Source organism: Protopterus annectens, chromosome 3.part1, assembly GCF_019279795.1.
Source record: "Protopterus annectens isolate FY-2018-M chromosome 3.part1, PAN1.0, whole genome shotgun sequence".
NCBI lineage: Eukaryota > Metazoa > Chordata > Ceratodontiformes > Protopteridae > Protopterus > Protopterus annectens.
In genome coordinates, this window is record NC_056732.1 from 1,838,705,680 (window position 1) to 1,839,139,852 (window position 434,173).

A 434,173-nucleotide genomic window follows, 5' to 3' on the forward strand; every position below is an offset into this window, starting at 1 on the left:
AGCACCACCAATTATGCGAAGGGACGGTGAGGCGAGTCCTACTGTCACGCATCAAGGGCAATGAAGAGTTCCAGCAGATATTCCAGTACCGAATGGTAACATGGCTGGAGCAGCAGTCAGCCCGGTTTTGAGTGTTGGTATACAACAAATGGAGAGGAATCACCCAGTAACGGGTAACCTACAAGTTCAACCACATGGGTCTGGATCTAATACAATATTGAATATGGATAACAACTTGTTCAGCCTTCCAGAACTTGGCAATTGGTTAGCCAAAGGTTTTTTATTTTCTACCTCTACTAACTCGAACGACCAGCAGCAAGGAGAAAGCAGAGGTAATGGCTTGAACTCTGATATTGTGTTTAAATTAAAAACTTTTGACAGCCAGTTAGTCAAGTTATAGAAACTCCAGTTTTATTTCTTATTTCCGAGGTTTATTACGGAAGGTAGTGCCTAAAGGTTTACAGCACTACCAGTTTCCTACATGTTTAGTGACTAACTCAGCTTTTCATAAAGAGCTGGTCGAATTATTCGACCAACAAGGTTTTGAACTTTTAGAACTGATGGTGAAGCATTATATCTTATGGGTTGGTGATCTTAGTAATAAAATGGCTGAATTATATGCTAGTATTAAACTGGACAATGAATTTTTCAGATATAAGTATGAGTATGGCTGCGTTTTTTCTAGCATTGACCAGTATTTAACTAAACTTAAAAGCAACAAAGTTAAAAAACTTGATCGAGATTGTAAGGCTTACCAGGGAGGTACTGCGTATCCCGTACCATCTGGCAAGGATCGTTGGGGCCAAATACAACAGTTATTGAAAACAGCGGCACAGTAATGAACAATAACCAGTGCCAATAGGAGAACCATATGCCTATCACCAATGACAACACTCACAATAACTTTAATTCTTACAATAACGATTTGCTTGGGCAAACAGAGGTTAGGAGGAGTGAAAGGTTGTATAACCTTAATCAACAACATAATAATTTTGGTCAACACAATCAAAATCAAAATTTTTGGGATGACAATTTTTCTGGTGCCAGACCGAAGCAGCAGAACAATTCATACCCGAACAAGTCCAAACAGAGGTCCAAAAAAATGCAAGACTTAATTGTTTCACCTGATTTTATCGGTCTGAAGTCTAAGCCGGTTGACCCTTGCTTGTGTATTGCGACTGACAGTTTGGACTTGAATTTGTATAGTGACCAAAATATTTCTAATGTAAACAATTCTACTACCTGTGATATTCTAAATGGATCTATAGGTGTACCTATGGTGGACAAACCTGTGATTATTACCAACACAACAGGGGATTTTAAAGTGTATAACTTTTCTTCTGTAATCATCACTTCTGATATTGTTGATTTTTTTATCAAAGGGTCATACATATGTTCCAATGCAGAAATTTGACCTAGTAAAAACAATTACAGATGTTAAAATTTTTACTAGGAAGTTAAACTTTAACTTAATAATGGGGGGGGGGTAGTATAGAAGAAGAATATGGTGACAAATTTAGAATTTCCAGCACATATAACCCTCCTTTGCACCTATTGGTGCAAGTGTTTGAACAAATGTACGAATTGAACATTAGGCAAAGCCTTAAGTATGGACATAGTTTTTACAGTAATGACCAAACTAGTAAAACCAAACGCAAATATCTTGATTATATTAAATCACATATTTGTATATGTAAACCGGATAAAGGAGGGGATCTGGTAGTCTTTGACAACATTGACTACTATGAATGTATGGTGAATTTGCTAGATTGTCCTTCCTACGTATTGAGTTCACGTTCAGAAGTGAACAGAGCTTACAGTATTATAAAGAACAGCATTACAGATATGTTTATAGAGGGTAGGGTGGAACAAAATGTTTTCAATTATATGTCCACTTTATATCCTAGGTACCCTTACTTGTTTGGTATACCGAAGATCCATAAAGATGGGTCAAACCCCCCTATGAGACCACTGGTGGATGGCCGGGGTTCACCAACATACTTTTGTGCCAAAGTTGTTGATTCAGTTTTGCAAAAATTCTTGACACATGAACATCAGATATGTAAAGATTCACGGTCGTTTCTTGAGAAGATAGTCTAGAATTTAATACCGACTACAACTTCCTCACAGTAGATGTGAAGGATTTGTATACGTGCATTCCCCACAACATAGGGATTGAATGGGTGAGTTTAGTACTAAAGAAAAACGGGGCCACTAAAAGCGAGATAGCACTGGTCATTGAGCTATTGGAGTTAATACTTTATAACAACATTTTATGCTTGGTGACAATTTATATCTGCAAAAAGTTGGTGTCACCATGGGTTCTCCCTGTGGGGCAAGTATAGCCAACTTAGTAATGGTCATTGGGAATCTGAATATGTGTTTAAAAATTCAGGCCTTAAGGACCGGATAGTTTTTTTTTTTACACACAGTACTTGGATAACATTTTTATTTTACTTAATGGTGATGTTGAGACCAGTAAAATGGTATTGAATCAATTTAATGAATCTACTCAATTGCGGTTTACTTCCACATGCAACACGGAAGCAATAGCACATCTAGATATCTGGTTATCCAAGAAAAGTGAATTAAATAGCTTTGTGGCAAGAATACATAGGAAAAAACACATATTTAAATTCCTTCTTGCACTTTTCAAGCTGCCACCCATATTATCAGAAGCGGTCAGTTATAGTGAGGGCCGCACGTATTGAGAGCCAGGAGGTGAATTTTGGTGATATATGCCAGTTGTTAAAAAGTATGTTTCTACATTGTGGGTACCCTGGAACCTTGATAAATGATTTGATAGACGAGGTCAAACATAAAAGGACGAATGGCATGTACAAACCTATCCTGAGTATTAAATACATGCAGATGCAACAGGTAACAAATTCTGAAGTAATAATGCCCAACATGGATTATACTCCTGTTACATCTAGTAATTCCAGACCAAGGTTTATTACATACAGTATGCATAGTTGCACTTGTATGGACATTATTCGGAAAAAATTGGGGTTTGTTTAAAAGTAACCCTGGCATTTATACTAAAATGGGCGACAACCCTAGTGTCACTTTTAGAAAGGGTAAAAATTTTAAATCCCTTTTTGAACAACTCACACTTACTCCAAAACAGTAGGGATGTACAAATGCCAAGGGTGTAACTTTTGCAAGTATGTGGTAGAGGTTAATCAGTTTACTGTGCAAGGCATTCAATATAAATTAAAATGCAGTGCTAACTATAACTCAAAAATGGTGGTTTATTTAGCAGAGTGTCAAAGATGTCCTGCTTTTTATGTAGGTAAAAAGAGCGGAGGCTCCATGACAGAATGTATGAGCATCAATATGCCATTAGTAGGAAAAAGCAGGACAATGCATTGGCTAAACATATTCTTGGTCATATAGAACATAGTTTCAAATTTTTAGTTATTAACCAAATTTTTCATGCTATAAGGAAAGGTCCTTCACCTTTATAGCTGGAGGAATTAGAGTTTGCTTGGCAGATTAGACTTAATGCCTACAATTTTCCAGGCCTGAATGAAAGCTGTTCCCTAAGCAGCATTTTGAAACTGAGAAGCTTAAAGAGGTGATGCTGAGTCGATATATTATCAGCCCAGCTCGTATAAATTAATGTAAACGTATGTAAACACTGTAGGTTACATGCAAGTTTTATTGTTATGTTTTCATTTTATCTTATTTATATACTTTTTATGTTGGTCTTTATTTCGACTTTTAATACTTAGTGGATATATATTTTTTGTGGCAGTGAAATATCTAGTTACTCATTGTGTCTTTAAGAAGGTGGACAAGTAGGTTTGCCTTAATTGGATTGGCTAATTATTAGAACCTGAACTTATTTATATGCGTTACTGAATGTTAGCATTTTGTATGAATAAGTGTGCATATTGTGCATACGAAAAGCGCTTCATTAAATTTTTCTTTCACAACTTCGTTCGGTTCATTACTTTGACTACTGCAGCTCTGGTTTTTGAATTTGTTGCTGCTGTTCGTGCTTTCCTGGTTATCATCCTTGCCAATGTAGACATAGTCATGGCTTTAAAGGGTTCTGAGACGAAATCACCTTCCTGGTTACCAAAGTATAAAAAAATATGAAATAAAAAGGTGGTGAACATGACAGAAATAATTAAGGAACTAGGAAAGCAGATTTTAATTCTGTATCAGTCATTCATGAGACAGAGAGAGAGAGAAATGTCCCACTGAAGGCATTGGGAAGTAGCAGAAAGACTTGGTTTGGAGTCCTACTACTTGTTACCTGCAAACGTATAGCAGTTATTTACTGTAGTGACAGTTTTCACACTTCAATGAGTGTATGGGGAAGGTCTGTTAATTCTTTTAGAACTACAAAAGACTCCCTTTGCAAAACCCTATTTACCTACTTTCTTTTGCTAGAAGTAGTGAACTACTTACAGCATAGAACAAGCTCTGACAGACACATAAATGAGACTCAGGGGAAACAAAGATGGTAGCTCTGTTACAGAAGGTTAGATGACAGCGCTTCACAGACTTGTCATTCTATCTTAACGGCATGATAAAATACCACCACTTCCTTATGTGTAGTATGACTCGTATAAAGAGGACTTGAAATGTATTCTGGGAATGGGAAGAAGGAATGAAAGCAGGAAAATAAGATCACTTTACCAAGGCAGACCCCATCATCTGCCATTTTGAGAGAAATAGATTAAAAGTGTAAAAGAAGCACTTGGAGTGATTTTGAGGCATTAAAATAGCTTAGAAAAACAAAGATACAATGAAAAAATGTTTTTTTTAAGTGTTAAGGTGGTGTTTTCCTTTAATACAAGTACTCCTCTCTTTGTTTGCCCCAGGTATTCCACTAAATAACTATCCTGAACTTCCTCTATCAAATTCACATGTTCACTTCTTTGTGGATTACTTAAAGCTGCACAGTTCATCAAATGAGGAGTTGAAAGCACAACTGCAAGTTGTTAAAATTTTCTCAGATAATATGTCATTTGGTCTTGATAAATGTGAAAAAGCATTTTTTTAAAGAAAGAAAGCTGTAACAACAAGAAAATAATCTAGGGCAGGGATGTGATATAAAGGAAGTTGAGGAACAGGAAGTGCATAAATATTTGAGAATTGGTGAAGGATCAGTCATAAATCACAAACAAATGCAAATAAAGCTCAGTAAGGAATACTTCAGAAGACTAAATCCAATACTGAGAACTGCCTTGACATATAGGAATTAAGTTAAAGCTAAAAAAAGTTTTGATCTTCCTATTCTAACTTACAATGCTGTGGTTACAGACTGGTCCCAAAATGTAGTCTGTGGCAGAATTGCAGTAGTGGCAGTGATGTGAATTCTGCTTCAGTACTTTTATAGCGATTATATTCCAGTTTTGCAGCTAGAGTTTTATGTTCTGCTTGTGATTTACCTGCTTAATGTTGCATTTTAGTGCCTTTCGGTTTATATTCTTTGTTTTCTTCACCAGCACCCAATAAGACATGAAGCTAAAGTTTCTGAAATTATTACCACAGGACTAGAGCACCAATATTGGATTTATTTAACTGAATCCCTCTCTCTAGGAACTCTGCTTCTTGCATCTTGATTTTTTTCCCCAACCTTCCCACACTTTTCCTGTTGTGTTGCTGTCTTCAGCTCTTTATGGTAATCTGACTTCCAAGGTCCCTCCCTCCCATCTTTCACTACTACAGTCTTCCAAGTAATTTTCCCACCCATTGTTTTCCATATATCCATAATGATACATGCACACCGGTATTGCTCTTGAGTAAACTACCATTAGAAATAAAACATGCAACTTAAGCAGTGTGTGGAGACAAGCTTAGACCAGCTAGTTTGGGCATTAAACAGCACTACTGTCAAATTTTAACACAATCTAACCTTGTCTACTATCAAACCCCAGAGAACACACCCAAGGAGACCTCTGTATAACACAATCCATAACCTAGAGTCTCCCACCCAAACACAGGCTTAAACAACACTGATGCACAATTTCCAAATGTCTTCATCGCCATCATGGTAGATATGGATGTCCTGAGACAATGTAGCAATTATCTCATGTTCAGAGAAAACCATTTAATCCTTAAAGAAACAAACAGTATGCAACAGATGCACATACACAATTTCTCTGAATGCAAAAGTCTTGCATACAGACAAGGCTGTCAAGAAGACAGACATTATATCCACCATTCAAAGTGTTCAGCACAGACACACTGACCAACTTGTGCTCAGGCACTAAATAAGCAATCTTCCCAAACCTCAAAGCGCTCCTAAGCCTATAAAGGCCAAGCTTATCCTCAGTAATCTTTTAAGCACTCAACAAAAGCAACACTAAATGCCTACACCCAGTGGAGCCCCAAGAACAAAGCCAATAAGGCAAGCAAATACATTACTCAGGACTCTCATCATCAGGGACTCCACTGTAAGGCATACTAAGGTCCCACTCACCATCCTGAATAAGGAGAAGGTAACTGTTAGTTGCTTATCTGGAGCCATGATCCACTGAGGTACACACTCACTCAAGTCACTACCGCACAGATGTGTGCATGACTCTGCCACAATCCATGTGGGCATTAATGACTTGAAATGTACTCCCTTGGACTAAATAGAGACATTATTGATTTCTCAGAGTGTACGTCTCAGACAGGTAAATGCCTTACACTGAGCAGCATTCTACCTTCACCAAAAATGGTACTACAGTATGAACAAAAGTTGATGGACATTAATAATTGGCTTAGTTCTCAGTATATTTTCAGGGGGATTCAATATCTGTCAGCATGGGAGAACATGGTTACCAAACCATGCTGCATGTCTTAGTAATGGCATATATATCTATTCTCCCACAGTGAGGAGAGCTTGTAGATTATGGAGTTTCTTGTTCAGGCTGCTGCCATAGAGTAGTAACACCTTTAGGTTTCTTTGGGTTTTATTTGCTATGTTGGCAGGTTTTGTCACTTTGGCATTACCTAAATATGGCTCTGAGGGGGCGGATAAAGTTTTAGGAAATATTTGTATATACAGTATATAAACCTACTCACATCGTTGGTTAATTTAGTGTGTTCAATCCATCCTCTACTTGTCTTTCGAATGTGGCGGGAAACCGGAGTCCACAGAGAAAATCGACGAACACAGGGAGGACATACAGACTCCACACACAAAAGACACCACAGTCAAGAATCAAACCCGAGAACATCATGCTGATGGACAACAATGGTACCTATTGTGCCACCCCGGGAAAGAGAGAATGTTTACTTAAGAAAAAAAAGGAAAGAAAATACTTCTACAAGAATAAACTTTTGACAGTTTTTCTTGTGCAAGTATTTTTCTTTCCTGTAATTTCTCTCAATCTCTTTGAATATCTTCTCTCTGAAACGTCAGGGCTTCATGCAGAACAAGTAACAAGACATAATTTCTTCCTTATTCTCAGTAGTTCAATATCATCTTTGTGGCTCTTTTTCTGGCTGGTCTGTTTTTATGGACTACTCTTCCCTTCTATAACAGAGGTGCCAACATCCCCCAGAGCCTGGCTTAACCCCATTGTAGGAATGTTTCTATGTCTTGAGGATTCTACACTGCCATTTTTTTTTTTGCCTAGTGTGGAAAATCTCATGTAATGATATTCTAGTCTTATGCAAAAAAAAAACCCTGTGACATATGATATATTTGTACAGTTTTTGATTAGTATGAATACTTTGATGACATACTAAGCACCTTTTACGTATAAAATCCTTGCCACACAAAGTGCACTTGTAAAGCTTCGGGGCAGTGTGTACAGTCTGATGCAATGTTAAATGTTTCTCATCTCTAAAATTCTTGTCACAGATGGTATATTTATATTATTGCTGATTGCTGTGAATAAGCTGATGAAGAGCCAAACTACTTTTCTGAGTAAAACCCTTATCACCCGTAATACACTTGTAGGGCATTTGCCCAGTGTGTATGCATTCATGCTCTATCTAGTGTGGATATGCTGATGTCTTCCCAGTTGGTTCTTACTTATTAAAGCCCTTGTCACATGTAGTACATTTGTAAGGATGCTGGCCCGTGTGGATGATCTCATGTACTGTCAAACTTCTATTTCCCATAAAATCCTTGCCACATGTAGTACATTTATATAGTTTCTTCCCGCTGTATATACTCTCATGTACTGTCAAATCACTCTCCACTCAAACTCTCCTCACATGTAGTACATTTGCAGGGTTTCTGGCTGATGTGGATAAGCTCATGCACTACTAGATTTTGTATACTGATAAAACCCTTGTCACATGTAGTAGATTTATGGGGCTTCTGGCTCTTTTTAATTTCTTCAAGTCTTTTGGGTTTCTAATACCATGACGGGAATGGACCCCATTGCTAAGTCAGAGTATGATTAAAGTTCATTTAATTAGCACTGTTTCACTCTTTGATGTCAGCCAGTAGTTGCTCTTCGCAGCACCTGCAGTGTGCCCAGTAATGACTCCTTCTGTAATTTGTAGGGGGTTACATGGATTATTAACATATCTAAATGATTGTAAATTCTTGTTTAAGACCTGTTGTGCCTACTACTGTTGGAGCGGTCCGAGTATCTTTCTTCCACATTGCTCTCGTTTCTGCCTGCAAATCCTGGTATTTTATGACTTTGTGTCTCTCTGTACGCAAGACACTATAGTCACTGGGTGTGGCGATTTCAATGATCAACACCACTTTTGTCTTCTTTTCTTGAACCACTATATCAGGTTTTCTAGCATCTACCTTTTGAACTGTTGGTAATGGGTGATCCTATGTGACATAAACATCATAATTTTCTATGATGCTTTGTGGCTCATGTTTCCAGTGTTTAACAGTCGATACCATAATGTTTGCACAATCCCCAGTGCAACAGTCTTGCCACATTATTATGCCTTTCAGTATACAGTCGTTCTGTCATTAGTGTGTAGCAACCAGCAACGAGGTGCCTGGCTGTTTCCACTTCGGTTCCACAAAACCTACATTTGTCTGTTTCTCCCACATGTTTAATAAACTTTGTAAACCAGCGTGTACGTAAGCCCACTATCTTGGGCAGCCAATATTAACCTTTCATTTCTTGGTTTGAACTCGCCTCTCCTTAACCATTCCTGCATTCATTCTTGATCAACATGAGGCTCTTCCAGACGTTTTCTATACTTGCAACTATATTTATGCTTTTTCCACATTTCTTGAGTTCTTATCTGGTCCTTCACCTTATATTCAGTCCTTCGCCTTATATCTTTCTTTTGTTTTTGGCACATTCAGTTGCTGCCTGTGTTTTTTTTTTTTTTTTTATCTACTTCTGGTTTGATTTCCATTTTTTTCATGTTTTTCCACATGTGATGAAATTTTTAGTTTATTTGTGATGGTGCATGATAGATCTTGGTCTGTTCTAATACTGTACATTGCTTTAATCACATTCATCTTTCTTAGTATGTTTGTTGATCTATTCCCTCCTTCTATAATCTTCTAACAGTGACACTTCTTGTCTTAATTGCTTTATAGTTTTCTCTATTCGATACTTCCATGACAGTATTCAATTTCTCCCCTTACTTTCCCTCACTACCCTGTGTTCTTGTGGTAGATGGTAGAACTTTATCAGTTATTAATTTAGCTGCAGAGTAATATATCCTGTTTACTTCTGTTATATCGCATCTCTATGAATAGTCCTAATTACTGCATTCGTTTTATCAGACTTCTTACTTCTTGGGTTTTTATTGACCTTCTGCAGTCTACTTCTCTCATTGATCTTAATATATCTATCCATGTCCATTAGATCAAGCAACTCTTCTCTTAGCTCATTTTCTTCCAAACTGAGGGCACATCCATTGTTTTCAGTTTCCTGCGAGCATTATATAGAAAGTTCTATAGCACATTCTCTTCAATTTCATCCAGTGTCAGCTGTTGCTCTGTCGTATGGAAACTCACTGTCCTATCACTCCTAAACATTGACTGCTTCAGTTTCCACAGTTTCCCGTTCCTTTCCTGGTTGTCTAGCTTCAAGTGAACTTTTATAATGGTTTCCTGTGGAAGGCTCCAAAATATCTTGATATAGCACCTGACCAGTTGCTTCCTGTTTCACTGGTTTCACCTTAATTTGGATATCCATTGCTCTATCCTGTTGTGGTGTTTCTGCATTCAATTTTCTACACTGAATCCTTCTCTTTGCAGCTGCTCCATAACCTCAATTTCTATTTCTTTGACTTTCTCCATTACTAATCTCTTTTTCTACTTTTCTTCTTAGTCTTATTTTTTGTATTGTAAAGTTTTCCATATCCGAATTCCTTTGCCTGTATTTCTTTTCAAATATCTTTGGTGCTGCTCTTTTGTACTGGTTAGTTTTGCTTTCTCCTTTGCATAAATATTAAACCATATTAAATCTGTTTTCCTTTCTCCTGTCCATATTTCTTCTTCATGTCTCCTGATCTTCTTTGCTTTTCCTTATTCTGGGGACTCACTCCATCATGCTGTGATTTAGTCTGCGTCAGACCTTCTACATGAAATCCTTCACTTCCCAGGCACTCCATAACTTAAAGTTCTATTTCTTTAACTTATGTTTTACTAATCTTCTTTTCCACATTACATCTTTGTGACATTAATTTTTTATTCTGAAATTTTCCATATCTGGATGCCTTTGCCTGTATTTCTCTTTGAATATCTTTGAGACTGCCTTTTCTATATTAGTTAACTTGGCTTTCTCCTGTGCATAAATATTGCACCATATCAAATCTCTCTTGCTTTCCCATGTCCACAGTTTTTTTTTATATTTTTCAAATATCTCTAGGTTTTGTGGTTTATATTTTCACATTTCCTCAGATGCTTCTTTTTCCAAACAGATCATCTCTTGATCTATATACTGTTTTTCAAAAATCTGTTGCATTAATAAACGCAATTTTTTATTTGAAGCTTCTGACAGAAGTATTTTTCATTCCTCTAATCTCTCTCTTAATCATTTTGTATATCTTGTGTCTGGAAATTCTGGGCTTTTTACATAATAGTAACAATACATATTTTTTTACTTATCCTTAATAGTCCACACTATCGTCTTTATGGCTTTTCTTTGGCCAGTCAATTTTTGTGGACTGCTACTTCCTTCTACAACAAGGGGCCATCGTCTCCCAGGCCTGGCCTGGCCCCATCGCAGGAATGTTTACGTATTTTGAGGATTCTACACGGTCATTTTTCCCAGTCCTGGCACCAGTGTGCCTACCAGGATTGGGCACTTGTGGGTCTTGTGCACCCAGCTATCATTTTTTGTTTTTGACTTGGCTTCTGCCCATAACATATGCTATGTCCAAGACATATGCTATGTAAATACAGTCTATGTATCAGTGTCACCTTGGTGAGATTTTGTGAAAAACAGGGTCCACCTCACGAAGGTACTCACCAAGACTTGAGGATGAATTCAATTTCAGTACTATTACTTGCCTTTGCTTGCTGACTTTTCATCTCTCCATTAGGTCTTCTTTCTTTTTAATTTCTTCAAGTCATTTGGGTTTCTAATACCATGAAGGGAATGGACCCCATTCCTACGTCAAAGTACGACTACAGTTCATTAAATTAGTATTGTTTCAATCTTTGATGTCAGCCAAAAGTGCTCTTCGCAGCACCCACAATGTGCCCAGTAATGACTCCTCCTGAAATTCGTATGGGGTTACATGGATTAGTAACATACCTAAATATGAATGAAAATTCTTTTTTATAAGACCCGTTGCTCCTACTACTATTGGAACAATCTGGGTATCTTTCTTCCACATTGCTCTCATTTCTGCCTGCAGATCCTGGTATTTTATGACCGTCTCTCTCTTTACGCAAGACCCTATAGTCACTGGGTGTGGTGATTTCAATGATCAATGCTACTTTTGTCTTTTCTTGGACCACTATATCCGGTTTTCTAGCATTTATCTTTTGAACTCTCGGTAATGGGTGATTCCACATGATATAAACTTCATCATTATCTATGATGCTTTGTGGCTCATGTTTCCAGTGCTTTTCAGCCACTTCGGCACCATAATGTTTGCACAATCCTCAGTGCAACAGTCTCGCCACATTATCATGCCTTTCAGTATACAGTCCTTCTGCCATTAGTGTGTCGCAACCAGCAACAAGGTGTGTGACGGTTTCCAATTCCGTTTTACAAAACCTACATTTATCTGTTTCTCTCACATGTTCAATGGACTTTGTAAACTAGTTTGTACGTAGCCCATTATCTTGGGCTGCCAATATTAACCTTTCATTTCCTGGTTTGAATTCACCTCTCCTTATAAATTTCTTTCTTGATCAACATGGGGCTCTTCCAGAAGTTTTCTATACTTGGAGCTATATTTATGTTTTTTCCAGATTTTTTTGCATTCTCATCTGGTCCTTCACCTTATATTCTTTCTTTTGTTTTTTGGCACATTCAGTTGCTGCCTGTTTTTGATCTACTTCTGGTTTGATTTCCATTCCTGCTTCACGCCAATATGCTTCTGCTAAATTAAGCAGAGAAGTCATCTTAGATTTATTCTCCTTATGTTTCAAAACTTTCACTACATTTGGATCTTGTGAGGTCAGTAGATGTATGGAGTCCCATGATTACAGATCTATACATATAATCAATTTCAAGGCGGCCCATCCCTTCTTTGGAACAGGGAATATATAATTTTGATATACACTGATTTTTATAAATCATTTGGTGAGCATGAAGCATCCTTCTTGTTTTAATATATAATCTATCCAACACTTTTTGGGGCCAGTCAATCACTCCAAAACTGTAAGTTAGGACAGGAAGAGCAAATTGATTTATAGCTTGGATCTTGTTCCTAGATATCAATACTGTTCTCGGGATTAATTTAAGTCTTCTAAGGTATTCCTTACTGAGTTTTATTCACATTTGTTCATGTTTTATTGCTGATCCTTCATCAATTCCCAAGTATTTATATACTCCCTCTTGCTCAAGTTCTTTTATACCACATCCTTATCCCAAACTGATGTTTTCCTGGTGCTGCAAGGTTTCTTTTTAAAGGTTGCATTTGCACATTTATCAAGACCAAATTACATTCTAATATCATCTGAAATGTTTTTGACAACCTGCAGCTGTGCTTTCAGTTCCTCATCTGATGAGCTATACAGTTTTAAATCGACAAAGAGAAGATGAGACGTTATTAGACTGTTGTTTTCTAGGAGCCAAATTGGAGCCATGACCTAAGCTAAGTAAACAGCTTAATGGATTAATGGCAAGGCAGAACAACAATGGTGACAGAGTCTCGCTCTGAAATATTCCCCTTTGAATTTTTATCTCTGGGATAATAATCCGTCCTTTATCATGGCTTAATTGCAAAGTGGTCTGCCATTGTTTCATGGTTACTGTAATGTAGTCAATCAGTGTAGGGTGCATCTTATACATTATTAAGCACTCTTTTATCCATGAATGTGGGATACTATCAAATGCTTTTTTTGTAGTCAATCCATGCCATACTTACATTTTTCCCTTTCTTACAGTTCTCCACTATAACTTTATTTAACAAATAATGATCTTTTGTTCCATACGACTTTCTTTTATTGCCCTTTTGTTCTACTGCCATAATTGAGTTTTTGTCTAAATGACAATAAACTCTGTCAGTGTCAATTCCCTTGTATAGTTTTTTTATATGTCGTCAGAAGCCAAGTTATTGGTCTATCATTTTTATGGTAGCTTGCAGGTTCACTCTTAAGTAAGAGCATTGTTTTTCCTGTTGTTAATCAGTGTGGTCTGTTCTGGGTCCACAAATAAATGGTTCTTATGGCTAAATTCTCGAGCAAAGATGTTAATACTTTTAACCAAAAGTTAGATACTGCATCTGAACTTAGGGTTTTCTACTTAGAGGCTTTTCTCAACTTTGTTTCAATCTCTCTGTTACTTCATCCCATTTCATATCCTGTACCTTTAAACTTATTCTTTCTTTTACTACTTCTATCCATTTGGCATCTTTGTTATGTTTCACAGGATCTTCATAGATACTTCTCCAAAATGTATCTACTTTCTCTTTTTTTGGCAGTCTTTCAATTCCTTTTAACTTATTTCCCAATTATCTATAAAACTTTTTTGGGTCATCAATAAATTGCTTATTTTGCATTTTTCCCTTATATTTATCTGTGTATCTTCTAAGTTTTTACGACTGTGCTGAAATTTTTAGTTTATTTGCAATAGTGCATGATCAATCCTTGTCTGTTCTAATACTGTGCATTGCTTTAATCACATCTATTTTTCTTAGTATTTTTGTTGATCTATTCCCTCTTCTATAATTTTCTAACAGTGACACTTCTTGTCTTAATTGCGTACTAGTTTTCTCTATTCGATACCTCCATGATGATATTCAATTTCTACCCTTCCTTTCCCTCAGTACCCTGTGATCTTGTGGTAGTAATTTATCAGTTATTAGTTTAGCTGCACAGTAATATATCCTGTTTACTTTAGTTATATCACATGGATCTCTATGGACAGTCCTAATTACTGCATTCATGTGTTCTATCAGGTTTCTTACGGTTTGAGTTTTATTGAGTAGTAGGTCCTGTGTGGATACTTACATGAACTGCCAATCTGCTCTCATTTATAAAACCCTTGTTACATGTAGGACATCTGTAGGGTTTCTGTCTATTGTGGAAAAGCTCATGTAATGCCAATTTACTCTTATAACACCCATCACAGATCGTACACTTCTACGGTTGCTAATTACCATGGCTCCTTTGATGACTTAGCAAAGAACTTTTGCGTATAAAACCCTTGCCACACACACTACACTTGTAAAGATTCTGTCCTGTCTGATGCAGTGCTAAATGGCTCTTATCTCTAAAACCCTTGTCACGTATGGTAGATTTATATGGCTGCTTATCGCTGTGAATACGCTCATGACGTACCAAACTACTTTTATGCTTAAAACCCTTATCACAAGTAATACATTTGTAGGGCTTCAGACTGGTGTGGACACTCTGATGTACTACCAGAACACACTTATATTTAAAACTTTTGCCACACAGGGTACATTTATATGGTTGCTCATTGCTGTGAACATGCTGATGACGTGCCAAAGTACTTTTATGCTTAAAACGTTCACCACAAGTAATACATTTGTAGAGCTTCTTACTGGTGTGGACACTCTGATGTACTACCAGGACATACTTATATTTAAAACTCTTGTCACACAAGGTACATTTATAAGGGTGCTGATCGCTGTGAATACTCTGATGACGTATCAAACTACTTTTCCTGTTAAAAACCTCATCACATGTAATACATTTATATGGCTTCAGATTGGTGTGGACATTTTGATGAATGACCAGTCGGCTCTTATATCTAAAACTCTTGTCACATGCAGTACATTTATATGAGCCTTGCCTGGTTTGGATTAACTGATGACCTACCAAAACCCTGCATTTGTAGGTTTTCTGACTTGAATGGGCACAGTGATGTCGCTTTAAGCTAATCTTCTGTGCAAATCTCTTACGACATCTAGTACATTTAAAGGGTCTCTGAACTGAGAGTTTATTCTGGTGCATTAGTAAACTTGTTTTATAGGTGAAACCCTTATTACGTAGTGCACATTTATACGTATTCTGTCCACTTTGAATTGGATCATGGTTTTGCAAGCTGTACTTCTGTTTAAAATTTTTGCCACGTGTGGTACATTTATAGGGCATCTGCTCACTAGGGTCATGATGATGCAATGCCACACTTCTTTCATCCACAACTCCCTTGTCGCACGTGGAACACTTACCAGATTTTTGTCTAGTAAGAATATGGTATGAGCCGATTTTGTTTATAGATCCCTTGTCACACATGGTACCCTCTTTGATCAATGGTTCTGTATGTTTCACCATTGTATTATTTTGTCTTTTCACTCTGTGATTTAGTCGATCATTTAAATTGTTTCTAAGAACTATGAATTTTTCACTGCAGTGAACATTTTTACATGACCTTTCCCCTCCTTGACTTTCCAGATGCTTTTCTATTTCAGTTTTCACATTGAGCTTCTTGTTACATTCCACAGGATTATGGCGCCTGCTGTCATTCTGCACACCATCATATCTTAAGAGCAACGCATCATTTTCCAAAGCCTTGTCACTTTCTGAATGAAGATTTTTTCCGTGTATTAATTGCAGACTCAGATTTTTACTACAATCTGCATACCTGTTAACTTAAAAGAAAAAAAAATTAATTCATCAGAATGTAACAATTAAACCCGAAGCTTTATTTTTTTTTTAAACAAAAATATTACAACATAAAATGTATGATTAATTAACTATGGAGTGTTAAAGCCTAAAAATGTGACTAAAGAATGCACTGCCAGCAAAAAATTGTCATGGCCTGTTAATATGGCTTTGGTAACTGCCTTTAATGCTTGTTTGTTTATTGTTTACATTCATGTAAGTTTGCATGCTTTCATAGTATAAGCTTCATACCAACAAGGTACTTCGCTGCTTGTAAAACAATACTTCATTACCTACCCCCCGCCCCCAACACTTCATGTAATATGACCGCTACAGCTTTTAGGCATTTAACATTAGCTCTCCATGTTTCACATACACGCCATGATCATCATCAACACCCCCCCCTTCCCAGTTTAAATGAGGTTGGGGTATCACATCAGCATAGTCAGTGACCAAATCACCTGCAGCCGACAAAATTCATTATAACTAAATAAGAAAAAAATAAAGGGGCAGCAGTTGGTGCGGTTATCTCACAGCTTCTCCAGTCCTGTTGTTGGCTGTGGTGTCTTCTCAGTGGGGGTCTGAATGTCTTCCCTGTGTACATGTTTTTTTGTTAGATGTTTCATCCTGGCACTCTGGTCAGGATTAGTTCCTCTGCCTTTCACTCACTGACCATTTCACAGTGACCCTGATCTGGATTAAAAGGGCAATTGAATAGTGAATGAATGGATACATGAATAAAAATGTACTTTGACCAAATTTAAAATGCAATCATGCTTAACTCCACGTTGCGGTTTCTAAAATTAACTTTATATGAAAAAGTTTCCAACAACCTAGGATGAGAGCACATGGTTTACAACATATGCCTAAAAACAGTTATGTACTTAACCATAACTTGGAATCTGTGCTATCCAGTGTCATTAGCCATCACGGATGGGTTTTGCATTCGACCTCTGATCAGAGCCGGCAGAGTAAGTGATAGCACCTGAGCTCGAGCTCCTCCCCTCCCAGGAACCCCTGCGACCCATAATCCTCTAATCTCGTTTGCAGTGAATCGTGAGAGGACATGCCTTCTGCAGCTCAAGCTCTACTTTATGATAAGTAGATTATTTTTTGGGATATTTCACTTCCCTTTTTTTCTTTCTCTTTTAGTAGCCTCGTTTAGTCTAGTAGTAGGTTCAATCACCTCCATTAGCTGTTGGTTGTCCCTTAGGGTTTTCCCACTTTATGAACCAACTATAAACTTTTTCTACAAACCAGGTAAAAATATGGTGGATTGGATGTCCAAAAAGTATTTAATAGCAGCAAAGCAGGTAAAACTGATTACAAATAACTCTGTTAACCCAGGTTTCGTCCTAACGTTACAGACTTCTTCAGAACAATGAACAAAACCAACTTATTCATTTATATATACACCCCTAAAGGTTAACAGAGTTATTTGTAATCAGTTTTACCTGCTTTGCTGCTATTAAATACTTTTTGGACATCCATTCCACCGTATTTTTCCAACTTTATCCCTTACTTGGTAGTTTTTTCCTTGCTCTCCTTTCTCCCTTCTTTGGGCTAGTGAATGAGTGCGTGAGTGAGTGAGCGAGTGAGTGAGTGTGAGCACGTGCAAGACCCATCTGTGATCAATAATGAAATGGATAGCATCAGATCAACAAATAAAAATATGAGATTACTCATCAATATAATCAGTGCTCAATATAATCAGTGCTGAGTAAAATGAAATGCTACAAAAAGTAATATTCAGAGACTACAATGTATGCAGCTTGTAAACTGAGACTAGTCACACCATATACAGACTGGGCTATAAACTGAGCAACAGGTCCATGCAGTAGAAGTGATGTACCACAACAGGACACTGCCTGACATGTACAAACATGGTATGCTATAATGATACACCTGGGTGGATTACACAGGCAGCATTAGTAGTATGCAAGATGCCATGTAGCCCAAGGCCTGCAGAATTTTTCTTGCAGGGAGTTGGGTCTTTGTTGCCATTAATTGAAAATGTTGAGTCAGTTGTCCTTGCTTGTCTGGTGTGAGATAAGCCATCTGGGCCGTTGTGTTCAAGCTGGCACCCAGGAATAATACCTGTTGTGAGGGCACTAGTTTTGATTTCTTTTCGTTTACTGTGTACCCCAGGCAACTTAACTTTTTTACGTACGCCAGATGCTTTAGTAGAATGTCCTTGCTCTCTGCTTGAATCAGGCAGTCGTCCAGGTACGGATAAATTTGAATTCCTTTTTGCCTGCAAAATGCAATTACTGGTGCCAGGCACTTTGTGAAGACCCTGGGCGCAGTAGATAAGCCAAAGGGCAGTGCAGAGAATTGATAGTGCATTGAACCAGCTAGAAATCTGAGGTATCTTCTGCAGTTTTGTCTGATAGGGACATGCAGGTATGCCTCTGAGGTCCAAAGACACAAGCCCAGCTTTCTTGCCCAGCATGGGAAGAAGCTGCTGTAGTGTCAACATTTTGAATTTCGGAACATCCAGGTAAGTGTTTAGTGAAGAAAGGTCCAGAATGGATCTCCAGGCTTTGTCCTTTCTGCGAACCAAAAAGAGTCTCGAGTAAAATCCTTGTCCTTGTTCCTGTGGTGGTACCTTTTGAATAGCTCTCATGTCCAGGAGTGCTATAATTTGATTTTGAGCCTCTGCCCATTGATTTGGTGGCAGATTTGGCATTCCTTTTAGCCTTAGCAGGGTGTGAAAATGGAACCTGTAACCTTGAGATACAATGTTGAGAACATTTGTCTTTGCTGATGCAATGCCAGTTGGGATAGACAAGCGCCAGTTTTCCTCCTAAGGGGGCTGTCAAGAGAGAGCTGTTTGGCAGCTGCAGTGAAAAGTCATTGAGGCTGTTTTTTATAAGGTTGAGGCCTGTCTTCTCCTTCTTTCTGGCCTGGTGTACCCCATTGTCAAGGCCTGTAAGGGGCTTGTGTCTGACCTCTACCTCTTGGACGTCTGTATCTGCCCCTTTGAAGTCTATCTGTGACTGAAAAGGACCAATTCTTTGTTGGCCAATTTCTGCTAAAACGAGGAGGCTGAACCTGTAAGAAATCTTTCACCATTTGCATAGATTTTGCCTTATCCTCCATCTACTTTAATACCTCCTCTGCCTTAACTCCAAACAGCACATCCCGCTGCAAAGGTGCATCCAGTAATTTGACCTTAACATGATCTGGTAACGTATGTTCTTTTAACCAAGCATGCCGTCTAATGACAGAGTCTGTAACTGCTGCTCTATAGGAGGCCTCTAAGGAATCAAACCCACATTGCAAAGTATGTTTTCCCACTTGTTCAGCTGCATGCAATAAATCCTGCATTTCTTTTAGGTTAGGAGGATCTGTATCTGGAAGCATCTTTTGTTTCAACTGAGACATCAAAAATTGATGATATTTTAGCATGAGAAACTGGCAATTCAAGGCTCTCATTGCTAAAGTTGCAGACGTATATACCTTCTTTCCCCATCTGTCTAATGCTCTGGAGTCTCTGTCAGAGGGGACTGGATTTTTTTGCTGATGAGGCCTTAATCCCTTTGGGTCCCTGAGAAATAGTTTCAGGGTCAGCAACAGGGCTTTTGTACAGAAATTTGTGAGAGTCAGGGACTCTGTAATATCTATCAGGTTTAACTGGGGCTGGGGGTAAGGAGTCAGGGTTTAAACTGGATTCAGTGTACACATCATCCACAATATCTAAAACTGGTGGGATAGCAAGGGGTCTGTGTTGCAGCAATAAAAGGAAGTCTCTGAGCCTTTTCTTGGATTCTGAGTAATCCTGGCCTTCCCAATGGAAATGTTCCCTCATGGTATGTAAGGTCTCCCCAAAGGAGTAATCCTCAGGCGGAGAGGCTGATGGAATTGATTCCTCAGCATCAGAATCCTCTTAAGGGGGTAAAGATTATCCTAGGTCTGAGGAAGAGTCTGAGGAAATGGACACCTGGTCAGAAAATTCATAGTCTGCATCCTGTCTGGGCCTTTTGTCAGGAGGGGAATGGGACCCCTGATCAGGGTGATCATGTCCTCGGCCATTTTTAGAATTTGTTTCTTAGGCATGGAAGCCTGACCTGGAGAGAGTTGTGTCTGTTTATTTCCTTTGAAGAGGGGCTTAGACTTAGCAGAGGGTTTAATGGTTAACTGGGTAGGTCTGAAAACACCCTCTGTAGCTGTGGATTGCTAAGCTACTTCAGTTCCCACTGTAGGGTTAGGATCGGAAAGCTGAAGACCTAGTGCGTCCGAAGGCCCAGCCAACTCCATGTGGGAGTCAGCGGTGGTCTGTGGTTCTGTGGAAGCAGTCAGGGGCTGCATAGGCACCTCGCTGAAAACCGGGGAACCGGCGACCGGCCTAGAAGAGGCCTCGTCGTCAGTTTTGGACCTCGGATGCCTGTCCTTGTCCTTTTTATGCATTGCGATGGTCGGAATTTCCGACGGCATGGTGTAATTGAATTTTCTGCCAAAATAATGTCGGGCAAAACTCAAACCGACGTTTAATAGTGCGCTTGTTAAACCTAGCACAAAACTGACAACCAGTGACGTTGTGGTCAGGGCCTAGGCATGGAATACAATAGGAGTGGAAATCCTTATGAGGTATTTGCTTCCCACAAGAAATACAGTTATTAACTTTTACTGACATCGGTCTGAGGCAAGAAAAAGTTTCCCCAATGGGGTACTTAGCTTTTTTAGAAGACTTCGGTTCTGGATTCGGAATGAAAATCTCAGGAGTCGGCCGACCGGTACTTGCGAACTGCTTCTGCTTCGGGCACAGCGCGGCAAGAAAGACTGAAGAAAATGGCATCGGCTGCATCTTATATACCCCTGGCGCACTGACGTCAGGGAGGAGGCGACAGCAACCGACGCCGGACCAAGACTTTGGAACTCTGGTCGACTGCGGGACTGCCTGACGGCAGGATAACCCAAGTGTAATGACTGCAGCAGTGTAACACGATGAACATCTAAGCAAAGATGGCATCTTGGACTTCTCCCTTTATGTTTTAGAACTTTCAATATGTTGGAATATGATGAGGTCAGCAAATATGTATACAGTGCTATGACTGCAGACCTATACATGTAGTCAGTTTTGAGGAAGCCCATACCTCCTTTCTATCAAGGGATATATAATCTTGGTATGCACGGTTCATAGGATCATAGCAGGCTACTACTCTAATAGCCCTGGGGCCCTTACAAGCCTAGCAAAGAGTTTATCCCCAAAAAAGAAACCTCAATCAGCACCTGTCGCCCCTGTCAATGAGGGACACAGGTGGAACCCCTGGGACAAATTTGTGCTTTCCCATCCACTCATCAAGGCTGCACTTGAAGAGGGTCAGCAGTGTACTTTGGCATGTATGGGGAGTCTATTCCATAGACTGGGTAGCCTCTGGTAGACAAACCTGTCTCTCCAGCAGGTTTAGTTAATGTCGCATATTAGATTTAGGCCTTTTGATTGGGTAATGTGCGAGGAGTTAGACTTACGGATGCGGAGCATTTGTAGTAGGGTAGGGATCAAGATTGCCTTGTATGCGAGACACAGATCACCTCTGAGCAATCTATACAATACTGAGTAGAGTGATAGTGATTTCAGCCTGTCCACATAGGACAGGTGTTAGAGGCCATGGATTCTCTTTGTGAGGTACTTGCATGGCCTTTCCAGTTGGTGCAGGTGTTTGGAGTGGTACATACTAAACTGGGGGTTGTACTTAACTACTGGCTTAATGAGAAAGGAGTACAGAGAGGTAATAACCTCCTTTTTTTTCTGAATGCAATCCTTTACTTACAAGATGAACCAAGTAAAAGGCATTTTTGACCACTGCTGCTACATGATGGTTGAATGTGAGATTGTTGTCAACCTGTATACCCAGGTCTCTCACCACAGGTTGTGTGTTTAGGGGGTTGCCTATGACGTGGTAATTGGTAGGGACCATGTTTTTGCCGAATGGTATGATAATACATTGTTTTGCGTTTAACTTTAAGGCCATGGCTTTGGCACCAGTCATTTGTTGCGAGACACTCTTGTAGTATGTTATCATCTAGGGAGTCCATGATTAAAGTCGTCCGGAAACTTGGTCACTCACAAGCCTTTTGTTTTTGCCTGGACCTCTGAAGTAGATGCCAAAAAGTAGGGGTCCCAGGACAGATCCCTGGGGAACTCCACTAATGACAGATCTGCTGTTGCCCACCTGATGAGATAGGGATTTACGCCAAGTTGTGTTAGATTTTCGATTATGCCAGAGTGGGTATTGTGTTAAAGGCTTTGGCCAAGTCAAGATAAGCTGTATGTAAAGACTTTCCTTCATCCAGGGCCTTGGACACAGTCTCAGAGAAGTTAACCAGGTTCAACAGGCAAGATCTGCCCTTCATGAATCCGAACTGGGTGGTGTCAACTGCTTGGAGATTGCTGGTGTCCTTGTTTAGGAGGTCCATAATAATACGCTCCATAGCCTTACAGATCAGACTTATCAAGGTAATGGGGCAATAGTTTCTAGGGTCTGTAGTGGCACCACCTTTGTGGAAGAGGATGACAATGGTAGCTCTCCACTCTGCTGTATTGAAGCCTATACTTAGTCTATTGTTGAATAGGGTGCTCAATGGCGAGGCTTGTTCTTGCTGGAGATGGTACAGAATACAGCCTGTGATACTATCGGGTCCCATGGAAGTTGTGTTCTTTCCCCTGGATAGGGCCTTTATCACTTGATCTATGGAGTTGTGAGATGTGCGACAAGTGTCAGAGAAGTCGAATGTGCCTTTGGGGGGGTGGGGGCATGAAGTTTGCATGGAACCTATCTGCTAGCAGGCTGGCCAAGTCAACAGGATCAGTGTTAGTGGTACTGTTAAAAACAAATTTGGAACAAACCTGGGCTTTGCCATGGAGGTTCCTGATGTAACTGAAGAAGGCTTTGTGGTTACCCTTTGTTTCAGGGGATAGTTTTGATTCATAATTGGCTTTGGAGGATTTCACTTGTGATCTAATTTGCTTGTTGAGGCTCCTGAGGGAGTTTTTCCAATTGGGAATTTGTGCCTTTTTACCCCTGGACAACAGTTAACAGTTTCTTCCTTTTGTTGTAAAGCCTGTTGATACAGCATGCCCACCAGAAAGGTTTGTGTTTCTTCCCATTTTGCTGGGTATGGCTGAGTCTATGCAGATGTACAGGTGCTTGTATACTGCATTGGTGTACTGTTCAGCATAGTTGCCTGCATCCTCTGAGAGGGACGGCAGTGTGAAGTTACTGATACCCTCCCTTAGATGGTTGTAGTCAGCTTTTGACAAGTTTTTTTAGCCTGTTTACGGCTGTTTTTTATTATTATTATATCTATCTATATATATATATATATATATATATATATATATATATATATGTATATAAAAATCATTTGATAAGCATTAGACATTTTTCTTGTTTAAATGACCCAACGCTATTTGGGGCCAATCAATTTAAGTCCAATGAAAATTACTGTACCTCACTACATGTTGTTGAGTCTTTCGGCTTTTCCCGGTTAGGGGTCGCCACAGTGGAACTCCAGTCCGCTAATGATTGGCAGTATATTTTTACGTGCCGAGTTGGCGGCCCTGATGCACAACCTTCAACGAAGGTACGCCCATTCACACGTCTCCACACAAAAGATGCTCTAGCTGATAATCGAACAGGACAACGTCTTACTGTGAGGTGAACACGTGTGTGTGTGTAGATATAGATATACATACACACACACACACACACACACACACACACACACACACACACACACACACACACACACATACATTTATTTATCCATATGTGTGTGCGTGTGTGTGTATGTCTACACACATTTTATATATATATATATATATATATATATATATATATATATGTATACAAAATCTGCTTGAGTTGGTGGTAGCTCAGGTACACACAAAAGATATCATTGGCACATTGAAAAACAGTAGCAGGTTGCTTTACTTATACATCTTAATTTTATATACATTTTTACAATATGTACACTTCTTCAAATTAACAATATTTACACTTCTCATGTTCAGAATCAATTATTTATGACAAGAGAACTATCTTGTTTCTTGAACTTAATTGCCTTTCAATCCCTCCCCTCCTTCTCTCCCCCTCCTCTTTTCTTCCATGACCACCTTTTTTTATTTATGTTAATACATCATCCTCACGGTTTCTATTACCATATAGCAACCCATCACATTGTCATTTCCACAATATCCACATTGCTACAAATAATACTGCTCCCATGTTATCAATTTCACGTTTCCTTCTTTTCTCGTACTTTACTAATATCATATCCAGGTTTACATTTCTGAATCAGTCCCATTTATATTCATTTTGTAACGTTTCCAAAAACATTTCATTCTTTTTTCATTCCAGAAAAATTATACTCCCTTTCTGCTACTTTATATATTTCATATTACCCTTTACTCATAATCTATCCAACAAAATTCTCCTCAGAAAATATCAGACTCTTTTCTTCCAATTTCCACAGCATTCTTTGTGACTTATCAAACAATGACCATATTATACCATTCCATTTCCATTCATCTCATTCACCTTTAACTCTTATTTTCAGATTTGTTCCCCTTCCTATTCTCCTCCTTTCATTACATCGATAACGTGGCCCATTCAAACGTGGTACTGATTATTTCCTTCCTTTACATTTTCTTACTCTTCGTACATTTTAATTTTCTGTTCTGTCTTTTTAACTTTTTAGATATTCCTTTCGTGTTCCATTTCCCCTTCTGCCTCTTATTTTTCATAAAGTCTCCTCACAATGTTTTCAATTATCTCCAGAATTTCTTCCAGTTTATATTACTTTTCTCATTCAAATTTGCGTCTGTCCTCTTCTTTTGGGGTAAGTTCCTTCTCTAAAAAAGTGTCTAGACATCGTTGTCTTTACTCTCTGTTTCTATCATACAATTCACTTTCTCTTTTGCTTATTCTGTCACTTCCTCCTCCTGCTTTTTCACATATTCGCAGTTTCTACGTATTCTATTTAGCTGTTTTTCATGCTGGTTTCATCATCATCAACCCACTTTTTTCCATTTTTTTCTACATGGGGTCAGGATGTCATGTCACTGTCGCCACCCTCTTGATTCAATGCCACTCTCCAACCTTCTTCGACCACCATGCCTTTCTGTCACAGCGCATCTCTCTCATAATCCAGCTTTTTTTTGGATGCCCTCGTTTCCTCTTGCCTTCTTCCCACCTCACCCAAATCATCTTCATCAGAATTTTTGCTTTTCTGCACGTGCCCGAACCATAATCTGTTCTCTTTGACCTTCTCTGCATCTAGAGCTACTTTGGCTTCTACTCTGATGTCCTTAATTTTTCATCTCTTGCACAGTGTGCATCCTAACACCCATGCTGGGCACTTCCATCACCATCACCATCACTGCTAGCTTCCTCAATTTCTCTGCCTTTTCTGCCCTGGTTCTTGTACCATACAGAAATATTGACTTCACCACAGTTTTGTACTATTAACTTTTCAGCTTCTTTGACATTCTTCTGGTCATACAGTAACCCTGACACACTGCACCACTTGGCTGCATCCCCTCTGATTCTAGGCCTGACCTCCTCATTCAGACTTCACTTCTCCTCAAAAATCCCTCCTAGATATTTGAAACTGTTAACCTCTTCCTCTATTTCCCCTTCTGTTTCAATTCTCATCTAATTTCCCCCATTTGCTAGTATTACAGCTGTTTTGTTGAAAAATGCTCCATCATTAAACTGGAGTTTGTTACTAACTGTGGTGACGTGCCTTCGAATTTGCATTCCATTTCCCTGCCCTTAGCTGAAGTTCTTGTTCAGAGTCTGTCTGTAATGTCACAACATATGCATACAGCAATTTTGCTGATCTGTCCCCTCTGACCTGTGTGCTAAAGTAGTCCATCACTAGTATGAAAACTAATGGATTCAGATCTGATCCTTGATGCACACCTACTCCCACTGGGACCCTTGTGTGAGACTGAAGTCTTTTCATATTTGAGTCATTGGGTCTTTGTACATAGCCTGCATTAATTCTGCCAATGTTTCTGGGACTTTGAACCACAAACAGGACTTCCCAAATCAGCTTTCTTGGGACCTTGCCAACCTATTTTCATGTTTAGGAATGTTCAAATAGACTCTTTCCTCATCTCTAGCTTTTTCTCAACTATCTGTATCACTGCAAATATCACATCTGTTGTGCTGCATCCTGATCCGAAACCAAATTGCCCACCTCCTATTATCAAATCACCCTCCCAAGAGCTTTCTTGGGGTATGATAGGAGTTTGATACCTCTATATGGTCCATAGTTGTTAGCGTCCACTCTGTTCTTGTACACTGGCACAAGTATACTTGTACTCCAGTCATCTGGGATAAACCTCTCTCCACACTGCTCTGAGTGCCCTCTTGAGCCATGCCTCCCCTCTTTCACTCGACATCTTTAGAAGCGCTCTGACCTCATCTGAGCCTGCTGCTTTCACTGGCTTCCTTTTCCCTAGTGCTGATCTTGCGTCTTCTATGGTGGGCTCCTCCTTTTCTTTCATTGTATGATGTATCTGGGGCAGTACAGCTTATGTGAGGTTATCTTCATTTAGACGTTGTTGGAAGTACACTGTCCATCTGCCTTTGATGTCATGTGGACAGGTGAGAAAATGTTGCTGACATCCCTTATGATGTCTATAACTTGCAAACCAATATAGTATCTTTGTGCCATCTACAGAGTCACTTCCCAGAAGCTGGTAGAGTGCCTCTGATGCATTGTTCTTTGCTACTACAACTCTTCTTAGCCTCTTCGTTACCCAACCTGTATTATCTCCCACTTTTTCTTGCACTCCTTTCTTTTGAGGACTACCTGGATATTCTGTTTTGAGGCAGTGCCATTCCTTTTCCACGCCACCTGTTTTCACTTCTTTCTGTGGAAGAGCCCTGAGTAACTTCTTGAACGCATGTGCTTTCACTTCAGTCAACTTCCAGGTCTTCAGCCTGGTCTCTATTGAACTCAGAGCCTTCTCTGACCAGTGTTGGCAGCTGATTCTGTGGGCCGACTGTTTCACTGGGGATCACTCTGCAATCACTTGTACTACTCCACTGCTCTTTCCTTACTAGGAGGAAGTCTGTGTGAGTTGCATGTTGGCCACTCTTGTATGTGATCTTGTCACTCCCTCTGTCTTGTTGAACCACGTGTTGGTCACCATGAACAGAAGTCTATAATGGCTTCCCCTTCTTTATTCATGTTGCTGCACATTTGTGGATCTACACAGTGTTCATATCCTGCTCTGCCTGTCCCGATATATGTACATTCAGGTCATCCATCAACACCAATTTATGTTGCCTGCTTTGTCTAGTACATCCTGCAACTGCTATCTGAAAGTGGCGTCTTCCTCACTATTCCAACCCTGTTGTGGGGTACAGTCTGATAATATGAAAAATGCTCCATCATCTGGTAGAATGAGCTTTAATAAGACCAAGCGGGGACAGACCTTTGGTCTTTGTAAATTTGTAAAATACATTGTGTAATCCATCTAGCTAAGGAAACCTTGGAGATGGCTTCACCCAGAAAGGGTTTAGAAAAAGACACAAATAACTGGTCAGACTTATGGAAGGGCTTAGTTCTATGTAAATAAAAATGAAGTTGTCTGTGAACATCTAGCAAATGTAGTTTATATTCACCGTTGTTCTGAAAATTTGGAAAGAAAACAGGCAGGTTAATTGACTGTTTGATTCAGAAGCAACTTTTGGTAAGAAAGAAGGGTTTGTGCAGAGAGACACCCTGTCCTTATGGAAGATCAAGTAAGGGGGCATGGCAGACAAAGCCTGAATCTCAGAAACCCTCCTAGCCGACGTAATGGCCACTAGGAAGGCTGTTTTCCAGGATAAGAACTCCAAATCTACTGATGCTGCAGGTTCAAAGGGGTGAGGAACTAAGCCTGTAGAACCAAGGTAATGTCCCAAGGAGGAACAGAGGACGCAAAAGAAAGGTGCCTTTAAGGAAAACCTTACACAGTCTAGAAGAGGCCAGGGCATTTATGTTCTCGCCGACGTGGAAATTCGAAATAGCTGCCAGTTGCACTTTCACAGTGGAGGAACTAGCCCCTTGCTGAAAAATGTTGGCTAAGAAATCCAACAGTGCAGGAATAGGGGCTGTAAAAGGATCCAGGTTTCTCTTAGAAGCCCAAACCGAGAACAGTTTCCATTTACTGCGGTAAATCTTCCTAGTGGAAGCCTTGGGAGATGCCACCAGAACAGTTTTTACTGAAGATGAAAGACTGGGAGTCCTGGCAATTAAGGGAACTGGAGCAACCAAGCTGTCAGCTTGAGGCTGTACAGATTGGGCAGACAATTGCCCGAGGGGTGAGAAATGAGATCTGGGCAGGGATCCAGAACCCAAGGGGGAGTTAGAACATGAGACCAGAGGAAGGGGAACCACACTTGACAAGGCCAGAATGAGGCAATGAGGATCACTTTGCACCCCAGTCGGCAAGCTTTCTGAAAAAACTTTGGAATGAGTAGTAATGGGGGATAAGCATACAGTAACCCGGGAGGCCAAGCATGGTGAGGGAATCAGAGCGAAGAACTCATTGCACTTCACGCTGGAAGGAGATACGAAGAGATCGCAGCAAGGCTGACCCCATGCAAAGGAGATCTCCTCCGCTATCGACCGTTTCAGAGACCACTCGTATGGCATTAGAATAGCCCGACTCAATCTGTCTGCTAAGATGTTGGAACATCCCAGGATGTGTGTTGCAATCAGAAACCAACTGGTGGAGACCACCCACTCCCACACTCTCATGGCCTCGCGACAGAGAGAGTAAGATCTGGTTCCTCCCTGTTTGTTGATGTACCAGACAACCGACATGTTGTCTGACTGAATTGCAATAGTCCCCGGAGGAAGAACAGAGTGGAAGGTTTGCAACGCTAAAAGCACTGCTCTCATCTCCAGAACACTAATGTGCAATCTGGTCTCGATCTGGGACCACGTGCCTTGGCCGTCCTCCCCAGATAATGCCCCCCCACCCGAGCTGGGAGGCGTCCATGGTCACTGCGGCTGGGGCGGTGTGTGAAACAAATGGGCGTCCTGCTGTGATCTCCTGGGATTGGGGCCGCCAGAGGAGTGATGCCCTGCAGACTTTGCTGATTTTAATTGGATATTCTATGGGGAGAGATCTAGCCAAGACAACTGTATGGCTAAAATCCATTGAAGGACACGCATGTGAAGAAGGGCACAGGGGAGGATTGAGATTGCTGCAGCCGTAAAGCCCAGGGCTCTAAGAATGTCGCTCGCCTTGGGTAACCTGGAGACAAGAACTATGGATATATGGGCCCATAGACTCTGGACCCTGTCTGGAGTTAGAAAGACTTTCAGTTGAAGGATGTCCAGCCGTGCCCCGATAAAAGTCCAAGATCTGCAATGGGTCCAAGAGAGACTTGGGAACATTGACAAAGATCAATAGCCGGTTTGCAAGATGAAGAAAGGAGTCTCTGGCTTGGCAAAGAAGAAGCTTGGTAGAGGAGCCAGTTGTCTAGGTAAGGAAATACCTGAATTCCCTGAAGCCTCAGGTGAGCCGCTACGACTGCCATTACCTTGGTAAACACCCTGGGGGCTGTGGTGAGACCGAAGGGTAGGGCTCTGAACTGGAAATGATTGGCTCCCAGCCATAAGTGAAGGAATCTCCTGGAGCTTCTGCGAATCTTGATATGGTAAGTAAGTGTCCTGGAGATCTATCGAGCACATCCAGTCGCATTCTCGAAGATAAGGTAGAATGGACTACAGGATGACCATCCAGAATTTGTTTGGCGACCGCCAGGTTTAAGGTTGACAGGTCCAAAATGCCAGAGGTCCCCCGTCTTTTTTGGCACTAAAAAGAACCTGGAGTAAATGCCTGATCCAGACTGATTAGGGGGACCGGTTCAATGGCTCGTTTGTGAAGCATCTTGGAAATCTCTAGTGCCGCCATCTCCCTTTGAGCGGGTGGGACATCTGCGAGTTGTTTGGCTGGATGGGAGGGGCAACAAACGGGATGGTGTAACCTCTGGATATTATTTTAAGCACCCAACGATCTGCAGTTATGGACTCCCAAGCCGTTGGGTGCAATGATGACCTTCTCCCGACTGCCTCCAGAGTAGGACGGCCGGGCAACCCCTCAGGGCTACTGCGTGGGTCTGTCTGAAAAGGGCTCCCTAGACCCAAAGTTCCTCGGACACCCCCTGCCTCTGGGATGGTGTCCATCATGTCCCCCTCTGCCTCTAGGGGATGAGTTGTCCTGAGAGTCCCGGGAAAACTGTGATTTCCGGAACCACATCTTCTTTTGCTCTCTCCGATTCCTACACAAGGACCTTTGAGGACTAGAGAAGCGGATTCCGACGGCAGACAAAGTCTTCCCATCTTTTTCACTCTGGACAAGGGTGTCACATACAGTCTTCCCAAAAAGAGAAGAACCATCGAAGGGAGCATTCGTGAAAGACGCCTTGAATGGGTCTACAAATTGACACAGTCTGAGCCAAGCGTGTCGCCTCACAGCCACGCCGGTCCCAGCCACCCTAGCTGCTCCTTCTATAGCATGGGAAAGGAGGTGCATACTGACTTCAGAGTCTACATTTTCACAGAGAACAGAGGCTTGTCCTCTGGTGACAAAGACTCTGGAGGCGACTCAGCCTACTCCATGACTACGTCTCACTGCAGTCATATAACGTGTGCCTAACAGTTCAGAGCTCGGATGGAAAACGTCGCTAAAGAATACAGTCACTTCTCGTCTGGAGGGTGGACCGAGGAACTTTCCTGAGCCAGTTCCCTCTTGATGGCAGCTTCAACCACCATAGCATCCACAGGGGATCCTTTATACCAGGCCTGTCTGTCCGAGGGAGGAGAGAGGATCTTGTCCAGATGTTTAGGTAACGGCTCTATGGTGTCAGGCTCCTTCCATGCCCGCGTGGTGATAAGATACACCAAGGGATCTGCCGGTGGGGACACCCAGGATGTAGATGGGCCCGTGCCAAAAGCCTCCAGGAACACTGATTCATCCATCAAAGGTTTTGGGGCTGACCAACCTCCCCTCTGGCGGAGGATCTCCATGATGTCTCCAAAGGAGTCATCCTCAGGAGGTGACCTAGGGGAACCTTCTCCATCTAAATCAGTGTCTTCTGTCAAGGACTCAGGGGAGTCCAGGTGCCTCCTTTTACATGTGTGCTTACGAGGACCCTTTTCGGTGGGACACTGAAGAGGGCTCATGAGCCACGGGGGGTTCCTCCAGGGGAAACGCCTGGGGCTCCTCTAGCACAGGCTGTCCCTGGGACAAGCTGAAGGGAGTCATAACCGAATCCGTGGGAGTCGGGGCAGAATCCAAGGAAATAAGCTGGGGTCTCGATCCTTGGGAGAGAACCCTCTCCACCACATTGAACGCTGATTGGGAGCACACCTCCTGAGCACCCAAGGAGGAAGCTCTCCCCATGTCCTCAGTGGGGATTGGGGCCAAGGCTAGGGTAGCCGGAGCTCCGAAGGAACGGCTCGGGTCCGACAACATCAGAGCCGAAGACACCTCCATCCCCTCGGGTCAACTCCCCGTCCTCGGCCCCAAGAGATGCTCGGATCTGAAATGGTCGGATCCGAGGAACTCAAGGTAATCACCGGAGTAGAGGTTGGAGGAACCATTGGTGCCGAATCGCCAGCTCTGAAGATCCTTGGATCCATAAACCCCGAAACCACAGGCCGGATCAGGGAAGGAGAAATAGGGTGAAAGAAGGGCATGGAGGTCCCCCCTCCAGAGGGAGGGGGTCCTGGCAAGACTCCCACCTGGATTTGGGTCTGAATAAATCTCATCATCCTGTCTATATCCATTTCAGAGAGACTCCGAGTTGAGCATGAGGAAGCGACAGACTCTGATCTGGCTGGATGCTGCGAAGATCTGGATGAAGGCCTCAGTTCCGAAGGCTCTGTGGAGAATCTAGGGGAGTGGTACAGAAGAGACACAGGTCTCGACACCTTAGAAGGCGGGCTAGGAAAGGACTCCCGATATGGAGACCGTTTACCGGGCCTATCCCCCTTCTTTTCTCTGTCTCTATCCTTTCTTTTCTTTTGGCATCCCCTTCAACAGGTCTAGTGGGAGGGTGAGTCCCAGCCTGAGGGGGGGGTAGCTGTGGAAGCAGTGGCCGAGGTAGACTAATCCAGCATGGAAGCAGGGAGAAGGCCTTTAGCCACCAGTTTGGCCTTCCTCTCTTTCAAGGCCTTAGGACTGAAACCGGCACACACACTGCACTGGACAGATAAGTGGGGAACGCCCAAACAACACACAGAGTGTGACCATCCGCCAGTGAAAGCTTATGGCCACACTCTGCATTGCTTAAATGTAGGTTTGGGCTGATCAGCCATTTTACACACACAGCCACACCTACCAAACTCCAACACACTAAAACCACACACACCTATGGGGAAGGGAGGGCCTACACTAAACTACTTCAACTAAACTTTTTTTTTTTTTTTACCGACGAACAAGCGATTGGGGAGGAAAGGGAACTACTGAGAAAAAACTCACTACAAACAAAAAAACTGACCAAAAAGCACTTACTACAACCCTAATGCTCAGAGCTATGGAGACCACAATGCTGATGCACAAAGCGGCAAACGAGATCTGGGGGAAGGTAGGAGATGATGATGGGTTATGGGTAAGGGGGAGGAGCTCGGAGCAGATGCTTGAAAAGTTGCCGGCTCGGATCCGATATGGATCTGAATACCCACAGGTTGCAGATAAAATGAAGTTAACTACTTCAGATCTGGAGTTTGTTACTAATCTTGATGACATACGTGTGTGTGCACACAAACACACACACACATATATTTAGACAGAGAGAGAGATACACATATCAGTTTACATTTGAACTGCCGGGGAACATTTTGGTGACCATGGGTTGTCGAATGACAGTTGGCCGACCCGTGTTGCCGATTCCTCCCTCTTGAGAGTGCTGTTTCAGCGAATGCTCAGTGCATTCACAAAGATGAGGTTGTCATTTAAATCATTAACCCAGAGTACCTTCTCATGGCGCCTCTGTGCTTAACACAGAGTGCGCCATGAAAAGACTAACTGCAAGCTCTTACCCCCCCCCCCCCCGAGTGCCTTCCACAAGCGTGAGTAATTTTACAGTCACAATTTAACTGAACTTTTAAAAACTAAGCTGAAAAAAAGTACCTGAACTTTGTCAGTTACCTTCGCAACTTAGTTTTCAGTGTGGAGTAGCATAATGTTACATTTGATTTTTTAAAGAAAATCTGCTTGATATGCATATCTTCCTGTGATCACAGGTATTCCAAAGGACATTGAAGCATTACAACCTTCACTTTTACGGCTGCTTCAGTGTAAAGTAAAAAAAAACTTCAGCTTAAAACCAACCCCGACTTTGTAATCTGGTAGTTCTACTGTATATATTAAAAAAAAAAAAAAAAAAAAATGACACTCCGGTAAGTTTGTGTGATGTGCTCGTTTCTTGTCGGAATGCCCACATTTCTCCTCATGCTTTCGCATATCCTTTTATCTGCGTGTGTGTGAGAGACAGAGTGAGGACTGACAGTGATTCCTGGCAGCAGCAGTCTCTAAATCAAGAAATCCAGTTCAAAGTATTATACTTAGCTGAGGGAACTGTCCCAGACGCGATCAGTGCACTCAGTTCCAATATTGTCGGTCTAAAGGTCGATTTGTCTTGCCTTTTCCAAAAGGAGAGAAGAATACTGTTTCATATAATTCACTCACTATAGTTTTTGTACATTCAGAGTCTGCATTCAAAAGTAAATACTTTAGTTTACAGCATATCTTTCTCTTAGCTAAAAAGCTATGTAACAATAATGATGTTGGAGTAGTACAATGAAATGTAATACTTCCTTTTGGTGTATGAACTATTCCAGCAAGCAAAGTGCAGCTGCAATGTTGTCTTTTTTCCGGTTTACAGGTGAGTTGTCTACTGGTACTGCTAGCTCGGGAGAATTGAGCCCGATAAAGGCTTGCAATTTAGCACTGCAGTTGCTGCCGTACTTAAGCCTGTGTTACTGGCAAGTTCTCCGTATTTATTATGGTGAAAGATTCACAGCTACGATCTTGTCCCTGCTCAATTAATTTCTATGTAATTTTTATTGAAGTTTGTGAGACAACATTTAGTTAATGAACCAACTGACGGCCCTTATTGCTTTTACGTTCTTAGCTCTGACACATGCCACGTAGCACCGATTGGTAGCAGGTTATTGTTTTTAACTTGTAATCGTAAATGATGGTCATGAATGCTCCTAGTGGCTTGACATTATTTATTCGTCATGTAGAATGCCATTGAATGGTCATGTCTGCCCGGGTATGGTTGCGCATATTGCTCAACATTAATTCTTCTATGGATGCCGCTCTGGTCATTCAATTCTCCGTGGGTGTGGTTCTATACATCAGTGTCAGCAGTCGGACTTTAGTGCTGTCTATTGCTCACGTTATCCTTCTCTGCTGACTGCCATTTCTATTGTTCAGAACCTTAATTTCATTTATGGAACAATAATGATGGTGTGCACTAAAAGTTGATAGAGTTTTCTGTTTTTTTGCTGTAGAGGCTTCTGGTTTGGATCTGTGATTTTAACAGGTTCGTCGGGTCAATGGCTTTTAAGTTTGAACAAATGCTTCGGCTAACCCATTTGTGACTAGATGGTAAGAAGCTGGTATGAAAGCTATTTTGTAGCTTGAACATTTTACATTTCTTTTATCTGTGAGATATTAGTGCAAATCTGTATAGAAAAGTATATGTATAAGTATCTGTATAGAAAAGTTGCACAGAGGTGAGGAGAGGAGCCATGCATACTTCTCAACTGTCCAGGTTTTCGTAAAATGTCCAGATTTTTGCCTCTTATTTTTGGTCTGTTGGTCATTAATTTTTGCGTTTTTCTGGCAAATCATTGAGGACTGAAATCACTAAATAATTCTTTATAATGACCGACATCTGAGTTTCAGATTTCATATCCATCTGAAAATACAGTAATGTAAAATTTGGCATTCTAGCAACTTTACATTTACAGGTGTGATATAATCTGTCCCTATTTTCAGGCCTTTGTTCCCTTGGCTTTGTCCAGACTTCTTGTGCTGAGAGGTTGAGAGGTATGGAGCCATGCAAACAACTTTTGATCATTTTGTGTGAATGCATGTGTGCATGTGTGTGTGTTTTTAACAGCACAGAAGCCACGAACAGTCATGCAAAGTCAATGTGAAAACGCTTCCTGGATGTTGGAGGCTGCAAATTCTGAAGGTACACAGGGATGTGTACAACGTTTTCTGTTGACAGTGTTTATGTCACCTAAAATTTAGTAGCTCAGCAATGAACTTAGGGTGTGTGTTGCTGTGGATAAATATTTTGGAGAATTGTATAAGTGAGTGCGTTTCATGTATTCATTGTTGTTTATCTTTACTCGTATGTTTAATACTTTCTAGTATAACATGTAAAATACAGCTGCAGTAGTGACTTTTGCTGTGTGCCAGTGTTTGCACTGAGCTTTTCGTGGTTAAAAGGGCACTGTGCTTTATGGTTAGAGATGAGATAGGAGGGGGCCTCTTTACCCCGTATTGCATAGGGGCTAATATTTCTTTAATCGAATCGTATTATCTGAGAAGATTTGTAGTTTAGTCGCCATTTGAAATGCATCACAAATGCAGAAATCTATAGTGTTCACCCATTCTCAAATATCCTTTTAATTCAACCTGATATTTTTCTTTGCAGTCACATGAGCCTGCTGGTGCTGCTTTACGAGGTGCCAGTTTTCTTTTAACCTGCTACCGGTAGTCTTACTAGAAAGGGTTGGGGACTGTAGTTGACTGATGCTTGTAGGTAGGTTGAGCTAGCCTTTCCAAGGGACAACACCTTCAGTGCTGACGGAGGTGTGCTTGGTGCAAAAGAGGAAGGAAAAGAGAGGTCATCATCTCTCTCTCTATATATTCTTCCCTCATTAGGCCAATCATTGAGTATAATGCCCCATTTAGCATGTATCTCACTAGACACATGCAACAGCTGGAAAGGCCACAAAAGTACCTCATGAAGAAGATCCTAGGCTATAACCACATGTCCTACATGGACAGACTCAAAAAACTCCAGCTATTCTCTGTCTCATATCGTCTACTAAGAGGCAATCTCTGCTTGACTTACAAAGCCATGTCTGACCCAGCTCTGTTAGAAATGCTACATCTAAGGAAATCCTAATCCCTCCGCACCACACGCTCCAGAGACCTCAACCTCATTACTACAATCAACAGAAAGTACAGTTGTGTACACTTACCATAAATGTAGATGTTAGAGTGTATTCACTGTTGCAGTCATCACACTTGCGTTATCTGCCTGCAGGCAGCCCTCAGTCAGCCCAAATACCAGAGACTTAATATTTCTGCGTCGGATGCTGTCACTTCTTCCTGGCATCAGGTCATCAGGGGTATAAAAACAGGCAGCCGATGCCATTACATCAGTTTTTCTTGCCCCAAATGTCAGGAGTCCCCAAATAGGAAGCTAGGCTATGGTATGGAAGGGTTCCTATCAGCATCTCGAACGTCAACAATATCGAATACGATATTGTCGCCTTCAGAATGCCGAAAGTGCAGAATATCGAACGGGTAAATGGAAATCTCCGTAAGGGGAGATTTCCGTTCGGTCTCAGAGTTGGTATATTTAAGTAGCGGGGGCTGCAGGGGGGCTTGCCCCCCTGCCTACACCCTTTAGGTTTTTTTGGTTTTTGTTTTTTTTTTTATATCAGCATTCGAAAATTTAATAGTTCAATCATTTCAGTTCGATAGTGATTCGAACTATTAAATTTTTGAAATGCTGATATAGACCCAGGGTGGAAACACCACCAGTAAAAAGTAAATACCAATACCAGTAGGAATAGCCATATAGCGGAGAGATAAAGAAATAGAGAAAACAAGGAGGCTGGAGGGGGGAAACCAGGACTGCAACGGTGAATACACCCGAACATCTACATTTATGGCAAGTGTACACAACTGTACTATGTTCTTCGTGTTTCACTGTTGCAGTCATCACACTTGGGTTGATTCCCAAAGCTGAGGAAGGGTGGAGGCAGTCAAGAAATGTTTGAGCTGGCTAGTAGGCCTTGCAAGACTGCTGTAGCAAATCCTGCCCTGGATTTGGAAAAGATAGGCAGGTGGTAATGCTTGGTGAAGGTGTGTACAGAAATCCAGGTAGCAGCTTCCAGTATGTCCCTGGTAGGGACGCCCCTGAGAAATGCTGTACAGGTACATGTAGCCCTAGTGGAATGTGTTCTGACCCCCTGAGGGGTTGGTTTTCCATGGTGCTTGTAGCAGAAATGGATGCAGTGTTCAATCCATTTGGAAATGGCTTGTTTTTAAATGGCCTTGAAATGTTGGCATTGTTTAACCGGATATGTTTGACAATATTTCTGCCTTTTTAACTTCTGACTGTTACTGTAAGTAGAGGGATGGTTAGGTGAGATAACCTGAATTAATACTTTTACACAGATCAGCCAGATAAGTTTGACATTTCTGCTTGTCTTATTATTATTATTATACTCAGTAGTTGCCTGAGTGAGATAAAGGTTATCACTAGGTGACTAGTGACTGCATGGAGCTATCATATTTTTGTGCATTTCTCCTGGCTTTGTCAGTCATGTGTGGAATTTAGGTGGGAAGAAGGGCTCAGTAATATCTGTTATAATATTTTACTGAATGACTCGGGTGTTCTTACTGATGATACTGAGTCTGTGTTACATAACAGCTGCACAAGGTGATGTAATGAATGCCTGCTCAACAGGTTATGTGCAGCAATTATCACCTGTGTCTCAGCATGCATACCTTTGCAGTAATGAAAGGAAGGTCATTATCACATTAGCAATATGTGCAGTTACAATATAGCAGTGAGTCAGCTGCTGTCACTGTTAAGTAGAAGTCGTTATCACTTTGATGAATATACAAGCCGGGTTGTGCTTTTTCTCTGGTTGAAGTCATTGCAAGCAACCCCCCCTCATTCTTCAACTGCCTACTCTCCTAAACCCGACATATGTATGTACATAAATATAAGTTGTTCACACGTGTATATATATATATATATATATATATATATATATATATATATATATATATATATATAATTTTGGTGATTGCGCGTATCTCAACATTAGGGACGTGTATAACATGTACTAATAAAGATGTTGGTAGGGGAAATAATTTGTGTACCAGGGAACATGTATAACATGATGAAGATGGTAGGGGAAATAATTAGTGTACCAGGGAAGTGCTTGTGCATACATGGTCAGACTGCTGGAGATTTTAATACAGATACGGTGTAACAATTATAGGTTGTCTGTAGCTCAGGTTTCAGTGATGGTTATTACAATTTTTTGCTTATGTATCCAGCTTTCGAAAATCGTTTATCTGTTAACAATATGCACATACTGGATTGAGGAAAACTGATGGATCTTATTGTAACTAGAGTGATGGTCAGATGCGATAACTGGAATTATTTTTTGTGACTAATTCTTACATGGATGAACCAGATACGTTTGACATTTCTGCTTCTATGACTGTACTTCTGCTTATACTCAGCAGTTGGGCATGTTTCCACATTTTATTAGTCATGGGTGGAAATTAGGTGTTAGAAGGAAGGGCTCAGTAACATCCACGTGTTATACTATTTTGACTGAATTATAATGATACAGTATTTCTACTGAATGATAATGAATGCCTCTGCACTCCACACTAACATGTATTAGTTATTTGGTTATATGGTTATAGAAATTATGATTTTTTTTTTTATATTTTGGTAAATACCTTAGCAAAGGAGACTCTGAATGTGCTAAGTAATACCTCATTTTGGAAGACGGTATTGCTGGTTCCAACATGGCAAAAGAATTGTGCCTGTAAGTTGTACACATGTACAGATTTCAAAGTTTGTTTCAGACTTAGGTTATGCAAATTATGATTTTTTTCCTATTTTGGTAAATAACTTTGCAAGGGAGCATCTGAATGTGCCAAGTAATACCTCATTTTGAAGACAGCATTGCTGTTTCCAACATGGTAAAAGAAATGTCACTGTATGTTGTACACATGTGCAGATATCAAAGTTTGTTTTGAACTTAGGTTATGGAAATTATGATTCGTTTCATATTTTGGTAAATAACTTTGCAAGGGAGCATGTCAGTGTGCCAAGTAATACCTCATTTTGAAGACAGTGTTACGCCTTACAACATGGTAAAAAACTGTGTCTGTGCACTGTACACATGTACAGATATCACAGTTTTAGTCTTGTACAATTATGAAAATTATACATTTCCAATACTTCTCATTATTATGCCCATATCTTTGCAAGGGAGCATGGTGATCAAACAAATGATGCATCGTTTTGAAGCCGACATTGAGACGCACAACTTCTACACAGATATGAAGACTCTGTCTGTTACAGGGGATGAGATATTATGCTTTGTTGATCAATTATGAGAAATATTATATTAATCATATTTCTGTGAATATCTCCATAAAGGAGCATCACACAGTAATGGTTAAGGTATCATTTTAAAGCTGACATTCATACTAACAAATTAAATACAGATTATATGGTTCTACATGGTACATTGACAAATATATTGTGCTTTGCTTTTCCAAAAAGGCAAAAAATATGCACAATATCAACATTCTTTGCCAAATATTTAATAATGACTTTGACATACACTATCAACATTTACACTGTTGGAAAGGTCAGTGTCTGCTGAAAAACTCGCATTTACAATTTTAGTCTAGCTCTTACAGTTAAAGAGTTATGAAAAAGAAGTTATGTCCTTACCATAATTTTCCATGTGGAGTGTTCATCTCGCCTTTGTTCTTACACATGGGTGTTGGAGCCGATCCTCAGCTCCGAGTCGGCCGCTTAGCAAAGCTTTGCATCCAGAAGAAGCTCGAGACCAACCTACCTCCCACAATTCCCTCTGCCTTTACCTCAGATCTAGTTTGCAAAAACAACACCAGATCCAGCAACAACAATGTAAATATCCAAGCAACACATACGCATACATAAGGAACGTAAGTAACTCAAGCTAGTAGAACAGCAGAGAGACCACTAGTGGGAGACAAACAGACCAGACATCTAAACTGGACGTTCTTCCTAACCTGAGGGTGGGAGGGTGGGAATGTAAGAACAAAGGAGAGATGAACACTCCACATGGAACGTTATGGTAAGGACATAACTTCTTTATGTGAGAGTGTTCAATCTCGCCGTTTGTTCTTACACATGGGTAGCGTCCCTAGCTCTGTAACCCTGAGTGACTCACGGAAGAACGTTCCTGAGCACAGTGGAACCAAAAGATGCTCTGTCCCTGGAAATCTTATCCTCTTTATAATGAGTGATGAACGTATGTGGTTTAGACCAAGTGGCGGCCGTACAAATAGTTTCCAAGGGCAGACGAGCCGCATGAGCCAAAGATGTAGAAACTGATCTAGTAGAATGTCCCTTTGGTTTGGTGGGCAAACTCTGACTGGAAGCAGCATAAACAAAGGTAATACAATCAGTTAGCCATTTGGAGAGAGTACGCTTCGTCACTGCCATGCCCTTTTTGTTGTCCGCAAAAGCTACAAATAGTTGATCCACTTTCCTATGGTCTTTAGTTCTGTCTAGGTAGACAGACAGAGTTGTCTATGAACATCCAACTTGTGCAACATATATTCCAGCTTATTGGAATGATTTTTGAAAAATGTGGGAAGCTCAATGGATTGATTAATGTTGTTAACTGAACAAACCTTAGGGAGGAAGGAAGGGTTGGTGCGTAAAGATACCCTGTCCGGGTGAAAAATTAAATATGGCTGCTTAATGGACAGAGCTTGAAGTTCCGATACTCGTCTGGCTGAAGTGATAGCCACTAGGAAAAGCGTTTTCCAGGATAAGAATTTTAGGGAACAAGAAGAAGCTGGTTCAAAGGGTGGTAACATTAGTTGGGATAAGAGGAGATTTAGATTCCAAGGAGCTGTAGGAAACCTAACTGCTGGTCTAAGATGAAAGGAGCCTTTCAAAAAGGCTTTACAAAGCCTATGAGCCATAATGGGCGCTCCATTCTCTCCTACATGAAAGTTAGAAATAGCGGCCAACTGAACTTTTAAAGTGGCAGTAGAGGCCCCTTGATGAAACAGCATGGATAGGAACTCTAAAACCTTGTTTAGCGAGGCTACTAAGGGATCTAAATGCTGTGCTGTCGCCCAGTAGACGAAACGTTTCCACTTACTGGTGTAAACTTTAGTAGTGGAAGCCTTATGAGAGGCTACCAGAATGTCTTGAACCGCCGGAGAGAGAGAAGATCAGACCTGGCTAAGTAGGGAAGCGGAGCAGCCAAGCTGCTAACCTGAGGGACAGGAGCGACAGGTGGGGAGCTCCTGACGAATGAGTCAGTAGGTCTGGCACCGGGTCCAGAATCCAGGGCTCCCGTATTTGGTGTGCTTGAAGAAAGGGAAACCAAATCTGACGAGGCCAGAATGGGGCAATGAGAATTATAGTCCTCTCTAGATCCTTGGCTTTCTGGAGAAATCTCGGTATCAGAGGTATGGGGGGAAAAGCGTACAGGAGACCCGGGGGCCAATCGTGAATCAGAGCGTCCCTGGGGACATCCCCTGGAGGGGGTAACAGGGCAAAGTAGCTTCTGCATTTGGTGTTCATTGGAGACGCAAACAGATCGCAGCAAGGCTGGCCCCACTTGCGGAAAATCCTTTCCGCTACTATCTGGTTGAGGGACCACTCGTGAGGTAACAGGATGGCTCTGCTCAACCTGTCCGCTATGACGTTGGATAACCCCGGGATGTTGGTTGCTATCAGAAAGCGACCCGTGGACTCTGCCCATTGCCAAATTCTCATGGCCTCCCTGCACAACTGTTAAGACTTGGTTCCTCCTTGTTTGTTTATGTACCAGACTACGGACATGTTGTCCGTTTGAACTGCAATGGTCCCTAGAGGTAGAAGGAGGGAGAAGTGTTGCAACGCTAGAAACACTGCCCTCATCTCTAGAACATTGATGTGCAGGTTGTACTCTAAACTGGTCCATTTGCCTTGGACGGTCTGTCCCTGAAAGACGCCCCCCCACCCTATCAGGGAAGCGTCCGTGGTCACTGTGGCTGTTGGTGTGGGTAACACAAACGGTCGGCCGCTGATGAAATTGCGATTCTGTAACCACCAAGACATGTGTGCTTTGCAGGTGTTTGTAATGTGAATTTCGTGTGTCAGTGGTAACTGTTGGAACAACCACTGTGTGAACAGCAGCCATTGGAGAACTTTCATGTGTAGCCTTCCCATGGGAACTGCAATGAGGGAAGCTGACATGAGTCCCAAGACTTTCAGGACTAGTTTGGTTGGGGATTTTTTGGACAATAGGAGGAGAGATATGTGCTCTTGTAGGGAAGCTATTCTTGCGGAGGGGAGTTTTAGTAGCAAAGAACGGGTATCTAAATTTGCCCCTATAAATGAAATATGCTGCGAGGGCTGTAACGCAGATTTTTCAAAATGTATCGAAATCCCTAGCTGAACACAAAGGCGGAGTGTGTAGCCCCTGGCCTGTATCAATCGACGCTCAGTGGTGGCAGTAAGGAGCCAGTCGTCCAGATACGGAAACACCCGGAATCCTAGGCGTCTCAAGTGAGACGTTACCACTGCCATGCATTTGGTGAAAACCCTGGGGGCTGAGGTTAGACCAAAGGGCAGGGCCCGAAACTGGAAGTGGCTGGCTCCCAGCCGGAAGCGCAGGTGATCTCTGGACGCTCTGGCCATTTTGATGTGGTAGTATGCGGCCTTGAGATCTATTGAGCACATCCAGTCATCCTTCTGTAAGAACGGAAGGATCAATTGAAGCGTGACCATCCGGAACTTTTCTTTCTTCACAAACGTATTGAGATTGCTTAGGTCCAGAATTGGCCTCCAGTCCCCTTGTCTTTTTCGGAACTAAAAAGAACCTTGAGTAAGTTCCGGATCCTCTTTGGTCCGCCGGGACTGGCTGGATGACTCTTTTTCTAGCAGCTTTGAGATTTCTATAGCTGCAGGTTCTCGCAGATGTGGCGGTACATCTGGGAATCTTTTCTGTGGTAACGGGGAAAATAGAAAGGGAATTTTGTAACCTCTGGTAATAATGCTTTTTACCCATTTGTCTGAAGTAATGTTTTGCCAGGCCTGAGGGTATAAAGCTAAGCGACCCCCGACTGCCTCCAGAGCAGGACAGTGGGGCCTCCTCTCAGGAGTGCTGGAAAGACTTCCCAAGGATGGTATCCCTGTTGCCTTGGTTCTGCGGACCCCCTCTGCCGCCAGGGAGGCGTCTTCCACTTCTGCCCCCCTCTGCTTCTGGAGGGGGCATCACCCTGTGTGCTTGGGAAAGAACCCTGGGGTTTACGAAACCACATTTTCCCACCTCGTTGCCCTTTGGGGTACAGTCTGGATGGGGTGGAAAAACGGACTCCGACAGCAGACAGAGTCTTTCCCTCTTGCTCACACCAGGTCAGGGTCTCCTTCACTTTGGGGGCAAAGAGTGTGGCACCATCAAAGGGGGCGGTAGTAAAGGAAGACTTGAAGGCTTCCGCAAAGGAGCACAGGTGCATCCAGGATTGTCTACGAAGAGCAATCGCTGAAGCCGCAGCCCTACTCGACCCTTCGGCTGCATACGAGATGAGCCTCATGGACGAGTTTACAACAGATGTAAGGGTATTGAGCTGTGCTGTAACCTTATCAGAGACAGCAGCATCTGTACTACCCTGGAGGGTATCTCCCAACTCTTTGACTAGATCCCTCTGCAATCTTGTGAAATGTGTCAAGTAGTTCAGCAAACGCATGGAAAAAGTCGCTAAACTGAAAATGCACTTCCCATATCTGTCCATGGTCCTAGAATCTCTGTTAGGAGGATGAACAGATGAGGAAGATTCGGACATCTCCTTTTTCGTGGCAGCTGCCACCACCATAGCGTCCACTGGAACTCCCTTAGTGAAGTATGATCTATCCTGAGGGGCAGTGATATATTTATTAGGCTTCCTGGGAACGGCTCCACTGTGTCAGGTGCCTCCCACGCCCTTCGAGCAATTAATTCCATTAATTCATCGAAGGGAGGAGTGACCCAGGAGGAGGAAGGGCGAGCACCAAATGCCTTCAGCAAAACCGACTCATCCTCAGAAGGGGGTAGGGCTTGCCAATCACCACTCTGTTTCAGGATCTCCAGGATGTCAGAAAAGGAGACATCCTCCGAGGGTGATTTTGGGGACCCTTCTGACTCATCTAAGTCAGTGTCAGATGTTAAGGATTCTTGTGGAGAATCTAAGTGCCTCCTCTTGCACAATCTTTTCCTCGGAACGTCATCGGGGGAGACATCCGATGAAGCCTCCGAGGAAGAAGGGGCTCCCTCTGGGAGTGGCTGAGACACTGGTGTTCGACGCTTTTGTGTAGTCATGGGTGCAGAAGAAGACAACGGGCCTTTATGGGAGGGAGAAGTTCCTTCTGCTGAAGTGGTTGTCTGAGAAGACAATACCTTCCTCATAAGGTCGAAGGCCCCTGGACCCCGAGCCGAGGAATCCCCCGGTTCCGAAGAACACGGAGGTATCTCCGACACGGAAGCCAAGGGCATCGACCCCGAGGACGGAGCCGAAGTGATCCGTGCGGAGGCGCCGAGAGGGAGAGTAGGCACCGAAACATCGGTTCGACTTTCAGTCCCGGAACCAAGGATAGATCGACGGCTCAGCGAGTCCGGTAATGGTTCCGATGGAGTTGAGGTCAACGGTGCCGACCCAGAAAGAGACGGTTCTGGCACCAAGGGCTCCACTATCATCAGATCAACGTCTCCCGGCTCCGAGGGTTGGGTAGGTCTCGGAGGAGGATCAGATGAAGATAAAGGAAGGCCTTCGAGTCTCGACACTAACTAAGAGGAAACTGCAATGAGTTTGGACAGGGCCGTGTTCTCCATCAGCTTCTGCATCACACGATCTACGTTGGTGTCGGAGAGGGGCCTGGAAGATCGCGTCGAAGGAATCGAGGATGGTGCCGACCTCAAAAGAGCAGGAGGTGGAAGCTCCGTCACCGGTTCCAAGACTCGAGGCTCGGTGACAGATAGAAGCTCAACACTCGACACTCGGCCCCGAAGTCTGTGGAACCGGTGAACGAACCTTAAAAGAAGAACTCGGAGCCGATGACATGGGCTCCGAAGTCTTCGACTGCTTCGAGGATTTAGAAGTCTGGTCTGACTTGTCTAAAGCCTCTTGGAAGGCAGGCTTCAAAAGACCTCTGTCCATAAGCTTCCTGCGCCTATCTGTCATGACCCTTCCACTAAAGGAATGACAGATAGAACAGTCTTCCCGAAGATGGAGAGGGCCAAGACAGTAGACACAGGAGCTATGGTTGTCAGTGACAGACATCTTCTGCCCACACTGACATCTCTTAAAACCTGATTTAACTTTCTCAGACATTCTGTAAGAAAGTAAGTAAGTAAGGTATTGTAAATATCAAGAAACACTGTCAAATAGGTAGACACAGCAATAACAATGCAAGTTTCCCAAATCCAAGTCTAGTAGGTGGGGTAGGCCTTAGGTAAACCTAAACTAAATATATATAAGTATGAATATACTATATATAGCAGAAAGGAATAACCAGCTACACACACACACACACACACACACACACACACACACACACACACACACACACACACACACACACACTACAGTCAATAATTATAAAACTTTTCAAGAAAAAAAAATCTTAGAAAGAAGTTATCTTATCTCAGTTGGCTCAGAGCTCTTCAGAACGATGCGATCGGTTGCAGCGGCAAACTAGATCTGAGGTAAAGGCAGAGGGAAATGTGGGAGGTAGGTTGGTCTCGAGCTTCTTCTGGATGCAAAGCTTTGCAAAGCGGCCGACTCGGAGCCGAGGATCGGCTCCGACACCCATGTGTAAGAACAAACGGCGAGATTGAACACTCTCACATCATTTGTTTTCGTATGGTATTACAAATGGATTTTCTGAAAATGAGCTTAGGCTGCACTGTTGTTCCTATGGTGGAATTAAGCAGGCAGCTTTTTCTGAGCTGCTCCTGAGTGAATGAGTTAACTAGAGATCACAGTACAGTGGGGATTGGGAAATTTACCCTTTTCCCATTGTAGTGTTATCTTGGAATTGAAATATGTAGTTTGCAGGGGGTGCGGGAGGCTTGTCCCCCTGCAAAACCATCACATTACGTCTTGTGCAGTGTAGGACTGCATTCTACGAATGTCGAGTAAGGTTGAATTCGCAAAAAGTACAGTTTTGTACCTACCATAAATGTAGATGTCCGATAGGTATGCATCTGCAGTCATAACATATGGGTTGTCCTGCCTCAGGCAGCCCTTCGGTCGGCCGGATTCCAAAGTGTGGGTCTGGCCTCGGCTGATGTCGCCCTTTCCCCGACGTCAGAGCGTCTGGGGTATAAAAGCATCAGCCGACGCCATTTTCCTCAGTTTTTCTTGCCCCAGATGCCAGGTGCCCTCTAGGAAGGCTAAATTTGGATAAATGCTGAAAAGTTCCAAACATTTGCAAATTATATACATGAATAAACAAACAAATACACCATAATAGATTCCCCCAGCTAGCTAAAAGAGGGGTAAGCACCCTAGGAATACCCAAGAGGGGAAGGAGGGAGGGTAATCCTGACTGCAGATGCATACCTATCGGACATCTACATTTATGGTAGGCACAAAACTGTACTATGTCCTTCAAGGATGCATCTGCAGTCATAACATATGGGTAGAATACCATAGCCAATCTGGGGGTGGAGGTACTAAGAAAAGGATGGTGTAGTTAAGATCCCCTGCAGGACTGCAGTTGCAAAACCTGCTCTGGATCTAGAGTATAAAGGTAGATTGTAATGCTTGGCAAATGTATGCACGGAGGTCCAAGTAGCAGTTTCTAAAATGTCCTTGGTAGCCACCCCCCCTTAGGAAGGCTGTAGTGGTGGCAGTGGCCCTTGTGGAATGAGGCCTGATATTTTCAGGAACTGTCTTTCCATGAAATGAGTAGCAAAAGCAAATGCAATTTCCTATCCATTTTGAAATTGTCTGTTTGGAAATTGCTCTTCCTTGCACCCCAGTTGCATATGCTACAAAGAGTTGGTCAGTTTTTCTGCTAGTTTTTGTTCTGTCCAAATAGTAGCGTAGTTGCCTGTGTATATACAGGGTGCGCAAAAGTTTTTCCCCTTTATTCTGTGGATTAGGGAAGAACGTAGGCAAGTGAACAGCTTGGTTCAAGGATACCCTAGATACCACCTTTGGCGTAAAAGTAGGATTGGTTCTTAGTGACACCCTGTCCTGATGGAAAATAAGAAAAGGCTGCACTGCCATTAATACTTGTAACTCAGATACTCTTCTTGCTGAAGTGATTGCCAGAAGGAATGCAGTTTTCCAAAATAGAAACTGTAGATCCGCTGATGCTGCTGGTTCAAAAGGAGGTAGTGTCAGTTTTTCCAGCACAAAGTTGAGATCCCAGGCAGGTAGAGGGGGTCTTATTGGAGGTTTAACATTTTTGATCCCTCTCAGAAATTGTCTGAGGAGAGGGTGTGAGAAGATAGGTGGATCCACATTGTATTCTGCTGAAATTGCTGAAGCATGAATCTTAATGGAAGAATAGGACAGGCCGTTGTGGAACAATTCTGCTAAATATTCTAGGATATGTGCTAAGTTTGCCACTGTGACATCTGTGCCCTTTGATGTGCTCCAAATGAGAAATCTCTTCCATTTAGCTGAGTATGTCTTCCTTGTGGAAGGCCTGCGAGCTTCCAGGATAATGTCCTTCACCCTCTGAGATAAAACAGTCTGATTGGGATTTAAGGAATTTTCCAAGCAGTTAGCTGCAATGTTTTCAAGTTGGGATGTAGGGTCTTGAAATTGTTCTGCGTTAGAAGAAGAGGCCATAGGGGGAGAGGACATGATTTTGCCTGAGACATGCTTCTCAATAGTTGATACCAGTGTTGTCTTGGCCAGTCCGGAGCTATTAGTATCACTTTTGGCTGTTCCTCCCTGATTTTCAGTAGAACCTTGTGCATCAATGGGAGAGGTGGGAAGGCATATACTGTTAGGGCTTTCCAGCTGAAAGAGAGAGAGTCCACCCTCCAAGCTTGTGGGTGGTATGTCCTTGAGCAGAATGTCTTCAGTTGATGGTTGAGTGGGGAGGCGAACAGATCTATCTCCGTCATTCCCCATGTCTTTGTTATGAGCTTGAAGATGCCTGGGTGCAGCATCCATTCGTGTGCATCCATGGTAGTTCTGCTTAGGCTGTCCGCCAGTGCATTTTCTTTCCCTGGCACGAATTGGGCCTGTAGTTGGATATTGAGATTCAGGCATAGATCCCACAGATTCATAGCCATCCGGCATAGCGGGTAAGAATGCGTGCCACCCTGTTTGTTTATGTACCACATGACCGTGGTGTTGTCTGTCCTTATTAACAGCTGTCCTTGTTGGAGGAAGGTCTTGAATGCCTCGATTGCATGTCTCACTGCCAACATTTCCTTTTGGTTTATGTGCATGCTTAGCTGCCCTTGAGGCCATAGGCCTTGGATGCATTTGTCCTCCATGTGTGCTCCCCATCCTCGGTCCGAGGCGTCTGTGGTGATGGTCTGCCTTGCTTTTGGTTGTTGAAAGGCAACCCTCTGTTGGACTGGCAGGCCTGAGCCCACCACAGGAATTCCTTTTGAAGGCATGGAATGATTGGTATCATGGTTTCTAAACTGTGACTGTGTTGAGACCATACACTCCTTAGGTACCATTGTAATTTCCTCATATGCAGTCTGGCATGTGGGATTAGAATTATGCAGGATGCCATGTAACCCAGGGCCTGCAGGATTTTCCTTGCAGTAAGCTGAGTTAATCTTGTCAAAATCATGAAGTAATCTGGAAGTTGTTTTTGCTTTTCTTCTGTGAGAAAGGCCATTTGGGTGCTTGTGTCTAGATCTGCACCCAAAAAGGTGATCCTTTGGGATGGTACTAGTCTTGACTTTTGGATGTTGACTGTGTACCCAAAGGCCTGTAACAGGTGTATGGTATAGGCCAAGTCCTTTAGCAATTTGTTCTTGTTGTCCGCTTGTATTAGGCAGTCGTCCAGGTATGGATAAATTTGAATTCCCTGTAGTCTGCAATGTGCAACTACTGATGCCAGGCATTTCGTGAATACTCTGGGCACAGTAGATAAGCCAAAGGGCAATGCTGAGAATTGATAATGCTCTGATCCTGCAAGAAATCTGAGGTGTCTTCTGCAACTTGGTCGGATAGGGACGTGCAGGTATGCCTCCTTGAGATCTAGAGTCACCAGCCAAGACTCCTTGCCCAACATGGGAAGAAGTTGCTGTAGAGTCAGCATTTTGAATTTTGGCACAATGAGATAAGTGTTGAGTGCGGACAAGTCGAGAATAGGCCTCCAGTGATTTTCTTTTCTTGGTACAAGGAATAGTCTGGAGTAAAATCCTTGGCCTTGTTCTGAACATGGTACCTTTTCTATAGCTTTCATCTGAAGTAACTTGCTGATTTGTTTTAAAGCCTCTGCCTTCTGATTTGGTGGAAGGTTTGGCATTCCGCTTCTTTTTGGCAAAGTGTGGAAGTGAAACCTGTATCCTTTGTCTATTATTTGCAATGCCCAAGTATCCTTTGTAATATAATGCCAGTTTTTTGAGAATAAAGCCAGCTTTCCACCCAAGGGTGCTTCCAGTTGATCGCTGGTAGGCGGAATCAGAGTCAAGTCATTGAGTCTGTCCTGTAGTAGTGGTTGTTGTTGTAGCTGTTGCACTACTCCTCTGGTTGGCAGGCTGCCACTGACGGCCTCTGTAGGAGCCCTTCGATTGACCCCTGCCTCTAGAGCGCCTGTTCCTCCCTCTCTGGGCTCTGTCCGAGTCTGGAAAGGACCAATTTTTTGTAGGCCAGTTTCTGCTGAATCTCGGTGGTTGAACTTTCAGGAATTCTTTAACTGTTTGCACAGATTTTGCTTTTTCTTCAACCTTTTTTAGAATCTCCTGAGCAGGGGAGCAAAATAAATTTTGTTTCTCCATTGGAGCATCGAGGAATTTAACTTTGACATGGTCTGGCAAAGATTGCTCCTTCAGCCAGGCATGTCTACGAATAACTGCCCCAGTCATAGCTGATCTAAATGAAGCCTCCAGTGCATCATAGCCACATTTTAAGAAATGATTACTAACCTGTTGTGAGTTATGTACCAAATCCTGAAGGGATTTACGGTCTAGGGGTTCAGGAGAAGAAAGTTTCTTATTCAATTCATCTAACAAATACTCTTGGTACTGAATCATATGGAATTGACAGTTTAATGCCCTGACAGAAAGAGTTGCAGATGTATAAACCTTCTTACCCCATCTCTCTAAAGCTCTAGACTCTCTATCAGAGGGTAGGGGATTTTTGGCAGTAGCTGCTGCAACCCCTTTAGGGCCCTGAGAAATAGTTTCTGGGTCTGCAGAATGGGCTTTATACAGATGGAAATGAGAATCTGGGACCCTGTAATATCTGTCAGGTTTGGCAGGGGCCGGAGGAAGAGTATCAGGGGCTGTACTGACATCATTGTACACATCATCAATTACATTTAGAACAGGAGGTATAGCTAAGGGCCTATATGCTGAGGCAAATGCAAAAAGGTCCGTAATCTTTTTTCTAGAATCGGAGAAATCCTGACCTTGCCATTGAAAGTGCTCTCTCATGGAGTGTAAAGTCTCCCCAAAGGAAAACTGTTCAGGAGGGGAGGCCGAAGGGATAGATTCCTCTGCATCTGAATCCTCATAAGGCGAGTAAGCCCTTTCCTGGTGGTCTGACAACTCAGATCCATCCGTGGAATCATCTGAGGAGAGGGGTTCAGAGGGGTCAGTCCTGGGCCTTTTGTCTGGAGGAGGTTGAGAGGCCCTGTCTGGGTGAGGTTGTGAACCCATAATTAAGGAGATAAGGTCCTCAGCCAGGCTGAGGATCTGTGAACTAGAGGAAGGCCTCTGGGTTGTAGATTTGGTAGGCAAAGCTTTTGAAAGTTTGGCAGCTTTAGCCCTAGAAAAGGCCTTAATGGACATAGAAGCTGGGGGCCTAGCAGCCCCACGTGCAGGGGTAGAAATGTCCAAAGGTATGGTGTCGGACAAATCCTGAACACTAGCTTCGGTAGGTAGTTCTGAAGCCGACTCAGCCAGGGCCTCTCGGGCCTCGGCGGTCGGAAGTATGGTTTCCGAAGAAGGAATCGCCGAGGACTCGGTTTCGGCCGAAACCGAGACACTCACGGTAGGCCTAGCCGTGGTTTCAGCCGAAACCACGGGCCGCGAGTGTCGGTCCTTTTCCTTGCGTTTTTTAACCATATGCGAAGTCGGAGTCTTCGACGGCATTTTATAAGCAAAAGCGGCTCCAAAAAATTCCTCTGCAAACTCCGACCGACGTCTAAGAGTTCATCGGTTGAAGGAGGCACAGGCTAAACAGGCCGATACGTCGTGGTCTGGGCCTAAGCAAGGAAGGCAGTAAGAATGGAAATCCTTATGAGGTATTTGTTTCCCACAAGTTAAACAATTATTTACTTTGTCTGACATCGGCTGAGTCAAGAAAGAGTCCCCAACAGGGTACTTAGCTTTTTTCGAAGTCTTCGGTAGCTGAAATCTCTGGATCTGACCGACCGGCACTTGCGAACAGCTTCTGCTTCGGGCACCGCGCGGCAAGAAAGACTGAGGAAAATGGTGTCGGCTGATGCTTTTATACCCCAGACGCTCTGACTTCAGGGAAAGGGCGACATCAGCTGAGGCCAGACCCAGACTTTGGAATCCGGCCGACCGAAGGGCTGCCTGAGGCAGGACAACCCATATGTTATGACTGCAGATGCATCCTTGAAGGACATGGAGGTGTTTTACAACATTTTCATCATGCTGACATTACGTGTTCAACCTTTTAGTCGATATTTCAGGTGGTTCTTTCATACGAGTATCGACTATATGATAGTCGAACCACACATATCTATATGGGTGGGTGTGTGTGTGTGTGTGTGTGTGTGTGTGTGTATATATATATATATATATATATATATATATATATATATATATATATATATATATATATATATATATATATATATATATAGATAGATAGATATATATACAGACTTATGCAAATGGAGAATAGTTGCATGACAGCCGAATCATACACCAATGCACTGTACAAACACGTACACAAATGCATGGATCTCTCCATACCCAATAGAACCAGGACACTCTTCTCCCAAAAAAAGGAGGCCAATCTGGTGGTCCCCTGCCATAAACACACTCAACAATAGAAGGGGGAAACTAATGCGGAATAAGGTGAAGTCCCAAGACTGGAAAAACTCCCTTATCAGCCTCAACAAAAAGTTGAGATCCCTCATCAAATCCTCTAAAGCTAGCTATTTAAACAGGATTGCAGCAGATAGTAAAGACAATTACAAGGCCTTCTATAGTTATGTTAAGAATCTCCACAGCAATACCCAGATTTGCTCTGAGCTACTGCACAATGGTACCCCCTATACAGAGCCAACAGATATTGCCAATATACTGGCCGACAGATTCAGTACCAACTTTACCCCCCACCCCAGAGGGCCAATCACAATACTAGTAGATTGTCAGGCACCCAGTATTACTGCTGCACAGGTTAAAAAGTACAGTTTTGTACCTACCATAAATGTAGATGTCCGATAGGCATGCATCTGCAGTCCTTACAAATGGGTTGTCCTGTCGTCAGGCAGCCCTTTGGTCGGCCGGATTCCAAAGTCTGGGTCTGGCCTCGGCTGGTGTCGCACTTCACCCGACGTCATAGCTGCAGTTCTTCGGGTATAAAGGCATCAGCCGACGCCATTTTCTTCAGTGTTTCTTGCCCCAGATGCCAGGTGCCCTCTAGGAAGGCTAAATTTGGATAAATGCAAATGGTTCCAAATAGTAGAGAGCAAACAAAAAATAAGCATGTATGTACATATATACAAACAAATACACCATAATAGATGCCCCCAGCTAGCTACAAGATGGGCAAATACCCTAGGAGTACCACAGAGGGGAAGGAGAGTGGGTAATCCTGACTGCAGATGCATGCCTATCGGACATCTACATTTATGGTAGGTACAAAACTGTACTATGTCCTTCAAGGATGCATCTGCAGTCCTTACAAATGGGTAGAATACCATAGCCAAACTGGGGGAGGAGGAGAAATAAGATTATGGTGTAGTTAAGATCCCTTGCAAAACAGCAGTGGCAAAACCTGCTCGGGATCTGGAGTATAAAGGTAAATTATAATGCTTGGCAAATGTATGCACGGAGCTCCAAGTAGCAGCCTCTAAAATGTCTTTGGTAGCCACTCCTCGTAGAAAAGCTGTGGTAGTGGCTGTAGCCCTTGTAGAGTGAGGCCTGATGTTTTCTGGAGTTTTCTTTCCATGGTAGGAGTAACAAAATCTAATGCAATTTCCTATCCACTTAGAGATTGTCTGTTTTGAAATTGCTTTTCCTTCCATTCCTGTTGCATATGCTACCAGTAGCTGGTCAGTTTTTCTATTGCCCTTGGTCCTGTCCAGGTAGTTGCGTAATTGTCTATGTACATCTAAGGTGTGCAACAGTCTTTCTCCCCTGTTCTGTGGGTTGGGGAAGAATGTAGGTAGGTGGATAGCCTGATTTAAAGATACTCTGGAGACCACCTTTGGCAAAAAAGTAGGATTTGTTCTCATGGACACTCTATCTTGATGGAAGATCAGGAAGGGCTGTACTGCCATTAATGCCTGTAGCTCAGATACCCTTCTTGCTGAAGTGATTGCAAGCAGGAAAGCAGTTTTCCATAATAAGTATTGTAATTCTGCTGTTGCTGCTGGTTCGAAAGGAGGGAGTGTCAACTTTTCTAGCACAAAGTTCAAGTCCCATGCTGGCAATGGTGGCTTCCTAGGTGGTTTTACATTTTTAATTCCTCTCAGAAACTGCCTGAGCAGAGGATGTGAGAAGACTGGAGGATCCAAGTCGTGTTCTGCTGAAATAGCTGATGTATGAATCTTAATGGAAGAATAGGACAGGCCGTTGTGGAAGAGGTCTGCCAAGTATTCCAGGATGTTGGCTATGTTTACCAGTGACACATTTTCTCCTTTTGCAGTACTCCAAATGTGATATCTTTTCCATTTTGCTGAATAATTTTTCCTTGTTGAGGGTCTGCGAGCCTCCAAGATAATGTCTTTAACCCTTTGGGATAAATTTGGGTTATTTGGTCTTATGCAATGTTCCAGGCAGTCAGCTGCAGTGTTTTCAGGTTTGGATGCAGGGTGTTGTAGTTGTTCTGTGTTAACAGCAAGGGAACTAGGGTAGGGGCCATATTTGTTCCCGAGACATGCTCCTCAGTAATGGGTACCAATGTTGTCTTGGCCAGTCTGGAGCTATCAGAATGATCCTTGGACGGTCCTCTTTGATCTTTAATAGCACCTTGTGCATCAAAGGAAGTGGTGGGAATGCATATGCTGTCAGGTTTTTCCAACTGAAAGATAGGGAGTCCACTTTCCAAGCAAGTGGGTGGTACGTCCTTGTGCAGAATTTCTTCAGTTGGTGATTGCGTGGGGATGCAAATAAGTCTATTTCTGGTAGTCCCCATTTTCTTGTAATGGTTTTGAAGATGTCCGGATGCAGCATCCATTCGTGGGCATCCGTGGTAGTTCTGCTTAGTATGTCTGCTAGAATGTTTTCTTTTCCTGGTACAAAAATTGCTTGTAACTGAATGTTGAAGCTCAGGGCCACATTCCAGAGGTCCATTGCCATCCGGCATAGAGGGTACGAATGTGTGCCTCCCTGTTTGTTGATGTGTCACATAACTGTGGTGTTGTCTGTCCTTATCAACAGTTGACCTTGTCGAAGAAATGGTCTGAATGTCTGAATTGCCAGTTTTACTGCCAGCATTTCCTTTTGATTTATGTGTAGGTGCAGCTGGTCTTGAGTCCATAAACCTTGTATGCACTTGTCCAGCATGTGGGCCCCCCAACCGAGGTCTGAGGCGTCCGTTGTGATGGTTTGGCTTGGTTGAGTGCTGTGGAAGGGCAGTCCTTTGTTTGATTGACAGGCCTGAGCCCACCATTGGAATTCTTGCTTCAGGCATGGGATTATTGGAATTTGGGTTTCTAGGCTGTGCTTGTGCTGAGACCATAAATTCCTTAGGTACCACTGTAACTTTCTCATATGCAGTCTGGCATGTGGAACCAATATTATGCAGGATGCCATGAAACTCAAGGCTTGCAGGACTTTTCTTGCTGTTAGCTGGTTCTGCTTTGTTAATGCCAAGAAGTAGAGAGGGAGTTGCTCCTGTTTTTCTACTGTTAGGGATGCCATTTGTTTTGATGTGTCCAGCTCTGCACCCAAAAAGGTTATCCTTTGGGATGGTATCAGCCTTGACTTTTTTATATTGACTGTGTATCCCAGGGCTTGCAGTAGATAAATGACCCTTTTCAAGTCTTCTGATAGCTTGTTTTTGTTGTCCGCTTGTAACAGGCAGTCGTCCAGGTAAGGGTAGATTTGGATTCCCTGAAGCCTGCAATGAGCAATTACTGATGCCAGGCATTTCGTGAACACTCTGGGCGCAGTAGATAAGCCAAAGGGCAATGCTGAGAATTGATAATGCTCTGATCCTGCAAGAAATCTGAGGTATCTTCTGCAATTTGGTCGTATGGGGACGTGCAGGTATGCCTCCTTGAGATCTAGAGTTACCAGCCAAGACTCCTTGCCCAACATGGGAAGAAGCTGCTGTAGGGTCAGCATTTTGAATTTTGGGACAATGAGGTATGTGTTTAAAGCGGACAGGTCGAGAATAGGTCTCCATTGGTTTTCTTTTCTTGGTACCAGGAAGAGCCTGGAGTAAAATCCTTGGCCTTGCTCGATAGATGGTACTTTTTCTACAGCTCTCATCCTTAGTAAGTGAGTTATTTGTTTTAGAGCTTCTGCCTTTTGATTTGGAGGTAGATTTGGCATTCCTCTCTTCCTTGGTAGAGTATGGAAGTGAAACCTGTAACCTTGGTCTATTGTCTGCAAAATCCACTTGTCTCCTGTGATGTAATGCCAGTTTACTGAAAATAAGGCTAGCTTCCCGCCTAAGGGTGCTTCTAGTTGTTCCCTGGTAGGCGGTGCCAGAGCCAAGTCACTGTGATTGTCCTGTAGTAGTGGTGGTGGCTGTATCTGTGGCTGTACCTCGCTGATTGTTAGCCTGCCACTGACGTCCCCTGTAGGCACCTCTGGATTGACCTCTGCCTCTTGAGCGCCTATTCCTGCCTCTCTGAGCTCTGGAGGTGTCTGGAAAGGACCAATTCTTGGAGGGCCAATTCCTGCTAAACCTTGGAGGTTGGACCTGTAAGAAATCTTTGACTGTCTGGACCGATTTTGCTTTCTCTTCCATCTTCTTCAGCACCTGTTGTGCAGGAGAGCCAAACAAATTGATCTTGTCCATGGGAGCATCTAGTAGCTTTGATTTGACATGGTCTGGTAAGGCCTGCTCTTTTAACCATGCATGTCTTCTGATCACTGTGCCAGTCATGGCTGATCTGAAGGAAGCCTCCAGTGCATCATAGCCGCATTTTAAGGAATGATTACTGACCTGCTGAATGTTATGTACCATTTCCTGAACAGATTTTTTGTCTAATGGTTCATCTGAGGACAGCTTTTTAGTTAACTGGTCTAACATAAATTCCTGATACTGGATCATGTGGAACTGACAGTTCAAGGCCCTAGCTGAAAGAGTAGCAGAAGTGTAAACTTTTTTACCCCATCTCTCTAAGGCTCTGGATTCCCTTTCAGAGGGGAGGGGGTTTTTGGCAGAGGTAGCTGCTACAGCCTTAGGTCCCTGGGAGATAGTTTCGGGATCTGCAAAGGGAGCCTTATACAAATGATAATGTGTGTCCGGGACCCTGTAGTATCTATCAAGCTTAGCAGGGGCCGGAGGAAGTGAATCAGGAGCAGTACAAGCATCATTAAATGCATCATCTACAACAGTAAGAACTGGAGGGATGGCTAAAGGCCTATGCTGTGGTAAATGCAGAAAGGTTCTAAGCCTTTTTCTAGAGTCTGAAAAATCCTGGCCCTGCCACTGAAATTGTTCCCTCATAGCATGTAAGGTTTCCCCAAAGGAAAATTCCTCAGGCGGAGAGGCAGAAGGAATGGACTCTTCAGCATCAGAGTCTTCATAAGGGGAGAAAGGGCCCTCTGGAGGGTTTGAATTATCTGAATCATCAGAGGAGTCATCTGTAGAAACTGGCTCAAGGGGCTCTGCTCTAGGCCTCTTCTCTGGAGATGGGTGAGAGGCCCTGTCTGGGTGAGGTTGGGATCCCCGGATCAAAGAAATGAGATCCTCTGCTAGACTGAGCATTTGTGAACTAGAACTAGGCCTGTGAGAGGGGGTCTTAGCAGGCACAGTTTTGGTAGATTTAGCTACTTTAGCCCTGGCAAAGGCCTTAATCGACATGGTTGCTGGTGGCCTAGCAGCTCCACGTGCAGGGGTTGAAATATCCAAGGGGATAGTATCAGATAAATCCTGGGAACCTGCAAGAGCAGGTGGGATTTCAGTAGCCGATTCCACCAGGTTGGATGAGGCCTCGGTAGTAGGTAAGCTTTCGGCTGAAGGAAGAACCATGAGCTCGGTTTCAGCGAAACCGAGACACTCGTGGTTGGCTTAACCGCGGTTTCGCGAAACCGCGGACCATGAGTGTCGGTCCTTTCTTGCGCTTTTAGATATTTGCGTAGTCGGAGGATCCGGCGGCATAATGTAAGCAAAAGCGGAGCCGAAAAACTCCTCAGCAAATTCCGACCGACGTCTAAGCGTCTGTCGGTTAAAAGAAGCACAGGCTAGACAAGCTGCTACGTCGTGGTCTGGGCCTAAACAAGGTAAGCAGTAAGAGTGGAAATCTTTATGAGGTATTTGTTTCCCACAAGTTAAACAGTTATTCACTTTTTCTGACATCGGCTGAGGCAAGAAAGAGTCCCCAACGGGGTACTTAGCTTTTTAGAAGTCTTCGGTAGTAGTAGAAGTATTCTCTGGTTCTGACCGACCGGCACTTGCGAACAGCTTCTGCTTCGGGCGCCACGCGGCAAGAAAGACTGAGGAAAATGGCGTTGGCTGATGCCTTTATACCCGAAGAACTGCAGCTATGACGTCGGGTGAAGTGCGACACCAGCCGAGGCCAGACCCAGACTTTGGAATCCGGCCGACCGAAGGGCTGCCTGACGACAGGACAACCCATTTGTAAGGACTGCAGATGCATCCTTGAAGGACATCAGCACTGTCCAAGGCCAAGAGTACAACTTCTGTGGGACCTGACAACATCCCTGGCTGTGTTCTACATGAACTACAGAGTGAACTGGCACCTCACCTGTGTGCCCTGCTCAATCAAAGCATCACCTCAGGCTTTGTCCCTAACAAATGGTGCACTGCTACAGTCATCCCTCTCCAAAAAGTAAAAGCGATTACAGACTCTAGGAACTATCGCCCCATTAGCCTGACGAGTCTGATATGCAAAGCTATGGAACGCATCATCATCATGGACCTAATAAAAGAGGATATACGGAATCTCCAAACTCTATATCCCACACAGTTTGATTTTGTGAAGGGTAGATCATGCCTGCTCAACCTGGTTGACTTCTTTGAGTCAGTCACCAGAGCTGTGGATAAAGGCAAGGTGGTTCATGCAGCCTACCTTGATCTGGGCAAGGGCTTTGATTCCCCACTTAAGAATCATAGAAAAACTCACTAAGCTAGGCATCAACCCATATATCACTAGGTGGGTTGCAAACTGGCACACAGAACCCACAGTGTGAAAGTAGCTGATTCCAAGTCAGACTGCCGACCAGTCACGAGTTGAGTCCCACAGGGTTTGGTCCAGGGTCCTCTCTTGTTTGGTATCTACTTCTTTGTAATCCAGGCCAACACGAAGGGACTCTGGCTGACAAAGTTCGCACATGATTGCAAGTTGGGAGCTATTATTAACTCCCAAAGTGATGCTGACATCCTACAGAAAGGCCTCACTGAGACCAACAACTGGTGTTAGAACCATGGCCTTAAGCTCAAATGCCAAAAAATGTGTTGTTATCCCCTTTGGGAAAAACCCGGGTCCCATGAATTACCACATCAATGGTAGTCCACTGAACACAGAAGGCGTTACAAGAGATCTGGGAACACAGGTTGACAGTAACCTCTCTTTTGACCACCACATTGCCACTGTGGTCAAAAAGTGGTCAGAGAGTCCTATGTGGCACATCTCATTATTAAAGGTTTTGCATCCAGAAAGAAAGAGGTCATGGTCTCCCTCTACTCTTCCAACACCTGCAACAACTGGAGAGGCCACAAAAGTACCTCACAAAAGAGGATCCTAGGCCTTAAACACTTGTCCTATATAGATAGACTCAAAGAACTCCAGCTATTCTCTGTCGCATATCACCTACTTAGAGGCTATCTCTGCTTGACTTAAGAAACCATGTCTGACCCAGCTCTGTTAGAAATGCTACATTTAAAGAAATCCCAATCCCTCTGCACCCACATGCTCCAGACACCTCTACTTCATTACCACAATCAACACAACATGTTGGAGGGACAGGTTCATAACCCAGAGACTGCCCATGCTATGGAATAGATTTCCCATACATGTCAAACAGAGCACTTCACTGGCCCTCTTCAAGAGAGATCTTGATGAGTGGATGGGAAATAGAAAATTCACCCTGGGGATCACTCCAGTGGCTGTACTCAACAGAGGCACTGGGAACTAAGGTCAGGTGGCACGATTCCAGGGTAATCATGAGCTAAGCTTGTAAAGGCTCCAGGGCCATTAGTCTAGTACACACCTATGAACCTATATCCATACACTACACACACATGAATCTACTTCAATAGACAGATATTCCACATTACCGAAACTGAATTTACAGAGATGAAATCAGCGAAACTTAAATTTAGCAAACATTTACATCACCAGAAACTTTAACAGGGTATGGAGGCACTTGGCCAAAATTGGGAAATTTGCCCTTTTAACCAATGTAGTACGATCCTGGAGCTTATATATATATATATATATATATATATATATATATCTATATCTATATATATCTATATCTATATCTATATCTATATCTATATATATATATATACAGTGTATTTTTAGCTTTAATGCTTGCCAAGTGCCTGTCATACCCTATTAAAGTTTCCTCTGATGTGAACATTCAGTAAATTCAGTTTTCGCTGATTTCTGTCTCGATAAAGCGAGTTGCAGTAATGTGGAACACACACACACCTACATTATTAAAATGCATCAAAAACAAGGTGGTACAGTTCTGTAAGCAGGATTAAAAGTAGATGTTTGAATGAAGTAGCCTGTTATATGGGTTATGTCCTGCCATGGACACAACAGCTTGCCAGCTTCCAAAGCTTCAGGGTACCTTCTAAACACCTAAATTGTTGGTAAGCTCAAGCTGAAGTGAATAAAAGGTGGAGTGCCAAGCCTTTCAGAGCTTTCATGACAAGAGAGAGTTTGAGGCTAAATAATTCATCATCATCATCATCATCATCATCACCCAATCCTTTCCAAAGGGCTGGAGTGCATCTGCACAGACATCCAATGCATCCACTGAAGGAAACTGAAAAACAAGTACATTTTAAGCCAGCACTGCACTTTAACTGTATTTAATTGAATTACTGCTTCATTTTGCTATCCAGCTAGCCCACTTCCTTTCCAAATACCACAGTCAGAAAAATCCTGCCACAATGGACAGGTAGTTTCGCATCATTTCTCCTGTCAGCTTGATTGATATGGGCATCCTGAGGCGATGTAGCAATTGCCTCATGTATACTGACAAGCATTTACTCCTAAAGCAAACTAACACCCTACGTGAGAGATGCAAATACACTGTGGAACTGGAGTTAGTTCTCTCACGTAAAAACAAACTAGACATTAAACAGGTTGTCAGCACACATGCTATACCTGTCATGCAAACCTCACCTTCATACAAAATAAGGTCAACACATAAACCCTCATACACGGAGGTTCTCACCAAAAACTTACCAAAAGAACAGAGACCTCCCAAATGCAAACCACCCATACTCACCACTAAGCAAAAATAAACCACTACACATATCAATATACATCCGTGTCTCAACAAATAAGCTGTTCCTAAGGCAAAACACATCCAATGTCTTGGTCATAGGAGACTCCACAGTAAGATACACAGATATCCACCTCACCAGACTGGACAAAGAGAAGGTCATGGTCAGCTGCCATTTAGGTGCCCAGATCTGACAAATCATGCATGCACTCAAGTCACTCAACAAGCACCGTTACGACTCTGTCATAGTCCGTGTTCAAATGAATGGCTTCAGATGTACCTTTCTGGACTACATGAAGAGAGACATGAGAGAACTGTGCGTGTCCCAGACGGGTATGTCCCTAGCCCTAAGCAGAATCCTATCCTCACCTAGGTTGATGCCACAATAGGTTCATAGGTAGATACTAGGCTATCTGCCCCTAGGGCATTTATAAGCCTAGCCAGAGTGTATTTGGCTTCCGCCTCCCTATTAGATTAGCCTACTGTGCCTCTGTAAAGTAGGTCACAAAAGGTACCCTTTTAAGATTAGTTTACTGTGCCTCTGTCTAGCAGGGACACAGAAGAGATCCCAGGGGTGAATCTGCGATTTCCCATCCACGCGTCCAGATTTTGCTTGAAGAGGGTCAGCGAGGGCTTATGTCTAACATGAATTAGGATTCTATTCCAGAGTGAGGGGAGCCCCTGGGAAATGAATCTGTCCTTCCAGTATGTCCTATTTATTTTTGTGCTGAGGTTTAGGTCCCTGGAGCGTGTAGCTCTAAGGGACTTGGATTTTTTGAGGTGGAGCATGTCCATTAATTCTGAGTTTGACATGGCTTTGTACGTCAGGCATAGATCGCCTCTGAGTAGGCGGTAAGCAACTGAGTAGAGCTGGAGTTTCTTTAGTCGAGTTGCATAGGACATCTGTTTGTAGCCCATGATCCTCTTGGTGAGGTACTTTTGGGGTCTCTCCAGTTGCTGCAGGTGTCGGGTAAGGTACATCCCAAAAGGGGCATTGTATTCAATTATGGGCCTGATGAGTGACGAGTAGAGGGGCACAATGACCTCTTTTGATCTAGATGCGAACCCTTTCGTGATAAGGTGGGCTACATAGAAGGTCTTTCTAACCACTTTGGCAATGTGATTATCAAAGGAGAGATTACTATCTATGTTGGTCCCCAAATCTCTAATTACTTCTTCCGTACTTAATGGATTACCACCTATGTGGTAATTTGTGGGCACCTTGTTTTTCCCAAAGGGGATGACTATGCACTTTTTAGCATTTAGCTTGAGGCCGTGGCTCTGGCACCAAGCATCCGTCTCTGAGAGACCCTTTTGGAGGATGCTTGTGTCAGCTGGAGATTCGATTATGGCCCCCAGTTTGCAGTCATATGCGAACTTTGTCAGCCATAATCCCCCCGTGTTAGCTTGAACCTCAGAGAAGTATATACCGAACAAGAGAGGTCCCAGAACTGAGCCCTGTGGGACGCCACTTGTAACTGGTTTGGATTCGGACATGGCACCTGCAATTCTGACCATGTGGGTTCTATCTCTGAGACAGTTTGCAACCCATCTTGTGATATAGGGGTTGATATTTAAGCTGGTAAGCTTATTTATGATGCCTGAGTGGGGTATTGTGTCGAACTCTTTTGCGAGGTCCAGGTAGGCTGTGTGGACTACCTTGCCCTCATCTATGGCTTTGGCAACTGTTTCAAAGAAATCAACTAGGTTTAAGAGGCAAGATCTGCCCTTAAAGCCAAATTGGGTAGGGTCCAGTGTCTGGAGGCTCCCAATGTCTTTGTTTATGAGTTCTATGATAATATGCTCCATAGCTTTACAGACCAGACTAGTCAAGCTTATGGGGTGATAGTTTCCGGGGTCTGTTGTGGCACCACCTTTGTGGAGTGGGACCACTGTAGCTGTACGCCATTCTTTGGGTACATATCCTGTAGTAAGGCTAAGTCTGAACAGTGACTTAATGTGAGGGTTCAGTTCTTCTTAGAGCTCGTGTAAAACACAGCCTGGGACACCATCCGGTCCCATAGATGCTGTGTTTTTTGCTTTGGAGAGGGCGGCTTTCACCTGTGCATCTGTGATGTCAGGGAGGTTACAGTCAGTTGGGATAGGCATTTGCTCCTTTGGGGGGGGGGGGAGTTTGCGCTGAATCTGTCTGCCAGGATGTTGGCTATGTCTGTAGGTTCGGTATATTTTGTACCGTTATGCAACAATTCAGAGCATATCTGGGAGTATCGGCCCATGTTCCTGACATAACAAAAGAAGGCCTTGTGATTATCTTTAGTGTCTAGGGCAATTTTTCTTTCGAAACTGGCCTTTGATGATTTTATGAGGGATCGAAGTTTCTTGCTAATACTGATCAGAGATGCCTTCCCTTTTTGGGATTTTGCTCTGTCATGTAGTAGCTTCTTCCTTCTGTTGTATAGCTTATTTATGGCCGGGGTCCACCAGACCAGTCTCCTGTTTTTGGAGGAGTGAGTCTTGGTTTTATTTGGGATAGCACAATCCATGCATTCCTGCAGGTGCTTATAGAATGCATTTGCAAAGGATTCTGCGGATTGGGCTGTATTACCCTCTGGCCCAGGGGCTTTGAAGGATGCCACCTCAGTCTTGAGAAGTGCAAAGTTGGCTTTTGAAAAATTCTTTATAGTGATTTCCTTGGCTGGGGGTGGGGACGGGATATGGATGTCCAGGGAAATTTGTTTATGGTCTGATCTTACCAATGAGGGGTTGAGTCCCCATGTAAACAAAAATGATTAATCAGCTCAGCTTCTGGTGTTACTCCAGGGGGATCCAGTATCTGTAGCCTGGGAGGATATGGTAGGCAGACCTTGCTGCTTTGCTAGAGATGGTCTGCGCCTGTGCCCCCTATACTTTTGATACCGGCAAAGGCCCTTGCCTCCACCATAGTGCCTTTTTAGGCACTGTCAAAGCAACAAATTTTCCAACGTAACAAAATCTAATTGAAACAAACTCAGGATCATGCTGCTTAATGCTAGGAGTTTAAAAAATGAAACTGCGCTCCCTGAAAGCACTTCTCACCTTAGAGGATGCTGTTTGTGCAGTTATGGAGACGTGGTTAAAGATTGCTGAGAGCACCACAGCCATGCAAGGCTACAACGCCTTCCACACATTCAGACATCAAAATGAGTATGAAGGAACCAAAGCTGGAGGTATATCCAGTCTTCATTAAAACCAAATACACTCAGAGACTGGTCAAACAGCATGACTCTGGTGAACTACTCCATGTCCAGTTAACTATTGTGAAAGTACCGTACCACATAACTGCTAGCTATAGATTCCCTACCATGAACCAGGATAAGCACACAGCCTATCTCGATTTACTGGAATCCCTTGCAATACAGCTCAACACATTAGAGATTTTAACTACCCATCCACAGACTGGGAGACATATACAAGCAAAAACATGCTCGCCTAGAGGTTCCTGGACTTTAACATAAATGCTCTGGAACAGATAGTGTGAACCCCACTAGGGGCTCTAATGTTCCGGGCATAGTACTCACCAACAAAAGGGGGGGGTGGTCAATGTATTTCTCCATGCGAGATGCCTTCCCTGGTTAGGTCAGACCACAAATCAGTCTCGTCTGACGTAACTAATGGAACTGACACCTTCACAACAAAAATTATAAAAAACTTTACCAAAGCTAACTATAGTCTACTAAACGATGGTATAAAAAGCTTCATGCCATCTGTAATCACAGACATCAATGACCACTATGCAGAAGCATGTGCAAATGCCCTGTACAAACACTTAAGCGACTGCATAAACTCTGCTGTACCTGACGGGATCAAAACCAGGTCTTCCCATAAAAACAAGCTACTGTGGTGAACTTTAAGTATAAACAGATTATATAACAAGAGGAAGAAACTTTTGTCCAAAAGCAAGAGAGATATCACTCTGTAGAGCAGGAGTTCCCTCCTAAGCCTAAATAAGAAAATCAGAAATCTTGTTAAGTCTTCTAAAGCAAATTAGGAAACTATAATTGCATCCCTAGACAAGGCTAATCATCAGGCATTCTTTAACTACATCCAAAGTCAAAAAGGGAATGCCCAGCTATGTGCCAAACTGGTTGTAGATGGGATCACTCATACAACACTGGAAGATATCGCCAACCTGTTAGCAAACAGATTCAGTGCAACCCCCCCCCCAAATCTCCACCTACCATATCCCAAAGCATACCTGACACCAGTTCTCTGAGAATAGGTCATCGCTGGACTCGCCAATGCCAAAAACACTGCCTCAGTAGGACCAGATAATATCCCATGTTGTTTACTAAATCTTAAACAAGACCTAGGGAATCCACTTGACATTCTCTTTAATCACAGCTTGAGAACTAGTTATGTTCCTGCAAAATGGAAAACAGCAAAAGTAATCCCCCCCACACAAAAGGAGGAGGGGCATCAACTGACTAAGAACTACATAAAAGTCTAACCAGCCTCATCTGCAAGGCCATGGAAATAATTATCATGGGCATTATCAACGAGGACATAGGTGACCTCCAAACATTGGACTCAACTCAGTTTGGCTTTGAAAAGGGTAGATCATTCTTACTAAACCCGGTGGACTTCTTTGAGAATGTCACTAAAGCCATGAACGAAGGTAAGACCGTGCATACTGCCTAGCTTGACCTTGACAAGGCTTTCATCACAGTTCCCCACTCTGATATAGATAAGAACCTCTCCCAAATAGAGATTAACCCTTATGTTACTAGATGGGTAGCCAACTGTCTCACCAATACAACACATACTGTCAAAACTGGTGACTCACATCCACCAGTAGACCCACCACTAGGAGTACCAAAGGGGGTCTCTGTGCTGGGCCCCTTACTGTTTGGCATCTATTTCTCAGAAGTCCAGGCAAAGTAAACTGCCTTTGGCTCACCAAGTTTGCTGATGATTGCAAACTGGTAGCAACCACCGAGTCCCTCAATGATGTCAACATATTACAAGAAGGGCTAACACAAACAAATGATTGGTGCCAAAGCCATGGTCTAAAACTAAATGCCAAAAAATGCATTATTATTCCCTTTCGGAAAACAGAATTTTCTACAAATTTAAATACTGACAGCATCCCCCTGAGTTCCAACCCAGTGGTGTGACTTTGGAACACAGGTTGACAGCAATCTGAACTTTGACCACCAAGTTTCCACAGTGGTAAAGAAAGCCTTCTATGTAGTGCACCTCTTAAGTAAGGACACAGCATCCAGGTCAAGGGATGTTATAACTCCACTGTACTTGGCCCTCATCAGACCACAAATACAGTATAATGCACCCTTTTGCATGTACCTCAGCAGACACCTGCAACAACTAGAGAGACCCCAAAGGTTTCTCACTAAGAAAATACAAGGACTCCAAAACCATGATCTACATGGACAAGCTGAAAGCCCTGTCATTTTACTCTATCTTATAGGCTGCTTACAGGTGACTTGTGCCTGGCCTATAGGACAATCTCCAATCCTGCCCTAATGGAAATGCTGCACATCTGCAAGTCAAGTGACATGAGTCACTCTCTCTAGGGATCTCAACCTAGCTTTTGACATTAATACAACATGCTGGAGGGACAGATAGATCTCCCAAAGATGGATTGCCGCTTCTGTGGAATAGACTTCCTATTCATGTAAAACAGAACTCTGCAACCTAGACAATTGGATGGGACACTGCAAATTCGCCCTTGGGGTGGCACCCATGTCCCTCATGGACAGGGGTAGCCAGTGTTGATCACAGACCCTTTCTGTTCATAAATTCATTCTGCGACCTACCCAAAAAGAACAAATGGGGATACTTGGGATTAACATGGCTAGGCTTATAAAGGCTCTAGGGTCGGCAGCCTAGTAACCTCCTATGAACCTATGAAAAAGCCAAGGCCCTGGCAGAATGAGCCTTGACCCTGCCTAACATAGTTCTGTATGGTGGGATGAACAAAAAGTGATAGCGTAAGACAATCATTTGGAAGAAGTCCGTTTTAACACTGATTGCTCTTTCTTCTTACCTTCACAAGAAATGAACTGAAAAAAAAAACATTTTAAAGACTTTTTTCTGTTATGATAGTACCTTTTTCATAGGTTCATATTTTCCCTCATGTTTAGGTTCTGGAAATAAGACCGGGAGATAGATAACTTGGGCTTAAAGTAAACTTGGATACCACTTTAGGTGTAAAAGGAGGATTTATCACAGAAACCCTGTCTGAGACAAGACTGATTCACTATAAGAACTTGCAGATATTCTGCTTGCACAGGTCCAAGCAATAAGCAAGTCATGAGGGATCAGAAGCGAAATGGGTGGGTCCTCTCTGATAATCTCTGTTTGAGCAGAAGAACTAGGCAGGTGGGTCCTCTCTCCCCTTTATTTATATTATATTTAGAACCACTGGCAAAGAAAATAAGGGACTCAGAAATTCAAGGATACAGTTGATATGGTAGTCAAGAGAAGCTGGCTCTGTTTGCAGAGAACATATTTTATACCTGACAAAACCAGAAAAGGATATTACAGTGCTGTGGAACATATTGAGACAATTTCAAACCTTTTCAGGATACAAACTTAATGAAGCTAAAACAAACGCAACAGTGGTAAATTATGTACCCAGATAAGAATTGGTTCAGCAATATCCATACTTATGGGGACATGATAAAATGGAGTATTTCGGGGTATGGATTAAAAATGATACCAATGTGGCAGCTATGGATATATGGGAAGAGACCAAACAAAAGATAATACAAAAATTGAGAAAATAAAAGCTCTGCTATATGGACATTGATAGTAAGATACAAGCAGTTAATATGTTTTTAGTCTCTTTAGTCTTATACACAGGTCAGGCATATTTTTATCCACCAGAGGAGAAGTTCTGGATAGTAATTAATAAAGAGTTGAAGGATTTTATCTGGGAGGGGAAGACAGCAACTGTCAAGTGGGATAAGCTTATTCTTCCAAAAGAACAGGGCAGATTGGGATCACCTGATTTGAAGGGGTATTTCAGAGCAACACAGTTAAGGCTCCTATACATAGCACAGGCAGAAAATTGTAACTCAAAATGGAAAAAGATGATGAAGAAATGGGGGGGGGGGGGGGAGTTCAAGTAACAGGGAAAAACTAGGATTTTGGATGCAAACCTTTAAGGAGAACAATAATCATACAGAATATTATATTCATAAAGTAGCAGAAGGTATTCTACAAACTAAGGCAATACAGGAATGGAGAAAGGAGATTCTGCCAATAGGGGTGACTGCGATTAGGGATACAGACAATAAGCAAGAGGGGGGAGGGAGTATATTGGAGAAAACTGGCAAAGGAACCAAGGTATTGGGAACAAATAACTAGAGAGGAAAAGGTAATAGCACTGGAAGATGCCAAGCACTTATTTGGACTGCAGGTTAGAGACTGCCTTCCATATCAAAGAAGGATATTAGAATGCAGGCAAAGAGAATGAAATAGGGGGGGTCCTAAATGAAAGACCCAGCACTGGTAGGGTTCTTAGTAGAATCTAGAACAGAAGGAGCCATTAAGAAAGGAATAATTAGTAGAGAATAAAAATACTGCATGACAAATATAAGACTCAATCAGGAGAGTTTAGGAAGAATTGGGAAGAGAGACTGGATAACGAATTCACAAGGAAACAATGGGGATATATGTATGTCTTCCAAATATGCAACAAAATCTAGAAGATTTAGGTTCATTGCCTGGAAGTATTTACAAAGATATTTTTACACCCCAAGCAGGCTCCAAAGAATCTTTCCTCAGGTAGACAGCAAATGCTGGAAATGTGATGGGAAAGAAAGAGGTAACTGGGAACATATTTTCTGGAAGTGTAATAAGTTGGCTGACTTTTAAAGATTCCCTGCAGACTGCTCTGTCGGAGATGCTGGGTGATCAAATTGGAGCGACTAGGGAAATGATTTTTTGAGCTACGATACAGAGTTGGAATTATCTAGACATAGTAAGGCCTTGCGGAGTCTAATTATGATGGCTGTCAAAAAAACAATAACTAGAAAATAGAAATCAAAGTCTAAATCAACTTTACTAGATGTAACAAAGTAACAAAGATAAAACTGGAACTAGGATATTTAGAAAAGGGTAGGAGTAAATTACACAAGAAAAAAAGTACAGTTTTGTACCTACCATAAATGTAGATGTCCGATAGGTATGCATCTGCAGTCATCACATATAGGTTGTCCTGCCTCAGGAAGCCCTTCGGTCGGCCGGATTCCAAAGTCTGGGTCTGGCCTCGGCTGATGTCGCACTTTCCCCGACGTCAGAGCGTCTGGGGTATAAAAGCATCAGCCGACGCCATCTTCCTCAGTTTTTCTTGCCCCAGATGCCAGGTGCCCTCTAGGAAGGCTAAATTTGGAGAAATGCAATAAAATTCCAAACATTTGCAAAAATATATACATATATATACAAACAAATACACCATAATAGATTCCCCCAGCTAGCTAATAGAGGGGTAAGCACCCTAGGAATACCACAGAGGGGAAGGAGGGAGGGTAAACCTGACTGCAGATGCATACCTATCGGACATCTACATTTATGGTAGGTACAAAACTGTACTATGCCCTTCAAGGATGCATCTGCAGTCATCACATATGGGTAGAATACCATAGTCAATCTGGGGGTGGAGGTACTAAGTAAAGGATGGTGTAGTTAAGCTACCCTGCAGGACTGCCGTAGCAAAAAGTACAGTTTTGTACCTACCATAAATGTAGATGTCCGATAGACATGCAACTGCAGTCATAACATGTGGGTTGTCCTGCCTCAGGCAGCCCTCGGTCGGCCGGATTCCAAAGTCTGGGTCCGACGTCGGCTGATGTCGCATTTCTCTCCGACGTCAGAGCGGCTGGAGTACATAAGCATCAGCCAACGCCATCTTCTTCAGTGTTTCTTGCCCAAGATGCCAGGTGCCCTCCAAGGAAGGCTGTAATCAAATTGGAAGACAAAAACAGGATTCCAGAGAAATAAATGAGCAATAAAACAAATACACCATAACAGATATCCCCAGCTAAGAGAAACAGGGATAGGAGTGGATCCTAGGCACAGAGGGGTATGGAGGGAGGGAAAATCCGACTGCAGTTGCATGTCTATCAGACATCTACATTTATGGTAGGTACAAAACTGTACTATGTCCTTCAAGAATGCAACTGCAGTCATAACATGTGGGTAGAATACCATAGCTTAGTTGGGGGAGGAGGTATGCTCTAGGAAAAAGATGGTGTGGCAATCAAACCCTGCAGGACTGCCGAAGCAAAGCCTGCTCTGGCTCTGGAATATAGAGGGAGATTGTAGTGTTTGGAGAATGTATGCACGGAGCTCCATGTAGCAGCTTCTAGAATGTCCTTGGTAGGCACCCCTCTTAAGAATGCTGTAGAGGTGGCTGTAGCTCTGGTGGAATGTGGTCTGACATTGGCTGGATCAGTCTTTCCATGAAAGGAATAACAAAATCTGATGCAATGTCCAATCCATTTTGAAATAGTCTGTTTTGAAATTGCTTTTCCTTGGACTGCAGGGGCGTAAGCTACAAAAAGTTGTTCAGACTTCCTACTGGCCTTGGTTCTGTCCAGGTAGTATCGAAGTTGTCTGTGAATGTCCAAGGTATGCAACAGTCTTTCCCCCTTATTCTCAGGATTGGGGAAGAAAGCAGGCAAATGAATAGCTTGATTTAAAGAAACCCTAGATACCACCTTTGGCATAAAAGTAGGGTTGGTCCTTAATGAAACCCTGTCTCTGTGAAAAAATTATGAACGGTGGTATTGCCATTAGGGCCTGTAGTTCCGAAACTCTTCTTGCTGAGGTAATTGCCAACAGGAAGGCTGTCTTCCATGAGAGAAATTGCAAGTCAACTGAAGCTGCTGGCTCAAAAGGAGGTAGAGTCAGTTTTTCTAGGACAAAATTGAGGTCCCAGGCTGGAACTGGGGCCTTTCTTGGTGGCTTGATGTTCTTGATTCCCCTGAGGAATTGCCTTAGCAAAGGGTGTGAAAAGACAGGAGGATCAGTGTTATATCTAGCTGAAATAGCTGATGCATGTATCTTTATGGAAGAATAACAGAGGCCGTTCTTTAGCATATCCGCCAAATATTCCAAGATGAGTGGGATGTTCAACAATGATGCATCATGTCCCTTGCTGGTATTCCAATTGCTGAATCTCTTCCATTTTGCTAAGTAAACCTTTCTGGTGGATGGTCTTCGAGCCTCTGTTAGTATCCGCTGAACTTCCTTGGAGAGAGATAGGTTGAGGTTATTTATGGGATCTCCCAGGCTGTTAGCTGCAGTGTCTGAAGGTTTGGATGCACTGTTTTGAGATTGTGTTGAGTCAAAAGTAGAGGCCATTGGGGAAAGGCCCACCTCCTGGTGTGACATATGCTCCGTAGTAGTGGGTACCAGTGTTGTCTTGGCCAGTCCGGAGCTATTATGATTCCCTTGGGTCTCTCTGCTTTGATCTTTAGTAGTACTGAGGTCATCAGTGGCAGAGGTGGGAATGCATAGATTGTTAGGAAGTTCCAGTTGAATGAGAGGGCATCTATTTTCCAAGCTTTTGGATGGTATGTCCTTGTGCAGAATTTTTGTAGATGATGGTTGAGGTGAGAGGCAAATAGGTCTACTTCTGGCCTGCCCCATGTCGAAGCGAGTTGTGTGAAGATCTTCGGATGTAACCTCCACTCGTGTAGATCTGTGAAATTCCTGCTTAGGCTGTCCGCCAGCACATTGTCTATGCCTGGAACAAACTGGGATTGTAACTGGATGTTTAGGCTCAGTGATTTTTCCCAAAGATGCATTGTCAGTCTGCAAAGGGGGTAAGAGTGGGTGCCCCCTTGCTTGTTTATATACCACATCACAGTGGTGTTGTCTGTCTGTATCAGTAAATGGCCTTGTTGAAGTTGGTGTTGAAAGGCCTCGATGGCATGCATTACTGCCAGCATTTCCTTTTGATTTATATGCAGATGTGCTTCCTTTTGAGACCATTGTCCTTGTATACACCTGCCTTCCATGTGCGCTCCCCATCCAAGGTCTGAGGCATCTGTGGTCATGGTCTGTGTTATCTGTGGTTTTTTGAATGACATACCTGTGTTTGCCTGGCTCACCGAGGCCCACCATAGGAATTCCTTTTGTAGGCATGGAATGAGCGGTATGGTTGTTTCCAAGTTGTTGCTGTGCTGAGACCAAATGCTTTTCAGGTACCATTGAAGCTTTCTCATGTGTAGTCTTGCTCCTTGAGGTCCAGAGTAATCAGCCAAGACCCCTTGCCCAGCATGGGAAGGAGTTGCTATAGTGTCAGCATTTTGAACTTTGGTACTATGAGAAAGGTGTTTAATGCGGACAAATCCAGTATTGGTCTCCATTGAGATTCTTTTCTTGGAACAAGGAACAGTCTTGAGTAAAATCCCTGGCCTTGTTCTCGTTGTGGAACTCTTTCTATTGCTTTCATCCGAGTCAGCAGAGAGATTTCCTTGATAGCCTCTGCCCTCTGGTTTTGTGGTAGGTTTGGCATGCCTTGTTTTCTTGGCAAGGTATGAAAATGGAACCTGTAGCCTTGGTCTATAATGTCCAAAATCCATTTGTCCTTTGTCAGTCTGTGCCAATTTTCTGCAAACAGAGATAATTTCCCGCCCAAGGGAGCTTCTATTTGTTCCCTGGTAGGCGGTAGTAGAGGAAAGTCATTGAGATTGTGGCTGTGGGGCAGGTGAAACACCTGCGGCACTTCTTTGGTTTCCTGGCTGCCATTGTCGTCCCCTGTAAGGACCTCTGTATTGGCCTCTTCCTCGGCCACGTCTGTTTTTACCCCTTTGAAACTTTTCTGGATTAGGAAAGGACCAGTTTTTTGAAGGCCAATTCCTACTGAATCTGGGGGGTTGAACCTGGAGGAAATCTTTCACCGTCTGAACTGATTTTGCTTTTTCCTCGATGGTCTTTAACACATCCTTAGCATTAGCACCAAAAAGCTTGTTCTTTTCCAAAGGTGCATCCAGAAGTTTTGCCTTTACATGATCTGGTAGAGGTTGATCTTTTAACCATGCATGTCTACGAATGACTGCCCCTGTCATAGCTGCCCTACATGAAGCTTCCAGTGCATCATATCCACACTGCAGGAAGTGATTGCTTACTTGCTGAGTGTTATGTACTGCTTCCTGCAAAGCCTTCCTGTCTAAAGGATCAGGAGTGGCCAATGTTTTTTGTAAATCTTCTAACAGGAAATCCTGATATTGTAACATATGAAAAAGGCAATTCAAAGCTCTCATAGATAAGGTAGTGGATGTGTAAACCTTTTTGCCCCATCTCTCTAATGACCTAGCTTCCCTGTTGGAGGGCAATGGATTTTTAGAGGTGGAAGATGAAACTCCTTCAGGCCCCTGAGAAATAGTTTCCAAATCAGCAGTATGGGCCCTGAATAAATGGGAATGAGTTTCTGGGACCCTGTAATACCTGTCTGGCTTGGCTGGAGCAGGAGGAAGAGAGTCAGGGGTAACACTAGAGTCAGAATATAAATCATCCAAAACATCAAGTACAGGAGGAATAGCTAAGGGCCTGTGCTGGGGCTTCTTAAGGAAAGTCTGAAGGCGTTTTCTGGAATCAGAATATTCCTGGCCTTGCCACTTGAAATGTTCCCTCATGGTATGCAGAACTTCCCCAAAAGAAATATCCTCAGGCGGGGAGGCCGAGGGGATGGAATCCTCTGCATCAGAGTCCTCATAGGTTTGGAAGAGCTCTTCCTGGCTATCAGAGTGGACAGAGCCCTCAGAGTCTTCATCTGATGGAATAGGGTCAGAGGGTTCAACCCGGGGCCTTTTATCAGAAGGAGGCTGGGATCCTCTCTCAGGATGGGCCTGTGAACCTCTAATCATAGAAATTAAATCAGCAGCCATAGACATAATTTGTTTCTCTGGAGAAGGCTGAGGAAAGGTTTTAGTAGTAAGATGTTTTGTTTTGCTGGCTGCCTTAGCCCTGGTGTAGGCCTTAATAGACAAGGCCATAGGAGGCCTGGCAGCTCCACGTGCAGGAGTGACCTTGTCTACAGTAATGGTCTCGGGCATTTCCTCGGTATCCGGAGGAAAATCAATAACTGGCGTCGGAGTGATATCCGGAATCGGAGTCGTCGGTAATGCGGTGTCTTCGGTTCGGAGCGGTGGAGAGACCGTCTCAGAGGGAACCGGAGCACCCGCGATAGGTTTTGGCGTGGAGTTGGAGGTAGACGCGGGCCGAGGATGTCGGTCCCGGTCTTTTCATTTCTTGGGAGTTTGCGATGTCGGAAGATCCGACGGCATTGTGTAAGCCGAAAAAATCTTCAGCGAACTCTGCCCGGCGCCTGAGAGTGCGCTTGTTGAAGCGAGCACAGGCTACACAGGCCGAGACGTCGTGGTCTGGGCCAAGGCAAGGAAGACAGTAAGAGTGGAAATCCTTATGAGGTATTTGTTTACCACAAGAAAGACAATTGTTAACTTTTTCAGTAATTTCTGACATCGGCTGAGGCAAGAAAAGGTCCCCAATGGGGTACTTAGCTTTTTTGATGACTTTGGAATCGAAGAATACAGGAGCTGACCGACCGACACTTGCGAACTGCTTCTGCTTCGGGCACCGCGCGGCAAGAAAGACTGAAGATGGCGTCGGCTGATGCTTATGTACTCCAGCCGCTCTGACGTCGGAGAGAAATGCGACATCAGCCGACGTTGGACCCAGACTTTGGAATCCGGCCGACCGAGGGCTGCCTGAGGCAGAACAACCCACATGTTATGACTGCAGTTGCATTCTTGAAGGACATCCTGCTCTGGATCTGGAGTATAAAGGTAAATTGTAATGCTTGGCAAATGTATGCACGGAGCTCCATGTAGCAGCTTCTAAAATGTCCTTTGTAGCCACCCCTCTTAGGAAGGCTGTGGTGGTGGCTGTGGCTCTCGTGGAATGAGGTCTAATGTTAGCTGGCACAGTTTTTCCATGAAAGGAGTAACAAAAACGAATGCAATTTCCTATCCATTTTGAAATTGTCTGTTTGGAAATTGCTTTTCCTTGTGCCCCAGCAGCATATGCTACAAACAACTGGTCAGTCTTTCTGTAATGTTTAGTTCTGTCCAAGTAGTAGCGCAATTGTCTGTGTATGTCCAGGGTGTGCAGAAGTCTCTCCCCTTTATTTTGTGGTTGTGGGAAGAATGTAGGCAAGTGAATAGTTTGGTTCAAAGATACCCTGGATACCACCTTTGGCATAAATGTAGGATTGGTCCTCAAAGAAACTCTGTCCTGATGAAAGATAAGAAATGGCTGCACTGCCATTAAAGCTTGTAACTCAGATACTCTTCTTGCTGAGGTTATGGCCAGAAGGAAGGCAGTTTTCCAAGACAAAAACTGTAGATCTGCCAATGCTGCTGGTTCAAAGGGAGGAAGTGTTAGTTTTTCCAACACGAAGTTAAGGTCCCAAGTAGGTAGAGGTGGTTTCCTTGGAGGATTGATGTTTTTGATTCCTCTTGGAAACTGTCTTAGGAGAGGATGAGAGAAGACAGGTGGATTAACATTGTATTCTGCTGAGATTGCTGAGGCATGTATCTTAATGGAAGAGTAAGACAGGCCATTGTGGAACAATTCTGCCAAATATTCCAGTATATGTGCCATGTTCATCACTGTCACATCTAGGCCCTTTGTTGTGTTCCAAGTGTGAAATCTTTTCCATTTTGCTGAATATGCCTTCCTTGTGGAAGGCCGGCGAGCTTCCATAATGGCCAGAAGGAAGGCAGTTTTCCAAGACAAAAACTGTAGATCTGCCAATGCTGCTGGTTCAAAGGGAGGAAGTGTTAGTTTTTCCAACACGAAGTTAAGGTCCCACACCCTGGAGGCCACCAAAGCAGACACCCAAACAACCACCACCTCAGAACACAACACCTGCAACACATAGACCTCACAGTCAGAGTGTCAAACAGTCACAGCCCTTAAGGCCAAACACAATGCCAGACACACTAGTCATTGGTGACTCCATAGTCAGACACACTGACGTCCCGCTCACCAGACTGAGTAAGGAGAAGGTCACAGTAAGCTGCCTGTCGGGCGCTAGAATCCGCCACATAACGCAAGCACTCAGGTCTCTCAACAGCAGGTACAAATATGATTCAGTCATTGTCCACGCTGGTGTAAACGACCTGAGGCGTACCTCCTTGGACTACATGAAAAGAGACATTGAGGAGCTCTCTGATTATGTAGCCCAGACAGGTATGACCCTGACCTTGAGCAGTATCCTACCTTCACCAAGAATGATGCCACAATACAGAGATAAGATGATCAGCTTTAACAATTGGCTTAAACACTGGTGTCATTCAAAGGGGATCCAGTGTCTGTCTGCCTGGGATGACATGCTGGACAAGCCACGCTGCCAAGGGACGGCTTGCACCTGTCACCCTGGGATTCGGATATTGGCAAAGGCTCTTGCCACCCCATAGTGCCTTTTTAGGCAAGGCTCAAATTCTAAACCTACCACCCTAGAACACAAAAAGGAAAAAACTAAGGGTAATGCTGCTCAATGCCAGAAGTCTAAATCTCAAAATGCATGCACTCGAGGCCCTTCTCAGTATGGAGAACATCGATGTCTGTGCTGTGACAGAAACCTGGTTCAAGGCTCCTGAGAGCACCCCAGCCCTATCAGGTTTTACCTCATATCATGCGTTCCGGCCCCAAAATGTGGACAATACCAAGAAAGGGGGGGGGGTATCCATATTCATCAAGGACACCCACACCTCAAGACTGGTGGCAACGCACGATGCATCGGAGACCATCCAGGTGCAATTAACCATAGGCAAGACTGCTCTGCAAATTGTAGCATGTTACAGGCCACCCTCACAAACTCAGGAACCTCACATGGCCTTCCTGAAAACACTAGAGGGATAAATGTATCACCAAACACCATCATACTAGGTGACTTCAATTACCCTAATATAGACTGGGAACACTACTCAAGCCCAAACACCCTAGCCCAAATGTTCCTGGAATTCATAAACTCAAATGCCATGGAACAACTAGTCACCATCCCCACAAGAGGAGATAACATACTTGATCTCATCATCACGAACATGGGAGCGCAATGTTCAACACCGGAGGTGTACCCGTCACTGGTGAGAGCAGACCACAAACTAATCTCGCTGGAGGTCCTCATCCCACCCCCACCTGAAATAAAAGAGAGCACAGTAAAGAACTTCTCAAAAGCCGACTTCACACTTCTAAAGACTAGTGTGCTCTCCTTTAAGGCCCCGAGCCGGCGGAAAACAGTACTCAAGCCGCTGAATCACTTACAAATGCCTTCTACCAGCACCTGCAGGACTGCATGGATAAGGCAATCCCAAGCAAAACAAAGACTCTTTGTACCAAAGGCAAGCGTCCAGTCTGGTGGACCCCAGCCATAAACAAACTCTACAACAAAAGGAGGAAGCTACTACAAGATAGAGCAAAATCCTTAAAGGTAAGACACCCTTGATCACTATAAGTAAAAACTAAGAGCTCTCATAAAATCATCCAAAGCAAATTTGAGAGAAAAATAGCTAAAGACTCAAAAGACAATCATAAGGCCTTCTTTAGCTATGTTAGAAACCTGGGAGGAAACTCCCAGATATGCTCAGAGCTAGTTCAAAATGATGTGAAGATTACTGATCCTACAGACATTGCCAACATACTGGCTGACAGGTTCAGTGCAAACTTCTCCCCTCCCAAAAGGAGAGATATCTATACCAAACGATTGCAGCCCCCAAACATCTCCAGCGCCCAAGTGAGAACTGCTCTCTCCAAAGCAAAAAACACAGCATCCATGGGACCTGATGGTGTCCCCGGCTGTGTGCTCCATGAACTCAATGAGGAATTAAACCCACAGCTAGGACAGCTGTTTAATCAAAGTCTTACCTCTGGATCATTACCAGGAGTGGCGCACTGCAACTGTGGTACCACTTCACAAAGGCGGTGCCTCCACCGACCCTGGAAATTACCGGCCCATTAGCTTGACAAGCCTTATCTGCAAAGCCATGGAGAGGATCATAATGGACCTCATAAATAAAGACATAGGGAATTTGCAGACTTTGGATCCAACCCAGTTTGGCTTTGTCAAAGGCAGATCATGCCTTTTAAACTTGGTTGACTTTTTCGAAACGGTCACCAAAGCCATTGATGAGGGAAAGGCAGTCCATACAGCCTACCTCGATCTGGCTAAGGCCTTCGATACAATACCCCATTCGGGTATCATTGAAAAACTCATCAGCTTAAATGTCAACCCATACATCACAAGATGGGTTGCAAACTGGCTGAGTGACAGAACCCACAGGGTCAGAGCTGCTGGCGCCATGTCAGACTCAAAGCCTGTCACAAGTGGTGTCCCACAGGGCTCAGTCCTGGGCCCACTCTTGTTTGGCATCTACTTTTCCAGTACAAGCAAACACAGGAGGGTTATGGCTGACAAAGTTTGCAGATGACTGCAAACTGGGCCATAGTAGAAAACACATCTGACACAGATATCCTTCAGAAGGGTCTCACAGAAAGCGGATAACTGGTGCCAGAGCCACGGCCTAAAGTTAAATGCCAAAAATGCATAGTCATACCCTTGGAAAAACAAGGTTACCCTAGCTACCAAATAGGTGGCAATCCACTGAGCACAGAAGAAGTTATCAGGGACCTGGGGACCCAGGTTGATAGTAGACTGTCATTCGACACCCATGTAGCTAAAGTAGTTAGGAAGACCTTCTACATTGCCCACCTTATCATGAAGGGATTCTCATCTAGATCAAGGGAGGTCATAGTCTCCCTTTACTCATCACTCATCAGACCAATGATTGAGTACAATGCCCCATTCGAATGTATCTGACCCGACACTTGCAGCAGCTGGAGAGGCCACAAAAGTTCCTCACCAAAAGGATAAAGGGTCTCAAAATCTGTCCTATGCTGCCCGACTGAAAGAACTCCAGCTCTATTCAGTCGCTTACTTGCTCAGAGGTGACCTTTGCCTAACATACAAGGCCATGTCAAACCCAGATTTGATGAATATGCTTCACCTCAAAAATCTAGATCCATCAGAGCCACAAGGCGGAGACTTAAACCTTGACTTGGCTATTAATAGGACGTGCTGGAGGGATAGATTCATCACCCAAAGACTCCCTATGCTGTGGAACAAAATCCCGGTACATGTGAGGCAGAGCACCTCGCTGGCCTTGTTCAAGAGAAATCTTGACCAATGGATGGGAGATCGCAGATATACCCCAGGGATTACCTCAGTGTCACTGCTCGACAGAGACACAGAAAAATAATGGGTATAGTTCCCCATACTAAAGGGGTGGCGTAAGCCACAAAACGATGGGCTAGGCTTGTAAATGCCCTCGGGCAGATAGCCTAGTATGAACCTATGAACCTATGAATATCCTTCACTCTCTGGGATAAGTTATCCTGAGAAGGAGTCATGGTATTCTCCAGGCAGTTAGCTGCAAGGTTTTCAGGTTGGAGTGCAGAGTCCTGAAATTGTGCTGCGTCAGTAGGAGTGGCCATAGGGGGAGAGGCCATGGTTTCGTCTGTGACATGCTCTTTAACAGTGGGTACCAGTGCTGTCTTGGCCAGTTTGGAGCTATCAGAATCACTCTGGGCTGCTCTGCCTGATCTTCAGTAGGACCTTGGTCATTAATGGGAGAGGTGGGAAAGCATACACTGTTAGAGCTTTCCAGCTGAAAGAGAGAGCGTCCACTTTCCATGCTTGTGGGTGGTATGTCCTTGAGCAGAATTTCTTCAGTTGATGATTGTGAGGGGAAGCGAACAGATCTATTTCCGGCCTTCCCCATGATTGTGTGATGAGTAAGAAGATGTCTGGGTGCAGCATCCATTCGTGTGCATCCATGGTAGTTCTGCTTAAGCTGTCTGCCAGTATATTGTCTTTCCCTGGCACGAACTGGGACTGTAGCTGTATGTTGAGTTTCAAGGAAAGTTCCCATAGATTCATTGCCAGTCTGCAAAGAGGGTAGGAATGGGTGCCTCCTTGCTTGTTTATGTACCACATAACTGTGGTGTTGTCTGTCCTTATGAGCAGGTGGCCTTGATGAAGGAAAGGTTTGAAGGCCTCGATTGCATGTATCACTGCCAGCATTTCCTTTTGGTTTATGTGCATGCGCAGCTCTCTTTGTGACCATAGCCCTTGGATACATCTGCCCTTCATGTGTACTCCCCAACCTTGGTCTGAAGCGTCCGTGGTGATGGTTTGGTTGGCTCTTGGCTTGCTGAAGGGCAACCCGCTGTTAGACTGGCAGGCATGAGCCCACCACAGAAATTCCTTTTGAAGGCATGGAATGAGTGGGATCAAAGTTTCTAAGCTGTAACTGTGCTGAGTCCATAAACTTCTTAGGTACCATTGTAATTTTCTCATATGCAGTCTTGCTTGCGGAATCAGAAGAATGCAAGATGCCATGTAACCCTGGGCCTGCAGGATTTTCCTTGCAGTCAGCTGAGTTTGTCTTGTCAGATTCTTGAAGTAATCCGGTAGTTGTTTTTGTTTTTCTTTTGTGAGAAAGGCCATTTGGGTGGTTGTGTCTAGATCCGCACCCAGAAAAGTTATTCTTTGGGATGGAACCAGTCTTGATTTGTGGATGTTGACTGTATATCCCAAGGCCTGTAGCAGGTGGATGGCATAGTCCAAGTCCTTTAACAAAGTTTGCTTGCTGTCCGCTTGTATAAGGCAGTCATCCAGATATGGGTATATTTGAATCCCCTGAAGTCTGCAGTGTGCAATTACTGATGCCAGGCATTTCGTGAATACTCTGGGCGCAGTAGATAAGCCAAAGGGCAATGCTGAAAACTGATAATGCTCTGACCCTGCAAGAAATCTGAGGTGTCTTCTGCAGCTTTGTCGAATAGGGACATGCAGGTATGCCTCCTTGAGGTCTAGAGTCACCAGCCAAGACCCCTTGCCCAGCATGGGAAGGAGTTGCTGTAGAGTCAGCATTTTGAATTTTGGCACAATGAGGTAAGTATTCAGTGCGGACAAGTCGAGAATAGGCCTCCATTGATTTTATTTTCTTGGAACAAGGAATAATCTGGAGTAAAATCCTTGGCCTTGTTCTGAAAGAGGTACCTTTTCTATGGCTTTCATTTGCATTAAGTTGGTAATTTGCTTCAAAGCCTCTGCCCTCTGATTTGGTGGCAGGTCTGGCATGCCTTTTCTTTTGGCAATGTGTGGAAATGGAACCTGTATCCTTTGTCTATTATTTGCAGTGTCCATGTGTCCCTTGTAATGCTGTGCCAGTTTTTTGAGAATAAAGAAAGCTTTCCGCCCAAAGGTGCTTCTAATTGAGCCCTGGTCGGAGTCAAAATAAAGTCATTGAGTCTGTCCTGGTGTAGCAGTTGTAGTTCCTGCACTACCTCTCTGGTTGGGAGGCTGCCACTGACGGCCTCTGTAGGAGCCTCTAGCTTGCCCTCTACCTCTGGCACGCCTATTCCTGCCTCTCTGAGATCTGTCTGAGTCAGATAAGGACCAATTCTTAGTAGGCCAATTTCTGCTGAATCTCGGTGGTTGGACTTGCAGAAAGTCTTTGACTGTTTGCACAGATTTTGCCTTTTCTTCAAATTTCTTTAAAACCTCTTGAGCCGTGAAACCAAATAATTTTTGCTTTTCCATAGGAGCATCCAAAAGCTTAGCTTTAACATGGTCTGGCAGAGATTGTTCCTTCAGCCAGGCATGCCTACGTATAACTGCACCTGTCATAGCTGACCTACATGAAGCTTCCAATGCATCATAACCACACTGCAAGAAATGGTTACTAACCTGCTGGGAGTTATGCACCAGATCCTGAAGGGATTTGCAATCAAGGGGTTCAGAAGAGGACAGTTTCTTATGCAATTCATCTAACAAATACTCTTGGTACTGTATCATATGAAATTGACAATTTAATGCCCTCATGGAAAGAGTTGCAGAAGTATACACTTTCTTACCCCATCTCTCTAATGCTCTGGACTCCCTTTCAGAGGGTAGAGGATTTTTAGCAGTGGCAGCTGCAACCCCTTTTGGGCCCTGGGAAATAGTTTCTGGATCAGCAGAGTGGGCCTTGTACAGGTGTAGATGCGAGTCCGGGACCCTGTAGTACCTATCAGGTTTGGCAGGAGCCGGAGGGAGAGAGTCAGGGGCTGTACTAGCATCAGAGTACACATCATCAATGACATTCAAAACAGGAGGTATAGCTAAAGGCCTATGCTGAGGTAAATGTAAAAAGGTCCTTAATCTCTTTCTAGAATCAGAGAATTCCTGACCCTGCCATTGAAAATGTTCTCTCATAGAGTGTAATGTCTCTCCAAAGGAAAACTCTTCAGGAGGGGAGGCCGAGGGAATAGATTCTTCAGCATAAGAATCCTCGTAGGCCGAATAAGCCTCATCCTGGTGGTCTGACAGAGCAGAGCCATCAGTGGACTCATCTGAGGACTGGGGGTCAGAGGGCTCAACCCTGGACCTTTTGTCTGGAGGTGGTTGAGAGCCCCTGTCCGGATGAGGTTGGGAACCTCTAATTAATGAGATTAGATTCTCTGCTAGGCTCAGAATCTGAGAGCCAGTAGAAGGTCTCTGAGAGGAAACCTTGGGAGGCAAAGCTTTAGTAAGTTTAGCAGCTTTAGCCCTAGAAAAAGCCTTAATGGACATGGAAGCAGGGGGTCTGGCTGCATCACGTGCAGGAGAAGACTTGTCTAAAGGAATGGTGTCGGAAGGTTCCTGGACACCGGTTTCAGTAGGTAATTCAATAACCGACTCGGCCGGGGCCTCCGGGGCCGAGGTAGTCGGTTGTGTGGTTTCGGTAATAGGAAGTACCAAGGACTCGGTTTCAGCCGAGACCGAGACACTCGCGGTAGGCCTGACCGTGGTTTCAGCCGAAACCGCGGTCCGCGTGTGTCGGTCCTTGTCCTTCCCTTTTTTAACTAAATGCGAAGTCGGAGTCTCCGACGGCATCTTATAAGAAAAACTAGCCCCAAAAAATTCCTCTGCAAACTCCGACCGACGTCTAAGAGTTCGTCGGTTGAAGGAAGCACAGACCTAACAGGCCGAGACGTCGTGGTCTGGGCCTAGGCAGGGGAGGCAGTAAGAGTGGAAATCCTTATGAGGTATTTGTTTCCCACAAGTTAAACAATTATTAACTTTATCTGACATCGGCTGAGGCAAGAAAGGGTCCCCAACGGGGTACTTAGCTTTTTCGAAGTCTTCGGTAGCTGAATCACAGGAGCTGGCCGACCGGCACTTGCGAACTGCTTCTGCTTCAGGCACCACGCGGCAAGAAAGACCGAGGAAGATGGCGTCGGCTGATGCTTTTATACCCTAGACGCTCTGACGTCGGGGAAAGTGCGACATCAGCCGAGGCCAGACCCAGACTTTGGAATCCGGCCGACCGAAGGGCTGCCTGAGGCAGGACAACCCATATGTGATTACTGCAGATGCATCCTTGAAGGACATCAGGACATGTGGGACCACTACATGCAGAGGAGGAGTGAGATTTAAAAGAAGGCAGGATTTGAATGAGCTATGCAAAGGCTGACTGACAATGACTGGCTATATTAAGTGATGTACAATGTTTGCAGCTACATTTATGTTGACATGGTTTTGTAAGGTATAATGTTTGCAGCTGAGATTGTGCTGCTATGATTTATTTTCATTTATATCAATGCAAGATTATCTGTGTTGCACGTTTCTTGTAAAAACAAATAAGCAAGTTTGTTTTCCATGTCAGGAACCTCAAGTAAGCCAGAAGTAGATAAAAATCAGGCAACAACTGAATGTGCTACGAAACAAAAGAAAGAATACAAGGTCAATGATCAGATGAGAAGGCAAGAAATGTGGAAAATGCATACATATGGTTGCAAGTATAGAAACTCCTGGAACAGCCTCATGATGATCAGGATTGAACGCAGGAATGGTTAAGGAGAGGCAAATTAAAAAAAAAACAAGATGTAAGCTTAATGCTGACCTCCCAAGATAGTGGACTACGTACATATTGGTTTACAAAGTCCATTGAACATGTGAGAGAAACAGCCAAATGTAGGCTTTGTACAACAGAAATGGAAACAGTTGCACACCTTGTTGCTGGCTGTGACATACTAATGGCAGAAGGATTGTATACTGAAATGCATGATAATGTGGCGAGACCTCCACTGGGGATTGTGCAAACATTATAATATTAAAGTAGCCGAAAAACACTGGAAACACAAGCTACAAAGCATCACAGAAAATGATGAAGTTGACTTAACATGGGATCACCCATTACCAACAGTTCAAAATATAATTGTGAGAAAACCAGATACAGTGGTCCATGAAAAGAAGACAAAAAGTAGCATTGGTTATTAAATTCACTACACCCAGTAGCTACAGTGTCTTGTGTACAGAGAGACAAAATGATAAAATATTGGGATCTGCAGGCAGAAACGAGAGCAATGTGGGAGAAAGACACCAAGACAGTTCAAGTAGTAGTAGGAGAAATGGGTCTTATAAAATTGGAATCTACAATCTTATTTAGATACGTTACCGATACATTTAACATTGTACAAATTGGTGGAGTCATTACTGGGCACACTGTGGGCGCTGCGAAGAGCACTTCTGGTTAACATCAAAGATTGAAACAATACTAATTTCATGAACTTTAATCATCACACTTTGACTTAGGAATGGGCCCATTCTCATCATGATAGTAGAAACCCAAAAGATTTGAAGAAATTAAAAAGGGTAAGATCTGTTTTCGGGTCTGTGTCAATTGGTCGAAGGACCAATTTGTAAAGATCCATAAAGTCGAGACCAAATGGTCAACAATTTGGTTTAATCTAACCATTCTAAGATTGTAGTACAGTAGAGATCAGGGAATTTGCCCACTTCTTACTGAGAAGTGATCTATGCCTGGCATATACGTCATCTTCAGATCCGGCTCTGATGGATAGTTTGGACCAGAAACACTAGATCCAATGACTTGAACTTTGCCTGCATCATAAACAGAACATGCTGGAGAGACTAATGTGCGCCTCAAAGAATCCCTGCACTATGGAATAAGCTTCCCATCTACATGAATCAGAGTTTATCCCCGACCCCCTATTCAAAAGAAACCTTGATCACTGGATGGGAAACTACAAATTCACCCCCAGTCAAATCCCCATGGCTCTGATGGACATAGGACAACAGTAAGTAAATTAATCCCTGAGTAACATAGGCATCCAAGGCACCCAGAGACAAAACTGGGTTGGGATGCTTGGCTAGGCCTGTAAAGGCTCTGGTGGTCGTCAGCTTCATATAAACCTATGAAAACCTTAAAAAAGCCTAAAATCTGGAGCCATATGAATGTGATGATATGCATCTTTTAAATATAAGGTCACTAGGAAACTGAAATGGGGAATAAGGAGTAACACGCTGTGAAGTGACAGCATTTTGAACTTGGACACTATCATATGATGGTTCAGAAAAGAAAGGTCCAGAACTGGTCTCCCACAAGCTTCTTTCTCTGGCACCAAAATCATTCCTGAATAAAATCCCTCTCTTACGTGAGGAGGAGGGATAACTAATACCACCCTCGAGTGAGTATACACTGGATGACAGGAAAGAAAAGACAAGTTTGGTCTGGTGGACAAAGAGTTCCATGAAAAGGAAGGAGAGACTCCCAATGCTGTCAGCAGCCTTGATGGATTACTCTTAGAATCCATCTGTCTGAAACAATCTGTTAACAGAGAGAAAAGGAGGGTCAGACTTTCTGGAAGGATTAAAGAACTGCCAGGGTGGGGGGGGGGGGGGGGGAGTCCCTCACATAGTCATTTAGACTTATTAGACATACCTTGTTTTATTTTGCTTTTCATAGAAATGAGATGAGAGAGCATATGAAACAATCTGGGAGATCCCTTGAATCGGCCCCCTCCCCAAACTTTTTCATGAGCTCTGCAGCAGAAGGTCCAAAAACAAGTTCTCTATCCAAGGGAGAATTTATGAGAAGTTTTATGAAAGCAGCCTGGCAAACCTCCTCATAACAGTTCCAGTGGCAGCAGCACATTTTAAACAATGGGTAGTGACTTCATAAATGGCAGAGTATAATTATAAAAAGCAGATTTTTCTTCACAACAGGAAACAATATCCAAACAGTCCTCATATCCTCACAACTGGCCAGGATTAACTTCAACACAAGACCCACAGGGAAGAATTTTAAAAATAAGAGTTGCAGAAGGAGAAACATACACTTTTTGCCTAAACTTATAAAAAGCCTTCCCATCCTTGTCAAACACAAAACACATGGAAGATATAGCAAACCTCCTGGCTGATAAATTCAGCTCCAACTTTACCACTCCCCCCAACCTTCTCTCAGGAAATATCATCAAATATAAATTCCCCTACTATCATTACGGAACCGGTCCTTAATTCTCTCTCTCGAAGACTAAGAACACTGCATCAATGCGCCCAGACAATATCCCAGAATGCCTTCTAAATAGCATGAAATGACCATTCAGGGCCTCTGGAATTACTATGTAACTGTAGCTTCCAAACAGGCATCATGCTTCACAAATGGAGAAAAGCAACAGTCATCCCTCTGCCCAAAGGCCAGCTATCTACAGACGTGAGAAACTACAGACCCACAAGTTTCACTATTCTTATGCGTAAAGTCATGGAAAGAATTATAGTGGAGATGATCGATAGGGATATACTAAACCTGCAGACACTGGGCCCAGCCCAGTTTGGTTTCATCAATGGCAGATCATGCCTACTCAGCCTGGTGAACTTCTTTGAGAAGGTCACCAAAGCAATGGATGAGGGCAAGATTGTTCACACTGCCTATCTTGACCTAGCCAACGCATTTAACACAATACCCTACTTGGGCGTTGTTGACAAACTCAAGAGGTTATGTACAAACTTGTATGTCACCCGGTGGATAGCCAACTGGCACACAGATAGGAACCAAGAATTTAGAACTGGGGAGTCCACCTCTACAAAGAGGCCAGTCACAAGTGGAGTCCCTCAGGGATCAGTCCTTGGATCCCTCCTTTTTGGCATTTACTTCTCAGAAGTCAAAGCCAATGTCAGTGGTCTTTGGCTGACTAAATTTGCAGAGGACTTCAAATTAGAAGCTGTCACTGAATTTCACACTGACATAAATGTTCTCCAGCAGGGGCTGACACAGACAAACAACTGGTGTCAGAACTGTGGACAAACTAAATGCCAAGAAATGCATAATAGTATTCTGTGGGAAGTCATCCATCCCTGGTAACTATCGTAATGACAACCCACCCCTTAGAGTTGACCCAGTAGTCAGGGACTTAGGGCCACACATAGTAATCTAGCCTTTGACCATTACGTGTCTGCAGTGGTGAGGAAATCTTTCTTTGTTGTGCAACTTATAAACAAAGGTATGGCATCTAAGTTCAAGGAAGTCATTTTTCCACTGCATTTGGCATTCATCAGACCTATCATCGAGTAAAATGCCCCTTTGGTATGTACCTAACCAGGCACATTCAGCAATTGGAACGTCCACACGGGTTCTCCACTGAAAGAATACAGGGTGTATATAAAATGTCCTAGCCAGCCTGCCTCAAGGCCCTATCCTGTATTCTGTCTCCTACAGGCTTTTGAGAGGAGATCTATGCCTAGCATGCAGGCAGGACACTGTCAGACCATACTCTGATGGACCTCCTGCATATCCACAAAACAAATAGTACCAGAATTACCCGTTCTAAAGACTTGAACCTTGCCTGCGATATAAATAGGACCTGCTGGAGAGATAGGTATGTATCCCAGAGACTACCCCTCTATGGAACAGGCTCCCCGTCCATGTGAAGCAGAGTTCCTCCCTACCTCAATTCAAGTGCAACTTCGAGAAATGGATGGGAAACCAGAAATAGATCCCTGGTTTGGCACCTATGTCTCTAATGGACACAGGTAACCTGTAAATGGTTTATCTTCCAGGCCCATGTTTACCCTTATCAAGGTTATCAAAACTTGTCAGAAATTTGGGATGCATAGCTAGGCTTAAAAAGGCCCAGGCGGTTGTTAGCCTAGTAAACACCTATGAACCTATAAGTCATGGTATAAGGATATCAAAACCCACAAATGCAGATAACACAGACTCCTATGCAGAGGTGTACCCCAGGACCACCATGTATAACCTTTTAAGCAGTTGTATAGTATCGGCTGTGCCTGACAGGATTAAATCCAGGTCTTGCCAAAAAAACAAGCCACCCTGGTGGACTCCTAGTATACACAAGCTATACAACAAGAGTAAGAAACTAATGTCCAAGAACAAGGGGGAACTGGCTTAGTAGAGGAAGAAATCACTTTCTAGCTTAATCAAACAAATTATAGATCTTGTCAAGTCCTCCAAAGCCAATTATGAAGCAAAAACCGCCTCCTTAAGGCAAGGGATAATTACAAGGCATTCCTTAACTACATCCAAAATCTAAAAGGGGATGCCCAGCTATACGCTGAACTGGTTGTTGATGGCACCACCCATACTCAACCAGGGATAATAGCCAACCTGCTAACTGGCCAGGTTGGCCAAAAATACGGCATCAATGAGACCAGGCAACATCCCAGGTTGCTTTTTAAACAACTTGAAACAAGACCTAGCACACCTACTTGGATCCCTGTTTAACCACAGCCTGCAAACTGGCTACGTTCCAGCAGAATGGAGGACAGCAACAGTAATCCCTCTGGACAAAAGGGGACCATCAACCGACCCTGTTAATTATAGGCCTATAAGCTTGACTAGCCTCATCTGCAAGGCCATGTAAAAAATCATTATGGACCATATTAACAAGGACATAGGTAATCACCAAATTCTGCATCCAACCCAGTTCAGACTTGTTAAGGGTAGATCATGCTTGTTAAAGATAGGGGACTTCTTCAAGAAAGTCACCAAGGCCCTGGATGAGGGAAAGACTGTGCATACAACCTATCTTGACCTAGCAAAGACATGTGACACAACCCCCCCCCCCCCCACTCAGATATTATACAGAAACTCTTACAATTAGGAATTAACCTATACATTACCAGATGGATAGCCATCTGGCTGACTGACAGGAGAAATACTGTCAAAGTGGGTAACTTCAGCAAAAGACCAGTTACCAGTGGCAAACCACAGCGTTCTGTGCTGGGTCCCTTACTGTTGGAATTTATTTCTCAGAAGTCCAAGCAAGCTTGGGATGGCCTGTGGTTGACCAAATTCACTGACGACTGCAAACTGGGAGCAAACACTTGAGTCCCCCAAAGACGTTAATATACTGCAGAATTAACACAGACAAATGATTGGTGCTAAAGCCATGAATTAAAGGTAAATGCAAAAAATGCATTTTATTCCCTTTGGGAAAGTTGATCTCCTTGCTAATTACATTACAGATAGCACCCCCTCCCCCCAAGTGTAGACCCAATGCTGCATGATCTGCTTACTCAGATTGATAGCAACCTGGACTTTGACCACCACATATCCACAGTAGTAAGGAAATCCTATGTGGTGCATCTTGTAAGTAAAGGCATCACATCTAGATCCAACCATGTTATAATTCCATGATACTCAGCCCGATATTAGACTGATAATAGAGTACAACGCTCCCTTTTGCATGCACCTCACCAGACACTTGAAACCACTGGAGAGACCACAGAGGTGTCTCACCAAGAAATTACAGGGTACACAAAACAAATCTTACATAAAAAGACTGAAAGCTCCTACAGGTTGCTAAGGGGTTACCTATGCCTGCCTTACAGGGTGGCCTGTGATAACACAGACAAATGATTGGTGCTAAACAGAAGGGTACTGTTGTGTGTTTTCCTGCCCGGTCGCCTGCTCCTGCCTCAAGATAGCCCCTTAAACATCAACCGCGTGGCTCCTAAACATAAGGCGGTGACCCAGAGGGACTACTTCTACGGTGCGAATGCACAAGCAGGCTACAAGTATTACATTCTCAGCCAACTACTCCCCAAGAAAATAGGATAGCCCCTTAAACATCAACCGCGCGGCTCCTAAACATAAGGCGGTGACCCAGAGGGACTGCTTCTACGGTGCGAATGCACAAGCAGGCTACAAGTATTACATTCTCAGCCAACTACTCCCCAAGAAAATAGGATAGCCCCTTAAACATCAACCGCGTGGCTCCTAAACATAAGGCGGTGACCCAGAGGGACTGCTTCTACGGTGCGAATGCACAAGCAGGCTACAAGTATTACATTCTCAGCCAACTACTCCCCAAGAAAATAGGGTAAAAGGATACCCTGTTAAAATTTAGTACTATTGTAAAGCGTCTCGCAGGCAGGGACAGAACAGTATCTCTCACCTAATCTGGTAGCCCCTGTCCAAACAACTTACAACTAACATTTTACTTAAAACCCACTACTTTTATTCTAAAATTTAGGTATTGTTAAGCCAAGAAGTTGGACACAAACCTAACCTAATTGTACTAATAGTATACAAAATTAGGTACCAAGTATAAAGGATTAACAGTTCCACAATAGTTGTACTCTCTACTTACAGGCAGCTGGACTTTAGGACCCTGCAAACTCCTGACTGGTGTATCCCCTGACGTCAGAGAGTTTTCTTAGTTCCTATCAGTCCTGCCACCATTTTTCAAAAACTAAACCAAACAGAAGGGTACGGTTGTGTGTTCTCCTGCCCGGTCACCTGCTCCTGCCTCAAGGTACGCAATTTACCTGAGTAAACCTGTATTTTCTGTCCTATAGTACCTACGTTTGAACATATCTGTAAGTGCAACTGTAAACTGTTCATCTTAACTGCTATCATATTTAAAAAGGAGACTCTAGCGTTAACGCTAACGACAGCGTTCTACTGCCACTCTACATTGATTATAAGCAGCTCCTGTAATGTAATTGATGTGAGGTCTAGGCGACAGCATTTTAAGTTATAAGCAGCTCAAGTCTAGGTGACAGCAATTTATTTTAAGATATAAGCAGCTCAAGTAATGAAATTTATATTTGAAGTTGGCATTGCTGTTCTCTTATCTTTATGTGGTAAATCATTGTGTAAAACCACTGATGTTTAGTCGTTTAACTTAGCTGATATGCAGATTGCTCTGGGGAATGCTTGTTTTAGTGACTCTTGTTTCTTATGCCTATATGTGTAAAATTATATCTACTAGTGCATTGTCTGGTGAATTTGATTAACGTTGCACGTGCTCCTGCTTCTAGTAGTGTTCTAAACTACTTAATCAACAAAGCTATAGCTTTATCTTTAACTTGCTATAAATTAAGATTGACTGGTGCATATTTTGTTTATATCTCTAACTGAACTGAATGTTGTTTTCCCTAATACAAAGTATATTAAGGACGGGCATACCATTTTGCTTTGAACTGAACTTTGATACCAACCTCTCCGTAAGAGTATCTCTTAACTACTTGAATTTAAATGCATAGGTCATAGGCTTTCCTAAACTAGAGCACTATACTACCATTATATTAATCTACGTTTCCTATCTTATCATAGATAGCTCCTTAAACATCAACCGCGTGGCTCCTAAACGTAAGGCGGTGACCCAGAGGGACTGCTTCTACGGTGCAAATGCACAAGCAGGCTACAAGTATTACGTTCTCAGCCAACTACTCCCCAAGAAAATAGGGTAAAAGGATACCCTGTTAAAATTTAGTACTATTGTAAAGCGTCTCGCAGGCAGGGACAGAATAGTACCTCTCACCTAATCTGGTAGCCCCTGTCCAAACAACTTACAACTAACATTTTACTTAAAACCCACTACTTTTATTCTAAAATTTAGGTATTGTTAAGCCAAGAAGTTGGACACAAACCTAACCTAATTGTACTAATAGTATACAAAATTAGGTACTAAGTATAAAGAATTAACAGTTCCACAATAGTTGCACTCTCTACTTACAGGCAGCTGGACTTTAGGACCCTGCAAACTCCTGACTGGTGTATCCCAGCTCCGCTTCGCCCTCGCTACGCTCCCCACCCTGCCCCCATATCCCACCCGCCCCCGCTATATCCACATTTATTAGGTCACAATCCCATCCCACTCAATCCCTGAACCAATCACAGCCCCCCTGCAGTTAGTTTATCTCCTCCCATAATTCTAGCTAATTACCAATCAACTAGCTGGCCCTCCTAACCCCACACATAAAATTAGCCATCCTTCGCTACTAAATGGGCAAAATAATGAACTCTATCATCCCACCTCTAGTTCTTCTCCTACTGATTCCTTATCTTGGTATGAAAACCAAACCCTACTGGGTATTCACTTCCCAAATGGTCACACCTGTAATCATCTAACTCCTCCCTTGAATCTGATCTCTCCTTCTAACTGCCCCACTACAACATCACGCCCCAAAAGTGTGTATCTCACTCAACGCTATCCTAAAGTAACCACTACAAAATCTGGTCTGAAGATACTAAGTAAACTACTACGTCTCTTAGACCACCTGAAAGCAAGTATTGCTAAAGATGGTGATATTCACCCCAACCCAGGCCCATCCATTGACTTAGACTCTGTCACCCCTATGTTAACTCAAAGATCCTCTAGCTCCCTCCTCATCTTCCATCTTAACCTAAGAAGTATAAATAACAAGATACATAATCTACATGCTATGATAGCCACTCATCTCCCAGACATCATGTGTCTATCTGAAACATGGCTCAAACCATCCACTAAGGATGAAGAAATTCTTCCACCTGGTTACAATATACTTAGGGTTGATCGGAAAATAAAAAAGGTGGTGGAATAGCTGTAATGTTTAGAAATACACTGAATATCATTATGAATCCAACACAACCCCCCAAGGTCTCTAATATGGAACTAATTGCCCTAAAAATATGCCTAAACAACCAAAAGAGTATCAATCTAATTGTAGTCTACATCCCACCAGGGAAAAACTTAGAAACCGTGGAGCTAACCCTAAGCTGGCTTACCTCAAACTACCCCCAAGAAACAATTGCACTAGGAGACTTTAACCTTGACTGGTCCCAATACTCTGACCAGATGAATCCCCTGCCCATTAACCTATATGGCTTCTCCCAAAATATAAAATCTCCCACAAGAATAGGTAATTCTCAACAAAAAGAAAGCATTATCGACTGTATTCTTACCAATAAAGACACACCTAATTATACCACGGGGACCCTCCCCAATGATCTTAGTGACCACCTTACCACCTTCATCATAAAACATAAATTGACGTGTACAAACCTTTCCATATATAAACTAGTTAGAAACAAGAAGAAATTTGTTCTTGAACAATTCCTAGCAGAACTTAAATCCTGTAACTGGTCTATGCTAAAAACACTCCCCATAGACGAGAGTGTTACATACTTTAATGACACATTCCTAAATATACTGGACTCTCATGCACCCAACCGATCCATCAGAGCCAAAGTCCGGACTGCACCTTAGCTAACCAAAGACACCAAATCTAAAATTAAGCTCAGAGACCAGGCCTGGGTAAAATGGCGTACCACCAAAGAACCCCTAGATCGCATCAAATTTCAGCAGCTCAGAAACTCTACAAAAACAGATACTACCCGGGACAAAAAAGAATTATTTCGGTCATCTCCAGGACAAACACCAAAATAACCCAAAGAAGTTTTGGGCAGGTTTTAATAACCTCCTTTATTCTGGGAAATCAACTATCCCTACCCCTGAAAAACTTATAGGTAAAGATCCTGAAGTAATAGCTAACTCATTTAACTCTTTCTTCACTGAGACCGTTCAGGCACTAGCCAGTCAGTTACCTACTTCTTCCACTTCCTTAACCAGTCCCACTGGCAAAAATCTACCTCCCTTTAGTCTTCAACCAATATCCACCTCCTATATTAGAACTCTATTAAAGAAACTCAAACCATCCAGCCTATCGGCTGATCGTCTCCCAGCAGAATACCTACAAATAGCAGCTGATGTTATAGCCTATCCCATCTCAATCCTGATTAATAGAACCATTACAGAGGCCACCATCCCCTCAATCTGGAAAATATCATATGTCATCCCACTTCACAAGGGAGGCTCCTCTACGGAAACATCGAACTATAGACCTATAGCAATATTGTCGCCTATAGCAAAAATTATGGAAAGGTGTGCTCACAAGCAACTCCTACACCACCTCACCCTAAACAATCTTCTGTCTAAAACTCAACATGGGTTTCGCCCCCATCATAGCACTACCACTGCCCTCCTTTCCTTTGTTGATTCAGTAAATAACAATCGGAACAACAAATTAATAACTTCTGCTCTCTTTCTTGACTTGTCAAAAGCCTTTGACATGGTCAATCACCAACTATTGCTCCACACCCTTAAATCCCTTCACCTCGATAACCTAGCCCTACGTTGGTTTAATGCTTACCTTTCTGGTAGACAACAAGCAGTCCAGTGGCAAAGCAAACTATCTCACTTGCTACCAAATACCATAGGAGTTCCCCAAGGCTCTATACTTGGTCCCCTTCTCTTCTCTGTATTCATAAACGACCTCCACTCAGTCATCCCCAAAGCCACCTGCATTCAATATGCAGATGACTCCACCCTGATTTGTTCTGATGTATCTCTCCATAATCTCCAAGTAGTCACCCAACACTGTTCCGCGGCAGTTGAAAAATGGTTTTCTGAATGGAAACTCATTCTAAATCCCATAAAAACTAAGCTACTTCTAATCTTCCCCACCTCTGGAATCCCCTCAGGCCAATATCCGCCACATTCTAATAATACGATCTTTCACGTTCAATCCATCAATGGCACCATCATTGAGCCTGTCACCAACACCAAACTACTAGGTGTTACTATTGATCACAAGCTCAAATTCGATGTTCACATTAGTCAAACTATTAAGACAGTTAACAAGAAACTAGGTTCCATGTACAGAATTAAGAACTTTCTAACTCCTTATACCAAACTAACTATAGCACGATCACACCTTCTCTCCACTCTACTGTATGCCTCCCCGGTCCTATCCTTCCTCAATAAAAATGAGCTCAACAAACTCTCAGTTGCTTATAACCACATCGTTAAATTTGTGACTGGATCACCTTACCGTACTCATCACTGCCTCAACCTAAAGAAACTTGAATGGTTAGAACTACCTAACCTTCTTAAATTCAACCAACTTACGGAAGCATTTAAAACAATTAAGGAACCAGAAAAAAAACCCTCTCTGAACAAACTCCTGACCCCTTACTCCAACCTTAACTGCCTCCGATCTTCTAATAGTGTCCTGGTACAAACCATGAAATCAAATAACTCAGGAGGTGATGCTCTCTATGCCAATTCTATTGGAAGGCTCTGGAATTTCCTTCCCAATAACCTAAGACTAACAACTTCACTCAGCCATTTTAAAACTAGTCTTAAGTCATTTCTTAAGGCACACTGGCTATGCCCTTGTGACAATCCTGACTAACCCTATGGCTCCTTACCACCCACTCATTATTATCTATAGGACTCTTCACCTAAAACTTCTCTAGATCCCTTTAAACCTATTCTCTATACACGTTAGCTCCTCTTAGACTGCCCGCTCCGTATAACCATAGAATCGACTTGTGAATGAAGATATATCCTTCTCCCTTGTGATTAAAAGCTCAAACCTCTTTACTTCTTAACCTATCTGAATATCTGGGGATTTACTCATCATGTAATTGTGGAATTTGATAGAATGTATTTGTAACGAGTCTCTCTGTATTTTGTATACTATGAATGTTGCTGATCTTAGTCTATGTATTGTTGTTCTTTTCAAATGTGGAGCTTTTCTCCCCGGGTCTCTGCTGAAAAGGGATATGTATCCAGTCAGACTAACCCGGTAAACAAATGTAAAATAAAATAAAATAAAATAAATAAATAAATAAATAAGGCCCTGATGGAAACGATACACATTCATAAATCAAATTGCATGATGGTTACTCGTTCCAGGGATCTTAACCTAGCCTCTGATATGAGCAGGTAATACTAGAGAGATAGATCGCTCCCAGAGACTGTCACTTCTCTGGAACATGCTTCCAATTCACGTGAAACAGAGCCCCTCCCTAACCCTCTTCAAATGCAACCTAGTTTAATGGATAGGTGACTGCAAATTCATTCCTGGGTTGGTCCTCATGTCACTCCTGGACAGAGGAAGTGAAGTTGCAGTTAACAACCATAGACCCTTACCTCTGCAAACTTCACTCACCTAACCACTGACAACTGGGAAAACTTGAGATAAATATGGCTAGGCTTGTAAGGGCTATAGGGCCATTAGCCTAGTAAGCTTCTATGACCATATGAACAAAATGCTTAGCAGCAAATGGGTTTACTAAAGCTACAGCTGCTAGCTCAGGTCTGGGATTAGTGTATAAAAACTTAAGACTGAGGAACCTTATATAATTTATCTGTTTCTGGGGGTACAGCAGGCTGACTATCAGGGAAATTGCAGGCTTTGACAAAAACAGCTTTCAAAGCAGAAAGAAGAAAAAGGAATTGGGATAGGCTCGAGAAATTCCAGCTGCAATAAATTCTGTTTTCTGAGGGACTGAGAAACATCACCATTTTTCCACTGAAATAAAGGATTCATTCTAGAAATAGTCTCAAAGAGAAACCTTCACAGGGACCATCTGAAATCATACTCTCCCCTCAGTGCCCGAATCAGAAATCTGTGGAGATATTACATTATATTCCCCTTCGCACTACTTTTGAGGTTTCAACTCTTGAATCTCATCATGAAAAGAAGAATTCCTTTATCTTTTAACAGAACCAGCCATATAAGAAAGGCCATGAGCCTGCAATAAACCCTGAGCTAAGCCCAATACATTACTCCTGTTCAGTGTCACTGACATAGGAGAAGCCATTTATTTAGTCTTTTGTTTCTTTATTGACAGATTACTGAAGAAACAGACCCAAAATTACTAGCTATCACCTCCCTAGGGATGGTTACAGCTCCTCGACTAAACAGAGAGGCACTCCCTGCCCTTCTTCCAGGACCAACTAGAGTGGTTCTCCCTGCATGAAAAGGGTGCACTAAGAGTTGCAGAGGGCATGTCTCAACCCCTCCCCTATGTCCATGGTGGCTGTAGAGACTATACCCATAGAACTAAAAAGATTAGTGATCTCAGGAACCAGCTGTGGCCACCGAAGAGTCACGCACCTGTGGCCGAGGGAAAATAGCCTGCTGTGGTGGCAAAACCCTTAACAATGGTTTTATTTTTGTGACTGGAAAAAGGAACAACTGAGGAACTGGTATGTTGTTCAATGGTTAAGTGAAAAAGGTGCTCGATTCCCACAGAACCTTGGCAGAAATAGTCGGTAAAACAGGCAAGTTGTAAAAAAAAAAAAAAAAAAGTAACTTTCTCCCATAAAATACAGTAGAAATCACTTGAAATACCCACCCCGTTACTAAAAAGTAAAAACACTGGTTCTTCCAAAGGGAAATTAATTTTAAAGAAGTTATAACAATTTTAACACAAAAGCAAAAAAGTGATGTTCCCATATAATGAACAAAAGTCACGTGATAGCCACTAAACACCTTTTCTTAGTGAAAAAAAATATTTTACAGAAAAAGTACATTTTTTTGTTACAAACATTACATGAGGTATTTTCCCCCAAAGGGAACTTTTTGCCCAGCAATGGAACATTATTAGCCAAACATCGATATTCAAAAGCCTGCAGAGGAGCACTCTCTTCAGCAGCAGGAAAACTCTGAATGGCTTGCACACAAACCTGACTTAGCCAGCATAGCTCAAGCTGACTAATGGTGTGGGAGTGTGGAAGGTGCCCTGGAGCTTTGGAAGCTGGCTGGCCGTTACATCCTTAGCAGGACAAAACCCATACACATGCACAGATTATGTATATATAAGGAAAGCAGGATGGCCTGTAGTTACCCAAGAGTGGGTGTTTGCCTACAACAGTCTCCAATGTCATGCAGGTGCAGCACCACACTGCAGCCCTGCTGCCACCTGCTGCAGCAACAGCAATGTTTCTTCTGGCCACGTGCCAAGATACAGGCCCCACGTGATGTGAGGGAGATGACTGCTGGTCTGTGTGGGCCGTCTACTGGTACCAGATTCCACTGGAGAAGGCTGCTGGGCACGTACAGCAGATGGGTCCAAGACTGTGTTGGGGCAAAAAACCCTGCTGCCATTCACCACTCCAGCACCTCCGTGATATCAGATAGGTGGCAGGTGTCCTAATATGCCCCCATGAACTGATCAGCATTATGCACACCTTAATGTGTGCCCTCCACAAGATTCTCCATCTGGACCAAATGCCACAATACAGCCCAAACAGACTGGTAGACACTCAGACTACATCCTGCAGATGCTGGAATTCCATGCACTTTACAACATGGTCTGAAATACAGAAAAATGCAATAATTATGTACACTCGAGTCCCAGTGTCTCAAAAAAACAAGTTACTACATAGGCTTGTGCATACTGTTTCTCTATGTAGGCACATAGTTAAGCTGAATATCAACAGGCATACAGTAGCAACATAGGGCTGCCATATGAGGTTGCTCTACAAGTTGCCCTGTCTGTTTTATATGCTATGTAGTGTCAAAAGAGAATCCTACATGCTGCCAAATACCATCAATGGGAAACACTGACAATTATGCAACATGGCATTAAGAATGCACCATGGCTATACATAACAAGCCAGTACCAGCCAAAGCAGGACAGCAGTGCAAAGTGGCATAGATGGCAGGCAGCTCTTATGCTACGGTAACAAATGCCCACATTAGGCACATCTGTATTAGGCCATTTTGTATATTATTATATGCATATGATTATATACGAGTTACCCTAATGTCATGCAAGTCATTCTTCCCGATCTCAGTACACGTCCTCTACGGGGTAAAGGGGAAACAATATGACAATACAGTACTGCAAAACAGTAGGCACAATATGTAAGGCGGACATGAGATGTGGCTCCTGTCCACATGCACTGTGAGTGCCTTCAACCTCTCAGACTCTGCTACAGGCATGACAACGTACAGTGAAACTGCTTCCTAGTTCTGGGGACTTCCATATCCTAGAACAATCTTCTGCTGATACAGTCTCACAGATCAGCAGGCACGTTCTTCAAGAAGAGGATGCTTGCATAAAGCATATTGTGGAAAGGCAGGACATAGAATCATAGGAGACTACTAGACTATCGATTCTGAAGTCATTACAAGCCTAGATGTTTCTTCCTAATGTAATACCATAAAAATGTTTGTTAATAACCAAGACTGCATTTAGTAGACTGCCCATGTCCAGAGGGGTTGTGGGCACTATTCCTGGTAAGAATTTATGGTGTCCCATCAGTCGTCCGGCTTTCTTTAAAACAGTGTCATTGAGGTGCTTTTGTTTCATATGAATAGGTAGCCTGTTTCAAAGACGCGACAGTCACTGGGAGATAAATCTATCCCTCCAGCATGTCCTATTTAAGTCACAGGCCATGGTTTAAGGATATCCAGCAAGTTTATTAGGTTTGGGTCTGAGATTGCTCTGTAAGCCAGGCATAGGTCTTCCCTAAGAAATCTATATGATACATAATAAAGTGACAGGGACTTTAGTCGGTCTGTGTAAGGCGCGTGATGGATTCTCTTGATCTTCTTCATTTAGAAACCTTTGAAGCGTCTCCAATTGCTGCAGATGTTTCATATGGTACATGCCAAATGGACATTATACTCAATTATGGGCCAGATTAGTGCAGAGTACAGATGGGCTAAAACCTCTTTTGCTTTTGGGGTGATGCCTTTACTATCAAGTGTACTATGTAGAAAGCCTTCCTTACTACGGCAGACACATGGTGGTGGAAGTTAAGGTCGCGGTGATCCCATATCCCTTATTACTTCATGGGTACTTAGGGTATTGCTGTTAATTTGATAGTGTGAAGGAACATTGTGCTGAAGGGAATGATGATGCATTTTCTTTGCATTCAGTTTGAGACTGTGACTGAGACACCAGTCGTTGGTCTGCATAAAACCCTCCTAGAGTATACTGACATAATTTGGGGATTCAATAATTGCACCCAGTTTGCAGTAGTCTGCAAACTTGTTCAGTCACAACCCCTTAGTTTTGACCTGAACTTCTGAGAAGTATTTACCAAAAAGTAGGGGGCCCAGCACTGACTCCTGTGGCATCCCACTGGTAACAGGTCTGCTGGTTGATGGGGAGTTGCCCACTTTGATAGTGGATGTCCGATTTATTAGCCAGTTAGCAACTCATCTTACAGCAAAGGGATTTAAATTCAGTAATGCCTGAGTGTGGGACTGTGTCAAATCCCTTTGCCAAGTTGAGGTATGCTGTATGCACAGATTTCCCTCATCAATGGACCTGGTCACATTTTAAAAGAGTTTATGGGTCTGTAATTCCCTGGATCTGTCGCTAGGCCACCTTTATGGAGGGGAATAACTGTTGCTGTTCTCCATTCCACAGGAACAAAGCCTGTGGTTAGACCATGGCTGAAAGGGGTACACTGTTGCAGTCCTGGTTACCCTCCCTCCAGCCCCCTGTATTTTCTATACTTTCTACCTATCCTCTTTTTTGGCCATATCTTATGGAAATGGCACTTACTTTCTACTGGAGGTGTTCCACACCATTTGATTGCTTCCTATTTTGGGGGCTCCTGACATCTGGGGCAGGAGGGAATGATGTGGTGGCATCAGCTGCATATTTTGTACCCCTGATGACCTAGCATCATGGATGGAGTGACGGCGTCTGACGTGGAGGTCCAGGGACTCTGGTGTTTGGGCTGACTGGGGGCTACCTGCAGGCTTTGGGCATGGGTGGGATGACTGCAACAGTGAATACACTCGAACATCTACATTTATGGTAAGTGTACAAAAGTATACTTTTCTGTTCCCTTGAAGTAGCCAGTCTTTTATTTTAACACTCAAACTGTTCCTTGTACTCAGCACTTGTCCAAATCTCGCTGCAAGCATTAAATCTACGAATTACTGTAGCACTCAACTTTTCTCAGTAATCAAGAGGAAATCGGTTCCCAGTGTTTTCTCCTGTCCACCTGATGAATCTGGGAATTTTGTGACAATGTAGCAATTGCCTCGTACACAGACAACCCTCTCCTCCTACCATCCAACACTACAACCTGTGAGAGATGCACTTATTTAGCCAAACTGGAAGTCAAGCTCTCTCCAGCCAAGACTGGAATAGACAGTCAAGAGGAGAAGGTTAACACCACACTCCACACATAGCCAATCAAAACCTGCACCACCCAAACCCACACATAGTAAAACAAAGCACACCTATATTCATGCAGGGTCTCAATAAAAATATGCCCAGAGACCCCCAAAGCTGAAACGCAAGCAACCACCACCCCCAACACTACCCGAACAACACACAGCCCACAAATTCAGTGTGCCACTCAACCTCAGCCCATAAGGCAAAACATACCCAACACACTAGTCATTGACGACTCTATAGTCGGGCACACTGACATCCCTCTCATCAGGATAAACAAGGAGAAAGTTACTGTTAGCTTCCTGTCGGGTGCCAGGATCCACCATATAATGCACGCACTCAGGTCACTCCACAACAAGTATGACTCTGTCATTGTCCATGTTGGAGTGAATGACCTGAGACGTACCTTCCTGGACTACATGAAGAGAGACATAAAGGAGCTCTGACCATGTGGCCCAGGCAGGTATGACACTAGCCCCGAGTAGCATCCTGCCATCATCCAGAATGATATCCCAGTACAAGGACAAAATGATTGACTTCAACAATTGGCTGTTTCTGGTATCATTCAAAGGGGATCCAGTATCTGTCTGCCTGGGACAGGACAACATGATCGACGGGCCACTATGCTTTGCCAGAGATGGCCTGCACCTGTTGCTGCTGAGATTCCAGATACTGGCTAAGGCTCTTGCCACCCCTATAGTGCCTTTTTTTAGGTAAGGCTGAAACATCAAGTGCACCACCATAGTAGACATAAACAAGTGAAATCTAAGGGTAATGCTAGAAGTCTAAACCTTAAAATGCACACACTCGAGGCTCTCCTTAAGATGGAGAACATCGACATTTGTGCAGTGACAGAGACCTGGTTTAAGGCTCCAGAGAGCACCTCTGCATTACCAGGCTACAATTCTTACCACACCTTTCGGCCACTTAATCTGGACCGAAATACTAAAGGAGTAGGCATGTTCATATTCATAAAGGATATCCACACCTCCAGGCTAGTTGCTCAGCATAATACCTCCAAAATTATTCAAGTACAATTAACAGTGGGCAAGACTGCAATTCATGTTGTAGCTTGTTACAGATCCCCTGCCATGCCTTAGGATGCCTTAGGACACCCACTCCATGTTTCTCTAAATACTGGATATCAAGGTACAGCCAAATACCCTACTTTTGGGAGATTTCAACTACCCCTCCATCAACTGGGAAAACTACTCATGTACTAACTCATTTGCCCAAAGTTTTCTGGAATTCATCAATTCCAACGCCCTGGAGCAGCTTGTCCATACCCCTACCAGGGATAGCAACATCCTGGACCTGGTCATTACTATTATGGGTAACAGATGGTTCACGCCAGTGGGCAACTCCTCGCTGGTCAGGTCCGACCATAAGCTAATCACCCTAGACATCCATATCCTGCCCCCCCCCCCCCATTAAGGAAACAACTGTAAAAATTTTCTCCAAAGCCAACTTCATGTTTCTTAAGTCAGACGTGGCAAACTTCATGACACCCACACAGATGGAAAATAGTGGCACGACTGCTGAATCATATACACATGCACTGTATAAGCACATACACAAGTGCATGGACTGTGCCATCCCCAACAGAACCAAGACTGTATCCTCCAGAAAAAGGAAACCAATCTGGTGGTCCCCTGCCATAAACAAGCTCTACAACAGAAGGAAAAAACTGTTGCAAAAAAAGAGTAAAATCTCAGGACTGCAAGAACTGCCTGGTCAGCATCAGCAAGAAGTTGAGATCCCTCATAAAATCCGCTAAAAGCTAGTTATGAAAATAAAATTGCCATGGATTCTAAAAACAACCACAAATCATTCTACAGATACATCAAGAATCTCAATGGCAACACTCAGATCTGCTCTAAACTACAGCACAATGGCACTACATTTACCAAACCAACTGATATTGCTAACATCCTGGCAGACCGGTTCAGTGCTAACTTCACCCCCCTCACCCCCCATGGGGCCCATCCCCATACCAGATGATTGCAAAGCCCCTGAAATCATGGCCACACAGGTAAAGACAGCACTTTCCAAAGCCAAGAACACAGCATCCATGGGACCGGATAAAGTACAGTTTTGTACCTACCATAAATGTAGATGTTCGAGGATCCACATTGCTGCAGTCCTTACTATTGGGTAGTCCGCTGTCCAGTCGGCCCGAATACCAAAGTATATGGCTGACGTCGGTCAGGGCGCATTAGACTGACGTCAGTACGTCAGGGTACTAATGCGCATGACCGACGTCATATCCTCAGTCTTTTCTTGCCCCAGATGTCAGAAGACCCTAAAAAGACCAGGCCTAATATACCTACACCAAAAATATGTACAATAAATACACAATCATCAGCATATAACCTCACCTACACAACCACCCCTAAACACAGAGGGGAAGGAGGGAGGGTAAATTGGACTGCAGCAATGTGGATCCTCGAACATCTACATTTATGGTAGGTACAAAACTGTACTATGTTCTTCGTTCCACATTGCTGCAGTCCTTACTATTGGGTAGAATCCCAAAGCAGAGGTAAGGGAGGCTGGCAAATCATAAAGAAGCAGGAGCTGACAACATGCCTTGCAAAATAGCTGTGGCAAAACCAGCCCTAGACTTAGAGTAGAGAGGAAGGTGATAATGCTTAGAGAAAGTATGCACTGAACTCCAAGTAGCTGCCTCCAAAATATCTTTAGTTGCCACCCCCCTTAGAAATGCTGTTGAAGTGGCAGTAGCCCTAGTGGAATGAGGCCTAATCCCAGCTGGAATCTCCTTGCCATGATGGGAATAACAAAAGGCAATGCAAAACCCAATCCACCGAGAAATAGTTTGTTTTGACACAGGCTTGCCCTGAGAACTCAAAGCAAAAGAAACAAACAACTGCTGAGACTGTCTAAAATCCTTAGTCCTGCTCAAATAATAACGCAATTGCCTGTGTACATCTAAAGTGTGCAAAATCTTTTCCCCTTTATTTTGGGGATCTGCATAAAAGTAGGCAAATGAATAGTTTGGTTTAAAGCCACACTAGAAACCACTTTAGGCATAAAGGAAGGATTTGTGCGTAATGATACCCTATCCTTATGAAAAATCAAAAAGGCTCAACCGCCATAAGGGCCTGTAACTCAGAAACCCTTCTTGCAGAAGTAATGGCCAACAAAAAGCAGTCTTCCATGACAAGTATTTCAGTTCAGCAGTAGCTGCAGGCTCAAAAGGTTGTAGAGTAAGTTTCTCCAACACAAAATTGAGATCCCAAGCAGGAGTAGGAGCTCTCGTGGGGGTCTTATATTCTTTGCCCTCTAAGAAATTGCTTGAACAAAGGATGTGAAAACAATGGTGGGTCACAATCATAGTGAGCTGAAATTGCTGCAGCATGAATCTTAATGGAAGAGAAAGACAAACCTTTGTCCAATAACTCAGTAAGATATTGAAGAGCCACACTCAAATTAGGCTCTGAAATCTCCAAATTCTTTGCTGCAGTCCAAAATAAAAATCTCTTCCATTTTTCTGCGTACACTTTCCTTGTACTAGGTCTTCTGGCTTCCATAATCACATTTAAAACTTGTTGAGGAAGTTGAGACCTGCTGTCTTTCAAAACAGAATATGCCAGGCTGTTAGATGAAGAGAGTGAAGCTTGACATTGAGCAGACGACCGTCCTTCTGAGACAACAGATGTGGAGTCAAGGGTAAAGGCCATGGAGGCTTCTTTACCAGACTCCTCAGTAATGGGTACCAGTGCTGCCGAGGCCAATCTGGAGCTATTAAAATCATCCTTGGCTTGTCTTGTCTGACCTTTAGAAGCACCTTTGGAAGAAGAGGCAGAGGTGGAAACGCATACACATGAAGATTTTTCCAACTGAAAGAAAGAGCATCCACTTTCCAAGCTGTGTGATGAAACCTCTTTGTGCAAAACTTTGGCAGCTGGTAGTTCAGTGGAGAAGCGAACAGATCTATGTCTGGAGTTCCCCAGGACACTGTCAACTTTTGAAATACATGAAGATCCAGTTTCCACTCGTGGGGATCCATGATTTGTCTGCTTAACACATCTGCTAAGGAGTTCTGTGCTCGGCAGAAACCTTGCCTGAAGAGTTAGTTGCAAGCTGAGCGCAGTCTCCCATAAAATTATTGCTTGCCTGCACAATGGGTAAGAATGTGTTCCCCCTTGCTTGTTGATGTACCACATGACAGTTGTGTTGTCTGTTAGAATCAACACCTGCCCTGGAAGAAGTAACTCCTTGAAAGCCATTAATGCAAACTGGACTGCTAACATCTCCTTCATGTTGATATGTAGATGCTGTAGTCTGGCAGGCCACTTGTCTTGTATCCACTTTCCATTTAGATGAGCTCCCCAAGCAATGTCCGAGGCATCTGTCGTTAAAATCTGACTCGCCTCTGGCCGGGTCACAGAGAGTCCCTTGTTTAGGTGACATTCCTGAGCCCACCACAAAAATTCTTTTTGAAGGCAAGGTATTATTTGAATGACAGTGTCCAAATCCTGGCAGTGCTGTGTCCATACATTTTTGAGATACCATTGTAGCTTCCTCATATGCAGTTTGGCATTGGGAAGCACCAGAATACAAGATGCCATGAACCCTAATGCTTGAAGGACTGTCCTTGCAGTCAGCACGGACTGATGAGATAGTTGATGGAAGTAAAGTGAAAGACTCTTTTGTTTGTCCGGGGTTAAAAAGGCCATCTGGGCTGCTGTATTCAGTCTCACACCCAGAAAGCACATGTCTTGAGAGGGTACTAGACTGGACTTTATTTCGTTCACAGAATACCCTAGGCATCTTAGCACTGCTATGACATATTCCAGATGCTGCAGAAGATCTTCTTTTTCTTGAGCCAGAATCAGGCAGTCGTCCAAGTAAGGATAGATTTGAATTCCTTTTAGCCTGAAGTAAGCTATGACCAGAGCCAGAACCTTTGTGAATACTCTGGGCGCAGTAGATAAGCCAAAGGGCAATGCAGAGAACTGATAATGAGAATTTCCAGCTCGAAAACGCAGGTACTTCCTGCAACTTAGTCTTATTGGCACATGAAGGTAAGCTTCCTTGAGATCTAAAGTTACCATCCAGTGATCTTTGCCCAGCAGAGGTAAAAGCTGTTGTAACGTCAACATCTTGAACTTGGGAATGTCCAGATAAGTGTTGAGGATAGATAAATCCAAAATTGGTCTCCACGTGTTCCCCTTCTTTGGTACTAGGAACAGGCGAGAATAAAATCCTAGGCCCCTTTCTGATACAGGGACTGGCTGAATGGCCCCTATTTGGAGTAACAGAGAAATTTGTTTGTGAGCCTCTTTCCTTTGTGGAGGAGGAACATCTGGCATGCCTTTGAAAGGGGGCAATGTATGGAAATAAAACCTGTAACCGTGGTGAATGATATCCAACACCCATCTGTCTTGAGTAATTAAATCCCAATTTTCTTTGAAAAGAGACAGTCTTCCTCCCAAAGGAGCTGCCAGACGGGAATCTACTGGCAGCTGAAAAGGCAGGTCATTGGGTCTGTTTACGAAAGGACTGACCCCTGCCCTCACCAGAAGTCTGAGCAGGAGAACTCCCTGTTCTAGGCCTAAAAGAACCTTGAGCTCTGCCCCTACCACGTCTAGACCTACCCCTAGACTGGGAATCATAAGCAGGATATGTTCATCCCTGAGCAGGCCAATTTCTACTAAACTTCGGTGGCTGCACCTGCAAAAAATCTTTAACAGTTTGCATAGACTTAGCTTTGTCCTCCATTTTCTTTAAAACAGCTTCCACAGACGAACCAAACAACACATCAGACTGTAAAGGAGCATCCAAAATCCTTGTCTTAACATGCTCAGCTAAATTCTGATCCCTCAACCAGGCATGCCTGCGAAGAACAGAACTAGTGGCAGCCACCCTCGAGGAGGCCTGTACAGCATCAAAACCACATTGCAAAGAATGCTTACCCACTTGTTCAGACACATGAACTAAATCCAGCAACTCTTTACACTCAATACCTTCCGCCAAAGCATCCACCTTAGATTTCAATTGTGAAAGGAGATAATTTTGATATTTTAGCATGTGAAACTGACAATTCAACGCCCTCATGGCTAGAGTGGAAGAAGTATACACCTTTTTTCCCCATCTATCCAAAGCCCTTGCCTCTTTATCAGAGGGAACAGGATTTTTAACAACAGAGGCCTTAACACCTTTAGGTCCCTGAGACACAGTTTCCGGGTCTGCCTTAGGACTCTTAAAAAGATACTTATGAGCTTCAGGCACCCTATAGTACCTATCAGGTTTAACAGGGGCAGGAGGCAGAGAATCTGGATTCAGGGAAGCCTCTGCAAAAACATCTTCCACCACATTCAACACAGGAGGTATAGCTAAGGGCCTATGCTGGGGTAAAAACAAGAATTCCCTAAGCCTTTTCCTGGAATCAGAATAATCCTGGCCTTCCCATTTAAAGTGCTCCCTCATGGAATGCAGAGTCTCTGAAAATGAGAAATCCTCAGGAGGAGAAGCTGTAGGAGTGGAATCATCTACATCAGAATCAGAATAAGGAGGAAACTCCTGCAAGTCTTCCGCAGAAGACTCTGAAGCCTCTGAACACTGTTCAAAACTCTCAAACTCAGGTTCCACCCTAGGCCTTTTATCAGGAGGGGGCATAGAACCTCTAATCATAGTAATCAAATCTTCTGCCATTGTAAGCATATGTTTCTTAGGCACAGAACCTGAAGTGCTAGGAGAAGCCCCCACTGAAGCTAAACTTGGCCTACCTCTCAAAGAAGTTTTGGAAACAGAAGGAGAGGCTCTAACTACCTTGGGAAGAACAGCTACCTGAGAAGCCCCCTCAGCCTGGCCTACTTCCTGAGAGGGCACATCCTGTAACAGTAAAGTTTCAGCCTGAGACTCCAAAGAAACTCCTGGCAAAACCTCCGGCTCCACTGAGCCTTCTAAAGAACCGACGTCCGGGACTGCCGGTTCATCAACCCTAGGCTTTGCTGTTTTGTCCTTGCGCTTTTTGGACGAAGCGGGCGTCGGAGCATCCGACGGCATTTTATAATTGCAACGCTTCCCAAACACTAACCTGGCACAGTCTAACCTTCTCTTAATAGTGCGTTTGTTAAATCTAGCACAAGAGCGGCAACCAACAACGTCGTGCTCAGGCCCTAAACAAGGTATACACAAAGTATGGTAATCCCTATGAGGTATCTGTTTCCCACAAGAAATACAGTTATTCACTTTTTCTGACATCCGGTTAAATACTGAGGCAAGAAAAAACCAAAATGTTCCCCAACGGGGTACTTAGCCAACTTTGATTCGGTCTGAAACTCCGACTTCAGAAAATTTCAGAACGCCAACCTGCACTCGCAAAAATGCTTCTGCATCGGACCATGCGGCAAAAAAGACTGAGGATATGACGTCGGTCATGCGCATTAGTACCCTGACGTACTGACGTCAGTCTAATGCGCCCTGACCGACGTCAGCCATATACTTTGGTATTCGGGCCGACTGGACAGCGGACTACCCAATAGTAAGGACTGCAGCAATGTGGAACGAAGAACATCATCCCAATCTGCGTTCTGCATGAACTACAGAATGAACTGGCACCCCACCTAAGTACCATGTTCAACCATAGCCTAATTTCAGGCTTTGTGCCTATGGAATTATCTCACTCCACAAAGGGGGTGCCACCACAGACCCCGGGAACTACTGCCCCATTAGCCTGATGAGCCTGCAAGGCCATGGAATGCATCATCTTAGAGCTTACAAACAAAGACATAGGTAACCTCCAAACTCTGGATCCCACTCATGCCTCCTAAACTTTGACTTTGAAGCAGTCACCAGAGCTGTAGACGAGGGTAAGGTGGTGCACACAGCCTATCTTGACCTTGCCAAGGCTTTCAACACCATCCCCCACTCTGACATTATAGATAAACTCACTGGACTAGGCATAAATCCATGTGTCACAAGATGGATGGCCAACTGGCTCACTGACAGAACCCACACAGTGAAAGTAGCTGACTCCAAATCTGACTTCAGACCAGTGACAAGCAGAGTACCACAGGGTACGGTCCTGGGTCATCTCCTTTTCGGTATCTACCTCTCTGAAGTCCAGACTAATATAGGTGGTCTCTGGCTAATGAAATTTGCAGATGACCGCAAACTAGAAGCCATAATCTACTCACCTAAGGATATGGACATTCTACAAAGAGGCCTCACTGAGACTGATGCTTGGTGTCAAAATCATGGCCTAAAGCTCAATGCCAAGAAGTGCACTGTCATCCCCTTTGGGAAAAATACCATACCCATGAACTACCACATAGGCTGTAGCCTACTAAACACCGAAAGTGTGATGAGACCTTGGGACACAGGTGGATATTAGTCTCTCCTTTGATAATCATGTTGCCACAGTAGTCAGGAAATCCTATGTGGCAGACCTCATCACAAAGAGGTTCTCCTTCAGAAAGAGAGGACATCATTCCTCTCTACTCATCCCTTATTAGACACATCACAGAGTACAATGCCCCATTTGGCATGTACCTCAAGACATCTGCAACAGATGGAAAGGCCACAGAAATACCTCACTAAGAGGATTACTGGCCTCAAACAAATGCCATACGCTGAACGTCTCAAAAAACTCCAGCTCTACTCAGTCGTATATCGCCTACTCCAAGGTGACCTCTGCCTAACGTAAACAGCCATGTCTAACCCAGACGTGATGGACATGCTACACTTAAAGAAATCCCATGCTCCAGGGACCTACACCTTGTCACCACAATAAACCACAATAAACAGAACATGCTGGAGGGATAGATTCCTATCCCAGAGACTTCTCTTGCAAAGATCCTCATTAGCCCTCTTTAAGAAAAGTCTTGACAATTGGATGGGAAATAGGAAATTCACCCCGGGGATCACTGCTGTGGCTCTGCTCGACGGGCACAGGAAACTTTTCTTGGGTGGTGAAAGCCAGGGAACCTCATTTGGCTATGCTTGTATAGGCCCTAGGGCTGTTAGCCTAGTACATACCTATGAATCTATGGTGATGCTAGTTCATGTTCTAGCCTGTTTAGAAGACAGGTTGGGATGCCATCTGATCCCAAAGAGGCTGCGTTTGTTCGTCTTGGACAAGGCTTTGATAACCTGTTCTTTATATATGTAGGGTTGGGGGGTGGAGTTTGGTGCAAGGTTTATGATAGATTTGGAGGGGATGAAATTTTTGCCAAACCTATCCGCCAGCAGGATTGCTATCTCTGTGGCGTCAGTGTGTGTAATACCATTGGTCACTGTTCTGCACATGCTTGGGTCCTACCTTTTGGGCTAAGTATGTAGCTGTAAGAGGCCTTATGGTTATCCTTGGCTGTGCTAGCAAAATTATTCTCAGAGGCCCTTAGGAGGATTTGACAAGTTGTGTTTTTCGCTCCCGTTGTGGCCGAGGGGGATACTTTTCCATTGTTGGGGTCTCGCCATTGTTTTCATGGACAGCAACTTTTGCATTTGTTGTAAAGTTTGTTGACGCTGGATGTCCACCATGAGGGCTTGTTTTTACTTGGGGCTCTTGCTTTGATTCTTTCTGGTACAGCCAAGTTTATACACTTACGTAAGTGATTGTACAGGGCTTTAGTGCAAGTTTTGGTGTAGTTACCACTTCCAGCTGGGGATGGGGCTTGTAATGCATTTATACCTTCACCTAGGAGGGTATAGTTTGCCATGGTGAAGTTTTTCAGTCTGATTTCACCCCTTGTGAGTTCTGGTGTTGGTGTCAGCTAGAAGGTGACTGATTTGTGGTCAGATTTAACTAATGAGGGCCCGACAGCTGCGGTAGTGCATCTGTTTGACATGTTAGTGAGAACCAGATATAGTACGTTTGTTCCTCTTGTCGGTATGAACTATTTGCTCCAGGGCATTCTTGTCGGTATGAACTATTTGCTCCAGGGCATTTGAGTTAAAGTCAAGGAACTTTAGTGCTAGCGGGTTAGGGCTAGCATAGGTTTCCCCAGCTGATGGAGGGATAACGGATATCTCCCACAACCACAGTGTTTGAAAATTATCTTCAGTTTGGTCAAGTAGGCTTCATGTGGATTATAACTCATGGTGGAAAATCTATAACTGGCTATGACTTGAATAGTGGTCTTACCCATCATAGCCTGAACTTGGAGTAACACTCTGGAGTTGCCCAGTCTAACTAGATGGGAGGTGAATTTATCTCTAATACAGACAACAACATCACCTCTTTTGGTTTCCATATGTTCACTTTGCAGTCTGAAGATGTGGAAAGCATTACAGCCTTGTAAGGCCAGGGTACTCTCTGAGGCCTTGAACCAGGCTTCTGTGACTGCACAGACATCCATATCTTCCAGTAACAGAAGTTTTTCCAGGGTGTGCAGGTTTTGGTTTAAGCTCCTAGTGTTTAGCAGCATGACCCTTATTTTGTCATGATTGGCAAATTTCATGTTGGTAAGTTTATTTTTGAGACCTTCCCTAAAAAAGTCTCTATGGGGGAGGCAAGAGCCTTTGCCAGCAGTCAAAAGCCTACAGGTGCCAGGTGCAAGCCGTCTCTAGTAAAGTAGCAAGGTTTGTCAACCGTGGCATCCTAGGCTGACCGGAACTGGATCCCCTTTGAGTGAAACCAAAAACTACGCTAATTATTGAAATAAAGAAGTTATGTACTCACCATAATGTTCCATGTTTGTAGTCCATCTCACCTTCCATTCTTACACATGGGTTCAGAGCCGATCCTCTGCTCCGACTCGGCCTATTACAAAGCTCAGTCTTCTAGTTGGCTTGTGGCTAGGTAGGTATCCCATAGTGCACTAGTACAATCCCCTGATCTTGTTTGCTGCTAAACTATAGAAAGACAGAACTAAAGTGATCCAGAAAGAACAAAAACAATAATGAAAGGTCTCCACCTGTTAAGGAAAATTATCCCGTCTCCAGATCCTTCCAGGACGGGGGTAGGTGGGTGGGTTCGTAAGAATGAAGGGCAAGATGGACTACAAACATGGAACGTTATGGTGAGTACATAACTTCTTTATGTTCTGTAGTCCTATCTCGCCTTCATTCTTACACATGGGACAGCGTCCCTAGCACCTTATTCTTGGGTGGATCACAGAAAAATACTCCCGAGTACCGTGGAACCAAAGGAGGCTCTACCCATAGAGGTCAGGTCCAATTTGTAATGAGTAATAGAAGTGTGAGGGGTAGCCCAGGTTGCTGCTGCACAAATATTATCAGTTGGAACCCTGGCTTGGAAGGCTGCAGATGTAGACTGGGATCGTGCAGAATGAGCCTTAATCTTGAATGGTAAAGGCTTTCCATTGGAAGAATAAAAGAAGGAGATACAACTCGAAATCCAATTCGAGAGAGTCACTTTGGAAACCGGGAGACCTAATCTGGAGTCGAAGAAGGATACAAACAATTGGTCTGCCTTCCTAAATTCCTTAGTCCTGTGAAGATAGAACCGCAATTGTCTCCAGCTGATGAAATCGGTATTCCGCTAAGTTGGAATGATTAGGGAAGAACATCGGCAGCTCTATAGTTTGGTTCAAGTTATTATGAGAGCACACATTAGGTATAAAAGATGGATTTGTGTGAAGAGATGTTCTATCTTTGTGGAACATCAAATAAGGGGGCTTGATAGACAGTGCTTGTAATTCTGATACTCATCTAGCAGATGTAATGGCTACTAGAAACAAGGTCTTCCAATTCAGAAACTTCAATGGGCACGAATGAACAGTTTCAAAGGGTGGAGACGTTATTTTGAACAGGATGAAATTTAGATCCCAGGAAGCTACCGGTTCCTGAAAAGGAGGTCTTAGCAAAGTACCACCTTTAACGAAGGTTTTACACAATCTGTGTGACATCAGGTTAGACTCATGTTGACCCAAATGAAAATTTGAGATTGCTGCCAACTGCACCCTAATTGTGACAGCAGCAGATCCCTGGTGAAAAAGTTCAGACAAAAATTCTAAAACCACTGGAATGGATGCGGTGTAAGGGTCAACATTCCTTTCTTCAGCCCGGATAGAAAACCTTCTCCATTTGCTAGTGTATAACTTTCTAGTGGAGGGTTTATGAGAAGATGTGAGAATGTGGGTCACAGTGGGTTAAAAATCATGAAGCCTAACTAGGGATGGAACTGAAGCAGCCATGCTGTCAAGTTGAGGGTGTGGAGGCTGGGGTGAAGACAGCCTGACATGTGCATCAAGAGATCTGGCACTGGGTCCAGAGTCCATGGATAGTCTAGTAGATGAGGCTTGAGAAAGGGGAACCAAATCTGAGTAAGGATTGATGAGAATCAATTTGCTTCCTAACTGTTTCACTTTCTGAATCACCTCGGATATGACAGGAAAAGGGGGAAAGGCATAAAGGAGACCCAGAGGCCAATCGTGAACAAGTGCTCCTCTAGGTGACTCCCCCAGGGGAGGATAAGGGAAAAGTAGCTGCTACATTTGGAGTTGATCGGACTGGCGAAAAGATCACAGCAAGGCTGTCTCCATTTGTAGAAGATCTGTTTCACTATTTTCCTGCTTCAAAGACCACTCGTGAGGCATCAAGATTGCCCGGCTGAGTTTGTCGGCTATCATGCTGGTCGTCCCTGGGATGCGAGTTGCCACTAGAAAGTGCTGGGAGATATCACCCACTTCCAAACATGAACCGCCTCCCGACAAAGGGGGTAAGATCTGGTTCTGCCTTGCTTGTTGAGGTACCATACCACCGACATGTTGTCTGATTGGATTGCTATCGTCCCAAGATGAAGAAGGTCATGAAGTGTTTGCAACGCCAGAAGCACCGCCCTCATCTCTAGGACAATGATATGCAGGTGAGCCTCATGATCCTTGCCATGTGCCTTGGACAGTCCTGCCTAGATAATGCCCCCCACCGTATCTGTGAGGCATCCGTGGTCACAGCAGCAATGGATTGGCGAGGAAGGAATGGAGTTGCCTTTCGTTAGTTGGTCGGGTTGGATCCACCAACGGAGGTCCTTTTGCAAGACTCTGTTAAAATGATAGGGTGGGATAGAAGCAGTTGTTGAAAGGACCACTGGGACGATAGAAGCCATCGAAGAATTCGCATATGTAATCTGGCAAGAGGGACTAGCAATATGGTGGAGGCCATGGTCCCTAAAAGTTTCAGCACTGTCTTTGCCTTGACTTTGTGAGGGGGAAGTAGATGGAGAACTTGTTGTATGAGGGTCTGTGCTCTTTCCGCAGGGAGACGAGCTAGCATGGCGACTGTCTATTTCTGCGCCTATAAAAAAAGTCACAAATTGAGAGGGCAGACTTTTCCCAATTTATAGTAATCCCTAACTGGGCACAAAGTTGGATAGTCGAATCTCTGGTTTGAAGGAGTAGATGCCTGGTGGAGGCAGTCAGGAGCCATTCGTCCAGGTACGGAAACACTTGGAATCCTAGATGTCTCAGGTGAGCAGTCACTACCTGCCATACATTTGGGTGAACACCCTGAGGGCTGTGGTGAGACCAAAGTGCAGATCACGAAACTGGTGGTGACTGGCTCCCAGCTAGAAGCGTAGGTGTCTCCTCAACACTCGGTCCATTTTTATATGGTAGTATGCATCTTGGAGGTCTATCGAGCACATCCAAGTGCCTTTCCCCAATACAGGGAGTACAGACTGTAGTGTCACCATCCGGAACTTGTCCTTCTTTACGGATTCATTTAATTTGCTGAGGCCCAAGATGGGCCTCCAGTTCCCTGTACATTTTGGCACTAAAAAGAATCTGTAAGTTCCGAATCCTACCTGGTCTGTGGGGATGGTTTGGATGACTGTTTCCGAGCAACGTATTCACTTCTACAGTTGCTTGATCCCTGTGATTGGGTGGAACATCCGGGATCCTCTTGGGAACGTGAGGTGGAAGAGAAAAGGGTATGGAATAACCTCTGGTGATAATTCTTTGTATCCATTTGTCTTGGGTGATGCTTAGCCAGGCTTCTGGATACAAAGAAATGCAACCCTTGACTGGCTCCAGAGAAGCACAGCTGGGCCCCACATCAGGAGCACTGACAGGGGCGGCCTCAAAACGAATCCCAGCCTCCCTGGTTTTGCAGTCCACTTCTGCCTCTAGGGCGACGTCTACCATTTGCTCGTTTTCCTCTGCCTCTGAAGGAGGAATCACCCTGTGCATCTGGGAAAAATCTCTGGGACTTCTTGAACCACATCTTACCACCTCTCTGACCCTTGGGGAATGGTCTAGAGGGGACAGTAAAACATACTGCCACAGTAGACAGCTTTTTCCCTTCTTGCTCGCACCTGGTGAGTGTGTCTTTTACCTTAGGTCCAAACAACGAAGAACCATCAAAGGGGGCGTTGGTAAAGGTAGACTTGAACGGCTCCGCAAAATTACACAACCGCATCCAGGAGTGCCTCCTAAAGGAAACTCCTGAATCCGATGCCCTGCTCGCTCCATCGGCTGCATAAGAAATCAGCCTCATGGAGGAGTTAACAATGGAATTCAAGGTGGACAACTGAGCAGACACCTTATCAGGGACTCCTTCCGTACATGTACCTTGTACAGTATCTCCCAACTCCTTAAAGAGATCTCTCTGAAGCCTTGTAAAATATGTTAGATAGTTCAGCGATCTGAAAGCCGCTGGCGAAAAGATATGCTTCCCGTGTTTATCCATCATTCGAGACTCCTTGTTCGGTGGATGTACAGAAGTCTCCGCTAGTTCCTTCTTAGTGGCCGCCGCCACCACCATGGCATCTACAGGCACACCCTTGGATAGAATTCCTTCTCTTTGGGAGCAGACAAAAATTTATTGGGTCTCCTGGGAACTGGCTCCACTGCATCAGGAGTCTCCCACACCTTCTGACAAACAAGGTCTAGAAGTTAGTCGAAAGGTGGAGACGCCCAAGAGGCTGAATGTTGAGACTTGAAAGCCTTCAGGTTCACAGACTCCTCATCAGAAGGGGTAAAGTACAGTTTTGTACCTACCATAAATGTAGATGCCCGAACTGGATAGCATCTGCAGTCATAACAAATGGGTTGTCCTGTCGTCAGGCAGCCCTTTGGTCGGCCGGATTCGGCTGATGTCGCACTTCACCCGACGTCATCTCTGCTGGTCTTCGGGTATAAAGGCATCAGCCGACGCCATTTTCCTCAGTGTTTCTTGCCCCAGATGCCAGTTGCCCTCTTGGAAGGCTAAATTTTGGATAAATGCCAATGTTTCCAAAAAAGTAGAAGGCAAACACAAAAAATAAGCATGTATGTACATATATACAAACAAATACACCATAAGAGACTCCCCCCCAGCTAGCTATTAGGAGGGTAAATACCCTAGGAGTACCACCAGGGGGAAGGAGGGTGGGTAATCCTGACTGCAGATGCTATCCAGTTCGGACATCTACATTTATGGTAGGTACAAAACTGTACTATGTCCTTCATGGATGCATCTGCAGTCATAACAAATGGGTAGAATACCATAGCCAAACTAGGGGTGGAGGAAGAAAAATTATGGTGTAGTTAGGATCCCTTGCAGTACAGCAGTGGCAAACCCTGCTCGGGATCTAGAGTATAGAGGTAAATTATAATGCTTGGCAAATGTATGCACGGAGGTCCAAGTAGCCGCCTCAATAATGTCCTTGGTTGCCACTCCTCGTAAGAAAGCTGTGGTAGTGGCTGTAGCCCTTGTAGAATGAGGTCTTATGTTCTGTGGAATTGGTTTTCCATGGTAGGAGTAACAGAATCTTATGCAATTTCCTATCCATTTGGAGATTGTCTGTTTGGAAATTGCTTTTCCTTCCCTTCCTGTTGCATAGGCTACTAAAAGCTGGTCAGTTTTTCTGTTACTTTTGGTTCTGTCCAGGTAGTAGCGTAACTGCCTATGTACATCCAAGGTATGCAGCAGTCTTTCCCCCCTGTTCTGTGGATTGGGAAAGAAGGTAGGTAGGTGGATTGCCTGGTTTAAAGACACTCTGGATACCACCTTAGGCATAAATGTAGGATTAGTTCTCATGGACACCCTATCTTGATGGAAGATTAGGAAGGGTTGCACTGCCATTACGGCCTGTAGTTCCGAAACCCTCCTTGCTGAGGTAATTGCCAGTAGGAAAGCAGTTTTCCATGACAGGTGTTGCAGATCTGCTGTTGCTGCTGGTTCAAACGGAGGGAGTGTCAACTTTTCTAGCACAAAGTTCAAGTCCCATGCTGGTAATGGTGGTTTCCTAGGAGGTTTTACATTCTTGATCCCTCTGAGGAACTGCCTGAGTAGAGGATGCGAAAAGACAGGTGGATCAAGCTGTATTCTGCTGAAATAGCTGATGCATGTATCTTGATGGAGGAATAGGACAGGCCTGTATGTAGAAGCTCTGCCAAGTACTCCAGAATGTTAGCAATATCTATGTGACACATCTTTTCCTCTTTCAGTACTCCAAATGACAAACCTCTTCCATTTTCCTGCATAGTTCCTTCTTGTTGAAGGTCTGCGGGCTTCAAGGATAATGTCTTTAACCCTTTGGGAAAGGTCTGGGTTAGTTGCTGCTATGTGATGTTCCAGGCAGTCAGTTGCAAGGTTTTTAGGTTTGGATGCATGATGTTGTAGTTGTTCTGAGTTAACATCAAAGGCATCAGGGGTATTGACCACATTCTCTCCCGAGACATGCTCCTCAGCAATGGGTACCAGTGTTGTCTTGGCCAATTCGGAGCTATCAGGATTATCCTTGGACGTTCCTCTTTGATTTTCAGTAGTACCTTGTGCATCAAAGGGAAGAGGTGGAAATGCATATGCTGTCAGGCCTTTCCAGCTGAAGGATAGAGAGTCCACCTTCCATGCAAGTGGGTGGAATGTCCTTGTGCAGAATTTTTTGAGCTGGTGATTGAGTGGGGATGCGAATAGATCTATTTGTGGCATTCCCCATTTCTTTGTGATGGCCTTGAAGATGTCCGGGTGTAGCATCCATTCGTGAGCATCCGAGGTGGTTCTGCTTAACATGTCTGCTAGGGTGTTCTCTTTTCCCGGCACAAATATTGCCTGTAACTGGATGTTGTAGCTGAGAGCCAGATTCCAAAGGTCCAAAGTCATTCTGCATAGGGGGTATGAATGAGTGCTTCCCTGTTTGTTGATGTACCACATGACTGTGGTGTTGTCTGTCCTTATCATCAAATGGCCTTCTTTGAGGAATGGTCTGAATTTTTGGATTGCCAGTTTTACTGCCAGCATTTCTTTTTGGTTTATGTGCAGGTGCAGCTGGTCTTGAGTCCACAATCCTTGTATGCATTTGTCCAGCATGTGCGCCCCCCCATCCTAGGTCTGAGGCTTCCGTTGTGATGGTTTGGCTTGCTCGATAGTTGTGGAAGGGTAAGCCTGGGTTTGACTGGCATGCTTGAGCCCACCATAGGAACTCCTGTTTTAGGCATGGGATTAGTGGGATTTCTGTTTCTAAGCTGTGCCTGTGCTGAGACCATAAATTCTTTAGGTACCACTGTAGCTTTCTCATATGCAGTCTGGCATGTGGGACCAAGATTATGCATGATGCCATGAAGCCCAAGGCCTGCAGAACTTTTCTTGCTGTTAGTTTGTTCTGCTTTGTTAATGCCAAGAAGTAAAGAGGGAGTTATTTTTGTTTTTCTGCAGTTAGGAATGCCATTTGTTTTACTGTGTCTAATTCCGCGCCCAAGAATGTTCTTGTTTGGGATGGTATCAGCCTTGACTTTTGTAAATTGACTGTGTATCCCAGGGCTTGTAGCAAGTAAATGACCCTTTGTAAATCTGTTGTCAGCTTGCTTTTGTTGTCCGCTTGTAACAGGCAGTCGTCCAGGTATGGATAAATTTGGATTCCCTGTAGTCTGCAGTGAGCGATTACTGATGCCAGGCATTTTGTGAATACTCTGGGCGCAGTAGATAAGCCAAAGGGCAATGCTGAGAATTGATAATGCTCTGATCCTGCAAGAAATCTGAGGTATCTTCTGCAATTTGGTCGAATGGGGACGTGCAGGTATGCCTCCTTGAGATCTAGAGTTACCAGCCAACACTCCTTGCCCAGCATGGGAAGAAGTTGCTGTAGGGTCAGCATTTTGAATTTTGGGACAATGATGTATGTGTTTAAGACGGACAGGTCGAGAATAGGTCTCCAACTTTTTCTTTTCTTGGTACTAGGAAGAGTCTGGAGTAGAATCCTTTGCCCTGTTCTGTTATTGGTACTCTTTCCACAGCTCTCATCTTTGTTAATTTCGCTATCTGCTGTAGAGCTTCTATTTTTTGATTTGGAGGTAGGTTTGGCATTCCTCTTTTTACTGGTAAGGTGTGGAAGTGGAACCGGTAGCCTTGGTCTATGGTTTGCAAAATCCACTTGTCTTTTGTGATATAGTGCCAATTTTTCGAAAATAAGGCTAACTTTCCGCCTAAAGGTGCTGCTATTTGCCCCCTGGTAGGCGGTGTCAGAGCCAAGTCACTGTGAGTGTCCTGTTGCAGTGGCAGTGGTTGTGTCTGTGCCTCGGTTATTGCCTTGCCACTGTCGTCCTCTGTAGGCACCTCCTCTGGATTGATTTCTGCCTCTAGAGCGTCTATTCCTGCCCCTTTGGGATTTTGTGGAGTCTGGAAAGGACCAATTTTTGGCAGGCCAGTTCCTGCTAAACCTTGGGGGCTGAACCTGTAAGAAATCTTTAACTGTTTGTACATATTTTGCCTTTTCTTCCATTTTCTTCATTACTTGCTGGGCAGGTGTACCAAATAGACTGGCCTTATCCATAGGAGCATCTAACAGCTTTGCTTTAACATGATCCGGTAAGACCTGTTCTTTCAACCATGCATGCCTTCTTATCACTGTGCCAGTCATGGCTGATCTAAATGAAGCCTCCAGTGCATCATAGCCACATTTTAAGGAATGGTTACTAACCTGTTGTATGTTATTCACCATTTCTAATACATATTTCTTATCTAAGGATTCATCAGAGGACAGTTTTTTAGTTAACTGATCAAGCATAAACTCTTGGTATTGGATCACATGAAACTGACAGTTTAAAGCTCTAGCTGAGAGAGTAGCAGAGGTGTAAACTTTTTTCCCCCATCTCTCTAAGGACCTGGATTCCCTTTCAGAAGGAATAGGGTTTTTGCTGTGGTCGAGGCTACTGCCTTAGGCCCCTGGGATATAGTTTCGGGATCTGCAAGTGGGGCCTTGTATAGGTGGTGATGAGTGTCTGGCACCCTGTAAAATCTATCTGGTTTGGCAGGGGCTGGAGGTAAAGAATCAGGAGCAGTGCAAACATCATTAAATGCATCATCCACAACAGGCAGTACAGGAGGTATAGCTAAGGGCCTATGTTGTGGTAAGTGCAGAAAAGTCCTAAGCCTTTTCCTTGAATCTGAGAAATCTTGTCCCTGCCATTGGAATTGTTCTCTCATGGCATGTAAGGTTTCCCCAAAAGAAAATTCCTCTGGAGGAGAGGCAGCTGGAATGGATTCTTCAGCATCGGAATCTTCATAAGTAGACAAAGGAGCCTCTGGCTGGTCTGTAATGTCTGAGTCATCCGCAGAATCATCAGAGGACACTGGCTCGGGGGGGGCTTTTCTCTAGGTCTCTTTTCTGGGGGCTGAGAGGCCCTGTCTGGGTGAGATTGGGATCCCCTAATTAAGGATATTAAATCTTCTGCCAGAGTAAGCATTTGTGAACTTGAAGTGGGCCTGTGTGAGGGGGGCTTAACAGACACTGATTTAGCAGATTTGGCTGCTTTAGCCCTGGCAAAGGCCTTAATAGACATGGCTGCAGGAGGCCTAGCAGCACCACGTGCTGGGGTAGAGACATCCAAAGGGATGGTGTCTGATAAATCACTAGGAACCACGGTTGTAGGCAAAATTTCTGAGGCCGATTCAAGTAAGGTAGCAGGAGCCTCAGTAGTAGTCATGGATTCGGCTGAAGATTGACCGGTTTTCTCGGTTTCGGCCGAAACCGAGACACTCGCGGCTTGCTTATCCGTGGTTTCGGCCGAAACCGCGGACCGCGAGTGTCGGTCTTTTTCTTTGCGTTTTTTAACAATTTGGGTAGTCGGAGGATCCGACGGCATAATGTACGCAAAATCTGAGCCGAAAAACTGTTCAGCAAACTCCGACCGATGCCTGAGCGTTCGTCGGTTGAAGGAAGCACAGGCCGAACAGGCTGCTACGTCGTGGTCTGGGCCTAAGCAAGGCAGACAGTAAGAGTGGAAATCTTTATGAGGTATTTGTTTCCCACAAGTTAAACAGTTATTGACTTTTTCTGACATCGGCTGAGGCAAAAAAGAGTCCCCAACGGGGCACTTAGCTTTTTAGAAGTCTTCGAAGTAGTATTCGGTAGTAGTAATCTCTGGATCTGACCGACCGGCACTTGCGAACAGCTTCTGCTTCGGGCGCCACGCGGCAAGAAAGACTGAGGAAAATGGCGTCGGCTGATGCTTTTATACCCGAAGACCAGCAGAGATGATGTCGGGTGAAGTGCGACATCAGCCGAAGCCGGACCCAGACTTTGGAATCCGGCCGACCGAAGGGCTGCCTGACGACAGGACAACCCATTTGTTATGACTGCAGATGCATCCATGAAGGACATCAGTGGTCCAGTCCAGCCACCCATCTGCTTAAGGATCTTCAACATGTCTACAAAACAGACATCATCAGAGGATGACTTGGGGGACCCTTCTGATTCCTCGAGGTCAGTGTCTGGGTTAAGAGACTCATCCTGGGAGTCTACATGCTTCCTCTTGCATATCTTCTTCCGAGAGGGCTCCTCAGAAGGACATTCCAGGGAGGTCTCGGAAGACTGGGGGCCACCAACTGGGGGCTCCTGAGGCTGCTGGTGTCTGCTGTCAAGAGAGAGTAGGTGCTGAGATGGAGGTCGGTGCCCAAGGGGGAACAGTGTCGGTACCCCTGGGTGGAGCTGATGAGCGGGACAGCACATTCCGCATCATCTCGAAGGCAGATCTCTCCAGCTCCGAAGACCTCCTCAGCTCTGAGGAAACAAAGGAAGTCATCGGCTCCAAGACAGATGTAGGATCCGAGCTCACCCAAGCCGATGCACTGAGAGGGAGACTCGGAATCGAAGAGGTTTGGGTCCAAGTGTCCCTGTCGGGGCCGATCGGGGAACTTCGGCTCCTAGACACCAGATGGCACCGAAGGTGTCGCAGCAGAACTCTGTTCCGAGACAGCCTCTGGGGGAGCTAGAACAGAGGGTTCCACAACCAGTGGTACCGAACACCCCAGCTCCGAAAGCCCGGCACCGCTCGGAGGAGGAACCACAACAGAGGGAATGGACTCGGGTAGCTCCGGGACCAACTGCGTCGGAGCCAACAACATTTCTGGCAAGGTAGACGACTTCAGGAGTCTCAGCACTACTCTCTCCACATCTTCCTCTGATAGGCTCATGGAAGATCTGGAAGACAGTGTGGGAGATCTGGACCTCTGCAAAATAGGGGACCTTAAAGTTGGGGAGAACAGCTGCGATGTTTGCTATCAGTAGTCAGCTCTGAAATGCATGGGGCCAAAACTGAAGTCACAGTATCAACAACCTCGATCGGCTCAGAGATCAGTGGAGCCGAGGAGGTAGAAGTCTTGTCCGGCTTAGAAATTTTAGGAGGCGGTTCCGAAGCACAGGATGGTGCCAGGGAATGCCTCTTGATAGACTTAGCCTGGTCTTTTTTGGAGGAATGAGATTTCGAGGAAGACGACAAACTAGCCAAGTCTTCCTCAAATGAAGGCTTGAGGAGACCTTTCAAAATTAGCTTGCTCTTCCACTCCTGTAGAACTCTGGCAAAACAAACAGGTTTCCTGCAGAATGATGGCTCCGAGACAATAAACACAATTACTATGGCCATCCGTAATTAACATTTTCTGGGAGCACATTACACATTTTTTAAAACTCGAGGGTTTATGGTCTTTTGCCTCTTTAGACATGCTAACCGTAAAAGCAGAAAAAAAACAACACAAACACAATGAGGACTAGGTCCTCTAACTTAAACAGGCCTAGCCTTTACCACACTAACACACACATGCCATGAGGACTAGGTCCTCTAACTCAAACGGGCCTAGGTAGAAAGAAAGACTAGAAGGTCAGAAAACTATTGAGTAGACTGCACACACACAAATACCGGAATGTAAAAGGGCAAACTGTCTCAGTGAAATCTACGCTCAAAACACTAAGTCGTAGAGCAAAAGGGTCTGAAATATCATACCTAAATAATAACTATTTAAATTCCAAACTCTACAATAATGTACACTGAAAACCTCAAATGAGCGCAAATGCGCATGTTAAATAGAAAAAGACTGGCACACAGGATACCAACGAGAACAACAAGGCCAACAGCCAACCAGTTTTCAACAATAAGTAATCTAAAGTCAAGAAAAAAAAACACACTTCAGCAAGTTTGAAACTACGCATAATACTAATAAACACCATCAAGAGCCATATAAATTGTAAAGTTAAGCTTAATACAGTAAAAATAGAAAAAAGTGTGAAACTTAGCCACAGCCACGCAAGAATCACATCTGAACATGTAGACGCGGCAAATGAGATTTGGGGATTGTACTGGTGCACCATGGGATACCTACCTAGCCACGAGCCAACTAGAAGACTTTGAGCTTTGCAATAGGCAGAGTCGGAGCAGAGGATCGGCTCCGAACCCATGTGTAAGAATGAAGGCGAGATCGGACTACAGAACATCAATAATTTTTTGTTTATACTGTGGCATCATTCTAGATGAGGGTAGTATGCTTCTCAAGGCTAGGGACATAACTGCCTGGGACACATACTCAGAGAGCTCAGTCATGTCTCTTAGTCCAGGTACGTCTCAGGCCATCCACTCCAACATTAACTATAACAGAGTCATAATGATACTTTTTGAGATACCCGAGTACCTGTGTGTGATCTGACGAATTCTGGCACTGGACAGGCAGCTGACTGCGACTTTCTCTTTGTCCAACACAACTGTGTGTCTCAGTATTGAGTCTCCAATGACAAGAAAATTAGGGTTTTGAGTGTTACACCTTACGGGCTTGTTAGGTGAGACACTGGTGCTGCTATGTATCATGGGTGCTGTGGGAACTGTTAGTTGTAGCAGTCTTGTGTTTTGGAGGTCACTGGTGTCTCAGTGGGTTTCTTGAGAGAACCTCCATGTATGCTGATTTTTGTATTAGCTGAGCACTACTTGTATGAGTAGTGGTACTATGTGCATATGTAGTAGTGGGCGGATTGAAGACCTCTTCTGTGTTGCTGTTTTGAGTGCAGGAGAGCATGGATTCAAGATTCTTGGTGTAGATACAACTCTCGCACCCTGCATTAAACCGAGTAATTAGTACAGGGTTGTCTGTGTACATAAGGCAATTTCTACATTGCCTCAAGAGACCCAAGTCAATAAGGTTGGCAGGAGAAACAAAGGTGGTCTACCTGTACATAATGCTAGGTTGAAGACTGTTGTCACTAGGAGGAACTTTTTAAGATCCATCAAGGGGAGCTCAGTGGATGGATATTTCTGCAGTTTATTTATTTATTTATTTTGTAGTTTAATAGGTTTCATCTCACTAGCAGTATTTCTTTGACTGGGAAGGTACTAAGGATGAGGACTACACTAATGTGCTACAGCTGTAACCAAGAAAAAACTGTTGATCTGTCCAGCTATGGCAAAACTGTGTAGCAGTGTGCGATACAACATGACATGAAAACAAGCAGAAACCTGCTCAAATGTAGAGGACCAATGAAGATGCTTATTCCAAGCCCTACACCAACCACCCATCAGGCAGGTTCCAATCAGTATAATTCTCTCACTAGAGTGCAGAAAGGCGCCATCCAATCCAAAGTAGCCTGGAAAACATGCTCAGAACAAACTACTACAAACAGACCTAGATACAGCAAACCTGTATCTAGATTATGCTAAAGCTACTAGCTACCCTAGTTTCAGTAGGAGCCCCTAGAGAATGCTTAATACAGCAGAAAATAGCAGTGAGACACCAAAAAAAAAAAAAACATTTAAAACAGCAGAAAATCAGCAGAGACTAAACAATGTTTTGAACAGCTAACAAATCAGTTATTATAACACTGGGAAAACCAGAACAAGCAGAACAGATTGATTTGCAACATTGAAAAACACCAGCGAATACTTAGGATATTTGTAGCATGACCATCAGCCAAATGTATATCCCTTTATATCCACGGGGAACCCTAAGTCCTTATCGTGTTTCCATCTTTACAAGTATGACAACTGTCCTGTCAGTTAGTGAGACTCCTGGGTGATCACATCAGCCAACATTTTTCCCAGGGAAGGAAGCCACTGGGCCAACATACAGAACTTTACCCTTTTCCCCACTGTAATGAGATCTCAGAGTTGGTATACATAAGTTGAGGGTGTACTGTGATGTGCATACAGGTAGGTATACTGGCCAAGTGATTTCTTACTGAGAAAAACATTAGCATGATGTAAACATTCGATGAAGGGCCGTTCAATGATGTCAGTTGGATGAATAGTCGTTCAATGTAAGTACACTTCAATGAAGTGATGGAGATCCGCTATCTATCTATATACAAGAAATCATATTAATGTAATACCATTATTACCACACATACATTTCTTTACAGGTATCACAACTTACCTTCACTAAAAGGCCTGCATGATTATGGCATCATACATCTGTTATGCTGGTCTTTGCTGTGCCTGTAGACATTCAGGTGGTACAGGAAGTGCTGGACGTGGTAGCTTCTTTCCATCCTCATTGTCACTATCATACCTTGGCTGTGTCTCCGGGATTCACAGCATTATATTCTATAGGATGCAACAAGCCCACAGACATGCAGCAGACTTTGAGATGTACATTTGAGTGTGTTACCATAGCTGTCCAAAAGGGCGGCCACGGTGGTGCAGTGGTTAGCATTGCCGCCTCACAGCAAGAGGTTCTCCGGTTCGATCCTCGGCTGGGGTGCCTTCTGTGCGGAGTCTGCATGTCCTCCCTGTGGTCGTGTGGGTTTCCTCCGGGTGCTCCGGTTTCCTCCCACATCCCAAAGACATGCTGCAGGTGGATTGGACACTCTAAATTGGCCCTAGGTGTGCGTGTGAGTGTGCCTTCTGTGGAAGGTTGGGCGCCGGGCTGGCAACTCGACACCGTAAAACTCCACTGCCATTCAATGTGCGGACAGGTGATCCGCTGTGGCGACCCCTAACCGGGATAAAGCCGAAAGAAGAAGAAGAAAAAGACCATAGCTGTCCAAAAGACAGGAAGTGCATCTTGAAGTAGTGAAGACGTGATCTATGATGCTCTGTCCTTGGAAATGGACACAGTAGTGGGCATCCCTGTTCAGGTGTCTGTGGATGCCACCAGTCATGGTTACAGTGGGTATCTGGCATTACCTGATCTCACCCACACACACACACACACACACTTTAATTGCTCCCTAAGGGTCCTATGGTCAAATGCCACCTGGCAGTAAACAGTGAAGTACACGTGCCTACTGAGGTAAGCATGTACATCATCTGTAGCTGGTTTCATATAGTTAAGCATCTGCCATTCACAGCATCAAAGATGTTAAACTGAAGTCATACTGAGATGCAGCCTTGCACAATTTGGTCACCATGTACCAGCAGGCTATCCATAAAGTGTTACAGGATGTGACTGGCAGATACCTGAAATATGCCTGTTGTGCTCCCTGCAGGTCTTTAGAAGGTGACCATATTAGAATAGTCACAGCAGTTACAACTTTGAAGTACTGGTTTATTTCTTTTACCTGTCACTTCATTGTCTGACACAGACAGCATATCCAGTGAGTGACCATCCATAAGTAACCTCTGTTTCTCTCTACTAAGGCCAGTGTACATGATTTCCATATGAAATGCCTCCTGGTGTGGCAGCAATTGCAACTGATTATAAGGGTCCCTGAGCAGAGAGCAGCTGCATCAGCTGGAATCACACTAATAAAAATATAGCAATTTGTCCATAGCTTATATAGCTGACGCAGTGATGTCCATATTTGTTCCTACACAGATTGTTGTCCTACGTAACTTCTGCTTATGTTACTGTGTGCAGTTCTCATGTTTCATGAATCACTATGTTTCTGGCCACCATGATGGTGGGTTAATTTGCCTAGTATTTTCGCACTTGTACTATCGACATTATACCAGTGGTGCGAATTGACTCCATCCTTTTTTGCTAATCACTTTAAGGCATACAAACGGCAGTACTGAGGCACACAGTGATTAGAAACAGGGTCCTCAAACTTGATAACTGCATTTACAATGGCAAATGCTACTGTATAAAGTTGAGATTACTAGAAATTGGGTTTTTGTTTAAGTCTTTCAGCAAAATCTTCCCAGGAACTAATCAAGAGAAGTGCAAGTTCCCTACTTTAAAGCATGCACTATCCATACCACACAATGCTTTGATCCACTTGAAGATAACTTTCCATGTGTTTGAGATAGCTACATCCAACATGGCTGCCAATGATCCATACTTCAAAAGAATTGAGTTCATACTGTTTTATGACAATTAATGACTGCATCACAAAACATAACTCTATTAAGACTTCAAGCAAATGACATGATGAAAATGTTTATGACCTACAAAGGAAACTATATAAGGATTAACACGTGTTCTGGGAAACAAAATATATTTTCCATGTTGAGGGATGACAGGATTTCAACACATCTCAGAACACCAAGCCCACCAGCAAGCCCAATGCTTATGTATGAATTTAAAAACAAAATTTCTTTTATCTCTAAACTTTGTGACAAGACAGATGCCATACAAAAAATAAGCAAAACAAAAAAGGACAAAATATTTCATTAAACCAATTGTGCCAAAGAAAAATAGTCCAGAGTCAAATGACAAACAGAAAATGCTCAAAAGTGACACTAAGCAAAAGAAGTGTACATTAACCTGATATTGTTTTCTTTTATGAAACTCTACAGTGAAGAGAAGATGTCTTAGAATTTATTTCTAGAACACAGGATAACAAAACTAGCAATGGCAATATAGCTGAAAATTTCTTTGGCACTGAAATATTTTTATTCAGAAGGTCAAAAATACAGGCTTACTTAAAATATTGCATTTGCCTTGGCATAACCTGAAAGCTTTCATTTGCAGAATGTTGGACGTACGTAACAGATACACCTATATATGAAGTTACAAATGTTTATAAATAGTAATTATTTGCAAATAATTCGCTTTCATTTCAAGCAATTTACGGAAGTCTCAGCCATCTAATTTGAAAGTTTCTCTAATACTTTATGTGAAGATAGGTGAAGGCTGCCAGCCTAGCCAGATAGAATTTCGTAGATAATTCTGTCATTTGTAAATATTAATGTCAGTCACAGGCTTGTTCTCTTAAATGTGAAAAGAGTGCATTGGATATTGAACTGCAAAAATGTAGCAACAGTGCACTCTCTGCTGTAAGAAAGCCAAGTCAAGCATTTCATGACAGTCTTTGATGTCAAAATTCGGAGCCGATATGTCTAGAGGAAGGCATCCAGCCTATTTGTTTTAAGACCAGAGTTAATGGCTATAATTTGCATGTATAAATGTCCTTTATTGCTCTGGCTTCTGACCATGTGTAAAGAATGTAAATGTACTTTCTATTAGCCTGGGAACACCAGAGAAGTGTGAAGAATGATGTCATGTGAAGCAGCTCTGTGTTATCAATTTAGAGAGAGAGAGAATCAGAGAGCTCAGAGCATTTGTCTTGAGGACATCTAACATCATAGGTTCATAGGTTGGTACTAGGCTATCAGTCCTAGGGCCTATACAAGCCTAGCCATAACAATTCCTTGGATATTTCTTCCCACAATATTTACTTCTCTAGACCCCTGTCTAGCAGGGCGACAGGAAATTCACCCTGGGGATCATGTAAATCTCCCATCCAATCAAGGTTCCTTTTGAAGAGGGCCAATGAGAAGCTCTGCTTGACATGTATGGGCAGTCTATTCCAGAGTATGGGGAGTCTCTGGGTCAGGAACCTATCCCTTCAGCATGTTTTGTTCATTGTGATGACAAGGTTTAGATCCCTGGAGCGTGTGGCTCTGAGGGATTGGGATTTCTTTAAGTGGAGCATGTCCAACAGTTCAGGGTTTGACATGGCTTTGTATGTTAAGCAGAGATCACCTCTGAGTACACGATATGCCACACAGTATAGCTGGAGTTTTTTTTAGATGGTCAGCATATGGCATTTGCTTTAGGCCTGCAATTCTTTTAGTGAGGTATTTCTGTGGCCTTTCCAGCTGTTGCAGATGTCTTGTGTGGTACATACCAAACGGGTATCAGTACATCATCAGCACTGCTTTGCTCTATATGCAAGTTTAGAACTGTTTTCTCTTAGATATAGCTAGGAATTAGGAAGATTAGACTAGTTTTTCTATGATGTCAGAACTTTTCTACCGTTAAGTATTTCTCTGTGATCTCTGAATTCTTGACTAGCACTGTGTAGTAAGACGTCTTGTTGTGTGTTTTTATTATTTATTATTAGATATGTTTAAACCTTTCAACTGTGACAGTTTTGTGTAGAGATAATTTAAGCTCTAAGAGTACATTGCATGTATATAGTGATGCTGTACTAAGTCACTCCAAATACATCTTGACTGTTAGGTCACACTTACCATTTGGATAATACTGCACAGTAATAATTGGACACCCTTTTTAAGGGTCTTTGAGTAGCTGATAAATATTAGTGGTTGATGGCAGCTGCTACTACCTTTTGACTGGGCAGAAAAGGGGCACAGCTGGAGAACCTGTGCCAGCCTTCCCAAGAGTGTCTGTGTGGTCGTATAAACTTATCTCAAAGTGTGTGTATGCCAGCTACTTGGGCAGGGATACGAAGCACTGGTTGGACAGAGAGGGTGCTGGAGGTTTTAGCTTGCCTACTAGGCTGAGATCTGGACCCTATAGCTGTGCCAGTGGGGAATCCTACTGGGGAAGTAGACCAACACCAACAAAAAGCACCAGACAGCAAAAAGCAGCAAACCAAACCACAAAGGTGACCAAAAAACAGGAATTAATATTGTTAAAATTTATTGTACAAAACTCCACAGAAACAGATTTTAGCACACGCTTTCATAAAAAAAAAACTTCATCAGAATCATAAACCAGTTCAAACAAGCACCATATTTTAAATACACCTCCCCATGTAAACTTATCCAGTGAAAATTTCAAACCAACGAATAATTAAAATGTCACATTCCTTAAAGACGCATGGATACAGTAATACATTGATTCAACGTGACATTCATAAATAGACCAAGATTGAACTTTTCCAAGATCATTTTAAACATAAGATTTTAATCTAAGTATGCTAGAAATGGATAAACTATCATTAAGACTGGATGGGACCGTGGCATTCAATTTTAACTGCCAGGATAATTCCTTCGCTTACAATACATCTTCCCAAGCCCCCTCCTCCCATCCTGGTAAACCCTAGGCACACTCCAGGACAAAAAAATCCAAAAGTATGGTCTGGATGATTAACAATATGTCTAGCCAGGGCATTTTTCAAATCTCCCTTTCTTATATCTAACCCATGCTCATATAATCTCTCTTTAAATTTCCTTTTGGTCTTTCCTATATAAAAATGTTGACATTTGAGACGCTTACCCACATATACAACCTCCATGGTGTTACAAGTATTGTGAGATTTGGGACTAAAAATCCCAGAATTAACCTCAATCCGGTCCCCTTCCAGTACCATCCAACACTGGGGGCAATTGTTAAACCTATATATACCCCATTTCTTTTAAGAATTAAAAGCCCCATAATCAATGATGCTCAAACATGTTTTTCAAAGTTCTCCCCCCTTTTAAATACTATAGGGGGTTTCACCTCAACCACATTAGCCACATCTTTAAACAAAGAAAAAAATATTCCAATACTTGTAAATAATATCTTTAATGGTCCCAGCTTCATTACAAAAAAGGTCCACCCTATTATTCACAATATCTCTGTGAATTCCAAATTCCCCTTGTACTAAACTACCATTGATAAAAGGGACTATATCCCCCCTGTTTCTTCTCTCTTGAATATTATTCATGTGGCGAATTACCAAACCCTCAGGATAGCCTCTCCTTTGGAACAGAACCCTCATCTTTTCACATTCTTTCCCAAATTCATCCAGCTCCGACACCATTCTGGCAAGCCATATATATTGGCCCTTCACTATTCCAACTTCTTGATTGCAAGGAGGGTTACTCTCAAAATGCAAAATACTATTACTATACGTGGGTTTACGATAAATCGTACTCACCCATCTATATTTTTATGGACGGTAACATCTAAATAATTAATAGCGGAAATACACACTTGATATGTAAATTTCAAAAAAGGTGTGGAGTTATTCAAAAAAGAAATGAACCCTTCTATTTCTTGCACAGGTTTATCCCATACCACAAAAATATCATCCAAAAACCTTAGGAATAAATTCCAAAGCTTCTCCCCAAATTGGGGAAAAAGAATGCATCTCTCCCATTGAAGGAGGACAATATTTGCAAAGGTGGGGGCACAAGCCACCCCCATCGCAACCCCTTTCCTTTACCTAAAATATTGTCCATCAATAAACACAAAATTATACTAGAGGACCACTTCCATACATAACACCAAAACATTAATAGTGTTATTATCTAATGAGGTACAGTCAATAAGAAAATCATGGAACCACTCTAACCCCAGATCGTGGGGAATAACGTTGTATAATTCAACCACATCAATAGTTATAAAAGTACTTTTTTTCTGAAAATTCAACCTTCTTCATTTTATTCAAAAAATCCCACAAGTCTTTATACATATATGTTCAAAGGAATCCAAGCAGTTTTTCAAAACCAAATCTACATACTTCCCAAGGGGATGGGTCTTAAACTTGACTCCACTAACAATGGGCCTCGTAGGCGGATCCCTTATACATTTATGAATTTTGGCTATCCCAAAAATAACTGGCACAACTGGGTACTTGACTTTAAAAAACCCAAAAAGCTCATATGATATTTCCTGTTCATAAAGCATATCCTGCAAATAATAATCAATACACTGGAAAGCTAGTTTAATAACATTCAAAGAAGTTTCTTCATACAATTAACTTTGATCAACATGTACCAGCATCTTATTAATATAGTCATCTTTCTCCATATTCACTATCCCCACCCCCTTGTCGGGTTTCATCACCCTAAGCTGCTTATTGTTATAAAGTTCCCTTAATAAAACTAGACTCATGGGCATCCAAATTTTTGTATAAAGCAGACTTATTATGACTCATGTTCCTAAAGTCATATTCCACTAATTTTTCAAAAATGATAAGCGGTAAAGGCAAAGGTGGATTAAAAATACTACTCCGCTTAAAGGCATTAAACATACATTGCATTTCCCCTTGAAACAACAGTTTCAGTCACATTTTTCTAAGAAATAACTTTAAATCCACAAGAAGATTCTCTATTTTGAGACTAGTATCAGGTACAAACAATTCCCCCCTACTAAACAGATTAGCATGCTCCATACAACACTTAAAATCGCTGTAGTTATACAAAGTAAAATCACCAGAACAATTTTGAATAATCTCCACAGCTGTATTGGAAGAAACAGAGGGAAAACCCTCACCAACAGTACCTTGTATATCACTTTCAATCAATGTTCCACAAAAATTCACCTCTGCTCCCAGTTCTTGTTGGAATAAAACTTCCCCTTCTGGTAGTTCCCATATTGGCAGTTCCTGTTGTTGCATTGGGCATAACTGCCCTTGTTTCTCTGATTTTCCAAATGTTTGGATCTCTGAGGCCCACTCATCAGGTCCCCCTCTAAAGAGACTGCTGTTTCCTCAGCCACTTGTTTGTTCTGTATGGGAGAACCCTCCCATTGACATACATCTGCCGTACTGTCCCTCCTATTGACTGAGGGCAGGTTCGGATACACCCTACATTCCGCGTAAGTAACGCGGCCCCTTTCAAACTTTTTAACTTTACTATTCTTCATTCTCTATATCCCCATCTACTTTTTTTAAAAATAGACATGTAATCATTCCGATACTCTGAAAACAGCAAACCTTTATGAATGTCATTATCCAACTTTTCCAATTCCACGATCAGCCCCTCAATCTCTTTTGATTGTATTTCACCAAGCACTCTATCAGCTCACACCCATGCCTATCAAAGACCTGCAACAACTCATCATGAAAGGGGGACCCAGCTTTGACCCCATTGGGAAATGTCCATGTCTGAAGACCTTTTGGTACCCTTTCAATTTTGAGACACACTCGCAAATAGGCATTGTATAATTGCAACCCTTTACACCTGAAAATAGTTGATTCCAAAATACTTAGACTTTTTCAAGGTCAAAGGCTCCCCTTGGTGCCCCTGGTCAAAAGACACTGCTCTAAGGAGCCACTGTTTCATATTGTTGACCTGAGCCCCCCGGCTACCATCCAATGCATCCCCTGATGCTGGTTCAGGCACTGGTGGTCCTTCCCCTCCATTAAGCAAACACATAGGGGTACGCAAAAAGTTATTATCTGCCCCAGAAACACGGTCCAAATGGTGCTGCATATGATTAACTTTACCACTCAACTCCTGTACCAATTGGGTTAACAAGCCCACACTTTGGGTAAGATTTTCCACGCCAATCGGCTCGACTCCTGGTCCGGACATGCTGCTCCAACAATAACCAGGTAACCACGAAGTAGACCAACACCAACGAAAAGCACCAGACAGCAAAAAGCAGCAAACCAAACCACAAAGGCGACCAAAAAACGGGAATTAATACTGTTAAAATTTATTGTACAAAACTCCACAGAAACACAGATTTAGCGCACGCTTTCATAAAAAAATTCATCAGAATCATAAACCAGTTCAAACAAGCACCACATTTTAAATACCCCTCCCCATGTAAACTTATCCAATGAAAATTTCATACCAATCAACAACAATTAAAATGTCACATTCCTTAAAGACACATGAATACATTAATACATTGTTTCAACATGACATTCATAAATAGACCAAGATTGAACTTTTCCAAGATCATTTTAAACAACATAAGATTTTAATCTAAGTAAACTAGAAATGGATAAACTATCATTAAGACCGGGTGGGACTATGGCATTCAATTTTAACTGCCAGGATAATTCCTTGGCTTCCAATATATATCTTTCCACACCCCCCCCCCGGTAATTCCTAGGCACACACTCCAGGACAAAAAAATCCAAAAGCATGTTCTGGATGATTGACAATATGTCTAGCCAGGGCATTTTTCAAATCTCTTTTTCTTATATCTAACCCATGCTCATATAAGCTCTCTCTAAATTTCCTTTTGGTCTTTCCTATGTAAAAATGTTGAGATTTGAGACACTTACCCACATATACAACCCCCACGGTGTTATAAGAATTTTGAGATTTGGGCCTAATAATCCTAGAATTAACCTCAATCCGGTCCCCTTCAGTACCATCCAACATTGGGGGCAACTGGTATACCTATATGTACCCCATTTCTTATAAGAATTAAAAGCCCCATAATCAATGGTAGGATGCTCAAACATGTTTTTCAAGGTTCTCCCCCTACTAAATACTATAGGGGGTTTCACCTCAACCACATTAGCCATGTCTTTAAACAAAGAAAAATATTCCAATATTTATAAATAATATCTTTAATGGCCCCAGCTTCATTACAAAATTGAGTAATAAAAGCTTTGTTAAGATCCTCCCTATTATTCACAATATCTTTGTGAATTCCAAATTCCCCTTGTACTAAACTACCATTGATAAGAGGGACTATATCCCCCGTTTCGTCTCTCTCGAGTATTATTCATGTGGTGAATTACCAAACCCTCAGGATAGCCTCTCCTTTGGAACATAACTCTCACCTTTTCACATTCTTTCCCAAATTCATCTGGCTCTTACACCATTCTGGCAAGCCGTATATATTGGTCCTTCACTATTTCAACTTTTTGCTGGCAAGGATGGTTGCTCTCAGAATGCAAAACACTATTACTATACGTGGGTTTACGATAAATCATACTCACCCATTTACGTTTAGCCACATTTTTGTGTATGGCAACATCTAAATAATTAAGAGGAAATACCCACTTGATATGTAAAATTTCAAAAAAGGTGTGGAGTTATTCAAAAAAGAAATGAACCCTTCTATTTCTTCCACAGGTTTATTCCACACCACAAAAATATCATCCAAAAAGCTTAGGAATAAATTCCAAGGCTTCTCTCCAAATTGAAAAGAATGTGCCTCTCCCATTGAAGGACAATATTTGCAAAGATGGGGGCATAAGCCGCCCCATCACAACCCCTTTCCTTTGCCTAAAATATTGTCCATCAATACATATAGGTGTACCAATTGCCCCCAATGTTGGATGGTACTGGAAGGGGACTGAATTGAGGTTAATTCTAGGATTTTTAGGCCCAAATCTCAATACTTGTAACATCATGGGGGTTGTATATGTGGGTAAGTGTCTCAAATGTCAATATTTTTACATAGGAAAGACCAAAAGGAAATTTAAAGAGAGATTATATGAGCATGTGTTTGATATAAGAAAGGGGGATTTGAAAAATGCCCTGGCTAGACATATTGTCAATCATCCAGACCATGTTTCTGGATTTTTTTTGTCCTGGAGTGTGTGCTTAGGGATTACAGGGGGGTGGGGGGTGGAAGATATATTGGAAGCCAAGGAATTATCCTGGCAGTTAAATTGAATGCCACGGTCCCACCCAATTTTAATGAGAGTTTAACCATTTCTAGCATACTTAGATTAAAATCTTATGTTGTTTAAAATGATCTTGGAAAAGTTATATCTTGGTCTATTTATGAATGTCATGTTGAATCAATGTATTAATGTATCTATGTGTCTTTAAGGAATGTGACATTTTAATTATTAATTGGTTTGAAATTTTCAATGGATAAGTTTACATGGGGGAGGGGTATTTAAAATGTGGTGCTTGTTTGAAATGGTTTATGATTCTGATGAAGTTTTTTTACGAAAGCGTACACTAAAATCTGTGTTATGTGGGGTTTTGTAAAATAAATTTTGACAATATTAATTCCAGTTTTTTGGTCGCCTTTGCGGTTTGGTTTGCTGATTTCTGCAGTCTTATTGGGGACCTGGAGAGAAAGGGAGAAACCAGCCCCAGACTGACTGTGATCTCTGTGTCCTCTTTAGGGAAATTGTACTTTACTGTGTGTGTGTATTTATTATCCTTTCCCTATATGGATGCCCCTCACTGGTGTTAGTGGCGAGGACCGAGCCTCCTTGACTGCCGGGCCAGTGCACGGCGTCACATATTATTTGTTTGCCAGTGGTGGAATATCCACACTACATATTAATTGGTTGGCAAATACTAATTGGCTTGTAGTGGTGTAGGTACAGTGAATTCCTGTAGCTTGTGGACAGTGATCACTGAAGGTGTTTTGTACTCTAAATCAACCACGCAGTGAATACTCAAGAGAGTTCAGATCACAATTGTTTTATTTCTTTTGTTAGCTTAGTCAGGGAGAGCAGGTAACATGTCAGCAGAGGAGTATGAAAAGCTGACAAGGAGCCAGCTAGCCGAGATGTGCCAGGCTAGGGGACTGGTGCATGGAAACCTGACTAAGGCAAACATGATTGCAGTTTTGGTCACAGCTGCATTAGAAAACAGCAACCAGGAGAACGATCAGTCTGGCAGTGGAGATGTACCACTCGAGTGTGGACAGCTCAACCTTTCTGCAGAGGGCTTAAAAATCCATCTGGAGCTAAAGAGACTTGAGTTAGATGCCAGGCATTTGGAAATAGAAGCAGTTGAGAGACTGAGACATCTACAGGCTGAGGAGAATGAGAAAATGCTAAGCTTGGAAGCTGAGGAAAACGAGAGGCACAGCATGAGAAGGAGATGCTGACCAGAGTCATGGAGGTAATGGGAAAGGAGTAACTGGACCCCACAAGCACAAAAGGTCAGTAAATTTCTTCCGCAGTTTAAAGAGAGGGATAATTTCGATAGTTTCATTCATATGTTTGAGAGGGTATGTAAACAGTATGATGCGAACCAAAGGCTCTGGGTATGGTTCCTGACCCCCCTTGCTCCATGGTAAATCTGTAACTGTGTTGTCGAAACTTGCTGATTGTGAATATTTTGATTATACTGCTGTTAAAAATGACTTATTAGCATGTTTTAAGCTAACACCTGAAACATATAGGAAATAGTTTTGTGAGCACAGACACAAGGGAGATGAAAGCGTGTGTGTGAATATGCTGCTGAACTGAGTACTTCTTTTCATAGGTGGGCGATAGACGTCAGGTAACCACTTTTGAAGGGCTGGCAGACCTTTTGGTGAGGGAACAAGCCCTTAGCACTTTGCCTGAGGACATGAGGATCTGGTTAGCCAATAGACAATGTGCTACTTCAGATGAGGTGGGGAAGAAGGGAGACCTATACCTAGCAAGCAGGACATCCCTGCACAGGAAAGGGATCCCCAGTACTGTTTATGGGTCTAAAGGAACCCATGGTGGGCAGCAGAGACTGCCCCAACAGAATCTGCCAGTTGCAGGGGAAGCCACTAGTCCAGGTACACCTCCAAGACTTAGGGTTAAATGTTTTGAATGCAACCAGTGGGGCCATGTGGCACACAGATATCCACGGAGGCACGGTGGGGAACAAAAGGTGATAGAGCCAGTAAGTGGGAAAGACAAAATGCCAATAGTAGGTTGTCTTGAGACAATAAGGGTACTGAACTACCATCTTGCAGATGTCCCAATAGGGAAGGATTTGGATGAGGCAGTACCATGTGCTTATGCAGTTACACACAGTCAAGCTAGGAGACAAGCATGTGGGTCTGGTAGACTGGGGGAGACCCAGACAGACTGCATGCTTGCAGCCGGGACTGGTGAGGTGGTTACTTCATGGAGGGAGCTGTTCTGTAGCAGTGAGACTAAAAGGCGAGCCACAGCTGCTTATGGGTACTGATGTTCCCTTGGACAGAGGGACTGCAAAGTTAGAGGTGAGTAGTTGTACCCAGGCTGACAGTGAGGCACCACTGTCAGACGATGCCAGCCTTCCTGTGGAAGGGAAGCTAGGAAGGGGTACAAACAGACAGTGGAGACAGGCTCAGCTCTCAGGCCCTACATTGCAAGGGCTGAGGCAGGTAGCTAGTGAGGCACCTAATTCTCAAGGGAAGGGGAAATCTGTATACTGGGAAAAAGGGTTACTGTATAGAGAGTGGACCCCTGAGGGAGGGCTAGAAGGTGACAGGGTACAGCAGTTGCTAGTGCCTAGAGCCTAACAGATGTAACAGGGTACTGCAGGAATGGTCAGCAGTGCCAAATGGTAGGCAAGGCAGGAGACAAGGTGAGAGCTCCTTTGATGCTTTGGCCTATGACTGAGGAGCCAGTTTAGAGGGTAGCTATGGACATTGTGAGGCCTCCGAGTACCCAGAGTTCCACAGGGAAAATGTAGATCCTAGTGGTAGTGGATTATGCTACACAATACTCTGAGTTAGTGGCTCTGTCCACCATTGAGGCAGAAAAGGTGGCAAATGCTTTGTTAGAGATTTTCGGCAGGGTAGGTTTCCCAAAAGAAATACTGACTGACAGAGACGCCAATTTAATGTCAGACCTGCTGGCTTGTCTGTGGAAGTCCTGTGGGATGAAGCACATGAAGATCACCCCCTACCATCCCCAGACTAATGGTCTTGTTGAGAGGTTAAACTCTACAATCAAGTCCATGCTATGGTCATTTGCAGACCAGTTTAAGATGGAGTGGGACAAATATTTGCCCAATCTGTTTGTTTAACGAGAGGTTCCCCAGGAAGTCACAGTTTTTTCACACTTTTGAGTTGTTGTATGGGCACAAGGTGAGGGGATTAATTTGAGATGAGTGGGAAGGTGAGTGTGAACCTTACAATAAGTCTGTTGTGGCATATGTCCTAAACCTCAGCACAGGGCTCAGGAAACTCATGCGCTTGGCCCAGAAGAACCTGGCAGAAGCCCAACAACAGAAAAAGGTGTGGTATGACAGGACTGCTCGAGCTAGAGAGTATGCTGCAGGGCAGCAGGTAATGGTTCTCATTCCGGTTAGACACAACAAGCTGCAAACAGCTTGGGAGGGACCCCACAAGGTGGTAAGAAAGGTAAGTGATGTTTACCTACATGGTGGAACTGCTAGGCAGAAGGCAGAGGCACAATTGCACCATGTTAACATGATGAAACCTTACCATGATAGGGAGGCCCTCGTGCTGAGCATTTGCAGTGGACTGCAGGAGTCGTCTGATCTCCTCAGTATGGCTCAGACTGACACCACAGTGGAAGGGATTGCAATGTCCCAACAGCTATTGCCTACCCAAGTTCAAGAAATCCGAGCAGTGTTACAGGAGTTTGAGGACATGTTCACTGGGAAACCAGGGTGCACCCACCTGGTGCAGCACCAGGTGGATACAGGACCCCAAAGGCCTATTAAGCAGGCCCCTTAGAGTGTGCCTGAGAGAGTCAAACAGACTCTGAGGGAGGAGATACAGGAGAAGATGGAACTAGGGGTGATTCAAGAGTCCAACAGTCCCTGGGCCTCCCCAGTGGTGCTAGTGCCAAAGAAGGATGGCAGCACCAGGTTCTATGTAGACTACAGGAAATTAAATAGTCACACAGAGTCAGACACTTACCCCATGCCTAGGACAGATGAGGCCCTAGAGCAGCTGGGTGGGGCTAATTATCTTACAACCACTGATCTTACCAAGGGTTACTGGCAGGCGCCCTTGACTCCCAGTGCTAGAGAGAGGTCAGCCTTTGTGACTCCTTTTGGCTTGTATGAGTTCACAAAGATGTCCTTTGGGATGAAAAGCCCCAGCAACTTTCCAGAGGCTAGTAGATCATATCCTAGCAGGAGGGTTTTCCCTTGCTTACCTAGATGACATTACCATCTACAGCTATTCCTGGCAAGAGGACCTTCAATGTGTCAGGGAGTTGCTGGGCAGACTACAGAGGGCAGGGTTGACCATTAAGCCGAGCAAATGTCAGGTGAGTATGGCAGAGGTCTCCTACCTGGGACATAGAGTGGGGAGTGGCAAGTTCAGGCCAGAACCTGCCAAAGTAGAAGCCATTCAGGCATGGCCTGCCCCTGTTACCAAAAAGCAGGTGAGAGCATTCTTAGGGACAGCAGGGTACTACAGAAAGGTTGTCCTCAGATATAGTACCATAGCTGCTCCACTCACAGACCTGACAAGGAAGAACAGAGCCAGCCAGCAAAATGCCAAGTTGCTAAGATGGAGCCTAGGTTTGCAAGCAAATATGTCAGTGCAGCACCGCAGTGGGATTAGCAATGCCAACGCAGATGGGCTCCCAAGACAGGGAATGGGGTAAGGTATACTCAGATAGACCTAACCCTCTCAAGCAATGTTCTCAAGGGTCACTTGAAAAACTAGCTTGAATTCTCCAGGAAGGGAGATGTGTGAAGATAGGTGAATGCTGCCAGCCTAGCCAGAATTTTGAAGCTAATTCTGTCATTTGTAAATATTAATGTAAGCCACAGGCTTGTTCTCTTAAATGTGAAAAGACTGCATTGCATATTAAACTGCAAAAATGTAATGGTGCACTCTGCTGTAAGAAAGCTAAGTCAAGCATTTTATAATCGTCTTTGGATGTCAAAATTCGGAGCAGATATGTCTAGAGGGAGGCATCCTGTCTATTGTTTTAAGACCAGAGTTAATAGCTAGAATTTACATGTATAAATGTCCTCTATTGCTCTGGTTTCTGACCAGGTGTAAAGAATGTAAATGTAGTTTCCGTTAGCCTGGGAACACCAGAGAAGTGTGAAGAATGATGTCACGTGAAGCAGCTCTGTGTTATCAATTTAAAGAGAGAGAATCAGAAAGCTCAGAGCATTTGTCTTGAGGACATCCAACATCATCAGCACTGCTTTGCTTTATATGTAAGTTTAGAATTGTGTTTTCTCTTAAATATAGCTAGGAATTAGGAAGATTAGACTAGTTTTTTCTATGATGTCAGAACTTTTCTACCATATTATTTTAAGTATTTCTCTGTGATCTCTGAACTCTTGACTAGCACTGTGCAGTAAGAAGGATTGTGTGTTTTTATTATTTATTATTAAATATTTTACAGTCTTTCAACTGTGGCCGTTTTGTGTTGAGATAATTTAAGCTCCAAGAGTACAGTGCATGTATATAGTGATGCTGTACCAAGTCACTCCAAATAAATCTTGACTGTTAGGTCACACTTGCCACTTGGATAATAATATTGCACAGTAATAATTGGACACCCTTTTTAAGGGCCTTTGAGTAGCTGATAATGGGTGGTGGCAGCTGGCACTACCTTTTACACTGGGCAGAAAAGGCGCACAGCTGGAGAACCTGTGCCAGCCTTCCCCAGGAGTGTCTGTGTGGTTCTAAAAACTCTTATCTCAAAGTGTGTGTGTGTGTGTGTGTGTGTGTGTGTGTGTGTGTGTGTGTGTGTGTCAGCTACTTGGGCAGGGACACGAAGCAATGGTTGGACAGAGAGGGTGCTGGAGGTTTCAGCTTGCCCACTAGGCTGAGAACTGGACCCTATAGATTTGCCAGTGTGGAGTCTTATTGGAGACCGGGAGAGAAAGGGAGAAACCAGCCCCAAGACTGACTGTGATTTCTGTGTGCTCTTAAGGGAAATACTTTACTGTGTGTGTATTTATCATCCTTTCCCTGTATGGACGCCCCTCAGTGGTGTTAGTGGTGAGGATTGAGCCTCCTTGATTGCTGGGCCAGTGCATGGGCATCACACTATTACAACAAAAAAGATGTATTGAATTTTTTTTTTTTAACAGGAAGTCAATTAACAAGTTAGTCATCATAATATGTGTGATCATACTGACCGAGTAAAATAAACTTTAAATGGTTACAGAATGTGCAGGCTTGGCAAAAATTGGGAGAAAACTTAGCTTGTGACCAAACTCATCAGTGCAGATGCTTTACTATGCTCTCTCACAATAAGCACTTGAAGTTTGTTTCTCCACAGACCAACATTGAAAATCAGTGACTTTGCTGACTAAGGAGATGCATGCCGCAGATGGGTATGGGACATTTTGACCTCATTGAAATGGCAAGGCAAGAAAAAAATTAACCGCGGACATTTTGACATAAAAAATAAAAAGGTTATATACAGCTTGTGTATCCACACAGTTACTGAGAAAATGTTAAAGATTACCAGATTGCCTCAAAAAACAAAAACATTTGCATTTGAAATACATATAAGATTATTAATGTTAATTTAAAATAACATTAATGTTTGCAATGTTAAATAATATTGATTTTAAAGTTAGGTTAAAAAACTGTTATTAATTAAATCAATTATATTTGCAAATTAAATAAAATGTTAAATAAATCAACATTTACATATAAAAAGTTAATTAATATATAAAATTCCAGTGGAAAGAATCATGGTTAAATGCGTTTTATTGCTTAATATTTCATATAACTTTGTTTTATATAACTGGGGTCAAATCGTCTACTAGCTACTCCTATAGACAATAAATGTAAACTTAAAGATGAAAGTGTATACAATTGCACTGGGGTCGAATCATCCGGGGTTGTTCTGCTGCAGACGGATGTAGTGAAATATGAGTCCTGCAAAGCTAATGCTTTTTAAATAATTCATGCAGTGACACTCTACAACTTCTGTTATGCCTTTCATGCAAGCACAGCTATTACACTTTGTGAAAGTGAAGAAATGCAATTCACAGAGATGCCACAAACTACGCCTCTGGTGCTATGTTCATCCTGCACTGTATGCACGCCCAAGTGTGTCTTGTCCTTCGGATGAGATAATAAACCCAGGTTCCATCTGCCTGCACTAGTGGTAGCTCAGGCGGATGTGAAAGATCCCAGCACACCTATCAATAAGGGTAGAGGAAGTTCTCCAGTGTGCTGGCTAAATATTTCCTACAAGTAGTATAAATACAACCTTAGGTCTCCCTTGAAAACAGGCCACTAGCCTAGTGGGACTAACTCAGTCAGCAAATATATAAAAAACAGAGCAATTTGGCACTTTTCAATGTTATCCAATACCACCTGAAAGTGGTCACAAAGAAGTGGATGACAACACTCCACTCCCACCCCAATGCAAGCTACTGCAGGGCAAAGACATAGAGCAGGCAAAGTGGTAGATAAGGTTAGGGGAGTATAAGGTACTGTGGGTAGGAAGAGGAATCAGTGAAATGACAGGGTATGATGGACAGCAGTGAAGGCATCAAGGTCAAGAAATTATTCAGTGCAGGAACAGGACCAGATAAAGTTGGGTGAAGGAAGAGTAGCCCAGGAAGGGTAGAAGCACAAGGAATAACAGCAGAATTTAAAGGAATAAAAGATAGGAATACTAGGAGGGCAATACATGTGAAGGCAGGAGAGACAGAGCTGGGAAGCATGGGTTATAAAAGAAGTGAGGTGGTTGAGGGGTTCAACATGAGAGACTGTGACTGGACTCAAGAACCTTTGGGGTAAACATGATGTGAGGTTTGTAAGAGGTTAATGGGCTTCAGGAAGGAAATGGATGGTTGAGACAGTGGTTGGCTAGTTAAATGGAAGGGGCATACAGGGATAGTGCAGGCCAGAAAAGTATGGAGGACTAGGTTGGAGCTTGAAAGAAACAGACAAGATCTAAAACTAAACCAGTCATGGACAGCGAAAAGTCAAGTAGAGTGATGAGCAAAAAGACAAGAAAGAAAACAAACAGATGGATAAAGGAAAGAGCTAGACAATGGAAAAGGTGAATGATGGGAAAAGGCAGCTGGGAAATAGATGTCAAGTAGTAGAAAACAAACATGAGAAGCAAAGGAAGGTAGGTAGAAAAGGGGAACAGAGGTGAAGCAGTAGGAAAGATGACCAGCCAGAAGGTGGCTCATGAGGAACAGCAGGAATGATGCAGACAGAGGGAAAAGGGGGTAAACTAAACTGGAAAGCAGGCAGAAGGGGGTGTTAGTGGGAACAGCCACTTAGAAAAGGAGTAGGGTCACAGGATCATAGGTTACTAGGCTAATGGTCCTAAAGCCTTTCTAAGCCTAGCCCCTCATGCCAGAGTTTCTCAATTATCAATTCCCACTGACTAGAATGGTTTTGGTATATGCCTGTGCCTTAGGGCATCTACAAGCTGCCCCTGTCCATAAGGGCCACACATGACAAGCTAGGGGTGAAGTTGCGATTTCTCATCCAATGGTCCAAATTTCATTTGAATAGGCTTAGGGGAGAGCTCTATTTCACATGAATGTTGAGTTTGTTCCAGAGAAAGGGTAATCTCAGACATATACCTGTTCCTCCAACATAAACCTGTTCCTCCACAGACTTGGTTAAGGATACTTCGATCTGATAATTCTAATGGCATTTGTTTTGCAAATGTGTAGCAGATCCATCAACGCTGGATATGAGAAAGTGTTGTAGGTTAGGCATATATCACCCCTAAGTAGTCTATAGGAGACTGAGAACAGGGACAGGGCTTTGAAGCGGTCTCCATGTTATTTACATGCTGTATTCTTTTAATGAGGAACCTCTGCGGCTGCTCCAGCTGTTGCAAACGCTTGGTTAGATACAAGCTGAAGGGCTCATAATACCGAACTACTGGTCTGAGGGCTGAGTATAGTGGGACTATGATATCCTTAGATCTGGATGCCATGTCCTTACTTGTAAGTTGCACCACCATGGACTCATGGTGATCAAAGTTCAGTTTACTGTCAACCTGAGTTCCCAAGTCTCTTATCACTGAGTCGACTCTTAAAAGAGAGTGTTCTCAAAGTTGTAATTTACAGGGGTGGTGGTCTTCCCAAAGGGTATAATTAAGCATTTTTTGCATTGAGTTTTAGGCCATGGCTTTGGCACCAATTACTCATCTGTTAGACCCTTTTGGAAGACATCTACATCTTTGTGGGATTCAATGATTCACCCATCTTCCAGTCATCAGCAAATTTGGTCAGCTAAAGGCTCACTGTATTTGCCTTGATAGAGCATAAGAAGTCAGGGTTCAAACAGGCTGACTGCAGTAGGTTGGGGACAGGTAAGAACAGCCTATGGGAAGTTGGGAGTGTTGATAGTGGAGGGTGGTACTGCACTCCATGTAGAGTTAGATAAAGGAGAAAGGACGTGTTTGATGAAGGTGAACAATGTCTAAGGTGCAAATCGCTCCAGGAAAGGACTAACAATGAACAAATTATTCAACAAAGGAAAGGGATGTCCACATATATTGGTTTACCTGCTAAGTAATGACTGAGAAAACCAGAACATAAATGAAGCTAAAGAAGGAACGATCATGGATGAACTGCAGACAGGTCCTGTCAAACTAACCCAATCGCTGGGACATAAGGGAAGTAGACAGAGCCAGCTCTGTGGATATAATCTGTGTGCCTTTCATCAAAGTCTCCAACTCAGCCCCACACTGCAGGATTCTCATGAAGATGAAGGGGATCGGAATGGAGAACAAACTTAACAGATGGGAGGGAAAAGGGATCATATAACATGTATATAATAATAAGCTAATTCTACTAGAAGGGGAGGGGGGGGGTTACCAGAAGGTAAAGCTATAGAGTTTCGTTTCATTGGCATAGTTTCTGGATTCAGCTCTGTTTAATGCATTTGTCTTGGGCCTTATTCACAATATGGAACATAGGCTCAATCTCCTTGAAAATGATATTAGTGTTGCGATGGGGTGACAGATAAGGGAGCACACATGAAAATCAAAATATGATTAGGAAGTCAGCTGGTACCTTTTAAGTCACATTTTTCTTTTTCACTTGTAGGTAAGTGAACTGGATCAAAGGGAACCCATCTGAGTGACAAACTATACACAGCATAATGTTAACAACGCACTGGAAAAGAAGAAAAATAAAAAGGTCCATAATACTGTACTCCCAACAAGTCAAAGTAAAAATACAGATCCCTTCCACTTCATGAAATTAAACAGGTCTATGACATTCCGTCGAATGGCTATTCAGCAAATAGCCATTCGTCAAAAAACTATTTATCGAAGCTGCTCTTCATCGAATAGCAAATTTTAACTAGGGCAAACCAGCAGTTGGCCACCATATGGAATTTGCCCTTTTCCTCACTGCAGTGCGATCCTGGAGTTGGTATATTTAGTTGGGGGGGATGTGGGGGGTGCAGCCCCACACCTTGGCAGTTTTAAAATTTTATTTTTCAGTCTCTCAATTGACCAATCGCTTGTTTCCCCTGCTTAAAGTCTGCTGTTCAGTGAAGAGCGGCTTTGATTAATCGGTGTTCCACGAATGACTATTCTCTGAATAGACATTCGTGAAATGTCAGACCCAGTTAAACATCACTGTCATAAACAGCCAAAAAACAATAGATCCAATTTACATATGTGGCCAAGTCACTGAGTCCACAAATTTATAAGCAGCTTCCTCAGTGAAGAACGCTTTTAATAATTTTACAAAGCTTGGATGAGGGGGTAAAAAACTTCTTTCATGAGGCAGCACTTTCACTGGACTGGCTGCAGCAGAATGTTGTGGTTTCTCTCCGTGGAACAAGTAGATATTACTGCCCTCACTTGCTTTTAGTTAAATGATTCTGAGCAGTAATCTGCAGGGGTAAAGTTTACCACTTTATATAAAAATATGCTGGTGCAAAGTGGGTCTATGAAACTGACTGCTAAATAACTGCCTTTAACCAGTGCAATGGAGTGGTGTTCTACAACAGGGTCACCTGTCAAAGGACAAATCTGTTTTTCAACTGTTGACAGCTTCCTTAGTAACATCTTAAATGAACCTCCAAAACTAGTAGTACATATTCAGTGGTGGAGAGAATTATACCCTTGGCTACTACTCTCGAGAAAACATTATTTGACTGCATGGTGCTCAGAGCCACAGCCCTTGGAAACACTTTTGCTTACATGCAGAAGATAACTGAGCAATGTATTCAGTCATAATTCAGAGAAAGTACGGGATGTACTTAGCCATAATTCTAAACACTTTTTTGAGTAAGTAAGGGATGTACTGTAGTCTGCAAATATGCTAAACTTCGGCAGTAAGTGATATCTACATTCATCCACAGTCCTAAGTTCTTGCGCAATAAGTGACAGATACTCCAAATACTTGAAGCCTCAAAAGTTTCTATATAAAACACCTATGGAGCAGTAAAGGTAAAAATTTCTTTGACCCCTGCCAATCAATAATTAGCAGGGAGCATAAAGCATTTTTTTTTTTTTGGTTTACAGAAATTAACTTTCAGACCTAGACTGCCCAGCCAACAGCATCTGAAAGTAATGGGAAACTTGGAGTCAGTTTTGCTGCAGTCCTTCTGAGATGTCCAAAGGATCCTGGCAACATGAACAGATTATAATAACAGATACAGCTTTATGAAAAAAAAAAAACAGATGCCTATGTCATGAGTGGTAGTTTAATAAAGTTTTTTTTTTTTTTTACAAAAAACATGACAGACTCATATACAACCTCATGGACATTACTAATGTATACAACCAGTTCAAAAAAGGAACGACATGAGGGTTAATCATAGTCTTGAAAGTTTGTTTGCTGCATAATTTTGGAACCACTTTAGTTTGCAAATCATCAGACTGTCCATTTTCAATTCTGTGACAAGAACATCATGATTTGCAGTGCAAAAGATATACATTATTCATTTATTTGTTTTCACTGACTAGGAAAGTCAATTTTCAGCATAGGCCCAGGGAGACATGTTCCACTAAGACAAAAACAATTATAGCAATGGACATATCTATATTACATTAATTTATAAGACTTCCCATTTTAAGCAAATGTACCATAACAAACAAATTCAAACTAGCACAGTTTTACATGGGTAAAATGTTTGCATATAGATTTCTAATGGGATGTACCAGTGAGTAAGAGATATTTCCAAAATATAGCATATGGTACATGAGAGCAATAAACAGTTTTGAAAGGCATTTTGCGGTTGAATGGCAGTGCAAAGTGAAAAACGAAAAATAAAGGAAAAAGCAGTTGCGTTACATATACTTACTTTGAGAGTAGGAGGGTACAGTAAATAGTTAACGTAAACATTTAATAGACAGACTGCAGATAAAGTGGTGGTAGAGGGAAAAAGGAGGTCCATTTATAAAAGTAGATATTTTAGTCATTTTGGGTAACTTGATCCGATTGTCCTGATGCAGTACAGCTACAGAGCCAGGTTTTATCCAGGCTTTCAATAGTTCAGTTAAAACTGCGTTAGGGCAAAAGTCAATTTAAAATGCAGGCTCCATGATAAAAGTAAAGATCCTAGAAGCCATCCATGTCCATTTTTAAAAAAAGATATAAGGAGCTTAATTGTCAAATAAACAAAGGTAACCTCTTCCACAATTAAACCGTAGCTTGGCTTAAATATCTAGCTTTCAGGTCAGTTGTATTTTTAATAATTCTACACATGTAGCTTATTCCTGTGGTTGACTTGCTCGAGTCCAGTAAATCAATATTGAACAGAAGATGCAGCTCTTCATTCGTTAATTCTTTGAAGGCTAAACAGTATCTAACCGAATCAAAAACCTAGACTCTCAAAAGTCTAGATTGATATGAATTACCATTAATCTCTGATATTCTCTTAGTAAACCTATCGAATACCTTCAAATAGTAAGAAACCACCTTTACAATATAAACAAAACAATATATTTTATTTTATAAATGGCTGAACATAAGCTATAAACTTCATGACAGCATTCCCTAAGACTAAATTCATAAGAATTAGACCACCAACTTGAAAAGATTTATTTATTTTCTGAACACAAGACCTGAATTTTAAATTGTTACCAACAGTAATACCATGGTCCTTGAACTGTGATATGTTCTGTAAGTCAATGGGCCTTAGTTTCACATTTGAAGTAATAAGAACTCTACCTAAAATGTAAAACACATTTCTCCTTACTAACTTTCTGAAAGCTTGAAAAACTGCTCGTTTTATTAGCAGACCAAAGTTTCCAAGATTTATCATGTAAGTAGTTGCTTGGTTTCTTTTTCAGCCATAGTGTTGTGGTGGATTTTTACATGTTTTGTCTGAATAGGTGTCACTTCATTTAGGATATTTATGAAAGCTTCATTAACAGACCATGTCATCCAGGGGTTGTACTTTTAGTATGTTCCAATTACTGACGTGTAGGGCAGAGATGAAACTGTCTTTGCGGAGTCTGGTTAAAATTACATACTTGGTGGTAAATTACTGCTTACTTAGGTTAAGAAGTTTTCAATCGGGTAAGCAACTTAAGAATTTATAGCAGTGCGACAAACCAAAATCCTACCAGCCCAGATAGCTGGAATTTTGCAAATAATCTTATGTCATTTGTGAATATTAATATGATCCATAAGCTTGCCTCACAAATGTAAGAGAACTATATGTTATGTGGATATTAAACTACTGGTGCAGAAGTGTGTGTTGAACTGTACGTTATGTACTGAGCTTCAAGAATGTAACCACAGTGTACGCTACTAGAAAAGAATTAGAAGTTATGTACTCACCATAACGTTCCATCTGAGTAGGTGACTTCATTTGTCTGCAACCTGTGGGTCTTGGATCCGATATCGGATCCGAGCCGGCAACTATTTATGCAGCTATGGATCTGAGCTCCTAGCTCCTCCCCTCACCCATAATCCCCTGCCAACCCCAACTGACCTCAGATCAAGTTTGCCCTCCTATATACCTGAAAAGGTATCCCAAAAAAGAAAAGGCAGGAATAATACTATCATCTAACTCTTCTGAAGGCCAGGGGGAAGGAGGGGGGGATGGTTGCAGACAAATGAAGTCACCTACTCAGATGGAACATTATGGTGAGTACATAACTTCTAAATCTGAAGTAGGGACTTCATTTGTCAGCAACCTGTGGGACAGAGTCCCCAGCTACCTGAATCTTGGGCGGCCATCATGGAAGGATGTTCCAGAGCACTGCGGAGCCAAAGGATGCTCTACCTATGGAGGTGACATCCAGCTTGTAGTGGTGAATAAAGGTATGAGATGAGGCCCAAGTGGCTGCCGAGCAAATATCATCCAAAGGGACTCTAGATCTGAATGCAGTAGAAGTAGATATGGAGCGAGTGGAGTGAGCACGGACCCTTTGAGGTGCGGGCCTCCCAGAAGCCTCATAAGCTAGACGGATACATTGGGAAATCCAGTGTGATAAGGTGACCTTCGAAACAGCTTTACCCAAATTGAATTTAGAAAAGGAGACGAACAGCTGATCAGATTGTCTGTGACCAGCAGTTCTATGAATATAGAAACGCAGCTGCCTGTGCACATCTAACGAGTGCAGCTTGTATTCTCCTTTATTTTGGTAATTAGGGAAGAAAACAGGGAGATTAATGGACTGATTGATATTGGTTTCTGAGGCCACCTTGGGTAGAAAGGAGGGATTGGTCCTGAGGTACACTCTATCCTGATGAAAAACCAAGTAAGGGGGTTTTACGGAAAGAGCTTGAAGTTCCGAAACTCTTTTCGCAGAAGAGATGGCTACCAGAAATGCTGTTTTCCAAGACAGGTATTTAAGATCAGCAGAGGCAGCTGGTTCAAAGGGGGAAGCAGTCAAGGCCTGAAGAACTAGTGATAGGTCCCAAGGGGGTACGGCTTCTCTGATCGGGGGCCTAAGCAGAAAGGTACCCTTGAGGAAGGTTTTACATAGTTTAGCTGACATCAAGGGACCCGTCTCGTATCCTACATGGTAATGGGAGATGGCTGCCAATTGTACCTTGACTGTCGAACAGCTAGCCCCTTGCTGAAAAAGCCCGGTAAGGAAGTCCAAAACTGACGTTAGCGGAGCAGTGAACGTGTCCACATTATGATGCTCCGCCCAGATGGAAAAGCACTTCCATTTACTGTGGTAAACCTTCCTGGTGGAAGGTTTATGCACTGCCACCAAGATGGCTTTGACTGGAGAGGAGATACCGGGAGTCCTAATTAAGAGTGGAACTTGAGCAGCCAAGCTGTCAGCTTCAGGTTGTCCAGATTCGGGGTCGGTAAGCCTGATGGATGGGAGATCAGATCCGGGCTGGGATCCGGAATCCAGGGAGGATTCACCAAGTGAGACCACAGGTAAGGGAACCAAGTTTGTCGAGGCCAGAATGGGGCAATGAGGATCATCCTGCTCCCCAACCGAGAGGCTTTCTGTAACATCTTTAGCATCAGGGGTAGAGGAGGATAGGCATAAAGTAGACCGGGTGGCCAAGCATGCACTAGAGCGTCTCTTGGGGCTTCCCCTGGTGGGGGAATCAGGGCGAAGAAGTTGTCGCATTTCGTATTTGAGGGAGAGGCAAAAAGATCGCAGCAGGGTTGCCTCCATTTTGCAAAAATCTGCTTCGCAACACGGGAGTTGAGAGACCACTCGTAAGGGGAAAGAATACTGCGGCTGAGTTTGTCCGCCAGAATGTTGGACCGTCCCGGAATGTACGTTGCGATTAGAAAGCGGTTGGTGATCGCCCATTCCCACACTCTCATGGCCTCTCGGCAGAGAGGATAAGACCTGGTTCCCCCCTGTTTGTTGATATACCAGACAACTGACATGTTGTCCGTCTGTATCTCAATAGTTCCGATGGGAAGAAGGTTGTGAAGTGCTTGCAACACTAACAGCACTGCCCTCATCTCCAGAATATTGATATGCAGGGAGGTCTCCGAGTCGTTCCATGTGCCTTGGACTGTTCTGCCTGAGCAATGCCCCCCCCCACCCAAGGCGAGAAGCGTCCGTGGTCACGTGTGACAAGGGGAGGTGGAGCACAGAAGGGACGAACTGTATGGAGGTCTGTGGAATGCAGCCACCATAACAGGGCCCTCCTGCAAGCTTTGCTGATAGAGACAGGGTGATAGAGAGGGGAAAAGCTGGAAGGACCACTGTACTTGAAGGGTCCACTGTAATACCCTCATGTTTAGGTGAGTGCACGGGGAGAGTAATTGCCGCTGCCATAGAGCCCAGTGCCCTCAGGACCAATTCCACGGGTGGAGCTTCTGATTGGAGGATGGCCTCCACATGAAGACTGAGGTTCTGTAGTCGTTCCGAAGTGAGGTAAGCTCGTAGACTTCTCGTATCTAACCTGGCCCCTATGAAGTCTATCACTTGTGTTGGAGCAAGGGAGGACTTGTCCATATTGATCGTGATGCCTAACTGGGGGGCTAGGTGAAGAAAAAAATCTCTGGCTGAGCAGAGTAGATGCCTTACTGGGGCGGTCAGGAGCCATTCGTCCAGGTACGGGAAGACCTGCATTCCCTGGAGTCCCAGGTGGGCTGCTATCACTGCTAAAACTTTGGTGAACACCCTGGGGGCTGTGGTGAGGCCAAAGGGAAGGACCCTGAACTGGATCGTCTGTCCATTAAAATGTGGTAGTACGCATCCTTGAGGTCTATAGAGCACATCCAGTCGTTCTCCCGTAACAGGGGGAGAATGGATTGAAGAGTGACCATTCGGAATTTCTCTTTGGTTACCGCCAGGTTCAAGAGGGAGAGGTCTAGGATTGGTCTCAGGTCCCCAGTCTTTTTTGGCACCAGAAAGAACCTGGAGTAAAACCCTAATCTGAGCTGGTCTGGGGGGACGGGTTGGATGGCCCTTTTTTTTTTTTTTTAGCAGCTGCTTGATTTCTGCGGCTGCAGCCTCCCTCTGATCAGGTGGTACATCGGGGAGGTTCTTGTGTCTGGGGACATGAAGCATAGGGATTTTGTAACCTCTGGATATAATCCGAAGCACCCAGTGGTCTGACGTAATGGACTCCCATGCCGCCAGGTGCCTTGAGAAGCGCCCCCCCCCGACTGCCTCCAGAGTGGAGCAGTCGGGCAACCCTTCAGGGCTGTTGTGCGGGCCGATCAGAGAAGCATTCTCTGGACCCAAAATTTCTCGGTGCCCCTCTGCCTCTAGGGCGGTGTCCACCCTGTCCTCCTCTGCCACGGAAGGACTGGTTGTCCGGAGCAGGTTGGGAATGCTGCGATTTCCGGAACCACATCTTCTTCCGTCCCTTTTGGTTCTTGGAAAAGGACCTCTGGGGAGCAGAGAAGCGGACTCCGATGGCAGACAAAGTCTTCCCGTCCTTCTCGCTCTGGACAAGTGTCTCGCAAACAGTTTTGCCAAACAAGGCAGAACCATCAAAGGGGGCATTCGCAAAGGACGCCTTAAAGGGCTCCATGAAGTCACAATGTCGGGGCCAGGCCTGGCGCCTCATCACTAGGCCTGCTCTGCTAGCTCTAGCGGCTCCCTCAGTTGCGCGAGACAGAAGCCGCATAGAGGTATTGGAAACAGATCTCAGAGTGGCCATACGAGTGGAGTACAATTGCTTGTCCTCCGCCGACATGGACTCCGGGGGGGAAGCAGCGTATTCTTTAATAAGATCGCGCTGCATCCTAATGACATGTGCCATGTAGTTCAGAGACCTTACCGAGAAGGTCGCTGAACTGAATACCCGCTTCCCAAGGCGATCCATCAATCGAGACTCCTTGCTCGGAGGATGGACAGAGGGGCTCTCCTGAGCTAGTTCCCTCTTAGTGGCTGCCACCATCAACATGGCATCTACAGGGGGACCCTTGCTCCAGTGGGGTCTGTCTGCAGGGGGGGCTCAAGATCCTGTCCGGGCGCTTGGGAATAGGCTCCACAGTGTCCGGCTCCTTCCACGCCCTGGTGGTCACAAGGTCCACCAGGGGGTCGGCTGGAGGGGACACCCAAGAGGTAGACGGGCCTGCTTTGAATGCCTCCAGGAACACGGACTCGTCGGAGGAAGCCTTTGGGGCAGACCACCCCCCCCCGAGCCTAAGCATTTCCATGATGTCTCCAAAGGTGACATCGTCAGGGGGTGATCTTGGGGAGCCTTCCCCTTCATCCAAGTCCGTGTCCTCTGTTAAGGACTCGGGGGGGGGGGGTCCACGTGCCTCCTCTTACACTTATGCTTGCGAGGCACTTCCTCGGGGGGGCTGTCCGAAGAGGTCTCGCCAGCAATGTCCTGTTCCAAAGGAACAACCTGGGACATTGAAGCAGGTTGCCCATGTGGCCGGGTGATGGATGCCTGGCCCAGCAGAGAGGGAGTGCAGGGCGGAGCCAAGACAAGGGCCGGGGGTCTGGATGCCCTCGACAAGAGCCCTCTCCACTACATCGAAGGCCAAGGGGGAGCCGCTCTCCCTGGGCTCCGAGAGCCGACTCCCACTCGGATCCGATGAAGGGATTGGAACCGGCGCTGAGACCGTCAGATCCAAGGGACCAGTGTGCTCCGACCTGGACGGATCCGAAGGCACACTGAATCCCTCGGATACGAAGCTCAGGCCACGGCTCCAAGAGGTCAGATCCGACGATGGAACCGACAGACTCGAGGGCAAGGTCGGATCCGACGATGGAACCGACAGACTCGAGGGCAGGGTCGGATCCGAAGTACCCAGTACTGTCGGCGCCGACCCACCCCCGGCTCCAACACTGTCCAGCTCCAAGCACTCCGAAATGGGGAAGCGAATCGGAGAAGGAGCTATCAGAGCAATTAAAGGGTGTTGAGCTCCCCCCTGAAGGGGGGGGGGGAGGCAGGAGCACTCCCATCTGCAGCTGGGCCTGGATGAACCTTCTCATCATCCGGTCCAAGTCTGCATCAGACAGGCTGTAGGTGGATCTCGACGAGGCCACCGAGGCAGGCATGGAGTGCCGCCTCGATGACCTCGATGGAGATCGGGTCTCCTCCTCCTCCTCCGGTCCCGGGGAGAAGCAAGGTTATCGGAGCAGAGGAGGAGGAGACCTGGAAGCCGTGGAGGGAGAAGCCCGCTTAGCTGGGGGGGGGGGGCCGAAGTGGAGGCCTCAGCCCGCCGCTTGTGGTGCTTCTCCCTCCATTTCTCCCTCCTGGCCTCCCTATCCTCCGGCGCTTTAGTGGGAGTTTGAATCCCGGCTGGAGGAAGGGGGGCAGGAGTGGCCACCACCACAGGCTGGGGAGGTGCCACGGGAGTAGCGGAGGCCGAAGCCGACTCCAGGGGCAAAAGTCCCGCCAGAACCAGCTTCGACCTCCGCTCTTTCAGTGCCCTGGGGTTGAACCCTGCACAAATCGTGCATCCTGAGGACAGGTGTTCAACCCCAAGGCACCGAACACACAGAGTGTGGCCATCCGCTGGTGAAAGCTTATGGCCACACTCGGTGCACTTAGAAAAAATGGGCTTTGGGGCCTCTGACATTTCTGAAGAAAAGGACTACACAAGCACACCAGGCCCCAAAACACAAAAAACACACACATACACTACGACCAGCGAGGGGAGGAAATACACTAAAAAAGGAATAAAATTAACCTAAAGGGATCCTAAACACACACACACACACACACACACACACACACACGAGTTAAAAAGGAAAGATTTTTCTGTTTTTAAACAAGTTTTTGAGAACTTGAAAGTCGCATGGAGCTCTGCAATCCAGCTGTCTCTTCTAAAAGCGGCAAACTAGATCTGAGGTCAATTGGGGTTGGCAAGGGATTATGGGTGAGGGGAGGAGCTAGGAGCTCGGATCCATAGCTGTATAAATAGTTGCCGGCTCGGATCCGATATCGGATCCAAGACCCACAGGTTGCTGACAAATGAAGTCCCTACTTCAGATCCGAAATGTATATAAACTATATGCCTGCACAAATATTTGTCTTAGTAGCAAGAAACTGGGACATACAGAGTTAACTTGCAAAATTTCAAGAAAATAAGTTGAAATTAAGAGAGTTTTATGATGTGCTATAAAGTTAGTCAATACAGCATGGAGACAGGATGTCTACAGCTAGAGATTTCTTTCTATTGTCTTGAAACAGAAATAATTACTAGGTTTAAAATGTTAAAGTGTTTAACTGTTTTACGACTTCCAGTTCTTGGCAAACTTCTGAAAGATAAGTATTTTTCACAGAGAAATGCTACATTTTGTTGGCCTCAGCCTGGGAACTGAAGGCAGGTGACAAATAGTGATGTCATCCCAGCTAACCCAGCAGTTTGTCTTTTCAGCTTTTCCCAGTTAGGGGTTACCACAGCGGAACTCTGGTCCGCTAATGATTGGCAGTAGATTTTTTATGGTGCCGAGTTGCCAGCCCAATGTCCAACCTTCAGTGAAGGCACGCCCATTCATGCATGTCTTTCGAACACCCATTCGACCGCAGGGAGGACATGCAGACTCCACACAAAAGGCAATCCAGCCGAGAATCGAACAGGAGAACCTCTTGCTGTGAGGCAACAACGCTACAGCTGCACCACCATGGCTATGTGCATTATTAATTTAAGAACTATCCCAGAGAGTGAGTCTGTGCATTTTGTATCTTGTTTTGGATCTGATCTGAAAACACCCATTCAGCACTTCTCATCTGTATTTGCCTTGCTCTGTAAGTAAGACTTAGATCATAGTATCTCTCTTAGCGATAGTTAGGAATATAGTAACGATTAGTTTAGATGTTTTCTGTGTGTATTTGAGACTGTCCTGCAATGTTGCTTTAAAATATTTCCTGTGATTCTGAACTCTGTATTCACTGTGCTGAGTTACTGAATATTGTCTGGTTCTTTTATTATTTATTATTAAATATATTTAAACTTTTTAATTGTGGCTGTTTGTTTAGAGATATTTAAGCACTTAGGGTACTTGCATATGGATTTGGTGACACTGTATAGGTTACTGCAGTAGTCTTGTTGTTGGTCACACCATTTGGACAACAGTAACATTACACAGTAAGATTTGTCACCCTTTGGGAAGGGCCTTAAAGTAGCTGATAAGGGGTTCTTGTAGCAGAGCTGACTACCTTATGGTCTGGGCAGAAGGGGGCATAGCTAGTAAACCTGTGCCAGCCTTTCCCAGGTGTGTGTTTGTGTATAAATCAGATCTCAAAGTGTGTGTGTGTGTGTGTGTGTGTGTGTGTGTGTGTGTGTGTGTGTGTGTCAGCTACTTGGGCAGGGACAAAAAGCACTGGTTGGACAGAGAGGGTGCTAGTAGGACTGGGCTTAGAACCCTGGCTAAGGACTCAACTCTACAGCTGTGCCAGTGGGGAGTCTTACTGGGGATCTGAAGAAAGAAAACCAGCCCCAGACTGACTGACTGATCTCTCTGTGCTCTTAAGGGAAATTGTACTTTACTATGTGTGTACTTGTCATCCTCCCAATGTGGACGTTCCTAACTGGTGCTAGTGGTGAAGATTGAGGCTCCTTGATTATTGGGCTAGTGCAGGGGCATCACAGACCAAATTACTCGTATGAATCCAGTTCACTGTAGATTGTGTATGGCTGCATTAATCAGACAAATCTAGTCCAATGTAGACTGTTGATTAGAATTTGTCTATTCTTGTAGCACCACAGTTGATTAGTTGGAAGATTTAGTGAGATGGAGGGAGTGGCTATGTTAAATGATTGACGGTCGATTTTCATGTCGCCCATAATAATGGTTTTATGGTTTAGGTTCCGAGATAGCCAGTGAAGAAAGTTTGCATTTATGCTTATGTCGCTTTCTGGACGAATATACATTCCTATAATGCACGGTCTTTTTGCTATTTAGTCTGACGCAAGAAATGATGACTTCTGCATTATGATACTTTGGAATTTGGCTGGCATAAAGACTTACTTTAGATTATTTTTATATATTATGACTATGCCACCTCCACACTTACTTTTTCTATCCAAGTGGGTTATACTGAAATTTGGAGGTAATATATCACTTATTTCTAGCTTTACTCAAGTTTCTGTAGTAACTACTATCTCTGGGGAGTAACATGCTAGGTACACAGAGAATTTCTGTTTTTATTACAAATTCTTCTGATAATATAAAAATGGGTGACATTACATTAATGGTTTCTACAGTTCTGGAATAATGTCTATAGAAAAGACATTAATAACGAATCAGCTCAAGTGTTAAATGACCATACGAATTTAGGGCACAGACAATTTGGATGGCAGTTACTACTTCTCAAAGCCATACATATTTATTTTGGAAATAAACACTCTTGCAAAGTCTGTTGAAAACTCATGACAGGTTTTTCCTGTCCTTCAAACGCCACAGCCTTTAACATCTAATGAGTAGCCCAGCAACTGTCTGTAGACAACAGCAAAAATTTCAGTAATTATTTTTGGGTTCAGCCACCTCCTGCCTTGGATATCTAGAAGAGAAACTACTTTCAGACTACTCCTTTCAGCAAAGTTATTTCCCTTAAAAATTCTTTAGGGTTTGCTAGTAAGGCAAGAAGTAAGTTGTCTTTTTCAGGAAAGTAGCTTTCCTTAACAGACAGGAGGAAGGCAAGTGCAGACAAGGGCATCCGTCAAAGTGATGGATGGACGGTTTCAGACAAGACCTGTGAAACATGGGGATGACCATCAAAGAAGATTACAGTGTGTTATAGAACCAAGAGATATAACCTTGACCCCATGTAGAAAATTAGGAAAGGTGGGATGATGATGATTTGCTTCATTGACACTATTTTACCATAATCCCCCATATAAAATAAGTGGTTCTAATCTTCTAAAGTGTGACTCCCTTAACACTGTGCATTTCAGCAAATACCTGCCTGAACTCAAGTGCTCCCAAAGGAGCAGAAATTCCTTTATCCTGTATGGTCTTGATAGGATAAAATTTACCCAAGGGGGTAATAAGATATTAAAAAAGTATTCCAATATTGCATTCTTTCTGCCATGTTACCAGACATCAATAACTACAATCAAACATATTTCAGAGGTGGCCTTTCTGCTGTATTTTCAGGATCCAGACATTTGATCACATGACCCTTACATTTATGTGGACTGACTGAGAAGACAATAGCCACATTACAATGGTCAGTGAAAACTACATCATATACCCTTATGGAATGACACTTTTCTGGTTGCTCATTACAGATACAATCCAGTATGACGTGCTTCTGAAAGGACAGATTTTTGTCAACTCTACGTTAAAAAGGAGGTGAACAAGAAATAACTTTTTTATAACAAAGAATGATTGGTCTGTGCAATCACTTACTGAAAAAGGTGCAAACTAAGACCTCAACTAAGGCTTTTAAATCAGCTTGGGATTACTAAAGAAATTGGATGAAATTGGGGAGGGAGTCAGATGCAATACAGTAGCTACAGAATCAGGCAGACAACAAAGTCTCATGATCTCTTTCCATCAGCTACCTTGTGTTGTGCTGTGAGGTGCCTTAATTAAGCATCAAACTTCAAACATTAGTGATTCCCCTTTACATTTACTGCAGTGGCCATATCTCTCTATTTTTGTACAGAATTCTATGTTTCCCTTCAGATAAGAAAACAAAATGCACAACTACTACTAGTATGCATGTTACCCAATAAAGCACTGGGAAGTGGTTTGTGTCCGTTTGGTTCAACACTAATGGCACACATAACCACTAATTCTTCTCTCAAAGCTTTTTTTTGCTGACTGGACTGATCAAACCATAGGAGGCAAACAAACTCCTGCTTGTTCAGCTCAGCACAAGCAGAAGATGAGAACAGTCTTTCTAGGAATTTTATGGCCTGAGTTTCCTAGGGCATCATCACTAGTAAGCCTTGTGCTGTTATGCTCTACCTGGGACTCTTACATTTAGCTCACCCAGACCAGTCTGAACTACCACACCATGTTCTGCAGTACTGCACACCCCCAGCCTTATGTAGTACTGCACACCCCCAGCCTTCAGTACCACACCATGTTCTGTAGTACTACCCACTCCCAGACTTCAGTACCACACCATGTTCTGTAGTACTGCACACCCCCAACCTTCAGTACCACACCATGGTCTGCAGTACTGCTCACCCAGACCCTTCAGTACTACACCATGTTCTGCAATACTGCTCACCCCTATCTTCAGTACCTCACCATATTCTGCAGTACTTCCCACCCACATCCTTCAGTACCACACCATGCTCTGCAGTACTGCTCACCCAGACCCTTCAGTACTACACCATGTTCTGTAGTACTGCTCACTCTCAGCCTTCAGTACCTCACCATGTTCTGTAGTACTGCTAACACCCAGCCTTCAGTACCTCACCATGTTCTGTAGTACTGCTCACCCCCAGCCTTCAGTACCTCACCATGTTCTGTAGTACTGCACACCCCCAGCCTTCAGTACCTCACCATGTTCTGTAGTACTGCACACCCCCAGCCTTCAGTACCACACCATGTTCTGTAGTACTGCTCACCCCCAGCCTTCAGTACCTCACCATGTTCTGTAGTACTGCTAACCCCCAGCCTTCAGTACCACACCACGTTCTGTAGTACTGCTCACCCCAGCCTTCAGTACCACACCATGTTCTGTAGTACTGCTCACTCCCAGCCTTCAGTACCTCACCATGTTCTATAGTACTGCTCACCCCAGCCTTCAGTACCACACCACGTTCTGTAGTACTGCTCACCCCAGCCTTCAGTACCACACCACGTTCTGTAGTACTGCACACCCCCAACCTTCAGTACCACACCACGTTCTGTAGTACTGCTCACCCCCAGCCTTCAGAACCACACCATGTTCTGTAGTACTGCTCACTCCCAGCCTTCAGTACCACACCACGTTCTGTAGTACTGCTCACTCCCAGCCTTCATTACCACACCACGTTCTGTAGTACTGCTCACCCCCAGCCTTCAGTACCTCACCATGTTCTGTAGTACTGCTAACCCCCAGCCTTCAGTACATCATGTTCTGTAGTAATGCTCACCCCCAGCCTTCAGTACCTCACCATGTTCTGTAGTACTGCTCACCCCCAGCCTTCAGTACCATGTTCTTCAGTGTTGCTCACCCTCCCGCTGCTCGTAATTTCAGTGCTCTTTTTACTCAACTCAGGTCATTTTTATGTCTCTAGGCACACAGGTTTAAGACTGCATGATGCACCTATACCCTTATTTAGTCCTGTTACTGCTTCCTACAGCCTCAGTTACTTAGTGCGCGACACTGAGAAAGACATTTAACCAGTGAGTGCTTCCAGGATGACTGAAATGGGTCCATGCAGATCAGAGATACAGTCTGTTCAGCAAACCTTTTTTCTGCTGCTCACCCCCTTCTCTGCTTTCAGCACTGCTTCAGTAGCTATTATTTCTAGTTTTCAAAGGTCAACACCTAAAAATGTGGCCATAAAAGTGGATCCAACAGCCTTGATGTGACTGATAGATTTAGGCACATTTTAGGTACATTTTCTTATTGTAACACCTAATACAGCACTCTATATTTGTGGTGCTTTTCTGTTTTTTGGTAGACTGCTGCTGCCATCCCTAAGAGCACACTTCCTTTGCTACCTGTTCCAGAATCTTAACTTTCTCCTAGCCATGAACAGGGGGATCCAAAGAAGTAAGTACCTGGCCAGCAACTTACCATCATTCATGCCATCGGGAAGGCCCTCCTCCTGTAAAGTTCCACCTCCTTCTGTATTACCAGATGGAATGGACTCAAACCTTGCAAGAAATACATGAAGTTGCTTCAGTGGAATGTTATACCCTGGAAAACACAAATTAACAAAACCTCGGTAGTTAAAAATGTATCCTTCCAAGTATGTTTACACTACAGTCATCTTAGTTTATTCATGCACAGCTGATAAGTGATAAAAGCACATTAGAACAACGTTGTTGCAGACTTGATTACTTCTGGAATTACTTTCAGTATTTTCATATTCTTAAATTACTGTGTCTTTTCCTACACAACTTTTCTTAAACATTTAATCTCCTGTTTTCCCTGCATGGATGCAATATGTGCACCAGTTTCTTCCTCAACAATGATGTCAGAAATATTAATTTTTATTGCACATTATTCATGTTTATAAACTTTCTAACAAGATAAATTGACTAGTTAAAAACAACTTTTCCTGTCACAATCTAGTTCTGTATACAACCATAAAGCATGCAATCACTGCAGAGATGTAGGAGTTTAACTAACTGCAGGTTTAACAGCATCAGCAGCTGCCTCCCTCAATAAAGTGCATCTGTGTGTCTGTGTGACTTGTGTTTTTCCCATTTTTATTTAAGTATAACAAATTTAGAAACTATTCCTTAAAGTTTTCAGAAAACATGGACTGTCTTGACAGATCTTGCAATATTTTCGGATTACCAGGCACTAAACACAACTGGTTTCCAGAATACCACAAACACTGGAAATTTTGTATTAATCCACAGTCACGTTCATTGTAAAGACTGTAGACCACATCTCCCAGCCTTCATGAATCAAAAGTAAAACAGACTCCGCTCGTTTCTGCACTGTTCCAAAGACACATCCGAGGATACCTTCAAATAATTTCAGTTACCCCACTGAAAAGTGTTGAACGATCCACTACATGGTCCATTTCTTTCTTGGCTTACTCTTACCCAAGGACTTCTTCCTTGCAATTTTGGTCATATCCCTTTTCCTCCAGTGCTTCCTACTCACCCCACACAGCTTGTGTTCTTTCCCACTTGGCCCTTTTTTCATTCCTAATCACTTTCTTTACCTACCCACATTACTCAGTTCTACCCAGCTGTATTCCGTCGGATGCCTTCTATCATTGGGGTTTCTTTTTTTAAAAGTACTGTGTGTAGCTGCTGTTGTAGTCTGTTATTTCTATTTGATCCCTTTGAGTGGTAGCAACACCAAAAATACAAAATATCCAATCACTGATTGGCTGATTCCCACAAATTGGAGTGTACTTCAAAATCACCCCAGAGCTCACCTGCCACACAGTGTCACTCCCACTGCACATGCTGCCGACCAGCATCAGACTCCTCATGCCTCCAATATCTTCCTGTCAACCATCCCATTTCCTACCATCTTCAAAGGATTCTATACCTGCTGTGGAGAAACCTCTGATGCAAATCAAATACTGGGCTTACTACTTTAAATCTACTCACAATCGTCAAGCCTTTCTCCTACGTTTCATTTAACTTCCACAAGTCACCCCCCTTAGTCAGTTGGCTCAGAGATTTAAGGCTGTGAGCAGTAGTTCCTGTGGTTCAGGGTTCGATTCTTTCACCCCTCCTTTGCCCACTGTGTGACCTTGAATGTTACTTAACCAGACACTACATCTGTGTAGCCCCTGATAAGGACTGTGTGTCCAGTGGGCTTACGTGGTTAATAAATGTTGTGCCCAGTGGGCCTACCTGATTAACAAATGGGTATTATAATTATTAGTCCACTTACTATGCAATCAAGTGTCATGATCCTACCCCCCAACCAATTATTCTTACAACAGTAATTCATCTCTTCTTTGTCCTGCTTATATCCCGTTTGCGCTTTCTAGTCTCTATCTCTCTTTTCCATCCTGTATTCTCTCTTTTCCACCCTGTATTCACTATGTACTAGGCCCCCCAATCCACTACTCACTTAAACACCAACTTTTGACATGGCACATGAATATCAGTTAGCATATTCATTCACTCTTGTCCACTAAATCTCCTACAGACACCAATCACTCTTACTCCCACATCTCTAGTGCTCTGCAAAAATGTTGTGGGCTTTATTTCCCCAATACCCTTTCATTTATACACAGCCTATCATGCTAACTTTGACCTTCTTCCAAATCTCAAAATCCTGTCCTATTACCTATCCTAGCTATTTCCCCAAATACCCACATCCCAGTCCCTCTGATTGCATGCCTGTAAGTCTTTGGTTTATCTTGAATGTTGCTGCACACCTCCTAAAAACAGACATTCCACAAACTCCTTATATGTTATCAGCCCAATGCCTTCCTCTACACCTATCTGAGCTTCCTTCCTACCCACAAAACATATTCATAGGTTCTCTGTACTACACCTATACATGTATCATTGGGACACACTCACTCAGGTCACAAAACATCAAAAAAAGTGGGGCAACATCACCCTAATAGTTGCAACTCTTGCTCCCAAGGAATTTATCGTTTTGACCAGCTATCCAACATTCTCCTCACCCTCTACATTAATTCTGTGAAGTTTTCTTTCTTCAGTTCTCTGAATGTTGGATACACTTTTGTCCCAAAGTATGTTTCCCCTTTTGAAGATCGAAATGCCATCATTAACTTTCCATGCTGTTTTTATCTTTCTGCAAGTAACATGGATTTTTTTGGGTGATAAAGTCTCGTCTCCTTCCCAAGCTGTTTAAATAACTCACATTCCTGGCAGCAATAATTCAACATAATCCATCAGCAACATGCAAACATGAGCAAAGATTTTTATGCTGGTATTCCTAGCTGCCACATCCCATCCTTCTAAATACTTCCTTAGTCCCTGTGTCAAATCATCCATGACTAATAGGAATAGAATAGGAGATAGTGGGCAGCGCTGGCATGTTATTCTCTGGAGATACTTAGTCTAAAGTTCCCTGATTAACTGATATTCAAGTAGCAATCCTTTTTTTACAAGGCCATGACTGCTTTCAAGAAGCAACCCTTCCAACCCAGTTGTTCTATGGCACATGACAAAAAGTCCTAACTTACCATAGCAAAAACCTTCAAAATATCATCCATATTTCTAGTTCCACATTCTCTAAGCTAAATTCCACTTTCTTGAAAGTAGCTGCTGAAAAAAAAATGCTAAACCTCTTTCACATCTGTAACTTCTCTCATGCGTCTGCCTGTAATTTCTCTCACGTTTCCCTCTGTTCCCTCAGCTTTCTAACATGCTTTTATAATCCTGATCTTTAAAATCACTACTCCCTAAGAATTAAACAATTACAGACCTATCTCTAATGTGAAGTCCATTGCAAAAATATATGAAACACTACTATGCAAGTAACTCCTAAATTACGTTAACAGTTATGATTAATAAGCAAAACACAGCATGGCTTTTCCAATGCATTTAGGACTTTTACAGCCCTCCTATTGGCCAGTGACAACATCTAATACAACATGAAGGAAGGTCATATCTAAGCAGGCCTCTATGTAGATATGACAATGGTATTCAAAACTATCAAATCATAAGATCCTCCTTAACAAGCTCACAAGACAAAACTACACCATTTCCTGGTTTCAGAACCATCTACAAGCCAAATCCTTTCATGTCTGTTGTGACACCAGGGAAATACTGCCAGTCTAGCTATCTGGAATTTTTTAAATAATTACATGGTCATTTCACTTGAAAATATTATGATTTATATAGAAATTTGACACTGCTAGCCCAGCTATCTAAAATTTTGTAAATAATCATATGTCATATGTGAATACTAATATGATTCATATGTTTGTCTTACAAATGTTAAGAGAACTGTATGTTACGTACTGAGCTTCAAGAATGTAACCACGATGTACTGTACTGGGAAAGAACAGAAATGTATATAAACTATATACCTGTGCTAATGTATGTTTTAATAGTAGAAGCTGGAACATGCAGAGTTAACTTGCAAAACTTCAAGAAAATAAGTTGAAATTAGTGTTTTACGATGTGCTATAAAATTAGTTAATGCAGTAAGGAAACAGGATGTCTAGAGCTAGAAGGTTTTTCTATTGTCTTGGAGAAAAGTAATTGCTATGTTCAAAATGCAAATTGTTTTTATTGCTCTATGACTTCTTAGCAGCTGCACACTTCTGAGAGATATGCATTTTTGACACAGAGGTGCTAAATTCTAAGCATCTGTTTAGCCTGGGAACTAAAGTCATGGGGCAAAGAGTGATATCATCCAAGTTAACCCAGCAATAATGTTGATTATTAATTTAAGAACTCTCTCGGAGAAAGGCTTTGCATTTTATATTTTGTCAACATCCACTCATCATCATCTGTACTTGCCTTGCTAATAGTAAGTAATTAGATTACAGTAATTTATTTTAGATATAGATAAGAATATAGCAAAGATTAGTTTAAATGTTTTCTGTATCACTGTGTTAAATAAACAAGATAACAATAACTTATTATTAAATATATTTAAATCTATCTTTGCTGCTGGTATTTGTGAGACACATTTAAGCTCTTAAAATACTTGCAAATGTATTTGGTGACATTGTACAGGCCAACAACTAAATAGCCTTGTTCTTGGTCACACCATTTGGATAATAGTAACATTATACAGTAGGATTGGGCACCCTTTGTAATGGCCTTAAAGTAGCTGATAAGTAGTGGTTGGTGGCAGTGATAACTACCTTAGAGTCAGGGTAGAAGGCGGATAGCTAGTAAACCTGTGCCAGCCTTCCCCAGGTGTGTCTGTGTGTTTGTATATAAATCAAATCTAAAAGTGTGCGTGTGTCAGCTACTTGGGCAGGGACACAAAGCACTGGTAGGACAGAGAGGGTGCTGGGGGTTTTGGCTTGACCACTCAGTTGTAATCTTAACCCTATAGCTGTGCCAGTGGGGAGTCTTATTGGGGATCTGGAGAAAGAGGCAAAAACCATCCCCAGACTGACTGTGATCTCTGTGTGCTCTCAAGGGAAATTGTACTTTACTGTGTGTGTACTTGTAATCTTCCCAATGTGTACGTCCCTCACTGGTGTTAGTGGTAAGGACTGAGGCTCCTTGATTACTGGGCCAGTGCAGGGGCATCACATCTATTACAACTCAATTTCCTCTATATGCACTCTTAACAAAGAAGCCCCTTAAGAATTTGTGTTGGGTCTACTTCTCTTCTACCTCCTTGACCATGACCTCTCTCTTGAACTGCTAAAGCTCAAACTATTTATTTATGCAAATGATACACTTCTTTTACAAATTAAGTACTTCCCACATAGATCTAAAAAACAACTTGCAGGATGACTTCAGTCAGCTATGTAGTTGAACTATGTTCATTTAACTTCTAAATCGACCCTAAGTAAACTGGTCTCATGATCTTCTCTACAACAAAGAAATGACCAACCATTCCACCTCTTCATACAAATGATGCATGTACTAGTAATACTCCCAATGTCACCAAATAGAAACACCCAGGCCTTACTCTTGAACTAGCTCTTTTCTTCATATCTCACACTGACTCTGAAACAAAGTGAGAGCCCAACTGAAGCTTTTTTTACAGGATCAGTCATTTTCTCACCAAGGGCCCAGTTAGCATTGCATACTTCTATGTTTTTGGTTTTATCTTGAACTCTGCTCCATACCACCTAAAAATCAGACATCGATTCCCAAATTGGAATATGGTGTCTCTCTTTCCTGGTATTATGTTCTGCATACAGCATCCATAGATTCAAACGACAGAGAATAAAATCTGTAAATTTACCCTAATGGATGATTCCTTACCACTGCAAGTTACTTGAAACATTAACTGCTTTCTGTATCTAACAGGGTTATTCTACTTCTAACTATACTTAATTTCAAGGCTTGAAAACAAGGCTGCTGTCCCTCTGTAAGACTGACATTCCAAGATGACATGCAATCTCAAACTCACAAAACAGCTTGTTCTCCCTTCTTTGCCCATTTTTAAAACTGCTGTGAGGAACATTTTCCAGACAGGGAGTTGCAGCACACAGACACACAAATAAATAAATGAACTTTAAAAAAGCCATCAAAGAACATCTTCTTTAAAAATCCACCTGCAAATTTTTCCATGACAGTAGTTAATACCACTAAACAAGTTAATTTCCGAAAACTTTTCTAGAAGTCTTCACTTCTACTACTGTAATTACAACTGATATTCTAATATTGTACCTATGGTACTGTCTGTTGATTTTCTACTATTGTACATATTTTTCTATGACTTCTTGCATAATTTTTTCTGTGTACTACATTCTCTGTAGTAAGTTCCAATATATATATATATATATATATATATATATATATATATATATATATATATATATATATATATACATATCTATATATATATATATATATGTATATGTAGATATATATATGTGTATATATATATATATATATATATATATATATATATATATATATATATATATATATATATGTATATGTAGATATATATATGTGTATATATATATATATATATATATATATATATATATATATATATATATATATATATATATATATATATATATATATATATATATATATACACACACACATACACACACACACACACACACACACACACACACACACACACACACACACACACACACACACACACACACACCCTCTGTACTGCATTATTTTTTTTCAACTCTGCACGTGGGGACAGACCGCTACATTTCTTCTTCGTGAGCCTGGGTTGTGGCTGAAAAAGGGTCAAAAGACCAGCCTTCTTACCTGGTCATCAAATATTAAACCAATCCACTCTTCTTTTACACTGCTTATTTGCCCGTACTATACGTTTAGAGGCGAACGCTAACAATTTATGGAATAAAGCCTGCCTATTTTTGGCCTACTAGTTTAGGCAGTGCTCTATATAGCCTCAATATAAGCACTCATGCAAAAAACAGTTTAGCATATACACTGCAGAATTAAATTGCTCAAAAATTTGCCAAACTCTCCAGAAGCCTTTCAACTTAGGCAATCCAGCTATGATGGCCTCAGTCATGGTCCCAGGTAAAAAGACCCCTTTTCTAATCTCCTTAAACAATGTAGGCAACAACTTTACCTTCCTCCCACTCTACTACTTTGTAAATATCTAAAGGGAATCCATCAGCACCATGACAAGTCAATATTTTCATACGCCTAATAGCAGAGAGAGCGCCTCCCCTTCTATCAGCCTGTTTAATGGCTCTGTTTTCACCAGCAGTAAAAGAGTTCTCTCCCAGGCTACAAAACACTCCCTCACAGTAGGCTGCCTCATGGGCAACTTGCTACAATAGCAAAAAAGTAGCTTTCTTGTCTCTTAACTCTTTATACATCTATCTTCTTTTTCATCCTTTATCACCCTTACTCACCCATTCCTACACTGGTTTTGATTTCTATGCAGATAACATCATGTCCGTAACTCCTATGGTTCACTACATGGCTTTCTTCTCCCATGCTCTCCCTCAGTATGGGGCTCCTGCAACCTTCTGATACTCCCTTACATTTGTGATCATTTTTTTCAGTTTTTCTTGCCCCAGATCTCAGGTGCCCCCATAATGGGAGGCAATTAAATCTATAAATGTACAAGGTTATACCTCAAACAAAAAAGCAAAAACACCAAAACGCTTTTAAGCATTGAAAATGAGAGAAGAGGTATAGCCAAATGAAGTCAGTGGGCTGGAGTGAGGGTAACTAGGACTTCAACAGTGAATAAACTCTAACATCTACATTTATGGTACGTGTACACAACTGTACTATGTTCTTCGTGTTTCACTGTTGCAGTCATTAAATTTGGGTAGATTCCCAAAGCTAAGGATGGGAGGAGGAATTTAGATAGCATTCGGACCAGCTATAAAGCCCTGCAAAACTGCAGTGGCAAAGCCAGCTCTGGATTTAGAGAAAATTGACAAATGGTAATGCTTGGTGAAAGTATGTACAGAACTCCAGGTAGCAGCTTCTAGGATGTCCCTGGTAGGTACGCCTCCGAGAAAGGCTGTAGAGGTAGATACAGTCCTGCTTAAGTGGGATCTGATCCCCTGTGGGATAGGTTTAACATGGTGCTCATAGCAGAAGTGAATGCAATGGCCTACCCATTTGGAGATAGTTTGCTTTGAAATAGCCTTCCCCTGTGTCCCTGTAGCAAATGCCACCAGCAGTTGTTCAGATTTCCTTTGAGGTTTAGACCTGTCCAAGTAGAATCTAAGTTGTCTGTGCACATCTAAGGAGTGCAGTATCAGTTTTCCTTTGTTCTGTGGATTAGGAAAACAGGTAGGCAAATGAATGGACTGATTGAAGGCCACAATGGATACCACCTTTGGCATGAAAGAGGGATTGGTCCTGAGGGACACCCTGTCCGTATGAAAGATGATGAAAGACTCCACTGCCATAAGGACCTGTAATTCAGATACCATTCTTGCTGAAGTGATGGCTAAAATGGAAGCTGTTTCCCAGAAAGGAATTTTAAATCTGCAGTTGCAGTAGGCTCGAAAGGAGGAAGGGTGAGTTTCTCCAATACAAAGTTAAGGTCCCAGGCTGGAGTTGGAGCTCTCCTGGGTGGTCTTAGATTTTTGGCCCCTCTGAGGAACTGCTTGAGCAATGGAAGAGAAAAGAGGGGAGGTTCTGTGTTATGATGAGCTGAAATGGCTGAGGCGTGAATTTTTATTGAGGCAAAAGACAGGCCCTTGTGAAGAATTGCAGTTAAGTAATGTAAAATTTGAGGTAAATTGGGCACTACTGTGCTCATCCCTTGAGATTGGTTCCAGGCACAGAATCTTTTCCATTTTTCAGCATAAGATTTTCTAGTACTAGGCCTCTCTGCCTCTAAAATGACATCCATCACTGGTTTACTGAGGGATGGTAAAGGAGAGCTTAGGTAATTAGCCAGGCTGCTAGGTTCAGTGTTTGAAGCTGAGGGTGCATAATCTGGTTCTCCTACTGAGACAGCAGGGGTAGGAGTCTGAGGCAGGTGCCATGGGGCCAACAGTGACACACTGTACAGGAGGGGGTACCAGTGTTGGCGTGGCCAGGCTGGTGCAATCAAAATCAACCGTGGTTTGTCTTGTTTGATCTTTAGTAGTACTTAGGAGAGCAGAGGCAGAGGAGGAAAGGCATAAACTGATTGGATGTTCTGTTCTTCAGCTGGAAAACTTCTTTCCAAGCTTGTCTGTGGTGAGTCCTTGCACAAAATTTTTCCAATTGATCGTTCTGGGGGGAGGCAAACAGGTCTATATCTGGGCTCCCCCATCTGCTTGCCAACATGTTGAAAATCCTTGGTTCCGGTTTCCACTCGTGTGGGTCCTGAGGGTTCTGCTTAGTCCATCAGCCAGTGTATTTAGTTTTCCTGGCAGGAATTGAGCTTGCTGATGTACTTGGTAGCTCAAGGCTGTGTTCCAGAATGCCATGGCTAGTCTGCAGAGGGGGTAAGAATGTGTACCCCCCCCCCTGCTTATGTACCGCATAGTGGTGTTGTCCGTCTTTACCATTAATTGTTCTGGAAGAAAAAGGTCCTTGAAGGCTGTCAGAGCATTCTGTACAGCTAACATTTCTTTATGATTGATGTGAAGGTGCATTTGAATTGGGTTCCATTTGCCCTGAATGCACTTCCTGCCAGGTGCGCCCTCCCTACATGCATAGTCTGATGCGTCTGTTAGGGTTTGGGCGGCAGGGGGGTAGTGTGAATGGTAGTCCCTTGTTTTGGTGGCAGCCTTCTGCCCACCACAGGAACTCTAGGCGTAGACAAGGAATGATAGGAATCAGTGCTTCTAGATCCTGAGAATGTTGACACCATAGGCTTTTTAGATACCATTGTAGTTTCCTCATATGCAGTCTTGCATATGGAATTAGAACAATGCAGGAGGCCATAAACCCCAAAGGCTTGTAGTACTTGCCTTGCAGATAGCAGGGTTTTTGTGACCACTTGTTTGAAGTAGGTTGTCAAGTGAATTTGTTTCTGGGAAGTTGTATTCAAGCTTGCTCCCAGGAATATAATTTGTTGACAGGGTACCAGGTGTGATTTATTTTTGTTTATGGTACCCCAGACAAGTCAGCACCCTCTGCACAAAAGCCAGATGGATTCAAAAGCATGTCCTGGTTTTCTGCCTGAATTAGACAATCATCCAGGTATTGTTATATTTAAATATTTCTTTGCCTGCAAAATGCAATGACTGGAGCTAGGCACTTTGTGAATACCCTGGGCGCAGTAGAGAAGCCAAAGGGCAGTGCAGAGAAAGTACAGTTTTGTACCTACCATAAATGTAGATGTTCGAGTGTAGACACTGCTGCAGTCATTACACTTGGGTTATCCTGCCGTTAGGCGGTTCCCCAGTCGGCCTGAGTTCCAAAGTCTTGGTCCGGCTTCGGTTGCTGTCGCCTCCTCCCTAACGTCAGTGCGGCAGGGGTATAAAAGATGCAGCCGACGCCATTTTCTTCAGTGTTTCTTGCCCCAGATGTCAGGTGCCCCCAAATAGGTAGGCAATTTATATTGCTAATAAAACATACATAAGAAAAGCAAACAACTTTCAGTTACCAGCAAATACTCCCCATAGGCAGTAAAGGGTAGAAGACATGGGTACGTACCAGCAAGTAAAAGGGGAAGGAGGGAGGGTAACCTAGACTGCAGCAGTGTTTACACTCTAACATCTACATTTATGGTAGGTACAAAACTGTACTACGTTCATCGTGTTACACTGCTGCAGTCATTACACTTGGGTAGAATCCCAAAGCTGAGGTAGGGAGGCTGGTTCAATAAGGCATTAGGGGTGGCTATTATGCCCTGCAGCACTGCAGTGGCGAAGCCAGCTCTGGATTTAGAGTAAATAGGCAGATGGTAATGCATGGTGAAGTTATGCACAGAACTCCATGTTGCTGCTTCCAAAATATCCTTGGTAGGTACTCCTCTGAGGTAGGCAGTTGAAGTGGCTGTTGCCCTAGTGGAGTGAGATCTAATGCTGCTAGGTACAGGATTCCCATGGTGTGTATAGCAAAAACGTATGCAATGTCCTATCCATTTTGAAATAGTCTGTTTAGAAATGGCTTTTCCCTGTGCTCCTGCAGCATATGCTACCAATAATTGCTCAGATTTTCTGAAAGCTTTGGTTTTGTCCAAGTAGAAGCGTAACTGCCTATGAATGTCCAAAGAATGCAGTAGTCTCTCCCCTTTATTCTGTGGTTTTGGATAAAAAGTTGGCAAGTTAATAGTTTGGTTTAGAGCCACACTTGATATCACCTTTGGCATAAATGTAGGGTTAGTTCTTAAAGACACCCTGTCCTGGTGGAAATTGAGGAAAAGTTCCACTGTCATTAGTGCCTGTAATTCTGAAACTCTTCGTGCTGAGGTTATTGCCAGGAGCAGAGCAGTTTTCCAAGAGATATATTTTAATTCTGCTGTGCTAACTGGCTCAAAAGGAGGTAAAGTTAATTTTTCCAAAACAAAGTTGAGGTCCCAAGTTGGAGTAGGTGCTCTACGGGGCGGTCTTATGTTTTTAGCCCCTCTGAGGTACTGTTTTAGCAAAAGATTAGAGAAAATTGGTGGAATCGTGCTGTAATGAGCAGAGATGGCAGAGGCGTGGATTTTGATGGATGAAAAGGAGAGGCCTTTGTCCAGCATCTCAAATACTGTAGTATCTGAGGAATGTTTGGGACAAGAGGGTCAAGGTTGTGAGCCTAGTTCCAGGCACAGAATCTCTTCCATTTATCCGAATAGGCTTTCCTGGTACTAGGCCTTCGGGCCTCCAGAATGACATCCATAACAGCTTTGGAGAGAGGAATTGCTTGCTTTACTAAGGAATCTTCCATGCAGCTAGGTTTAGGGTCTTTAGCTGACTGTGGAGTATCTGATTGTTGTGCTGAGTCAACAGATGTGGGATTTGAGGCAAGATCCAGGGTGGTCCTTGTGCTAAATTCTTTAAGATTGGGTACCAGTGTTGTCTTGGCCAATCTGGTGCATACCAGTGTTGTCTTGGCCAATCTGGTGCAATCAGGATCATCTTTGGCTCTTCTTGTCTGGCTTTTATGAGTACCTTTGGAAGGAGAGGTAGTGGTGGGAAAGCGTATACTTGTAGGTTTTTCCAGCTGAATGAGAGGGCATCCACTTTCCATGCTTGTGGATGGAAACTCCTTGTGCAGAATTTCTGTAGCTGGTAGTTCATTGGGGATGCAAACAGATCTATGTCCGGGCTCCCCCATTTCTGTGTTATCATTCTGAATATTTGTGGATTCAACTCCCATTTGTGGGGATCCATGATGTTTCTGCTTAAGTCGTCTGCCAGTGTGTGTTCTTCTCTCCTGGCAGGAATTGTGCTTGCAGATGAACTTGATAGTTTAGAGCTGTGTTCCACAAGGTCATGGCTTGTCTGCAGAGGGGGTAGGAGTGAGTGCCCCCTTGCTTATGTACCACATAACTGTGGTGTTGTCTGTCTTTACTAGTAGTTATCCTGGATGCAGCAGGTCCTTGAAAGCCATAAGGGCATTTTGTACAGCTAGCATCTCTTTTTGATTGATGTGAAGATGCCTTTGTTCTGCGGGCCACTTGCCCTGAATACATTTTCCTGCCATGTGTGCTCCCCAGGTGTAATCCGATGCATCTGTTGTCAGTGTTTGCCTGGCTGTGGGTTGAGTAAAAGGCTGTCCCTTACTGAGGTGACAAGCTTGAGCCCACCATCGAAACTCCTGTTGAAGGCAAGGAATTAGTGGTATAACTGTTTCCAAACTTTGACAGTGTTGAGACCATACACTCTTTAGGTACCATTGTAGTTTCCTCATATGCAGTCTGGCATATGGAATTAGTAGTATGCAAGATGCCATGTAACCCAAGGCCTGCAGAATTTTTCTTTCAGGGAGTTGGGTCTTTGTTGCCATCAATTGAAAGTATTGAGTCAATTGTCCTTGCTTGTCTGGCATGTGATAAGCCATCTGGGCCGTTGTGTTCAAGCTGGCACCCAGGAATATATTATCTCTTGTGAGGGCACTAGTTTTGATTTCTTTTCATTTACTGTGTACCCCAGGCAACTTAACTTTTTTACAAACACCAGATGCTTTATAAGAATGTCCTTGCTCTCTGCTTGAATCAGGCAGTCGTCCAGGTACGGATAAATTTGAATTCCTTTCTGTCTGCAAAATGCAATTACTGGGGCCAGGCACTTTGTGAAGACCCTGGGCACAGTAGATAAGCCAAAGGGCAGTGCAGAGAATTGATAGTGCATTGAACCAGCTATGAATCTGAGATATCTTCTGCAATTTTGTCTGATAGGGACATGCAGGTATGCCTCCTTGAGGTCCAAGGTCACGAGCCAAGCTTTCTTGCCCAGCATGGGAAGAAGCTGCTGTAGTGTTAACATTTTGAATTTCGGAACATCCAGGTAAGTGCATAGAGAAGAAAGATCCAGAATGGGCCTCCGGGCTTTGTCTTTTCTAGGCACCAGAAAGAGTCTTGAGTAAAATCCTTGTCCTTGTTCCTGTGGTGGTACCTTTTGAATAGCTCTCATGTCTATGAGTGCTGTAATTTGTTTTTGAGCCTCTGCCCATTGATTTTGTGGCAGATTTGGCATTCCTTTTAACCTTGGCAGAGTGTGAAATGGAACCTGTAACCTTGAGATACAATGTTGAGAACCCCCATTTGTCTTTGGTGATCATTTGCCAATTGTGATAGAAAAGTGCCAGTTTTCCTCCCAAGGGGGCTGCCAAGAGAGAGAGAGAGAGCAGTTTGGCAGCTGTAATGTGAAGTCATTGGGGCTGCTTTTTATATGGTTGGGGCCTATCTTCCCCTTCTTTCTGGCCTGGTGCACCCCATTGTCGAGGCCTGTAAGGACCTTGTGGTTGACCTTTATCCTCCTGGACATCTGTATCTGCCCCTTTGAGGTCCGTCTAACTGGAAAAGACCAATTCTTTGTTGGCCAATTTCTGCTAAATCGAGGAGGCTGAACCTGTAAGAAATCCTTCACCGTTTGCACAGATTTTGCCTTATCCTCCATTTTCTTTAATACCTCTTCCGTCTTAACTCCAAATAACACATCCTGCTGCAAAGGTGCATCCAATAATTTTGCTTTAACATGATCTGGTTACGTATGTTCTTTTAACCAAGCATGCCTTCTAATGACAGAGCCTGTAACTGCTGCTCTACAGGAGGCCTCTAAAGAATCAAAACCACATTGCAAAGTATGTTTTCCCACTTGTTCAACAGCATGCAATAAATCCTGCATTTCTTTAATGTCAGGAGGATCTGAATCTGGAAGCATTTTTTGTTTCAACTGAGACATCAGAAATTGCTGATATTTTAACATATGAAATTGGCAATTTAAGGCTCTCATTGCTAAAGTTGCAGACGTATATACTTTCTTTCCTCATCTGTCTAATGCTCTGGCATCTCTGTCCGAGGGAACTGGATTCTTGGCTGATGAGGCCTTAACTCCTTTGGGTCCCTGAGAAATAGTTTCAGGGTCAGCAACTGGGCTTTTACACAGAAATTTGTGCGAGTCAGGGACTCTGTAGTATCGGTCAGGTTTAACTGGGGCTGGAGGTAAGGAATCAGGATTTAAGCTGGATTCAGTATACACATCATCCACAACACTGGCGGAATAGCAAGGGGTCTGTGTTGAGGTAATAAAAGGAAGTCTCTGAGCCTTTTCTTGGATTCTGAGTAATCCTGGCTTTCCCAATGGAAATTCTCCCTCATGGTATGTAAGGTTTCCCCAAAAGAGTAGTCCTCAGGCGGAAAGGTTGATGGAATTGATTCCTCAGCATCAGAATCCTCATAAGGGGGTAAAGAATATCCTAGGTCTGAGGATGAATCTGAAGAAATGGACACCTGGTCGGATAAGTCATAGTCTGCATCCTGTCTAGGCATAAGGAGGGAGATGTGAACCCCTGATCAGAGTGATTAGGTCTTTGGCCATTTTGAGCATTTTATAGATAGGTTCATAGGTTCATAGATTAATACTAAGCTAACTGCTCTTGCAAGTCATTTAAAGCCTAGCCAATTATCCCTTTTGAGATTCAAACCCTGCACCTTGTATTTGTAAAGTAAACACCTTAACCAGAGGCCTGCCCTGGAGAATGCTATTTCTTTGTTTTTAAAGGAGTCTAGACTTAGCAGAGGGTTTAATGCTTAACTGAGTAGGTCTGAAGACACCCTCTGAAACTGCGGGTTGCTCAGCTATTCCAGATCCCTCTGTAGGGTTAGTCTCGGTAGGCTGAAAAACTTTGTGTCCGTAGGCCCAGCCATCTCCACGTGGGAGTCGGAGGCGGCCTGTGGTTGTGCAGAAGCAGTCGTCAGGGGCTCCAAAGGCGCCTCGCTGACAACCGGAGAACTGGCGACTGGCCTAGAAGAGGCTTTGTCATCAGTTTTGGGCCTCGGATGCCTGTCCTTATCTTTGCGCTTTTTATGTATACCGGTCGTTGGAAGCTCCGATGGCATGGTGTAATTGAATTTTCTTCTGAAATAATGTTGGGCAAAATCAAACAGACGTTTAATAGTGTGCTTGTTAAACCTAACACAAAACCGACAACCAGAGATGTCGTGGTCTGGGCCTAGGCATGGGATACAATAGGAATGGAAATCCTTGAGGTATTTGCTTCCCACAAGAAATACAATTATTAACTTTTACTGACATCCATCTGAGGTAAGAAAATATTTTCCCCAACGGGGTACTTAGCTTTGGAGAAGACTTTGGCTCTGGATTCGGAATCTATCCAGCGCCCTAGAGTCTCTATCAGAGGGGGTAGGATTTTTGGCAGTAGTAGCTTTAATGCCTTTGGGTCCCTGTGAAATGGTTTCAGGATCCACAGTAGGATTTTTGAAAAGGAACTTGTGAGAGTCAGGAACCTTGTAATATCTATCAGGTTTTCTGGAAGCAGGAGGCAGAGAGTCAGGGGCCATGCTAGATTCCGAAAAGGCATTATCAACAATGCCCAGTACAGGAGGTATAGTTAAAGGCCTGTGCTGGGGCAGGAGTAAGAAATCTCTAAGCCTCTTTTTAGAATCAGGGAAATCCTGACTTTCCCAATGAAAAAGCTCCCTGAGAGTATGCAAGGTTTCACCAAAAGAGAAAGCCTCTGGGGGTGGGGGGGTGGGGGCAAAGGGAATAGAGTCCTCAGCATCAGAATCCTCATAGGTAGATCAGGGTAAATTCTGGTCATCAGAGGAAACAAATTTCAGAATCCTGGCCAGACATATCATAAGCTAACTCAGTCCTAGGTCTCTTAGAGGGGGAAGGCTGGCTTCCCCCGATTAAAGTAATAAGGTCTTCAGTCATTCTTATCATTTGTTCTTTAGGCATAGAGGCCTGAACATGCAGTCTGGGCATCAGTTTTCTAGGCGTGGTTCGAGTTTTAGGTCTTGAAGAAGAAGATGGCGCCGGTTTAATATGCAAGTCAGTAGGCCTGAATACACCCTCAGAAGCCAGTGCCTGCAAAGCGGCTCCAGACCTATCCACAGTACAGACATCCACAGGTTCCACAGTTGAAGCATCTCGCGGCATACCAGACTCAGAATGGGTCTCAGTAGAGGCCTGCGAATCTGAAGTAGTGGGTATCAGGGGCTGCAAAAGCACCTGAGTACCGGCGAACTGGGCGGCCTCTCAGTCTTTAGCTTTGCGTTTCTTCAGAATGTCAGTAGTCAGATGGCTTACCGAAGACATATCAGGATAATTGAACCAAGCACCAAAAAATCTAGAAGCGCAAATATACCGACAACGGATAGTTCGTGGTTTAAAAAAAGGCACAAAACCGACAGCAAGGTACGTCGTGGTCAGGGCCTAGGCAAGGAATACAGTATGAATGAAAATCTTTATGAGGTATTTGCTTTCCACAAGAAATGCAATTATTTACTTTTACTTACATCGGTTTAGAGCAAGAAAAAGTTTCCCCAATGGGGTACTTAGCTTTCAGTTGAAGACTTCGGTTCTGAAACTCGAAAACGAAAATTTCAGGAGTCGGCCGACCGGCACTTGCGATCTGCTTCTGCTTCGGGCACCGCACTGCAAGAAAGACTGATGTAATGATGTCTGCTGCATGTTTTATACCTCTGACGGCCTGACATCACAGAAGAGGAGACAGCAACCGATGCAGGACCCAAGACTTTACAATCAGGCCAACTGAGGGCTACCTGCAAGCAGATAACCCAAATGTAATGACTGCAACACTGAAACACAAAGATCATCAAGGTTCCCTTCAAGGAGCAAAGAGAATAAACGCAGCACTTCTGTATGTAGACCACATCCTATGCTGTTCTTCAGTTGAGACAGCACTTAAAAAGGAAAGACCATATTCCAATTCCATAAAAAAAGAAACCTTCAAATGGCTATTCTGGCCTTGAGGCACGAGAACCTACCTATAACTTCAGAAATATCCAAGTTCGCAGTGGTGCCTGGCGTAATTTCAAAGCAGAGCTTGAATCAAAGAACCAGACCAAGCCAAAGATATTTAAGAGCGAACCCTGTCAAAGAATATTTCATCAAAGGAGGACACACAATAGCATGAATGTCGGTAACCAAAAAACAAGACAAAAAATTGGACACAAAAAACTAAAAACACCAGACAACCTGAAGAAATGTCAAAAACGTTTAATAACTTCTTGCTTTCATCAGGGCAATCCAGGGGCTTCCTCAGAGTCCCTGGATTGTTGGGACAAAAGCATCAAATTCGCTATCTAAGGCTGGTGAAATGGTTCACTCCGTTCCTACAAATATGACAGATTTTTTGGGGCCTTTAAACTGTTTTTGTCACATGTTCCGTTGAAAACTGAAACATTCCTTAGTCCTAATAGATTTAACAGTTTCAGCCCAGGTAAAGGCATAGTTTTAGCCATCTCATAAAAATGCTTTTCAGCCAAAACCCTGACTGTGCCAGGGTGACGTGTGCTCATTTAACAGCTCTGGTCCTGGGTACGATGGATCAAGGCTGACAGTAGTGAGAAGCCTTTGTCAGTCACCCTTCCAGGTTGGGAGGGAGTTTCTGGCTTGCTACTTAGGGTAACACCTAGTAGGAACACTTGGTAATACACCTGTGGAACAAGAGCATGCAAAACACACGATATACAGTGTGTGTCTGTGTCCATTAAACATAAACATGATGAGTGATCAATGGGAAAGCAGTACCAGGGTAACTCACACATTAGAAAAAAATAAATACCTACCACCGGACTCTGACCACATTAAAAATAATGGGACAACTTAGTTTCCCATGGCCCATAGGGCTCTCTCCTAGCCCAGGAATGCTCAGTTCTTGCCTCATGGAATGAACTACCCAAATGGACACAGACAGTGGAGCTAGTATGCTCGGCCCAAGAAGAATCACAGTTACAGAAGATACAATTGTTATAGGGATTACTCAGCTGGGAAATTGGTTAAGGTCTCGGCCTCCTATACAATGGACAGTCCTGACTTCTGGCCAATGTCTGCATGGAGTTTGCATGTTTCCCTTCGTCAAAAAAGTTTATTTTTTCTTTTTCAAAAAGTTGCCAAAAATCAAAAGCAATCTTTTAAGAATAAAGTCAGCATATAATACTGTCACTGAAACTGTAACTCACAGTAAACTTCTAGGTGTTATAATAAATTACAGTCTTAAATATGACCAGCATATACTGTACACCATTAAATCTACACACCATAAACTAGGCTCCCTTTATATAGTCAATGGCTTCTTTACAGATACTGCAAGAAAAACTCTAGCCACCACCCTTTTATTGCCTATTCTCTTATACGCTACTCCTATCCTAACAAACTTATATAATAAGAAAGAAACTTGCTTCCTGCTACAATAAAATACCTAAATGTGCCACCAATCTCACTCATAGGACCCACCACGGTCATTGAACTGGCTTGAATTGCACAAGTACTTAACATATTCACAACCAACTACAGCACACAAACTCATTCATCATCCAGAAAAATGCCCTGCACTACAAAAAGTACAGTTTTGTACCTACCATAAATGTAGATGTCCGAACTGGATAGCATCTGCAGTCATAACAACTGGGTTGTCCTGTCGTCAGGCAGCCCTTCAGTCGGCCGGATTCCAAAGTCCGGTCCGCTTCGCTGATGTCGCACTTCACCCGACGTCATCTCTGTTGGTCTTCGGGTATAAAGGCATCAGCCGACGCCATTTTCCTCAGTGTTTTTTGCCCCAGATGCCAGTTGCCCTCTTGAAGGCTAAAATTTGGATAAATGCCAATGTTTCCAAAAAGAAAGAGGTAAACACAAAAATAAGCATGTATGTACATATATACAAACAAATACACCATAAAAGACTCCCCCCACCAGCTAGCTATTAGGAGGGTAAACACCCTAGGAGTACCACAGAGGGGAAGGAGGGAGGGTAATCCTGACTGCAGATGCTATCCAGTTCGGACATCTACATTTATGGTAGGTACAAAACTGTACTATGTCCTTCATGGATGCATCTGCAGTCATAACAACTGGGTAGAATACCATAGCCAACTAGTGGAGGAGGAAAAACTAGATTATGGTGTGTTTAGGATCCCTTGCAGTACAGCAGTGGCAAACCCTGCTCGGGATCTGGAATATAGAGGCAAATTATAATGCTTGGCAAATGTATGCACGGAGGTCCAAGTAGCCGCCTCAATAATGTCTTTGGTTGCCACTCCTCTTAAGAAGGCTGTGGTAGTGGCTGTTGCCCTTGTAGAATGAGGTCTTATGTTCTGTGGAATTGGTTTTCCATGGAAGGAGTAACAGAATCGTATGCAATTTCCTATCCATTTGGAGATTGTCTGTTTGGAAATAGCTTTTCCTTCCCTTCCTGTTGCATGGGCTACAAAAAGCTGGTCAGTTTTTCTGCTACTTTTTGTTCTGTCCAGGTAGTAGCGTAGCTGTCTATGTACATCCAAGGTATGCAGTATTCTTTCCCTCTGTTTTGTGGGTTGGGAAAGAAGGTAGGTAGGTGGATTGCCTGGTTTAAAGACACTCTGGATACCACCTTAGGCATAAATGTAGGATTAGTCCTCATGGACACTCTATCTTGGTGGAAGATTAGGAAGGGCTGTACTGCCATTAGGGCCTGAAGTTCAGAAACCCTCCTGGCTGAGGTTATTGCCAGTAGGAAAGCAGTTTTCCACGATAGATGCTGTAGGTCTGCTGTTGCTGCTGGTTCAAAAGGTGATAGTGTCAACTTTTCTAGCACAAAGTTCAAGTCCCAAGCTGGCAATGGTGGTTTCCTTGGAGGTTTTACATTCTTGATTCCTCTGAGGAACTGCCTGAGTAAAGGATGTGAAAAGACAGGTGGATCAAAGCTGTATTCTGCTGATATAGCTGATGCATGTATCTTGATGGAGGAGTAGGACAGGCCTGTATGTAGAAGTTCTGCCAAATACTCCAGAATGTTAGGCATATCTATGTTTGACACATCTTTTCCTCTTTCAGTACTCCAAATGACAAACCTTTTCCATTTTCCTGCATAGTTCCTTCTTGTTGAAGGTCTGCGGGCTTCAAGAATAATATCTTTAACTCTTTGGGAAAGTTCTGGATTAGCTGCTGCTATGTGATGTTCCATGCAGTCAGTTGCAGCGTTTTTAGGTTTGGATGCATGATGCTGTAGTTGTTCTGAGTTAACATCAAAGGCATCAGGGGTATTGGCCACATATTGTTCGAGACATGCTCCTCAGCAGTGGGTACCAGTGTTGTCTTGGCCAGTTTGGAGCTATCAGGATTATCCTTGGACGTTCTTCCTTGATTTTAGTAATACCTTGTGTATCAAGGGAAGAGGTGGGAATGCATATGCTGTTAGGCCTTTCCAGCTGAAGGAGAGCAAATCCACTTTCCATGCCAGTGGGTGGAATGTCCTTGTGCAGAATTTTTTGAGCTGGTGATTGAGAGGGGAAGCGAATAGATCTATCTGAGGCATTCCCCATTTCTTTGAGATGGTCTTGAAGATGTCCGGGTGTAGCATCCATTCGTGGGCATCCGATGTGGTTCTGCTTAATATGTCTGCTAGAGTATTCTCCTTTCCCGGTACAAATATTGCCTGTAACTGGATGTTGTAGCTGAGTGCCAGGTTCCACAGCTCCAAAGTCATTCTGCATAGGGGGTATGAATGAGTGCCTCCCTGTTTGTTGATGTACCACGACTGTGGTGTTGTCTGTCCTTATCATCAACTGGCCCTCTTTGAGAAATGGTCTGAACTTTTGGATTGCCAGTTTTACTGCCAGCATTTCTTTTAGGTTGATGTGCAGGTGAAGTTGATCCTCGTCCACAATCCTTGCACGCATTTGTCCAGCATGTGGGCCCCCATCCTAGGTCTGAAGCGTCTGTTGTGATGGTCTGGTTTGCTTGACATCTGCGAAAGGGTAGACCTGGGTTTGACTGGCATGCTTGAGCCCACCATAGGAACTCCTGTTTTAAGCATGGAATTAGTGGAATTTCTGTTTCTAGGCTGTGCCTGTGTTGGGACCATAAATTCTTTAGGTACCACTGTAGTTTTCTCATATGTAGTCTGGCAAGTGGGACCAAGATTATGCATGATGCCATGAAGCCCAAGGCCTGCAGTACTTTTCTTGCTGTTAACTTGTTCTGTTTTGTTAGAGCCAAGAAGTAAAGAGGGAGTTCTTTTCGTTTTTCTGCAGTTAGGAATGCCATTTGTCTTACTGTGTCCAATTCCGCGCCCAAGAATGTCCTTGTTTGGGATGGTATCAGCCTTGATTTTTGTAAATTGACTGTGTATCCCAGTGCTTGTAGCAAGTAAATGACCCTTTGTAAATCTGTTGTCAGCTTGCTTTTGTTGTCCCCTTGTAGCAGGCAGTCGTCCAGGTATGGGTAAATTTGAATTCCTGTAGTCTGCAGTGGCGATTACTGATGCCAGGCATTTTGTGAATACTCTGGGCAGTAGATAAGCCAAAGGGCAATGCTGAGAATTGATAATGCTCTGATCCTGCAAGAAATCTGAGGTATCTTCTGCAGATTGGTCGAATGGGGACGTGCAGGTATGCCTCCTTGAGATCTAGAGTTACCAGCCAACACTCCTTGCCCAGCATGGGAAGAAGTTGCTGTAGGGTCAGCATTTTGAATTTTGGGGCAATGATGTATGTATTTAAGGTGGACAGGTCGAGAATAGGTCTCCAACTTTTTTCCTTTCTTGGAACTAGGAATAGTCTGGAGTAGAATCCCTTTCCTTGTTCTGTTGTTGGCACTCTTTCCACAGCTCTCATGTTTGCTAATTGCATTATCTGTTGTAGAGCCTCTGTTTTTTGATTTGGAGGTAGATTTGGCATTCCTCTTTTGACTGGTAAAGTGTGGAAGTGGAACCGGTAACCTTGATCTATGGTTTCTTTTGTGATATAGTGCCAGTTCTTCGAAAATAAGGTTAATTTGCCGCCTAATGGAGCTGCTATTTGTTCCCTGGTAGGCGGATTTAGAGGTAAGTCACTGTGGTTGTGTTGTTGTAGTGGCAGTGGTTGTGTCTGTGCCTCTGTTGTTACCTTGCCACTGTCGTCCTCTGTAGGCACCTCCTCTGGATTGGTTTCTGCCTCTGGAACGTCTATTCCTGCCCCTTTGGGATCTTGTGGAGTCAGGAAAGGACCAATTTTTGGCAGGCCAGTTCCTGCTAAACCTTGGGGTTGAACCTGCAAGAAATCTTTAACCGTTTGAACAGATTTTGCCTTTTCTTCCATTTTCTTCATTACCTGCTGGGCAGGTGTACCAAACAAGCTGGTCTTATCCATAGGAGCATCTAATAATTTAGCTTTAACATGATCCGTAAGGCTTGTTCCTTTAGCCATGCATGTCTTCTTATCACTGTGCCAGTCATGGCTGATCTAAATGAAGCCTCCAGTGCATCATAGCCACATTTTAAGGAATGGTTACTAACCTGTTGTATGTTATTTACCATTTCTAATACATATTTCTTATCAATAGAGTCATCAGAGGATAGCTTTTTTGTTAACTGATCAAGCATAAACTCTTGGTATTGTATCATGTGAAACTGACAGTTTAAAGCTCTAGCTGAGAGAGTAGCTGAGGTGTAGACTTTTTTGCCCCATCTGTCTAATGACCTGGCTTCCCTTTCAGAAGGAAAAGGGTTTTTAGCTGTGGTCGAGGCTACTGCCCTGGGACCCTGGGATATAGTTTCGGGGTCTGCAAGTGGGGCCTTGTAAAGGTGGTGATGAGTGTCTGGTACCCTGTAAAATCTGTCTGGTTTGGCAGGGGCTGGAGGTAAAGAATCTGGTGCAGAACAGACATCATTGAAGGCATCGTCCACCACAGAGAGGACAGGAGGTATAGCTAAGGGCCTGTGCTGTGGAAGGTGCAGAAAGTTCCTAAGTCTTTTTCTGGAGTCTGAGAAATCCTGCTGCTGCCATTGGAACTGCTCTCGCATGGCATGTAAGGTTTCCCCAAAGGAGAATTCTTCTGGTGGGGAAGCAGCTGGAATGGATTCTTCAGCATCTGAGTCTTCATAATTGGAGAAAGGAGCCTCTGGCTGGTCTGTTATGTCTGATTCATCGGCAGAATCATCAGAGGACACAGGCTCGGGGGGCTCTGCCCTAGGTCTCTTCTCTGGGGGCTGAGAGGCCCTGTCTGGGTGAGATTGAGATCCCCTAATTAATGAAATTAAATCTTCTGCCAGAGTAAGCATTTGTGAACTAGAAGAGGGCCTGGTTGTAGGGGGTTTAACAGGCACTGTTTTAGTAGCTTTGGCTGCTTTAGCCCTGGCAAAGGCCTTGATGGACATGGCTGCTGGAGGCCTAGCAGCACCACGTGCTGGGGTAGAGACATCCAAGGGAATGGTGTCTGATAAGTCAGTGGCAACCACCGTAGTGGATAAAATTTCAGAGGCCGATTCAAGAGAAGTAGCAGGGGCCTCAGTGGTAGTGATAGATTCAGCTGTACTTTGATCAGTTTTCTCGGTTTCGGCCGAAACCGAGACACTCGCGGTTTGCTTAACCATGGTTTCGGCCGAAACCGCGGACCGCGAGTGTCGGTCTTTATCTTTGCGTTTTTTAGCAGTTTGGGTAGTCGGAGGATCCGACGGCATAATATACGCAAAATCAGAACCGAAAAACTGTTCAGCAAACTCCGACCGACGCCTAAGCGTTCGTCGGTTGAATGAAGCACAGGCCGAACAGGCTGCTAACCTGTGGGCTGGGCCTAAACAAGGCAGACAATAAGAGTGGAAATCTTTATGAGGTATTTGTTTCCCACAGGTTAAACAATTATTAACTTTTTCTGACATCGGCTGAGGCAAGAAAGAGTCCCCAACGGGGTACTTAGCTTTAGAAGTCTTCGAAGTAGTATTCGGTAGAAGTAATCTCTGGATCCGACCGACCGGCACTTGCGAACAGCTTCTGCTTCGGGCGCCACGCGGCAAGAAAGACTGAGGAAAATGGCGTCGGCTGATGCCTTTATATCCGAAGACCAACAGAGATGACGTCGGGTGAAGTGCGACATCAGCCGAAGCCGGACCCGGACTTTGGAATCCGCCCGACTGAAGGGCTGCCTGACGACAGGACAACCCAGTTGTTATGACTGCAGATGCATCCATGAAGGACATCATATTATTGCCCTACTGCCCAGCAAGGGACCTCCGTTCTAGTAACAAATTCTTACTACTCACTGATAAGCAAATAATGTTGCAGGAGACTCACTCTACTCCCTATATGTTGCTAAACTCTGGAATAATATCTTTATACAAATAAAACTCTCTGATAAACTCAATAATTTTAAACCGCTATTTAAACAATCTTAACCAGTCCTGGTCCTGCACATGCTCATCACCAAGTTAAAACTTTCTGCTCACCATGCAATACTCTCCACATACTCTTCTTAAACATAATACTCTCAACCTCTCACTGAAACGGCAAAACAATGTTTATACATAACTACTGCTTGTACAACCCACCAAGCTGCACATGGCTCTCTCTTTAGTAACTTCTACCTCTATAAACTCTTAGAATGTATAAATGCAACTACTGTTTGTTTAAAAATTAAATAGAAATGTAACTGCTGCATATACATGTAAATTGTCTCTGTGGGGTTCCTCCTACCTCCCAAAAACATTCTGGGTGCTTCAGCATCAAACTCACCCCAAAAATGGATTTGTGGGCAGCAGCAAGACCCTAGATTGTGCTCTATAGGGTGAAGAGTTGCACAGTCCAACCACTTTCAGTATCGACTATGATGTGCAGCATCTTCAAGACAGGAGAACATGGCTGAAGGACTGCACACCACGGCAGGGCTAGCCACTCGATATAAACATGGTCTCTACATGATTTGGTCAGATTAGCTAATGTTGCCAAAAAGGGCATGGGTATTTGCCAGAAAAGTGAGATGAGGACCTGGACTACTCTGACATATGCCACAGATCAGTGCTAATATTGGGAGAGGTCTATATGCCCAAATGGCGTGTGTGTACCCACCATAAAATCCCAGCAACCCTGGGTCATTAAGCAACTGAAAGGCCAATGTCCAGTTGCAGAGCCTGGATTACCTGCGATAATTCTGTTCGGAGAAAGCTGGAAATAAAGCCAATTATCCTGCCAAAGAACTGAGGATTGCTAGACTTGATACAGATTCACTGACAGGATTCATCTTGGAAGTGAATGACATGATGGCAAGGAGGCGGCTGATCATCCTTGGTATCCAGAAAACAAGATTGATGGATACTTAAGCAAAGCCACTTGGTTTGGGATCCAGAATCTACTAGTCAGGGAGAGCAGAGAGTAAAAATGGTGTGGGAATTGTGGCGAGGGAGAAGCTTCCAAAGACAGTAAGGGATGTCATCAGAATTAGTGACAGACACATGACAAATCAGACTACAGTGTGAGGATATGGCAGTATTAGGAACCTCATTCTATGCTCCATAGCAGGGTTGTGCTAGTCGGGAAAAGAATGCATTCAAGCAGCAGTTGCAGAAAATTCTAAACAAAGTAGGAAAACTTGAGTTGGCGTTGATAATGGGGCACCTGAATGCACATATTGGGACAGACAGATCAAAGTATGAGGAATGCCTGGGCCCACGTGCATGAGGAAACGGGAATAAAAAAAAGGAGCTTATTCTGGACTTCTGTCAGGCAAATGGCTTGAGGCCAACACATGGTTCAGTGAGACAGACAGTCGCAAGATTACACACAAGAGTGGCCAACATGCAACTTGGGTAGACTTCCTCCTTTTAAGGAAAGGACACTGAGGTAGAATCAGCAATTGCAAAGACATCTCAGTGAAACAATCGGCCCACATCATTAACTACCACTTGTCACAATCAGCTGCAAGCAGTGGTCAGAGAAGGCACTAAGGTTAAGAGACCAGGATGAAGCCCTATGAGTTGACTGCTGAGAAAGCACAACAGTTTGAGGAATTACTCGGGGCTCTAGCACCTCAAGAAAAGGAGGAAATAAATGGCAGCATCTCAAAATAGCATGCATGAGGACTACAGAACAGATATGCAGTCAAATCAGGCATAGAAATAAGGTCCGTAAAGCTGGAGGTGGAATGCAGAAGTCCGGGAAGTCATGAAAAGAAAGGAACAGTGCAGGAAAAAGAGGGACACAGAAAAGATGGAGCAGGTTAAAAAGAAATACTGGCTGACTAACAGAGACCAAGAGAACAGTCGCAATAATAAAGAACAAGGCATCAGAAGCACTCTGCCAACTTCTGGAAAGTGACTTGGCAGATGGCATAAATAAAGACTGCAAGGTAAAGACAGAAAATAGTTATCAGGTACCATTTATAAGGGATGCTAGCAACAACATGCTCACCAATCCAGAAGACATAAAAAGCAGATGGAGGGTTCACTTACAGCAGCTTCTGAATTAAGAAAATCCCACATAAACTGTACTACCCCAGACACAGCCTATGAAGAAAGAAGAAAATAAAGGAGCCCACGTTAGAAGTAACAACAACAATAAGAAAATTATGTCACTGAAAGTGGCAGGCTCAGATGAAGTCATGATATACATAATCAAGATACCAGGCAAGTTAGGGGAGAAATAGCTCCTCGGGGTACTCTTAGCAGTACAGAGAGAAAGACACATCTCAGGTGACTGGAGAATAACAATTCTAGTGCCAGTGTCCAAGAACAAAGGGGACTTTCACTGCTGTGGGCAGTACTGGGGTAACAAACTCCTATTGCAACACATGAAAGTTCTGGACAGGGTCACTGACAAAACAAATGTACACAGGAGAAGAAAATACGATGGAAGATAAACAGTTTGGATTCAGACCAGGATGCAGCACAACTGTTCTGATGTATGCAGTGAGACAGATAGTAGAGAAGAAACCAGAGATGAAGAAAGAGTATGTCTAGGCATTCCCAGAATTGGAGAACTCATATGACAAGGTTCCAAGAACACAGGTTTGGACAGTCCCCCGCAATGACTAGAAGTCCCAAAAACATTGATAGAATTAGTGAAGGCTATATACAAGGGCTCAATGATAAAAGTACAGACAGTGTTCAGAGTCATAGATGGGTTCAGAGTATAAGCGGCTGTGCACCAGGGTTCAACACGGAGCCCACTGCAGTTCATACTGGAGATGGAATACAATCAGCAAACAGGTTGGAGGGGACAAATCAGCAAACCTGCAGTATGCAGACAATGTGGCATTACAGGTAGACTGAGCAAGAACATCAGCAAAGGATAGTGAAATGGAATGCAAAGAGCACGTGGGATGCAGCCGAGTACAGATAAGAGAGTTGCCATGGCAGCAAATGGGTAAATCAGAAGCATCTGAAAATTGAGAAAGAAGGGAAAATAGTAGAATAGGTTCACAGCTTTAAGTATCTGGAAGGGACAGTTAAAAAGCACAGAATTCTGAATGAGGAGGTCAAAGCTAAAATCAAAAGGGTTGCAGTCAACTGCCACAGAGTTTCAGGGGTAGTCTATGACAGAAGAACATAAAAGAAGTTGAAAAGTAAGGTGTACAAGACAGTCGTGCGACCAGTACTACTGTATGATACAGAAACCTGGTCAGCAAAGGCAGAGCAGCTGAGGAAGCTAAAGGTAATGGAAATGAGGCGTCTGAGATGGGCGGTAGGAAGCGCACAGCGGGACAGATGAACAAATGAGGACATTACAGAAGAAGCTAAAGTAGCTCCAATTGCAGGGAAGGTCAAAAAGAGAACAGAGCATGACGGTTTGGGCCAGGGCTGTCAAATTTCCAAAACTGCAGGTTGGGACAGCCACCACAACTCAGCAAAAAAAAAAAAAAAAAAAAAAAAGGTCCATCTGTTCCACATTGAATAGAAGTGGCTCAGCTTTGCGATTTTTGATTGCCTCGTATACCAGCCAAATCAAACATCGCAAAACACAGCCACTTCTATTCAATGTGGAACAGTGGGGTCACTAACTTCAGCCAGAATTTTTTTTAAAGGCAATGCAGGACTTGGGATTGGTCTGCTGAATTCGGGACAGTTCAGCTCAGAGATGTCTGGCAACCATAGTTTGGGCACATGTGCAGGAAAGCAAAAAATGAATCAGTGAAGAAGATTTGAGAGTGACAGAAAGAAGGCAACAGAAAAGTACAGGAGTGTATTCACTGTTGCAGTCATTTTATTTGGGTTATCTGCCTGCACTTAGCCCTTAGCCGGCCTGATTATCAAAGTCTTGGGTCCTGCTTCGGATGCAGTCTCTTCTTCCATGACGTCAGGTAATCAGGGGTATAAAGCATGCAGTCGACACTAATACATCAGTTTTTCTTGCCCAGATGTCAAGTGCCCCCATAATGGGAAGCAATTATATACAAGGTTACACCTCCAACAAAAAGCAAAATACACCAGAAAGAATAAATACAGTAAACAAGAAGAAAGGTATAGCCAACAGAAGTCAGGGGGCTGGAGGGAGGGTAATCAGGACTGCAACAGTGAATAGATCTACATTTATGGCAAGTGTACACAACTACTATGTTCTTCGTGTTTCACTGTTGCAGTCATTACATTTGGGTAGATTCACGAAGCTAAGGAAGGGAGGAAGTAGTTAGAGAGCATTAGGACCAGCTATTAAGCCCTGCAAGACTGCAGTGGCAAAACCAGCTCTGGATTTAGAAAAAATAGGCAAGTGGTAATGCTTGGTGAAGGTACGTACAGAGCTCCAGGTAGCAGCTTCTAGGATGTCTATGGTAGGAACACCTCTGAGAAAGACTGTTGAAGTAGATGCAGCCCTGGTGGAATATGATCTTATCCCCTGTGGGGTAGATTTTCCATGGTGCTTATAGCAGAAATGAATGCAATGGTCTATCCACTTAGAAATGGTTTACTTTGAAATGGCCTTCCCCTCTGCCCCTGCAGCAAAGGCAACTAGCAGCTGTTCAGTTTTCCTGAGAGGCTTAGTTCTGTCCAAATAAAATCTAAGTTGTCTGTGAATGTCCAAAGAGTGCAGTATTCGTTCTCATTTGTTCTGGGGTTAGAAAATAAGGTTGGCAAATGAATGGACTGATTAAGGGCCATACTGGATACCACCTTGAGCATAAAGGAAGGATTGTTCCCGAGGGACACTCTGTTTGCATGGAGGATGATGAAGGGCTCCACTGCCATGAGGGCCTGTAATTCAGACACTTTTTGCTGAAGTGATGGCTAGAAGGATGGCTGTTTTCCAAGAAAGGAATTTCAACTCTGCAGTTGCAGCTGGCTCAAAAGGAGGTAGAGTGAGCCCCTCTGAGGAATTGCTTCAGCAAGGGGTGAGAGAAGAGAGAGAGTACTATAATGTGCTGAAATGGCTGAAGCAAAAATTTTAATAGATGAGAAGGAAAGGCCCTTGTGGAGCATCTCTGTTAAGTATTGAAGAATATGCAGTAAGCTGGACACTGTGGTGCCCCATCCCCAGAGTCTGGCTCCAGGAACAGTATCTTTTCCACTTTTCAGCATAGGATTTTCTAGTACTAGGCCTCCTTGCCTCCAGAATGACATCCAGCACTAGCTTACTGAGGGATGGTATTGGAGAGCTCAGGTAATTAGTCAGGCTGCAAGGTTCAGGGTTTAAAGCTGGGGGTGCAGAATCTGGCTCTCCTGCTGGGACAGCAGGGAAGGGGTCTGAGGCAGGAGCCATTGTTCCAGCAGTGACATACTGTGCAAGAGGGGGTACTAGTGTTAGCATGGCCAGTCTGGTGCAATGAGTATTGTCCTTGGCTTGTCCTGTTTGATCTTTAGCAGAACTTTCGAGAGGAGAGGCAGAGGGGGAAAGGCATAAACTGTGAGGCTTTCCCAGTTGAAGGACAGGGCATCCACTTTCCAAGCTTGTCTGTGGGGAGTCCTTTGCAGAATTTGTCCAATTGGTAGTTCTGAGGGGGAGGCAAACAGGTCCATCTCTAGGCTCTCCCACTTGTTTCTCAAAATGTTGAATATCTTTGGTTCCAGTTTCCACTCGTGTGGGTCCATGAGATTTCTGCTTAGATAGTCTGCCAGTGAATTTAGCTTGCCTGGCAGGAACTGAGCTTGTAGGTGCACTTGGTAGCTTAAGGCTGTGTTCCACAGAGCCATGGCTAGTCTGTAGAGAGGGTACGAGTAGATTCCCCCCGCTTGTTTATGTACCACATAACAGTGGTGTTGTCTGTCTTTACCAATAATTGTCCTGGAAGAATGTGGTCCTTGAAGGCTGTCACAGAATTCTGTACAGCTAACATTATTGATATGCAGGTGGCATTTGACTCAGGTTCCATTTGCCCTGAACGTACTGCCCTGCCAAGTGAGCCTCCCATGCATAGTCTGATGCTTCTGTTAGGGTTTGGGCGGCAGGGGGTAGAGTGAATGGCAGTCCCTTGTTGTGGTGGCAGGCCTCTGCCCACCAAAAGAACTCTTGTCTTTATACAAGGAATTATAGGAATCATTGATTCCAGGTCCTGAGAATGTTGACACCACAAGCTTTTTAGGGTTACATATTAAAAGATCGAATGTTTGAAACATCGAACTGCATATGGTCGATGTTTCAAAACATTGATCTTTTAACATGTGTAAAAGTAGAAGAAAGAAATTAGTTAGAAGACTGTAATGCATGGGGGGCAAGCCCCCTGCACCTCCCATGTAGGGGGCTATGCACCCACACCCTCCTACATAAATATACCAACTCAGAGATTGCGCTACAGCAGGGAATAGGAAAACTTCCTATTCCACGCTATATTCTCAGTGTAGCGCAATCTCGGAGTTGGTATATTTAAGTAGGGGGTGTGGGAGTGCAACCCCCCACATGGGGGGTGCATGGGGGCTTGCCCCCTGCATTACAGTCTTCTAACCAATTTCTTTCCACTGCTTTCACAGAAGTTAAAAGATCGATGTTTTGAAACATCGACCATATGGTCTCGACCAAATGCAGTTTGAGGTTTCAAACGTTCTATCTTTTTAACATGTAACCGCTTTTTAGATACCATTGTAGTTTCCTCATATGCAGTCTTGCATATGGAATTAGTAGGATGCAAGAGGCCATGAACCCTAGGGCTTGCAGTATTTTCCTTGCAGATAGTTGGGTCTTTGTGGCCTTTAGTTTGAAGTAGGCTGTCAAATAAACTTGTTTCTCTGGCATGAGGTAGGCCATCTGGGAAGTTGTGTTCAAGCTTGCTCCCAGGAATACAATTTGTTGGCAGGGTACTAGGTGAAATTTCTTTTAGTTTATGGTGTACCCCAGTAAGGTTAGCAGTTTCTTTACAAATGCCCGATTTAATAGTATGTCCTGGCTTTCTGCCTGAATTAGACAATCGTCCAGGTATGGGTATATTTGAATATTTCTTTGCCTGCAGAATGCAATGACTGGAGATAGGCACTTTGTGAATACCCTGGGTGCAGCAGATAAGCCAAAGGGCAGTGCAGAGATCTGATAGTGCATGTAGCCTGCTCTGAAGTGTAGGAATTTTCTGCAAGATTCCCTTATTAGGATGTGCAGGTAAGCTTCCTTTAAGTCCAATGTTACCAACTAGGCATTTTTGCCTAGCATGGGAAGCAGCTGATGGAAGAGTTGGTATTTTGAATTTTGGGATTACCAAAAAGGTGTTTAGAATAGACAGGTCCAGGACAGGATGCCAGGAGTTGTCTTTTCTCAGTACCAGGAAAAGTCGAGTAAAAACCTTATCCCCATTCCTCTGTTGGGACAGGTTGAATAGCCCTGATACTTAGAAGAGAGAGAACCTGCTGTTGAGCCTCTGCCCACTGATTTTGGGGTAGGTCTGGCCAACCGTTTGGGGTTGGTAAGGTGTGGAAGTGGAATCTGTATCCTTGGGAATCTATATTTAAAACTCATTTGTCTTGGGTAATGAGTTCCCCAGTTTTTTGCATGCAGGGCGATCTTTCCCCCTAAGGGAGCAGACAGTTGAGCAGGACTTGGAAGAAGGTTTAAGGTTAAGTCATTGCGACAGTTTACCATAGTGGGGGGTCTTACTACTTTCAGCTTTGGAAGTGGGAGCCCCACACTGCTTAGGCCTGTGAGTACCTTGAGACTGTAGCCTAGATGGTCTGCTGTTCCTGGGTTTGGACTGAGAAGGACTGGAAGAGACAGGAAAGGACCATTTCTTAGAAGACCAATGCCTACTACATCTGGGAGGCTTTACTTGCAGGAAATCTAACAGTTTGCAAAGATTTGGCTCTCTCCTCCATCTTGTTAAGTACTTCTTATGCTTTGTTGCCAAACAGGCAGTCTTGGTTTAAGGGTGCATCCAGTAATTTAGCTTTAACATGATCTGGCAAATTTTGATCTGTAAGCCAAGCATGCCTTCTAAGAAGAGACCCAGTGACAGCAGCTCTGCAAGATGCATCTAAAGAGTCAAAACCACATTGCAAAGTATGTTTACCAACTTGTTCAGCAGAATGCATTAAAGCCTGTAATTCTTTATTTTCAGCACAGTCCGGAATCAACATCATTTTCTGTTCAAGTTGTCCAGTAATATGCTGCTGATACTTTAACATATGAAACTGGCAGTTTAAGGCCCTAATGGCCAAAGTAGTAGAAGTGTGTACCTTCTTACCCCATCTGTCCAGGGCCCTGGAATCTCTATCAGAAGGGGTAGGGTTTTTGGCAGTAGTAGCCTTGGTGCATTTGGGTCCCTGTGAAATGGTCTCTGGGTCCACAGTAGGATTCTTAAAGAGGAACTTGCGAGAGTCAGGTACTCTAATACCGGTCAGGTTTCCTGGGAGGTGGAGGTAAAGTGACTGGGGCCAGGCTAAATTCCAAGAAGGTATCATCTACAATGTCCAGTACAAGAAGGCCTGTGTTGAGGTAGGAGTAAGAATTCCCTAAGCCTCTTTTTGGAGTCAGAGTAATCCTGGCTTTCCCAGCAGAAATGCTCCCCAAGAGTGTTCAAAGTTTCACCAAAAGAAAAATCTTCTGGAGGTGAAGCAGAGGGTATGGAGTCCTCTGCATCAGAATCCTCATAGATAGATAAGGGCAAATCCTGGTCATCGGAAGAAACAGAAATTTCAGAATCCTGATCAGAAGAATCAGAAGGAAAATCAGTTCTAGGTCTCAGAGGGAGAAGGCAGTCTTCCCCGAATTAGAGTAATAAGGTCTTCAGCCATTCTTATCATTTGTTTTTAGGCATATGGGCCGGACCATGTGGTTTGGACGTCTGTTTTCTAGGCGTGGGTCGAGTTTTAGGCCTTGAAGAAGAAGATGGCGTCGGTTTGATATGCAAGTCAGTAGGCCTGAATGCACCCTCAGAAGCCAGTGCCTGCACAGCAGCTCCGGACCCATCCAAGGTAGAGAGATTCACAGGTTCCATAGTCGACAAAAGGGTCTCAGTAGAGGCCTGCGAATCTGAAGTAGCAAGTATCAGGGGCTACGAAAACGTCTCACTGAGTACTGGTGAACTGGCGACTAGCTTAACGGAAGAGTCGTCGGCAGCTTTGGACCTATGCGGTCTCTGTCTTCATCTTTACGCTTTTTCGGAATGTTGGTAGTCAGATGGCTTACTGAAAACATTTCTGGATAATTAAACAGAGTACCAAAATAGTTTGATGCAAAAATGAACAGACGACGAATAGTTTGAGGATTGAATAAGGCACAAAACCGACAGCGACGGACGTCGTGGTCTGGGCCTAAGCAAGGAATGCAGTACGAATGAAAATCTTTATGAGGTATTTGCTTTCCACAAGTAATACAAGTGTTAACTTTTACTGACATCGGTTTAGAACAAGAAAAAGGATCCCCAACGGGGTACTTAGCTTTTTTGAAGACTTCGGTTTTGAAACTCGAAAATGTCAGGAGTCCAACGACCGGCACTTGCAAGCTGCTTCTGCTTTGGGCACCGCGCGGCAAGAAAGACTGATGTAATGGCATCGGCTGCATGCTTTATACCCCTGACTACCTGACATCATGGAAGAAGAGACAGCATCCAATGCAGGACCCAAGACTTTGACAATCAGGCCGGCTGAGGGCTACCTGCAGGCAAATAACCCAAATGTAATGACTGCAACAGTGAAACATGAAGAACATTAAGGACATCCAGTAGAGAGATGAATGGCTTACGTAAGAGACAACCTGCTACAATTCAGCATGACTGCTGAAGAAGCTAGGAAAGCATCTGAAGGAAGTAATCATCTGGATTCATCGAGGCGGTCCTATAGCATGCTATAAGCTGGCAACTTGTCCTGTTCATGATAAACTGTAGCTCTTAGGAGCCTGGTTTGTGGGTCCCTGGTTATCATGTCTAGATTAGATGTGGTCTCTGACAAATATGGAAAGACCACTAGTCTGAAGACATGGTCAAGTACCAAATCCAGGTAAATAGGAGTGCTTTCTTTATATTTAAACCACACCAAGTCCTGGACATGAACATATTCCAAATGCAGACATACCTCACGACTGGGCAGTTTGTTACTGAGATGAGCCACCTTAATGTGGTCCAACTTATGGTTTGAAAACTTTGTAAGTTGGGATGTCCATTAGATGAACGCTGCCCAAAAAGGCACTATGGGGGGCTTTTGCCAATATGCAGAAAACCTTGAAAAAGAGGGGCAGGCCATCCCTTGCAAAAATAAGTGGGACCATCTATTGCTTCATCCAGGCTATTAAATTTGTTAAAGGCAATTATCTTCTCTTTACACCTTGGTATGATCCTTTGTGCAGGAAGGATGCTGCTCAGGGCTAGAGTCTTACTTGCATCAGTCACTTGCGTAGATGATTCCGACATGCCTCTGCATTTTCTTCAGGGTTCTACACCCCATATCATTCACTCACATATGGACCACCACCATGATGTAATCATACCTGTCTTGGGAAAGTATCCTGAAGGCCCTTGGTCCCCAAGATCCTGGCACCCAAGAAGCAGCTGACAGCAGCCCTATCCTTGTCCAGCCTGGCAGTGGGGCAATCAGCAAGCCTAACAAATGAGTCAGCTGTTAACAATACATTCTTGTAAGAAGCTAGTTTACTATTACCGGATTGGACGCAACTAAACTGTTGTTGTCATTGGTTTGCATGGAGTATGCAAGTTGAAGGGCTTCCATGAGGCCTCTTATTTACTTATTATTGACCGGGTTAGTCCTACTAGGTTAGAAGCCTCTTTTCAGGAGAGACCCAAGGTGGCATTTATAGTAGTTTTTACAAGTTGTAGGAAGTTTTGTCAAGGATCATATCATGGCATCAGCACATCACATTTTAGTGTGCTCTGCCTGACAATGTGGTAGTGGTGGTGGAGTACCTGTGTGCTGCTCGCTATCCATTGTTTGTGAGAGGGATGCCTCCATATTAGAGAAGTATTTCACCTCTCGCAGATGAAGCTTTCTGTTTTAAGTTTTCATTAATTAGTAAACATGAGGCAACTGCTAGACTGCCTTAGGGTGCCAGTATCAAGGAGGCCAGAGGCAGAAGGGGAACACCTTTTCTGGCGGTCTATATTGTTCAGTGCTTTAAAGGAAAACAGCACCAAAAGACTGAAAAAACATGTTTATTATATCATATCTTGATCTTCCCTACATTTTAACACTACTCTGGGAGTATTTATCCTAATTTTTATAAGTAATTCCAGAGTCTACCCACATAAGATCCAGCATCTTGATGTGATTTTGATTTTTTTTTTGTCTTGGAATCCCAGAGTGCAGTGTTTGGCTTTCGAATATTATATTATTCAGTTGTCTTGGCACCAAAGCTCCTGTCGCTCTTTATTTGTGTTTCCAGAAATACTATACTTTCTTTCAGTCAGTCATGTTTAGTTACCATTTGTTGCTATTCTGTGACGGGACTAATCTCTCAGAACAGATTTAGTACATTCCACTGCTTTTTTTTTCATTCCAAAGTACCTAATTTAGCTTTGTTTATTACGTCAGATTTGTAGTCCTTCAGCTCATCCCCTCTCCCCGTCACAATCACGTGCCTTCGCTGTCAAAGTGCCAAAGGTCATTTGAGTGGTTTGCTGCTGTGACTGACAGCTCACAGCAGGTGACAAAGCTTGTGTAACTGTTGTCAGACAGTACCCTCACTGGGATACCTATTGTTACTACAAAATAGCCTCATTCTGTTGTCAGATTGTAAGCCATAGCCCCTACTAACTGGTAACACACACTGTCGCAAACTTTGCAAATTTACTGCTCAAGAATCAAGTCAAAGTAATTGTGTGACAAACGCTCTAAACTCTAGAACATTTTTTTAATTGCACTGTGATTCATTAAAAAATATATATATATAAAGGTTTTGCATCAATGTGAATTTTCTGAACAGTAATGCAACTGTAATGTGTCACATTACTGACAGTGTAATCCCCAGTAATTTACCTCAAAATAAGTTATGAGCACAAAAGAATCTGGTCTACATTAATACAGGAGAAGTTTGCACACCCCCTACTTAATGTCCTCTCTGGTAAGGGCAGGCCACAAAACTGCCTCCTTTGAAGTAAAAGTAAAACCCAAAACCCCAGCTAAACCTAGAATGTTCAGCTAACTTCCTACTATTAAGGGATAACCCAGGACAAATTTCAAGCCCCCATAAACCCTGAGAACACTGCTACCTATGTAGGACTGTTCACAGAAACTCTATCCAAGCATGTTAATAGCTGCACAGAGGCAGCTGTACCCCCAGGAGGAAGTACAGAACAAACAAAAAACAAGCCATCCTGGCGGAATCACAACATCAATAGATTGTATAGCAGAAGGAAGAAAATCATTCCAAAAATTAGGAGGCGTAGCACACAGCAGGATAAAAGCACCATCATCAAACTAAAACAATCTCAAAGGACAAAAAGTCTACCAAAGGCAAGTTTGAGGTAGATATGGCCTCTAGGGCAAGGTCAGTCACAAGATATTCTTTGGATATGCTCACAACCTCAAAGGCAATAAACAATTATATGCAGAGGTTGCTGTTAATGGAGCCATATAGCAAATCTACTGTCTGGCAAATTCAGCTCCAACTTTACCCCTCTGTAACCCCCCAACCTCCTCTCAGAAAATATCATCAAATATAACTCTGCCAACTATCAACAGGGAACAGGTCCTCAATGCTTTCTCTAAGGCCAAGAGCACTGCATCAATGGACCCAGACAATATCCCAGGATGCCTTCTAAACAGCATAAAATGTGTCCCATCAAACCCTTTGGAATTCCTATTTTACTGTGGCCTCCAAACAAACTTCATGCCTCAAGAATGGAAAAAAGCGACAGTCATCTCTCTGCACAAAGGTGGGCCATCTACAGTCCCTGGCGACTACAGACCCATAAGCCTCACTAGTCTTATATGCAAAGCCATGGAAAGAATTATCATGGAAATGATCAATAAATATACAAGAAACCTCCAAACATTGGACCCAACCCAATTTGGTATCATCAAGGGCAGGTCACTCCAACTCAATCTGGAGGACTTCTTTAAGAAGGTCAACAAAATAAGGGGAAAAAAAAGTGCAAAATGCTTTATACTGCCTAAACTGACCTGGCCAAGGCATTCAACACAATATCCCACTCAGGTATTGATGGCATACTTAACAGGTTGCATATAAACACTTATGTCACCTGGTGGATAGCCAGCTGGCTCACAGACAGGACTCGAGATGATAGAATTGGGGAGTCCACCTCTAAAAAGAAGCCAGTCATAAGTGGTGTCCTTCAAGGTTCCTCAGTCCTGGGATCGCTTTTTTTGGTATTTATTTCTCTGAAGTCAATGCCAATACCAAGGGCCTCTGGCTGACTAAATTTGCAGATACTGCAAATTAGGAGCAGTCTTAAAATTCCTCACTGAAACTACAAAGTTACATGTTGTACATGTTACAAAGACATGCATCTGGAGCATTTCTCACCAGGCCTCCTCTGAAAATCGGTTTCGTTCCAAGTCAGGCTTTCCCAGTTAACAAATGTTAGATGAATAAATAAACTAATGTTCTCCAGGAAGGGCTGACACAGACAAATAATTTGTGTCAGAGCCACGGACTAAAATTAAATGCCAAGAAATGCATAAAAGTATCATTCTGGAAGTCACCCACCCCAGATAACTATCATACTGACAGCACACTCTTAAAAGCTGACCCAGTAGTCAGGGACTTGGGAACACAGACAGTCATCTAGCCTTTGACCATCATGTGTCTACAGTATTAAGGAAATAATTCTATGTTGTGCAAATTATAAACAAAGGTATAGAAATAGGTCAAAGATAGTCATCATTCCACTGTGTTCAGCATTCAGACCTATCACCGAGTACAATAACCCCTTTGGTGTGTACACAACCAGGCACATCCAACAATTGGAACATCTCCAGAGGTTCCTCACTAAAAGAATACAGAGTCCTATGCAGGCCACCTCAAACCCCTATCCCTGTATTCTGTCTCCTACAGGCTGTTGAGGGGAGATCTATGCCTGGCAGGACATCCTGCATGTCTACAAAACAAACAGCACCAGAATTACCTGTTCTAAAGACTTAATCCTTGCCTGTGATACAAATAGGACTGTTGGACAGACAGGTATGTATCCCAGAGACTACCCCTTCTTTAGAACAGGCTACTCATCCATGTGAAGCACAGTTCCTCCTTAACCCAATTCAAGTATAATTCAGTCAACTGAATGAGGAACAGGAAATTCATCCCAGGTTTGGCACTTATGTCTCTAACGGACACAGCCAGCCTGTAAATGGTTCATCTCCCAGGCTCCTGCTTGTAAATGCTCCAACTCCCAAGCCACTGCTTATGCCACTGTTTATACCTATCAAGGGTACAAGAACCTGTCACTTCGGGATGCATGGCTAGGCTTGTGGTCTTTAACCCAGTAGACCCCTGTGGACCTATGATGAACACGTCATTAATATGATTAAAAAACTCAGGGACGTACTGCAAAATCAGGGCTATTTGAAATGTACGATCTTGGCCCATTTACCCTTTATTGCACTGCTGTCTGTACCTGCACATTGTAATGCATCTCTTGCAACTAGCAGGCCTATCCAAATTCTCTGGAGCAGTTCTCTTACATAAGTAAATCACTATTAATGCATTAGTTCAGTTGTATTCTTCTCACATTATTAGCGTATGCCAAGACCCATGTGCTGTTTTATTTCAGATTCTAGTCTCTTCACCTTCTTAAAAAGAGTTACTACACACACACACACACACACACACACACACACACACACACACACACACACACACACACACACACACACACACACACACACACACACACAGTGTGCATTCCTTTTTACAAAACTACTCCCATATTAACAGTTACTGGGTTTATCTAAATATGCTTGTTCTCTTCTCTCCCCTTCTCTTTTTAATTCCAAGGCATCATTATAGGCATTTATTAAATACCCATGGCATAATTGTTTGTTTATTACACGAATGTCCATGTTCATATCCCTTCCTCATACAAGAGATCAAAGTGCATACACTGATTAGGCAAATACTGCCATGGAGAGACTAAGGAATTGCAAGGATTCGAAGAATAGCAAAAATATGTGGTGGTTGCAGGAGCTAAGTAAATACAAGACCGGGGACAGGTTACCTGGTCTGCAAAACGTATATGAACCAGAATAGCTTCTGTCTTATGCTCACAGTGAAATGTACCAAAGTCTTGGCTGTCATAGTTTGTCTTAGCCATGTGATGTTTGTTTCATTATTGTACCTACATGACAATTTCTACACTGTACTACGCACTTACTATTGTGATCCTGTATAATGCTGCCTTTGGTATGGGGCTGCACAAACACAAAGCTGCCTCACCAAAAAAAAGGGCCTAAATCATAAAAACTACAAAGGCCATCTCATAGTCTTCGCTCTCTTCTTGGTACAATACAGGCTACAAATAGGCAACATGTGCCTTGCATACAGATCCTCACCAGACCGCATTCCGTTAGATCAATTACACATCTGAGGTCCAACGTTAACAGAAACACCTTCTCAGAGGACCTCAGTCTCTTTTGCAAGGCTAAGAGAACACGTTTGAGGGATAGATAAGTGTCCGAGAAAAACACTTCTATGGAATTGGATTGTCCTCCACATAGCTGAAGAGCCAAAAATAAATAAATAAATTAAATAAAGTGCAACATGTCCCCTTAAATTTCTACAAGGTAGAAGCAAAAGAATGCAACCTAATCACGGAAATCTGTTAACCCCATTTATCTGATAGTGGTTTATCATTGTCGATCAGGTGCAAGTGAAGTCCAGGGCAGCTTAACAAATCTGTATCGTTGCACTTGCATCCAAGTGGCAATTAAAGCTAACAATCTGCTCCTTCACAGCTAACACATGAGGTAACCACACCATTCATCCTATCCTAGTTATGGAACTGGTGGTGCTTGTCCAGTGTCAATTATGCAGTTATCGCTGTAGAGTTTAAATAGTGACTATCTGCTAAAACCCCCTAAAAGTAGACACAGTCAGGGATTTGGGGACTCCTGTAGACAGACACATGTTGGTCAAAAGTCAGGTTACTAAGGTAACAAAATCATTCTATGTCACTCAACTTGTAAGCAAAGGCATGGCATCTAGGTCCAGAGAAGTCATTATGCCTCTGTATTCAGCACTATTCAGACCCATAAGGAAGTATAATGCCCCCTTTAGTATATACCTGACCAGACACATGCAACAACTGTAACATTCACAAAAGCTCCTCACGATAAGAATACAGGGCGCCAACACAATGTCCTATGCAGATTGCCTCAAAGCTCTGTATCTGTACTCTGTTTCCTACAAACTGCTGAAAGGCGATTTATGCTTGGCACACAAGGCATCCTTGGATCGAGCTCTGATGGACCTTTTGCATAGCCACAAAATAAACAGCATTAGAACTACTAGAGTGGCTTACATAGGACATGTTGGAGGGATAGGTATGCATCTCACACAATCCCCACTCTCTGAATTAAGCTTTCCATCCATGTGAAGCAGAGCCCTTCCCTAATCCTATTCAAATAGAACCTAGACCAGTGGATGGGAAAATTAGAAATTCTACCCTGGTCTGACATCTGTGCCTGTGATGGACAGAATCGGCTGTTAAATCATGCCCTAATTAACATAACCCCCTTAAAATATCCTAAGGCACACTAACCCATGTTACATACTTGGGTTACATGGCTAGACTTATAAAGGCCACAGTGGACATTAGACTGATATACACCTATGAACATAAGTATGTTCTAAATTTTGTTGCATGTAGAGGACTTTGTGCTCCTTAAAGAGGTTGCTACACAGATATCTGTTAACAAGCATATAATCCTATTCTGTGGGTTACAAAAAGCAGAGCTATGGACCTTGTAGTTGGAAACACTGGCCTCTTAATGCAAGGGGAGGCTGTGCCTAGAACCGTGGTTCTAGAGAGAGTATGCTGTAACAAAGGAAAGCTGGAAGAACCTGAGGCAGCCTGGAGATTTTCTACTAACAATTTAGAAGGAAGGGGTGAGCACATTTTCTGACGTGGGACACAGGATATGAATTGCCTACACAAAGTAAGGTCTTGTTAAGTTTAATTCTCCTGGCTGCCAAAAAAGCAATTCCTAGAAAATAGAAATCAAAGTCTAAATCAATCATACTTGAAGTAGTGACTATAGTAACAGACAAAAGAAAAAGTGGGATCTTTAGAAAACGTTAGAAGGAAATTACATAAAAAATGTGGAAATTGTGGGAACAAATACACGCAGAGTCACAGACTAATGTTTTGGAGGAGGAGGAGTACGGTTTAAAGGAAGACAAGAACTGATTGATTTATGTAATGTTTGATTGAAGGCAATTCTACAGAAACAATATCTGTGATATATAATGTTTGTAACTGTGAACATGTTAACATGGTTTCTTTTCTTTTATATAAATGTATGGTTGTCTAGGTCTTAAGTGAAAAATTAAATAAAGGTGTTAAAAAAGAAAACAGAATCCATGAATTTGTGCATCATCATCTTTGGACTGAAGGACATACGTTACATACATTAGATGTGCACAGCCAACTCAGATTCTACCTTCACCATATCAAGACTATCTGAAAATTCAAACCAGTTGTTCATATCCTTCTCAAAGAAAAAGTTGGGGCAATTAATTTCCAAAATAACCCTCTCAAGATAGTTGGCTAATTGCATTTCCTTCGTCTGTGATTCACTAGGCATGCCTCCACAATCGAAGCGTAAAGTGCATTCTACAAGAGCGTTGGCAGCCTCAACAGCCTTTGCTAAGCAAGTTCCTGTAAGTAACATAGGCACAGCCGCAAAGTGGTCCTAAACTCGTATCTTTGTGTCTCACTACAAATTAAATGTGCAGTCAACGATGCGCACATCTTCCAGCTCTCCCATACTCAGGAATATCCTTCCTCGAGTCCATCCAGGTACCCATCAGGTAGCTTGGGAATCTGTCCCACATGTTGAATCAGAAGAAAAAAGACAACAGTTGATACAGAAGTTATGTACTTACCATAATAATAGATCTGTGTTGTCTTCTTTTTGTCCGGTTCAATTCCCATCCCTCTTTCCCCCTTCCAAATTGTCACTGGGCCTGTAGGGATCAGCAGCCAGGTGTTCTTTTTTTGGACCCTGTCTGATCCCTTCTCCTCATAACACACACACACACACACACACACACACACACACACACACACACACACACACACACACACACACACACACACACACAGACACACACACACACACACACACACACACAGACACACACACACAGACACAGACACACACACACACACAGACACACACACACACAGACACACACACACACACACACACACACACACACACACACACACACACACACAGACACACACACAGACACACACACAGACACACACACAGACACACACACACACAGACACACACACAGACACACACACAGACACACACACAGACACACACACACAGACACACACACACACACACACACACACACAGACACACACACACAGACACACACACACACAGACACACACACACAGACACACACACACAGACACACACACACACACACACAGACACACACAGACACACACACACACAGACACACACACACACAGACACACACACACACACAGACACACTTACTCAATGATTTTTATGCTTAGTCAACAAACTTGATCTGAGGTATTTTAGGTAGAGGAGAAGTCAGAGCTCTCTGATCCAAAGCTTTGGTACAAGGCACCGAGGTCTGATCCAGGCGGATCCAACAACCCATACATTGACCCACACAAAAAGGGGACAACACTGATCTCTCTGTGTGATAAGTTCATAAGTTTCTTTTATGGTATTATTTAAGATGGATGGGTTTAAGAGTATGCAGTTTTGAATATGAAATCATTGGGGGGGGGGTGCATGCTGGTCGGTTTCTCCTTTTCCCCTTCTATGCCGTCTCAGAGCTGTACATGCTAGTGTGTGTGAGATAAAATAAGTTTCTGCAGGGATAGTTGTCCTCCCTACCATGGGAGGTGAACCTAAACTACTAACTTCATGTTTCTACAACCATGACCAACTGACTTACTCAATTACATGCTGTAATTGACTAAACATAACTTGAGTATAGTAAAAATTGACACAGTCAGTAAAACAAGCACCCGCAAGAACTTTTCTGCAAAATAATAACCTGAGCAACAAAGATGTTTTCAAATAAAGAAACAGAGACAACCAGTACATAAAAGTAATGATTTTGTTTATAAAGCAGGGGACATACTTGTCCACACTCTTTACTGTAGGTAAGGTAATGACATTTCTACTGTTTGTCATACTAGTTCTTTAGAGTTCAAAGTTGATGTCACATCAGGTCTCCTCATTGGAAACATTGTGGAAGAAAACTGGCAAGTCAATTGGTTGTTTCAAATTTGTTTCAAAAGCCATTTTTTGGGAAAAAGGAAGAATTTGTTCTCAGAGACGCTATTTTTATGAAAAAACAAGAAGGGGGTCTTGTATGTGTGCACTTGATGTTCTGATATCTCTTTTGACAGAAGTAATGGCAACCAGAAAAATAGTCTTCCAAGAAAGCAACTTCATATCTGCAGAAGCTGCTTGCTCAAAGGGTTTGTGTGTTAAAGAAAGACTGAAGCAAAATGGTGACATCCCATGAAGGGATTGGATCACAAACTGAGGGTCTCAATAAAAAGTTACTGTGATGCCCGTGCCCTGGCCCAGCAATCAAGGAACCTCAATCCTCACCACTAACACCAGAGAGGGCATCTCATATAGAAAAAAGGATAACAAATACACACAGTAAAGTGCAATTTCCCTTAAGAGCACACAGAGATCACGGTCAGACTGGGGCTGGTTGCTCCCTTGCTCTTCAGGTCCCCAATAAGACTCCCCACTGGCATAGCTATAGGGTCCAGATCTCAGCCTAGCTGGCAAGCTAACCTCCAGTACTCTCTCTGTCCATACAGTGCTTCATGTCCCTGCCCAAGTAGCTAACACACACACACACACACACACACACACACACACACACACACACACACACACACACACACACACACACACACACACAGATAAGAATTTACACAACTTCGCAGACACTCCTGGGAAAGGCTGACACAGATTCTCCAGCAGAACCCCTATACCCAGACTATATGGTAGTAATTACTGCCACCAGCAGCTAATAATTATCACCTACCCAAAGGCCCTTAGAAAGGGTGTCCAATTATTGCTGTACAATATTATCATCCAAATGGTGCGACTAAACAGTCTTAAGGCTTATTATAGTGGCTTTGTACAACAAACTCTATAAATAAGCAATGTACTCTAGAGCTTAACTTATCTCTACATAAACCAGCCACAGTTGAAAAGGATTTAAAAATATTTAATAATAAATACTAAAAACACAAGACAATAATACTACACCACAGTACTATTCAAGAGTTCAGAGATCACACAGAAAGTTAAAATAATTCGGTAGTACAGTTCTAACATAACAGAAAAACACTTATTCTAATCTTCTCTAATTCCTAGCTATTGCTACATGAAAACATACTTCTAAAGTAACTTACTTACATAGAGCATAAGGCAGTCTGAGTTGAGTAGTCACAAAAAAGTACAGTTTTGTACCTACCATAAATGTAGATGTTCGAAGATCCACATTGCTGCAGTCCTTACATATGGGGTAGTCCGCTGTCCTCGGTCGGCCCGAATACCAAAGTATTAGGCTGACGTCGGTCAAGGCGCTTAGAACTGACATCAGGACGTCAGGGTACAAAAGCGCATGACCGACGTCATATCCTCAGTCTTTTCTTGCCCCAGATGTCAGAAGGCCCCAAAAAGAAAGGCCATAGCCAAAAAACAGAAAAGAACATCCAACCACCCCTGTGCTAACAATATTTACAATATTTACAAAATGTACAATCCCAAACACACAACCACCCCAAACTACAGAGGGGAAGGAGGGAGGGTTAACTGGACTGCAGCAATGTGGATCTTCGAACATCTACATTTATGGTAGGTACAAAACTGCACTATGTTCTTCATCTCACATTGCTGCAGTCCTTACATATGGGTAGAATCCCAAAGCAGAGGTAAGGGAGGATGGCAAAACTATAAAGCATTGGGGGCTGCCAAAATGCCCTGTAAAATTGCAGTGGCAAATCCAGCCCTAGATTTAGAGTAAAGTGGAAGGTGGTAATGCTTAGAAAAAGTATGCACTGAACTCCAAGTAGCTGCTTCCAAAATATCTTTAGTAGCCACCCCTTTAAAAAAGCTGTAGAAGTGGCAGTAGCTCTAGTGGAATGAGGCCTGATCCCAGCTGGAATCTCCTTACCATGATGGGAGTAACAGAATGCAATACAAAAACCAATCCACTTAGAAATAGTTTGTTTTGAAACAGGTTTGCCCTGAGAACCCAAAGCAAAAGAAACAAACAACTGCTGAGACTGCCTGAACCCTTTAGTTCTGCTCAAATAATATCTCAACTGCCTGTGTATATCCAAAGTGTGCAAAATCTTTTCCCCTTTATTTTGAGGGTTTGCATAAAAAGTAGGCAAATGAATAGTTTGGTTTAAAGCCACACTAGAAACCACTTTAGGCATAAAGGAAGGGTTAGTACGCAAAGATACTCTATCCTTATGAAAAATTAAGAAAGGCTCAACTGCCATAAGGGCCTGTAATTCAGAAACCCTTCTCGCAGAGGTAATGGCCAACAAAAAAGCAGTCTTCCATGATAAATATTTCAATTCGGTAGTCGCTGCAGGCTCAAAAGGTTGTAGAGTGAGTTTCTCCAACACAAAATTGAGATCCCAAGCAGGAGTAGGAGCTCTCCGTGGGGGTCTTATATTCTTTGCCCCTCTAAGGAATTGCTTAAACCAAGGATGAGAAAATAATGGTGGGTCACAGTCATAGTGAGCAGAAATGGCTGCAGCATGAACCTTTATAGAGGAGAAGGACAAGCCTTTGTCCAATAACTCAGTCAGGTATTGAAGAGAAGCACTTAAATTAGGTTTGGAAACATCAAAGTCCTTTGCTGTACACCAAATTAAAAATCTCCTCCATTTATCAGCATAAACTTTCCTTGTACTAGGCCTTCTGGCCTCCAAAATAACATTCAAAACTTGTTGTGGTAGCTGAGACCCCCCAGGGTCTAGAACAGAATATGCCAGGCTGTTAGATGCAGAGACTGAAGTTTGACATTGAGTAAGTGACTGTTCTCCTGAGACAGCAGGTGTGGAATCGAAGGCAAAGGCCATGGAGGCTCCCGTACCAAACTTCTCAGTAATGGGTACCAGTGCTGTCGAGGCCAATCCGGAGCTATTAAAATCATGGTTGGCTTGTCCTGTCTGACCTTTAGAAGTACCTTTGGGAGGAGAGGCAGTGGAGGAAAAGCATAGACGTGAAGATTGCTCCAATTGAAAGATAGAGCATCCACTTTCCAAGCTGTGGGATGAAACCTTTTTGTGCAAAACTTTGGCAACTGGTAATTTAGTGGAGAAGCGAACAGATCTATGTCTGGAGTTCCCCATAACACTGTCAATTTTTGAAATACATGAGGATCCAATTTCCACTCGTGGGGATCCATTATTTGTCTGCTCAACACATCTGCTAAGGAGTTCTGTGCTCCTGGCAGAAACCTTGCCTGGAGATTTAACTGTAAACTGAGAGCAGTCTCCCACAAAATCATTGCTTGTCTGCATAGAGGGTATGAATGTGTCCCCCCTTGCTTGTTGATGTACCACATGACAGTTGTGTTGTCTGTTTGAATCAACACCTGCCCTGGAAGAAGTAAATCCTTGAAAGCCATCAATGCAAATTGGACTGCTAACATCTCCTTCAAGTTGATATGTAAATGCTGAAGTCTGGCAGGCCACGTGTCTTGTACCCATTTTCCATTTAGATGAGCTCCCCAAGCTTTGTCTGAGGCATCTGTCGTTAAAATCTGACTCGCCTCTGGTCGGGTCACAGAGAGTCCCTTGTTTAGGTGACATTCCTGAGCCCACCACAAAAATTCCTTTTGAATGCAAGGTATTATCTGAATGACAGTGTCCAGATCTTGGCAGTGTTAGTCCATACATTTTTGAGATACCATTGTAGCTTCCTCATATGCAGTTTGGCATTGGGAAGTACCAGAATACAAGATGCCATGAACCCCAAGGCTTGAAGGACTGTCCTTGCAGTCAGCCTGGACTGATGAGACAATTGATGGAAATAAAGAGAAAGATTCTTCTGTTTGTCCGGGGTCAAAAAGGCCATCTGGGATGCTGTATTCAGTCTCACACCCAGAAAGCACATGTCCTGAGAGGGTACTAGACTGGACTTTATTTCATTCACAGAATACCCTAGGCATCTTAACACTGCCATCACATACTGTAGATGATGAAGAAGTACGTCCTTTCCTTGAGCCAGAATCAGGCAATCGTCCAAATAAGGATAAATCTGTATACCTTTCAGCCTGAAGAAGGCTATCACTGGAGCCAGAACCTTTGTGAACACTCTGGGCGCAGTAGATAAGCCAAAGGGCAATGCAGAGAACTGATGATGAAAAGCCCCAGCCCGAAAACGCAGATATTTCCTGCAACTGGGCCTGATAGGAACATGCAGGTAAGCCTCCTTGAGATCCAGAGTCACCATCCAGTGATCTTTGCCTAGCAGAGGTAAAAGCTGTTGTAACGTCAACATCTTGAACTTTGGAATGTCCAGATATGTGTTGAGGATTGACAAATCCAAAATTGGTCTCCACGTGTTCCCTTTCTTTGGTACTAGAAACAGGCGAGAATAAAATCCTAGGCCCACTTCTGACAGAGGGACCGGTTGTATAGCTCCTATTTGAAGTAGTTGAGAAATCTGTTTGTGTGCCTCTAGTCTTTGTTGAGGGGGAACGTCTGGCATGCCCTTGAAAGGAGGCAAAGTATGGAAATAAAACTTGTAACCTTGGTGTATGATATCTAGTACCCATTTGTCCTGGGTAATTAAAAGCCAATTTTCCTTGAAGAGTGCCAACCTTCCTCCCAAAGGTGCTGCCAGGCAGGAAGGATCTGGCAGCTGAAAAAGTGGGTCATTGGGCCTGTTTACGAAAGGACTGGCCCCTGCCCTCACTAGAAGACTGTGCAGGTGAACTCCATGTTCTAGGCCTGAAGGTACTCTGAGCTCTGCCCCTACCACGTCTAGATCTACCCCTAGACTGAGTATCAGAGGAAGGATACGTCCACCCCTTAGTAGGCCAATTTCTACTAAATTTCGGAGGCTGAACCTGCAAAAAATCTTTAACAGTCTGCATAGACTTAGCCTTGTCTTCCATTTTTTTTTCAAGACTGACTCCACAGGTGGACCAAACAACACTTCAGACTGTAAAGGAGCATCCAAAATTCTTGTCTTAACATGGTCAGATAAATTCTGATCCTTAAGCCAGGCATGCCTGCGAAGGACTGAACCAGTGGCAGCCACCCTAGAAGAGGCCTGCAAAGCATCAAAACCACACTGCAAAGAATGCTTACCCACCTGTTCAGAGACATGTACCAAATCTTGTAATTCTTTACACTCAATTCCTTCTGCCAGAGCATCCACCTTAGATTTCAACTGAGAAAGAAGGAAATTCTGATATTTCAACATATGAAATTGGCAATTCAAAGCCCTCATTGCTAAGGTAGAAGAAGTATAAACCTTTTTTCCCCATCTATCCAAAGCTCTAGCCTCTTTATCTAGAGGAATAGGATTCTTTACAACAGAGGCCCTGACACCCTTAGGTCCCTGGCTAATAGTTTCTGGATCCGCCCTGGGACTCTTATAGAGATATTTATGAGCCTCAGGCACCCTATAATACCTATCTGGTTTAACAGGCGCAGGAGGCAGAGAATCAGGATTAAGGGATGCCTCTGAAAACACATCTTGCACAACATCCAGAACAGGGGGTATAGCTAAGGGCCTATGCTGAGGTAAAAACAAAAATTCCCTTAGCCTTTTCCGGGAATCAGAGAAATCCTGACCTTCCCACTTAAAATGTTCCCTCATAGAATGAAGTGTCTCTGAAAAAGAAAAATCCTCTGGAGGTGAAGCAGAAGGAGTGGAATCTTCTGCATCAGAATCAGAATAAGGAGTGAATTCCTGCATGTCTTCAGCCGAAGACTCAGAATCATCTGAAGCTTGTTCAAAACTTTCTAACTCTGGCTCCACCCTAGGCCTCTTATCAGGAGGGGGCATAGAACCTCTAATCAGAGTAATCAAATCTTCTGCCATTTTAAGCATGTGCTTCTTAGGCACAGACCCCACTGAACTAGGACTGACACCAACAGAAGACAAACCCGGCCTACCTCTGGAAGAAGCCTTGGAAACAGAAGGAGAGGGCCTAACCACCCTGGGAAGGGAAGGGAGTACAGAAACCTGAGAAGCCCCCTCAGCCTGACCTGCCTCATGCGAGGCCACATCCTGCAAAATCAAAGTCTCCCCCTGAGACTCCTGAGAAGCCTCCGTCGGAAACCACCGGTTCCACTGAAGCCTCTAAAGAACCGGCGTCCGGAACGGACGACTCATCTTGCCTGGGTTTAACCGCTTTGTCTTTGCGCTTCTTCGTGGAAGCGGGCGGAGTATCCGACGGCATATTATAATTGCACCGCTTACCGAAGACCAGCCTAGCACAATCCAACCTTCGCTTAATAGTGCGTTTATTAAACCTAGCACAAAAGCGACACCCGACTACGTCGTGCTCAGGTCCCAAACAAGGAATACACAAAGAATGATAATCCCTATGCGGTATCTGTTTCCCACAAGAAATACAATTATTCACTTTTTCTGACATCCGGTAATAAACTGAAGCAAGAAAAAACCAAAATATTCCCCAACGGGGTACTTAGCCAACTTGGATTCGGTCTGAAACTCCGAACTCGAAAAATTTCAGAACGCCGAACGGCACTTGCAACGCTGCTTCTGCATCGGACCATGCGGCAAAAAAGACTGAGGATATGACGTCGGTCATGCGCTTTTGTACCCTGACGTCCTGATGTCAGTTCTAAGCGCCTTGACCGACATCAGCCTAATACTTTGGTATTCGGGCCGACAGCGGACTACCCCATATGTAAGGACTGCAGCAATGTGAGATGAAGAACATTGCTTAAAGTCTCTCGCTGAGCAATAGTTTTTAAAATAACTAACAATATTTCTGCTGGGCTCTCCCAGATTACATAATCTTTTACATTTTCCTAGTGTTCCCAGGCTGACAGATTAACTACATTTATATTCTTAACATCTCCCTTTTGTTATCTTGCAGCTGATCAGTAACAGATCAATAAAAATATATTTGCATGTTCAAATCTAGCAAAAACAAAATAAAGAATGTGCTAGTCCAGACAGAATGACTCCGAGCTCTGGAGATCAAATGGATCAAAGGATAGATTTGAAATAATTTAACTTAAAAAAAAAAAGATTTGAAATGCTTGACTTAGTTTTCCTTACAGCAGATGGCAATGTTGCTACAATCTTGAAGTTCATCATTTTAGTATTTTCTTTCATTTAAGGAAAAAAGCTTGCAGTTTATATCCATATTTACAAATAACAGAGGTATGTACCAAATTCTACTTGACTACGCTGGCAGCCTTCACCCATCTTCCCAATCTTCACAGTTACCTCTTGGAAAGTTTGAGGAAAGCAATGGAAGCATTGCTGTAGCCTATGTGGAAGCCTGAAATGGCTGCCAATTGCACTTTAACTGTTGCATAACTCGACCCAGTCGTAAAAAGTTCCTAAACAAATTCTAAGATTTTTGGAAGTGGTGCTGAAAAAGGCTCTAGTCTATCAGAGTATGCCCAGATGGAGAAATTATTAACTTCTCTGTGAGGAAGATACGATTCTCCCTACTGGGGAGGAAAGCCTGGCATCTCTGAAAATAGTAAGAATTGGAGAAACCATGTGGTTAGATTTAAGATCTTCAGATCTGGTAGAGGCAGCCTGGAGGGGGGTGTGGGGATGTCCTTGAATGGATCCAGCACTCAGTGGGTGAAGTAGGTAAGGCCAAAGATAGGGGAAACATACTTGCAGACAACAGAAGGAGGCAATGATGATTACCCTGGTAATGTACTCTGTTGCTTTCAGAATGAACTTTGTGCTAAGAGGAATGGGGGAAAGGCGTAAAGGAGACCTGGGGTGCAAGGATGTACTACAGCATCTCTTGGTGACTGACCCTGAGGAGAGAGCAGGGCAAAGTAACATCTGTATTTGTTATTTAGGTAAGAAGCAAAAAGGCCACGGCAAAGTTAGCCCCAGTGGCTGAAGATCTCTGTTGCCACTGTTTTGTTGACAGACCACTCGATGCAGCAGTATAGTTCTGCTCACTTTGTTTGCTGTTGGACGTCTCATACATGTGCATTGATACTAGAAAGGAGTTGGAAGGCATCATCCACTGTCAGATTTTCATGGCCTCTTGGCAAACAGGATATGATCAGGTTCTGCCTAGTTTGCCGATGTAGCATGCCACTGACATATTGTCTAAATGTATGGAAATCACATCCTTGGGTAGAAGGTCCTGAAGAGCCTGTAGCAGAGACAGGACTGCTCTTAACTCCAAGATGATGATGTGAAGGATAGCCTCTATTGAAGCCCATGTTCATTGGACTGTTCTCCTTTCAATATGTCCCCCACCAAAGAACGGATGCATCCATGGTCACTGTGGCTTTGAATATTGAGGTATGAAAGAGGCTCCTCCGAGTACCCGAGTTGGATGAAATCCACCACTGAATGTGGTCTCTACAGATCTGTGTGGCATGTATTCTGTAGTCAAGGGGATGAAGTTTCTGAGACCACTGTACTGGTAATGTTCAGTCTAGAACTCTCATGTGATATCTGGCTAAAATGACCATCACAATGAAAAAAGCCATTAGACCTAGGATGCGTAATATCAAACAAGCCTGGGGTTTGGCATGATTTACTACTTGAAGAGCAACAATTCTGACTGATTTGACCCATGCTGTGGGTAGTATTGCTGTCTGATGTACAGTGTCTGTGTGACAGCCTATGAATTCTATGGATTGAGTAAGCAGTAGTTTGCCCTTGTTGGTGTTTACAAAGATGCCCAGGAGGTTCAACAGTTGCAACAAGAATGACTGATGTGATAGAAGTAGATACCTGGAGATAACTGTTAGAGGCCAATCATCTAGATAATGGGAATACTTGAATCTCTTGAAGCCCGAGATAGGTTGTCACTGCTGCAATTATCTGGGTAAACACACAGGGCAGCACTCTGAATTGATAGTGACTGGCTCAGTCAGAAATGCAGGAATCTTCTGAACTACCACTGGATCTTTGTGAGATAGTAGGAGTCCTGGAGATCTATAGAGCACATGCAATCATCCTTTCTGAGCAGAGGTAGAAAGGACTGTACTGTGACCATACGGAATTTAGTCTGCCTTACAAACTGATTGCTGAGATGCAAAATTGGTTTCACATCCCCTGTCTTTTTGGTACTAAAATGAACCTTGAATAGACTCTGGATTCTAACTGGTCTTGGTTGCTGTAGATTCCAGCTGATTCGGTGAAGTGTTGGGAATCTTTTGCTTTATACTTGAGGTTTCCAAAAAGGGTATAGTATAACCTCTGGTTATGATCCTTAGCAACCATGCACCGGAATCAGACTTGAGGGTGCAAGGAGAAGCTTCCCCCAACTTCTCCAGAGTGCAGAAGTCAAGGAATTGTTCAGGAAGGTCGCAGAGCCACATCTATGCATGGCAACACATCATAATGCCTGCACCGGCTGCCCATCTGCAGTCTCATGGTACATTGGAAGAAGACTGTAGGGTAGAAAACTGGGAATCCACATTTTGTTTGGATATTCTCCAGTAAGTTATCTTCCAGAGAATTTGAAAGTACTTTTATCAAATACCTCTGGAAACGCTTCAAGAGTCATACAGTTCGGTGCATGAAGACAGCAAGTGGCTGAAGCAAAAGTCTATTTCCCTAATCTGTCCAATGTCTTGGACTCCCTATTAGGGGGACAGACAGAGGAACTCTCCTCGAATAGTTCCTTTATGTGGCTGTTGCTACCACCATGGCATCTACAAGGGTACACTTGGCTCAGAACTTCCTTTCTTTAGGGACAAATACAATTCTGTCTGGGTTCTTTGGATGCTGGAGCTCCAACACAGATGCTCTGGCTCCAGGAGTCTACTCAGCCCAAATGCATCTGAGTCCAGTAAGTGAGGGAAGATGCTGAAGTTGAACTCCCCAGTGCTGTTGACGCCAAAGCTAGTATTGTGGAGAGGTTGGATCCGACATGCACTGGTTCTGGGAACGGAGATAGTGTAGGAAGCTGAGAAGACTAAACTGAAGGGCTGAAAGGGGCTGATCCTGGACCTTTACTCGGGGATGGAGCCAGGAGAACTCCCAGATGAGTGTGTCCCCAAAAACCTCCTCCTCATTAAGTCGATAATAAATTATGTGTGGCTCCCAGTAGATTGGCCAGATCTAGAAGATTAGGCTATCAACACAGGCTTCAAAGGTACCTTTTTTAATATAGGAGAATAAAGCTTGGGATTTATCGGTACTGGAGTAAAGAACAACTTTGGAGAAGGAGTCTGGTTCTGAGAAACCTTCAGATCAGATTGTCTGAGCACTTTAGGTGCCAGACCCACAGTAACTGTGGGGTCAGGAAATCTTTTCTTTGTTACCTGTGGAAGATCCTTGGATTTCTCCTCCAAATTTTCTTTGTCCCCCCCCCCCCCTCTATCTCTCTCTGTATTGCTCCCTTTCTTTGTCTCTCTTCTTTTTACAGGAAGAGAGAAGAGGTGGATGTCTTGGGATCCAAAGATATTTTGAACTGTCTGCAGAGGAAGAAGGCCTTTCAAAATCAACTGATTATGTAATGCGGATTAATATATCTCTGTTTATACCTCTCCGATTGAATTTATCTGGCAACCAACTAAATTCCTGCTTTTATGTATATATTCTGTATATTACTGTAATCAAACCACCTAGATTCCTGCTTTTATGTATATATTATATATATATATATATATATATATATATATATATATATATATATATATATATATATATATATATATTAATTACTGTAATCACCATATAACACTGTTTCTACTTCTGTACCAAACGTTTGAATCTATGTTCTTGTCGGAGCTTTTCTCCCCAGGCCTCCACTAAAAATGGGCTCCTTTAGGCCCAGTGGACTTTCCCGGTTAACAAATGCAATAAAATAAATAAATAAATAAAAATAAACTTCTCTCTATTCCTTGGAATAGCTCTGGTGCCAAATGTAGCACAGACGGAGCATGGGACCTGTAGATGCAAAGGTTCCAAGCAGTAAACACACTGTGAGAGTAGGTCTTGAACTGATATTCTATGACCACAGTAAGAGCAAAAGCTTTGATTCAAGGTACTGAGGTCAGATCCGAGTGGATCTGGCAACCCACACATTGAATCAGATGAAAATAAGATAACACCAGATCTTAAGCTAAAGATAGAACCTTAGACTATTAAAGTGTAAAGCAGAGATCAGAATCAGAAACCTGACTCTTCACACATGGGGCAACACAATGGTACTCTGGTTCTTAATTGTCATTGTACTGGTGGTACCACTCCAAAAATTGCAGGTTTGGTCCGTTTGACGTGACAACAGTGATGGAAAGGGTATACCCACCTCAAACTACATCTAAATCACAATAAAATCTGCAACTGTTCTAACTTTCCAGGGTAAAAACACACAAATCTCTAAGATTTCCTATTCTCACTTGCAAAACTATTTCTTCCAAATGGCTTTTCTTATGTCTGAATGCCCCAGTCTGGAAACAGGGCTTACTTACACTCAATTGCAGTGGCACTTCTGACAGCATGGCAAGTACACACTAACCACATCAAAACTGCGCAGCACAGACATTCCTAGAAAAGTACAGTTTTGTACCTACCATAAATGTAGATGTTCGAAGATCCACATTGCTGCAGTCCTTACATATGGGTAATCCGCTGTCCTCGATCGGCCCGAATACCAAAGTATTAGGCTGACGTCGGTCATGGGAGCTCGGAACTGACATCAGAGCGTCAGGGTACAAAAGCGCATGACCGACGTCATATCCTCAGTCTTTTCTTGCCCCAGATGTCAGAAGGCCCTAAAACCAAAGGTCATAAACAAACAACTAACCACCTATGTGTAACCAGTATTTACAACCCAAAACAAACAACCACCCCAAAACACAGTGGGGAAGGAGGGAGGGAAAATTGGACTGCAGCAATGTGGATCTTCGAACATCTACATTTATGGTAGGTACAAAACTGTACTATGTTCTTCATCTCACATTGCTGCAGTCCTTACATATGGGTAGAATCCCAAAGCAGAGGTAAGGGAGGTTGGTGAAATCATACAGCATTAGGAGCTGCCAAAATGCCCTGCAAAATTGCAGTGGCAAAACCAGCCCTAGACTTAGAATAAAGTGGAAGGCGGTAATGTTTAGAGAAAGTATGCACTGAACTCCAAGTAGCTGCTTCCAAAATATCTTTAGTAGCTACCCCCCTTAAAAAGGCTGTAGAAGTAGCAGTAGCCCTGGTAGAATGAGGCCTGATCCCAGCCGGAACCTCCTTACCATGATGGGAATAACAGAAAGCAATACAAAAACCAATCCACTTTGAAATAGTTTGTTTTGTAACAGGTTTTCCCTGAGAACCCAAAGCAAAAGAAACAAACAACTGCTGAGACTGCCTGAACCCTTTAATTCTGTTCAAATAATAACGCAACTGCCTATGAATATCCAAGGTGTGCAAAATCTTTTCCCCTTTATTTTGGGGGTTTGCATAAAAAGTAGGCAAATGAATAGTTTGGTTTAAAGCCACACTAGAAACCACTTTTGGCGTAAAGGAAGGATTTGTACGTAAAGATACCCTATCCTTATGGAAAATTAGGAAAGGCTCCACTGCCATAAGGGCCTGTAACTCAGAAACCCTTCTCGCAGAGGTAATGGCCAACAAAAAAGCAGTCTTCCATGATAAGAACTTTAACTCAGCAGTAGCTGCAGGCTCAAAAGGTTGTAGAGTGAGTTTCTCCAACACAAAATTGAGATCCCAAGCAGGAGTAGGAGCTCTACGTGGGGGTCTTATATTCTTTGCCCCTCTAAGAAATTGCTTAAACAAAGGATGCGAAAATAAAGGTGGATCACAGTCATAGTGAGCTGAAATGGCTGCAGCATGAATCTTAATAGAGGAGAAGGACAGACCCTTGTCCAATAACTCTGTAAGGTATTGAAGAGAAGCACTTAAATCAGGCTTGGAAATATCAAAGTTCTTTGCTTTGCTCCAAATAAAAAATCTCCTCCATTTATCAGCATAAACTTTCCTTGTACTAGGCCTTCTGGCCTCCAAAATAACATTCAAAACTTGTTGTGGAAGCTGAGAACCTCCAGGGTCTAAAATAGAATATGCCAGGCTGTTAGATGTAGAGACTGTAGTTTGACATTGAGTAAACGATTGTTTTCCTGAGACAGAAGGTGTGGAATCAAAGGCAAAGTCCAAGGAGGCTCCCGTATCAAACTTCTCAGTAGTGGGTACCAATGCTGTCGAGGCCAATCTGGAGCTATTAAAATCATGGATGGCTTGTCCTGTCTGACCTTCAAGAGTACCTTTGGGAGGAGAGGCAGAGGTGGAAAGGCATAGACGTGAAGATTGCTCCAACTGAATGACAGAGCATCCACCTTCCAAGCTGTGTGATGAAACCTTTTTGTGCAAAACTTTGGCAACTGGTAGTTTAGTGGAGAAGTGAACAGATCTATGTCTGGAGTTCCCCATGACACTGTCAACTTTCGAAATACATGAGGATCCAATTTCCACTCGTGGGGATCCACTATCGGTCTGCTCAACAAATCTGCTAGGGAGTTCTGTGCTCCTGGCAGAAACCTTGCCTGAAGATTTAGCTGTAAACTGAGAGCCGTCTCCCATAAAATCATTGCTTGCCTGCAAAGAGGGTATGAATGTGTTCCCCCTTGCTTGTTGATGTACCACATGACAGTTGTGTTGTCTGTTAGAATCAACACCTGTCCTGGGAGAAGATAATCCTTGAAAGCCATCAATGCAAACTGGACTGCTAACATCTCCTTCAAGTTGATATGTAAATGTTGAAGTCTGGCAGGCCACGTGTCTTGTACCCATTTTCTATTGAGGTGTGCTCCCCAAGCTTTGTCTGAGGCATCTGTCGTTAGAACCTGACTCGCCTCTGGCCGGGTCACAGAGAGTCCCTTGTTTAGGTGACATTCCTGAGCCCACCACAAAAATTCCTTCTGAATGCAAGGTATTATTTGGATGACAGTGTCCAGATCTTGGCAGTGTTGTGTCCATACATTTTTGAGATACCATTGAATCTTCCTCATATGCAGTTTGGCATTGGGAAGCACCAGAATACAAGATGCCATGAACCCCAAGGCTTGAAGGACTGTCCTTGCAGTCAGCCTGGACCGAAGAGACAATTGTTGGAAATAGAGAGAAAGATTCTTTTGTTTGTCCGGGGTCAAAAAGGCCATCTGGGCTGCTGTATTCAGTCTCACACCCAGAAAGCACATGTCCTGAGAGGGTACTAGACTGGACTTTGTTTCGTTCACAGAATACCCTAGGCATCTTAACACTGCCATTACATACTGTAGATGATGAAGAAGTTCGTCCCTGTCTTGAGCCAGAATCAGGCAATCGTCCAAATAAGGATAAATTTGTATTCCTCTCAACCTGAAGAAAGCTACCACTGGAGCCAGAACCTTTGTGAACACTCTGGGCGCAGTAGATAAGCCAAAGGGCAATGCAGAGAACTGATAATGAAAAGTCCCAGCCCGGAAACGCAGGTACTTCCTGCAACTGGGTCTTGATAGGAACATGAAGATAAGCCTCCTTGAGATCCAGAGTTACCATCCAGTGATCTTTTCCCAACAGAGGTAAAAGCTGCTGTAGGGTCAACATTTTGAACTTTGGAATGTCCAGATATGTGTTGAGGATAGATAAATCCAAAATTGGTCTCCACGTGTTCCCTTTCTTTGGTACTAGGAACAGGCGAGAGTAAAATCCTAGGCCCACTTCTGACAGAGGAACTGGTTGTATAGCTCCTATTTGAAGAAGTGAAGAAATCTGCTTGTGAGCCTCTAACCTTTGCTGAGGAGGAACGTCTGGCATGCCTTTGAAAGGAGGCAAGGTATGGAAATAAAACTTGTAACCTTGGTGTAAAATATCCAGTACCCATTTGTCCTGGGTGATTAAAAGCCAATTTTGCTTGAAGAGTGCCAACCTTCCTCCCAAAGGTGCTGCCATGCAAGAAGAATCTGGCAGCTGAAAATGCAGGTCATTGGGCCTGTTTACGAAAGGACTGGCCCCTGCCCTCACCCGAAGATTGTGCAGGTGAACTCCAAGTTCTAGGCCTGAAGATACTCTGAGCTCTGCCCCTACCACGCCTAGATCTACCCCTGGACTGAGAATCAGAGGAAGGATACGTCCACCCCTTAGTAGGCCAATTTCTACTAAACTTTGGCGGCTGTACTTGAAAAAAATCTTTAACAGTCTGCATAGACTTAGCCTTGTCTTCCATTTTTTTCAAGACTGACTCCACAGGTGGACCAAACAACACTTCAGACTGTAAAGGAGCATCCAAAATCCTGGTTTTAACATGTTCTGACAAATTCTGATCCTTGAGCCAGGCGTGCCTGCGAAGAACTGAACCAGTGGCAGCCACCCTAGAAGAGGCCTGCAAAGCATCAAAACCACACTGTAAAGAATGCTTACCCACCTGTTCAGAAATATGTACCAAATCCTGTAACTCTTTACATTCAATGCCCTCTGCCAGAGCATCCACCTTAGATTTTAATTGAGAAAGGAGGAAATTCTGATATTTCAACATATGAAACTGGCAATTCAAAGCCCTCATGGATAAAGTAGAAGAGGTATACACCTTTTTCCCCCCATCTATCCAAAGCTCTAGCCTCTTTATCTAGAGGAGCTGGATTTTTAACAACAGAGGCCCTGACACCCTTAGGTCCCTGGCTAATAGTTTCTGGGTCTGCCTTAGGACTCTTATATAGATATTTATGAGCTTCAGGCACCCTGTAATACCTATCCGGTTTAACTGGTGCAGGAGGCAGAGAATCAGGATTAAGGGAAGCCTCTGCAAACACATCTTGAACAACATCCAGAACAGGTGGAATAGCCAAAGGCCTATGTTGAGGTAAAAACAAAAATTCCCTTAGCCTTTTCCGTGAATCAGAGAAGTCCTGACCTTCCCATTTAAAATGTTCCCTCATAGAATGAAGAGCTTCTGAAAAAGAAAAGTCCTCTGGCGGAGAAGCAGAAGGAGTGGAATCCTCTGCATCAGAATCAGAATAAGGAGTGAACTCCTGCATGTCTTCAGCCGAAGACTCTGAATCCTCTGAAGCCTGATCAAAACCTTCCAACTCTGACTCCACCCTAGGCCTCTTATCCGGAGGGGGCATAGAACCTCTAATCAGAGTAATCAAATCTTCTGCCATTTTAAGCATGTGTTTCTTAGGCACTGACCCTGCTGAACTAGGACTAACACCAGCAGTAGATAAACCAGGCCTGCCTTTGGAAGAAGCCTTAGGAACAGAAGGAGAAGGCCTAACCACCCTGGGAAGGGAAGGGAGTACAGTAACTTGAGAAGCCCCCTCGGCCTGACCTGCCTCCTGAGAGGCCACATCTTGCAAAATCAAAGTCTCCCCCTGAGACTCCAAAGAAGCCTCCGTCGGAACCACCGGCTCCACTGAAACCTCTAAAGAACCGGCGTCCGGAACGGACGACTCATCCTGTCTGGGTTTAACAGCTTTGTCTTTGCGCTTCTTCGTGGTACCGGGCGGAGGATCCGACGGCATATTATAATTGCACCGCTTACCGAAGACCAGCCTAGCGCAATCTAACCTTCATTTAATGGTGCGCTTATTAAACCTAGCACAAAAGCGACACCCGACTACGTCGTGCTCAGGTCCCAAACAAGGAATACACAAAGAATGATAATCCCTATGCGGTATCTGTTTCCCACAAGAAATACAATTATTCACTTTTTCTGACATCCGGTAAATAACTGAGGCAAGAAAAAACAAAATATTCTAGCGGGTACTTAGCCAACTTGGATTCGGTCTGAAACTCCGAACTCGAAAAATTTCAGAACGCCGAACGGCACTTGCAGCGCTGCTTCTGCATCGGACCATGCGGCAAAAAAGACTTAGGATATGACGTCGGTCATGCGCTTTTGTACCCTGACGCTCTGATGTCAGTTCCGAGCGCCCATGACCGACGTCAGCCTAATACTTTGGTATTCGGGCCGATCGAGGACAGCGGATTACCCATATGTAAGGACTGCAGCAATGTGAGATGAAGAACATCTTGTATCCACAAATCCACGGCCACAGCTGCCACGCGCACACTGGAAGCATACCCCACAGGCTCTTGGTGCAAGAAATCTGGATAAAGCCTAAAACAATGGGGGGACAAAAGCCCAAAAATATGGACAGATTTTAAATACTTCTTTTATAAACTTAGAAAGTTGCTAGAATAGCAGATTTACTGTTTGCATACATTTTCTAAAGGATAGTCTAAAGGATATTAAGTATGAAACTCAAGTGTCTGTCATTATTTAGGATGGCGAAGTGGTGCAGCGGTAGTGTTGTCACCTCACAGCAAGAGGTTCTTCGGTTCGATTCTCGGCTGGGGTGCCTTCTGTGTGGAGTCTGCATGTCCTTCCTGCGTTCATGTGGGTTTCCTCCAGGTGCTCTGGTTTCCTCCCACGTTACAAAGAGATGCATCTGGAGCCTTCTCCCTGGGCCTCTGCTGAAAATTGGCTTTGTTTCAAGTCGGACTTTCCTGGTTAACAAATGTTAAATAAAAATGTAATGATTGAAATTCTCAGTGATTTGTCAGAAAACCATACATTTTATGTAGAATAGACCAAAATATAAGGCAAAAACTTGGACTTACTGCCAAAATCTGGACAGTTGAGAGGTATGGCTGGCAGGACTGCTGACTCAAACACCTGTATATAAAATGTTTTTATATGATCTAGGTAAATCTAGAAATGACATAAAAATGGCTGGCAGGACTGCCGACTCAAACACCTGTATATAAATGTTTTTATATGATTTAGGTAAATCTAGAAATGACATAAAAATGGACAACAAAACCTGTAACAAATGCTGCCTTAAACATGAATAGTGCCCTACTCCCCTCCCCCAGCAGCAACGACATGAAAATAATGAGGGGCAAATGCACAACTGAAAACGTGCAAACATCAAATTAACAAAGGAATAACATATCCAGTAATCAGCAATTTAACACCAGAAGTAAGCAAACATGTTATCATTCTGTGATTTTAAGAACATTTAAAAAAGTGTCTGTATTCCTTGGGAGTAGAAGCACTGGACACAAATTACTTACCCTCAAATGTATTTTATTAGAAATTACTGGGGTACAATATGTACTGTTGCAGTCACTGACACTTTTACCTTTTACATGTAAACACCACCTCCTCAGTACCTCTTACAGCTGTCATCCCCTTATATTTTCACCATCCACAGTTGGCCATCAGTGTCACAAATGCTACCCTCTCCAAATGGGCAGCAAGGAGCACAACACACCCACCACACACAGTATGGACCAGACTTTTAGACCCAAACATTCCTTGGGCTCTTAAATGTAATCATCCTAAACCCCAAAGACCTCCCTGACATCGGACCTACAATCAATATCCTCAGCAGCTGTGAAATTTTCTGCCAAACCAACACCCACCACAAAACATGCAACCACATTTCATAGCATAAGTTTCTATGGCTATAAGGCAATCCACCACACAACCCAATATTTTGATATTTTGGTTAAAGGACACTTCACTGTGAGACACACAGATGTCTCGCTCACAAGGCTAAGTCAATTTTACGGTCAGTTACCTATCAGGGGCCAGAGCACCCAGGGCACCGGATGACAAGTACCGCTATGACTCAGTCATAGTCTTTGCAGGTGAAAATGACCCGAAACATACCTCCCCTGGACTACATGAAGAGAGACATGATGGAGCTTTCAGACTGTGCACCCTAGGCTGGGATTAGATGAGCACTGAGTAGCATTTTACCTTCTCCAAGAGTGACGACACAATATAAAGAGAGGATGACTTTCTTCGATAATTGGCTACGGTTAAGTGGTCTAAGTGGGGTACAATATTTGCCAACATTGAAGTAGACAGTTAACATTCTATGTTACTTTGTCATAGATATTACACACCTGTCCCCTCTAGGCTTCTGAATATTGGCTAAAACACTGTCCTCCCCATAGTACCTTTTTTAAGCAATGGCAACCTGGCAACCTTGTGACACAGTAAAGTCAAACCCACAAAATCGGAAGAGGTTACTGATAAATGCCAAGAATCTAAATAAGAAACTCCACTCCCTCCAACTCTGCTCAACCTGGACGATACTTGTGTAGTTACAGAGCCATGGTTTAAAGCTGCAGACAACACCCTGACAGAGCAGGGCTACAACGCCTTCCACATATTTAACATGCTACTTCACAAACATGGACTAAAGGTGGAGGCATCTTGATTTACATCAAAAACAAAAGTCACCTCAAGGCTGGTCAAACTGTATGATGTGCTTGAACTTCTCTACATCCAGATTACCAGAGGCAGAGCTCCATACCATACCCTTCCAAGCTACATGTCCCCCCAATGTTTTGAACACTCTGCAACTAGCCAAGACTCCACTGTAATTCAAGTCTAGAGGACGTAAATTAATTAAAATGGGTGTCTGCTAGGACTCCAGAAGTCAGAGTTGTACACGCAGTAAGGTGCAGCTAGATAGTAAAAAAAATAACAAAACAATCTTTTAGCTTAATGATGATGGCCTCAGCAAAAAATCATGAGTAAGATAATATATTCAATCTTTCTGGGAGTGGCACCTGCCTTCCTATCCCGGTCTTCTGTGTACCACTCTGGTGTTAGATTGGGATGAAAAAGAAAAGATCAAATGTCCATACATATATTACAGCGCCGACTGTCTGGGAGAAAAACAAAACAAAGCACTTGGATAAAATCAACAAAGAGAAAAAGCCTGCACTTAGAAGGACAAAATAGACAAGAACTCAAAAGGAGAACCAAGTTCTGTTACATGGCAATACAGCTCAGTGGAACACTCTGCCAATGATCATTTACTGTCGCATACATCCTGCCCAGATCACCACAGACAGCTGCTTATTGAGTGCAATGCTGATGCTTGACTAACAGAAAGTGAAAAAAAATATGCACACTACTTCAGCAAAGCCAGAATAATAAATACTTATGGACAAATGACAACAGTGTCAGTCGCATTCATCCACAGGCAGCTCCTGTATCCAGTAATTAAAGCCGACTTTGACAGCACGATATCAAAATGTAATAAAAAAATAGCAACAATTCGACAATTTTAACCCCCCCCCGCATACACAGATGTGACCATCAATTATTTCTCCATCAGTTCCTTAAACAGTTTAAACATGTAGGCACAAGCAGAAAATGATATCATTTCCCCCATCGATCCCTTCAGTAACTGAATCATGTCTGCACAAGCACTTATATGAAACATTCCCAAAACGACCCCTTCAGAAGCATGTCCATAAATGCACAAGCACTTTAATGACACAAAAAATGAATAATTTCCCCCAGTGATCCCTTCAGTAGTATGTCCACGTATGCACAAGCACCAAAATGAAACATTTCCTCCAACAACCCCTTTAGTAGTTTGTGCATGTATGCACAAGCACTTGAATGGCAACAAAAATGAAACATTTCCTCCAGCAATCCCTTTAGCAGTATCTCCATGTACAGCGGATATAAAAAGTTTACACACCCCTGTTAAAATGCCAGGTTTTTGTGATATAAAAAAAAATGAGACCACAATAAATAATTTCAAAACTTTTCCCACCATTAATGTGACCTATAACCTGTACAATTCAATTGAAAAAGGTTATTTATTTTATTTTACATTTGTTGACCGGGGTAGTCCGACCGGATGCATGTCCATTTTCAGCAGAGGCCCAGGGAGAAAAGCTCCAAAAGAAGTTATACAGGCAGAATTGACATAGTACACACTATTACAAGCAATTTAAACACAGTTTATTAGCCACACGGAGTGTAGGTTATATAATCTAACATGCTTATCATCTGGATAACTAAATTACAATACAGTAGATATACATTAACAATATTAATAATGGTACCCCATTGTTACTAAATATTTAGTCAGGCTTAGCGCAAGGGCATAGCCACAGAGTCTTGAAGTACTGCTTGAGGGCTTTCTGGAACCGAGATAGGGTAGTGCATATTGTAATGTCAGCAGGTAGCGAGTTCCAAGTTTTGCCTACAGAGTTGACAAACATGGAGCCCCCGGATGAGATGTTGGATTTGCTGGTTTGTACTACAAGTCTATTGGATGAGCGAAGTGGTCTAAGGTTGGTGTGGGGACAGATGATGTTTTTCAAAGCAGGTGTATTTTCAGGTTGGTTAAGTACTTTGTGAGCCACAATAAGTTGGTTATATTGAATCTGCCTACATAGCTCTAGCCATCCTAGATTTTTTAGGTTTATGCAGTGATGTGTTCTGTAGGGCAGGCCAGTGGCAAATCTAGTTATGCTATTGTAACAGGCAGAGAGTCTGTTATGTTCAGTTTATTTAGGTTGGCAAGTATAGGGGAAGCATAGAGGAGGGTAGAGAGCAGATGTGAGTGGGTGGTGGCAGTCCTAGCAGGTGAAGTTAGGAATGGTTTCATTCTATACAGTAAGCACAGTTTTTTATTAATGGATTTTATAGTTTTATTAACGTCAGCATCAAAGTTGAGATTGTTGTCAACAATTACCCCAAGGAGTTTTGTGTGCACATCTGGGGAGATTATGGTGCCATTGTTAGACTTAATGGAGAAAGATATCACCGGGGATTTTTGGGTGGGTGGGTGGGGGGTAGTAGTTTTATTTTGAATAAGACATTGGTCAGCAAGCCAGTTTTCAACTAGGTTGAAAGTACACGGATTACTTGACTGCAGCTCAGCCTGGGTGATACCAGTGTTGATCAACGTGGAGTCGTCTGCATACTGAATGCAGTTAGCATTTGGGATGACAGCATGTAGATCATTAATAAATATGGAAAACAGCAGTGGTCCCAGACTAGATCCCTGGGGGACACCTAGGGTGCTGGGTAAGAGGTTAGATTGTTCTGCCACAGTACAGCTTATTGTCTCTTGTGGAGATAGGATTGTAACCACTGAAGGGAGTGATGACCTAGGGACATTTTTGTCACGGTGTGGATAGGTAGATGGTGGTTAACCATATCAAAAGCTTTAGAGAGAGCCAAAAAAAGGGCTGAGGATAGCTTGTTATTGTTCCTGTTATGGTTTATATCATTTGTGAAGGTGAAAAGGGCTGTGGTGGTACTGTGATGTGGTCTAAAGCCACCCTGAGATTTAGCCAGTAGAATATTCTGGGTTAGGAAGTACAGAAGTTGTTTATGGACGCACTTTTCCATGATTTTTGCCAGTGGTGACAAGATGGCTATGGGTCTATAGTTAGATAATTCAGTAGAGCTACCACCTTTATGGAGAGGAATGACATGAGATATTTTCCAGATGGAGGGGACTTTGGCTTCAGATATGGACCGATTAATTAGAATGGAAATGGGGAATGCTACATAATCTGTAGGTTTTTGTAAATATTCAGCAGGGAGAACGTCAGCGGCTAGGGTGGTAGGTTTTAGTTTTTTAATCAGATTACAAATGAAAGATGTGGAGACAGGTTGGAAGCTAAAGGAGGACTGGGCACTGAGATTGGTATCCTGAGTGTTAGTGGAGTTCAGGAGTAGCTGGCTCACTAGGGCTTGGATAGTTTCCGTAAAGAAACTATTAAAGGTGTTAGTAACATCCTCTGGTAGTTTATCAGTAGAGGCTGAGGGAGGTGGAGTGGTGGTTTGTCCTGGGTGCAGTAGTTTGTTTATTCCTGCTGAGAATTTTTGAGGAGAATGTTGGTTGCCTTGCTGGAGATTAAAGTAATAGTTTTTTTGTCCAATAAGATGGATCTTTTAGTCTCATTTCTTAGTTGCCGAATTTTAATTTGACCTATAGGAGTTTTTGTGGCACGCCAGGTAGTCCATGCCTTATTCCGGATTACAATTTTTGATTTGGTTTCTTTAGATAGCCACGGGGCAACTTTAGTATTGATCCTAGCGGAGTGAGCAGGAGCATGAGAATAGAGGATGGAGAGGCATTTATTGTTAATGTAGGCAATCGCTTCATCTAGGGGCAGGTGTTTTAGGGCAGACTAGTTGCATGATTTAAGTTCATCCTGAAATGTTTTGAGGTTAAAGTTTTTATAATTTCTTACGGTACTATAGGCGGGCTGGTGAGGGTTATAGGATTTGTGTTTACAAATGAAGGTGAGAAAGTGATCACTGAGGTCATTAGGGCTGGTCCCGGATGTGTACATTTGGGGGTGGCTATTGATTAGTACACTTTCTTTTTGATTACATTTATCTAATCTAGTGGGGGTGGATATAACCTGTGTGAACCCATACAAGTTTACATTGCTGGTACGAGATTGTGAGGAGCATGTGTTCCAGTCAATGTTAACATCTCCGAGTACTATGGTTTCCTGTGGATAGTTATCAGATAACCAATGGAGGGTATCCACTAATGTGTTAGTATTATTCCCTGGGGGAATGTACAAACATACCATATTTATGCATTTGTTTTTATTGATTTGGAACTTGGTGGAAAGTATTTCATCTTTATTGATCTGGGATGGTTGAATGGGGTCTAAGGTAACATTTAGTGTGGATATGAAGAGTACACCCCCCCTTCCTAGTTGGTCATACAAACATACCATATTTATGCATTTGTTTTTGTTGATTTGGAACTTGGTGGAAAGTATTTCATCTTTATTGATCTGGGGTGGTTGAATGGGGTCTAAGGTAACATTTAGCGTGGATATGAAGAGTACACCCCCCTTTCCTAGTTGGTCAGGTCTAAGTAAATTATACCCAGGTGGTAAGATTTCATTATCCGAGGTTGCTGGTTATAGCCAGGTTTCAGTTAGGCACAGAATATCAGGGAATTGAACTTGTAGAAGGGCATGTAGGTTATGTACCTTATTATTTAAGCGCCTAATGTTTAAGTGGCAAACCAGGAGGGAGTTAGGGGACCTTATTGTGGATGGTGTTTTGGTACTGTTTTCGTTAGAGGTTATGCTATCTGAGGTAGAAGGGCCAAGGTTCGGGTGAATATCTCCGTCTATAGTGACGTTATTGCATAGGTTTATGATTAGCTTCAGGAATGTGTATACAAGTCTCTGGTACTGTTTAGATCTTGAGCTGATGTATTTCGGTTGGATAGGTTGATGCATTGTTGTAGATACAGAGTTGGGTTTCCTATTGGGTGGGCTGTCATATTTCACATAACTGGGGAAGTTTGACATTTTGGGTAGTGAAAACCAAGGTAAGGCTGATTTTCATAAATGGAGAGGAGGTATGGAGGGGTAAGAGACAGAGTGGAGACACTGTTTTCTATGGTGACATAGTTGGTGAGTGGGTAATATATTAAGTACAGTGTCCTCAATATTACAAGTATTGAGCAGAATAGAGTGCTGGGGAGAGGAGTGATAGGCCGGGTTAGAATAAGTAGTACAGTACTGATTGGAGCTGATGGGAAATGGGGAGGAAATGATAGGCAGTGGAGGTGGGTGTAAGAGGTGGTGGCTAAAGAGGGCTGAGATCCTGATTGGGTCAGATAGGAGGGGTGTGGTTTTGTGGCTAGGGGGCAGAGTGAGCCCGAGCACAGCAAGGGCAAGTGGAGCAGGGCTTTACCAGACTCAAGGATCTTGGAACCTGCAGTTGTATGCGTGGAGTTAATTTTATAGGTAAGGCTTTTTATATGAAATGGACTTTTTTTTTTTTATTTGTAAAATTGAACAGTTTCAGGTGAACCTTTGTCAAGTTAGGGGCATGGAGTACACTTATTTTTAACTTCCAATTTTTGTTAGACTTCAATGAATACTTTTATATTTCCTTCCAATTTCTGGTAGTGGGGAGTACTTTAGTTTGTCCAAACATGTTTAATTTTAGGGGTTGGTTAGGCAAAATGGGATAAAAGTGCTATCTAAATGTGCTACAGACCCAGGTAAGCAACTGTGGTATTTACAGAGAGAATTAGGATGCATTAACATTGGCAGGACGTTAAGTTCGAGGGGTAGTGAGAGGCAAAGATGTGCTGTATGTAAATTCAGCTTTGTAGCGTCCTTCTGGTTTGCAGGACTGCTGCTGGAGGGGATGTTTCCAAGAGGGAAGAGGGCCGCCAAATGGGTCTAGGAGCACTAGCAATTCTGAGCAAATCTGTTAGGGGAAAAATATAAAAAATAAAGAATGTACAATAAGCTGGTTGCATAAAAGTGTGCACACCCTTAAACTAATACATTGTTGAAGCACCTTTTGATTTACTTACAGCATTCAAAGTATTAGTTTAAGGGTGTGCACACTTATGCAACCAGCTTATTGTATGTTTTTTTTATACCCCCCCCCCCCCCCAACAGACTGTTTTTTCAACTGAATTGTACAGGTTATAAGTCACATTAAAGGTGGGAAAAGTTTTGAAATGATTTAGTGTGGTCTCATTTTTTTATATCACAAAAACCTGCCATTTTAACAGGGGTGTGTAAACCTTTTATATCCACTGTATATACAAACAACATAATGAAACATTTCCCGCAACGACACTTTCAGTGGTTAAGCAGTTTAATAACACCAATATTAAACATTTCCTCCAATGCCCCCTTCATTAGTTCATCCATGTATGAACAATCACTTCAATGACAACAAAATGAATCATTTCCACCAGCGATTACTTGCTACAATGTCATTTCTGTATGCACAAGTACAGAAATGAATCATTTGTACCAATGACCCCTTTAGTAGTATGTCCATGTATGGACAAGTACTTAAATGACACCAAAATGTATAATTCCCCCATCAACCCCATCAGTACTATGTTCATGTATGCAGAAGCACCAAAATTAAACATCCCCCCCCACGCAATCCCTTCAGTACTTTGTCCATATAGGCACAAGCATTTCAGTAACACCAAAATTAATTACTTTCCCAATGACCCCATCAGTAGTTTATCCATGACTTGAGCTCATCATCCATGTTTTAAGCCCACTAGTTTCTCTGGGTTAAAAAAGGAACAGCTGTAATCACAGCAAAGTATTGTTGCAGTACAAGGGTGAAACAGTGATTGCAAAAAAAAGTAATTTAAATAAAAAATATCCAACAGAGATCACAATAAGGTACTGCAAGGACGTTTGTTATCTTCTAGAAAACAGACTGATGCAGTCATGTACCTCCTAAGTTCTCCAGGATAGCAGCAGAGTTCAATATAAAAGCAAGCTCGCCACCCAGTCGGACTTTCATAGTCAACAAAAGCAAGAGAGAGAGAGAAATAAATAAATAAATACTGACATGTAAATATGGTGATAAGCGAACTTACTTCTAATGTACATTCACCCCATTATCCAAATTCCATCTCGTCACTTGTTCATAATTGCACTACGAAAGAATTGATAGGACTGTATAATACTGGAATGAGCTGGAAACTGGAAGAAACTAAAATGGGACTTAAATCAATCTCTTTATCTGCTAATTACCCAAAACTGTGCTGAACAGTACCAGTCTCTCATTTATGGGGCAAATCTTCTTGTACCTTTCAGAATAAAGTTTGCATACATGGTAGTTCAGTTAAGTATGCTTTATTATGAACAGTGAAGGTAAAATGCCAAAAATATCCATGGACTGTTTCCAGTAACACTGCTGATAAACAGTCCTCTGCATTTGGATTTATAAACTGAAATAAGAAGTTATGTACTCACCATAACGTTCCATCTGAGTAGGTGGCTTCATTTGTCTGCAACCTGTGGGTCTTGGATCCGATATCGGATCCAAGCCGGCAACTTGTTTCATAGCTAATGGATCCGAGCTCCTAGCTCCTCCCCTCACCCATAATCCCCTGCCAACCCTCCATGACTCAGATCAAGTTTGCCCTTCTATAGATACCCAAAAAGGGTATTCCAATAAAACAACTCACATAGATCCACTGAAGGCCAGGGGGAAGGTGGGGGGATGGTTGCAGACAAATGAAGCCACCTACTCAGATGGAACGTTATGGTGAGTACATAACTTCTTAACCTGAAGTAGGGACTTCATTTGTCAGCAACCTGTGGGACAGAGTCCCCAGCTACCTGAATCTTGGGTGGCCATCATGGAAGGATATTGCGGAGCACCGCAGAGCCAAAGGATGCTCTCCCTCTAGAAATTACGTCCAGTTTGTAGTGGTTAATAAAGGTATGAGATGAGGCCCAAGTGGCTGCCGAACAAATATCATCCAATGGAACTCTAGATTTGAAGGCCGCAGAAGTAGAGATGGAACGAGTGGAATGTGCGCAAACTCCTTCAGGTGCGGGTCTCCCAGAAGCTTGGCACGCTAAAAGAATACATTGGGAAATCCAGCGTGACAGGGAGATTTTTGATACTGCTTTCCCCAAATTAAATTTGGCAAAGGAAATGAACAGCTGGTCGGATTGCCTGTGACCAGCGGTTCTAGGAGTATAAAAACGCAGCTGCCTATGAACATCTAATGAATGCAGCTTATACTCTCCTTTATTCTGATATTTAGGAAAGAAGACCGGTAGATTTATGGATTGATTTATATTGGTTTCTGATGCTATTTTGGGAAGGAAGGAGGGATTGGTCCTGAGGTACACTCTGTCCGGATGAAAGATCAAGTAAGGAGGTTTCACAGAAAGAGCTTGAAGCTCCGAAACTCTTTTCGCTGAAGTAATGGCTACAAGGAATGCTGTTTTCCAGGACAAGTATTTGAGATCCACTGAAGTGGCAGGTTCAAATGGTGGAGCAGATGCGACTGAAATGCTTCGCAAGGACGACTTGCACGGTCAAACCAAGTAGAGCAACCACAAACGACCAGCAAAAGCGATGGTAAACCCAGATAGTAACAAATCCTTTATTAATCAAGATAACGTATGGAAAATATGTCAATAAACCAGACCGGTTTCGGCCTCACAGCCTTTGTCAATGGTGTACAAAAATAAATTTGTTCTTTTTTTTAACAAATTTATTTCTGTACACCACTGACAAAGGCTGCGAGGCCGAAACCGGTCTGGTTTATTGACATATTTTCCATACGTTATCTTGATTAATAAAGGATTTGTTACTATCTGGGTTTACCATCGCTTTAGCTGGTCATTTGCGGTTGCTCAGGTTTGAGGTTGCAAAGGGCTTGAAGAACTAGTGAAAGATCCCAAGGGAGTACGGCTTCTTTTATAGGGGGTCTAAGCAAAAAGGTGCCCTTGAGAAAGGTTTTACACAATTTGGCCAACATCAAGGGCCCTGTATCATGTCCCACATGGTAATGGGAGATGGCAGCCAATTATACTTTGACAGTTGAGCAACTAGTGCCTTCCTGAAAAAGTTCGGTTAGGAAGTCTAGTATGGATGGAAGAGGAGCCGTAAAGGGATCTAGATTATGATGCTCCGCCCAGACGGAGAAACGTTTCCATTTACTGCGGTACACTTTCCTGGTGGAAGGTTTATGCGCTGCCACGAGGATGGCTTTGACTGGCGAAGAGATACCGGGAGTCCTAACTAGGAGTGGAACTGGAGCAACCAAGCTGTCAGCTTCAGACTGTCCAGATTTGGGGTCGGCAAGCCCGACGGATGGGAGATTAGATCCGGACTGGGATCCAGAATCCCAGGGGGGAATTCACTAGGTGAGACCACAGGTAAGGGAACCAAATTTGCCGAGGCCAGAATGGGGCAATGAGGATCAACCTGCTCCCCAACCGCGAGGCTTTCTGTAAGAGCTGCAGCATCAGGGGTAGAGGAGGATAGGCATAAATTAGACCGGGCGGCCAAGCATGCACCAGAGCGTTTCTTGGAGTTTCCCCTGGAGGGGGAATCAGAACGAAGAAATTGTCGCATTTGTGTTTGAGGGAGAGGCAAAAAGATCGCAGCAGGGTTGCCCCCATATTGCGAATATCTGCTTCGCTACTTGTGGGTTGAGAGACCACTCGTAAGGGGTAAGAAGGGTGCGGTTGAGTTTGTCCGCTAGGATGTTGGCCCGCCCCAGAATGTGCGTTGCAATCAGAAAGCGGTTGGTGGAAATCGCCCATTCCCACACTCTCATGGCTTCGCGGCATAGAGGGTAAGACCTGGTTTCCCCCTGTTTGATGTACCAGACAACAGACATGTTGTCCGACTGAATTGCAATAGTTCCTACAGGGAGGAGATTCTGAAGTGCTTGCAACACGTACAGCACCGCTCTCATCTCCAGAACGCTGATATGCAGGGAGGTCTCTGTATCGTTCCACGTGCCTTGGACGGTCCTGCCTGAATAATGTCCCCCCCACCTGAGGCGGGAGGCGTTCGTGGTCACCGTGGCAAGAGGTGCAGAAGGGTATGTAGATCCGGAGCATGAAGCCACCATAAGAGGGTTCTCCTTCAAGATTTGCTGATAGCGATGGGGTGATGGAGAGGAAAGGACAGAAAGGACCATTGTACTAGAAGGGTCCATTGCAGTACCCTCATGTTCAGACGGGCGTATGGAAGGAGCATTATCGCTGCCGCCATGGAGCCCAGTGCCCTCAGGAACAATTCCCCCGGTGGTGCTTCTGACTGGAGGATGGCCCGCACATGAAGTTGCAAATTCCGTAGTCGTTCCGACGTCAGGAAGGCTCGTAGATCTCTGGTGTCTATTCTGGCTCCTATAAATTCTATGACTTGTGTCGGGGCCAGAAAAGATTTGTCGGCATTGATGGTGATGCCTAATTGGGGGGCTAGGCGGAGAAAGAAATCTCTGGCTGAGCAAAGTAGATGCCTTGTTGGGGCGGTCAGGAGCCAGTCGTCCAAGTACGGGAAGACCTGCATTCCCTGGAGTCTCAGGTGGGCCGCTATCACTGCTAACACCTTGGTGAACTCCCTGGGGGCTGTGGTGAGGCCAAAGGGAAGGACCCTGAACTGGTAGTGACTGGCTCCCAGCAGGAAGCAGAGGAACCTCCTGGATCGTCTGTCCATTAGAATGTGGTAGTACACATCCTTGAGGTCTATAGAGCACATCCAATCGTTCTCCCTTAGAAGGAGTAGAATAGATTGAAGAGTGACCATTCGGAATTTTTCCTTGGTTACCGACAGGTTCAAATGGGACAGGTCTAGAATTGGTCTGGAGTCCCCCGTCTTTTTTGGCACCAAAAAGAACCTGGAGTAGAACCCTAATCCGAGCTGGTCTTGGGGGACGGGCTGGATGGCTCTTTTTTCTAGCAGCTGCTGAATCTCTGCGGCTGCAGCCTCCCTCTGATGGGGTGGTACATCGGGGAGGTTCTTGAATTTGGTGACATGAAGTAATGGAATTTTGTATCCTCTGGATATAATTCGAAGCACCCAGCGGTCTGTCATGATGGACTCCCATGCCGCTAGGTGCTCCGAGAAGCACCCTCCGACTGCCTCCAGAGTGGATCAGCCGGGCAACTCTTCAGGGCTGCTGCGTGGGTCGGTCAGAGAAAGGTTCTCTGGACCCAAAGCTCCTCGGAGCCCCTCTGCCCCTGGGGCGGCGTCCTCCCAGTCCTCCTCTGCCACGGAAGGACTGGTTGTCTGGAGCGGGTTAGGAGTGTTGCGATTTCCGGAACCACATCATCTTCTGACCCTTTTGGTTCTTCGAAAAGGACCGCTGGAGAGCAGAGAAGCGGACTCCGACAGCAGACAACGTCTTCCCGTCCTTCTCGCTCTGGACTAGTGTCTTGCGAACCATTTTGCCAAACAGGGCAGAACCATCGAAAGGGGCGTTTGCAAAGGACGCTTTAAAAGGCTCCACAAAGTCACAATGACGGAGCCAGGCCTGACGTCTCATGACTAGGCCCGCTCCGCTAGCTCTAGCAGCTCCCTCGGTGGCGTGGGACAATAGCCGCATAGAGGTATTTGAAATAGATCTCAGAGTGGCCATTCAGGTGGAGTACAACTGTTTGTCCTCCGCCGACATGGACTCAGGGGGGGAGGCAACGTATTCTTTGATAAGATCCCGCTGCATCCTGATGACGTGTGCCATATAGTTCAGAGACCTTACCGAAAAGGTCACTGAACTAAAAACTCACTTCCCTAAGCGATCAATCGAGCGGGACTCCTTGCTCGGTGGATGGACTGAGGGGCTCTCCTGAGCTAGTTCCCTCTTCGTGGCTGCCGCCGTCAACATGGCATCTACGGGGGGACCCTTGCTCCAGTGTGACTGGTTTGTGGGGGGGCTCAGTATCCTGTCCGGGCGTTTGGTGACTGGCTCCACGGTGTCCGGGTCCTTCCACGCCCTGGTGGTAATAAGGTCCACCAGGGGGTCGGCCGGAGGGGACACCCAAGAGGTAGATGGGCCTGCTTCAAATGCCTCCAGAAACACGGACTCGTCGGAGGAAGCCTTGGGGGCAGACCACCCACCTCTGATCCTAAGCATTTCCATGATGTCTCCAAAGGAGACATCTTCAGGGGGTGATCTTGGGGAGCCTTCCCCTTCATCCAAGTCCATGTCCTCAGTTAAGGACTCAGTGGAGTCCACATGCCTACTCTTGCACTTGTGCTTGCGAGGCACTTCCACAGGGGGGCTGTCCGAGGAGGTCTCGCCAGCAACGTCCTGTTCCAATGGAACAACCTGGGACATTGAAGCAGGCTGTCCCTGAGGCCGGGTGATGGAAGCCTGACCCAGCAGAGAGGGAGTGCAGGGTGGAGCCGAGACAAGGGCCGGGGGTCCGGATGCTCTTGACAGAGCCCTCTCCACTACATCGAAGGCCGAGGGGGAACCGCTCTCCCTGGGCTCAGAGAGCCGACTCCCACTCAGGTCCGATGAAGGGATTGGAGCCGGCGCTGAGACCATCGGATCCGAAGGACCAGTGTGCTCCGACCTGGACGAAGCCCAAGGCACATTGAATCCCTCGGATCCGAAGCTCGGCCCATGGCTCCGAGAGGTCGGATCCGACAGACTTGAGGGCAGGGTCGGATCCGAAGTACCAAGTACTGTCGACGCCGACCCACCCCCGGATCCGATGCTGCCCGGCTCCGAACTCGGGTAGCGGGTCAGAGAAGGAGCAATTGGAGCAAAAAAAGGTGTCAAGCTCCCCCCCCGAAGTGGGGGGGGGGAGGCAAGAGCACTCCCATCTGCAGCTGGGCCTGGATGAACCTTCGCATCATCCGGTCCAAGTCTGCATCTGACATACTGAAAGTTGATCTCGACGAGGCCACCGAGGCTGGCCTGGAATGCCACCTCGATGACCTCGATGGTGATCGGGCCTCCTCCTCCTTGGGCCCTGGGGAGAAGCAAGGAGATCGGAGCTGAGGAGGAGACGACCTAGAAGCTGTGGAGGGAGAAGCCCGCTTAGCTGGCGGGGCCAAAGCGGAGGCCTCGGCCCGCAGCTTGTGGTGCTTCTCCCTCCATTTCTCCCTCCTAGCCTCCCTGTCCTCTGGCGCTTTAGCGGGAGTTTGAGTCCCGGCCGGAGGAAGGGGGGCAGGAGTGGCAATGACCACAGCCTGTGGTAGTGCTACAGGAGCAGCGGAGGCCGGAGCCGAGACCGGGGGCAAAAGTCCCGCCAGGACCAGCTTCGACCTCCGCTCTTTCAGTGCCCCGGGGTTGAACGCTGCACAAATGGTACAGCCTGAGGAGAGGTGTTCAATCCCAAGTCACCGAACGCACCGAATGTGGCCATCAGCCGGGGAGAGCTTATGGCTACACACTGTACATTTTGAAAAAATGGCTTTTGGGGCCTCAGCCATACTTGAAGAAAAAAGTGCTACACAAACACACAGGCCCCAAAACACAAACACACACACACTCACTAACGACCAGTGAAGGGAGGGAAAAAACTATATAAAAAAAAATAAAATACAGGGAACCTGACTCTTACACACTTTTTAAAGTTAACGATAGAGGAAAGTTGAATAAAATTACACTTAACTGACAAATTCGCTAAGAGCTCAAAAGAATCCAGCCATCCACAAGCGCGGCAAACTAGATTTGAGGTCATGGAGAGTTGGCAGGGGATTATGGGTGAGGTTAGGAGCTAGGAGCTCAGATCCATTAGCTATGAAACAAGTTGCCGGCTCGGATCCGATATCGGATCCAAGACCCACAGGTTGCTGACAAATGAAGTCCCTACTTCAGATCAGTCATTTCCCTCCTGAACAATATAATTAATATTCTAGAATGCTGAATATTTGAACTGACTTCTGCACTCATAGCAAAATGTCTGTACCGCCTTCTGACGACTGCACTGCTAGGACTTTCTGCATATAGGTTCAAAATTAACTAACTTTAACTGTATCTGAAGTATTTCCTAATACCACCAAAACCCTGCTTTAGCCTTGATTCCCAATCCTTGCCACATACAAACCAGATGCGTTTATACTCAAATGTACAGCAGATTCTGTTTGTATCAGTAGTCTTGACTGAAGGTTGTTTTCACTGATTGAAAGTGCATTTATTGAAAATGTATGCAGCTGTGAAGCCTGCTTTAATATGGTTGCATTTCTTGATTTACACAAAGAGAATACTGTATTTTTGTACATTTAAATGATAGCAGATTTAACATGCTATTTTACTTTTACATCATCCCCTACATCAATACGTACTTCCAAACCACCTTCAATTGGTCTAACTCCTCCATCCCACCTGAGGCCAGCTTAGCATTTCCCTCTTAAAAAACACTTGCTTTTGTGCTGTCTGTGTATACACATTTTATTTAACTCAACATCTAGTTTGCGAATGCAAAATGTCAACACTACTCTTTTAACAGTGCAGTGTTGCCAGATTAAATGATCAGGTTGTGTACAGTTTTATCATACTACTTGCATCTTATACGGAATATGTAAATATATGAAAACTATCTTGTTTCAGCTGCTGCACAAACTACCTTTCATGTCCCGTGATATTAATTTAGCTGTCCATCTTTTGGCCAAGTCATAGCTGAAAAGGACTCTCAGACTAATTCACTAACTCTGTTAACTTATTTTTACTTATACATTTAAGCATGATCTTTACTGATGATTAGTACGGGTGCCACAACTGATGGGTCTGACAAAGGTAACAGCCTAGGGTTGCCACCTTTTCAAATGCCCAAAGTGGAACATTTTTGGTACAAACGTCATATTTTGCAGGCTGAAACATACTTACGGCCAGTACAAAAGACAGACTTTTTTGCCTAAATAAAAGCTTATTCTTGTAGCATTTTAGTTGCTTATTTTGTTTCTTATAACATTTAGGTGTTTCAGATACAGAATAACTGTTTTATGCAACTATTACATAAAATATAGGAAATATTTTGTCCTAAAATCTCAGGACATTTGCCATTTTTACAATTTTTTTGCAGGACACAACTGCCCAAAGAGGGACTGGCCCTCGCAAAGTGGGACAGGTCGTAACCCTATAACAGCCCCTATTTAGGTGACAGCTGTAAGCCAGTGATCTGTACTTGAAGGAAATTACCCAACTATTTAGAGATTGCTTGCCCACCCTGAATGTCAGAACAAACATGGCCCCTCCAGGACGATGGCTAATTCAGGTCAAGGAATTTTCAACTTGCGCCTGTTTTGTTTGTGGTGAAACACTGAATCAGGCGTTCATCTTGCTGGAAGAAAACATACTATGGGGGAATACTCACATTACCTTTGGCTGATGTCTTCTTGTGCAATTTTGTTTCATCTTGCAAGAAAACTTGTCCATTTGCTCCTTCTCAGGAGCCTTACTGTTGCCATAAATCCCATTTTGCTTTCATCTTGTGAAGGAGAAAGTGTGTAAGAATAACACATCTTACATTTGTACTGGCGCAAGCTTCAATTCTAGCTTACGTGAATCCATCAAATGACCACTGTTTGAAATAGTCGAGTCAAATATTTACTTGAGGGACACAAAATGATATTCAGTCAGGAGCCAAAGAAAAACAGGCACAGGATGCAAGTGTCTTATAACTGTATCTGATGATGGCAAGGACTCTTGTATGAGAGGAAGTACAAGAGGAAACATACATTAATCCTTTAATAGTTTCAGGAGAAAAAGAAAGCACGGCTGCTGTAGGAAAATAGTGACTATTAGACTAAATCCTGTTTTGTGATGAAAAACACTTGGGAAGAATGAATGTCCTGCTCAATTCACAGGCAGAGATTTGAGGCAGAGATGAATAAGACTGCTGAAAATGTGATGTTAGATACCAATATCTACTAATGTGTTCCAGTGTATGGATCAACTACAGTGGATGGACTTCTTGAAGTAAGACTGGATCATATTGCCCTACACTTAGAGTAAAATTGTAAAGCCCCAACAGTGAAACCTATAACTGTAGTTTAGAAAGCTCATTTATCAGAGTAGCACATTTTGCAATGGAAGTGCTCAGTGAAGCAGTTGGGTAAAACTTGCATATTCATCTAAGACAATAAAATAAAAACTGTAAGTTTTGTACTTACTATAACTTGGTATCTGTGTTGTTTTCTTTCATCCATCCTCATGAATGGGTTACAGATCTGACTCAAGCCACATTTCTACGGACTAGGCTCCAAGTCTCGAGCTCTTCCCTCGTCACATAATGCTCAACCCTTTGCTCAGCCTTCTCAGATCAAGTTTGCTGCCCCCAAAACAATTCCCACAGTAAGAAAACAAGTAATTAACACAAAAAAAAAGAACCAGAGGCTCAAACCAGGAACAAAGGTTCCCTACCATTCCTGAGGTCTTCCAAGAGCCACAAGGAGAGGGATGGCTAGGACGGAAAGTAATGTCTCTTTCATTCCTCCTCATAAATGGGTGAGAGTCCCTGGACAGAAACAATTCTTAGGTGGCCTCAAGGAAGGCTATGCCAGAACACAGCAGAACCAAAGGAAGCCTGGTTCCTGGAAAAAATATCCAATTTGTAATGACTCACAAAGGTATGAACTTTAGACCAGGTGGCTGCAGCACAAATATTATCAATGGAGGTTGTGGAAGAAAAGGCTGATGATGTAGCCATAGATTTGGTTGAATGGGCTCAAGGACGGCAAGGTAATTGAAGACCACTTCTAGAATAGATCATAGAGATGCAACCTGTAATCCATTTAGCAGGAGTTACTTTTGAAACTGTTTGGCCCAGCAGTTTGCTGAAATGGATTCAAACAACTGTTCAGTCTTTCTAAACGGTTTTCTCCTATGCAGGTAGAAACATAGTTGTCCATGAATGTCTAAAAAGTGCAGTAACCTTTCTCCCTTGTTAGAAAGACTGGGAAAGAATGGCAATTGAATGGACTGATTCAAGTTCACCTCAGTGCCCACCTTACGCATAAAAGGGTTGGTACGAAGGAAGAGTCTATCGTTAAGAAAAATTATGTAAGGAGGTTTTGTGGACAGAGCTTGGAGTTCCGAAATCCTTCGGCAGACATAAGCACCAGAAATGCAGTCTTCCAGGAAAGACATTTTAAGTCACAGTCACTGAAAGGTTTGAAGAGTTTCTGTGTTAGATGCCGGAGAACGACAGTGGGATCCCACGGACGGGAATGGTCTTTAACCGGATTACAGAGTAGAAAAATACCCTTCATACAGGCATTACATAACCTAGATGTAGCATGAGAACCAAATTCCCAGAGTGAAAATCTGAAATAGCAGCTAACTGAAGTTTAATGGTAGAATAACTAGTGCCCTCCCGAAAAAGGGAGGCCAGAAGGGACAGGATAGTAGGCAGAGAAGCTGAAAAAGAATCAATGTTCTCCTTGTACTCCCACCAAGTGAAACTTTTCCACTTTTTTCTATAAACCTTTTTGGCAAAAGGTTTCTGGGAGGGCAATACAATGTCACGAACAGGGTAAGTAAACCTGGACCTCTGTATAATCATTGGAATTGAAGAAACAAAGTGGTGAGTTTGAGGGTGGACAGATTCAGATGATAACCCTCCAAAGGGTGAAGGAGATCCTGTCTGGGTTCCAGTATCCATACAGGATATTTCAGATAAGACTAGAGGAAGGGGAACCAAACCTGATGAGGCCAGTAGGGGACAATGAGGATAACTGGGATCTTCAGTCATTTGGCTTTCTGTAGAAACTTGGGGATTAGGGGTAAGGGAGGGAAAACATAGAGGAAACCGGGGGGGGGGGGGCAATCGTAAACTAGGGCATCCCTCTGGGACTTCCCCAGTGGGAGATCAGAGCAAAGTACCTGCTGCATTTGTTATTGTGAAGGGAGGTGAATAGGTCATAGCAAGGTTGGCCTCCAATGGCTGAACATCAAGTTCACTACTGACTGGTTGAGGGATCACTTGTGAGGGGTCAGAATGGACCTGCTGAGCTTGTCTACAAGAACGTTTGACTTCCCGGTATGTGAGCTGCAAGTAGAAAGCAGTCTGAAGATATTGGCCACTTCCAGACCTTCATGGCCTCTCTACACAATGGATACGAATGGGTTCCCCCCTGTTTGTTGATGTATCAAACTACCGACATATTGTCGGTGTCAATTGAAATTGTCCCTAGAGGAAGGGTGTCCTGAAAGGCTCGCAACTTAAGAAGGACTGCCCTCATCTCCAGAGCACTGATGTGCAATCTGGTCTCAAAGCAAGTCCACGTGCCTTAGACCAGCCTTCCTTGGGAATGCCCCCCCTCCCACCCCAAATGGGAAGCGTCAGTGGTCTCCGTGGCTGAGGGGGACGGGAGAAGGAAAGGCCTGCCAACTTACAGAATGTCGGAAAGAAGCCACCACTGAAGATGTTTTCTGCAAATCAAAGTCAATTTAACAGATGCAGGGAGAGGTTGGCAGAGAACAGACCACTGAACAGCAAGAGCCCACTGAAGCACTCACATGAAGAGCCTCCCTAATGGGACAAGCATAATGGCCGCTGCCATAGACCCAACAGTTTGAAGAACTAATCTCGCTGAAGGAGTGGGAAGGTTGAGGATAATACAAACGTGTTCCCTCAGACTTTGTATGCGATAAGGTGGTAGCAATGTCTTTGATTCAGAGTGTCTAGAAGTGGCCCAATGACTTCCAAGTTCTGCGCCGGGATCAGATTGGATTTCTGAAAATTTACCCAGAGAATCAGATATCTGCAACAGGTAATCTCTGGCCTGAAGAAAGTGATGTCTGGTTGGGGCAGTTAGAAGCCAGTCATCCAGACATGGAAACACCTGGAATCTTTTCAGCCTGAGATGGGCTGCAACTACTGCCATCCATTTGGTAAACACCCAGCGGGCTGTGGTGAGACCAAAGGGTAGAGCTCTAAACTGGTAATGACTGGTTCCCAGCCTGAAGTGCAGATCAATCATTGAGCGTCTGTCTATTTTGCTCAGACTTGGAGTATGCATACTATTGAGCGCATCCAATCACCCTACCACAACAGTGGTAGAATGGACTGAACCATGACAATTCGGAACTTTGCTTTCTTTACAAACACATTAGATTGCTTAGATCCAGTATGGGTCTGAGGTCCCCGGTTCATTCTGGCACTAAAAAGAAGCAGGAGTAAGTTCCGAATCCAATTTGTTCGCTCAGGATCTCTTGGATGATTCGTTTTTGCAGCAATTTTTGAATCTCTACAACTGCACAATCCCTCAGACTGGGTTGGACATTGGGTACGCTTCTTTTGAGACTCTGGCAGATGAAGCGAAAAGGGAATATAAAACTCTGGATATGATGTTTAGCACCCATTTGTTTCTTGTTAGAGGTTCAGGTGTCTGGGTGCAGGGAAAATAGACCCCCCCCCCCAACTGCCTCCAGTGTTGAGCAGTGCTTCAGGAGTGCTGAAAGGGCCCGTTAGAGAAAGGCTCCCTGAAGCCCTGATTCTGTGGTCCCCCTCCACCCCTAGGGTAGTGTCTACCATTTAGACTGCTCCCTCTGCCCCTTGAGGAAGAATCTCCACAGTGGTCTTGGAAAGACCCTTGGGATTTCTGGAACCAAGTCCTCTTACCACCTTACTGGTTTCTAAAGAAGGTCCATTTAGGTGTAGAAAACTTGACCCCAATGGCAGACAGGGTCTTTCCTTCCTGGTCAATGCTGGGAAGGGTATATTTAAACAGAGGGCCCAAACAAAGTGGAGCCATCAAGGGGGGCATTAACAAAAGATACCTTGAAGGTTTCTGCAAAGTCACAGAGCCTCATCCAGACATGTTGTCTAATAGCGATGCCTGGGCCGGCTGCCTGTGAAGTGCCCTCTGTGGCATGGGAGTTTAGTCTCATGGATGAATTAGACAGGGAGGCAAAAGTAGCCAGTTGGGGAGAACCTCTCTCGAAGTCTGCTGTCGACGTGCTCTTAGCTAGAGAGTCCGGGAATTATTTTACCAGATCTCTGTGCAATCTGGTAAAATGTGCAAAATAATTTAACACTCTCAGCAGGAAGGAGGCTGAGGCATAAATGTGCTTTCCAAATCTGTCCATCACTTTGGACTCCCTGTTCGGAGGATGGACAGAGGTGCTCTGCTCAGCAAGATCCTTCTTGATGGCTGCTGCCACAACCATGGCATCAACTGGTATGTCTTTGGTCCAGTGTGGTCAGTCTTTGGGTGGGGGTGGGGGGGGGGGGGGGAGTACTTATCTGGTCATTTTGGGATTGGTTCCATTGTGTCTGGCTCCTTCCAGGCGCAATGAGAAACAAGGTTGACGAGTTCTCCCACTGGCAGGGGCCTCAAGAGGTAGATGGGCCCACTCCTAACGTCCCCAAAAAACACAGCCTCTTCAGGAGAAGATTAGGCTGACCAACAGCCACTCTGCTTCAATATATCCAAAATGCCTCTAAAGGAGACGTCCTTTGGTGGTAATATGGGGGATCCTTCTCCCTCATCAAGGTCTGTGCCCTCAGTGAGAAATTCCAGTGGGGACTCTATATGCCTCCTCTTGTATATGTCTTCTTATGAGGGATTCTCTCTTCAGGAGCGGTCTTGGAAGAGGCTCCGTCTGGAGGGAGAGCTTGGTGGCCTATTGGGACAAGCTAACCCTGGACAGGAATGATAGGTTCAGGTCTCTGATCCAATGAAAACTGGTGGGGAGAATCATAGCTCTGAGAGGTTAGATCTCTAACAAAACAGAAGGCCCTTTTTATGATTTGGAAAGCCAAAGGGCCCGAAGAGTCTCTGCCCAGCTCCCTTGGAGCTAAAGCAATGGAGGTGGAAAAGACAGGAACCTCCAACCCCTGGTTCCCAGTCCGAATCAGATCCGATCTGTTCACAGCCAAAGCCCTGACAGGAAGGAATGGATCCAACAATGTCTGACCTGAAGCCCTCCCCTCAGACTGATGGCAACAGTCCAGATCTGACACCCACTTTGATCCAAGAAGGCCAGAGCAGAGGTAGTCAGGGCAACTGTCTGAGTAGAGGAAGACAGCCTCCGCGGATCAGACACAGACACTCCCGGGTGGCCACGATCCTGGAGCTCTAAAGATGGTAGTTGGATCAGAGAAGAAGAAGACTGCATGGTAATGGGCACACTCACAGTTCCCAGAGGGGGTGGAGAAGGCAGAACTCTCATCTAGATCTGAGCCTTGAGGATCTTCCATATCATCCTGTCCATGTCGATTTCTGACAAGCTCCTGGAAGGCCTTGAGAAAGCCACTGACGTCAGTCTGAAATGCCAGGAGGGTGTCTGCAGAATAGTGGAAGGTAAGGTAGGAGATTCTAGCCTAACCAAGAGCACTGGGTTCCAACTCAAGCAATTTCGTATCTGAGGAGCGAGTGTTCAAAAAGGTGGAGGATGATCTCGGCGAGCTCTTGGAGGTAGGAGCCCCAGCTGGATCTGAAGGAGGTTTCAGGCCTGCCAGAGTCAAAGAAAAAGTAGGATCCTCAGATGTCAGATCTGAAGGCCTGGGAAGTTTGGATGGAGGCTCCAAAGAAGCCTGCAAATTTTTTATTTTTTTTTATTTATTTTTTTATATTAGGGCGGCACAGTGGTGCAGTGGTTAACATTGTCACCTCACAGCAAGAGGTTCTCCAGTTCGATTCTCGGCTGAGGTGCCTTCTGTGTGGAGTTTGCATGTTCTCCCTGTGTTCGCGTGGGTTTTCTCCGGGTACTCCGGTTTCCTCCCACATTCCAAAGACATGCATCTGGAGAATTTCTCCCCGGGCCTCCGCTGAAAACAGGCTCTGTGGAACCTAGTCGGACTTTCCCGGTCAACAAATGATAAATAAATAAAAATAAAAATAAAATAAACTTACATATCACACAAGCCAACTGTAGGTGTTTGAGGGCTGAGTCAACAGACACAGCAATCATATCATCAAAATGTGGGAGTTTGTGCCCACATTCTGTACAATGTTTAAATCCAGGCATTTTTGCAGACATGCTGTCAAAGGCAATACTCACACAGGAGCTCACACAGAGACAGAAAGCCCAATCAAAAGAATGTCTGCAAAAAAGACTAAGGGAAGGGGAGGAAGACAGGAAGAGAAGGCAGAGATAAACTTGAAATTTAACTTAGCTGAGAAATGAAGAAAATATCCATAATCGCTTGAGACTGAAAAAAATACATCCAACACCGTTGGCAGCAAACGAGATCTAGGAAGGGTTGGCAAAGGGTCGAGCATTATGGAAAAAGGGAAGAGCTTGAGACTTGGAGCCTAGTTTGTAGAAATGCAGCAGAGTCAGATCCGAGGGTCAGATCCATAACCGATTCATGAGGAGGAATGAAAGACATCAAATGCATTAATATACCCCTGGAGTCTAAATACTAAGATACTTGTGGGTCTATACTGAATGTTCAAACATTCAAAATTTTGAGTCTCATATGGTTAACACCATATGATCGGATTTTTGAATGTCTGAACATTGCAACTGAGATCTCCGTACAGTGCGGAATGGGAAGAGTTCCTTTTTCTGCACTGTAGTGCGATCTCAGAGTTGATATATTTAAAGAGCAGGGGGTGTGTGGGATGTTAAACCTTCAGATAGGTGTTTTGTGTAGTTTATTTTTTTTGTTAGATATTCAAACTTTTGAAAGTTCAGTCATATGGTGTCGACCATATGAGAGTTGAACTTTCAAACGTTCGATTATCTAATTGAGACCCGATACTTGCTCAACCCAAAGTACAAACCCTAAAGAGGGTGCAGCCAGTTCTTCTTGAGAAAATACTAATGGTCCAAAAACATTTACAATAACATGGAATATTCTGAGGATACGTGTGTTGAAGACAATCATATATCATTTCAGCTATGAGCTAATGGCAAGCTCAATACAGGAATGTTGTGGACAGACACTGTATTTTCCGTTCTGAAAATAATTCACAAACACCTGCTTTAATATAAGCTGAACAGTAGCTGTATGTGTCAAGACTCTCTCAATGCAAGGCCCATGCAAATCTCCACCTGGTGCACATATGGGTTCATAGGTGATTACAAGGCTAATAGCACAAGACCCTTTACAAGCTTAGCCAATAATATCCAGGATAGGACAATATTGCATCTTAATTCCCCAGATATGGGAAAGGGTAGTACTAGGAGCCCCCACAGAGTCATTTTACATACTATAATATGAAACATCTCAAGACATCTCCAACAATGTTACAGAAATGCAGGTATACATTAAACTTAAAGTGTAATTCATGGTTTGAAGGCATGTTAGCAGCTCCATGATAAACTCAGTGTGCTATTTTGGCCTTCCTGAAACTGGGATTTTATCTGTTTATTTATTTACTTATTTCAATCTCCAGCACAGGTCTTAACTGGGGATCCTTCCAGGTGCAATCTGCAAGGGTTTTTGACTGGTGTTCCGATTTCCTCCTACAGCCCAAAAAAAAAGAGAGTCACATGTGAAGTGGCATAGTGTGTGTGTGTGTGTGTGTGTGTGTGTGTGTGTGTGTGTGTGTGTGTGTGTGTGTGTGTGTATATATGTGTGTGTGTGTGTGTATATATGTGTGTGTGTGTGTGTGTATATATGTGTGTGTGTGTGTGTATATATGTGTGTGTGTGTGTGTATATATATGTGTGTGTGTGTGTGTGTGTGTGTGTGTGTGTGTGTGTGTGTGTGTGTGTGTGTGTGCACTCATATCCTGCAACAGGCTGGCAGCCGCTTATGATGTCTTGTGCCCACTGATTGCAGGACTCACTTAAGCATTCCCAAGACCCTGCATTTGCACAAGAATTCAAGGAAATACTCATGAAGAAGAGAAAATAGGTGGAGCTGAATAAGAATGGCACTGCCTCAGACCAGCACGTGTAAGGGTGACAGAAGAGAGACACAGCTGAACCAGGTATGGAAACCAGGTCCATAAGAAATACTAATGGAGAAATGCAGAAGTACAGGAGTTATAAAACACGGAGTCTAGCAAACAGTGGGAGACAGAAAACACAGAGAAGATTCAGAAGGAATACTGGTTGGCTAACAAGGAGACTTAGACAGCAGTCACAGCAACAAAAAAACAAGCCATGAGAGACACTTACAAGCATCTGGAAAGTGTCTCAGCAGATGGACCAAAGAAACTACATCAGATTGCAAGACAAAGACAGAAAAATAAAGAACAGTCGGAGATGCTTCATAAGAGATAACAGCAACAACCTGCTCACCACTCCACAAAACAAATGTAGATGGAAAGAGTACTTCCAGCAAATTCAGAGTGAAAAAAAAATCCCACAGAAGTTGTACGGTGCCATACCATAAAGTCTACAGTGAAGAAGAAGAGGAGGAGCCCACCCCAAACGTAAGAACATAGATAAGGAAAATAAAGTCAGGAAAAGCAGCAGGCTCAGAAGAGTTCACGGCAGACATGACCAAGATGTTGGGTGAATTAAGGAAGAAATGGTTCCTAAAGGAATTTGTAACAGTATGGAGAGAAAGTATCCCTAAATGGCTGAAGAATAAAGCAATGTAGTGCCATTGTACAAGAACAAAGGGGACATTAACTGTAGGCATTACACAGGTATCAAACTCCTGGTATACTTTAAGTAGTCATTTATCTGTCATCAGCTCCATAAAGTATAAGATGGGAGATGAAATTCAGATGAGGATGCAGCACAACTAATCAATCGAATGTTTGCAGAGAGACAGATACTGAAGAAGTTGTTGCAGATGAGGAAAGAGTCCCAACTGGGCATGTCTAGACTTGAAAAAAAAGCATATGACAAGGTTCCAAGAAAGTGGCTTTAGGTAGACCTGTGATGGTGGTACAATTAGTGCAGGCCATGATCATGGACCCAATGGCACACGTTCGCACAGTGTTTGGTCTCACAGAGGTGGTCCCAGTGGGAGTGGGTGTGCACCATGGTTCAGATCTGAGCACACTGCTGTTCATACTGGTGATGGGCTACATCAGCAAATACCTCAAATGGAACAGATAAATAAATGCTGCTGTAAGCAGACAATGTGGCATTACAAGCAGACCCTGAACAGGAACTTTAGCAAATGATGGGGAATGGAATGCAAAACCTAAGGCACACAGGATGAAACTGTGTACAGTCAAATCAGTTATCATGGCAGTAAATGGAGTAAATCAGAAGAAGCTGAAAACTGAGAGATGGGAAATAGTGGAACAGGTTATCAGCTTTAGATATCTGGGAGGGGTGGTTAAGGAAAAGAGAAGTCTGAATAAAGAGGTCAAAGCTGGAATCAGAGGGGCTACAGCTGATTGGCACAGAGCTTCAGGGGTAGCATGTGTCAGAAGAATACCAAGGCATACAAAACAGTGGTGTGACCAGTACTTCTGTATTAGACAGAAACCTGGACAGTGAAGGCAGAGCAGCTGAGGTGAGGTGCCTGAAACAGGTAGTAGGATGCATGCTGTGAAGAACTGATGACATCAAAAAAGAAGCTAAAGTGTAAAGGGTGTTGCTGATGATTTTACAAGAAATCACATATGATTCTAGTTTTGCTTTAGTATCAGTTTGATACAAAAATAAAAACAATCACGGCACCAGGAAGCAATAAGGACCACTAGCTAGTTGAACACTAGCAGTATAAACAATTTGGCAAAAAATTAGACTGGGGAGCAGTAAATAAAACCAGCAAGAACGTTTAACGCAATCCAATACACAGCATTTTCCTCGTATTCCACGACTTCATCAGATATCCCATCAATCCCCCTGACAACATAAATACCCTCATTAAGTGCACTATTATTCAATTACAAAATAATTAAACAAAACCTTTTAATAAGAAATATTTAAACAACTGCATAAACATATTTGAAAAACAGAGACACAGATTAAATTAAGTTCAACTTTCATAAGAACAAGTGAAACACCATTCAACCCAACTAATTTTCCTTAGTAAACCACTTATATCCAAAAATAGTGAATAACCTTTCCCTCTTACATATCCCTTTGTGTACAGTCCTTTAATACCATCTAGTGGCTCGTTATACAAATCAGTAATCCTTGTGTGTGTATATATATATATATATATATATATATATATATATATATATATATATATATATATATATATATATTTTAAGCTACCCATAGTTACAAAATATATTCAAAAAAGATATATATAGGAAAAGATAAAAAAGTATTAGTTTAAGGGTGTGCGCACACAACAAAGTTATTAGTTTAAGTGCACACTAATGCAACCAGCACATTGCCCGTTTTATTTATATTTTTCCCCCCAATTTGTTTTTCAGTTGAATTGTACAGGTTATAGGTCACATTAAAGGTGGGAAATGTTTTGTAATGATTTATTGTGGTCTCATTTTTTTTTTTTTTTAGAGATATATACACATACACACACTAAAATTTAATCTCAAGCAATATAAAGATATCTAGAGCTCTAATTCTGCCCTAGCTGTTTAATAACCTTGAATGAATGAAAATGTCATTTTTAAGTAGAAATAAAATGAATACAGTTTTCAGTTTTTATGCTATACCAGCTAAAACCAGGTGCTTTTGATGACTCCTTGTTATGAGCGTAACTTCATTAAATGCTGATTACAAAAGTCAAGCTGTCAACAAATCTAATCTTTAAAACTGAATAGAAAGCAGTTGGCACATTACCTACAAACGTTATAGCATATCAGTAAAAACTGTTAAAGTCACAAACACACACACACACACACACACACACACACACACACACAGTAATATTTATGTTGAATATCTGCTGGGCTTTTTCAGTGCATAAAAAAAAATCTATGCATCAAAAAAGGTCTTGAAGGGTGAAACCATGATCTGCTGCACATCTTTCTGTCATTTTTGGAATTACAGAAGCTTCCTGTCACTCTTTGGGCCATATGAATGGAGAACTGCAATGGTAATCCCTCTGCCCAAGGATGGGCCATCAATGGATCATGGGAACTAATGACCAAAAGTCTGACTAGCCTCATATGCAAAGCCATGGAAAGAATCATCATGAAAAGAGATCATAAAGACACAAAAAACCCTTCAAACACTGGATCCAAACCAGTTTAGTTTTGTCAAGGGCAGATCATATCTACTCAACCTGGTGGAAGATGGCAAAGTGGTGCATACTGCCTTCCTTGATCGGTGTACAACATGTAATACAATACCCCATTCAGGCATGATAAACAAACTCATGGTTATACGCATAAACGTCTATGTTATGCATTGGCTTTCAGAAAGGACCCAGGAAGTTAGGGTAGGGAAGACCACCCCCATAAAGAGGTTTGTCAGTAGTGGAGTCCCTCAGAGTTCTGTGCTGGGTTCCCTCTGAAATTAGAACCAATGTTAAGGACCTCTGGTTGACCACATTTGCAGATGATTGCAAACTATGAGCAGTCACAGAATTCTTCAAAACACAACATCCTATAGGAAGGGCTAACACAGACAAATGACTAGCACCAAAACCATGGATTAAAACTCAATGTCAAGAAATGTACATCAGCACCCTTTGGGAAGTCAGTCACCCTAGGAAATTAACTTAATAATACACCCCAACAGTAGAACCAGCAGTCAAGGACTCGGGTGTAGATAGTAACCCATTTTTCAATCAACACACGTCTAAGGTAGCAACAAAATCATTCTATTTTGCTCAACTGAAAAGCAAGAACATGATTTTCAAGTAAAAGGAATTCATCGTTCCACTGTATTTGGCTGTCATCAGTCCCATCACAAAGTATAACTTTTCATTTGGCATGTACTTGACCAGGCACATGCAACAACTGGAACTTCCACAGAAGTTCCTCGCAAGAAGAATACAGGGTGTAAACAGCATGTCCTACGCAGATCGCCTTAAAGTCATCTCTCTGTTGAGAGGCAGTCTATTCCTGGCATACAACGCATCCTTGGATCTCACTCTGATGGATGTTCTCCGTATCTGCAAAATGAACAGCATCAATATTACTGGATCTAAGAATTTAAACTTTGCTTGCGACACAACCAGGATACGTTTGAGTGGACACGTTTGTGTCTCAGAAAATTCCCCTTTTCTGGAACAGACTTCTCATACATGCAAATCAGAGCTCTTCCCTAACTCTATGCAGCAGAAACCTGGACTAGTGGATGGGAAAGCCATGGCTTAGACCCCAGGTCTAGCACACCTAGGTCTATAATGGATAGAGGCAGCTTGCGAATTTTGCCCTAGCTTACATATACCCCTTAAAATAACCTCTAAAACATATAAACTTGCAGGATAATATTAGAATACTTGGCTGGGCTTATAAAGGCCCCAGTTGTCATTATCCTAGTATACACCTATGAAGAATAAATATTCCTTACATTTTCTATTTTGTGCTGACACGGTTTATCTTTGACTACATTGTCGGTCATTCAGGCACCTGCTCTTTGAGAATTAACGTGTGTGTGTGTGTGTGTGTCTGCGTCTGTGCGTCTGTGTGTGTGTGTGTGTCTGTGTGTGTGTGGGTCCACTTTTTAATTTCAAAATGCCATAATGTCGAGATCCATAAAATCAAACCCAGAATCTTGACATTATGAAATTTCAAAATTAAAAAGTAAATAGAAAAATAAAAAAAAACACAGGGAGTCAATCCCCTCTGCAATTAAAATATACCAACTCTGAGATCACGCTACAGTGAAGAGAATGGTAATGTTTACGTTCTGCACTGTCTAGCAATCCCTATTACTGTTCTCTTCGCTGCAGAGCGATCTCAGAGTTAGTATATTTAAGATGCAGGGAGTGTGGGGGTGCAGGGGGGCTTGTCCCCCCCTGCAAAAACTTTTTATACATTTTTATTTCTTTTCTTAATTTTGAGATTACAAGATCCCGAGGGGATGTGTGTGTGTGTGTGTGCATGTATGTATGTGCGTGTGTATACAGAGAGAGAGGTGTGTACATATGGGTCCACTTGCTATGTTATATGGGTTGGAGACAGTGGCACTGACAAAAATGCAGGAGTTGGAGCTGGATGTCGCAGAGTTAAAGATGTTAAGATTTTCACTAGGTGTGGCAAGGGTAGACAGGTTCAGGAATAAGTACATTAGAGGGTCAGCCCAGGTTGGAAGGTTTGGAGACAAAGCCAGAGAGGCAAGATTACGTTAGTTTGGACATGTGCTGAGGAGGAATGCTGAGTATATTGGGGAAAAAGATACTAAGGATGAAGCTACCAAGTAACAGGAAAAGAGGAAGGCCTAAGATAAGGTTTATGGATGCGGTAAGAGAGGACATGCAGGTGATTGGTGTGACAGAGCAAGATGCAGAGGACAGGAAGAAATGGAAACAGATGATCTGCTGTGGCGACCCCTAACGTGTGTGTGTGTGATATATATATATATATATAGCAGGTTTGTTCCACTACCACTTCTCAACACAAAAGTTTGTTTGTTGCAACACCTACAGGTGTTTGCTTACAATTGTACTGGTCTATGGTAACAAAGGTGAACTACACTTGTCGATATTCAAGTAGAGCCGATTATATACACTGTGCTTGGGAAGACAATACATTTGAAACATTTTGGCTGCTCAACCAAGTGTCTTGCTGAGCTTTTTTCTATGTGGAGTACAATCGTAAGCAAACACACACACTCACAATATATATATAGGCTATACTGCTCAGACAAGCTCCACGTGGGTTTACAGAGTGGCCCTAGCAGCAAGGAACTTGAAAAAGCGACTACCTTCTGGATTTAAGTATATTTGCTTTTTTTCCACTGGAAATAGCTTCTGTTGCTTACTTTAAACTAGCCTGAACTGTTTTTTTTTCCTGATTACTGCATTTATTTTTAAATATGCACTTAAAGTTACATTTAGTCAAATTTAATCGAAAGTTTCCTTGTTTGTTTGTTTAATTTAACTGTGGAGGCTGCCCACTAAAGTGTGCTAGCCTGTGTAACTAATTTATCCCTCTCTGCATTTTCTGTGTATTTCTACAAAAAAAACCCAAAAAAATAATCCTTGTTTTCCCGCCTTTCTCGACTAGTTTAGACCAGTATACAGGCATTGCTGTATTCTGGGCTGTGGTGTAGTTCCTGTGTTGTCCATTACCTTACTTGGATAGAAGGAAGTTTCTTTGCTCACCAGTGGGAGTGGGGAGCCTTGAGCAGCCTACCTGTCCTTGGGGGAAGTGACCTCAGCACAAGAAGCTGTAGTAATTGGTTGTTTGGGACAATTCCTAGCTCTTTTGTAGTTCACTGCTTAAAATCCGCCTTGGTCGTGCACATAGCGCAGCGCCGGTTAAACAAGGTTAAACTTGGTTAAAGAAGGTTAAACTTTTTCTGGCTCCGCCAAGTCTGCTTTTCAATTTTTCCCTTAGAACTGTTTCTACTTGCAATCTAAACAGCCTATACTCTATCTGAAAAGCTCAGCACTTGCTCCTAAAGCAATTTTATACAGGTAAAGCACTCAATCAAAAGAAAGTACTTCATTCACCTAAATTCTGTTGAGTACACATCTCCCTATAGGTCCTTTCTGACTCATTTACACAGCAATCTTTTTCACTATTTCTAGCATGTCGAAGGGTCAGTTGCTGGCGTTCTCTCCTTTTCAGCTGGTGAATCTGGGAATCTTGAGGCAATGTTACAATTGCCTCATGTACACAGACAACCCCCTCCTCCTCCCAACAAATACAAATATATGCGAGAGATGCAACTATATAGCCAAACTGGAGGCTGAGCTCTCTCAATTCAGTACTGGCAAGACCAGTCAGGAGGAGAAGGTAACCACGCACACCACAAACCCAGTCTCACATAGAACTATCACAACAGCAAACCAAACACAAACACACAAAAACATACTCGGAGGTGCTGATTAAAAATCTACCAAAACAACAGAGGCCTCCAAAGCAGACATCCAAGCAACCACCACCTCAAGACATAGCACATGCAACACATAGTTCACAAAGTCAGTGTGCTAAACAGTCACAGCCCTCAAGGCCAAACAACATGCCAGACACACTTGTAATAGGTGACTCCATAGTCAGACACACTGACGTCCCGCTCACCAAACTGAACAAGGAAAAGGTCACAGTAAGCTGCCTGTCGGGAGCTAGAATCCACCACATAACACAAGCACTCAGGTCACTCCACAGCAAGAACAAATATGACTCAGTCATTGTACATGCCGGTGTGAACGACCTGAGACGTACCTCCCTGGACTACATGAAAAGAGACATAGAGGAGCTGGACGACATGAAAAGAGACATAGAGGAGCTCTCTGATTATGTAGCCCAGGCCGGTATGACCCTGACCCTGAGCAGCATCTTACCCTCACCAAGAATGATGCCACAGTACAAAGACAAAATGATCAGTTTTAACAATTGGCTTAATTACTGGTGTCATTCTAAGGGGATCCAATGTCTGTCTGCTTGGGATGACATGGTTGACAAGCCACGCTGCTTCGCAAGGGATGGCTTGCACCTGTCACCCCTGGGCTTCCGGATATTGGCCAAGGCTCTTGCCACCCCCATAGTGCCTTTTTTAGGCAAGGCTCAAATGACAAACCTACCTCCCTAGAAAACACAAGTGGAAAAAACCTAAGGGTAATGCTGCTCAATGCCAGAAGTCTAAACCTCAAGATGCACGCCCTCAAAGCCCTCCTCAGTATGGAGAACATCGATGTCTGTGCAGTAACTGAAACCTGGTTCAAGGCTCCTGAGAGCACCCAAGCACTATCAGGTTTTACCTCATATCATGCGTTCCGGCCTCAAAACTTGGACCGAACCACAAAAGGAGGGGGAGTATCCATTTTCATCAAAGCTGCCCACACCTCCAGGTTAGTGGCAACGCACGAAGCATCGGAAACTATCCAGGTGCAACTAACCATAGGCAAAATTGCCTTACAGTTTGTAGCATGCTACAGACCACCCTCTCAAACTCAGGAACCCCACACAGCCTTCCTGAAGACACTGGAGATTATGAACGTCTCTCCAAATGCCATCATTTTGGGAGACTTCAACTACCCAAACATAGACTGGGAACATTACTCAAGCCCCAACACCCTAGCCCAAAGGTTCCTAGAATTCATAAACTCAAATGCAATGGAACAACTAGTCACCATTCCCACAAGAGGAGACAATATACCAGACCTTATCACAAACATGGGGACAAAATGCTCCACACCGGAAGTATATCCCTCTTTGGTAAGATCAGACCATAAATTACTCTCACTGGAAATCCACATCCCGCCCTCACCCCCTGCACACAAGACCACAGTGACGAACTTCTCAAAAGCAAACTTCACACTTCTTAAGACTGAAGTGGTATCCTTCAAGGCCCCTGTGCCAGTGGAAACCACAACCCACACTGCTGAATCCTTTGCAAATGCCTTCTATGGGCACCTTCAAGAATGCATGGATCATGCAATCCCAAATAAAACCAAGACCCATTCCCCCAAAGGCAGGCGCCCGGTCTGGTGGACCCCAGCCATAAACAAACTTAACAACAGGAGGAGGAAGCTACTACATGACAGAGCAAAATCCCTAAAAGGGAAGGCGTCTCTGATCAGTACTAGCAAAAAACTACGATCACTCATAAAATCATCCAAGGCCAACTTTGAGAGAAAAATCGCAAAAGACACAAAAGACAATCACAAGGCCTTCTTTAGCTATGTTAGAAACCTGGGTGGAAACTCCCAGATATGCTCAGAGTTAGTCCAAAATGACACAAAATACACTGAACCCACTGACATTGCCAACATTCTGGCAGACAGGTTCAGTGTAAATTTTTCTTCCCCCTCCCCCTCAAAAGGAGAAATAACTATCCCAGCAGAGTGTAGCCTCCCTAACATCTCAGATGCCCAGGTGAGAGCCACCCTCTCTAAAGCTAAAAACACAGCATCAATGGGACCGGATGGTGTCCCGGGCGGTGTGCTACATGAACTCCAAGAGGAACTAAACCCACACATAAGGCTGCTGTTTAATCTTAGCCTTACTACAGGATACGTACCCAAAGAGTGGCGTACAGCAACAGTGGTCCCACTTCACAAAGGCGGTGCCTCTACGGACCCTGGAAATTACCGCCCCATAAGCTTGACGAGCCTGGTCTGCAAAGCTATGGAGAGGATCATTATGGAACTCATAAACAAAGACATTGGGGACCTACAGACATTGGATCCTACTCAATTTGGCTTTGTCAAGGGCAGATCCTGCCTTTTGAACTTGGTCGACTTTTTTGAAACAGTCACAAAGGCCATTGATGAGGGTAAAGCAGTTCACACAGCCTACCTTGACCTTGCAAAAGCCTTTGACACAATACCCCACTCGGGCATCATAGACAAACTCACCAGCTTAAATGTAAACCCATATGTCACAAGATGGGTTGCAAACTGGCTCAAGGACAGAACCCACAGGGTCAGAGTTGCTGGAGCTATGTCAGACTCTAAGCCAGTTACAAGCGGTGTCCCACAGGGCTCAGTCCTGGGACCCCTCTTGTTCGGCATTTATTTTTCCGAAGTACAGGCAAACATAGGAGGATTGTGGCTGACAAAGTACGCAGATGACTGCAAACTGGGCGCCATAGTTGATACTCCAGCGGACACAAACATCCTTCAGAGAGGCCTCATAGAAACGGATAATTGGTGCCAGAGCCATGGCCTTAAGCTGAACGCCAAAAAATGTATAGTCATACCCTTTGGGAAAAACAAGGTACCAACAAATTACCACATAGGCGGTAATCCATTAAGTACAGAAGAGGTAATCAGGGACCTAGGGACCCAGGTTGACAGTAACCTCTCATTTGACACTCACATTGCCAAAGTGGTTAGGAAGACCTTCTATATTGCCCACCTTATCATGAAGGGTTTCACATCTAGATCAAGAGAGGTCATTGTGCCCCTGTACTCTTCTCTTATCAGGCCAATGATTGAGTACAATGCCCCATTTGGGATGTATCTTACCCGACACCTGCAGTAGTTGGAAAGACCCCAAAAGTTCCTCACCAAGAGGATAAAGGGTCTTAAACATATGTCATATGCTGCCCGACTGAAAAAACTCCAGCTCTATTCAGTCGCATACCGCCTACACAGAGGTGATCTGTGCCTGACGTACAAGGCCATGTCCAATCCTGAATTAATGGACATGCTCCACCTCAGAAAATCCAAATTCATCAGAGCCACGAGAACAAGTGACTTAAACCTCAACACAGAAATAAATAGGACGTGCTGGAGGGACAGATTCATAACCCAGAGGCTCCCTACACTCTGGAACAAAATCCCAGTCCATGTTAGGCAGAGCCCCTCACTGACTCTATTCAAGAGAAATCTCGACGAGTGGATGGGAGATCGTAGGTTTATCCCGGGGGTCATCTCTGTGTCACTACTAGACAGAGGCATAGTAAACTAAACCCTAAAAGGGCGTAGTATTCTCATCCTAAGGGGTGGTGTAAGCCACATACACTCTGGCTAGGCTTATAAATGCCTTAGGGCAGATAGCCTAGTACGAACCTATGAACCTATATATATATATATATATATATATATATATATATGTGTGTGTATGTATATATATATATATATATATATATATATATATATATATATATATATATATATATATATATATATATAAATACATACACATACTTACATCTATGTGTGCACTCGCGTGTATATATTACACACATATGTACAGATACATACACTAACCCCTCATGTACAGTAATCTCCAAAAACATCTGATGACTGTATAATATATCTAGACAAAAATGATAAAATATAGCAATAACCCATGCCTGGGTGTGGGTAATGCTAAATTTACCCACGGTTGGCGTGGTTTGGTCCTGAGGGCGAAGCCCGAGGGACCAAACAAAGCCAACCGTGGGTAAATTTAGAATTACTCACACCCAGGCGTGGGTTATTGCTATTATACCATGACATTATTTAAGAAAAGAAACTATTACTTTTCTTAAATAATGGCATAGTATAATGCCTGTTTACTGCCCTTCCGCAGATGTCTGGCATCCGCGGCAGTTCTGATGTACTGCGCGCCTGCGCAGTACACCAGAGCTGTGGGCAAAAGCAACGGAGAACGCAAGATCTTCGTTGCTTTTTTTTTTAGTGTTTCGCTATGTTAAATGAGTTTAACATAGCAAGACAGTTTTAAAATAAGCAACGGAGATGTCCGTTGCTTATTTTAAAACTGTCTCGCTATGTTAAACTCATTTAACATAGCGAAACACTAAAAAAAGCAACGGAGATCTTGCTTTCGCCATTGCTTTCTTTTAAAACACTGTCTCGCTATGTTAAATGGGTTTAACATAGCGATACAGCTTTAAAATAAGCAACAGAGATCTCCGTTGCTTATTTTACTGTCTCGCTATGTTAAACCCATTTAACATAGCGAGACAGTGTTTTAAAAAAACGAGTTATACTAAGGGAAAAAAGTCCGGGCGACCGGACCTTTTTCCATTAGTATAACTCGATTTACAACGGGCACGCTGGCCAATCAGTGTACACGTTTTGGGGGGGGGGGGGGTCATGGTATAATACAAAATATTCTAGCCAATTCATCATTTCATTTCACATAACTGCATGTTATTCAGCTTTGCAAGGAAACACACACCTCAAATAAGAAACTGTATCCATAAAACATTATCCTCTTACCAACTGAAACCATGTTCTCATAGTTCTGCACCAACACCTCCTTGTACAATGCTTTCTCCTGTTCACTCAGTGTCGTCCACTCCTCGACTGAAAACTCAACAGCAACATCCTCAAAGCTTTCCGGTAGCTGAAAATACACAGAATTTGTTAATTTATACTCAGTTTCACTGTAAACTGCTGACTGCAAAGAAGATTATGGTCAGGTTATCAACAGTAAACAGACTTATGTGTTCAACAAGTGGGCATCTGGAAATTTTACTCAGTAATTAAGTATGAGGAGTGAACTTCCTGATGCCCATTTTGACCTCCATTATGAGATCATACAACAAATGGAGGTTATTAAAAAAAATTCATCATAATAAAAGGAATTTTTGATCACAAGGGTAATTAATACGTATACTATCTTCAGGTAGAACCTGACATAGCAGTGAACTTCAGGGGTAGTAAAGGTTGGTCTTGCTCTCTCTTTTTCCATTCTGACTCCAGACACAAAACAGTAAGGACTACCGGATTTTAAGAACAGTTTGATATGAAATCCAGGATGAAGCATGGATTAATAATAAGATACACCTGATAACCATGAAAAACCCATTTGGTTCTCTACAGTGATGTTCCTGTAGCTCACAGATCCTAGACACAGAGATGATGACCTCCAAGATCTCCATCTTCACAGAAATTAACTTTAAGCTGTTGAAAAGCTTAAATGGGGGCTGGACAATACCTGTTAAACATTAACTTCAAATCTCAAGGAACAGAAGGGCTCTTCATAATGGGTGAAGATGCAAATCCCTTTATAGAACTGTTCAAACAGCCATTGCTGATCCATAGTTCCGCCTTCCATAAGATCGTATTACGCAGAGATGCTACCTTAATCACTGTGACCATGGAATAATGAAGACCCAGGCCATACAGATGCCTCAGATAAGTCAGAACCACCTTTATACTAACAGAATGAAATGTTGTTAGGACCATGTGTAGAATGGTATATTGAAATAGCACAGGATATTTGCAAACCAGAGGAAGAATCTAACAACTAGACCACTAGCAGGCCTCTCCCTGACGGATGTCGACATCCATGCAGTCACAGAAACCTGGTTCAAGGCTGCAGAAAGTACCCAGGCCTTGCAAGGATACAATGCCTCCCACAATTTCAGACCACAAACTGAAGATTTGAGAACCAACGGAGGTGGCATACCTATTTTCATTAAAGATTACGCCTCTAGACTGTATAGACTAGATAACTCTACAGAGTTACTCCATGTCCAAATAACAGTGGGTAAGGGCCCCCCCATGACATCATAAGTTATAGGTGCATTTCCATGAAAGAAGCCCACATAGTTTACTTAGACCTACTTGGGACAACCAAACACCATAGTCGTGGGTAATTTCAACTATCTTATATGAGCCCAAACTCACTCACACAGACGTTCCTGTACTTTGTTAACTCAAGTGCACTGGAACAAATGGTGCACTACCCCACAATGGGTTCTAACATTCTAGACTTGGGCCTCACCAATATGAGTGACCGATGCAATGCTTCAAGTGTAGGGCCCACACTGGTTAAATCTGACCATAAATAATAGCACCAGAACTCTTCAAAGTCAAAGGAGAAGTCAGGCTAAAAAAACTTCACCAAGGCTAACTATACCCCCTTAAGGGATGGTATAATCAACTTCCAAGCTCCAGTTGCCACAGATGGCATTGATGGCTATACTAAGGTATATACTGATGCCCTATATATAAACATCTACACAAATGTAAAAAACATAGCAGTGCTGGATAGGATTAACGTAAGAACCTCAAGACAAGGCAAATCACCCTGGTGGGCATCTAGCATGAACAGATTATGCAATAAGCGAAATAAGCTGCTGTCTACAAATACAAAAGTGCAAACCCAGAATTGGAAAAGCACCCCTCCTCGACCTAAACAAGCAAATAAGACAACTCACAAGCAGCTATGAGAAAAATATAGCAACCACAGCCAAGGATAATCATAAGGCTTTCTTCAGCTACGTCCGCAAACTAAAATTTAAGACTCAGATGTGTTCTGAACTAATTGTGGATAGTATCACACAAACTGACCCTGTGGAAATTGCAAACTTGCTAGCAGATAGGTTTGGTGAAAATTTCACCCCTATCCTCTTTAAGCATACCACAAACAATGTATTCAACATTACCTCCTCCTTGCATCTCCGAAGAGCAAGCCATCAATGCTCTATTCAAGACGAAGAATATAGCCTTCATGGGACCAGATGGCATTCCAGGCTGCATTCTTAATGTTCTTAAAGAAGAGCTAGCTAGCCCACTAAGCACCCTATTCAACCAGAGTCTGAGTACTGGCTTTGTCCCCACTAAATAAAAAACAGCAACTGTTAATGCCCTCCACAAGGGCAGCTCGACAACAGACCCAGGTAACTGTAGACCCATAAGTTCAACCAGCCTTATCTGTAAAAGGCAATGAAATGAATCATCATGGATCTCCTAAATAAGCATATAGGTAACCTCCAAACCATAGATTCGTCCCAGTTCGGTTTTGTCAAGGGTAGGTCGTGCCTGCTAAACCTGGTGCACTTTTTTGAGAATGTGACCAGAGCCACAAAAGAAGGCAAAGCTATGTACACAGCTATCTTGACTTGGCCAACGTCTTCGACATAATCCCACATTCGGGTATCATTGACAAAATAACCCAGTTGAATATCAGCTCCTATGTTGTCAGGTGGGTTGCAAACTGGCTCACAGATAGACAACACTCAGTCAAAGTAGAAGAATTCTCCTGTACCAGCAGACCTGTCACCAATGGGGTCCCACAAGGGTCAGTGCTGGGCCTCCTCTTGTTTGGCATATACTTCTCAGAAGTCCAGGCCAAAACGGAGGGCTGTGGCTAACCACATTTGCGGATGACTGCAAATTAGGTGCTATCAATGAATCCATTCACAATATCAGCATTCTTCAAAAGGGGCTTACACAGACCAATGACTGGTGCCAAAACCATGGTCTAACTAAATCCTAAAAAAATGTATCATCATTCTTTTCAGTAAAAGCAATGTCCCTGCTGATTATAAAATAAACAATAATACCATAAGTACCAATTCTGTAGTGAGAGACCTGGGAACACAAGTTGACTACGACCAGAAATTTGACTACCATGTGTCTACTGTGGTGTGGAAGGCATTCTAAGTCGCTCACCTAATTAGCAAAGGCATCACCTTAAAAGCAAAAGAGGTTATAACTTCCCAGTACTAGTCCCTCACCGGGTCTGCTATTGAATATAATGCTCCCTTTGGTGTGTACCATACCAGACACCCGGCAGCAACTTGAGAGACCTCAGAGATTTCCAACTAAGAAAATTCAGGGTCTCCAGTACATGCCTTATACGGACAGACTGTACTCTGTAGCATATAGACTACTTAGAGGCAACTTATGTCTGGCTTACAGGGCCATCTCGGACTCAAATCTAATGAAAACGCTGCACATCTGTACATCACATTGGACTAGAGCAACCTGTTCCAAGGACCTCAATCTAGCCTGTGACATAAATAGGACATGCTGGAGGCACAGATACATCTCTCAGAGGTTGCCACTCCTTTGGAACAGGCTTCCAATCCATGTCAAGCAGAGAACTCCATGATCCTTTTTATGTGCAACCTGGACGACTGGGTGGCAAACTGTACATTTCTGATGGGGACTGCCCCTGCTTCTCTCCTGGACATGGGTTATTCTTGTTAGAAAAATCTTGGGCATAGACAATATCTCCCCTCTACTATTACATTGCGATTTAACGGCGAGGCTATTAAAGACCCTCAGGTCAACAGCATAGTAACATCCTATGAAACTATGTCTGTGAACAAAAAGCTATATGGTAGCTTCATTCACCTCTGCCACATCTACCAGGAGTGGAAACACAGGATCTAAAAGAGCAGCCAGGCCCTGTGGGAGACAGCTGTCACATGAACCAAGAAGAACTTCCACAGCTTATACTGGGACAACTTATTGTACCGAAACAAAACTGGGAATTTGAAACCACACAGTTCTAGGCATTGTGGAGGAATTACATTGAGTTTTGGCAGCCCTTCCCTGCATTTTTGGATGAGGCAGGAAATGAGAAGGAATGGTAAAGGTATACATGAATTTTCCCAGCCATGGAAGAGTCGACACAACCAGGTCCAACTGTCCCTTATCCTGCTGCATGAGGCAAATGTGTAAGAAAACCACAGGTCAATATAAGGTGAGCACTACTCACAAAGATCCTGGTCAGCCATGACACCTTTACTTACAACTCCAGAAGAGGAAGAGAGCTGTAACCAAAGGAATCCACAACTATGACCACTTTTAGAGTGAAAAGGTGCCACACTGACTACATGTCCAACTAACACACATGCAATGTCATTGCCTATAGTGGGACAATCATGTGCCTGTTTGTTCACATAACACACCACAGCATGACCTTCCAACTAGAACAGGAAAGATTCTTGTGTTGATTCCCCTTTCAGAACTTGGAGGCTGAAGAAGATAACCAGAATCTCCAAATGGATTACTCAAAGACTCTTATTCACTTTTCACAACAATGAAGGAGCTCAGGTGAGATTCCGAACTTGCCAATGAAGAATCCATCTTCAGGACCTGTAACAGATTCTGGTGCAGAAGAAATATAAACATTCAAACTGGTGGGGAGAGTACACCATTCTACAGCCTGATGGAAGGCTCCGACACTAAACAAAAGTCTCAGGAATATTGATGGCTTTATAATCCTGGAGTAGTGAGAGGAGCCAAAAAATAATTCATGTCCAAGGAAACCATCAAACAGCCCACCTGCAGCAAAGGTGCATAATCCAAAACAGTCAGAATTAGTTTTTTTTTTAAGCTTATTTCTTTACCACGTGCTTGCTGACCATCTAACCTCCTCCAGGACTTTACTTATTTATTTCTCATTGCCAGGGCCACAGCTGGTCATAGCACAGCTATCATCTAGGAAACCACAAGGGATATTCCAAATTCTGGCCTAATCCACCCCTCCTCAGTGGCTGATATACTTTCTTACAGATGGGAGGGTCTGCTAGGATTTCCTCCACGAACGTGCATACTCTTGCACATGCTCCATGATGTCTACCAACTGGATATGACTTAGCACAGCAAACACTTCCATGGTAAACACTTCCATGGTACACACACTGCATGTTGTGCACCTCTCTCTCTCTCTCTCTCCCCAGTATGTTCAACGACGGCTGTGGGTCAGATCACCCCCCCATGATGGATAAACCAGCATCAGCTAGATTCAGGATTATACAGTGAACATTTCTCTGATGAAAAAAGAAACATGAAAAATATCACTGAAAGCCAGTTTATTTAGATGGGGAAAGCTGTCTTGAAACCACCATGTGGGGGTGACTCAGCATGACCCTAATGTGTGTGTGTGTGTGTGTGTGTGTGTGTGTGTGTACATATATACACACACACACGCACGCATACTCCATGACTGCATATAAGTGGAGAAAAGTGAAAAGCCCAATGATTTTTGAAAATCAGCTTTCAGTGATATACCGTTAGAGGTGCTGTCCATCGGGCAAATCACCAAACACTTCACATATTGTCCATCAACCTGCATATCATTGCTAGAATCTCCTTGTGTTCTGAAAGAGTGCTTTTCAAACAATATGAAAATATAGAGCTGACAAGTATATGTTTTGGGACTTTGTTCATAGTTCTGCACTGTATTTTTGCTTGACTGAATTATTTATATATTTGCTGGCCCTGTTTTCTGTGCTGAAACTTTGTTCTCCCACCCTATTGTTGTTGTGTTCTTAAATTTGGTTGTTCTTGCAGTCACCCCGCCCCTACTGTAAATCTGATCAGGGACACTCCTCCCAGTCCCACCTCTTTAGCTCATTCTACGTAATACAGAGATCATTTGGGAAGGCCAAACCCCTTAGTCCCTTATCCTTGAATTATCTTCTGTTCCTGCTCTCGCCCTTTTTTTTTTTAAATATAAAGTAAGGACACTTTATTCAGCTGCTGATATTTGTCTAATTTGTGCACTTCTTCCTACTACTCCGTTACTTCATCTTGCTTTGCTTTTTCCTGCTACTTGCTGCCTGTCCTCTAACTCAATTGCATTTATTCTGTTGCATTTATTACTGCTCATTTATAGCCTGTCTAAACTGTTAAGTGTTATTCTAAGCTCTTAGTTTTGGTTTAAGCACTTGGGCTTTAGTCCCACCCCTTAGATCTCCCTGGCCATTCTCCCCAAGACTCTAACAAAAGGTTGTCAATACAATCACTACACCTCAACCACCACCCACACAACACACACCTACATATGCAGAGATCCTCCACATAAACATACCCAAACAAAGGAGACCTCCGAGGCAAAAACGCATGTGATCTCAACAGACCTCCACACCACATACCACGCATAGTCCACACACCTGTGCCTCACAACCACTAAGGCTTCACCATAAAACCAACATATTAGTCAAAGGAGACTCCATTGTGAGACACACAAATGTGCCTCTCACCAGGCTGCATAAGGAGAAAGTCACGGTTAGTGGTCGGTCAGGTGCCAGAATCCACCACATCACACACATACTCAAGTCTCTCAACAACAGGTACTGTTACGACTCTGTCATAGTCCATGTTGGTGTGAATGACTTGAGATGTACCTCTCTGGGCAATATGAACAGAGACATGATTTAGCTCACTGATTATGTGTCCCAAGCAGGTATGTCCCTAGCCTTAAGCAGCATTCTGCTGTCACCCAGAATGATGCCTCAGTACGAACAGAAAACAATTGGCTTAATTTCTGCTGTCATTCCAGGGGGATCCAGTACCTGACAGCCTGGGAAGATGTGATCGACAGTCCACAATGTTTTGCCAGAGATGGCCTGCATCTGTCTCACCTAGGCTTCAGGCTTCTGGCAAATGCTCTTGCCTCCCCATAGTGCCTTTTTTTAGGAAAAGTGATGAGGTTAAAACTACCAACAACAATTTAAACAAAACACAAATTAAAAAGGTCATGCTGCTAAATGCTAGGAGTCTAAACATCAAACTGCACTCATTGCAAGCATTCCTAACCCTGGAAATTTCTGACATCTGTACAGTCACAGAAACCTGGTTCAAAGCTGCAGAGAGCACCTCAGCCTTACCTGGTTACTCATCCTGTCATATATTCAGACCCCAAACTGTGGGCAGTAAAGCCAAAGGAGGAGGAGTTTCAATAAACATTAAAGGCATACACACCTCCAAGCTGGTCAAACAGTATGACGCACAGGAGACATTCCAGGTGCAGTTAACCATTTACAAGACCCCTATTCAAATCATAGCTAGCTACCGGCCCCCAAATCTGACTCAAGATGCCCAATCCGCCTATTTGGACCTGTTTTGAATCTATCAAGATTCAATCCTTTACCCTGATCCTGGGTGACTTTAACTTCCCAAACATAGACTGGAAGAACTACTCATGCCAGAATACAAATGCCCAGAGATTCCTCAATTTTGTCAGTGCAAATGCCTTGGAACAACTAGTCGATACCCCCACAAGGGGTGATAATATCTTGGACTTGGTATTAACCAACATGAGTAACCACTGCAGCAGCCCTATAGTATCATCCTCCCTGGTAAGATCAGACCACAAAGCGGTCACTTTCAAAGTCACCATCTCCCCCAACCCCCCTCTAGCTAGAATCAGACAAAAACTTCTCCAAAGCTGATTATACCATCCCTATAGAGGCTGTAAACAGCTTCACAGCCCCCTCCCCCTCTGTAGCAACTGGCACCAATATCCAAAACTACACTAAAGCACTATACGAGCATTTATATAGATGCATGGAATCAGGAATACCTGACAGAACTAAATCATCCGCTACAAGGAAGAGTAAACCTGCCAGGTGGACATCTGCAATAAACTCTATAACAAAAGAAAAAATTGCTGTCCAAGACCAAGAAGCAGCAGGTGCCCATTTTGAGTAAGTTTTGGCCCTATACAGAGTACCAAGTTTGATGTGAACTTTCTTTATTGTGAGTGATATACATTTACTGAATATTAGGTTGTTATCTATTGTGACACCAAGTAGTTTTGTTTAGTTAACTTGTTCTATTATAGTGCTATTAGTGGAGTAGATGGAGCGAGGAGGTGGTTTTGCTTTGGATTTCCTGTTAGAGAAGATCAACTCATCCTAAACCCAAAATTAATGAAGTCCATTTAGATCATTTTCAATATCTAGAAAGGACTTTTTCAGTTTATCTTGGAGTTCTTGGGGTGTGAAAGCAGAGCAAATAAGAGTAGCGGTCAGGATATTGAGCGACAGCCTAAACACTGCCACTAAATCTGCTTCTATTTGTGAATACAATAAAAAAGTAGAGGGCCAAGGATGAAACCCCGAGGAATCCTAACAGAGACTGGGAGGAGTGTGGAGAGTTTATTATCCCATTTAGTTGCCCATTGTCGATTAGAAAGGTAGCTAAAGAACCAGTTGAGAGCTGTAGAGTTGAGGTTGAAGGAGGCTAGCATGTTGAGTAGTAGTTTGTGGGATACCGTATCAAAAGCTTTGGACATATCAAGGAATATAGTAGGAACTAGCTGCCCACTGTTTTTGAGGAGGTTGATGTAGTTAGTGAAACTTGAGGGCTGTGGCGGCATTGTGTTTTGGACGGAAGCCATGCTGTGATCTAGATAAGAGGTTATTTGTAGTGAGGTGGTCTATCAGCTGCTTATGGATACATTTGTCTAAGATTTTGACTAGGGGTGATACAATAGCAATGGGGGCCTCCCTTGTGGAGGGGGATGATATGGGATATTTTCCATAGTATGGGGACATATTGTTCTGTGATGGAATGATTGATTAGGATAGATATGGGATAGGCAATAGAGCTCACAGCAGTTTTTAAGAAGTCATTAGGGAGTTGGTCAGCTGCTAGACAGGTAGGTTTTAGTTTCGATAGGAGTTTTTTTTTTATACAAGAGGTTTGTAAGAGTTTAAAAGAGAAGTAGTTGGGTTTAGAGTTAGTAGAGGTAGGCACTAAGGGGTTGGTTAGATTTGTTGTAGTTTAAAAGTGAGGTGATAGTTGTGATTAATTGAGAGTTAAATTGGGATGCTAAGCATTCAGTGCTATTTGCTGTAGATAGTGCAGGGGTAAAGGTTTTGCCAGAGTTGAGGGGGTAGTTAATGCTTTGCCAAAATTTTTGTGGGTTATGTGTTTTTGCTGACAAGCTAGAAAATAAGTTTTTTTGTCCGATAATATTTGCTACTTAGTTTGGTTTCTTAGTTGTTTGTAAGAGGTGAAGTTTTCTGAGGTTTTGGAGGTTTGACAAGCAGTCCAGGCACTATCCTTTTGTTTAATAAGAGATTTAGCATCTTTAGTTATCCAAGGTAGGTTTTTGGCTTTGACGTGAATTTGTCTAGTAGGAGCGAGGTTAAGGATGTGGATATATTATCCCTAGTGAGAATAACTGGAATCACATCACAGATAATTTCAGGACACCCATGCTTGGAATTATTTAACGTGGATGGGTAAGTCTGTTCCAGTGTGATTGTATCCTACGCGAGACGCACCTGTTCCTCTAAACTCTGCTGCTGATGTTGCTGAAAAGAGTTAGATCCCTAGACTGAGAATATCTAATGTCATCTGACTTCCTGATGTGCAGTAAATCCATCAACATTAGGTTGGAGGATGCTTGTATGCCTGACAAGGTCATATTTTAGCTGTCTGTAGGATAGCGATTACAGTGGCAGGGCCTTTGGTTGGTCCATGTCACACATCACTACTTAAACCCTGCCACAGTTTTCAAAGCCACGGACCTGAAGTATGAATTGGTAGCAATGGTGGACTTATGAAACACTTTGGTATTTTTTACCACAGCCAGTTCAATTCTCCGAGAGATCACCACAAAATACCCACTTCTAACTTTTACAATGTCCTATCTTCCCCAGGTATTACACTGCAGGTGCTACACAGAGTAACACTTTTTCCTGGTAAAGCCATGGTCAGTGTTCCTTGGAAGTGTAATGTGCAGTGACACATGAAGTCATTGATCTTCTGAACCAGGCAGCATGCAGACACACACACACCAGAGAAATTTTACTATGGCAATTAAATAATATAACACTTTAAAGGATAAAGGCGTCCCACTTTTGGTAGGCTCCTATTACATCAGTCTCTCTGCTCCACTATCTAAAATTCTTCAAAAATGCATCAGCAATCCAACTTAAAATCATTAACAACTGCGGTTCTTTTGCAACTAGCAGGACTAAGAAAATCAGTACTTCCATATTCTTCTGGCTAGTAATCTTAGCTTAGATGCATCTCAGTAAATTACTGCAGTATTTAATGACTAGTTCCAATCATTTGGCATTGCTCGATGCACCAAATTCCTCTAAATTACAGGTTACGATCTTGACCGCCATGTACTCAGCTGCATACACAGCTACTTAAGCCACTGATTTAAGCTCAGAGTGACCCAGTCACTTTGAAATTCCCTTCCTGTGGCCATGGGTGCTCCGCAGGTATCGATGTCAGGCCCTTTGTTATTTACCATCTTCATTAAGTCATTAAAGCAATCTCAGACCCCACCATGATGGGACTGCTACATATCCACCAGTCACACGCCACTTGAGTAACCCACACATGCGACCTCAACCTGATCCGTGACATCAATAGGACTTGTTGGCAGGACAGATTTGTGTCCTACAGACTCCCCCATCTGTGGAATAGACTCCCTCTCCACATCAAGCAGAGTACCTCATTATCCCTTTTCAAGCACAAACTGGATGGGAAATATAAAATACACCCCTGGAATTCTCCTTCTGTCCCTGCTGGACAGAGGCTTTGGGTGCTGACTTGTCCAAGCATGGGCTAAACTCGTGGCTAGGCTTATAAGGGCCTCAGGGCAAATAGCCTAGTAGCTTCCTAAGATCCCAAGTCATTCCTAGTCTTCTTGCAGACATCCTTGACTTATTGCATGCTGATAACATGTTTCCAGAGGCATTTAACCAATTGCCTGATGTCATTAGGAATACTCTTCCAGATACACTATTGTAGATTTATCAGTGATGCACTAAATGTGACTCAACTATCAAATGTAAGAAACCACTTCCCTTACTATATCAGACCAGGAATGGATTTGCCTCGTTACCTCCTAGTGGTCAGATCTGCCCTTGTTGGGGATATGGACTTAAATGTCACAGGTTAGAGATCTGGATCGGTGGCTGGTCCCCACCAGATTTACAAAATTCATAATGGCAAAAGTCTAGCCTCTGTAAAAAACCTGCTAACTAACTCATGAAGGGTGCTAGAATTGAATCCTGGGATACACAAGGAAAAGGTCTTCTCCTCCCAGTAATGAAGTATGTCCTCCACCCCTAGTAGATGCTCCAAGTCCATATAACAACACAATTTTCACTCAAAATATCTGCATTTTTATGAGAATAAGTCCAAGGCTGAATTACTGTTGTAGCTCTCTTCAAAATGCATTGGTCCATCTAAGGATCTCCAGAACGCACTGTTGCCTGGAGTACAAGATATTTGACCTTAAAATCTGTCATGCACTGGATCATTTAACTAAAAGTAAACCTATTACTCACAACCTGAGGTACTTGTGTTGCAGCAACTCTACTTTGTTCCTTCCTCCATTCCCTCTGGATGTCAGAATGAGGACCCAGAATATGGAATTTATTGTCAGTAACCACCAAAACCTCTACTGCTTTTCCTCAGGTTAAGTTTGCTACTAAAACAATTTATTTTTTTTAAGCTTTGGATAGCCTGAAGTGAGGGGTTGGGAAGGTGGTTTAATATTTAAGGTGTTTGCCTTACAAACACAAGGTGCAGGGTTTGAGTCTCACAAGGGATAATTGGCTAGGCTTAAAATGGTTCGTAAGGGCAGTTAGCTTAGTACTAAACTATGAACCTATGAACCTCTGCCTTCTTTGTTAAAGTGCAAGTCTTTTAATGCTCATCTGAAGGGTCATCTTCAAACGTAACACTCTGGGGCTGTTGTTGCAAAAAAAAAAGTCTTTTGTTCATTGGTATATTTTTGTACGCATTATGTTCCTGTTATTAATACACTTTGTAGATCAGTAATTCAATCTCTGCATGAATTTTTACATTCTCTGATTTTGTTTGGTACAGAAAGCTTATCCAGATAAAATTAAGTAAAGTCACCAATGTCCAGGATGGGCCACTCTAGTTTGATTCAGAATATGGAAAAGATGCAAATAACCCCTTTGTTTCTTTCCTAAGGAAATAAAGGTTCTACAAAAACTTTATGAAGTAGAATCTGGACCTTGTCAAAGAACCATGTGGAGACGGTCTGGTCTCCAAGTGGAATTCTGTCTCAGGAGTGGACCTAGCAGTTCTAAGACATGGTGACCTGTGACTACATCCAATACCCAGTAGTCTGTAAATTTGGATACATGCAAATAACTGATCTCCCATAGGATACTCTGCTGTATCGACAAGACAGTGGCTGCTGAACAGGTGGAGTAACTGTTCTTGGTGAGCTTGTGAGGGTTTTTCTTGCAGTACAGGGATAGCATCAAGAACAGCTGTTAGAGCTAGCACAGAAAAGGGAGGAGTGACAAGGATTTGCCTGCCTACCTTCAAGAAAAGTCAAGCATAACATGTTGGTGTGAGGCAGCCATGTTTCATAGGATCACAGGAGATTACTAGGCTAGTGACCCAGAGGTCATCTTAAGTCTAGCTAGTTTCATCCCAATGTAATACCAGGAAAATGTTAGTCAATACCAAAGACTGCATTTAGTGATGACAGCCCATGTCCAGGAGGGTTGTGAGCACCACCCCTGGTAAGAATTTATGGTGCCCCATCCACCTGCCCAGGTTCCTCTTGAACAGTGTCATAGAGGTGCTCTGTTTCACATGAATTGGTAACCTGTTCCAAAGATGCAGCAGTCACTGGGAGATAAATCTGTCCCTCCACCGTATCCTCCACCATATCCTATTTCAGTCACAGGCATATTTAGGTACTTGGAATGGGTAGCTCTAGTCCCATTTGATTTACGGATGTGCAGCCAGTTCATTAGGTTTGGGTCTTGGATTGCTCTGTAGGCCAGGCATAAGTCTACCTTAAGAAGTCTATATGACACAAAAGTATAGTGACAGGGATGTTAGTCTGAGTAAGGCACATGCTTGAGACCCTTGATCTTTGTTAAAAACCTTTGAGGTTTCTCCAGTTGCTGCAGGTGCTTTGTATCGGACATGCCACACAGGGTCTTATACTCAATTATGGGCCAGATTAGTGCTGAGTATAGAGGGATTACAACCTCTTTTGCTCTGGAGGCGATGCCTTTACTAATCAAGTGTGCTACATAGAAAGCCTTCCTTACTACAGTAGACACATGGTGGTCGAAGTTAAGGTTGCAGTCAGCTTGTGATTGCAGGTCCCTTATCACTTTATGGGTACTTGGGGTATTGTTGTCGATTTGATAGTGTGAAGGGACATTGTTTGCGCTGAAGGGAATCACACATTTCTCTGCATTCAGTTTGAGACTGTGACTAATACACCAGTCATCTGTCCGAGTGAAACCCTCCTGGAGTATATGGACATCATTTGGGGATTCAATGATTGCACTTAGTTTGCAGCATCCACAAACCTGGTCAGCCACAATCCCCTAGTTTTGACCTGAACGTCTGAAGTGTATATCAAAACAGCAGGGGGCCCAGAACTGACCCATGTGGCACCCAACTTGTAACAGGTCTGTTGGTTGATGTGGAGTCACCCACTTTGATACAGTGTGTCCAGTTTGTGAGCCAGTTGGCAACCCATGTTACAACAAAGAGGTTTACATTCAGTATGCAAAGTTTATCCGTAATGCCTGGATGTGGGATTGTGTCAAAAGCCTTTACCAAGTCTAGGTATGCTGTATGCACAGATTTGTCCTCGTCAATGGCCCTGGTCACATTTTCAAAGAAGTCCACCAGATTTAACAGGCAGGATCTGCCCTTGACGAAGCAGAATTGCATAGGATCCAGGGATTGGAGGTTGCCTATGTCTTTTATTTAGGAGGTCCATAATATGTTCTGTGGCCTTACAGATGAGGTTGAGCAGGCTTTTGGGTTTGTAATTCACCTGGTCTGTTTTTAGGCCACCTTTCTTGAGGGCAATAACTGTTGCTGTTCTCCATTCCACAGGAACAAAGCCAGTGGTTAGGCTATGACTTAAAAAGGTGCTTAATGGTGATGATAGTTTGTGTTTTAGCCATGTTAGAAGACAGCTTGGAATATCATCTGGTCCCATACAGACTGTGCTTTTTGCCTTAAACAAGGCTTTGAGGACCTGCCATTCAGTTATGTAGAGTGGGGGGGGGGGGTTGGGGAAGGTGTGTGATAAGTCAGAAGGGGATAAGGGAGTGAACTTTTTGCCAAATCTGTCCGCTAGCAGGTTTGCCATCTCTGTGTGTTCAGTATGTGAAACCACTGGTCACTAGTTCTGCACACAATGGAGTCCTACGTTTTAGGCTATGAACGTAGCTGTAAAAGGCCTTATGGTTATCCTTGGCTGTACTTCCTAAGTTTCCCTCAAAAAGAGAATTTGACAAGTTGTCTTATTTGCCTGTGGAGGCGGAGGAGGGCGCCTTTCCACTGGTGGGGCCTTGTCTTATTTTTCCCAGACAGCAACTTTTTGCGTTTTTTGTAAAGTGTGTTGTGGATGTCCACCATGGCAGCTTGTTTTTACTTTGGGCTCTAGCTCCGATTCTTTCTGGTACAGCCGAGTTTATACACTTTGTAGCTTCAGCTGAGTGCAGAGCTCAGAACAGTAACTGCAGTAGGCAATGGGGCAGGTTTTGAAGGCATAGATGTCTTACGGCATTCTGCAGAGACAGCAGCCATAAACTAACACCAATACATTCAAGGTTAAAACAAACAGAAATGCTAAGTCTAACACAACTCTGAAATTGACTACAGTGGCTTGATGGTCCACTCATTTTCCAGAGATCCACTTTACCAGGAAGGGAAACAACTGGCATCAGAATTTTCCCCTTGGATTAGTGCTGATCTTATGCTAATGGGGGACACAAAAAGCAGCATCTGCTTTTGTGTGTGTGTTTCAGAGATGAAGTACAGAAAATTGAGAGAAGAGGTCAGCAGTTGCAATGGCCCCCAGGTCTCCGATGAACAGAGATCGACAGCAAGTAATTAATACCCAGCTAACATCCACTCATGTAGCCCTTAGCTACCATCTTACTAACATACCCCACCATATAGGTGTCCACGGAACTCTGGGACAAAACTAGGTTGGTTTGCATGGCTAGGGTTGTAAAGGCCCTGGTGGTCATTAGCCTAGTATAAACCTAAGAACCTATAAGAATTTGATGTCTATTATTCCCAAAAGAGAGGGTTCTATAGTGCTCATAAAGATAACTATGCTACTGAATTAAAGAATCAAATCAAGGACTATGAGTTTAGAAAGTTTCATGACTCACCAGTAACAGAGAGCCATACGTAAACTGCAAATCGGTGGAACAGAAGTTATAAGAATTAAGAGAAAAAAAGGATGCTGTAAAAATTAGTCAAGTAAAAGAGCCAAAGCGAAAATAAAATGAAAATGATTCTTAAAGTTAAGCAGAAATGAGAGCCATGAGTCACACAGGAAGTAAGGCACAGTTAGAAGTACAAGTTTTACCGTTCAGATATGACTATAAAGCAGGCAAGTAACAGGTGTTTAGCAAATGATCAAATACAAGAAGTGTCCAGCATATAAGCAGTCATGTTGAAGTTGTGGCAAGTGAAATTGTTTTGCAAAACAAGTAAAAATGACAGAAGTGTGTTAAATAAAATAATTTTAATGTTGTTATACAAAACATGGAAATCATTTGTTTGATGGCACAATAAATGTAGAAAGGGTTGATGCTGTGCAAACGTCAAAAGCAAAATGAAACAACAAAACCATTATACAGACTTGTGGAAAAAAGTTCAGAACTATAAAGTGCTCATTTTAAATCAGAGTGTTAGGTCTGCATAAATGTTTGAATTTTTGCATTTGTCAGGAAGCAAAATATTCTGTGTACAAACTGAAGGGTCTACACTCCCATGTTGACAGGGCGATTCATCGAATGCCCTTATGTTGACACATATAAAACGAAATGCCAAAATCTCAAACTGCCACAATAGTGATTTTTTTTCCCCCAAGGAATCTTGGAGTTGGTACATTTAAGTATGTCTGTCGGTTTGGTTTGTTTGTTCTTGGCCCAGTGATTTTTTCCCTGGGGAAAAAAAACTGCTATTGCGGCCATTCGAGATTTAGACATTTCGTTCTGTATGTGTCGACGTAAGTGAGTTCGATGAACAGCCCTGTGACAAGGGCATATAGACCCCAAGCTGTATACATCTTCAGGGAATCATGTAAACCCAGTTAGTTTGAAACTAATAATATCTGAATGTGATAGCAACAACCATGAACTTCATTTTCAACTAGCTGAAATGAATGCCATAATTCGGTTCATTCAAAAGGCTTGCAATAAGCCTGAAATCATAAATTTACAGTACAGAAATACAAACAAATGTAAACGTGCTGAGGATGTGTAGTGTAATGATATTCTTAAATATGAGAAATGATTTACAGCAAATATAGCGAATTAATTACAGGTTTATGTAATATGCAGAAAAATACCATTCATCCATCTATTCACAACCCCTTTTCCTCAGACATGGGGTCAGAGTATCACTTTGACAAAGACAGTTACCCAGCATAATGGTCACACCACTTATTGGCTAGCCCTGCCTTTACTACTTTTCCATACCAGACACACACACCTAATTTAGAGTGTATTCAGTATATTTAAAATATATTGCTGAGTGAAATTAACTTACTCAGCCAAGCCATTAGTCAACTCCAAAAGATGCAGCAAGCTGGATGCTGTAGACAAATCAGTAAAACAACCAACAAAATCCACCCTCAGCACATATTAACTAACATGTCAGTGAGATGAAAAACTGTCTTACCTAATATACTGAGTGCTCAGTGGCCATGTTTAACACTCAAATCCTTTAAATCATTCAGGAAACCTTCTCAAATTATACCAGGAGGTACATTATCTGAAAACAGGGAAGTCGATGATGTGGCTGTTCGCAGAGGAGGATGTTTGACACTCGGGTGACGATGGGGGGGGGGGGTGCTCGACATTCTGACAGTTCGGGTAAGTAATACAGAACCTCATACCATGTGTGCCTCATGTTTACAAAAGGGATGTTTGTCTTCATTTTAATTCTTTCAGATCAAATTAGCAAATTTTTGATCCCTCTCATGAGTTGTGATTTGGAATAAATATTACATTTGTATAGCCAGATACTTTGTCTGTTTGCCTTTGCGATATTGTTTACCTAACTGTCAGCAGTCAAGACAAGTACATACTGAATCTTGAAAAACAGCAGCTGTCGGGCTGCTTGGGCTGCAGTTGATTAATTTATTAAAAAAACCTCACAATTACATTAAATGGATGTCATTTGGTCATTAGCAGGTCTAATCAAAGACCTAACTAACTGCTCAAACTAGACAGTTTTTATTTATTTTTGTATTTTTGGAATAGTGCCAAGTAGGATAAAAGCAAAAATAAAAAAGTAAAAATGTTACATTGCAAAATGTAATAACTTGTCCAAGCACCATGGATACTCAGAACATTTAACTGCGTGTTTTTCGGATCACCAAGGTTTTACTGTATTAGCAAAATAAACCTGATTCAAAGTATGTAAACTAAACATAACTACAAACATAACCGAAGTATGCAACTAACAAGTTATCATAAACTCACTCAGGGATGGCCTTAGGTAATCTACCCCCCCCCCCCCCCCCGCCTAAGCCATCTGGGCGTAATCACATTCTAGGATGTTTTTTTCCCTCTTTTCTGAGTATGTCTTACTCGTCTTTTTTTTTTTCTGTAGCTATTATTCGTTCATTCATCCAACATGTTTTATCTTAGCAAGACTGTACTCTTGACAACTGTGCTGGAAGCAGATGTATAAAGTGTGTGGGGGGGGGGGCACAATGCACCCTGCTTTTAGGTGCAATTTAGAGTTTTTTGAACAGTCTTTATCATCCAGTGATGACATGAAAAAAATTATGGTTGAAGGAAGAAATTTAGTTTTATGCTTCCACTTTGTTTTTTTCCTGCTCCTTTCAGCACACCCCAACTAATCAAGACAACGCTGCACACCCTAAGTAATCATCACAACGCTGCACACCTTAACTAATCAAGACAACTCTGCACACCCTAACTAATCAAGGCTACGCTGCACACCCTAACTAATCAAGGCTACGCTGCACACCCTAATCAAGGCAACGCTGCACACCCTAACTAATCAAGGCAACGCTGCACACCCTAACTAATCAAGGCAACGCTGCACACCCTAACTAATCACCACAACGCTGCACACCCTAATCACCACAACGCTGCACACCCCAACTAATCAAGGCTACGCTGCACACCTCAACTAATCAAGGCAACGCTGCACACCTCAACTAATCAAGGCAACGCTGCACACCTCAACTAATTAAGGCAACGCTGCACACCCTAACTAGACAACGCTGCACACCCTAACTAGACAACGCTGCACACCCTAACTAATCACCACAACGCTGCACACCCCAACTAATCAAGGCTACGCTGCACACCCTAACTAATCAAGGCAACGCTGCACACCCTAACTAATCAAGGCAACGCTGCACACCCTAACTAATCAAGGCAACGCTGCACACCCTAACTAATCAAGGCAACGCTGCACACCCTAACTAATCAAGGCAACGCTGCACACCCTAACTAATCATCACAACGCTACACACCCTAACTAACACACCCTAACTAATCAAGGCTACGCTGCACACCCTAACTAATCAAGGCTACACTGCACACCCTAACTAATCAAGGCTACGCTGCACACCCTAACTAATCAAGGCAACGCTGCAATAAGTTCAGTGAAAAGACATGCATTGAGCTGGGACTGCAGGGCCCCCAGGAGCAATGGGGTTCTAGATGTTCTGAGGTGCATTTTAGAGTTTTTATAAACAATCATTTTCATCCAGTGATTTCCTGCACAAAAACATGGTCAAAGAAAGGAATTTAGTCCAGTCCTTCAACCTAATGTTTTTCCTGCATTCTTTCAGCATATCCTAACTGACAGACTTCCCTGTAATAACTAAATCTAGTGCTCTGGGGGGCTGCTAGGTGCCAAGAAACTACGAGATTATAGACTTTAGGAGGTATGTTTTAGCACTTAACCTTTTGATAGGATGATGACCTGAACAAAAATTAAGTTTGCAGAAGAAATACAATCCTACTTCTTGTTTATTCAAGGAAGAAATAAGTTGTGCCCAACTTTTAATGCTCAAAGCTAAAGAAACACCAGTTCACAATAAATGGAGAAGACAATGCTGGTGAGGATACATAGGTCATATTCAGAAATAGTACCTGACCCCAGCACCTCCCCCACCCCCAAAACAGGTGGTCACTTTGTATATCCCCCTGTGGTGGTAAATCTATTTCAAGCTATTGCTGCTGCTGTCATGTTTACATAAAGCACGCCTTTTCACCCCCCTATTCCCCAAAAGGCAGCCATCTTCTTTGTACTGTTCTGATGTCAGACAGACAAAACTGAAAAAAGCAAATAGAATGTAGTATATTTGCTGTCAACTTATTTACTCCCCCCAAAAGACATCCACTTGTATATGCATCAGATGCTTGACTATGAGAAAAATCAGGGGGAAAAAACAATTTCAATAATGTTTCCAACTTATGTCTGGACACAGTACGGTGCTCCTATACAACCTATAGTGACCCCCCCCCCAGCCTCTCCTGTGAAATTTGTGTGGAAAGTTAAAGAAATAAACACACTGTCCCCAGTCCAAGACAAGATATGACCTGTGAGGCTTGAAAGGAATGTTAAAGTCATAATGACATTGTCCTCAGGCCCCCAAACAAGTACAGCAACATTCTGTGTACACCTATGAAAAGGGCTGGTTTTAGATTAGGTAGGGTTCAGGGCATAGGCGATTACAAAGCCAAAATAATAAGTAAACAGCAAACAGCTGGTCATTTTCCTTCAAATAAGGCAACCATAGCAGTTATACCACTCTGTCTGTGCATATCAGGTACCCAGATAAGTAGCCCACCTTACTTATCACAAATGCATACTAGTCCTGCTAAACCAGATAGTGAAAAACTGGCGGAATCTGTAGTCTTAACAGATGACAAAAACCACTCCAACAAATAACTGCTAAAAGGTGCAAGAACCAAACCAAGGAGCTTAGCGTAATAATAAAATCTGGAAATCTAATTAGCATTAAGTTCATAACCCAGAGACTGCCCATGCTCTGGAATACACTTCCCATACATGTCAAGCAGAGCACCTCACTGGCCCTCTTCAAGATAAATCTTGATGAGTGGATGGGAAATAGAAAGCTCATCCCGGGGATCATTCCAGTAACTCTACTTGATAGAGGCACTAGGAACTAATGTCTGGCGGCATGATGCCAGGGCACTTCTATGGGTTAGGCTTGTAAAGGCTCCAGGGCCATTAGCCTAGTACACACCTATGAACCTAAGCCTTCTCACTGACCTGCAGAGCACAAATCCTAAAAGTCGTTGCGTCTTTCGGCTTTTTCCTGGGTAGGGGTCGCCACAGCGGAACTCCGGTCTGCTAATGATTGGCAGTAGACTTTTACGTGCCGAGTTGCCAGCTCTGACGCACAACCTTCAACAAAGGTACACCCATTCAAGCATGCCTCCATACAAGACGCTCTAGCTGAGAATCTTAAAAGTACTAGTCTAAATTTCTGAGCGAGCTGTCAAAACTACAGGGCACTTTCCCCTCATACCTTCTGATGGATAAGGTGACAAATAAGGAAACATATCAAAAGGTCAAATCAATCAAAGACAACTCAAGTGATAAACGTCATCACAGACACTTAGCACTGAGAAAAAAATTATAATAGCAAAAAATTTATAGGATCATAGGAAGTTACTAGGCTATTTGCCCAGAGGCCCTTACAAGCCTAGCCAAGAATTTAAGCCCATGTTCCAACAAGTCAGCACCCAATGCCCCTGTCCAACAGGGACACAGGTTATACAGGTTGTGCTTAAAAAAAAATTAATGAGGTACTCTGCTTGATGAGGACAGGGAGTCTATTCCACAGATGAGGGAGTCTCTGGGACACAAATCTGTCCCACCAAGTCCTATTCATGTTACAGACCAGGTTGAGTTTGCACGTGAGGGTTACTTGAGTGGAGCTTGACTTGCAGATATGCAGCAGTCCCATCAAGGCAAGGTCTGAGATTGCTTTGTATGCCAGACAGAGGTCACCTCCGAGGAGTCTGTAGGAGATTGAGTAGAGGCACAGGGCTTTTAGCCTATTTGTGTAGGGTAGATGTTTGAGGTCCTGGATTGTCCTGGTGAGGAACCTCTGTGGTCTCTCCAGCTGCTGCATGTGATTTGTGAGGTACATGCCGAAAAGGGCATTGTACTCAATAATGGATCTTATAAAGGAAAAAGTCAGTTTGCTATCAACCTGGGTGTCCATGTCCCTCACGACTGACTGCATGCTTAGGACCTTGTCATTAATGTGATAATTTGGGGGGGCATCACTCTCCCCAAAGGGGATGATGATGTATTATTTGGCATTCAGTTTGAGGCCATATTTTTGGCACTAGTCATTTGTTTCGGTGAGGTCCTCTTGGAAGATGCCCACATCACACGGGGAACTGATGACAGTGACCAGCTTGCAGCCATCTGCTAACTTTGTCAGCCATAGCCCACTGGTTTTGGCCTGCACCTCAAAAAAGTATATCCCAAACAACAGAGGGCCTAAGACCAATCCCTGGGGTACACCGCTCATTCAGGTGGCTTCCCCTGTTTTGACTAGGTGGGTTCTATCAGTGAGCCAGTTTGCTAGCCATCTGGTAACATATGTATCAATGCCGAGTTGAGAGAGTTTATCTATTAGACCTGAGTGGGAAATAGTAATGAAGGCTTTGGCCAGGTCAAGGTAGGCGGTGTGCATAATCTTCCCCTCATCCATAGCTTTGGTGATTGTATCAAAAGTCGATCAAATTTAACAGGCATAACCTCCCCTTGATGAAACCAAACTGTGCGGGACTGAGTGTTTGGAAGTTGCCAATGTCCTTGTTAAAGAGGTCCATGACAATCAGTTCCATGGCCTTGCAGATTAGGCTAGTAAGGCTGACGTCTCTATAATTTCCTGGATCAGTGGATGCTCCACCTTTGTGTAAAGGGATGACATTGGCTGTCCTCCACTCAGCTGGGACAAAGCCGGTACTCAGGCCTTGACTGAATACAGTGCCTAATGGTGCTGCAAGTACTGAACTTCTCTACCAGCAGGTTAGGTTAGGGCTGTCTTGAATCTGAGGTCAGCAAACTGAAAAAAACAATGTTGCATACATTCAACTGGGGTGAGCACTTTTATCAACATTACTATCTACATGAGCCTAGTTATTTGTGTCGGGTGTAATCATGTAACACCGCAAGTTAAACTTGAAGTGGTTAAATAGAAGATGGCAAGAATAAGCACTGATATCTTGGGAATTTGTGAAGTAAAATGGACCTAACTGGGTTCTTTTATATAATATTATCCATATATTATCTACTGTGGTCAGGAATCCTGAGGACAGAACTGAGATACACTTTTCATTTTTTTCCCCGTTTAACCTTGGAGTAGGTGTGTTTATGTTTGGGGGAGGGGTGTGGGGGGCATTCCCCCTGCAAAAAGAAAAAAAAAACATATCTCTGAGTTTTGGTGAAACTTGTTTCACTCACTTTTTGTCAATCATTCAGCACTCTATGGAAGCGCTGTTCATGACTCCAAATGTATCAGATAACACCTACTGATCGTGCATTATCTTTTAAGGTATGACTTCCTGTGTCAATGCAAGATAATCTTTCTTCCACATTAAGATTATAATTTCATGCATATTTTCCAAAGCTTTAAACAACTAGAAATACTGATACAGTCAGCTAGAGTCTCTGTCACTCTAACATCACTTAATAAATGGTACTGACCCAACTGTAGTGTGCATCATATTTAAGGCAAGAGAGGGCTGAAGAAAATTAAAAAGGCAGAAATATGAACTTTGAAGTATGGGAAATTCTGTGGGAAATGACTGAAAAACTCTACTGCTGTTTATGTATAAATAAGATGAAAGAATATCCAAAACAAATCTATGCTGGGGAAAAAAAATCTATGTGGAAAAAAATAAGTGGTTAAATAAATAAATAAACACTACAGTTGGGTCAGTACCATTTACTAAGTGATGTTAGAGAGACAGAGACTCTAGCTGACTGTATCAGTATTTCTAGTTGTTTAAAGACACAGTCCTGTCTCTTCAATTTACATAAAATACTGACATGCATAAAATAAAATGTATTGCTTTCGTCTGAATGGGAAGAGTGTATTATTATGTCAGCTCCTACTCTGGTCACAGATCTACCTTCAAAAATGCTGCCTGAAGCAGTTTATTTTTTATATAAGCTGTTGCTGCTATAAGTAGGTCTTATTCACTCAGCTTTAATCTCACGTTACACATTCCATTTAGGTTACTTAGCAAGGAATGAATTAGATTATTACTACTATATATAATAACTGCCTAAGTGTGCTATACAGTAACTAGGAATTAATATAGATTCATTTGTAGTATACAAAAGTAACATAGTAGTAAGGACAACAGCTGAAGATCTTAACATAATCAAATCAGGTAGTGTGCAGAAATTTGTCATGTATTTTGGGCAACTGCAGAAATGAGACATAACAGGCGTTTCTGTTCTTCACATTTAGACAGCATATAAAAGTAAAAGCAATGCATATGTTTCTGTTCTTTATAAATATTGTTTCAATCAACATCATGATTTACATACATATCTACATCTATATATGTAAAATACACACACAATATATATATATATATATATATATATATATACACACACACACATATATACATAGTTTATACATATTCACGTCTAAGAATGTTTTTGAAAATTTAACATTTTATGACATTTTCTTAATAGAATATTCTCTGCGCTACAGCTGAATATAACGTGTCAGTGTGCAATCTTTTGTTCCATTCTCTGATCCTTAGTTAACGGATTTTCACGATAATCTTATCCTAGTAATAGGACGACCATTTGCTTTTGGAAAACTGCTACTATCTCTCATAACTAGTTTACATCTGCTTTTTAGAGGAGCCAATTCCAATCAAATTAAATGTTCATTTATATTGGCAGTTATGCTTTTGATGGAGCGTAGAATTTATAATTGGTTTGGATTGAGGCCCTTTTAGCCAGGTAATGCATTTTCTTACAGCTTTTTATTTCTTTATTAAGTTATTTCTGGCCATCACTGATATTTATATTTTTCAGGGAAGATTTTGTAAGCTGGTATCTACTTATGGGACCCAATACAATGTCATAACCCATAGAGCATAAAAAGCATTCCATACAACGTTTTCTGGCCTAGAAGGAAACCTACACTCCTGATTCACACTTCTGCATTTCCTCCACTGCTAGATTTCGCTTTAGCACAATATGGACTAGAAAATATGGTTTAAGGGGTCTAGAGAATCCAGAAAGTGGCAACTAACATTTCTGATACCACTACAGAAAATCATATTCATTAAGAATGAAATACTTCCAACAATTTTAACACAGCATTGGAGAATAAACATCTACATTTGTACCAAGGCAGTACCTAAAATTGGTCAGTTGTAATCATTTTACAACCAAAAGACACAAATGTAAAATTAAAACAAAAAAAGTCTGCCATGGGCAGCATAATTCAACACCTTTTTCTGCTTCTAATCTAGTTTTAAAGTGTTGCTTTAACCTAACCTAATGATCAATTAATTACTCAAGCCCCAGATGAAGCAGTCACTGCTCGCTGCAAAACAAGAAAAATATATAAATTGACTAGTAACTCAGAAGAAATCTACCCTTAAGCACAGTTCTTTTCTTTTTAAGCTAATTAAACAGGAATCTTTCGGTTTTGTTGAACGTACGTGAATATATTATCTTTTAACATTTATGTCTACAAGGAACATACTTTTTATGTAAATCTTTCTGTTACATATATGCTTGATTTGCTTTATTATCGATCTTTATATATATATATATATATAAAATTATGATATCTTGTTTCATCCTGCTACTTTTCCCTGGCTCAACCTGAAACTGTTTTTTTTTTTCAGTAAAATGAAGTTAAATAAATAGATATAAAATAAACAGAACGTCATATTATTATTTTTCTCTCCACAGTTCCCTACCACTTATAATTCCTTACCTTCACATTTATGCTTCCTTGTTCATTCCCCTCCTGCAGCAACACAAACTGCACCACACGAGCCTTGCTACCTCCAAGAATTTGAGGCTGCAAATCCACCCATGTGCTCTTACCTCTAACTTCATGATTCTTGCTTTCAGTCTCCAACACCACAAATGACACTATTCAAGAAGTCAGGCAGTAGCTGTCTGTAAACCACAGTAACAACTACTGCAGAAATACAAGTTTAGTGCTACAATTTCCCACACAGAAATCTACACTGTCCCTGGAAAAAGTTTTGTGTCTTATTGCTTCCTTCCTGTCCGGCAGTGATATCCTTCCCTACACTATCTGATGAGCTAATTAATATTCATTAGAGAAATATAGGAGCAAAGAACAGGAGGAATATTAAATGAGATGGAATTCATTCACCCTGTATCCCTCATATATTGCCTGCAGAGATGAGTTGTGCTGCACGTAATGAACTGTTAAAGCAGTTTTCTTATATTTGCATTTTGCATCAGATTCCTGAATTGTTTGTTATTTTATCAGAGTATTGATAGTAATTTGAAAGTTTTAATAGCCCTCCAGTCACCTTTTGAGTGTTGCACATGGTGAAATTCAGTTTGATTTGGTAGAAGACACAGAGCTTCTGTGAGTACATTAATTTTAAGACAGCAGTGTTTCACTTAGCACAAGGGCAATAGATGTCCTGTCCTCAAACACATACATTAAAGTAAAAATAGTACAAGGTACCAAGCAAAATAAAAAAAAACAAATAAAAAAATGAGCCCAGAGTGGCACATGCTGTTTGTATAAATATCTGTCCTAGCAAAGGTTTCTAATATAACTTTTAGTAAATGTTCTGTGTATTTAATTATGCATCTAAGATATGTAGGGAGGGGGAAATGACAGTTATGGGAAAGGGTCACAGCGCAGGTGGTTAGTGCACAAATCAGAAGTTTCTGGCTTCTGTGGAGGGGGTAGCAGTCTAAAAGACAGTTTACAAATCCAAAAGTACTACAATCCTGCCACATTGTTATAGTGCACATGAAGCTTACAACAAATTAAACATCTTTTTTTTACGTTTTTCAACTACATGGTTAAAAAAATGGGAGAAAAGTTAAAAAAGGCAAGGTATTTTAGTATTTACCATGTAATTAAATGGCACAGAGCACTGCCATATGGAGATATGCAATGTCAGAAAATGACACTTAAAACTGCACATATGAAGGCATTCAGTGTCAGTAAATGGCACACAACACTGCCCACATGGAAACAGACAGTAAATGGCAACATAACACTACACATATTGAGACATGTAATGGCATTAAATGGCACACAGCACTAACCATATGGAGACATGTTATTGCATTAAATGACACATAATACTGCCTGTATGGAGACATGCAGTGTCATTAAATGGTGGGAGGCTGGCGTAATGGTTAAAGTGTTTACCTTATAGACACATGGTGCAGGGTTTGATTGTCACATGGGGTAAGTGGTTAGACTTAAAATGGCCCACAATGGCAGTTAGCCTAGTACTAATCTATGAACCTAGTAATCTATGAACACAACACTTGCATACAGAGACATGTAATGTCATTAAGCATGAACCTGGTATCCTGAAGGGATGTTCCATTGCTATGATAGACCTGGAGGGACACTGGCATACACCCCAGTGTCAGTTAGCAAACTTTTTGTGGTATGTGCTATGATTATATGGAAACAGGACAGAAAGCCACACATGGTGTGAAGACTATTCACCTGGTACAAGTCAAAGCAGCAAATGCAGGACAGACAATACATTAGGAAGAAGAGGACAAATATACATTAGACCCGCAGCTAAGTGTTATCAGGCATAATACACAGCAGGGCTGGTACAGCAGCATTGTCTGGTTGACAAATATAAGTCACGACAGTCAAAAAGTTACAATGCAGAATAAACATGGTGCAACTAATACCATTATCAGGCTATGCTGTTCAGTGCATGCTCTGGCTCATACCTCTCAACCTCTTAGTGCAAGAAGTCTGGACAAAGCCTGATGTAATGGGGTGGCAAAGGCCTAGAAATAGGGACACATTTTAAATATTACTCTTATAAACTTAGAAAGTTGCTAGAATAAAAGGATTTGTGTTAGTGTGCATTTTCTGAAGGATTTGAAGTCCGAAACTAAAGTGCATGTCATTTTTTTTTAATTTTTATTTAACATTTGTTGACTGGGAAAGTCCGACTAGGTTCCACAGATCCTGTTTTCAGTGGAGGCCCGGGGAGAAATACTCCAGAAGCATGTCTTTAGAATTAGTTAGTGATTAGTCATTAGTTAGTTATTTTAATTCCTAGATCATCCCAGTGATTTGTCATAAAAACAATTTTATGAAGAACAGGCCAAAAAAATGAGGCAAAAATCTGGACATTCTGTGAAAAGCTATACATTTTAGAGGTATGGTCTGGCCACACTATGCATTAGACAACATAATTGCAACACATGCTGGAGGGCTTTGTAGGTCACAGTCATCATTACTTGCACAGCTGGACGTTTGGACACAGTAACACTAGACTGAACACTACTAGAGAGCATGCCACTGGAGATGATGGTCATTACCTTGTAGTCTAGGTGGTTTGGGAACACCAATGAACACTACTAGGGAGCATGCCACTGGAGATGAGGGTCTATATTAGATTATTGAAGTGTTAATATTTCGAATGGTCTAATATCGACTTGAAAACAGCGAATGCTGAAAATAGCGAAGCTGCCGATAACTGAGTTTTTTCCTAGGGAAAGAATTTGGTTGTCTGTTTCTGCGGCTTCACTATTTTCAGCACTGTGGTGGAAAGTTACGGGCTGGGTTCAGGTAAGTGTGCGATTGTGTGGACGTTAGGGTTAGGGTGGGGTATGTGAGTTAGGGTGCGGTGAAGTAAGTGTGCGATAGTGATAGACTTTAGTGTTAGGGCGGAATATGTGAGTTACGGTTAGGGCTCGGTGAAGTGAGTGTGCAATAGTGATGGACCTTAGGGTTAGGGTTTGGGTTAAGGATAGTGGCTAGATAGTACTGTATGTACAGTTTAGTGTAGGGTTATATGTAGGATTTTAAGTGTATGTATGTGGATTGCTGTTTTTTTAGTGTGTGTGTGTTGTGGGTGTGTTTCTCGGAACAGTGAATTTTTTCCCAGGGAAAAAATTTGCTGTTCTGAGCTTTCAGTGTTTTTAGATTTCGTGGTTAGAAGTTCAAGGTTGTTGTATTCGATGATGTGCTGTTTTGTTGAACTGATATAGACCCGGAGATAATGGTCATTACCTTGTAGTCTAGGTGGCTGGGTAGTACCACTGAACACTACTAGGGAGCATGCCACTGGAGATGAGGGTCATTACCTTGTAGTCTAAGTGGTTGGAGAGTACAACTGAACACTACTAGGGAGCATACCAGTGGAGATGAGGGTCATTACCTTGTAGTCTAGGTGGTTGGAGAGTACAACTGAACACTACTAGGGAGCATACCACTGGAGATGAGAGCCATTACCTTGTACTTTAGGTGGCTGAGTAATACCACTGAATACTACTAGGGAGGATGCCACTGGAGATGATGATCATCATTGTGTGGTCTAGGTGGTTGGGGAGTGCCAGAAACCATCTATATCCCTATAATGGCACTAGTATGTCCCTGACCTGTGGTTACCATGCTGGCTAAAGGTGACAGGGCCTGAAAATTCCCATGGTAAAGGTGTTGTGCTATTATGGTACTGCAATGAAATCTGCTACTGAGGGGGTCCTAGAGCTAGAGTGTGATAGTCATTGCTACCTATGGTGAGGGGTACAAGTGACCTCTGACAACTTTTGACACTGTTGCTATTCACGTACTGTGAATAATCCCTTAAACATGTACATCCAATCCATGTACACCAAGTATCTGGATGATAACTCATGCACAGGGCCCTCTGCCTGGATTGGCAGACACAATGGCACTTGCAGTCATTCCCAAGGAGGTGCTGATGGAAGCAGTTTGTGCCACCATAATCTTCAGTAGGTCACTCATGTCATTCTGTTTATACTTTAGAACCACAAAATGTTGACAAAACTCACAACAGTGCTGTATGTCATCCTCTCATATGTCATATAACACCAGTACCAGCCCCATAGTGAGCTGTGTAGTGGCAGAATGTGCATGAATAACTGACCTGCATGTCTGCTGATATATCCTGAGTGCTGCTTGTATGCCTGGAGCAATATGGCTGGTATGATGACATTGGATACCCATGTGTTTCTGGCTTATGCTGAGTATGTCCACACTGATGGCAGTGCCCATGTGTAAGTCTGCTCCTAAGCAGATACAGAGTGAACAAGTCTGGTGCTCTCAAGTTTTTGTTTCTGTGGCTATCAGTGCATCCTGGTGGCTAGGTGTCATTTAACTGATAAATGAACCAGACAGTGCCAGTGTGTCCTCTGACTGTGATGCATCTACATTGGCGTCATTGTCTCCTATCTAGTTACTGTACATACATCAATCCTTTGTCGTCCTATTACCCATCACTACCAGCATCAAGGGATGCATAAGATGGATAACATCATAGTGAACTGAATGACATATGCCAATACAGTACCCCTGTCCAAGCAGATATAGTAGGAGATGAGGCATCCTGAGGCAATGTAAGAATTGCCTCATGTTTACAGACAAACAGTTAAGTCTCAAACAAACTCATATGGTATGTGAGAGACATTTTATATAACATCACTGGAGGCAAAGCTCTCACATAAAAGTACTCCTAATGTCACTAAGATTGCAGGTAGTACACATACTACCTGCAATCTTAGTGCAGATAGTACATATACTGCAAAGACTTCCTAGGCAATAATGCCCTCAGCCATCCCAAATGTAGTCTTTCAAAACAACACCCATATCAACACATACAGTCACATCTCAAGGAACCTCTTCTTCTAAGCCCATAAGGCAAGCCACCACACAATCCAACATTCTGGTCATTGGAGACTCCAGTGTGAGACACACTGATGTCCCTCCCACCAGGCTGAGTAAGGAGAAAGTCATGGTCAGTTTCTTTTCAGGGACTAGGATCTGCCACATTAAACACACACTCAAGTCATTGGACTCCAAGTATCAGTATGACTCAGTCATAGTCCATGTGGGTGTAAAACTACCTGAGATATACCTCCCTAAACTATTTGAAGAGAAACATTATGGAGCTCTTGGAATATGTGTCCCAGGCTGGTATGAGCCTAGCATTAAGCACCATTTTACCTTCTCCAAGGATGAAGCCAAAATATGAACAAAAGATGACTAACTTTAATAATTGACTTAGTTTCTTGTGTCATTCTAAGGGAGTGCAGTATTTGTCAGGTCCCTATTAGTTAATCGAAAATTCAGTTCAGCAAACTGCATTTTCGATTCAATTACATGAAAAATGCCATTCGTCAAACTATTCATTCTGAGATTGTGGTACAGCAAAGATCGGGAAATTTGCCCTTTCCCCACTGTAGTGCAATCTCAGAGTTGATATATATAGACCTATATTTGTCAGCAAGGAAGGAGATGGTCAACAGACCACATTGCTTTGTCAGGGATGGTCTGCACCTCTCCCTTCTAGACTTTTGAGTATTAGCTAAAACATTATCTTCCCTCATAGTTCCTTTTTAGGCAATGCCAAGATGAAAGTTCTTCTAGCATAACAAAACCAAGAAAATCTAAAGGTATTACTGCTCAATGCTATGAGTCTAAAAAAAAATAAAACCTGGACCCCCAGCTAACCCTGGAATATTCAGGAACTACTCTAAGGCTAACTTCCTGCTATTAAGTGATAACCTGGCAAGATTTCAAGCCCCATAAAATTTGAGAACACTACTGCCTATGCAAAACTATTCACAGAAGCCCTATACAAGCATGTTAATAGCTGCATAGAGGCAACTGTACCAACCAGAAAGAAGTACAGAACTAACTCAGCAAACAGGCCACCCTGGTGGATTCACAAAATCAATAGGCTGTATAACAGAAGGAAGACAATCATGGCATAAATTAGGAGGTGCAGCACCCAGAAGGATAATAGCACTCTCATCAAACTAAACAAACAACTCAGAGGACAAATTAAGTCTACCAAAGCCAAATTTGCTGTAAATTTGGCCTCTTGGGTCAAAGACAACCACAAGGAATTCTTTAGCTATGTCCAAAACCTTAAAGGCAATACACATCTGTGTGCAGAGCTCATTGTAAGTGGAACCACCTATACTGAGCAAGAAGATATAGCAAATCTCCTGGCTGACAAATTCAGCTCCATCTTTCCCCATGTCTCCCCCTCAACTCTCCCTCGGGAAATACCATCAAATCTAACTCCCCCTGTTATCACTAGAGAACAAGTCCTTAACACTCTCTCTAAGGCCAAGAACACTGCATCAATGGGCACAAATAATATCCCAAAATATTTTCTAAATAGCATGAAACATGACCTATCAGGCCATCTGGACTTAACTGTAGCCTCCAAATAGGCTCCATGCCTCATGAATGGAGAACAGTAACAGTCATCCCTCTGCACAAAGGTGGGCTATCTACATACTCTGGAAACTAGTCTCATATGCAAAGCCATGGAAAGAATTACCATGGAGATGATCATTAATGATATAGTAAACTTCCACACACTGGACCCAACCCAATTTCATTTGGTAAAGGGCAAATCATGCCTACTCAAGCTGGTGGACTACTTTGAGAAGGTCATGGAGCAATGGACGAGGGCAAATTGGTTCCCACTGCCTACCTTGACCTGGTCAAAGTATTTGACACAATATCCTACTCAGGCATTGTTGGCAAACGCAAGAGGTTAGGTCCAAACTCTTATGTCACCCTGTATGCACTCAATAGGCTGACAGACAAGACCCAGGTAATTAGAACTGGGGAGTCCACCTCTACAAAAAGGACAGTCACAAGTGGAGTCCCTCAGGGATCAGTCCTGGGACTGCTGCTTTTTGGCATTTACTTTTCTGAAGTCAAGGCAAATGTTGATAGTCAATGACTGACTAAATTTGCAAATATTCTCCAGGAAGAGTTGACACAGACAAACAACTGGTTTCTGAGCATTGAACTCAAACTAAATGCCAAGATATGTTATAATAGTATCCTTCAGGAAGTCATCCACCCCTGGTAACTATTATATTGACAACACACCTCTTAGAGTCGATCCAATAGTCAAAGACTTAGGGACACACATAGACAGTAATCTAGCCATTCACCATCACGTGCCTACAGTAATGAGGAAATCATTTTATGCTGTGCAACATATAAACAAAGGTATGGCATCTAGGTCCAAGGAGGTCATTGTTCCACTCTTTTCAGCATTCATCAGACCTATAATTAAGTACAGTGCCCCCTTCAATGTGTACCTAACCAGGCAATCCAAAAATTTAGAACATCCACAGAGGTTCCTGACTAAAAGAAGATGGGGTATGAATAACATATCCCATGCAGACTGCCTTAAGAACCTATCCCTGTATTCTGTCTCCTATAAGCTGTTGAGGGGAGATCTATGCATGGCATACAGGGTATTGGCAGACCCCTCTGATGGACATCCTACATATCCACAAAACAAGCTGCACCAGAATTATCCTTTCTAAAGACTTAAACCTTGCCTTTGATATAAATAGGACCTGCTGGAAAGACAGGTATGTATCCCAGAGAGAAGCTGAGGTCCTCCCTAACCCAATTCAAGTGTAACTTGGGCAATTGGATAGCGAACTGGAAATTCATCCCTAGCTTGGCACCTATATCTCTAATGGACACAGACAGCCTGTAAATAGTTCATTTCCCAATCTCCCAAGACCCTGCTTACACTTATCAAGAGTATCAGAACTTGTCAGAGATTTGGGATGCATGGCTAGGCATAAAAAGGCCCTTGTGGTCATTAGCCTAGGAAATATCTATGAACTTATGAATATATCTGACATGTTTTAATGACACATAGGGTAATGGGCAGTGTTTCTTGTTGCATACTGGTAGTCCCTGGTCACATATGGGGGAACGCTGAGGCTCATTAATTCATCAGGAAGAAAACGATACACTTTTGCAGGAACTTAGACTACATGTCACATGACACATGGGATGAGGTGGTTCAAGTTTGCAGGTGAGGGATGGTATCTGACAGGGCCTGCAGTGTGACATCACCACTGTGGTTAAGCACAACAGAACTCTGACCCAGGCCAGGCGAAGGATGACAGAAATGACTCACAATGTCAGTGTAAAGGCACATGATATAGCCCCATACAGAACAACCGCATGGTGCGGCCCGCCTTCTTATAAACATTTAACACAGACAGAGAACTTCTTGGTTTTTCTTACAGGGAATGCTGGGTACCATAAAGATAATGGGTATAACTATGAACACATGTACGTATATTGGACTGTATGTGTGCAGCTACTCTGACTATAGGTGGTAAGTCTCCCATGATCACAACTGCAGCCCATCTAGCTATGGGGAAGAACATTACTGACAAAAAACCTTTATTAATCTTATCATTCTCTGCTTAGAATGGTATGAGTAAATGTATATGAACCATAGGTTCACAGGTTCATACTAGGCTATCTGCCCTAGGGCATTTATAAGCCTAGCCAGAGTGTGTTTGGCTTTCACCACCCATTTTAAATTAATTTTGCTATGCCCTTTTTTGAGGTTAGTATACTGTGCCTCTGTCTAACAGTGACACAGAAGTGATACCCGAGGTAAACCTACGATCTCCCATCCACTCATCAAGATTCCTCTTGAAGAGAGTCAATGAGGGACTCTGCCTAACCTGGACTGGGATTTTATTCCAGAGTGAAGGGAGCCTCTGGGTTATGAATCTGTCCCTCCAGCATGTCCTATTTATTTCAGTGCTGAGGTTCAAGTCTCTCGAGCGTGTAGCTCGATGGGATTTGGATTTTTTGAGGTGCAGCATGTCCTTTAATTCCGGGTTTGACATGGCTTTATACGTCAGGCACAGGTCGCCTCTGAGCAGGCAGTATGCCACTAAGTAGAGCTGGAGTTTCTTTAACCGGGCAGCATATGGCATCTGTTTGAGCCCTTTGATCCTCTTGGTGAGGTACTTTTGGGGTCTTTCCAGTTGCTTCAGGTGTTTGGAAAGGTACATCCCAAAAGGGGCATTGTACTCGATTATGGGCCTGATGTGGGATGAGTAAAGAGGCACGATGACCTCCCCTAATCTAGATGTGAATCCCTTCATGATTAGGTGGGCTATATAAAATGTTTTTCTAACCACTTTGGCCACGTGGTTGTCAAATGAGAGATTGCTATCAACTTGGGTCCCCAGGTCCCTAATTACTTCTTCTGTACTTAATGGATTACCACCTATGTGGTTATTTGTGGGCACTTTGTTTTTGCCAAAGGGGATGAATATACACTTTTTGGCGTTTAGCTTGAGGCCATGGCTCTGGCACCAGTTGTCTGTTTCTATGAGGCCCTTTTGGAGGATGCTTGTGTCGGCTGGAGAGTCGATTATGGCACCCAGTTCACAGTCATCTGCGAACTTGGTCAGCCACAGTCCTTCTGTGTTGGCCTGTACCTCTGAGAAATATATACCAAACAAGAGAGGTCCCAGGACTGAGCCTTGTGGGATGCCACTTGTAACTGGTTTGGAGTCTGACATGACTCCAGCAATTCTAACTATGTGGGTTCTGTCCTTGAGCCAGTTTGTAACTCATCTAGTGACATAGGGGTTTATATTTAAGCTGGTGAGCTTATTTATAATGCCCAAGTGGGGTATTGTATCGAAGGCTTTTGCGAGGTCCAGGTAGGCTGTGTGGACCACCTTCCCTTCGTCAATGGCCTTGGTGACTGTTTCAAAGAAGTCGACCAGGTTTAAGAGGCAGGAACTGCCCTTAACAAAGCCGAACTGGGTAGGATCCAGTGTCTGTAGGTCCCCAATATCTTTATTTATGAGGTCCATGATGATCCTTTCCATAGCTTTGCAGACCAAGCTAGTCAGACTTATGGGGAAATAGTTTCCAGGGTCTGTTGAGGCACCACCTTTGTGGAGAGGGACCACTGTTGCTGTACGCCACTCTTTGGGTACATATCCTGTAGTAAGGCTGAGATTGAACATTAGTTTTATGTTTGGGTTTAGCTCTTCTTGGAGTTCATGTAGGACGCAGCCCGGGACACTGTCTGGGCCCATTGATGCTGTGTTTTTTGCTTTGGAGAGGGTGGCTCTTACCTGAGCATCTGAGATTTCAGGGGGGCAGCACTCTGCTAGGATAGATATTTGCCCTTTTTGTGGGGAGGAGGGGGGAGAAGTTTGCGCTGAACCTGTCAGCTAGGATGTTGGCAATGTCTGTGGGTTTGGTGTATTTTTTGTCATTTTGGACTAATTCTGAGCCTATCTGGAAATTCCCACCCAGGTTGCTAACATAACTAAAGAAAGCCTTGTGATTATCCTTAGCGTCCTGTGCAATTTTTCTCTCGATGCTGGCCTTAGACGATTTTATGAGTGCCCTTAGTTTTTTGCTAATACTGATCAGAGATGCCTTCCCTTTTTGGGATTTTGCTCTATCATGTAGTAGCTTCCGCCTTCTATTGTACAGTTTGTTTATGGCTGGGGTCCACCAGACAGGATGTCTGCCTTTGGAGGATTGGGTCTTGGTTTTATATGGATTGCATGATCCATGCATTCCTGAAGGTGTTCATAGAATGCATTTATAAAGGATTCTGCGGTCTGGGCCGTATTTTCCACAGGCCAGGGGGCTTTGAAGGATTCCACCTCAGTTTTGAGGAGTGTGAAATTTGCTTTAGAGAAGTTTTTCACTGTGGTTTCCTGGGCAGGGGGTGGGGTCGGGATGTGAATATCCAGTGAGATCAGTTTATGGTCTGATCTTACCAGTGAGGGATACACTTCTGGTCTGGAGCATAGATTCCCCATGTTGGTGATGATCAGGTCCAGTATGTTTTCCCCTCTTGTGGGAGTGGTAACAAGTTGTTCCATAGCATTTGAGTTTATGAATTCTTGGAACCTTTGGGCTAGGGTGTTGGAACTAGAGTAATGCTCTCAGTCTATGTTTGGGTAGTTGAAGTCACCCAATATAATGGTGTTTGGAGAGACATTCATACTCTCCAGTGTCTTCAGGAAGGCTGTGTGAGTTTCCTGAGTTTGAAAGGGTGGTCTGTAGCATGCTACAAATTGTAAGGCAGTTTTGCCTATGGTTAGTTGTACCTGGATGGTCTCCGATGCTTCGTGCGTTGCCACTAACCTGGAGGTGTGGGTATCTTTGATGAATATGGATACTCCCCCTCCTTTTGTGGTTCGGTCCAAGTTTTGGGGCCGGAAAGCATGATATGAGGTAAAACCTAATAGTGCTGGGGTGCTCTCAGGAGCCTTGAACCAGGTTTCAGTCACTGCACAGACATCAATGTTCTCCATACTGAGGAGGGCTTCGAGGGCATGCATCTTGAGGTTTAGACTTCTGGCATTGAGCAGCATTACCCTTATTTTTTTTTCAGTTATGTTTTCTAGGGAGGTAGGTTTGTCATTTGAGCCTTGCCTAAAAAAGGCACTATGGGGGTGGCAAAAGCCTTGGCCAATATCCGGAAGCCCAGGGGTGACAGGTGCAAGCCATCCCTTGCGAAGCAGCGTGGCTTGTCAAGCATGTCATCCCAAGCAGACAGACATTGGCTCCCCTTTGAATGACACCAGTAGAAACAACGTGAAATCACAACAATAAATCCAATAGGTCAAGCGCTTTCGCCCGGGCTCTCTCTTGAAAAAGCCCGGGAGAGCCCGGGCGAAAGCGCTTGACCTATTGGATTTATTGTTGTGATTTCACGTTGTTTCTAGTGAAGAACAGAAATTTATTACTATTTTTGTTGGTAGTGACCTTACCAAACAAACAAACTTTTGGTGGTTTACTTGTTTTATTTCAATAAATTTTGGATTGCCTGAAAAACGCTGGTTCCGTTCTGTTTCCTGCTGTGGTTTTCGATACGAACCTGGAGGTTGTCCTGCATTGTCCTTGAATGCATGGATCATGCAATCCCAAATAAAACCAAGACCCATTCCCCCAAAGGCAGGCGCCCGGTCTGGTGGACCCCAGCCATAAACAAACTTTACAACAGAAGGAGGAAGCTACTACATGACAGAGCAAAATCCCTAAATGGGAAGGCATCTCTGATCAGTACTAGCAAAAAACTACGATCACTCATAAAATCATCCAAGGCCAACTTTGAGAGAAAAATCACAAAAGACACAAAAGACAATCACAAGGCCTTCTTTAGCTATGTTAGAAACCTGGGTGGAAACTCCCAGATATGCTCAGAGTTAGTCCAAAATGACAATAAATACACTGAACCCACTGACATTGCCAACATTCTGGCAGATAGGTTCAGTGCAAATTTCTCCTCCCCCCCAAAAGGAGAAATAACTATCCCAGCAGAGTGTAGCCTCCCTAACATCTCAGATGCCCAGGTGAGAGCCGCCCTCTCTAAAGCTAAAAACACAGCGTCAATGGGACCGGACGATGTCCCGGGCTGTGTGCTACATGAACTCCAAGAGGAATTAAACCCAAATATAAGGCTGCTGTTTAATCTTAGCCTTACTACAGGATACGTACCCAAAGAGTGGCGTACGGCAACAGTGGTCCCACTTCACAAAGGCGGTGCTTCTACGGACCCTGGAAATTACTGCCCCATAAGCTTGACGAGCCTGGTCTGCAAAGCTATGGAGAGGATCATTATGGAACTCATAAACAAAGACATTGGGGACCTACAGACATTGGATCCTAACCAATTTGGCTTTGTCAAGGGCAGATCCTGCCTTTTGAACTTGGTCAACTTTTTTGAAACCATCACTAAGGCCATTGATGAAGGTAAGGCAGTTCACACAGCCTACCTTGACCTTGCAAAAGCCTTTGACACAATACCACACTCGGGCATCATAGACAAACTCACCAGCTTAAATGTAAACCCATATGTCACGAAATAGGTTGCAAACTGGCTCAAGGACAGAACCCACAGGGTCAGAGTTGCTGGAGCTATGTCAGACTCTAAGCCAGTCACAAGCGGTGTCCCACAGGGCTCAGTCCTGGGACCCCTCTTGTTTGGCATTTATTTTTCTGAGGTACAGGCAAACATATACAAAAGATATCTAAGCAAACACTTTAGCTCTATAATACAGATTAATACAGAAAAGTATACTCAGCTCTATATATTTGCAGATAGTTCTGTAAGGCTGTCTCTCAAACTAAGGTTCCAGTTTGAATGCAGATTGTTAATTAACAGGGCACACAACACTAGCTCAATTATATAGCTGAAGACAAGGCAGGAAATGAGGGGGGGGGGTTTCAACACAGATGTGAGGAATGTGCAAATTATAAAGCCAAAAAATATATACTGTTCTCTCTCTCTCTCTCTCTCTCTCTATATATATATATATATATATATACAACAGATATCTAAGCAAACAATTTAGCTCTATAATACAGATTAATACAGAAAAGTATACTCAGCTCTATATATTTGCAGATAGTTCTGTAAGGCTGTCTCTCAAACTAAGGTTCCAGTTTGAGTGCAGATTGTTATGGTACGTATGGCACTAGTTCTATTATATATGACAGCAAGAGAGTCTCCTAACCTATCCCTGAGTCACAAATCCATCATTCAACAAACAAACACAGCTAGCAAACTCATCAACAATTCTTGCTGTCCTTTTATGTCTGAAACAACTGTCCGGGAAACACTTTGTTAGCCAATTGTATGGGTTAATTGATTGACTAACACATAGATTCATAGGTTCATAGGTAGATACTAGGCTATCTTCCCTAGGGCATTTATAAGCCTAGCCAGAGTGCATTTGGCTTCCGCCTCCCTATTAGATTAGCCTACTGTGCCTCTGTAAAATAGGTCACAGAAGGTGCCCTTTTAAGATTAGTTTACTGTGCCTCTGTTTAGCAGGGACACAGGAGAGATCCCAGGTGTGAATTTGCGATTTCCCATCCACGCGTCCAAATTTCGCTTGAAGAGGGCCAGCAAGGGGCTATGTCTAACATGAATTGGGATTCTATTCCAGAGTGAGAGGAGCCTCTGGGAAATAAATCTGTCCCTCCAGCATGTCCTATTTATTTTTGTGCTGAGGTTTAGGTCCCTGGAGCGTGTAGCTCTAAGGGACTTGGATTTTTTGAGGTGGAGCATGTCCATTAATTCTGGGTTTGACATGGCTTTGTACGTCAGGCATAGATCACCTCTGAGTAGGCGGTAAGCAACTGACTAGAGCTGGAGTTTCTTTAGTTGAGCTGCATAGGACATCTGTTTGTAGCCCATGATCCTCTTGGTGAGGTACTTTTGGGGTCTCTCCAGTTGCTGCAGGTGTCGGGTAAGGTACATCCCAAAAGGGGCATTGTATTCAATTATGGGCCTGATGAGTGATGAGAAGAGGGGCACAATGACCTCTCTTGATCTAGATGCGAACCCTTTTGTGATAAGGTGGGCTATGTAGAAGGTCTTTCTAACCCCTTTGGCAACGTGATTATAAAAGGAGAGATTACTATCTACATTGTTCCCCAAATCTCTAATTACTTCTTCCGTACTTAATGGATTACCACCTATGTGGTAATTTGTGGGCACCTTGTTTTTCCCAATCAGGATGACTATGCACGTTTTAGCATTTAGCTTGAGGCTGTGGCTCTGGCACCAAGCATCCGTCTCTGTGAGACCCTTTTGGAGGATGCTTGTGTCAGCTGGAGATTCGATTGTGGCCCCCAGTTTGCAGTCATCTGCAAACTTTGTCTGCCATAATCCCCCCGTGTTAGCCTGACCCTCAGAGAAGTATATACCGAACAAGAGAGGTCCCAGAACTGAGCCCTGTGGGATGCCACTTGTAACTGGTTTGGATTCGGACATGGCACCTGCGATTTTTACCATGTGGGTTCTATCTCTGAGCCAGTTTGCAACCCATCTTGTGATATAGGGGCTGATATTTAAGCTGGTAAGCTTATTTATGATGCCCGAGTGGGGTATTGTGTCGAAGGCTTTTGCGAGGTCCAGGTAAGCTGTGTGGACTACCTTGCCCTCATCTATGGCTTTGGTAACTGTTTCAAAGAAATCAACTAGGTTTAAGAGGAAAGATCTGCCCTTAACAAAGCCGAATTGGGTAGGGTCCAGTGTCTGGAGGCTCCCAATGTCTTTGTTTATGAGTTCCATGATAATACGCTCCATAGCTTTACAGACCAGACTAGTCAGGCTTATGGGGCGATAGTTTCCGGGGTCCGTTGTGGCACCACCTTTGTGGAGTGGGACCACTGTAGCTGTACGCCATTCTTTGGGTACATATCCTGTAGTAAGGCTAAGTTTGAACAGTGACTTAATGTGAGGGTTCAGTTCTTCTTGGAACTCATGTAAGACACAGACTGGGACACCGTCCGGTCCCATAGATGCTGTGTTTTTTGCTTTGGAGAGGGCAGCTTTCGCCTGTGCATCTGTGATATCAGGGTGGTTACATTCAGTTGGGATAGGTGTTTGCTCCTTTGGGGGGGAAGGGGGGGAGTTTGCGCTGAATCTGTCTGCCAGGATGTTGGCTACGTCTGTAGGTTCGGTATATTTTGTACCGTTATGCAACAATTCAGAGCATATCTGGGAGTTTCTGCCCATGTTTTTGACATAACTAAAGAAGGCCGTGTGATTATCTTTAGTGTCTAGGGCAATTTTTCTTTCGAAACTGGCCTTTGATGATTTTATGAGGGATCGAAGTTTCTTGCTAATACTGATCAGAGATGCCTTACCTTTTTGGGATTTTGCTCTGAGATGTAGTAGCTTCCTCCTTCTGTTGTATAGCTTATTTATGGCCGGGGTCCACCAGACCGGTCTCCTGTTTTTGGAGGAGTGAGTCTTGGTTTTATTTGGGATAGCACGATCCATACATTCCTGTAGGTGCTCATAGAACGCATTTGCAAAGGATTCTGCGGATTGGGCTGTATTATTCTCTGGCCCAGGGGCTTTGAAGGATTCCACCTCAGTCTTGAGAAGTGCAAAGTTGGCTTTTGAGAAATTCTTTACAGTGATTTCCTTGGCTGGGGGTGGGGACGGGATATGGATGTCCAGGGAAATTTGTTTATGGTCTGATCTTACCAATGAGGGGTTTACCTCTGGTGTGGAACATAGAGTCCCCATGTTGGTGATGACCAGGTCCAGTATGTTGTTCCCTCTTGTGAGAGTGGTGACCAGTTGTTCCATTGCATTAGAGTTTATAAATTCAAGGAACCGTTGGGCGAGGGTGTTTGGGCTTGAGTAGTTTTCCCAGTCAATATCTGGGTAGTTGAAGTCACCCAATAACATAGTGTTTGGAGAGACCTTCATATTCTCCAGTGTTCTCAGGAATGCCAAGTGGGGTTCCTGTAATAGGGAGGGTGTTCTGTAGCAGGCTACAAACTGAAAGGCAGTTTTGCCCGCTGTTAGTTGCACATGGACGGTTTCCAATGCTTCATGCAGTGCCACTAACCTGGAGGTGTAGGTATCTTTGATGAATATAGATACTCCCCCTCCTTTTGTGCTTCGGTCCGAGTTTTGGGGCCAAAATGCATGGTATGAGTTATAACCTGGTAGTGCTGGGGTGCTCTCAGGAGCCTTGAACCAGGTTTCTGTTACTGCACAGACATCGATTTTCTCCATACTGAGGAGAGTCTCGAGTGCTTGCATCTTGAGGTTTAGACTTCTGGCATTGAGTAGCATTACCTTTAGTTTTTTTATGTTTGGGTTGTCTATGGAGGTGGGTTTGTCCTTTGAGCCTTGCCTAAAAAAAGGCACTATGGGGGTGGCAAGAGCCTTGGCCAGTATACGAAAGCCTAAGGGTGACAGGTGCAAGCCGTCCCTAGCGAAGCAACGTGGCTTGTCGAGCATGTCATCCCAGGCTGACAAACACTGGATCCCCTTTAAATGACACCAATACTTTAGCCAATTGTTGAAACTGATCATTTTGTCTTTATACTGTGGCATCATTCTTGGTGAGGGCAAGATGCTACTCAAGGTCAGGGCTACATGGTCAGAGACAAATAAACACAATCCATATGATGCTGCAATGCTGCACAACAAAGAAAGTGCTCATATTCGTGCCATAGCTCTCAACCTATTAGCACAAAAAAAATCTGTACAAAGCCAAAAAAATAATGGAGGGCAAAGCCCCAAAATAGGGACAGATTTTAAATATTGCTGTTAGAAAGTTGCTAGATAAAATTTTTTGCATTACCATGCATTTTCTGAAGGATATGAAGACTGAAACTCAAATGCCTGTCATTATTTAGTAAATTCAGTCCTCACTGTTTTGTCAGAAAAATCAAGAAAACTACAAATTGTATAAGGAACAGACCAAAAATATGAGGCAAAAATCTGGACATTCTGCAAAAATCTGGACAGTTGAGAGGTATTATTGGTGCTACCACATCAAACCACACTAACACGAATCATTTAGCATACTATGTATTCAAATTAGGGATTTAAGCAACAATATCTCTTTATTGCTTGGTCTGACCACCAAATAGTACAGTACACTCTCTTCATGAGTCATTCATGAACTGACACTATGGCAAGGCTTGTGCATGCCAGGCAAGCATGCACGCTGACTATACAATTATGGAGCACCATATTGCAAGCCAAGTAATTCCCAAGCATGCTGACGTGTGCATGTCCATTGTATTACTCATCATCTGGAACCATTGACTGGCAATAGCTGCTTTTCAGTTTATAAAATGCACAAGACTTTCTGTGTTTTTCTTTCTTAGGGATTACATGAAGCATCTGTTGGGATGGTGTATGACCCTTTCAAAAAAGTGGATAGCTGGTGTAAACTGGCTCAGGTATTCAACAGGACAGCTGGTATCAAGCACACTTGCAAAACAATGCAAACATCTCTACAAAATCTGACTCAGTGCTACCCAAACCTACTTTATCAGTAAGAATACAAGGTTCAAAGAGAGCAGAGGAAGATGGGCTGTATTTTGTGAGCATATTTAAGTGTTAAACATAATGACTGATAGATTGTTGGCCTATCCAGTATTATTATATATGTTCATAGGGTTCATAGGTTAGTACTAGGTTAGCTGCCCTTGCGAGCCATTGGAAGCCTAGCCAATTATCCCTTGTGAGACTCAAACCCTGTACCTTGTGTTTGTAAGGCAAACACCTTAACCATTAGGTTACCTTCCCAACCCTATGTTCCCAACAATGTTGTATGCATTTATTTACTTTTGTTAATGGGGTTCATGGATTGTGGCACTACCTGGGTTATATGGCAACAAATAAGACAATACAGTACAATACAATGCAATACAATACAATACCATACAATGTGCTAAATACAGACTGTTAGATACAATGCATGACCTTCAGTATTATGATTAGTACCGATAAAACACAATGTGAATGCATCGGTAATGACCTTTTTCCTAAGGGTCTCAGAGGAGGAAAGACTCAACATGGTGGGATGCCACAGGAGGCAGCAACTACTGTCAGGATGGGAGCTGGGTAGGTCTGACTATCACCTACAGTGTACAGATTGTCTTCTGCAATGTTATTGTACAAACCATTTACCATAATCTTCCCTTTGTGTATTCACTGTGCAGGACCAAATGAGGAGAGAGCCTCTTCTTTGCTGTGATGCTCTCACATGCACGCATTCCACTGCAGGTGAGGCTGTGTCTGGGGAGAAGGCAGAAGTGTGAAGGCCCCTGTCCAGAAGGAAGCCATGACCTGTGTATTTTCTTGCCACAGTATCACCTATGGTAGCTGATGCATGGTAACTAGAAATGGCATTGGGATGCCTGCCCTGGCAGACTTAACTTAAGCACTTTCTGGAGGGAACAGTGACTTCATTCAACAGGTAGCCTTTGGCCATTATGTCAGAAGACAGTAAGAGAGAGAGATAGAGTCAATCTACCCATGACATTGGTCACATAGGTCCAAAACCAGACCAAAGGATCACAGTAGCTTGTCATCTGGCCTCTCCTGGAATTCCAGTATGCTGGCACTCCTCCCTATCTCCTTCACGTTCCTCTCCCCTTTCCTACTATCTTATGTGCCCCTTTTCTGTCCTGTTAAACCAAGAGGCCACATGTCTGGCCACCTACATTACTGTATAACAATTGATATAATGTAACTGATGTGGAGTTGCATATGTGCGTAACGATTTCTATAAAGTAACTGATGTGGAGTTGGATGTGTGCATAACAACTGATAAATGTAACTGATGTGGAGTTGCATGTGTGTATAACAATTGCTATAATGTAATGATGTAGAGTTGCATGTGTGTATAACAAATGATATAATGTAACTGATGTGGAGTTGCATGTGTGTATAACAATTGATATAATGTAACTGAGGTGGGGTTAAATGTGTGTATAACAATTGCTATAATGTAATGATGTGGTGTTGCATGTGTGTATAACAATTGATATAATGTAAATGATGTGGTTGCATGTGTGCATAACAACTGATATAATGTACTTGAGGTGGAGTTGCATGTGTGTGCAACAATTCATATTATGTAACTGATGTGGAGTTGCATGTGCCCTTCTCTCACTCTTCCCTGCTTAGCTTCCTACTATACTGCACCGCTTAGCTGTGTGCAGAGGTTAATAATATTATCACTGTATAGCACTGATGAGGGTGATGGCAAAAGTGTAGCTAGCCTGGCCGAAGGGGTTACAAAGTGTAAGAGAAAGCAACTGGCAGATCCTAATTGGTCTTCAGTGCATGCCAGCCTTTAGAACAAAATGCTGCAGTGCTCTGTGTATGGCATAAACTGTAGCAGCTGCTTGCTACAAATGCAACAAGTAAGCAGTTGTGAAAGTGTAAAAAAGGAGAAACAAATTATTTTTATTTTTTAATTTTTTACTCCTCAAATCTAAGTTCTCCAGGCACAAAAACAGGTGGCTATACCTCTGTCTAATGCCAGGTTATGCCATTACTCTCTGGCTGAGAATCCCAAAAGCCTTACTATTTAGTCCTCACAGCACTGCTCAGTTTTAATTTACTCAAATGGATAACCCACTGAGCAGCAAAAAAGGGAAGCACATGCATCTACAAGCACCTCAGCATATCGGTGCAAACAATCCTGTACACCCCATTTGTAAAGAGGGGAGGAGGTAGGAAAATAGATCAAATAACCATGCTTGAAAAATGCTACAAAAAATAGTTAATAGTTGTTATGCCTTATAGATCTTATAACTGCTTGATACTAAAACAGACTAACTGGTTAGAATTGTCTCACTATCTAATATTTAAACATCTAAAAAGTGTTCACATTCTCATTTTCCTGCCTGAAAAATGCCAGGCACTAAAAAATATTATATTATATTATATGATTTTTATTTTATTTATTTTTATTTTACATTTGTTTACTGGGCTAGTCCAACTGGATACATGTCCATTTTCAGTGGAGGCCCGAGGAGAAAAGCTCTACTACAATACTACTAACGAGATTAAAACTTATTGCAAAATATCAAAAAATTCAAGATATCAGATAATACAAGTAATATGCAAAAAAAAAAAACACAGAACTGTAAGCCTATGTTCTGCTACAATACTTCTAAACAGGTAAAAATATACAGGAGAAAAACATAGAATTGTAACACTCCAACGGGATGTGAAGTCATTTGAATACAGAATAGTGTAGAACTGGAGAATATAGGAGTTATGAACTTTGTTTATACTAAAAGCAATTTCATTAGAGGTTGAGAATTTAAGATATATGTCATTTAGTAGAGGGAGTATCAGAATCAAGTGTGGTGATGAAATTCTAGTAGTCTAGATTTATTAAGTAAGAAGGAAAGTTAATGAATCAAATAAAAGAGAAAAAAAGGAAATTAAGATGAAGAAGATTAGTCAGGCTTATTGATGAAGATGATATATTATATTATATTATATTATATTATATTATATTATGTTATGTTATGATGTTATATTATATTATATTATACTATTATATTATATTATATTATATTATATTATATTATATTATATATTATATTATATTATATTATATTATGTTATGATGTTATATTATGATGTTATATTATATTATATTATACTATTATATTATATTATATTATATTATATTATATTATATTATATTATATTATATTATATTATTCTCCATCTAGGACTCTTCACTCTACTGAAAAATTCTTACTGGATCCTATTAAAACAAACAATACTGCAGATGGCTCACTATATTCTTCTAATTTCTCTTAAGTTTGCAATTCCATTCCAATCTGGTTCAGACAAATTAACATCCTAAAATCCTTCCTACTGTTGAAACAATACCTGAAGGTCTCATAGCTTTGCACATGCACCACACTTAGCTCATCTCCCTCAACTATCATTATCCAGTTTCTCTCATCCTGCTCTAAACTGATTACTTGCCCGGTAATCTTCCATCTTATCCAGTACTATTATGTCTACTTAGCCACATACACTGCACCGTACTCTCCCAAACTTAACATTGTTATGAACATTGACTTTACCACTGTCCTACTATTACAAAATACTATGTGTCTAAATTTTGTTTGTCTGAATACACATTCTGACCTCCCTTTGAATGATTTTTCATATCATTGTATTGCATGTAGCATGATTATACTATGTTTGTGTATCGACTATTCATATGTACCTTGTTGATGTTTTTGTTTACTCACTATTGTATACTTGATTAGTCATAGTTTAGTCTCATTATTGTATACTCAAATGATTCATCGCACAATTTATGTATGTATGTCACTTTCTCTCTGTACCATCTGAAGCTTTTCTCCTCAAGTCTCCTCTGAAAAGTGGTTTTCCACTCAACTGGACTTTCCAATTCAACAAAATCAATAAATAAACAAATAAATAAATATGTCCAAATATTTAGAATCTCCCTTCTTCTCAAGTTCCTTTCTATCACATTCTTTCTTGGTGCTGCAGCTTTCCTGTTTTAAATGTTGCTTGTGCATATTTTTCAAGGCCAAATGTCATTATTATATCATCTGAGAAAGTTTTAGCCATTTTGTAGTTCTGCTTTCAATTCCTCATCTGGTGAACTATAAAGTTTTAAGTCATTCACAAAAGCATATAAGAAACCTTTAAACAATGTTGTTTTCATGGAGCCAAATTGTAACCATGGCCAAATATGTTAAGTAAACAGCTTAATGGGTTAAGGACAAGACAAAACAGCAGTGGTAACAAATAATTGCAGTAGAGTATCCCCCTTTTAATTTTTTATCCCTGGGATAATAATTTGTCATAGCTCAACTGCAAAGTGGCTTGCCACTGTTTCCTGGTCACTGTAATGTAATTGATCAATGTAGGGTGTATCTTATACATCTGTAAGCACACCTTTATCCATGAATATGGAATGCTGCCAAATGCTTCTTTGTACTCTGTCCAGGCCATACTTAAATTCTTCCCCTTTTGCAATTGTCTGCCATGGCTTTATTTAGCAACAAACGATCCTTTGTTCAATATGACTTTCTTTTGTTACCCTTTTGTTCTGTTGCCATAACTGATTTTTTTTTGTAAATGAATACAAACTCTGTCTGCATCAGTTCCAATAAGTCATTTGTGTATTGCCAAATGGCTTGCAGGTTCACTGTTTGAGGAGAAGGAGTATAATTTTACCTGTTGTTAACCAGGTTGGTGTCTGTTCTGGCTGTGCGTATAACTAATTCTTACTCAGGGATAACTTTGTGCAAAGATGTTAATGTTTTTAGCAAGAAGTTAAGCACTGTGTCTGGGCTTGGAGTTTTCCAGTTTTCTTAATTTTGTCTAAAGTTCTCTGGCCATTACTTCATCCCATTTCATATTCTCTACATTAGAGCTCCTTACTGTTTATTTTAATTCTTCAGTTCATTCAGCATCTTTGTCACCATTCTTTTGGTTCAATTTCTCCCAAGTCTTTTGGGTTTCTAATACCATGATGGGAATTGACCTCATTCCTATGTCAGGGTATAATTAAAGCTCATGCAATTAGTAGTGTTTCAATCTTAGATGTTAGCCAAAAGTGCCCTTTGCAGCACCCACAATGTGCCCAGAACTGACTCCTTCTGCAATTCATATGGAGTTACATGTAGTGGTAGCATACCTAAGTATGGCTGTAGATTTTTTTTTTATTAGACCCATTGCTCCTACTACTATTAGAACTGCCGGGGTATCTTTTTTCCACAGTGTTCTTGTTTATGCCTGCAAATCCTGATATTTTATGACTTTGTGTCTCTCTGTATGTATGACACTGTAATCATTAAGTGTAGCAATTTCAATCATCAGTGCTACTTTTGTCTTTTTTTTCATGGACTATTGTATCTGGTTTTCTTGCATCTATTTTTTTAATTGTTGGTAATGGGTGATTCCATGTGATGTATACTTCATCATTTTATATAATGCTTTGTGGTTTAGGTTTCAAATGCTTCTCAGCTACATGTATGATGTAGTGTTTGCAGAATTCCCAATGCAACAATCTTGTCACATTTTTGTGCCTTTCAGTGTACAGGCCCTCTACCATTAGAATATCACACTCAGCAGCAATGTGCATGACTGTTTTCAATTCTTTTTTACAGACCCTATATTTATTTGTTTTGCCCACATGTGCAATGGACTTTATAAAGCAACGTGTACATAGTTCATTCCTGGGCTGCCATTATTAACCTTTCACCTTTTGGTTTCAACTCATATCTCCTTAACCATTCCTGCATCAAATCCTTATCAACATAAGGTTGTTCCAGGAGATCTCTATACTTGCCAGTATAGTTATGCTTTTTCCCACATTACTTGCATTCTCATCTGATCCTTCACCTTATATTCTTTCTTTTCTTTTTTTGGTACATTCAGTTGCTGCCTGATTTTTGTCTACTAGTTTGGCTTCCATTCCCGATTGACACCAGAATGCTTTTGTTAAACTACAAAGAGAGGTTATATTACACTTCCTGTCCTCATGTTTTAAAACTTTCACTATATTGGATCTGCTGAGGTCAGCAGAAATGTATGAAGTCTCATGACTGCAAATCTATACATGTAAACAATTTGAAGGTGATCTATGCCTCCTTCAGAGCAAGAAATATATAATCTTGGTATACACTGATTTTTATATACCACTTGATAAGTGTGAAGCATTTTTCTTGTTTTCTTGTCCAAATGATTCAATACCATTTAGGATCAGTCAATCACCCCAAAACTAAAAGGTAGAACAGGAAGAGCAAATCGATTTACAACTTGGACTTTATTCCTAGAGGACAAGGCAGTTTTCACTATTAGTTTAAGTCTTCTGAAGTATTCCTTACTGAGTTTTCTTCACATTTGTTCATGTTTTATTGCCAATCCTTCATCAGTTGTCATATATTTATACAATCACCCCTGTTCAGATTGCTTTATATCACATTCCTGCCCCAGACTGATATTTTCTTGGTAGTGCAGCTTTCCTACTTTAAACATTGCTTTTGCATTTATCAAGACCAAATGACATTCTTATATCATCTGAGGAAGCTTTAACCACTTAAAGTTGTGCATTCAACTCCTCATCTGATGAACTATACACTTTTAAGCCATCCACAAAAAGTAAATAAGACGTCTTTAAACAAGGTTGTTTTCTGGGAGCCAAATTGTAACTATGGGCTAATCTGTTAAGTAAACAGCTTAGCAGGTTAAAACAAAAGGGCAGCAGTGACAAAGAATCACCCTGCAATATCCCATTTTGATTTTTTTTATTCTTGGGATAATAATTTGACCTTTGTTATGACTTAACTGCAAAGTGGTTTGTCACTGTTTCATGGTCACTGTAATGCAATTGATCAATGTAGGATATGTCTTATACATTTATAAATACTCCTTTATCCAGGAATGTGGGATGCTGTTAAATGCTTTTTGGTACTATATCCATAACATACTTAGATTCTTCTCCTTTTTACAATTCTGAATTATGACTTTAACAACAAATGATCCCTTGCTCCATATGCCTTTCTTTTCTTACCTTTTTCTTCTTTTGCCATGATTGAGTTTTTTCCTAAAGGACTATAATACTTCCAGTATATACTTTGAACATCTTCAAAAGGCAGGCTGTTGGTCTATACTTTTCAGATTCCTTTGTAAGGAGGAGTATCATTTTTGCTGTTGTTAATCTGGTTGGTATCTGTTATGATGTGCACATAAGTAATTCTTACATAGAGCTAAATCTCCGTGCAAAGATGTTAGTACTTGTAGCCAAAAGTTGGGTACTGCATCTGGGCTTTGAGTTTTCCATTTAGGTGCTTTTCTTAATGTTGTTTCAATTTCTTGGCCGTTACTTTATCCCATTTCATATACTCAACATTTGAACTCCTGTTTCTTTTACTTTTTCTATACATTCACAATCTTTTTTATGTTCCATAGGGTCTTCATAAATATTTCTCCAAAATGTGTCTATTTCTTCTTCTTCTTCTTCTTTGGTGGTGTTTCTCATCCTTTTGTTTTGTTTCCTAGTTCTCCATAAAACTTTTTTGAGTCACAAATGAACTGTTTATTTTTTTATGTTTTCTTTTTATTTATTTGCATATTTTGTAAATTTTTCTGCCTGTGCTATCTTTAGTTTATTATTTACCATAGTATATGATATATCCTTGCTTGTTTTGGTACTAATTAATTAACAAGGATATAGGGAATCTCCAAACTCTAGATCCCATGAAATTTGGTTTTGTGAAAGGGAGGTCATGCCTGCTCAACTTGGTTGACTTCTTTGAGTCAGTCACCAGAGCGGTGGATGAAGGTAAGGCAATTCATACAGTCTACCTCAATCTGGCCAAGACCTTTTATAGCATTCCTCACTCAGGAATTATGATAAACTCAGTAAACTAGGCATCAACCCTATATCGTTAGTTGAGTTGCAAATTGGCTCACAGATAGAACCCACAGTGTCAAAGTAGTGGACTCCAATTCAGACTGCCAACCAGTCACGAGTGGAGTTCCACAGGGATTGGTCCTGGGTCCTCTCCTGTTTGGCATCTACTTCTCAGAAGTCCAGGCCAAGATGGACAGACTCTGGCTGACCAAATTTGCAGACGACTGCAAGCTGGGAGCCATTATTAACTCCCCATTTGATGCAGACATCCTACAGAAAGGCCTCACTGAGACCAGTGCCTGGTGTCAAAACCATGGCCTTAAGCTTAATGTCAAAAAATGCATCATCATCCCCTTTGAGAAAAACTTGTTCCCACTAATTACCATATTGATGGGAGGCCACTGAATATTGAAGGCTTTATAAGAGATCTGGGGACACATGTTGACAGCAGCCTCTCCTTCGACCACCACATTTCCACTGTGGTCAGAAAGTCCTTCTATGTGGCACATCTCATTACCAAGAGTTTTGCATCCTGTCATTTCTCTCTACTCTTCCTCATTAGACCAATCATAGAGTATAATGCCCCATCTGGCGTGTACCTCACTAGACACCTGCAACAGCTGGAGAGGCCACAAAAGTACCTCATGAAGAGGATCCTAGGCCTTAAACACATGTCCTACATGGACAGACATATAAAACTTCAGCTATCCTCTACTAAGAGGCGATCTCTGCTTGACTTACAAACCCATGTCTGACCCAACTCTGTTAGAAATGCTACATCTAAAGAAATCCCAATCCCTCTGCACCACATGCTACAGAGACCTCAACCTCATTACCACAATCAACAGAACATGCTGGAGGGACAGGTTCATAACCCAAAGACTACCCATGCTCTGGAATAGACTTCCTATACATGTCAAGCAGAGCACCTCACTAGCCCTCTTCAATCCAAATTTTGATGAGTGGATGGGAAATAAAAAGTTCACCCCGGGGAGCACTCCAGTGGGTCTATTTGACAGAGGCACTGGGAACTAATGATGGGTGGTACAATGCCAGGGCACTTCTATGGGCTAGGCTTGTAAAGGCCTCAGGGCCATTAGCCTAGTACACAAATATGAACCTATGAATTATGCATTGCTTTTGACACATCTGCCTTTCTAACTATTTTTGTTGATCTGTTCCCTCTTCTATATTCTAACGGTGATACTTTTGTCTTAATTATTTTATAGTTTTCTGTATTTGATGCTTCCATTGTGGCATTCTACTTCTTCTCTTCCTTTCCCTTATTGTTCTGTTTTTTTTTTTTTTTTGTAGTAAGACTGACCCCGGGATTCAATAAACTCTGTGCAGGAATAGTGCTGTTCCTGCATGGAGCGAACCGTGTTCGTTTTCCCTTAGCTGTAATGCACCACACCTTGCATATTCATGAAGGCGAGCTACTGCTAACGCTAAATGGACATGAACACTACTGATTGCAGGGGGTGTGTTTAAGTAGTACATGCACATCTAACATACCCCTGCACTCAGAAAGTGCCATACGGCACTTTTTAAATGCATTTCAGTGTTCGCAGACACTGAAATCAAATAAATTAGTAAAACAGTGTCTGCGGACACTGAAATAGATAGGGGATCAAGAAATTAATGCAGGGGGTATGTGACAGGTTCTGTCACATACCCCCTGCATTGTCAAAGTGCCGTATGGCACTTTGCAAGTGCTTTCAGTGTCCAGAGACACTGAAAGCAGGAAGTCCGGATAGGAAGCAATGCAGGGGGTGTGTGACAGGTACTGTCACACAGACCCTGCATTGTCAAAGTGACATACAGCACTTTGCAAGTGCTGCCAATGTCCACAGACACTAAAAGCAGTGATATTAATAGGAAGCAATGCAGGGGATGTGTGACAGGTACTGTCACATACCCTCTGCATTGTGAGAGAGCCGTACAGCCATACTCCTCAACTGTACAGGTTTTTGCAGAATGCCCAGATGCCTGCCTCACATAACTCTCAACCTCCTAGAGCAAGAAATCTGTACAAAGCCATAAATAATGGGGGGAGCCCAAAAATAGGGACACTTTTTAAATATTGCTCTTACAAACTTGGAAAGTTGATGGAATAACAGATGTTGCATTAGCACAGACTGTCTGATGGGTATGACGCCTGCAACTGAAATATCTGTCAGTAGGTTCTGATGTAAATCCTGAGTGATTTGACAATGATGTGCTAGAAAAACCACAGTCACGTGAGAAATGGACCAAAGATATGACGCAATAAGCTGGACATTCTGCAAAAATCTGTACAGTTGAGAGGTATGTTGCTTCATCTTAATGTCATGCTTATGCAAAACTTATTATTCTAACAACTTTCTAAGTTTACAACAGCAATATTTAAAATCTGTCCCTATGTGTTCCCTTACAATTTCCCTTACTGTGACTGACAAGGAGTACAGATACATGTAAATAAAGCGGGTTTATTCATTTTTTCCCATTCTAATGTATGTTTAAGCATAGCTGAGCGTGTGTGCACATTAGGTCCTCCTGCTCAGCATTGCTTAAACATCTCATTGCAGCTATATAAAAATGTATAGACAAAATCTCAATGATGAGATCAGGTAATGGTTAGAGTCCCAGCTTTGCATGCAGGCATTCATGGTTCGAGTACCAAGGCACTTTAGTTTTACATGGGAAAGCATTGTTAACTTTTTTTATGTTAAATTATGTAGTACTTGATATTTGTTACCCCAGGTAATGTAGCAGGTCCAAAATGGAAGTGTGAGTGCATATAACAGGTGAAATCACCCATGTATACACAAGTGTCCCATACAGTATAGTCACACCCCAAGGTAATGTAATGAAAGCACACAGGGGGATGTCATGTAAAGTAAATTATATGCACTTAATAATATGTCAGTAATGATACATTAATCTACAATCCTGATGTTTTTTAAATGAAAACTGAGTAATGCTACATACTGCTCAGCTGTGCTTAGCTGGGAGTAAGCATTGCTTAAATGTGAATGCTAAGCAGCAGTTAGCTTAGGTAAGTGGATTTACACACTTGTAAGCAGTGCTCAGCATTTACCCCTTTAAGCACTGTTCAACTCAGCTTAGCGGATTTGTGTACCCCTTAGCTGAGCTTAGCATTTTCAAAATGGTCCAATGACAGCAAAGGGTGAGAATATGGCCTTATTTAAACTGCACAGGCAGGAATACAGCCAGAAACTGTTGTAGTTGATCTGTGCAGGTACTATTTTGAGCGTTGGTGAAGGAGCATGCTTTCGGGTGCAGTGCTGGGGCATCAGGATTCCAGGGTCATGGCTGGACTCCTTGTAGAAAACACATGATGAGAGACTGCTGCAGGGGCAGTACCAAGGCTCACAATACAAAGCAGAGGCTTGGGACCATCTCGCACATGATCTCACCAGTGCTACTGGCCTCCCTTGAACTGGTGAACAGGTAAGGCATCATTATGCTGACCTAAAGTGGAGAAAGGGGGCGCTCTTGGCCAAGTGGATCCAAGATGCACGGGCACAGAATGCTCCAGTAGTGTGTATGTATCAGTATCAAGTAGTTTGTACCAAAGTCTAGCCTGAGTACTTGATAGACAGGTATGCATAATGTTTGTTTTTCTCCCATACAGCTGCAGCAGAGAGGGCTAGCAACATTGAAGCCCATGTTGACAGACTGTTAAGGCTGAGCCAACAGGCTGGTGAGTACAAATCTGTCTTGCAGTATATAGTGCAAATAACTAAGAAGCAGTATATTGTTTGCTGCCAGTAGGTATACTGTTACTGTTTTAACCAAATAAATAAATTTTGTTCGACTAATATTAATCTACAGGATATGTAGTACTAAAGCACTGTGTCAAGTCACTGTAATAAAGATCAATAACAAAAATTGTTGTGTATGTTGCTGCACAAATAGAATGCATACAGGTTATCCACAGCAAATATGGGTTTGACAACATGCATTAACTGAGGTTGTCTCGAGAACCAGCTGTTGAGAAAAATTGTAGATTGTGGAGCTGTAAAACAAGATATAAATAAAATATGAAATATATATTGCACTAAGCTCTGAAACCTGAATAGTAATGTGTAAAGTATTACAGTATGTCTCATGCAGCATTGCCATATGTTAATCTTTGCTGTCCAGCTTGTATTATTACAATGGATTAATACACAGTATACTATCTGTCATGCATGCATCTCAGGATTACAAGGTCAGACTGTCTAACCAAGAGAGTATTAGGCAGAAACCAGTCAAACAAGAAACAGCAGTTCCCCAGTAGCTCAGTGTGATGAGAAATAGCTTAGTTGTTAATTTTGCACACCCAGACATGGTTCGAATCCAGGGAGTGGTACTGAGATGCGTGCATATATACACCAAAGAAATCCTGAATATTTGTAGAAACAGTCAGAAAGTGTTAACAGATACTTTCTCCACAGGTCTAACAAGTAAAAAAATGTGTCTAGTAGCTGTATGAATGGAATACTAATGGGTCCACTTTGTAATTTCGAATTACTGAAATCTCAAATTTCAGTATTTCAAAATCACAAAGCCGAATACTCACATTTCCGAAATTGGCAGAATCGCAAAATTCAAAATACTGAAGCACGGATATTTCGAATTTCTGCTTCTGGTGGTACGGAATGTGGATGTTTGGGCTTAATTTTGGTAAGTATGTGTGTGTAAGTATCTTGGTTAGGGGGTTAGTGTGTGTAAGTATGTGTTGTGACTGCTATGTGTGTGTTTGACAGACTGTAAGATTTGTGTGTGTGTGAGTTTTGTTTGTGTTACTGTTTGTGCGATCTCGGAGTTAGAATATATAAGTAGGGGGGTGGGAGGTACAGCCACCCACATGGGAGGTGCAGGGGGGGGCCATACTTATATGTAGTTTAGATTATTGGGGGAGTTTTGTGTATGTTTATGTGTGTACTGTATGTGTAGTGTGATCAGGATTTTGAATTTTGCGGTTGTGTGTTTTCGAGTTTGTGAGTTGTGGTTGGGTTTTCGGCTTTGTGATTTTGAAATACTGAAATTCGAGATTTCAGTATTTCAGAATTACAAAGTGGACCCATACTAATACACCATGTACAACTATTCCAGTGTCCAAACCCATATGCCTACAAATGACAACAGGATACATCATGCACTCTCCCCGATACATGTCCCTCAAGTGTCACTCTGTCATGGCTAGCGGTCACTGCTGCAAATAAACTTGGACACAGATAGGAATCCAGGGAAGTATGCCAGTAGAAGACTCACACATCAGTCCAAGGTACTCCTTCTCTGTCAACTATGTAACCCGGACATGTACAAGCCCCCTCCAGTAATGTAGCCATTGTCCCCAGTCTGCCCCACACCATTACAGGTTGACAGTCTAACGGGTATGTATGTGCTACAGTAGCTATTGGCCATAGGTAGATGTAAAGTGATGGCAGACCTATAGAGTATTGAGGTGTACTGTTGTGAAAAATGGAAGCCTATGCAGTTGTTAATGGACTTTTTCTCTCCACCCACACCTCATATGCATCAATAATTATTATTCATATACTACGGGTATGTTGTTCTCAAAACACATTGTTGGGACATGTGTTCTATTATTATTCATTTATTTACTTGGTTGCATATTAATATACCTTGTTCAAATACTATTATTGGTGGCCTGTTGCCGTCAATGTAACTTGCACGCTGTTAAAATGCTTACTGTTGTTCCATTTATGCATGTGTTCTGTTTGCTATGCAACTGATTCAAATCTATTGGTTTGGATTAATTGGAACATCCATGTATGCTGCTATAACTAATTTTGAAATGTTTTGTTCATGACTAACCAATATATTTTGGATAACCTCAACACCATAACACATTTGGGAAGACAGATCCCTATGGATCCGCCTGTCCCGCCCCATCTGGTCATGGCACTGTGCCCCAGCATGTCTGGGACCCAACCTGGAACTTCCTCATCTGCTGGTCCTGCACCACCTTTGGGTGGAACCATCTCAGGGTACAGGGCCCATCCCCCCTGGGTGCAGGCATGGAGAGGAGACTTTCACTTGCAGCACGTTCCTGGGTGTGGTGTGCAGCATCATCCGCATGGAGTTGGATGAATGGCTGTGCCAGATGGAGGGTAGCCTGGCACACCTGAAGGGGCAGGCTGCCCTCCTGTCCAGCCCCCAACACAGCCACCTCTTGAGCCATGAAGGTGCAGTGGTGTCTGCCCATAGATGGCAACCTCAGTCCCACTGTATCCATTTGGGGGATCATGGGCTTCAGATTCCCAACCACCCTCCTCGTAAAAGATGTTTACCCCCTCATGTGTCATATACCGCCCCTGTCTGCTGTCTTGTCTGTCTTGTCTGCCTATGAATGCAACCTATCCTACCCACCCTACCTCCCCAAACATACCTACAGCCCTTCCCTAACATCCCACTCTCACCTGAAAAGAAAAATGGCATCTTGCCTGCAAAAAAATCATTGCCCCATACATAGCTCCACATTTTGCCCCCATTTACAGTGAAATTAATCAGTCTACCCAAACATTATTCTATAAATGTCTGTCACCAACACCCCTCCACATGGGGTGTGAGGCTCTAAATTCCAAATTCTACACAATATAGAGCTATGGTCCTTTCCTACAGTTGCCCTGCACATCCCTAGCTGGTTTTCCTAATGTTTTACCCCCTGCTTGCCCCCATTTCACTACTTTCCTATCACCCTTTTTTCTTTTTTTAAATTAAAATTAGCTCGGGTTTAAGTGGGAATAAGCAGTGCTAAGTGAAGCTAAGAGGACTTGACCTTCTGTTAGCATTCCTTAGCTTCACATAATACCATGCAAATGCGCTTACGACTGCTTAAAAGTGCTTTACTCACTCTGTCTCCATCAGCCATTGTTCTGCCCAGCAACAAAATAAGCAGCACTGTCAAGTCTCAAACCCAGTACACTGTGCACTACAATCACAGCAACATACCACTACACCATCTGAGTTGTGAGGATTTGTAATGCTTTTACAAACATATCATACATTATGGACATTTAACATTAATGAGAAAAAAGTAATCACTACCAAGTCTTGAAAGCAGGACCCTGTGCACTACAGTCACAGCAATGTACCTCTACACAATCTGATCTGTAGGAATGTGTAATGTTTCTACAAACATATCATGCACTTCAGTCATTTTACATAATGATAACATTTTTATCCATAGTACTCTTATATACATATATATGTATATATCAATACAAAAAAAAAAAAATATATATATATATATATATATATATATATATATATATATATATATATATATTACAAAAATCAACACAGAAGAACACTTCTGTATAGAAACAAACCAAGTAAATAACAGCAAAATCCACTTCCAGCAGCTCACAGCAGAGTCTCCAAATGTTCAAAATCTACAGTCTTACTTAAAAATGTTTATTAAGTAAGCGCTTTCACAAACAGTATGTTTGCTTCCTCAGACCTTAATGAAAAAAACAGCCATGAAACTCATACTTATAACCTCCCATAGATTTAAAACAGCCTATCACAAGTCATTTCTAATGAGCAACAAGTAACCCATTTATTGCCAAGTTACATAATGAAAATACAGACATTAAAAATACAGACATTAAAAATACAGGCAATAAAAATGCATTAATAATAAAAATACTAAGACATAGGATTCTGCACTATTTCACCTTATTTCCTTAATTTGTTATTTTTCAGCTTTGCTGTGATAGTTAGGTGGTCATTGAGTCCCTTCCCCAGATGTGCACTAAATATTATAATCCATTTTAATTCTCATTGTTCAGTGATGTTATTAATGTTCCCTAAACTGATATTTTCATGTAAAATCTCCAAGACACTGAACTTAAAATGGTGCTGACTGCCTAGCTCCAAAATGTGTTTGGCTACAGCACTATATACATGCCCCCTCTTCAAGCAATACATGTGGTCCTTATTCTCTCCCTTAACCTTCTATTTGTTTTCCTGATATAGAATGATGCACAAGTGCAGCAATGGGCAAGGTAGACCAAATTTCTAGAGCTACAGTTGGCATCTATCTCCAACACATAACATCTACCAGTGTCAGGATGTATAAACTCTGTCCCTTCTTGGATATACTCATGGAGAGGAGCCTGTCACCTGCTGCAAGTTCCTGGGTATGGTGTGCAATGTCAGCCACATGGAGTTCGATGGATGGCTGTGCCAAATGGAGGGAAGCCTGGCACACATGAAGGGGCAGGCTGCCCTCTTGTCCAGCCCCCAACACAGCCACCTCTGGGGCCGTGAAGGTGCAGCAGTGACTGAAATTCAAAACACAATATTTTACTGCAAAAGGACCCAGTAGAAATCACAGAATAAGCACTTTCGTAAGGCACAGTAGCCAAATTTCATCAGACAAATTCAACCAACAAGTGTTCTACATTTATACTGCAAACCACACCACCGCTAGCAATCAGTTAATCCAAAATTGACTAATTCAAATACATAACATTTAAACATTGATTGCAGATTGAAAAATAAATACAAAAATGACTCATACTTGAAATAAAAAATAAACAATAATAATGAACAGTTCATGAATAAAATTGTTATTGTTAAAATTACCTATCCAATACCCTGAGCTTCAATTTACTACTCATAGAAATAGCATCATTCAAACCTGGGGGTACATGGGCATTGAGGAAGACCTGCCACCAAACTTCTTTGTCCTCCAACCATAATTTCCAAGGACCACCCCTGTCACCCCATTTGACCTGCTGCAAAACCAAAAATTGGTTATTATTGGAATTTTATTCATGAACTGTTCATTATTGTCGTTTATTTTTGATTTCAAGTATGAGTCATTTTTGTATTTATTTTTCAATGTGCAATCAATGTTTAAATGTTATGTATTTTAATTAGTCAATTTTGGATTACTTGATTGCTAGTGGGAGTGTGGTTTGCAGTATAAATGTTGAACACTTGTTAGTTGAATTTGTCTGAAGTTTGGCTACTATGCCTTACGAAAGCGCTTACTCTGTGATTTCTACTGGGTCCTTTTGCAGTAAAATATTGTGTTTTGAATTTCAGCTGTTTCATTTATTTTTTCTTTTTCATTACAAGTTGGTGTTTTTTACGGTGGTTTCATGTTTGGTTTGAACCGTTATGGCTGAAGGATATGGCGGAGCATCGGTGGAGGATTTCCAGAAGCTGAAAGATTCGGTACACACCCTTACTATGCTGGTTCAGCAATTACTACCTAAGACCCCTGGAGGTAATGAATGTGGTACTCAGGGGGATTTGCATTCTGAGCAAGATTTTGGAGATACTCCTCATATTTTATGTGGTAATGTGGATGCTTTACATGATCCTGGCTGTCCTGCACCAAATTCGGGACTGGGCAGGTGCATAGTTGTAACAGTGGGCTTCATTGTAACAATATAATAGGTACATCTATGGATACACTAGACCAATGGTTAAAGGGAGATGTACCATCTGTATCAGATCATCAGGGGGATTTGTTGAATATGGACTCTCTTTTATCTGATTTTAAAAGTAAACTGTTGGAGTTTAAAAAAATTCAACAGGAGCATTTATATTTTCGTGAGTGTCTCAGGGTACAGCAAATTCCGAAGGGTCTTCGTATGTGGAAATTCCCGAATGGGATTAGCCCACATTCTCTTTACCATCAAGAGCCTTTGGTTCTCTTTGACCATCATGGCTGCGAACTCCTTGAGCTTATGTGTAAGCATAACAATAAGGTTTTGGATAAACTGCAGGAGGAGATCCATGTCCTAGATGCGAGGATTCGGCAGGCAGATGTTTGGGAGCAGAAAGTTGATTTACAATCATGTTTTTCAGCAGGTGGATGGTATTACAGCGGTTATTGCTAACTGCAAATCCAAGAAGCTTGAAAGGGACAGGCATGCTTATCAGGGTGGATTCACTTATCCTCTGCCTCCATAATTGTAGGGTAAACAACAAGTCCCTTCTCAGCAGATAAATGGTGAAGTTGGTGCTTTTAACAACAGAGGTGAGGAAGCCCTTTAGAGGAGGCATGGGCCAAGGCATTCGGAGAGGATCAGAAATCGGACTTGGCAGCAGTGGAGCCCATATCCACAGGGTGGCAACTGGAAACAACAAGGGCAGAGAGTCGGGCAGTATTCGAAAACGAGGAGATGATAGAGCTGACTGTTAGCAAACCAAATGTTATTACCAACTCAAAAAAATACTTTAAAATATATAATTACACTGATGTATGCATAACAATGCAACATGCTGACCTGTTTTGTAAAAGTTTTAATTATGTACCGAGTAGAAGTGATATTGGTGAACTTATTTGTGATCTCAAATTGTATACATGTAGACTTCATTTAAAATTTATGCATAGGAATGATAGTGATGTTTTTAATGTTAACAGTCAATGTTTGAGAATGCCTAGTAATTTCAACCCCGAATTGCACTTTGCTATTAAAGCTTTTGAAAAAATGAGTGAAACAGATTTCTGGCATTTTCTGGGTAAAAATGTTGTTGATGGTAATATCACTGAAGTGGAAAAGGGTTTCTTGAATGATCTAAAAAGTGAGAACTTGAGAGTCATGCAACCAGATGAGGGGGGAGGGGTGGTTGTTATGTCCAGGGTTGACTATGTGCAAAAAATGTTTGACTTACTATATAGCAATACTTATACTGAGGCCTCTCTGAATAAGGTTAATACTGCTTATCGTAAAATTGACAGTGACCTTATGGACATGTTAACCCAGGACCAGATAGACATTGATGAGTACAATTATATGTCTACGGATGTTCCTAAAATTCCTGGGATCTTTGGGATTCCCAAGATCCATAAGGATTTGGTCAATCCCCCGCTTAGACCCATTGTGGATTCTTCGTGGTCCAAGACTAGCTGTGTTGCTAAGTACTTGGACCATAAATTGAAAGAAAAGGTTATGAATATTTCACATCTTTGCCGGGACTCTTGGCACTTTTTGGAAAAGTGTAACAGCTTGGATATGGTTAACCAAGATATTACTTTTCTTACTATTGATGTTAAGGAGCTTTATAACTGTATCCTCCAGGATATTGGTCTTAATTGGTTCTCTGATTTTCTGTATGAGGAATTTAGAGTACCTCATGATAGTAACAACACCTATACGCAATTGATTTATATGGTGCTAAGGAATAATTACATCTATTTTGAGGGGCACTTTTTAAGCAGCTTTCAGGGGTGGCCATGGGTTCCCCTTGTGGCCCCCTTTTTGTAAATATAGTCATGGCCTAGTGGGAAATACATTTTTTGTTTCCATCCCCTTTTTTTACTAATATTGTATTATACCTTAGGTATCTGGATGATTTATTCATTGCATGGAAGGGAACTGTGGAAAGTATAGTGGAATTTATGAATTATATTAATGAGAGTACCACATTTCTGAAGTTCACTTATAATTTTGATTTGGCTAAGATATCTTATTTGGACGTGTTATTGGTTAAAACTGAGGATGGCTGTTTGAAATCAACAAAATATATAGAAAGCCAACATATTCAAATACTATACTGCATTTCAGTAGTAACCATCCTATGCATGTTAAACGCGGTATTATTAAAGGGCAGTTGGTGAGAGCACATCCCTATCTGGTTTCTAGCTATGTAGACTTTTTGAAGGAATGTGATTTTATGTCTCAGATGTTTGCAGACAGGGCTTATCCTAAGCATTTGATTAATAATATTAGGAAGGAAGTGGTCGACAAATGTATTAAAGGGAATTATAAACCTATTTTAAACAATCTGGGGGAAAGTGCTTTGAGCCCGGTGGGATTCCTATTTGGTTTTGATATGGATGGGAACTTGGATGTTCATGCTGGGACCCTTGTTCATAGAGTTGAAGGTGTACCCAGTGTGGCTGGGTTGGGAGAGAAGTTTTCCTGCCCTTTTGTGACTACGTTTTCTAGCGATAGTTATTCTATGCAGGATATAGTTAACAAGAATTGGACCATTTTAAAAAGTGATCCTGTTAAAGAGGCCCTGTTTGGTGAATACCCTGAATTTGTTTTCAGGAGGGGTAGGAATATTAAAAATAATTTGGAGCAAGTTAAGGATACCAACATACAAGGTAAAATGACAACCTGTGGGGCATGTAGTCATTATAAACACATTTTAATTACATCCAAGGTGAAGATTTGTAATAGGGAGATTATTGTCAAGGGGAAATTTAATTGTCACACTCAAGGAATAGTATATGAGGCTTTGTGCTCCCATTGTTCCAGCTTTTAAATTGGAAAGACCCAACGTAAGCTGGCTCAGAGGATATATGAGCATCTGTACGATGTCTGCCATTGTGACAATAATAATGCCTTATACAGGCATATTAAAAAATTCCCTGACCATATTTTTAAATTTTTGGTTTTGCAGCAGGTCAAACGGGGTCCTTGGAAATTATGGTTGGAGGACAAAGAAGGTTGGTGGCAGGTCTTCCTCAATGCCCATGTACCCCCAGGTTTGAATGATGCTATTTCTATCAGTAGCAAATTGAAACTCAGGGTATTGGATAGGTAATTTTAACAATAACAATTTTATTCATGAACTGTTCATTATTGTTTATTTTTGATTTCAAGTATGAGTCATTTTTGTATTTATTTTTCAATGTGCAATAAATTTTTAAATGTTATGTATTTTAATTAGTCAGTTTTGGATTATTGATTGCTAGTGGGGGTGTGGTTTCCAGTATAAATGTTGAACACTTGTTACTTGAATTTGTCTGATGAAGTTTGGCTACTGCGCCTTATGAAAGTGCTTACTCTGTGATTTCTACTGGGTCCTTTTGCAGTAAAATATCGTATTTTGAATTTCAGCTGTTTGGTTCATTTTTTTCTTTTTCTTTACAAGTTGGTGTTTTTTACTGTGGTGCAGTGGTGACTGCCCATAGGTGGGGACCTCAGTCCCATTGTATCCATTTGAGGGCTCATGGGCTTCGGATTCCCAACCACCCTCCCCGTCAAAAGGTGTTTACCCTCCTCATGTGTCATAGACCGCCATTGTCTGCTGTCTTGTCTGCCTATGAATGCAACCTATCCTACCCAACCTACCTCCCCAAACATACCTACAGCCCTTCCCCACTCTCACCTAAAAAAAGGGGCATCTGTCATGCAAAAAAAATCATTGCCCCATACATAGCTCCACATTTTGCCCCATTTACAGTGAAATTAATCAAGCTACCAAAACATTATTCTATAAATGTCTGTCACCAACACACCACCCCTTAGGGTGTGAGGCTCTAAATTCCAAATTCTACAGATTATTCACAGTTGTTGCTGCAGAAGAAATATAGAGCTATGGTCCTTTCCTACAGCTGTCCTGCACATCCCTAGCTGGTTTTCATAATGATTTACCCCCTGCTTGCCCCCATTTCACTACTTTCCTATCACCTTTTTTTCTTTTCTTTAATTAAAATTAGCTTGGGTGTAAGCGGGAATAGGCAGTGCTAAGTGAAGTTAAGAGGACTTAACCTTCTGTTAGCATCGCTTAGCTTCACGCAATACCATGCAAATCTGCTTACAACTGTGTAAAAGTGCTTTACTCACTCTGTCTCCATCAGCCCTTGTTCTGCCCAGCAACAAAATAAGCAGCCTTGCTAAGTCTTGAACCCAGGACACTGTGCACTACAATCACAGAAACATACCACTACACCATCTGAGTTATGAGGATTTGTAATACTTTTACAAACATATCATACATTATGGTCATTTAACATTATTGAAAAAAAGTCATCACTACCAAGTCTTGAACCCAGGACCCTGTGCACTACAATCACAGCAATGTACCTCTACACAATCTGAGCTGTAGGAATTTATAATGTTTCTACAAACATATAATGCACTACAGTCATTTAACATAACTGTAAAATATTTATCCCTAGTACTCTTATATACATATATATGTATATATATATATATATATACATATATATGTATATATATATATATATATATATATATATATATATATATATATAAAATACAAATATATATATATCTGAGGAACAGACCAAACATAACAGGCAAACCTCTGGGCAGTCTGTGGACATCTGAACAGTTGAGAGGTATGTCAGAGACATATCACTATCAGATGTAAAGTCATGCAGAAAATGCATGTCCAGACAAACCCTGTTAATCTAGCAATCCTCTATGTGTATAACAGCAATACTTACTTACAATCTGTATCCAATTCTGGAGCTTTGTCTCCTATGTTGTTGGGCTGTCTCCACATGTCTTGTTCTGAGAGGTATTTCCACCTACTATCTGTGAAGCTGTAGCCCCCACACCTCCATAATGTCCTCCATACAGGCAAGGAAAAGGGACAAAGCCCACATGAAGGACTTAATTATAGCACTGTGTTGCTATGGCATTGGATAATGGAAAGACAACACAGCTGCTCTGGATGCAAGTAGCAAGTGGGAGACACCGACTGATGCACAGGTCATCACCTACTCATGAGCAGTACCTACAAAAGGCAAGCTGCTGCCTATGCAACACAGGTCTCAACCCATCTACATAAAGGCAGACTGCGACTACACAAACCTAAACATTTGCATTATTCTGAGGAAATGCTTCAGCACTATAACAGGTACGTCAATCACTGAAGCTTGTAATGGAATGCAAAAGGGGAATGCAATAATGTGAAATAAGAAGTTAAACACTAGGTCACAACAAGACCTGCTGGATTCACATGCTGCTGTCCAGCACCTATGGCCATTCCTGCTTGCCCTGTCTGCAGTGACATGGATCACAGCTCTGGTCCCTGTGTCACCCAGGCAAAGATCAGTTTATGTATGACTACTACTGAGTGTCTGTTGTCCAGTACTGACTGTGACACTGCTAGGCCAGCTACCTGGGATGTTGTAAATATTCATATGTCACCGTGAATGCTATTATGATACATATGCCTGTCTTACAAATGTAAGAGACTTATATAGGGTATGTGCATAGTAAACAACAGGCACAGAAGTGTGTATTGAACAGTATGTTATATACTAAGTCCATACCTGTCAACTGTCCAGAGTTTTGCAGACTGACCACATGTCTGCCTCATATATGTAGTCAATGCCTCATACAGTTATGTATTGTCTGGCACATGACTGGCAAGTTATTATGTCAGATGTCATATCCTGGGGAGTAGACCTGTGCATGCAAAGCCGTCTTTGCTGGCAACTATGTGTATTCAAGCTAGATTCATAAAGTGTCACTATTTTCTGGGCTTGTCCACCAGTGATGTGTGCCTTTGTGCAGATGTCTTGCTCTAACAGGAGCTAGGTGTCTTACCATGAAACCCATGTCAATGCAAGCGTACCTTGTCCTCTAGGATGCTGACGTTTGTGCAGTCACTGACACCTGCTTTGTAGCTGTGGAGAGCACACCAACCTTGCCAGGTCACTCATCCCATCATATGTTTAGACCCCAAATGGAGGCCTGCAAAGCCACTGGAGATGGAATATTGAACATTATCATACACATACACACCTTCAGGCTGGCTAAACAGTATGATGCATGGGAGACATCCTGAGTGCAGTTAACAGTTGACAAAACACCTACTCAAATCATAGCTAGCTACAGAAATCCAACCATGACTCTGGACACCCACCACACCTATCGAGACTTGCTAGAATCTGTCAGGATTCAATTGTCTACCCTGCTCCTGGGTGACCTCAACAACCCAAGCATAGTGTGCATGACCTATTCTACCCGAACCTGAATGCACAGGGATTCCTCGGCTTTGTCAATGGCAATGCAGTGGATCAGCTGGTCAACACTCCTATGACAGGTGGACATATCCTGTACCTGGTCCTAACCAACATGAGTAGCCATTCTAGCACTGGTAAGACCTGACCAAATAGCCATCACTGTTCAGGTCACCATCTCCCCTGCCCCCCCCCCCCCAATCAGGGTCAAACAAAATAAACTTTACACAAATGACTATAATTCTCCTCAGAGGAGGTAGAAGTAGCTTTCATCCACAGTCGCATCAGTTGGAACTAGCAGTAGTGTCCAAGCCCACACCACAATACTATGTGAGCATCTAAATAGCTGCATGGACTCAGCAATGCCTGACAGGACAACATCATCTCCCTTAAGGTAGGGTAAATGTCTTTGGTGGACAGCAGCAATACAAAAATACCATAATAGGTGGAAATAATTGCTGGACAGGGCCAAGAAGGAGCAGGTGCCTTATTGGAAGCAATGTCACCTTGGTCTGAACAAGCAAATAAAGTCACAGGTGACTTACCCTAAGGCTATCTTTGCGTGCAAATTGGACATATCCACCAAGGCCAATCACTAGGCCTTCCACACATATGTCTGCAATCCCAGAGGCAAAACCCAAATTTGCTCTGTAGTCGTGGTCAATAACACCACATACACATACAGTATAGATATAGGCAACCTGCTGCAGACAGATGAAGTGTAAACATCACCCCCCCTGCCCCCCCACCAGTACACATGTGCATGCACAGCACTTGCCCACACCCCTCATCATTAGGAAGCAGGTCCGTAATGCCCTCTCAAAGGCAACACACAGAAGTCTCCATAGGCCTGATACCATCCCTGGCTGCATCCTACATGAACTCAGGCATGAGCTCTCTGTAGTCAACCAAAGCCTGAGCACTGGTGTCAATCCATCTGCACAGACAGCCACTGTCATTCCTACACACAAAGGCAGAGCAATCTATTGACCCAGCCAATCATATGCACATCAGCCTAACTAGCCTGCTCTGCAAGGGCATGGAAGGCAATATCAAAGACATTAGGAACAGGGACATTGGCAACATCAAAATGCCTGAGCCCACACAGTGTGGTATTGTCAAAAGGAGATCAGGCCTGTTAAACCTGGTTGATTTCTCTGAGGTGGTCAACAAACATAGGATGAGGGGAAGATGGTGAACAATCCCCACCTTCACCTAGCCCAATTCTCTCACAATAATCCCCAGGCAGCCAGGAGACATACACCTACACAGCTAGGCACCAACCTGGATGTTACCAGATGGGTAGCTAACTGGCCCAATGATAGTACCCACTCAATCAAAGTAGTGGAATCCACCTCTAGTAGTAGAGTCTTCCAAAGCAGTGTACCCCAAGGATCGGTCTGGGGGCCTCTACTGTTTGAGATATACATATCTGAGGTACAGGACAAAAGCAGTGGTCTGTGGCTGACCAGGTGTACAGATGCTTGCAAGCTAACCACTGTCTTACATTCTCCTACTGATGTGAGCATCCCCTAAGAGGCCCTCACCCAATTAATGACTGGTGCAAGAAGCATTGCCACAAACTGAATGCCAGGAAATGCTTCATTCTCCCTGCTGTGGAAGATGTCATCCACACTAATTATGACAGTAAGAATGTACTGAGCATGCAATCAGGTGTGATGTGACTTATTCACCAAGGTTGGTAGCAACCTGACAGTTTCCCACCATCTGGGCACCATTGTAAAGAAGGCTGTCTACATGGCCCACCTCACAAATATGGGTATGTCATCCAGGAACCAGGAGGCTGCAACATCCCTGTACTCCACCCTTATCAAATGCATTACCAAGTACAATGGCTGCTTTGGCATGTACCTTGCCAAGCAAATACAGCAGTTGCAGAGACCACAGAGGTTCCTGACCAGGCAAATCCAGGGTCTGCAACACCTATCCTATACAGATAGGCTGAAAGCCCTGTACCTGTACTCAGTCTCATAGAGACTGATCATAGGTGACCTGTGTCTGGCATACAAGGCCATTTCCAAACCAGCCTTGATGGCATTTCTGCATATCTGTAAGACAGATTGCACTCACGCATCACACACACAAGGCCCTTACCTGGTCTGTGACATATATAGCACTTGTTGGCGGGATAGTGTAGTGTCCCACACAATGCACTGTCTGTAAAATACACTCCCTCCCCATGTCCAGCAGAGTACGTGTATAGCCCTATTGAAGAAGAAGCTGGACAACTACATGGGAAATGGGTGAGACACCCCTGGGATCCTGCATGTGTCCCAGCTGGACAGGGGAAACAGGTGCTGGCTTTGAAGGGACATGGGCGAACGTCTGGGCCAAGCTTATGAGGGCATCAGGTCCAGTAGCTTGGAATCATCTTATGAGGCTATGCACCTGGTACTTTACATGATTCCTGTATGGATTGCAGACTGTCCTGTAATGTTGTCTGAAATGAATTCCTGTGAGTCTGAACTGTGTAGGTACTACAGTGATAGTGTTTAGGCTTGTTCCTATTAAGTTTTCATCACATATCATTACACCTTGTCATTGTGTGTGGTCTGTATAGCAGTAAGTCAGCTCTTACAGTACGTGCATATGCACTTGGTGGCACTGTATAGCTCACTCCAATAGCTTTGGTCTTGGTCACAATTACCATTCTGCTACTAGGCCCATTACACAGTAGGATTTGTCACCCTTTGTTGTGGGCATTACAGTAGCTGTGAAAGAGATGAATTGTGGCAGGCAGAACTACCGTAAGGTCTGCCCTGAAAGGACCATAGGTGTCACAGTTGTGCCAGACTGTACCAGCCAGGAGTGTGTGTGTGTGTGTGTGTGTGTGTGTGTGTGTGTGTGTGTGTGTGTTTGTGTGTGTGTGTGTGTGTGTGTGTGTGCGTGTGTGCATGAGTGTGCATGTGCATGTGTGTACATGTGCATGTGTGTGCATGTATGTGTGCATTACTGCAGGGTATTAATTTACATATGTTGTCTCCCCATCGCAGGTGAACATGGGGTTGGTGTCTCTCCCCTTCACAACCTGATGTCAGTGTCTTATCAAACTCCCATGATGATAGTGGTCATAGTTAGGCACAGGTGGGGTTGTTGGTGCCTGAATCTGTGCCATTGTTTGGTATCCCACTTTCACCCACCATGTCCCTGCACACAGTCAGTATGCCCACGCATACCCAGTCCCCAGCAGACATGGATAATGGACAGCTTGAGGGTGGTGTATGGAACAGTCTAGTGTGTTGACTATGGGGAGCGTGAGTGTAGACATCAACCATAGCCAGACAGCAGGCAAGGTCACACACAGGCAGATGGACAGAGGTGCTCAACAGAGGACTGCTGCCCATCAAGTCCCTGTCACAAGTGCCACAGCAGGTGTCACCAGACACATGTTATGGTCTGTCATGGAGGCACAGGCGCGTACTGACTGCAACACCAGACAGAAGCTCAGGGTCATGAATGCAGCACTTCCTGCCATGTGTGATGACCTCCATGGCATTTGTGATGCCATACATTATCTTGCCAATGCCATGAATAGATGGTGGGGTTTGACATTTCATGGCTTCACCATGCAATGTATGTGCTTGAGCATGTGGTGGGAGGAGGGCATTGGCCAGGTGGACGTCAGTCAGCAACATGATCAGCTGAGAGCCCACGAGGCTATGCACATTCACAGTCCTGTAGTGGCAGTACCAACAGCACTACCAAAGAGAGGGTGCTGTCCACACCACACCACACTGGAGCAGACTATAGGCACGTTGTCCTGGCCAGTCCAGTCAGGGATGTAGATCCAGCAGACAGCAGTCACCATCAGGGAGTGGTACTGCATCTGTCCTTGGGCCTGGTGGTGCACCAGTGATACTTCTGGCAGAAATGAGTTCCCGCTTCCCTGCTGGGGGACAGTGAACTGTACATCCTGCCATGTACAGTCCATGGCTGTCCAACATAGCCCTGTGTCGGGCATCCACATGGCTTGATGTTGTGCAAACATTCACGCATCTCTATCACAGGCTGGTCACCACCAGACATGCACAGCTTCTCTGCACAGCCCAGTTGAACACCACCCCTCCAGACACACACACACACACACACACACACACACACACACACACACACACACACACACACACACACACACACACACACACACGATGTCAGCCATATGGCCCAGACTAGGCCTCTGAAAATCCGACACCACACCTTGTGCATGTGATGATACTTGTGCCACAACTCTGTTATCCATACCATCAATGTATGGACATGCTCATATGGGTCTGATGCACAAGGTGACTATAGTATGGTGTAGCAATATCATGCTGTGTAAGGTGCTGTCTGCTGGCAGTAGTTATGGGTACACATCAAGGTGTATGTACCTTGTTAGCCATGATGCCCTATTGCTGTTAGTACTGCTGACTGACTGTAGTATCACGTCCTGTATTCTGTTTGTGTTCCAGGTGTCTGCAGGCTGTGGGTCTGCTGACAGCAGAAATGATTAAGGCAGAGTTGAAGCAACTGACCTTTTCATAGCCAAGGTACAGCTGTATATGTACATGTTTACCAGGTATGTTTACATGCAACAGTGTGTGAGGGACAACTGTGGCAGATAGTGTGACCTTGCATACATATCCTTGACACAGCCACCTAGCCTTCATACATATCACCTGGGTGTTCTGTAGGACCGCAGGTTCACACATACAGAAGAGGTTACTTGAGTAATGGTACTAGGTCCCTCACAAGCTTAGCCATTACTTTAACTACAACAGATTCAGCTATCAGCACCTGTTGCCCCCTGCCATTTCTGTCCCATCCACTCAACCATCATACAGTTGATGAGGGTTTGCCTGGTACTGTATATGACAGGTTTGGGGTATGTATTCCTGACACAGGTCAGCCTGTGTCAGTCTAACCTGACAATCACCAGCATGTGTGTCTGCTATCTCATATGCAAGTCTGGCCTCCCATGCTGGTAGTGCACACAGAGTCATAGTCCTGTATATGGGGCGGCTGATGAAGGGCTGAGCACAGCCCCTACCTGCACAATCTTACAAACAATAGCACTAGATACATACAAATAGCACAGTGGTAGTGTAGTGTAACTGAAAGGATGCCATGCAACCATTTTCACATACACACACACACAGACATACACAAACACACACACACACACACACACACACACACACACACACACACACACACACACACACACACACACACCGCTGCATGTGGACATGCATTGAAACATGCATGCACATGGACATGACACTTCTCAGAGTAGATGATGTACCCATCTATTAATTTAGAATACATAGTGATATGACTATTTCATGCTTCACAGTAGCTTGGTGTTAGAAACTGTAACTGTGCTTGTACAGTGGATGACATTTGTATGGGCTGACACTAGGTTGGAAATGGGAGAGTTCACAGGGTGGAAGAGGCACACAAAATGGTATAACCATCACATACACACACTAAAGACAGTCACAGGGGCTGTGCATACAGAAACACATACACAGTTGCCAATAGAGATATTAGTAACCCTACGTATCCACTTGTATGTACTATAGTGCTGCATACCGATGACATGCTCCACATAGATTATATGCCTGGAACATAACACACAACCTCATACAACAGGTAATCTTGTGAATGCCTTCATGGATAGTGGGATAACCCACCAGACACAGCGACTGGTCTCATCTACTGCTCCTACATACCTGCACAAGTGATAGAGTGACATACTTTGTATCAGCATGATGTGTCAGTCAGGTACAATGTCTGATTCTGGCATGTGTGTCAGTATGGCAACTGTGACATATCTGGCAATTATATCACAGGAGTGCTCATTGTTAGGGGACACAGACCACATATAGGTTACAAACATGTGGGTATCCCATGTACATCTGTAGAGTTGACTGGTATGGGCTGTATAGTGTGGCATTATGCATGTGAGGCAGATGCCATTAACACGGTCTTTAAAATAATGTCATGGGTAGGGGGTCAACAGGCTTTAAAATGGTATAACCTACACACACAGCAGCCACAGAGGATATGCTTCACACACACTACTATAGTTGCCAGTACTGAGATTAGAACCCCTATCTATCTAATTATTTCCACTATAGTATTATGAAGTTATTGCACATGCCACAGTGCTTAAAAAGCAGACAAGTGCATGCAGGTACATCTAAAGTGAATGACATCAGCAGGCCTTGTAAAGTAGGGCAATGGGATGTGTACTGGGTGGTACACACCTCAAATGGTATAACCCACACCCCTAGAAGATATGATTCTCACCCAAACGCACACAGGTATGATGTGAGTCTCTCACGCACACACACACACACACACACACACACACACACACACACACACACACACACACACACACACACACTATTACTGTTGCCAGTATTGAGATTAGAACCCCTACCTGTCTAGTTATGTGTACTACAGTGTTACCTTAAATGATTAAAAGAGCAAACGCTCTTTAATACACACCTTAAAATCAAAGCCAGTAAATCCTGAACACACAGAACAGCTATTTTTTTCTCCCAGGGAAAAAGATTGCTGCTCTGCAAAAAAAATCCAAACACAAAATAAAGTGGGGGACTTCACCCCAACACCCCACAATCTGGGTCCCCTACTTAAATATACCAACTCTGAGATTGCACCACAGTGGAGGAAATGGCATAGTCCTGAAAATGGCCCAGTGATTTTTTTCCCTGGGAAAAAAATTGCTGCTCTGTGTGTCCAGGATTTAGTGCTTTTGATTTTAAGGGGTCAATTAAAGAGTGTTCACTCTTTTAATCATTCAAGGTTATAATATAGACCCAGAACCCCTACCTATCTATTTATTTATACTACACTGTTACATAGTTATTGCATGCAGGATTGCTAAAGTGGGGTACTGGGAAGTGTACTGTGTGGGAAGGGCCTAAAACTCTTTCACCTACAAACAAAGACACACACACACACACACACACACACACACACACACACACACACACACACACACACACAAACTTACATTTGCCAGGACTGAGATTAAAACCCCTACCTATCTAGTTATTTGTACTATAGTGTTATGCAGTTAGCACACATGCCACAGAGCTGATATGGCTGACTTGTGCCCAAAGGTACTTCTAAGGTGAATGACATCAGCAGAACTGCTAAAGTAAGGCACTGGGAATGTTGTGGGTGGGAAAGTCCTCAAAATACTTCAGCCTACAAATATACACACTTACAAACACTTGTACACACACATTTGCCAGAACTGGAAATAGAACCCATACTATCTAGTTATTTGTACTATACTGTTACATAGTTATTGCATGTGCCGCAGACCTTATAGGGCTGGGGCTGTGCAAAGGTACTTCTAAGGGGAATGACATCAGCAGGACTGCTAAAATAGGGCACTGGGGAAGTGTACTGGGTGGGAATGGCCTAAACTGTTTCACCTACAAACAAACCCACACACACTCACTCACATACTCTCATTTGCCAGGACTGAGGTTAGAACCCCTACCTATCTAGTTATTTGTGCTATACTGTTACATAGTTATTGCATGCGCCATGGAGCTTATAGGGCTGGGGCTGTGCAAAGGTACTTCTAAGGGGGATGACATTAGCAAGACTGCTAAAGTAGGGCTCTAGGAAGTGTACTAGGTGGGAATGGCCTAAAACTGTTTAATCTACAAACAAACACACACATCACACACACACACACACACACACACACACACACACTTACATTTGCTAAGACTGATATTAGAACACCTATCTATCTAGTTATTCATACTATAGTGTTACACAGTTATTGCATGTGCTACAGAACTTATAGGGCTGATAGGTGTCTAATGGTACTTCTAATGTGAATGACAGCAGATCTTGTGAAGTAGGGCAATGGGAAGTGTACTGAGTGAGAATGGCCTCTTACTACTTACATCTACAGATACACACACACACACACACACACACACACACACACACACACACACACACACACACACGCAGATGATGTGATATTATAACCCCCACCTCAGTACTATTACACAATGGAGCTCACCTTCCTGCTGCCATGTGTGACTGGTTATGACTGGTATGCCACTGTCTGCAGCAGGACATCACTCTATGCCATTCAGGGTATCCCTGTGTATGACTCGCTCTTTGTGTGTCCTCCTATGTCTCACTCTCTATCACTGTCTGTCTCTCTATTCCCCACATCTATGTGTGTGTATGCTTGACATATTGTTGTATGTTGCTCATATATATGTCTGTGTATCACATGCAACAGATGCAGATATATCACATATGAGCCACCTACAGCTAGCTGGGGGTAATCTTGTCTGATGGGTGTGTGTAGGGACAGTTAAGATGTACATAGCTGTCTGTATGCAAAGACATAAATGCACAATACAGTTATATAGTCTGATGTGGGTTCCAACATGGCCTGTGATTTTCTAAGTGTAGGAGCATGTCCAGTATGGTCTTTTATAGTGAGACTGGGACTCCATTCCAGAGATAGTTATACTCCAGTCCGGGGTTTTGTGTGCTACAGCCATACCTCTCAAAAGTAAACATGACTTTCCTAGAGGTACTGGATTAGTTTTAGCAGACATTTTCTGACATATCTGAAGTCTGACACTGGAATGTATTGTGTCATTACCTAGTGACAGATATTCTCACATCATCACAGTGCTTTACCAAAGTAATACAAACTTTACGATGCACAGACCAATATTATGAGCCTGACTGTATAGATTCTGGCCCAAAAAGGCAATTTGAGAGGTGTGGCTACAGCCGGTTGACTGATAAAGTTGTATAAACAGTCCAGCACCTTGGTGATATACTGGCTGGGGATCTCCTGCTTGTTTGGTATTCTTCTTACCTGAAAAGTCATATCTTGCTGTGGCCATACCTCTCAAATGTACATTTTTCAGCAGATTGTGCTGGTGTTTGTCTAGAAGTTTCGTCCAGTTTACATAAACCTGTGTTTTTATGGCAAGTTAGTTGCATATAATTGGAGACTGATGTTACAAAATAATGATAGACATTAGTGTTTCAGACTTCATAACCTTCAGACAATTCCTGCTACTGCAAAACCCATTATTCTACCAACGTTCTCAGTATGTAAGGGCAATATTTACAACATGTGTCTATCAAACAGCCTTTGTCCCACTGTTATTTATGACCTTGTCCAGATGTCTTTCTGTCAGAGGTTGAGTGGTATGGGTGTGGGTACAGAGTGCATTCTACTGTGCAGAAATGTCCATTATATGTGTAGTATATTCCACATAGCACTGTGACTTCCATGAATGTCAGTGGCAGAGCAGTACAGAGTAATGTGGTGAGCCACTGACAGACGGTTGTGTATAGGTTGATAGGTTGCTATGACGTTAGTAGGGTATTGGCTCTGAAGCCCTCATAACCCACACAGATGAGAGTATAGCCCATGTTACAACATGTCAGGACACAGAGCCCCTGCCCAGCAGGAACACAGGTGAAATCACAGTACTGTATTTTGTGTTTCCCGTGCACTAATATAGGTTCATAGGTTCATACTAGGCTATCTGCCCTAGGGCATTTATAAGCCTAGCCAGAGTGTGTTTGGCTTTTGCCACCCATTTTAAATTAATTTTGCTATGCCCTTTTTCAAGGTTAGTATACTGTGCCTCTGTCTAACAGTGACACAGAAGTGATACCTACGATCTCCCATCCACTCATCCACTCATCAAGATTCCTCTTGAAGAGAGTCAATGAGGGACTCTGCCTAACCTGGACTGGGATTTTATTCCAGAGTGAAGGGAGCCTCTTGGTTATGAATCTGTCCCTCCAGCATGTCCTATTTATTTCAGTGCTGAGGTTCAAGTCTCTCGAGTGCGTAGCTCGATGGGATTTGGATTTTCTGAGGTGTAGCATGTCCATTAATTCTGGGTTGGACATGGCTTTATACATCAGGCACAGATCACGTCTGAGCAGGCGGTATGCCACTGAGTAGAGCTAGAGTTTCTTTAACCGGGCAGCATATGGCACCTGTTTGAGCCCTTTGATCCTCTTGGTGAGGTACTTTTGGGGTCTTTCCAGTTGCTGCAGGTGTCTAGTAAGGTACATCCCAAAAGGGGCATTGTACTCAATTATGGGCCTGATGAGGGATGAGTAAAGAGGCACGATGACCTCCCCTGATCTAGATGTGAATCCCTTCATGATTAGGTGGGCTATATAAAATGTTTTTCTAACCACTTTGGCCATGTGGTTGTCAAATGAGAGATTGCTATCAACTTGGGTCCCCAGGTCCCTAATTACTTCTTTTGTACTTAATGGATTACCACCTATGTGGTAATTTGTGGGCACTTTGTTTTTGCCAAAGGGGATGACTATACACTTTTTGGTGTTTAGCTTGAGGACATGGCTCTGGCACTAGTTTTCTGTTTCGATGAGGCCCTTTTGGAGGATGCTTGTGTCGGCTGGAGAGTCGATTATGGCACCCAGTTTGCAGTCATCTGCGAACTTGATCAGCCACAGTCCTTCTGTGTTGGCCTGTACCTCCCAGAAATATATACCGAACAAGAGAGGTCCCAGGACTGAGCCTTGTGGGATGCTACTTGTAACTGGTTTGGAGTCTGACATGGCTCCAGCAATTTTAACCATGTGGGTTCTGTCCTTGAGCCAGTTTGCAACCCATCTAGTGACATAGGGGTTTATATTTAAGCTGGTGAGCTTATCTATAATGCCCGAGTGAGGTATTGTATCGAAGGCTTTTGCGAGGTCCAGGTAGGCTGTGTGAACCGCCTTCCCCTCGTCAATGGCCTTGGTGACTGTTTCAAAGAAATTGACCAGGTTTAAGAGGCAGGATCTGCCCTTAACAAAGCCGAACTGGGTAGGATCCAGTGTCTGTAGGTCCCCACTATCTTTATTTATGAGGTCCATGATGATCCTTTCCACAGCTTTGCAGACCAAGCTAGTCAGGCTTATGGGGCGATAGTTTCCAGGATCCGTTGAGGCACCACCTTTGTGGAGAGGGACCACTGTTGCTGTACGCCACTCTTTGGGTACATATCCTGTAGTAAGGCTGAGATTGGACAGTAGTTTTATGTTTGGGTTTAGCTCTTCTTGGAGTTCATGTAGGACGCAGCCTGGGACACCGTCTGGTCCCATTGATGCTGTGTTTTTTGCTTTGGACAGGGCGGCTCTTACCTGAGCATCTGAGATGTCAGGGGGGGCAGCACTCTGCTGGGATAGATATTTGCCCTTTTGGTGGGGGGGGGGGGTTTGCGCTGACCCTGTCAGCTAGGATGTTGACAATGTCTGTGGGTTCGGTGTATTTTTTTGTCATTTTGGACTAATTCTGAGCATATCTGGGAATTCCCACCCAGGTTCCTAACATAACTTAAGAAAGCCTTGTGATTATCCTTAGTGTCCTGTGCAATTTTTCTCTCTAAGCTGGCCTTAGACGATTTTATGAGTGCCCGTAGTTTTTTGCTAATACTGATCAGAGATGCCTTCCCTTTTTGGGATTTTGCTCTATCATGTAGTAGCTTCCTCCTTCTATTGTATAGTTTGTTTATGGCTGGGGTCCACCAGACAGGACGTCTGCCTTTGGAGGATTGGGTCTTGGTTTTATTTGGGATTGCATGATCCATGCATTCCTGAAGGTGTTCATAGAATGCGGTTATAAAGGATTCTGCGGTCTGGGCTGTATTTTCCACAGGCCCGGGGGCTTTGAAGGATTCCACCTCAGTTTTGAGGAGTGTGAAATTTGCTTTAGAGAAGGTTTTCACTGTGGTTTTCTGGGCAGGGGGTGGGGTCAGGATGTGAATATCCAGTGAGATTAGTTTATGGTCTGATCTTACCAGTGAGGGATACACTTCTGGTCTGGAGCATAGAGTCCCCATGTTGGTGATGATCAAGTCCAGTATGTTTTCCCCTCTTGTGGGAGTGGTAACAAGTTGTTCCATAGCATTTGAGTTTATAAATTCTAGGAACCTTTGGGCTAGGGTGTTGGAGCTAGAGTAATGCTCCCAGTCTATGTTTGGGTAGTTGAAGTCACCCAATATAATGGTGTTTGGAGAGACCTTCATATTTTCCAGTGTTCCCAGGAAGGCCGAGTGGGGTTCCTGGGTTTGGGAGGGTGGTCTGTAGCAGGCTATAAACTGGAAGGCAGTTTTACCCAGTGTTAGTTGCACATGGATAGTCTCTGATGCTAAGTGCTGTACCACCAACCTGGAGGTGTGGGTATCTTTGACAAATATTGATACTCCCACTCCTTTTGTGGTTCAGTCCAAGTTTTGGGGCCGAAAGGCATGGTATGAGGTATAACCTGGTAGTGCTGAGGTGCTCTCGGGAGCCTTGAACCAGGTTTCTGTTACTGCACAGATATCGATGTTCTCCATGCTAAAGAGAGTTTTGAGTGCATGCATCTTGAGGTTTAGACTTCTGGCATTGAGTAGCATTACTCTTAGTTTCTTATCCCTTGTGATACCTATGGAGGTGGGTTTGTCTTTTGAGCCTTGCCTAAAAAAGGCACTATGGGGGTAGCAAGAGCCTTTACCAATATCCAAAAGCCCAGGGGTGACAGGTGCAAGCCGTCCCTAGCGAAGCATCGTGGCTTGTCGAGCATGTCATCCCAGGCTGACAGGCATTGGCTCCCCCTTGAATGACACCAATACTTAAGCCAATTGTTGAAATTGATCATCTTGTCTTCATATTGTGGCATCACTCTTGGCGAGGGTAAGATGCTACTCAAGGTCAGGGTCATACCGGCCTGGGCTACATGCTCAGAGAACTCCTCTATGTCTCTTTTCATGTAGTCCAGGGAGGTACATCTCAGGTCATTCACACCAGCATGGACAATGACTGAGTCATATTTGTACTTGCCTTGGAGTGACCTGAGTGCCTGTGTTATGTGGCGGATCCTAGCACCTGACAGGCAGCTCACCATGACCTTCTCCTTGTTCAGCCTGGTGAGCGGGATGTCAGTGTGCCTGATGATAGAGTCACCTATTACAAGTGTATCAGGTGTGTTGTTTAGCCTTAAGGGCTGTGACTGTTCGGCACACTGGCTTTGTGAGCTATGTGTTGCATGTGTTTTGTTTTGGGGTAGCGGTTGCTTGGGTGTCTGCTTTGGAGGTCTCTGCTGCTTAGGCAGATTTTTATTTAGAGCCTCCGAGTATGTTTTTGTGTGTTTATGTGTTTGGTTTCCTGTCGTGGTAGGTCTATGTGAGCACAGCTATATAGGGAGCACATCACTAGGGGTATTGAGACACTTGTCTTGCTGTTGACAGAGAGTGTATTCCACAGATGGGGGAGTGTGTGGTACATGTATCTGTCACACCAACAAGCTGTACTGATATCACAGCCCTAGTTGATGCTGCACCTACAGGTTGATGGAGTGCCAGATGTGCAACAGTCCTATCAAGGCAAAGTCTGGATTGCTTTGTATGCCATACAGGGGTCACCTCAGCAGAGTCTGTATGGCACGGGGTAGAGAGACAGTGCTGTTAGCCTATCTGTGTAGGGTAGGTGTTTGAGGTTTGGGATAAAGCCTTAGTGTTTGCAAAACCCTGGTGTGTAGAGTCTACATGATCTGTGGTGTATAGGTTTGTGGAGTTCCCATGTGATTTTGCCTCTGAGGTGTCTATTGTTTGGGTTTGTGTTTTGTTGTAGACCTCCAACTTACATGAGTGTGTGTTGTGTGTATTTGTAGGTGATGTTTACTGACTCCATACACTGCCTGGCACCTATGTTACTGCACAATTTGTTCTGGTGTGCACATTCTCCATTTGTCTGGCCAGTGTTCCCCTTATGTGTATCTCTTTATCCTTCTGTAGTCCAGTCACAGGCTATGGCCACAGGGGATGCTGTTATGTATTTGTAATTCTGATGTGAGCAGGGTACATGCCATTACATTACACCCAAGGTTGTGGACTTCACACCTCTGAGTGTACCTATTTAGCAAGTTGTCCATCATTGCAGCACTCCATTTGCTGTGGTCCTTAGACAGTTTGTGTTGTTATGTTATTATGAGGCTACATGTGGACCTAGCTGTCATACCATCATAGACTGACATCTGGACAAACCCAACTATGACAGTCAGACAAAGGTCCACACATGGGGACAGGGTGTTAATCATGTTCTGCCAGACACAGACAGTTGGGAGACTGGTTTGGTAATTGCTTGTTTGCTCTTATGGGTATGGCATCTGCTTCCCCACTGTCTACCATTGCTGTTTTGACATGACCGTTTCTTGTTTTGCAAATAGTTGGCAGGCAAATGCAATGTTAGGACAAGCAGAAAAGATATCCAAGGCATACTTGTGCTCCTTCTGTGACAACCTGTGTCATTCCAGGGGTATGGCTGTTGACCAGTGAAATGTTGCCCGTGCTGACACAGAAGGGTGGCAGCCTTTTATACACTGGCAGTACATTGACCTTCAGGTACTTGCTGTCCTACTAGGCACCATACCTCTCAACATGTGAGAGCCAGACATCTGGACAAAGCCATAAGTAATTCGGAGACACAGGCCTAAATATAGGGACCATTTTTAAGTACTGGCCTTAAAAACCTAGAAAAGTGATTCAATAACAGGTTTTGCATTAGCATGCGTGTTTCTATAGGCTATGAGGTCTGACACTACAATCTGTCATTATTTTCTAAACTTAGTCTTACGTGATTTGCCAGTGAATTGCCAGACAACCACTATTTCATGATATACAGACCAAAAATATGATGCAAACCTCTTTACATTCTGCTATAGGTTTGTACAGTTGAGAGGTATGGTAGGCAATGTGTAGGTTGCTCCAAGCTATGTACTATCCATATGTGTGGCCCCCTGTCCATGACCTGTCCAGCTTTCCTGCATTAACAGATATTGACATCTGGATAGTGTGTACAACTCATACTGTAGGTGTAGCTGACATGCAGAATAGTTGGCACTGCAGTTCTTGGAACATGGCCCTGTCAACCACAGTACTGTACCTTGACCACTAGGACACAACAGCCTGGAATAAGTGCTGGCCATATCCTGACAGTATTAACCAAACATATACATAGCTTATTGACCCCTGCATATTGTGGACATGCAACAAGTTATCATCTTGATTGGTACATCCCTGGCAATGTGTGCTCTGCTGATATTTCCCTGGAAACATACATGTTACTGCATTTCTATGGAAATATGGGGGGCACACCTGTCAGCTGTACACATTTGCACAGACTGTGCTGATATTTGCTTTACATTTTGGTTCCAATTAGCATAGTATTGTGTCCTGTCTTGGAGACTAGAGGTATATCACTAAAGAACACAGGTCAGATTGTAATGGCATACATTTGAGTTTCAGACTTCTTACCCTTCAGAGCCTTAGTGCAACTGCAAGACCTGCTGTGCTATCACTGTGTAAGTCTGTAGTGGGGTATTTCATCATTGTTGCCATTTGTGGGTCTTTGCCAGACAATTTGTTATGGTCTTCTATGGCTGACTTGCTGGGTGAGGCTGAGGGGTGAATATGGGACACCCACACTGATGTACATGCCTGTGACCTATGACCTCCCCGCAAGTTAGTTGGCCCCCCACATATACTGCAGTAGGTCACCTTAGGTACTACTGCATAGTGTGGGAAAGCCAGTATTGAGCAAACATTTCCTGGTGTCCCATATAGCTGTCAGTTGTCTGCTGCTATCCCAGTGGGCCACCCCATTCCCTTGCATGCATGCAGCGATACCATAGATATGCTACCAGAACATACTACTCCATTCATTTATTGTTAAGAAGACTGACTTACTTTGTGCCTGCAGCAGTTGTGAAGATGGTGCTTGAGGGCTGCCTATGTCGGATGCATGCAGTACACTATCTATACATGGTAAGGTACAGGTAGTGTGATGTGTGTGGCATCCATTTTACTGTGTATGCAAGTCAGAGAGAGGTATCAGTCCCTGGGTCCCTGCAGTGTCAGTATGTGTGCTATGCGTTGCCTCTTTGCCAAGGCCAGGGCTTACTGGGCACCCCTCCATTTGTCTACAGGAGCTGGCTCAGGGGGTTCCTTCTCTGAGTCCCTCTGTGCCTGGGGGGACATTGGCAATGATGGTGGGTTGTGTGTCCCTTCCCCATGCTGTTTCTGCTGCAGCTGTTTTTGCAGGATCATATTGTGTCATATTGTGTAGCATGGCACATACTATGAACATGTGTGCACATACTATGAACATGTGCACACATGTTCATAGTATGTGCCATGCTACACAATATGAACATGTGTGCACATGTGGCTGGAGAGTACTGCAGGGCTCCCCCAGCTATGTCAAAGCAGCAGAACAGTGACTTGAGCATCCGAAACACATGCTCTATAATGATCCTGGTTTGTGCGTATGGCTCATTATGGCATTCTTGAGTGGGTGTGTGTGCATTTCCGATACGTGTCATCATCCATGGCTCCAGTGCATAGCCAGCATCCCCCACCAGATGGCCATATGGGATTTCCACTTTGGCAAATCTCTGGTACAGCTGTGAGGAATGCCAGATGTGAAAGTCATGATAGCTTCCACGGCTGTCAGCACACACATTAATGATAATGTCCTGGCAATGCACATGACCTGGCAGTTGATAGAGTGAAAACCCTTGCGGTTTACATAGACCCTACCCTGTTCACTGGATGGTGCTTTGATATGAATGTACGTGCATTTATGGCACCCAGTACCTCTGGGTAGTCTGCTACATGGTGGAAGAGGCGCATATTGCTGGTCCTCTCCTCATGGGTGTTGGGGAAGTAAATGTGCTCACTAGTATGTAGTAGCATGGCATCCAGGAACTCATGGAGTACCCTGGATGCAGATGCCTGTGAGACCTCATGATGTCCTCAGTAGGTCTTTGGAAAGTACCTATAGATAGTATTCTTAAGGCTACACATACCTTGGTATCCACTGGGATGGGTTCCCCTCTGTTGGCTCTGGGTCGGAGGTGAGGCCAGCACAGCTCAATGAGTTGCTGAATTATGTCCCTTCCCACCCTGTAGGACTCTACTGTCTCCAGATCATGTAGCCCCTGGTAGATTACCCTGGGTCTGAACAGTCTTCTTCTCCTCCTCCTCAGTCTGGGGCAGTTGTCAGCATTATCCTCCTCACCACCCTCGGCCTCTAGCACATACTGATGTATCAAAGTGACAGCAGCTCCTAACATTTTGTCAGTTAAAATTCCCCCGAGTGTGTACACCAATGACGCAGAGTTTGTGGGAAAAAACAGACCTAAAGGTGTTTGCATAGTTTATACTGTTGTGCTGCAGATGCTACCTGTATGAATGGCTGACTATGATACATTCCACCTGCCAGCTATATTATTTGTACTTGATTGCGTTTATTTTGCTATTTTCCATTTCTGCCCCTTTTTAAAAGCCCTGTGGCGTGAAGCACAAACCTGCTGCCCAAATGTAAACAGTTCTGCTATTTCTATTTTTTTAAGAGCCAGTGCACGCCGCGCAAACACGTTTAGCTAAAGTAAACACTTTTAAGCAGAAATGGCCATCTCCTGGACACGAACAGGCTCCCCATTTCATGGAATATGTAAATACAGCCTCAGACACACACTCCTTGGTTAGCTAAGCTGAAATGGAAGCCGTGGAGCTCCAATATGCTTACACCAAGTATTACAGACCCCCTTTTCAGTAAATGTTGCTCATTTGCATACCCGACTGCCTTAGTCCCTTGTTACATCACTACACCAGAGGCTTTCCCCTTAGCAACCAGTGTTACCTGTTATTGTTTTGATTCTGCATGCTACACTATAATGGCAAAATGCAGATTTCACTTAAAATTGTCTTTTCACATTTTTTTTTATTTCCGGCATGATCTCATTTGCACTCCACTGCGCTAAGCTTAAACAGCTGAAATCGGCCAAAAAAAACTTTGATTTTTATACTTTTGCAAATCTTTTCCATGCCAATGGCCATTTTTTGGCCATTGGCATGCCTAATTATTATAATACATGCTTTACTTTGAACTGTCATGCCCCCCCATATTCATTTTTGCAGAAATGTACATGATCAGTAACCAAATACATTTCTGCAATGTACATTGTTCTGGCACAGATGCATGCCTGCTTACTGAATCACTAATTAATCTCATTTGCATGGTTTTCACCAGCAAATGAGGTAATTAGCATTATTCAGTGGTGTCCATGCCAGAATAGTGCTACCAAGCTTGTGCACATCCCCGCCTTGTTTAGTGAATCGCTCGGCGGACATATTCCGTGCAGAAGCTGCTACACTATTCTGGCACAGAGAAATTACCTTGTTGAATCTCGGGGGTTAATCTGTTATTAATTTAGTAACACAATAATACATCATATTTACTTCTGTTAGATTACATGAATTTCTCTTAATAGTTATGGTTACTGTGTTTATCTGTTTTATCAGACTTATACCATTTTGGGTATTATTTACTTTCTGTAATCTGTTTCTTTCATCAATCTTGGAAGTGTCTCTCTATCTCTATTAAATCAAGCAGCTTTTCCCTTAGATCATTTCCTTCAAACTGAGGGCACATTCTTTGCTGTCTATTTCCTGCAGACATTCTACAGAAAGTTCCAGTACATCTTTCTGTGACATATCTTCTTCAGCTGCATTCTGCATCATCTGCTGCTCCTTCATGCTGGATCTCATTGGACTATCTCTCCACAACATTGCCTAAATATGAGTTGCCACTGTTTCTGCTCCTTCACCTGCATTGCAACGTTAAATCAACTTTTGTATCAGTTTCCTGCTGAAGGCTCCAAGGCATCATCATGTGGCAAGTCTTCAGATGCCTCACGTTTCACCTGTTTCTCCTTAATTTGAGGACTCATTGTTCCATCATGCTGTGACATTATCCATGTTGGATTTTCTACACTAAATCCTTCACATTGCAGGTACTCCATAACTCCAGTTTCCATTTCATTAACTTCCTCATTACTAATCCTCTTTTCTACATTCAACCTTTGTTTTATTATTTTTTTTTTGTATTGTGAAATTTTTCATATCTGTGTGCCTTTGCCTGAATTTTCTTTTCCAATATTTTTGGAACTGCTTTTTTGTATTGATTAGTTTTGCTTTCTCCTTTAAGCAAATATCACACCATATCAGATCTGTTTTTCTTTCCCATGCCCACGTTTCTTTTTATACCTTTCAAAAGTGTCTCGGTTTTGTTCTTTATATTTTAGCACTTCCTCTGTCGCTTCTTTTTCCAGGTGGGCCTAAGTTTCTTTGTGTATGTAATGTTTTTCATAAGTCTGTTATATTAATGAACACAATTTTGTATTTTAAGTTTTTAACATTTTTCTTGTGCAGGCATTTTTTTTTCTCTAATCTATCTGTCAATCTTTCTTAGTATATTCTATCCAGAAATTATAGGCTTCTTGCATAACAGTAGCAACACTGTATGCTCCTGCTCTAGGCACCCTGTATTCAAGACATGGAAATGGGTGAAATTCTGTATAGACCTCCACATCCAGCTAGATTTTTGGATGACTGTATCTATAAATCACAAACGTGCTCATGCAAAATTCAATTACTGTTTGAACATATAGATCTTTAAATTATTAATTTCTGCACAAGCATACTCAGTAGAAAACCTGATGTTTTCTGTAGTTAGAAAGAGCAAACGCATCATTCTTAGAGAGTTCCATTGATTCCTGAGGCAAGTATGCTCATCCTTATGTTTGTGAATCAATAACATCTAAAGTGCTAAACATATAGCCTGAATACTAAACCATATTTGTAGCTTAGAATGCAATCTGTGTATTTACTCTGCACCAACATTTTAAAAAAGGAAAAAAACAAGTTCAATACAGCCCATTCATCTTCCTCTGTGCTTTCAGCATATACAGGAAGTGATATATAACACAACATCCTTGTTTTGTAGCTTGTTACCTCTGTTCTCTGCTTTGGTTTACATTGTAGTCACTGCACATTTTTAATTTATTGGCACGTTATACTCTCAGTTTCCTTCCCAGCACGCACGCATACACACACCTATCTATGTACATGGACTACAGAATCAGTACTTTATGCAAATGCCACAGCACAAGTCTAACTTGGAGTGTATTAGGCAACACTTTATAGCTGATGACATCAGCAGTGTCTGTTGAGGAGAATATATCAGTGTCTCACATGGTGGTGTAAAACGCTCTCTGTAATGTTCATAGGTTCATATGTGTTTACTAGGCTAACAATTCCAAGGGCCTTTTTAAGCCTAGCCATGCATCCCATATCTCTGATAAGTTCTGATACTCCTGATGAATGTAAGTAGGGGCTTAGTTGGTAAAACAATTCCAAGCAGGGGCCCAGGAGATGAACCATGTACAGGTTGCCTGTGTCCATTAGAGACACAGGTGCCAAACCAAGGATGAATGTCTTGTTCCCCATATAGTTGTCTAAGGTACACTTGATTTGGATTAGGGAGGAACTCTGCTTCACATGGATAGTGTTACAGAGATGGGGCAGTCTCTTGGATACATACCTGTCTCTCCAGCAGATCTTATTTATATCACAGGCAAGGTTTAAGGTTTTTAGAATGGGTAACTCTGGTGCTGCTTTTTCGTGGATATGCAGGAGGTCCATAAGAGTGGGGTCTGACAATGCCCTGTATGCCTGGCATAGATCATCCCTCAAAAGCCTATGGCAGACAGAATACAGGGATAGGGCCTTTAGGTAGTCTGCAGAGGACATTTTACTTACTTGTATTCTTTTAGTGAGGAAAATATGTAGCTGTTCCAATTGTTGGATATGCCTGGTTAGGTACATATCAAAGGGGGCACTGTACTCAATGATAGGTCTGATGAATGGTGAATACAGTGGAACAATCACTTCCTTGGACTTAGATGTCATACCTTTGCTTATAAATCTCACAACATAGAATGATTCCCTCACTACTGTAGACATGTGATGGTCAAAGGCTAGATTACTGTATTTGTGTGCCCCTACTGGGTCAAAACTAAGGGGTGTGTTGTCAATATGACAATTACCAGGGGTGGATGACTTCCTGAAGGATACTATTATGCATTTCTTGGAATTTAGATTTAGTCCATGGCTCTGACACCAGTTGTTTGTCTGTGTCAGCCCTTCCTGGAGAACATTTGTGTTGATGTGGGATTCAATGACAGCTCCTAATCCTCTGCAAATTTAGTCAGCCAGAAACCTTTGATAATGGCCTTGACTTCAGAGAAGTAAATGTCAAAAAGGAGCAGTCCAAGGACCGATCCCTGAAGGACTCCACTTATGACTGGCCTCGTTGTAGAGGTCAACTCCCCAATTCTACTTTCCAGGGTCCTGTCTGTGAGCCAGTTGGCTATCCACTAGGTGACATACTGGTTTGTACCTAACCTACTGAGTTTGTCAACAATGTCTGAGTGGGGTATTATGTCAAATGCCTTGGCCAGGACAAGGTAGGCAGTGTGAACCATTCTGCCCTCATCTGTTGCTTTGGTGACCTTCTCAAAGACATCCACCAGACTGAGTAGGCATGACATGCCCTTGACGAAACCAAACCGGGTTGGGTCCAGTGTCTGGAGGTTTACTGTATCACTATTTATCATTTCCATGATCATTCTTTCCATGGCTTTACATATAAGTCTAGTGAGACTTATGGGTCTGTAGTTTCCAGGGTCTCTAGATAACCCACCTTTATGCAGAGAGATGGCTTTTACTTTTCTCTATTCATGAGGCACACAGCCTCTTTGGGGGCTACAGTTAAATAGAAATTCCAGAGGGCCTGATAGGCCATGTTTCATGCTATCTAGAAGGCATCCTGGTGTATTGCCTGGACCCATTGATGCAGTGTTCTTGGCCTTAGAGAGAGCAGTAAGGACCTGTTTCCTAGTGAAAGCAGGGGGAATTATATTTGATGGTATTTCCTGAGGGGTGGTTGAGGAGGAGAGAGGGGTAAAGTTACAGCTGAATTTGCAGTAGGTTTGATATATCTTCTGGCTCATTTAGCTAGCTCCATTTACAATGAGCTCTGCATACAACTGTGTATTGCCTTTGGGGCTGTGGGCATAGCTAAATAATGCTTTGTGCTTGTCCTTGGCCTGGGAGGCCAAATTTACCTCAAGTTTGGTTTTGGTAGACTTTACTTGTCCTTTGCATTGTTTGCTTAGTTTGATGAGAGTGCCTTTATTTTGCTGGGTGCTGCGCCTCCTAATTTTTGTCATGATTTTCTTCCTTCTGTTATACAGGCTACTAATTTTATGATTCCATCAGTGTGGCTTGTTTTTTTTAGTTACTTCTTTACTTCTTCCTGGTGGGTACAGCTACCTCTATGCAGCTATTGGCATGCTTGTACAGGGTTTCTGTGAACTGTTCTGCATAGACAGCAGTGTTCTCTGGGTTTATGGGGGCTTAACATTTTTCCAGATTATCAATTAATAGCAGAAAGTTAGCCGTAGAGAACTTCCTAAATATTCCAGGCTTAGCTGGGGGTCCAGATTTTATTTTTACTTCAAAGGAGACCATTTTGTGGTCTTCCCTTACCAGGGAAGACATTACAGAAGGGGTTGTGCAACACTCTCCCATATTAGTGAGGACCAGATCCAGTATGGTTACAACCCTGGTTGGTGTTTTGACAGATGTGCAGCACTCTTCCATATTAGTGAGGACCAGATCCAGTATGATTGCAACCCTGGTTGGTGTACTGACAATCTGGTCCAGGGAGTTTGTGTTTACAAAATCCAGGAATCTCTGTGCCTGTACATTTGGTGTTATATAGGATTCCCAGTTAATAATGGGGTAATTAAAGTCACCCTTGAATATGGTATAGGGTTGGATGGTAAGTGTTTACAATAAGTTTAAATACATGGTAATCAATAGGCAGCATAACAGAAGGAAGGAAATCATAACAAAAGTTAGGAGGCGCAGCATCCAGTAGGGTAAAAGCACTCTCATCAAACTAAACAAACCAGAGGACAAATAAAGTCATGAAAGCCAAACTTGAGGTAAATTTGGCCTCTGAGGCCAAGGTCAAACAAACACACACACACACACACACACACACACACACACACACACACACACACACACACACACACACAGTTGAACAGAACTTGTACCTAAGTACACAGACTACAGAACACAGTACATTAAGCAAGCGCTGCAGCACAAGTCTGACTTTTAAAACAAAAACAAATGGTAACTTCACTGCAGACTGAATTCTTAAAGTTTAATGAAGCGCTTTTCATCCAAATATTTCTCTGAACTTCATCAGATACTAACATTTACAAAAATCAAGTTTAAATAGTCATGTTTAACCATGATTAAAAGCAGCTGTCTCTCCATCTTACAATTTAAAGGAACAGTAGTTAAAATAGCAATGTGAACATAATATGCATTTTCCTGTTCTTTAAAACTGCCTTATTTAACAAGCAAGTGAATACAGTTATCACAGCAGCAATATAGTGAAAATCATATACAAAAATTGTGTAAAAATGTAGAGTCTCCTCATTTATCTAACCTTACATTATAAACATTTTCAAGTGAAAAATTAATAAGTAAACATAATTTCTATAATTTTGTTACTACAGCATTTCATCTTATTAAACTTTTTAGTTTTAAACAATATGTGATAGAACACATGTCGTTCAATCCTGGAAAGTTATAAGCATTGAGACAAATTTGCCAGAGCAATTCCAACTTTTCTAATAATAAGGTGAATGGACCCCCTCTTGAATTACTGTCCACTTGATCAAGTATCCAGAATTTAAATACATGTTTTGGATATTGTTCTATATGTTTTGCTAAAGCATTGTCCAGTTTGTGTTTATTAATGCAATATATATGTTCGTATATGTGGTCTCTCATTCTACTCTCGATTTTGCTGATGTAGAATTAATCACAATTTTGACATTTAGCCACATATACGTTCATTTTGGAGTTGCAATTAACTTTTCTTCTGTTACTCAAATGTGTGTTATTTATGTGCAGTGATGCATCTACAAGAATGTACTTGCAATAGGGGCAACTACCACAATGTTTCATTCCTATTGCATATGATTGGATCCTGCACTCACCTTCAAATATATTCTTGAGTGTTCTACCCTTCCTAGTAATGAACCTTGGTTCTGTACCCAATTTGTCCACTATTAGTTTGTCCTCTAACAGAATATTCCAATTTTGTATCGGTATGTTTTTTTATGTGACGATAATCAAGGTTAAAAGTTGTAATATAGCTCATTATGAAATCAGTTTGGTTTGTACCTGACCCAATGATTGTGTCCTGGACCTGATTTTCCATATCAACCTGACTATCATTCATAGACTAGTCATTCAACCCAATAGGGTGTTGTATACTCAGAATGGGTATGTACACACCATTAATTCTTTTCTCCACAACTTCTTCTGTCAGTCTAAGTATGATTGTACATTCTTATTTCTGCAGTAACATATCTAAGTATGACTGTAAATTCTTTTTTCTAAGATCTGTTGCTCCTACTACTACTACTGGAACTGTCCAGGTGTCTTTCTTCCACGCTGCACTTATTTCTGCCTGAAAATCCTGGTACTTTGTGACTTTGTGTCTGTCTGTACATAAGACACTGTAGTCACTGGGTGTAGCGATGTCAATAATCACTGCTACTTTTGTCTTTCTTTCATGGACTATAATATCTGGTTTTCTTGCATCTACTTTTTGAACTCTTGGTAATGGATGATTCTATGTGATATAAGCTTCATAATTTTCTATAACGCTTTGTGGGTGTTTCCAGTGCCTTTTAGCTGCTTCAATATTATAATGTTTGGACATCCCCCAGTGCAACAGTCTTGCTACATTATTATGCCTTTCAGTATACAGTCTTTCGACCATCAGTATATCACAACCATCAATAAGATGTGCAGTTATTTCCAATTCTATTTTACAAAATCTACATTTGTCTGTTGCTCCCACATGTTCAATGAACTTTGTAAACCAATGTGTACATAGTCCACTATCCTGAGCTGCCAATATTAACGTTTTGTCTTTCGGTTTAAATTCACCTCTCCTTAATCATTCCTGCATCAGATCCTGATCAGCATGAGGTTGTTCCAAGAGTTTTCTATACCTGAAGTTATATTTATGCATTTTCCATATTTCTTGCCTTCTCATCTGATCTTTCACCTTATATTCTTTTTGATTTTTGGCACATTCAGTTGCTGCCTGATTTTTATCTACTTCTGGTTTAATTTCCATTCTCACCTGATCCTGATATGCTTCTGCTAAACTAAGTAAGGAAGTCATCTTACACTTATTCTCCTCATGCTTCAAAACATTCACTATGTGTGGGTCCTGTGAGGTCAGCAGATATGTATGCAGTCCCACTATTACAGATCTATACATGTATTCAATTTTAAGGAGGCCCATACCCCCTACCTCCTTCAGAATGGGGGATATATAGTCTTGGTATGCACTGATTTGTATAAATCATTTGATGATCAGGAAGCAGCCTTCTTGTTTTCCTGTCTAAACTATCCAACAACTTTTGGGACCAGTCAATCATTCCAAAACTGTAAGTTAGGATAGGAAGAGCAAACTGGTTTACAGCTTGGACTTTGTTTCTAGATGTCAGTGCTATTTTTAGTATTAATTTAAGTCTTTTAAAATATTCCTTACTGAGTTTTATTCACATTTGTTCATAGTTTATTGATGATCCTTCATCAATTCCCAAATAGTTATATACCCCCTCTTGCTCAGGTTTTTTATATCACATTCCTGTCTCAAACTGATCTTTTCTTGGTGCTGCAGGTTTCCTGCTTTAAAAGTTTCTTTTGCACATTTATCAAGACCAAATGACATTCTTATATTATCTAAAAAAGTTTTGACCACTTCCAGTTGTGCTTTCAGTTCCTCATCTTATGAACTATACAGTTTTAAATCATCTACAAAAAGAAGATGAGAAGTCTTTACACTTTGTTGTTTTCTGGGAGACAAATTATAGCCATGACCTAATCTGTTAAGTAGACAACTTAATGGGTTAAGGGCAAGACAAAAGATCAGTGTTGACAACGAGTCACCTGGAATATCCCCCTTTGAAGTTTTATCCCTGGAATAATAATTTATCCTTAAACTGTAAAGTGGTGTGCCACTATTTCTTGGTTGCTGTAATTTAATTTCATCAATCAATGTAGAGTGTATCATACATTTGTAAGCACTCTTTTATTCATTAATGTGGGATACTATCAAATGCTTTTTTGTAGTCTATCCATGCCATACTTAGATTCTTCCCCTTTTTGCAGTTCTCCAGTATGACTTAAACATCAAATGATCCTTTGTTCCATATGACTTGCTTTTATTACCTTTTTGTTCTATTGCTGATTGATTTTGCTAAACTCTGTTGGCATCAGTTCTGGTGTATAGTTTATACATCTTTGGAAGGCAAGTTATTGGTCTATAGTTTTTAGGATGGCTTGCAGTTTCACTCTTAAGTAGAAGTATTGTTTTTCCTGTTGTTGGCCAGGGTGGTGTCTGTTCGGGGTGCACATAGAAATAGTTCTTATTACTCAATGCTAAATCTTCATGTAAAGATGTTAATACTTTTAACCAGAAGTTAGGTACTGCATCTGGGTCTGGGGCTTTCCAATTAGGAGCTTTTCTTAACTTTGTTTCAATCTCTCTGGCTGTTACTTCATCCCATTGCATATCCTGTACATTTGAACTTCTTATTGTTTCTTTTACTTCTTCTGTCCATTTAACATCTTTGCTATGTTCCACAGGGTCTACATAGATATTTCTCCAAAATGTATGTATTTTTTTCTTTCTTTTTTGTGGTGATTCAATTCCTTTTGCCTTGTTTCCCAATTCTCTATAAAAATTTTTGGGTCATCAATAAATTGCTTGTTTTGTTTTTTTCCTTTATACTTATCTGTGTATCTTCTAAATTTTTTTCTGTTTGAGCTGATATTTTTCCCTTATTATTTGTGATAGTGCATGATAACTCCTGATCTGTTGATACTGTGCATTGCTATTATCACGTCTGTGTTTCTATCACGTCTGTTTTTCTATATATTTTTCTTGATCTGTTTCCTCTTCTATACTCTTCTAACAGTGACACTTCTTGTCTTACCTGCTTTATATTTTTCTCTATTGGAAACATCCATGATGGCATTACATTTTTCCCCTTCCTTTCCTTACTACCATGTGTTTTTGTGTTAAGATTTTATCTGTTATTAATTTAGAGGCACACTAATATATCCTATTTACTTCTCTTATAGTACATGAATCTCTATGGACAATCTTAATTACTGTGTTAATTTGTTTCATCAAATTTCTAACTTTTTCAGTTTTATTGACTTTATGTAGTCTATTTCTTTCACTGATCTTAATATCTCTGTCCATCTATATTAAATCAAGCAACTCTTCTCTTAGATCATTTTCTTCTGAGGGCATATTTTTGTTCCCCATTTCATGTGTGCATTCTATAGATAGAGTCACAGCATCTTCCTGTACCGCATTCTCTTTGGTTTCATCCTATGTCATTCATTGCTCTTTCATATGGGGACTCACTGGTCAATCTCCCCAAAACATTGTCTGCATCAGAGTTGCCACAGTTTCCTGTTCCTTCCCTTGCTGTGCAACTCCAAATTAATTTTTTGACTGGTTTCCTATGGAAGGCCCTAAAGTATCTTCATCTGGCAACTGATCACATGTTTCCCACTCCACTGGTTTTGCCTTAATTTGGGGATCCATTGCTCCATCATGCTGTGTTGTTAGACTTCCTACTCTAAATCCTTTACATTACAAGTAATCTATAACCTTGGTTTCTATTTCTTTAACTTCTCCATTGCTAATCATCATTGCTGTGAGTTGGTGTACAATGTGTACCTCTGGACAAACATGGATCCCAAAAAGTGAAGGGTTCCATTGCTTTTCCACTAACTTAAGTGTGTTGTGTGTGATTCTATTTTTGACCAAATTAAAGTAGTGAAATGGGGTAGCTAAGCTAGGAAAGTGGTGAAATGGGAAGCAAGTATGGGGAAGAACAAAGGGAAAGCAAGCTAGGAATGTGCAGGAGGAAGGTATGAAAGAACAATAGCTATCCTTTTCTTAACCAGTGTAAACTGAACATATGTGCAAAATATTAACTGAATTTGGACTGTCATCTCCAGAGACAGGGGTGACCACAATGCAATCATGTACAGCCAATTGGATTGAATCAAGTGTCTCAAGAAGGCATGTGTGTGAAATGGAGAGCTATGTATGGGATGTTTTTTTTTGTGGGACAATTGCCTATTTAATTTTTATTTCAGATAGAGAGGAATGTTGGGGGAGAAAGGTAGGTATGTCTGAGGTCAGGTAAATTGGGTAGGTGAGGAAGCAATTGCAGACACAGAAGACAAACAAGGCAAGAGACAGGGGCAGTGATGGACACAAAAGGTTGGCTGACCCCATGAGTGGGGTGAGGGTGACATCCCGAGCCCACGTTCATCAAGCTGAGAGACAGTGAGAATCGAGTCCTCATTCAATGGACTGTCATCAGTGTCATCTCACTCTGCTGGTGGCTGGAGTGTTTGATGTCTCCACCTCCTAGTACTACTCAGAATGAGGGTGAGCAGGCTCTCCATCTGGCATAGGCATGCACCAACAGTGTGGCACATCACCCTATACACCATCCCTAGCAACTCTCTGCAGGTGATGAAATCACCACCTCTGCCACTGCTCTTAAAGGGTACCTCTAGATCAGCCTCCAGGACAGAACTACCTGAGGGTGCAGGTAGTGTAGGGGCAGCAGAGGCAGTGCCACCAGGCTGGCTCCCAGGTGTGCTGGGAATCATTGCTGTTGCCAGTGGAGTAGGGTTAGGATGATCCAATGGGGGCTGGCCTACTTCATTGTGCTGTGGAGTATTTAGTAATGTGGTACACATAGATGACATGAACACATTTTGACAACACATAAAAAAAGAAAAAAAAAGAAAAATAAATAAAATAAAAATTACATAAAAAAATAAAATAACTACAAATAAAAATATAAAATAAAAAAAATGTTTTAAATAAAATAAAAATAAATTAAATAAAATAAAAAAGAGGAGTTGGGTGAGAGAAAGAAAAAGAGATAAGATTAGTACTTTCATACATGATTTACAATGCATTAATACAGTTATACAACTTGATTTTATTTTAATTTTTACATTTAAGTCTATAACCTACTAATAGATGCACAATATACAACAGAATACAGCAAGTAATCATTGAAATGTGCATATATTGTACATATGTGTGTTCCAATTATACAGATAGTTTACAGAAGGCATCTGTGCCCTTGTATAGAGGTTTTAATTTAATGTAAATATTACTGAAGAAATAACAGTATTGTATAGTTGTGAAGTGTGGAATTTGAACCCATGACCTCTGACTAAAGTCTAATATTGGACTCTTACAATTACTTTGTGCTACAGACTAATGTGTGCATACTTTTTCACAGTTGGTACATGCATGCTCAATTTCATACAACTGTATACAATACTAAAAAAAGCTATCTTTAGCTTTTAATGCTGCAATAACTCTACTCCTCTGCTGCATATATACCACTTGGTTTACTCAGTCTCACCAATCTAGCCCTGTGGGTTCATACATTGTACTCCTATCACTGGCAGGTAAGGAAAAACAGAACAGAAGACTATTGTGCATAGCAATCTTGCCTATATTCATCTTTCTAAGTCTTACCAGTACTCTCATACTTACACAGATGCAGGATGTTCTGTCTCATTCCTCAGTCCAGTGGTCAAGTGTATCCCTCTTCCCCCACTATAGGTCATTGAAATGATCCCTACATTGCTATCCAGTGCATGGGATACCAGTGGCACTGGATACAGCCTTGGCTAAACTATCCCAAGTTTGCAGTTTAGAATTTGGTTCATAGTAAACTATCCCAAGTCTCAGACTTGTACTGAGAGCCAGAATAGCTCCACTGCAGAAACCTGTGGCTGTGTTGCTTTACTAGCAGTCCAATGAATATTCTGGACTCTTGGACACCGCATCTCTGCGCCCTAAACCTGACACATTCACCACTAATGCCTGCCATATCTCTCTACCAGCAGATCTAGAGCAATGGAGATTGATGCTTTCCAGCCAATTCCAGTTATCTCATTTATTGGAGTGCTCAAAATTCCACTGTGTGTATGGGTGATGGTGCATGAAGAGCACGTGCCAAGCAGTGAGGAATGAGAAACTTGATTTTTACACTGTGGGATTCAAACCTAGGCATAAGGGACAAAACATTTATTTCCACATCATTGATTTTCCATCTTTGCCACAGAAGATGTGCTGCTCAGACATAGTCAGGTATCATACATAAATGCAGATGACAGTACGAGCTGCTACACATGAATGTGTGTAACCTGACAAGGTTATTGGATAAAGAGCCAGTTGTGTATCTGTCTTATGTAATTGTGAAGGTGATGTTAAGTCCAGATAGCAGAATTATACTCATAGAAATATAGTACATAAGTTCATAGGTGTGTACTAGGCTAATGGCCCTTGAGCCTTTACAAGCCTAGCCCACAGAACTGCCCTGGCATCATGCCGCCTGAAGTTAGTTCCCAGTGCCTCTATCAAGTAGATCCACTAGCATAATCCCCGGGGTGAACTTTCTTCTACATAGTATATCCTCAGTCATACATCTGATAATAAATATGATAATAGATAGATAAATAACACAATAATAGTGTGTCATCCCTCATACATATAATCAATATCAGCTCCATTATCTAAAGTGTTATAACTGAGAGTGAATATAATGGGAACTGGAACAACAGTAAAATGGAATATTCTGTATTAGTACCCAGGACCATGTGTATGGCAGTCCTACACTTACACCTGTTGCCACAATAACACTTGCTCATGTTTCAGTTCATTGCTATAAACTGCAATGTCACAACAGTAAAAGAATAGTTGCACACCCTATATTAAAACCCAAGAACATCTGTACTCCAGCCATACACTTATACCTGCTGCCACAGGACAAGTTACATGACATTCCCTAATGTACTAGTCATTCTTAAGGTCTCTGTGTTAACCACAGTGCAACACCATTTAGTGGGTTTGTGTGGTGCCCAATAGAATTAATTGAATATATCCATTTTTTATTTTTGTAGGTTTGGTTCCTATCTGCTTCCTGGGTGATCCAGTTGTTCAGTTTGTGCACTGCCACACTTCATACAAATGAGATAAGCATAGCCAAACCTGCCATTCATTTCCTCCATTCCTGTGACTGTGCTAAGCACCATATTGAGCAAACACCGCCCCCCAAAAAAAGAAAAATAAAAAAAAAAAACAAGACAGAAAAGGGGAAAAAGGAACAAGTAGTTGAAATGAGGAAAACTCAATCTATGGCATACTCACTAGAAAATGATGGTTCACATGAGATATGTCTGCATAGATCTGGATTTGAGCTCTTACTCCAATGAACCTTCAGAAAACGGGATGGGTGCCTTATCTCTCTTTGACACACAAACAGCTTTGCAGCAAGGAACTGAAATAATTCTGCACACGACCAACAATAAACATCATCTACAGTAATAGCAAACCATACAAATGTTATTAGTACATTTATTATTTTTGCATGTAGTGCATTTAGTGATCACACAGCCTGTTGCAATTATTGCTTGCAAATATACAGCTCTGTCTTACCTCTCTGCATTTGTTGGTCATTCTTCAGTTATCTGACCAGTAATCTGAGACATACAGTGTGTAAGCCATTCTGTATCATTGGCCTTAAAATGTGTGAGGATATTAACTGGAAATAATAAAATATGCAGCTACCAACACATAAAGGGCAGGTTGGTTGTTAAGGTACACAACCTGTTAATTGTGTGCTGCTTACTTACATTTCCAACATTACATCTAACACTTTGTAGATCTAACCTGACACAGCCAGTGGAAGTAAAGCAGCCTGCAGTGCTGTTGTGTTTTCGTTGTCCCAACCAGTGTCATTCACAGTTGCAAACCATTAAAAACAAACACTGATGGATTGCCTGTACTAGGTTTACAACTCCTACACAGATCCAAGTGTTTAGGATTCTGCAATTCTAATCAGTTCACACCTCATTTGCATGTTCACCATGCTACCTGCACTGAATCTACAGCATATAAAAAAGCATCTGTGTAGCTAGGAAAACTGATGGTGAGGAAACTTATTTATGTGGAGAGGACTGAACATATGCTATTTCTTCAGGATATACTGCACAGTGGATTACTGAACTTCAGATGGTATGCTTGCAGTTTGTCAGCTACATAGTGAATATGCTGGAATGTATTTAAGAAAATTCTGAACAAAGGCTTTTACACTTTTATCTGTATGCATACCTTAGAAGTGTACTGATGCCAAAGGCATGTCTGCCAAGCCATTTTTACATGTATACATGATTGTCAAGTCTTGAAAATGAAATGCTCTATGGTAAATGTTTCAGGGACAGTTACCTTGATACCACTTTTAGCATTTCAAAGATGGTTTGTTAGCAAAATGTGTCAATTGCCTGTTCTTTTTTTGGGGGGGGGGGGCAAGGCTGAGTTACTGTTATAGCACAAAAAAGCTATGTTGCTATTGTTACACTCCTTTTTTGCATCCTGCCTGTTGTTCATATTTCACATCTGTAGACTGTTGTATGTTTCTCCAGGGGGTAATACCGAGTGGCTACTTTTTCTGTTTTATTTGGGAACAGCTAATTTGTAGTTATGCAATACTTATGTGTATTATCTTTTTGTTGTCTTTTAGGACACCTAGGAGTATGCCACCAGGTGTGTCAGTCCTCAGAAACCACACCCCTTTCACTGATGCTGAGAAACAGGACATAGTGGATGCCTTTACGCAACAGGGTGCCTTCCTGCTTGAAAGAGGATGGGGAGATATGGCACACAGAATGCAACTTTGGTGCCAGATTGTGGATAATGTGAATGCTGTGGGTGGCCTCAGCAGGAAATATGAGCAGGTCGATCACACAGCCACTGACATGATCACATCTGCAAGGAGAAGAACAGCTGCAGTGGTGTGTGGCCAAATTGTTACCGGGGAATGGCCTGCTATGGAGCCACAACTAACATCAAATGAAGTGTTCCTGACCATTGTCAGGGATCCAGACAGCTCCCAGGAAAGTGCAGTACAGGATGTCCAGGATGTCAGTGCAACAGCTTTGGGGACAGCCAGCACATCCCAGGAGGAGCTTCCAGGTAGGCTTTGGTATCTCAACAGTTGAATACTGTTGTATAATAAAACAATTGAAATCAATATGTTACTTTTGTGTCACATAAATTGTTTTGGGGGGCATTGAACATTGCTGCATTCATTAACTTATGTTGAGTTGTCAGCCACATTCTTGTTGAAAGTATAGCTAATGGACATGTTGCCCTTACTTTTTGCTTAACTTCTTCCAGGACCATCTGGATTACAGAGGAGAATCTCACCTACAGATGGTAGACCAGACATTTTATGTCACTACTGCTGAGCAATTTAAAGAAATATTTTAGCATGTGTTGTTGATGTCAGGCCTGTTGTGTGCAGTGCTATACTGTCTGTAATAGTGGCATCACTGTTAGTTAGTTAGTATATACTGGATTAGAGTAGCCTAGGTATTAATTGTTCCTGTATTTGTTGTTTTTATCATGGGTGATCATGACAGTGGAAGTGTGGGCCCTCTGCCACCTGATGTCAGTGTATCAGCAGACTCTGATGATGATGTTGGCCAAACTGAGGCACAGTCAGTGGGCACAATGGGTGAATCTGACACTGGAGTTGACATATAGCCATCCCCTGCAATTCCATCTGACAGCCAGTAGGCCTACACTTACCCATTCCAGTGACCTCACAGATATTGGACAGGTGGATGATGAGGCCATTGATCAGGGAAGTGTGGTTACTGTGGCTTCAGTGCCTGTTGTGTCTAGTCTTAGCCAAACTGTGGGTGAGGTGCCACCCAGGAGAATTGTTAGGGGTGCTTGGAGGAGACCTACTGTCCATCCTCCACCTGATCCAGGAGTCTCTTCTCATGCCACTCAATGTATATTTAGGGTCATCATGGAGGCAGAGGCACATTCCCTTTGGTGCTTCAGAAAAATGCTCAGGGTTGTAGATGTTGCACAGGATAACGTGCATGACTGCCTCCATTGTGTTGCTGATTCAATGTAGTGGATGAATGACACAATGGAATGATGGGCATCTGTGATGGAATGAGGGGTGTCTGTCATGGAATGAGTGTTATCTGTGATGGAACTACTGCTGGGAGGGGAACAGCATTCTCATGGGCGTAAGTCAGCCACATCATCTGCTGATAGCCAACATGGCCATGCCTGATCATGCTCCAGTAGTAGCAGCACTTCCACTGCCCCATCAGTGAGTGTGCTGTCCACACCCAGATGTGGCAGACCATGGAGTCATGGTCCTGGGCATCCCTGTGATGGGAGCTCATCCAGCAAACATCAGTCATGTTCAGGTAGCAGCACTGCATCTGACTGTGGCTGTGGATGTATCAGTGCAACTACTGGTAGAACCAGTTTTCCTAGTCGGGGATGACAACAATGACCTGTCACCTCTACCATGTACAGCTCACACCTGTCTGACATACCAAGATGAAGAGCCAGCATGGAGCTTGGCTGTGTTCTTACAAACACTCACTCACCAATTTCACCTGAGGGACCCCTACAAACACACACACAACAGTTACATGGTTCAACCATGTAGCTTCAACCTCATTTTGTCTCACTGGCCATTTGTTGGTTTATCCAGGTGTCTGCTAGCTTCTCTTTGTTACTCACACACACTCACCAACCTTTGGTGTCAGCCTAGGCTTCCTGCTCCCCCAACACAACACTTGGTGCAAATGATGATAACTGCCATATCCCTGTTTTCTACCTTTTGGATTCAGGGATACATAAACTTTGTGCCTGATACCCAGGGTGCATAGCTGACTTAGTGCTTAATATATCTGCATTTGTGGTGTTGAACTAGTAATTTTACCTTTGACTTATACTGGCCTTGGAAAGTTAGACAGTTGATACCATCAAAATTTCACAACTTTATTGTGAATGATCTTGTGAGGGTTGTAAAGTCAGAAACAGCAATGTGTAGCATTACTTTCTAACTTCTCTCTTTAAGGATTTCCCATTAAAAATTTATGGTGCTATACGGAGAGCATTCATTGATCATCAGTGCTTTTATGAGGTATGACTGTGTGAATCTTTGATGCCTGAGGCCTAATACTTAATAAGTCACATATGTTTCTGCTGTCACATGTTAAGATCATTTCTATAACAATCTCCCCACTTTTTACTTGCTTACAGTACCAATTAGTGAAATACAAGCATATGCCACTCATTCAAATTATTACACAATACACTCCAGGTTCCAGACTTACTTTGTAAATGCATCAGTTGACTCATTTTTAGTTCAGGGCTGACTGTCTGATGCAAGCAGTACATAGCCAATACATGGGGAGGTACAGCTTCTGTGAGTTGCCTGGCGTCAATGTTACTATATGTGTGTGCATACAAGGAAGGTTTCAGCCCCTTAAGTGGTGACTGAGTGTGTTATGCATTGTCTGTTAGCCAATGCAAAGGTATAATGAGTATGCCTACATCTGCCTACACCCACATCAGCTGGTGGTTTCCTCCTCTGACTTCTCATCTGCCTGTGGCTGTGGTGACCTTGGCATTGGTGGTAAGATGTGTGCCTTTTCCCCTTGCTGATCCTGCTGAAGCTGTTTTCTCAGGATGATGTTGTGTAGCATGGCATATACCGTGAATATTTTTGTACATGTCCGTGGATTATAATGTAGGGATCCCCCAGATGTACCTAGGCACCGGAACTTTGACTTCAGCAGCCCAAACACACATTCTATGATGTTTGTGGTTTGAGCGTGTGCCTCATTATGGCATTCTTCCATGGGCGTGTGCATTTCTGATAGGTGTTATCAGCCACAGTTCAAGTGCATAGCTTGCATCCCCCAGTAAATGACCCTCTGGGATATCTCCCCGGCAAACATCTGGTACAGTTGGGAGATGTGCCAGATATGTGAGTTGTGGTAACTGCCAGGGTTGCCAGAACACATGTTCAAGATGATTCCCTTGGTATTACACATGACTTGGCAGTTCACAGAGTGTTAGCCCTTTCTGTTTATGTACAGCCTACCATGTTCCTCGGCGGTGGCTTAATTTCTGTATGTGTGCAATCTATGGCATGCAATAATTCGGGGTAGTGTGCTACAGTTAGAACTCCTGCATATTTCTGGCTCTCTCCTCAAGACTACAGGGGAAATATATGTGGTCACTGGCATGCTGGAGCATAGCATTGAGGAATTGATGGAGGATCTTGAATGCTGATGCCTGTGACACCCCCAGTGTGTTCCTTGAGGTCTCTGAAAGGTAGCTGTAGCTAAAAGTCTAAGTGCTACACATACCTTTGTCTCCACTGGGATGGGCATGGTTCTGAGTTGAGGATAGCAGACGTCCCGTAGTGTGTCCCTCTCCACCCTGTAGCACTCTACAATTACCATGTCATGTAGGATGTGAAAAGTTAAACAGGGCCTGAAACTTCTCCTTCTTGGCTTAGGCCTATAAGCAGCAGAAGCAACATAGGCTTCAGCCTGTAGCACATATAAATGAATTAAAGCAGCAGAAGCCCCTAACATTCTGTCTGTGGTATACTCCTTTCCATAGCTGTATTCCAAAAGGTTTTGGAATTTGCATGAAAAACCAGCACACAGGCTATACAGTTGCTTTATAGCTTGTTGAATAGCTCCAACATGTTGGATTGGTTGGTTAGCAGGTAATTCAGCTGCTTATGCCATAATTAGCATGCAACAGTGTTTACCTTGTTTGAGTGGTGGTGCGTGTCTATACATGGTGCTTACTGAATCTAAAACTCATTGCTACTATGTAGGGTTTATTGAATCCTCAAAACAGTGTAAGAAACTTTTCTGTGGGGAAGATTTTCAGTCCATATATTTCTAGGTAATCACTGTATATTAATCAGATCAGACAATAGTAGTAGAAGTAGAGAACGTAAACTCATCAGGTCAAAAAGTAATAATAGAAAATATATAATTCTACAGCATTACTAAGTATTCAAAAGTAATCCAAGCAAGGCAGGCCATCTGTTTCCAGTTGAAAATCCTTTATTAAGTACACAGACAAGCAATCCAAGTAAAACAAAAATAGAGTAATAATTTCCTCACAAGCTTTCTAAATATATATATACTTTTTATCAGGAATGGGAGTGGTTTATTGTGCTGTAAAACAAAGCGTTATTGGTACACATGTTAAATTCACATCCCTTCCCCCATCAGTGTGACATTCGAGCTGGTCCTGCCCTACCTAGTAGCTGTCATAATAATATATAGCCCTAATGTACTTTAATGGTACATCTTATTTAACCAAATTATTAATTTATCCAAGGCAATATACTACATGGCTGGAAATATATCAACCTTAGTTCATTTTGCAATAAAAAATTATATATAAATATATACATATACATTTTGCATGTAAAAATCAGTTTTTATTTTCATAACCTATTTTTAACAAAGATCGCTTTCGTCCTTCATGACTTCTTCAGGTCTGTGTACAAGAACCCTAAAAACCTATATAATTGTATAATTAGTTAGCATTGTTATTACCATCATTTTGAATAAAGTGGTAAAAAGAGAACCAGAAAAAAAAATAAAAATAAGACAAAATGTATGTATGATGATGGAAACAAAATATACACTTAAATTTCAAATCATTTAAAATGGTATTTAAAACCAATTTGTAGAAAAAAAAAATAAAATAAAATACAATTAGTCATGTAAACAATGTGGCAATTTTCTAAGTTCCAGCGCACTTTTAATTGAACAGTAGTAGTTTAGTCCAGGCTTTCTAAGAGTTCAGCTTTAATTGCCACATGAGTTCATGTTTCTCCAGAATATTCGGGATGTCTCCTTCAAGATCACCCATGTCTATGCGATCCAGGATCTGGAACTTAAAACCTTTGTGTTTTTTAAGAAGAGAAAGGTGTTTGGCTAGTGCATTATTTTTACATCCAAAGCGGATTTCTGACAGATGACATGAAATCCTTCGCTTGAGTTTGTTTATAGTCTTGCCTACATAGAATGCATCACATTCATTGCACTGTGCCCTAAATTACTTTTTTAGTGTTACAGTCACCCCCTGCACTGGTTTTAATGATCTTCTTTAAATAAGGGCAATAAAAACTATCACCTTGCTGTATAAATATACAAAATGTACAATTAGTTTCACATCTTTTAGTGCTTTTCTCACATGGTCTAGGTTTAAATTCAACAAAACTTCTAATATTCCTGGCCTTCCTATAAACAAATGGTGGGGCTTCACCTAAGATGTTAATCAGAAAAGGGTTTCCTGTGACAATGTCCCAGTTTTCTTCAATAATATTTTTGATACTGTGATAATCCAAAGTGTATGTCAGGATGCAGCTATTTTTGCATTTGTTTTTTTCTGTGGAATTACTTAACATTTTTCTACTGGGGAGGTTGAGTGAAGGTGCTTCAGTCCTTTCCAGTTCTATAATGGGTTCCAGGATGTTTTTTAACATCTGACTTTCATAGCCTCTCACTAGAAAATCATTCTCTAAGTTGTTCAGGTTTCTCAAAAATGGTTCCATCTCTGTGGTGATTCGAGCTAATCTATAGCCTTGGGATTTCACTACATTATACTTGGTTTTTGTAGGATGTAGACTTTTACTGTGGAGTAATAAGTTAACCCTCGCTGGTTTTCTGAATAGATCAGTGGTGATTCTGTTATTGTTGGTGTCCTTGGAAATCTGCATATCTAAGAAAGTGGTTGAAGTACAGCTATGGGAAGAGGTAAACTTCAGGAAGGGGGTTATAATTTTTGATCGCAAAATGAACTAAGGTTGATATATTTTCAGTCATGTAGTATATTGCCTTGGATAAAATCACAGATTTAATAATCTACTTAATAATTTGGTTAAATAAGATGTACCATTAAAGTACATTAGGGCTATATATTATTATGACAGCTACTAGGTAGGGCAGGACCAGCTCGAATGTCACACTGATGGGGGAAGGGATGTGAATTTAACATGTGTACCAATAACACTTTGCTTTACAGCACAATAAACCACTCCCATGCCTGATAAAAAGTATATATATATTTAGAAAGCTTGTGAGGAAATTATTACTCTATTTTTGTTTTACTTGGATCGCTTGCCTGTGTACTTAATAAAGGATTTTCGACTGGAAACAGACGGCCTGCCTTGCTTGGATTACTTTCGAATACTTAGTAATGGTGTAGAATTATATATTTTCTATTACTTTTTGACTTGATGAGTTTACGTTCGCTACTTCTGCTACTATTGTCTGATCTGATTAATACACAGTGATTACCTAGAAATATATGGACTGAAAATCTACCACACAGAGAAGTTTCTTACACTGTTTTGTTTTTAGACCCACTACACTTTAGTGGGTTCTTTTGAGATTTCGGGGATACCACGGAGATTACTTGTTTTTTGATTATATAATCCTCGTAACAGTCTTGTGTTACTGCACATTTTATCTCCAGTCTTATTGCTCCATTCAATAAGCTGTCTGTAATTTGAGTATTTGTATGTATGCATATATGTAATCTGACTGCCTGAACACTCTGGTCAGCTTACTAGATCCAATATATGTGTACATCAAAACAGAAGAAAATGTGACATGTGTAGGTTGGATGTGAATGATGAATAGCAGATTCTGTAAATACTTTGCAAATAATGTCAAAACCATATCTGATGTTGATATACTTCTCTGTTAATATTAGATATTATCTTATTTGTTGACTGTAAAACATTAGTATACTAATTGGTATATGCTTGCTTTCTGTCTTTTCAGTGGAAATAACAATGTAAAATGAGCATGCTGCATCTCTGTGTAATATCAGTACTATTACCTGCCTAAGTCTGTGGTCCCATTTCCAGCCCACTCACCTATTTAATAGCACAAAACCCACTTGATTGCAGTAGTGATAGGAATGTAATTTTTGCTGCAGGAATTGTGCTTCTACAGCTGTTTACATTCCAGCTTTACTGCTAGTCTTATATCCCTCTTAACATTTGCCTGCTAAAATTGCATTAAAGTGCCCTTCTGTTTGTCACAGTTGTTACTGTCAATCCATTTGCTACTGTTTCCCTTACTCTTGTGTGTGATACATTGTTACAGCCCTCCCAGCCCCCACTGATACATTAAGTGCAGCTGTCCCTGCTGTTCCCTACTGCTTGCACACTATTTAGTTTTCCCTGTCACTGTAAAAGCTAAAGTTTATGACATTCTAACCTACCTTGGGTCATTGACCTGTAGCTCAAAGTCACAGGACTAAGAAAACTATGATTGGGTACAGGTCATAAGGTGACAGAGCTCCACTATTGGCTTAAACTGATTGGATCCCTCTCTACCTCATATGCTATAACCTGCACAGAGTTGCCCCCACCCAGGATATTTTATTCAAGACTTTGACAAGCATGAAATGAGCTTCATTAAAAAGGAAAGAAGCAAAGCTGTTCTGATCTGCACCTGTCTGCACTGCTGCTATTGGGCTCTCTCCATAGTGGGTTATCTGTGTGAGAGCTTTCTTTCCCTGTAAGAGACCTGTAAAATGTTTATGACCCTAGAAATCCATGTCTGATATGCAAATAGCCAGTTTCAAGTGCAAATAAATACACTGAGGTTCAGTACATCCTTGACCAGTTAACTAGGCAATTCCCCATGTCTTGGTGTTAAGTCCACCCCAACATTATCCTAAACAAATTAAGCAGTTATAGTCACTGTTGCCCACCTGAGTCATTCCTGTTGAAACCATGGACCACCACTTCTGCACAATGTCTGTAGCCAGCCTCATTGAGATGGGTACTTTCAGACAATGTAAGAATTGTGTTCTTCTGTCTGATGTTCCTGCTGTATTGGGAGGGTGGCCTAATGGTGAAGGTGTTTGCCTTACAAACACAAGGTGCAGGGTTTGAGTCTCACAAGGGATAATTGGCTAGGCTTAAAATGGCTCGCAAGGGCAGTTAGCTTAGTACTAACCTATGAAACTACCTATGAAAAACTATGTAATCAAACAGCTCACTACAGTGTATGAGAGATGTATATACATTTAATATCCTCGGAGGCAAAAATCTTATACACAATATACTCAGACATTAAAATCATCAGCAGTACACCACACACCACACCTTTCCAGGCACATGACATTACACAGAATCCATCATAGGCTGAGGTTCTAAAGATTAACTTGTATAAACCTCAAAGACCTACAAAAGGCAAAACAGGCACAATGCACACTCAGTAAAGTAAACGCTCCTCCTCATATAGCACAAGGAGTCCCAAAGTTGCAGATACTGAGTGCATAAAGCAGGTATCTACCTAAGATAGTTATAGGTGACTCAATTAAAAACATACAGATTACAGATGTACCTGTTACCAGGCTGAGCAAGAAAGGAGCGATTGCAAGGGGCATGTCTGGTGCCAGTATCCATATGATTACACACACACACACACACACACACGCAGCCTCATCTGGATTCCATTCACACACACACACACACACACACACACACACTTTAATGGTTCATCTCCCAGGACCATGTTTACACTTATCAAGGGTATCAGAACTTGTCAGAGATTTGGGATGCTTAAAAAAGCCATTGTGGTTGTTAGCCTAGTAAACACCTACAAACCTATAACTGATGGTATAAGGATATCAAAGCCCCTTCAAATGCAGATAACATGGACACCTATGCAGAGGTGTAGCCCAAGGCCACCATGTATAACCTCTTAAGCAGTTGTATAGCATCAGATGTATCTGACAGGATTAAATCCAGGTCTTGCCAAAAAAAAAAAAAAGCCAGCCTGGTGGACTCCTAGTATAAACAGGCTATACAACAACAGTAAGAAACTAACTTCCAAGAACAAGAGGGAACTGGCTTAGTAGAGGAAGAAATCCCTCTGTAGCTTAAACAAGCAAACTAGAGAGCTCGTGAAGTCCTTCAAAGCTAATTATGAAGCAAAAACAGCCTCCTTAGCCTAAGACATGGCATTCTTTAACTATGTCCAAAATCTAAAGGGATACCCAGCTATGTGCTGAACTGGTTGTGGATGGCACCACCCATACTTACCAACCTGCTAGCTGGCCAGGTTGGCCAAAAACACAGCATCAATGAGACCAGACAACATCCCAGGTTGCCTTTTAAACAACTTAAAACAAGACCTAGCAGATCCTGCAAACTGGCTATGTTCCAGAAGAATGGAGGACAGCAACAGTAATCCCTCCACACAAAGGGAGACCATCAACCGACCCTGGGAATTAAAGGTCTATAAGCTTGACTAGCCTCATCTGCAAGGCCATGTAAAGAATCATTATGGACCTTATTAACAAGGACATAGGTAATCTCCAAACTCTGGACCCAACTCAGTTCAGATTTGTTAAGGGTAGATCATGCTTGTTAAAGACGGGTGACTTCTTCAAGAAAGCCACCAAGGCCCTGGATGAGGGAAAGACAGTGCATACAACCTATCTTGACCTAGCCAAGGCATTTAACACAATTTCCCACTCGGGTATTATACAGAAACTCTCCCAATTGAGAATTAATCATCAAGGCCCTGGACAAGGGAAAGACAGTGCAAACAACTTATATTGACCTAGCAAAGGCATTTGACACTATCCCCCACTCAAGTATTATACAGAAACTCTCACAATTGGGAATTAACCTATACATTACCAGATGGGTAGCCATCTGGCTCACTGAAAGGACAAATACTGTTAAAGTGGGTGACTTCGACAAAAGACCAGTCACCAGTTGCATACCACAGGGTTCTGTGCTGGGCCCCTTATTGCTGAAATTTATTTCTTAGAAGTCCAGGCAAACTTGGATGGCCTGTGGTTGACCAAATTCACTGATGACTGCAAACTGGGAGCAATCACCGAGTCCTTCAAAGACATTAATTTACTGCAGAAAGGGTTAACGTAGACAAATGACTGGTGCCAAAGCCATGGATTAAAGGTAAATGCAAAACATGCATTTTATTCCCTTTCAGAAAGCTGACCTCCCTGCTAATTGCATTACAGATAGCACCCCCCAAGTGTAGACCCAATGGTGCATGATCTGCATACTCAGATCGATAGCAACCTGAACTTTGACCACCACGTATCCACAGTAGTAAGGAAATCCTTCTATGTGGTACATCTTATAAGTAAAGGAATCACATCTAAGGATGTTATAATTCCATTTTACTTGGACCCATATCAGACTGATAACTGAGTACAACGCTCCCTTTTGCATGTAATTCTCCAGACACCTGCAACAACTGGAGAGACAACAGAGGTGTCTCACCAAGAAATTATAGGGTACACAAAACAAATCTTACATAAAAAGACTGAAAACTCTGTCACTGTATTTCATGTCCTACAGGTTGCTAAGGAGTGACTTGTGCCTGGCTTACAGGGTAGCCTGTGACAAGGGCCTGATGGAAATGCTACACATTCATAAATCAAACTGCATGATGGTTACTCGCTCTAGGGATCTTAACCTACCCTCTGACATGAGCAGGTAATACTAGAGAGATACATAGCTCCCAGAGACTGTCACTTCTCTGGAACATGCTTCCAATTCATGTGAAACACAGCCCCTTCCTGACCCTCTTCAAATGCAACCTAGTTCAATGGATGGGTGACTGCAAATTCATTCCTGGGGTGGTGGTCATGTCCCTCCTGGACAGAGGAAGTGAAGTTGCAGTTAACAACCATAGACCCTTATTTTTGCAAACGTCACTCACCTAACCACTGACAATTGAGGAAACTCAGGATAAATATGGCTAGGATTGTAAAGGCTCTAGGGCCATTAGCTGGTAAGTTTCTATGACCATATGAACAAAATGTTTAGCAGCAAATGGGTTTAATAAAGCTATAGCTACTAGCTCAGGTCTGGGATTAGTGTATGAAAACTTAAAGACTGAGGAACCTTATATAACTTTTCTGTTTCTGGGGGTGCACCAAGCTGACTGTCAGGGAAATTGCAGGCTTTGACAAAAATATCCTCCAAAGGAGAAAGAAGAAAAGGAATTGGGATAGGTTCAGGAAATTCCAGCTGCAATAGATTCTTTTTCTACTACAATAAATTCTATTTTCTGACGGACTGAGAAACATCACTATTTTTCAACTGAAATAGGGGATTAATTCTAGAAATAGTCTCAGAAAGAGAAACCTTCACAGGGACTATCTAAAATCATCCACGAAACAGTTTCAGCAACACAAAAACTAAAAATCCAAAAAGCAGGAAGCCACAAACCTCTCCGTATGCTGACAAGAACAGTTTTAGTAATAAGAACCACTTCGGTACTTAAGCATCCACTTCCAAAATAGCGTGAATTCACAAGGAAAGCCAAAAAGGAAGATAAAAAAAGCTTTAATCCAAAGTGGCCAAAAAGGTAGACTTTTACTATCTAAAATCATACTTTCCTCAGAATCTGAATCAGAAATCTGTGGAAGCATTACATTATATTCCCCTTCATACTACTTTTGAGGTTCAAACTCTTGAATCTCATCCTGAAAAGAAGAATCCCTTTTTTTTAACAGAACCAGCCATATAAGAATGGCCAAGAGCCTGCACTAAACCCTGAGCTAAGTCCAATACATTAGTCCTGTTCAGTGTCACTGACAAAGGAGAAGCCTTTACTTACAAACAGTTACAGATTTGCTGTTCTGAACTGTTTGTAAGTTTCTTGGAGGCCATTGTTTGCTTGGGCTAAAGGGAAGTCTCTGTGTTCATCAGTGGCAGTGATAAACATTGAGCAGCCTGCCTGCCCCTGTGGGAGTGGTTACTGCCTTGAAACTGTAGTTTTATTGGCCATTTTGGGTCAATTCCAAACTCCTTGATCTCCCTCTCTTAAAACCCTCCTTTGCGCGGTTTTTTGCATTTTTGCGCATAGCGCAACATCAGGCAGCGCCGCCTAATTGGGTTTAAACTATTCCTGGCTCCACAAAGTCTGCTCTTCACTTTTTCCCTTAGAACTGCTCTATCTCTCAAATTAAACACCATATTCTCATTCCAAGGCCCCTCACTGGTCCAAATAAGTAATCTTACAAGTTAGCACTAATAAACCATAAGCACAACTTACTCTTATACTCTCTACGATTACCTTGTCCCCTATTGGTCCATTTTAATTCATTTCCCTATATTACTCTAGCATGTCCAAAGGTCAGTCAATGGTTTCCTCTCCAGTCCAGCTGATGAATCTGGGAATTTTGAGGCAATGTTGCAACTGTCTCATGTACATGGACAACCCTCTCCTCCTCCAAACAGGTTCAAATATATGTGAGAGATGCAACCATACAGCCAAACTGGAGGCTGAGCTCTCTCATCTCAAAACTGGTGTAACCAGTCAGGAGGAGAAGGTAACCTCACACAACACAATTCCAGTATCACATAGTCCCACCACAACAGCGAACCAAACACATAAAAACACAAAAACATACTCAGAGGCTCTAAATAAAAATCTACCTAAGCAACAGAGACCTCCAAAGCAGACATCCAAGTAAATGCTACCCCAAAACAAAACACGTACAACACATAGCACACAAAGTCAGTGTGCCAAGCAGTCACAGCCCATAAGGCTGAATAACACACCTGATACTCTTGTAATAGGTGACTCTATTGTCAGACACACTGATGTCCCACTCACCAGGCTGAATAAAGAGAAGGTCACAGTGAGCTGCCTGTCGGGTGCTAGGATCTGCCACATAGCGCAAGCACTCAGGTCACTCCAAAGCAAATACAAATATGACTCAGTCATTGTACATGCTGGTGTGAATGACCTGAGACGTACCTCCCTCGACTACATGAAAAGAGACATAGAGGCACTCTCTGATCATGTAGCCCAGGCCGGTATGACCCTGACCTTGAGCAGCATCTTACCCTCACCTAGAATGATGCCACAGTATAAAGACAAAATGATTGATTTTAACAATTGGCTAAAATGTTGGTGTCATTCAAAGGGGATCCAGTGTCTGTCAGCCTGGGATGACATGCTCGACAAGCCACGTTGCTTTGCTAGGGACGGCTTGCACCTGTCATCCCTGAGCTTTCGGATATTGGCAAAGGCTCTTGCCACCCCCATAGTGCCTTTTTTAGGCAAGGCTCAAAAGTCAAACCCACCTCCATAGACAGCACAAAGAACAAGAAACTAAGGGTAATGCTGCTAAATGCCAGAAGTCTTAACCTCAAGATGCATGCACTCGAAGCTCTCCTCAGTATGGAGAACATCGATATCTGTGCAGTGACAGAAACCTGGTTCAAGGCTCCAGAGAGCACCCCAGCACTACCAGGTTATACCTCATATCATGCTTTTCGGCCCCAAAACCCGGACCGAACCACAAAAGGAGGGGGAGTTTCCATATTTATCAAGGATATCCACACCTCCAGGTTAGTGGCATTGCACGAAGTATCGGAGACCATACATGTGCAACTGACAGTGGGCAAGACTACTTTTCAGTTTATAGCATCTTACAGACCACCCTCTCAAAGTCAGGAATCCCACTCGGCTTTCCTGAAAACATTGGAGAACATGAAGATCTCACCGAACACCATTATATTGGGCGACTTCAACTACCCAAACATAGACTGGGAGCATTACTCCAGCCTCAGCACCTTAGCCCAAAGGTTCCTGGAATTTATAAACTCAAATGCTATGGAACAACTAGTCACCACTCCCACAAGAGGGGATAACATACTAGACCTGATCATTACCAACATGGGGACTCTATGCTCCATACCAGAAGTATATCCCTCATTGGTAAGATCAGACCATAAATTAATTTCACTGGATATCCACATCCAGACCCCACCCCCAGCCCAGAAAACCACAGTGAAAAACTTCTCAAAAGCGAACTTCACACTTCTCAAAACCGAAGTGGAATCCTTCAAGGCCCCAGGGCCAGTGGAAACTATGGCCCAAACTGCAGAATCCTATATAAACGCATTCTACGGACATCTCCAGGAATGCATGGATCATGCTATCCCAAACAAAATCAAGACCCAATCATCCAAAGGCAGGCGTCCAGTCTGGTGGACCCCAGCCATAAATAAACTGTACAACAGAAGGAGGAAGCTACTACATGATAGAGCAAAATCCCTAAAAGGGAAGGCATCTCTGACCAGTACTAGCATAAAATCCTCCAAGGCCAGCTTCGAGAGAAAAATTGCACAGGACACTAAAGACAATCATAAGGCTGTTTTCAGTTATGTTAGGAACCTGGGATGCAACTCCCAGACTTGTTCTGAGTTGATTCTAAACGACAAAAAAATACACTGAACCCACAGACATCGCCAATATCCTGGCAGACAGGTTCAGTGCAAACTTCTCCACCCCCTCCCCCCCAAAAGAGCAAGTATCTATCCCGGCAGAGTGCAGCCTCCCAAACATCTCTGATGCTCAGGTGAAGGCCGCCCTCTCCAAAGCAAAAAACACTGCTTCCATGGGACCAGATGGCGTCCCGGGTTGCGTCCTACATGAACTCCAAGAAGAACTAATCCCTCAAGTAAAACTGCTGTACAATCTCAGCCTCACTACAGGATATGTGCCCAAAGAATGGCGTACAGCAGCAGTGGTCTCACTCCACAAAGGTGGCACCTCTATGGACCCTGGAAACTATTGCCCCTTAAGCCTGACTAGCCTAGTCTGCAAGGCTATGGAGAGGATCATCATGGAATTCATAAACAAAGACATTGGGGACCTACAGACACTAGATCCTCCCCAATTTGGCTTCGTCAAGGGCAGATACTGCCTTTTGAACCTGGTCAACTTCTTTGAAACAGTCACCAAGGCCATAGATGAAGGGAAGGTAGTCCACACAGCCTATCTGGACCTCGCAAAGGCATTTGACACAATACCCCACTAGGGCATCATAGATAAGCTATCCAGCCTAAATATAAACCCCTATGTCACAAGATGGGTCACAAACTGGCTCAAAGACAGAACCCACAGAATCAGAGTTGCTGGAGCCATGTCAGACTCGAAACCGGTCACAAGTGGCATCCCACAAGGTTCTGTCCTGGGACCTCTCTTGTTCAGTATTTACTTTTCTGAGGTACAGGCCAACATGGGAGGACTATGGCTCACCAAGTTCTCAGATGACTGCAAACTGGGTGCCATAATCGACTCTCCAGCTGACACAAACATCCTTCAAAAAGGTCTCACAAAGACGGATAACTGGTGCCAGAGCCATGGTTAAAGCTAAATGCCAAAAAGTGTATAGTCATACCCTTTGGCAAAAACAATGTGCCTACAAATTACCACATAGGTGGTAACCCATTAAGTACAGAGAAAGTAATTAGGGATCTGGGGACCAAAGTTGATAGCAATCTCTCCTTTGACAACCACATTGCCAAAGTGGTTAGAAAGACCTTCTACATAGCCACCTCATCATGAAAGGATTCACATCTAGATCAAGAGAGGTAATCGTGCCCCTTTGTTCATCCCTCATCAGGCCCATCATAGAATACAATGCCCCCTTTGGGATGTACCTTACCTGACACCTGCAGCAATTAGAAAGACCCCAAAAGTACCTCACCAGGAGGATCAAAGGACTCAAACAGATGCCATATGCTGCTCGGTTAAAAAAACTCCAGCTCTACTCAGTTGCATACCGCCTACTTTGAGGCGATTTATGCCTGACATATAAAGCTATGTCCAACCCAGAATTAATGGACATGCTCCACCTCAGTAAATCTAAATCCCTTAGAGCCACGTGCTCGAGGGACTTGAACCTCAGCACAGAAATAAATAGAACATGCTGGAGGGACAGATTCATAACCCAGAGTCTCCCTTCGCTCTGGAATAGAATTCCAATTCATGTTAGGCAGAGCACCTCACTTACTCTCTTCAAGAAGAATCTTGATGAGTGGATGGGGGATCGTAGGTTTGTCGCGGGGATTACTTCTGTGTCACTATTAGACAGAGGCACAGTAAACTAAACTTTAAAAAGGGCACAGTATACTCAAACCAAGGGGTGGCGTAAGCCAAACCCAATCGGGCTAGGCTTATAAATGCCCCAGGGCAGATAGCCTAGTATGAACCTATGAACTTAAGAACCTATTTAGTCTTTTGTTTCTTTATTGGCAGGTTCCTGAAGAAACAGACCTAGAATTACCAGCTATCACCTCCCTAGGGAAGGTTACAGCTCCTTGACTAAAGAGAGAGGTTTTCCCAGGCCCAAGACCAACAAGAGTGGCTCTTCCCTGCATGAAAAGTGTGCATTAACATCTGCAGGGCACATGTCTCAACATCTCCCCCATGTCCATGGTGACTACTAGTAGGACTCAGTGAAAAAGATGAGTGATCCCAGGAACCAGCTATGGCCATAGAAGAGTAACCTACATGTGGCTGAGGGAAAATAGCCTGCTGTGGTGGAAAAAGCTCCTTAATGGTTTTGTTGTTGTGACTGGAAGAAGAAGAGTTTACTGGTTAAGTGAAAAAGGTGCCTGATTCCCACAGAAGCTTGGCAGAAATAGTCAGTAAAACAGGCAAGTTGTAAAAAAAATAACTTTTCCCCATAAAATACAGTAGAAAGCACTTGAAATACCCACCCCATCCCTAAAAAGTAAAAACACCAGTTCTTCCACAGGGAAATTAATTTTATAGACGTTTTAACAACTTTTTAACAAAAAAGCAAAAAAGTGATGTTCCAATTTAAAAAAGTGAACAAAAGTCATGTGATAGCCAATAAATACTTTTGCATAGTGAAAAAAAAAACTATTTTACAGAAAAAGTAAATTTTTTGTTACAATCATTACATGGAGGGTATTTTCCCCAAAGGGAACTTATTTTCCCAGCAATGGAACATTATTAGCCAAACATCGATCTTCAAAAGCTTGCAGAGGAACACTCTCTTCAGTGGCAGGAAAGCTCTGAATGGCTTGCACACAAACCTGACTTAGTCAGCTTAGCTCGAGCTGACTAATGGTGAGGGAGTGTGGACGGTGCCCCTGGAGATTTGGAACCTGACTGGCCTATAACATACTTAGCAGGACAAAACCCATATAACTTAGGATACTGCAGCAGTGATCAAATGAAAATATTTACATACAACTATGTACAACTCTCTCTCTCTCTCTCTCTCTCTCTATATATATATATATATATATATATGGTTCTACCTGACTTCACCGAAACACCAAAACACCGACAACGCAATCACCGAAACCACATAACCGACAGTACCAAAACACGAAAATTCACATACCCGACAACGAAATAACCGACGGTACACAAACACCAAACCTTATACACTTCACACACCACAATCAACAAACAAAACACATTCCCCATCCAAAAACCACATACACAACACAAGCACACCAAAATCCCTGCAAACCCACACTAAACCTCACATACACAACTACCTACAACCCTGACCCAAACCCTAACCCTAAGGTCCGTCACTACCGCACACTTACCTGACCCGCTCCTAACCCTAACTCACTTATCCGCCCCTAACCCAAACACAATCACTACCGCACACTTACCTGACCCGCTCCTAACCCTAACTCACTTATCCCGCCCCTAACCCAAACACATTCACTACCGCACACTTACCTGACCCGCTCCCTAACCCTAACTCACTTAACCCACCCCTATCCACACTTACCTTACTCGCACCCTAACGTCCGTCACTACCGCATACTTACACAGCCTTTTCCCATTTCGGCATCCTCAGCGTCGGTGCTTTCATCCGTCGGGTCGGTCTTCTGCACTGTCGATCTTCTGGGTCCCGTCGCGTCGGTCTTCTGCACTTTCGCTCTTCTGCGGCTTCCGATTTCGCTGTCGATGTTCCGGCGTGTCGATGAAGTCAGGTAGAACCATATATATATACACACACACACACACACACACACACACACACACACACACATACATACACATACACATACACAAATCTTTATGTATATATAAGGAAGGCAGGTTGGCCTGTAGTTATCCAAGAGTGGGTGTTTGCCTACAACAGTCTCCAATGTCATGCAGGTGCAGTACCACACTGCAGCCCTGCTGCCAACTGCTGCAGCAACAGCAATGTTTCTTCTGGCCACGTGTCGAGACACAGACCCACATGATTTGAAGGAGATGACTGCTGGTCTGTATGGACTGTCTACTGGTACCAGATTCCACTGGAGAAGGCTGCCTGGCACTTATAGCAGATGGGTCCAAGGTTGTGTTGGGCAAAGAACCCTTCTACCATTCACCACTCTAGCACCTCTGTGACATCAGATAGGTGCCAGGTGTCCTAATATGCCCCCATGAGCTGATCAGCATTATGCAGACCTTAATGTGTGTCCTCCACAAGAGCCTCCATCTGGACCAAACACCACAATACAGCCCAGACAGACTGGCAGACACCCATAAGACTATATCTTGCAGATGCTGGAATCCCGTGCACTTTACAGCATGGTCTGAAATACAAAAAAATGTAATAATTATGTACACTCGAGTCCCAGTGGCTCAAAAAAATAAACAGGTTACTACATAGACTTATGCACACTGTTTCTCTATGTAGGCACATAGTTAAGCTGAATATCAACAGGCATACAGTAGCAACATATGTGTAGGGCTGCCATATGAGGTTGCTCTACAAGCTGCCGTGTCTGGTTTTCCATGCTATGTAGTGTCAAAAGGGAATCGTATATGTTGCCAAATACCATCAATGGGAAACATGGACAATCATGCAACATGGCATTAAGAATGCACCATGGCTATACATAACAAGCCAGTACCAGTCAAAGCAGGACAGCAGTGCAAAGTGGCACACATGGCAGGCAGCTCTCATGCTATGATAACAAACCCACACAACAGGCATATCTGTATTAGGCCATTTTGTATATTATTATATGCATATGATTATATACAAGTTACCCTAATGTCATGCAAGTCATTCTTCCCGATCTCAGTACTCTTCCTCATGCTCCTGGAAGATCACTGCCTCTACGGGGTAAAGGGGGAAACAATATGAGAGTGCAGTACTACAAACAGTATGCAGAATATGTAGGGTGGACATGAGATGTGGTTCCTGTCCACATCCACTGTGAGTGCCTTCAATCTCTCAGACTCTCTGCTACCGGTATGACAACTTACAGTGAAACTGCTTCCTCGTTCTGAGGACTCCCATGTCCCAGAACAATCTTCTATTGATACAGTCTCACAGATCGGCATGCATGTGTTCTTCAAGAAGAGGATGCTTGCATAAAGCATATTGTGAAAAGGCAAGACACAGGATCATAGGAGACTACTAGACTATCGATTCAAAAGTCATTACAAGCCTAGCTGTTTCATCCCAATATAATACTACAGAAATGTTTATTAATAGTCAAGATTGCATTTAGTAATGAGTGCCCATGTCCAGTAGGGTTGTGGGCACTATTCCTGGTAAGAATTTATGGTGCCCCATCCACTCATCCAGCTTTCTTTAGAACAGTGTCATTGAGGTGCTTTGTTTCACATGAATAGATAGCCTATTTCAAAGACATGGCAGTCCCTGGGAGATACCTCTAGTATAGCTTGTACTGGTGTTAGGAAGTATTTTTCACAAATCACCTATAGAAAGGATAGTCAGGTCACTGTGAATGAAAAGAAATTTTGGCTAAACACCTACATGGAAACAATGTCCTGTTTTAAGTAATGGAAATACGTAGAGCAGGCATGGGCAAACTACGGCCCGGGGGCCACATGCAGCCCGTTAAACGTTTTGATTTGGCCCGCCAAACTTGAAAAAATGTAATAAATTAACCTTGTTAATGTTTTATTTCCCCTGCAATTCTAATGTTTCCTCACTAGATGGCGCACTCTAGATATATTGGCTTTGTTCGGCTCTACCTTTGTGTGTGACCAGACCTTCATCGTCATGAACATCAACAAAGCCAGCCACAGATCCAAGTTAACAGACCTACACCTCAGATCCATCCTGAGAATCGCCACAACAAAACTAACTCCAGACTTTGATGCTAAAAAAGGAGACCAACAACACTGCTCCCATTAAAATGTGTGTGTCTCCGTGATACGCACGTTGTTAAAATAAACAGTGCGCGCAGATCAAATATAACGCTTCACAGACTGACTTGCTGCAACTGTTTCGTCCTTGCACTGGTCGTTGTTGATTTTTGGCACCGGGGAGACAAATTGAATAAAAGGAACAGGACAAGTACATCTGCATCTCCTACCGTTTTTGAAAAAAAGACAGTCAGGAGGAGAGTGATGGTGATATCCTGAAGGATAACAGAACTTTCAGTGCTTTAAAATAAAATGGTCATTTATTTGATTTTCATTGTTTAAAGACTCATTTCAAAGTCAGAGATTTTATTGTAATGCTTTTCTTCATTTTCATTGGAAATTAAAGCACATGTTTTCTCCATATCCCAAGATGTGTATTTTTCCCCCAATGAGGTGATGTTTTCAAAGCATGCCATCTATCTGCTCCTGTTCCGGCCCCTTTGTCAAATGTTAGAACTCAATGTGGCCCACGAATCAAAAAGTTTGCCCACCCCTGATGTAGAGCATCCAAGCCTTGTTTTGGGCACACGTGTTCAGACAGGATGGTATGCATTTGTCAAGATCAGGGAAGAGAATTTTTGCAGCAGATATTTTGCAATATTTGACAAACACTAGGCAGGATTTTTGCCAGGTCGAAAATTTAGCAGTTCACAGATAGCAACATTCATGCATCTCTGATGGTTGTTAATGCTAGGAGTATTAATAATAAAGTGTTTTTATTGGAAATTGTGCTACATTCCCACAAGATTGATGTTGTTATAGTTTGTGAAACATGGTTAAGGAACAATGACTGGAAAACCAGAAAGGAGATGAAAAAGCGAACAAAAAAGCACTCAAAACATAAACAAGGTTCGCTTGGAGAACCACATAAGGCAGTGAGACCAATAATAATCCAAATGTTATCAGAGTCACTTGATTCGAAAGCCACCAAAAAAAAAATCTTTAACGCTTTACACTGATAATACGTTTTCAAACGTCTTCCTCAGAAGCCAAAAGCTTAATCAATTGAACACCCACCTTTTATAACACCTTCAATTAAAAAATGTTAGCCTATAAAAGATTGGTATGAATAAAACAATCAGAACAAGTAATTAGAGCAGGAAAATACGTCTGTCTGTTTGTATTAGCAAAACATTCTGAAACTTTAAAATATCACAACCATGTATACAAATTAAATAATAGCTATTTCCACCTATTATATTAAAATACTTTAATATAGGAACTGTGTAAATAATGTTTTTTATACTGTGTTGTAGTACTGTTAAAAAATATATAAATCTATAATATTCTAATACTGTAGTCTGCTACCATCTGCTGGAAAAATAAAGATATAACACTGGCAATGGTACTATAACTTTGTTGCTCTTAACTTGAGTACTGGGAGAAGGGAAACCATATCATTCAATCCTGGTCCTTTTGTAGCCTCCAAGGTAATCTGCCAGAATAATTCCCTGTATTCTAATTTTGTTTCCCACATGCCACCTCTGACCTCTTGCAGTGACTCTGATAACATTTGGATTATTTCCGGTCTCATTCCCTTATTTGGTTCTCCAAGCGAACCTTGTTTATGTTTTAACAATGACTGGAAACCAATTCTGTCAGGATATAAATGTTTTTACTGTAACAGACATTCTAACAAAAAATCAGGTGATGGTATCATGACAGGGATTAAAGATAGTTATGAGACCTGTGATTATTACATATTCAAAGATAACATAACTTCAACTCAACATTCTTAGCAATACTTAATCAACACGCCCCAAGTTGAACCATTAGAACTAAAACTAAAATTGCTCCCTGGCTAACCACAAATACTAAGCATAAAATCGCCCTCAGAAATAAATCTTGGCATAAGTGGCGTTCCACCAAAAGTCAAATAGACCACCAAAGGTTTAGAGAGCTTAGAAATAGTACTAAAAAAGCCATCCTAACAGACAAAAAGAACTATTACTTTCAACTTCAAAAAACTACCAAAAAGGAACCCAAAAAATTCTGGTCCAGTATTAATAGTCTGCTGACCCCAGGCCAAATAATTACACCAAACCCTCAGGATTCTGACCCTGATAATCCCACACTAACAGCCAATAACTTTAATTCCTTCTTCACCAATTCTATACAAACTCTAGCCAACCAACTATCTCCTGATACTTCTCAACTACCTCCAAATACCTTAATAAATACCATTCCTCCCCTTCACCTACAACCTGTATCTACCTCTTATATACAATCTCTTATCCAAAAACTTAAACCTACCACCCCTTCCGCAGATACACTTCCTGCTGAATTCCTGCAACTAGCAGCAAAAGCCATTGCTTATCCTGTCTCTATCTTGATAAACAGATCAATAAAAGAAGGTATTTTCCCAACAATCTGGAAGATAACACATATCATACACCTCCATAAAGGAGGCAAATCTTATGACTTCTCCAACTATCGTCCCATAGCACTTTTATCCCCCTTAGCTAAAATCACGGAAAAATGCATACATAAACAACTACTCAACCATCTCCTCAATAATAGCTTTTTCTAGCAGACACTCAACATGGTTTCAGACCTGCTCACAGTACTACCACAGCTCTTCTCTCCTTCACCAACACTATTAACTTAAACCGTAACAACAATAAACTTACATCTTCTCTTTTCATAGACCTATCAAAAGCCTTTGATATGGTTAATCGTACACTTCTTTTGCACACGTTAAAATCTCTGGCCCTGGAGCCCTCTTCCCTAACCTGGTTTTCTTCCTATCTTGTAAATCGTCAGCAAGCCATACTCTGGAAAAATTCTCTCTCTGCTCTCCTCCCTATCTCTTTAGGAGTACCTCAAGGGTCTATCCTAGGCCCACTTCTATTTTCTATCTTTATTAATGACCTTCAATCATCTTTACCTAATACTACCTGCATAAAATATGCAGATGATTCCACTATAATTTGCACTGCCTCTTCTCAAACAGAACTCCAGTTTCAAACACAATCAGCCTTCTCAACTGTTGAACAGTGGTTCTCCAATCGCTGTCTACTCCTTAACCCCAAGAAAACTAAATTATTACTCTTTTCACCTACCCGTAAATCTACTTTGATAAACTTCTGTATTACTGCAACTGACAACACCATACTTTCTCCTGACTCCTCAACTAAACTTCTTGGTGTTATTATCGATAATAATCTCAACTATGATTGTCACATCAACACCACAATAAAAGCCGTTAATAAAAAGATTGGATCCCTATACAGAATAAAGCCCTTCCTCACACCTGAAGCTAGGATAACCTTAGCCCAAACACACCTTATCTCTACCCTTTTGTACGCTTCCTCTATTTACACTAATCTATCTAAAAGTAACCTTAAGAAACTTACTACATCTTACCACAATATTGCCCGCTTTGCCACCACATCCCAATTTAGAGCTCACCGCTGTCTAACCCTAAAACAACTACACTGGCTGGAACTCCCTAACAAGCTCATTTTTCAACAACTCTTAATTGCACATAAAATTCTATACCAACCTTCTAAAACACCAACTCTTTTTAACCTCTTGACTCCCTATATCAACCTGAAACAACTACGTTCCTCTGATAAATTACTTGTTAATATTACCAAAATTATGAATTCTGCAGGCAATTGCCTTTTTTCTAACTCAGTAGGTAAAATATGGAATAATCTTCCATCTGATCTGTCCTCTTTGCCTACTCTCCCACTATTTAAGAAACAACTTTTAATACATCTTAATAAATTCTGGCTTTACTCTTGTACCAACCCAGACTAGCCTGTTGGCACCCGTAACTTTGTCATAAACTTTTCTTATCCACTTGGATTTCATCTTCTACTTCAACTGAGATATTATCCCTTTTCATTGTAAATATTACTTAACTCATTACAAAATAAAAAAAAAAAAAAAAAAAGATGATTCTGATTAGTTAAGATCTATAATATTTGTACTTATATTTTTTCCCTTTGTATAATACATTTGTACTATGTCTTGTTATGTATTTCCAATACTGTTTTTAACCTCTGGAGCTTTTCTCCCCGGGCTTCCACTGAAAATGGACATTAATCCAGCTTGACTAGCCCGGTCAACAAATGTAAAATAAAATAAATAAATAATAACACCAATATTATAGACTGTATAACTGTGACAATAAAGACAACCCTGGAACTTATAACAATTGTTAGAGTGTACAGACCTCCAAAGTCAAGTGCAAATGACCTAGAGGAATTCATACATTTCTTACATGAAACACAGGAGGGAAGAATAATATTATCTGGGGACTTAATTTTACCAGAAACAGACTGCAATAATATTGATTCAACAACATTAGTAAGGAAATTATTCACAGAGTATAATCAGGAATGACAATTGATTCAGATTTTAAAACAAAAAATTACCAGGGGTCGGAACATACTAGATATTGTTTGTGTTCCCAAAGAAATTACTGTAACTTAAAGTCAAATTTTACGAACATTGATGTGCAGTGATCATAGGGTTATTAAGGTTAATTTGTTGCTAGATAATTCTGCCAAACTGAACTCTAAACCAATGCACAGAAGGTTAAATACAGATTATATGGAAGCAAAGCAGTCACTATGTAAAACTAACTGGAGTGACGTGTTCAGTGGAATAACTGTAGATGAAATGCGAAAAGTTTTGAAAGAGAAATTGTTTGAGTGCAAAAAGTAAAAAAAAATGTTTAACATCAGGATCTAGGCATACAACATTAGAGGGATATATTTCCATAAGAACAAGATATCTTATTAAGGTTAGAGACAAAAAATATAAGAAATGGAAGAGAGGTCAAATTACAAATTTGAAAACTGAAATAAACAAGCTGGAAAAACAGATTAGCATAGTGTGAGACAAGATCAAGAACATGTTGGAGGAAATTTATATAAAGATATTGAGCATAATAGGAAACCTTTTTATAGATACATAAGACGTGGAAGGAGTAAAGACACACAAATTGATAAACTGTTTGCAGATTGTAAAATTTATTCTCAGACACAACAGATTATAAATATATTTACAAAATCTTATGCAAAGCAGTTTGGCTCCACAAAAGGGATGATAAGTTGTCCTAGTGACATCCAGGTAACCCCAGATACTGGAATCAAATTAGATTACATCGAAAAAGAACTGCGCAAACTGGATCCAAACAAAGCACAGGGAGGAGACGGAATTAGTAACAATGACCTGAGAACATTTCAGCAAGAACTTATGCTACCATTATATCTATTATTCACTAGGTCATATAAATATTGGGAGATTCCTCAAGATTGGAGACATGCACTTATTAAACCTTCATTTAAGGGAAAGGGGAGTAGGACAAACCCAGAATCATATAGACCCTTAAGTCTACTTTCATGTTGTGGAAAATTAATGGAGAAGGTAATATTGGATAAGTTATTGTCAGAACTGGATTAGGTTGGGACTAGAAACCATATATCAGCATACATATGTTGAAAACAGATCTATTAACACCTGCAACATGATGTTCTATAACAATATAATAACAGCTATGAATGAAAAGTCGTGCTGTGATGTAATTTATATAGACAACTTCAGCATTTACAGTGTCATACACAAAACACTGATCAATAAATTAGTACAACTAGGTATTAATGTACTCTTGATAAGATGGATAGCTGCATGGATTACAAATAGGACTTGGCAAGTATCATACAGCAACTGGACAGGTGAAATCCATGGTTACAGTCAGGGTGCCCCACAGGGCTCTGTCTTAGGCCCTTACATTCTGATGAAGTCTCCTTTGGAGAGATGAATGAACTTAATGTGTTTTATGAAGGTTGTTATTTTTATTAAAGTGTAGTCCTGATGTAGCTTTGGTGCACTTTTTTTTTTCTTTTTATTAGGCCCTTACTTGTTTAGATTATATCTTTCAGACCTAACTTTTTCATCTGAGGTGTTCTGCAGTCTATACTCAGATGACCTGAAATTGGGTAAACTACAAGTGTTACAGATAAGGCATGTCTGCAAAATAACTTGACTAAATTGACCATTTGGGCAAAGGAGAATAATATGCTGATAAATGCATCAAAAACTAAGCATATGAGATTTGGGAGACATAAACTGAAAGGTGAATATTTAATACAGCACACAGTGATTGAAACTGTAGACTCATTTAAGGACCTGGGTATATGAGTAGATTCAGCTATGAGTTTTTCTAATCATATCAGTCACTTGGTTAATGATAGTTATAGAAATATAGGTTGTATAAAAAGGTTTATAAAGTCTAGGAAATTAAAAATAATGAACTCATTGTTTGTTAGTTACATTAGACCCAAACTTAAGTATGGAAGAACAATATGGAAACCCTATAAGAAGACAAGCATGAGTAAACTGGAAAGAGTACAGCAAAATTATACTAAGGGCATCCATGGATGTGAAAATCTAAGACTGAAAGACTAAAATATCTGAACTTGTACAGTGTCTCTTACAGATATCTAAGAGGAGATCTTATTCAGGTATATAAGGCATTTAGGGACAACTACCTCTGGGAATGTTTGGGGTTATCAAAAAGTACTAGAGAATCATCAGATAACCTATGTAGAAGATTCTATAGGAATGAGAAGTGTACTAATCGGTACTCTGAAAGAGAACCTGATGCATGGAACAGACTACCAAATTACATTAAAGCAAGCACTAGTTTAGATATGTTTAAGAACAGTCTGGACACTTATTATGGGAACAAGTGTTTTGGTATATTGGCAAGCTAGAAGGGCATTTATGCCCATGTTTGAAATATTTGTATGTATGTATGTATAAACCTGTCCCTCCAGCAGGTCCTATTTAAGTCGCAGGCCATATTTATGTCCCTGGAATGGTTGGACCTAGTTCTTTTTAAGGATATGCAAGTTTATTAGGTTTGGGTGTGAGATTGCTCTGTAAGCCAGACACAGGTCTTCCCTAAGAAGTCTATATGATACATAGTAAAGTGACAGGGACTTTAGTCAGTCTGTATAAGGCACGTGCTGGAGTCCCTTCATCTTCTTTGTTTAGAAACCTCTGAGGTGTCTCCAATTGCTGCAGATGCTTCATACAGTACATACTGAATGGGCATTAAACTCAATTATGGGCCAGATTAATGCTGAGTATAGATGGGCTATAACCTCTTTTGCTTTTGAGGTGATGCCTTTACTAATCAAGTGTGCTATGTAGAAAGCCTTCCTTACTATAGTAGACACATGATGGTGGAAGTTAAGGTCATGCTCAACTTGTGACCCCAAGTCCCTTACTACTTCATGGGTACTTAGTGTATTGCTGTTAATTTGACAGTGTGAAGGAATATTGTTTGTGCTGAAGGGAATTATGATGCATTTTCTTTGGATTTAGTTTGAAACTGTGACCAAGACACCAGTCGTTGGTCTGCATAAAATCCTCCTGGAGTATACTGACATAATTTGGGGATTCAATAATTGCACCCAGTTTGCAGTAATCTGCAGACTTGGTCAGTCACAACCCCTTAGTTTTGACCTCAACTTCTGAGAAGTATTTACCAAAAGGTAGGGGGCCCAGCACTGACTCCTGTGGCACCCCACTGGTAACAGATCTGCTAGTTGATGCCCATTTTGATAGTGGGTGTCTGATTTATTAGCCAGTTAGCAACTCATCTTACAGCAAAGGGATTTAAATTCAGTTACTAAGTTTATCGGTAATGCCAGAGTGTGAGATTGTGTCAAAAGCCTTTGCCAAGTCAAGGTATGTTGTATGCACAGATTTGCCCCCATCAATGGCCCTGGTCACATTTTCAAACAAATACACCAGATTTAACAGGCAGGCTCTGCCCTTAACAAAGCTGAATTGGGTAGGATACAGAGTTTGGTGGTCACCTAGGTGTTTATTTATGTGGTCCACAATGATATGTCCCATGGCCTTACAAATTAGGCTGGTTGGGTTTATGGGTCTGTAATTCCCCGGGTCTGTCGCTAGGCCACCTTTGTGGACAGGAATAACTGTTGCTGTTCTCTGTTCCGCGGGAACAAAGCCTGTGGTTAGACTATGATTGAAAAGGGTACATAATGGTGATGCTAGTTCATGTTCTAGCCTGTTTAGAAGACAGGCTGGGATGCCATCTGATCCCAAATAGGCTGTGTTTTTTTGTCTTGGACAAGGCTTCGATAACCTGTTCTTTATATATGTAGGGTTGGGGGGTGGAGTTTGGTGCAAGGTTCATGATAGATTTGGAGGGGGTGAAATTTTTGCCAAACCTATCCGCCAGCAGGTTTACTATCTCTATGGGGTCAGTGTGTGTGATACCATTGGTCACTAGTTCTGCACATGCTTGGGTCCTACCTTTTAGGCTAAGTGTGTAGCTGTAAAAGGCCTTATGGTTATCCTTGGCTGTGCTAGCAAAATTATACTCAAAGAGGCCCTTGGCAGGATTTGACAAGTTGCCCTTTTTGCCCCTGTTGTGGCTGAGGGGGGTACTTTTCCATTATTGGGGTCTTGGCATTATTTTTATGGACAGCAACTTTTGCATTTGTTGTAAAGTTTGTTGACACTGGATATCCACCATGGTGGCTTGTTTTTACGTGGGACTCTGACTTTGATTCTTTCTGGTACAGCCAAGTCTATATACTTATGTAAGTGATTGTACAGGGCTTTAGTGTCAGTTTTGGTGTAGTTACCACTTCCAGCTGGGGATAGGGCTTGTAATGCATTTATACCTTCTCTTAGGATGGAATAGTCTGCCTTGGTGAAGTTTTTTAGTTTGATTTCACCCCCTTGTAACGTCTGGTGTTAGTGTCAGCTAGAAGGTGGCTGATTTGTGGTCAGATTTAACTAATGAGGGTCCGACAGCTGCGGTACTGCACTTATTTGACATGTTAGTGAGGACCAGATCTAGTATGTTTGTTCCTCTTGTATGAAGAATTTGTTCCAGGGCATTTGAGTTAAAGTCAAGGAACTTTTGTGCCAGCAGGTTAGGGCTAGCATAGGTTTCCCAGATGATGGTGGGATAACTGATATCCCCCATAACCAGAGTGTTTGAAAATTGTCTCCAGTTTGGTCAAGTAGGCTTCATGTGCTTCATGACAAACGGAGGAGAATCTATAACTGGCTATGACTTGAATGGGGATCTTACCCACCGTAACCTGAACTTGGAGTAACTCCATGGAGTTGTCCGGTCTAACTAGATGGGAGGTGAATTTATCTCTAATATATATAAAAACATCACCTTTTTTTGGTTCCCATATGTTAACTTTGCAGTCTGAAGATGTGGAAGGCATTACAGCTTTGTAAGGCCAGGGTACTCTCTGTGGCCTTGAACCATGTTTCTGTGACTGCATAGACATCTACATCTTCCAGTGACAGAAGTTCTTCCAGGGTGTGCAGTTTTTGGTTTAAGCTCCTAGTGTTTTGCAGCATGACCCTTATTTTGTTATGACTGGCAAATTTCACATTGTTAAGTTTATTTTCAAGACCTTGCTTAAAAAAGGTACTATGGGTGAGGCAAGAGCCTTTGCCAGCAGCCGAAAGTCTAGAGGTGCCAAGTGCAAACTGTCTCTAGCAAAGCAGTGAGGTTTGTCAACCATGTCATCCTAGGCTGACAGGAAATGGATCCCCTTTGAATGAAACCAAAAATTAAGCCAATTATTGAAATCAATATTTTTTTGTTTACACTGTGGCATCATTCTAGTATGCTGCTCAAGGCTAGGGACATAACTGCCTAGGACACATACTCAGAGAGCTCAGTCATGTCTCTTAGTCCAGGTACGTCTCAGGCCATCCACTCCAACATTAACTATGACATCGTTATAATGGTACTTGTTGAGATACCCGAGTACATGTGTGATCTGAAGAATCCTGGCACCGGACAGGCAGCTGACTGTGACTTTCTCCTTGTCTAGCCTGGTTAGCGGGACAAATGTGTGTCTCACTACTGAGTCTCCAATGACAAGAAAATTTGGGTTTTGAGTTTTACGCCTTACGGGCTTGGTAGTTGAGACATGGGTGCTGCTATGTGTCATGGGTGCTGTGGGAACTGTGTTAATTGTAGCAGTCTTGTGCTTTGGAGGTCTCTGGTGTCTCAGGAGGTCTCTGTGTATGGTGATTTTTGTGTTAGCTGTGCACTACTTGTATGAGTAGTGGTACTATGTGCATATATCGTGGTGGGTGGATTGTCGACCTCTTCTGTGTTGCTGTTTTGAGTGCAGGAGAGCATGGATTCAAGATTCTTGGTGTAGATACAACTCTCGCACTCTGCATTAGAGTGAGTTATTAGTAGAGGGTTGTCTGTGTACATGAGGCAATTTCTACATTGCCTCAAGAGATCCAAGTCAATATGTTTGGCAGGAGAAACAAGGGTGGTCTACCTGTACATAATGCTAGGTTGAAGACTGTTGTCACTAGGAGGAACTTTTTAAGATCCATCAAGGGGGAGCTCAGTGGATGGATATTTCTGCCGTTTTTTTTTTTTTTTTTTTTTGAAGTTTAATAGGTTTCAGCTCACTAGCAGTATTTCTTTAACTGGGAAGGTCCTAAGGATGAGGACTACACTAATGAGCTACAGCTGTAACTAAGGGAAAAACTGTTGAATTAATCTGTCCAGCTATCGCACAACTGTACGATACTACATGACGTGCAAACAAGCAGAAACCTGCTCAAATGCAGGGCTTAAATAGCAGAAGCTAAAAACTTGAGTTCAAAATGACCAATGAGGATGCTTATTCCAAGCCTTATACCAGCCACCCTTCATCAGGCAGGTTCCAATCAGTATAATTCTCTCACTAGAGTGCAGAAAGGCAGCCTGGAAAACATGCTCAGAACAAACAAACCACTACAAACAGACCCAGATGCAGCAAACCTGTATCTGGACTGTGCTAAAGCTACTGGCTACCCTAGTTTCGACACAGCAGAAAAATTGCAGTGAGACACTAAAAAAAAAAAAAAATTTAAAACAGCAGAAAATCAGCAAGGAGACTCTAAAGAATGTTTTAAACAGCCAACAAGTAAGTTATTACAACACTGCCTGGTGGGAAAATCAGAACAAGCAAAACAGATTGCTTTGCAACAGTGAAAAACACCAGCAAGTACTTAAGCAGAGAAAAATAACAAACAGAGCTTTGTAGCATGACCACACGGCCAAATGCATATCTCTTTATTTCCACGGGGAACCCCAAGTCCTTTCTGTGCTTCCATCTTTACAAGTATGACAACTGTCCTGCCAGTTAATGAGACTCCTGGGCGATCACATCAGTGAATGTTTTTCCCAGGGAAGGAAGCCACTGGCCAACATACAGAAATTTGCCCTTTTCTCCACTGTAGTGCAATCTCGGAGTTGGTATATATATAAGTGAGGGGTGTACTGTGGCATGCGTACAGGTAGGTACACTGGCCAAGTGATTTCTTACCATGAGAAAAACATTCGTTGATGTGAACATTCGATGAAGGGCCATTCAGTGATGTCGTTTAGATGAATAGCCGTTCGAGGTAAGTAAATTTCGATGAAGTGATATAGACCCCATATCTGTCTATACACAAGTAATCATATTACTGTACTACCATTATTACCACACATACATTTCTTTACAGGTATCACAACTTACCTTCACCCAAAGGCTTGCACAATTATGGCATCATACATCTGCCATGCTTGTCTTTGATGTGCCTGTGGACCTTCAGGTGGTACAGGAAGTGCTGGACATGGCAGCTTCTTTCCATCCTCATTCTCACTATCATACCTTGGCTGTGTCTCCGGGGTTCACAGCATTATAGTCTGTAGGATGCAGTAGGCTATAGACATGCAGAAGACTTTGAGATGTATATTTGAGTCTATTACCATAGCTGTCCAAAGCCAGGAAGTACATCTTCAAGTCGTGAAGACGTGATCTATGATGTTCTCTCCTTGGAAATGATCACAGTTGTAGGCTTTCTGTTCAAGTGTCTGTGGGTACCATTAGTCATGGTTACAGTTGGTATCTGGCATTACCTGATATATATATATATATATATATATATATATATATATATATATATATATATATATATATATACATATATATATATATATATATATATATATATATATATATATATATACATACATATATATATATATATATATATATATATATATATATAAGCAGATTATGTGCCCATACTCAAATATATATATATATACAAGGAAATGGAATGTCTCACACACACACACACACACACACACACACACACACACACACACACACACACACACACACACACACGCGCACACTGGTGTTGTAAGTGCTCTCTGAGGGTCCTATGGTCAAATACCACCTGGCAGTAAACAGTGAAGTACACATTCCTACTGAGGTTAGCATATACATCATTGTAGCTGGTTTCATATAGTTAAGCATCTGCTATTCACAGCATCAAAAATGCTAAACTGAAGTTATACTGCGATGCAGCCTTGCACAATGTGGTCACCATGTACCAGCAGGCTATCCATAAAGTGTTACAGGATGTGACTGGAAGATGCCTGAAATATGCCTGTTGTGCTCCCTGCAGATCTTTAGAAGATGACCATTTTCAAATAGTTACAGCAGTTACAACTTTGAAGTATCAGTTTATTTCTTCTACCTGACACTTCATTGTCTGAAACAAAAAACACAATTGGCAACACCAGAAGTCAGTCCACTAACGAAGCTTTATTGTGTTAGCGCTTTCGTGCACAACACTATGTGCACTTCTTCAGACACATGTTAAAATAAAACGGCCCATTTTATAAAAAGCCGATTAAACAATTTAATATCAATTAAATGCAAATTGAATGCAATTAATCCAGAAATTTGACATTTAAAAAGACAGCGACCATATTTTAAAATTTGTGTGAAATACAATCTTTAAAAACCAGACCTAGAAGGACATTTTTTATATAGTGTCACTATACCAATATTAAATCTGCTTTACAAAATTCTCAATTAATGATTAAAAGTAAAACTTAAATATCATAACCTTATTTAATTAAATAATATAAACAGAACCTAAATGCATTTATACTAAGCATATAATAAAAAAATACATATATATATATATATATATATATATATATATATATATACATACACATATACATATCTTTATCATTGTTGTTATTATTATTATTTTGGAACCTACCGTTCCAGTGCTTTAAGTTTAAGTAAACATTTAATGGAACAAGCATCATTTATACCCGGAAAAATGTGGGCATTAGTTTTTAACTGCCATTTAATTACATAAATTACATTAAATATGCTGTACATGAAAAATGTAATTGCGAGAGTCAAGGGGTAGTTTATGTAGCTTTGTGCCAAAAATGTTCAGCATTTTATTTCGGAAAAACCGAGCGTCAGTTGAAACAAAGGATTTACGAACATATTTATGCCATTTCTAAAGGCATAAATACTAATGCTTTGGCTAAACACATTTTGGAGAATAATACACATTATTTTAAATTTGTGGTGGCGCAGGTAGTGTCCAAAAATCCTCGGGGTGGACCTTGGCACTTGAAATTAGAGGAACAGGAGTTAATGTGGCAGTTAAAAACTAATGTCCACATTTTTCCGGGTATCAATGATGCTTGTTCCATTAAATGTTTACTTAAACTTAAAGCACTGGAACGGTAGGTTCCAAAATAATAATAATAACAACAATGATAAAGATATGTATATGTGTATATATATATATATATATATATATATATATATATATATATATATATATATATATATGTATGTATTTTTATTATATGCTTAGTATAAATGCATTTAGGTTCTGTTTATATTATTTAATTAAATAAGGTTATGATATTTAAGTTTTACTTTTAATCATTAATTGAGAATTTTGTAAAGCAGATTTAATATTGGTATAGTGACACTATATAAAAAATGTCTTTCTAGGTCTGGTTTTTAAAGGTTGTATTTCACACAAATTTTAAAATATGGTCGCTGTCTTTTTAAATGTCAAATTTCTGTATTAATTGCATTCAATTTGCATTTAATTGATATTAAATTGTTTAATCGGCTTTTTATAAAATGGGCCGTTTTATTTTAACATGTGTCTGAAGAAGTGCACATAGTGTTGTGCATGAAAGCGCTAACACAATAAAGCTTCGTTAGTGGACTGACTCCTGGTGTTGCCAATTGTGTTTTTCGTTTTTGACTTAGTTTCTTTGTGGTTTATTTTCTACTTCATTGTCTGACACAGACAGCATAGCTTGTCCTGTGAGTGGCCATCCATAAAGTACAGTTACCATAAATGTAGATGTTCAAGTGTATTCACTGTTGCAGTCATCACATTTGGGTTATCCTGCCAGGGGTAGCCCTCAGTCAGCCCGAATACCAGAGGCTTAGTATTTCTGCATTGGTTGCTGTCACTTGAGGACTGACGTCAGGTCGTCAGTGGTTAAAATAAGGCAGCTGACGCCTTTACATCAGTTTTTCATGCCCTAATGGTCAGGAGCCCCTAAATAGGGAGCAAGGTTATGGTGGGAGAACACCACCAGTAGAAAGTAAATACCAAAAACTTCCCTGTGAGGAGAGAGGAAGAGCGAGAGAGAGAGAGAGAAAGAGACAAGGGGGATGGAGGGAGGGAGGGAGGGAAACCAGGACTGCAACAGTGAATACACTCGAACATCTACACTTATGGTAAGTGTACACAACTGTATTATGTTCTGTGTTTCACTGTTGCAGTCATCACATTTGGGTTGATTCCCAAAGCTGAAGAAAAGGGTGGAGGCAGTCAAGAAGACTGGGGGCTGGCTAGGATGCCCTGCAAGACTGCAGTGGCAAAGCCTGCCCTGGATTTGGAGAAGATAGGCAGGTGGTAATGCTTGGTGAAAGTATGAACAGATGTCCATGTTGCAGCCACCAGGATGTCCCTGGTGGGGAACCCTCTGAGAATAGCTGCATAGGTGGAGGTTGCCCTGGTGGAATGTGTCCTGACCCCCTTTGGGAGTGGTTTCCCATGCTGTTTGTAGCAGAAATGGATGCAGTGTGCTAGCCATTTGGAGATTGTTTGTTTGGAAATGGCCTTGCCCTCTGACCCTGCTGCGAAGCTGACTAGCAATTGATCAGTTTTTTCTAAAAGATTTAGTCCTGTCCAGATAGAATCTGAGCTGTCTGTGTACATCTAGAGAGTGCAGAATCTTTCCCCCCTTGTTTTTGTGGGTTAGGGAAAAAGGTGGGCAAATGTATGGATTGGTTGAGAGCCACACTGGACACCACTTTAGGCATGAGGGATGGGTTAGTCCTGAGGGAGACCATGTTAGCATAGAAAATGATGAAGAGCTCTACAGCCATGAGTGTTTGTAGCTCTGATACTCTTCTAGCTGAAGTGATGTCCAGAAGCAAGGCTGTCTTCCAAGAGATAAATTTTAACTCTGCTGAAGCTGCGGGTTCAAAGGGGGGTAGGGTAAGCTTTTCCAACACAAAGTTAAGGTCCAAAGCTGAGGTATGAGCTCTTCTGGGTGGTCTTATGTTGTTAGCCCCTCTTAGAACTGTTTGATGAGAGGGTGTCAGAAGAGAAGTGGCCCCGTGCTGTATTGAGCAGAGATGGAAGAGGCATGAATTGTAATAGAAGAGAAGGATAGTCTCCTGCATAATAGGTCTTCCAGGTAATCCAGAATGAGAGGTAGGGAGGGCTGTGCTGTTCCAGCTCCCTTAGCCTGGATCTAGGTTCAAAACCTTTTCCACTTGTCAGCATAGGACTTTCTAGTTCTGGGGTGTCTGGTCTCATGTACAACATCTAGGACTTGTTTACTCAGGCTGGCAGCTTGAGGAGAGTTCAGGGAGTAAGTCAGGCTGCCAGGTTGAGGGTTTGCTATTGGGGATGCATGAATTCTCCATTCCCCTGGGTCAGGAGTGTTGTGATCTGAGGTAGGTGCCATGGTGGCAGGGGTGACAGGCTGTGTAGCAGTGGGTACCAGTGCTGGCATGGCCAGTCTGGGGCAATCAATATTGCCCTCGTTTTTTCCTCCCTTATTTTGAGCAGTACCCTTGTAATGAGCGGTAGAGGGGCAAATGCATAGACTGAGAGAATTACCCACTGGAAGGATAGAGCATCCACTTTCCAGGCCTTGCTGTGAGGTTCCCTGGTGCAGAATATGCTGAGCTGATGATTGGAGTGGGAGGCAAAGAGGTTGACCTTCGAGGTGCCCCATTTCTGGGTTACAAGGGTGAAGGTTCTGTGGTGTAGCTGCCACTCATGTGGGTCTAGCAGGTTTCTGCTTAAGTTGTCTGCCAGAAAGTTTAGAGAGCCAAGCAGGAAATGTGCTAGCAGGTGTATTTGCATGGTTGAGGCCGTGTGCCAAAGGGTCATGGCGAGCCTGCAGAGAGGATAAGAGTGAGTCCCTCCCTGCTTGTTGATATACCACATCACTGTGGTGTTGTCTGTTTTGATCATAGGTTGGTACTAGGCTATCAACCCTAGGGCCTATACAGGCCTAGCCATAACAATTACCTGGATATTTCTTCCCACAATATTTACTTCTCTGGACCCCTGTCTAGCAAAATACATCTGCAGGTCGAGGTAGAGGCCCCTGGGAGAGTAGGGGTCTGAAAACTGTCAGGGCATGCTGAACAGCTAGCATCTCTTTTTGGTTGATATGCAGATGTATTTGATTTGGGCTCCAATAGCCCTGAATGCACCTGCCGTCCAGGTGTCCAGACATAGTCTGATGCATGTGTAGTGAGGGTCTGTATGGCGTGGGCTTGTGAGAAAGGAAGTCCCTTGTTGTGGTTGCATGCTGCTGCCACCAAAGAAAATCTTTCCTTAGACAAGGTATCATTGGTATGAGAGTTTCCAGGTCTTAAGAGTGTTGACACCAAAGGCTTTTTAGGTACCACTGTCATTTCCTCATACGTAGTCTGTCATATGGAATGAGCAGAATGCAGGAGGCCATGAACCCTATGGTTTGCAGGATTTTCCTTGCAGATAACTGGGTTCTGGTGGCTAGTTGAGAGAAGTAGCCTGTTAGGTAGGCTTGTTTTTCTGGAGTAAGGAATGCCATCTGGGATGCTGTGTCCAGGCTTACTCCCAAGAACACATTTTTTTGTGTGGGGACTAGTTTTGATTTCTTTTTGTTGATAGTATACCCCAGGGAGGTCAGCAGGTCCTTTACAAAGGTCAGGTGCTGTAGCAGATTTTCCTGAATGTCTACCTGAATCAGGCAGTCATCTAACTATGGGTATATTTGAATATTTATTTGTCTGCAAAAAGCAATGGCGGGAGCCAGACATTTTGTGAAAACTCTGGGAGCAGTGGATAAGCCAAAGGGAAGTACAGAGAACTGAAACTGCATAGATCCTGCCCTGAAATGCAGGTATTTCCTGCATGATTCCCTGATTGGGATGTGTAGGTAGGCCTCTTTTAGGTCTAGGGTGGCTAACCAAGCATCCTTGGAAAGCATTGGTAGAAACTGCTGTAGGGTGAGCATTTTGAATTTTGTTATCACCAGAAAGGTGTTTAGAATGGATTGATCTAGGATGGAGCACCATGTGCCCTCTTTTCTGGGTACCAGGAAGAGTCTGGAGTAGAAACCTTGGTCTATCTGTTCTGCAGGAACAGGTGGTATTGCCCTCATGGAGAGCAGGGAAAGGACTTGCTTTTTGGCCTTTGCCAACTGGTTTGGAGAAAGATTTGGGAACCCTTTTGGGGTTGCCGGAGTGTGGAAATAAAATTTGTATCCCTGGGAAACTATGCTGAGGACCCATCGGTCATTGGTAATGGTGGCCCAAGTGCTTGAACGGAAGGAGAGTTTTCCTCCTAGGGGCACAAGCAGGTGGGCAGAGGTAAGAGGTGGAAGTGAAAAGTAATTGTGAGTTCTTACCATAAGAGGGTGTCTTTGCACTCCCTGTTTTTGAAGAGGAGGAATTCCATTGCTTAGACCTCTGCATTCCCTGGAGCTGCTGTCTGGGGGGGGGGGGTCTGCTTCCCCTGGGTCTGGGCTGAGCTGGGCTGGAGGGGGCAGGAAAGGACCAGTGCTTGGAGGGGCAATGCCTACTGAACCTCGGTGGCTGGACCTGTAAGAAGTCTTTAACTGTCTGCATAGATTTAGCTTTTTCTTCCATCTTTTTTAAGACCTCTTCTGCCTTGGTGGCAAATAAGTTGTCTTTCTTCAAGGGTGCGTCTAATAATTTGGATTTGACATGGTCTGGCAAGGTCTTTTCCTTAAGCCAAGCATTCCTTCCTGTTTTTGTTAGTCTTTCAGCAAAATTTTCCCTGGAGCCCAAATAAAATGGCCGTATGCTGTTCTTCTTAAAACTCATTTTTTTTGTTTGGTGTGCTGGCCTATCAACTTAGATCCATACATCCCACTGCAAAAAGATCTGTCTGGTATCCACAGAGATGAGGAATTATATCCACCTACTCCTAATGACTTCACTCCTAATGGTCCTGACTCCTCTTTCAGTCAAGATTAAGAAAAACAAAACTGTTTTTGCACATCAGCAACTGCTGGGTCTGTGCATCTGTGTCTAAATACTCCAGAGGAGGCATTCCTATAATTCTGATTCCAGCACTTCTAATGAATTCTGAACAGAGATTGTTTAGGAAAAACCTGACTTGGCATAATGTTTTCAACTTTTTCAAAAAAGGTATATTTTCAACTAGCAATATTCACTCCAGAAAACACCTGCTGTGCAAGACCAGGAAGAGTTTGTGTAAGCAGCAAGCAACTTCTGAAACAACTGGCTTTGTTCATGCTACTCCCAGGTTAATTTGCACCAGTACCATGTTCAAGAATTCTACTAAAGGTCCCCTAATTCCTTTCACTGTAAAGCTTAATAATCACTGGTTATTTCTGTAACAAAATATTGAGAGTACTCATAATTTAGAAAGAAGAAAAAAAATTCTTGTGTGTTTATATTTTATGTTCTATATAAACCCTACTACTAGAATGCTGTATGCTGACTTTACTAAAGGAATTGTTAAGCTATACATAAAGTACAGTTGTGTACACTTACCATAAATGTAGATGTTCGAGTGTATTCACTGTTGCAGTCATTACATTTGGGTAATCTGCTGGCAGGTTGCCCTCAGTCGGCCTGATTAACAAAGTCTTGGGTCCTGCGTCGGTTGCTGTCCCTTCTTCCATGACGTTATGTGGTATAAAACATGCAGCCAATGCCATTACATCAGTTTTTCTTGCCCCAGATGTCAGGTGCCCCCCCAAATGGGGAGCAATATACATATACATATATATATATATATATATATATATATATTTTTTTTTTTTTTTTAGAATAAGAAACACAAAAATATACCTCCAAACAAAAGCAAATACACCAAAAAGGCTTTTAAGCATAATAAAAGAAAGAAGAGGTATAGTAAAAGAAAAACGGGGCTGGAGGGAAGGTAACCAGGACTGCAACAGTGAATACACTCGAACATCTGTATTTATGGTAAGTGTACACAACTATACTATGTTCATTGTGTTTCACTGTTGCAGTCATTACATTTGGGTAGATTCCCAAAGCTAAGGTTGGGAGGATGGATTTATACAGCATTAGGACCTGCTATAAGGCCCTGCAAAACAGCAGTGGCAAAGCCAGCTCTGGATTTAGAGAAAATTGGTTAAGTGATAATGCTTGGTGAAAGTATGAACTGAACTCCAGGTAGCAGCTTCTAGAATATCCAGGGTAGGAACACCTCTGAGAAAGGCTGCTGAAGTAGATGCAGCCCTGGTGGAATGAGATCTGATTCCCTGGGGGATAGGTTTTCCAAGGTACTTATAACAGAAATAAATACAATGGCTTATCCATTTAGAAATGGTTTGCTTTGAAATAGCCTTCCCCTCTGCCCCTGCAGCAAATGCTACCAGCAGTTGTTGAGATTTTCTTCAAGATTTAGTCCTGCCCAAGCAGACTCTAAGTTGTCTGTGTACATCCAATTAATGCAGAATCCACTCTCCCTTGTTCTGTGAATTGGGAAAGAAAGTTGGCAAATGAATGGACTGATTAAGAGCCACACTGAATACCACCTTGGGCATGAATGATGGATTGGTCCTGAGTGACACCCTGTCCGCATGAAAGATGATGAAAGGCTCCACTGCCATAAGTGCCTGTAATTCAGATATCCTTCTAGCAGAAGTGATTGCTAAAAGGAAGGCTGTTTTCCAGGAAATAAATTTTAAGTCTGCAGTTGCAGCTGGCTCGAAAGGAGGTAGAGTGAGTTTCTCCAATACAAATTTAAGGTCCAAGGCAGGGGTTGGAGCTCTCCTGGGTGGTGTCATGTTTTTGGCCCCTCTGAGATACTGTTTAGAAGAGGATGAGAGAAGGGGGGGTCTGTGTTGTAATGAGCTGAAATGGCTGAGGCATGGATTTTTATGGAAGAAAAAGACACGCCCTTATGAAGCATTTCAGTTAAGTATTGTAAAATCTGAGGTAAATTGTGTGCTGTTGTGCTCATACCATGAGATTGATTCCAGGCACATAATCTTTTCCATTTGTCAGCATAAGATTTTCTAGTACTAGGTCTTGTCACCTCCAAAATGACATCCATCACAAGTTTGCTGAGGGATGATAAGGGTGAATTTAAGTGATTAGCCAAGCTGCAAGATTCAATGTTTGGAGCTAAGGGTGCAGAATTTGGTTCTCCTGCTGAGACAGTAAGGAAGGTATCTGAGGCAGGTGCCACAGAGGAATGTGTGACACACTGCACAGGAGTGGGTACCAGTGTTGGTGAGGCCAGTCTGGAGCAATCAAAATAATTTTTGGTTTGTCCTGTTTGACTTTTAGTAGAACTTTGGAGAGCAAAGGCAGAGGGGGAAAGGCATAGACTGACAGGTTTTTCCAGCTGAAGGACAGAGCATCCACTTTCCAGGCTTTTTTGTGATGAGTTCTTGTGCAAAATTTGTCCAACTGATAGATCTTTTTGTCTCACCCGAGAACTATGTCTTGGCTCCCCCATTTGCATGTCAACATGTTCAAAATCCATAGTTCCAGTTTCCATACATGAGTGTCCATGAGATTTCTGCTTAGTTCGTCTGCCAGAACATTCTGCTTTACTGGCAGGAATTGAGCTTGTAGTTGTACTTGGTAGCTCAAGGCCGTCTTCCACAATGCCATGGCTAGTCTGCAGAGGGGGTAGGAATGTGTACCCCCCTGCTTGTTTATGTACCACATAACTGTGGTGTTGTCCGTCTTTATCAGTAATTGTCCTGGATGAAGGTAGTCCCTGAAGGCTGTGAGTGCATTCTATACAGCTAGCATTTCTTTTTGATTGATATGAAGGTGCATTTGATTTGGGCTCCATTTGCCCTGAATGCACTTCCCTGCCACACGAGCCCCCCATTCATAGTCTGATGCATCTGTAGTTAGGGCAGGGGGAGGTGTGAATGGCAGTCCCCTGTTTTGGTGGCAGGCCTCTGCCCACCATAGGAACTCTAGGCGCAGGCAAGGTATGATAGGAATCATTGTTTCCAGGCTGTGACAATGTTGACTCCATAAACTTATTAAGTACCACTGAAGTTTCCTCATATGCAGTTTTGCTTATGGAATTAGAAGAATGCATGAGGCCATGAACCCCAAGGCTTACAGTATTTGCCTTGCAGATAGCAGGGTTTTTGTGGCCGCCTGTTTGAAGTAAGTCACCAAATGAATTTGCTTTTCTGGCATAAGGAAAACCATCTGGGCAGTTGTATTCAAGCTTGCACTCAGGAATGTAATTTTTTTGAGAGGGTACCATTTGATATTTCTTTTTGTTTATGGTGCACCCTAGACAGGGTAGAAGTCTTTTTATGAATGCCAGATGTTTTAGAAGAATGGCCTGGTTTTCTGCCTGAATTAGACAATTGTCAAGGTATGGATATATTTGAATATTTCTTTGCCTGCAAAATGCAGTTACTGGAGCTAGGCACTTTGTGAAAACCCTGGGTGCAGTAGACAAGCCAAAGGGAAGTGCAGAGAACTGATAATGCATGCAGCCTGCTTTGAAGTGTAGGAATCTTCTACAAGATTCCCTGATTGGGATATGCAGGTATGCCTCTTTTAAGTCGAGAGTTGCCAACCAGGCATCCTTGCCTAGCATAGGAAGTAACTGGTGAAGAGTCAGCATCTTGAACTGTGGAATGTCCAGAAAGGTGTTTAGAGTAGACAGGTCCAGAATTGGACACCATGATTTCTCTTTTCTGGGTACCAGGAAAAGTCTGGAATAGAAATCTTGTCCCTTTTCCTCTTCTGGTACTAGTTGAATAGCCCCCATGTTTAAGAGGGAAAGTACTTGTTTCTGAGCCTCTGCCCACTGATTTGGGGGCAGGTCTGGCCATCCGTTTGGAGTTGGCAGCATGTGGTAATAAATCTGTACCCCTGGGACACTATATTTAAAACCCATTTGTCCTGGATTATAAGTTGCCAGTTTCTTGAATTAAGAGCCAGTTGTCCCCCCAAAGGGGCGGCTAAGAGGTAAGTGTTTGGTAATTTCAAAGGGAAGTCATTGAGACTGTTTACCATAGGGTGGTGCCTTGCTGTTTCCAGATTTGGAAGTGGAAGCACCCCAAAGCTTAGATCTGAAAGTCCCTTGGGACTGAAACCTGGTGGTTTTGGAATGTCTGGGTTTGGCCGTAGTGGCTCTGGAAGGAGCTGGAAAGGACCAGTTCTTAGCAGGCCAATGCCTACTAAATCTAGGAGGTTGCACTTGTAAATCTTTCACAGTTTGCATAGATTTAGCTTTATCTTCCATCTTTTTTATAACTTCTTCAGCCTTATTGCCAAATAAGTGGTCCTGCTGTAAAGGAGCATCCAAAAGTTTTGCTTTAACATGATCAGGCAGAGAGTGCTCCTTAAGCCAAGCATGCCTTCTAAGCACAGACCCAGTAATAGCAGCCCTACAAGAGGCCTCTAAGGAATCAAAACCACATTGCAAAGTATGTTTGCCAACTTGTTCAGCTGAATGCAATAAATCCTGCAAATCTTTATTCTCCACACAGTCAGAAATCAACACCATTCTCTGTTTAATCAGTCCCATGATATGCTGTTGATATTTTAGCATATGGAATTGACAGTTTAAAGCCCTGATTGCTAAGGTTGCAGAAGTATAAACATTTTTATCCCATCTATCCAGCGCCCAGGAGTCTCTATCAGAAGGGGTAGGATTTTTAGCAGTAGAAGCCTTAATTTCCCTTGTGCCCCTGAGAAATGGTTTCAGGGTCTGCAACAGAATTTTTGAAAAGGAATTTGTAGGTCTCAGGAACCCTGTAGTACCTGTCTGGTTTTCTAGGGGCTGGAGGTAAGGAATCAGGGGTCATACTGGATTCCGAAAACACATCATCAACAATATCTAGTACAGGAGGTATAGCCAAAGGCCTATGCTGAGGAAGAAGAAGGAAATCCCTAAACCTCTTTTTGGATTCAGAGAAATCCTGACTTTCCCAGTGGAAATGCTCCCTTAAGGTATGTAAAGTTTCCCCAAAAGAGAAATCCTCAGGTGGAGAAGCAGAGGGAATGGAATCCTCTGCATCAGAGTCCTCATAAATAGGTATGGACAAATCGAGATCATTAGAAGAGTCAGAAGAAACAGAGTCCTGTTCAGGAGATTCATAGTCAAATTCAATCCTGGGCCTCTTGGAGGGGGGGGGGGGGTTGACTACCCCTGATTAGAGTAATTAAATCTTCAGCTATTTTGATAATTTGTTTTTTAGGCATAGGGACATGAACATGTGGCCTGGGCATCGTTTTTATAGACATAGATCGGGATATAGGCCCTAGCACTGAAGTTGGAGTCGGTTTAATATGCAAGTCTGTAGGCCTGAATACACCCTCAGAAGCCGGTGCCTGCTCAGCGGCTCTGGACCCATCCAAGGTAGAGACATCCGTGGGTTCCCTATGTGAAGCATCTCGTGGCATACCGGACTCCGAATGAGTCTCAGTAGAGGCCTGCGAATCAGAAGTAGCGGGTATCAGGGACTGCAAAAGTGCCTCACTGAGTACCGGCGAACTGGCGACTGGCTTAGGAGAAGCGTTGTCGGCAGCTTTGGACCTCAATGGCCTGTCTCTGTCTTTTTCTTTGCATTTTTTCGGTAATCTGGTAGTCGGATGGATAACCGATGTCATTTCTGGATAATTAAACCGAGAACCAAAATATTTTGAAGCAAAAATGTACCGACGATGGATAGTGCGCTGATTAAATAAAGCACAAAACTGACAGCAAGGTACGTTGTGGTCAGGGCCTAGGCAAGGACTACAGCACAAATGAAAATCCTTATGAGGTATTTGCTTCCTACAAGTAATACAATTATTAACTTTTACTGACATCGGTAAGGAGCAAGAAAAAGTTTCCCCAATGGGGTACTTAGGTTTAAGTTGAAGATTTCAGTTCTGAAACTCGAAAACAAAAATTTCAGGATTCAGCTGACTGGCACTTGCGAACTGCTTCTGCTTCTGCTTCAGGCACCGCACGGCAAGAAAGACTGATGTAATGGCATCAGCTGTATGTTTTATACCCCTGACGACCTGACGCCATGGAAGAAGGGACAGCAACTGACGCAGGACCCAAGACTTTGTTAATCAGGCCAACTGAGGGCAACCTGCCAGCAGATTACCCAAATGAAATGACTGCAACAGTGAAACACGATGAACATCTTATGTTTATATGGAACCTATATCTTTGTATGATATTCTTGTGTAATTTTTATTTTACATTTATTTTATTTTACATTTGTTGACCGGGCTAGTCTGGCTGGATACAAGTCCATTTTCAGCAGAGGCCCGAGGAGAAAAGCTCCACTATATACTGGTACATTACATAAAAATAGATTACTATATGATACATCTTATAAGGATTAAAGAACAAATGCATGAGAGATATTCACACTATCGAAGCATTTTTTGAAAAATGTACAGTTCTTAAATTACAAAATTTTTACAGAATATGTATAATACTTAAAATTCTAAAAGTAGTAGAATCAGAACAGGAGTTAGAGTAGAGAGGAAAAAGAGTGGAGGAGTAAAAGAGTGAAAAATAAGATAATTAGTCAGGTGTACTGCAGGAACAGAGCCAGTGGTTTTGGAAGTACAGTTTAATTTTCTGATTGAAAAGAGGCAGAGATGTAGTCAGAGTTATGTCACTAGGTAGAAGATTCCAATTTCTACCTACTGTGTTAGTGAAAAGAGAGTCACCAGCAAAGTTGTTGGACTTAATTGATCTGGCCATGAGTTTATGAGAGGAGCGAAGGGAGTTGAGATTGTTATAAGGGATTAACAGTTGAGAGAGAATTGGGGTGTTGCCAGGTTGATGTAGTATACTATGGGCAGTAGAGAGTTGAGGAATTAGCAGGTAGTTTTGGAATTCAAGCCAGCCTTGTAGTTTTAAGTTAAGACAATGGTGGGTTCTGAAGGGGTTACCAGTGGCGAAGCGGGCAATGTTGTTGTAGCAAGTTGTGAGTTTATTAAGATTGATTTTCTTAAGGTTGGTATAAATAGTGGAGGCATATAGTAGAGTAGATAGAAGATGGGATTGGGCAATCTTGGCTCTAGTAGATGGGGTTAGAAAGGGTTTAATTCGATATAGGGATCCTATTTTTCTGTTAACTAACTTGATGGTGTTGTTAATGTGTTGATCGAAAGAGAGATTATTGTCGATGGTTATTCCTAGCAGTTTTGTTGTCAAATCAGGTGAGATGACAGTGTCATTGTTTGAGGAGATGGTGGAGTTTAATGGGGGGCTCCGAGTGGTGGGGGTGAAAAGGAGAAGTTTAGTTTTTTTGGCATTGAGTAGGAGGAACCGTCGAGAGAACCATGTTTCAACAGTATTAAATATATTTTGGGTAAGTGAGATCAGTTCTGTAGTGGATGGAGCAGAACAAATAAGGGTCGAGTCGTCTGCATATTGAATGCAGGTTGCTTGTGGGATTGCAGAATGAAGATCATTAATGAAGAGGGAGAAGAGAAGTGGACCAAGAATGGAGCCCTGAGGAACTCTGATGGAAATAGGCAAAAGAGAAGAGATATGGTTTTCCCATATAACTGCTTGTTGTCTGTTGCTAAGATATGATCTAAACCATTTAATCGCTAGGTTATCAAATGAGAGAGATTCAAGAATGTTTGTTAAGAGAGAGTGGTTGACCATGTCGAAAGCTTTAGAGAGATCAATGAAAAGAGCAGAAGAGAGAAGATTATTGTTGCGATTTTTGTTGATAGTATCTATAAAGGAAAGAAGGGCAGTGGTGGTACTGTAATGAGGTCTAAAGCCATGCTGACAGTTTGCTATAATGTTGTGTAGAGAGACATAGTGTACTAGTTGCTGGTGAATACATTTCTCCATAATTTTAGCTAAGGGTGAAAGGAGAGCAATTGGTCTAAAGTTGGAGTAGTCAATAGAGTTGCCACCTTTATGTAGTGGGATAATATGAGAGACTTTCCAGATGTCTGGGATGGACCCCTCTTGGATAGTTCTGTTTATGAGTATGGATATAGGGTATGTAATTTATTTGGCTGCTTTTTGGAGGAAAAGGGAAGGGAGCTTGTCAGCTGAAGGGGTACAAGGTTTCAGTTTGTGAATGAGTCTGTAGATGTAAGAAGTAGATATAGGATTTAGAGAGAAGTTGTAAGAAGAGTTAGCTAGGTTATTTGGAGGGTAGTAGTTGTTGGTGTTCATTTGCCTAGCTAGGGATTGAATAGTTTCAGGAAAAAAAAGAGTTAAAAGCATTTGCAGTTAGGAGAGGGGTGTCTGGGTCGGCATTTAGTGGGGAAGGAGTTTTGGCTGTTCCTGGGGAGAGGAGTCTATTTACTTATAACCAGAATTGTCTGGAATTGTTAAGATGAGTTTGCTGAAGTTCACAGTAGAATTTTTTCTTGTCAGAGATTATTGATTTTTTTTTGCCAGATTTCTAAGCTGGGGGAAGTGAAGAAAATCTGGGCTGTTTCTGTAGCATCTTCATTTGGTCCAAACTTTATTTCTAGCGAGGATGAGTTTTTTAGTATCTTTGGAAAGCCATGGGGCTGTTTTTGACTTCATTCTACTGGAACGCTCTGGAGCATGTTTATCAAGAATGGATAAGAAAGTAGTATTAAAGAATAAAACTGCATCCTCAAGAGGAAGTGTTTTTAAGGAATTCCAGTTACATGTGCTGAGTTCAGCTTGAAAAAGGTCTATATTAAAATGCTTGGTAGAGCGAATTTTTCTTACATTTGGGACGTTTACACAATCTGACTTTTCTCTAGTAATATAAGTTAGGGAGTGATCACTGACATCGTCTGGCATGGTACCTACTTTATATATTTTGTTAACGTTGTTTGTGAGTATCCAGTCTAATATACTCTCTCTCTTACTGTGCTTATTGAATCTAGTAGTTGAGGTGATAGTTTGGGAGAAATCATGTAGGTTAATATGAGAGGAGGGATTTTCAGCATTAATAGTATTCCAGTCTATGTTAAAGTCACCTAGAATTATAGTTTCTTATGGGTAGGTGGTAGAAACCCAGCTAAGAAAGTCTTCTAATATAGGAATATTGTTACCTGGAGGTAGATACATGCATATGATATAAAGGGCTTTTTTAGCATTTAGTTGGAATTTAGTCATGATGGCTTCTATTTTGCTATCCTGGTTTGGACATGTTGGTAGAGTAGTGATGTTAAGTTGATTTTTAAAAAGGATTGCTACTCCACCACCTTTACGTTTTGATCGGTCATGTCTTACTATATTATAGCCTTGGGGTATAATCTCAGAATATTTAGTGCCTGATTTTAGCCAGGTTTCTGAGAGGCATAGAATGTCAAAAGAATAGGTGTCTAGGAGGGCATGAAGGTAGGGTATTTTATTGTTTATACTTTGAATGTTAAGGTGCCCTATGAGGAATTTATTATTGAGATTAGAAGAGCATAATTGAGGGGAGGGGTAAGCTGGGCCTGGGTTGGGGTGGATGTCACCATCTAGTAAGGTAGGATTATCTAGCTTGGTTATGATGTTACTCTTTAGAAAGGTTAGAAGTTTAGTTTTTTTATCTGAGGGTAAGACATAGGTGAGGTGAGACAGTCTGTGAAATTTAGGAAGATGATAGGGGTGGATTTAGCATTAGAGTATGATGTGAAGGTGTATATTGTCAAGGTCTGTTTTTGTGTGAAGTTAGGCTGGATGTTAAGTGAGTTTTCAAAGAAGGTAAGATGGTAAGTAGAGAATAGGGTGGTTAGGAGTAGGACTGATAGAATAACAAGAGTTGGAAAGCAGGCAGTCATTATTTAAAGAACTAAAGAAAAAGTGAAAAAGAGAGAAATTTTGAGAGAGAAAATTTCTTTATGACATGCTATTGGAGCTTTTCTCCCCGGGCCTTCGCTGAAAATGGATGTGTGTCCAGTCAGACTGTCCCTGTTAACAAATGTAAAATAAAATAAAATAATGTGACTTAACAATGAACATGTTTTTAATGAACTCAAACAAAAGTCGCATAAATAGGGACAAGGCATGACAATGCTAAGTAATCATTAAATTTGTAGAAATCATGCTGATCTCTGGCTCCTCACTAACTGGTTTGGGTGCTGCTATGTAGGCTACATTACCCCAGCCATACAGCATTTATGGTCCCCACCAGCTGGCCAATTAAAAAAGAAAAGTTAAATACAACCAGCTAAACAGGTACTGACTTCCTTTTTTCTCATTATGGTATCTATAAAACTACAGCTGAACTGAATGCTTTATCACACATTGACTAATCTACCTAATAAAACTGCTCAACATATTTGTATGGCCAACAGAAAAAAATAAAGGCCATGGTGTGCAAAACAGGCAGCCCTCGGTATAATATTGGCTTCTAAGGAGAGGTGTCTGAACACTCCTGGAAAAAAAATGCTGTTGCTTTAATTATTTCCAGTTTCCATAATGAAGAAAAAAATTAGCTGATCACATGGAGGAGCTTGCTAAAAATCTAATCAGAACCGAAACAAAATGGATATTATGAATGATTAGAAAAAGAATTTGGAATTATAAGTAGTAGTATTTTTCAGAGTTTGATTGCTATAGTAATTGTAATTTCTGTTAGAATTTTAGTGCATGCATTAATTAAAAATCACTAGTAATAACGTCTCCAAAACAATGTTGTATTGGACAAATAAAATACCCTTGTTATTAACCTACAAAAAAAGAAGTTTGTTCTTACCATAACATTCCATCTGTGTTGTTGATCTTCATTCATTCATTACTGATGGGTGTCTGTTATGTCCTCGGAACCGAGTCGGACGTTATACCAAGCTCGCGCCAGCCAAAAAAACTCTTGAGCTGAGTCTTTACCCATAGTGTCTCTCTCCATATTACCTAAGATCAAGTTTGCCCATAAATAAAGGATAGACCACAGAGAGAAAAGCAGAGGCTTTTTCTGAGCAACTGCCTTATCCTAGGATAGGACCATAGCTGAACCTTCAAGAGTCTTTTGGAGGGGGTTGGTGGGTGGGTTGTAATGAATGAATGATGATCAACAACACAGATGGAACGTTATGGTAAGAACATAACTTCTTTATCTGATGTTGTTAATCTTCATTCTTTCCTTACTGATGGGACAGAGTCCCTAGGTACCTTGTTTCCTAGGAGGCCCTATGGAAGAATATTCCTGAGTACCACTGAACCAAAGGATGCTCTCCCCCTAGAGGCCATATCCAATTTATAGTGATAAATGTATGAGGAGAGGCCCATGTTGCTGCCGCAGAAATGTCATCCATGGATGCTCTCTCATGAAAAGCAAGAGATGTTGCAACTGATCTCATGGAATGTGCTTTGATTTTAGAAGGTAAAGAAGCCTCGTTTCATTGATAAATAAAGGAAATGCAGTCTCTCAACCATTTAGACAATGTAACCTTGGAAAATGGTTTTCCCAATTTTGGTCCTGAGTATTATATGAACAATTAGTCAGACTTTCGTATGTGTTTAGATCTGTCAAGATAAAAGTAGAGTTGTCTGTGCACATCAAGCAAATGCAGCATATACTCTCCTTTGTTTGAGAAATTTGGGAAAAAGACTGGTAGATCAATCGTCTGATTAATTGACAAACTAGATATAACATTAGGAAAAAGGAAGGGTTAGTCCATAGTGATACTCTGTCTTTATGGAAGACCATGTAGGGATGTTTAATAGATAATCCCCGGATTCATGAAGCTTGCGCCAGGCGCAGGTGTAGCATAGGCGGTATAACACCAAATATGGTTACCGAGCGATTCAGGTACAATCCAATTCCATGTGCACTACCGGTATACGCCAGAACTACGCAGTCCTTGGCTTAGGTATGCTAATCACCCCATGTGCAGTGCCGCACCATGCAAATAAAGGTACATAGCGATTCATGAAGTGGTGCAGGCATAGAGTAAGCCCACGGAAATATAAACCAAAAAACATGGTTTACATTTTTCCAAACAGAACATCGGAGCTATGAAAGCAGACCAGACTCATGTATTACAAAGTTAACATATGCCAATGGCTAAATATACAGCCAATGGCATAAGAAAAGATGCACAATACCTAAAAAATAACATTTAATGTCATGTCCACAGTAACACAGAGTACAACCGCAGGGCATGTGTGTGCAAATGGGAACACAAAGAAAATATATACAAATGTCATAAAATCGCAGTGTAATACAAATCAGGATTTCACCATAATACTCAATGGTATGCATGGTACACCACAACCAAGCTGCAAGGGTTGCTAAGGGTCTCTGACAGTGTTTGGCACGGCAACTATGAATTAGTAGTCAATGACATGCAAATGAGGCAGGTAATAATGAATCGCAAACGTCCCGCCGGAGTAATGATGTACCATACGGCGCAGAGCTACAGCACCGAGGAGTGGCTCAGAAGTATACATGACATCAGCAGTGGGGTGTGCCACCATAGCTGTAAGCACATTGGAGCAATGCAAATCTGGCCTGGCCGTTGCTAAGCAAAGCCGCAGGACAGGGGTGGGGAGGTAGGTATAGCATCATTTAGCTGAGAGCACATATGGTGCCCAAAAGCGCATGTGTACAGGGATGAAAACGTGCCCGAAATCCAGTAAGCGGATGCACGCGCCGCATACCATAGCACAAACAGGAAGGTCAGGGGAAGAAAAGAAGGAAATGTCGCAGTAGGGTAATTGGAGTACAACTGAGCAATAAACACCTATTAACTCACAGTGGGCAATCAACGGCAGCTGACAAGTCTGCTCACAGAAACCTGCAAAACAGGATAGGGGAGGTGTTGGATTGCACAGAAAGGAGAACTGTCATAGCAGAGCAAAGCAAACCTATAGTAGACCGGCAATAGAACCCATTACGCAAGATAAGCCAGGTCTAGGAAAGTACAAATGAAAGCAGGCTGCTGGATGCATGCCAGAAAATGGTAGGTGAAAAGTGAAGAAATGTAAAGGGAAGGGCAAGAGGTAATCCACGGCAGCCAAATGTAATTCAACACCAAAGGCACCACAGTAGTAGTTCCTGTAGTAAAACACATAAGATACTCTGTACCTACGATTGTACATACACACCCTATGACATCATTGGTGTTCCCAGCACAATAGTATAAAGTGTGAAAGCACCCTACGCACACCTGTGTATTCCAAAACACAGCACCATAGGTGTAAACACATGGGGAACTTTTAAAATGTACATGTTGGGAGCTGCTATAGCTGTGATTCATCACCATGTGTCAGAGACTGACGGTGTTGTGGAGGATGATACTGACAACCACCGCAGGCCCAGGAGGAGGAGAAGAGTGTTCAGACCAAGGGTAACCTACCAGGGGCTACATGATCTGGAGACAGTAGAGCATTACAGGGTGGACGGGGACATCTTACAGCAAATAGTTGAGCTGTGTCGGCCATGCCTGAGATCCAGAAACAACAAAGGGGAACCCATCCCAGTGGACAAGAAGGTATGTGTAAGCTTTCATATACTAGCCACAGGTACCTTTCAAAGGCCAACTGGAGATATAATGGGGATCTCACAGGCATCAGCATCCAGGGTACTACACCAGTTCCTGGATGCCATGTTACCACATGCCAATGAGCATATATACTTCCCCCGAACTCAGGAGGAGTTGGCCAGCTATATGCATCACTTCCACCATGTGGCACACTACCCAGATGTACTGGGTGTGATAGACTGCATGCACATACATATCAAGTCACCACCCAGTGAGCATGGTAGGCACTACATAAACCGCAAGGGATTCCACTCCATCAACTGCCAGGTCGTGTGCAATGCCCAGGGCATTATCATGGATGTGTGTGCTGGCAGCCCTGGAAGCTACCATGACTCCCATATCTGGCATGCCTTACAGCTATATCAGATATTTGTCAGGGGGGCATCCCACATGGCCACCTTGTGGGGGATGCTGGCTATGCATTGGAGCCATGGATGATGACTCCCATCAGAAATGCACACACACCCATGCAAGAACGCCATAATGAGGCACACGCACAAACCAGAATCATTATAGAGCGTATGTTCGGGATGCTGAAATCACGGTTCCATTGCTTGGACACATCTGGTGGAGCCTTGCAGTACTCTCCAGGCACATGTGCCCACATCGTCATAGTATGTGCCATGCTACATAATATGATCCTGCGGAAACAGCTGCAGCAGGGACAAAATGGTGAAGGCCCTCATAGCCCACCACAATTGCCAAGGCCATCACAGGCACAGAGGAATTCAGACCACGAACACTGTGTGCCAGCCCCAGTAGGCAGACGGAGGCATGCCCAATATGCCTATGCCTTGGCTAAGAGGGAACGTATAGCACATACTCTGACAGTGTAGGCCCCTACAGACTGACACACCTCGCCACCTGCACACACAGTAAAATAGATGGCACACACACATGACCACCTGTAAATTGTAATGTATAGGTGGGCTATTGTGTGAGTCCTACATAGGCAGCCCTCAACCATTGTACACACAACAGCTATTGGAACAAGGAATGTCAACACCTGAACAGTACATGCACCTATCAGCATATGTTGGTACTGTGTGTATAGGTTCCTAGGTACATTGGTAGGTACACGCCCGATTGTCAGAGGCCATACACCAATCAAGGCAAACAGTGTCTGCTGTCGCCACAACATTGAGTAATCAACTGTCGCTCAGTGGAGCAGAGGCAATTGAGGGATCACATGTGTGTAAGCACTGTTCTCCACACACTCTGCACGGATTCCCTGGTGCATTAATGAGGGGCTCCACATAATGTAATCATGGATTTTGTGTCAAGGCATGGGGTGTACCCATGACAGGTATCTGTCACCCCAGCATGCTCCACCTACGGTTGTTTGAAGGTGTAGCACATTATCGTGTGTGGCTCACTGTGATATACATACCCAATGCTGGAGCACATCCATTAAACATCACATGGACATACCATTAATAGGACTCATCCATATGTAAACTAACTGAGTTACCCATGTGATTGCAGTATGGACTAACAGCTGTAGTATAGTCCACATACAAAACACCATAACACTTGTACAAATCCCAGATGCCCAAGTGGTAAATGCAGTGACCGTCGTGCATGTTCCCGGGCCCACGTCCTGCAAGAGATGTAACGTAATCCCGAAGGCATGAATAATGCATGTCGGATGCAGGTCATCAGATCATGTTTAGCACACATTAGCGGGAATATGCGTTGCCCAGTGCTGGTAAGCGTCGTTTAAATATGACTATATGGATATACGCGAAACAGGGCTAAGCTTCTCTGAATATCGCGCAGATCACGGTCAATGATGTCCAGAACAGGTGAAACCAGCATTATTCACCCCTGTACTAACAATGCCTGCTCTGAAGGGTAAAACGACCACTGCCAGGAGTAGAACACGCAATCATGTACACAATCACCTAACACTATGTTAGCCAAGATGTACCTACAGCAGGTGTGTAATGTGACAGGTTCAAACACAAATGTGTGGAGTTCAGGAAACAGTATACACTGACAAGAACAGAATAAAAGGTGTATTTTGCCTCTCACTCTCTTTGTCAGATATATACATACATACACACATATACGTATATATATATATATATATATATATATATATATATATATATATATATATACATATATATAATACAGATAGAAAGGGTGATATTGAGATATATGTTGATATTTACGGATTCACCGATATCTGCAAATATATAGATAGGTCAACGACATGCACACAACCATGGAGGTACAAATAAATAGGATACTGCCAACTATGGAATGTGTCACATACCAAAACGTGTAACCACGAGGCTGAAAGACCAAAAGAACACAGTACTGGAACACTAGAACTGCGAGTAATATTATTATGATATGAAGGGACATTTAGTTACCGCTGCAGGTGTTGCGGTCCAAGTAGGTACTGTGTTCAACTGTGTTTGTGATTGCCGTAGTCTGTGTATGTGTGTGTTGAGGGTGCTGTGTGCGTGTCTGTGTGACTGTAATGTGTGTGTGTGTGTGTCTGCATCGTGTGTCTGTTAGTGCCAACTCGGAGGTAGATTATTACGGTGGGTGTGGTCATAGCTAGCCGTAGGCATACGGTTACCACCTGTCCCACATTAGGAGGGACAGCCCCTCCCTGGGCAGTTGTGCCCTGACATAAAACATTAAAAAGGGCAAATGTCCAAGATTGTAGGACATTATTATGTCCCATATATTATGTAATAGTTGCATTAAATAGTTATGCCAGTATGTAAGAAACGTAAATGTTACATGCAATATGATAAATAGCCAAAGTCCTACAACAATAAGTATGTATTGAGGATAAAAGTATGTGCTATCCTGTGTACTGACCGTCGGTATGTGTTGGCCTGTAAACACCGAAGTGTGTCCCGCAAGTGTCCCACTGTGGCCATTTGAAAAGGTGGCAACCCATGCCAAAGAGGTTCAATTACCAACACAACTGCAATGAGTGCAAATATCTGGGACAGAAATACACGGGACAGCTGTCATTTAGTAACATTCCTTTACATATCGCTGTATTTCCGGAGGTATGGAAGTATCAACCTCACCTGCATACTATATAGAAACCAATTAACAACGGCCCAATGTATATGCCCGTAACAAAAGTCTACTAACTGATAGGTCTTTAATTAGGGAAGGAGCCCACACACATATATGGAATATGTAGAAATGAAAGCCCCACAAACCTGTATATACAATGTACACCCACCTACATCCCCCACACATGAAACTATAGCAATACAGACTGTAATTACAGCACAAACATCCAGTTACTCAATTACATCTGCAGAAGCGTTAACATACCTTGTGAGAGACACATTTTTAAAGGCGCCATGTGAAATCGTAGCTGTTGTATAATGGAACAGACGGCAATTTTACAGGTTTTGTTTGCAATAGTCCCTTATCAGATGGTTGGGATGACAGGTACATTCACATGTAGAACAACATACTCTAGCCATCACACACAATCCACAGGGGACATGAATCCAAAATATCCATGTCTCTACACATAGCAATTGCAATTACACACGACAAAACACAATACAGGCCATCTCCCCGAAGGTAGGGCAAATGGGCAACGCCCAAGTGGAGAATGCAATTATACCCCACTGTTGCCACGTAATTGGTGAATGGAGCAGCTGCACAGCTGATGTGCAAGTAATAATTCACTCAGGAACACCAGTTTGGCGGCAGGAAACCACATGTTACAGGTATCGACGTATATAAGGATGACTTGCCAGACATTCAAACCATATGCTCATACCATAGAACTGTTTAAACAGTGTAAGAGAGATAGTTACAGAAGTTCAGAACGATAACAAGGTATGTAGAACACTCAGTATGTTAGTGTATGTATAGCCTGTTTTGTATTAATTAAAAGTGTCCGCAATGCATAAAGTGGGAAAAGGTATTATGTAGTGATGTCTTGCTGAGCATAGTAATGCTTGTAGAAATTGTGTGTCCTGTGGTGGGCCACAAGGTAAACATCACAGACACCACAAGGGATGCTACATGAGGGCTTTAAACAGAACAATTCCATACCACCCGCCGTTAGTGGTAGGGTATGTCCAACACGTACGTGCCATAGCAGGGGATAGTATATGTTGATATACTGTCCCAGTAGGCATGTGTATGTGCATATAATGACAATGACATGCCTATGGTGGTCCCGCTGTGCAAGTATGCTTTGCATTATGGGATAATATGTAAAATATGTGTAATGTACAGTATTGTAGGTAGATATGTCAGATATTCTACACAGCATAACAGGGATATCATGCATACCAAAGGTATCGTCTATTGGAATGTACAATATACAATAACAGCATACATACGGCTTGTAGTCAAGGGACACTATAACAGCATGATAGCTAATCGAAATGGAAGAGCTACTAAATTAACCATGCACAAAGGACATGTAATAGCTTCACAGGTTCATAGTGGGGTACTATGCAGTCTGGCAAGTCGATGTGTAAGCCCAACTACAGTGTTTACACCAGCGGCACCTCTCCAGGGTAGTGTCCTGTCTGTGAACAGCAGAGCCATGTGTTACCTGCACCTCTGCACAGTACAGCCACTGCAGTGATCCCTGGCGTACATGTGTGTCCCCATCCACCAAGTGAGGTATCACATGAGCAGTGCTACTGAGTGTCTCTGCATGATGAACATAGGAATCATGTTCCAAAGCATGGTGAGTGTCTGGTTTGGGAATGTAACCCTCACGCACATCCCACTCATTGTTGCATGTGTGCACATATCCATGAGCATGGTGCTCACAGTGGCTTTTGCTTATGTCACTTATGTGGAGTATATCCATGAATATTGTTGTGGACATGGGCCCTGTCTGTTCAGCAGAGTTCACCCCTGAGTATGTAGTATGCAAGTGTGTACAGTCATGGTGTCCGTAGTTCTGCCACATACGTCAACCTTTAGAGCTCAATAATCCTCATGGTGTGTTAATGTTGTGGTATGTAAAGCCGTAGCTGTTCTGTAAGGTACACCCTAAACAGGATGTTGTACCCTTGAATGTGTGTATACGTCAGGAGTTCAGAGGTACAATGGGTGCCTATGTTCCAGCTACAAACCCAGTACAGATAAGGGTGGCCACGTAGATGGATATCCATGCCACAGTGGCAATATGGTTATCAAAGGAGTGGGTGCTACATACGTGTGTACTACGATCACGTACAATGTGACATGTATATAGGGGACTACCACCTATGTGATAGTCAGTGGGTGATTGGTGTAATGCAAAGGGGATGTTCATGCACCTTGTGTCATGCAGCTTGAGGCCATGATATTGATATCAGGTATCCGTCACAGTGACACCCTTATGGAGGGAGTCAGTATCCGCTGGTGGATCGATCATGGTGCTTTGTATGCAGTTATCTGGAAAGCTAGTCAGGGAAAGTCCCTCTGTGCTTGCCTGTACCTCAGGGAAGCATATACTGAACATGAGGGGCCCTATGACTGAGGACTGTGGTACGCCAAGTGTAACTGAAATACAGTAGGTACTATGGTATGCTACCCTCATTGTGTGGGTCCTGTCCATGAGCCACATTGCATAACACCCTGAGACAAAGGGGTCGATGTGCAGGTGGATGTCTATGTTGTAAATACCAGAATGGAGAACGGTGCTGAAAGCCACTGAGAGGACAATGTAGGCTGTGTGGATCCCCTTACCATCATCAACTACCCTGGTAACTGTATCAAAGGAGTCCACCAGGTGTAGGAGCCATGCTCTGGCCCTAACATGTCCAACCTGGGTGGCATCAAAGGACTGGAGCCCACCAATGTCTCTGTGAATTACTTCCATGATGATGTGCCCCATAGCCTTGCAGAACAGTCCAGTCAGGTGTATAGGGCAATAGTCCCTCTTGTTCATTGTGGCGCCACCTGTGTGGAGTGTGATAACTGTTGCTGTGTGCCATTCAGGGGTCACAATGTCTGATACAAGGCTATTACTGAATCTGGTGGCCAAGTGGGGAGACACATCATTCAGAGGTTTGTGTAAATCACAGCCTGGGATGTTGGACGGTCACATGGAGTCAGTGTTCCAGGCCTTAGAGAGTGCAGGTTAGTACTGTGTAGTTGTGACCGCAGGGACACCGCAATGTTCCTGCAGGGATTGTGGCCATGTAGGGAGTGAGAGGTTGTAATGTTAGCATTGAACCCATCCACCAGCATGTTGCCAACATCACTCGGTTCTGTAATGTTCCTGAGTAACTGTTGTATGTCAGAGCAGATATGGGTATTGCCACTGACTACTGACATACCTCCATAATGCCTTGTGGTACACCCTGGAATCTGTTGCAATAATGTTTACGTAGCTAGGTTCGGAGTATGTGATGAGGGATCCCGTAGCCCTACTGAGGCTGACCAGTGAGCTACCCCACCCATGGGATTGTACTCCACTTTGCAACATCCTCCACCTTTTGTTGTAAATTATGTCCATGGAACTGGACCCCCAGAGTAGCGTCCGTTATCTGCTGGGTACCATCATGGCTCTGTTTGGAATAGCATGATCCATGCAGTCGTGTAAGTGCTAATGAAGTGCACTGGGGTATGTTTCAGCATTTGTATGTGCATTGTCCATCTGCATGGGTGTCATGACGTTAACTACTGCTGTCATAAGACATCTGTAGTAGGCGTTGTAGTACTCTTGTACTGTGTATGCCATGAAGGGTGTGGTGCCGGGATGTGGATAACAAGGGTGAGTAGCATATGTTCAGAATCCACCAATGAGGGGATAACCCCAGGTGTGGAACACCAGTCACATGTTGGTAGTGTCCATGTCTAGGGTATTGGTGGTCTTGGAGGTGGTGTGTATGGGTTTATCCAGCCGAGTGGAGGTTATGAATCCTGGACAGCGTTGGCCTAATGTGTCAGTACATGAGTGGCTATCCCAGTTAAGTGTGGGGTAGTATCAGTCTCACATCAGTAGTACCTGTCTGAACCCTAATGTCCAGTACACCACGAAATGAGGTCTGGTAACTGTGGGGTATGTTGGTGAATCCGTAGCATGTTACAATGTGTATAGCAGTTCTGGCCACAGTTAGTTGCACGTGGAGCACCTCTGATGCATTGTGCTAAGTAACTAGCCAGGATGTATGTACAACATAGTGGAATATGGGAACACCTCAGCCATGGGTGTTCCGGTACAGGTTACATGACTGAAAGGTGTGGTCTGCATATAACCTGTTATTGCATGTGTGCTCTGCGGAGCACAGAGGCAGGTCCCAGTCACTGCAGAGATATTGAAGTGGTCCATTATAAGGAGTGCCTTGCCTGAGTGCATCAGAGATGAAGATGTCAAGCATTGAGTCACATGACCCCATGTTTTGCTTGCCTGTTCCCGTTCTGGTGGTGAACGTTATTGGAAACTGTGCAAGACAGGCAGTATAGGAGCAGCAATAGCCTTACATGTTATCTGTACTCCCAGGGCTGACAGGTGCAGTTTATCTGTGCCAAAGCATCGTGTTTTGTTGACCATGTCAAAGCGGACAGATACCAGATGCCTGTGGAATGACAGCAGAAGCATAGGCAACTGTTGAAGTGAAACAGTCAGTCATTGTACAGTGGTATCAAGTCTGGATGAATGCATAATGCTCCCCAGGGCTTGGCCCATACCTTCAGGGCTTCAAGACCAGTGAGCTATTGCATGTCCCTGCACGTGTAGTCTGTGAAGTTGCATCTCAGGGCAGTCACACTAACATGGAGAGTGACAGTCAAATTGTACCTGGTGAGGTGTGGCATGGGTGCCTAGGTTATGTTGCAGAACCAGTTACCCAACAGCTAGATGTAAGCGACTATCGCCTTGTGTAGCCTGCTGAGTGGGACATCAGTGTGACTGCCTACAGAGTCACCTATGACTGGTGTGTTGTGTATGTGATAACGCCCTATTGGCTGTATGTGATGGGTATACATGAGTCTGTGGGCTATAAGTTATTGTTGTTGTGTTTGGTGATGGGGGCCGCCTTTGGTGCCTACACAGAGTATGGAGAGGTACTGCACAAGTTGTACTCGTATGTGTGGCCTGTGGTGGTGGAGATCTTGTGAGACTATGTGATGAGTGGGGTGTGCTGCAAATGTTACATGTCCCCACATGACTGTCAGGTTCAGTCAGGGTTGTGACAGCATTACCCCCAGCATGGCTGCATATGTGCATCTCCCACAGGCTGTAGTGTCGTATGTTGGGAGGTGAGCATTGACTGTGTACATGAGACAATCGCTCTATTGCCACATGTACGCCATATTCATCATATAGACAGGCAATAGCACTGGTACGTGACAGTTGGACATGCCTGTATATTCAACCATGTCTCACAAGATATGTGAGTTACGTGTGTACAACAGCTGTTGTACTGTAAGCAAGCTGGAATTGTAAGGACAGACAATGTACTTGTGAGGAATGGTTAGGAATGGGTGCTACATTAATTAGTAGCTCATGAAGTGCTCACAAGTTCTGAACAAGTGCTGAGAATGAAAATGCAATACAGATAGGGTGTTGGATAATATCAACCCACAAGTGGTGACAACAGTCATAATTGGAGGCACCGCACTATTACCCTGCTGAGTATGGTCTGCAAGTCCATGAACCATTATCAATGTAGGTGTTAGCAGTACAGATGTAGATGACAATACGGATGTTTGATGACATGTACCTTTGTATGTCACAGGAGAGTTCTACCAGTGGCCTGTTGACAGAATCAACACTACAAAAGGTGTCAGAGTGACATGTGCATATCACACCAGTGGCAGCTACAGTAAAACAGTGCTGTACTCCCCCCTCATTGTAGCCCATACCACACAGACAAATGTGCGGTATCTGTGTATGTAAGGATGTGAATGGCCATGACCTATGAGCAATAGCTGTCTCAGTGCTGTGAACAACATACAGAATGGGCTTTGTGGGTGATGTGTGTGACATATGTGCACATTCTGACAGATGATATCAGCATTGTCACCGCTAGGTGAATATCCCTGTACCCATTAACTACCACCTAGGCTGCAGTCAACATTATGGACACTGTGTAAGGGATGGTGCTGTGCAGTTCACCAACCACCCTGAGTTGGTGACATCTCCAGGCCTCTTAGGTAGTCATACAAGGTGCCCATGTCATGACAGGGCGCCATCCATGAGCTTGGAGATCAGTGGACAGGCATACTCAGCACTCGGGTGACCAATACTAGATCACATATCACCTTTAAGGGGTATTGGCCATGCGTGGATGGGCGATACCAGCCTTCACAATCCTCACCTCCACTATGCAGCATGCTGGCTACCTTGCATAAAGACATGTGCTACTCTATGATGCTGGACATGCTACACATACATATCCTGATCTGAAAGACAGATGTCATGGACAGCCACCATCCTACTACTAGGATCGCCACATGCTGGACAGATCCCTGTGCCATACATGTGACATACTCCTGCGATACCATGCAACCCTGTCCATCAAAGCTGCACGTCATTTCTGTCATACATGGTGTGATGACTGCATGGTAGATGTATTATCAACTGTCTGGATCAGTAATGTGGCACTGATGCACCACGTGGTGGCAAAATGGCTATCGGATACAGCTAGGAAACCTTGCCTGTACATGCTATAGTTGATAACCATCCCTGCGAATGACGTCCGACTAGCCATTGTCCCATGTCTATCACATGTGCAACACAGGCGATCGGTGGCAGGATGTTGAACTGCTGTACAGTGCCATGTAGATGTATATGGCAAAACACATGCATGTAAAGGTTTCCATGTGTAAGTGTGCATTGTCACTGCTCAGGTCCACTATGGCAGTGTATGTGTTGATATGTGACATATACACAGCATCAAGGTCAACAGCATTACTGTGGACACATCCAGGCATGTGCTGATAGGTAAGAACACCAGTGCAGGCAAACAGACATGCCCACATCAAGACAGCATTCACATGGAGTATGAACAATGTAATGAGGTGACACACATATATGGTGATGATATCCAATGCATAACGGGTGTTACATGTGTGTGACGCAAACATGTCAGTCATGTCAGTGTCATGATGATTTGCAAAGATAACTGTGCAGATGTACTAGATTTACTAGAAATGTATGTGCAGAAGTATCTCTGTACATCTCTGTGATACTGTGACCTGTCACCATCATTATGTCTTACAGATAATGCCTTGTTCACGCCTGCCAGCATACAGCCACCAGGTGGATGATGTCCTCATCCCGTACCTCCATGAGAACTACGAGGTGTTGTTCAACCATGTGCCACAGCATGCCCAGCAGTGTGACGACCTGTGGCAGGATCTTCGCAGGAGGGTTAATGATGTGGGTGGCCATAACCGCACCTACCAGCAGGTGTACAGACACTGCACAGACTTGATATGACATGCAAAACAGCATGCCACTGCAATTGCCAAGGAACAAGGTGGAAGAGGTGGTGGGCCACCAACCCAGCCCCCACTCACACACACCGAGGAGCTACTGGCCAGTCTGGGGACACCCTCAGAACAGCATTCACAAACACTAGCTGCCATCGTGGAGGTGGGTGTCTCCCAACCAATGGGCCTGGACTTGCCTGGTAAGTCAGTACTGCATATATGACTATTATATCCCATTTAGTTGCATGTGCCACTGTACATTATGTAATGTAACATCATATGCAAGGTATGTTTACACACATGCTGCATACTACAGTATGCTACCCTGTGTATGTACACATGTGCATACTATATGCTATTGTACAGGTGAATGTGTTAACATGCACAGTGCACCCTGTGGCTGTCATACAGTCATGGATAATGTTCAAACTGCTGTGTCACCCCTATACAGGTACCTCTGGTGTGCTGCACAGACATCAGTCCATTGCAGGTGAGACTGTCATCAGTATCAGGCATGTTAAAGCATAGATCTATTCACCATGTGGCCAGTTAACACTTGTATACTTGATGTTTGGTCCAGTCATGATATACAGGTCGCATCTCCCATCATTCACACTGGCTACCCATGTGCAATATATACAAATGAAATGATACACCAACATGAAACCACAGTATCTGGCATTGCTACATGTGTGAACAGTTGTGCATACAATGGTGGAGGTGTTGTACAATGTAGGCATATGTACTATACATTGGAACAACACATGTGTGGTACACAAACAGTACCACACAGTGAGCTGGGATATGGGCAGCCCAGAGGAGTCACCATTGTGTTATATGCCCCTGCAATGGGTGCACACATTGTGATGTGCCATCTGACATGTCCCAGACACGTAGTGTTCTGGCTGCAATATTGTCACACTATCCTATAACACATACCCCACATACCAAACATACAACCCGTTGTCTGCATAGCCCTGTAGATGGCGACATATCTGACATCTATGGGTGTATGTCATATGGGACAACACAGACATGTGAGATAGACAGCCATCACAAACATTTGGCCAACACATGTTCACACATGGCCATGGGGGATGGCCAGAGACATGTAGCCACACAGTAGATGTGATGTGTATACACCCTGTTGCACATTGTCCACACATGGTCCAATTATATCCTTAGTTGACTGATTATACAGTTGATGTGGTACACTGGACATCCTAAAACACTGTGCACAGCTAATGCAGGTGTCACTTAAGCCTACTGTATAAGATGTGTTGAACATCATGACTGTGTCATAGCATGACAGTAGTCACCTATACAGCTTCCACAGACATTGACACCACATCAGGCCACAGATACTGTACATTTCCCTTGCTGCTATAGGACATCACCATTAGCTGTGCACCTCATGTGTGTGGTACATCAATGTCATGTGGGACATGGTGAATTGACAAGTCTGCCATGTGTAGTAGTTGTGCAGGGGTGTCATCTGTAGGTCTTCCAGTGACCTGTCACATGACACAGCATGATTTGGTGTGTATACACCTCAGCATCGTGGGTCACAATCCACAGTTATGTCATGGGTATGCATGCAGTTATGGCTATGCAATGTGTGCATCTTACACACTGTATAGCAATATAGATGCCTCATGATGCCATGCAATGGCACAGTGTCTGTACTTCACACTGTATAGCAATGTAGATGGCTCACACTACCCTTCCATGCTCATGCACATTTGCTAAACATGCATTCTATCTGTAGGGCATACAGACAACACTGCAATGTGATGCCCATTACAACACTGTACATGTGTCAGGACACCATTGTGTCAGACATGTATGCATGTTAATGCACACGGCAGCAGATTATATGTCAAGGTCACGTCAACCATGTGTACTGTTAACCTGTTCTGGTCCACATGGTGTATCACAGGGATGCATGCTTACTATCATGATTGTGTGAACTGCATGGCTACTGATATGACACCTGCTTGCTGTTGTGTGCAACCCAGGAAGGTATGCTAACTAACATTATTAATGTCTGAGCTGCATGCCGTCTGCTGTATCACATGCATGCTGCATGCCGTCTGTCAAATCACACGCATGGTGTGTCTATGTGTGTCTGTGTGTGTCTGTGTCTATTGTAATTTAGAGTCTTTCTTTGCATTCACAGGTGATGTAGGTGCGTTACCCTCCTGTGGTTCATCTGATGTTAGTGCCCCCACAGATACTAGCAGTGATGAACATATGCATGAGGTACAGGCAGGGTTGTCAGGGGCTGAATCTGTGCCAATGGTTGCCATCCCAACTATGTCCCCCTCTTCCCCGCACACAGTTCTGCTGCCAACACATACCGCATCACCAGTGACCATAGAGGAAGGACAGTCAGCATCTGTTAGCGTGGAACAGGAATGTGTGGTGGCTACAGAAGGTGTGTCTCCACACCATGGTGTCAGTGTAATGACTGCAGATGTGCCACACAGGCATGTTGCCAGTGCTGCTCGTAGGACCTCTGGCAGACATGCACCTGCAGGACAGAGCACAGCAGCTGGTATCACCAGACGCATGTTCCAGACTGTAATGGCGGCACAGGCACTTGCTGAATGGCAGAAAATAGAAGGGCAGAGGCTGCAGAGGGCTGCTATCCATACTCTAAACGATAACATCCAGGCATTGGCAAATGCTCAACAGCAGATTGCTGATGTTCTGGACAGGCGATTGGGTGACATGGCCAGAATCCTTGACCATGGCATGGCAATCCATGAGCGTGAGCTGTCTGTGCTGGAACATCTGGTAGGAGTGAGGTGTAGGCCATGTGGACATAGGCCAGCTACACCACCTAGTGCAGGTCAACGTGAGTGTGCCACCTCACATGCCCGCTCACATAGTGCCAGTAGCAGTAGCAGTGCATCTGGTGCTACACTGCCCACACCAGGACACAGCAGGCCATGTGGACGTGGCCCTGGACATTCCCAGCAGGGACACAGTTCCAGTGAACATGTGTCGTCAGATAGCCAATCTGTACCTCTGCCTGGTAGTGCCCGTGCAACCCCTGGAAAGCACAGGTCACGTGGCTGTGGCCAGACACAGTGAGCTGTACATCCTGGTCTGTACAATATGGAGCTGTCAATAATACCCCTGTGTAGGCCTCACAAAAGGCAGAACTGTGTGCACACATACACGCACACGGCAAGCACATCTGTAGGGCACCACAACACCCACATGCATAATGACCATACATGTCCAATCAGATCATCGGCCCTCACCCACACACATGATGTCATCCATTGGTGCAGCCTATGCCCCTGGCAAACATTATCACCCTGTGCATATGATGAAGCCTGTGCTGCATCCCTGTCATCCACACCATCGGTGCAGGGACATGCTCAAATGGTCTGATGCACAGGGTGAACAGAATAGTGAGAGAAGTGTATATTACATTAGTTGTGTACTGTTGACACGCACCAGACATACCATGTAGTACAGGTTTATCATGCATTGTTATATGTTCACAGTATGTGTCTCGATAACAACAGTAACAGCGTGTTGGGAATGATGCCCTGGTTCACTCCTTATGGTCTACTTGCATGTGCCTACAGGTAGCAGTGTTTGCAGTCTCCCATGTGTAAATGTGGAGTACTCACAGGCACATACAGCAATATCAGCATGCTATACGTAGCCTCAACCTGACTGTTGGAAAGGCTAATATACCACAGATGTCCACACATATACTGATCCAGAAGTATGTGGGCTGTTTAATAGGCTACAGTGGCTAGAGACGTGACATCCATACCAGGTCACATCACAGGTATGTTGACATGGTGCAGGGGTTGTACACAGTGGTCCATCTGATGATAACGTTAGAGGCCACTTGATAGCATGAGGTATCACTGTGTAACAGTAATACCCTGTCACATTACAGGAACATGTCCACACTCACGGGGTCAACAACACTATAACACACACTCCATAGTGTTGAGGTGAGGACCCCTGCCTATCACCCTCACAGTACTGTGCACCCACACGACGCGACACAGAGAATGAACATGTACAGGTTGCTAGTATGGCTGAGACCGATGGCATCAACAGGGTAGTAGACTGCATCACTATGAGGGGTTAGGGATCCTGTGTGTTCTGTATGGTAGCATACACCCTCACTCTATGCACCAGACCGCCATACATACATACACACACACACACACACACACACACACACACACACACACACACACACACACACACACACACACACACTGTGGAGTCCACAAATGTCATTCACATACGGACAGCTGACGTGTGTGATACACACACCACCCCTGCCTACGTCATGCTTTTCACACTGCAGTATGTACACATCTCTACAACAGTGTACAGGGGTGTGTAACAATTGGGATGCATTCCCCACCATATGTGGCATATATGGTCACACAAGCAAACACACATGGCAGTACTGTGACTGATACACCTGCTATATAATGATACGTCTGACAGACATGCAGCAGTATTGGCCGCATTATGTGTACCAACGCTACCTCCAGCAATTGTGCTGTTATATGCACATGGGAGGATGTAAGTGTTACAGGTGTCAAGTGACTTACAGTCAGTAACACCTGACCGCTGTGTAGGTTTTGTGTCTTCACCGTCAAGTAACAGTAACATAGCGTACTGTTTGCACATGTAATGGTAGGATGGCATGTGACACAACTGTGAGCCATCCCCGGCAAACATCCATCTGCAAAGGTGGATCACCACTTTATGTACACACATCCATCCATACCTGATGTACATCCTACCGTACTGTCAGTATTTCACCATATACAGGTGTCAATGATGGGGCTGCATTGCAACTGCATGTTGTAGTTAGGCACAGATGAGTTACATACATCAGCTACTGCACATGCATGGTAGCTGCATGCATGCTACTAATTGTACATGAGTGTTGGTCCTACATGCCTGTCATGTAGCCATGTTTGTATGCATTGCAATTGGTGGACATGTGTGATGACATACATAACACATGGACTGTTGTATGATATGATGGGTGTCATGGGTAAATAGTACAGAGGGAATGTGTCCTTGGTCAACAGTGCTACCTCATGTACTGTTAGCATTCAACAGCCATGGACCTACCTTCTCTTTGCATGCGTGTGATTGCTGTAGCCACTTGTCTGCACGGAGGACAGCAAAAGCTATGCTATGTACATATGTGTTGTGTGTGTGTGTGTGTGTGTGTGTGTGTGTGGGGTCCATGCACATATCCACTGTGATTACATGTATGTCATATCGAAACATGTGTGTTCTCTGGTGTACAGCGAAAGTCATCTGTCACAGCTGTGTAAGACCCAGGACCCCGCTTATGTGTAGAGCCAACCTGGTTATGTACAGTGGTATCATTGCAATGCATAACACATGATGGAACCCTGTCGGTACATGTGTAGTCTGCACAGTTGCTGTAGACCTATGTACAGTCCACTGGTCATGAGTCACATGGTGTTGTGGTAATGTATGGCTGTGTGTTGCTGGTCCAACGACATGGTGATGTCTGAGGGCTACATAGTAGACTGTGGCATGTACCTCTGTGATCTGCACCTGAGACATCTGTGATGGCTCCTGTGTATGTACTGGTCAATACATGTGAGTGGCCTTCATGTACGTGAGGACAGTAACACCATACTGTGCCCTTCCATGTTTACAATCCGTGTGCATGCAAGACGGCCCTTTGCAACTGCTAAGTGTGTGAGCATGCCCAGTACGCCGTTGTGTAGATGGACACACAGTACATTCCAAACTGTGCCCTTCCGTGTTTAGAATCCATGTGCATGCAAGACGGCCCTTTGCAACTGCTAAGTGTGTGAGCATGCCCAGTATGATGTTGTGTAGATGGACACACAGTACATTCCAAACTGTGCCCTTCCATGTTTAGAATCCGTGTGCATGCAAGACGGCCCTTTGCAACTGCTGTGTGAGCATGCCCAGTATGCCGTTGTGTAGATGGACACACAGTACATTCCAAACTGTGCCCTTCCGTGTTTAGAATCTGTGTGCATGCAAGACGGCCCTTTGCAACTGCTAAGTGTGTGAGCATGCCCAGTACGCCATTGTATAGATGGGACACACAGTACATTCCAAACGGACGTGTGATACTAAGTGTGTGAGCATGCCCAGTGACACCTTGTGTCAGTGATGTGCCTCTGTGTATGGGCATGGCCATTTACATCCTGTATAGTGATAGTGGTCATCCATGCAACAGATGTACATTTTCCACATCACGATGGATGCCTACATTGAACACACTGGTTGACTGTCTTGAAGGGTGTACTGTCTGTGGTGCATCCTGTATCTATGTAGTGTTGTAATAGTGCTCCGTAGATAGGCAGTTGTCCCCCTCACACCACTGCCATGTGTTTGTCCACGTCTACCTTTGGACAGTAATATACTTTTAGACTGCTCACTCTCTATACATTCCCTATCGGCATCCTAATGTCATCCACCTAGAAGTATGCCTCTGGGAGGGCAGTGTTCAGTAATCTCAGTAGCGCATTCTGTAACTGCGTAATGCTGTAGTGTGATAAGGTAGTTAGGTGTATGTTCAACTCCCAGCCCTGCCAAGTGTGTGCCTGTGTGTGTGTGTGTGTTTCCAGCTGCCTGGGGACAGAGTTATGCTTCTAAATGGCTCACTCCACATACATTCCCTATCAGCGTCTTTGCCTTTGCGGATTATGTCATTCACCTAGAAGTATGCCTGTGGGAGTGCTGTGTTCCAGTAATCTCGGTAGCGTATTCTGTAACTGCATAATGCTGTAGTGTGATAAGGTAGTTAGGTGTATGTTTGACTCCCAGCCCTGCCAAGTGTGTGTGTGTGTGTGTGTGTGTGTGTGTGTGTGTGTGTGTGTGTGTGTGTGTATGTGTGTTTCCAGCTGCCTGGGGACAGAGTTATGCTTTTAGGTGGCTCACTCCACATACATTCCCTATCGGCGTCTTTGCCTTTGCGGATGATGTCATTCACCTATAAGTATGCCTGTGGGAGTGCTGTGTTCCAGTAATCTCGGTAGCGCGTTGTGTAACTGCGTAATGCTGTAGTGTGATAAGGTAGTTAGGTGTATGTTCGACTCCCAGCCCTGCCAAGTGTGTGTGTGTGTGTGTGTGTGTGTGTGTGTGTGTGTGTTTCCAGCTGCCTGGGGACAGAGTTATGCTTTTAGATGGCTCAATCCACATACATTCCCTATCGGCGTCTTTGCCTTTGCGGATGATGTCATTCACCTAGAAGTATGCCTGTGGGAGTGCTGTGTTCCAGTAATCTCGGTAGCACATTCTGTAACTGCGTAATGCTGTAGTGTGATAAGGTAGTTAGGTGTATGTTTGACTTCCAGCCCTGCCAAGTGTGTGTGTGTGTGTGTGTGTGTGTGTGTGTGTGTGTGTGTGTGTGTGTGTGTGTGTGTGTGTGTGTGTGTGTGTTTCCAGCTGCCTGGGGACAGAGTTATGCTTTTAAATGGCTCACTCCACATACATTCCCTATTGGCGTCTTTGCCTTTGAGGATGATGTCATTCACCTAGAAGTATGCCTGTGGGAGTGCTGTGTTCCAGTAATCTCGGTAGCACATTCTGTAACTGCGTAATGCTGTAGTGTGATAAGGTAGTTAGGTGTATGTTTGACTCCCAGCCCTGCCAAGTGTGTGTGTGTGTGTGTGTGTGTGTGTTTCCAGCTGCCTGGGGACAGAGTAATGCTTTTAGATTGCTCACTCCACATACATTCCCTATCAGCGTCTTTGCCTTTGCGGATGACGTCATTCACCCAGAAGTATGCCTGTGGGAGTGCTGTGTTCCAGTCATCTCTGTAGCACGTTCTGTAACTGCGTAATGCTGTAGTGTGATAAGGTAGTTAGGTGTATGTTTGACTCCCAGCCCTGCCAAGTGTGTGTGTGTGTGTTTTCAGCTGCCTGGGGACAGAGTAATGCTTTTAGATGTCTCACTCCACATACATTCCCTATCGGCGTCTTTGCCTTTGCGGATGATGTCATTCACCTAAAAGTATGCCTGTGTGAGTGCTGTGTTCCAGTAATCTCTGTAGCACATTCTATAACTGCATAATGTTGTAGCGTGATAAGGTAGTTAGGTGTATGTTCGACTCCCAGCCCTGTCAAGTGTGTGTGTGTGTGTGTGTGTGTGTTTCCAGCTGCCTGGGGACAGAGTAATGCTTTTAGACGGCTCACTCCACATACATTCCCTATTGGCGTCTTTGCCTTTGCGGATGATGTAATCCACCTAGAAGTATGCCTGTGGGTGTGCGGTGATGCCGGAACTCGGTAGCGCATTCTGTTACTGCATAATGCTGTAGTGTGGTAGACTAGACAAGTAGATGCTCGATTCCAGGGCATGGCAGGTGTGTGTGTTTGGCAGTTATACCGTATGTGTTGGTATCTGTGGGTGGCTAGCTGTGGGATGTGTTCAGTTGGTTTTGTTGCTGACCTATATAATGTCCACAGCCCGCATATTCTGCCAAGACACTGGGTTGTCAACACATACATTCACCAATAGGTCTGGTAAGTAACTGTCAGCAGCCCTACTCTTACCCTTGATACGGTCTGACTGGTGTGACGCAATATAACACACGTGCCTTGATGGTAACAACACTACATGATGTAGGTGGCACATGTAGTTTCCTTTACATTCCTGTCTAATGCATTGCTGTCATGTGGTCTGCTGTTGTGATAGAAATGCCATATCTACATATGTGTGTTCATGTATATGTGTGTATGTATATGTATATATATATATATATATATATGTTCATGTATATATGTATACAAATAATATATATGATATATGTAGATGTAGAGGTAGACATAGATGTGAACATATGTCTGGGGACATCAGCTCTATTGAATGTTTGTGCCGGATGATCTGTACGTGATAACCTGGGATCTATGTATATCTGCCATGGCGTGGTGTTAATGTACATCGTCTGTGGTGTGCAGGGCCACGAGTTGTAGTCATGTAGACACCGGTTATTTTGTTGCTGGGAAGACCATGGAACATTGAATATGGTGATGGTAAGGCACCTGTTGCCAGTTGTGTATGGATTTGAGCGACACTGAGCAGTGGTTAATATGTTGGAGGTTCGGTTTGGGTTATATAACTATTCATTAGAAGACTATACTATGCAGATGAGGTTGACTATGGTGTAACACATTTATCACCAGGGTGTGCTGCTGGTCCCTGGAGTGTATGTGTGTAGTCAGATGGGTGCAGGTCTCGAATATAGTTGACAGCATGGGAGGGGGGGTCAGGCATACTGTACGTATATTGCAGAACTGTGCCTCGGGAGTGCTCCTGCCTTAGCACACCTAAGCTAGGGGTGTGTCTATACCTGCCTGGTGATGTTGGGAGGGATGACAGCAGTGGTGGAGTAGTCAGGGTGTACAGGCTGCACAAACAGGTGTTGATCAGCACAATCAGCAGATGACATGGCCAGCCCGCACATGAACAGTACGTTAATGCGAGCAAGCAGCATACACACAGGTTTCATCCACACTCTACACCACCGGTGTGTACCTGCAGGGACATTTCACGACACAGTCCAACCAAATGACACGGGCTGCAGCAGGCAACATATACCAACATGTACAGGAAGCTGGGGCAGTGAGGATGTGTATGCTGCCGAACAACCCTTACTGGGGTGACATAAGACTTTATAGACTGAGGGTGACTTACCAGGGGCTACATGGGCCGGGGATGTTGGAGCACTATGGGGTGGACAGAGACCTCCTACAGCAGCTTGTTGACCTGTGCCTAACACATCAAACAGGCTGAGGGAAATGCATCACAGTGGATACCATGGGATGTGCTGGCCTAGGTGTACTAGCCACAGGTACCTCACACAGCACAACTGGAGATATCATGGGTATCGCACAGGTATCTGCATCCAGAGTATTGTACCAGTTCACAGATGACATGTCAACACATGCCAGTGAGCACGTACATGTCCTCAACACACGTGATTAGTGGACCAGCAATATGCATCTGTTCAACCACATGGATGACTACCCTGGGGTACTGGGTGCTATAGCCTGCACACGTAGCACCACCCAGGGAGCAGGGTAGGGCCTACAGTCAGTGCAGGGGCATATCCTCCAACAGCTAGGCCATATGCAATGGCCAGGGCATGAGATTGAATGTGTGTTTTGTCTGCCCTGGAAGCTATGATGTGTCCGATATACGGATTCTGACACAGCTGTAGCACACCAATGCCTATATGGACATCCTCTACAGTCTCCTAGTGGGGAATGCTAGGTAAACACTGGTGTAGTGGCTGATAACACCCATCAGCAATGCACACACACCTGAACACTCACACCATACCGAGGCAGATACACAGGCAAGACATATACTTGTGCATGTGTTTGGGATGCTCGGTTCACAGTTCTGGTATCCGGACACATCCGTTGAAGCTCTGCAGTATTCACAAGCTACATGCATACAAGTTGTTATGGTATTTGCTATGCTACACAATGATATCCTGCAGTAACAGTTGCAGCAGGAACAGCATGGGGCAGGGCCACACAGCCCAACACCACTGCCAAGGCCTGAACAGGCACAGTGTGACTTGGTGAAGGAACTACCTGAGTAGGGCACAGTCGGCGAAAGCCCGTGCACAGTATGACCTGCCCTTGGCAAAGAGGCAACACAAGGCATATGCACTGACACAGTAGGTACCCACGGATTTCCCCTCTGACCCACACACAGTACAATGGATGCCAAACATGACAGTACCTGTGCTTGGCCATGTATGGGAGGTGCACTGTGTGCATCCGACATAGGTAGCACTCCAGCACCGTCCTCAAGTCCGGAACACACCCAGGGTATGTCTATTGACCTAACAAGTGGCAGTTGTATTAGAATGTGTACTTACCCATTGCTATGGTATGTATGTGAGCATACAAGTGACTGTGGTGGCCAAATGTTTGGGCAGCAGACAGTACACATCAATAGTGGCACCATGACCTCTGTAGCACATATGGGGGTCATAATGGTAGCCTGTAGTACACAGGGTGTCCTAACCCCCTGCAGATTATGGGCTGACCATCATATGTGTCCGTACAGCCCACACACGTTCCATGCAGCTGGACAGATGTGGACCAATACAGACAAATGATATACAATGGCCTATGGATATGCCCAATGACTGACCCCAACCCCCTATAACACACACAGATGCCAGCAGGCCAGGCAGTTTGATATAGGTTGTGTAATAGGACGTCCAACACCACTGTGCTGGTAATTAATGCTGAAAACTGATGTACCCTGGTATCCCTCCAACCAGCAATTTAGGTAGGTCCACACACTGACATGGAGTACACGGCAGACCAGTACAGTAGAGGCAGATGTGTACAACTGCTGGCTGTGCCCCCGTCACACCTACACATGTGAGAGTCATGTGCACCATCCACGGTGCTGTGTAGGACTGTGGTTGTGGTTGCATGTCCCCCCACGCTATGCAGACATGTAGCAACTGTCAATGCCACATGACCATTAGTTGACAAACTAGATATAACATTAGGAAAAAGGAAGGGTTAGTCCATAGTGATACTCTGTCTTTATGGAAGACCATGTAGGGATGTTTAATAGATAATCCCCGGATTCATGAAGCTTGCGCCAGGTGCAGGTGTAGCATAGGCGGTATAACACCAAATATGGTTACCGAGCGATTCAGGTACAATCCAATTCCATGTGCACTACCGGCGTACGCTAGAACTGCGCAGTCCTCGGCTTAGGTATGCTAATCACCCCATGTGCAGTGCCGCACCATGCAAATGAAGGTACATAGCGATTCATGAAGCGGTGCAGGCGTAGAGTAAGCCCACGGAAATATAAACCAAAAAACATGGTTTACATTTTTCCAAACAGAACATCGGAGCTATGAAAGCAGACCAGACTCATGTATTACAAAGTTAACATATGCCAATGGCTAAATATACAGCCAATGGCATAAGAAAAGATGCACAATACCTAAAAAATAACATTTAATGTCATGTCCACAGTAACATAGAGTACAACCGCAGGGCATGTGTGTGCAAATGGGAACACAAAGAAAATATATACAAATGTCATAAAATCGCAGTGTAATACAAATCAGGATTTCACCATAATACTCAATGGTATGCATGGTACACCACAACCAAGCTGCAAGGGTTGCTAA

General features: G+C 42.8%; 1 protein-coding gene across 1 annotated transcript; it reads right to left on the bottom strand.

Annotated features, from left to right (window-relative positions):
- Nucleotides 1-14,399: 14,399 nt before the first annotated feature.
- LOC122797903 (zinc finger protein 28-like) lies at nt 14,400-286,237 on the bottom strand. The gene is made up of 5 exons (XM_044066422.1): nt 286,225-286,237; nt 285,222-285,382; nt 259,940-260,066; nt 161,310-161,432; nt 14,400-16,131 (listed from the first exon to the last, which is right to left on the bottom strand). The coding sequence occupies exons 1-5, from the start codon at nt 286,235-286,237 to the stop codon at nt 14,666-14,668; spliced, it is 1,890 nt and encodes a 629-aa protein (XP_043922357.1). The 3' UTR covers nt 14,400-14,665.
- Between the last annotated feature and the right edge of the window lie 147,936 nt (nt 286,238-434,173).

Coding starts and splice junctions, on each gene's coding strand:
- LOC122797903 (XM_044066422.1), bottom strand. Junction 260,067..285,221: donor AAGGAAGCATAAATGTGAAG/GTAAGGAATTAT, acceptor GTGTATTTTCAG/CTACCGGAAAGCTTTGAGGA. Junction 161,433..259,939: donor TGAGAACATGGTTTCAGTTG/GTAAGAGGATAA, acceptor TGTGTTTTCCAG/GGTATAACATTCCACTGAAG.